General features: G+C 37.1%; 6 protein-coding genes, 1 long non-coding RNA gene, 1 other non-coding gene and 3 pseudogenes across 22 annotated transcripts; 8 read left to right on the top strand and 3 right to left on the bottom strand.

Annotated features, from left to right (window-relative positions):
* Positions 1-127,344: 127,344 nt before the first annotated feature.
* IMPG2 (interphotoreceptor matrix proteoglycan 2) lies at positions 127,345-233,168 on the bottom strand. Its single transcript, XM_077117577.1, has 19 exons — positions 233,087-233,168; positions 232,363-232,611; positions 213,996-214,162; positions 210,439-210,470; positions 188,877-188,929; positions 187,192-187,274; positions 184,095-184,256; positions 177,767-177,825; positions 174,495-174,515; positions 153,517-153,761; positions 149,203-149,288; positions 140,384-140,687; positions 137,135-138,426; positions 136,336-136,555; positions 132,727-132,937; positions 131,276-131,464; positions 129,691-129,901; positions 129,138-129,217; positions 127,345-128,165 (listed from the first exon to the last, which is right to left on the bottom strand). The coding sequence occupies exons 1-19, from the start codon at positions 233,166-233,168 to the stop codon at positions 128,144-128,146; spliced, it is 3,768 nt and encodes a 1,255-aa protein (XP_076973692.1). The 3' UTR covers positions 127,345-128,143.
* Positions 233,169-244,377: 11,209 nt separating this feature from the next.
* Positions 244,378-473,756, bottom strand: SENP7 (SUMO specific peptidase 7). Of its 11 annotated transcripts, XM_077118532.1 has the most exons (28): positions 473,075-473,756; positions 460,730-460,827; positions 442,089-442,141; positions 424,932-425,048; positions 406,413-406,517; positions 390,120-390,217; positions 310,706-310,903; positions 303,499-303,693; positions 289,994-290,017; positions 287,737-287,846; positions 284,991-285,175; positions 283,792-284,131; positions 283,482-283,639; positions 280,362-280,508; positions 276,553-276,586; positions 271,840-272,019; positions 269,915-270,180; positions 268,049-268,182; positions 266,590-266,706; positions 263,094-263,216; positions 262,867-262,947; positions 256,568-256,660; positions 255,781-255,905; positions 254,080-254,132; positions 251,352-251,389; positions 251,184-251,252; positions 250,359-250,509; positions 244,378-246,405 (listed from the first exon to the last, which is right to left on the bottom strand). In XM_077118532.1, the coding sequence occupies exons 2-28, from the start codon at positions 460,767-460,769 to the stop codon at positions 246,268-246,270; spliced, it is 3,372 nt and encodes a 1,123-aa protein (XP_076974647.1). In that variant the 5' UTR covers positions 460,770-460,827; positions 473,075-473,756; the 3' UTR covers positions 244,378-246,267. The 11 variants fall into 11 exon arrangements, with proteins under 11 accessions (XP_076974647.1, XP_076974646.1, XP_076974649.1 ...); XM_077118531.1 differs by lacking the exon at positions 473,075-473,756 and having other exon boundaries at positions 460,730-460,839; XM_077118534.1 differs by lacking the exons at positions 262,867-262,947; positions 473,075-473,756 and having other exon boundaries at positions 460,730-460,839.
* On the top strand, positions 334,674-359,114 carry LOC143648846 (FAS-associated death domain protein pseudogene; annotated as a pseudogene).
* LOC143648845 (histone-binding protein RBBP4 pseudogene) lies at positions 380,949-382,214 on the top strand (annotated as a pseudogene).
* On the top strand, positions 391,876-391,980 carry LOC143649042 (U6 spliceosomal RNA). The gene has a single exon (XR_013158920.1). It is a non-coding gene; the product is annotated as a U6 spliceosomal RNA (small nuclear RNA).
* On the top strand, positions 460,960-471,121 carry LOC143648461 (putative protein ARB2BP). The gene is made up of 2 exons (XM_077118543.1): positions 460,960-461,958; positions 469,771-471,121. Exons 1-2 carry the CDS (start codon positions 461,956-461,958, stop codon positions 470,863-470,865), a joined length of 1,098 nt encoding a protein of 365 aa, XP_076974658.1. The 5' UTR covers positions 460,960-461,955; the 3' UTR covers positions 470,866-471,121.
* LOC143648462 (uncharacterized) lies at positions 473,383-478,218 on the top strand. 2 transcript variants are annotated; one of them, XR_013158558.1, is made up of 3 exons: positions 473,383-473,710; positions 473,931-473,989; positions 478,035-478,218. It is a non-coding gene; the product is annotated as an uncharacterized LOC143648462 (long non-coding RNA). The 2 variants fall into 2 exon arrangements; XR_013158559.1 differs by lacking the exon at positions 473,931-473,989.
* A 1,073-nt stretch (positions 478,219-479,291) lies between these two features.
* On the top strand, positions 479,292-480,441 carry LOC143647891 (heterogeneous nuclear ribonucleoprotein D-like pseudogene; annotated as a pseudogene).
* A 9,071-nt stretch (positions 480,442-489,512) lies between these two features.
* On the top strand, positions 489,513-510,834 carry TRMT10C (tRNA methyltransferase 10C, mitochondrial RNase P subunit). 2 transcript variants are annotated; one of them, XM_077118530.1, is made up of 2 exons: positions 489,513-489,845; positions 507,876-510,834. In XM_077118530.1, the coding sequence occupies exon 2, from the start codon at positions 507,895-507,897 to the stop codon at positions 509,149-509,151; it is 1,257 nt and encodes a 418-aa protein (XP_076974645.1). In that variant the 5' UTR covers positions 489,513-489,845; positions 507,876-507,894; the 3' UTR covers positions 509,152-510,834. The 2 variants fall into 2 exon arrangements, with proteins under 2 accessions (XP_076974645.1, XP_076974644.1); XM_077118529.1 differs by having other exon boundaries at positions 489,514-489,712; positions 507,876-510,833.
* Positions 510,835-518,489: 7,655 nt separating this feature from the next.
* On the bottom strand, positions 518,490-519,678 carry LOC143648457 (L-lactate dehydrogenase B chain-like). The gene has a single exon (XM_077118528.1). The coding sequence runs from the start codon at positions 519,651-519,653 to the stop codon at positions 518,649-518,651; it is 1,005 nt and encodes a 334-aa protein (XP_076974643.1). The 5' UTR covers positions 519,654-519,678; the 3' UTR covers positions 518,490-518,648.
* Positions 519,679-547,046: 27,368 nt separating this feature from the next.
* On the top strand, positions 547,047-564,519 carry PCNP (PEST proteolytic signal containing nuclear protein). 3 transcript variants are annotated; one of them, XM_077118526.1, is made up of 5 exons: positions 547,047-547,216; positions 551,420-551,472; positions 554,479-554,553; positions 560,656-560,711; positions 563,783-564,519. In XM_077118526.1, the coding sequence occupies exons 1-5, from the start codon at positions 547,153-547,155 to the stop codon at positions 563,907-563,909; spliced, it is 375 nt and encodes a 124-aa protein (XP_076974641.1). In that variant the 5' UTR covers positions 547,047-547,152; the 3' UTR covers positions 563,910-564,519. The 3 variants fall into 3 exon arrangements, with proteins under 3 accessions (XP_076974641.1, XP_076974640.1, XP_076974642.1); XM_077118525.1 differs by having other exon boundaries at positions 547,057-547,216; positions 551,258-551,472; XM_077118527.1 differs by lacking the exon at positions 547,047-547,216 and adding an exon at positions 551,164-551,234 and having other exon boundaries at positions 551,310-551,472.
* The last annotated feature ends 12,197 nt before the right edge of the window (positions 564,520-576,716 follow it).

Genomic DNA, 576,716 nt, shown 5'->3' with positions numbered 1-576,716 from the left:
AATTTTCCCAATGCTTCGCTTGTACAAAGCCAGGCTCAGGGGAATAATGTTTACAAAATCTTTACAGAGTTTTGTGGAAATTAGAGGTATAGAGATGTTGGCTGGTTGTTGTTAGATACATTGGCTACATTAAGGAGTGAAAGAGATGGGCTTAAGGCTTCAAACAAGAAGCTTAAGTGCCGTCTGACAGATGTAGACGTTTCTATGAGTATCCTGAAGGAAAATCTTATTTCCTATAGCCATAGACTTGATACCTCTGAAAATCAGACTCAGAATCTTATTGTTAGAGTAGCAACTTTACAATGTAAACTGAAATCTCAATGTTGCATGGTGTCTGCTGTTAAAGTGAGGGCATTGATTGGAAAGGAGTAGGGCCCTGAGAAATGAGATGGTGACATATGGATTGATAATGATGTCGGGGATGAGGTTGAAACCCTAGGTCATGGTGAGTCTTCTTTAGGTAACCCTGTAATAGTCTGCCCTGAGAACATAGCCGTCCCACCTCCAGCCTGCCTTGAGGAGTTGGCTACCCAATCTCCTCACGAAGGGATTAGCCCTAGTGAGATTAATACTGTTTCACCAAATGAAACTGCAAATGAAGCAAATGACTTGGAAGAGACTTTTAATTCTTTTCATGACCCATCCCCACCACCCCTCATTTCTCCCAGACCTGTAACTAGACTAAAGTCCCAATAGGCCCCTAAAGGTGAGGTACAAAATATCACACGTGAGGAGGTACATTATACTCCAAAAGACTGTGTGAGTTTTCCAATTTATATAGACAGAAATCAGAGGAATATGTGTGGCAATGGATTTTAAGGGTCTGGCATAATGGTGAGAGGAATATCTAAGGCTGGTCCAGGCTGAATTTATTGATATGGGCCCACTAAGCAGAGATTCTCCATTTAATGTTATAGCTTGAGGAGTTAGAAAAGGTATTAACAGTTTGTTTGGATGATTGGTTGAAACATGGATCAAAAGGTGGCTGACATTCCCTGAGGTTGAAATGCCAGAATTGCCCTGGTATAATGTAGATGAGGGGATCCAGAGGCTTAGAGAGATTGGAATGTCAGATTTGATTTATCATGCAAAGCCTGCTCTTACACCCCAGGAATGTCCAGAGGATGCACCTTTTACCAGAACTGTGAGAAATGAATTTCTCCCAGCACCATCATCATTGAAGAGCTCTGTAGTCGCACTTCTCTGTAGGTCAGATATTACTGTAGGAACTGCTGTTACTGAGCTGGAATCCTTAAACACTATGGGGATGATGGGATCCCGAGTTGTGAGAAGCCAGGTGGCAGCACTTAATCGCCAAAGACAGGGTAGATGTGGCTATTATAATAGAAAGCAAATTCAAAACAGGAGTCAAAATTATGTGACTCGCAGACATTTGTGGCGTTGGCTATTAAATCATGGGGTACCTAGAAATACAATAGATGGGCAGTCTACTAAATTCTTGTTTGAGTTGTATAAACAAAAGAGTTCTAGGTCAAGTGAACAAAAGTCTAACCTGAATTACAAAAACACAGAGTCACGACCCTTAATCAATTTCCAGACTTGAGACAGTTTACAGACCCAAAGCCCCTTGAATGAAGGGGAGGCCAGGTACCTTTGGGGAGCACCCTGTTACACTGCCACAAATTTATACTGTTAATATTCCTCCAAGCTTCCCCAAGGAGACCGGCGGCCTTTTGCCAGGGTAACTGTGCATTGGGGAAAAGGAAATGATCAGATATTTGGGGGATTGTTAGACACTGGTTCAGAAGTGACCTTAATTCTAGGGGACCCAAAACACTACTCTGCTCCACCAGTCATTGTGGGGGCTTTTGGAGGTCAGGTGATTGATGGACTTTTAGCTCAGGTCCATCTCACAGTGGGTCCAGTGGGCCACTGGACCCATTCTGTAGTTATTTCTCCAGTTCCAGAATGTATTATTGAGATAGACATACACAGCAACTGGCAGAATCCCCACATTGGCTCTCTAACTCATGCAGTGAGGGCTATTATGGTGGGAAAGGCCAAAAATAAGCCACTAGAACTGCCCCTGCCTAGCAAAATAGTAAATCAGAAGCAATACTAGATTCCTGGAGGGATTGCAGAAATTACTGCCACTTTTAAAGACTTGAAGGATGCAGGGGTAGTGATTCCCACCACATCCCCATTCAACTCTCCTATCTGGCCTGTGAAGAAAGCAGATGGGTCTTGGAGGTTGACAGTGGATTATCGTAAGCTCAACCAGGTGGTAACTCCAATTACAGCTGCTGTTCCAGATGTGGTGTCATTGCTTGAGCAAATCAATACATCCCCTGGTACCTGGTATGCAGCTATTGATCTGGCAAATGCTTTCTACGCAATAGCTATTAGTAAGAACCACCAGAAACAGTTTGCTTTCAGCTGGCAAGGTCAGCAATATGCTTTCACTGTCCTACCTCAAGGGTATATCAACTCTCCAGCCCTATGTCATAATCTTGTCTGCAGGGACCTTGATCATTTCTCCCTCTCACAAGACATCACATTGGTCCATTATATTGATGATATCATGTTGATTGGACCTAGTGAGCAAGAAGTAACAACTACTCTAGATTTACTGGTAAGGCATTTGCATGTCAGAGGATGGGAGATAAATCCAACAAAAATACAGGGGCCTTCCACCTCAGTGAGATTTCTAGGTGTCCAGTGGTGTGGAGCATGTTAAGATATCCCTTCTAAGGTGAATGATAAGTTGTTGCATCTGGCCCCTCCTACGACCAAAAAAGAGGCACCACACCTAGTTGGTCTCTGGGTTTTGGTGACAACATATTCCTCTTTTGGGTTTGCTACTCTGACCCATTTACCAAGTGACCAGAAAAGCTGCTAATTTTGAGTGGGGACCTGAACAAGAGGAGGCTCTTAAACAGGTCCAGGCTGCTGTACAAGCTGCTCTGCCACTTGGGCCGTATGATCCAGCAGATCCAATGGTGCTGGAAGTGTCAGTGGCAAATAGAGATGCTGTCTGGAGCCTTTGGCAGGCCCCTATAGGAGAATCACAATGCAGACCCTTAGGATTTTGGAGCAAAGCCTTACCATCTGCTGCAGATAACTACTTCCCTTTTGAGAAACAGCTTTTGGCCTGCTACTGGCCCTTAGTAGATACTGAACTCTTAACCATGGGCCACCAAGTTACCATGAGACCTGAGTTGCCTATCATGAGCTGGGTGTTGTCTGACCCACCATGCCATAAAGTTGGGAGTGTGCAGCAGCATTCTATTGTAAAATGGAAATGGTATATACAAGACAGAGCCAGAGTAGGTCCTGAAGGCACAAGTAAGTTACATGAAGAAGTGGCCCAAATGCCCATGGTCTCCACTCCTGCCACATTACCTTCTCTTTCCCAGACCAGAGCTATGGCCTCTTGGGGAGTTCCTTACAGTGAATTGACTGAGGAAGAGAAAACTCGGGCCTGGTTTACAGATGGTTCAGCATGATATGGGGGTACCACCCAAAAGTGAACAGCTGCAGCATTACAACCCCTTCTGGGGTGGACTTGAAGGACAGTGGTGAGGGGAAATCCTCCTAGTGGGCAGAACTTCGAGCAGTGCACCTGGTTGTTCATTTTGCTTGGAAGGAAAACTAGCCAGAGATGTTTTCATATAATGACTCATGGGCTGTTGCTAATGGTTTGGCTGGATGGTCAGGGACTTGAAAAGACCATAATTGGAAAATTGGTGACAAAGAGGTCTGGGGAGGATGTATGTGGATAGACCTTCCTGAGTGGGCTAAAAACATGAACACTGCATCGCATGTCACTGCGCACCAGAGGGTGACTTCGCAGAGGAAGGTTTTAATAATCAAGTGGATAAGATGATCTGTTCTGTGGATACCAGTCAGCCTCTTTCTCCAGCAACTCCTGTCATTGCCCAATGGGCTCATGAACAAAGTGGTCATGGTGGTAGGGAGGGAGGTTATGCATGGGATCAGCAACATGAACTTCCACTCACCAAGGCTGACTTGGCTATAGCCACTGCTGAGTGCCCAATGCCAGCAGCAGAAATCCATACTCAGTTCCTCATATGGCACCTTTCGACCAGCCAGCTATATGGTGGCAGGTCGATTACATTGGACCACTCTCTTTGTGGAAGGGTCAGCAATTTGTTCTAATTGGAATAGACACATACTCTGGATATGGGTTTACTTTCCCTGCATGCAGTGCTTCTGCCAAAACGCACGCAGTGCTTCTGCCAAAACTACCATCCATGGGCTTACAGAATGCCTTACCCATCATCATGGTATTCCACATAGCATTGATCAAGGAACACACTTCACAGCAAATGAAGTGCAGGAATGGGCACGTGCTTATGGAACTCTCTGGTCTTACCATGTTCCCCATCATCCAGAAGCAGCTGGATTGATAGAATGGTGGAGTGGCCTTTTGAAATCTCAGTTACGGTGCCAACTAGATGGCAATACCTTGAAAGGCTGTGGTAATGTTCTCCAGGAAGCTGTATATGCTCTGAATCAGTATCCGCTGTTTGGTGCTTTTTCTCCCATAGCCAGGATCCATAGGTCCAGGAACCAAGGGGTGGAAATGGGAGTGGCACCACTCACTATTACCCCTAGTGATCCACTAGGAAAACTTTTGCTTCCTGTTCCTGTGACCCTGAGCTTGGCTGGTCTATGGGTTTTAGTTCCAAAAGGTGGAGTGCTTCCACCAGGAGAAACAACGATTCCATTGAACTGGAATCTAAGACTGCCACCTGGTCACTTTGGGCTACTCATGCCCTTGGATCAACAAACCAAGAAGGGGACTGAATTATTGTCTGGGTTGATTGACCCTGACTATCAGGGTGAAATAAGACTACAACTATACAATGGAGGTAAAGAAGAGTTTTTTTGGAATATAGGAGATCCCCTAGGGCGTCTTTTAGTACTACCATGCCCTATAATTAAAATCAATGGAAAATTGCGACAACCCAATCCAGGCAGGACTGCCAATGTGTCTGAAACTTCAGGAATGAAGGTTTGGGCCACCCCACCAGGCAAAGAACCATGGCCAGCTGAAGTGCTTGCTGAGGGTAAAGGGAACATGGAATGGGTAGTGGAAGAAGGTAGTGATAAATATGAACTATGACCACATGATCAGTTACAGAAACGAGGACTGCGATGCTGTTTTGTTCCTGTTATACTATTTAAGTTGTAAGATATCAAGTTTAAGAATGAATATTACCCAAGGATTTGCACCCTATTCTGGAGAGAGTTAATGTGTTTCCAGTTATACACAGGACAGTTGAGTATTGTTAGGTGCAAGAAAAAAATGTGCATTTTAATGCTTTTTATTTAGAAATTAGGTATGGTTTAAGGTGATATATATATAGCTGCCAAGTTGACAAGGGACGGACTGTCATGGTCAGGTTCATGTGTCAACTTGGCCAAGTGGTGGTTCCTATTTGTCTGGTTGGACAAATCCTGGCCTGTCTGTTGCAATGAGGGCATTTCATAGAATCAAATCATGATCACGTCAGCTGCATCCACAGCTGATTACATTTGTAATCAGCCAAGGGGAGTGTCTTCTGCAATGAGTGATGCTCAATCTAATCACTGGAAACCTTTTAAGGAGGATTCAGAAGAGACAGGTTCTCTTCCCGCTTTGACTGGTGAGCCTCTCCTGTGGAGTTCAACCAGACCCTCCATTAAAATCGTTGGCTTCACAGCCTGCCCTGGGGATTTTGGACTCTGCATTCCCAAGGTCACATGAGACACTTTTATAAATTTTATATTCGTGAGTGTTCCCTGTTTATTCTGCTTCTCTAGTGAACCCTAATTAATACAGGTAGTATCCCAAATATACAAAGAGTTCAACAAATTAATAAAAAGGCAATCACACTATAGAACAGATCAAAGATACAATAGGCAATTTATAGACAAGATTATACAAATGAGCAATAAGCATATCATAAGATTCTCATAACAGGGAATTGCAAATCAAAATCCACCAGTTTGACAAATGTTTAAAAGGTGGGTAATATCTAATGTTGATGAGACTATAAATTATTACAATGGTTTAGAAAAGGAATCTGGCAACTATCATTGATATTTGAAACACACATAACCTTGGGTGCCACTCCGGGGAAAGTCCATGGATCCTATTCAAAATATTTAATGTCAAAACATCATGGACATGTTCCAATCAGAATGGACACCAGCCACAACAACCAATAATCAATAAGGCTGTCTGACACTTAAAAGTAGATATGTCCACATGTGCTTCTAGCACAATCATTTATATTAGTCTCCATGAGACCATAAAACCTGATCAAATAATAATTTTTAAAAAATGAATTCTAGTACAACATAAACTATTTCAAAAAATTCAATTCCAACACCATGTGAAAAAAATGATACATGACAATATAGTTAGTTTTATCCCAAATATGCAAGAATAGTTTGGTACTAGGATACTAATATAACTCATCACATCAGTTGATCAAAAGATTAAAAAACAAATGAACATAATACAATTCAGATTTTGCTATTGATTTTAATATATCTTAGGAAATGAAGACAACTAATGACGTCTTATAATAAAGATCTTTTTTAGGCTTTTAACACCAAGATTGTATTTAATTGTTGAATAGCAAAGGCATTTTCCTCTAAGTTAAGAACAATCTATAGTTCAAAAATCAATAAAAGATCAAGAGTATAGACTAGACTCAAATATGAACAAAGAACTATGGCCAGTATCATTTCAAATCAATGGAAAATTGATAAAGAGGTCAGTAGTGGCACTGGAACAATTTGCCAATTTTTAAGGGAAGAACATAATTAGAAGACTATCTCAAATATTTTTCACATGGATTTAAAATAGAAATCAAAAAATATTATCAGAAGTCCCACCAGAAAATAGAGGTCAATATTATCTTCAGGCAGAGAAATTTCAATTATAATAAAAAGGTGAAATTCAAAAATATAAAAAAGACATATTTGGCTATAGAAATATTTCCACACAGCAGAAGTTACCATAAACAAAGTCCCATTTGGAAGGTGTAACTGTATTTCTTTGATAAGGCTCAGGGACAGTAGAGTTGACCTGGTAAATTACATGTTATCTCTATCACCAGCTAAAATTCAACCATTTCAGAGTCTATCACTTGAAGTAAAAAGCTGAACATTCATCATAGTTCTGCACGTGGACCTGGTCAGATGTTTTGTTACTTGACTATGTAACCCAGCTATAATATGACACAGGTATCTGGGTTATAGAACCATGAGATGCTGTGATAAAGATCTGGCAATACAACACCCTAATTACTTCAATAATTAAATAAATATAGTGTCATCTCATGGTGTCTTTGGGGGTAGGGCAGTGACTCTTAGCCTAACCTGCACATCAGAAGCATCTGGAAGGCTTTAAAACAAACTGATGTGAGAAGCCCAGGACTCAGCCCATGGAGGGCAGCCCAAGGCATTTTATTTATTTTCTTAGTTTCCCAGGTGATTCATATATGCATCCAGGGTTGAACTGTTTGTGTTCTAAGGACCAGTGTAATAGCACATCAAGATTTCTCCATTAAATAGTATTTCATCATAAAAGAATTTATTTCTTAGCAACAGCAAATCTGTGGCATATGAAGGATTTTTAAAAAGAATGGTGATTTAAATTTCTCAAAGATAGCCTCGAATCTGAACAGTGGTTGTTCAATAATTCTGAAAATAAACACTTTTCTCTAGGACAGATAAAATTTCTGCTTTTGTACTTACTTCAAAAGCTTTCATTTTTTTTTAGTTCCTTGTATCCTAAAAACTTCTTACACTTCAACATCATTACTCCATAACTTCATACTTAATCTTTATAATTTTAAAATTGCTGCTGTCTTTAATGACAGTGTAATGCAATGACATAGAGAAACTTCTATTTTCATTTTTGAAAACAGGAGTAAAGGACTTACAAGATCAGACAAGGCATATGGCACACATTCACGTTGGCACAAGGAAAGCTCTTGAATTGTTTTTCCAAGTCAATATTTTTGCCGGGCAAAAAAAACCTTCCAGAGAGGCAGGAATTTGCAGCACAAACTCCTAGACATTTTGTACATTAGCACCAAAACATCTTCACCCTGAGTACATAAGTCCCACTCCTGTTCTCTCCCTACAAAGAAAAATACCCTTCAGTTTTGGTGTTACTTCTCTAATCACTTAGGAATGTGATCTCTAATCACCACTGAAAGCCTCACATTTGCCTTGGGCAGAGTTCCCATCCTACAGCATTCTGTTCAATTTTTACAAAATTATTTGCTGTTTTACTATATATATATATATATCCTACCTGAACTAGGTAATTGCAACCAGGGCCAAGAATGTTCCTTTGTATCTTTATTCCATAGCAACTTGTATCAATTGCCACTGAAAATAACTAAATAACAGTTGCTTAACATCTCCTCCCCTTAAAACAAGAACTCACATGCATATGCACTTAACTACACAGTCCTTCGTTAAAGGAGGTCTCCTGAAACTCTTTATCAGGACATGTTCTGCTAAGAAACCCAGTGATAGCAGGAAAAGAGAGAGAGAGCGAGCGCATGTACACATTGGCAGACAAGTGGACAGGTGAAAGGAGTAGAAAACAGCAAGTTATTGGGTTTGGGAACATCAAGTGCCTTTAAAGGTGCACTCACTAACATTTCCCACTTATCAATGAGGGACTTCAAATGGCATCAGAAACAATAAACAGTGCCAGTGGAAAAAGACTAAGCAGCAGGGGGAGAATAGAACAAGTGACTTACTTTTTGTTGACTATAGTATATTCATGGTCGTTTAAGAAAAAAACAAAGACTATATACCATATCAAAATAATATCTCTATTGATGTAATGTTTATGTTGACCTTATCATCCTTGGTTGTCTTAAAAACAAGTCTTCTCACTTTAAAAAAAAAAACATAAAAACTGAGTCTTTTCTAAAGTTTAGTTGAAGAACCAAATATTGTTTCAGAGTAACCCATTTTCCTGTTCAACATACTGTTCAAACCTGACAACTTTTGACATTTTGTTTTCTCAAGGTCAAACCTTAAAGGATATCTTTTCATTTCATACTGTTGCAAAGGATTCGTTCTTTCACCTTATAAAAAATGGAGGGCTAAAAATAAAGTCCATTTGATGTGAAGTTTTTAAAAAGAGTTATAAAAAATTAAAAAGGATTTTCTAACCTTCTGTTAGTTAAATTTGTAAGGGAGAAATGTTCATATAAATATTTAAGGATTATATAAAATTCTTAGAGGCTTGGACAATGTACTCACTGCCATGTTATGTTTTGATACTGATCTGCATGTTATTAAACAGTAGTATAGTATTGTTAATCATGGTTTTAATTATTTTTAAAATGTTTTACGTCCCAGAAACATTCAAATTTCCTTGTTACATTGTTTTACTCTGATGCTTCTCTGAAAGTGCGTGTGGTCAGCTACAGGTCAGAGCTTCATCTTCAACAAAAAGGGACTGTAAAAAAGGAAGCAAGGGAAGTCTATAAATTATGTCCTCTCTATTAATTAACATAATCCTAGTAAAAATGTAAACAGGACAAACTTTCTGCTATGGTATATGGTTAATAACCTCAATAAGGGTTAATTGTCAAATATTTTCATTTCTGGAAATTGCTTCATTTAGAAAATACTCATAAAAGATTAGCGCCTAGATTGTAAGCTCTTGCAGTAGTCACATTTGTTTCTGGGCTTTAGCTGTTATCTCTAAATTCTGAGAAATAATTCTTTACTCTATCTTGATATGCTTTACACTTCATGTAATGTAGTAGCTCCCTAGAACTTTGGGTGTCTGCACGACACCTGAGACTCAGAGTTGGCATTCTCCAGCTTTAGAAGTGAAGAAGCAGCAATAATTAAGAGACAACTCTAAACAGCAACTGTTGAAGAAGCTTCAATTAGGAATATAAAAAAGAACTGATTTGATTAGAACTAAGGTGAATCAGAATGTAAGGTAAAGAGTAATATTATCTATATTTTGAGACCTTAATTTCTATGAGACCGAGGAGGAGAGATTTGTTTTATCCAAAATCTGAATTTTCTGTGAAGAACTATCTGATTTAACCCATCTAGTGATTTATTTGAACAACCTAACTTGGCTTTATTTAACATAAAATCTAAAATAAGAAATGAGATCTTGGTATTCTGTACAGGTTGATGCAATACCTTGATGCATTTCATGTTTTCAGCATAAAATGAAAAGATATTTTTAAGTCCCTTGACTGACTAGCGAAGAAAGCATAGAGTTGTAAACTTCCTTACCTGTGGAATTTCTACTATTATGTCTCATGCTTACTGAAACTTTAATTAAAAAAAAATTTTTTACAAGGTTTTTTCAAGTTAAATCTAAGATCCACTCCTGTTAGAAGGCAATTTATCTTTATTTAAATTTATAACAGGGAAGTCTATGAAAATAAACTCAAAAACATACGAATCTTGCCTCATAAAAGAAATATGCTAATGAACTGAGACTCATTCTTGAAGTTTGCACTTATAAACTTTATTTCTGTAATGGCAAAACTATGCCTAATTATAATTAATGCCTAAGGGTCAATCCCAAAAACCCTCCTTGTTACTCCATGTATCCTTCTCCAAGTCAAACTCCACAAATAAACTCACTCCTAAGTGGGGTATGACTCCAGGAATCAACTTCTCTGGTACAGTGTTTCTGATACCAAAAGTTGATCAGCAATGATTTCAGAAAGAGATCTTAATCAAAAGGAATGTTAAAAGAAATAAAATAGAGTTTCTAAGGCTAGGAGATTTCAAATAGAGACAGGAGGTCATTCTATAGGCTATTGTTATGCAATTCTCAACTGACTTCATAAACTGCCACAGTATGCAAAGCCCTCAAGCAAAAATTCTTGTAAGGGCACTGGGGACAGCTGGACCCATAAGCTGGCCTCATAGCTACATTGGAGCAACAACGCAAGTTCTATCTGGGAATCCATGAAAAGCTATTTCTTCAATACAGCATGGTTATATTTACTTGTAAATACCCTAATCATGATTCTACCTTTTCTTTTTTTGAATTTATCATTTTCAATTTGCTTATTTAGTTATTTTTCAGAAATTTACAGCCACTGGATTAAGCCCTAAAACCCAGGGATACCAGTCCCTCTAAGAACAACAATCTGAAATTCTAGTAAATATCCACCTACAAGCAAAACAACTCCATTTCTTTACCCCATAATGTCTATGTCCCAATTCAGCATGAAGAGATTAGTGTGCCATCACCCAAATATCCCTCAAGATTGAGGAATGGACAAGCAAAAGGGGGTATTGTAACCAAGAGCTAACAAATATATTCAAAGTTACAGAATCATTATCTAAATGCTCTCTAGCTTTCTGATTTATTGTGATGAGGTCAGAAGCAATTATCTGTTAACTGTTGTAATTCACTAAACGGTAATCCAGAATGCCTTGTTTCTTTGATGCCGATGCTACATTTTGTAACTGCATAATCTTTACCCTATAACCAGACAGTAACAAGACAACTCATAACTGGCTCCACTTGTATCCCCTTATCTTGTTTTGCAATCCTTAAATCAGATGTCCTTATATATAGCCTCTTTAATGATTCCATGATTCAGCCCAGAACTGACCATGGCAATTCCTAAAACCAAATATTCCCTCCCTATAATCTAATGATGATTATACTGATAAAACTCAACTTGCTAAACATGTCACATTTTAGTCATGCAACATGAGTCAATATGATGCATCTACCATGTTCCCTGCTATCACACCATAATCTTCTCAGAGAAGTCATGAAGAGCTAATTAAAATATGCTAATCCAAACTCCATCACAACCCCACTTCCCTTTCTGTTTAATTCCATAAAAACCCTAAGCATTTTCAACTCAGGGAAACGTATTTGAGGACTGCCCTTCTCCTATCTCCGCAAGGCTAACTTTTGCTGTATAAACTTTTCATCTTCTCAAAATTCTAGTGTAACTTAATTGACTCTAGTGCACATCACTCACTTTTGAACTACAACAAGAGCAGCAACAGTATAGGTTCTCCAAACAGGAGTTTATGGATGACATGACACAATTAATATACTATAATATTGTTTTTTGATTGATTAAGTATGCTGTATTTTGAAATGAGATCCCATTAGATTTTTTTCCAAGATAATTTACTTTTCATAAAAGTCTGGTATTGGTTCATGGCCCAGTGTCAGGTTTTAAAGATTTTTCCTTTAAATGCAAGTCCTCTTGGACAAATTAATTTCTTCATCAGTTTGGTACTAAGCACTTATAATTATTGGGTAATTATAAACAAAAATGCATACAGTTTTTAATATAATTACATAGGATAAAAGTTAAGGTTGTTCATTCTATGGTGGTAATGTAGAATTAAAACTATTATTAGGGCTGACACAGAAGACTGCTTTTATGTGATATGATAATTCTGAGGGTAAATACCTGGTTGCAGGGAATATTTTGTGCTAAAAAAAAAATGCTTACACACATATAGCTGTGTGTGTGTGGGTGGGACAGAGAGAGACAAACACACGCAACTTGAATTGCTTTAATTCATAAGTGCTTCAGCCTTCATTCTGGTAACCTTCCCATGTTGATTTCCTTGTTTTAAGGTGAACCATAGGCACAGTTTCTCTTCTGCCAAATGTCAAAATAGGTTCACATTTTTAAATTCAATGCTTTTTAAACAGTAAAATGTATTAAATTAGAAGTGCCCGTATATACAAATACTTGAGACCAAGATTACCTTAAGTGAATATCATCTGTATATTTCTGAAAGCTCAACTGTGTTTCTTTTAATCACTGTCAAATTACCAATAGAGGCAATAAAAACTTCAGTGAAATTGCCATTACTAAAACTTTTCACGTATTATTTTAGTGTATTCTTTTTTGGACACTAAAATAAACCTGAAAACTTTTCAAGGAAGAATAATTATTCATGGAAAAAGTATTGTAATGCAAGTTTGGGGGAGAAAAGACATGTCACATCTTGTTTACCACATTTAACATGTTTATAACGATACTGGGCTACTTTATTTAATGAACAACATGGAGTTGTACAAAATGGCATTGTATGTGCCCTTCATTAGAGTTTTTAAAAGTTTTCTATTCCCCTCCAGCTGACTCAACTCCCTTCAACTGTTCCAACCATAAACGGAAAAGGTCAGGTTTGCAGAGCCAAGATTAAAACCTTAGCTTGTGGTGTGTTCAAAATTCACGTGCTTTCCACCTCACCACAAGGGCATATATCAGACATGAAAATAATTGAGACACAAAGTAGATTTACATTTTGAGATATTTACCACTACTATTAAGAAAACAAATCTAAAACATGGAAATTTGGCCAAAGGAAAGCTGCGTATCTTTTCAATGTTTTACCAGAACAACAACTAACAGACCCACCCAATAATTAATTTAATTCTCTGGGAGAAGTTACCTTTGCTTGACTTGATTTTTAATATTTATTATAAAAGTGATGTAAAAACAGGTAGATTTTTGACCTGTAGACATGTTCAGTAGATAAAAATAACCCCAGATATTACAATGTTAATATGCCCTTTAGGACACTGACCAATTTTGTCTCTTAGCCAACTTATTTTAGTATATGCCATTCCCAACAAACTATAAAAATCTCTCATCGAAAGCATTGTAAATCAGTTTGTCATCCTGCTGTTTCCCTCATTAAAGAGTGAATAAGCACTTATTAAAGATTTGTTTATGTATTTATATGTCATGTTAACTTTTTGAAAATTATACTTTGACACTATAACATGGTGCAAAGATCTGAAATAAGTGATTTTATGCAGTAGGGGCTAAGGTAAAGGAGAGGTTTCACAGATAGAGTGACCCAGAGGTGAGCCTTGAGGAACGGCCAGGATTTCACCAGTTGGCTGGGGGAAGGAATGGCATTGCAGAACAAACTTCAAACATGTTCACATTTCTCAAACTGAGAAAGGTCTAACATGGATCATTTAAAAGTATTTCTTTTAGACCATTTTATGTAATCTTCTAAATTAAAATATTATCATAGGATCCAGTAATGCATCAAAATGACTACATATTAGGACCAACTAGGTCTTACTTCTAAAAGGCAAGGGATGTTCACTCTCAGAAAAATCTACCAACATAATAAAGTATGTCAAGAAATTTCAGGAAAAATACCATGTGATATCAATAAATGCAGGGAAATAAAACAAAATTAAACCATCTTTTCTTTAGAGACATTAAGTAAAATAGAACTTGCTTAGATATAAAGTTATATCTTAAAAATCAACAACAGATTAAAGATCATTAAAAATGAAACCATTTTAATTCACATCAAGAACTAGACAGAAATGATGGCTGCCACCATTATTCACTGTTTTGAAGCTACTAGAAAGGCAACTGAAGTTTTAGAAAAAAGATCTAGTAAAAACCATTGGATAATAAATCAGGTTAATCCCTTTGCTGACATGATTAAGTGAAAATTAAAGAGAATTAATATGAATGTGTTAAGTGGCTAGGTACAGGATAATTTTTTTAAATCAGTAAATCTTCCATGCTTAATAATAATCATTGAGAAATGAAATAGGAAAGCATTACTAATTTTAATGTTACTAATAACAAAGATTTAGAAGTCTGGGTACAGATTTAACAAAACTTCTACATGAAGAAAGATCTAAACAAAGAAAATTTTAAGTACAATTAAAGGACACAAAATTTAGTAGAAACGAGTAGAAAGATATATACTACATTTTTGGAAAGGAAAGAAATATAAATTCTTCCCAAATAGTATGTAAATATAATGAATTTCAATTAAAAACTTAAATATAATTTAACAATTTCTGTTAAGTTTTTATAGAATCTTAATTCCCCTGGACCCCGTCTTGTATTTTTAAATTTGCAGTCATAGAGGTATATAACCTTTCTCCGCTCCACCAAATTTCCACCAAGAGGAAAGGGGTCTCAAGTGTTCAGCAATTTTTCTACCTTTTCTGCCTGGCTGATGTCCAACAGAAAATTCTGTTGTACACTAAAAAAGGCTAAAGAGGGATTGTTTGTTCTGGTTTGATGGATGGAGGTAAGGGCAGGGGCAAAGAGGGAGGGATGATGTCACAGAAGAATGGTTTCTACTCCAAGCTAGAGTTTATTTTCTCTAGTGTCTGAAGTTAAGTGAGGCCCCCCTCTCATTTACCTGAGATAAATGTATATTCCTATTAACATAACATAGACTTCAGTTCTTGTGAAAAAATAACCTTAACCTAAAAAAGCACATGTCCCATTCCTGCCCTGGAATCTTCCTTACACTTTTCTTTCCCTGACTGAAATGAAGAACACTTTTCTCAAATGGCCTCTTTTCAATTTCTTACTATTCTCCCCTTGGTCCACAGCCAGTTTACAATGTGATAGTAGCACCTCAATTCATGTAGCCTCAATAACGTCAGCTAAGAATGGGAATGGACATTTGGAGGTCAAGTTACCCCTAGAAGTGCTGAAAAGAACTGAGGTACTTTGAAATCTGACCCATTTTACATTATTTTACCCATAATTCCTGGAGAATCCTTTTGCCTGTCAATGGGGACATGTGCTTTCCCTGCTAGCTAATATAATATGTTAAGCCCTGTTCTAGTTTGCTAGCTGCTGGAATGCAATATACCAGAAACGGAATGGCTTTTGAAAAAGGGGAATTGATTAAGTTGCAAGTTTACAGTTCTAAGGCCATGAAAACATCCCAATCAGAGCAAGTCTATAAAAATGTACAAATTAAGGCACCAACAAGAGGTTACCTTCATTGAAGAAAGGTTGATGAAGTTCAGAGTTTCTCTCTCAACTGGAAAGGCACATGATGAACATGGCGACATCTGCTAGCTTTCCCTCCAGGCTTGTTTCATGAAGCTCCCCCAGGGGCATTTTCCAAAGGTCTCTGGCTGTGTGGGCTCTAAAAAGGGACTCTCTCCAAAATGTTTCCTCTTTTAAAAGATTCCAGTAAACTAATAAAGACCCACCTGGAACGGGGGGAGTCACATCTCCCTCTAATGAAAGGTTAATACCCACAATTGGGTGAGTCACATCTCTGTGGAGATAACCTAATCAAGTTTCAAACCTATAGTACTGAGTAGGGATGAAAAGATCCACAAGATGGATCAGGTTTAAAACATGGCTTTTATAGGGTACATAATCCTTTCAAAACAGCACAAACCCTATTTCCTCTCCTGAGTACATGCACATACAAACAAAAAAAGCGGGAGTTGGGGGGTAGAAAATGTTAATGTCATTCAAAGACTTCACTGTAAACTGCAATTTAAAGTTTTGAAGACAGCTGCAATGAATTTATTACAACAGTCTGTTGTTTCAACTTCCTACAACTGCAAGTGTTATTCTCCCTTAGGCATCATTTTCTTTAAATTAAGTTTTTTAATTAAAGGAGTTTTAGCAGCTTCAAAGGTCTGTGCTGAAAATGAGCCTTTGGAAAAATCAGCCATCCACACAGAACAGTTAGAAAATTGGCAGACAGTTTAATTTGCCTAATCTACAAATGTAACCTTCATCCCCAAATCCATAATACTTTCCAATTCATTAAAAGAGATATTGTTTGTGTTCATTGTCTATAAAATAGCATCAGCTGATAGCTACAAAAGATAACCTGAGCAGATTGTCCTTCTTGGGGATAAAAATCATATCTGTCAGACAACAGCACTGTTTATTATATTCAATTACTAAAGCAAAACAAAATGCAAAGTGTTTAAAATGGCTCAGCTAATTAAAACCCGCTCCTTATTGCTTAAATCCTATCAGAAAACATTTAACAACATCAACACTAGCTGATAAAAAGAACATTTTATTGTCTTCACTAAACAAAAGCTATTTCTTAGTCAATAAATACACCATTCTTCCTTCAAATCCCACTACAACAACGATCACCTGCTGAGAACCTGCTTTTCGTCAGCCACTCATACCTTCCTGAGGGACCCATACGTGTAACATTTAGTGAGTTTTAGTTTTTCGTATTCCAAAGCTTACCTTTCATTTGATGTTTTTACATGAACTACAGCTTCTTGTGATATTAAGCAGTAGATATGCTCTTTAAATTAATGGTCATTTTAAATCTAATCCCATAGTGGGAATTCATTTTAAGCAAATATGAATTCATCTCTATATAGTATGGACAATACAGGTGTTCCTGGAATAGCTGTCTCCTGAAGTCTCTCATTAAAACCAATCACCCAAAACTCAAGGCAAGAAGCAATTCTAAAAGTCTTTTTTGCCATTCCAAAAGCAATTTTGAAATCCCAATGTGTGAAATGGAATTTGAATAGTTAACTACCTGCTATTAAACATGCCAAAGGTTTTGCCTAAATATATGTGTCCACCAGAACAGGAAAGCAGGTTGCTTACCTGTTTCCTGACTTTGGCCTTCCTCTACCACAGAGGTTATTGGAAAGGTCAGAACACTGAGCAATGACTCAGTGCTGGAAACCGGTGGGATCGGAATGGCTTCCTGCTTCTACATGCAAGATTCGCAGAAAGCCATTGAAAGTACTCAATTGCAGGAAATGACTGTGGTCAGATGGCCTGGCCGGCTTGCAAGCCAGTACCACTCACCACATCCCACGCAGCACAATCAAGCCAGACTCCACTTCCAAGCCACTTCGCCCATCTCCTCAAAAAAACATGTGAGATCTTAGTTCATCTGTTTGAAGATAAACCTGATCCAAGCAATGTTCTAAATTTCTTGCAGTCACAGGTTTTCAAATGGTGGTTTAATGAGAATTGCCTGGAGTTCCTCATCCTTGCTATTCTGAATCAGTATTTTGAGGAGGTCTGGGACTGGGAATGTTCATGCTTAATCCTCCCTGGGTATTTCTAGAAGAGTTGATGCTGCTTAAGAAACATCAGTCTATGGACCAAAAAATCCACTCCCTAATGGATAGATATAACAAATGACTGCATAAAATGACCGTTTAAAGCCTCCAGGAAGAAAAAAAAATGTTGAACTCTGGCTCTGGCCAAGAGCTGGATCATATCTCACTTAAAGCCCAACCAGGTTATCCAGTCTTTCTTCAAGAGGGATACTATTCATTCTACTCAGTTAAATCTAGAGAGATGAAAAGAAAGGAAAAGAGATTGCACCAGATTAAGATTGATTCTTACAACATTGAACTCTTGGTGCATAAAAAGCCTGGACTAAGAGCATGAGGATGAGAAGAGTAAAAGAACCTGTGCTCCTCGGAAGGGAATCAAAGTATTTAAAAGCAGAGACTCAGAGCTACAAAATGTGGTAAGGGGGCAGGGGATACGTACAGTGCCACCTGAGTCTCAGATATGAACTGGGTGTTCTCTTATTTGGAGAAAGTTATATATACCCAGAGGCTACAACATCACACCCCATTTGTAAATCAACGGGATAAGAGCTCACTTTATATCCCACTTCCACTTTTTCTAACCCTTCTTCCTCTTGATTAGCTTCTTGGAAAGTGTGGTGGAAGCTCATGTCATTTTGCTAGATGGAAGTATACTGAAGTAGAAAATAAGCATTGACTTCATTTTTGAGACTCTAATCTGAACACCAGACTGGCTTCCTGACAGGCATTGTAGGGATATAGGTAAGACCATCTGGTTCCTCTAATGGTTTGTTCAGGAAATCCCTTGGAGGTACACCAGTACTGAGCCTTTTATCCCTCTCAACATTGGTTAGAAGAGTTGGCATAAATCTCTGATCAGGTCTGAGGCCAAGCCTGTGCCAAGTAGCTAAAAATTAAATGAGAGGCCTCTAAGATCTGGCCATGATTTCCTATAAAAAGATTAATAACAAAAAGTACTGACCAAGGCTGTAACAAAGCCAAAGTGAAAATACCCAAGGAAAGGCTAAGCCTTGGCTTATGCCTGTGTGACTGCAAGCAAACAGTGACATCTGTCACCTCAACACTCAAGTCTTCTAGGTCCATGAGAGAAACAGACCATAAGGGTGGGAGACATTCAGGAGGGACAGATGGAAAACATGGTCAATGGGAAAGTAAAGCAACATTCTTGAATGCATGTGATCCACCGGAGTCATTGTAAGGAAGAAGGGCTTGGACAAAACTGAGTTTGCCAGAAATCACAGTGAAGCTTCTGGATCCTTGCCTTCAAAGAACAAAATAGCTCAAAGAGGGAGAATGAGAAATCATGCTTTAGTGTTAGAAACACCCAAGCTAGCTTACATATTAATATATCATAAACTAGATCCACACAAGATCAACAAATGAGTCTAAGGAAGTGAGGTGGCTTTGCTAGGTTCAGAGTTTAATTAGTTTAAATATTAATTAATTTGGTTTTATCATACTTAAAGTGATTAGTGTAAATCGATAATGAGTGCCTATCCCATGTTTGAGATTTTCCCAGGAATGCTGAAAAAGAAATAATGCCAGCTGTAAGCGGAATTATAAAATATCTAAACCTTACTGCAGCTCCCACTGTGTTCACACTGACTCTAAACTACTGTGCCTAACTACTCAGGCTCTTTATAACTTGACCCTACTTTAAATGTCCAAAGTTACTTCCTGACCCCAAGCCTCTGTCAAGCATGAAGTCCTCCCTTACCATCATTCAAAGATGTCATGGTGCCCTGATCCTCTTTACTTTTCTCATGCCATTCCTCTTATTAGATTGCCCTTGTCCCTCTTCTCTGCCTCTCCAGGTCCATCTGCATGAATTGAGCCTGTTTTGATTGCAAGTGACAGAAACCCAATCCATATGTCATAAGAAAAAAAAAATGGAATTGGCTTACTTCACTGGTTTCAGGCACAGCTGGACTCAGCAAAGTCACCAGATTCAGTTTCTCTCTCTCAGCTCTTCCCTACAAGAAATTGATTACATTTCCAGTCAAGCCTGCCCATCATGACGGCAGAATGGCTGCTCTTTAAGAGAGAGCCCTCATCCCTGCATTAAATCGTATTAGCTTTGATCGAACTGAATTCGGTCACGTGTTCATTCTTGAACTAACTAGGCCAAAGGAATGGAATTCACTAATAGCTTAGCCTTAGCCACATGATGCCCATAGACTCAAGAGTTGGCAAACCTGAAGCTGATGAGCTGAAAGTAGGAAAGTACAGTTAGCTTCCTCAGCGCAAAATCAGAGCATTGTTGTCGTAAGGGAGAGCGGATATTGGGGACAAAACAACTGTGATTCTCTCCACTACATATTTTTTAGAGACTCACCATGTTTGATTGGAGTTTCAATCCAAAAGGGTTTTCTTCCCTCTCCCACCCCAAACTCATCATTATTATTAGCTCCAGTTATAAGGCTTTATTCACTAACTGTCATATGTAGATCTGTTTTATTTTTCTAACTCCAGTGAAAGCCCCTTCTGGGCAAAGACCATGGCATTTCTCCCCTTGTATCTTCCTTTCATTGGCACTCAATAAATAATTAACTTTGTACTCTGCACTATATCTTAAGAAGTTCATAGGCATGGTTTGGTTTTGTTTGAGAAAACAAGTGATACACTTAGATCCACCAAAAATGGATATCTTAGTTAACTTAACCATAGGTTTTTTAAAATAAAATACCCATATAACCATTGTAAAGCCTGTGTTTGCACAGTAAGTTTTATAAACCACTTTAAAATTAAGGCAACAAGGAAAAAAATCCACAAAATCAAATAGCAAAGTTCTTCAATTCTAAGTATAGGCATGGTTTTAGTTTCTTAAAATCTCACAATCCCAAACCAGTTATAGTGGGGGAATATAGATATCAAATTCCAAAACAAGAAGAAATTGATTTTTCAAAAGATGCCATTACTTCATATAACCCACACCTACTTCCCCAAGAAAATTTTCCACTGATCTGTCTTAGAATAACATGATATAAAACTAACAAGATGAAGACTTACAATATGAAGGTAGAAAGTGGCCCCAAACACCCTTCAGGAAAGATCTGATTATGGATAAAAGTGAGTTGTAGTAAGCAGTGCTAGCCCAGCTGTCCAACCCTGAATATAGATTCTCCATTATTCAATGATTGGCTGGATATGTGGCAGTGCTATTTCTATCCAAGGTCACCATCAAAAACAAAAAACCCAGAAGATTCTCTTTCTTTCCCTGATTTCTGCTCCCATCCTTGAAAAGAAGCAGAGGATCTAGCTCCAGGCCAGTGATCCATGGAGCCAGCTAAAGAGGTTAATATATTCAAATTTCTCCCTCTTTCTTCAGAGTTTCCCACCTCATTCTGGGTCCTCCTTGGGAATTGCTTTGGCTCATAATTGGGGATTGGACTGTGTTGAGAATATCATAGTTGAAAGTGAAACTGGGCCTTGACTTCCTGCAAAGGCATTACTATCCATATAAGCCAATTCGTTGACTCCAATATGCATCAATTCCCAGTATATTTTCCAGTTCCTGGTATTTCCATTAAGTAGAAAAAAACAATCTTGAGCCCACGTTTCTGTTTTTCCTCTCCTGCCACTAAAGTTCTTTATCTGACTTTTATAATACTACATTTTATTAAGCAACAGGACAAACTCTTAAACTGGTAGAAGAACACAAGAAATACTAGGGATATAATAGCCCGAGTTACTCTAGTGGGGGATGTGGGTCCTAGATTCTATTACATCTGCTTAATCTCCTGAGATCTTGAAAATGCTATTCAGATGTACAAAGCTGCTTTCCTAAGAGTTAATGATGACAGCGATGAGCTTAACTTGTAGGTTGAGAAATGAGAGATTTGGAGATTTAAAAATAAAGAATGATCTCATCTTTTTTCTCATTCAGCAAGTATTTACCAAATTCCTTTTGTGTGTCAATGATGGGGACTGCAACAGAGTAACAGTCAAACATAATGACTTGTCCAGGTAGTAAATTTATGCAGAGAGCGCCAAAAGCAGGCTACATTTCACCGTGCCCACTACAGGCTTATGCTGGGTAAGCACAGGAATCCTTCAGATTTCTGTGCATGCTATGGTTCTGCAGTGCCCACTCACCCCCATACCCAGACCCACCATTGCACCTGGTTTAAAGGAATTCCTCTGAAACGGGAGAGTCTCACTCATCAAGGCCACTTTCCAAGTTTTCAAGAATGACATCTTCAAATCAAATCAAACATCATCCAGTGAGACATTTTTTAGGACAGTGTAATTTGTCAAATTGCAATTTTAAGAACTTGCCTCATAGTTAAGATAATATCTGGTAAGCATATTACCATTTTCAGAAGAAAGATGGTATATGAATGCCAAACTTCTGATGTGGTTGTTTTCTTATTTTCTATATTCTAAGTCTTGGGACTGTTGGTCTTAGTCTCTAGTGTAGTAATCTGCATTCTTGCCGTTGGTATTTAATCTGTCTGCAGAACTGAGGTGGCATTTTGCCATAAGGCAGGAGCCAAATGATCTGAGCTAGTATTCCTTCCAGTACCACGATTTCCTAAGGAGCAGACTAGGGAACCAAATCTAGCTAAAGTGTTCTCTCAATATATCTAATCTTCCCTCAGAGGGAATAGCACAGGCTCAGGACAAATGCCAGTGGGGTTCTGGGGTACAGGACTTTATTCTGTCTATGGGTATACAAAGTACCTAAGTCCAAGGTGGAATTCAAATCCCATCCAAGGAGATGGGTCAAACCTAGGAAAGCCAAGTATGCCAGTAGATCAAAAATGCTTTAGTGAGCAGTGAGACAGTGGCTCAATGGCAGAATTCTCACCTGCCATGCTGGAGACCCGGGTTCAATTCCTGGTGCCTGCCCATGCAAACAACAAAAAAAAGCTTTGGTGAGTAGATTGAAAGTAAGCCCCTAATGATCAGGAACAAAGCAAATAATGGAGAGAAACAGGGGCCAGAGAGAAGGGACAGTGCCTATGACTGTTTTCAAAATGAGGTTGTATGCTTAGAATTTGCTTTTATTGGGAACTGACTGTGATAGCATCTAGTTGTCCTGGTTTAGAGACACTGCTCACACTTTATATAATAGACAGTAGCAAAAGCCTCCCAGCCTGCACTAGAGAACAGGGGCATGTACCTCAGAGATACCACTAGAGAACAGGGGCATGTACCTCAGAGATACAAGCGCCTGACCTTTTGGGTCCAGCTTAAGAACAAAACAAAGACGTATAAATCGTACTTAAATTTTCCTTTGGACCTCATCAAACTGGGCAGGGGAAAGAAAGAAAAGCATTGCTTCCTTGGTTAATGGTCTTCAGGTAGCATAAAGATGAGAAAGAAAGTTTAAATATGTAATAGCAAAAAAAAAAAAAAAAAAAGAAGAAAATTGAGTGTTATGTCATACCATAAACATTTTACTACTTGCTTAGAAAGGACTTTGTAATTTTGTCACTCAAAAATAATTTCGTTGTTCTAAATTTAAACCAGTAAAGACTTTCAGGCTGCAATACAATACCACTGTCTTCTGAATGCCAGACTCCAATTTCCAACTGTCTGCTGGATATTGCCACACAGATATGCCATCTGGACTTCATGCTCAACATTTCCAAAACTGAAGCTAGACCAAGCGTGCTTTTCCTCCTGAGTTTACTTTCTCACTAATGGCACCAGCATCTTCACAGACACCTAGGCTTGAATTACTGGAGTTAAAGAAATTCTCAACTTACATCAACTTGGTCACCAAGGCCTCTCAACTGGCTTCAGAGATGTTTGACATACCTATCCACTCTCCCCCACTTTCTCTGACACTGCCCTATTTTAGTTCTATACATCAATCTTTTGGTTGGTATGTTGCTGGAGCTTCCTAACTGATCACAGCTTTCCCTCTCTTGGTTTTCCACTCCAAAGTTAAAGTAGTCATCTGGGTTACATACATATACTCTCTTCTTAAATGCCTTCAGTGGTACCCAATGTTCACAGAGCAAAGTCCAAATTCCTCAGCCTCAGATTGAAGTTTACACACAACCTTCCCAAAACTTCCCTTTCGCCACATCTTCTACTTGGGTACCTATGTGTGTTAATTTACAAGTCACTCAATGCAATACAGAAGAACTGCAATTTTAAAAGGGGATTTTAATAAGTTATAAGTTTACAGTTTTAAGGTCGTGAAAATGTCCACACTAAGGCATCCATGGAAAGATACCTTAATTCAAGAAAGATCAATGGGTCTGGTAAAGCTCTGTCAGCTGGGTAGTCCCTTGCTCCTGGGCACCATTGCTTTCAGCCTCTGTTCCTGTGGGGGTTCCTCACTTTGCTTCTCTGGGGCTGGCTTTCATCTCTTGGCTTCCCTTGGCTGTCTCCAGGTTCTGGCTTGCTTAACATCTCATAGGAAGACACACGGCAATATCTGCTGGGCTCCAAGGATCTCCAAACATCCGTGTCTTTACTCTTGCTGTCGGCTCCATCATTTCTGTGTTTCTGGCTCTCTCCAAAATGTTTCCTTTTAAAGGATTGCAATAATCCAATCAAGGCCCACCTGGGATGGGTGGAGTCACATCTCCCTCTAATCAAAAGATCACACCCACAATTGGGTGTATCACATCTCCGTGGAGATAATCTAATGTTTCCAATTTACAGTATTGAATCAGGATAAAAAGAAACGGCTGCTACCACAAGAGTGGATTAAATCATGGCTTTTCTGAGGTACATAATACCTTCAAACTAGCACACTATGCTTTGCCATAGCTAACTACTCATCATTCCCCAAACATGCCAGGAAATTTTGCATTTTGGAGACTTCTATTATGTTGTTCCCACAACCAGGATGTTATCATCATCTTCCCCATCTTTTTCACTTATGAAACCTTAACCATCTGGTACACTTTAGCCCAAATATCATCTCCTCCATGAAATTTACCATAATCTTTCCCAATAGAATTAACCATTTCTTATTCACACTAAACCATTATTAAATGTCTAATACTATGTATTGGGCACCAAGTCACAGGTCCTGTTCTCAGAGAACATACAGTGAACTACAAAGAAAATATACTTCAATCTTTGTATTATTCTTGCCTTTATTTGTTGTTTAAGTTTTCATCTCCCCAGCAAGATTATAAATATCTTGAGAGTAGAAAACCTCTCATTAATCTCTTTAACCACCGTTGACCTAGTATTGAGTAGTACATATAAAAGTCAATAAAAGTCAACTGATTGCTATTAATGAATGAATGAATGAATGGAATCAATCATCTTTATAAGTCAATTTACTATATTATTACATTCTAACCTTAAAAGCAACAAAGCTTCAAATTCATTCTCAACAACAAATTAAACATTACTCATTTTCACACTTTAAAAAATCAGTGGATTTGTCAGGATGCATTTGAAATCAAACCATATATATGTCTCAAAAATATCATGTACCATCCTAAAAGTTATACAAGATAAATTCCAAATTTCAATGCCAGGCTTATTTGACAGCTATAAAATATTATATGCAGCCACATGGTATGGATATTTCCAAAAATAATGCATAAAAATTTGCACTCCTTCTGTCTTATTTAGCTAGGGCTGCCATAATAAAGTATTGCAAACTGGATGGCTTCAAAAAAAAACAGAAATTTATTGTTCCACAATTTTGGACGCTAGAAGTCTGAAGGTGTCAGCAGGGCTGTGCTTCATCTGATGTCTTTAGGAATAAATCTGCTCCCTGCCTCTGTCCTGGCTCTTGAGATAGCTTGCCAGCAATCTATAGCATGCTCCCCTTTGTCTGTGTTCAAAATTCCTTGTCCTATAAGGATACCGGTCATACTGAATTATGGGCCAATCCTACCCCAATATAACTTCATTTTAATTTGCCTAATTCCATCCATAATGATTCTATTTCCAATAAGGTCAAATTTTGAGGAATTAGGGATTGGGATTTTAACATATCCGTTTGGGGTACACAGTTCAATCCATAACCCCTCCCTACTGTCAAATTATATTTTAACTTACATTCAACGGAAATGCTGAATTTCCATAAATTAGCAGTAGGAGCTACTTCCAGCTACTATGCTACAAATTATTTTTTATTTAGGTAGATGACTGCTTAGTTTTGAGGAGGGACAGTGCTAGAGAGAATTCCACAAGAGCCATCAGAGAATCCTCTGTCATATTGTCAAACTTCTCCTTAACACTAAAATTCAAAATATATCAGGAGCAAAGTTCCAGGAGTAACTTTAGTGGTGTTCTAGTTTGCTAGCTGCCGGAATGCAACACACCAGAGACAGATTGGCTTTTAATAAAAGGGGATTTATTTTGTTGGTTCTTCAGAGGAAAGGCAGCTAACCTTCCACTGAGGTTCCTTCCTACGTGGAAGGCACAGGATGGTCTCTGCTGGTCTTCTCTCCAGGCCCCTGGGTTCCAACAACTTTCCCCGGGGTGATTTCTTTCTCCATCTCCAAGGGCCCGGGCTGAGCTGCAAGTGCTGAGATGAGGAATGCCAAGCTGCTAGACTGTGCTACATTGCATTCTCTCATTTAAGCACAAGCCAATTAAGTTAAACGTCCCTCATTGCAGCAGACACGCCTCCTAGCCGACTGCGGATGTAATTAGCAACAGATGAGATTCACCTACCATTGGCTCATGTCCACAGCAACAGAACTAGGTGCTTTCACCTGGCCAAGTTGACAACTGAATCTAACTACCACAAGTGGTATGGTATATTCTTGTTTGGCAATATATGAATATTGCCAAATATTCTCTGTATGCTGGACTTGGCCATGAAATTTGTTTTGACAAATGGACTATTAGGATATATGACATGAGCAAAAGCTTGAAGAGCACTTTTACAATTGGCCTTGCTCATCCATGGGTGAGCTTGATGATCCCAGAAGAAAGGCAGAACATAGCTGTTACAGCTACAATGCCAAAACTAGACCCAGCCTATGTCTACCAACCTAGGAAACCCACAAACATATAAACTCAATAAATATTTACTATTGTATACCACTTCAATTTTGTGGTTGTTTGCTTTGCATCAATAACACAAGGAGCTACTCCCTTGTATCCCTCAAATCTGGCAAACAACCATCTTCATCCTCACTTTTACATTTAGCTCCACGCCTCATACCTGAAGCTGGACATCTTCTATCTGCTCCTCTAGAGCCACATTCCATCCTTCGCCATCCTGCTTCGTTCCTGGAACACTGATCTATCTAAACTAAACAGGCTCCCTTCTCTCAGTCTTCCAGCTGCACTTATTCAAGGTTAGCTGTGTTGCTGAACCAAAAGCCACGTCTTTCAGGGAGGCCTCCTCTACACGATGACTCTTTCCAGGTCTGGGAACAGTTCTCTCCCAAGTCTCTTTGGGCCTAGAGTGAAAACAGTTCTGTGACTACTCCTCCCTGGTTACTAGACCTAGACCACCCCTTGAGGTACTCTACACCCTAGCACATCACTTTGCAGATAGTGCTTTTGTAAATAAATCTTCCTAGAACCATCCTAATTTGAATGTGCCATCTCTTTCCTGTTTGGAACCTGACAGAGATATGCCCTCTCTTGGTCACTTATACCTTCTGCCAAGCATCACTGTTCTGGCAACGCCTTACCTTTTGGGTCCTTCACCAGCTATCCACTATTTAGGGCCCTGCATTTCTCTTTTTTTTATTCACTGTTCAAATCACTGTAGGATTTATCGGGGCATCACTCTGGACAAACCTACAAAATCTCATGCCCTACTCAAGGTTCCATGTACTTATGATGTTCAATTAAACTGTCCACATAAGTTATACTAGGAAATGTACTAGTCAGATTATAAATTTTGTACAAAATGAACATTTTTTGCTTTAGTCTTATGCATAAGTTTAAGTTTTAAAATATGAATTACCATCTATTTTCAACACCCTGCAACATTGACATTCCTTTGTTCTTCCTCATGCAAAAACATTTTTTAATTTGTACATTTAATCACTATCATTGTATAGTCTAGGCGTTCCTAGATGATACCATCTCAGTCTTTATCATCTATCTTTCCTTCTGATTTCATTTGTGCCCCCAGCCCTCCTCCCTCTATCATTCTCACATTCAGCTTCATTCAGTGCTTTAACATAATTGTATTATAGTTAGGTAGTATTGTGCTATCCATTTCTGAATTTTTACTATCAGTCTTGTTGCACAATCTGTATCCCTTCAGTTCCAATTACCCAATATCTACCCTAATTCTATCTCCTGATGGTCTCTGTTCTTAGCTGAAATTCTCTAAGTTTTTTCACTATTGTCAATTCATATCAGTGAGAGCATATAGTATTTGTCCTTTTGTTTCTGGCTAGTCTCACTCAACATAATGTCCTTAAGGTCCATCCATGTTGTTACATACTTCATGACTTGATTCTGTCTCACAGCTGCATTATTGAACCACCCATTCTGGATTTGACAGCTCTGATCTTGGACATGATCAGTCAGCCACTGAACCAGCTTTGATGTGTTTGAAGTGTTACACTAGACACAAGAAGCACAGAGGTCCCTGCCCTCCAAGGACTTCGCCATCTGGTGGCAAAGACAGATAGATCCAATTAAAATTCAGTGTGGCAATATGCTACATTAGCATATCATTATGTAGTAAGGGGAAATTTCATAAACTCTATTAAAATTAAGTGTGACTACTATTTGACGAACCAATAATACCAGTTCTAGCCAATGAAATAAAAGTGAAAATGGTATTTGTCACTTCCAAGCTGAGTAGTAAAAAGCCTATACACAGTAATAATAGGTATTACTAGCCTAATTTTATAGAGGGAGAAACTGATATTTAGAGATAATATCCTTTACCCAAAATCACACAGCTGGCAAATAGCAGAATAAGGATATAAACTTCTTACATTCACAGCTCATATCCTCCTTTCCTCCACACTGTAATGAATGCTCATAGTTATTAATAACCCACAACTTGATGTTGATATACTCATTTATTTTAGTGACAAATATAGTGAAGAATTATAAAACCTTTTTGATCACCTCCCCATTTACCTTCAGTATGGGAGTCTTACAAAAAGTCTTTGGGGAATATTACCAATATTACCAAGATCAATATTGACAGTACACCTGCACTCCAATTAATACATGATTAAGTTACATATTTTTCGAACAAAGTAGTGAAAACATTATCTTATTTAAAATAACCTACACAGCACTTTTAAATTTTAAGCCAACTGCATAAGCATTCCCAGTCTCCAACATCAGCATGGTTCAGGAGCCCTGTGAGATGGTCAAGGAACAACAAGTAACAAGACTCACAACAGGATACAAAACAGTTTTCCAGTCAGTATCCACCAATCCAAACTCCACCAGAGGTGGAAGCAGTAAAGGGTATTGGCAATGGATGCAAAATAAACTGATTAAGTTGCACAGAAAAAGGCGAGATGATCACTGGCATTTCTGTATGCATCCTCTTAGGAAAAGCACAGTCAGAGAAAGCATTTCATCAGGATAAAGAGAGCACCAAGCCTAGTGGCATCATGGAGTAGGACGAAAACATCCTCTGCAAGCACATCTAGACAGGAACAGATGGAGCTAACTGATGGAGGTTGCTTGCTAGCACCTAAATCTGACTGTTTTTTTCTCATAGCATAGTGGCTCTCAATGCATCCACGTCAACTGGAAAGCCTGTTAAAATACAGATTCCTGGGACCTATCCTCTGAGATCCTGAACAGTAGGTCTGGAGAGGGCTGAGAATTTGCAGTTCTAACAAGTTCCCAGGTGATGCTTGTTGGAGGAGGTGGGTTGCTTTGAGCACCATGTCATAGGGATTCTAGGGAGAACTGGGTGGATGGAGGAGAAACAATCATAAACAAAACTAAAGGAAAAAAAAAAGTTTTTCCTGAACCAAAGAAAAACTCCAGTGTTCAGAGTGAAAGAAGACCCTCATAGCCAGTGGAAATATTGAAAGAAAATATATCTAGAATATATTTTAGTGACATTTCTTAACTTGAAAAGTAAGAGATAAATCTAATAAAAAGACAAAAGAAATATATTATTAACAGGAAAAATAAACAAGCTGACAGCAGATTTTTTTTTAACCTAAAGCTAAATTCTAGGCAAAAAAAAAAAATGGTATAAACACTAAAAAATCCATTAAAAGAATATGACCTTAAAATTCTAAATAACATCAAATAATCACTCAAGTGTGAAGGCAAAATGGAAACATTTTTGTATATTCACTCTTAATGGAAAATATTGCTTAGGAAGTCTACTTGAAAAAAAAATGGTTTAAAGCAGCCAAAAAGTTTAAGCAAGAAAAGAAGTGTCAAGAAGCAATGAAATTAGTTAGAAAAAAATCTTGTCTAAATAATAGTTGATAATATGGTTATAATGTTTAATACAATTAAGAAAAGATTCCTCCAAAATTCAAGACACAACAATTTTTAAAAGCCAAAACTCCAATTCCAAATGATTTCAACAAAACCTTTATTGGAAGTGCTGACAACGGCGGACAGGCATCCTGCAGCTCCACCTGTCAGATGCACCCACCTTGGACCTTGATTCTAAAACTAGTGAACAAGAATTAGGGTCCATGTGGAACCCTCCCTGGAAGAGTGGCAGTTACAGAAACAGATTTTCAGAGGTATGAGAATTAGTAGTGCTGCTTTTAATATCCAGAATCAGTGCCTTGGATTTTACTCAGATTAGATATTCAATATTTAGAGCTTGGCCCTGGTGATGGTTGTTCCAGTTTGCTAGCTGCCGGAATGCAACATACCAGAAACAGAATGGCTTTTAAAAGGGGGAATTTAATGAGTTGCTAGTTTACATTTCTAAGGCCGAGAAAATGTCCTAATTAAAACAAGTATATAGAAATGTCCAGTCTAAGGCATCCATCCAGGGAAAGATACCTTGGTTCAAGAAGGCCACTGAAGTTCAGGGCTTCTCTCTCAAGTGAGAAGGCACATGGCCAACACAGTCAAGGCTTCTCTCTCAGCTGGAAGGGCACATAGCAAACATGGTGTCATCTGCTAGCTTTCTCTCCTGGCTTCTGGTTTCATGAAGCTGCCTGGGAGGCGTTTTCCTTTGTCATCTCAAAAGGTCTCTGGCTGGTGGGCTCTCTGCTTCGTGGTGCTGCAGCATTCTCTGCTCTCTGAATCTCCCATTCTCCAAAATGTTTCCTCTTTTATAGGATTCCAGTAAACCAATCAAGACCCACCTAAATGGGTGGAGATATGTCATCACCTAATCCAGTTTAACAACCACTCTTGACTAAATCACATCATCCAAGGAGATGATCTGATTACAGTTTCAAACATACAGTATTGAATAGGGATTATTCTACCTTTATGAAATGGGATTTTGATTAAAACATGGCTTTTCTAGGGGTCATACATCCTTTCCAACTAGCACAATGGTTAAGCAATAGTCTCTCTGGGCCTTTTCTAGGACATGATTTGGGGCATTGCCCTTGGCTGCTTAGCCTCCAATCCTGCTCATCTAATCCCCTTTATAATTATGGAAGATGCCAAATTTCATTTTTTAAACTGGAAGTGGTGACTGAAAAGCACCAGAATCAATTGTCATAGCATCCCTAAGTGAGGAACCAAGCCAAACTGCAGACATTTCCAAGTAGATGGGTGAGAATCAACATACTGGTTACACTTTTAAGAAAAGGTTTTTCTGTTTGAATCAACCAGAGTTAATGTCTACTCTTTGTAGCTAAGAACTGACAGATAAAATGACCTCAACCCATGACCAGAATTGATTAGTCAAAGAATCGAGACCTCGTCCCAGCTCGAGTATCTGGTTATTCAGTTCTGTGTAACAAAACTTAGTGACTTAAAATGATACCTTATTAATCTCTTTAAATGTTCACTGAGTTGCTGGACTCAAATGGGAATTGTCACAGCATTTCTTATGCAGTTACAATTAGATATCAGCTGGCCTAAAGTCATTTGAAGGTAGGCTCAACTGAGCTAGATGTCTAAGATGGCTCACTTCTATAGCTGCAGTTTGTTGGCTAGCAACTAGGAGCGCAACAGACTGTCAACCAGAGCACTTACGCATGACATCTCCATGTGGTGTGTACTCACAGCATGGAGGTAGGGTTCTAATAAGGAGCATCCAAGAACTAGAGCCACACAGTATCACTCTCTACTCAAGATAGTCACAGGGCCAGTCCAGATTCAAGACCTATATAAGGGTCTTAATCCACAGAACTTGAAAATATGCTTCATTACATGACAAAAGGGACTGCAAATATGATTAAGGTTAAGACACAGAGACACAGAGTTTCCTGGATTATCCAGGTAGGTTCAATTTAACCACATGAGTCCTTACAAGCAGAGAAACTTTCTCAGTTCCAGAGAACCAAAAAGATGACAGCATGAAAAGGACTTAGCCTGTCATTACTAGCCTGGTGATGGAGAAAGGGGGTTACAAGCCAAGGAATGCTGGTGGCCTCTAGAAGAGAGAAAAGGCAAGGAAATGGAATCTCCCCTAGAGCCTTGAAATTAAAACAACACTGCTGATATCTTGATTTTTAGCCCAGTGAGACTCATGTTGGTCTCAAGTTCCATAAACTGTAAGATAATACATTTATATTGTTTAAGCCATCAAGTTTGAGGCAATCTTTTACAGCAGCAATAAGAAACAAATACACGCATGAATACCTATATTAGTATGGCTCATTAGAGAATCATATTTAGATAGTACGTATCAAATCATACCAAATGAAATGATATTATAGTCATTTCTTAGGAATTTAGAATTAGAACTAAAGGATTCCAGCTCAGTCTTTCTCTTAAATGAAAGAAACCTACATCTAGTAATTCCTGGTGGCAGCATACATATACTCTCAAAAGAATACACCATTAATGAAGGAACTGGGACCAGCTTGACCAGTTTGATTTGCCCTTTTTTTTTTTTTTTGGCAGTGGTTGCTGGTAGGGAAGGGATCATTTCTTGAAATGATCCAATGATATTTATTCATCTCTATACTATTTTTTATGAGACTAAAGTAGAAAAGCAATCCATAAACATGCATTATTAGAATAATGCAACTACAAAGTATGAAATACATGAGAGGATTACAGAGTTGTGTTTACTTTTCTTCTGAAGGTGAAATACATCAACAAATTCAACTGTGTAATAGCTATAATAAATAGTACTGCTACCAAATCTACAAAGTTTGAAATCCTTTATCTGCTCATATCACAAAAGTGAAAAGTCTCAGACACTTAAATTGCTGTATTTCCTGAACTATGCAAAAGAGATTTTATTGATTTACTTAAACAGTCTGTTTCCTCCAATAATGCAGTCATTTAAACCTAGAGACAGTCATTTTGTTTTAAATAAATTCCTTGGTGCAAGAGAGAAATGTATATATATGACTTTGTAGATATAAAAACATATATTAAAATATAGCTAACAGTAAGGAGGAATGTGTGAAGCTGAATATCTCTATAAAGGAGTTAAGAAACTAAGAATTTAGGCATCTGAGTGATCCACCCAACTGGAAGGCAAACAGTCTGTTTCAAAAAACTGGAGAAACAAGTCTTGTTATAACATATTGAGGTGAAAATTAGTTTAACTCTCAGTATCATTCACTTGTTTTTCCTTCTTTAAAACTTTGGTTGTTCATATTAGTAAAAAATTGAAAGAAAGAGTACAAGATTTTCCTATCTTCAACTATTACTTTATTCTTCTCAGTAATATGCACTTCCCACAATATCCATAGTGGCTTCCCACGATATCCATAATTGGCAAACTGCATTGATGAATTTAACAAACAATAAATAAGGAGCAATAATAAAACAATTGTTTATTAATAATTAACAAAATAGTTAACTTATTTGGAATTAATATATTTAACACAAAGATAAAAATGGATTGAGGTCTCTTTGACATCTACCAAATTTTGATGAAAGAAAGTTCAGGTTTTTAAATGTGTATGTCTGTTCTCAGTTAGACAGGCTGATAGAAGTGCCAAGAAAAAGTCAGAAAGTTGCTTAGATAAAACAGCCCAAGCTATTTTTATAGGCAACATTAAATTTATGAAACTTCTGGGTGACATGAACAGATAAAGGAGTTCAAACTTCATAGTTTTGGTAGCAATACTATTTATTATAGCTATTACACAGTTGAATTTGTTGATTTATTTCACCTTCAGAAGAAAAGTAAATACAACTCCGTAATCCTCTCATGTATTTTATACCTTCTAGTTGTATTATTCTAATAGTGCATACTTATGGATTGCTTTTCTACTTTAGTCTCACAAAAAATAGTACAGAGATGAATAAATATCATCGGATTATTTCAAGAAATGATCCCTTCCCTACCACCAACAACTGCCAAAAGAAAAGGCAAATCACACTGGTCAAGCTGGTCCCTGTTCCTTCCTATTTTGCTTAATCACATCTAATATCTCATTCCTCATAACTGGAAACCTCAGATGCAAGAAATAACTGACCACTTTCCTTCCTGTACATCTGCCTGCCCAGAATAGCCAAATGGTCACATTCAGTCTACTTCTACCCATGCCTCCTTTTCCATTCCCACGGCAATTCAGATTTCAGGTCTTTATTACCTATTTCCTGGACTATCTTTACAAGCCTTATAACAGGTCTCTACCTCTTCTACAAATCATCCTTCATACTGCAGTCATAGTCAGGTTCCTAAAACCCGGTTTAGAGAGTAGCACTCCCTGCTCATCATGTGTGATAGCTTTCCATTCACAAAGACTAAAATCCAAACTCCATATGATAGTCAAATTCCTCCATAATTTAGACTCAGTGTCTCCTGTCTCATTTCCCCATGTCATTCTCCTGCTTCTCCTCCTTCTTCTTATCTTTAAGAAGATACCGCCTACCATTACCAAGACATACACTGAAATTTTCCACCCTTGGGTATACTTCCTCAGAGAAACCACCCATGAAACATTTGCAATGAACCACAGCCTGAATGGAGGAGGTGCCGAGGTCACCATGTGATGATATTGATGATTTCTTACTATCCTCATTCTAAGAACATCATGCAGGAATTTGGATGTATATTTATTAGCACCCCTCTACCAGCACTGTGAATCATCCTAGGATGCTAGCGGACATATCTACACCAGCTGGGTGTAACAGATATCACATGTTCCACCCATGAATGAATGGCTATGTAACATAATGGTAAAAAGAGCAAGTTTTGAATTTAGATCCTGACTTCATCTCTTATTAGCTGTGTAACTTTGGGGAAATTGCCTAACCTCTCTGTGCCTCTGTTTCCTCATCTCTTAAATGGGATAATAATCTCATCTAATTTTGTTTTTCCCATTGTTGTAAATATATTACATATATTACCTCATGAATACATGCAAAATATTTATAATAATTAGGGATAAGCACTCAATAAATACTAGTTTCAACATTATCATTGTTATTGTTTCAATTGCTGGAGGGACATATAAAAGAAAGCATAACTAAAATCAACAATACAATGAAGAATGCAGCATAATTCATATTTGCATTAGGAACATCCATACACATAATCATGAAGACCTGAACGAAACTAACATAATCCAGATCTTCACTCTTTGGATCCATCTGGCAGAAGTTCCAAATACCTTTATTCATAAAAGTTGACATATGTCCTTTCATCTCCACCCCCAAGGAGAGCTCTTAAAATTTAATTTATCTAGTATTTTCAAACTTTTTACCAACACATTATATATGGGCTAACTAGCGAGACACCAACTATTAGCCTGCCACGTTCTCCTCCTTCCACCAGAAGCCCTTTAGCCAAAAGTGAAAAGGTAAAAGGGAATGATAGGGGCTTACAAATAATAGATGGTAAATGCCCAAAGGATGAACTGCCAAAACCAGGCAAAAAACACCAAATAAACTCTCATCTTATCATCAATTTCTGAATAATTGTGCATAGATTTTGGTTAACACCAAAGTGTAGATGTATTTTAGATTATATATTTTCAATGGCACATCATAAGTAGTGATTCAAATTTGGTTTAGTTAAATTTCCACAACGCAAGATTTTATCTCTATCCCCAAATGGGAAAATAATCAGCGAATTCCATAAAATAACATTACAAGAAGTCATTTGATTTCTAGAAAAAAAAAATTCTTGGCTTTCACAGTGGTATTTGGAAGGCTGTTTTAGAGTAAATTTTATTAGCTTGAAAAAGGCAGTTGTAAATGATCATCCCAGCTGTTATTCCATGAAATAAAGCAATGTGATTGTCTTTTTTTGGGCTTTTTCCCCACTTCATTATATATATTTAACTATCAAATGCCAACTAACCTTCCCAAAAGTCAACTTTTAAAATACATGGAAGAGTTGAACTTGAGGGGAAGGTGGCAGTGTTCCTAAAAGGATAAGATAAGCTGATATATTTTACTAACTGTCTGCATGTTTGACTTCCAGAACTATTGTTTTTCCACTTCTGGAATTCATATCAGAAATGTGTGTCTCTTCTTAAGAAAACCATTTTTTAAAGTACAATCAAGAAAATGCCTATTGATTCTCTAGGTGTCTTGAGCTCCAGCTATGGCCTCTGCAGTGAAATGAATAATCACGCTAACCTGTTAGGAGCCCTACAAAATTAGTCATGCAGGGAACCCAGTGCACCGTTTGAGTCTCTGAGTGCTTGGCCTTCTCTCCCTTTTACAGCACAGACTCACTATGAAGGGCTTGCCCTTGGTTCCCCAAGCTTCCTGCTTGAAACCCTGCAGGGATGGGAGCAGGACATGAGGATTGTGGCCACTTTTTGTGGGCAAAAAGAAAACACTGAGAGCTGTGGGAAGCAAAGTATTTCCCCAAGGCCTCATCTGAGAAACATTCTGTGTGGAACATAAATCCTGACTCTAATCTATAGTTGAGCTTAATGACCATGGGAAATTAACTCTCTTAGCCTCTGTTCCCTCGTGTTTAAATGGGGACTATATGACTCACATAAGACTCCCAAAGAGGGGTTCTTGGGGAATCATATGAATCCAACTTGAAAGCAGTTAAGGCAAATGCTCCATAAATATTCATTCCCTTTCTGTGCCCCTTCTCACAGCATGCCTCAGATTTTACTATGCATGTAAATTATTGGAGGTTTTGGTAAATTGCAAGTTCTGATTCAATAAGTCTGGGACCTGATATTCTGCATTTCTTACAAGATGCCAGCAGATGTTGCGTGGAAATGCTCTAGAACTACACTGTTCAATACAGTAGCCACTAGCCACTTGTGGCTGCTGAGCCCTTGAAATGTGCCTAGTCAGAACTGAGATGTGCTGTAGATGTAAACTACACATTGGGTTTCAAAGATTTAGTACACTGGAAAAAATGCAAAATATCTCATGAAAAAAATATATGATGTATTGCATATTGAAATGATTATAGTTTGCATACATTGGGTTATATAAAATCTATTATTAAAATTTAAAATAATAATAATAATTAGATATAGGCATTTCCATGTCCCAAAAGGTTAGGAAAAGATAAGACATTTGAAATCTAATAGCCCCTATGTCTAATGCGTTGCCAGGCCTTCATGCCTTCCACCCCAGAAAACCATAAGAATATAAAAAGCCAAACATTTTGTGCTCAATATTTCATTATTACTCAAGAAGATATTAATTATACTTCATCCTTGTAAATAGAAGCAGGATGATAGAAGCATAGAGGTATATGCTGGGACATAGGTTTTCCCCATGTCACCTCATATTTGGAACTTCCTCATCCTCTCTACACAGAGCTCCACTGGGTAAGAAGATGGATTCAGGGGCTTCGAGCATAGTAAATGTCAAGTAGTTTAAAAATAATGAGAACTAAAAGCACTTGAAGTTGTTTTCTGACTTTGTGAAGTCTAACAGTATGAAATTGAGCAATTTTTTATTTATGCTTGCCTAAGTGCCTTAATGTTTCCAGGAGAGAAATATTAGGAAAGGTTGTGTGAGCTGGTGTAAGCATATTACTATATTCGGGAATTTTTATGAACCATCCCTCCTAGAAACATGAAATGATAGTCTCAGCAAACCCAACTTGTTATGTTGCACAACACAATGGAAATATCTTAAAATTAGTACCAATTAATATCTGTGACTATTTTCTTAAGAACAAGCAGTTCATACATCTGTGATAGTAGCCACATGATTTTGTTATGGTGATTTTTGTCAGCAAACTCTTCAAAACAATCCAGGATAAGAATGTTCATCATAACCTCATATCCTCTCTTTTTCTAGGAGCAAGTCATATGTGCGTGTACATCTTCAGGGTCAACACATGAAATCATCTCAGATTTCTTCATTTTTGCTAAAATATGATGCTAATTTAAAAAATAAAAAATATCAGGAACAGTCAGGACTTCTAACTGGAAAAAGAGAATACACTGTTCAGTTTTGCCATTGATCTTTTTGTTAAATAGCAAAGTCACATTCCGTCTTAGAACTTTATGTTCCCTCATAAGCTAATGAAAACACTTCCCAAAGTGAAGCAGTAGAGATATTTCAGAAATTCAGCATCATTAGACACTTTCAGTGGGGAAAATAACTGCAAAAGTTAAGCCCAGTGTTGCCAGACCTTACACATGGACTTGAACCTTTGTTCTAATGTCACAGCTATTTATTGAAGCTGTGGAATGAGAATGAAACATATTACATCTTAGAAATGCTAAGAATCTTATACACGCATCTAATAGTGAAAATTCTAAGTACTGTGAAATGCAAATTACAACTCAAAATTTTAAAAAGGAACTTTAGTAACTACCTTGTTTGATGTGTGTGTTTAATGTATGATCATTTAATATACAGCAATTCCCAATAAAGCACAGTACCGAGTACTAATAGAGAGTAAGACAAGAAACAAAATACATTTTTTTCAATCCTTAATGAATTTAAGTTTTTTTTTCACTCAAATTGAATTTCTATTCAATTCCAAAAGAATTCCAGAATAAGTACCATATTTCAGCAGGAAAAATATCTTCCAGGAAAAAAAATATTCTACCTCTTAATAAATAATGAATAAATGAATGAATAAAGCCAAAAACTAAAAAAAAGTATACACTATAAAAACCTAAAATAAAAACAGAAGCGTTCTTATATATGTTAGACTAAGAAAAAAGATGTTACAATAGCCTACTGTCTCATAAACTTATTCGGTTTCTCTCCAGAGGCTACAGAGGAGCTGAAATTAGAGAAGCATGGGCACATGCAGAGTTTAGAGGCAAAAGGCTTAAGTGTGGAGTCTGAGAAAGTCCTCCAAACCAAGGATCAGAAACAGATACTTTTTAAAAATCTAGATCAAGCAGCTAGAGATGTCTGTGATGAGCAGTCCTGACTGGTTGTGCCTGGAGAATTTTGGTCAGCAACCTGCTTCCTTTAAAGGGTCAAATATAAGCTAGAAATTTCTGCAGTTACTCATGATGCATCACTGCTTCCTATGCTCAAACAATCGTGCATCCTTCTGGAAGGGACCTTAGAGGTTTTCCAGTTCAAATGCTTAATTTAACATATAAATACATTGACAGAGATGCTGATTGGGAGCAGAGTTAAGATAAAGTCCTCTCTGGACTCTCTGGGCTCTTTCTATCACAGCGATTGTTGTTCTCGTCCATCTATACAGCAAAAAATGAAGAATGGCTCCCACAAACCAGCAGTTATATTTCAGGGTCCTTGTGTGTCCATACTTGTGTGCCCATACGTATAATGTGTAGTTAACATCTTCATGTGGCCAAAAGTATTGTCATTCTCATCGATCTTTGCCCCATAAAGGGAAGCCCAGCAGTGCCACAAGCCGATTGAGGAACTTTAAGAAGAGTATTAGAAACCACGGAGCACTGTTCAGAACACAGGCCACACATGATCCGTTCCGGGACTTCTGGTTTTCATCTGTCCTCTGATCACACACAGAGGTCCTTCATCACATACAGTCATGCTCCTATTGCAGAGACGATTAAAACTCCCCTAAAACAGGGAAGCCCCTGTGAGAACTCTGAGGTTGTGTTGATGTAACTTCTCAGTATTACGACCTCACGTAATTTAAGGCAAGTTCTGCCCTTAAAGTGTTTAATGTCCACAACATAATGCACACCTTAAAGGAAGAAATTTTTAAGAACAAATTCATTCTAGGCATATTTTAAAATCCTTATTTTAACATGCTAGCCATGTTGGGTGGGTGCTAGCCAACTTCAATATGATAATTCAACCTTTTGCCAGATTAATCCACAAGGTAATCACAGGCAGCTTTTTTATGAAGAACTTTGCCCTTGAGCAAGTGGCTACAGTTGGGTTTTAAGAAGCATTTTTATTACCTCTTACTATTTTGTTTAAATATTTTGTTGATCATAGACGTTTCTAAATAATAGGTTAAACAAGAAAAAATATTAAAACCACTCACAATCCCAAGGACTAAATATATGTCTCTTTATTCTAAAGATCTTCCCTCTATTGTTTTTTTGCATGTAGATGTCTTACACATTGTTGAGAAGTCTACTTATTAAAATTTCACACAGTATGCACATTTTCCTGTAATTAAATATCTTCCAGTCTTTTTTTAATACTTGTATGATCTCATTACAAAAAAACTGGAAGAAGAATGGCTGTGAATGTTTTTGATACATATTGTCAAATTACAATACAGAAAAGTACCAATTTATAATCCCATCCAACCTTTATGAAATGACCCATTTCCATGAAAACTCGCTCTAAGGTTATAACTGGTATAGGGTAAAGTAAATAATAGAAAATTTTAGAAGCTTCTTGGAAACAGTATTTCAATTTAAGATAGTGCCAAATGTTAATTAATAACCATTTAATGAAGACAAAGTGTTTAAAAATTCATCCTTAGGGTATAATTTTACTCAATTAGATGACAGAAAGATAAGAAGCACCTGGTGTTTATTAAACAGTCTGTGACTTGGTTTAAATGAAATCATCCTCTAAATTTAAAGAGCATTCTCTAGACAAGCACTTCTCAAATTGTAATGTGATTACAAATCACCTGAGGATCTTGTTAAACTGCAGATTCTTATTTCCAGGTCTGGGGAAGAGCCTGAGATTTTTATTTTCTAACAAGTCCCAGGTGATGTGGATGTTTCTGGTCCAAAGACCACACTTTGATTGGCAAGGTCTGAGATGACTTTCAATTGCTGACAAACCACTTTAGGGGCTCTTAAAATCATCAGTGTCTCTAGAAACTCTTACTTCAACTCAAGAAGCTGGTTTCTCAAATGGTGTTCTAGTTTGCTAGCTGCCAGAATGCAATATACCAGAAACAGAATGGCTTTTAAAATGGGGAATTTAATAAGTTGCTAGTTTACAGTTCTAAGGCTGAGAAAATGTCCCAATTCAAGCAAGTCTAAAGAAATGTCCAATCAAAGGCATCCAGGGAAAGATACCTTGGTTCAAGAAGGCCAATGAAGTTCAGGGTTTCTCTCTCAAATGAAAAGGCACATGGTGAATGCAGTCACGGTTTCTCTCTTGGCTGGAAGGGTATATGGCAAGCATGGCATCATCTGCTAGCTTTCTTTCTGGGCTTCCTATTTCATGAAGCTCGCTGAGAGGCATTTTCCTTCTTCATCTCCAAAGGTCGCTGGCTTGTGGACTCTCTGCTTCTCCAAAAATGTTTCCTCTTTTATAGGATTTCAGAAAACCAATCAAGACCCACCCAAATGGGTGGAGACACATCTCCCCTAATCCAGCTTAACAACGACTCTTGATTGGGTTACATCTAGGGGGATGATCTAATTATATATACAGTATTGAATAGGGATTATTCTGCCTTTATGAAATGGGGTTTAGATTGAAAGATGGCTTTTCTAGGGGACATACATCCTTTCAAACCAGCAAAATGGTAATTCTAAGTTTTTATTTCTAGTATCATCAACAGATTTATTTTGCAAATCCATTATGTAAAGTGCCCGGAAAACAAACCTAAGACCTTTGGTAACTTTTCTGTTAAAAAAAAATTAAGTTAAACAAAGGACATATTATATTCATCTTTTTTAACGAATCTTCTTTTAGAGACTTCCACAGTCCATGATACAACATAGAAAAAATAAAAATGAAGAAGTTAATTTCTAGTGTGTTTTTTATGGAGCAAGGAATCAGGGAAACCTATTCATCCCCTTGATGATATCCCTTGCCAACTGATAAAGCTTAGGAGATTCTGAACACAAGTTCTGCCAAATTCTGCCCCCACACCTGGCTGACAGTTTCATCAACAACCAGGAGAGAGAACAGGTCCCAACCTGGCCTTTCGTCTCTGTAATGCCAACTTCAGTGTGAATATTTGGGCTTTACCAATAACAGAAGGAAACAGCCTTAAAGACTTACAGTGAGCAGATGTTACTTTTAGTAACAACAGCAATGAAAAAAAACAAGTTATGACATGCAGAATGGTCATTCATTTTTAAGGCAATGATGCCTTAGACAATTGTAATTAAAATCCTCAGCAATGCTTATTGAATACTGAATCCAAATACCAGTAATCACATCAGCAAATAAAAATATCTTCCATGAACAAATATATATTTCAACAGTCTAGAAGACAAACCATGCCATACCCCTTCCTCCTTATCGACCATTTTAATTGCATAAGTGAATTAATAAGTATGCATTTGTGTATTTGTTTCCTAGAGCTGCAGTAACAAATTACCAAAAACAGGTGGCTTAGAACAACAAAACTTAATTCTCTCTTTGGACATATGGCCAAAAAAGAGTCTAAAAAGAATAAACCAATTAACAGAACAATGGAGAAAGAAAGCTGTGTCAAATTCCTCCTCACTTGCATAGATAGTTAAAGCTAGATAGGATTGGACACTAGAGAAAGGCCCCGTAAAAAGAGTTGATGTGAACTTATAATTGTTCCTTAACTGCTGTGGTTGAATGAAGTTATTTTGGTGGTTCAAAATTGTCAAACAAGTTTTTCCACTATTCACCCATCAGTTGCCCAAAGAGGTTAACTGGAGTCCACAAGAAGGGAATGACATTAGCAAAGACCTCCAATGAAGTAGCTAAGTAGCTCTGTCTTGGCAGATGTGTTTCAGAGGCAAGGCTGTTCCAGAGAAAAGGTGATCCAGGAAGTTACAATTAGCTGATCCAAGAGACAAGAAAGTCTAACAGTGTGACCTTAGTAGGCTAGTAAGTGGTTAAATATTATAAATCTTATTATTCTCTTATAATGAGGAGGCTTAAAAATAGCTGCAAATAGACCATGTATCTTAGGAAACAGCAAAAAATAAGATATAGCATACACATGTACTTAGAAACTTCTTGTTTGTTTTCTTTACTTCATTACTTGAGCTAACACAAGGGATTGGATTGTCAAATCAGACACACAAATCAAAGATCTTACTTACCCAGTGTCACATCTTTACTAATGATGAAAAAGAGTCAGGCTATCAAGAGGCTCAGACAAAGCAGAAAGAAGTCTAGGACATTGAAGGCGGTTCTTCAGGTCCCTTTTTCTCACCATGAACACATGCTCTCTGCCAGAGTGATAGATGAGGTCTTCAAGTGAGATTTTGTGGAGTTATCTCACACAGTAAAGGAATGTTTCCTTTAGGAAACATCTTTGTTTATACCCCAGCTTTTGGGTCATTTTTCAGGGACGTCCTACTCATGTCATATAAAAGACACTCCTGCTAGTCTATATCATTTTTCTCTTTACCTGGAGGACAATTATGCTGACAAGGAGAATAGATAAAGTCACCTTCCTTCTTCCCTCACCCCCAGTGGAGCACTGCCCCCCACCCTGCCCACCAGTAATCAGGGAGAAATGAGTAAAAGGGCAGCTTCCTTAACTAATTCCTTCTCAGTATTAATTATTTTGATTGCATAAGTGATTAATATGTATGTACTTCTCTTCAGAAATAAGCATTTAATGTAAAACCCTGGTGTCCTGGTTTGAAAGGATTATGCACCATAGAAAAGCCATGTTTTAATCCTGATCCAATCTTGTGGGAGCAACCATTTCTTTGAATCCCTATTCAGCACTTTAGGTTGGAGACTTGATTAGATTATCTCCATGGAGATGTGGCGCCACCCATTCCAGGTGGGTCTTGATTAGTTTACTGGAATCCTTTAAAAGCGGAAGCATTTTGGAGAAAGGTTCAGAACGATGAGAGCCAGAGCCCATGCAACCAGAGACCTTTGGAGATGATGAAGGAATATGTCCCTGGGAGAGCTACATGAAGCAAGAAGGCCTAGAGAGGAAGCTATCAGTTGACATCACCATCTTCACCATGTGCCTTTCCAGTTGAGAGAGAAACCCCTTCACTGGCCTTTCTTGAGTGAAGATAACCTCTTGGTGCATTTATTTGGATATTTTTATAGACTTGCTTTAATTGGGACATTTCATGGCCTTAGAACTGTAAACTTGCAAGCTGATAAATTCCCCTTTTCAAAAAGCTATTCTGTTCCTGGTATATTGCATTCCAGCAGGTAGAGAACTAGAAACACCTTGATTTCCATGGGATTTTTTTCTACCCCTAAACTTTAATGTCTAAATCTCTGCACCAGCAGCACTTGCCAAACAAGCGCATTAAGATCACCTGGTGACAATGAAAAGGAGAAGAAAAGCTCCCTTTGAGTGGGTCCTCAAGTCTTCATACAACTCAAAAAGATCTCAGATCCAATGATTCAGACATAAGGAGCTATAAGTAACAAAAACCAAAAGTAAAAGTAAAGTTTCTTTCATATCAGTCACATTAGCAGGCCAAAAGGAAAATGAAGGGAACAATCCATTTTCATTTCAGAAGGCCTCTCCAGGATCTGCCAACTTATGCCATATTTCCTATTCTCTTTTTTACATAGGAATTTTTTATCTTTACCTCCTACCATGGGCTCGGGATTCAGACATTTCTTTGCAACCCAAATATATTCTGGATATGAGATCCTTATCACATGTATGATTTACAAATATTTACTTCCATTCTGTAGGTGTCTTTTCAATTTCTTTATAATGTCCTTTAATGCAGAAAGGCATTTAAGTTTGATGAAGGCCAGTTTATTTTTTTCTTTTGTTGCCTATGCTTTGGTGCCATATCTAAGAATCCTTTGCCAAATCCAAGGACATGAAGAAGTATCCTCTTGTTTTCTTCTAAGAGTTTTATAGTATTAGTTCTTATATTTAGGTCATTGTATCCATTTTGAATTAACTTTTGTGTATGGTGTGAGGTAGTGGTCCAACTTCATTTCTTTACATGTGACTATCCAGTTAACTCAGCACCACTTATTGAAGAGCCAGGTCAACCCTGTCTTAGATAAGAACATAAATTGCTCTTTGCCTCAAATTCTCAACCATTCTCATCCAGGTTCCAGCTTTCAAGACTTGAGGCTAGGTCAGAGGTCCAGAACTCCCATTCATCCAGAAGGAAAAGATGGACACAAACTCCCAAAGCCAAGGACTTGTGCTGCCAGCAGAGTCCATGCCAACGTGACACCAAACAAAAGACTTGGCCCTTTCACTATCACTTATCCAAAGGACAGGTTTCCCACTGCCCTGTTCCTCTGAATTCAGTGGCACCTTCACCAACACGGTGAAAGAATGTATGCAGGAAGATGCATAGACCCTGGATCTTAAAATTTTCCTCAAAGTTCCTGATGGCATAGGGGTATCTGGACTCTACTGTCACTACCTAAAATTCTAAGATGAATAGTGGCACCAGGGAGTCATAGGAATCAAAACAAGGTGAAGCCTCCGTCTTGAGTATATAAAATTCCTCATTAATTCCACCTGGTTTCGACTGATTATCTAAGCAGAAATGCCTTTGGCATTATTTGAATCATGGAATTAGCTCTGGCTTCTGGAACGTACAGTCACTTTTCTTTAAAGTATGTGGCAATGTGAGCAGAAGGAATAATTTGCTTCTTACAGACATATGCTCTAGACAATAGACATCTGCTGGGTGAAATATAACCAGAAATGTGCTCAATAAACACTAAAAACAAACTCCTGGCTCTAAATAATGCCAATTCAATTTTTGAAACCTTGGAAATAAAATGAAAGTTTAAACATGACAGGCACTTCACAGCTTGAAAAGCATTTTCTCTGATTTTCTCACTCAAAAGGAAAATAAGGAAGTAAATGTCACAATAAAGTCAATCTAAAAACAACAGGAAGAAGACATAAGACTGGTGTTACAGGCTTTGCAGGAACTGAAAATGCTAGAGCCATTGATGGGAAGAAAATGATTTGTTTTAAGCTGCAGACTGCTTTCAAGAACTGATATTATGGTCATACTCATCCTTTATAATCTTTTTATTTCAGGCTCTGAAAAAAGCAAAATAGAATTAATTTATATGCAGCAGGGAAGTGCCATAAATATTTCCATGAAACTTACTGTGGCAGACAATCTGCTTAATTACAGCAATGTGTTTGATAGGGGCTTTAGACAAAAGGCAAACCCCCACAACTGAAAACCACCACCTGCCACTTTTGCCAAAGCCAAACGGACTTACCTAATCCTGAGTAATTGTGGTGAATTGAAGCTGTGTGTTCTCCAGAAAAACATGTTTTTAAATCTAAACCATTCCTGTGAATGTGAACCCATTGTAAGTGGGAGCTTTTGATGAGGTTACTTCAGTTAGGGTGTGTCCCAACTCTAAAAGGAAGGGTCTTAATTCTATTACTGGAGGCTTTATATGATAATGAAATTCAGACAGAAGGAGAGAAAGCCCAGGAAGGAAGACGCTACATCAATGGAACCTGGTAAAGAAGGGAGAAAACCGAAGATGCTGCCATGTGCCTTGCCATGTAATGAAAGAGTGAAGACAGCAGCCAGCCCTAGAACACTACAGTCTTTGGAGAAAAAAAACATCAACTTGATGATGCTTAATTTCAATTTTCACTGAATCTATAAATTGCTATAAATTGCTTTGGGTAGGATTGACATCTTAATGATATTTAATCTTCCAATCCATGAACATGGAATGTCCTTCCACTTATTTAGGTCTTTGATTTGTTTTGCAATGTTTTAAAGATTTCTGTGTCCTTTACATCCTTGGTTAAATTTATTCCTAGATATTTGAATTTTTAGCTGGAGTTTTAAAAATTAATACCCTATTCTCATTATTACAGTAGTATAGAAACACTACTGGTTTATGTGTTCATTTTGTACCCCACCACTTTCCTGAATTCATTTATTAACTCTAGAAGCTTTGTTGTGGATTTTTCAGGGTAGTCTATATATACAATCATGTTATCTGCAATAGGGAAAGGTTTATTTCTTCCTTTCCAGTTTGGATGCCTCTTATTTCTTTTCCTTGACCAGTTACTCTGGCCCAGACTTTCAGTACAATACTGAATAACAGTTATGACAGGGGGTACCTTTGTCTTATTCCTGCTCCTAGAGAACAAGGCTTAAGTCTTTCACCATTGAGTATATAGTTCGCTGTGGGTTGTTCCTATATGCCGTTTATCGTACTAAGGAAATTTCCTTCCATTCCTAATTTTCTGAGTGTTTTTGTCAATAAGGATTCTGCATTGTGTCAAATGCCTTTTTTATGTGTCTTGAGATGATCATGTGGTATTTATCCTTCATTCTAATAATGTGGTGCTTTACATTAATTGATTTTCTTAAGTTGAACCACCATTGAATTCCTGGCATTAATCCAACTTTTGATCATGGTGAATAATTATTTTAATGTGCTGTTAGATTTGATTTGCTAGTATTTGGTTGAGGGTTTTTACATCTATATGTGTATGGGATATTGATCTGTACTTTTCTTTTCTTGTGTATCTATATCTGGTTTTCGTATTTGGGTGATGCTGGCCTCATAAAATGAATTAGGAAGTGTTCCCTCCTCTTCAAGTTTTTGCCTGAGTTTGAACAAGATTGCTGTTCATTTGTCTTTGAATATTTGGTAAAGTTCACCAGTGAGCCATCTGGTCTTGGGCTTTTCTTTATTTGGAGGTTTTTGATTATTGAGTTAATATCTTTACTTATTACTGGTCTGTTGAGATAAATTTTCTTGAATCAGTTTAGGGCATTAGTATGTTTCTAGGAATTTGTGCATTTCATCTAGGTTATCTAATTTGTTAGCATACAGTTTTCCATAGTACTCCTTTTTATTACTGTGGGATTGGAAGAAATGTTACTCCTTTCATTTCTAATTTTAGCTATTTTCTTTGTCAGTCTAGCTAAAAGTTAGTTATTGATCTTTTCAAAGAACCAATTTTTGGTTTTGTTGATTCTCTTGTTTTTCTATTCTCTATTTATCTCTACTCTAATCTTTGTTATTTCCTTTCTTCTCCTCACTTTTGATTTAGTTTGTTCTTCTTTTTCTAATTCAGCCAATGTGTAAGTTTAGGTCTCTTGAGATCTTTCATCTTTTTTTTTTTTTTTTTGCATGGGCAGGCACGGGGAATCAAACCCAGGTCTCCAGCATGGCAGGCGAGATCTTTCTTCTTTTTTAATGTAAGCATTTAGAGCTAAACATTTCCCTCTCAGCAACACCTTTGCTACATCCTGGGACTTTTGATATGCTTGTCTTTCATTTTCATTTGCTTTGAGATATATCCTAATTTCCCTTGTGATTTCTTCTTTGACCCAAAGGTTGCTTAACAGTATATTGTTTAATTTCCACATATTTGTGCATTTTCCAGTTCTCTCACTGTTGCTGATTTCTGGCTTCATTCCATTGTGGTTGGAAAAGATACGTTGTATGATTCAATCTTTTTAAAGTTACTGAAACTTCCTTTGTGACCTAACATATGGCCTACACTAGAGTTTAACCTATGTGTACTAGAGAAGAATGTGTATTCTGTTGCTGTTGGGCAAAGTATGCTATGCATGTTTCTTAGGTCTTGTTGTTTAGAGTATCATTCAAATGTTCTATATCCTTATTGACCTTCTGTTTAGATGTCTTATCCATCATTGAATGTAGTGCATTGAAATCTTCTCCTATAAATGTAGAACCATCTATTTCTCCCTTAAAATCTATCAGTATTTGCTTCATATATTTTGGAGCTCTGCTGCCAGATACAAATATATTTATACTTCTTACATCTTCTTGTTTAATTGACCCCTTTTTTAAGTATATAGAGACCTTTATTGTCTCTCATTACAGTATTATATTTAAAGTCCATTTTGTCTGATATTAGTATAGTTACCACAGTACTGTTTTGGTTACTATTTGCATGGTATATTTTTCCTCTCTTTCACTTTCCATCTATTGTGTCTGTGAATTTAAGATGAGTCTCTTGTAAATAGCATAGTTGGATCTTGCCTTTTGAATGGAGTGTTTAATCCATTTACATTTAAACAACTTCAGATAATGCAAAACTTTCTTCTACCATTTTCTTATTGAGTCTTTGTAAGTCTTATGCATTTTTTTGTCCCTCAATTCTTCCATTAATACCTACTTTCACATGTATTTGATTTTTTGTATTGTGCCATTTTGAGTCCCTTATTGTTTCCTCCTGCATATATTTGCCATATGTTTTCTTTGTGGTTACCATGGGGCTTAAATTATCATCCTAAATCCATAGCATGTTTGATCTAATACCAACTTAACTTCAATAGCATAATCATACACTGCTCCTATACCCCTCTTTCTACTCTTTTTCTGTACTTGTTACAAATTATATTTATAAAATATATTTATATTTATATAATTTGTAGGTCCCAAGCCATACATTTATCATTACTTTTATGCTTTCTCATTTTAGAATCTATAAGAAGTAAAAAGTGGAATTACAAGCCCAAAAATACAGTGCAATAGCACTAGCATTTATAATTACCCATATGGCTACCTTTCTCAGAGGTCTTTATTTCTTTATGCCTCTTTGATGCACTGCCTGGTGTCCTTTGCTCTCAGTCTAAAGAACTCCATTTAGCACTGATTGTAGAGTAGGTCTAGTGGTGATGAACTTCCTCAGCTTTTGTTTATCTAGGAATATCTCACTCTATTCCTCAAATTTGAAAGACAGTCTCACAGGATTTAAAATTCTTATTTGTTAATTATTTTCATTCAACACTTTAAATATTTTGTCCCACTGCCACCTTGATTAATTTTATTGGGGCTCCCTTATGCATAACATGTTGTTTTCCTCTTGCAGTTTTCAGAACTATGTCCTTGTCCTTGAGATTAAATAGTTTGATTACTATTTATTCGGGCATGGTTCTCTTTTAATTTATTCCACATAATTTCTTGAATGTGTATAATCATGTCTTTCATTAAATTTGGGAAGTTTTATGCCATGCTTTCTTTTGAATATTCTCTCTGCCCCTTTTCCTTCTTCTGGGACCCCCATAATATGTATATTCATATGCTTTTTGGTATCCCGCAGGTCTCTTAGGCTCTGTTCATTGTTTTGTTCTGTTTTTTTTTTCATTTTTTTTCTTTATGCATTAATCATTTAAACTGTCTTGTCTATGAGTTCACTGATCTTTCCTCTGCCCGTTCCTATCTGTTGAAACCCTCTCAGGAATTTTTCATTTGTTTCATTCTTCAACTCCAGTATTTCCCTCTGGTTCCTTTTTAAATTTCTCTCTATTGAGATTCTCATGTCGTTCGTTCATTGTTTTCCTGATAATCTTTAGTTCTTTCTTCATATTTTCCTTTAAAATCTCCTTGAGCATGTTGAAGGTAATTTTTTAAATGTCTTCATCTGGTATGTATAAAGTCTAGTTTTCTTGGTTGATGGTTTGTTTTTATCTTCCCTCTTTGGATGGACAGTCATTTTCTGTTCCTTTGTTTGTCTTGGAATCTTTTGCTTAAAACTATACATTTTAATATTTTAATGTGTTAACTCTGTGATTTAGTCCCTGAGCTATTTCTTAGGTTTGTATCCAGCAAACGATGTGACATTTTCCCTTCAGTGGAAGCCACTATCAAAAATAAACAAGGGTTGCACGGGTGACTCAGTGGTAGAGTGCTCGCCTTCCATGCGGGAGACCCAGGTTCAATTCCCAGGCCATGCACCCAAAAAATAAAAAAAAATTTTTAAAAATGCAAAAACACTTCTCACAGTATTTTCAAATTGGCTCTTTTTGTGGCCAGGGCTCTTTTTCAGAGTTTAGACCTCCTAACAACAAGATCAGCCCAAGGTGAAAGCGATGTACAGGGTCCTCTCTGTTTTTCCTGATTCGGTTTCTTATCCTGGGCTTGTGCTCCCTCATGGCCTTAGAATTTTCTGTTTGCAGGAATCCAAATGTCCCCTCTATTCCCAGTGAAATAGACTTTCTCCCACTCCTTGTTGCTCTATTGTATGTATTAAAGCAGGAAATCCTTTGCCCAAGGCCACTTTACCTTAATTGTTTCTTATGCTACTTTAGCTGAGCAGGGAAAGTACTATGTAGGTGAGCCAGAGACAAGTTTTCCTAATTCAGTCTTTCCAGCTGCCACATGATGGACTGGCACAGATATCCAGGCAATACAGTTTGCACATCGGGGTTACTCTGCTCCCTCTGGAACAAACACAGGGACCATCAATGGGAGTACAGGCTGGCTCCATACCATGCCAGCGAGGGAGTGGGGTAAGGGCCAGCAAGGGTGCCAGGAACCTCTCCTACCATTAAAGCTGCACTTTCTTGATTCAGTACTCACCTATTCACTGCAACTCTTTAACTGCTTTCTGGAGTTTTGAGGAAGATGGATCTGCCACTTTTTTGCTATTTGTTCAAAGATTCCATGAGGTTACAGCACCCTAGAGCATCTTACATTACTATCTTGGTTGCCAAGAATTCCTGAGAACTGATTTTAATAAGGAAATAAAAAGAGAGAATTAAGACACTAATACTCACCAAGAAAGAACAGGAGAATAAATAGGTAGATAAACAATTAGCTTTCAATTACACTGATTGATATGAAGGACATCAATTTTCTATGGACCCTTGTTTAAAGGACAATATTGTGTTGTCCACAACCTGTTTGGTGGTAGCATTCACCTGGGTTCAAGTATACGTAGTGTTCTTGGTGCTTACATCTCATCCCTGCAACAGTAGATGCATTCATTCCTTCAGCATTTACTGAACATCTACCTATGAGCATCTATGCACCAGGCACTGTTCCAGATACTGGCGATACAGCCGTGAGCAAAGCAAAAGCCTGATTCATGCAGCTTGCATTCTAATGCACTGTAATTTTAATATAATCAAACAAAATTCTTTCACTACACTGATTTTCAGATTTACAAAGCAGTCACTTATATCCATGTACATCTCAATGCAAACATATGGTACAGTTATGATCCTCATTTTGTTTATCAACCTTCCTTTCCTAAGAATTGAGCCAAGATGACAAAGGCAAAGTCTTCAACCATAACATCAAAGAATTGAGCCCATTCTTATCCACTGCCCCTATAAGATTCCATTCAAAATAATTTTATCAAACACTCTGGATATGGCCTGGGCCTGGCCTGGATCTTTTTGGGGCATGGGCACTGATGGCTGCCTGTTCCTGAGAAAATGCCTGCGAGGAAGTGTGAGAAGAAGAAATAATAGGAGAGGGCAGCCCAGGTATGGGTGGTTAGATAGCACCCATCTCCTGCCATCAAGCTCTGCATCAAACCAACAGGCAGCAGCAGGAGCAGAAAGGACCAGGGAACATTTCCCAGCTTGTGTGGTGGATTGCGGTGCTCATTATACAAAACTGGAACATGCTGGAAATACAGAGCCACAGTTTATTATCCCTTTATGTATTACTTTCAAGAAGTCAGAAAACATGGACAATTAAGCTCAAAGGAGGATGATGTAAAGTACTGATGTCCCAAGCTTCTTTACAGGGAATAAAGCAATAGAAAGAGCTACGTGTGCCATAAAGTGCCCATTCCATAATGGTAATGTTGAAGATGGTGACATAATGAAAAGGTATATGAAGCAAATGATCACTAAATACTTAAAGCAGAACCTAAATATCATAATTTTATTTTAACCAAACCTATACTAAACATTCTAGAAACAGACTGTACTACTGAAATAATGTTTTGAATCCTTCAGTGTTCCAGGCTAGCACAGAGCTGTACATTAGCAACCCCCTAGACATCAAGACAAGAAGGAAAATAGACATTGACTTACCCCTGTCCCCCCTATGGCTGAGGGATATGTGATTGGCATACCCCAATCACAGGGCAAGCTATAACATACTTCATTCAACAACAGCTGAGAGATCAAAAAGTAGAAACTCTTCCAGAGAAATCCCTGGAAACAGCTATGGCAGTAAAAGAGCACTAGAATTATGTCTGCCCAGATTTAGTAAAAGAATTTAGCAAGTATGGCATAGACAGGCCAAGTAGATTAAACAGTATACTAGAATCAAGGCAATCTCAAAGAAAGAATTTTCCAGTGACGTTGATTATGAGAGATTCTGTGACCTGAAACCTTTCTTCATCCAGAATTTGCTAATCCACACTTCACACAGTCTACCTTAAAAGTAGCAGATGAAATAATTCAGAATTATCTTATCAGTGCCAGACATCTTGTCTACAAGAATATTACCCTCACTGAACTGGATGTGCAGGGATTTTGAGCACTGCTTTTATACTTCGAGGAAAAAAATGAACAAGTGAAAAATAAAATTTAAAAATAGTCTCATGACACTTGGTTTTACTCATTCATGGGACAAGGGATTCCAGTAATTATGAATTGCTACCATACCCACATACACACACACACACCAAAAAAAAATTTTAAAGGTTTAGTTTTTTGTTGCACTAAGAGGACAGTAATGTGGATTAAATTTAATGATGTGTATTCTGTGTTTTGCTAAAAAAAAAAAATAATAAAGACAAGACTGTTGGACAATTAAATTTAAAAAGCCATTTTACACAACATTCAGATATTACCACACCGGACTCAGCCTCTACTTACTGATATTTCTTCTTTGTCACATGTCAGAGCAGGAGTCATTGACTCAACATGTGAGGAGTAGACACAGAGGGTGGTGTCATGTGTGCAAAGAGTTGTGTGCTTCTAAAGAAGATGTGCTGACCTCTATCTCTCCTACGGGAGTAATGGCTGGCAGTGTCAAAGTGCAAGCAAGTCTCTGTTAGCTGATTTGGGGTGGTTTTAAAGGGCCTGCTCCCTCCCTGCTCTTTAATGGCAATGTTAAACACAACTGGGCACAATTTATGGGCAAATGTCATAATAATTCTAAGGGATTATTGCATTGTTCCATTGTTGCAATTAAATGAAATTCATCTTTTTTTGAGAAAGGTGTTGAAGCAGATTTTGGTAAGATATTCATAAAAACATTAGTTCTCAAAACAAATCTGAGGGTTTTTTTGTTTGTTTGTTTTTACAAAGAAAGAGGCAGTGATTGGGTCAGGATTAATTAAGGTAAATTCAGAATACAGGGGTAAGGAAGACAGTGTTTGTATTTTAGAACTTCACCTACTCTTTGAGACCAAAGGAAAAAGTTTTATTATATCCAGAACCTAGGTTTTTTGCAGCACAGAATCTAACTCAACCTGTCTGGACAGATCATTTAAACAATCCAAACACAGGGAGCCCAGAATGAGAATGAGAGCCTTTAATCCTGTACAGCTTAATATAATGCTTGGATACATCCCAGAGTATATTAAACAGGTAATCAAAAAGTATTGGCAAAGTTCCCTTGAGGGATGCAAGAAAAATTATGGAACTATTAAACTTTATCACTGGGGAAACCCCAGATACTGCTTCAAGCATTAGGGACACTCAAATCAATAGGCCAAGCCCTTGATCTTGAGGTTTGGTCTTGTGAAGCTTATGTAGGTAGCAGAAAAGATTAGCCTACCTATAAGTTTGCCTAGGGCCTCTTTTGTTGCTCAGATGTGGCCTTTCACTCTCTAAGCCCAACTCTGCAAGTGAAACCATAGCCCTCACCCCTATGTGGAACAGGGATGAAAGTCTCCCTGGCGGTGTGGGAGGTGACCCCTAGGGATGAGCCTGGCCCTGGCACCATGGGATCAACAATGCCATCCTGACAAAAAGGGGGAAAAGAAGTGCTGTAATTAAGGTATCAGTGGCCGAGAGAGTTCAAATAGAATCAAGAGGCTACACTGGAGGCCACACTTATGCAAGCTTCAGTTAGACATTGTTACTTCTCATAACTTGCCAAACCCCAGCCAAAGCCATTCCTGTCAATACTAAAGAATACCTAAGGTATTATATAAGATTCTACAAAGGTTCCATTCACTAGGGTAACTCTCCCAAGCCTATAACCTCCAGATGGGTCCCTGGACCAGATAAATTCTGAAATGCAGAGGGACCAGCCCTTCCAAAACATCAACTGGTTCCATTTCCCTATCCCATATTATCAACAGCCTCTTCCGACATGAAAAAGTTAGAATGGGCATAGCCCAAATACCCCTAAAGAGTAAGAGAAAACTCAAAGGTGATGGTGGAGTTATATAGAGAAGGTAAGGTTTAACAAATGAGTATGGGTGCTGAATCATTATACTGATATTTCTTTTAGCCTCCAGTACCTGAGAGCAGCTAGAAATAAACACCTGAAATTGTGGAATTGTAACCCGTACTGTTCTACAACTAATTGTTGCAAAGTATTTGAAATGTATTGCTCTTGTGTATGTATGTTATTTAAAGAGAAGGACAAGTATAACAAAGAAGAGAGAATTAGCAAGTGAATATCACTGCTGAATCATTATATTGATATTTCTGTTGGTCTTCTAGCTTGGAGTAGCTAGAAGAAAAAACAAAATAACTGTGGAACTATATAACCCATACCAAATTTTAAAATCTGTCCTATAACTACTTGTTAAAATGTACTTGGAAAATTATTGCTTTTTTTGTATATATGTTATATTTCACAATAACAAAATGTTAAAAAAGAAAAAGAAAGAGGCATAAATATCAAATTAATCTGAATGTGAGGGAGCCTCAGGTCTACAACCTCATATTAAGCCTCAGCTCTAATGAGCTACGGTCACATCTCATGTAATCCTTATACCCTCCTTTTATGGATTTGAGCGGACATATCTTTTGGGAGAACCACCTTTCAACTCACTACACTAGCTAATAGTCTCCTCGTTGTCCCCACAGTAGATCATCCTCTTTCTTACCTTACAAATTTTGCCTAACTCTTCCCAGAATGCCTTACCCTTACCCTTTCCACTTAGCATTTGGGACCACTCTCAAATCCTACTCATTCCAAGCGATTTTCTCCAACTACTCTTAATCACTTATGTTATTAACCATTCATCTTGATATCTATCAATACTACCTTCCCCTACTATTTAATTGCATCTTATTTAAAAGGTATTTAATTATAACATTGGATAATTTACAAGTATAAACTTCACAGGCTGGTAAATAGCAGCTGTTGTACCACTGATATTAATAACCAAATGTCAATTATCTTCCTGAATGTGCTGTAGCCCTAGGGCATTAACTAGACCCGAGGTCATTTCCCTGGGGTGCTGAAATTCAGGTCCAAAATCTGTTATTGTCACCTGTCATTGTTTTTTTCTTCTTTAATAAAAAGGGGACAGAAAGCATGCATATTCCCCCACAGTGCTTCATGATTACTGATATTAAAAACTGGCATATTTACATTGCAGAGATCTGATGCTGCTGAGGCCTAATTAATTAACAAAATGATTGATAGTAAAATATAGTGAATTCGATAAACCTCAACAAAAACCTTCAAATCTTTCTTTGTATCCCAAGCATGAATGAAACAGCTTCTCAGATTGTAACAGCCTTGAACGGATATTTGCAAATTATCTTTCCTTTTCTTCCTTCTTTCGTCCCAACCAAAGGCTTTTATTTCCATGCCCTCTTGCCTATCTATTTTTAGCACTCTCAGGTAGAACCCACCACCCAACTCCTTGAAAGTGTAGTTTCAAGTGCAAAGCTAACTTGCTGCGGGGAAAGATTTAGAGACCATGAGCTGTCAGATTACGTGAGGACAAAACCCACAGCAGAGCTTGTCTCTCTGACCTCTCTTGTAAACAGAATATGAGCTATTATGTGACTCAGTGTGTGGGATTGGGAGACACATTATCGGGACTTATAAAGTTCATGGAAGTTTTCCTCTCTGAATCAGCCTTGGATCAGGGCATTGCCAGGGTCCTGGGGTGTCATGGATCCATATGCTCAGGAGAATCTAAGATTCTCTGAGCCAACAAGTCACTGACTCCCCTAAATCATCCCAGGATGCAAAGTGGAAAGGCCACCGGGGGTTGAGGTTCGGTCCTGGTGAAGGTAACTAATGACCCAACTGTCTCTTATGAACCAGACAAACCTAGCAAAGACTTCACATCCAGGCTCCTCAAGTCCCACAGAGACCTCTACCATTAGCCCCTCCCAATGGCTCAATTACCTCAAGAGCTGCCCACCATCTGCCACAACTGGAGCTGGAGAACTGCCACAGTGATCTCAACTGATTTGTCTAGGCAGTGATGCCTTTGCAAATTGCACATTTTACCTTTTTTTTGCACTTGGTCAGGATGAGTCCCACAGAAAAATTGAGTCTCAAGAGACGGACGTTCTCTCTTTCTCTCTTACACACACACACACACACACACACACACCACACACACGCCCACCCCTAACATTTGCAGGGCCCGAGGCAGGAGTACAAATGAGACTCAAATAGCATAACTATAAATATTTGAAAGTTATGTATGAAGCTTCGCCCACAGTCCAGCTAGCATTCCTAACAAGGGCCATGCAGCCAGATTCCCAGGGATTGCTCCCGTGGGCCCTAAGGTAGAAGGCACCGCTTCTCCCTGAAGCCAGCCCTTCAGACTGTAATCCCTGGTGGTAACAAATCTCCTGGAGCAGGGCAGGGCAGAAGCTGGCCCCGGGCCCAGTTCTGCTGGGCAGCGACTGGATTGCCCAAACCCGAGATGAGGGCCAGCCTAGAGAAGCATCACGTAATCCATGCCTCACTTTTCCAATTCAAGATTGCTGTTTGTTCTAAGCATCTCATACCCTACCCAAAGTATGCCACCCGAGAGAGGGAAGGTATGGAGCAGTTGTCAGGAAAACACTCACTGGGTGATTTGAGGGGCTAACGTTAAGCCAAATCAGGTCTCTTTCTCTGGTTTTCCAGGACAGAGGCTGCAATTTTCTCTCCCACAATTCCACTATCAACCCCTCATACATGCTCTTGCCATTTGAACCTTACAACATCTGACCTGGGAGACCCAGTTTAGCTCCTTATTTCCTTTTCCATAACTCACATTCACTCGATAGCTTACCAAACATCAAAAGCCTTCCTAAAAATAGTGGGTGGGGGGAACAATCAGTGTCCCTTTTGTACATAGGTGTCTGCAATGTGCAGGGCCGTCTTGCTACAGTCTGACATCAGCACTGCGCACACATGTGCGGCTGCTAGGACAGCTGCACTTACGCGAGTGCCACCTGGCTGGGCCCCCACGCCTTGGTGGCGGGCCATCACTCAGAGGCTTACAGTCTGTTTCTGAAATCTGGTCTCTAGGTCAACACCCCAGGTCTGCAAAAAGTGTTTTTGTGCTTTTCTAGAACAGTGGTTGGTTCTCAACCTGGCCTGAACATTAGACTCTCCTGGGAAATTTTATAAAGGGGCTGATGCCTGGGTGCTCACCCTAAGATTCTGATTTAATTAACCTGGGATGATCCTCTGGGCTCAGTTTTGATTAAAACTACCCCAGGTGGTCATGACATATGACCGAGGTTAGGAGAACCTGGTGGGGGAGGGGTTGATGTCAAAGTTCTAGCCTCTTTTTCCAAATGGCACCACAGCTTCTATGTAAATTAATATTTGCAAATAGATATGGGAGGAAAGTGAAATGCTGATCACTTAATCTCATCATAAATATCTTAACTTCTGCCCACCTATTGCAGCTATTTCTAGTTCAATTATAGCCAAAACAAAATATAAAAATTTTTGTTGAAAATAAATTGCTTTCTTTTCCCTTTATTGTCTCAGTAAAAAAAAAAATGCAAATGTTGGCATTGCATTAAATACTAAGGAGAAAAACATATACTATCCTAACATTTCAGAAAGTGTTCATCACATTCTTTTTTTCTGGAGGGGAGGGTCTTATAACAACAGAAATTTATTTTCTCACAGATTTGGAAGCTACAAGTCCAAAATTAAGGTATTAGCAGGGGAATTCTCCTTCTTAAACCTGTAGAGGAGAACCCTAACTTGCCTTTCCCTAGCTTATGGAAGTTTGCTGGCAATCTTTGGCATTCCTTGGCTTGCAGCTACAGCATTTCACTTCTGTCTTCACATAGCTGTCTTCTCACTATGTTTATCTATCTATATGTCCAAATACCCTCCTCTTTGAAGGAAATTTATCATATTGGATTAGAGCTCACCACAGTCCAGTTGGATTCATAATTACTTATCATAACTTCAAATAAGGCCATATCATGGACCTGGGGGTTATGAGTTAAATGTGTCTTTGGAAGGACAAAATTCAATGCATGAGAGGATTGAACAGTCTACCCAACAAAACAGTGAGGTCACAAGTTTCCCCAATCCCAGTGACCCTTTGGACTGAGGACAGTGACGCAAACACAAGGCTGTGAAACAGGGCTATCTGTGGACAACTGCGAGCACAACAAAAAAGGTACTCTGGGTGTCCATGAATACTCAAAGAAAGGATGAATTATCCTGAGGGAGAATCGTCTGGTCAACTAATAAAATCAGAACCACCTATTTTTTAAGCAATTTTATTGACATATATTCAAAGACCATACAATCCATCCAAAGTGTACAATCAATGGCTTTTAGTATGTGCACAGAGTTGTATACAAATCACCACAGTCAATTTAGAACATTTTCATTACTCCAAAAAGAAAATCCCCAGACTCTTTAGCAGTCACCTCTCAATATCCCTATCCTTTCCTATCCCTGCAAAACCATTAATCTTTTGTCTCTATAAATTTATTTATATTTACATTTTATATAAATGGAATCACTCCGTATGTAGTATTTTGTGTTTGATTTCTTTCACTCAGTGTAATGTACATTTTTGAGTTTTTTAATTATTGTTTTTTTTTTAGAGAGGTTATAGGTTTACAGAAAAGTCATGTAAAAAATAGAATGTTCCCATATACCCCCCATTGTTGACACTTTGTATTAGTGTGATATCTTTGTTACAATTGATGAAAGAATATTAAAATATTACTAACTACATTCCACAGTTTACATTAGGTGTAGTCTTCCCATATACACCCTATTAGTAACACTTTGTAATAGTGCCACACATTTGTTATAATTCATGAAAGAGCATTCCTATATTTTCACTATTAACCACAGTCCAACATTCACAACAGGGTTCACTGCATTATACTACTCATGTTTTATCTTCTAACTTTCCTTCTAGTAACATACTTAACCTTAAATTTCCCTCTTCCACCACATTCAGAAACATAACTCAGCACTGTAAATTACATTCTCAATAATGTGCTACCATCACCACTACCCATTTCCAACCATTTACAATCAAACTAAATGGAAACTTCGCACGCGTTAAGCATAAGTTCCCCATTCTCTTTCCCATTCTATCCCCTGGTAACGTATATTCTAGACTCTAACTCTATGATATGGCTTATTATGATTACTTCATGTAGTGAGACCATACAATATTTGTCCTTTTGTGTCTGGCCGTTCCCACTCAATATAATGTCTTCAAGCTTCATCCATGTTGTCGCATGCATCAGGACTTCATTCCTTCTTACAGCTGAGCAATATTCCAGCATATGTATATACAATAGTTTGCTTATCCATTCATCAGTTGATGAACACTTGGGTTGCTTCCATCTTTTTGAAATTATGAATATCAGTTTGTGAAAATGTCTGAATCCTGCTTTCAGTTTTTCTGAGTATATACTTAGCAGTGGATTGCTAGATCATATGCTAATTCTATACTTAGCTTCCTGAGGAACTGCCAAACTGTCTTCCACAATAGCTATACCATTTTACACTCCCACCAGCCATGAATGAGGGTTCCTATTACTCTACATCCTCTCCAACACTTGTGCTTTTCTGATTTTTAATAGTGGCCATTCTAGGAGGTGTGAAATATTTCACCATGGTTTTGATTTGCATTTTGCTAATTGCTAATGATGTTGAAAATCTTTTCATGTGATTTTTAGCCATTTGTATGGGAAAATGTCTATTCAATTCTTTTGCCCATTTTTAATTGGTTGTTTATTGTTGGGTCACAGAATTTCTTTATATATTCTGGATGTTAAATGCTTATCATATATATGGTTTCCAAATATTTTCCACCATTGATTAGGCTGTCTTTTTGCTTTCTTGATAAAGTCTTTTGAAGTACAAAAGTTTTTAATTTTGAGGCAGTCCCATGTATATAAATAATTTATCATTATTTCTGCTTTGGGTGTAAAGCCTAAGAAATCATTACCTACCATGAGATCTTGAATCGCTTCCCTTCATTTTCTTCTAGGAGTTTTATGGTCTTGGTTCTTATATTTATGTCATTGATCCATTTTGAGTTAACTTTTGTATAAGGTGTGAGATAGAGATCCTCTTTCATTCTTTTGCCAATGGAGACCCAGTGCTTCCACCATATTTGTTGAAGAGACTATTCTTTCCCACCTGAGTGGACTTGGCACCCTTGTCAAATATAAATTGGCTATAGACATGAGGGTGTATTTCTAAACTCTCAATTTGATTCCATCAACCAACATATCTATCCTTGTGCCAATACCATGCTGTTTCAACCACTGTAGCTTTGTAATATGTTTTAAAATTAGGAAGTGTGAGTCCTCCAACTTCATTCTTCTTTTTCAATGGGTTTTTGACTATTTGGGGCCCCTTGTCCTTTGATAATTGATATATTTTTTTAATTTGATAATTGGTTCTTCCATTTCTGCAAAGTAAACTGTTGGAATTTTGATTGGGATTGTGTTAAATCTGTAAATCAATTTGGAAATAATTTAACTGACCAGATTTTTTCAGCTCTTCTTTATGTGATTTTTGTTGTGAGTATGCAATTTTTAAGATTGCACTACTTGTGCAGTTGTTCCCCCATTCCCCACCCCCACGGGGAAAGGCTTCCTTTCTTCTGTACTTCTCCAGGAATCTTGATCTATTTGTTTTTGTCTTGCTCTATGCTTCTTTTTTTTACTCTCCTCTCAGGGCTTCTAGCTGATCTTGCCTATAAGGAAAATTCTGGGAGGAAGACAACTTTCCCAAGTCAGTATTTCCCAGCTATAACAGAGCCAGAGACCCACAAAAGGGGTACAAACTAGTTCCAAAGAACCCAGAGGAGAGAGTCAGGAAAGATGCCAAAAAGCCTTCTTAATGTCTCCCCACAGCGGTGCTTTCCTGGCCTGCCCAGCAGTTGACATTCTTCAGCAGTTGGATGCTTCAGCAAGCTCTTCCCCACAGCCCTAAGTAGACCCTGCATCTTTGAACTTCCACTACCTTCACCCCTGTTGCACACTGGGTTGAAACAATGTGCAAGCAGTCCCTATCCATGGTGGGCTAAAACCGCAGCTCAGGGCCAGGACCCACCAATCACAATTTACCAATCAAAAGCCATATCAGTACTCAGCCATGTACCCACCCTCTGCACACATCCACCCCCATCCCCATTCTCGGGGAAGAGGGCTTCCATGCCTCTCTCTGTCTGCAGCAGCCAGCCAGGAATTGGATCTAGGCAGCCAGCCTCAAGAGTGGGGGGTAGGCACTTGCAGTCACAGCTGAGTGCTTTACTCAGTTCTTCAGCAGTCTCAGCGTGCTCACCCTGCTCTTCCCTGGATGCTGCCCAATGCTCCCCTGACCTCCAGAGTCCCAGAACAGTTGTTTCAAACAGTTTCTGCCTATCCTGTAGCTGTTTATGGAAGAGTGAGTCGTGGAGCTCCCTAATCTACCATCTTCACTCAACTTATATATCCCTACATTTTTATTCTAATTCATTAATTTTCTCCAAATCCAAAAGCAGAAAGAAGGGTCAGATTTTCCCTTTTTTTTTTTTTTTTTTTGCTACCACGGCCTATTTTGTTAGAAAACAGCATAATTAATTATCTGAAAAGTCTTTTCTATTACAAGGGGCAAGTAAGTTGTCCTAAAATAATAATAAATAACACCCTTATGTGGCATATTACCATAACCCCATCCCAACTAAGGATAAGGCCAGTTTATCAGATTTTCCTCTGTCTCATAAAATTCTCCACTCTTTAAGAGCCTCCACTGTAACTGCAGAGAGAGACTACAAACTGCCTTGTAGAATGCATGAGAAAGAATTAGCTGTCATCTTTATTTATGAGTGTTCTAAACAAAGAGGCTGGCAAATACGGATACAGTTGATTCTCCTATGCCACACCAGCCAGGGGTAGAAATAGGGTCACCATTTGTTATAAACAGGAATTTTTGGCTTTATGCTCCATACCCTCTGCCATAACTCAAGTCCCCTCTTAAATGCTCTCAAGTAATTCTGGAGTCTTAAGGTGATACAGGAATGAATGCTTGGATTTGCCATGGATATCTGCCTTTTCCTTCTGTCCTGCTCAGGCTCACTGGGGTAACAGGCCTGTCTCAGAAGACTCCAGAGCTGTGAGCTATGTTATATCATCTTCCAAAGATGACCATACGATGCCCCATGCTAAGGTTCTACCGCAAGGGGACCAGGGCAACACTCTTTACTCCTGGAGCAGCTGCTGATACCCAGCTGAGTGTTACTTACACAGTCAACATTCATGGAGGTTCTAGAAGAATGGCAAGTTTTCATTTGACTCTTCACTGGCATCCCCTTACCCTGGAACTTAAGCATAACTCCATGGAGTCTGGATCAGGAGACAATGACAATATGGTTAAAATGCATTTGCTCCGTTTAAAATCATTCCTCCTCTCTGGCTTTGCTCCATTCTTCCAGAATCCAGTATGGTTTTCTTCAATTTCTCTTATGAATTTTTTTACTGGAAACTCTTCAATTCACCTAGTTCACCCTATCCTTTCCCCCACCCCTCATCCTCATCCTCCATATATTTTCATTCATTCATTCAGGGACTATGCTAGGCACCAAGGTCACAAGAATGACATAGTCAGCTACAGCCTGTCCGCACACATGGTCCTATTTATTAGGGCCATGCACTAAGGCCACCAGGGCAACTTTGAGTCAATATTCATCCCAATGGACAATGCTCTGGTGGGGAAGTTCAGGATGCGGTGAGCACACATAGAACAGAAAGTGCCTCATATTTGCGGAGTCATGGAAAGTTTTCTTGGAAAATTTCTTTCAAGGAAAGAAATGGCCTTGAAACTGAAAGAGCAGAGGAGCTAGATAGGCCTGGCAGAATAAGAATCAGAGCACACAGGGGGCAGGGCATTTCCAGGCATAAAGAATATTATGTATAAAAAGTCCCAGAGGTTAGAAAGAGCATATAAAATTCCTCCAAATCTCATTTCATCAGGAGTTTTAATTTTCTACACCAACAACTTATAACCACCTGGAGGACAAAATAATTGGCTGGGTTTGACCTCCTGACTTTTCCCTTGCATAGGTGCTCACTAAGCTGGGAAAGGCCCTGAAGGCAGGAAATCAGATGAAAATAAAATTGCCAGATGAAATAGCTGACACTCAGTGACACCCAATGTACTATAAGAGACAGGCTTCTACTAAAACATTTTTGCTATTTATCTGGAATTCTAATTTAACTGAGTGTCCTGAATTTTTATTTGCTAAATCTGGCAACCCTAGATCATGAAAATGACCACAAACTTGGTTATTTTCACTGGAAACTCTGTTGGAAAAAGAAGAGATAAGATTATAAAAGCAGACATCAATGGTAAAAACATAAAAGTCCAACTCACAGGGTAAAAAAAGGACCACAAGGGACCAGGCATAGTTCCTTGTCTGAATTTTGATTAACTATAACCCATGGAGAAAGCTCTGCAATAGCACGTAAAAGATTCACTGCCAGGAGAACTACATAATAGCAGGATTGCAGAGCAAGAATCCTGAAGACTAAATCCCTGAGTAACCAATAACCATGAGATCAGGCAATGGACCTGATACTGACAGTTAAAAGATCTGTCAAAAGATCTGTCTGGATCTTTAAGCTCCCCACAGGGCTTGCTATAGGGGTGTGTGTGTGTGTGTGTATGTGTGTGTGTGTGTGTGTAAAAGAAAGAAAGAGAGAGAAAAAAGAGAAAAAGTTTGATAGACAAAAGACATGAGAGATAGACACGAGAGAAATATTGAGGAAAGAATATTTTTTATTCTGTTGTAACTTCCATAAATCTTCTGCCCTTAAATGCAAATCCACTAAATTTGAGGAAAGATGCAAACAAAACCAATAAATTTCACAGAACTGTAAGAATGCCAGATGTGAAAGAGTCTTACCAAACCAGACTTTGCTTTCATCTCTAAGAGACTAGAGAGATATACAAAAGGCAAAAAAGGGCACAAAAACAAGAAATCTTAGAGATGGCAAGGTACAAATAAATGCACAGGCCCCACATTTTAAACCAGGAGGCATCTCTGAGGCCACTGTTTATGTACTTTGCATACCCATGTTCTGACCCAAACCACTGAGCTTCCACAGAGACCTATTGCTTCATTCCTTCCCATTCAATCCTAATCTGAAATTATGATTTGGGGTCCAAATTTGGACCATTCAAAACTGAGATGCCTAGAAATCCCCCTTCTAACACCTTATCCCTTCAATCCACTTCCTTCTTCCAACCCCTCCCACCCCACCCTCACCCCCATAAACCTAAGTGCACTCATGCCTGGGTTCCCAGATGGGAAGTCATCCCTTCTTTCCAGAAAGAAGTGGATCAGTGGGGTGGACCATGAAGGCTGATCTTCCCACCCAGTTCATTATATTATGTAAAATAAAAATTGCATTTTGTTTATGAAGTTCACAGGGCATACTCAAATGTATATTTTTATAGACTTGAACCCACAGAGCAAATTTTTACAATTGAAAGGTAGGATTTTTCTGAACTCATTAAGAAAATGTAATAAAGAAACAGGAAAATTAAGCTTTGCTTATATAAAATAAGTGTACAATAGAGATGAGCTATTTTAAAAACCATCCCATGTGGAGCTACAACACAAATGACCATGATCTAAGTTGCTATGTTCTAAGATCAAATCATCCAGTACAAAATGAACACCTTAAAACAAGTGGTTATTTAATATCCTTTTTTTAATAAATAGTTTTCTTATTTAAAAATAAATAGAAAAATTTGAAAAACACAAGCTCAACAAAGAAAATTTAAACCACCTATAAGCCTACCACTTAGAAATAACCACTACTAAATAACCACTATTAAATAATTTAATAACCACTATTAAATATTTAATAACCACTATTAAATAACACTATTAAAGAACAAAGACACAGAACACAGTTTTTGTTCTGTGTTTGCATGTTACTGTAAAAATGAGATCATCCTGTGTTCACTTTTTAGTAACAACTTTACCAACAAAAAATAGATGGGCAACATTTTCACATCATTAAATATAACTCTAGAACACATAAACATCCCATCGTATGGATACGCCCTTTTTAACCAATCCTCCCTCAATTATTGAGAATTTGGTGTATTCCCTAACACCCTTTTTTCTATTCATTTTCATTCTTTCCTCTGTCTTCATTCCCTTTCAACCTCATAAGCAATTGTAAATGTAACATCCTTTTTCTAGTTAGATTTCTTGCATTTCTAGTTATTTTTCTAGTTATTTCCTTGAGATAAATTCCTAGACATATAATTGTTGGGTCAAAGAGAATTTGCTACACTTTCTAAGCCAAATATTTCTGTTTTTCTTCTAAAGTTTTCTAGAGTTAAGCAAAACTCCACCTTTGCCTTTTCACTGATGTATGCAATTTGCATGCATGTCTCTTTTTGCACAATCAATCTAGCATTCCTAATTTCATTCTACCAAGTAACAGATGTCAAGCACATGTATACTTATTTTTTTTGTTTCATAGTAATTGCAACTCTCTTATGCTGACAGCTCCAATCATTTCCAGTTCATAAAATTGTATCACAAAATTAAATCAGTTCTTGGAAGTAATTTTAAATAATAAACTTAAGAGGGAGCTAATTTCTGTCCAAAACAGTAGGAAGAACTATAGTATTCTTAAATCTAAAGTCTGCAAACAATAGGTACACACAACAACATGGATGAATCTTCTAGTTATTATGTTGAACAGAAGTCAAACAAAGTACAGATTTATAATTTCATTTATGTAAAGTTGAAGAATAATTGAAAATGAAAGAAGTCAAAATAGTGGTTACCTCCTGGGGTTGTTAGGAGATGGTTGGTATTGACTAGGAAGCAGTCCAAGAGAGACTTCTATCCTAGAAATATTCTATCTATTGATCTGGATGGCAGTTACACAGGTATATGTGAAAAATATTGAGCTATGCATATTTAAAAAGTGAACTATACACTGAAAATTTGTGCACTTTTACTGAATACTTTACTATATGTGAGTTATAACTCAATTTTTTTGAATCCTTCACATTCTAATTTCTACATCAATGATTTAAACTTTGTTATTAAATCTTCTTTACAAAAATTTAAATTATACAAAAGGAACCAAAACCAAGAAGTTTTTATCTAGTAGGGCTTATATCAGAATCTGTTATGAACAGACTCTATTTGCAAGGGAATTACTTGGGAAAACCTTGGCCAGGACAGCAGATTTATTGTTAGCTTTCAGGGGTCTATCAGGAAGAAGGAAAAACACTTGGAAAAAAATTACACAAAGGGACTTTTCAGATATAAAGAGATAACTCACTTAAGTAGCTAGGGAGTGCTTTTGAGCTATTAAGATATACTATAGTCATCATTCTCTCAATATCCAGTCTGTTGGATGCCTCCAGAGAAGCTTCTGGCAGGACAGAAAACAGAAATAGAGAGCAAACTTCTCTGGATTTTGTGATCTAGAGTAGGGACAAAATCAGGTGTCTAGACACAAACTCTTGGGCAAAATTTTGGAGGTTTGCTTTCATACTTTTATATTCTGGACAACATGCCGATTAATTTTTGTTTCTTCTTTAGAGCTGTACCAAGCAATTGAAAAAAAAAATCATGGGTTCCAGGTTTCAGCCCTAATCATGCTTTATTTCCTTTCCCTTCTTGGCACCATTAGAAAATCTGAATGTATTTGTCTTTTTCCAGATCTTTTTTTCAGATGACTACAACCAAATGTGAGAGGATTCTTTCAGCCTTGGGATGAAAGAACAGAGAGGCTGCTTTCTGATTTCCAACAGAGTCCTGGGGTGTTGGTGAGATCCCAGAGAGGGAATAACTGCAGCAGAAGTGATTATAGACAGCTTCACTGAAATCCCCATGCCCCAGGGTGACACGGTACCGCCAGAGAGATCTTCACGACCCAGAGGGTCATGTGAACAGCCAAAGTCACCTCCACAGAGACCTACAAAGGCTGCAGGCATATGCACCCCTTAGCCAACACATAGGAAAAAACAAAACATTTATTAAACCAATAACTAAATCTGACTTAATTTGTCCCCATTTATAAAATATTTCAAATAAATAAATTCCCAAACCAGAAAAACATATCCCTTGTCAAATCAGACATTCTTTTTTTTGTTTTTTTCACATGGGCAGGCACCAGGAATCGAACACAGGTCCTCGGGCATGGCAGGCAAGCACTCTTACCTGCTGAGCCACCGTGGCCCACCCCAAATCAGACATTTTGATTATGGGTCCGCAAACCATAGTCATCTGAAAAAAAAAGATCTGGAAAAAGATAAACACATTCAGATTTTCGAATGGTGCCAAAAGGGAAAGGAAACAAAGCATGATTAGGGCTGAAACCTGGAACCCATGCTTTGTTTTTTCAATTGCTTGGTACAGCTCTAAAGAAGAAACAAAAAGTAATTGGCATGTTGTCCAGAATATAAAAGTGTGAAAGCAAACCGGACCAACAGTGCTTGGTCAAATCTTAGCCATGAAAATGAATACTGAAGAAGAAAACAATGGGAGAGACATGAAGAAGAGGGAAACAGAGACCTTGTGAAAATAATTCCAGTGGGTACTAGAGCGTCTTAAAGCCTCTTTTGATCCATTCTACCAGTATCACCTTAACTATGAGTGGCTCCCCAGCTCTATAAAATGTATTCTGCTAACAAAACGACTCCTAGAAGAATTTCAGTTGAGGGCAGGCATATTTACACGTATTTATACAAATTTATGCTGATTTAGCAGACAAGGACTGGCCCATACTCCTTTGATTTGTTCATTATTAACTAGTTCTACCCATCCCTTTTAGAACCAACAAACACTTCTGCCTTTCACCTGAATTTTTGGATGACCATTATTTCTGAACCAAACTTCAAGTCTGATCTGACAAAAGGGGTCTTTTTTTTCTGATTTGTGAATTTATTTATACAGTAAGTCTTATAAATGAGGATCGATTATGTCAGATTTAGAAAGAGACTTAATTAAGCATTTAATGAAATTACATGAAATTGGGTCTCCACTGATGTTCCAGGACATGGTTACCATACAAGGAAAACTGGACTTTGTAGAGGAGGGAGCAGAGTTGTCTGGGAATGGCCCCTTGCTTCTGGCAGTGTAGGAATTTGCCTCAGAAAAACTGATCATCCCGTGAGCACAGGGTCCAGCCAGCATCATGTGCCAAAGAAGACATAACTATCATCTGGTGATGATAATGAGAAAAAAGAATAATTCCACAGGCCCAGTGAAGCATTAACTGGGATTCGATTTCCCTCCACCGCATTTTGTACAGTCTTGGTCTGCTGTCAGCAGTTCCCTACGTGCTTCTTTCCCTGCTTAGTACACTTGTGCTCTTCCATGGATGTCTGAGGTTTCTTTCCAATAGACATAACCACGAGACAATCTTTTCTGCATGTTTGCCAATTCTGTTAGTTACAGCTTATGCCTGTGTCTCAAATTAATTCATCAGCATTTAAATGCTTTGGCCAATGCAGGATAGTAAATATTTCCATTTCTACATAGCAGGAAATAATTACAGAAAATAAATGCTATTTCCCTTTCTTGATTACTCTCTATCATGTACATATGCATATAAGTTTAAAAATAAAAAATACGTGTAAGCTTATTTCTTGGTTAAGGTTGAACATAGGCACTTCTTGCATCATGGAAAATTAGTTGAAATTTATCCATTCAGTGCGACACAGGAGACCTGACAGCATGTAATAAAACAATCCCTTTCAGAGATGAGAAACTTAAGTCACAAAGAGCTTAAGTCAGTGGTTTTCACACTTGAACATACATCAGAACCACCTACGATGTAAATGAAATGCCTTGATTCCAGCATCAGAGATTCTGTTTTGGAAAGTCTGGAGTGAAAGACCAGGAATCTACATTCAGAAGGGTAAAATCTGCAAATTTAGCCATCACCCTGGGTGACACAGATGCAAGTAGTATCCGGAATATACTGTGTAAAATATAATGAAACCACCTTGGGGCTCACACTGACAGGAAATGGCACAGTCTCAGATCAATTTCCAGCACCGAAGGAGGTGCACAGAAGGCATGATCACTCTGTACCTGCCACCACCTCCCCTCTGCACTCCTCATTATCAGGCTGCCCTCCCACTTGCTCACAAAGTCATTTAAGTTAATGACTGCATAGGAATAAAAATTGAACAGCACATGTGAAATATACTTCAACATATACCAACTCATTAGATCCCTGCAATAACCATTAAGTATTTTTATTATCTTCATTTCACAAAAGACTAAAATGAGGCCCAGAACAGTTCTCTGAAATCACACAGCAAAAAAAAGGCCCCAAACCGGAGTAAAACCCACACTCTAGGTAAGCAATGCTACTGCCCTTCTGAGGCACCCAAGTATGATCTCTGACCTGAAACTTTCCCACCACCAAAAACATCCAAATCTCCTCTCATCTCTCCATTAGTTGCTAAGTGAAGTTTATTTGGCACTCACTGCACGCAGAAGTGCTGAAGGAACTAAAATGAAAGTCTCTTATAGGAGTGCTGGGTATTCTCTGGTCTCAGAGCAATTTTTGTGTGCGTCATTTTGCTTTTTCACTTCTTCAGGAGCACATCTGGCCTTCTGAATGGAGTTAGCAGTGGTTATAATGAGATATTTTCAAAATTGCATCCTGATTTATATTCAGTTCTTCCCAAAGCACGAAATGGTTTGGGTGGTATTTAACTCATGCTAAAAGCAGAACCAGGAATTCATTTTTAAAAACAGGATTCTCACTTGTGACTTGGACCCCATTGCAAAATTTAGAGCCTTCTGAACTGAATACTGAGTGGCCCCAAACTTGAGAAAAGAGACAGTAACCCTGAAGTACAAATACTCTCTCCAGGGCCACCCCTGATATTACCAGCCACCATCCCAGCACCGTGCATACCCTTCCTAGCTGGTATAAAAAGACGGTTGGGAGGAAGTATGAAATTTCCAGAAGTCTAAGTCCTCAGGCTGTAGAGATTGTTGTGGTTTTCCAAGCCCTCCGTGTGAGGAAAGAGCAATTTTACTAAAAGAGAAAGGCTTGTAGCAATTTAGAATGCTTCTAAGATAAGGCTCTACACTAGCTGTCTTCAAACAGTGGTCTGTGGGCTCCTGGGTGGCCCCAAAACATTTCAGGAATCCTAAGACATTATTTGTCTTTTGGTTGTATTGATCGTTGCACTCATGGTGCAAAAACTATAAGGCAAAACTGCTAGTGCTTCAGCATGAATCAAAGCAGCCAAACTGACGTGGCAGTCACCTTCTTCACCTCCTCACAGTTGCAACAGGGAAAAAAAAAATGTTGCATATAAGAATGCCTTCAACAGAGCAGTAAATATTATTAATTTTATTAAATCTATCACTTAGCTGCATGTTATTTTAATACTCTGCGTGACAAAATGGATGGGAAGAATGCATAAAACACTTCTGCTACATACCAAAGTACTGAGCTGTCTAGATACATTTGTGATTGACTGAGTTGTGGCCTGAACTAGCTGCTTATCAGACAACATTGTGTCAGTTACTAAATGTCTACCAACTTGGTGGCTTAAAACAGTGCAAATTTATTAACATATTTCTGGAGGTCAAAAGTCCAAAGTGGGTTTCACTGGGCTAAAATCAAGGCAACAGCAGGGTTACAATCTTCTAAAGACCTGTTTTCTTGTCTTTGTTTACTTCTAGAGGCTGCCTGCATTTCTTGGCTCACAGCTGATTCTTCTACCTACAAAGCCAGCAGCATAGCATTTTCAAATCTCACTCTGACTCTACCCCTCCTGCCACCCTCTTAAAATGACTCTTGTGATTACATCAGGCCCACCCATGTAATCAATGATAATCGCCCCATCTTCAGATCCTTAACTTAATCACATCTGAAAAGTCCCTTTTGCTATGAAAGATAACAGATTCACAGGTTCCTGAGATTTGGCTCTGACCATCTTTGGGGCACCATTATTCAGCCTACCACAGACATCATTTTTACTTGAAGGAATAACTAACAAACTATGGTTATTCAAACTTGAATAATGACAGTAGATCAGCTTCCAGTTGACCTGCACCCCCACAGAATCTTGGGACAACTAGCAAAAGCTGGCTGAGACATCTTACTTGGAGCTTCTGAAAATGGATAAATGATTGCAGTAACTGAATGAGGCTGAAATCAATAAAAAGATAACTTTAAAATGGTAGGAGAAGCTCATGGCACCCTTGCTGGTCCTCCTCCTCTCCACACTGGCAAATGTGGACCCGGCCTCTGCTCTTTTTGTGGGATGTGGCCTGTTCTGAAGGGAGCAGAGTAGCCCGATGTGCATACTGGGGTGCCTGTATGTCCATGCCAGTCTATCTGGTGACAGCCTGAATGACTGAATGAGGACATTGCTTTGCATGCACAGGCAGTTTGTAGACAACAAAAGAATTGTGAATAAACAATCAAATCAAAGTGGCCTGGGGCAAAGGATTACCATAAATCACCTGGAAAAGAGGAAAGTCTATTTCACAGGGAGAAGAGGAAGCATTCAGATCCCTGGATAATTCTCTTAGAGAGACCATATCTTAGGTCACAAAATAAGTCTCAATAAATTTTAAAAGATTGAAGTCATACAGGGCATCTTCTCCAACCACAACAGAATTAAGTTAGAAATAGTAACAGAGGGAGAACAGAAAATTAACAAATATATACAATTAAACATCTCACTCTTAAACAAATAACATGTCAAATAAATTACAAGGGAAATTAGGGAATACCTTGAGACATAGGAATATGAAAACATACATACCAAAATCTGGGATGCAGCTAAGGCAGTGCTGAAAGGGGTATTTATAGCTCCAAATGCTTTCATTAAAAAAAGATCTCAGAGACCTAAACTTACATATAGAGGAATTAGAAAAAGAAGAGTAAATTAAATGAAAAGTCAGCAGGTGGGAAGAAATAAAGATCAAAGCAGAGATAAATGAGAGAATAGAAAAACAATCAAGAGAAACAATAATGCCAAAAGTTGGTTCTCTGAAAAGATCAACAAAATCAATGAAACTAGCTAGACTGACAAAGAGAAAAAAGAGAGAGTACAAATAACTAAAATTGGAAATGAAAAGGGGGGACATTCCTGCCAACCCACAAACATAAAAAAGATTATAAGAGAATACTATGATCAACTCTACACCAACAAAGTAGATAACTTAGATGAGATGGACAAATTCCTAGAAATACACAAACTGTCTACACTAGCTCAAGAATTAATGGAAGGGGGAGTTCAGGGAACATGACAGAACAGGATGGGTCAAGTTCACCCCTGCTCCAAAGAACAGCTAGAGGAGTGACAGAAAAATGACCGGGTGAGTGATTCCTGGGTGTATGTGACCTGGAAGGGTTTTCTGTTCTACACAGGGAGGTCTGGTTGAAAAAGCAGTAGAATTGAGATGCAGAGAACCAGAGACTGTCCAGCTAGTGCAAATAGCCTAACGCGCCCCTTTCCAAACAGAGGCCTGGACCCCACGGGAGTGCACAGACAGGGAGACGGGGACAAGGAAGTAAACCAAGCCGTATTCCTTGAAAGAGCTACCCTCATGCACACTGCCACCTGGCCCCGCAACCCACAACTGCCCCCATACCTCCACTACACCTGAATCTTGTCACCTGAACCCCGCACTGTGCTCCAAGCACCCCTTCCCCGACACCCATCCCTGCATATCCCCATCCCACACCCCAGCACCACACATGCCCACCAGCATGTCCCATTCTGACCCATCTCTCCTACACAAGCATGCAGTCTCACCTTGCCCTTCCCCAGACTCACACATCCGCATCCAGCCCCTTGACCCCCACCTCTACCTCCTTACCCCCTTCAGACAGTCACCTACACATCTGGGCTGCAGACACTCACCTTCATACCTAGGCCACACCCGGACCCAGCCCATAGAGTCACACAACCCCGTCCTGCCCTCCCTTCACTCTGCACACATGCACATCAGCATCTGGCCTACCCAAACCTGGGCACACACATGCATCCACTCGCACCACGCCCCGTCAGCTCTGAGCAAGCACCGACCTGCACATCTGGGCCACACCTGCCCCCAGCCCACTCAGGCACAATCCCACCCTGCTGCCCCTGAGCGCTGCACATGTGCACACCAGGGCCCTGCCCCCCAGACCCTTGCACAAGTACAGCCACATCATCCCCCCGGGGCACCCACATATCTGTGCACTGACCTCTTGACCCCTGCACTCCATCCCCTCTGCCCCACACACATGCACACTCTTGCCCCACCCACCAGCACAAGTGCCCTTCTCCCACATCTGACAGAAGCTCTCATGTGTATCTGTGCCACATAGCCCCTGCGCTGCAAACATGTGCACCCCTACTCCACCCCTCTGCACCTGTACATGTGTGCCAGGGCCCTGCCCACCTGACATAACCCTCCTGTGACACTTGTCCCACAGCCCCCAAGACCTGTGTCTTGCCCCTCCACACTCACACATCTGCATCCCGGCCCCCTTGGAGCCCTTCCCCTGTGCAAGGATACACCATTACCCTGCCCTCCCTGTGCCTGGACTTCTGTGCCCTGTACCCCACACCCTGACACCCAGGACCCACATGCTGAATGTGTCCATCTGCATCCTGCCCGCATACTAGCCCCAGCACATCCACACAGCCCCACTATCTGCCTCTCACCACACTCTACCTCTGGGTCCCCCACACCAAACACTGTTCCTGTCCTCCAAGGCCTGTCTGAGCTGTACCTAACACCCACAGGCCATGAACCAAAACTTTACAACCCATGAACCACACCCCATGCTCACAGGCACCAGTATAGTGTCCCTAACCTATGCATATACCTGTGTGGCAACCCATCACCACACTGTTGTGCCCCCCGATGCCCCACATCCTACTCCACACCCATCCCACAAATACAAAGCTTTAGATTACTGAAGGAAATCAACTTCCAAAGTAACCCTATCAAGATATTTACATGCCATGAAGAAAATAGATCACTAAACATATCAAGATGCAGACAGATATAGCCCAGTTGAATGACCAAATTAAAACACTGGAATAGACACAGACTTTGGAACAACTAATCAAAGATGTTATATAATTCAACAAAAAAATCAGTGGGATGGCTAATGGCATAAAGGAGATCAAGGAAACACTAGAAGAGCATAAAGAGGAATTTGAAAGAATAAGTGAAAAAATAGCAAATATCACAGAGATTAAAGATGCTATAGAGTCAATCAAAAATATACTAGATTGATAAAAATATACTAGAGACACAAATTTGGAGAGGCTAAAGAAAGAATAAGTGATATAGAGGACAGGACAATACAAAAAAGCATATGACAAAAAAGATGGAAAAATTTGAATTGGATCTCAGGGAAATGATGGACAAAACAAAGCACACAAATATAAGAATCATCAGTGTCCCAGAAGGAGGAGATGAATAAAGGGCTAGGAAGATTAGTGGAGGATAAAACAGGGAAAATTACCCAACCCATTCAAAACTATATAAATATGCAAATTAAGGAAGCCAAAGAACACCAAATAGAACAAATCCAAACAAGTCTACCTCAAGACACATACTACACAGTCTGTCAAATGTTGAAGAGAGGCAGAAAATCCTGAAAACAGCAAGAAAAAACAATCAACTACATACAAGGGAAACCACATAAGACTGAGTTCAGACTACTCAGCTGGCACCATGGAGGTGAGAAGGCAATGGTACGATATGTTTAGGATCCTAAAAGAGAGATTTCCATCCAAGAATTCTGTACCCAGCCAAATTGTCCTTCAAAACTGATGGGAGAGATTAAAATTTTCATAGACAAACAAAGGCTGAGAGAATATATCAACAAGAGACTGGCCCTACAAGAAGTACTAAAGGGAGTTCTGCCAGCTGAACAAAAAAAAGCAGGATTGGGTGTCTGGAGGAGGGCACAGAATTGAAGAGTACCAGCAAGGGTAACTTAAAGGATGAAAAGAGAAAGAGGGAAAAGAATATATAGATCTGACAAATAAAACCCAAAAGATGAGGTGGTGGATTCAAGAAATGCCTTGACAGTAATAACTTTGAATGTTAATAGACTAAATTTACCAATTAAAAGATACAGATTGGCAGAATGGATTAAGAAATATAATCCAGATATACTGCTTATAAGAGATTCATCTTCAACACAAGCTAGCAAATAGAATGAAAGTAAAAGGATGGAAAAAGTTGTTCTACATAAGCTTACTATGTAAGAAAGCAGGGGTAGCTATACTAATATCAGACCAAAATAGACTTTAAAGGTAAATACATCCATAAGAGACAAAGAAAGATGCGATATATTACTAAAAGGGACAAGTAACCAAGTAGAAATAACAGTCATAAATGTCTATATTCCCAGTCAAGGCGCTCCAAAGTACGTGAGACAGACATTGGCAAAACTGAAGGAACAACAGAAATTTCAACAATAATAGTAGGAGACTTCAATACACCACTCTCCTCTCTAGATAGAACAACCAGACAAAGGATTGACAAAGAAACAGAGAACTTAATTTGATAAATGAATTAGACCTAAGAGGCATATATAGATTGTTATACCCCAAAACACCAGGATATACATACTTCTTGAGTGCTCATGGAACATTCTTCAGGATAGATCATATGCTGAGGCACAAAATAGGTCTTTATACATTTAAAAACAATGAAATTATTCAAAGCACTTTCTCTGAGCACAATGGAAAGAAGCTAGAAATCAATAACCACCAAAGAATGAGAACTTCACAAACATATGGAGACTAAATAACACACTCTTAAACAATGGGCCAAAGAAGAAATTGCTAGAGAAATCAGTAACTATCTAGAGACAAATGAAAATGAGAATATGACATATTAGAACTTATGGGATGCAGAAAAGGCTGTGCTGAGTGGGAAATTTATTGCTCTGAATGCCTATATTTAAAAACGAAGAAAGAGAAAAAATTGAGGACTTAATTATTCACATGGAGGAACTTGAGAAAGAACAGCAAACTAACCTCAAGCAAATAGAAAAGAGAAATAGCAAAGATTAAAGCTTTTAAATGAATGGGAGAACAAAAGAACAATAGAAAGAATCAATAAAACCAAAAGTTGGTTCTTTGAAAACATCAGTAAAACTGATGGGCCACTAGCAAGGCTGATAAAGAAAAAAGGGAAGATGTAGAGAAACAAAATCTGAAATGAGAATATGATCATTACCATAGACCCTGAAGAAACAAACAAAAGATCATAAGAGGATACAATGAGCAACTATATGCCAACAAACTAGACAACTCAGATGAAATGGGCAAATTCCTGGAAATATACAAACAAGCTACACTGACTCAGGAAGAAATAGAAGATCTCAACAAACCAATCACAAATGAAGGCATTCAAACAGTCATCAAAAATCTTCCTACAAAGAAAAGCCCAGGGCCAGATGGCTTCACAGGGAAATTTTATCAAACATTCCATAAAGAACTAGCACCAATCATGCTCAAACTTTGGCAAAAAAATTGAGGGAAAAGGAATACTACCTAACCCCTTTTATGAAGCTAGTGTCACTTTAACAGCAAAACTGGGTAAAGATGCTACAAGAAAGGAAAAGTACAGACCAATCTCCCTAATGAACATAGATGCAAAACTTATTAACGAAATATTAGTAAATCAAATCCAACAATACATCAATGTATTATAAACCATGACCAAGTGGGGTTTATACCAGGAATGCAAGGATGGTTCAACATAAGAAAATCAGTTAATGTAATACAGCACATTAATCAAAAGAGAAAAATCTTATGATTATCTCGATTGATGCTGAAAACATTTAACAAAATTCAACATTATTTACTGATAAAAACACTTCAAAGGGTAGGAATCAAAGGTAACTTCCTCAATATGATAAAGGCCATATATGAAAAACCCATAGCCACCATCAAACTTAATTGTGAGAGATTGAAAGCTTTCCGCCTAAGATCAGGAATGAGATAAGGATGCCCTCTATCACCACTATTATTCAAAATTGTACTAGAAGTTCTAGCTAGAGCAATCCAGACAGGAAAAAGAAATAAAAGACATCCAAGTTAGAAAGGAAAAAGTAAAACTTTCATTATTTGCAGATGACATGATTCTATACTTGGAAAATCCTGAGAAATATACCAAAAAGTTACTTGAGCTAATATAAAATTCAGCAAGGTGACGGGTTATAAAATTAATCAGTAGTGTTTCTAAACACAAGAAATGACCTAACCAAGGAGTCAATTAAGGAAAAAGCTGAAGGGATACAGACTGTGCAACAGGACCAGATACAAAAACTCAAAAATGGACAGCACAATAAGACCTAATTGTAAAGTAATCATGTTAAAACACTGAACGAAGCTGCATCTGAGCTATAGTTTTTTTTTTTTACTATTATTATTACTTTTATTTTTTTCTCTATATTAACATTCTATATCTTTTTCTGTTGTGTTGCTAGTTCTTCTAAACCGATGCAAATGTACTAAGAAACGATGATCATGCATCTATGTGATGATGTTAAGAATTACTGATTGCATATGTAGAATGGTATGATTTCTAGATGTTGGGTTAATTTCTTTTTTTCCGTTAATTAATAAAAAAAAAAAAAAAGGAACTAAAAGAACCAAGTATCTAGGAATGAACTTAACTAGAGATGTAAAGGACTTGTACACAGAGAACTACATAACATTGCTAAAATAAACCAAAGAAGATCTAAATAGGTGGAAAGACATTCCATGCTCATGTAGAGGAAGGTTAAAGGTAGATAAGATATCAATTCTACCCAAATTGATCTATAGATTCAATGCAGTACCAATCAAAATTCCCACAACATATTTTGAAGACTTGTAAAAGCTAGTGCCCAAATTCATCTGGAAGGGAAAGAGACCCCAAATAGCTAAAAGCATACTAAAAAGAAGAATGAAGTAGGAGGATTGACACTATCTGATTTTAAAACTTATTATAAAGCCACAGTGGTCAAAACAGCATGGTACAGGCACAAAGATAGAAGTATTGACCAATGGAATTGAAACAAGAGTGCAGAAATAGACCATCAAACTTATGGTAAACTGATCCTTGACAAGTCCCCCAAATCTACTGGTACTGGGACAAAAATAGTCTTTTCAAATAATGCATGGAAGAACCAGACATCAATAGCCAGAAGAATGAAAGAGGACCTTTCTTACCTTATACCCTAGAAAAAATTAACTCAAACTGAATCAAACACCTAAATATAAGAACCAGCACCATAAACCTCCTAAAATAAAGTGTAGGGAGACGTCTTCAAGACCTAATAATAAGAGGTAGCTTTCTAAAATTTACACCCAAAGCACAGCAACAAAAGAAAAGATAAATGAATAGGGACTCCTCAAAATCAAATGCTTAAGTGCCTCAAAACTCTTTGAGGCAAAGTCGAAAGGGTGAAGAGGCAGCTAACTCAATGGGAGAAAATACTTGGAAATCACACATTGAATAAAGGTTTGATATCCTGTGTACATAAAGAAACTATACAACTTAACAACAAAAGAACAAACAACCCAATTATAAAATGGGCTAAAAATAAGAATAGGCACTTTTCTGAAGAGCAAATACAGATGGCTCAAAAGCACATGAAGAGATGTTCATTCTCATTAGCTGTAATGGAAATGTAGATCAAGACTACAATGAGATAATTATAAACCTATAAGAACGGCTGCTTAAACAAAGAGGAAACTACAAATGTTGGAAAGGTTGTGGAGAAATTGGGACACTATTCACTCCTAGTGGGAATACATAATGGTACACCCTCTATGGAAGACAGTCTGGTCATTCCTCAGAAAATGAAATATCAAGTTACCCTATGGCCCAGCAATATAACTACTCGATATTTACCCAGAACAGCTGAAAGCAAAGCAATGACACAAACAGATATTTGCATACTGATGTTCATAGCAGCATTATTCATAATCGCCAAAAGATGATAACTATCCAAGGGCCCATCAACAGATGAGTGGATTAATAAAATGTAGTATCTACATATGATGGAATATTATGCAGCAGTAAGACAAAATGACATCCCGACCCACATGAAAAGATGGATGAGCCTTGAGGACATAATGCTGAGTGAAATAAGCCAGACACAAAAGGACAGATACTGTATAATTCCACTTTAATGAACATGATACAGGTAAAATCAGAGGCTTATAATACAGAATATAGGGGACCTAGAGATACACGGATGGGTGAACAGTTACTAATGAAGTTAAACTTAATTGTAAGGGAATAAATAGAAGTGAACACAGTTCACTAGTAGGTCTATGAGTAATATTACTATATTGAAGGTGAACATGATTGAATGGGGTTGTATATACCTATATGTCCCACTAATCAGCACTACAAATGTAAAAAAGTTCTTGCATGAACTACTGCAAAGGTATGAATCTTGTACATAGAGTGCATAATTTCAGGTTATGGGGGGGAAATTCTATTGCATGCTATGGGCTACGTTTAACAGGAAAATATCAATAGTACCATAGCAATACTATGGGTACATAATGGGGGGAGCAACAAGAGTTAGGGGGAGGTTTGGATTTTCTATTTGGTGAGGATATGTTTATTGGTTATCTTTCTTTTGGGAAAAATGAAATTATCTAAAATTGTGAGTGTTGATGGACTATTGACTTTGAACATTTGCTACATGAGGCCCAATAGAGGGAGGTAGTTGAAGATGCACTGACTGAGAAGTAGATTGGCAAATGATGGTGTATATATATGATCGAACATTGTGCTGCTACAAAAAGCAACGAAGTTGTGAGGCATGCAATGATGTGGGATATTTGGTGAGGCAAAATAAGCCAGAAACAAAAGAGCAAATATTGTATGGTCTCATTTGGAAAATACTTGTAAGAAAACTGGAGCCTAGATTGTAAGTTCTTATAGCAGTCATATTTACTCCAGAGTGGTAATTGTTATTTCTGTATTTTGAGAAGCTGTTTTACATATGTATAACCTGGTATTTGGAGGTAAGAACAAAGCTGATCAAGTTGGGATTAAGGTGATTCAGAATACAGGGGTAAGGAAGACATTGCCTGTATTTTAGAATTTCACCTAGTCTTTGAGACCAAAGGAAGAAAGCTTTATTTTTTTCAGGATCTAAATTTTCTGTAGTACATAATTTAACTCAACTGTCTAGATAGGTCATCTAAACAATCCAAACACAGGGAGCCCAGAATAAGAAAGAAAGCCTTTAATCCCGTATTGCTTAATGCAATGCCTGGATATATCCCAGGGTATATTAAGCAGATAATCAAAAAGTATTGGCAAAGTCCCTTGAGGGATGGGAGAAAAATTATGGAACTATTAAACTTTACCACCAGGGAAACCCCAGATACAGTGTCAAATATTAGGGACACACAAATCAATAGGCCAAGCCCTTGATCTTGAGGCTTGGTCTTGGGAAGCTTATGTTTGTAGCAGAGAAGCTTAGCCTACATATAGGTATGTCTAAGAGTTACCTCCAGAGGGCCTCTTTTGTTGCTTAGATGTTGCCCCTCTCTCTCTCTCTAAGCCCAACTCTACAAGTGAAACCATTGCCCTCCCCCTTGCATACAACATGACATCTAGGGGTAAAAGTCTCACTGGCAGCATGGGAGATGACTCCAAGGATGAGCCTGGCCCTGGCACCATGGGGTCAACAATGCCACCCTGACCAAAAGAGGGAAAAGAAGTATAACAAATAAGGTATCAGTGGCTGAGAGAGTTCAAATAGTTGAGTGGCTAATCTGGAAGTCACTCTTATGCAAGCTTCAGTTAGACATTACTATCTATCATAACTTGCCAAACCCCAACCAAAACCATTCCTACCAATCTAAAGAACACGTAGGGCATTATATAATATTCTACAAAGGTTTCATGCACTAGGGTAACTTTCCAGAAACCTACAACCTCCAGATGGGTTCCTGGACCAGATAACTCATGAAATGCAGAGGGGCCAGCCTCTCCAGAACATCAACTATTTCCATTCTCTTATCCCATATTATTGGGTTCCCCTTCCACCATGAAAACACAAGAATGGAAAAAGCCCAAATACCCCTACAGAACGGGAGAAAGATCAAAGTTTATGGTGGCATTATACAGAGAAGGTAGGGTTTAATAAATGAGTATGAATGCTGAATCATTACATAAATATTTCTTTCAGTCTCCACTACCTTAGAGCAGCTAGAAGTAAAAACTTAAGACTGTGGAACTATAACCCATACCAAACCCTGAAATCTGTCTACAACTTATCACTTCAATGTGCTTTGAAATTTATTGCTTTTTTGAGTATAGGTTATTTTTCAAAATATACAAAAAGAAAAAAAAAGAGAAGGATGAGTATAACAGAGAAGATAGGATTTAACAAATGAGTATGACTGCTAAATCATTATGCTGATATTTCTTTTGATCTGTAGTGTCTTGGAGCAGCTGGGAGAAAAAACAAAAAAATCATGGAAATGTAACCCATACCAAACTTTAAAACCTGTTCTATAATTACTTGTTAAAATGTACTTGGCAATTCGTTGCTTTTTTGCATATATGTTATATTTTACAATTAAAAAAAACATTTAAAAAAATAAATAAGTAAACAGAAGAAAAGAAATAATGGAAGATCACAAGAGAACAATAACAATATAGAGATTAAATCAGTAATCAAAAATCTCCCAACAAAGAAAAGTCCAGGAACAGATGACTTCACTGGTGAATTAAAAAAAAGTTTCCAGTAATTAATACCAATTCTTCTCAAACTCTACCAAAAATTGAAGAGGTACCACTTCCAAATTCATTCTGTGAGGTTAACATCACTTTCATACCAAAGCCAAATAAAGATATTTTGAGAAAATAAGATTACAGACCAATATCCCTTGTGAACACAAATGCAAAAATCCTCAACAAAATACTCACATACCAAATCCAACTGAAAACTGAAAGAATTATACACAAGGATTAAATGGGATTTATGCCAGGGATGCAAGGGTGGTTCAACATAAGAATATCAAATTATGTAATATATCACATTAATAGAATGAAGGGGAAAACTACATGATCATCTCAATTGATGCAGAAAAGGCCTTTGATAAAATCTATATCCCTTCTTATAAAAAGCACTCAGAAAACTAGGAACAGAAGGAAAGATCCTTAACCTGATAACGGGCGTATACAAAAAACCCACAGGTAACTTCCTGCTCAATTGTGAAAGACCAAAAACTTTCCCCAAGGATCAGGAATGAGACAAGGATGCCCACCATCATCATTGTTATTCAATATTGTATTAGAAGTTCTAGTCAAAGCAATTGTCAGGAAAAAGAAAGAAAAGTCATCTAAATTGGAAAGCAAGAAATGAAAATTCCCTATTTATAGGGACAAGATCTTATACATAGAAAATCCCCCCAAAATCCACAAAAATAGCTATTTGAGCTAATAAAAGAAGTTGGCAAAATGGTAGGGTACAAAATCAACATGCAAAACTCAATGGTATTTCTATACACTGCTAATGAACAATTTGAGGAGGAAATTAAGAAAAAAAATTCCACTTACAATAGCAATTAAAAGAATCAAATAGTGTTTCAGTTTGCTAAAGCTGTCAGAATGCAATAAATCAGGAATGGGATGTCTTTTACAGTGGAGATTTATTAGCTTGCAGATTTACATTTCTAAGGCCATGAAAATGTCCGAACTAAGGGAACAGTATAGATTTGAAAGTAAGAGTGCACTGGAAGCCCGGGTACTAAGTCCAATAAAAATACGGAGCAGTATTTGCCCAATGCAAAGATCAAAAACAATGAATGGAATCATTGAACCAAAAAAGCCTTCTCTGGTTATTGGAGAAAGACCTTGTGCAATTTAAGGTATTGTTGCCAACCTACAAGCTGTCAACTGCAGAGATATTAAAGCCTAAGCATGTAGAACAAGGTAAGTGCCACCATCATAAAATAATTTGGACTCTGTATACCATGTGTATGTCAGAAACAAAGCAACCACAGAGTCATAGAACTTTGGATCGGAAGGAATCTTAAATACTACCAAGTTCAACTCCCTTCCCCACTCCCAACCCCACTTACAAATGAGGCATCTAAAGCTAGAGATGCTGAGGACTTATTAGGCCACATAGCTAATGAGTAGCAGAACTAGGATTACAACACCAGTTTTTTGAAGTCTGAGGCCAGGACTCTTTCCGCTTCCCCATACTTTCCATAACTTAAATTTAAATGCAGATGTGTTAGAGTGGAGAAGTAAGCAAACTTTTTTTGGTAAAGGTTAAGAAAGTGAATAATTTAGACTTTTCCAGCCACACAGTCTCATACAGTCACAACTACTCAACTCTGCCTGGTGGTGTGAAAGCAGCCAAAGACAATAAACAAATGGATGTGTGTGCCAGTTTGAAACTATTATATACTCCCCAGAAAAGCCACGTTTTAATCCTGATCCAATCTTGTGGGGCCAGACCTATTGTTTAGGGTGGGATACTTTGACTGGATTGTTTCCATGGTGATGTGACAAACCCAATTGTGGATGCAGTCTTCTGATTAGCTAGAGATGTGCCTCCACCCATTCAGGGTAGATCTTGGTAGGTTTACTAGAGCCTGTTAAAAAGGGAAATATTTTGTAGAAACCGCAGATGCAGACACTTGGAGAACAGTTGCTTCAGAACTGACAGAGACACAGCAGTTCGGAGGTGTTTGGAGTGCCAACAGAGAGAGCAGATGCCCAGACGTGGGCCAAGCCCTGCAGACATTGCCATGTGCCTTCCCATGAGATGCTAAGCAACCCAGAGCCCAGAGTTGTGCCTTGGAGGAACTAAGTGAAAGCCCACAGACACTTAGATAGGAAACCACTGACTTCAGAAGTGGAAGCAACTAACTGGGAACAAGGACCAGCAGATGCCAGCCACATGCCTTCCAAGATCGCCTTTCTTAAGCCAAGATAGCTTTCTCTGGATGATTTATTTTGGATGTATTCTGGCTGCTTTAACAAACTAAAACAATGTGTTACAATAAGACTTTATTTACAAAACCAGACCCTGGGATATATTTGGTCTGTGGGCAGTAGTCTAATGGTGCCTGGTCTAGAAGGATAGGATTGCATTTCCCCAAACTTCTGCAGGTCTGTCATTCAAGCTATAGCATGGGTGAGTGTCAAAGAACAGAATTATGTTATGACCCATATCCCTAAGACTGTAAAAGTTAAAAAGATAAAAAAAAAAACCTTTCCCAACTGCCTTAGTTTGCCAGTGCTGTTGTAACAAAGTACCATAGACTGGCTGGCTTTTTTAAACAGCAAGTTTTAAAACTATCATAGTGTTAGAGGCTGGAAGTCCAGAATCGAGATATCAGTTGAATCATGTTTTCTCCAAAGGCTTTAGTGTTCTGGTGGTGGATTGCTGGCCATCCATAACTCAGTCTCTGCCTCCATCACATAGCCATCTGTCACTTGCTGACTCTGCATCCAAATCCAAACTTTTAAGGGCTTCAGTTAACATTGGATTAAGGCCCACCTGATTCAGTTTGGTCTTATCTTAATTAATTACATCTTCAAATATCCTTCAAAGTGAGATCACATCTGCAGGGACAGGGGTTCAGACTTAACATGTCCTGCAGGACCATAATTCAACCCATAAAAACAACTAATCAAGGATGTGATTTCAGTGACCAACCAATGTCATAACTTAGCAAAGTCATATCCTTACATACACACATCCCAGAGGGAGAAAGAATGACTAATGAGTGAAATTCCTGGTTATTTATCAGCTGCTTCCTTTTCCCCTTAGCCAATGAATTAATGAGATCAAGTGTCCAGCTTTTTTTGTTTACTGGTATTTAGGGTACTCATTAACTACCTGTAAATCTCTACTGCTCTCTGGTGGTAACATAAAGCTGTCAGAAGACACTCCAAAAAAAGGGAATAGAGCAGAATTTAAGAAATGAATTCACAAAATGCTTTCAGATGCTAAAGAACAAAATAAGAATGAGATGGAGTATTTTCAAACTTATTAGACAGAATCATGATCAAATCCCTGAAATACATTCCAGATACATTCCAGCTTGGTATAAAAATTAACACATAGTAAGGACTCAATATGCTTTTATTAGGTAGGTGAAGAAATACATGAATTAATCATTAGTGTTTATGAGAATGATTCATATACTACATATTAGTAGTGAAGAAGTTTATTACAAAATCAAGAGATAATGGCAGGAAATGGAATGGCTAAAATGGAAGGAATTTCCTTCTAAACCCATAATTCTGTCTCTCCTTCTTCCAGTATCATAGCATCACAAACTTTGGAGTGGAAAGTGCTCTTGAGGGATTTCTAGTCCAAACATCCATCAGATGATCTTTATTCAGAATTCCACAATATTCTCACGAAGTTGTGGTCACCCACTCTTAGCTCAAACATGTCCAGAAACAGGTACTGCAGAAACATTTTGCATTTTTAATGTGGATGCAGATTGGAACAGTCAAAAAGAAGATTCTATTGTTGTGCTGTTCAATGGGTAACTACATGCTGCTAGTCCAAATTGAGATGTGCTATGACTTTGAAGACATATTCCAAAAAGGATGTCAATATCACATTACTTTTTCATAATAATTATATAGTAAAATGATAATATTGCATGTGTGTGGATTTAACTAAAATATATCATTAAAATTAATTTCACTTGTTTCTCTTTGCCTTTTTAATGTGGGTATTACAACATTTTTTAATTACATATGTGTCTCATTATATTTCATTTCTACTGGTCAGCACTGATCTAGAGAACACATTTTGTCTTTCTCCCAATTTAGTAGAATAAATGTGAGGTCATTAGGAGATACTGAATTGGAAACCCTGATATACTTTTAGTAAGGAATTCAAAATATTTGTTTTATAATTTGGAGTCCACCTATTCTTTTGTGATTTTTTCTCTGTATCTGTTTCCTTGACTGTGAAGTGGAAATGGTATTTTTTATTTCTTTATTTATTATTTTAAAATTTTTAACAAATGTTTCTTTGTTTAAGAATACTCAATTGCTTTTCTCTCTGCTGCCACATTAAGTGGAAGACCTATGTGAGCCTCTCGTAGCAACAGACACCTGTTGTCCTTGAGGTAGTGTATAAGGACAGCGGCCCCAGCTTAGTGAAAGGACGAATTTTCTAACCGAAGTCTCCAGAGAGAGAATGGTCAGCTTGATTGGACACTACCCCAAACAGCAAGCAAATTCTACCTTTATCTGAAGCATCATTGCAGCTAAAAATAGGAAAGAAAAAAATACTCTCAGAAGCTCATTGATAGCAAAAACAATAAATCTTAACCAATAATTATGAAATATAGTGTTACTTGTTCAAACTATTATAGTTTAGATACATCAATTTCAGGTAATAATTCATAAGTTGAAAGGTCCTAAGATGTTTAAGACAAGGATAATCCTTAAGAAATACAGTAATTATTCTATTGTTAAAATTCCATCTGGCTATCATTTGACATTGTATTTCTACTTTAACAGTTTAAGCCTTTTTAATGGGCTTGTTGAACAGTCTTGAGACAGTGAGTAAAACATGAAGTAATCGCATTTTACTCCCTCTCAGTCACCTATCACAAACGCATGCAGGCCTTATGAGTGACTTCTACTAGCTATAGAGAGGAAGCATCACTATCCCCTACACACAAATACGGGCTAATGACCCAACTCCAAAGATTTCTCTTCCCCAGTATTCTGATTAAAGAGATTTGGTTTGGCATGAGGGAAGTTCGTATTGATTTGGGTAGTGTTCTAGTTTGCTAGCTGCTGGAATGCAATATACCAGAAACAGAATGGTTTTTAAAAAGGGAAATTTAGTAAGTTGCTAGTTTATAGTTCCAAGGCTGAGAAAATGTCCCAATTAAACAAGTCTATGGAAATGTCCAATGTAAGGCACCCAGGGAAAGATACCTTGATTCAAGAAGGCCGATGAAGTTCAGGGTTTCTCTCTCATCTGGAAGGGCACATGGCAAGCATGGAATCATCTGCTAGCTTCTTCTCCTGGCTTCCTGTTTCATGAAGCACCCCGGGGGCATTTTCTTTCTTCATCTCCAAAGGTCGCTGGCTGGTGGACTCTGCTTCTCATGGTTGTGTTGTTCTGCTCTGCTCTCTCTGAATCTCCTTTTTATTCTCCAAAATGTTTCCTCTTTTATAGGACTCCAGAAACTTATCAAGATCCACCTAAATGGGTGGAGACATGTTGTCACCTAATCCACTTTAACAACTACCTTGATTAAATCACATCTCCAGGGAGATCTGATTACAGTTTCAAACATACAGTATTGAATAGGGATTATTCTGCCTTTATGAAATGGGATTTAGGTTAAAACATGGCTTTTCTAGGGGACGTACATCATTTCAAACCAGCACAGTAACAAAGTAATTATAACTGATTATAGCTATGTCTGTCTTTGGAGGTTTATAAGACCAGAGAAAATTCTTATCTATTTGAGCTGAATATTCCTTTGAGGGGCAATGAAATAAAAGTTTAGCTCTTTAAGCTCCTTTCATCTCCACGGATTTAGGTCACTAAGCTATTTCATGCAGTCCTCCAAGAAGTAGAATTTTCTCATCTTTAGGAGTTTTTTCTTAAGGATATTTCTTTTGGTTTTAGGGCAGAAAGTTTGATTAAACTATTGAATTAATATTGCCCTATCAGTATAAGTTCTAGGTGTTCTAGGAGATCATTTGATTTTCTAAAGAAAGAAATAATAATTCATTATTTTATATGAGTGGAAAAAAATAGCAGTGAGGTTTCCCTTTGCCAGGCACTCATCTTTTTAATGGGCCAACTTCTCTATCCACTTATGATCACAGAAGTAGAGGCTTCTCATTGAATTACATCAGAATTTGCCCACGTGGTATTGAATAATTCCACAAAGTTCAGAATAATCTAGAGGTTCTCACATTTAGCAAGCATCAGAATTACCCGGAAGGCTTGTTGAAACACAGATTGCTTCTCCCCACTGCTCTAGTGTCCTATTTAGTTGGTCTGGGGTGAGATCTAGGCATGTGCATTTCTGGCATGTTCCTGGGCAATGTTGAGGCTGGGGATCTGGGAATCACTGATCTCAATACACAGGTTATTCCTACAAGGAAATGCAGATACAAACATGAGCAAACTCAGTTCTTTCAAAATTCAGATGGAGTTCTCCCCTCTGAAAACCTTCTTCACAGAGGTTGTTTTCATACTATCAAACCTAAGCACGAGCATATGATTCAGAAAGATGTTCTTTCCCATGCTTGGTTTAATGAATAACTTGTAACTATGGAGCATAACATTTTATTTGAAATATATCCATTGTCCATAATGATGATTTCTACCAGAGAAAGCCCTGGAAAAAATGAACTGTGTGCCTCACATTTTAATCCATGTGAAAAAATAATCCCTATTTCATCATTCAGTGATTCTTTTTCATTCTTATACCATATATCTCCACCCAACTTCAAGCAACTATTGAAATAATAGTTTTACAATAATATCAAATGTTCCTAATCCATATTTAAAACCTGGTTTGCCTTGAAAATAGGATAATAAAATTAACTAGATTTGTACAGGTATTGTAGGACTACTACAGGCCTTCTAACTTTTATGAGTAGATATCCAAGCTTTCAAATTTTAATTTCCACTAAAATATGTACACAGGTCACTAATGAATATTAAGATTACTGATGTCACCAAATAACCCCCCTTATTAAGGAATAAGCAATCTTTTTCAAATGGTATTTGGAACAAAATTTTCAAAATATTTGCCAAGTTCATCCTGTCAGAAAAACACACTCCCTTAGTCTACAGCTTCCCCAGTCTCACAGACTCCAAGAAGACTGCAATAAATGGAACGAAGTGATATGCTGAGCCACATATCTAGGGAGATCATCATATCCTGTTCTCCTTAAAGAGTTAGATGACCTAAGTTCTTATCAGGAGCTCAAGGGATGCCTCATGCGCTTGAGAGAAATTTAAGCAGGTCTACAGGGAGTAAGAACGTCCTTGGAAACTCTGCTAAGCCACCTGGCCTCTTGGAGTGCCGCTGCCCAGCTTCTAGAGAAGACAGTGCCTTGCTTCTAGCTATTAGAAGATGAAATATTTTCTTGAGCTGTGATATATTCTTAATACTTAAAAATATTTTAAAATTGTAATATTTTAAATATTTTCTGACCTAACAATATGAACTGAGCACATTCAAATAAGCTGCAAGGCAAGGTTATAATAGACTTAAGTGAAAACTCAGGGATAAAAGCTGATCTATGAGTTTTATTGACAACAAACTAAACCTGAATCAAGAATGTGATGTAGCAGTCACTAAAAATTAATGCTTTTCATATGAACATATGCAATGATGCCAAGGTACTCAACAATAGACGGACTGCTTCTGGAGTTAATTCTGCAGGGTTCAGCTTAGAAGGATCACAGGAGGAAAGTCTCCAGAAATAGCCAGGATGGAGAAGGGTCTGAAGATCAGTCTTGTTGAGAATCATTTGGAGGTACGCAGAGTGATTGACTAGAGAAGAGTTGGACGTAAGGAGATGGGAGGAGTATGTGGACAAATGATATTTGAAGAGCTGTTGTGAGGGAGAGAAATTAAATTTGTTCTTTTTCTCTGCAGATGGCCGAAAAGGAACAAATGAGTTTCAGAGAAGTTAAGAACACAGCTTTGAAGTCAGACTGTGGATTTAAACCTTGGTTCCAGCTGTTATTGGCTGTGTAATCTTGGGCAAGTTATTAAACATCTGTAAACTTCAGTTCATCTGAAAAGAGGAATAAGAGAACTATCTACCTTTAGGGCTTTTGTAAGAATTAAATGAGAAACTAATGTAACAGGCACCGCACAATGCCTGACAAGTGTTCAAATAATTACTTTTAATCACTTAATCAAGTACAGATGTCTTTAAATGCTATGTACTATCTCCAGAGGGGGAGTTTTATCATAGGTTAAAGGACCAAATGACCATCTGCAAGGATACTGCAGCAAGTATTCTGCATTGGTTAGAAGAACTGGATAATTCATAAGGACGCCTCCAAATCAAAAAGTCTGCTTCTTTTTAACTAGCACTTGCATCTCTCTCCTTTAGCACTTTTTTCATACCACTGTTGTAGAATTTATCATCTTTTCTCATTACTAGTTGCAAATATATCTATCGCCCCCCATTCTGTGAGCTCCTCAAGGTCAGAGTGTGCCTCATGTATCTTTGCTCCCTGTGCACACAGCCCAGCACCTGGCATGCAGTAGACACTCAGTAAACCCATGCTGAATGAAGGAAGATACTCATGGCCTGGTCTTTACCTGGACTCCTGGCTGAATGTTCCACCTGTGGGGCAATATCTCCAGGAAAGGTCCCAACTAACATTTAACCTAGGAAGTTTTAGAATTCCTACAATTATGCTGGAAATATCAATTGATGTGTATTAATTTTCTGAGGGAACAAGATATTCCATTTGCACAATGTCAAACACATTGTGAACTTTGAAGTTTGGCCAAGTTCCTGATTCCCAACATGTGAAGTCTCCTCCTAGACACAGGCTAGGAGTTTTTGTAAACATCTTTCACAGTCTCATTCTCCAGCCTATAAACTAGTTCAATTCACACAGATGAGAATTCTTATGCAGAGATCCTTTTTCTGTACCACAAATTTCACCCTAAACTCTAAAAGTAGCAAAAGCATAATATTGTGTCAATATAGTCTGTCAAAACAAACAAGATACCTGGTCATCTGCCAGAAAAACACATTTGGATAATTGCTAAGTCTGATTCTTCCAGTGCCTAAATTCTTCCCAGGATAAAACTGAGGCCTCTTTCAGATCCCTAGATTTATTAATCTTTAATATATTTTCCAAGTATTTACTGTATCTTAATATTCCTTTGGCCTCTCAATAAATACTTGCTGAATATATAAATAGGATCCTAATGGCATTACAGAAGTTTTAAGACAGCTTCCCAATTTGTTGAGACTATCCTTGGAGAAGCTTAGGCATTTAGAGAAAGTAGTTCATTTGATGTAGGAAAAAAGTTTTCATATTTTATGCTCTGAACAAAATCTGTTCTTAAAGAACTGAAACTCCCCAAAGCACCTGGAAACTCAGAATGTAATGTGAAAACCAGTAGTAAATGAATTGCCAGCCCTACTAACCCACGATGTATTGCCATGTGATCTTACACAGCCTGACAATGGATCTGTTTCAACACCACATACCCTCTCTGCTTTGGAATGTAGTAAAAGGAAGTCTGAAAGGAAAACCAATCTTGGCAAAACCGCTTTTGTCCCTTCACATATTCCAAAGATGTGAGGTTCATCCAAAGAAGACAGCACTCAACTCCCCAACCCTGGGCACGACTAAATCTGACTTTTACAAACATCAGAACAATTCCTCTCTAATTCAAATAGTACGTGCAACCCTGAAAACACAGAAACTCCCCAAACTGCAAAAACAAGAAAGCATATGTTTTCCACCAAGACTAATTTCCTTGGTAATAATCTGTTATTCCCATACGATATTCTTAAAGCCCATTCTCTTTCTATTAACTGTGTATGAGGTTTTTGATGGGAAGGATTTAAAAAAAAAAAAAAGCTTTTCATAAGGCAATGTTTATCTAGATCACATAATTTTCTAATTCCTTATAATTTATTCAAATTTAATTTTTATATCATTTATATCCTCACTGAGAAATTATCTAGTCCAAATAGGAGTTCAGATAGTTATATAGATACTATCCAAAGATGATCAAAGGACTTTTATATACTTTTCTGAAAGCTATCAAAAAAATGAGGCAGGAAATATAAGATATAATGGTAATCACTCTAGTACTATTGACTCATACTGATGTTTGTTACTTATCATTGCTTTAATGTACACAGTGAATCATTAATAGGTTTAATTGTTTTGATTCCTTTTCCTTGGTGCAGTGAATTCAGGGTGGGTTGGTTCAGAGTAAGTTTTGCAAAAGCTGAAGGATTTTTGTAGCATGCTAAGGGAATACCTCAGATATGGAACTCATCAGTCAGGAGCACAAGGCTAACACCATTTGACATTTGTAATGACTCAATAAAGGGCCTGCACAACCATTAACCTCATGGAAATTACAGGGGACAGAACTAACAAAAATATTGCCTATAAAAGTCAAGCAACATATGCTTCTTAGCAGGGTGAGCAGAACACAGGAATTGCAAACTAAGAGCCACTCCTTTGTTGGAAGTATTTATATAACAAAAACTAACCAATTTACCTCTTCAAGCTGATGACCTTATTGATGGATCATCTTATATCATAAGCCAGATATGGATGAAGATACGCAGATTTTCACAAATAGTCAAAATGAATTATCTCTTCATCAAGGAAAGAGAGAACTCTTGCCTCTTATGGGAAATCTCATTGCTATCCAAAAGCAGTTATTATTAGCACTGCTGTCCCAATCAAGTCAGTGAAGTGAAAAGCTTCAGGGCTGCATCATCCCACAGAAGCTCTGAGGAACCAGTAAGAATTGGCAGACACATCATTCACAAAGCTCCAGAAAAACAGTTAAATGCTTGCAGAAACAGGGTGACTACTGAATCAAAAAAAAAGGATACTAAAAAGCAGTAGGTTCTCATGTTGATCTGTCTGGCACCTCCTGTAACTCCTCACCAGCTTGGTGCAGAGCCAGTCTACACTTTCAGTATGGGTTGCTGGTTCTGGTACCAGACGGAAGAGAATAATCACTGTACATATGCTGGAAGTATGCATGTCTGACACAATCAGTGGCAGCCTGAGGGACTGACTCGGATACTCATCACAGACTCATTGTTTCAGATATTGCCCTGCTTATAGAAGGCAGCTTACAGAGTTATCCTGCAGAATCTGTGGGAGAGAAGTAGTGGCTGCCTAGAGCAAGGGATTGCTGGCTGTAGGATATGCACTGCAGTGACCATGAAAAAACTGCTTTCTAGGGAAGAGAGGTCATTTGTATCCATGTAATTGGGGAAATTCCTCGGGCCACACATTCATACCCAAGACAAGATGCTTGCATGCTTACACAGAAAGAAACAGCCCCTATGAATTGGTCTGGAGCTATTCTATCAACCCATTATATGGATAAGCCCAGAAGGAGAGAAATACAAAGCTCAATCTGCCAAGACTGGGAGAATCGTTTCTTTTTTCCTTCTTTTTCTCCTTTTCTCATTTTGTTAGCTCCCAGCACCCAAGGAAGGCCTGTCATAACACTAGTTAGATACAAGCTTAAGGAACAGATGTTCAGAGTCTAAATAACAGGAATAGCACCTTAAAATATTAAAACCCCCAGATTTGAACAAAAAAATTACAAAATATACAAAGCAACAGGCAGCAATGGCTCAGGTAAAGGAGAATGTTTAAACATCATTAGGAACCATCAGTGAGAAGAATCTGATCTGGAACATTCCAGATAAAAACATTTTTTTTAATGGCCCTAAATATGCCCACAGAGCTAAGGAAAACATGGACAAAGAACTAAAGGAAATCAGGAAAATGGTGGATGAATGCAAAAAAAAAAGAGAATTGGAAATTATAAAAAGGAGCCAAACAGAGCTGAAGCCCACAGTAACAGAAATTTAAAATACTGTTGAGGGGTATAATAGCAGATTCAAGCTCGCAGAAAAAATAATCAGTCATCTTAAAATGAAAGCATTGAAATCATCCAGTCTGAAGTACAGAAAGAAGAAAGAAAAACAGTGAACAAAGTCTGAGGAACCTGTGGGACAACATTGGCATACTAATACATATATTACAGGAGTCCCAAAAAGAGGAAAAAAGAAGTGGGGGGTGGGGGGGTGGAAATTATCCAATTAAATAATAGCTGGAAATTCCCAAATTTAACAAAAGACCTGAATACACAACCAAGATGCTCAATGAGCTCCAAATAGGATAAACTCAAATAGACCTACACTGTGGTATATATATATTGGGGGAAGGTGTGCATGGTCTGGGAATTGAACCCAAGTCTCCCACATGAAAGGTGGGCATTCTACCACTGAACTACACATGACCCCACGCTATGGAATATTAAAGTACTGAATACAAAAGAGAGAATTCTGAAATTTGGAAGAGAAGAATAACGATTCACATACAAAGGAGCCTCCACAAAACTAAGTGCCTATTTTTCATCAGAACCCATGGAGGCAAGAAGACAGGGGTAAGGCACAATTAGGTGCTGAAAACAACAACAAAAAAATGCCAACCAGAGATTTCTGGGGAAGATGGCAGAATAGGAAGCTCCAGAACACAGTCCTCCCTCCAAAACAGATGGTAAACAGACACAAACTGTCTGAAACAAATGTTATGACGTTCCAGAGGCAAGAAGAATACCACAGCCTCCAGGGAGGAGATGGAGGATGAGGCAAATAAGCTACTATAAAGAACGGTGAGTAGTTCTTTCCGCATGGGGGCTGCCAGCATCCATTCCCCCCTCTTATGGTGGACTGCCTTGGGATCCAGTCCTTTGCTAGCTGCTGCTGACAGTGAGAGACATAAAATTTTCTTCTCCAAGACTGGGGGGATGGGAAGGGAACACAGCCAAGAGCTGATCAAGGCTTTTGATTTGCAAGTTTGAATCACTGCATCCTGGCCCTGAGCTATTGTTTCAACTCACCCCAGACAAAGGTGGTGGTAGCCACTGTTCTGGCCCACCCCAGTCAGGGACAGAGGCAGTGAAGAGGTAGAAACGCAGGGCCTCCTCTGGGTTGTGGGAAAGAATTTCCTGAAGGTGCTGTGTGCTAGGTAGGCCAGGAAAGCGTAACTTCAAGGAGCCACTAAAGAGGCTTTGGGGACTTCCAGGGAAGACAGCAGAGTAGGGAGCTGTGGTCCCCAATCCTCCTCCAAAAAACAACTAAGGGACAAGCAGAAACTGTCTGAAACAACTGTTATTGGGCTATAGTGGCCAAGGGAGCGTGGTATAGCATCCAGGGAAGAACAGGACAAAAATACTGAGACACCATGGTAAAGAACTTTGAGTAAAGTACTGAGTGGTGACTGCCAGCACCCAACACCCCCTCTCGAAGCTTACTGTCTTGGTCCGATTGCTGGCTGGCTGCTGTGGACAGAGAAGGGCATGGAAGCTCTCTTCTCTAAGAACAGGGAGGAGCACAGCCAAGTACAGATCATGGCTTTTAATCAGCAAATTGCAAGCACTAGGTACCAGCTTTGAGCTATGATTTTAACCTGCCTGAGAGAGGGACTGACTGCATGCTGTTTACCCCAGCCCCTGATATGAGTGAAGGCAATAGAAGTTAGGACTGGGGGTAGAAATTTGTTGAAGGCTGCCATCTTCTGAGCAGGACAGGAAAGCATATCTTCAGAGAGCCATCAAAAAAGATTCTTTTGTGTCTTTCCTGACTCATTCCCCAGGGATCTTTGGAACTGGCCTGTGCCCCCTTCCTGGGTCCCTGGCCCTGTTACAGCTGGGAAATAGGTGAAAATGGGTTAAAAGAAAACCTTAGAATGTATATCTTACTAGAATAAAAGTTAAAAGATAAAAATAGGGGGTGGGCCACGGTGGATCAGCAGGCAAGAATGCTCGCCTGCCATGCCAGAGGACCCGGGTTCGATTCCTACCCATGTAAAAAAATAAAAATTAAAAAAAAATTTTTTTAAGATAAAAATAGGACTGTGCAACACTGTGAAAGGTATTGTAGATGCTGGACTATAGTTAATAGTACAAGTATAAGATATTCTCTTGTGAATTTAATAAATGTACGATACCAATACAAGCGGTAATAATAGGGTGGTATATGGGGGGAAAACATTTAATGTAAAATAATGGACTACAGAAATGCTGGTAATTGGTGAGGGGGAGGGGTGGGGGCATGGTATGTATGAATTTTTTTCTGTTTTCTTTTTATTTCTTTTTCTGAATAGATGCAAATGTTCCAAGAAATGATCATGATGATGAACATGCAACTATGTGATGATATTGTAAATTACTGATTATATATGTAGAACAGAGTGATCAAAAATTATGAATGTTTGTGTTTGGTGTGTTTTTGTATTTAAAAAAGTTTTTAAATTAATCAAAAAACTAATAATAATGGACTACAGCTAGAACTATTTTAATAATCTTTCATCAATTGTAACAAAGGTAACTACAGTTAAAAATATAATACAATTACTAAAAAGTCCTATCATCAATAGTAATAAATGTTCCACAAGAATGCAAGGTATTAGTGGTAGGATGGTGCATGGGAATCCTGTATTTCATGAATGATTGACTGGCAAACTCACAATCTCTTTAATTAAATAAACAAACAAATAAATATATGCCAACCAAGAATTCCATATCCAACAAAACCGGCATTCAAAATTTAATGCGAGGTTAAGACATTCCCAGATAAACAAAAGCTGAGGGTATTTGTCACCCCTATACTGGGCCTGCAAAAAATGCTAAAGAGAGTTCTGCAGATTGAAATGAAAGACAATAGATTGAAGCCACATGAGGAAATAAAATCTCCAGTAAGGGTAACAACATGGGTAAATATAATGCCAGTACTATCTTTTTTGTACCTCTACTTTTTTTTTGTACTTCCCATAGGATTTAAAAGGCAAATATATAAATAAAAGGTAAGGATATTCCCAGAGTAATCTGGGTAGAAGATAAGAAAAATACTTGCAAAGTCCCCTTGAGGGACTGGGGGAAATATGGAAATATTAAACTTCCCCACCTGATGAAGATCTTATAATCTCACAAGCATCGGGAACTACCAATTTCAAAGACCAAGCCCTCAATCTTGGGGCTTAACCTTATGAAACTTATTCCTGCAAAGAAGAAGCTAAACCTACTTATAATTATGCCTAAGAATAACCTCCAGAGAACCTCTTTTGTTGCTCAGATGTGGCGTCTCTCTCTAAGCCAACTTAGCAGTTGAACTCACCGCCCTCCCCCCTACAATGGGACATGACTCCCAGGTGTATAAATCTCCCTGGTAATGTGGGACCTCATCCCAGGGGATGAGCTGACCCTGGCATTATGAGATTAAGAAAGACTGTTGATCAAAAAGAGGAAGAGAAATAAAGCAAAATAAAGTTTCAGTGGCTGAGAGATTTCTCATAGAGTTGAGAGACCATTCCAGAGGCTATTCTTATACATTGTATAGATATCCTGTTTCAGTTTTTGGTGTATTGGAATAGCTACAGGGAAATGCCATTGAACTGTAACCCAATAGCCTTGATTCCTAAAGATGATTATGTAACTTTATAACTTTTATGATGTGGTGACCATGTGATTGTGAAAACCTTTATCCAGTGTATGGACAGATGAGTAAGAAAATAAGGACAAAAATAAATAAATAATAGGGGGATAAGTAGTGTGGGAAGTTTTGGATGTTCCTTTTTTAATTTTAATTTTAATTTTTATTGTTTTGGAATAATGAAAATATCCAAAAATCTATTGTGTTGGTGAATTTACAGTGATATGATGATCTATGAACCACTGATTGCAGACTTTGGATGATTATATGGTACGTGAATATATGTCATTAAAAATGCATTTAAGTGGAGATGGCCAAGATGGTGGCTTAGCCAGGTGTGGAATTTAGTTCGTTCTCCAGAGCAGTTACTAAATAACCAGAAACAGTACAGAACAACTCCTGGGGCCACGTCAGTGACACACAGCGTACCCCAGTCTGGACCAGCTGGACTGGCTGCGAGCTTCCCCAGAACCATGAGTTCCCCAAGCTGTGGTGGCTGGCACCCCTCCCCCACAGGCTGCTTCCCAGAGGGGAAAGGAAAGAGACTTATCCAGCAGCAGGGGCTGAGCGCAGCTAAGCTTCAAGTGTGGAATTAACTCACAAATTCTGACTACTAAAAATAGGCCCCCAGCACAGGTGAACCTAGTCAAAGTGGAGGTCACTGATTTTTCCCCAGTGCCAAGGGGGCAGAGCTGATGGAAAAAGAGAAAAAAAAAAAGAAACAGAGGATTGTGTGGCTGTGTTTCTACAAAGGCTTGACTGCCTTTGGATACAGTAGCAGAACGCCTCAGGCTGCAACTGCCTCAGGAATAGGCAGAAACAAGCTCATTTGCCCCAGGGGAGGGGTGAGGCCCAACTCAGGTGGAATCCCTCCCTCAAGGAAGTCAGACACCAGGACTTGGTAATTTGAAGCCATTAAAACCAGCCTACAACCTCTCCTCTGTCTCCACCATGCCCCCAGCAAGGATAGTCTGCCAAAGTTAAAGGTACTGCATCATCTTATGCTGGTGGGACCTGTAGGCAGACAAGAACCACATACTGGGCAGGATAAGAAAAACAGAGTCCAGAGAATTCACAGGAAAGTCTTTCAAGCTGGTGAGTCTCACCCTCAGGGAAAACTGACACAGGTGACTCTTTCCTCCTGACAGGAGGCCAGTTTGGTCTGGGAAAATCTGGCTGGGGTCTATAATACCTAAGTAGACCCTTCCAAGGGTGGAGGGAGAAAGGCAGCATACAGGCAGGGCAAGAAACAAGAAAACAAGAACTGAAAAATTCTCCTCTGTTAAACAAAACCTAAGCTAGTTGTCCAGTAAAAGCTGAACTGAATGTCAAAGATCAGACAGACAACAAATTCATCCGGCAAGAAAACCCTAGGTAAAAGAAGTGAAAACAATCTCCAGAATAAACTAATTAAGGTAATTAAATGCCTAGATGCCAGCAAAAAATAACAAATCAGACTAGGAAAATTGAAGCTATGGCCCAGTCAAAGGAACAAACAATTCAAATGGGGATACAGGAGTTGAAACAATTAATTCAGAATGTACACACAGACATGGAAAATCTCATCAAAAATCAAATCAACGAATTGAGGGAGGATATAAAGGCAAAAAATGAACAAAAAGAAGAAACTGAAAGTCTGAAAACACAAGTCAAAGAACTCATGGGAATGAAAGGCACATTAGAAGAGATGAGAAAAACAAGGGAAGCCTACAAAGTTAGATTTCAAGAGGCAGAAAATAGAATTAGTGAACTGGAGGATGGAACATCAGAAATCCAACAAGCAAAAGAAAATAAAGGGGGAAAAAATGGGAAAATATGAGCAGGGACTCAGGGAATTGAATGACAATATGAAGCGCACAAATATACATGTTGTGGGTGTCACAGAAGGAGAAGAGAAGGGAAAAGGAAGAGAAAAACTAATGGAGGAAATTATCACTGAAAATTTCCCAACTCTTATGAAACACTTAAAATTACAGATCCAAGAAGTGCAGCGTACCCCAAAGAGGACAGATCCAAATAGACGTACTCTAAGACATTTAATAATCAGAATGTCAGAGGTCAAAGAGAAAGAGAAAAAATTGAAAGCAGCTAGAGAAAAGCAATCCCTCACATACAAGGGAAGGCCAACAAGACTATGTGTAGATTTCTCAGCAGAAACCATCGAGGCAAGAAGATGGTGGGATGATATATTTAAATTACTAAAAGAGAAAAACTGCTAATCAAGAATTCTATATCCAGCAAAATTGTCCTCCAAAAGTGAGGGAGAAATTAAAGCATTTTCAGACAAAAAAATCACTGAGAGAATTTGTGACTAAAAGACCAGCTCCTCAAGAAATACTAAAGGGAGCACTAGAGGCAGATACAAAAAGACAGGAGAGAGAGGTGTGGAGAAGAGTGTAGAAAGGAAGACTATCAATAAAGGTAAAAAGAAGGAAAATTAGATATGTCATGTAAAATCCAAAAGGGAAAATGGTAGAAGAAAGTACTGTCCATACAGTAATAACACTAAATGTTAATGGATTAAACTCCCCAATCAAAAGACATAGACTGGCAAAATGGATTAAAAAAACAGGACCCATCTATATGCTGTCTACAGGAAACACATCTTAGATTCAAGGATAAACATAGGTTGAAAGTGAAAGGTTGGGAAAAGCTATTTCATGCAAATAACAATCAGAAAAGAGCAGAAGTATCTATACGAATATCCAACAAATTAGACTTCAAATGTAAAACAGTTAAAAGAGACAAAGAAGGACACTTTGTATTAATAAAAGAAGTCTTCAACAAGAAGACATAACAATCATAAATATTTACACACCAAAACAGAATGCTCCAAAATACATGAGGAAAACACTGAAAAGAGAAATAGATACATCTATCATAACAGTTGGAGACTTCAATTCACCACTCTCATCAATGGACAGAACATCTAGACAGAGAACTTGAATAATACAATAAATGAGCTAGACTTAATAGACATTTATAGAACATTACACCCCACAACAGCAGAATACACCTTTTTCTCAAGTGCTCATGGATCTTTCTCAAGGATAGAACATATGCTGGGTCACAAAGCAAATCTCAATAAATTTTAAAAGATTGAAATCATACAAAACACTTTCTCAAATCATAAAGGAATGAAGTTGGAAATCAATAATAGGCAGAGTACCAGAAAATTCACGAATATATGGAGGTTTAACAATACTCTTAAACAACCAGTGGGTCAAGGAAGAAATTATAAGAGAAATCGGTAAATATCTCGAGGCAAATGAAAATGAAAACACAACATATCAAAACTTATGGGACGCAGCAAAGGCAGTGCTAAGTGGGAAATTTATTGCCCTAAATGCCTATATCAAAAAAGAAGAAAGGGCAAAAATCGAGGAATTAACTGTCCACTTGGAAACAGTAGAGAAAGAACAGCAAACTAACCCCAAAGTAAGCAAAAGGAAAGAAATAATGAAGATTAGAGCAGAAATAAAATTGCATTTAAGCAGTTCAGTGGTAGAATGCTCTCTTTTTCATGTGGGAGACCTTGGTTTGATTTCTGGACCATGCACCTAAATTAAAAGTTTGCATTTAAAAAAGGTAATGATAAACCAGTGGTTTTGGACTCATAATGTGCAAACGTGTAATTTGTGACAACAACTACATAAGCATGGGGGAAAGAGGGAGAAAGGAACATCATGTGTATATACTATTGAAATTAATAGATTTAGGATGTTAAATGTAAGTCCCATATTAAGTACAAAGAAAATATAAGAGAATATGAAAGCTCTTAGAGACAGATATTAGAGTATTAGTTGCCAGAGATGGGGGAATGAGAGAATGAAGAGTTAATGAATAATGGGTGTAGGGTTTCTGTTTGGGGAGATGGGGAAGTTTTAGTTATCAAACTAAAACTTTGCAACATTGTGAATGTCATGAATTCCATTGAATAGTATGCTTGGGACAGTTGTAACTGTCCTTTCAGTTAGAAAGTATTTCAAAATAAAACACTAAAAAAAGAAAAAGATGTATAACATAAAAATAGTAGTCGTTTCCAGCCTATTCTGGAAATATTCACAAATATTTATTAGCTTTAAACTACATCTGGAGACTTGACATTGATTTTAATGCAAGAGGACTACAAATCTCTGTAAAACATGCCAGGCCATTAGTATAACCCATGAAATAAACATACATTTCTATGTAAGTTGACCAAGAAACCATGTTCAGGAATTAAATAGTAATTTGGTAAAATTATTCCAGGGAAGAACATTTTTAATTCAAAACACTTTGAAACAATCCTAGTTCCAGCTTGTCAAACCACAGAATGAATCATAAATCTTTAGAATAAAAGAGAGCTTGCGATCTCATTCAACCTCTTCACTTTAGATGGATGGAAGGGAGGCAGGATAACATTTTAATTTATTTTTTATGTGCATTCCTAATTTTTTAACTGTTCATTATGGATAGTTTTAAACATACTTAAAGGTTGGGAGACAAGTTAAGTAACCCCCCCTATATGAGTACCAGTCATACCAACTGAGTTGCCAATTTTTCAGGCTCCTTACTTTTTCACATAAGGAATTTAAAACCCAGAAAAGTAACTTGGCCGAAGTCACTAATTATTTTGTGACTGACCATGACTAGAGTTCCTAACCCCCAATATAGTGCTTTTTCCATTCTGCCTCACAGCTCTTACAACTCATAAAACACGGATTGGAAAGATACTGTCATTTCTAATAGGGGACCATATTTACCACAATGCCCCACACACAACATTTGAATTGAAGGGATTTGGGACCAGGATATTTATCACTGTACCTCTCCATCAGCAAGCAAAAATGTAGTGTGAATGACTGGTGCAGAAAACTAAGAACATATGGCCTGTATTACAATAACACCCTGGCCAACTTAGTTATTCAAAATGCTTCACCATGTTCAACAACAGGAGAGAATCCTGTTGACTTATTAATGGAGATTAGACTGAGAATGTTTAAGATGAGTAAAGACGCAATGTGCTGTTTTTTGCTACATCTACACTTTGCTTATTTTTAACAAGGAGACTAACAACTATGTAATCAAATCAAGGTAAAGTTATTTTCTTAGGACCCCCAACCACCAAAAGAGAGGGATTTAGGAATGTGCCATATGAGGTCAAGGCTACAGACAGCTGTCGTGGCAATGCCATGTTTATGGGACATGAAGTCATTATTTCCTCCCAGGGAAACTTGGCTACCATAGTCATTTGATAATGCTTTTTCATTTAAAACAACTAGGAGCTCATCCCAGTCACACCAAAAAAAAAAAATGTATAAAGAAATCATTTTCCACTTCTACAACTGTTGAAGATAATAGAGATACTTGATGCCTCTTTTGCAGTCACCTGATAATTTAGATCGATTCTAACTTGAAGATGGATTTCAGCATGCCTGTTAGAAGATGTCATCATGTTAACTAATTGCCTTGCTCTGGAGTTCAAAATCAGTAGTTCTCTTTATTTTAAGAGTATGCAATGATATGCTATTGTGATTTAAGATAAAATCACCCAAAGTTAAGTTTGCCACAAAAGGAAACCTGCTTATTCCTATCCATTGTTCTACCACCCTACTCAACCTTTTGAACATTACAATACATTGTTAATCATTTCTTATTCTTTCTATGACGTCTATTGTTAAAGAGTCAGTCAGTCATTAAAGAAACATGATCAAAGCTCTAAAAAACATACTAACTCACTATGGATAAGGCATGGATCTTGAGGTGTGTGTGTATGTATGTGTGCATCTGCATGTTTTGGAAGTAGAAATTGATTTGCATTGGTCCATTCTCATAGACTCTTAATCTCCCTGGAGGTCAACAACATGAGGCTACAATTGGTGAGATCAGAACTAGAAGTACAGTCTGCTTCCAAAGAACAGAGTAAAGCTAATACTCCATATGGAAACAAAAAGAAAAAAAACTTAAAGATCTTTGTTTGGTAGCACTATGCTAATTAGCTAATTAGGCTGGAACATAAATGGTTCATCAAGAGTAGAAGAAAATCTATATCCTTCTAGACTAAACTGTTAATCCACCATTCAACTCTCTTCCCATCCTCAAATTCACCATCTAGCAGTCTAATATAAACAAAACTAAACAAAAACTCAGAAGAGGTTGCTCAAAGAGAAGCAGAATCCATTCCTAAAGCTGTACATAATCCTTTCTACCATAAGGTAAAATCCATTTTAAGCTTCCCTGTTTCTATTGGAAGATTCCATAATGCTTCTGGTTCCCATATTTGAAATTTGGTTTTGTTTGATTTTTACTCTTTCCCCCTACTGGATATCCAGCCAGTTTTCAAGTATTGTTGACTTTTCCTTTATAAAATTTCTTGAATGCATTCATTTCCTCAAATTCCCCATTTCCCAACCCTCAACATATCATGCCTGGACTATGACTACATCCATTTAAATGTCCTCCTTATCTCCATTCCACTATTTTTCTAATATTATATACCATACTATATAAAAACACAAATGCTGCCATTAGCATGTTTCTTTCTTACCTCCAAAGTCTTTCCATTGTCTTTCACACCAAGTTTAAAATGTTCTGTCTGTTGTTCCACATCTTACAGCCATTTCCACTCCTATCCATCTGGACTTATCCCCCACTACTTTTGAACCCTATTCAGTTAGGCCAGTCCCCTTGCCTGTCCCCAACAACCACTCTCTGCACACTCACCTTGAATGTCTGCTAGAACCTAAATTCAATCCAGGACCATGTTCAGCACTAACTTTCCTGGTTCAGCCAATGTGGACTCCTAAGTAAGTACTACTTACTCTCTCCTCCTCTGAATCCCTCTTACCACTAGAAATAACCTGGCCCAACCATTCCAGTACTTGATTTTATTCTCTCCTGAATCATTTCGTGTATTTGTGTCCTGTCCTGCAAACTCTTCAAGAGCAAGGATTATGTTTCATACATCTTCAACATTCCCACAACAAGGTGCTCAGTGTGTAGCAGCTATTTAATAAAGAGTTCTTTTTAAAATTATCTGCTCAATGCCGGCACCTACCTTCTTAGAGAGAAGCTCAACCAATTAAAATGGGGTGGCCTGATGCAGCCCCATTAGGAAGAGGATCATATGCTGTTTTTCAAGAACAAAGGATGAAGAAAACATCAGAGTTCATCTTTTTTTTTTTTTCCTGGTTGGGGGAGGTGGTGGAGCAACATAGGAGGTTAGAAAGGAGAGGATGCTATTTAAGTTTAATAAGAGGTTTATAAGGGTAGCTGAATTTGAGAACTCTGGGGGTTTTGAAAGGTTTACAGGATACACAGAAAACAAATCCTGCTGTCTCAGAATTTGTTATCTTTGTCTGATAACTGTGGGGAATGGCCCGTGGTGAAAGTCTGATCAAAGGCCAAAAAACTCACATAAACTTGGTGTTAGAGAATGTGTAGAGAGAGAAAGGAATTTAGTATTATCCAAATTTTTCCCATTACAGAGGACACCTTACCAAAGACTCTAGATGAAGTTTCTTGCATGAAGCCAAAGAAGTTAATGCTAGAATGAAGATGACAGCTTCAGTCACCCAGATCCTCTAACTCCCAGTCCAGTGCCATTTTTCAATGTTTTCAACTTTTCTAAAAATCAAGGATTTTAGTTAACTAGTTATTTCAATGGATTGCTGATCTAGATACAAATAGGGAGAAGGCTGCTACTGAAGTCATCTGCCTGGTATGATAGTAAATTAAGTGAAGCTATGAGAAATTTTTTTTTTTTGGGAAAAAGTTCCTAAAGGAAGCTTGAGCTGTAACCTGAAAGGAAATAATGAAGATAAACTAAGGGTAAGAGAGAAACAGACAGTTTCTCCTTCAATAAAAGTTTCATGATCATGTGAAAGTTAGTCATCATTGTATATATAAATGTTGTTATACAAGTATTACTGATTTCTTATTGTGTGTGTTTCAAAACATAAGAGCTTTTATAAATCCTAGTTCACCAGGTATTTTTACTAAATAAAACAAATGTTTCTAAACATTAAAGTATAGTCATAGACTAAAAAATAACTTATCTCAAACATTTATAGCTCAGAATAAAAAATTAAGAGCATTTTTAAGTAGGGAAATAAAAATTCATTTTTAACAGTGAACTTATATTCAAACAAAGACTGAATAAATATGACAAAACTCCCTTGTACTAAGTCATCTTTGATTTAAAGAATAATAAATTAGAAGAGATCTAGGCCAAATTAACTTAAGCCAAGGTTCTAGCAAAGAGGTAAGTGGAAAGTCAGACCTGGAAATGTTCTTATGCTGGCCACAGAGAGCCCTTCCTGCCAGGCCAGAAGGAGGCTCCATCTGATTAATGCCCATACAGTCAGGCAGAAACCCTGCTTGGCTAGCACTGTGAGGAAAAAAAGCTGTGAGCAGAGGTCAAGAAAATAGTGATTAGAAAAACCTTGAAACCCCAATGGAAAAATGGTCAAAGTATCTGTACCAATAAATCAGAGAAAAAATAATGCAAGTGGTTAATACACATTTGAAAAAATGCTCAGTCTCCTGAGTAATATGTGGAATGAAAATTGGAACATAATTAAGAGACCACTTTTTTGCCTGTCAAAATTAGCAAATATTTGTTGAAGGTCAAACTAAATGTTGGTAAACATATAGCGAAATGGAGCTCTCACACACAGATGGTAGAAGTTTAAATTAGTAAGTTTTCTAGAAAGCTATCATTTGTCAAGATAAAACAAAAGGTCATTAAAAACTCATATCCTTTGACTAAATAAATCTACCTCTAGAATTCTCTGAGGAAATAATCAGAAATGCAGAGAATACAATCTTCCTTGCAGTATTCATTCTGAAAATTTTAAAAATTGGAAATAGGGCGGGCCACGGTGGCTCAGCAGGCAAGAATGCCTGCCTGCCATGCCCGAGGACCTGGGTTCGATTCCCAGTGCCTGACAATGTAAAAAATAATAATAATAATTAAAAATTGGAAATAATTTAAAATAAATTAAAAGACATAACTGACTAATGTAAGTTCTGGTAGTGCTATGCCAGACTCTCAAAGTGTGTGCTAACAGGGGCCACACAGAGCACACAGGGTACTGAAGTAGACTAAGTGGGCATATAGCAAATTCTGGGCGCTTGCCCTGTAAAAAGGGGAGGGGGAGCCTACTGTAACTCAGCCCAAGAAACTTATTGACATGAGGAAATGCAAGTTCACAAATCTCTTGATCTTTCAAAGGAAATCAGAAATATGGTGTCTTAGTTTGCCTGGCTGCCAAAGCAAATAGCATGTAATGGGTTGACTTAATCAATGAGAATTTATTGGCTCACAGTTTTGAGTTTAGGAGAGGTCCAAAATCAAAATGTCATCAAGGCCATGCTGTCTCCCAACTGTGGCATTCTGGAGTTGACCGCCGGCAATTCTTGGTCCTTGACTTTTCTGTCATACAGCAATGCACAGGCAGCCTGTGGTAGTTAGGTTCAGGCATCAGCTTGGCCAGGTGAAGGTGCCTAGTTCTATTGCTGTAGACATGAGCCAGTGGCATGTGAACCTCATCTGTTGCTGATTACATCTGCAGTCGGCTAGAAGGTGTGCCTGCTGCAATGAATGATGTTTGATTTAGTTGGCTGAATGCTTAAATGAAAGAGCTCAACATAGCACAGCCCAAGCAGCTCAGCATACCTCATCTCAGTACTTGCAGTTCAGCCTAGGCCTTTGGAGACACAGAAAGGAATCACCCCAGGTAAAGTTATTGGAACCTAGAGGCCCAGAGAGAAGATCAGCAGATTGCCCTGTGCCTTTCCGTGTAAGGAAGAACCTCAGTTGAAAGTTAGCTGCCTTTCCTCTGAAGAAGAACACATGTTTAACTAAATAAATCCCCTTTTATTAAAAGCCAATCCACCTCTGGTGTGTTGCATTCTGGCAGCTTTAACGGACTAAAACATAGCCTCTCCAGGCTTCGCTTTTCTCTTACGGGTTCTGTTGACTTCCATCTTCTGACTGTACTCTCGTTGTTTTTCTCTATGTATCTGAATTTTGTTCTGCTTATAAAGGACTCCAGTAATAGGGCTAAGACCCATCCTCATATAGTGAGGCCACATCTTAACTGAAGTAGTATCTTCAAAGGTCCTACATAGATGGCTTCACAGCCAGGGGAATGGCTTAAGAACATGTTTTTCTGTTCTTAATAGCACCAAGCCACCATATATAGATTTTGATGGGAACAATTCTGATTTTAAAATATTGGCAACCAATTAAAATGATTTGTAATATTGCAAAGACCAAACAAAACATGTCTATGGGCCAGACTTTACCCACACATCACCGGCTTGCTACTTCTGATCTATATGGTGGTATGTTTTTGAAAATTGATATTAAAGAATTGCTTGTGATAATGCTCTTTGTATAATATTAAGTTAAAAAGCAGTATAGTGCTCTTTTGTCCGCCGGCCCACCGCGTGGCGCCCACGCCCCACAGCAGCGGACCCGCCCGCCCTCCTCTCCCCTCTTTTGTCTGCCGGCCCGCCGCACGGCGCCCACGCCCCGCAGCAGTGGACCCACCCACCCTCCTCTCCCCTCTTCCGCCTTCACCAGCTCCTCCGCCACCAGCCTCGACAGCCTTGCCACCCTCACCTTTCCTCCTCCAGAACAGCTACTGGAGGAGTGGAGATAATACAGAGCAGCTCCCGGAGCCACGAGGGAGATCAAAGGGACGGTGTACCCCATCCTGGAACGGCTGACTATCTGGGAGAACCAGCTCCGGTGAGATCACCAAGGGGCACGGGCTTTCCTGGGTGGGACAGCGAGCGACCGGAGTCCCTCCCTTCCACCTTCCCAGGCCAGCTGGTAGAATTGGACAGGCAGTCCCCTTAGGCCGCGGCGGCTGGTGCCCCCACCACGCGAGGCCCCCCAGACCAACTGAGAGAGTTGGGTCGGAAATCCCCAGACTGCGGAGAACAGTGACCGGGGGATCGCTTCCAAACACGTGACTCCCCCGTCCAGCTGGGAACAGTGCACTCTCCCGGGCTGCGACAGCTGGCGCTCTCCCGCCACGCTTGGTGCCCCGGGCCGACTAGCTAATTCAGCCAGACGCTCTCCCGTGCTGTGGCAGCCAGCGACCCTCCCCGCATTCGGAACCCCAGGCCGGCTGGCACTCTTCCAAGACGCTTCGGCTGCCAAACCTCCCCTACGGCGAGAATTTTCCAGAGTTAAAGGACCCACAGCAACTTTCACTGGTGGAACCCGTAGACAAACGTGTGCCACGAGCACCACATACTGGGCAGGATAAGAAAAACAGAACCCAGAGATTGCACAGAAAAATCTTTCAACCTGTGGGGTCGAACACCCAGGGAAATCTGACTAAATGCCCAGACGCCAGCAGAAGATAACGGATCACGCTCAGAAAATTGAACATATGGCCCAGTCAAACGAAGAAACCAATAGTTCAAATGAGATACAGGAGCTGAAACAACTAATGCTGAATATACGAACAGAAATGGAAAACCTCTTCAAAAATGAAATCGATAAATTGAGGGAGGACATGAAGAAGACATGGGCTGAACATAAAGAAGAAATAGAAAAACTGAAAAAACAAATCACAGAACTTATGGAAGTGAAAGATAAAGTAGAAAAGATGGAAAAAACAATGGATACCTACAATGACAGATTTAAAGAGACAGAAGATAGAATTAGTGATTTGGAGGATGAAACATCTGAATTCCAAAAAGAAACAGAAACTATCCGGAAAAGAATGGAAAAATTTGAACAAGGTATCAGGGAACTCAAGGACAATGTGAACCGTACAAATATATGTGTAGTGGGTGTCCCAGAAGGAGAAGAGAAGGGAAAAGGAGGAGAAAAACTAATGGAAGAAATTATCACTGAAAATTTCCCAATTCTTATGAAAGACCTAAAATTACAGATCCAAGAAGTGCAGCGCACCCCAAAGAGATTAGACACAAATAGGCGGCTGAATTAGCTAGTCGGCCCGGGGCACCAAGCGTGGCGGGAGAGCGCCAGCTGTCGCAGCCCGGGAGAGTGCACTGTTCCCAGCTGGACGGGGGAGTCACGTGTTTGGAAGCGATCCCCCGGTCACTGTTCTCCGCAGTCTGGGGATTTCCGACCCAACTCTCTCAGTTGGTCTGGGGGGCCTCGCGTGGTGGGGGCACCAGCCGCCGCGGCCTAAGGGGACTGCCTGTCCAATTCTACCAAGACACTTACTAGTTAGAATGTCAGAGGTCAAAGAGAAAGAGAGGATCTTGAAAGCAGCGAGAGAGAAGCAATCCATCACATACAAGGGAAACCCAATAAGACTATGTGTAGATTTCTCAGCAGAAACCATGGAAGCTAGAAGACAGTGGGATGATATATTTAAGTTACTAAAAGAGAAAAACTGCCAGCCAAGACTCCTATATCCAGCAAAATTGTCCTTCAAAAATGAGGGAGAAATTAAAACATTCTCAGACAAAAAGTCACTGAGAGAATTTGTGACCAAGAGACCAGCTCTGCAAGAAATACTAAAGGAAGCACTAGAGTCAGATACAAAAAGACAGAAGAGAGAGGCATGGAGAAAAGTGTAGAAAGAAGGAAAGTCAGATATGATATATATAATACAAAAGGCAAAATGGTAGAGGAAAATATTATCCAAACAGTAATAACTCTAAATGTTAATGGACTGAATTCCCCAATCAAAAGACATAGACAGGCAGAATGGATTAAAAAACAGGATCCTTCTATATGCTGTCTACAGGAAACACATCTTAAACCCAAAGATAAATATAGGTTGAAAGTGAAAGGTTGGGAAAAGATATTTCATGCAAATGACAACCAGAAAAGAGCAGGAGTGGCTATACTAATATCCAACAAATTAGACTTCAAATGTAAAACAGTTAAAAGAGACAAAGAAGGACACTATATACTATTAAAAGGAACAATTAAGCAAGAAGACATAACAATCATAAATATTTACGCACCGAACCAGAATGCCCCAAAATACGTGAGGAATACACTGCAAACACTGAAAAGGGAAATAGACACATATACCATAATAGTTGGAGACTTCAATTCACCACTCTCATCAATGGACAGAACATCTAGACAGATGATCAATAAAGAAATAGAGAATCTGAATATTACTATAAATGAGCTTGACTTAACAGACATTTATAGGACATTACATCCCACAACAGCAGGATACACCTTTTTTTCAAGTGCTCATGGATCATTCTCAAAGATAGACCATATGCTGGGTCACAAAGCAAGTCTTAACAAATTTAAAAAGATTGAAATCATACACAACACTTTCTCGGATCATAAAGGAATGAAATTGGAAATCAATAATAGGCGGAGTGCCAGAAAATTCATAAATACATGGAGGCTCAACAACACACTCTTAAACAACAAGTGGGTCAAAGAAGAAATTGCAAGAGAAATTAGTAAATACCTAGAGGCAAATGAAAATGAAGACACAACATATCAAAACTTATGGGACGCAGCAAAGGCAGTGCTAAGAGGGAAATTTATTGCCCTAAATGCCTTTATCAGAAAAGAAGAAAAGGCAAAAATGCAGGAATTAACTGTTCAATTGGAAGAACTGGAGAAAGAACAGCAAACTAATCCCAAAGCAAGCAAAAGGAAAGAAATAACAAAGATTAGAGCAGAAATAAATGAAATTGAAAACAATAGAGAAAATCAATAAGACCAGAAGTTGGTTCTATGAGAAAATCAACAAGATTGATGGGCCCTTAGCAAGATTGACAAAAAGAAGAAGAGAGAGGATGCAAATAAATAAGATTAGAAATGGAAGAGGAGACATAACTACTGACCTCACAGAAATAAAGGAGGTAATAACAGATACTATGAACAACTTTACGCTAATAAATACAACAATTTAGATGAAATGGACAGGTTCCTGGAAAGACATGAACAACCAACTTTGACTCAAGAAGAAATAGACGACCTCAACAAACCAATCACAAGTAAAGAGATTGAATTAGTTATTCAAAAGCTCCCTAAAAAGAAAAGTCCAGGACCAGAAGGCTTCACATGTGAATTCTACCAAACATTCCAGAAAGAATTAGTACTAACTCTCCTAAAAAATAATCGAAGTGGAGGGAAAACTACCTAATTCATTCTATGAACCCAACATCACCCTCATACCAAAACCAGGCAAAGATATTACAAAAAAAGAAAACTACAGACCAATCTCTCTAATGAATATAGATGCAAAAATCCTCAATAAAATTCTAGCAAATCGTATCCAACAACACATTAAAAGAATTATACATCATGACCAAGTAGGATTCATCCCAGGTATGCAAGGATGGTTCAACATAAGAAAATCAATTAATGTAATACACCATATCAACAAATCAAAGCAGAAAAATCACATGATCATCTCAATTGATGCAGAGAAGGCATTGACAAGATTCAACATCCTTTCCTGCTGAAAACACTTCAAAAGATAGGAATACAAGGGAACTTCCTTAAAATGATAGAGGGAATATATGAAAAACCCACAGCTAATATCATCCTCAATGGGGAAAAATTGAAAACTTTCCCCCTAAGATCAGGAACAAGACAAGGATGTCCACTATCACCACTATTATTCAACATTGTGTTGGAAGTTCTAGCCAGAGCAATTAGGCAAGAAAAAGAAATACAAGGCATCAAAATTGGAAAGGAAGAAGTAAAACTATCACTGTTTGCAGACGATATGATACTATACGTAGAAAACCCAGAAAAATCCACAACAAAATTACTAGAGCTAATAAATGAGTACAGCAAAGTAGCAGGCTACAAGATCAACATTCAAAAATCTGTAGCTTTTCTATACACTAGTAATGAACAAGCTGAAGGGGAAATCAAGAAACGAATCCCATTTACCATCACAACTAAAAGAATAAAATACCTAGGAATAAATTTAACCAAAGAGACAAAAAACCTATATAAAGAAAACTACAAAAAACTGCTAAAAGAAATCACAGAAGACCTAAATAGATGGAAGGGCATACCGTGTTCATGGATTGGAAGACTAAATATAATTAAGATGTCAATCCTACCTAAACTCATCTACAGATTCAATGCAATACCAATCAAAATCCCAACAACTTATTTTTCAGAAATAGAAAAACCAATAAGCAAATTTATCTGGAAGGGCAGGGTGCCCCGAATTGCTAAAAACATCTTGAGGAAAAAAAACGAAGCTGGAGGTCTAGCGATGCCGGACTTTAAGGCATATTATGAAGCCACAGTGGTCAAAACAGCATGGTATTGGCATAAAGATAGATATATCGACCAATGGAATCGAATAGAGTGCTCAGATATAGACCCTCTCATCTATGGACATTTGATCTTTGATAAGGCAGTCAAGCCAACTCACCTGGGACAGAACAGTCTCTTCAATAAATGGTGCCTAGAGAACTGGATATCCATAAGTAAAAGAATGAAAGAAGACCCGTATCTCACACCTTATACAAAAATTAACTCAAAATGGATCAAAGATCTAAACATTAGGTCTAAGACCATAAAACAGTTAGAGGAAAATGTAGGGAGATATCTTATGAATCTTACAACTGGAGGCGGTTTTATGGACCTTAAACCTAAAGCAAGAGCACTGAAGAAAGAAATAAATAAATGGGAGCTCCTCAAAATTAAACACTTTTGTGCATCAAAGAACTTCATCAAGAAAGTAGAAAGACAGCTTACACAATGGGAGACAATATTTGGAAACGACATATCAGATAAAGGTCTAGTATCCAGAATTTATAAAGAGATTGTTCAACTCAACAACAAAAAGACAGCCAACCCAATTACAAAATGGGAAAAAGACTTGAACAGACACCTACCAGAAGAAGAAATATGGATGGCCAAGAGGCACATGAAGAGATGCTCAATGTCCCTGGCCATTAGAGAAATGCAAATCAAAACCACAATGAGATATCATCTCACACCCACCAGAATGGCCATTATCAACAAAACAGAAAATGACAAGTGCTGGAGAGGATGCGGTGAAAGAGGCACACTTATCCACTGTTGGTGGGAATGTCAAAGGGTGCAACCACTGTGGAAGGCAGTTTGGCGGTTCCTCAAAAAGCTGAATATAGAATTGCCATACGACCCAGCAATACCATTGCTAGTTATCTACTCAAAGGACTTAAGGGCAAAGACACAAACGGACATTTGCACACCAATGTTTATAGCAGCGTTATTTACAATTGCAAAGAGATGGAAACAGCCAAAATGTCCATCAACAGAAGAATGGCTAAACAAACTGTGGTATATACATACGATGGAATATTATGCAGCTTTAAGACAAGATAAACTTATGAACCATGTAATAACATGGATGGACCTAGAGAATATTATGCTGAGTGAATCCAGCCAAAAACTAAAAGACAAATACTGTATGGTCCCACTGATGTGAACGGACATTCGAGAATAAACTTGAAATATGTCATTGGTAACAGAGTTCAGCAGGAGTTAGAAACAGGGTAAGACAATGGGTAATTGAAGCTGAAGGGATACAGACTGTGCAACAGGACTAGATACAAAAACTCAAAAATGGACAGCACAATAATACCTAATTGTAAAGTAATCATGTTAAAACACTGAATGAAGCTGCATCTGAGCTATAGGGTTTTTTTTGTTTTTGTTTGCTTGTTTGTTTGTTTGTTGTTGTTGTTTTTTACTATTATTACTACTTTTATTTCTTTTCTTTATATTAACATTTTATATCTTTTTCTGTTGTGTTGCTAGTTCCTCTAAACCGATGCAAATGTACTAAGAAACGATGATCATGCATCTATGTGATGATGTTAAGAATTACTGAGTGCATATGTAGAACGGTATGATTTCTAAATGTTGTGTTAATTTCTTTTTTTTTCTTTCCGTTAATAAAAAAATAAAAAATAAAAAAAGTAAAAAAAAAAAAAGAAGAAGAGATAGCCTGTGTAAAGACCCTGAGGCTTGGTGCCCTCTAGGCCAAGAGGCTAGTGTGTCTGGGCTGAATAAGAGAAGAGTGGTGCAAGATACATACAGAGAAGTTAATGGAGGATGTGTAAGTCATATCAAGGACCTTGGCTTTTCCTCTGAGTGAAATGGGAAGCCTTTAGAGGGTTTTGAATGGACAATTGTTATGGTCCTGATTTTTATTATGCTCCTGCCAGTCACATACCTCCCTAGGAAACTGCCCACTATTGTCAATAAATAGAGAAGAATTTATTGGTTTCTCTTGCATTCTCTTGGTATTTCTTTTGGTTGGCTTACTGCCTTTCCTTGGTTTATGATAAAAAAGGTACAGTTTTTCTTCCCTTTTCTTTGAGTTACAGATGTCTAGAGGGTACCTTGTTCATGTTTATATGCCCAGTAGCATCTAATATAGTCTCTGTATGTGGTAAGTATTTACCAAATATTTGTTGTCTTTATGTAACTTTTCAACTTCATTTACGGTGAATCTGATTATGAAATGCCACACAAGGGCAGAACTAGTGATATTGATGACAAGGCTCTAAATATGACTAAATAAAACTGTAACTTGTTTCTTTGAAAAAAAAAAGCAGTATAGTACATTATGCTGAGTGAGTCTAGCCAAAAACTAAAGGACAAATACTGTATGGTCCCACTGATGTGAACCGACATTCGAGAATAAACTTGAAATATGTCATTGGTAACAGAGTCCAGCAGGAGTTAGAAACAGGGTAAGATAATCGGTAATTGGAGCTGAGGGATGCAGACTGTGCAACAGGACTAGATACAAAAACTCAAAAATGGACAGCACAATAATACCTAATTGTAAAGTAATCATGTTAAAACACTGAATGAAGCTGCATCTGAGCTATAGTTTTTTTTTTTGTCTGTCTGTTTGTTTGTTTGTCTTTTTTTTCTTTTTCCTTTTCTTTTTTTTACTATTATTTTTTTTCTCTATATTAACATTCTATATCTTTTTCTGTTGTTTTGCTAGTTCTTTTCCTAAATCGATGCAAATGTACTAAGAAATGATGATCATGCATCTATGTGATGATGTTAAGAATTACTGATTGCATATGTAGAATGGAATGATTTCTAAATGTTGTGTTAATTTCTTTTTTTCTTTAATTAATAATAAAAAAAAAGTAGTATAGTCCTAACCAACTTAAAATGTATATATGTGGGCGGGCCACAGTGGCTCAGCAGGAAAGAATGCTTGCCTGCCAAGCCCGAGGACCCGGGTTCGATTTCCGGTGCCTGCCCATGTAAAAAAAAATTAAAAATTAAAAAATGTATATATGTAAGGTAAAAGACTAATAGGAAAGACATCAAAATAATTACTGGTATCTAGAAGGAGATAATGGATCATTTGTTTCCTTTACACTTTTCTATGTTTTCAAAACTCTGACCAAATGAGGATTTATCACTTTATAATAATTTTAACTATATTAAGCAATATAGACACATTCAATAAATAGTAACTTAAAAATAAAATATTCAGGGGTGCAAGGGTAGTTCAGCAGTAGAATTCTCACCTCCCATGAGGGAGACCGAGCTTCAGTTCCCAGTCCATGCACTTCCCAAAAAACAAAGAAGCAAAAACAAAAATTCAAAGATGATGCTGCCATAACAGGATACTCACATGGAAAAATAATGAAATGTGACCCCCCCAATACAGCATACTAAATAAATAAATATTCAAAAATAATAGGGGATAGAGCTGCCTCATTCTCAAATGAGAACTAAAAATAAAGAAACACATTATTGTGTTGAGGCCAACAATAAGCATTCAAGAGTAAAGCCAGGAACATGTTTGAAAAATGAATAACATGTAGACTGGACCAACTTTTTAAGAAGAGAAGTGCAACAAGATGTAATGGCAGTTGGCTTTTTGTGCCATCAATTAGACATTGATTTATATTCACTTTTCAATACTATACCCAGAGGTTATTACAAGTCAGAATCAAGTGCATATATGAAGTGCTTTTCCACTGTATTCCAGAGGTTGCATTTGGTATGGTTTTATTTAGACTAATTTACAAAAACAGAACACTTAGACTAAATCTATGTGCACTAATATAAATTTCAGAATTGAGAAACTAGCTGAGCAACTCAGACCCTAGAACTGCAGGACCACCCCTGTGAAACCAGGCATCCGGGTCACTGACACTCTGTTGTCCCTTGCCCTCACCTCCTAGCCTCTGCTCACCTTCCTGATAGCCTGCTCTTGCGGCAGAAGCTAGGCAGTCATGGGTGGAGTGGTTCTTGCCTCTCAGGAGCTATTAAACCCTAGAAGCAGGGATGGGAAACTCCCTCTTGATGAAGCCACTTTTGAGAGAGTGTCCCTTTGTTCACTGATATCTTTTCCCATCACCTGCTATGGACTCCTCCTCCCTGACCTCTGACTTGGACTTCAGAACTCCTATGTTGGTTTTCTTTATTCAATTGCAGCTTCTGTCTCTCATCTAACCTGACTTCAGAAATACTTGATATTTGCTTCTGGCTTGCCTACCTTTATGCTGACCTCAGCCCACCCTGACTATTTTTTTTTCCTCATGGACAGGCACCGGGAATCAAACCCAGGTCTCAGGCATGGCAGGTGAGAACTCTGCCACTGAGCCATGGTGGCCCGCCCCTACCCTGACTTTTGAAAACAGAATCTATGGCTCAGTTATTGAACTCCAGAAAAGCCTGGCTTTTCTGAACGCTCTTAGCCCATCTACTCCCTCCACTTTGTGTCTCAGATTCTAACCAGCATGGTTGGCTGGAAACCATGTCTCTGATACCTTCCACATTCTCCTTGACAAAGCTCCCAGTACCTGGTTTCTCATACTCTAGAAATAAAATGTGATTCTAAACGCAACTCCTTTGGGGAATCTCAGTTCAAATATTGGCTGGAAATTTTCTCGAGTACACACTTACCATAGCCTGCTTTCTTCCCTTCTCTTTTTGCTCCCTATTTGGGAATGTCTATGAATTATTATAGCCTTTATTTTCCACTCTGTACTGTTCTGGAATTCTTTGGGGGAAAGGTATTTAGAGACTTAGAAGAATGTACTTATTCTTATGTAACCATCCACAAGAATGTAACTGTAAATTTGTAACCTAATAAATTCCTATTGTAGCAGGTTTAGAAACTGAAACAGTCATATTTCTCAATAATTCCAGAATTACATATGGCACCCTATGTAAAAAATATGAAAACATATAAAATATGAGAAAGAAGAAACAAATATCCTTAAAAAAAACTTATTCCTTTGGAAATATTCATTTGAGGGGTAATATTCGCATGTACATCAACTGATTTTATTTAGCCTTCGGCTTAACAAGCGTGTCTAACTTACGGACCAGGAGGAGAGAGGTAGTATCATTTATCTGCCACATCACTGGCCACTGTAACAACAAATTGTTCTTTCAGCCTCTATTTGCAGCCACTCAGCCTAACAGGTTGTCCCAGGCACTCAGTCTCTACTGTGTTGCACAGCCTCAGACACAAGACTCCTGTGGAGGTGGTAACTTTGAAGCCCAGACACTGAGCTCACACAGTAACCACAAGTATACACAGGTCACTGTGGCCAGGGCAGAAGAGGATGCCAGGGCTGGACACTATCAGCAACTCAAAACATTTATAGAACCAGGAAGTCACATTAAGTGGAAGGACTGGTAGATGTGTTACATTTAACCTTCGACACAAAAGCTCCTCCCTCCTCAGTGGTGGCCGAAACAGGAGTTATGTTTCCAGACCTGGGTGCGCTTGGGAGAGGTACTGTTCCATCGTGGTCTCCATTTTGGCAACTACATAAATACTAGAAAATCAAGTCTTAGGTGGCCACCTCTGTTGCCTAGAATTACTGTATTTTCCACTGTCCTAGACAATAAAAGGAAACTTGAAGTGAATTTCTTAAGCTATTTGACCTATTTCTGCTTCTTAGAACAGTTTTATAGCCCCTGGGAATGAGTAATATTACATCTTCCTTAAATCAATATAAAAGTTGAAAGGTTAAATCATTGTGTTCTGGTTCACATCATCTGGCAATAAGAGATGGACTCAACAGTGGACATTTTAGGTAATTTAACCCAACATTCTGTTCTAAATCTAACAGTATGAGAGACAAATTTTTCTAAGAAAATTAGATGGAACCCTGGAGCAAGTGACTTGCATGTTAACGTATTTCTCTCTGCAGATTGCTGCATCACCCCACTAAGTCCTTCACCACTGAGCTCTGAACAGATAGCAAGGGCCTGGCCGTACATGCCACACCCCTGAGACATCCCGCGTGGGCCTCACCATAAGGTCCCGAGGTAAACATGCACACGTGGAACAGCGTTTTGTGATCACAGATCAGGGACAAGAAGAAATTATTAGATGCCATCATTCGGTGTGGCTTTCTCCTAGGTACCTCAGAAATAGTGGCAAAGCCAGTGTTTTTATATGTTCATTAACCTTATCAGATCCCTACTCTCTTATGTTTGGCTTAATAAAACTGAAAAAAAAAATCACTGATTTTATAGATTTTTCCAAACTATCCTTTTCTATTTTAAGTCAAAATTAATTTGACTGGCCTCAAAGCAGATTAATATCTAAACCTGCTCATTAATGGAAAGTCCATTTAAGCTACAGCTTCACAATTCCAAGTTAAATTCTAACTTTGAAACATTACTGGCAAATATGAAAGTAGAATAAGAAAAAGTGAAGCAATGGAAAAATCTTTTCCGGCTCGTAATGTTGGACAGAAAGCATTTCCAACCCTCAACATGTGTTTTAGAGCTTTCTTTTATGAGGAAAAATAGACCATTCCCTCTGCTGGGTTAAGGAGAATGCTGTATAAGGAAAATTAATTTCTCCAGAAAATAAGTTATTTTTATATTTAAATTGTTTTAAAGAAACAGGAAACATTCAAAAGGGCAATTCCAACCTAATTCTGAAGAGTATCATCTGCCCTGGATATAGGCCTTGGATTAATTAATCTAATTTCCCAGTGGACACTGCAACACAGATTATTGGAGAAACCTAAAATGAAACTCACTAGATAGTAGAATGAAATATATCATTTTATTTGTGGCATCCCAAATTCTCATATTTAAAAATGAAAAGATAAAGTTTTCTTTTCCATTATCTGTAGTAAAAAAGCTAACAGATTCCAGAAAGCACAAATTCTTTGAAGAAAAAAAAAATTTCTCAACACGGTGGCTCAACAGGCAGAGTTGAGCCTGCCATGCCAGAGACCCGGGTTCGATTCCCAGTGCCTGCCCAGGCCAAAAAAAAGAGCTTGCTATATCATAACTGAAAGTGGAGAAGTGGTGTCCACGGCACAAGAAAAAGGCAATGGAAGGGACATCTTTATTAGTAGTACTAAAAAAATAGCTTTCAAATAATTGAGGACGTGCACCAGTTTGAAAATGTTTATGTACCCTAGAAAAACCGTTTTAATCCTAATCCCATTTTATAAAGCAGCCATTTCTTCTATTTCCTATTCAGTACTATATGTTCAAAACTTAAGTTAGATTATCTCCATGGAGATGTGATTCACTCAAGAGTGGGTGTTAAACTGGATTAGGTGGAGACGTGTCTCGATCCCCATTCTAGATGGGTCTTGATTACTTTACTGGAATCCTATAAAAGAGAACAAGAGAGAAAGCCAGGAGATTCAGGAGCAGCGAAAGACAATAGAATGCCACAGAACCATGAAGCAGAGAGTCCACCCGCCAGCGACTTTTGGAGATGAAGAAGGAAAATGCCTCCCAGGGAGCTGGAGAGGAAACTAGCAGATGGTGCCGTGTTCACCATGTGCCTTTCCAACTGAGAGAAGAACCCTGTGTTCACCATGTGCCTTTCCACTTGAGAGAGAAACCCTGAACTTCATCAGCCTTCTTGAATCAAGGTATCTTTCCATGGATGCCTTAGATTGGACATTTCAATAAACTTGCTTTAATTGGGACATTTCCAAGGCCTAAAAACTGTTTACTTGCAATTTATTAAATTTCCCTTTTTAAAAGCCGTTGAGTTTCTGGCATATTGCATTCTGGCAGCTAGCAAACTAGAACAGGAGGGAATTTAGCTTTTCCTCAAGCTTTTAACAACTTCTAATCTATGTTATTTTTGTATTTTTCAAGCAATAACAATTTAAATTTGAATCAAAAATAGTTTTTCCACCTTGCTTATAGGGAAGACATTAGTTAACATTTACTTTATCATACAAACCTTCGGTGGCTTTGCAGCAGCAACAGCAGTGGCACCTGCACTGAGAACTGCCAGTTATTTAACACTGAAAAAACAAATCTGTTCTCTAGAAGTGTGGGGTCAAATAGATGCCTCCACATAACCACATTGCAGGGGAAATATATCCCCGTGGAACCTGGCACTAAGCCTTCTCTCTCCAGGGTCTTTCCTTTGGAGCAGTCCCTCATCAAGGATTGAGTTACATAAATGGGGAGACAAGCAATTTTCCCCTCATAGTACAACTTGAGAAGCTAATAAGAATTACTGCAATCAGTTGCTACTATGTACAGGACAGATACAGTCAGTTTTAACAGCACTGATGTTAGCTGATTAGCTTTCAAAAAAAGACAATTATATGAACTTGAACAAAACTGACAGGTTTAACCCACTTTTTCTCCCTCTATTTGGTAGAGTTATTTTAAGAAAGGAAATATCTGAGCCTGCCTTCACCCCTGCTTTGCTCTCTGCTATCTTCAATCTATTTAGCCCTATACAATAAAGAAATAAACAAGGCATAGAAGTGTCAAAAAAGAAACAGTTTTGAGGATTAAATTCTTACTATGTTATACTTGATGTAGAGCAAATCCTCCCAACTCTATCCACAGAAAGGAAAGTCGAATTTATATATCATTTTATACTATTTATATAAAGTCGAATTTTGGATTAATTTGTCCTAAAGAAGAACCAGAAAAAAATGGGACAAGACGACATTTTTGTTTTGATCAGATAATTTAAAGGTTGGTTCATGGAGGGTAGCCCAGCAAAGCCCACTTAGCTGGGACATCTAGAAATGGACCAGCATTGCGAGGGCAGGAGCTAAGAGTAAGGGTTAGTGTTAGGGTTTGCCTCAACCAAACTTCTCAAAAACCAGGTTATTACTTGCTGTTTCTCCTAAAACCAAGTCACTAATTAATCAATCACAGGTATTTCTTAGACACATTCTCCACACTTTGTGGTTTTATATTATGGTCTTTAGAGTCAAATCAGGACCACTCTCCTGATTTATGGTTTCCTCATGTGCTATAGTTAGCAGGACATCATGAAAAAGTAAGAAGGAAAAAAACCGAAAATCTAGATTTCTGATGCCAAAGCAAGAGGAAATTCCTTAGGTAAAGTGGAAGCTGATTTTCCTCCTGCTCTCCCCATACGAGACTGCCTTAGATTGCTGTTACTATACTTATTTCTTCTCTCTCTCTTTAAACAGGTCACCAGTTCCTTCTTCCTTGTTACAGGACAGCTGGTGCTAGCTACTCCACCTAATTTTTCTTTAATCAACTCCATCAGTTTTCTTTCCATCCCTGGCTTGAGTGTTTAAGAGGAAAACTCAAAAGAGAGGCCAAATAATGACTCATCATCATTAACTAGCAACAAATTGCAAGTCAACAATTGAGTTCCAGATTAGTCAATAGCGCTCCCACATTTTCACCTAGCAAAGATAAACCAAAAGAGGATTTTCATTTTCTCACCATGCTTGCACAGGGTGTATCATTGAATGGTAATTACAATTCAACTATGGTTAAGATCTATAATGTTTCTTCTAATTGACAAAAAAAAAGTTGACAGGTTTTTGAGACATATTTATTAATGACAAAAATGACACCATTAAATACAAGCAAGAAGAAAGATCATTTTACATATATGTGAAAGACTTAAATTTCTATTTCTAATTAGGTAATTTTAAGACTAGAAAAAGTCAAGAAAATAAAATTAATTTATCGGATCCACACTTTGGGTAAAATATCATTCATTATATACAAAGGTGAAAAAGAAAAGTCCTTTCCTAAGCTACACTTCATATTGAGCATATAGCATGGTTTGTACACTATTGTTTAAGAATTATCACATAGTCCTGGTACATAAATAATTATACCTGTATTCTCGGGTACCATGTTACTTTTTTTTTTTCCTGTTTATGTCCTTAAACTCGAAAGAAGTAAGTAAATCTAAAGGAAACAAAAGGACAGGGACTCATTTAAGCTAGGTTATAGCTGTAACTGTGTGGCTGAGGGGAGTGCTTTAACCTGTGTCTTATTAACTCACAGGAGGAGTCTAAGGTTTCACAAAAGGCATGAGTCAAGGAAATTTCCAGGCAAATTCCTTTCATCATCAGTTACATTATAGAACCCACCCCCAACCTCCACTTTCCTCCCTCCATCCAGGTTCCTATGTTAAACATAACGCAATTGATTTGCAGACTTTGACCTGCACGCCATTTTTCTGCATCTATTACACACTTGGGAATAGAATGAACTAGGATCAATGACTCATAGCAGCTGGATTGTAAATGAGGAGGGCTGGCCCCATCCATTTCTCTTGGGAATTGTTAGAAAGATTTTAGAGAAGAAAACTTGACCCATTTTTTCTAGCTAAAATATCTCAATTTAATAAAAATAAGTTATTCTCCTAAATCAGCTATTTCCTTTGAAATAAATGTGTTGTCTTTTCTCCCTTTTGCAAAATGAAAATTCAGTTCAGAGGCTGGTAGATGCTGAAGTAGTCTTTGTTGAAAACATGAAAAAGACGAAGATACCAGCTACCTAAATTCTAAAATGGAAGGCAAGCTTGTAAAATAAGTATTCAAAAGAATAACTGGCTCGGGTATCATATTAAACCAAAATATTCTTGAAGCATACAAAGAATATTTGTGCAGTTTTCATCTTTTTGTCAGAGGTCATGATAAGTCAGAGTTGTTCAACCTAAATTTACTATGTGGCAAAAAGGAGTTGCAGGGGAGAATTCAATATGTAGGGTTAATACTTGTTTCTTTTTATGCTATTTTCAAATATGTATACTCAGATTTGGCATGTCTGTTTCAACATCTCCATAAAATTAAGCACCTCTTTTTGTAGGAAAAAAAAAACATTACTTTCTGCTTTAAGTTTTCACCTGGCTAAAGTGAGTGTGTTTAAGTTGTGTGTCCTTCATTGGACAGCTTTCTCAAGAAAAATTAAAGCCATAAATTAACACCAGTTTTAAGACTGTACACTCTGAAGGTACTTTTCTTCCCATAATCATTTGGTTACAACAAATGGATGGAAGAACTTAAAAAAAAAATCTCTTTATCCAGAAGACATGAAAATAATAAGAATCATGTATGTGTACTCAAATATAAAAGCTACATCTACTAGACTCCAAAGCACCTTTTCTATCCAAAAAACACATACAGTTTGAGTTATATACCATGCATGTTTAGTGCTAACTGCATTTTATTGTTTTCAAATAAAGTGATAGTATCATTGAATAATACATTGCTAGGTTAATAAAAATGGTCTGATAATCAGACTATTTCATTCTCCAATAGAGCAGCCTAAATGGGAGTTTATTGTAATACTTTTAAATGACTGCATACCATTAAATTACCTCTGAGAAAGCTCTTTTAAAAGGAAGATATCTCCTGCTCTTTAAGGATAACTTGACCTGCCAGACTGAAAGACCAGAATGATAGTTTGTCCTTTACGTTGTATATAGTGGATCTTCACTGTGGAAACAGCATTTTCTGATCTTTTCCACTGTGATTGAGCTATAGCAAATGTAGCACTAAAGTCTTTATTCCTGGACTGAGGCCTCCTGTTCTTTCTCTGGTGGATCTCAACACTTCCAGTTAATAAGTGAGAAGTAGGTGCAGTGGTGGCTTAGTGGCAGAGTTCTCACCTGCCACACCAGAGACCTGGGTTTGATTCCCAAAGCCTGCCCATGTAAAAAAAAAAAAAAGAAATGGTATAAGTGAGAAGTAGATATTAATGTAGAACTGAGTGATTTGCTCTTCCAAGAAGAGGTCAGGCTAAACGAAATCAGAGTCAGAGACCTGTGTCAGGATTCCCAAATTCCCACTTCACCGCTTGGCTTATGGAAAATTATTCTCCTATGGCTTAGTTTGTGCTACTCTTAAATTTTGCATGTGGTCATCGGCTCTAGACTCCTTTTATGTCCACCTAGAATTCTTCTAGGAGCAGGCATTCAAAGAGTTGCATTCTAGACTTAATTTGTGATTTAAAAAAAAAAAAACCTTTCTTTTTCATCCAATACAAGGAATTTTAGGAAAAAAAGTTTACAATCTTAAGTAAAAATCTACAGAAGTTTTACAAATAAATCAAACATTTAGCAGTAACAAATATTAGCGTTTATAATGCTTCAAAGATAATCACTTTTCAAATCGGCCCAGTAGAAAATATCCTGGCTGTGGTTTGTACCTGTGCTGAATTACAGAGAATCCATTACATGAGTGGGGAATGAGAGAGATTACTAAAATAACGGAAGCTATCTTGGCACACACATCACATACAAACACACACACACACACACATGCACACAACCTGTAATCCATATGTGCTTTGCAAAATCTGTTTATCATCAAGGTTTTTGATACTTTACTGTGGCATGTACCCAGACCACAGATTAGTTTCTAGTATCCTCATAAAAAGTAAAATTGATAGTCATCAGTTGAAAAAAGAAAAAGTGAACAAAGCATTTTATTTTATCCGGCCTATTATAACTAAGCAGGGTTAGTTATAATAGGCCGGAAGAAAGCAATGTCCAAGATTGTTTCTGGTAAATATGAAGACATCTTATATGAAACAGCTGTATCAATAACATATTGCACATGCAATTTAATATTAATAATTATTATTATTGTGCCCTCTTCTTGCCTCCCCCACAAACTACTCACTCAAAAAACCACTGTAAAGAAAGGAAAACTGCTTTCTAACAAAATTAATATAAGGAATTTTCCTACCCACATAATAAAAATTCAATAAATTTAAATTGCAATAAGAGTCGGGTCATGTTTTCATATAAACATGAATTAATTCAGACACAAGGTATTACACAAAGGAGAAGCAAAGCAAATGAGCTAATCTATGCTACATGAGGTAGATAAGTGTGGTTTCCAAATTAATTTACCAGGAAGTAGAGAAGATCCAGGATTTGCCCAGGACATCTTCAGATATCAGAAGCAGAGTCTGGGAATCCATTAGTACCGACTTAGTCTACCGATCAACCAGCAAAGTATATCACCAGAGCTGTGGCCTTGACCCACACCTAATTCATTCCTGTCCACATGATGAAATTCATCTCTCATCTAATGGGAACCCTCTAAACTTTATACATATATATTTTCTCTGACAGCTTTAAAAATAGAATATTGACCTGGTTATCATAACAATAATGTGATCTTGATTGATGTGTTCAGGAAATTTAAAACTCTGGTAGAACATAACGTGCAACCCTAAATATCTACTACAGCAAAAAGGTTGCATTTTCTAGAGCAGTTTGATCTAAAAATATACATATATTTTAGTTCAATGAATGCCTGACTATAAACTAAATTAAGACTTCCCACTACCCAAAAGTAACAAATATTTACAAAGTACACAGTTATTGAACCTGACTTCTCTTGTAAGAGTCTCACTTTACTTTCCAGCTGGGGAATATGAGGCACAGTGATTAAGAAACACACTCAAAGATTCAGAGGCAGATAGCAAGTGCAATCCTAACTCCCAGGTATGACTTGTTTCTTATAGAATACTTTTCAGAGCTCATGCAGTTTTGAATGTCTTTAAATACCTACAAATATAAAAACATAAAAATTATCACCTTTCATTACATTTTGAAAATTTAAGCTGGAAAAAATTTTGTGCCTCATTTTTTTTTAAGAAAATTCTTCATCTAACAGAGTTCAAAATCCATATTAATTATATAACATAGGTAACAAGTGATCTCTGTCTTCCCTTGACTTCTAATCTGTTTCAAATTAGGAGTTCTAGTTAAAGCCTTTTCCTGCCACGATAATAAAACAATTAATTGAAAGAAGCAAGGGAGTACTGAAATCCACTTTTGTTGTAACATATCAAGCTATGTTTCTAAACTCATCAATCCTTTCTATTTTCTTTCTAGTAGGAAAGTCCTCCTATACTATGTTGTTAAAAAAAAATCCATTCTGTAAAGACATAATGCTTTTACTGAATCCTATATCAAGTCCATTAACACTTTCTTGGGTTCCTCGTAGATGAAAATTCTGAAACTAAGTGAAAACTGAACACAAAGCATGGATTAGGTGCCTAATATTTTTTTATGCAGTCTTTATCCTATCAAAATCCATCCCCCTGAAGTTATAGTTAGTGTCCGTGTAACTTTCCTTTGTTTTGCAGGATCTTCTTGATTAACTCCCCCAGTACATGAATTGTTTTGTATATTTTAATGTCAGAAAATTGTCTAGAAGAAATTGAAGCATGTAGTCAATCTGTCTGTTCCTAGTTAGGCTCTCCTAAATCCTTTCTTCGGATGCTTTAGCCTAGATGAGATACAGTTTTAATCCAGGGAACCCATTCAGGCAGGTGTCTCTGAGGGGCCTATGAAATATCTTAGAGAAGATGAAAACGACAGTCCTGTTCCTTCTAACGGAGACAAATGAAGTGGAGTTGTGATGGAGACAAATGAAGTGGAGTTGTGTGAAATCTTCTGGGAGAAGATGCAGACAGGAGTAAATGTTCTGATTTCAAAAGCAGGCTCCTGGTGTTATTGCCTTTACAGCATTCAGCAAGTTTGGCAGCACCTTCCAGGGGCCAAGTAGATGTTCAGGGGTTTTTAGGAGTCTCCACACCATACACAGCATCCTCATCAATTTCCTTAGGTGTCAAATTGTTCCATCCTATCAGAAAGGGACCATGAATGAACAAGATGCCTATCAGGGAAAAAGGATTTGGAACAAAGGGGCAGAGGCTTCACTCAAGGCCATGGATGTTATGCTGTCTCTTGGTCAATTTCTTTTACAAACACTCATGAATTGCTCTGTTTTTTCTCTTCTAAAAGCCAGGTGAAGATACCTACTATGGGTGGGATCCATCTGTGAGGAAGTGTTTCTTTGCGATCTGCCCTCAAAGCAAATATCAAAGCAAAACTGTTTTTCCACCCATTACATTCAAGTAATGACCATGATGGTCTCTTTAAAGTTAGTTAATTTTTTGTGACCTAGACCTGGTTATGGATTCTGGGGAACAAAGGAAAAATTATAGGCACTTGCCAAAAAAACATGCTGAGAAAAGCAAATTAAAGAGATAGAATGATATGTAAGATGAAATTGATAGAAGAGAAAAAGACATTTTAATTATTCATGGGATTCCAAGGCATACTGAAAACTGTCTACAGAGATAAAAATGGAAGGTTGTAATGAAATATGTAAGGATTTATGGCTATTAAATGTTTTTATAGAAACTTTCTATGAAAAATATTCCATCGCATTGGATCACAGGTGATATCTACAGTGTTAAGAGAGAAAATATGACACAGCCCAGGGATCTCTAGGCCAGAACAGATAGCATCTTAGTTTTAAATCTTCTCTTCCACTTGCTAACACTGTGATCTTGATTAAGATCCTTCATCTCTTTGAGGCTTCCTTTCCTCATCTATAAGACTCAAATAAGAAACACCCAAATTATAAAGCCATTGTGAAGAGTAGATGAAGTACTGAGTAGAAGGTTATGATACTGTGATAGAGACCTCAACAAATATTGGTTGCTACAAGGACTCATGTTATATGGACAGGAATTACATGCTCACAGCAGTGGCACTCCTCTAAGGCAAACTATTAAGAGCCTGGGTTGGGAAGCTAGTCAAAACTTACATTTGATGCTCTTTCACAAAAGCTATAAACTCAGGATCATTGGCATAGAGTTCCAAAATTCTCATCCTTTCCTGAATTTCCTTTTAAAAAGAAAAAGACGACATAAATTACACTAGAAAATCCCTCACAGGCTTTAAAAATGTGTTCTAATTTTTATAAGGAATTGTGGCTTTCTGGACCACCCAGGGGAGATCTATAGGAAAGAATTTCCCTTGCAGAGAAATGGCAAGTTGGAATAGTACATGAATTGTTCTGAACAACTTAAACATATAATTTTAAGGAAGGGAGAGAGAGAGAAATGGGAAGAGGGAGAGAGGAGAAAAAAAAAGAGGAGAAATTATTTTTCTAATGATAATTGAAAAAGGACCACTGAATGGGATAATGTACCACTCTGAATCTTATACCCTCTGCATTCCACATCAACTGGGAGATATTATGCATTAAAAAATCACAAAATATTTTTTATCCTTTCTTGAAGCCCATGTATATGCAGATACACATACACACACACGCAGCAGCAGCAGCAGCAGCAGAGAAAAGTAAAGTTTCTTACCTCTCTGGAAAGCCCACTGCTCTCATACATTTGTCTGATCTCTTCTCTGCTCAAACCGCCAATCACCTCTCCACTAGCAGAGCTGTAGACGGAATGCTGAGGATAGGGTCCCTTGTACTGCTCACATCCAGCTGTGTAGCTTTTGTACACGGGGTTGTATTTCACAGCATTCTCAATGGATAAGAGGGTTTCAGGCTGACTGCTGGAGCCATAAAGAAAAACATCATTAGCTCAGGTCTTCTTCAGATACTCAACTATTTGGAAGATAATTTACCTGGGGCAATATTTCTGTAGGGGAAGAAAAAGAGATGGACTGGATACAAAAGAGGAGTGGGGACGGCTATGAAAAACATCTAGATCAATCTCAAATATTATTGATTAGGTGTCATTACCCTCTCCTCAACTAGATGGCAAGTGCCCTGTGGAAATGTCCTATGTCTCATTCATCTTTATTTGGTGGTCACTCAATGTTGATTTGGAAATATGTCTGCCAGCAGAAAGTATCTCATTAAATGAATGCAGATCTGGCACTCCCAGAACTAACAAATGGAAAATCAGTGTGTAGTCATACATAGTAACGGATAGAAATATAAATACAGTAAAGCCATGCCTCAATTAAATTCAATTCAGAGCTACAAATATATATTAAATATTATGTGCTTAGGACTGTTCTAGATGCTAATGACACAAAGACTTTGTTGAAACTGCCACCCTGAATGACATTACAATTTAATGCAAAGACTAGACGTCAAACTCAACAGAATGTATAAGACAATGACGGGTGCATGTCCTGGGTACTCTAGAAACCCAGAAGGCGTACCTCATTAGCTTTGCCTAAAGGTGAGAGGCAGGTAACCTAGAACCCTTGTAGGCTGTGGAAGCACAGAAGCAAAGTACAGGCAGAGATTGTGATCATAGGGTGTAGCCCAAAGAGTCCTTAGATCCCTATTCCTAGCAAATAGAACAGGTTTTATTTTCCCAACTAATGAAGCCACACAATTAACAAACAGTCAGCTTTCATTTCTTGTCAGATTCTTATTACGATTTAAAATCTGACTAATTACCAAAGAGGGAATAAACTGTAACAGGTCTGGTCCTCACACAGGAAAACTTACCTTTTCCATATCATCTCCATAAACTGCCCTGACCAAGAAAAGGGTATTTTAGCCACACTCATTGATGCCCTTCCTTCAAATGCTTTGAGGTTCATGTATGCCTCTCTGACTTTGCTCATGCTGATTCAAGGAGCTACAAAGCTTCCCGCCATACCCAGTAAATCTCCCTTCGTCTAGCTAAATATCACAATCATCATTAAAATTTGTAAGATCTCTCCCCTATGCAAAACTAATTCATCCTCATCTAGGCTCCTTAGCACCTTATTCATACAACTACTTATGTTATATAATGATTAGTTTCTTAACATTTTCCATTCCCTAAAAATGGGGCAGGAGCTATATTTTTAATCAATGTTATAGCTCTCTCCTCTCCACTTAGCTTCTGGTCCAATATTCGACACATAGAAAGTACTAAATGAATGAATGAAAGTCACGTGTTATTCTATCAGGGAGCTCTTTTCCTTATTTACCTGAAGGGCCTCTCTCTTTCTCTCCTGGTATACTGAGCTTGAAAAGTCCTGGTGAGGAAGAAGATGACAACAGAAGAAACCAGGAGAAGTCCGACCACGGAGGCAATGGTGATGCCTATTACCAAGGGCTCAGACACAAACTCCTCACAGTGTTCACCTCGATACCACCAGTTCTCACCTACCCGGCATCTGTAATGAGCAGTTATCAAGTTCAAACACTGAATCATGCTGCCCAAAGTAACAATTAACAGAAGACCCTTCCATAGGACTGAAGAAAGACAGAGAAATAAATGTAAAGAGTTGAATAAATCAGTAAAATGACCCTGCATGATGCCTGGCACAGACCAGTAGGTCCTGAATGGTGTCAAACGGCTGAATAAAAAAGATTGAATAGACTTACAAAATTAGTCTCTTCAACGTTCTTATTTACAGATAAGTAAAAAAAAAAAAAAGGACAATGGAAGGAAAGTGACTGTCCTGAGGCCACACAATTTTGGGTCTAGAACCCAGGTTGCCAGATCCCTAATGTCTTTTTGCCACACTGCAGAGCTCCTCCAAACCATAAAGCCATGGACTTGTGCAAAAGTGTCTTCAGTCCCTAGAGCACTAAGGAAATCTCTGCCTTTCAAAACAATATTAATAATTCTAAGAACCAAGAGACTATTTTTCCCTTTAGAAGAACTATTTGGATCATTTCCACCTATTTGACTGTTATTAGCCTCTCTGCCAACATTTACAAGTTGTCCTCTTGTTTATGTTTCCCTGCTGCATTTCAGCATTCTCTCCTCTTACACCCATGAGACTCTGGTCATCTGTGGTTGGGAGACTGTTTTGTTCTGTTCTGTTAAAAAGGAGTGGGCTGGGAAGGTTGGTCAGGCTACCCAGATCCACTCATGGGTCTGCTGTGTTTTCTTCAGTCCTACCTTAAAAAATGGCTCTCAGGTACTTAAAGGAAAATATATTTATTACCACTTAAAGCTTCAAAACCTACTTGTCTTATTTTTGAATACTCAGCAGGACCATGAACAGCCTAAAGTCATTAAGAATACAATCCACAAAGAACAATAACTCCTTTATTTTCACTTTCAGATACAGTATAAACTTTTGGTCTTATGCCTAAATCTAATTTGAGTACTGGCTGCCTTATCATTGTCACTAGATATTGTAACATAAAGATCTCCAACTACTCCAGGTACTCTTAGTAGGACATATTTAGATAATACGTTTTCTTACAGCTCTCTAAGGGTATAAAGTTACCACTAAAGTGGGTATAATACAGGGCTATTAATCGACCCAGTCTTCACATGAGAACTAGATAGCATGTCTATTGTCTAGATATAACTTCTGTAATAAATACTATTACATTATCCTAAAATCATAGGTTCATTCTCCTTTTCTTTAGAGGAAGTATTTGTAAGCTTATGAAGCCAAAATCCCTTACTATAACATACCTACAAATAGCACCATGACCAGGTATAATGTCACACTTTCCATCATTCAAGCAGAAGTCAGGATGTAGGTTGCAGAGACTCTGGCAGGGTAGTTCTTCCACACTCAGGTACCCAGGGTAGCATTTGCACTCTGCTTCTCCACTCCAGGGGTTGACCAGACACTCAGAAAATTCATTACAGGCCTGAAACTTGCAAGGGTTGGCCTGATCCCCTAAAACCTCAACAAATGGGACAAGGAAAGGCAAAGCATAAAAATTGGGATATGTGAAGTTTGCACTACATCCCATCCCACCCCCACCCCTCCCTGGCCAAAGTACTATCAGACAATTCCCTTACTGGGATTAAACTACACCATCACTACCAATACCATAAAATTATAGTCTGACTCAGACATGATCAAAAGGCTTTTTGCAAATTTCCCTGAAATCCAGATCCAAAATTATAAAACACTATGACTGGATAAAGCTTCTACATGCTTTACGTAGGGAATATGTGGAAGCTTTAAAATTCACATCATGCATTATAGATCTAAGCCCATTACTGATCTAAACCCCATTAATGTCTACCAAACCTATCCTGCTCTTGCCCACTCCACACTTGCTGCTATATGTCCCACCCCACACTGATAATACGGGATGGATGGGAAGAGAGAATCCAGAGAGGAACTAGTAGGGACCTTAGTGGAGAGCATATCCAATAAAGGCATCTAGGGAATAGGTGAGGTCTGTGAAAGCCAATGTTAGAAAAATAAATCAGCTCTGCACCTACTCAGGCCATCCTCAATAATATTTTGACTTCTGTAACTTCATTTTTGATTGATGGGATATGGGGAAATGGCATTTAAAAAATTATACTTAGGACAATAATCAGCTGAAGATTATTTAAGTCAGCGACCATGGACACTCCATCCTATCATGGTTCCTACCATGGTTCCTCACTGGTGAGTGGCGATCTGTGAGTGGTGAATGGGGGAACGTTTGGCTAGAATGTTAAGGAGGGAAAAAAGAACATAGTCTCAGTTTCCAGAGCAATTAATATTGTTTTGAAAAGCAGTGATTTCCTTGCTACCCTGGGGATTAAACACAATCTTGCACAAATATATGGCCTTGGGATTTGCCTCTCTAAAGCTGATCTCCCTTGGTCTTGCATGGGACAAGGAAGAGTACTGCCAAATTGTTATAGACAAGGAGAGGATATAGATGTACTGATAGGAAGTTTCTACAAGGGGAATACATATCAGGATTCCATCATGTGTTTCCAAAGTCTTAATATCGTTACTCTGATAGTCATGTGGTAACTGTGAAATTAGGAAGCAGTTTAACCTGGCCTAGCAGTGTGGGATAAGAGTATATGTATTGGGGGGCAATTTTGCAGTGGGGGGGATTGTGTGTGTGTGTATGTGTTGGGTTGGGTTGGAGATGAGTGAAGAATGGAATTATAAGGTCCCATTTATTGAAAAAGTTCAAGAGTTTCTAAGACACTTTATGTGAAAGCAAGTTAAACAAGAGGCAAATCAATCTTGTCTCTAGCCAATCTTGAGATACAACAATAATTTAATCTGAGAGCTTTTGATTAAAATATTCACATAGTAGGAAAATTCATTTTTAAACTTTGTGACCATACTATGGGTATAAGTGAGTGGTTGGCGAGAGAAGAAAATAAGATCTATAGGAAGAAAAATATAAATATTGCTCCCTTTTGCTTTTAGACCAAGGAAAGTGATTAAGCCTAATATTTTTACTATAATAATAAAAGGCTGGTTTCAAAGTCTCTTTCCAATGTTTTGTACTGGTAAAAGGGAATGCTCAGAATAGATGGAACTCTGTTTGGAAGAGCACCTTAATGACTTTATGGAAAAACAAAGGTTGACCTGGAGCTAAAGTTGGGATACGAGGCAGGGATCTAAATTTCAGAATCAATTACATTTTTGTTTCAGGGGCAGCCTAAGAGAAAGATTGATGGGTCTAGGAAAAGGAGAAGAGGGACTGGAAGGACAGCCCAAGTAGCAACATGGTAGCTGGTCTTGGGGAAAAAAAAATGGCTGATAAAAAATGCCTTTCAAAGAGTGGCTGAAGAATTTTATGGTGGTGATGGCTAACAGTAATATTTTTAAGGCATTTGCTGTGTTGTAAAAAAGGCTCCTGTTTTATTTTCAGAATCTCAGCAGATATCTGATGGAATCAACTGCCTTGTGTGAGATGTGCTTTGGGAAAATGTAAAACAGTGGGCTGTGTTCTCTGTTGACTTAACATAAAGAACAAGCATCAAGACATGTGAGATTAGAAATTCAGCAGAGGAAACTTGGAGCTGGAGGTGATTAAGAGATATGTATGTTCACTGAGAATCCCTAAAGATACAGATGGCGGAGAGTTGAGTTCAAGCTTTACACTGTACATGAGAGGGGCTCATGCCAGTTCATTTGAATATTAATGGAGAAGGTGACCCTATAAACCTTAGTGACTTGACATGCAAATGGCATGTGAGTTACAAACAAAAAGAAAGTAAATGCATTTATTTATTGCACATCTCTTTTAAAAGAAGTGGGTTGGCTTTCGCAAAAGTTTTATAAATCATACTGCTTGCATTTTTGTGTATAGTCAAATGCTTTCATATATGTTGTTTGCATAATCCTTAGAATAGTCATGTGAAATATACAGGGCAGGTAATATCCTTATTAATATATGAGAGACTGAGACTGAGACAAAAATAGTTCACCTAGAGTCAGACAAATGATAAGTGGCAGAATAGAAGCAAGAACCCAGGCCTTCCATATAATAATTAATTTCTTCTTCCACTACACCACATGGAAAAGAATGTGCAAAAAAAAAACAACCTTAGAGAACTCAAGCAGCAAGAGATTTGGGCATTGGGGGATTGGCTAAATAATTTCCCACACTTTCAATGAATAATTGTCTTACAAGGATTTCAAAGGAAAGAATGTTTCTTTCCCAGCTGGATAATAGGACTCAATTCCAAACCAGTTTGAGAGTTTGCACTCACTGAAATGTAAAAGCTGAAAGAAGGAGTGGATTTACATGGAGAGTGGGGAGAGATAGAAAATGAGAGCTCACTCTTTGACATCTTAAGTTTGATATACATAGAATACATCCACATGGAGACTCAAATAAATAGTTAGGCATTGATTGTGAAACTCAAAAAAGAAGTCTAATCTGGGTATAAAAATGCAAGGTGTTACTGACATTTATGTAGGACTTAGAACAATTAGATTGGATGCAATAACTTAGGGAACTAATGTGGAAGAAGAAGAGAGCCCAGGACCAAAACTATTGTGTTTGGCAACATTGAAGCTCAGCAAGAACAGATCCGGGGGATAAATAGAATAGAGAGACAGGTAGAGTGGTTGGAAAGAGAGTGGGAGATATCAAGTAAAGATAAGGTATATGGACAACCGTTTTGAAAAGAGAATACTGTTGATTTCCTTCTTAGGAAAAGATAGTTTACTAATAACCAAGATGTGAAAAATTTGCCCGACATAATTTTCTTTTCTCTACCAGTAAATGGATTCACCTTGGCTCAATCTAGAAGAAAACCCACAAGAAGAGGCACTGCATTCCACTAAGAAACCACCATGGTAGGCAATATCATTACCTGATTCCACATCGAGGGAGTATTTATCAATAGCCAAGTTCATGGTTTGGTAGGCAGTGATACAAAAGTCTTCCAGAATCATGTATACAGCACTGTTGATATTAGTAGGTACAGACTTGGCAAACTTCATTCTGCTATTCACTACAATACTGCCATTCCTGAAGTTAAGGATTTCCAAATTCTGGAATCCTGTGAGATTCGACTGGAGATAGGGAACCAGCTACAATATATGAAAAGTGGTGAATTTGACAGGAATTTGGATTTTCTTCATTACGTATGAAAAAGAAGGACACCCCCTCCCCAATTTTCCTAACTGCATTCCCTTTCTGTTATTTAAACTGTTAATGAACAAAAGTTCATTATTTGACAGTCATGAGATTTTCATAGTGGTATCCAGGTATCCCAAGGAACTCATAGAAGAATTTCAGACAACCAGAGAGTTTATTCTCCCTCTTTCACTAAAGGATCACAACAACGAGGACATTCTAGTTACCTGTAAAATACTAGTCTCACAGAAAAATGTGAAAAGGAATCTCAAACTTCTTTCAGCCCCAGAGTTCATGAAATACAAACTTCTGTCTCTAACTTGTCACATCACCCCATGCCACATTTATGCTTTCCATTTCTTGCCTCTACCTGTCTCACTGTTTTCTTACCAATCCTAGGCCATGACAGTATTTGTAGATGATAGGGAATGAGTTTCTGCAGCAGACCACATTCCTTGGCTCAGATATTATGTATTGGGGGATGGAGTTCATACATAATTATTTATTAGTACACTTTTTATTTTTGCACTTACCAATTCTAAGAATCTTTGCTCCAGGGCTTTATACTCCAATGAGTTTTTATTAAACAGATCTTCTGAAAACATCATGTTAGTCACTCGGAGGCTGAAGAAAACCACCAAAGCTCCTGCTGTCCGGGTAAAACTCAAGTCACCTCCTTCTGTGGGCCAAGCCACAATGGGCAACTCTGTGGCGTGAATATCTGTAGACATTTCCATGTAGCTATCAACCTTAACATTTTCCTCCTGGGTTAGCTCAGGCTGATAGTAATCTGTGCCTACCCGGTCCAATTCAAATGAAATGTCCTGTACACCCATAATGACTTCATCCTCCAGCCGGGTGGAGCTTGTGGTTGGAGGCAATTTGGTAGACTGCGTCATGGATGCTTTCAACCAGAGCTTGTCTGTACTCTGAATTGTACTTGCCAGTGTGCCTCTGGAGAATTTCCCTAGGGAAGAAGTTCTTGCCCAAACTACATCTGATTCTGGCAATTTGGTCCACAAAGATTGCATGTCTGGTTTCACTGTTGAAATCTTGCTATCAAACCTTTCATGATCAGATGATTCTATAGTTTGTTCCATATTCTCATTTAGAAATGAGTCTATCTGATCTGTTTTATCAGTAGAGGTCAAGGTTGCTGTAGAAGCCGAAAGAAGAGGTACTTTGGTAGCTGAGTAATAATCATTGTCAGAAACCTCTGATGTGTGTTTAGAGAGAATTAGAGGTACAGATCGAGTCTCTGCAAAGATGGGCACTGTAGGTCCACCAAGGGGCTCTTCCTCTACAAAGTCTATGGACCTATCGTCATGTCCAACTTTTGAAGAACGTTCAATAACTTCATCCTTGGGATCCATTTTGTAATCTGTAACAAGTTTCTCATCTATACTCTCATTTGGGAAAAGTGAATCCTCATCTTCAAGGCTTGACTTAGTCAGTGGTTCAGCTCCCTTCTCTAATGAAGTCTCACTCCATGGCCAAGTAATCAGATCTACACTTTTCCCAGAACCTGAACTTAAACCACCCTCAAATATGAACTCTTTTTCTATGTATGTGTCTGGAAGCAAAGTGCTCACTTCTAATTGGTCTTCAACTTTGAAGATCAAGGAGTCTAAGTCAAGAGGTGTAGTTATTTCTTTATCAAGAAGATCTACTGTGGCAGAGGAGATCAGATATGGTAAGGATGTCAAAGGCACCCCAGAGTCTTCCATGGATGGTATTGTTCCTTTTGGCACATAATGAATGATTGGACTTGAAGGAAATGACTCAAAAGAAAGGGAATCTTCTGACCCTTCAATATTGACTAATCCTAAAAATAAAGTTTTCCATTAATTAAGCTAAAGAGTTACCAAAATATATTGCTAGTTCTAATACAAGTAGCTATATACTTTCCCATTAAGTTAGCAGAGACAATTGCTGAGTTTTACTTTGCTACATCTAACAAACAATAAGCAGACCTAACAATGTTTTTGTGAATTTTTCAGCCATTGAAATAACTTGAATTACCATTTGGACACAAAGAAACTGAATCCAGGGAGAACTTGCGGAGAAAATTCCCCAGGAAATTCTGTCTTCAAATTTCCAATATCTCTATTATGTTTCCTGCCTAGCACCCTATGGCTTCACCAAACATGCAAAATCCTGGATTTATAAAATAACTAAAAATATAAAAATCATGATTTATAACTGTGTCTTCCTCTTTCACATATATATTCCATCCCTAAGTCAGAATGATTTTTTTCTTTCCTCCACAGTATCTAGAAGCTTCATTTTTGCTTCTTAATCTCTACCATGGCTGTCCTAGTTCAGGTTCACCCTTCTCTGGCCTACTGCAAGCTAAAATCCCTAGACTTGCTCCCACCCCCACCCTCAATGCATCCTATAAAAACTACTACAATAATCTTTTATGATGGTGTTTATGTTTACCACTTCAATGCTCAACTAAGTGAAAGTACAGTGGTTCAGTGATTTAATTAAGTTCTTTATCTTCAATATGATCTTCAAAATACCCATTAATTGATCCTGTCCCCAGTTCACCAAGTTCAATTCTTATTTTTTCACCTATTTGAACTCTCCATTCCAGCCAAGTAAATCTGACATTTCCTTCTCTCACACCACTTTCCCAAGACATTTCCCTCTAATGAATGTGACAGTGCTTTTCCTTTAACCTGATTCTCTTCTGCTCTTCAAAAATCTTTGTCATCTAAGTCCCCTTAGGGGAATGGTGAGAATGGGGGAAAACTCAATCTCCCCAAGTTAAATTCTTGATATTCTCACAAGCAGTGTGGACAACCAAAGCTATAGGCTGAGCCCCCAGTCTTGGGGTTTGTTCATATGAAACTGAACCCCACAAAGGATAGATAAAGCCTACTTATAATTAGGCCTAAGAGTCACCCCCAAGAGAACCTCTTTTGTTACTCAAATATGGCCTCTCTCTCCAGCCAATATAACAAGCAAACTCACCACCCTCCCCCTGTCTACATGGGACATGACTCCCAGGGATGTGGACCTTCCTGGCAACATGGGACAGAAATCCTAGAATGAGCTGAAACTCAGCATCAAGGGATTGAGAAAACCTTCTCCACCAAAAGGGGGAACAGTGAAATGAGATAAAGTCTCAGTGGCTGAGAGATTCCAAACAGAGTCCAGAGGTTATCCTGGAGGTTATTTTTACGCATTAAGTAGACAACACCTTGTTAGTCAGGATGTAATGGAGAGGCTGGAGGGAACTGCCTGAAAATGTAGAGCTGTGTTCCAGTAGCCATGTTTCTTGGTGATGATTGTATAATGATATAGCTTTCACAGTGTGACTGTGTGATTGTGAAAACCTTATGTCTGATGCTCCTTTTATCTACCTTGTCAAAAGATGAGTAGAACATATGGAATAAAAATAAATAATAGGGGGAACAAATGCTAAAATAAATTTAGTTTGAAATGCTAGTGATCAATGAAAGGGAGGGGTAAGGGGTATGGTACGCATAATTTTTTTTTTCTGTTTTCATTTTATTTCTTTTTCTGTGTCTTTTTATTTCTTTTTCTGAATTGATGCAAATGTTCTAAGAAAAGATCACAATGATGAATATGCAACTATGTGATGATATTGTGAATTATTGATTATATATGTAGAACGGAATGATCACATGTTAAGAATGTTTGTGTTTCTTTCTTGTCATATTTTTTTTAAAATTTAATAATTAATAAAAAAGTTTTTTAAAAAATTTTTGTCATCTGCTAAAAAAGTGTGAAAAGAGTTCAGAATTCCTTACCATCTTCTAATAACTGAGATCCAGAAGTCCTTTCATCAGAATCCACAGGGAAGCCAGTCTGAAGCACTGCTGGGGTGACAGGATGAAGAGTCAAGCTGCCAACCTCTAAAACCTCTGGTGAAGAACTGAGGCCCACCTTCAAGGGAAAGGCTAATTTGGGCGTTGACACTAAATCACCCAAAGGGCTTTCTGACCAAAGTTCCTGGCTAGTGGCTGAGGGAGGTTCAGAGCTGAAATCAAATGGTGAAATATTGCTGGTGGTAGATTCATCTGCTGAGAGCCATTCAGCTTGACGAGTATTATCCTGGGGAGGGGGAAAAAAAAAGCTAAATCATATCATAGATAAAAGAAACACATAAAAGTGATTTCAAGTACCTACATTTCCAAATGTAGGGAGGATGGGTAAGATACCTCTTGAGTTATGAAAACTTAAAAAGGAGAACAGAAAAGAGCAATCGTTCTCAATTATAATGTGCATTAGAATCATATGGAGACTCTCTAAAAAACACATCAGTGCTCAGGTCCATTACCCAAGAGATTCTGATTTAATTGGTCTGGAGGTGTGACCTAGGTTTGATATTTTTAAAGCTCTCCAATAGAGGATAAAGCCTGATCATATTCTGAGTATACTATTCTAACCTGGGTTTCTAATATATTTCTTTTTCTTTTCTTTATTAGAGAAAAAATTCTCACATACCTCCCCACCACCAATACCTGGCATTGGTATGGAACATTTGTTACAACTGATGATAATACATTTTTATAATTATACTATTAACTATAATCCTTAGGGTTCACTGTTTATTTAGTATGGTTTCATGGATTTTTTAATAATTTTTATTCTGTTACCATATATACAATCTAACATTTCCCCTTTTAATCTACATTCAGATATATATTTCAATGCTGTTAATTATGTTCACAATATAATTGAGATGGGAGGTCTGAGTCCTGGGAGGAGGGCGAGCAGTAGATACAAGGATACAAGGCTGTTCCTGTGTACTCAGAAGAAGTAGGCAGGGATCTCGGTGCTAGTGTCTAACAACTGAACTCTAAAGCATTCTAGAAAAGGTGGGGAAGCATGGAACTTCCTTCTCATTAGCCATTCTCCCCAGGAATAGATACATACAGGCCAGAAGTGGCCTTCCAGACTCCCCTGGCAGGTTGGCCAATCCTTCCCTTGGCACCCAGGAGTTCTGCCTGGTAGAGCCTGCCCCCAACATGAGGCAGCCAGTGAGGGTAGAATGTCCATTCACACACATATATCCATTCCTGGAGCATTTGCATCACTTCCCAGCATTCCCTGGGGACACGGTACTCCTGAGCACAGGTGTACCCTCCTTTCCCCACCCCATACCTCATACACACACTTAAATCCAACCTATGGAAATTGAGACTACTAAGCAGGGCAGGGGTAACTATTCAACTTCACTAAAAAATAATAGGTAAAGTGCCAGACTATAATCTGAAAATCTGGGCTCTAGTCTTACATTGGATAAAATCTTTTATGTTGTTGAATGATTATATTTCTCATGATGAAATTTCCCACATTTATAAACCTATCAGAAGACTAGAATTTATGGAATAGTTAGGAACAAAGTGAAGCCCATAAAAACTTAGAATAAGAGGGTGAGCAACGGTGGCTCAGTGGCAGAATTCTTGCCTGCTATGCCAGAGACCAGGTATAATTTCTGGAGACTGCCCATGCCAAAAAAAGAAAAAAAAGAAAAACTAAGAATAAGAAACAGTATAATTCTCTTTCCCCTCTTTGAGAAAATTCTTAACAGTAGTGACGAATTTTCACTAAACAAACTTTTTGAATAAAAGCTCACAATTTTAAGGTGGCTAACTAAAGTTCAGTCTATGGCCATAATATAAAACAGAACCTACTGGCCAGTGGAGGGGTACAACCCAACCCTGTGGCCTAATTAGTCTTTTATGTTTTGCCCCTACATCTCCCCTTGTCTTTCCATCAAGAGTCTGTATGAAGAAGCTTTGAACGATATACTCTTCCAAACACAGGAGACAGAACATGAGGCAAGAAATCACCAGGCATATCCTAATTTATCCCTTCTTCTAGTGGCAAAAGCACTGGCAAGATACTAAGAGAAGTCATTGGTTAAGTATACAGAGACCCTCAGTGAAGCCACAATTTTTAAACTAAAAGCACTCTGTCAAGGATACTTACTGTTCTTTGGGAACTTGGTTACACATTATTTCCTGCCTTGTCCCTACTGTTTTAACTAGGCCCTATTTTGAGGGGATCATCATTCAGGTTATTCTTTATTTGCCACCAACACTGCCAGATTCTTTTCTTCACTGCTCTTTTCCCTGGGAGACTGTCCCTTTGAACTGCATCATTCCTATTTCCTTGCAAACTGTCTTCTGTTTGAGTTTGGCCAATAGGAAGTATAAACAGATGATCAAAGAGCAAGAGGAGCTAGAGTTAAGGGTATTTCTTCCCTGCTCCCTCCCAAATTCAATATTATGTCTCCAGCAATAGCTGTGTTCCTCCACAAGTGTGGCTTCAGCTCACACTGGGCTCTGGTAACAGGATTTCCTCCCCTTGCTCCTGTAAACTAAAGGATGGTAAAGGCATCCCAAAATCCCCAAAAGGGATGGTATACCAAAAAAGGTATCCAGAGACTAGCATACCTCAAAATTCTTTTTTGTTCCCTCAACCTTGCCCACATTTCCTTTAGTAGACCCTTCTTCAAGAAATCTTCATTTGACTCACTTAGGGGATTCTGCTATTACTGAGACCCTGGCTGAGCTGTGCTACACAAATGTAGTGCAACGAATGCATTTTAGAATCCATAAAAGTTTGACTGATTTGTCAAAAGATGATTAGGCAGCAAAGAAAGACTAAGAATCAATAAAAAAAATTAGCTATTAACCAAAACTGATATAATTCTGGGTAAACTAGAAACGGTTAACCATTCTGATTAAACTAGAAATAATGAATATGGAAAGAAGTAGGAGAGGTGAAAAATGGACAATGCACTCATGATAAATATTTCTGGCACTAGCTTTGGTCAAAAAGAAACAGAGGCAAGACATACCTGGACAAGAGATTACAACCCAATAATCTGAGTCTTTTACAGGGAAATGTATGAGAGAAAAGCCAAGACATATATAAAAGAAAGAAGAAGTTAAAGACCATCCTCAGATGACTGAATGCAACTACAAATGTGCTAACAAGAAAAAGAAAGATTTCAGGATAAGAAATCTCCTCTCGGGGGAGTATCCATGGTCAAAAGTAAACCAGAGAAAATAAAGCCAAAAACCCAATCAGGGAGAAGATTTCTAGCATTTTTCTAGTAAATTTCAGTAGTGTGAGAGTATATAATCAACAGGAATAGATATAACCTTATCTAATTCTGCAGTGGGGTGGCTTGTGATATCTGACCTATGCAGAGTGCCCCCTATGTAACCTAGACCTTGTATTCCCACCTAGTGGGTCTAAATTATTCCGTGTTCTCAATAGCCTTGACTTAGATTGAGAGAGCAAGAGTTCACTCCAGATAAATGAGAAGACAACAAATTAAAGTCCAGAACATGAAAGAGAAAAAAAACTAAGTAAAACTATCAGTTTGTCTTGCCAAAGGCTCAAGTACTTTACAAGAACATCCTTTGGTTGATAAAAATCTTGTATTAGTGAAGGGCTTGTGCATTAATATGCAAGTGTAAGTATCTACATATAAAAGAAATATCAAATTTTAGAACTACAAGGATTTTTTAAGAATCAGGTAGTCCAACCTCTCCTATTAAAGGTAAGTAACAGAGGTTCATAGGAGTAAAATGCCTAGGGTCACCAAAAAAATAGAGAAAAAATTAGAACTGGAATCTGAGTCTCCAGATATCAAAATCCCAGTACTTTTACTATTATACCAGGCTATTCACTCAGAGAAATAGGCAAATATTCTTAGAACACATGAAAAAAGGATTCTCAGAGCGGGGTTTAGAGTCAACAGATTTAGCAATCCATGCTTATTCATGTTTGTGTATGTCCACAGATCTATAAAACCCAGGGGAACACATGGAGGGTGAGCATTTTCAAATATTTAAATGTCTGCTATGTGGAATATGGAGACTCTATGTTCCTTTCTTTTCCTTTTCCTTTTCTAGCATCTAAAACCATACATGCAATCAGAGAAAAGCCCAGTAAGGCCATTTATTCAATATCAAGTTCTGTTCCTTAAAAAAGTACTTACAATGATGATGATCATACCATATAAGGAACTCACTTTCGTTCCCTCTTAATTATCTAAAACCACTTCTAAAGATGCTTTAAAGCCACCTATGCACTTCTGGGAAGAGGGCCAACTAGAGTAGCTCAAAATTAGCCCTGCTCCATGGAAAAGTTAGAGAAGGGACAGGGGGGTGACTGAAGTGGCAATTTTGGAGTGTGGCTGACCTGGGAGAGCCTTCTGCACCATATGTGGCAGCCCTGGTTGCAAAGACCAAGGAACTGAGAGGCAGAAAGCAGAGGCGTGGAGCTGCAGAGCCTGTGGGAGTGCAAGGATGGGAACATGGGATTAGGAAGTAAGTCAGGCCGCATTCCTTGAGCACACTACCCTCACCAGCGCAGCCCCATGACTGGTGACTCACTCCGTACCCCACGTACCCGAACCCCGTCACCTGTTCCCATTACCCACACTCCAGGTGCCCCCACCCCACCAGCCCCTTGTGCTTGTACCTGCCCTACACCCCCATCCCAAGTGCAGCACAACCCACCTCTCCTGCATGCCTCCAGAGCACTATCTCCCCCTCCCTGTTCCCTGCAGGCTATTGCCAGCACATAAAGGTTACATGTACTAACCTCCATACCTAGGCTACCCCTACCCCCACAAACACACCTCGCACCCCACCGCCCACAGTGTGGCACAGCCTCACCCCCCCCCCGACCCCTGAGCTCAGCGCATTTGTTTATGGCACTCCCAGGCCTACGCATGCACATGGGCCCCCAATCACATCATTCAGCTCTGGGAACCACACTTTACAGCAGTTCTAGAACCACACATGCTCACAGCCCTCAGCCTCACTTCCCAACTCTCAGAAAATGCCAACCCACACAGCTGGATCACAGCTGCAACCAATCCACAAAGGCATAACACTGACCTGCTTCCACAGCTCTACATATGTACACAAAGGGCCCTGTGCCTTAGACCAGCGCACACCAGGATTACGTCCCACAGACATGGTGCACCTGCACAGCTACATCCTCCCTGGCTATTGGGCGCCCACGTTCACAAGCATCAGCATAACATCCCCAGCCTGTGCCCATACCTGCCCTGAAACAAATCACCACACTGAGTTCTCCACCCCATGCCCTACTCCCTGCCGTACAACCATCCTGCAAACACAAGGTCTTAGACTACTGAAAGAAATCAACTCCCAAAGTAAATCAACCAAGATATTTACATGCCACAAAAACAGCAGAAGATCACTAAGCATATCACAATGCAGACAGATATAGCCCTGCCTAATGATCAAATTAAAACACCAGAGGAGACACAGACATTGGAACAACCAAACAAAGACGGTCATACAACTCTACTTAAAAAAATAAGCAGGATAGTAAATGACACAAAGGAGATCAAGAAGACATTAGAAGAGCACAAATAGAAATTTGAAAGAATAAATAGAAAACTAGCAGATATCACAGAGATTAAAGACTCTGTAGACCAAATGAAAAATGTACCAGAGGCACACAACACCAGATTTGAAGAGACAGAAGAAAGAATAAGTGATATGGAGGACAGGATAACTGACTTCAAAGACTCAAAACAACAAATGAAAAAAATTGAATGGGAACTCAGGAAAATGATAGATAATACAAAATGCACAAATATAAGAATAATTGCTGTCCCAGAAAGAGAAGAGGAGAGTAAAGGACTAGGAAGAGTAGTTGAGGATATAATGGGGGAAAGCTTCCCAACCCTCAGAAAGTACATAAATATACAAGTCAAAGAAGACCAAAGAACTCCCAACAGAATAAATCCAAATAGGCCTTCCCCAAGGCACATACTAATCAGTCTGTCAAATGTTGAAGAGAAACAAAAAATCCTGAAACGGCAAAAGAAAAACAATCCACTCCATATAAGGAAAACCAAATAAGACTCTTCAGACTACTCAACTAGCACTCGGGAGGCAAGAAGGCAGTGGTATGATATATTCAAGATCCTGAAAGAGAAAGACTTCCAGCCAAGAATTCTCTACCAAGCCAAATTGTCCTTCAAAATTGAGGTAGAGATTAAAGTTTTCACAGACAAAGCCACCCATGCTTGCAATTAAATCAGGCATATCTTATTATAAATTCCAAATGCTTATTTTTTTTAATTCCAAAATGGCCTAAGTCTTTAATCCATGCTTGAGATATTGATAGGTCATGGACAGTGCCTATGACCTGACCTAGTATGTGACATGACACACACTAGGTAAGCAACTGAATCTTCAATGTAAAGAAACAGCATAAGAAATACATAATATTCTAATATATATGTATAAATGAAGTACCTTTCATTTCATAAAAATTTAAAGTGAACAATATATAATAATAAAACTCAAGTCACAAATAGACAACATGAAATGTTAAGCAACTTGACTTCTGAAATAAAGAAGATCATCCATTCCAAATAACTACCCCCTAAAAAAATGGCACCAAAATGAAGCTTTGTTTTACATTTTGAGAGATGAACAGAAACATGCCACAAATAGCACTCCATCATTTATTTTTATGTGAATAGATGTGTGTGAATAGAATAGTGACAAATTCAACTCATGAATTCTTCTTTTAGTTGAATATAATATATTAATAAGCTTAAAATTATATTGGCCGTTATTACTTCTGTTAATGCCAACTGAAAAGCTTGCTAGTAGTATAGAAAGCATACTGTTCAACAAGTGATTTTTTAACTCAGGATGCCAGAAAAATATCAATATTCCAGCAATCCTACTTCTGAAATAACTTTTAAAACTCAAATTTGGAAAACATCTCACTTCTTTAATAAAAAAATAAAATCCTGTTAGCAGTTTGCAAAAAGAAAGGAATAACTAGGCACTTCTAAAAAAATTAACACTCCGTTGTATCCTCAAATTATTAACTAATGCCCTACTGTTATCACTATTCAAAAAAGGAAGGAGTGAAACCATGTAGCAGGCAACATAAATCAGCAAATGAGCCCAGTTAGTCAGTGCTTGCTGATCATGAAAGGAGCAGTCATGATGGAATTCTAGCCCATTTCCCCTTAAAAAAAAATGTGAACCCAATAAGGACACACTTTCTAGTAAAATTTTCATTTTCACGCAAAAATTTTAGTTTTTTTAAATATTGACTTTTTTTTTAATTGGCACAAATGTACATGTCTATAGCTAGATCCAACCGACTTGCCTCCAGCTTGGAAACACTGGTCTGTAGAAATATTCCTATCTTTATACTGGACTCTGGAATGTAATCACAGATCCTCTCCTATGGATAGAGAAGCCCAAGATTGAATGTACTAAAAGGAACAGAGACTTGCATTTCCTGCGCTCACAGAATCACCACTCCCTGTCACTACCTCCTGGATGGACTTGTCTGGTAGTATTTGCATCACCTTATTTGTTTTAAGTCTGTCTACCACTGCCAGACTGGAAACTTCTTGTAGGCAGGACCACACCTTATTCATCTTAGTTTCCCCAGCACTTGACAAGCAAAAAACACAAAATAAACACAGTTGAACAAATGAATATAAATAAACACCAAAGAATGTGCTCTCTGATGACAGACCCCTTCTAACCTTTTTCCCTCCATGGAACTTAGTGAAAAGATAATTTCCAGTGATTCTACATTTCAAAACTGAGTTGCTCTATAACTGTGTAAGAAAAATCCATTAATGGTTAAGGAAACTGAGGACATGCTTTCTAAATTTTCATTTCTGGATTAAAGCCAAGAAACACGTTTTTCAAATACTTATATGAGATAGGAGAGAAGTCCCATGTGGGTAGAAGGAGTAGTGGATGTAAGAGAAGGAAATCCCCTACTGCATTTATGTGATAACAAAAGATTGATGAACTCATTGTAGATAAGGAAATCTCCAGAGTTGTGATAGTGGTGGTGGTTGTCTCTGTCGTTGTTGTTGTTTTAACTACATTTTATGAGGTTCACTTTCCTCTTAATGACTGCCTCCCTATAAGTGAAGTGGCAAGTGGAGGTGTGGAGGGGGTGGAGGAGGGTCCAGTGGGGCCAGGCGGTGAGGACAAAAAGGAAAGTTCATTCCATGTTTTTTCTGTGCAAATGGGAGTTTTCAGTAAGGTTAAACTAGGTCTAATTTTGAGGTCCTATCATTTGTTAGCTATATTATATTTTACCCTTCCTTCTCTCCTTTTCATACAACCTGTTCTATACACTTTGGAATCTAAACTTTTCTTCGATATAATCCATTAAACAAAAATCTATACTCTGTACTTATATACATCAATTTAAGATCTTGGCTATAAAAACTATTTCTGGGTAACCATTGAGGAATAACTTACTAGGCACTTATACCTTAATTATCACCAAACAAGTAGGAACTATAAATGAGTTGTTTACCATGTATGCAGTTTGGCAATGCAGACTTCATTCACTCACTGCAGAAGCCTTAAATTTTTGAGCCAACACTTGAGGTCAATGAGCTGACAACTATGAGTAATCATCCAAGGATGATGCAAGAGAATATTTGAAATGAAAACAGTTTGAAGAAATCCATGTTGCCAAGGTAAGCAGGTAAAAAGAGGGTAAAAGGAAAGAAGCTTGAGGGCCAGGTTCTAGGCATAAAACATAGAAACATACTTACCAGAACAGATGGTGGGATTGCCTGAAGACTTGAACTTTGGGTGTCCCAAATTAGGCCTTCAGTTTGGGGAAGCAAAATTCCTCTCACTATGGAAAGAATAATATTAAAGAACATTTCTATTAGTCCCACACAGAAGTTGAAGTTTTAAAACATGGATGATATCTAAAAGGAGATATGTTTATTTGGTGCAAAATTTATATTCTGGGTAGTGCATTTCCTAATTTAACTTGTATGGTCAGTTTAGTTAACACCATTAGTACATGGAATCTTGAATAGGGCATGAGATTTTATTGGTTTGTCCAGGTTAGTGTGTGCCCCAATAAATCCCAGAGAGATTTGGACAGTGAATAAAGAAGTATTTGCAAAGTCCCTTTGGGGGAATGGGAAGAAAGGGGATAATCTTCAACTTCCCCCGTTTGGAAAATTTTTTATATTCTAGCAAGCAGTGGGGACAACCAAATCAATGGACTCAGCCCTCAATCTTGAGGGTTGCCCCTGTGGAATTTATTCCTGCAAAAGACAGGCTACGCTTACTTATAATTAGGCCTAAGAGTCACCCCCAACATCTGTTGCTCAAATGCGGCCTCTCTCTCTCTAAGTGGACGCGGCAAGTAAACTCGCTGCCTTCCCCTCTACGTGGGACATGACTCCTAGAGGTGTAAACCGCTCTGGCAACGTGGGACAGAAATCTTGGGATGAGATGGGATCCAGCATCAAGGGACTTTGGTCCCTTTGGGTGTTCCAAATTAGGTCTTCAGTTTGGGGAAGCAAAATTCCTCTCACTATGGAAAGAATGATATTAAAGAACATTTCTATTAGTATCACACAGAAGTTGAAGCTTTAAAACCTTCTTGACCAAAAGGGGAAAGAGAGAAATGAGACAAAATAAAGTGTCAGTAGCTGAGAGATTTCAGAGTCGAGTGTTTATCCTGGAGGTTATTCTTACATATTATATAGATATCCCCTTCTCAGTTTATGGTGTATTGGAGTGGCTGGAGGGAAGTAACTGAACTGTAGAGCTGCGTTCCAATACCTATTTTTCTTGAAGATGATTGTATAATGATACAGCTTTTACAATGTGACTGAGTGATTGTGAAAACCTTGTGTCTGATGCTCGTTTAACTAGAGTATGGACAGATGATTTTAAAATATGGATATAAAATAAACAAATAATAGGGGGAACAAAGTTTAAAATAAAATGGGTAGATGGAAATGCTAGTGGTCAATGAGAGGGAGAGGTGAGGGGTATGGTATGTATGAGTTTTTCTTTTTTCTTTTTTACTTCTTCTTCTGGAATGATGCAAATGTTCAAAAAAAAAAAGATCATGTTCCTGAAAACACAACTATGTGATGATATTGTGAGCCATTGATTGTACACCATGTATGGAATGTTTGCATCTTAGGAATGTTTGTGTGTTTGTATGTTGTTTTATTAATAAAAAACACACTTTTAAAAAGAACATTTCTAGTTGTATTTGAGGTGCAGAGACAACTAAAGACCAAATTCTTTCCCTTCATAGTTAAGATTTTGACAAAACAAATGGGAAGACTTGCTGAGAAAATGCTTGCTACTTTATTCAGATATTTTGCTTATATTAATACAATCTTTCTAAATCATAAAATTCTAACATAACACAAAAAAAACAGGAGTGCTTTTACATTTATTTCTTTTCCATTCTCTTATCAGCTTTACTCTTCCCAAGATTCCTATTAAGCAGTTGTTTTAAACGAAGTTATTTTTCATGTCAAGTAAGAAAATTGACTGTAATTTTGACCCATTTGGTCAATGCTAAGAATGGTAGAAAATTATGCAAAACTATTTCCTTTTTGGCAGGAAATGCCTTTGAAAAATGGGTGAGGAGACCAAAACATTTCAGCACTATAGCAATTTAAAAAGCAATAAAGAAAAGAAATCAGATTATAAAATTTAATTTATTGAATCCTTACTAGTTATTAAAACTTAAAATCTTAATGGCTATACAGATTAATAAAGCCAAGTATCTCCTCTGTAATCATTCCCTGTATCAAAGAGATAAAAATTATTAAACCCTCTGCATATATACATTGTCATGGGAACACAGACAAAGAAGCAATTGCTTTTGCTTGAAGGGGAGAGGGAATCAAAGAAAGTTAAAAAGAAGGGACCCCCAGAGGGTGATCAGGTGTATGTAACAAAAAAAAATCTCTCTTTATGTACCTGTTTCCACTGGCCTAACAGATAGGGATCAACCAGAAAGACAAAAACCCTTTTTGGTTAAATATTTTCCAAAACTCCTTTTCAACTGGGTATAAAACTATCTTCTTTTGCATGGAAAATAAGCTCCACAAGATGAAGGATGGTCATATCATTTGAGATGCTGACCGTGTTACCTATAAGCTATAGCCCTTCAGAACCTGAGTTTGTATCACTATAGAAATGGATTTAAGGGACAAAATTTTGAGCAATGCAAATATACATCTGCTGAAAGGCCAAGACACCCAAAGTAATAGGTGCTGGATATCTTAAAAGTTTTATTTAACTTGCTTGAAAATTCTGAGAGAGTTGTTCACCTCTTTTTTAGGACACATTTTAGATGGTAGCTCCATCCCTGGGCTCCATGTAAAAGGCATACCTTGCTATGCTGTTTGCAGATTCAGTTTCCTAAACAGCTTCATTTAGCCTATTTATGCCTTAATCTTCATGCCATTCTCCCATCATCCTGGTTACGAACCTTGATGCTGACACCATCTGCTCAATTTAGATCCCCATCTTCCTAAAGTCATGACCTCTGAGCTACCTCTATTTGTTCCCAGTATCCAGATTTCTGGAAACTTCTGTAAAATACTGGCTCCAGAAAAAGCTCCCAGCTAGTCTATATTAGCATTGCCAAGAAGAATTCATCAATTTCAGATTATAGCAAGCCCCTTCTCTTTTCACTGTTTCAACTGGCCCAAGTATTTCAACAAGATTCAACAAAGAAAAAAAAGAGCATGTAAGAAAGTAAGCCCAGGGTACGTACACACTCACTCCAAAATGTAGGCTCCCTAGGGTTTTAGAACTGATAGCTTTATACTGCTACCATCCACTGAAGGGAGAGATTCATTTTAAAAGGTACTTTAAAGTTCTATTTAACCCATATAAAGTTCAGACCATTTTGTGGCCTGGTCTCAGAACAGTGTCACATTAAAGAAGCATTCAAAATAACTAAAAAGCAGTTTAAAGTTTTAGTCTACGTAGGCTCTCAAGTAAGCACCATATTTGGGAAGGAGAGGATTATATTACACACAGTAAAATTTTATTTAAAATTCTCTCTTTCTTTCTCACATTCACACACACACACACACACACACACAAAACTGCCCAGAAAGACCTTCTTTTCTCTCTATTTTACCTTCCAAAACTTTTCTACTATCTTCCTCTATTAATTTTATACCCTTTGCAAGTAAATACAGATAGTCCCTCTGGTTTCTCTAGGGTCTATCTTTGTTTGTATATTTATACACACATGCACACACACGCACAAGAGACCTCGGTGGCAGGTGCCTTAAAGATAAAGGCTCTTTCCTCTAAAGAATTTTTGGGAGGTGGAGAGGCTGTAAAAATGTATCATTGTTAGGACTGCCTCTCAAATGTGGCTTTCCCACTTTGAGAGATGGTACTTCTTCCATGCTCAGTAACTTCAATAAAATATACTACAAAAATGAATGAAAAAGTCGTGGAGAAGCAAACATGAACTCACAAGTATGTTAACAGAACAATATTTCCTGACGAGTTAAACTGCTGAGTACTAGTAATGAGATAATTAGCGTTAGTTCCAGGTTGACAGAGCCACTCTTTAACCTCTGAATCCAAAGTATTCACCCTCTCCTTCATGACCACAGATCCACCTGTTTATTTTGGATCATAACTGGATCTCACTAGCTATCTGAATTGAAACTTACTGGATTCCTTGCGATTCCGCCCAGCACCTATTATCAGTTCTTCTTTGATACTTCTCTCTGGCTTTACCAGAGATATCATGGTAAACATAATATCATGGTTCCTCATAAACCGCTTTCTTTTTTCTTATACTTTGCTCCCATTTCTCAATTTCTAAATGTCTTGCTATCTCTTTGCTTTCCCCACTCTTCATGGCCTTCTGTCTAAAGATATTCCAGAGAGCCCTTAATTAATCTATCCAAATCTTTGTATGGCTAAAGCACCTTCATATGAGGTCTCATGCACTCTAAAAAATGTTCAGAACCACAAATATTGTAAGGAAATTAGTTTTCATCGACTATATTGGAAAAGAAACTAAAATTATACCAGGACTTCATGATGAATATTAAACTCACCACTAATAAACTGAAGGGAATCAGGATCTGGATTCAAGGAGGAGTTCCCCAGCAAAAAATTCTGGTGTAGTGTCTCGGCAATATAATCTCTGAAGTTACTAATTGTATAAACAGCAGTGGGCTTATCATCTAATTCCACAAGGCCATGGTTTTCCACTTTGTTGGAGTGAAGGCTAATTAGGTCCCAGGTGGTGTTCCTGATGGCTTCACCATTGAAGGTAACTGCAAAGCGACCATCTACACCACTATGGATGAAAAGAGAGACCAGATTAGGTCATCCTTAAGTACTTCCAAAAAAGCAAAAGGAAAGGAGCATTGAGACTATGGAGAACAAACCTTAGACCAAGAGAGCAGTTTCAAAATATGGATCATATCACCATTTTCTGCAGAATCTGGGCAGTCTTTTGCCATCCCTTCATTCTTCTCAGAGAATGGATGAGAAGAATCTAAGAAGTAAGGAGTTCTAAAGAGGCCACAGAAATCATTCCTGTACAGTTATCTGAACGTTTTCTCCCACATTCTCATACCTTCCTTCCTCCCTTAAAGTCAACTCCATCTCTCCCTTTAATACCAGCCAGTTTCCTTCATTTCATATTAGCATTTCTCTTCCCTAATTAAAAAAAAAGGGTATGATTTACCTTCTAACTGGTCTTCTGAAAAAAATCAGTATCTAATATATAAGAATAATATCAGAAGATAAAATTTTAAAGCCAAAAGAAATACATATAGGCTAAAACTCAGATTTTCTATAATAACTGAAAGCTAATATTTTTGTGACTTTATCTAATTTAATTTTCATAATAACATTATAAGGAAGATTTCATTATCTTCAGATTATTTTTGAGGAAACTGAAATTTAAAGGAGTTAAAAAAAAACTGCCTAAAATTTCACAACACATTAAGTGGTAGAGTCAAGATTCAAACACAGATCTGTCTGACTCTAGCAGCTGCATTCCAAAATATCATGATTTACTCTCATAACTTTAATTAAGTTATTACCAGAAAAAGTTATTACAAGGTCAGATCTTCTTTAGTCATCATTCTGGTTCTCCAGCCAGTCTGTGACACAGCCATCACAGTCAGTACTCAGCAAGCCACACCAAAGTCCCTCCAGAGAAAAGGCAAATACTACCTTCCCAGAGATAAACCAATCAAGATGGGTGTTCAATGGAAGTAACTTGCCACCTTCAGTTGCTCATAGGGGCAAAATGTCTCCCAAATCAAAGCAGAAAAATTAACTAAGGTACTCCTTCTCTGAAACTTTATAGAGCCTGATATATTCCTTGATTATAGCTTCTTTGCATTGTGAAGATTTTAGTTACAATAACTGCCTCTCAGTTGCTCCTTGAGTTTCTATCCCCTACATTCAGCTTAGTACCTGGCACTGAGAGGTACTCAAGATGTACAGAAATCTATATGTGCATGAATATAAAAGAACACTGCAGCTTAATCGAGGTATTCACTAGAAAAAAAGTACCAACATAATGTATGACCTCATGGAGTCTAGAAAAATGACAATCAACTAACTTATGTTACTGTTTAGTGGAAAGACAACCTAAGCTTCCAACTAGAGTATTAGGGCTTTCTGATTGATCCCTAGATTAGAGATGGCTACATGCTAGCATGGCTTGATGGTATGGGCCATTAAGATCACCAGCTTCCTTTTTCTGACTTCAAGCTCACAAAGGGAAATCTACAATTGTAACTCCCTATGAATTTTCCTATGGGCAAGAGACTATATGAATCAGTATTGGGACAACTTATCAGCTGATAGATACATTTTTCATTTTAAGTTGATCACTTGACATCTTAGAATAGTCACTGTCTTTTGTGGTCTGGTAAGCATGAATCAGTCTTGAGAGTTCCCTCTTTTCTGAGAGCACTACAAGTCTGGATGGACCCGCATGTTCAGATCACCTGTGAACTACAGGAGCTGCCATGAAGTTCACCCCCCTCACCTGCCATGCACACGATTAGGCCTTTTCCATATCATTGTCTCTATCTGGATAATTTCTGCATTTTCCTCCCAGATCTGATAAGCTGCCCTTCCAAGGCAGTGATTTAGGCCTCTTAAAAGTGGTAAAAGTGTTTGACGTCTAGAACTTCCTGTAATCCCTCAATTTAAACCTTTTTAATTTGCATATCAGAACACATTGATTTATGTGTATTCTTGAACCTCTTCTGTAAAGAAACTAATTCAGTAAAATATGCTAATATAGCCACGTGATAGCCCCACAGTGAAATAAAACAGTAAGAGGAACACCTACTGGTCAGCACTACCACACACACATTCTCCCTTGCTCTTAGTGCGATTTTAGTCATTTTGATGCACTCACAGATCACAGGCATCTTATACCATCCAGGCTCCAGATCTTTGCATGTATATTTCCTTCTCTATGGAATGCTCATAATACTACACAAATAAACCTTCCCATCCATCTACTATTCCTTCCCCATGTTCTGTCTCTCCCACTGACTATAGGGGCAATTATTTATTCAGGAGAATATCCCAAGCAGTGCCTGGCTCATATTAGTTCAAGAAATAATTTGGAAAATAACAAAAAACTAAGTGGCCAATTTTAATCACTAACATAAGCAGATAGGACCATTGAATTTGTGCCACCTAAATGACAGTATGTGATACCCCTGGCTTAATCTGAAGCGTTTTTAGTCTCAATATGAAAAAGCAATTTTTCATCCTAAACGGCATACATATAATCTTCATCCATATACATCTTCTGCTTAATCATTTTAGGAACTATGCTTCATGGCCGGAGCCCAATCCTGTGAGGATGTGCATTCTCTCCCCAAGTTCAATGCAACCTTCACTCAGGAAGTATGATCACATCTCAGAAGCTCATAACCAGAAATGTGGTCTATCCTTGGGGCCTTTGCACAAGCTATTAAACTGCTAGTGCTAATGTGGCTTTAAAACAGGAAGCAGTGGTGAAAAGAAAGGAAAAGTAAATAAAGGAAAGGAAAGGAAAAGAAAAGATAGAGGTGTATCAGTTAGCACTCAAGCTGGATCCTGGGCTCTGCAGAAATCAGGCAAGGAGAGTCCAAAATTTACTAGGAGCCAACCATGTGCCTAGCGTGAATTTTAAATATTATAGGGAGGAGATCAAAAGAAATGGTCCTAGATCAAGGAATCTATGCATTTCAGGCATTCTGAATTAAATTATTGCCTTTACTCTTTACTAGCAAAATACTATTAATCTCTCAATGTTTTCCTTGGACATCTAAAAATAACACTTCAATTATAAGTTACCTTGTCTAGTGAGTATAAGTTTGTTAAGGAAAATAAAATTCCTCAGAGAGATGCTGTAATTTATTACCATGTTTTTGTCTTATGAAAGGATACTCAAATAAATCCTTGAGGTAGCAGAAACCATCTACTCTCACGGTCAGGAACTCCACTGTGACCATGAACAACCCGAGTTCGGCATGGTAAATGAAGTACAGAAAGTGGTATCGGTCTTAGACACCATTTATTGGGAGAAGGGAGGAGAATTAAAAAGGAATCCAAGCAATCAAGGAAGTGCATAAGCAGAATACACACCGGCAGACAACAACATCATCACCTGATTAAAGAAAGCTGTACTGGTTGCCTGCACACAGCACCTGCATGCTAATCAACCACCACTATGCTTTTCAGAGGAGAGTTTCTCTGCCCAACATCTCTTTTTGGAGACATCAGTCATGTGGAGGTAAAAGTTCACTCTTTCTTATTCTCTCACCTCAAATGTCCTAATTGGTTGTTTGGAATGTACAAATTTTTCAAAGAAAACAGAGTAGGTGTAACATCTCATCAAAATAAACCAAAATGAGGATATTTCAAAGAGACTCAGACATCCTTCTTTTATTGCATTTCCACTTTTATTTGGAAGGAGTCCACACATCCAAAGAGTGGTGATGTATTTTTGGTGTGTGAACCAAAGGGATATATTGATTTATTTCAAATGGGTCCTACTAACCATAATGTAATGTTGCATCTTGAAAGCGGTACAAAGTACATAAAAAATTCACTTGCATATATATGCTTATGGATACAAATATGTGTGTATATATATATATAAAAGGACATGGTATTATGTATTGTATAAATAGACTATTTCTATGCTGCATATAATTCATATGCAACTCAGAATATAAGTATACCAAAAAGTTAAGAATAAATTCCATCAACCAGTTAATACCTGACAATGCTGAACCAATACAGAAACTGTACCTGGACTAACACGTCTATTATAAAATCGAATGGCTGTTATGAAATCTAATTAATTGATATCTGTGTACCTTTGTAGTAGTCAGGTTCTCTAGGAAAACAGAATCAACAGAAGAAATCTATAAATAGTATGGGATTTTATAAAAGTGCTTCACGCCTGCAGGGATGTGCGAGTCCAAATTTCAGAGGGCAGGCCTCAAAGAGACAACTCTGATTAAAGTTTCAATGAATTCTTCAGGAGAATTCCTTCAGCTATCTGGCTGAGGTAGAGACAAAAGTTCTCTCTTCTGACCACTGAAGCAATCACCTCACCCTTACAAGCCTTCAACTGATTAGATTAACTGTCTCTCATTACAGGAGACACTCCCCTTAGCCAACTGCACATGTAATCAATGTGCTGATGATTTAAGTCCATGAATTGTCCTTGCAGCAACAGATAGGCCAGTGCTTGCTTGACCAGACAAATGGGTACCACCACCTGGCCAACTTGGCACATGAACCTATCCCAGTCCACTGCTTGTCAACTTGGCAGTTATACACATCACCTTAAGCCATGCTTAAATGCTCTAAATAAAAAACAGTAACAGACATATTATTTGCCTAACAATATTCAACTGTCCTGCATATAACCAGAAATGCACTAAATCTCTTCAGAACAAGGTCCGAGTTCTTGGGTAATGTCACTCTTAAATTTGATATCCTACAACTTAAATACTATGGCATGAATAATACAATTTAACTCATATAATAAGGGGATAAGATAGAGAAGAAAACAAAGATATTTGCTTTATGTTGTATTTGTATGTACAAATACAAACATACTCACAACAAAACAAGAAATATTCATACCATTATAGTCCTCATTTATGTAATTGGTCATGTGGTTGTTGATCATATTTCTCACTACCTTCTTCTACCACCCATTCCATGTTCCCTTTACTCTCAGCAAGCACCTCAGCAGGCTGTGGTTCTTTGCCTGATGGTGTGACCCAAACCTTTATTCCTGGAGTTTCTGGGTCATTGGTAGTCCTGCCTGGATTGGGTTGTTGAGTTTTCCATTGACTTTAATCATAGGACATGAGAGTACTAAGAGAGACCATAGGAGATCTCCTCAGGAAAACTCTTCTTTACCTCCATTGTGCAGCTGCAGTCCTATTTTTCCTTGATAGTCAGGATCAATCACCCCATCCAGCACAATAACCCTCCTTCTTTGCCTATTGATTCAGAGGCATAAGAAGCCCAAAGTGGCCAGGTGGTAGTCTTAACTTACAGTTTAATGGAATAGTTGTGTCTTCTGGTGGAAGCATTCATCCTTCTGGAACTAAGACTTATAGACCAGCAGAGCTCAAGTTTGCAGAGATAGTAAGCAAAAATCTTCCTAGTGGATCACTAGGGATGATAGTGAGTGGTGCCATTCCCATTTCCACCCATTGATTCCTGAACCTGTGAATCCTGGCTACGGGAGAAACAGCACCATAGAGTGGATGTTGATTCAGACTATACACAGCCTCCTGAAGAACACTGTCCCAGCCCTGTAAGGTAGTGTCATCTCTTGGTGCCATAATTGAGTCTTCATAAGGCCATTCCACTGTTCTATCAATCCAGCTGTTTCAGGATGACAGAAACATGGTAAGACCAGAGAATTCCATGAGCATGTGCCTATTACCATACTTCATATGCTATAAAGTGGTTCCCTTGATCAGAATCAATGCTTCATGGAACATATGTTGGTGGATAAAACATTCTAAAAGTCCACAGATGATAGTTTTGGCAGAAGCATTGCATGCAAGGAAGGCAAACCCATATCCAGAGTATGTGTCTGTTCCAGTTAGAAAAAAATGCTGCCCCTTCCATCATGGAAGTAGTCCAATTTAATCAACCTGCCACCATATAGCAAGCTGATCACCTCAGGGAATGGTGCCATAGAGGGGACTGAGTGTGGATCTCTCCTGCTGGCAGATTGGACACTCAGCAGTGGCTGTAGCCAGGTTGGCCTTGGTTGGACTCCTAATTGCTGAGTCCATGTATAACCTCCATCCCTACCACATGATCACTTTGTTCATTGGCAATGACAGGAATGCTGGGGATAGAGGCTGATTGGTATCCACAGAATGGGTCATCTTATCCACTTGATTATTAAAACCTTCCTTGGCTGAAGTCAACCTCTGGTGATCATTCACAAGAGACACAATTATTATCATGTTTTATTGCTCACTCAGAAATTTTGTGCTGGTTTGAAAGGATTATATGACCTAGAAAAGCCATGTTTTAATCCTAATCAATCTTGAGGAAGCAACCGTTTCTCCTAATCCCTATTCAATAATGCAGGTTGGAAACTTGATTAGGTTATCTCCACGGAGATTTGACTCATCCAATTGTGGGCATGAACTTTTGAATAGAGGGAGATGTGACTCCACCCATTCTAGTTGGGTCTTGATTAGTTTACTGGAATCCTTTAAAAGAGGAAGCATTTTGGAGAAAGCTTAAGAATGATGAGAGCAGCAGAGACATGAGAACTAGAGTCCACCAGCCAGCAACCATTGGACATGAAGGAGGATGCCCCTGGAGGAGCTTCATGAATCAAGAGGCCTGGAGAGGAAGCTAGAAGAAATCACCATGTTCACCTTGTGCCATTCCAGTTGAGAAAGAAATCCTGAATTTCATTGGCCTTTTGTGTGTTGTGGTAGTTAGATTCAGTTGTCAACTTGGCCAGGTGAATGTACCAAGTGTTGTTGCTGCGGACATAAGCCAATGGTACGTGAACCTCATCTGTTGCTAATTACATCTGCAGTCAGTTAGGAGGCGTGCCTGCTGCAGTGAATGACGTTTGACTTAATTGGCCGGTGTTTAAATGAGAAAGTGCAACATAGCACAGCCTAAGCAGCTCGGCATTCCTCATCTCAGCACTTGCAGCTCAGCCCAGGCCTTTGGAGATGCAGAAAGAAGTCACCCTGGGGAGCGTTGTTGGAACCCAGGGGCCTGGAGAGAAGGCCAGCAGAGACCATCCTGTGCCTTCCCACGTAAGAAAGAACCTCAGTGGAAAGTTAGCTGCCTTTCCTCTGAAGAACTAACAAAATAAATCCCTTTTTATTAAAAGCCAATCCATCTCTGGTGTGTTGCATTCCGGCAGCCAGTAGACTAGAACATGTGTGAAGGCAACCTCTTGTTGGTGCCTTAATTTGAACATTTTTATAGACTTGCTTTAATCGGAATATTTCCTAGGCCTTAGAACTGTAAACTAGAAACTTATTAAATTCCTCTTTTTAAAAGCCATTCTGTTTCTGGTATATCACATTCTGGCAGCTACCAAACTGGAACAAATGCCTAATCACATGACTTTTCCCCAGATCTCTTTGTCACAATCTTCCAATCATGGTTCTTCCAAGTCCCTGACCATCCAGCCAAACCATTAACAACAGCCTTGAATCAGTATATAAACACATCTCTGGCCGGTTCTCCTTCCAAGCAAAATGAACAACCAGGTGCTGTACTTGAAGTTCCACCCACTGGGAAGATTTCTCCTCACGATTGTCCTTCAGGGACAATCCAGAAAAGGGCTGCAGTGATGCAGCTGTCCACTTTTAGATGGTACCTGCATATCATGCAGACACATCTGTAAACCAGGCCTGAGTTTCCACTTTCTCAGTCAATTGACTATAAGGAACTCCCCAAAAGGCCATAACTCTGGGTTGGGAAAGAGAAGGCAATATGACAGGAGTGGGTGCCATGGGCATTTGTGCCACTTCTCCATGCAACTTACTTGTGCCTTCAGAACCTACTAGAGGCCTATCTTGTACATATCATTTCCATTTTATGAAATGTGTACACCCAAATTTATGGCTTGCTGGGTCAAACCTAGCTCATGATAGGTAACTCAGGTCTCATGGTAACTTGGTGGCCCATGGTTAAGTATTTGGTCTCTACTAAGGCCCAGAAGCAGGCCAAAAGCTGTTTCTCAAAAGTAGTTATCTACAGAGGATGGCAAGGCCTTACTCCAAAATTCTAAGGGCCTGCATTGTGATTCTCCTATTTGGGCCAGCCAAAGTCTCCAAACAGCATCTCTATCTGCCAATGATACTTCCAGCACCATTGGATCTGCTGGATCACATGACCCAAGTAGAATGGCAGCTTATACAGCAGCCTGGACCTGCATAAAGCCTCCACTTATTCCCACCCCCACTCGAAACTAGCAGCTTTCCTGGGCACTCCATAAAAGGGCTGCAGTAGCACATTCAAATGAGAAACATGTTGTCTCCAAAATCTGAAGAGGCCAACTAGATGTTGTGTCTCTTTTTCAGTAGTAGTAGGGGCCAGGTGCAACAGCTTATCCTTCACCTTAGAAGGGATAGCTCAACATGCTCCATACCACTGCACATCTAGAAATTTCACTGGTAGAAGGCCCCTGTATCTTTGTTGGATTTATCGCCCATCTCCTGACACACAAATGCCTTACAATTAAGTCTAGAGTAGTTGCTACTTCTTGCTCACCAGGTCCAATCAATATGATATCATCAATATAACGGAGCAGTATGATGTCTTATGGGAGGGAGAAATGATCAAGGTTCCTGAGACAAGATTATAACATCAGGCTGGAGAGGTAATATAGCCCTAAGGTAGGAAAGTGAAGGTATACTGCCTGCCTTGTCAGCCAAAAGAAAACTTTCTGGTGGTCCTTACTAAAAACTGTTGAGAAAAAAGCACTGGCCAGATACCAGGGGATGTGCTGACTTGCTAAAGCAATGATATCACATCTGGAATAGCAGCTGCAATTGGAGTCACCACCTGGTTAAGTTTATGATAATCCATTGTCAGCCTCCAAGACCTATCTGTTGTCTATACAGACCAAATAGGAGAGTTGAAAGGGAATGGAGTGGGAATCACCACCCCCGCATCCTTCAAGTTCTTGAGAGTGGCACTAATCTCTGCAATCCCTCCAAGAATCCAGTATTGCTTCTGATTTGCTATTTTGCTAGGTAGGAACAGTTTTAGTGGCTTCCATTTGGCCTTTCCTACTACCACAGCTCTCACTCCACAAGTCAGAGAATTACTGTGGGGATTCTGCCAGTTGCTGAGTGTTCTCATTTGCCAAAGTTGCCAGAATGCAATATATCAGAAACAGAACAACTTTTAAAAAGGGAATTTATTAAGTTGCAAGTTTACAGTTCTAAGGATATAAAAATATCCAAACTAAGGCACCCAAGGAAGATACTTTGACTCATGAAAGGGCCGATGTTGTTCAGGGTTTCTCTGTCAGCTGAAAGGGCACATGGCAACACTGGCTAGCTTTCTCTCCCAGCTTCTCCTTCAAGGAACTTCCCCAGGAGTGGTTTTCTGTCTGCATCTCCAAAGGTCTCTAGTTGTGTGGGCTCCGAAGCTTTTTTCAAAACTGGTTCTCTCTTAAAGGACTCCAGTAAGCAGCCCACCTTGAATGGGTGGAGACACATATCCATGGAAACCACCTAATCAAAAGGGCCCATCCACAATTGGGTGGGTCACATCTACATGGAAAAAACTTAATCAAAAAGATCCCAGCCAAAAATATTGAATGGGGATTAAAGAACATGGCTTTTCTGGGATATACAACAGTTGCAAACTGGCACACTGAGTTTGCTAATTCCAATTATGCATCCTGGAAACTGGGTAAATAACTATAGAGTAGGTCCAGGGACCACTGGACCCACTGTGAGATGGACCTGAGCTAACACCTGACCACCATAAGCCCTTACTCTGACTGGTGGGCCAGGGTGACATTTTGTGTCTCCTGAAATTAATGTCATTTCTGAGCCAATGTCTAATAATCCCCAAGATATCTGATCATTTCCTTTTCCCCATTGCACAGTTACCCTGCTAAAAGGCTCTAGGTCTGTTTGGGGAAGGCTGGGAGGAAGATTAATGATATAAATTCTTGGCACTGTAACATGGTCCTTTCCCAAGGGGACCAGGTCTTTCCCTCATTTGGGAGCTCCAGTTCTACAAACTGTCTCAAGTCTGGGAATTGATTAAGGAGCCATAACTCTGTTTTTTTAATTCAAGTTACTTTTATTCACTTGACCTAGGACTCTTCTTCTTATATAGATCAATTTAGTTAGCCCATCTATTTTTCTTCTAGGTACCCCATCATCTACTAGCCGATGCCATAGATCTCTGCAAGTCAGAGTATTCTGACTGCTGCTTTGAATCTTCTGTCCATTATGGCAGCCACACCCACTCTGTCTTTGGCAATTAAGTGCTGTCACGTGGCTTCTGCCAAGTCAGGATCTGCTCATCCCCATTGTTTCTAAGGATTCCCACCCAGTGACAGTAGTTCCCACTACAGTATCTGACCTACAGAGAAGGGCTACTACAGAGTTCTTCAGGGATGATGGAGCTAGTCTCACAAATTTGTTCCTCACATCTCATAAAAGGAGTGTCCTCTGGACATTCCTGGTGTGTCTGAGCAGGTCTTCCATGATAAATTCACTCTAACATTCCAATTTATCTAAGCCTTTGGATCCCCTCATCTATATACACCAGGGCAGCTCTGGCGTTTCAACCTCGGGTAATATCAGCTACCTTTTGATATACATATGTTTCAGTCAAACACTCAGAACTATTGACACCCTTTCTAACCCCTCAAGCTTCAACATTAAATCCAGAATCTCTGCCTAATGGGCCCATGTCAATAAATTTAGTCTGATGCAGTTTTATATTCCTTCCACCATTCACCCACACCCTTAATATCCATTCCCACACATATTCCCCTGATGTCTGTCAATATAAATTAGAAAACTCATGCCATTCTTATGAAGCATAGAATACCTCCTCATGGGTCAAACTTTGTATTTCACCTTTCAGGGCCTGTTGGGACTGGGTAGTGGGTGTGGGTCATGAAAACAACTAAAAGTGTCTTTTAAGCCAATTACCTCAGGTCTTCACCTGCGGTTTCATCTGGTAAAAGCAGATTAATCTCTCCAGACACAGAAGTGAGGGTTGTTTCCTCAGGGGACATATTTTAGTAGGCACTGAAGAGTTAATCTCTTTAACTGGAAGTCGGATGGCAGACTCCTCAGGGAAGACTGGAAGTTGAGAAGCTGTTTCCTCAAGGAGGGGTGTAAGTGAGGAAGCCATTTCCTCAGGGAAGACCATTACACGTTTATCTAGCAAAGACTTAGCAGAATCTAGGGTTTCAATATCCCCACTGCCATAATTATCAACCCATATGTCCCCATCCCAATTTTCAGGATCCCATTCATTTCCAATCAATGCCCTCAATTTAACAGCCCTACAAGATTGAGAATTTAGTTTAGGTTATAAATCTGCTACATGCACAATGAGACTCTTGGTCTGGTTTTCAGAGATCTCAAGTCTGCAACCACAGGTAATAAGATTTTCTTTCAGGGCACACATAGAAACTACATCTTTGCTGTGGTGCTTAAACTTCAAATGAAGCCTTCAGTTCATCCTTTTCTTTTATAACCATATCTAGCATATTTAGGAAAAACCAACCAACATCATTATACCTCTTAACTCCACAAAACTCTGTTAAGGTATCAAAAACACTGTCACCCAGAGCTTTACAAGCATACAAGTAGCAGAATCAGATGGTGATATTTTGCTAACCCATGCCATGGACTGTCAATACCATCTTGATTATTGGAACTAGAGTCATTAGTGCCTCTGAGTCTAATCAGAATAGAAAACCAATTGTAAAAACCCACTTTTAAGATTCTGTTTCTCAAGAATCTCTCCTGGTACCAAAGCTGTAGTAGTCAAAGTTCTCTAGGGAAACAGAACCAATAGGAGATATCTGTAAATAGCACATATGAGAAAAGTTACTGCGTGCAGCTGCCTACATGACAGAGACAGATGTTAAAGATAAACACATCCTCTCAGGGGCAAATGGATGTCATTAAAATGCCCCCCTCTAATCAAATCTCACAAGACCCTGCCAAAACTCCGTTGTCACACCCTGTGGACCTAAACCTTTATAAGCCACTTCCATGGCACTCTTCTTCTTTTGCTTAGAAGAACAACTTCCATCTCCCAAATGGTTGCCATTGGGAGAATCGTCTCCTGCTTGTAAGACCATAATTAAACTCATGGGTAATTCCATGCCAGGTGTGTTCTTTACATTTGGGTTGAAACATTTGGTGAGCCAGGCAGGAGACCAAAGAGCCAGTAGCCATAAAAGGCATGAATACAGGGAAGGGAGACTCCCTGGGGGGGGGGGGGGGATGCTGGGATGGCCTGCAACATCTATGTGGAGAAGGGTGGCTATTGTCCTAGACAAATGGAGACCACCAAGGGAGTATGGGGATGCCCAGGGCTCTCCAGTTAGACTGTTAGTACTCCTACAGCAGGCCACAAGACAGTTGGGATTTCATAAGAAAAAGGAGAGCCATCAGGCCACCATGGCCTCACATGGCCCGTTTGGAGCTGCGCATTCAGTCACGGAAGAGGTCTTGGCCACTAAAACTGCAGTTTGCCACCTCAAAGAAAAACTTAAGCTAGAAAGGGACTTGCATATAGTCCAAGTTGATTTGAAGGATGCATTGAATGAGAGGCTATGCTATGTAGATGAGAGTTTAGAAATATTGGCATGCCAGCACACTAGAGTAAGACAGCATAGACATATTCCCCTGATGTCTGTCTATATAAATTAGAAAACCCAAAGGGTAAGTGAGGCATATTCTGACTTCCCCTGACTGAGACCCTAAAATATGGGATCCTGGTGATTACTCTTTAAATGATGATGAGTTCTAGTCTGATTGGGATATTGAAAATGAGGAAAGGAAGCTTGCTATACTCTGGTCCAACAAAAAGTTAAGTCAAATCATATTTAGCACCTCACCTCCCAGTGAGGGAGGGTGACACTGAGGGTGCCACTGCCACTGCTGCTGCCCCAACACCACCTCCTAACCAAAAGACCTAAGTTACTATGCAGGGCTATACCACCACTGAATTACATGAAATTGGGAATTAACACAAGCAAAAGCCTAAAGAAGCCCTGCCAAATTGGCTATTACATCTTTGGGACACTGGTGCAGAGGGTGCGTTGCTTTTAGAAAAAGAAAAAAAGCAAATTAGCCTTAATTACTAAACAATCCTCTCTCCACCAATGTATATATACTCTGGCTGCCAGGCCAGATTGCTAAATTAACTTATAACTCAATGTGGCCCAATGTGGGAGATGTACCACATGCTGCTCTCCACTGGAATACATTAGATGAGTTGCAAGATAAAGTCAGGGGACTAGGAATGAAGCATGCCATTTATACTGATAATTTTGTTAAACCAGATAACAAAACCAACAGGCATAAAGAACACTATCCTGCATAGTACCCCCAATCAGTAGTATGAGACTCTTATACCCATTCTTAGCCCAAAAGTAGGGCAACCCATTTCAAAGGCCACATAAATTGTGGCTGATTTAGGAAAATCAGGATGCCTATGGCGCAAAGGGGCTGGAGTAAAGGATACAGGTTGTGTCTCAAGGGGGCATGACAGTCCAAGCCATGTATCATGCAGGCAGATGTGGGCCATGTAATAACCATCAGCACTAAAATTGAAGATATTGATGGGCAGTCAAATACAGTACTTGTCAGGCTATGGAGTAAATTACCCAAAGAACAAAGATACACTAAACTTGATACCAAAGCAGCAGATAGGGAGAGAAACTCAGGCTGAAAAATCCAGCCTTTACAGTCTACAGGGCCCTCTACAACTCCTGCTGATAAGGCCTGGCAAGCTCCCTTTCCCCTTACATAGGGGATTGGCCAAGATCCCCACATAAGAGGATATATGGGGACACTGGGGAAGCCACATATTGAGTTAACAATCTTCAGTCCCCTACTAATGAGCATAGGGTTTTGGCACCTGGATTGCATTTTAAAATATGGAAAATGGCTCTGACCCTATGGGCCTACATTAGCCATTGCTGAGTATGGGGACCAAAGTATTAAAGCAACACAACAACAACTACTAATGAAGAGTGGCTGGTTACCATCTCAATAGTATATTCTATTATATACTATATTTAGAATAGTATATAATATTAATATCCTAAATAAATTATTTAGAATAAATTAATAATATTAATATTCTAAATAAATTATATTTAGAATAGTACATTCTAAAATATCATTTTGCAAACTACCATAGATGAATTCCATTTCCAGTGCCAGGTGGTCAAAACGGTCCAAAAAGGACATGCTAGTGGTCACTGGTAAAGATACCCTTCCCCAGATGCAAGGTGGCAATGCATCAGTACAAGTTACCAAGGGGAAATCAATAAATTACTGCCACCATTAAGGAATTGGAAAAAGTGGACATTATAACCCCCACCCACAACCCATTTAATAGCCCAGGCTGGCCCCTGAAGAAGCCTAATTGTGCCTTGCAGATGACTACTGAGTATAGAAAACTTAACAAAGTAACTCCTCCTTTGTTTGTGCTGTACCAAACATAGCTACTTTGTTACAGGACATAAGTACTCAATTAGGCCAATTTCATTTTGTGTTGGATCTTGCTAATGGCTTTTTCAGTATTTCTTTATATCCCTCCAGCCAGCCTGTATTTGTCTTCATGTGAGAAGGACAACAGTGGACATTTACTGTATTACTGCAAGGATATCTTCATTGTCCCACTGCCATGGTTTGGTAGCCCAAGATTTTTAAACATGGAAACCTCCAGCAGACATCACTCTTATCCATTATATTGATTATGTTATGTTACCCAGTAACTCTCTTGCAGAATTGGAAACAGCCACTAAGACTGTTGCAACCCACCATGAAAGTCAAGGATGGGCAGTAAATTGGGACATATTACAAGGGCCTGGATGCTCTGTCAAATTCTTGGCTGTTGCTTTGTTGGGTAAGACTAGACTCTTCCCCTCTGCTGCTCATTACCCCTCACCACATACTCCTAAGCAGCTCATGGCATACCTTGGTTTGTTGGGTTACTGGAGACTGTTTATACCCTATTTAGCACAGATTCTGATACTATTGTATGCCCTAGTTAGAAAAGAAAAAATATGGGAATGGAATGTTCCACAGCTGGCTACTTTTGAAAAGTCCAAACAAGCTATTGCAGTCTCAGGCTTTACAGGGGGATGGACCCAGATATGCCTTGCAAATTAGACATGGTCAGTATGGATATTGGCTTTGGGTTGGGCCTGTGACAAAAGCAATAGGCAAAGGGAGTTCCCATCAGCTTTTGGTCTCAGCTCTGGAGAGGACCCAAAATATGATATAGTCCCTTAGAAAAACAACTATGTGCTGCCTGTAATGTCTTACTGCAAGCTGAAGGACTAACTCAGAAATGCCCTGTGAAGTTAAGAACAGCCATCCCCATACAGGGGTGGATACAGGATACTGCCACTAAGCCTTACTCTGGCAGTGCAAAATTGAGCACATTAACGAAGTGGAAAGCTTATCTTCTACAGCACAGCATTTTTACCATCAGCCCTTTAAGTGCAGAAATGCATGATACCTTAGGACCAATTTCCTACGTGGAAGAACAACACTTGCCCCTCCCTGCTGATTCTCCTAAGGTGGCTGTTTCTGTGCCCACCATTGACAGATGTGCCAGTGTACCTGGGCCTGCCTGGTATACTGATGGATCAGCACACGGGCAGCCTACCTGCATGGTAGTACCTGTGTGTAATGCTTAGGTTCTGGTGTCAACTTGGCCATGTGATAATGCCCAGTTGTCTGGTCAAGGAAGCACTGGCCTGACCGTTGCTGCCAGGATAGTTCATGGCTGGCTGATAAGCTGGAAGGCTGGTGTATTAAATCATCAGTCAGTTGATTTCATCTGTGGCTGATTACATCTGAGATCAACTAAGGCATGTCTCCCAGAATGAGATAATCCAATCAGTTGAAGACTTTTAAGGAAGAAGAGAGACTCTTTCATGGCTTCTTCAGCAAGCAGCCTCTCCTGTGAAGTTCAAGACCCTTCATAGGAACTGCCAGTTTTACAGCCTGCCCTACAGATTTTGAACTCTTCTATTCCCATGGTTGTGTGAGACGCCTTTATAAATCTCATATTTAAAGATATCTCCTGTTGGTTCTGCTTCTCTAGAGAACCTTGACTAATACAACTTGGTACCAGGAGAGGTTCTTGAGAAACAGAATCTTAAAAGTGGATTTTTGCAAATGGTTTTTTATTCTGATTAGACTCAGAGGCACTAATGACTCTGCTTCCAATAATTAAGAAGGCACTGACAGTCCATGGGGTAAGCTGGCAATAGTGATACACAAACTATCACTATTATATTCTGCTAATTGTACACTTATATTGACACCTTTATGGACTTTTGTGGAATTAAGAGATAAAAGGATGTTGGCTGGTTGTTGTTAGATATGCTGGATACAGTGATGAGGGAAAGATATGAGCTGAAGGCTTCAAATTTACAACTTAAGTGCCATGTGAATGATGTAAAAGTTTCCTTGTTTTCCCTGAAAGAAAATTTTATTTCCTGTGGCACAGACTTGAGATCTCTGAAATCAGGCATAGAGCCTCATTGTGCAATTAGCAGATTTACAACATAAACTAAAATCTCAGCCTTGCAGGGTGTCTGCTGTTAAAGTAAGGGCTTTGATTGGAAAGAATAGGATCATGAAACATGAAATGGGTAGTAGAAGAAGGTAGTGATAAATATGAACTATGACCAGTTACAGAAACAAGGACTGTGATTATACGAATATTTCCTCCCTATTTGGTTATGAGTATGTTTGCATTTGTACATAAGCACATATCTTGTTTTCCTCTAATATGGCATAAGTTGTATTGTTCATATTATAAGATTTAAGTCATAGGACGATGAAGTTTAAGAGTGAATGTTTCCTAAGGATTTGTACCCTATTCTGGAGAGATGTAGTGCATTTCCAGTTGTACACAGTTGAATATTGTTAGGCAAAACATGTCTGTTATTGTGTTCTATTTGGAAATTAAGTGTGTTTCAAAGTGATGTGTATAGCTGCCAAATTGACAAGGGATTGGTTAGGTTCTAGTGCTGACTTGGCCAAATGATGATGCTCAGTTGTGTGGTTAGACAGGAACTGGCCAAACTGTTGCTGCAAGGATATTTCATGGCTGGTTGATTAAATCATCAGTCAGTTGATTGCATATGGGCTGATCACATCTGAGATCAACTAAGGCATGTCTCCCAGAATGAGATAATCCAAACAGCTAAGGCTTTTAAGGAAGAAGAGAGACTCACTGTTTCTACAGTCAGGAGGCTCTCCTGTGGAGTTCAAGACCCTTCATAGGAACTGCCAGCTTCACAGCCTGACTGATGGATTTTGGACTCTTCCATTCCCATGGTCTCATTCCCATGAGACACCTTTGTAAATCTCATATTTACAGATATCTTTTGTTGGTTCTGTTTCTCTAGCGAACCCTGACTAATACACCATGCAACTTAGTACAGACATTATATGGTAGGGAACTGGGACCATGAATAGTAGCCATTGGTCTGAATTAAGGGCTGTGAGGATGGTCATTGTCCACAAACCAGAATATGCATCAACTATTTGTACTCACAACTGGACAGTGTACCGGGGCCTGAAAGTATAAATGGCCACATGGAAGCAAGAGCAATGGACTGCTGTCAGCCACCCCTTATGGGAAAAAGAAATGTGTAAAGATATCTGGATTGCCTGTCACAAGTGAAAGATAACCATGTTTCATGTCTCTGCCCATAATAGTAATTCTTTACCTCACAATATTGAAGTAGATATGTTAGCAAGAATTCATAGCCTAGAGCCAACAACACATGAGGCCACAGAATGGTTGCATAGGGAAATAGGAAGTCAAGGGTACCAAACTCTATAGAGACTGGCACAGCAATTTCAGTTACCCATCACCAGATAACAGCTAAAGGATGTTGTGGATGCCTGACCCTCCTGTTTGCTGTGATGCCCAAGGATGCTTCCTCATGAACTTCATCACAGTGGCCATGAGCATATTCCAGTCACCAGATAGAAGGTAGATTATATTAGGGCCCTTCACCTATCCAAAGGTACAAATATGCCTTTACAGCTGTAGATACAGTCACTGGACTGTTGTTGGCCTTCCCAGTAGGAAAAGCTAACCAAAGAGCTACAATACATAGCTTAGAAAAGTTAAGTGCATTCTTCAGGGTTCTCACACATGTAGACAATGATGGGTGAGTCTCTTTACTGGACAACTAACCCAAGCTTGTGCTACTGAACATGACATCTTATGGACATTTCATTTGCCTTTCAACCCCAAAGCAGCAAGGTTAACTGAAAGGATAAATGGGATTTCAAAAGAGCAGTAAAAAGATGGCATGCAATCTCTGCAGCAGTGCACGTGCCTGTTGTATCCAACCCTCACCAGCCTCGATGGACAAGCCCGAGCTGCTGCTCTCTCTCCTGGTGAACTGGTAACAGTGGGGCCCATGCAGGCACTGCAAATCCAAGTAAAAGGACCAGAAATGCTACAACCACAAGGAGGTAATGAAAAAGGGGGACTCTTGTTTTTCTATTAGTCTCTTATACTGTGTTGTGGAATATGGATACAATGTTTGTCCTGTGGTCAACATAGTCTCCTGTGTAGGGGTAGATTGTGGGGACCCAAGGACCAGAGACCAGACCCCACCCCCTCCACCAGTGAATAGGTCACTGCACACAGCCTCCTACATGATCAGGACAGATATTAAAAGTCCCCCTCAGGGGGAAAAGAATGTCCTTAAATCTCTCCCCTAATCAAATCTCTCAAGACCCTGCTAAACTCCAAAACTCCATTATCACACCCTGTGGACCTTTATAAGCTACTCCAGTGATATTCTTCTCTCTCTCTCTCTTCCTCTCTCTCTCTCCCTCTCTCTCTGTCTCTTTCTCTCTCTCTCTCGCTCTCTTTTGTATGCAACAATGACTTCCATTTCCTGACTGGCTGCCATCGAGAAGAATCTTTTTCCTCTTTATAAGTCCCTAATTAAACTCATAAGTAACTCTGTGCCAGGTGAGTTCTTTAGTCTTGGGGCTAAACTGAGTTGGAACAGTATGAGATTTTATAAAAGTGTATCATGCAACTACGGGAATGCATGAGTCTAAATTCCATATTGCAGACTGTAAACTGGCAAGTCTGATGAAGGTTTTTGATGAATTCTCCAGGAGAGGCTAGCTGGCTAAAACAGAGGTGAAATTTCTCTCTTCTGACTGCTGATGTGATCAATTCCCCCTTAAAAACCTTCAACTGATTAGACTGAATATCTCTCATTGCTGGAGGCACTCCCCTTAGCTGACTGCAGATGTAATCAGCCATAGAGGCAATCAGTGTGCCGATGATTTAAGTCCACAAAATGTCCTCACAGCAACAGATAGGTCAGTGCTTGCTTGACCAGACAACTGGGCACCATCACCTGAACAAGTTGACAAATGAACCTAATCATCAACTTATAGAGAGGGCTATTAGCACTCAGTCACAAGATATCATTCCTTTGATCATAAGGTTAACATTACAGTTTGGGCTGTTTTAACATTCTAAGCTCCCAAAGGAAGGCAACAATTAAACACTTAGGCCTTTCTGTTGCATATAGATCATCAGTACGTGTACCTATAATGCATGCACACAGAACAGTTTACATCCACTAAGAGTACCGAAACGCAAATTCTGATTACTTGGTCAAAATATCTGAAATCTAGTCATATAATTAATGATAAGTCAATTTACCTCTCTAAGCCACAAATTCATCACCTTTAAAAATGGAAAAGTGTATTAATTCTCATTTTCACCATCTCACAGAGATACCAAGAAAGGTATAATAAAAAAAAAGAAACACTTTGACATATCTCTAAAAGTAGTTTTCATTATACTGTGCTCTTAAGAGAGTGGAGACTAAGAGTTATTCTTTGTTAATGTATAGGGTCTGCCCAGTTAGTAAGCACTTAATAAATACTTTCTGAAATAATGTAAAGGAAAATAACGGAAAGCCATAAGCACTTTTCAAATATAATATGATAAAGGAATATTACTTTATCTATAGACATAAAACTTACAAATTCCATACCATACTTTACTAATTATCAAAAAAAGGAAGTGAACTCTAAATAAATTTGAAATCTAACGGCAAAAAATAACAAGCAAGATTCCCTAGGGGTATTGACGATGCTTTTTTATTACGCTTCTCCTAAGAAATTCCTGAGAGCAGCTGTTCTGACAAATGAACTATTAGAGGTCAACCCAGTTCTCCCTTTCATTTACCATTTTTATCATGTTTAATTATATTATTGAAAGACACAGAATGCTTTAAAATGTTTAAATTAATGCAGATTATTATTCTTATCCTAAATGAAGTGGAATTCAATGCTTAGAAGTATTTATCAAGCCAAATCTGGTTTGCGTCCCATGAGCTGAGAAAAATTCTTATATATCTAAATGGTTGAAAAATAAAAAGAATAACATTTTGTGACATTAAAATTATATGAAATTCAAATTTTAATATCCATAAATGAAGTTTTATTAGAACACAGCCGCTCATTTTTCTACAATATATTTTCTATGGCTACTTTCACCCTATAGCAGCAGACACGAATGGTTGCCACAGACACCATGTATCCTACAGAGCCTAAAATATTTACTATCTGACCCTTAGCAGAAATAGTTAACAACCTTTGATCCATAAGAAGAAGATGGTCTGTGATATTGGAAATGATAGAAGAATCGACTCATGCCTAGGGCTGCCATATGTTCTAAACTTCATCTTGAGTCAATGAATGATAATAAAAAGTGCCAAAAAGTACTCTACCTGCTGTTTTCCTTGGGGGATCTGAAAATAAAAATTGGAAATGTTAGAGCTGGAGACACAGTTATAATTGTCACATAATTAATCAAAGTGCAAGTTCTTAGTATATTTTTCCCCTGATTTTCTCTGAAATGTTTCCTTTAATGAAAATGCTTGCACAGCATCATATGCTGACATATTCCTGTACATCAAAGGAAGTGAACAAAGAGAGAGAAGGGATTCTGCTTTGAAACCAATGATCTTTAATGTTTTTAAAACTTTGTTTAGAAATACTTTTTAAACAATTCATATATGGCTATCCCTTTATTAACAAACATTTTCAAGAGATCAGCAAAGGATTTTATTTGTTGGCATAACAAAATTGGGAACTCTCTTTTGGGGGATTACAATGTAAATACTACAATGTGGTATTTAAACTAAAAGAAAAATAGGTTTAAAAAATAAGATGAGATACAGCAAGGTGCTTAAGGGTTGAGAAATGGCCAGGACTGACTAAGCTATAGGATATTGAATACCTTTAATATTTATTTTATGTAACTGAAATTTAAATAGAATTTCCTCTAGGCCAGGAACTGTGCTAAGCATTTTACAAAAATTAATTCATTTAACCTCATTTAGACTATATGAGATAAGTGCTACTAGTATCCCTATATTACAAATAAGAAAGTGAGGAAGAAAGGAGCTAAATACTTTTCCTTATGTATTTAAAAAATATGTCTTAATAAAACCAGATTAATCAGTAAATTGTTGTAGTCTTTATACAAATGAGAAGTTAAGACCTGGTACTTTACCCAAAACCACCCAGCCAGAAGTGGCACAGGCAGTATTTGAACCCAGGAAAGCTGGCTCCAGGGACCATGCAGACTTTCATGTGTTGCCAGATGACAGAGGTCTTCAAAGGTCTCAAATCCTCAGGTTTCTATCTGTACCTTAATCACAGATTATTCTCTGAAAACTGCTAAGGTTGAACTGGGGAGCCTGGTCATGGTGAGAATAGGTGGAGGGTTAGTTTACCTGGATTGCTCTTTCTTCAGTAAGCCTGTGCCACTGACTAGCCAAGTGCCCCTGGGCAAAATATTAAAATTCCCTGTGCTTTGGTTTCCTTATCAGAAAAAAATTAAGATATTAATAATTATCTCACAGGGGTACGTGGAGATTATAGTTTATACAGAGATATATAAAAGCCTGAAATGCAGTAAACACTATATAAGTGCTGGTTGCTATTTCTGATAAAACCAAAAGTTTTGGAAAGAAGATACCAAAGTTAAGATGTTGACACTGTTAAATCTACTGTCAAGTTGAGCACTGAGTGGGCCTCTGTGTGCAACTTGACAGCAGATTTAACAGTGTGAAATTGTTGAGTGCTCCAGAAAAGCCTTGTTCTTTTATTCCTGATTCAATATTGTAGGGTGGGACCCTTTGTTTAGGTTGTTTCCATGGAGATATAATCCACTCAATTATGGGTGTGGCCTTTTGATTAGACAGAGTTGTGACTCCACCCATTTAAGGCATGTCTTGATTAGTTTACTAGAGTCCTTTAATAAGGGAAACACTTTGAGAGAGTTCAGAGCTGACAGAGCCAACACAAGACCCAGATATTTGGAAATGGAGGGAAAAAATGCCTAGAGAAGGTATTTAATATCAGAAGGCAAAGGACCAGCAAATGCCAGTATGTACCTTCCCAGCTGTCAGAGGTGTTCTGGACCCATAGACCTTTCTTGACTCAAGGTATCTTTTCCCGGATGCCTTTAGTTTGGACTTTCTATAGCCTTAGAACTATAAACTTGTAACATACTAAATTCCCTTTTAAAAGCCATTCCATTTCTGGTATACTGCATTTCTGGCAGCTCTAACAAACTAAAACAGCCTCACTCACACTCCACTCAAAGCTATCACCCACTGCTCAAAGCATGCCCAATATTGAGTCTATCATGGGGTTAAAAACAAGAGCCATGAAGTCAATCACCTTGTTTCAAATCCCTCCTCCTTCCCCAGTTTACAAGTTCTTTGATTATGGGCTAATATTTAATAATTTGAGCATTTACTCCTCGATGAGTGTACTAAAACCTGTCCTCACATAATTGAAGATAAAATAAGTTAATGAATGTGAAGTGCCCAATACAAAATAAAGCCAAACAATAAATATTCACTAGTATTATGTTGTGAGTCTTAAGCAGGGAAGAAATGTAATTTAAAAGAGGTATATTTCATTTATTTACAACGGTTATATTTGAAATAAAGACTAATACATGCCCGAGAGTGCCCTTACAATGAGACATCAAACTTTAGGAGGATGATGAGGCTATATCTGGTCTGATTTCAGAAAGAAAGCTGGGAGTGTGAATTCTCAAGTTCTTATAAGAACTGGCCCAATCACAGAACTATTATATCTCATTGACGTATCAGTTACATTTTTCTAACTCAGTTTCCTCACCTAAAGAACTGGCATTAAGAACACTTTATATTCCAGAACTAACATTGAATTTCAGCATTCAGATTATTTGTTGTTTGAGTATATATTTGTTCTAGCTTGCTAGCTGCCGGAATGCAATATACCAGAAACAGAATGGCTTTTAAAAAGGGGAATTTAATAAGTTGCCAGTTTACAGTTCTAAGGCCGAGAAAGTGTCCCAATTAAAACAAGTCTATAGAAATGTCCAATCAAAGGCATCCATCCAGGGAAAGATACCTTGGTTCAAGAAGGCCGATGAAGTTCAGGGTTTCTCTCTTAAGTGAGAAGGCCCATGGCGAACACAGTCAAGGCCTCTCTCTCAGCTGGAAGGGCACATGGAGAGCACAGCATCATCTGCTAGCTTTCTTTCCTGGCTTCCAGTTTCATGAAGCTCCCCAGGAGGAGTTTTCCTTCTTCATCTCCAAAGGTTGCTGGCTTGTGGATTCTCTGCTTCATGATGCTGTACCATTCTCTGTTCTCTCTGAATCTCCTTCATTCTCCAAAATGTTTCCTCTTTTATAGGACTCCAGAAACTTATCAAGATCCACCCAAATGGGTGGAGATATGTCATCACCTAATCCAGTTTAACAACCACTCGATTAAATCACATCTCCAGGGAGATGATCTGATTACAGATTCAACCATATAGTATTGAATAGAGATTATTCTGCCTTGATGAAATGGGGTTTAGATTAAAATATGGCTTTTCTAGGGGACATACATCCTTTCAAATCAGCACAATATTGTAGACACAAAAAGGACATTCCATTTGAAATAAAGAGAACTACTCAACATGTGCATTTTTAAGAGTAAGTCTATTTACCTAAATTCAAGTACTTGAATATCCTTGTAGCCTGGTAACCCAGTAAATGTATTTTCAATCTGTTAAAAACAAAAATAGTAACTATGGAGAAATATAAAAAAGTTTACCTTTGTAAGAGACTATAAAATGCATTCTTTACAACTATAAGAAGTTTAGATATACAAGGATCAGAAGGTTATATAAGAAAATTACAATAGTTACAATATAAGAAAATAGTTTTTACATAAAACAATAACACACTTTTCTTTTCAATTTTGTCTTACTGGATTTTAATGTGCTTTAATGTCAATTTTTTCCAAATTATAAAAAAGCATATTTCTTAACCTTATTTGCAAAGCTCTGTTCTTTCTCCTTTATGTGATGAAATGTGAAAAAAGCATTAATTTCAAAAGCTGTAATAGCATTTTTTTAATTTTTAAATTAATTTTTTTTAAATATGACAAGAAAGAAACACAAACATTCTTAACATATGATCATTTTGTTCTACATATATAATCAGTAATTCAAAATATCATCACATAGTTGCATATTCATCATCATGATCATTTCTTAGAACATTTGCATCAATTCAGAAAAAGAAATAAAAAGACAACAGAAAAAAATTCACATATACCATACCCCTTACCCCTCCCTTTCATTGATCACTGGCATTTCAATCTAAGTTTATTTTAACATTTGTTCCCCCTATTATTTATTTTTATTCCATATGTTCTACTCATCTATTGACAAGGTAGATAAAAGGAGCATCATACACAAGGTTTTCACAATCACACAGTCACATTGTGAAAGCTATATCATTATACAATCATCTTCAAGAAACATGGCTACTGGAACACAGCTTTACATTTTCAGGCAGTTCCCTCCAGCTTCTCCACTACATCTTGACTAATAGTGATATCTATTTAACGCGTAAGAACAACCTCCAGTATAACATTTCGACTCTGTTTAGAATCTCTTAGTCATTGACACTTTATTTTGTCTCATTTCACTCTTCCCCCTTTTGGTCGAGAAGATTTTTTCAATCCCTTGATGCTGAGTCTCAGTTCATTCTACGGGTTGTAATAGCATTTTTAAATGTTATTGTTTGGATTCAAAATCTGGCTATAGCAAACACACTGCCAAACAGTTGAGTGTTTATTTTCTATAAGTGTGAAAATCTCTGGTGGCATCTCTTTTCTGTTCCTACAACAGAAAAGATCCATGGGAATACACAACATTAGAAAAAATTCTGCAAACCCTGGATTAGGCCTCGTGAAAGAAGATTTGTTGACTGATTGTCACAGAGGAGTTTAGGAAGCAGTCACGAGTTAACTTAAATGGTCAAAAGATCAGTTTATGAACTGCCCTTTAAAATCCAGCCATGTAAATTTATATGACTTTAGTGATTGGTAGGGGAAAAAATTCTAGACTGGATAATAATTCTAAAACTAATCAGATCAGATTATATATATAAAGATTTTCATAAAACTGAACATTTAATCCATAGCCTTTCAAAAGGTGCCACCGAACCAGATGGGGCACTATGGAGCCCACAGCAGATCAGTAGAAGTGAGTTAGTGGAGTTTGGGGCTATCTCTGTGTATTTGCTTTAAATCAAGCACTCAGATAGATAATTAGGATAGATTTTTTTTTAATCTGACTACACTGAAGATCTTCTTCATACCTTAAGAATAAAGAGTTCAAATCTATGAAGCTGTTTTACAATAGAAATTTCAACTTGTCTTATTCTAAACCTGAAAACACAGCATTAATCACAAAATGCTGTACAACTATACATATTTATGATCTCTAAGTTCATCTCTACCTTTCAGTCTCTTGAGTCGAAACTTGTACAGGTTTTCTAATTCATCACATCCAGTTAGTTGTTCTACATGTGTCTATTGTAAGAAGAGTAATTCTACTTTATTAACAACATCAACACTAATAATATCTACAATTAACTTAGTTCTTGTTATATGCCTGGTGCTTTGCAAATATTATTCCTAATCCTTGCAACAATTCCAAGTGATACATATTATCCAAATTTTGTAGATGAGAAAATTGAGACCCTGAGATGTCAACTAACTTCCCCAGGATCACATATTTCGTTAGGGAATGAATCAGAATAATGAATCAGAATGTATTCAACCCCAAATCTCTCAGTCCATATTCTTCCCACTGAATTACCTCTTCCTTTCCCCTTACTTGTGACAAATATGTTTCAGAATGGGAACCAGAACTTTGAAAGCTGTGAAGTTGACCATAACTGGTCACCAGAATTAAAATGAAGGCAATTCTACAGAGAATAAGGGAAAGAACACTTTGAATGAAAGGATGAAAGGAGACCTGACTTTCCCTCCTACAAAGACTAAAATAACCATGAAGTTACTTGACTTCTCTGAGTTTCAGCTTCCTCATCTGTAAAGTGGAAATGTTTCCCCACATGGCTGCTGAGGGCAAACAGATAGAAACCATAAAACCCCATGCAAGGACACTGGCCTGAAATTCTGACTATCCTTTAGGTACCAACACACTCCCAAGCATATCACACTGATTTTTCATGTTTCATATTGTCCCAAGTATATCATGCTCCCTTTTTCTCTTGCCTTCTTCTAATTAAAAAAAAAAAAAAGAAGCAGTCACAGCTTCCCACCTTCATCCCCTCCAAGCAGATTTTCTTTCTTGTTGGCTCTTCCAATATTACCTAGAGAGGCTGAGGGAGAATCTGTGTGACTATGCTCTGAAGGGAGAGACCTGGAAGGTCACCTTCAATTTGCAGTAAAATGACAACAGGGGCCTTCAGAGAAACCACCTTTACATCTCCAATTCCACACAAAGAAGTGATTATTGGTAGATATTTCATTCCAAGAAAGGGGACGGGGTTGTGGGGATAGGCAAGAGCAGAATGTTTTGTATGGAGGGCCTAGAGCCTTCATCACCCTTAAAACACCTCAAGCCAGCAGCTACTTACCTCGCGATGTTCCTACTACAAAGGCTGTTCAGAATGTTTATTTGGCTTTCTCTAAATCTGCAGTGATTCAGTATAATTGTTTACCCAAGCGCTAAGGCTTATTAAAGGTTCCTTAATCCAAGGGCAGAAAGAACCAGACAGCCAATCCAAGACACTATCTGATGCCAGGTGGCCACTGGCCTGGCTGACATTTCTTCCACTTACTATACAAGTTAAAATCTTGAAACTTGGCCACACAGCTAGGAAAATTAATCACCTGGCCTACACTCCCCATGTCTGATGGCTACAATGATGCTGTTTGGCTGAGAGATGTACATTTTTATTCCCCATCTGGACACAGTGTCTGGACTAAAGAAATTAGTCCAAGGTAATGGAATGAACAAGCTTGGCCAAGGAGAAACCCATCAAGAGGGAATGGAAAAGATATAAACAGGAAGGAATGATGTGCCATGTCATCAGACTGAGAAGAATAGGTGGGCATTCAATGTCTTACTACCCAAGAGGAAAGGCACACAAGTAACAAGGCAAGTATGGATAATTTTGACCAAAAGAATCTTGAGTTAAGTTTTATATACTTTCTAAAAGTGAAGTTGTGTCACTTGTTTAAAGGAATCCCTTTTCAAAAATCCCTCCAAACCGGGAACACAAATAGGAAGGAAATTTGCTTTTCATTGGATGCCCCTTGTGTTTTTTAACTTTGCACCATGTGAATGTATTATCTATGTGTCAACTACTCAAACTTTTCCAATCAAAAAAAGAATACTTAAAATGAAATTCAAAGAAATTAACATTCCCTCAAAGAAGAGAATATACTGTGTGTAATTTATCAAAGATGTTCATTTCTCCAAATATTGTCAAATTAAAACCACGTGATGGAACACATTTTTCCATGGCTGTACAGCAGAAATTGGAAACAGCACTTATTTGTCACCAGATGGCAAATGTGTGCAAGGTTTTAATATCAATGAAAGAACTCATTTGTCTTTCCTTGAACTTCTCACATAGCTTTCCAAAGCACTGGCTAAGTCACTAAGTCACCACTCCAGGAATCAACCAGATAGAGACTTTGAATCCTAACCCTAACTTTAACCAATATTGTATCTATGGGAAACTTACAGCCCAGCAAACTACCTTGTTTATAAAAAAAAAAAAGTCCTGCTGGGTCAAGATGGCAGCTTAAAAACGTGCGTGTTTTAGTTCATCCTCCAGAACAACTACTAAATAACCAGAAATAGTACAGAACAGCTCCTGGGGCCATGTCAGTGACGAGACACACAGTGTACCCCAGTCTGGACCAGCTGGACCAGCTGCGAGCACCCCCCAGAACTGAGAGTTCCCAAAGCTGTGGTGGCCAGTGCCTCTCCCCCACAGGCCGCTTCCCAGAGGGGAAAGGAAAGGACTTTACCAGCAGCAGGGACTGGGCACAATCAAACACCAATTGTGGAACTAATTAACAAATTTTGACTACTAAAAATAGGCCCCCGGTTTAGGCTAACCTGATCAAAGCGGAGGTTGCTCATTTTTGCCCCAGCGCCAAGGGAGCAGGACTGACAGAAAAAGGAGGGAAAAAAAAGAAGGTAACAGAGGTTTTTGTGGCCGTGTATCTACAAAGGCTTGACTGCCTCTGGATACAGCGGCAGGACTTTTCAGGCTGCAACTGCCCCAGGCATAGGCAGAAGTGAGCTCTTTTGGGGACTTGTCTGGAGCCTGTGCCTTCCCCAGGGGAGGGGTGAAGCCCCACCCAGGTGGAATCCCTCCATCAAGGAATTCAGACAGCAGGGCTTGGTAATTTGAAGCCATTAAAACCAGCCTACAACCTCTCCTCTGTCTCTACCATGCCCCCAGCAGGGAGAGTCTGCCAAAGTTAAAGGTACCGCATCATCTTATGCTGGTGGGACCTGCAGTCAGACAAGTGCCACACACAGGGCAGGATAAGAAAAACAGAGTCCAGAGACTTCACAGGAAAGTCTTTAAACCTGCTGGGTCTCACCCTCAGGGAAAACCGATGCAGGTGACTCTTTCCTCCTGATAGGAGGCCAGTTTGGTCTGGGAAAATCTGGCTGGGGTCTATAATATCTAAGTAGACCCTCCTAAGTGTGTGTGTGTGGGGGGGGAAGGCACCACACAAGCAGGGCAAGAAACAAGAAAACAAATACTGAAAAATTCTCCTCTGTTAAACAAAACTTCAGCTAAAGGTCCAGATAAAGCTGAACGTAATGTCAAAGAACAGATAGACAACAAATTCATCCAGCAAGAAAACCCTAGATAAAAGAAGTGAAAGCAATCTCCAGAATAAACTAATTAAGGTAATTAAATGCCTAGACGCCAGCAAAAAATAACAAATCACACTAGGAAAATTGAAGATATGGCCCAGCCAAAGGAACAAACCAACAATTCAAATGACATACAGGAGCTGAAACAACTAATCAGAATGTACGAACAGACATGGAAAACCTCATCAAAAACCAAATCAATGAATTGAGGGAGGATATAAAGAAGGCAAGGAAAGAACAAAAAGAAGAAACTGAAAGTCTGAAAAAAATCACAGAACTTATGGGAATGAAAGACACAGTAGAAGAGATGAAAAAAACAATGGAAATCTACAATGGTAGAGTTCAAGAGACAGAACATAGGATTTCTAAACTGGAGGATGGAACATCTGAAATCCAACAAGAAACAGAAACTATAGGAAAAAAAAGGAAAAATATGAGCAGGGACTCAGGGAATTGAAAGACAATATGAAGTGCACGAATATACGTGTTGTGGGCGTCCCAGAAGGAGAAGAGAAGGGAAAAGGAGGAGAAAAACTAATGGAGGAAATTATCACTGAAAATTTCCCAACTCTTATGAAAGGCTTACAATTACAGATCCAAGAAGTTTAGCATACCCCAAAGACAATAGATCCAAATAGACATACTCCAAGACATTTAATAATCAGAATGTCAGAGGTCAAAGAGAAAGAGAGGATCTTGAAAGCAGTGAGAGAAAAGCAATCCATCACATACAAGGGAAGCCCAATAAGACTATGCGCAGATCTCTCAGCAGAAACCATGGAGGCGAGAAGACAGTGGGAATGATATATTTAAATTATTAAAAGAGAAAAACTGCCAATCAAGAATTCTATATCCAGCAAAATTGTCCTTCAAAAATGAGGGAGAAATTAAAACATTTTCAGACAAAAAATCACTGAGAGAATTTGTGACCAAGAGACCAGCTCTGCAAGAAATACTAAAGGGAGCACTAGAGACAGATACGAAGACAGAAGAGAGAGGTGTGGAGAAGAGTATAGAAAGGAAGACCATGAGTAAAGGTAAAAAGAAGGAAAATTAGACATGACATATAAAAAAAAAGCAAAAACAAATTTAAAACATTACTTACCTCTGAAATAAACTCTTCTGCAAGATGCTGATAGTGGAAGCTGGAAGAATCCTGTAGTTCTTCCCTGTACTGCTTCCCCAAAAGGTGGATACTGAATTCTGCAATCTGCTCAGCTGCTGGTTTTGTCGGTTCTTCTATCACATTCTCAATTTCATTGCTAATCTAGATTTTTAGAGAAAGACAATGAAATGCCAATGTTTACTCATTCAATCAACACATATTTGTTGATTGCCTACTATGTGCTAAACCATGTGCCAAAGACAAGTTCTGATGATGACCTTTTACACAGCATTTGACTTTGAAACAAACTGGTTGGGTTTTATGGCACACGCTAATACTAAAATAATCGTGCATTTGCAAATTCCCTTGAACCCACATTGACTGTTCCAGGGAAAAGTGGAAAATTTTCTACAATAACCAATGTTATTGAACATTGCAATTAAAACAACATATTTTATCTGTTTGAATACAGAAGCAAATGTGAAAATCCAGCTGTTTTCTGTTAAGTTACAATGTTCAATGTTATTGAACATTGGTGATTCTGCAAGTGAGTAAATGAGAGTTGATCATGCTATAATTATCATCCGAAAATAGCATAGAATGATGGTTCTCAAACTTTTTGATCTCAGGATTCTTTTAACTCTTAAAAATCCTTGAGGAACCCAAAGAAATTTAGTTTGTGTGAGTTATATCTATCAGTATTTACCAAAAAATTAAAAGACAAATTTTTGAATTTTTAATTATCAGTTCTTTTAAAAATAATAATATTAAACCCATTACATGTAAAACTAACATATTTTGCAAAACAAAAATAGTAAGAATGTCACTGTTTATATTTTTTCAAATATTTTAATGTCTAACTTAACAGAAAACAGCTGGATTTTCACATTTGCTTCTGTATTCAAACAGATAAAATATGTTGTTTTAATTGCAGCATATGAAGAAAATCTGGCCACAGCGATATGTATTGGGGAAGGAAGAGTGTATTTAATAGCCTTTTTTGATCATTGTGGATATTCTTTTTTGATACTATACCAGACTTGGTATAGTAGTAGCTTCTTCAAGGTTAGTTGTTATGTGGAATCTGAAACCATATCAACAAACTTTCTGTTCTCTGAAACATTAAAATCCACATCTTCCATGGGTCAAAGCTGGGACAATTCGAACAACAAAATAAGTACTGGACTGTAACCCAAAGAATAAAATAAATATCCACAAATCCATATGGATATAAATAAGCTATTGAATAAGTAAATGAGGAAGAAGAGACAATAGTTCTTTACAGAAGAATTCCAATTAATAAATATAGAATAAAAGAAGGAAATAAAATATCACCACTAGAACACTACAGTAATAATCAGAGCAGGCAAGATCCACTTGAGTTTATCCAACACAAGTTCCACAATTTTTTTTTTCTTTTTAGCATGGGCAGGCTCTGAGAATTGAACCTGAGTCTCCAGCATGGCAAGCAAGAAATCTGCCACTGAGTCACCACTGCATCTCCCAATAAATTATAATCATTGGTTGAGCTGTTCTTGCAATTTACTCTTTTTTCTTGCATGGGCAGGCACTGGAATCAAACCAGGGTCTCTAGCATGGCAGTCAAGAATCCTGCCACTGAGCCACCATCGCACCACATCCCAAAATTTTAACATGTAAGAAAACAAGGGGGTGATAGGATGAATGACTAGTCTGTGGTCTCACACAAACTTATGGCAGACTCAGGAATGGAAGCCAGGGTTTTGTTTGTTTTTTATTTTTGTATTTACTATATCATTTTTCTTCCCTGATGGAGCATATAATCAGAGACTTTCACATATTCAGAATGGAAAAGGGCTTTAAATACATCACCACTCCTTCTGATAATTGAATTTTTTCTAGAACATCCCTGAAAAAATAGCTCTAATAAGAAAAAATACATTAAAGGGAGACTGTTATGTTTCCAAATAGCTCTTATGTTTGGAAAGTTTTTATTAAACCCAAATCTATCTCCTATAACTTCTACCATAGGCCCCAGTTCTGTAACCTGGGACACATAAAATATCTTTAATACCCAGAGAGTCCTTCTGACAAGTACAAATAGCTATTATATCTTCTCTGCCTTTTCAGCAGTTCTGCTCCTCCACACACCTCTCAAGTTCTTAATATCTTCCTTAGAGAGTGGCACTCACAGGTGAGGTCTGGTCAATTAATAAATGGTAAGACTACCATTTCCTTTATAGGGGATTCTATGTTTCTATTAATGTAACCTAAAATTATAGTAGCTTTTACTAGTTTTTTTTTTCCAGTAGCTGCATCATGCTGCTAATTCATACTGAAACTAACATCAAAAAAACTCTTAGTCTTAATGAATTTAGTACAAGATTTCATGTGTACCTATATTAAATTTCATCTTACTAAATTTGAAGAAACTTTCATTTCTAGCAATATTATAAAATAAATATTCCAAGAAACTCTACTGCTAAAAAATACCTAAATGCTTAAAGATATTTTTAATGTTTTTAATGCCCAGTTTAAAAGTGTTAAAAATGCAGAATTCAACAAACTTTCTAACAAATATCTCTACCTTCCTGGGGTGCATATATTTTTGTTAATCTGAATGTTACAGAGATAGCTATAGGATTTAATGTGTTGGTAGACAGAATCCTATTAATGATGCACTTAAAAATCATGGTACTTCTTGATTTTTAAACTACATAACATCTATATCTCTTCTCTCTGATGAAGAGAAGGCTAAGTCATGCTTTATTAAGGACAGAAGAACATGGGCAAAAAAGAAAAACATAGTAAAAATCTTACTCCAGAGTCCACAAAAGGTATGGGGGCTTACCATGGCAACAGCTGCACAGGCCCTTTGTCATTTCATTTACAATTTGAAGCCCTGCCTGAACAAGAACACACCCATAAGAGCAGATTTACTCAGCTCTCCAAGAAATCCCAGATTCTTTGATGAAAAAGAACATATACCTAACATTTCCATTATCAGGGCACCACATCAAGCCCTGTGTTATCCAGCAATGGATAAATAAACATAAATCTCTTTTAACCTCTCTTTTCCATGTTAGAAACTGAAATTGCAAAGCTGTGCATTACTCACAGTCACTTCAGGTCTCTCCACACTGCTTTCTGAGACTCCTTCATAGGAAACCACTCCTGGATATGGAACACTGAGAGAAGTACCTAAGTACAAAAACAAAACCATACGTATGATGTATCCCCAAGTCAGAATTCATTCAGGAAATAAGTGATGGACTTTTTCATCCTGGAATTTCTGGCATTCTAGCCTAAAGATACACTTGTGTTTTCCCTGAATAAATAATTATGAATCATTCATTCATTCAATAAACGTTTATTGAGCACTTACTATAAGCAAGCCTTTGTTCAAGGTACTAGGAATACAAAAACAATGTTCCTATTTTCAAGGATCTCACTATCTAGTTAAGGAGAAAGATATTGAAAAAAGTAATTCTACCAAAGAGTAGAAGTAGTTGGGGATATAGATTAACTAAATTGGCCATGAATAGTTGTTGAACCTGAGACGTCATTGTGCTATTCTGACTATTTCTGTATATGTCTGAAATTGAGTTAATTCTTAACTGGTACAGAGTTTCTGTTTGGGGTGATGGTAAACTTTTGGCAATGGATAGTGGCAATGGTAGCACAACATTGTGAATACATTTAACTCCACTGCATTGTGCGCCTGAAAGTGGTTGAAATGGGAAATTTTCGGTTGTATTATGTTACCTGAATACATTTTTTTAAACCATAGAACTGTACAACACAAAGAGTGGATGCTAATGTAAATTATGGGCTACATTAAAATATAATTATAATAATATAGTTTCATTCATTGTAACAAAGGTACCACACTAATGCAAAATGTTAATTATAGGGAAAATTTGCAGGGGGGCAGTTTATATGGAAACTCTGCATTTTCTGCATGATTTTTCTGTAAAACTACAACTTCTCTCATAAATTTTTTAAATTGGGAAACCAACTACCAATTTACAAGGAACACAGAAGCCAAAGAAAGATATTAAAAGACACCACGAGAGGTGGGCCACAGTGGCTCAGCAGGCAGAGTTCTCGCCTGCCATGCCAGAGACCTAGGGTTTGATTTCTGGTGCCTTCCCATGAAAAAAAATACCCCATGGGAATGCAGTCAGAAAAATCTTTACTTTGGACAACTCTACAGGACAAATGACATGGTTTCTTCAATAAATACATAGCAAGGGGAAAAACAAGAAATAGAGGAGGAACCTATAGATTAAAAAGAGAGGGAGAGACTTCAAAACATACAACACAAGCTATGATATACAGAAATGCACATGTGGTAGGTGATAACACTGTAGGAATAGTATAACTAGTATAAACATGGGGATAGCGGTATTCCATGGGACATGGGAGGGTGTTGGGTTTGAAGGGGCCATGTACAGAATGTCTGGTGAAGTAGAATATTTCTACTCTTTGATATGGACAGTAGTTACCAGGCATTTGTCTTAAAGTAATTCATTATGTTGTACATTTGTTTTAAACAGTTTTCTATATTTGTATTATATTTTTTAAAAAGTCTTTAAACATTTGCAACATGATGCTATAATACAAGTATTCTTAGAGAGTAAAAAGAGGAATTACTTTTTCTTGAGACACATGAACAACAGATAAGGAGAGATTAACCTGGTGTTTTTAAATGTGAGCTGAAAGCTCTGTCTGCTTGTTTGCAAGGTTGTCTTCAACCATAAACAATTGTAAGTAGAAGCGAGTAAAGGCATAAAAGCCTACCTCCTGTTGTTGCGGAATCTTCAATGGGAGCTGGCAAACCTGACGGTTCAGGGCTAGAAAAAAATTTTGGAGTTAATAAAATGGTAGAAATGTGAGGGTTTATTTGGGGGGTTGTTTTTCAAAAAGGAAATCACTACATCTCCAAACAAAGTTTCCCAAGCCGAAGTACCAGGTAGCAAAGTTTAAAAAGTAAATTAGTCTTCATCATTCATTTATTCTATATTTATTGATGCTTCCTCACCTAGTACCTACCTAAATACTACCCAGTTACTATTTCATAACCCCAGTTACTATTTCATAACCCTGTTTTATTCCTTCTCAGCTCTTATCTGAAATTATTTTGTTCATTTAGTTGCCTAATTGTTTACCATGTCTCCACCCTCTTAATTCTCCAGGAATGCACTGCTCAATAGAGTAGGCTCTAGACAAATGTGGTGATTTAAAATCATTAAAATTAAATAAATTTTAAATCTCAGTTCCTCAAACATACTAGGTACATTTCAAATGCTCAATAGCCATGTGTGGCTAATGGCTACCATATTGAAGAGCACAATAAAGAACATTTCTGTTATCACAGGAAGATCTACTGAACAAGATGCTTTAAAATCTAGACTCCATAGGAATAGGGACTTTGCCTATCATTTTCCTGCTGTAACTCCATTACTTAAGACAATATCTCTCATTTAGGAGGCACTAAGATATATACTTGTGGAATAAATGATTGAATTAATAAATACTATGTGCCATGCAGTTTATAAGACAGGTACATATAGTTGTGAGCAAAATACCCATTGTTTATGAAGGTTTTAGTTTCATAGAAAATATGGATTCCAAATAAATGATTACACATGTAACAAGTAGTACAGAAGGAAAGTACTAGGTACTAAGGGGGACGTATAACCACAAATCTCAACTCATTTGAGAGAGCACAGAAATCATAAAACTTTAAGTAATCTTAAAGATCACTTACTTCAATCTTTTTACATAAGGTAAAGTTTGAAGAAATGACTTGCAGTAGGCCAAATACTAACTGGTTTTTATCTCCTAGCTATCTTATTACCATGCTACCCTGCAACTGCAAGGAAAGATCAGAAGAGATCAGAATACAATCTGAGAAATCCCATCCTCTTAAAGGAAAAAGAGCGAATTTTTGCAAGTCCAAAGTTTGACAAATCCCCAAATGATAAAATTTTAATTCTCATAATTTGGGAAAGTTTAAGAACATTAAAATTTGTGTACACATTGGAAAGAAGGGGTTGTTCCACTAACCTTTTCCAAAGGTACTAGATCATTGGTGATTGTGCCAGTTTTCAACTCACAATAACTGAAAATTCTCTTCATCCTTATACAGTTAACTTCCTGAGGTAATTTGATCACAATAAAAATTGTCTCCCTCACAAACTTGCTAAAGTACAAGAAAGTCCTGTCTTCAGATTGCCTTGCTGCTCTAAATTAGGACTTTGGGGTACTCACAGTCACCAGACAAATACAACATACAACTTGAAGTATCAATTTTACTTGAAGTTTAAGCAAATGGGGATGTGTAATTTAGTAAATACTGATACGCAATTTAAAACATTTAAATATTAAAATAAACATGGCTACATTGTAAAAGAGAATGTAAAATGTAAATTAATTTAAAGATTAGATATAATAATTCAAAAGTATTTCATAACTGAAGCTGGAGTTTAGGAGTCAACTAGGGCCATGTTCCTCAAAACTCAGGCTTTGGCAGAAAATTTGAGAAACACAGGTTAAAAATATATCTCACCATAAAGATCCTTTGTCTTTTAAAATCACTATCCAGAAAAAGTAACATATTAAATCTTTACAGTAAACATATCATTATTGGTTATTTATGGCATGGATTTGCATGCTAAGTGAGCTGTCATCTTAAGGAACCTAAAAGAGTAAGACATCTTGGACAAGTTTACATGTTGAGTGGAGGAATACTTGGGTGATGAGAAAACATGGAGAGGTTTCTAAGTCTGACACTTGAATACTTAATCCTTCACCCTCCCACTTGCTTTCAAAAGACAGAAAAGATGCTTATGAAGAAGAATCCTTTCACATGTTCTCATTAGGTATGTCTGCCACAACAATCTCTTAAAATGTCACTCAGAAGTAGGACACAGTGTGGTACTGAGCTTAAACTCAAAAACTGCTACTTCATTTCTACATCAAAACTCAAATTTAAAGCAGTCTACCAAAGACCTTTAGCTGAACACCAGGCGCAAAAAAACATACTATATTGTTTCCTAAGCTGATCCAGCACGTTATTCAATCTTTGACATTCCTGCCTAATTATCTCAGTAGAATTCAATTGAGAATGTGTCAAAGATTATCATTGTTGGGCGGGCCACGGTGGCTCAGCAGGTAAGAGTGCTTGCCTGCCACGCCCGAGGACCCGGGTTTGATTCCCGGTGCCTGCCCATGTAAAAAAAATAAAATAAAAAAATAAAGATTATCATTGTCACATGAAACATAGGTTTAAAAGCATTGTGAAGCAAGCCAAGTAATCTATGCCTAATTAGATTACTAATCCTCTTGACAAGTTTCTATATTTTCTTTGCTCTTGAGTCTGTTACAGTAATCAGCGTGCGAAAGCAAAAGAACTAAAGGCAAGGAGGTGGGAATCCTGGGTGCTAGCTCCACACATGTTATTAATTTTGCATGTGACTTGGGAAAATATCTTATGATTCTGGGCCTCAGAAACCTAATCTTCAAAACAGAAAATACCTCCCTGCCTACCTATTTCACAGCGGTATTGATGAAAATTAAGACGCTATATACAAAGGCATATGAAAAGCATGAAATGCTAAACAAATGTAAGAGGAAACAGGGGTAAATGATGCAGTGTCACATTCCAAAACAGAATAAACATCTGCTGAAAAATGTTTATGTAGCTTTGTGATCCATGATAGGCACCCTCAATTATGAATGTAAGTCATTTGAGACACAAAAATAACAGAGCAGTTCTCACACAGTGAGAATATCACCAGAGACTTAATAGATATTGAGGTGGAAATTCAGTTACTCATTTACAAATATTTAGTAAGCACATAGACTAGGTGAAGCTTTCTGCTAACCATGGAGGATATGACAGTAAGACCAGATGGCAGCATGTTAAGCAGTGACTAGGTGCTAAGTGGATTTGCTGTGATGGAGAGAAATGCTGGAGAAGGGCCTTTTCAAAAATAGGTAAGATGGAAAAGACGAGCTTGTTTAAATACTGATGGGAATGAGCTAGTGGGAGAAGTTGAAGACTCAGGAGAAAGAAAGAAACAATGCAGGCAGAGATTTCTAAAAAATTAAGATTGGGTGTGAGGTCCTGATTATACAAATAGTGTGACTTGGCAAATGACAGGGGGAAGGAGCTTCAAAGGGAGCATAGCAGAGTGTCAAATTATATCTCAGCAAATAAAATGAGAGCTGTTATAGAGGACGCACTTTAAATTACAGAGTAGGACTGTGACAGACTGAATAATATTCCCCCAAATATGTCCATGTCCTAATCACTGGAAACTGTGAATATGTCAGGTTATATGGGGTGGTGGTTTGAAGTTGCATGTGCCCCAGAAAAATATGTTCTTAAATCTAATCCATTCCTGTGGATGTAAACCCACTGTAAGTAGGACCTTTTGATGAGGCACTTTAGTTAAGGGGTGACCAACCTCATTCAGGATGGGTTTTTAGCCTATTACTGGAGTCCTTTATACAAAGAATGAATACAGAGAGAGGAAAGAAAAAGGCACAAAATCAAGAAGCTGAAGTTAATGAATCCCAGAAGAGAAGGGAGAGACCAGTAGATGCTGCCACATGCCTTGCCATATAATAGAAGAGCCAAGAATCGCAGGCAGCAGGTCTCCCAGAAGAAAGCAGTGCCTTGATGATACTTTGATTTAGACATTTTCCCAGCTGCAAAACCATGAGTGAATAAATTCCCATTGCTTTACCTGACCCATTTCATGGTATTGCTAGGAAATTAAAACACATGGCAAAAAGGAATTAAAAAGGAATTAAGCTGACAGAATTAAGGTTGCTAATCATTTGACCTTAAAAAAACAGATTATCTTGTGTTATCCAGGTCAGTCCAATGTAATCACGAGGATCCTTAATTGTGGAAAGGGAGGCAGAAGAGTGTTGGTGTGATGTGTTGTAAGAAAGACTCCACCAGCCATTGCTAGATTTAAAGATGGAAGGGCAGCATGTGCCGAAGAATGTAGGAAGCCTATAGAATCTAGAAAAGGCAAGAAAACAGATTCTCCTCTAGAAACTCCAGAAAGAAATGCAAGAAACAGATTCTTCAGACACCTTGATTTTAGCCTGATAAGACTTGTGTCAGGCTTTTGAACTACAAAATGTAAGAAAATAAAATTATGCTGTATTAAGCTACTAAAATTGTGGTAATTTGTTACCTAGCAGGCTTAGAAAACTATTTCAAGTATCTCTCCAACATACAGAATACAAAAGTATCCTAAAAAATAAAAATAAATTTAAATATAGGAAAGTGATGGGCAAATTAAGGGTTTTAATGGATCACTATAGTACGTAAGAGAAAGAAGGGCTTAGTTAATTAATTCTAAAGCTATTCCTATGGTATCACTCTCCAGTGTGGTCCAATCCCTGGTCACCCCCTTTAGGCAACCACAACAACTGGCAGTTTGCACCCCACTACAATGTGGTCTGTTACAGTTTCATGGGAAGGATGCAAGCTTTTCCATTCTTGAAATTCATTGATATTTTACTTCATATGTATGGCTATTTTTATAGATGCCTTCCCTTTTAGGAACAGTACTATACCTAGTACACGAAATACCTTGTGTACACTGTCACTAGAAGTATATGATACAGTCAGTTCTACTACGATGCTTGGTTTGTTCCAATGTAATTACCATGTTAGGAAACAACTAAGCATAATGGGAAGTTTTCCTTTACTTATACATGATTTCATCGAAAGAAACACCAGATTAATGTAGCAAACTGCATCCACCTAAAGTGAGTTCTGTAGGAGTACACAAAACATACACGCACATCACCTCAAAAATCTAGTACCTCAGTTCACTGCCTGTGTTTCAAGCCACTCCCATCATCATATGGTCTTACAACTTTCTATCTTATTTTAAATAACCCTGCTTTTATCAGTTTACAATAACTCACCTTTCTGATGCTCCCTTGACAAGTAAAATCAGGGCTTCTTCAAGGTTAAGTCACACGTCTATTAAAGTATTTCTGTGTCACCACCATCCCTCTACTAATCTTTGTTTGCCCTAAAAGTATTGCCAGTTTATCCCCATGATCAGCTAGCACTAGCACATATTCACTGATGTAAGCAGAGCATGAGGAGCAGCACATTTTTCTCACTATTCTCACTGACTGTGCTACAGAGGGACACAGAAAGATGTAGAAGTCAGGCATGTATATAGTCAACTTCACCCAACAGCAGCAGAATACACATTTTTCTATAGCACACATGGATCATTTTCTAACATAGACCGTATGTTAGGTCATAAAATAATTCTCAATAAATTCAAAAATATTAAAAACATACAATGTATCTTCTCTGACCACAATGGAATAAAGCTAGAAATCAATAACAGAGGCAGAACTGGAGAATCCTAAAATACATAGAAATTATATAACACAATCTTAAGCAACAAATGGATCAAATAAGAAATAAAAAGGAAATTAAATATCTTGAAGCAAATGAAGATGAAAACACAACATACCCAAACTTATGAGATGCAGCAAAGGCAGTGCTGTAACAGAAATTTAGAGCTCTAAATCCTTACATTAAAAAGAGAAGAAAAATCTAAAATTAGAGACAACCTCACAAGTGGAGGATCTAGAAAAAGAAAACCAAACTAAACATAAAGTGGCAGAATGAAAGAAATAGCAAATATGAATGGAGATAAATGAAATAAGAATAAAAAAATAGAGAGAATTTTAAATATATATATAGATAGATAGATACTTTGATAAGATCAATGAAACTGACAACATTTAGCTAGACTGACAAAGAAAAAAAGAGAAAGGACACAGGTAATTAAAATAAAAAATGAAAGGAGGGAAGGATTGTGGGAAGATAGCATAGTAGGGAGCTCCAGGACTCAGTCCTTCTACCAGAATAAGTATTAAACAGGCAGGAACTGTCAGAAACAACTATTCTGAAATTGTAAAAGCCAGAAGAACACTGTACAGCATCCAGGGAAAATTAAGTGGAAGAGGCTGATAAATTATGGTAAAGAACGATAAATTGTTCTTTCTATACAGCAACTCTGGGCACCCATTCCAAACTCTTTTTTTTTTTTAACTTTTTTCATTGTATAGCATAACATATATACAAAGCAAAGAAATAAAAAAGCAACAGATTTCAAAGTACCCTTCAACAAGTAGTTACAGGACAGATCCCAGAGTCTGTCATGGGCTACCGTATGATCCTCTCACATTTTTCCTTCCAGCTGCTCCAGAATATAGGAAGCTAGAAGGCTTAAATATTTTCCTATTGTCATACGTGACTCTTTTTCCTTCTTTTTTTGTGAAAAATAACATATATTCAAAAAAGCTATAAATTTCAAAGCACAGCACCACAATTAGTTGTACAACATATTTCAGAGTTTGACGTGTTACAATTCTACAACTTTAGGTTTTTACTTCCAGCTGCTCTAAAATACTGGAGTCTAAAAGAGATATCAATTTAATGATTCAGCATTCATATTCATTTGTTAAATCCTATCTTCTCTGTATAACTCCACCATCACCTTTGATCTTTCTATCTCTCTCTTTAGGGGTGTTTGAGCTATGGCCATCCTAAATTTTTCATTTTGGAAGGGTCTGTCACTAACATGGGGTAGGGAAATGGAACTATCTGATGTTCTGGAGAGGCTATGGCCTCTAGGTTTCAGGACTTATCTGCACCAAGGACCCATCTGGAGGTTGTAGGTTTCTGGAAAGTTATTCTAGTGCACAGAACCCTTGTGGAATCTTATATACTGCCCTAGGTGTTCTTTAGGATTGGCTGGAATGCTCCTGGTTGAGGGTTGGCAGGTTATGATAGGTAGCAAGGTCTAACTGCAGCTTGCATAAGAGGGATCTCCAGAGTAGACTCTTGGACTTTATTTGAACTCTCTCTGCCACTGACACTGTATTAGTTACACTTCACTTCCCCCTTTTGGTCAGGACTGAATTGTTGATCCCATGGTGCCTGGTCTGGATTCATCCCTGGGAGTCATCTCCCACATTGGCAGGGCAACTTTCACTCCTGGATGTCCTGTCCCAGGTAGTGGGGAGGGCAATGATTTTGCTTGCAGAGTTGGGCTTAGAGAAACTGAGGCCACATCTGAGCAACTACAGAGGTCCTCCAGAAGTAACTCTTAGGTATGCCTATAGGTAGTCTAAGCTTCTCTGCTACCTACATTAGCTTCACAACAGTAAGCCTCATGATCGAGGGCATGGCCTATTGATTTGGACATCCCTAAAGTTTGACACAGTATCAGGGGATTCCCTGATGGTAAGATTTCATAGTTCCATATTCCTTCTCCCAACCCTCAGGGGATTTTGCCAATACTTTTTGATTACCTGCTTAATACACTTTACGATGTATCCAGGCATTACAATAACCTATATAGGATTAAAGGACCGCTTTCTTATTCTGGGGTCCCTGTGTTTCAATTGTTCAAATGAGCTACTTAGAGAGGTTGAGTAAGATAATACACTACAGAAAATTTCAGTTCCAGACCAAATAAACCTTTTTTCCATTGGTCTCAAAGAGTATGTGCAGTTCTAAAATATAGACACTGTCTTCCCTACCCTGATGTTCTGAATTACATTAACCCCAACCTGTTCAGCTTCGTTCTTATCTCTAAACATCAGGTTATATATATAAAACAGCCTCTCAAAATCCAGAAATAATAATCACCACTCCGGACTTAATGTGTTTGCTCTAAAAGCTTACAGTCTAGGCCCCTGTTTTCTTATAAGCATTTTCTAAAGGTACCATACTGTTCTTGTTCTTTTGTTTCTGGCTTATTTTGTCTCACCAAATGTCCCACATGTTCATTCCCATCATTATGCCTCACGGCTTTGTTCCTTTTGGTAGCAGCACAACCTTCATTCATAAGTGTACACCATCATTCGCCAATCTACTTCTCCATCAGTGCATCCTTCAGCCACCTGCATTCATCAGGCATCGTGCATAGGGCCGAAAATCCACAGTCAATCAACATTCTCAATTTTAGATAATTTCATCTTCCCAAGATGAAGAAAACCAATAAACACACCCTCGCCAAATAGGAAATCTAAACTTCCTCTTAACTCTTGTCCCTCCCCCTATTATTTACTTCCACTGTTGCTGTGGTAGTGCTAATGGTTTCCTTTTGAACATAGCTCATAGTATGCAATAGCAGTTTTCCCCCTGTACTCTGGGCTTAAACACTCTTTGTACAAGAATCATCTTTGAAGTAATTCTTGCAAGAACTAATTCACATTTCTAGTGTGAGTCAGTGGGACACATAGGTCTATACAACCTCTTTCGATCTTGTTCATTTTCAATATGGCAATATTACTTATAGACCTGCTAGAGAACCACCTTCACTCCTATATATTCCCTTACATTACAGTTCAACCTCATTAGCTAAGGGTTCACCATCTCTAGCTTCTACGTATCTCTAAGTTCCCTATATTCTGTACTATAAGCCTTTGATTATACCTTTATGCTGGTCATAAAAGTGGAATCATACAGTATCTATCCTTTTGCGCCTGGTTAATTTCACTCAGGCTTATGTCCTCAAGGCTCATCCATCTTGTCATGTGCTTCAAGATGTCATTTTATCTTACTGCTGCATAATATTCCATTGAATGTATATGCCACATTTTGTTGATTCACTCGTCTGTTGATGGACATTTGGTTTGTTTCCATCTTTTGGCGACTGTGAATAATGCTACTATGAACATTGGTGTGCAAATGTCTGTTTCTGTCATTGCTTCCAGCTCTTCTGGGTATATACCAAGTAGTGCTATTGCTGGGTCATAGGGCAACTTGATATTTAGTTTCCTAAGGAACTGCCAAACAGTCTTCCATAGTGACTTCACCATTATACACTCCCAACAGCAGTGCATAAGTGTCTCAGTTTCTCCACATCTTCTCCAACATTTATAGTTTCCTGTTCGTTTAATAGCAGCCATTCTCATAGGTGTCAGGTGGTATCTCATTGTAGTTTTGATCTGTATTTCCCATATAGCCAATGAAAAGGAGCATTTCTTCATGTGCTTTTGAGCCATCTACATTGGCTCTTCAGAAAAACACCTATTCATATCTTTAGCCCATTTATAATCGGGTTTTTTGTTCTTTTGTTGTTGAGTTGCATGATTTCTTTGTATATATGGGAAATCAAGCTTTGTCCGATATGTGATTTTCAAATAGTTTCTCCCATTGAGTTGGCTGCCTTGTCACCAATTTGACAAAGTCTTTTGAGGTGCAGAAGCGTTTGATTTTGACAAGTTCCCATTTATCTGTTTTTTCTTTTGTTGCTTGTGCTTTGGCTGTAAAGTTTACAAAGCTACCTCCTACTACTAGGTCTTGAAGATATTTCCCTACATTTCTTCTAGAAGCTTTATGGTGCTAGTTCTTATATTTAGGTGATGGATTCACCTTGAGTTAATTTTTGTGTAGGGTATAAGATAGGAGTCCTCTTTCATTCTCTTGCCTATTGATATCCAGTTTCTCCATTCCCAATTATTGAAAAGACTATTTTGTCCCAATCCAATCTGTATCTTTTAACTGGTAAATTTAATCCATTAACATTCACAGTTATTACTAAAAGGCGTTTCTTGAATCTACCATCCTATATTTTTAATTTTATTTGTCAGATCTATATATTTTTTCCTCTTTCTTTTTTTTATTCTTTAAATACCCTTAGTGATACTCTTCAATTCCAGACCTCCCTCCCCTGTCTTTTTTTCCAGCTGGCAGAACTCCTTTTAATCTTCTTGTAGGGCCGGTTTCTTGTTGACAAATTCTTTCAGGGCTCCTTTGTCTGTGAAAACTTCAATCTCTCCCTCAGTTTTAAAGGACAATTTGGCTGGGTACAGAATTCTTGGCTGAAAGTCTTTCTCTTTCAGGATCTTGAATATATCATACCACTGACTTCTCACTTCCAGGGTGCTAGTTGAGTAGGCTGAATTCAGTCTTATTTGGTTTCCCTTGTATGTAGTAGATTGTTTTTCTCTTATGACTTCCAGGATTTTTTACTTCTCTTCAACATTCGACAGACTGATTAGTATGTACCTTGAGGAAGGCCTATTTGGATTTATTCTGTTTGTAGTTCTTTGGGTTTCTTTGACTTATATATTTATATCCTTTATAAAAGTTGGGAAGTTTTCCCCCATTATATCCTCAACTACTCTTCCTAGCCCTTTAGTCCTCTCTTTTCCTTCTGGGACACCAGTGATTCTTATATTTGTGCACTTTATATTGCCTATCATTTCCCTGAGCTCCCATTGAATTTTTTCCATTTGTTGTTTTGAGTCTTTGAAGTCAGTTATCCTGTCCTCTATATCACTCATTCTTTCTTCTGTCTCTTCAAATCTGGTGTTGTGTGCCCCTAATATGTTTTTCATTTGGTCCACAGAGTCTTTAATCTTTGTGATATCTGCTAGTTTTCCATTTATTCTTCCACATTTCTCTTTACGCTCTTCTATTATCTTCTTGATCTCCTTTATGTCATTTGCCATCCTACTTGTTTTATTAAACAGAGTTGCATGGACATCTTTGATTAGTTGTTCCAACTCTGGTGTTTTAATTTGGCCATTTAGCAGGGTTATATCTGTCTGCATTGTGATATGCTTAATGATCTTCTGCTGTCTTCATGGCATGTAAAAATCTTGATTGATTTATTTTGGGAGTTAATTTCTTTCAGTAGTCTAAGGTCTTGTGTTTGTAGGATGGATGTACAGCAGGGAGGAGGGTACGAGGTATGGCACTTAATGTAGTGATTTGTTTCAGGGCAGGTAAAGGCACAGGTTGGGGATATTATGCCAATGCTTATGAATGCAGGCACCCAGTGGCCAGGAGGATGTAGCTGTAACACTGGTGTGAGCTGGTCTAAGGCACAGGACTCTTTGTGCATGTGCATAGAGTTGTGGCAGCAGGTCAGTGTTATGCCCTGATGAGCTGGGGGCAGATATGATTTGGCAGTGCAGGACAGCACTTTCTCAGAGCTAGGAAGTGTGGCTGAGAGTCACGTGCATGCGTGGTTCTAGGACTACTGTAAACTGAGGTTTCCAGAGCTGAATGATGTGATTGGGGGCCTGTGTGCATGCGTGGATTTAGGAGTGCCATAAACTGATGTACAGAGCACGGGTTTGGGGAAGGGGGCAGAAAGAGGCTGTGTGAAACTATGGGCAGTGGGCTGGGGGAGCCTAGGTATGGAGGTTAGTGCCCATGGCTTTTATGTGCTGGCAACAGCCTGCAGGGAACAGGGAGGGGGAGGCAGTATTTGGGAGGGGTTCAGGAGAGGTGGGTTGGGCTGCACTTGGGGTGGGGGTGGGGGGCAGGTATGTGAACAGGGGTTGTTGGGTGGGGGCACCTAGGGCAAGGGGAATGGGAGTAGGTGACAGGGTTCAGGTGCGTGGGATGTGGGGTGAGTCGCCAGTTATGGGGCTGTTCTAGTGGGGGTAGCACACCCAAGAAACATTGCCTAGCTTACTTCCTAGTCTCTAGCTCCTGTCCATGCACTCCCTTGGGCTCTGCGCCTCAGTGTCAGACTCCAGCTTTGTGCCTATCAGTTCCTCAGCCTCTGAACTAGGGCCACCCTATGTGGTTCAGAAGGCTCTCCCAGGTCAGTCACACTCCCGAATTGCCACCTCAGTTGCCCTCCTGTCCCTTCTCTAACTTTTCCACGGAGCAGGGCTGATCTTGAGCTACTCTATTCAGCCATCTTCCCCAGCATCCCCCATGCCTCACTCTTGCAGCAGGCCATCACGTGGTTTGGCCCCTGGCTAGCCTGCTCCTTCCCAACAACAGGGGTGAGTACAGACTTTGATTAGTGATTTCAGATTGTTGGGGCCCTGGCTCTGAGGGCAGCCATTGTTTCAACCCTCCCCTTTCAGGGACAGCAGCAGTGAAGAGCTGCACTTCCTTAGGGTTGCAGGGGGCAGTTAGTTGAAAGGATGCATTAGTGGGGCAGGCCAGGAAAGCTCAACTTTGGGGAGTCTTTGGAGAAGATCTTGGCACTCTTCTTGATCCTCTCACCAGGGCATGCTGGAATCAGCCTGCACCACCTTTGAGGGCCCCTGGTACTGTTTTGGATGGGAAAGACTGACTTGGGAAAGTTCTCTTCAGCATGCCCCTCCCCCCAGAATTTGTCTTCTAGGCAAAAGCAACTTGAGACAATGAAAGGAGCATAAGAAACTCTAGACGCAGAAAGTCTGAGGCAAAGTCTTGCTGGCTTCAAACATCAGGGAGAGGAAGGTGTTATTCCTGAAACAGAGAGGACAATCAAACTCCTGTAAACAGAGGAACTCCAAAACAACTAACAGGTAAAATCCAGGACAAAACAGAGGTGCAGAAAGACAAGGGAAACCCTGCACACTACATTCACCTTGGGCAGACATTCTTGATAGGAGGAATGAAGCTCAAGAACATGTCTATCTTATCACCAGCTGGTTACAAAACCAAGAAACAAACATCTCCAGGAATAAATCCCAGAATTAACACTTTTAAATATTAAAATGTACAGTGTGCGACAAAAGTATACAAGACAAAGAAACAGGAAATGATGACCCAACCATGTACAGAAATTAAAAATCCATAAAGCACCAACAAAGAAGATGAGAATGTAGACATACCAAAAAAGCTTTAAAAAAATGATGTTGAAAATATTTAAGGAGATGAAGGAAAATGTAGAGAAAGAACTAAAGGATATCAGGAAAACAATCAATGAGCAATATGAAAGTTTTAAAAGAGAATTTTTCAAAAGGAAACAAACAAAACTACTAGAATTGAAGTCCATAATAACTGAAATGAAAAATTCCTGGGGGGGGGGAGTTCCTGGGGGGGTTGCATGAACAGATTGGAGCTGACAGAAGAAAGAGTTAGTGAACTTGAAGACAACTCACTTGAAATGAGTTAGGCTGAGGAATAGAAAGAAAAAAGAATTATAAGAAATGAAAACAGCCTAAGACACCTCTGGGACATGATCAAGCACACCAGCGTACACATTATAAGAGTCCCAGAAGGAAAATAAAAAGAGAAGAAGGCAAAAGGAATATTCAAATAATTAATGACAGAGAACTTCCCTACCTAGCAAAAGATGTTAATATACATATCCAAGAAACCCAGAGAACACTGAACAGGATAAACATGAAGAAAAATACACCCCATCAAAAATTCATTACACTACCAAATGCAAAGGATGAGGAGAGAGTTCTGAACCATGCAAGAGAAAAGCAACATGTTACATATAAGAAAATTCCAATTAGATTGAGTGCTTATTTCTCATCAGAAATCAAGAAGGCAGTGGGTAGAAATAAACAGCTGAAAGAAAACAACTGCAAAGCAAGAATTTTATAGTCAGTGAGACTTTCTTTCAAAAAAGAAGGAGAGGGTGGAACACCGTGGCTTAGCAGGCAGAGTTCTCACCTGCCATGCCAAGACCCGGATTTGATTTCCAGTGCCTGCCCATGTGGAAAAAAAAAATGAAGGAGCGATTAAAACATTCGCAGATACACAAAAGCTGAAGGAGTTCACCACCACCACACCTGCCCTACAAGCAATGAATAAATGAACTCAATAAAGTTGAGTTCATCAGCCAAAAAGGAAAGGACACTAGACAGTGGTTCAAAGAAGCATAAAGAAATAAAAACCTGTGGTAAAGATAACAAGTTGGGTAATTATAATTGGCAGTACTATTCTACTGTATTGTTTGGTATGTAACTCCACTTCTTACCTCCTATAGGTGCCAAAATGCAAAAAAGGTAATGATATCTATGGTTTTGTATATACAAGATGTGAAGATGTAAGTGGTAACAAGTACAAATAAAAAAGGTTGGGGGACAGAAGGGTATAGAAAAAGTATAAGTGAATGCTACTGAAGTTAAGTTGTTATCAAACAAATATGATTGTTATATACTATGGTAAATTTTAACCCATAGTAACCACAAGGAAAATAGATGAAAAATATATCCAGATAGAAAAGAGAATGCACTGAATATGGTACAACACAAAAATATCAAATAAATATAAAAGTAGGCATTAACAGAAAAAAACTGAAGGACAGAAAGGTATAAAACATACATAGGCTAAGCCTCAAAATGGCAGAAGTGTGACTTTAAATGTAAAAGGAGTAAACTCTCCAGTCAAAAGGCAGAGATTGGCAGAATGGATAAAAAAGCATGACCCAACTGTATGCTGTCTGTGAGACTCACCTTAAATTCAAAAATACAAGTAGGTTAAGGGTGAAAGGATGGAAAAATATATACCATGCAAGTGGTAACCAAAAGAGAGCAATGTTACTTATATTAATATTAAATAAAATAGACATTAAGCAAAAAAAGTTATGAGGAACAAACCCTGTGGTTATATACTGATAAAGGGGACAATTCAACAAGAAGATGTACAAGTTTATATGTTCCTAACAACAAACCCCCAAAATATATGATGCAAATTTGGACAGATTTGAAGGATGAAATAGATGGTTCTATATTAAAAGTAGGAGACTTCAATACACCATTTTTAATAATGGATAAATCATCTAGTCAGAAGATCTATAAGGAAATATAACACTTGAACAATACTCTAAACCAACTAAAACTAAAAGACATATACAGAACACTTCATCCAACAAAAACAGAATAAAAATTATTCTCAGGTGCACATGGCTCATTCTCCAGGAAAAACCACATGTTAAGTCACAAAACAAGTTTCAATAATTCAAAAAATTGAAATCATACAAATGTATATTTTGTGACAATATCAGAATGAAGCTAGAAATCAATAACAGAGGGTGAAATGGAAAACTCACAAATATATGGAAACTAAAAATATACACTTAAACAACTAATGGATGAAAGAAGAAATCACAAGCGAAATTAGAAAAATCTTGAGGTGAAAGAAAAAGAAAATGCACCATACCAAAATGGGTATTTATGGGATGCAGCAAAGGCAATGCTGACAGAGAAATTTAGAGCCCTAAATGCTTACATTAAAAAAATTTCAAATCAGAGATTTAACCTCAAAAGTGGAAGAATTAGAAAAAGAAGAGCAAACTAAACCCGAAGCAAATAGAAGGAAGGAAATAAAGATTAAAGCAGAGGTAAAATGAAATTGAAAAGAAAAAAAAAACTGAATCAACAAAACCAAAAGCCAGTTTCTTAAAAAAATCAATAAAATTGACAAATCATTAGCTAGACTGAAAAACACAAAAATACAAAACAAAAATCAGAATGAAAGGGGACATTACTATTGACCACACTGAAATAAAAAGGACTATAAGAGGTATGCTGGTTTGAAAATATTATGTACCCCAAAACATGTTTTAGTCCTAATTCAATCTTGTGGTAGTGGTCATTTCTTTTAATCCTGATTCAATACCATAAATTGGAAATTTTTATTAGGTTATCTCCATGGAAATGTGACACACCCAATTGTGGGTATGATCTTTTGATTACATGGAGATGTGACTGCACCCATTTCAGGAGGATCTTGATTAGTTTACTGGACTCCTTTAAAAGAGGAATCATTTTGGAGAGAGTCAGAAATAACAGAGACAAGAGAAACTTCAGAGCAGAGCTGATATTTGCAGATACATGGAGAACAGAGATACAGATGTCTGGAGATGCTTGGAGCCCAGTAGACACTGCCATGAGATGTTAAGCAAACCAAAACCTGGGGATCCAAGGGAAGCCAAGAGATGAAAGCCAGCTCTGGAGAAGTAAAGTGAGGAACCAAAGAACCCCCACAGGAACAGAAGCTGAAAGCAAAGGAGGCCAGGAGCAAGGGACCAGCAGATTCCAGCCACACGACTACCCAGCTGACAGAGGTGTTCCTGATACATCAACCTTTCTTGAATTAAGATATCTTTCCCTGGCTGCCTTAGTTTGGGCATTTTATAGGATTAGAATTCTAAACTTGTAAATTATTAAATTCCCCTTTTAAAAAGCCATTTCAGTTCTGGTATATCATATTCTGCCATCTTGCAAACTAACCCAAGAAGATACTATGAGCAATTGTACACCAATAAATTAGATTATCTAGACAAAATGGACAAATTCTTAGAAACACAAACTAACCACATTGACTCAAGAAGAAATAGAAGCTCTCCACAAACCAATTGCTAGTAAAGAGATCAAAATGCCTTTGACAAAATCCAGTACCCCTTCTTGATAAAAACCTTTAGAACACTAGAAATAGCAGGAAACTTCCTCAACATGGTAAAGAACACATACAAAAAGCCCACAGCTAACATCCTATTTAATGGTGATAGACTGAAAGCTTTCCCTCTAAGATCAGGAACAAGACAAAGATGCTCACTATCAGCACTGTTATTCAACATTGTAGTGGAACTTCTTGCCAGAGCAATTAGGCAAGAAAAAGAAATAAAGGGCTGGAAAGGAAGAAAGAAAAGTTTTCCTATTTGCAAATGACATAATTCCATACACAGAAAATCCTAAAAATCCACAACAAAACTATTAGAGATAATTTAAAAAGTCAGTGGAGGGGTAAAAAAAATCGACACACAAAAATCAGTAGCTTTTCTGAATGAACGTCCTGAAGAACAAATCAATAAAGAAATTCTATTTACAATAGCAATTAAAAGAATCAAAGATATAGGAATAAATTTAACTAAGAATGAAAGGCCTTATATTCAGAAAAGTATAAAATATTGCTTACAAAAATCATAGAATACCTAAATAAATGGAAAATATTTAATACGACACGGTACTGGTACAAATGCAGACATATAGACAAATGGAATAGAATTGAGAGCTCAGAAATCATCCTTCACAAATACGGCCAATTTTGACAAGGGTGCCAAGTCCACTTGATGGGTAAAGAAAAGTCTCTTCAACAAATCATGTTGGAAAACTGCATATCCATGTGCAAGAGAATGACAGTACTTCAAAAAATAATGATACTACATTAAAAAAAAAAAACCGAAATTGGATCCAAGACCTAAATATAAGAACCAGAGCTATAAAACTCCTAGAAGAAAACAGAAGAATCTTCAGGACCCTGAGTTAGGCTATGATTTCTTAGACTTTAACCCAAAGCATGAGCAACAAAAGAAAAAATGGATAAACGGATTTCTTCAAAATCAAAACATTTGTGCATGAAAGAACGTCATCATGAAAATAAAAAGACATCCTACAGGATGGGAAAAAATATTTAGAAACCACATATCCAATAAAGGTTTAATATACAGAATATATAAAAGCATTCTACAAATCAACAACAGAAAGACAGACAACCCAGTTAAAAAATGGCAAAAGAACTGAATTGACATTTCTCCAAAGAAGATATACAATTAGCCAATAAGCATATGAAATAATGCCCAACATCATTAGCCATTAGGGAAATGCAAATCAAAACCACATAAAATCTCTTTTCACACCCACTAGAATTGTTACTATTAAAATACTGGAAAACAACAAGTGTTGGAGAGGATGTGGAGAAATAAGATCACTCTTATTTCATTGTTTCTTACTTCATTGTTTCTTAGTTCATTGTTTTGGGAATGTAAAATGGTATCGTCTCTGTGGAAAACAGTTTAGTAGTTTCTCAGAAAGGTAAGTGTAAGAATGACCTAGACCTGGTAATCCCCTTCTGAGTAATATATCAAAAGGAATTAAAAGGAAGTACTCAAACATTTATTTTCATACCAATTTTTTCAGTGGCATTATTCTCAACTGCCAAAACATGAAAACAACCCAAATGTCCATCAACAGATGAATGGGTAAATATTTTGTTTATCCTTACAATGGGACATTATTCAGCCGTTAAAAAAAAAAAGTTCTGATACCTGCAACATGAATGAACCTTAAACACATCATGTTGACTGGAATAAACCAGATACAAAAGGACAAATATTGTATGGTCTCAGTGATATGAAATAGAATTAGCAAATTCTTAGTGTCCGAATCTAGAATACATATTACCAGGGGCCAGACTGGGGTTAGGGAATGGGGAACCAATGCTTAATTATGCAGAGTTTCTGTTCGGGATGAAGGAAAAGTTTTGTTAATGGATGATGGTCATGGTAGCACAACAATATGAATATAAGTAATACTACTGATTTATATATGTGATTGTGGTTAAAAGAGGAAATTTAATGTCTATATATGTTAGTAAAATAAAAAATTTAAAAGACACAAGTCTGTACAACACAATCAGTGAACCCTAAAGTAAACTATAAACTATAGTAAATAGAATAATTATGATAATATTGTTTCATCAATTGTAACAGACATACCACATTAAGGCAAAGTATTAATATAGGAAGCCCGTGGGGCGGGGTGTGTGGTATATGTGAACTCTGTATTTTCTTCATGATTTTTCTAAAAACATGCACCTTCTCTGATTAAAAATAAAGAGCAATGGGGAGCCATTAAGTTGTTTTACAGAAAGGAGAGGCATGATGAGAATTAGTCTTTTGAAAGATTTCTGGACAGTGTGGCGAATAGTTTGGAAAAGAGTAGAAAGACCTATTGTAAAGCTTTTATACCAGGAAAGAGCTATTGTTCAAATAAATTAGGGTAAAGACAGTGGAAACAGAGAAATGGATGGATTCAAGAGCTAATCAGGAAATAGGAAAAGGGAAGGAAGAGAGAGAGTGCAAGAGAGGAATCTAGGCAACCAGATGGATGATGGTGCCATTCACAGATGAAGGGAACCCAAAAAGAAACAGATTTGCAAAGAAACAATGAGTTCCATTTTGGGCAGGTTGAGCTTAAGGAAACTTTGGACAAGTCACTCTTACCCAGTAGACTGTGAAATTTGCATGAGATGGTCTCTAAAATTTCTTTCAGTTGGACTCATAAATATACACTGTTAGAGAGTATTGCAAAGGAGCAATTGTCTTTAGAAAATAAAAAATCAACTAAAAGTAACAATGCATTCTATGACATAGTATTTATTGAAAAGATGTGCTTTCTGAGCAATTTGTTCTTCCACTAGGAATATTAGGAAATATTTCCTTAAAATAGTTTTTGTGTGGGCATAGAAAATATGAATATTTTACATCCTAAAAACACTACCTATTAAGAATATTGGCCAATGGAGGTACAACTTTCCATTCTAATATATATTAATTAATGACTTCTTCCTGTTCATAATTAACACGCTATTTGTGGTAGTTAGATTCAGTTGTCAACTTGGCCAGGTGAAGGCACCTAGTTCTGTTGCTGTGGACATGAGCCAACGGTACGTGAACCTCATCTGTTGCTGATTACATCTGCAGTCGGCTAGGAGGTGTGCCTGCTGCAATGAATGATGTGTGACTTAATTGGTTGGTGCCTAAATGAGAGAGTATAATGCAGCACACAGCCCAAGCAGCTCAGCATACCTCATCTCAGCATTCGCAGCTCAGCCCAGGCCTTTGGAGATACAGAAAAGAATCACCCCAGGGAAAGCTGTTGGAACCCAGAGGCCTGGAGAGAAGGCCAGGAGAAATTACCCTGAGCCTTCCCACGTAAAAAAGAACCTCAGATGAAAGTTAGCTGCCTTTCTTCCAAAGAACTAATGAAATAAATCCCCTTTTATTAAAAGCCAATCCATCTCTGGTGTGTTGCATTCCAGCAGCCAGCAAACTAGAACACTATTCTATGACAATTCTTTTGGTAGAATTTCTGGACTCATTCTAGAAACCTCAGTTGCATAAGATGAATGGTATTTTGTACTTGTGTTTACTTTGTTCTTGGAAGACTGACAGTGGTTCACATCAGCTGCATTTAGAATCACCTGATGACCTTTAAAAAATCCCCATGCCCAGGCTGCACTATAAAATAAATCAGTCTCTGGGGATGGGATGCAGTCTAGCCAAGGTTACAAATCACTAGCCTAAAACTTCCTAAATGAGCAAGGCCTTCTCTTTATGAACAAATAGGCTGAGAACAAGGGGTCAACACAATTCTAGCAAATTCACCAATAACAAACATCTTTCATCAATGGAGGTTTCTAAGTAGAACATCTACCCAGAATTCTCCATCATAGCACAATCTAAACACGTAGTACAATGGACTCTCTGATCTATCTGCCCTTTTATCCCTATCCTACAATGCTTGGAGAACCTTCCAAGCATACTAAAAGGGGGCAAGCATAACAGAGAACCCTGCAATAACTGGTATAGAAATCCCAGAAATAGCCAAGTTCCTTCAACTCATCCCCATTTCAAGCCCTTATTTGAATCTTGCTCCCGTCTCATGACCCACAGAGTTCTTTACCATACTGTTTAATATAACCGTTAGGATTATCGGGAGTTGTGGGACTCACCAGAGTATTTAGTCCACTGCTTGTGTTGGATGCTTCGAGCTCTTCTTCTCCATTGAAGAGCCCACACCCAACAGAAGACCACATGGCTCCATATCCAAGTAGGGTGCTCAACTCCAGGCAGTAGCATAGACTCAGTGATATTATCAGTGATTGAGGGAATGAGTGAGTGGGTGGTTGAACGAATGAGACCACATAGAATCCCAGTTCCCTCCTGTTTACTCACATTCGATTTGAAACCTACCCACACCCTCACCATCACACCTATATGTATAATCCAACTACTCTTGTGCCTGAGCTCTACTACCCAGAATGCATCTGTAGACATGAATTTGCTTTTGTTTTCAATATGTCCTTCCCTTCAATTTGAGGTAAAATTCTTGGCTCTGACCTAGATCACATAAGTTAGTGGTACTTTCGTATACAACACCTGCCTGCTATTATAGTCCTGATATTTTCATGATGGATAGAATTGGAAATCTTTAACTCCCATAGGCTCACAATCCCTCACCTTCTGTGATCTATTTTGTTCTGCTACTGCCAGAAACCAGAACTGCTCTTATTCCTAAGCCTAAAAGCCAAAAGAGGGAAGAATCATAGCACTGGCAAATTCTTCTAGGTTGTGCTATTCCTATGCTACAAGACCATAGTCATTAATACCAGAAAAAAGTGAATCTAAATCACTTCCCATTGTGTAATAACCTATCCTCCACTAAGGTTTACCATCTTTACAGAACAATTTACCATTAGCCCTTAGACCTAAAGAGCAGATCATTCCATATAAACCAGATATCTGCTTTCTTAGCCAAAAGAGAAAAAGAAGTCTGTCACCCAGTAAAGTGAGACAGTAAACAGGAATAGTGGCTTCAGTGGTGGTCTGGAAAGGGAGGTGACCTCAAGATGAGGAAAAGTATTTAGGACTTACCCACAAGTCTGGTCATTGCAGGAACTGGCACACACACACACACCAAAAAAAAAAAAAAAAATAGAAAGGGACCATTAAATTTGGAGTGAGTTTTAGAATAGGTGTGGCACATCTATGTTGCCAAACATGAACTCAGGGGAAAAAAAGATACTTACCTGGTTACAGTTTCCTTCTTGTAAATCAGTTTCTAAGGAAAGAAAACATGTAAAAATGACTGAGGGAGTATTAAACAGAAAATAAAACTTTTTCCATAGAGAACATTAGCCCTTAACATTGTAAAATCTGTGTTACTATTCTCTGTGCTTAGGACAAATGGTTAAAACAGGTACTAACGATGCCAAGTTTGTTTTGTGACTGTGGGAACATCCTGACGCTCATTCTCTGTTTATGGGCACTCTTAAATGGGCACAGATAACAGGCCTTACCTGCTAATCATTCCCCCCAAATCTACAAGTTGGAGATTTATAGAGTTTTACATAAACCTGCCATGGATTTAACATCAAATTATTTTGTGATCTAACATATTATAATAGCTCTCATCTTAGAACATAGACATGTCAATTAAATAACTGATAAACCGGTTTCTCCAGAATCCAGACAAATTGCATCAATAACTGGATTATTCCTCCAGGGCATTCCGAAGAAAATGATCCCCAAGTTTCCTCTAAATTTTAGTTTTATTTTGAGATGAAAAGACAACTAACTTGGAATCAGGAAACCTGGCTTCAAGTCCTGTTTTCCTCTCTTTAACTTATAGGCAAATCTCAAAACCTCACTGTTGCAGGGCTTCAGTGGGGCAGAATATTATCTAAATACTTCTCTCACAATATAGTTAAATAGCTCACTTCTCTTCTTATGCTACAGACTCTTCTTGAGTAATTTCAACTCATCTCATGGTTTCAATTCTACCTCAAGGATGATAAATCCTAAATAAAAGCTGTATTTACAACCCAAACCACTCTTGGCTTCATACCTAAATATCAATCTATTCAGACTTCACAAAGGCAGCTCAAATCAACACATTCAAAAGTGGGGGTGGGCAACAGTGACTCAGTGGCAGAATTCTTGCCTGCCATGCTGGAAACTGGGGTTCGATTCCCGGAGACTGTCCATGCAAAAAAGAAAAAAAAAAACGTAAACCAATTCTTTCTGCCACACCTACAGAGCTGCTTTTCTGCCTAACTTCTTGGTCCAGTTGCCCATGCAAAAAACAAACAAAAAAAAAACTAAACTAATTCTTTCTGCCACGTCTACAGAGCTGCTTTTCTGCCTAACTGCTTGGTCCAGTCACCAAGCTAGAAACTGAGAGACTTCCTAGGACACTCCCTTACCCTATTCCACTCACCCTCCATTGCAAAGTCCTACTAATCTTGTTTTCTTCTTAAGTTTCTCATGCTCCCCTTTTCTCTCTATGGTCTAGTTAGGACTGTCATCCCCTCTGGCCTGGAGCTTCACAGGATCTTCTTGGTCTCTGCTCCAGCCTTGTCTCCTATTATCCATCCCATGGTATAAAGAAACCATAATGACCTTTCTAAAATTTAAGCCTGTCAGACCAGCCCTGTGCCTCTCCTTCTTACAACCCTTCAATGGTTTTCCATCATCTACAGAGTCAACTCCAAACTTGTTCATCTATCCACTCTCCCAGTCTGATCTTCTGTCACTTCAGCCTACCCTTGTGGTATACTGACCCAAGTCAATCCTTATAAACGCTTGGCTCATGCTGTCCCCTCTGCCTGGAATGCCTATCCCCAACTCCTCCCCATTTAGCTAACTCATATTAATCATTTAAGGTTCAGTCAAGTTAATATCTCACCCCCTTTGTCTGCATATGCTACTTAATAATCACTGAAAGTATATCTCCTGTCTTCACATCCACCCTTACTAAAAGTTTCACTTGTAAGAAACAACTTCCAGTGTAATATCTCAGTACCCTATCGCTATGGTAATACTATCTCTGTATCATATGTATTTGCTGCTCTATCAGCCAATTCTGTATTCCAGACACAATTGAGATAGACACTTCTAATATAAATTAAACATACGTGTATATTTATATAAATGTGTCTATATATATATATGTATATATACTAATTTTTTCATCAAACAACTGTTCCATGTTAGGCACAATTTGTAAAAATGGTAATTACAGACCTTACCTCTTGGAAAAGAGACTTGGGTTTTGGATTTAACTCCAGCTCATCTAGTTTTATGATACAGGATAAGAAAATTAACTCTGATATTTAATGTCCTTATCTGAAAAAGGAGGCATTACTAACTCCTTATAGGGTTGCTGCTATTTGATATAATGTTTTTAATGGGCTTAAAACATGACTTGGTACCTAGGAGATACTGAATAGATAGTAACTACTCTCACAATTATTAATGCTGAGCAGTTAAAAATGTGACAAAAAATATGCAATATCTTGGCTTAAAATGTAAGCCACTATGATTAAAAGTTGAATTAATTTTAAAACATGCAAAAACCTACACACCTTCAAAATAGAAGCCTGCAAAATTTGTATTGAGTCCATGTTTATCAGCCCACCCTTCTCTCCCAAACTTGTTCCCACTTATTGAGCTCACTCCTCTGTAGGACCAACAGCTAAAATAAAATACTAGCATGCCCGTAGAAAAATAAAATTAAAATAGTAGAAAAATAGAATTTTTTATTACTTTAAGATGTACTAATCTGATTTAAGTAGATCCAAACAAAAAATATCTCAGAGTTACTCAGTCAATAGTTCTTTTCTCAGTCCTTCTAAGATATATAATACTTAGTATTTAAGATGCTATTTGCAAAGTTTATAAATTACAGCAAATAGGAAAAAGACATTGTGGCTATTGCATATGCACCTTGAATTTAATTAAACAAACTCCTATTCTATATCTACTATGTCATGGGAATGAAAAAATAAACAAATATGACATAATCCTTGCCCTTTGGCATGTAACCTAGTAGAGGAATTAATCACATACAAACTAATAATAACAAAATGCAAGAAGCTCAATATTAAAGAATGAATAAAGAATTATGGGAGGTAATTCCGCTGGGCTGGGGGTTGATTTCCCACAAGGGAAGTTACATATGAGGAAATGTAGGACTTAAACAGATGGACAGGGCAGGATACAGGGCATACCAGACAGCATAAAAAAGGTGTCACAGTGTCTTAAGTTTCATTTCCTGGTCACAGATATATGCATGTTACATGAAAGAGGACAGGTGACCACGTAATTTATCTGTAAGAATGCTTATTTATCCTTTGGTAAGAATAAACTAATAACCAAGACAAGAAAAATAATTAAGCAAATTGATCAATTAGAATCATAATTATATTTTAATAAACATTTATTCAATGAACTACATCCTCTGTATTTGAGTCACTGATACCTACTCTGGATTGATATGTATAACTTTGGCAAAAAATGTTTGACTGTCACAGATTTAAGTTCTTAACCTTAACCTTGGCTAAGTATTATTTCCAAATATTTATATTTATAAATTAAGGTTGAGGCTCTTATTGGGTTAAAAATATTTATTATCAAAGCCAGAGCTAGGGATACAAAGACGAGAGCATGACCTGGAGCAACTCACTGGGATAGCCTAATTCACTGAGAGAGTGATTGGGACTTACACTTAATCTTTCTTCCTTCAGGCCTTAGTTGTAGATACACATCCCTACAACATTCCAACAATTCCTGTGACTACACTTACCTTCATGATTAAGCTTCTATGTGCCACAGACTGACTAAAATTCATGCCCATTTCAAATATACTTGTGATTTCATTCTCACACAGATTCATCCAATGACGGTATTCTTCAACCCCAGGAAGTCGATCCCAAAAAGTCTTGAAAGCTTCCCACACGGCTTCCTGACACACTGAGAGATGGACAAAGAGATATTATTATGAAAAGCTAACACGTTTTGGGTTGTCACGATGATCATGGACTGATTCATTCAGTATCCCCTGAGGCATTCCTTCTCCCAGTGTCCTTTCTGAAGGGACATGGGAACGATTCTCAGAATGATTCTCAAAGCTCTCCTCTATGTCCATTTTAAACTTCAGATAGAAAGAGAATTGGTTCCCCTCACTCCTTTTCCTTAGAAAGGGGTTAATACATTCCAGAATATGCAGGAGTTTTTCCTATCTCTTTAAAAAAAAAATCCATGTTTATGCTTTGTAAAAGTGGAACTGATGTTGAATATACTGTATTTAATGCAGTGGTTGCTGTGATTTTGATATTACTTGATGTTTTCAAATGTTCTCCTGAAGTTACTTAGATACAATGTCACTTCTCTAAACACCAGCTTTTCAGCCTCTCAAGGTGGCTTACAAAGGGGACAATGTTACTTATAAATGGCCTGGAACATTTTTGGCAAAATACAGTGACATAACTCATTACATCCACTCCTTCAAAACTCTTTGTCACATATCTCTGATAAAAATAGGAGTATTAAACTTTTCCCCAGAGCTCATCGGAATCTGAAGCTACTGTTATAAAATCAGGAAGATAATACTCATCTGAAGTCAACACTCCTAAGTCACTATGCTTCACATCAGAAAACAGAAGATAATGATCAGTATTCCAAAGTATGAAATCTAAAAGAGTACTAAACAGGCTGTCTGTGCATTTTGGATAGCACTGAGGATGTCATTATTCTATAACCACTTCAGTGGCCAGATAGAGGACACTGTGATCAATAGATTGGGATGGGAGGGAGGAGGAGAGTGGTGAGAGAGAAAGATGGATATAAACGAAAAAAAGAGATCAAAGAAATTACTTCACATCTCAAGAAGACTGAATACTTATCAGACATTATGTTGAGGTAGAACCCCTAGACTCAGAGTCAGAGTCTAGCCCTACTTCACCACTTACTAGCTTGATAATTATGGGTAATTTATTTAGTTATCAAAAATTTCAAGGTACTCAACTTCCTTTTCTTAATGGGATGAATAATTGCTGCCTTACCTACCTTATCTGTGAAAATATTTTGTAAACTAAAAAGTGCTATATTAATATCAGATGTGATACTGCATTCTCTTTTACAGTTTAATAGAAGAAGATGGTCTAAGTCAGAAAACAGCTCTTAAGCTGTAACATGGTTTTAAATACATGAGTATTCTCAACTGACTTTTCAGGATTAAACTGAATCCTAGATTACAAACTTAACTTTCAGTGAACCAACTGCATTTTTATCATTGTTTTATAGAACTTTTGACCATAAAGTACCCAGTAAAGTCTGACTGGGACTGATTGAGGCAAAGCTGACTCACTTGTAGATTCATATTTCTTCTTTTCTTCTTTCTGAAACTTGAAAATGAAGGTTAACTAAAACTAGAATATGCAAAGGTGAAAGCCTGGTTTGGTGGAAACAAACAAAAAATGAATGTCTCTAGAGTCTGGTTATGAAATGAGGTGATTCCAAGAAAGTATAAAATATCTTATGGAGCCAAATAATTGTATATTCTTGAGGAAAGGAAAACAAATCTCAATCCCTTTTGCACACTGTGCACAAAAAAATAATTTGAAATGTAAAAGCTTAATACTGTGATGGTTATAATAGAAAACATGGAAAAATATCCACATGAGTTGAGAATAGGCAAAGCTTTCATAGACAGGACAAGTAACCAATGCTAAAAGAGAAAAGATCCGATAAATTAGACTTCATCAAAACTAAAACTTCTGTTCATCAAAAGACACCATTAATCAAAATGAATAGGAAAGCCATGTCCCTAGGAGAAAATATTAAATATATATATATAACAAATAACTGCTATTTAGAATATTTAAATAATTCCTAAATTCACTAATAGAAAAGCAATCACCCAGTTTTAAAAGTAGGTAAAAGATTTTATTTCACAATGGAAGAGATGCAAATGGCCAATGGGCACATGAAATAGTGCTCACCATTACTCATCTTCAGAGAAACGTAAATCAAAATATCTACATACTGAGCAATCAATTGTATAAAATGGTTGGACTGTACTGTGTGAATATTTCTCAATAAAAAATACTTTTTAAAAAAAAATGGGAAGCAGAGAAGGCAGTGTTGAAAGGGAACTTTATAGCCCTAAATACTTACATTAAAAAGGAAGAAAGAACTAAATCAAAAACTTAACTGCACACCTGAAGGAACTTGAAAAAGAAAAGCAAACTAATTCCAAAGCAAACAGAAAGAAGGAATAAAGATTTCTGCTTTAAAAATAAAGCAGGAATTAATTAAATTGAAAAAAAATAGGGAAAATCAACAAAACAAAAAGTTGGTCGAGAAGATCAATAAAATTGACAAACATTTAGCTAAAATGACAAAGAAAAAAGAGAGAAGATGCAAATAAATAAAATTAGAAGCAAGAGGGGGGACATTACTAGTTACCCCGTCAGAATAAAAAAGGTCATAAAAGGATACTATGAACATGTTTGCCAACAAATTAGACTACTTAGATGAAAAGGACAATTTTCTAGAAACACATGAAAAACCTACACTGTCTCTAGACAATTGTGAATAATGCCACTGTGAACATTGGTGTGCAGGTTTTTGTTCCCATCCCTGTTTTTCATCCCCCAAAGTTCTGTTTGGTTCCTTTCAAATTTTTCTAATTCCTCTTTTTGCTCATGCATCATCTTCTTGATTTCCTTTAGTCTATGTCCGTGTTTTCCTTTAGCTTACTGAACTTATTTAGACAGCTTTGGTCAGTTGTTCCAATGTCTGAGTTTCCTCTATTGTTTTAATTTATTCATTTGAATGGATCATCTCTTATCCTTCGTTTCCATTACTTGTAGTCTTTTGTTGATGTCTGGGCATTTGATTATATTGATATGTTAACTCTGGAAAGAAATTCCCCCATTTATCTAAGGTTTTATTTATGGGCTAATTATGATAAGCAAACTCATAATAAAATCTAGAATATAGGTTACCAAGGGATAGAATGAGGAGTAGGTGCTTAATTTTTGCAGAATTTTTAAGTAAGTTGAATACACATGTCTGGAAATGCATAGAGGTAATGGTAGCACATTGTGGTGGGTATAATTAAGCACTGAATTATTGAATTATGCATGTGATTGTGATTGAAAGGGAATGTTTAGAGTCGTGTAGGTCACTAGAAGGAAAGCAAGAGGATAAACATGGGACTGCATGACACAGTGAGCCCTGTTGTGAATGATGACTATGATTAATAGTACAAATACAAGAATGTTCTTTCATGAGCTAGAACAAATGTATGTCACTAATTCAAGGAGTTAATAATGGAGTGGTATATAGGAAAAATGTACCATAATGCGAACAATGGACTATAATATTAATATTATTTTAACACTGTAACAAATGTATCACACCAACATTAAGAGTCAGTAATGGAGGGAGTAAAGGATATGGGGTTTTGTTTTTTGAGAAATGAAATTGTTCTAAATTAATTGCAGTGATAAATGCAAAACTGTGATTATACTGTGAGCCACTGATTGTGTACTTTGGATGGATTGTATATGTGAATATATCTATAAAATTGCATTTTAAAAATAAAAATGAAATTGTAAAACATCTATACACAAATTAGAATGGCTGAATTTTTTTAATGGAAAATACCAAATTTTGGCATCGATCTGGAGCAACCAGAACTCAATTTTTGGTGGGAGTGCATAACAGAAAAAACCACTTTGGAAAAAGAATTCTACTAGTTTCTTATACAACTACAAACATAAAAACCTTTGACCCAACAATCCACTTCCTGCACATTCACTCAAGAAAAATATAAATAAATATTGACAGAAAGACTTATGTTCAATGCCAGAGTGGTTTCATGCATAATAACTAAGCAATGAAAATAACCCATCAATGGGAAAATGAATACACAAAAAGTAATACAGTCATATAAAGGAATAGAAAGGAACAAATTACTGATTCACACAACATGGATGAATCTCAAAACATTAGGTTGAGTGAAAGAAGCCTTACACAAAAGATGACACATTATTCTATTTATACACAATAATAGATAGATGAAACTAATCTATGGTTAAGAAAAAAAATAGAGAAGTGCTTGCCTATAGCAGGTAGGAGAGGATTGTCTAGGAAAAGACATGAGGGAACTTTCTGGAGTTATAATATTCTGAAATGTAATAGAGCTTTGGGTTATGGTAATGTGGACATTTGCTAAAACCCACCATGGTATGCTTAAAATTCATACATTTCACTCTATATACATTTCACCTTAAAAATATTAACTTGTAAACTCTAGGTGGTGGGAATATGGGTGTTCACTATAACATTCTTTCAACTTCTCTGTATGTTTAAAATTTTTCATAACAAGTCAGAAAAACATTATTGTGTGGTGAGGAAACACAGTTGGAATAATCTGGGGGAACATCCAGGTAGACCACTAAAATAATTAAACCATTCACTAAACAAGTAAACAAGCAAGCAACAATAACAACACCCAGAGGAGAAACTAGTACCAAGGATTGCTGCAATATTTAATCCACGACATCCAGCTTCTAAAAAAAAATATTATAAGGCATGCAAAGAAACAGGAAAATATGTACTATACACCAAGGAAAAAACAGGTAGCAAAGACTGCCTTTAACAAGGAACAGATTTTGGATTTAACAGGTAAAGACTTCAGCACATAAATATGTTCAAAGAACTAAAGGAAAATATAATTAAAATAGTAAAGAACAGTGTGACGATGATATTGCATCAAATAACAAATATGAATAAAAAGACATTATTTTAAAATTGAAATTCTGGAGTTTACAAGTACAATAACTGAAATTAAAAATTTACTTAAGTGGCTCACAATTATATTTGAACTGGCAGAAGAGTTAGCAAATTTGAAGACAGACCTAGACAGATAGTACTATCTGAAGAACAGAAAGAAAAGAGAATTAAGAAAATGAGCAAAGTCTCCAGAAGAATGTTGGGCACCACTAAGTGCACCAGTCCATGCCTAATGGAAGACCAGAAGGAGAGGAGAGAAAAAGGGAAGCAGAAAAAAACACATTCAAAAAAATAATGTCCAAAACTTCCAAAATTTATTGAAAAATATTAATCTATACATCCCCAAAGTTCAATGAACTCCAAGTAGGATAAACATAAAAGGATCCACAAAGGGACACATAGTAAAAATGCTGATAGTTAAAGACAAGGAGAAAATCTTGAAGTCAATAAGAGAAAAAATGATCTATCACCTGAAAGGACCCCAGTAAGATTAAGAGCTGACTTCTCAAGAAAAAAACAGAGACAAGAAGGCAGTAGGATAACATAATCAAAGAATCCCAAAGGGGAAAAAAAAAGGTTAGTCTAGAATACTACATCCACACAAATTATCTTTCAAAAATGAAGATGAAATAAAGACATTACCAGATGAATTTGTTGCTAGAATATTCATTTTATTAGAAATACTAAAGGAAGTTCTTCAGGCGGAAATTGCAGAAATAGTCATTCGAATCCACGTGAATAACAAAGAGCACTATTAAAAATAATTATGTAATTAGAAAACATGGTATAAATGCATTTTCTTCTCCTTTCTTGTCTTAACTGATTTAAAAAGCAATTGAATAAATCAATATGAATATAGTGTAATGTTGAACTAATAACATATAGAAAAGCAATAAATTTGTCAATAACAGCATAAACAAGATGGGTGGGAGCAAAGCTGTTTTGGACCAAGGAAAGAACTCTAAATGGTAACTCAAATCCACAGGAACAGGTGAAGGGAACCCAAAATGATAATAAAGGAGGTAGAGGTTTATTAAATTCTTGCTGTCCTTCTCTTCTCATCTTCTTTAAAAGAAAAAATTTTACAGAGTACTTATAACAATGTAATGTTGGGCTGTAATACTTATACATATAATATGTATAACAATAATATCACAAAAAGGCAAAAAAGGAATAGAGCTTTATAGGAATAACATTTCTATATCTCACTGGAATTAAGTTATTATAAACATGAAGCTGATTTTAATGTTAAGATGTATAGTAAAAACTAACATGGCAGGCATAAATTCAACTATATTGAGGATAACATTAAATGTGAATAGATTAACAATCTAATCAAAAGTTAAGGAAACAAATAGAATTAAAATAAAGGGTGGAAAAAGATATAGTATGCAAATGGTAATCACAAGAAAGCTGCAGTGACTATAATAATATAAAAAAAAAGACTTTCAAACAAAAAATGTTACTAGAGATAAAGAGGGACAGTTTAAAATGATGAGTGGGTCAATCTATTAAGAAGATATAATAATTATAAATATACAAGCACCTAATAACAAAGCAACAAAATACATGACACTAAAACTGATGGAAATGAAGGGAGAAATAGAAAACTCAACATTAAACTAGAGACTTCAATACCCTAACTTTCAATAATGTATATAACCAGAAAGAAGATCAACAAAGAACTGCAAGACTTAAACACAATAAAACAACTAGACCTAACAGCTATAGAATACTCCACCCAGCAGAGTAGAATATACATTCTTCTCAAGTGCACATGGACGCTCTCTAGGGTAGACCACACACTAGACCACAAAACAAATGTCAATAAATTTCAAGGAGATAAATAGTGCAAGGTATGTTCTCTGAAAACAATACAATGATAGTAGAAATCAATAACATAAATAAATTTGGAAAATTCAAGAATATGTGGAAACTAAACTACACAGTCTAAAATGCATGGGTCAAGGAAGAAATCAAATGGGAAATTAAAAAGTACTTTCTTATGGATGAAAACAAGTGCCAAAATTAAAGGATGCAGTTCAGTGGTAGAATGCACACCTTCCATGCCGGTAACCACACCTACCAGGTTTGATGCCCGGGCCATACACACACACCCCTCAAAAAAAACTTATGGGATGCAGTCAAGGCAGTTCTTGAAGGGAAATTCACATCTATTGAAAAAGAAGAAATATCTCAAATAACCTTACATTCTAATTTAAAACTGGAAAAAGAAAAGCAAATTAAATATAAAGCAAGCAGAAGAAAGGAGATAATAAGGATTAGAGCAGAAACTAGTGAAATAAAGAATAGAAAAACAATAGACAAAGTAAATAAAAACAAAAGTTGGTTCTTTGAAAAGATACATTAAATTAACAATTTTAGTTAGAATGACAAAAAAGAGAGAAATCTCAAAGTACTAAATTTAGGTGTGAGAGAGGAAACATTACTACTGACCTTACAGCAATAAAAACGATTGTAAATAATACCATGAACAAATGTAGTACAATAACTTAGATGAAATGGACTAATTACTAGAAATACACAAATTACTGAAACTGACTCAACAAGAAAAAGACAATCTAAATAGATACATATTCCTGCCAATCCTAAAGAATATCTAGGGCATTATATAAGATTCTACAAAGATTCCATGCACTATGAAACTCTTTAAAAAGATGTATAACAAATAAAGAGATCAAATTAGTCATTGAAAAACTACTCACAAAGAAATATTCAAACCAGATAGCATCACAAGTGAATTTTTACCAAACATTTAAAGATGGATTAACACTAATTATTCCCAAAAAAGCAGAAGAGGGCAGAATACCTCCCAACTCATTCCAATATTTCCATGAATGCAAGGTTGGTTTATCTCAAAAATCAATTAATATAATACACCATATCAGTAGAATAAAAAACAAAAGGACGTGATCATCTAAATCAATGCAGAAAAAGCATTTGATAAAATCCAACACCCTTTCATGATACAAACTGAACATACTAAGAATAACGAGAAATTTCCTCAACCATAAAAGTTGTTTACAATTATGAAGAGATGGAAACAGCCAAAATGTTCATCAACAGATTAGTAGCTATACAAACTGTAACATATACATACAATGGAATACCATGCAGCTGTAAGACAGAATAAAGTTATGAAGTATGTAACAACATGGATGGAACTTAAGGGCATTAAACGGAGTGAGATTAGCCAGAAACAAAAGGACAAATACTGTATGGTCTCACTGATATGAACTGACATTAGTGAATAAACTTGGAGAATTTCATTGGTAGCAGAGATCATCAGGAGATAGAAATAGGGTAAGATATTGGGTAATTGGAGCTGAAGGGATACAGATTGTGCAACAGGACTGAATGTAAAAACTCAGAAATGGACAGCACAATACTACCTAACTGTAATACAATTATGTTAAAACACTGAATGAAGCTGAATTTGAGAATGATAGAGGGAGGAGAGCTGGGGGGCACAAATGAAATCAGAAAGAAAGATAGATGATAAAGACTGAGATGGTATAATCTAGGAATGCCTAGAATGTATAATGATAGTGACTATATGTACAAATTTTAAAAATGTTTTTGCATGAGGAAGAACAAAGGAATGTCATTACTGCAGGGTGTTGAAAATAGATGGTAATCAGTATTTTAAAATTTTAACTTGTGTGAGACTAAAGCAAAAAAATGTTTATTTGGTACAAAATTTATATTTTGACTAGTGCATTTCCTAATATAACTTATGTAGACAGCTTAACTGAACACCATTAGTACTTGGATCCTTGGGTAGGACATGAGATTTTGTTGGTTTGTCCAGAATGTTGCCCTGATAAATCCTAGAGCAATTTGAACAGTGAATAAAAAAGTATTTGCAAAGTTCCCTTTGGGGAATGATGAGAAAGGGGGAAAATTCAACTTTCCCAAGTTGAATTCTTGATATTCTCACAAAAGTGCAGACAACCAAAGCCATAGGCTGAGCTTCCAATCTTGGGGTTTGTTCATATGAACCGTAACCCCACAAAGGATAGGTCGAGCCTACTTAAAATTAGACCTAAGAGTCACCCCCAAGAGAACCTCTTCGTTCTCAGATGTGGCCTCTCTCTCCAGCCAACACAACAAGCAAACTCACTGCCCTCTCCCTCTCTACATAAGACATGATTCTCAGGGGTGTGGACCTTCCTGGCAATATGGGACAGAAATCCTAGAATGAGCTGAGACTCGGCATCAAGGGATTGAGAAAACCTTCTCAACCAAAAGGGGGAAGAGCGAAATGAGACAAAATTAAGTGTCAATGACTGACAGATTCCAAACAGAATCAAGAGGTTTTCCTGGAGGTTATTCTTACGCATTAAACAGTTATCACCTTGTTAGTCAAGATGTAATGGAGAGGCTGGAGGGAACTGTCTGAAAATGTAGAGCTGTGTTCCAGTAGCCATGTTTCTTGAAGATGATTGTATAATGATATAGCTTTCACAGTGTGACTGTGTGATGGTGAAAACCTTGTGTCTGATGCTCCTTTTATCTACCTTAACAGATGAGTAAAGCATATGGAATAAAAATAAATAATAGGGGGAACAAATGTTAAAATAAATGTAGCTTGAAATGCTAGTGATCAATGAAAGAGAGGGGTAAGGGGATGGTATGTATGAATTTTTTTCTGTTTTCTCTTTATTCCTTTTTCTGAATAGAGGCAAATGTTCCAAGAAATGATTATGATGATGTATATGCAACTATGTGATGATATTGTGAATTACTGATTATATATGTAGAACGGAATGATCAAAAGTTAAGAATGTTCGCGTTTGTTTGGTGTTTTTTGGTATTTTTTAAAAAATTAAAAAATTAATTAAAAAAAAAAAAGGTGACCAAGGGCATTTACAAAAACCCTGCAGCTAACATCATACTTGATGATGAAAGATCATGTTGTCTTCGTTCCCCAGCTGCTATCACAAATGCCGCATAATAGGTTGTATTAGCAACAAACTTTTATTGGCTCATTATTTGAGAGGATAGAAGGCTGCTTCTTCCTGGGGTTGGTAGCATTCTGGCCAGCAGTACTTGGGTTCCTTAGCTTTCCCATCTCAATGGCAATGTCCTCTCCTTTCTCTTCCAGTTTCCAGTGACTTCCAGCTTCTCTTTAAGGCCTCCGGTGATAGGATTCAGACTCATCCCTGATTCAGTTGACCACACCTAATAAAAATAGCATCTTCAAAAGGTCCTACTTATAACAGGCTCACACTCACAGAAATGGATAAGAACGTGTTTTTACTGGCATGCGTAATTCAATCTATTATAGATACTTTACCCCTAAGTTCAGGAACAAGACAAGGATGTCTGCGCTCACCAATCTATTCAGCATTATACTAGAGTCTCTAGTCTGGGAAATCATGCAAGAAAAAGAAATGAAAGCCATCCAAATGGGAAAGGAAAAAGTAAAGGTATTTCTATTTGTGGATGACATGAACTCACATATAGAAGATCCTAAGAAATCCACTACAAAACGAATTGATAAACAAGGTTATCAAGGTTGCATAATACAAGATTGATAAACAAAAATCAATTGCATTTCTACAGACTTGCAACTAATGATCCAAAATTAAAATTAAGAAAAGGATTTCATTTACAATAGCATCAAAAATAATAAAATAGTTAGTAATAAATTTAACAAAACAACTGCAAAACTTATACTCAGAACACTACAGAACATTGCTGATAAAAAAGTTGGAATAGGCATAGCCCAAATACCCCTAAAGAGTGGGAGAAAGATCAAAGGTGATGGTAGAGTTATTCAGAGAAGGTAGGGTTTAACAAATGAGTATGGTTGCTGAATTATTATATTAATATTTCTTTTAGTTTCCAGTATTTTAGAGCATCTAGGAGTAAAAACCTAAAATTGTAGAATTGAAACCCATACAAAACTCTGAAATCTGCTCTTGTTGCGATGTGCTTTGAAATTTATTGCTTTTTTGTATATACATTATTTTTCTCAAAAAAGAGAAAAAACTTGATTGTGATGATAACAGCTATAAGATGATGTTGTGAACCATTGATTGTATTCTTTGGATAATTACATGGTATTTGAATATATAATATAAATCAATAAAAAATATTTTAAAATTAAAAAAAACATTTTGCTGTAAGAAACTGAACAAATTCTAGATAAATGGAAACCTTCTCACGTTCATAGATTAGAATACTTAATATTGCTAAGATGGTAATACTTCCCAAACTGATATACAGATTCAGCAAAATTCCTACCATAATTCCAGCTGGCTTCTTTATATAATTCATATGAAATTGCAATGGACCCATAATAGTCCAAACAAAATTGCAAATGCAAATGAAGAGCAAATAGGAGAATTCACTTAGGAGTCTGATTCCCGGCAAACACCATCACGATCTTTCAGACAAGCTTTTACTGACAGGCCTCAAGGAGGAAAGCTGCCTTTCCAACATTAGATTTGATGCACAGCTAGTGCATTGCAGTCTTTGAAGGGAATTGCATTCAAGGACTCAGGTTTCCCTGGCTGATCATGCTATTTCACATAATCTGAATTCCTAGCCAAGGCCCTCCTCTGATGCCTCTGCTGAGACCTCCTTTTCAGGGGAGGTGTGGGAGATTTTGAAGACAATTTTTTCCACCATGACTCAGTCCTCAGTACTTTTCCTCTTCCTCTCCCTTACTTCCAGGTCCATGAAATGGCAGCAGCTTTTCATTTGCTGCTCTCCTGCCAATGAGACATGTTCCATATCTGCACTAATCCATCTGACCCTCATCTTGTGGTCCTATTCCATACTAGAAAATGAAACCGAGTCGGGGCTGGCACCTTCTATGCTCTAACTTCTTGCTTATATTATCACTGTAAGTCATTAAATGCTTAACTGTTACTTTCATTTGGGCTTGTTGTCTTACCCACTTTTGATACACGGTAGCTTAGCTCAGCCCTCTCAGCTTGGCTCACTTCTTGACACTCATGTTTCCCAATTTCAAAACTTACTACAAAGCAATAGTAATCGAGATAGTGTGGTAATGTCAATGAAATGGAATACAGAGTACAGAAATAAACTCATGTATCTATGACAAAATGATTTTTGACAAGGATGACAAGATCATTCAAGAGGGAAAGAATAGTCTTTTAAATAAATGGTGCTGGGACAACTAGATAGCCACATGCAAATGAATGAAGTTGGATCCTTTCCTCACACCATATACAAAAATGAACTTAAAATGGATCAAAGACCTAAATGTAAGAGCTAAAACTATGGCACTCTCAGGAGAAAACACAGAGGTAAACATTCATGATCTTGTACTTGGCAATAGAGTCTTAAATATGACTCCAAAAGTATGAACCTCTATAACAAAAAATAGATAAACTGGTCTTCATCAAAATTAAAACTTTTGTGCTTTAAATAACACCAACAACAACCCACAAAACGGAAGAAAATATGCACATATCATATATCTGGTAGAGGTCCTGTATCCTGAATATATAAAGAACAACTACCACTCAATAATAAAAAGATAAACAACCTAATTTTTAAAACAGCCAAAGGACATGAATATATATTTACCCAAAGAAGATAAACAAATGGCCCCTTAAGGACATCAAAAGATGTTTACCATCATTAGTCACTAGGAAAATGCAAAACAAAAACCACAATGAGATACCATTTCATATCCACTAGGATGGCTAGAAACAAAAAGTCAGATAAGAATAAGTGTTAGTGAAGATGGGGAGAAATCAGAACCCTCAAGCATTATTTATGAAAATGTAAAATAATGTAGCTATTTGGAAAAGAGTATACCAGTTCCTCAAATAGTTAACATAAAGTCACAATATGACCCAACAATTTCACTTGAAGATTTACAGCCAAGAAAAATGAAAACATATGCCTCTGCAAAAATTTTTACAGGAATGTTCATTGCAGCATTATTACAATAGCCCCAAATGCAACTGACAAATAAAAAAATAGAATGAGGCATTCCATAAAATAGAATATTATTCAGTCATATAAAGGAATGAAGTACTAATACATACCACAACATGGATGAACTTTGAAAACATTATGCTAAGTGAGAGAAACCAGTCATAAAACAGTGCACAGAGACAAAAAGTAGATAGATTGTTGGTTAGGTTTAGGCCTGGGGGTTAAGGGGATGATAGCTAAAAGTAATTGGGTTTCTTTTTGGAGGGGATGAAAATGTTCTAAAATTAACTGTGGAGATTGGTTGTGCATAGCTATAAATATAGTAAACCCAATGAGTTGTTCACTAAATGGGTGCTTTATATGATATGAATTGGACCTCAATAAAGCCGTTTTTTAAAAAAGCAATTCCCTTTGGAAAGGTAAAGCAACCTTAATTTCATCTATTCAATGGCTTTCTATTGGGAGCTATGTGACAAGAAGGTCTGATTAATTAACTTGGAATAGAAATCAGAGAATTATATTTTGATAGAGAGTGGGGAGGGGGAGTCTGAAGCTCAGAAAGGGAAAACCTAGATAGGACACTGCAGGCAGTAGAGAGAATACGAAAATCAGCATTATTCTAAGGAAAGAGGTATCAAGAAGTGCAAGAATCCACCACAGACATATGCCACATATTTCACTATTTGGCCTATGTTTTAGTCTACCAAAGCTTCCAGAATGTAACACACCAGAGATGGATTGGGGATTTATCTAATTAAAAGGGATTTATTTAGTTAAAAACGTATGGTTCTTCAGAGGAAATACAGCTAACTTTCGTCTGAAGTTCTCTGTTACATGGGAAGGCACAGAGCGTCTGCTAGCTTTCTCTCTGGCTTCTAGGTTCCAACGGCTTTCCCTGGAGCAATTCCTTTCTGCATCTCCAAACGTCACGGCTGAGCTATGAGTGCTGAAAGGAGGTGTGCTGACCTGCTTGGGCTATGCTGCATTGAGCTTGCTTCTGACCTCTCTCTTTTAAGCCCCAGCAAATTAAATTAAACATCACTCATTGCAGAAGGTACTCTCCATAGCCCACTGCAGATGTAATCAACCAAAAGTGAATTTCACATGCTAATGATTCAAGCCCACAGCAACAGACCTAGGCACATCACCTGGCCAAGTTGACACCTAAATCTAATTACCACAGCCTATAACTAGAACTGTTCAAAATCCCATAAAACAAATTTAGAGTATAGCCTTCCCATCCTTGTCATGTAATTTCCATGTAGCCTTTAATTACTGCTAAAGAGGACTTTTATTTCCTAGAAGATAAGTAATCTACAAATGTCTCACTCCTGGCAGAAATAACCTAACCTGGAAACTGGTGAGGAAAGAAAAAATATTAAGACAACTTTCTGAAGAAGGAAATGCCAGTGTCCAATATGTCTTTAATCCTGTTAGTAGGGCCCCAGCTTTGCATCTTATTTATCCAGTATATAGAAATCCAGTATGGAGCAAAGAGTTTTTTAGGATAATATGTTTTCCTTTTAGAATTGTGGAATGCAAAGCATGTGGAGTGGTTAATTTGATACAATAAGGCCAGAAAAGAAATATAAGATATGCAAATTGGAAAACAAGAAGTAAAATAGCCTTTATTGGCAAATAGAATTTTGTTTATGTAAAAAATCCTAAGGAATCCGCAAAAAAAGCTACTAGAACTATGGAGTGAATTTAGCAAACTTTCAGAATAAAAGATCAATAAACAAAACTCAGCTGTATTTCTTATACTAGCAAGGGACGATCAGAAAATTTTAAAATACTATTACAAAAGCATGAAATCCTTACAGATATTCTGACAGAAGATATGATGCAAGACCTATACATTGAAAATTATAAAACATTATTGAGAAAAATTGAAGAAGACCTAAATAAATGGAGGGATAAATCATATTCATAGATCAGAACACTCAGTGTTATTAAGATAACAATTTTCTCCAAATTGATCTACAGACTCAATACAATCCCAATTAAAATAGAAGCAGCCTTTTTTGGGGGGGAGAAATTGGCAAGCTGATTTAAAAATTTATTTGGAATGCAAAGGATCTGGTACAGACAAAAAAAATTTGAAAAGAATAAAGTTGAAGAACTTATACTTTCTGACTCAAAAGACTTAAAAAGCTACAGTAATCATTCAGTATTACAATGGCATAAAAATAGACAAACATCAATGGAACAGAATGAAGCGTGCAGAAAGACCCACTATATAAGGAAGATTGATTTCCAACAATGGTGCAAAGGCAAGAAAGGATCATCTTTTTAAGAAATAGTCCTAGAACAATTAATTACAATAGTACTGGGTATCCATGTGCAAAAAAATTCAACTTTGACCCATACTTTGCATTTTATATAAAAATTAGCTCAAAATGACCCATGCTTTACACTGTATATAAAAATTAGCTCAAAATAAATCAAAGACCTAAATGTAAAACCTAAAACTATAAAACTTCTACAGGAAAAGGCAGGAGAAAAATTTTTGTGACCCTGGTTTAGGCAAACTTAGAAAACCAAAAACATGACATGGAAAAAGAAAATCTGTAAATTGGGCTTTATAAAAATCGAAAACTTCCCATCTTCAAAAGACATCGTTTAAAAAAAGAAAAGTCAAGTCAAGATTGGGAGAAAATATTTTCAAAGCATATCTGACAAACTGGTATCTAGAATACAAAAAGAACTGTTATAACTCAATAATGATACAAACAACCCACTTTTTTGATTAATGGGCAAAAGATTTGAACAGCCTCTTCATCAAAGAATTGTGAACAGAAAATAAGCACATGAAAAGATGATCAACCTGATTAGTTATTAAGGAAATGCAAATTAAAACTACAATGAGATCACTTCACACCTACAAATATAGCTAAGATTTAGAAGACTGACCATGTCACGTACTGCAAGGATGTGGAGAAACTGGAACCCTAATACATTGCTGGTAGGAATGTAAAATTGTACAACCACACTGGAAAATACTTTGACAATTTCTTATAAATTTAAACATACAACCTCCATGTGACCCAGTCATCCCTAAGTTTTTATTCAGTGGAAATAAAAACACATGTTCAAAGACTTGTACCCAAATGTTCATGACAGTTTTATTTGTAATCACCAATAATCTGAATGCAACCCAAAAATCCCAAATTGTGAAATATTCACAAATGGAATACTACCCAACAATAAAATGTAACAAAGTATTCAGACAGACAGACACACACACACACACACACACACAAACCACGGACTAATCTTAATATAATTACACTGAGTAAAAGAAGCCAGACGCCCCAAAATAAATATACTATTTTGATTCCATTTATATGTAAAACTTAGACAATGCAAAATACTATATAAAAGAAAGTAGGTCAGCAGTTAAGGGATGGAGGGAATACACGTGAGAAATTATGAGTGATAAATTCATGATCTTAACTGTAGTGATGGTTTCCAGGGTAAATACATTTGCCAAAACTAATCTAATTTATACTTCAAATATGTGCAGTTTATAAGCCATAAAATAAACCTCAAAGAAGCTGCATGTTGAAGGTCCAACCATAAATGCAATGTTTTTAAAAGAGAGGACAAGACAATTACATTCCACTCTAAGTACCCTAAATATCTGCTCAATTTTGCAAATTAAGTTAAAATACTGTTGGTTTCTTGGTTAAATAAAGATACTTTTCAAATTTTGTTCCAACAAATAGTAATCGATGCCAAAATTCTCTATGAAGGAAAAATTGGGCAAACAGATTGAATTACCTTAGTGAAAAGAAGTAAGATCCTTGGTAGACCACTGAATGAGTCCCTACCTCCAAATTTCAAACATCTGGTACTAAGGGCGTAATTACTTCAAATCTATCTTCTCAAAATCAAGACCTAAGTTGAAATATTCATTTTACCCAATTTTTTAAAGCATTACAAATGAAATATTGACTCTTTACCATGACAGTACCTGTTATATCAACATTGTTATAATCTTGATACTTGTGTGCCAACCATTTTAACTTTTGAGACCCTTTTTAGTGATCCCATTCATAGCATCTGTATTTTAAAATCCATTATTTCAGGAATGCTTTATTTTTCTTTCAGTTAGCTTCTTTTTAAATAATCTCTTTAATCTCTAAAAACTAGAGCAAATCAATTAAAGGACATAACCATATTTCTTAAATAATTTATTTACTCTTCATTATTTAAACAGAAGCTGAGGTATCTAGATACCCTAACAATATTATTTAAATATGTAAGTACTATAAAGTAAAAATGTAGGCAGCAGAAATCATATTTTAATAAATTATTAAATGTCATTCTCATCTTTCTTCAGTTTCTTTACTCTCTTCCCACTCTCTTCAGAATTTTCCATTTCTGGCATATGCCTCTACAGAAAATACCAGCTCAGTGGTTTTCAATAAAAAAAAGTAAAAGGAAAGTTTTTTACTTGGTAATGTTTGATAGCCCCAAAATACAATCAAGAAATAAAAATACACTCAGAAAAAAAAAGATGCTAATACATTGGACCACATAAACAAAAAAATACAATATATAAGTTTATTTAACACCTGATCATTAAATTTTTAATTTATTTTTAAAATTCTTGCTTTAGGGAGCAAGGAAAGGGGAAGAAGAAGGAGAATACAGAAGATAAAATAGCAGTTCAGACTAAAGTTTCCTATAGCCAAGTACCTGGAAAATGTAAGTACTCAATAGATATTTATTGAATAAATGCACGAACAAACAAAACTGAATTCACTATCATTTTGTCACCTATCTCCCCTTTAATTTACTCAGACTGCATTGACATTATAGCTTTTTATTGGTTCTAAAAGCAAAGTTTGGAAGTCTTCCAAATATCTAAAGGATATTGTCACACTTAATATCATGCCCAATTAACTCATTTTGTTTACTAACTATGAGAAACAGAGAATGAATTCACATAATAAAAATGTGTAAGATCAAGGCTAATACTGTTTAATTAAAAACAAACTAAAACGTGTCCCAACTAGAGAGCAATCAGCATCTACTGGTAAACTATAAAATATATAAATGGATTATATTTTCATGCATATAAAATAAATTAGGCAAACAGGTAAATATACCTTTGTAGGCAAATTGCTGTAAGGAAGAAGTAAAAATTATAACTGATTTATTCAGTAACATAAGCTGAACAGCTTGAAAAAGATTTAAAATAATTTCCCTCTTAAACTTTCCTCTGAAATTGTATTAATACTATGTTCTCAACAACTCCTTTGTCCATAGCTAGTAGAAAGTTAATGTTGGCCTCAGTTCCTGCCTGAATTATCACATATTATGAATTATGTGACAATAAATGTCACCGAACTACATTTGAATTTCATGTATAAAGCCCAAGGGTGTACAGCAGTGGGCTTTAGATATTTGCTTACCTCGGACTTTAAAATACTTCACATGGTTTGCCACAACTTCTGTAATACTTTCATCTGGGCAGATTTTTACTCCGTTGGGAAACAGAATGGATCGCCTTCTTCTGAGCAACCATTTTATCTCAGTTTCTCTGTGGTCCAGCTGTTTCTTTTCATTAGACTGAGGATGGTCTATGGATTCCAAGTTGTTCAGGATTAAAGAAACTGCACTCTCAGGTTCTTGGGTCCCCTCTAAAGATAAGTAAGTTTGGGCTACAGAGTGAAAACATAATCAAGACTACTGATAATGAGTAAAGGCATAGTATGAATGTTAGGAAAAAGGAAAACCGATACTTGTGTAACATTTGGGCTTTTAGATCAAAGCTCAAATTATAGACATGCATGCATATCTAAGCAGAAAAGGGGTGAAACATTCAATCTTTTCTCCATTTAATTTCCACTCCTTTATGTCAAGATTGTTAGTTACTGAAGTCAAGTACACATCTAATTTCAACATAAGCAATAAAGGAAAGAAAGGTTTTAGCCAGGAACTACTAACCCTAATAAGGAGGAAAACCCAAAATCAATGGAGAAATTTTAACACAATTTGAAGAAGCAATAACTAAGATTAATAAATTAGTAGTTGATACAATTTCTTGCTGCTAATCACATCAAAGAATTGCTATTTTTAGAAAGAATATACAACAGATAAATGGAAAGATAAAAACAAACATAGATTAAAAAATACCTGTCAATGGAAGGTTTCCTTCTATCAGGACAAATATAAAAATACTCAAAGAAGTCTTCCCAAAAAGAAGAAACATAATCATTTGGGCTAAAATCAAAGGAATGAGAAGGCAAAATTCTTAACTAAGCCCCCAAAGTCTTGTAACTCTCAATAACAAATTGTTAAAAGAAAAGTCTAAGATTTAAAAGTTAACGTTTGAGAATATACAACCATTCAAAAAAACATTATAAATTATCTTAAATAAAATGTTGTATTTTCAAAGGTACCTTTACTTCTTTTCTGAAGTAACCAGCATGCTATGAAAGCAGGAGAGATAAGCTAATTAGAACAGAGGCAAGAGAATTTTATTCTAATCTAGCTAGCTAAGCTCTTTATCACCACTCTCTTGTCTTTAACATAAGGGCCACTTCAGAATGTTTCATGTGTTAATTCACTGAGAATTACATTTTTTTGAATCTAATAGTCAAAACTGATAGATTCTTACGTGTTCTGAATTCTTCTAAATATTAAGCATAAAATGCCCACACTGACTACTTTAGTAATAGAAAGCTACATATAAACACAATTACTTTTCTTGGAGCTACATCTCTTTGTAATAAAGTCAATGTCATATAAATTTCCCTCCTTGAAAGTCAACTTGAAAATATTTCATTATAACCACTTACTGTGTCTCCTTCCTTATCTATGAAAATAGGATAGAAATTGTAAAGCTAACTCACAGTAGAGCTGCTATGAGGATTAAATTAGCTAATACATAGAAAATGCTTAGAATAGTGCCTGGCACATAGTAAGACTCAATATAAATGACAGCCACGTGATAGTAACTTAGTTGCTTAATTTACATGAAATGAGGTCCAGTGTATTTATCTCCATGTGAAACTTAACTAAAAGAGGAGTTCCTCTATCACAATGGATCAAATGCAATTCTCAGTTGTTGTTTTTTTATCAAATAAACTTAGTAGAAAGTAATTAAGTTAGTCAAAAATCACTGTGAAAGCTGAGATTTATTATCAAATAGCAATGAATTTAAATTTTATTTTGTGTACCTCTGGGGAAATTCCCTTTAAAAAAATATCTTGTAAAGGTCTAAAACATATTTCTCTTGAGAATACCAAACTAATTGTATTAGCTAAATTATCCTTCAGTTATGTTATGCTTTAGAAAAAGCTCAAGTATATTTTCAAGACAGCCTCAAACAAATTATATTTTCAGTCCTTATAAAAGCTAACAAATCTAAATGGCCATCAAATGCATGTGCACAATTGCATTTTCAAAATACTGGTAAGTTTGTAAGAAACTATTTGCCAAATTTTATTGCATGAATGGGAGAAAAAACTGAAAATTTCACTGAGGTGAATTTTAATTTTGCAAGAGAAGTTTCATGCTTATACTTCATAACAAAGGAGAGCTTTCAGGTAACAAATTATAAATTACTTTTTCTGAAGGCCTAGTCCGAAAAAAAAAAAAAAACAGAAAATCTAGCATCACAGTATTCTAGACATGTCTGTATTTAGATTCAGCAATCCTGGACTTGAATCTTGGTTTTTCCATTTGATCTTAGGTTAATAACCTAAGCTCTTTTATACTGGCTTACTCGACCAATGAAAAAGTTATGATAATCTCTGCCTTTATCACAGGTTTGCTGGTAAGAATCAGGAAATAGGAATATTCTTGTAAATAATGAATTATGTACTGTTTGACTTCTATTACAAATGTTCATGAAGTCTAAAGAGATTTCAAGCTTTGGAATTTTCTTTTGTTTAAGTTCCATGATGGAGTAAATTTTCACTAATAAATTATATTACAAGCAGAGAATTTACCCAAGAACTTTTAAAATGCTTTTAGAAGAAAATTACTGGTTATGATCAATGACAGTAGGGTAAAAATGTATACTGTTTATAGGTAATAAAAAGCAACTTTATGGAGAAGAAACAAGAGCATAGTGTCATAGGTTGGGAATGAATATTGAAAAGGTTAATTGAGGTAGATAATAGAATAACTTGAAAGTTATACCAAAACTCTGGATAATTACCTATAGATGAAAGAGAGTCTCTCTCTAGTATATGATTATTCAAAAAAAATTCCTTGGGTTTTTATTTAAGAAGATATTTTTTTTTAGGAAGTATTTCAAAATTTTTTATGATTGATCTTGAACTTTATGATGCTTTAAGAAATCACTCAATAGGAAACTAAATATAAAACTGTGCTTTATTGGGGATGATGAAAAAAATTTTGGTTATAGATGGTGGTGGTGGTAACACAACATTGCGAATGTAATTATCACCACTAAATTGTATATTTAAAAGTGGTTAAAATGGGAAATTTTAGTTTGTATATACATGCGAAACAAAACATACACACACACTAAAACCTCCATGCTTTCATAGAGATAACAAGTACCAGATTCTTTCATCCATAACTTATTCCAAATTAGTTCAAGATCATTTATTGACTCAACAAAATTTTCTGAGTGTTCACTATATGTCATAACATACTAAACGCAGGAAATGCAAAATGTTTCCAGTTTTTGTGGAGGATAAAATCTAAAGGGAAAATCATGAACACAAATAATGTAATAAAAATTATGAGCAGTATATACAAATTGTTATGGCAGAGAAGAGGAAAATGGGTGGTTATTCTGTTTGGGTAGGTGTAAGGAAGCTTCCCCAGAGATGGGGACCTTTGAATTAGATTTTGAAAAAATAGAGTTCACAAGAAATAGTGCAAGAATGTTCTAAGAAAAGGGAATAGCATATGTGGAGGTGTAATGCTGCAGTGCACACTCCACATAAACTTCTCTGGTCTTGGATTTTAAGTGATATTCACATTCATGGGACAAATGTCCATAAACTAGTCCAGGTTTACCTTGTAGAAAAATACAGGACAGTAAACAAAGACTAATACCATGAGTATCAAGCCAAGTACATCTCCATTTGTAGTCCCTATAGGGATGACGACACCAATTTCTTCAGCCCCACAAGGGTTGGACTCAGCTGAAAGAGAAGAGACCACCTGGGTGGGTGCAGGCCATACCAGCATAAGGAAGCTTCATATATTATGTCTTCCAACAGCCCATGAGCAGTTTCCAAGTTTCCATGAGAACAAGCTCAGTTATGTCCAGATACAATTCAACAGGAAAGTTTTCATAAATTATAAAAAAAAATTGAATATAGCTACATTCCATTTACCTTAGCCCAGTACATTTTCAAAGAAATCATACTGAAATAAAGAAAACCCAAGATCATTTTCCCAATAAGAAAGGATGTAACCTTGTTAATCCAAAAGTATTTACAATGTAATAAGTAACTTTATAAGATTAAAAAGCAGGAGACTGGAAAAAGGAGGAAAGAATATAAAGATTAGTAAGGGCTCTATATAACAAGAATAAACTACCTTTTCCTCCTAACATGAAGTTGATTTTAAGACGTAATAAATTTTATCTAAGTCCTACAAAGTTATTGGATAAAACTTTTAAAAAGAGTTTTTTTTTCTATCCCAAGAGTTCTATATTAAAAGGGCATTATCCTCTGTAGGACAGGTTTCCCTATCCACTGACCATTCTCACTACTCACCTGACACACACACACACACACACACACACACACAACCTCCAGTGCTCCCTCAGAAACTCTAGGATTGTTTTTACCAGAGAATATTAAACCTGTTGATTCATCCATGTCTCCCATTAGACTATAAATGCCTCAAGAATCAGAGCAGTCATTCATTTTTTTTGTACCTAGCAAGGTGCCTGCTAATAGTAGACAGATGCTCAAAAAATGTTCCCTAATCCAAAATGACATTCAAATGAACTGTTTATTAAAACACAAAGAGGAGGAAGGTGCCAAGTTTGCAGCTTAGCAAGGTGTGGGATTTAGTTTGTCCTCCAGAACAGCTACTAAATAACCAGGAACAGTACAAAACAGCTCCTGGGGCCTCGTCAGTGACCAGACACACAGCGTACCCCAGTCTGGACCAGCTGGACCGGCTGTGAGCCCACCCAGAACCATGAGTTCCCCAAGGCACGGCAGCCAGTGCCCCTCAACAGGCTGCTTCCTGGAGGGGAAAGGAAAGAGACTTTACCAGCAGCAGGGGCTAAGCGCAACTAAGCTGCAAGTGTGGAATTAATTCACAGACATTGACTATTAAAAATAGGCCCCCAGCTCAGGTGAACTGGGTCAAAGTGGAGGTCACTGATTTTTGCCCCTGTGCCAAGGGGGAAGGACCCATAGAAAAAGAAAAAAAAAAGAAACAGAGGTTTTAGTGGCTGTGTTTCTACAAAGGCTTGACTGTCTTTGGATACAGTGGCAGGGCTTCTCAGGCTGCAACTGCCCCAGGAATAGCGGAAACAAGCTTGAGAGCTTGTCTGGAGCCTGTGCCTTCCCCAGGGGAGGGGTGAGGCCCAACTCAGGTGGAATCCCTCCCTCAAGGAATTCAGACACCAGGTCTTGGTAATTTGAAGCCATTAAAACCAGCCTACAACCTCTCCTCTGTCTCCCCCATGTCCCCAGCAGGAAGAGTCTGCCAAAGTTAAAGGTACCACATCATCTTATGCTGGTGGGACCTGCAGGCAGATAAGCGCCACATACTGGGCAGGATAAGAAAACAGAGTCCAGAGACTTCACAGGAAAGTCTTTCAACATGCTGGGTCTCACCCTCAGGGAAACTGACGCAGGTGACTCTTTCCTCCTGACAGGAGGCCAGTTTGGTCTGGGAAAATCTGGCTGGGTGTATAATACCTAAGTAGACCCTCCTAAGGGTGGGGGGAAAAGGCACGTTATAGGCAGGGCAAGAAACAAGAAAACAAGAATTGAAAAATTCTCCTCTATTAAACAAAACCTAAGCCAGTGGTCCCAAAAAAGCTGAACTGAATGTCAAAGCACAGACAGACAATAAATTCATCCAGCAAGAAAACGCTAGATAAAAGAAGTGAAAGCAATCTCCAGAATAAACTAATTAAGGTAATTAAATGCCTAGACACCAGCAAAAAATAACAAATCACACTAGGAAAATTGAAGATATGACCCAGTCAAAGGAACAAACAAACAATACAAATGAGATACAGGAGTTGAAACAATTAATTAGGAATGTACGCACAGACATGGAAAACCTCATCAAAAACCAAATCAATGAGTTGAGGGAGGATATGAAGAAGGCAAGGAATGAACAAAAAGAAGAAATGGAAAGTCTGAAAAAACAAATCACAGAACTTATGGGAATGAAAGGCACAGTAGAAGAGATGAAAAAAACAATGGAAATCTACAATGGCAGATTTCGAGGCACAGAGGATAATATTAGTGAACTGGAGGAAGGAACATCTGAAATCTGACAAGAAACAGAAACTATAGGGAAAAAAATGGAAAAATATGAGCAGGGACTCAGGGAATTGAATGATAATATGAAGCGCACAAATATACATGTTGTGGGTATCCCAGAAGGAGAAGAGAAGGGAAAAGGAGGAGAAAAACTAATGGAGGCAATTATCACTGAAAATTTCCCAACTCTTACGAAAGATTTAAAATTACAGATCCAAGAAATGCAGCTTACCCCAAAGAGAATAGATCCAAATAGACGTACTCCAAGACACTTACTAATCAGAATGTCAGAGGTCAAAGAGAAAGAATCTTGAAAGCAGCAAGAGAAAAGCAATCCATCACATACAAGGGAAACCCAATAAAACTATGTGTAGATTTCTCAGCAGAAACCATGGAGGCAAGAAGACAGTGGAATGATATATTTAAATTACTAAAAAAGAAAAACTGCCAACCAAGAATTCTATATCCAGCAAAACTGTCCTTCAAAAAATGAGGGAGAAATTAAAACATTTTCAGACAAAATATCACTGAGAGAATTTGTGACCAAGACACTGGCTCCACAAGAAATACTAAAGGGAGCACTAGAGATAGATATGAAAAGACAGGAGAGAGAGGTGTGAAGAAGAGTGCAGACAGGAAGACTATCAATAAAGGTAAAAAGAAGGAAAATTAGATATGACATATAAAATCCAAAAGCCAAAATGGTAGAAGAAAGTACTACCCGTACAGTAATAACACTAAATGTTAATGGATTAAACTCCCCAATCAAAAGACATAGACTGGCAGAATGGATTAAAAAATAAGACCCATCTATATGCTGTGTATAGGAAACGCATCTTAGACCCAAGGATAAACATAGGTTGAAAGTGAAAGGTTGGGAAAAGATATTTCATGCAAATAACAACCAGAAAAGAGCAGAAGTAGCTATACTAATATCCAACAAATTAGACTTCAAATATAAAACAGTTAAAAGAGACAAAGAAGGACATTATGTATTAATAAAAGGAATAAGTCAAGAAGACATAACAATCATAAATATTTATGCACCGAGCCGGAATGCTCCAAAATGCCTGAGGCAAACACTGAAAAGAGAAAAAGACACATCTACCATAATAGTTGGAGACTTCAATTCCCCGCTTTCATCAATGCACAGAACATCTAGATGGAGGAGCAATAAAGAAACAGAATTTGAATAATACAATAAACAAACTAGACTTAACAGACATTTGTAGAACATTACACCCCACAACAGCAGGATACACCTTTTTCTCAAGTGCTCATGGATCATTCTCAAAGATAGACCATATGCTGGGTCACAAAGCAAGTCTCAATAAATTAAAAAAGATTGAAATCGTACAAAACATTTTCTCAGATCATAGAGGAATGAATTTGGAAATCAATAATTAGGCAGAGTGCCAGAAAATTCATAAATATGTGGAGGCTCAACAACACACTCTTAAACAACCAGTGGGTCAAGGAAGAAATTACAAGAGAAATCAGTAAATATCTTGAGGCAAATGAAAATGAAAACACAACATATCAAAACTTATGGGACGCAGCAAAGGCAGTGCTAAGCGGGAAATTTATTGTCCTAAATGCCTATATCAAAAAAGAAGAAAGGGCAAAAATTGAGGAATTAACTGTCCACTTGGAAGAAGTAGAGAAAGAACAGCAAACTAACCCCAAAGTAAGCAAAAGGAAAGAAATAATGAAGATTAGAGCAGAAGTAAATGAAATTGAGAAAATCAACAAAACCAGAAGCTGGTTTATGAGAAAATCAATAAGATTGATGGACCCTTAGTGAGACTGACAAAAAGAAAAAGAGAGGATGCAAATAAATAAGATCAGAAATGGAAGAGGAGACATAACCACTGATCCCACAGAAATAAAGGAAGTAATGACAGGATACTATGAACAAGTTTATGCTAATAAATACAACAATGTAGACAAAATGGACAACTTCCTAAAAAGGCATGAACAACCAACTTTGACTTGAGAAGAAACAGACAACCTCAACAAACCAATCACAACTAAAGAAATTAAATCAGTTATTAAGAAGCTCCCCAAAGAGAAAAGTCCAGGACCAGATGGCTTCACATGTGAATTCTACCAAACATTCCAGAAAGAATTAGTACCAACCCTGCTCAATCTCTTCAAAAAAATTGAAGAGAAGGGAAAGCTACCTAACTCATTCTACGAAGCCGACATCACCCTCATACCAAAGCCAAACAAAGATATTACAAAAAAAGAAAACTATAGACCAATATCTCTAATGAATATAGATGCAAAAATCCTCAACAAAATTCTAGCAAATCGAATCCAGCAACACATTAAAAGAATTATACATCATGACCAAGTAGGATTCACCCGGGTCTGCAAGGATGGTTCAACATAAGAAAATCAATTAATGTAATATACCATATCAACAAATCAAAGCAGAAAAACCACATGATCATCTCGATTGATGAAGAAAAGGTATTTGACAAAATTCAACATCCTTTCCTATTGAAAACACTTCAAAGGATAGGAATAGAAGGGAACTTCCTCAACATGATAAAGGGAATATATGAAAAACCCATAACATCATCCTCAACAGGGAAAAACTGAAAACTTTCCCCCTAAGATCAGGAACAAGACAAGGGTGTCCACTATCACCACTGTTATTCAACATTGTGTTGGAAGTTCTAGCCAGAGCAATTAGACAAGAAAAAGACATAGAAGGCATCAAAATTGGAAAGGAAAAGTATAAGTCTTTTAGCAGATGATATGATACTATATGTCGAAAACCCCGAAAAATCCACAGCAAAACTACTAGCGCTAATAAATGAGTACAGCAAAATGGCAGGTTAAAAGATCAACATTCAAAAATCTGAAGTGTTTCTGTACACTAGTAATGAACAATCTGGGGGGGGGGGAATCAAGAAATGAATTCCATTTACAATTGCAACCAAAAGAATAAAATATTTAGGAAGAAATTTAACTAAAGAGACAAAAGACCTATACAAAGAAAACTACAAGAAATTGTTAAAAGAAATCACAGAAGATCTAAATAAATGGAAGGGAATACCATGTTCATGGATTGGAAGACTAAATATAGTTAAAATGTCAATTCTACCTAAACTGATTGACAGATTCAATGAAATCCCAATTAAAATCCCAAAAACTTACTTTTCAGAAATGGAAAAATCAATAACCAAATTTATCTGGAAGGGTAGGGTGCCCCGAATAGCTAAAAGTATCCTGAGGAAAAAATAAATGAAGTTGGAGGTCTCACGCTACCTGACCTTATGGCATATTATGAAGCTACAGTGGTCAAAACAGCATGGTACTGGCATAAAGATATACTGACCAATGGAATAGAATAGAGTGTTCAGATATAGACCCTCTCATCTATGGACAATTGATCTTTGATAAGGCAGTCAAGCCAACTCACCTGGGACAGAACAGTCTCTTCAATAAATGGTGCCTAGAGACCTGGATAGCCATATGCAAAAGAATGAAAGAGGACCCATATCTCACACCCTATACAAAAGTTAACTCAAAATGGATTAAAAACCTAAACATTAGATCTAAGACCATAAAACTGTTAGAAGAAAATGTAGGGAAATAGCTTATAAATCTTATACTTGGAGGCAGTTTCATAGACCTTACACCCAAAGCAAGAGCACTGAAGAAAGAGAGAAAGGAATGGGAACTCCTCAAAATTAAACACTTTTGTGCATCAAAGAACTTCGTGAAGAAAGTAAAAAGACAGCCTACACAATGGGAGACAATATTTAGAAATGATGTATCAGATAAAGGTCTAGTATCCAGAATTTATAAAGAGATTGTTCAACTCAATAACAAAAAGACAGCCAACCCAATTACAAAATGGGCAAAAGACTTAGACACTTCTCAGAAGAGGAAATTCAAATGGCCAAAAGGAACATGAAGAGATGCTCAACTTCCCTGGCTATTAGAGAAATGTAAATCAAAACCACAATGAGATATCATCTCACACCCACCAGAATGCTATTATCAATAAAACAGAAAATGACAAGTGCTGGAGAGGATGTGGAGAAAGAGACACACTTATTCACTGTTGGTGGGAATGTCAAATGGTACAACCACTGTGGAAGGCAGTTTGGCAGTTCCTCAGAAAGCTAAATATAGAATTGCCATATGACCCGGCAATACCATTGCTAGGTATCTACTCAGAGGACATGAGGGCAAGGACACAAATGGACATTTGCACACTAAAGTTTATAGCAGCATTATTTACAATTGCAAAGAGATGGAAACAGCCAAGATGTCCACCAACAGATGAATGGCTAAACAAACTGTGGTATATACACACAATGGAATATTATGTAGCTGTAAGACAGAATAAAGTTATGAAGTATGTAACAACATGGATGGAACTTAAGGGCATTATACGGAGTGAGATTAGCCAGAAATTAAAGGACAAATACTGGATGATCTCACTGATATGAACTGACATTAGTGAATAAACTTGAAGAATTTCATTGGTAACAGAGACCATCAGGAGATAGAAATAGGGTAGATATTGGGTAATTGGAGCTGAAGGGATACAGATTGTGCAACAGGACTGAATGTAAAAACTCAGAAATGGACAGCACAATACTACCTAACTGTAATACAATTATGTTAAAACACTGAATGAAGCTGAATGTGAGAATGATAGAGAGAGGTGGGCTGGGGGACACAAATGAAATCAGAAAGAAAGACAGATAATAAAGACAGATGGTATAATCTAGGAATGCCTAGAGTGTATAATGATAGTGACTACATGTACAAATTTTAAAAATGTTTTTGCATGAGGAAGAACAAAGGAATGTCATCACTGCAGTGTGTTGAAAATAGATGGTAATTAATATTTTAAAATTTTAACTTATGTGTGAGACTAAAGCAAAAAATGTTTATTTGGTACAAAACTTATATTTTGACTAGTGCATTTCCTAATATAACTTATGTAGACAGCTTAATTGAACACCATTAGTACATGGAACCTTGGGTAGGATATGAGATTTTGTTGGTTTGTCCAGAGTGATGCCCCGATAAATCCCAGAGTGATCTGAACAGTGAATTAAAAAAGTATTTGCAAAGTCCCCTTCGGGGAATGGTGAGAAAGGGGGAAAATTCAACTTTCCCAAGTTGAATTCTTGATATTCTCACAAGCAGTGTGGACAACCAAAGCTATAGGCTGAGCTCCCAATCGTGGGATTTGTTCATATGAAACGTAACCCCACAAAGGATAGGTCAAGCCTACTTAAAATTAGACCTAAGAGTCACCCCCAACAGAACTTCTTTTGTTGCTCAGATGTCGCCTCTCTCTCCAGCCTACACAATAAGCAAACTCACTACCCTCCCCGTCTATGTGGGACACGACTCCCAGGGGTGTGGACCTTCCTGGCAACATGGGACAGAAACCCTAGAATGAGCTGAGACTCAGCATCAAGGGATTGAGAAAACCCCTAGAATGAGCTGAGACTCAGCATCAAGGAATTGAGAAAACCTTCTCGACCAATAGGGGGAAGAGTGAAATGAGACAAAATTAAGTGTCAATGGCTGAGAGATTCCAAACAGAGTTGACAGGTTATCCTGGAGGTTATTCTTATGCATTAAACAGATATCACCTTGTTAGTCAAGATGTAATGGAGAGGGTGAAGGGAACTGCCTGAAAATGTAAAGCTGCGTTCCAGTAGCCATGTTTTTTGAAGATGATTGTATGATATAGCTTTCACAATTGTGACTGTGTGATCGTGAAAACCTTGTGTATGATGCTTTTTATATCTACCTTATCAAGAGACGAGTAAAACATATGGAATAAAAATAAATAATAGGGGGGGAAAACAGAAAGAAACTTTAAGCATTAATTATATAATCTCACTACAATTTGAAATGTATTACTAACAACGGCTCATGTTTCTCAAGAAAAAATTACACTTCAATTTAATGAATTGGAAACATGTTTAATATAAAATGTTGATATTCCCAAAACATTATTTCCACATGAATTTAGGAAAATGAATTTTAAACAATCTCCAAAACATGATAAAGGACAGTGGTATCTTTGAAAAACATACAAATGAAAAAGTTAAGAAATCACAAGAAGATGTCTTATATACTTGCCGTACCCAAAATTAGATGTACAAAATAATTAACAGTCACCTAAAAAAGCTCCCCCTCACACGCAGACACAAACTGGGAATGAATTATGTAATTACAACCATCCTCATACGAAATCTCAAAAAAACACATCCTGAACAGTATAAAGATGGTGACAAGATTAATAAAAGCTTAATGACGAGGCTTAATTAACAACCTCAATTCACATGATTTTGAAATAAAATGTGCAGTCGTATAGCCCTACTTAAACTGCCTTTGTTTCATTGTTTTACACACTGTTACAATGTAAATTCAAAGAAATGCATATAATAGATTAAAATCATATTATTTTAAAACATTATCTTATTTGAGAAAATACAATATGATCATGTCTCCCCCCCAACTATTCCTGAAAACATCAGAGTAAATCAGAAAGTTCTGAAGGTTTTAATCAGCTATAATATTACCATCATTACATGAAGTCAGTAGAATTTTTACCAGAACATTTAATAAAAAAATTAAGTGCCATGGGGATTATAGCTCTCTGAAAACTATAATTTAAAAATATAAAAGCAGTGACAGAAATCTGAATCTGCAGATGAGTACAGGACAAAAAGAGCTATAAAATTATATATTTAGATCTAATAATTATTAAATAGGACTTGGGGAAATTTCAGGGCAAGTTATTAATACACCAATTTTAACTTTTATATCTACAGAAACTGTGTACATATTCTGGGATAATTTAAGAGTCAATATTTATATAAATTTACCTCAAATAAGCTAAGTTGAGCTATGCATGTTTTTTGTTTGTTTGTTTGTTTTGTTTTTTTGACACGGGCAGGGTCTAGGAAAGGAGCCCGAGTCTCTGGCATGGCAGGTTAGAATTCTGCCACTGAGCCAATGTTGCCTGCCCTATGCATGTAATTTTAAAAACCTATTTGTATAGGTAAACAATTTTTTTGTATTTCTTTTACTTTATTTCTCTAATTTCAGAAAGGAAACTGTAAATAAAAAAAGAAAAAGATGAAGAACTCCAGTTTTTAAGTTTATTCCAAATTTCATTCTGAATGAATGAACTCTCAAATCCCTATAATAAGATGTCAAAAGAAGTAGAAAAAGATCATTACAATGAGAGCAGGTTCCATTTAGCAATTGAGAAAAATAAGCTGCACTTTGAAAGAGTGAATTTTTATCATCTTCCTAACATTATGAATGTTTTCTTTACACTATACAGAAGGGATGCCGTAAATGGCATTTTCTGAAGTCTTGATACTAAATTCTTTAAAAAAAAAAAATACACAGTATTCATACTGTATGCTTGAGCTGCAAAGAATAGAATTACAATATGATGTGACTTGCCAACAAATTTGACAAGCACTGGGGCTGGCACCAGGGAGCTCCAAACTTCCCTCAACTCCCAGTCATGTGGAAGTACAGATCACATAGTTTATTATCTACAAAAACATTCCCACATTACATAAACTATTGCATAATCCAAGCATATTCACTCAGAAAAATATCAAATATTTATGAAATTTTCATTTCTATCTAATAAGTTTATCTACATTTCTCCATTCTCATTCCATCTATGAGATCCCAACATTTCTAATAATATACCTTATATATTTTAAATAATGTTCACTGATTTATAAAACTACTGCAAGTTATTTTCTTCTCATTGAGCTGGCTAACACAAATGCTGGTAAGCGGCTTTCCAGTAATCTTATAGAATATCTGTGTCATGTTTGTACAGATTAACTAGCTACTGCTGCCCTTCTGTTGCTGTAAATGAAGTTTTAAAATGAGCTCTCGAATATCTTCTCGTTTGGTCTTTATCACATGACGAGGAAACCATTTCTCCAAATGAATTGGGAGTTCAAAGTTAACAATAGGATCCTAATGAGAGAAAAGAAAGAACGATGACTTTAGCAGCATAAAAAAGTTGTTTTAATTTCATTTCTTACAAGAAATGAGGTATTGATAAACTTTCAAAAATAACACTTTATTGAAATGTAATTCAAATGCCATTAATTCACCTATTTTAGTGAGCAATTCAGAGTTTTATGGTTTAGTCACAGACTTGTGCAACTAGCACCACAATCAATTTTATAACATTGCCATTCAATTGTTAACTTTCAAACCTTAAAAGTAAATACTGATATGGATGTCCCTTTTTGGTTTATGGTGTATTGGTGTGGGTGGAGGAAGTACCTGAAGCTATTGGGTTGTGTTCCAGTGGCCTGGATTCTTCAAGAAAACTGTATAAAGAGATAATATTTGTAATGTGACTGTGTGATTGTGAAAACCCTGTGTCTGATGCTCCTTTTTTCCAAGGAATGGACAGATGAGTAAAAAAAAAAAAGATAAAAAATAATGGATAATAGGTGGGATGAGGGTGTGACGTGAACTGGGTAGATGAAAGTGCTGGTGGTAAATAAGAAGGAGGGTAATGTGTATGGTATATGTGAGTTTTTTCTTTTTTTTCTTTTTGTTTCTTTTTCTGAAGTGATGCAAATGTTCTTGAGGGTGGTCGGGGTAATGAATGCACAGCTGTGTGATGATGTCGTGAGCCTCTGATTGTACACCATTTATGGAGTGTGTATGTGTGAAGATTTCTGAATAAAAATTTTTTTTTTAAAGTAAACACTGTCTGTACTGCTATAATGCATGCTAAGTGAATTAGCTCAAACACAATTGGCATATAAAGAAATGATTCAGCATAATGCAGAAATCAGTATAGTTCGAACACAATTTTTCCCAGCATGTTAATATTTTGAAACTATTAAAATGGTTAAAAAGAAAGCCTTTGCAGTATATGAAGAAACTTCAGACAAAAACAGAAAATCCTGCAGAAATGCCTTCTTTTGATGCTGGTTTGGGGGTTTAAGAACTGTTTTATTTTCCACTATTCTAAGGTAACTGAGGAAACTGCAAGTCCAGATGAAGGACCTGCAAAGACATTTAAAGGAAACAATAATTATTGAAAAACACTGCCTCTAGGTCATGTTTATAATTTCAATGAAGTTGACTGTTTAGAAACCACATATAGGAAGGACTCACGTCTTAAAGAAGGAAGTAAGAGCCTCAGGATATAAAGTTGAATGAGTAGACTGATTATGTTTCCAGGATCAAATACCAGTAGAAATTTAACCGTGCTAGCATTTTTATTAGTTATTACTGTTTTGTTAGGGATTAGTTCCAAAATTCCATAGTTTTCAGTGGTCTGCTCCAAGCCTAATTTTTCAACCTAAGCTCTGTTATATAATGCAGAAATTTGCAAAACATAAGATTTAGTTTTTGGGTTTTTTTTTCCTAGGAATCTTACATAGGACTATAACTTAGAATTATGTCCTACTGACTGAGACTACATAAAGCAGAAGCATGTTAACATAGTCAGAATAGGCTATGTAATAAGACATGTCAGATCTTCTAGGGATAAAATCAATTCTCTTTGGAAATATTATTAGAGGACCATAATCATCACCCTACAATGAAATTCAAATGTTAAATAAAGAGAGAAAAGATTATAATTATAAAAAAGATGAGAAGGGAGATAAACAAAATAGAGAACAGAAAAACAATAAAGAGAATCAGCAAAACCAAAAGTTGGTTCTTGGAAAAAATTAATAAAATCGGCAGACCATTATTTAAACCAACGAAAAAGAGAAAAGCAAAGATACAACTAATGAAAATCATAAATGAAAAAGGGGATATTACTATTGACCTCACTGAAATAAAAAGAACTATAAGAAAATACTATGAACAACTGTACACTAATAAATTAGATAACCCAGATGAAGGACAAATTCTTAGAAACACACAATTAACTACACTGACTCAAGAAGAAATAGAAGATCTCAACAAACCAATTACTAGTAAAGAGATTGAATCAGTAATCAAAAAGTTCTCAACAAAGAAAAACTCAAGACCATACAGTTTCACAGAGGAATTCTAAAAAATATTCTAAGACTTAATTCCAATTCTGTTCAAAGTCCTTCAAATAAATTAGGAGGGAACACTCCTTAATTAATTTTATGAGGCTACATCAGCCTCATACTAATGACACATAAAGGCATCACAAGAAAAGAAAATTACAGAATATGCCTTATGAATATAAATGCAAAAATCTTCAACAAAATACTAGCAAACTGAATCCAACAGAAAGAATTATATGCCCTGGCATGTAAGGTTGATTCAACATAAAAAAATCAATTAATGTAATATACCAAACATTAACACAATGAAGGAAAAATAAACACATGATCATCTCAATTCATGCAGAAAAGGCCTCTGACAAAATCCAGCAGTGCTTCTTCATAAAAACACTTAGAATCGATGAATACAAGGAAACTTCCTTAACATTATAAAAGGCAAACATGAAAAGCCCAACAGCTAATATCCTATTGCTAGTGAAACACTGAAAGCTTTCCCTCTAAAATCAGGAACAAAACAAGAATGCCTACTGTCACCATGGCAATTCAACACTGTAAAGGAAGTTCTTGCCAGAGCAATTACACAAGAAAAAGAAATAAAGGGCATATAAATTGCAAAGGAAGAAGTAAAACCTTCCCTATTTGCAGATGACATGATCCCAAATACAGAAAATCCAAAAAAATCCACAGCAAAACTCCTAGAGCTTATAAATGAATTCAGTCAAGTGGAAGGTACAAAATTAACACTCAAAAATCAGTAGTGTTCCTGAAGCCTACCCATGACAAAAAAAAATAAAGTAGCGCTTACATATATAAGCAATGAACAATCAGAAAAAAATCAAGAAAAAAATTCTATTCTTAATAGGAAGTAAAAGAATCAACTATCTAGGAATATAAAGAACTTGTACACAGAAAATTACAAAACATTTCTAAAAGAAATCAAAGAGGACATAAATTAATGGAAGGATATTTCATGCTCATGGATTAGAAGACTAAATATCATTAAAACATTAATACCACTAAAGCAATTTACAGATTCAACACAATCTCAATCAAACTCTAACAATCTTCATTGCTGAAATGGAAAAGCCAATTATCAAATTTATATGGAATGGTAAGGATCCTTGAATAGCTAAAGCCATCTTTAAAAAGAGAAATGAAGTTGGAGACTCACACTTTCTGATCTTAAAACTCATTACAAAGCCACAGTAATCAAAACAGCATGATACTGGCACAGTGACAGCCATACAAACCAACGGAATAGAATTGAAATCAACCCTCATATTATAGCTAACTGATTTTTGATAACAGGACAAAGACCATTCAATTAGGAAAAAACAGTCTCCTCAACAAATGGTCTGCTGAGTTTCCTGAATATGTGGGGTTGATGTTTCAGAAAATTCTCTTCAAATATTGTATATGCCATATTCTCTCTCCTTCTGGGACTCTAATTGCATGTATTAAACCTTTTCACTGTATCACAATTGTCTCTTATGCTCTATTCTTTTCTTTCCATTTTTTTTTCCTCTCTGAGCGAAAATTTGGGCATTTTCTACCATCTTTTCTTCAAGTTCCCTAATCCTGTCTTCCGCTGTATCCAATCTACTATTAAACCTGTTGAATAAATTCCTAATTTCAAATGTACCAATATACATATTCAGCTCCAGAATGCCCATTTGATTTTTAAATAAATTCCATCTCTTCATCCATTCTGTTACTCTTTAGCTTCATTTTAAAATTCTTATCTGCTAACTCCAAAATCTAGATCATATGTGGATCTATTTCCACTGTTTTTCTCTTTTTTAAAAAAAGACTACCCTTGATTACCAGTAACTTTTTCCTGCCTCTTTGCTTGCCTGGTAATTTGTGAATATATGCTGGTTACTGTGCATTTAAAAAAAATGCATCTTCACCTACCTTGAGGAAGCTTTCCACATATTGCAATAAATAAACTCCACAATCGCTGCTATTATCTTGTTTAGGAACTTTAGGGCAAAGGTCCACCATGTTTGTTTTGCTGAATTCACGATGGGTTTTTCGCTTAACTTCCCACTCTACCTCTAAATACCTGAAATCATCAATAAGTAGAATGACTCAAGTAGAAATCTTTTTACTATTGTGCACACTTTCATAAAGATGGAAAAACATTTACTGCCAGATGCATTATCTCAAGCCAAATATCCAAAGACTGAACTTTATCAGTGTAAATTAAATTGTGGACTTTTACAAGTACAACTTCAAAGAAACACATCTAATTTTCAACCTAAAAGCTACACTTTTCTTCAACAACTCAACTTTTACAACTCAAATATATAAAGTCATTTATATTACAAAGTAAACTAACAAATGATTTTAAAACTTTCAACGCAAGTTTATTCCAGGTCATATAGTAAAGTATAAAATCCCCTATCACATAATCATAAACATTTATAAAGAGTTCTAATTTTTTTCTAAACTGGTTCTTCTGATAACCACTATTATTTCTAATACTTCTTAATAAAATTGTTTTTGTCCAATTATGAATATAAATTCTGAATTTACTTTTTATACAAACCCTGATAAATATTAATACTTGAATACTAATAAGCTAAGAAAATTTATTATTGATGACATTTGCAGGCCTCATCTAAAGACATAATAAAATGTAATTCCTAATATAGTCTTTCTAGTAATTCATTAGGTAGCTATCAAATTATTGAGATTTTAAGTAACACAATGATGGGTAAAATTATCATTACTTACTCTCGTAAATTCTGAACAGTGTTTTGTACAGAAGCAGCTTTTAAGGAGTCTAATATGAGAATACATGGCCTATAAAAAGCAAAAGGAAGAAATCAAGAGTACATACTTTTATATGAAGTATACCAAATTATCTGGAAAAAAATCTATTATTTTATAGCATGTACCTACCTTTTACACATTTTCTTTGGTACTGACATCTTGGTACTCTGAAACAATAAATTTTTATGACTTTGCAATTAAAGCTAGTTTGAATAAATTGATATTCAGCTACTTCCTGAAATGTTTCAAAAATCTATGAAATTAAAAGTTTAAATAAGTTATCATCTGAAGTGAGCTAGCTTTATTTTTTTTAAAAATTGATTTATTCTTTTTTTCTGTTAACGAAGTAGTTTACATATTTTACAAGTGGCTTCACGTAATTATAGAGCTTCAATATGGCCTAAAAATAATCTGGAACTTTATTTCTATTCAGAGGTACCATCTAAGGCAAAAATAAACAAGCTAATTTGACAACCTTTCTTTACCTATATTCTCTAACTGTTCATGATATCAGCAGATACACAATTTCTTCCCTTTAATATATTAGAAGCAGAGTAGTAATCTATATTAAGGGAAAAGGGGTCATTATTTTTTGTTATTATTGTTGATGTTTATTTTTGTTGAAGTAAATTTGTACAACAAATCAAACTTAACAGGTTTCTTTAATGCAGAACTTCTCAGTACCTTTATTATTCTAATATCTACAGTAACTTTTTAAGAGAAGGTTTACCCAACTTAACTGACCTAACAATCCTTACATCATAACCTGTATCCAAGGAACCCAATTTTGGAAAACCTGGCCCTGAAAGCAAGAAAGAACTGTCCTAACCTATCACTGTGACAGCAGAAAAGGAACTCCCTTTCTTCTGACCACTCGATATAATAAATACACAAGCCTATGTCAAGGAGGCTACTGCCATCTGTACAAATAAAAAATTCTTTAGGTGGCTACCTTCATTAATTAGGACACTGAATCTAGACCATGTATAGGCCCATATAAAAAGAAAAGTTAACAGCATCTCTATTTTAGTCTCAGAAGTCATATAGATTGGCCTTAAGTCTACTCTGAATGATTTTTAACTACAACTTATTATAACAGAAAGTAGACTATAACCTATGCTTGCTAATGTTATTAATCACACTGAGTATGAAAAGACTTGTTGACATAATTGAAGAATAAAAGTAAATCTGGGTGACAGAGGCTATGGGTCCAGGCCAGGGAATCCCCAATGCAGAGTCCAGCCCATGCATCAGCTTCCCACCTAGGCGGAATATCTCTGCCTTCCCCACGCATTGTGTCAATGCCCCAGAACCTTCATACCCATAAGTCTGCTGTATCCCACATAGCCAGAAGTCTCTGGTGGGTGGGTGGAGGGGAACGCCAAGCTGCTCACAATGGGCAGGAGAGTGGGCTTGGACAGAGCAGCCTTACCCCTCAGGGCCTGAGACCCCATTCACCACTGGGACTTCCCCAACTTGATGTGCATAAATGCTCAGTAAATAGCAGGGGTTAGGAGTTGTGGGCTGGATACTACAGAAGGTAATGCTAGCTGGGTTTTGACTGGCTTAGGCAGAATAAAGAAACCCAAAATGGAGGAAGTTTCTCCAGGACTTATGGCACCAGTGGCCTGGACAACAGACCCTCTGTTGGTAGAAATGGTAGCCAAAGAGCGAATCATCAGTTTAGTTATTAGAAGCTTACCTTTATTGATTCTAGAAACATTGATCAGTGCTTTTGTTTTCCCTCAACTACCTCTAAAACCACGCTGTCTGCATCTCTTTCAGTAGTATTACTGAATGCATACTTACCTACCAGTATCAATGAGAAGATAAAGAACCAAAATTTAGAAATCTAATTTACTATATTTTCTATCATCATGTTAGGTATGTACTTCCATGATGTTGGTGAGGCTGCCAAGGAGAAAAACTTACCAAGACCCTTAAAAGTTATATACCAGTACTGTGAAGAAGAGCTGGATAACGTACGTTGAAGAATCTCCTTCAGGAGTCTGATACATGATTTTCATGTTAACTGTAATTCTAAATTCCCTCTTGCAAGATATACATAGTACAGATCACTTTGCTTTTTCTTTAAGAAGCTGATGTTTATGTTGCACTTAAACATCCCAACTCTTAAAGCTCAAACACAAGCAATGTTCACTTTTGAAAATGAAAAATTTTTATAATGGAACTGCATGACAAAGAAGCTATGCAACAAAATCTTGCTTCCCCCCTCCCCCCTGCATGGGCAGGCACCGGGAATCAAATCTGGGTCTCTGGCATGGCAGGCGAGAATTCTGCCACTGAGCCACCGTAGTACTGCCCACAAAATCTTGCATTTTAAGACAAATATTCTTTTATTTCTGTTTAGTCAGATATGTAACTACTGTTCTCTATGCAACCAACTTTTGCGTATAGCTACAACTTAATTTCAAATTAGCAAACACACAGTGAAAAGGCAATTTTGATTGTGAATGTCTAATTACAAGAACAAATAAAAAATTTAAATAAGGAAAAAATAAAACTGATCCTTTGTATGTTAGTCTGGGTTAAAAAAAAGAAAAGTAAATCTGCTCCTTAGAAATTAGAAAAGTAGTCAACCAAGATGAACATCAGATAAGCTACTAAATAAACCCGACCTAGGAAGTTAAAGCCAGTTAAACAGATATAAGAAGAATGACAAGTTCTCTTATTCACTTTCCCACCCCACAAAAATCATCGAAGAACCACGAAAGAGCATGCCTTGATTATAGGCCACCAATATCCATCACAGCCCACCTAACTATGCCATATTTTATAGTTAACCTTATATATTCATAAATTTTCCTTTCTTCACATTTGTAGGGAACACACTTACTTGGGAATCTTCTGCACTCAAAGATAGTGTTGAAATGGTATGCAGATCATTAACTAGTTAGAAACAGCAAAGCAATAATGAGCTTTTATCGTATGTTTAATACAGATAATTTTAATAAGCTTCATTAAACTGTAATTTGAATGCATAGGAGTAATTAAAGGAAAAAATATCTGAGATATATGATAAATACTATAAATAAAATCCATTCAACATTAACAGATTGAACTGTACAACACAAAGAGTGAACCCTAATGTAAACTATGGACTACAGTTAATAAGATAATTAATTATAATAATAATGTTTCATAAGTTGTAAGAAAGGTAACACACAAATACAAAATATTCATAGGGAAAACTGTCTGGGGCAGGGGGAGGTATATGGGAACTCCATACTTTCTGGATGATTTCTCTGCAAACCTATAACTGCTCTAATAAAAATGTGTGCAATAATAACTATACATTTTCCAAAACTTGCACTATTGCAATATCCCAATAATGCAATATCCAGTGTTTAAAAAAAATGTCAAGAGAAAACTGTGGATCAGGAAGAAAAATGATTCATACGTTTCTGATGTTTTTCAGAATCCAGATCATAATAATCAAAAAGAAACAAACCTAGGCAAAAATGCTACTCCAACATACATATATGTATATATAGAAGCAAACGATTAGGGTTCCATTTTGTCAATTTTATTTAACCAATAAAATTCTTGCTGATAACAATGAAATAAATTTCTGCAAGTTTACTTGTGATACTGTTTAACAAAATCCATTGTTCTGTACCTAAAAATAGATTTTCAAAATGTCATAAAAATGCAGTTATGAATTGTTGTTACCATGTTAATACACAGTTCCTTTATTTCAAAAAAAATCTGATCAGATAAAAATTTAGTCATCAGATTAATGGCTGGCTGTTAACAGATAAAACAAATCCCAGAGCCAAATCCTGAAGTACCAGTTAGCTGGGCCAGTTTCCTCTTAAAAAGATAATCTTTAAAAATAGCTCACTGATAAAAGAGCTGTTTTAATGTGAAGGATAGTTAATTTGCCTAATAATGGTTCTTCCAAGCTATGATCATACAGTTTTTAATATAAGCACATTTTTGAAGCTCAGAAGGATTAGAAAATCTGAAAATAATCAATTGCTTTAGTAGTTGTTCTTTTTTCTTTTCCCTCTACAATCTAGCCAGTATTAACAGTAATGAATATTATAAATCTTTCTTGCAACTATAAATTGCATACATAATTACAATAATTTTTCTCAAAGAAGGTAGGCTTATTTGTTTGTTTCTAATTAAGATTTGGGGTTTTAACATAAAAAAAATTATTAAAGAATTATGAGACCCAATTCCACCTGGCAGAATTACTACTGCTGTAAGAAATGTGTTATTTTATTTATATAAAGAAAAAAGGGGGGGTTTCAAGCTGGGCCTGAAGAACTATAGCATAAAATTTTAGTTACGTTAGCAAGGCTATTCTATAAAAAGTACTAAGATAAAACTTGCTATTATCGTATAACTTAAGAATTAAGTTATACACATGAAGCTAGGCATCTATCATGAAATTTTCAAACTTCTCCCTCTTCTTTCTAATAAGTGCAATGATAATATATAACTATATTGCCTTTTAACGTAATACAGCTCCTGCTAGTCATGCTGTCATAATTAAAAGCATAATTATTAAAAACATTAAGCATGTCACCTATTGCTTTGTTGTCATATTGGGATTGCTGAGCCTGAGATTGCCTGGATACAGTTTGTGGAAAATCTTCATACACAGCGTCTTCTAACCATGGGAAACAAATGACTGCAAGATACCAGTGAGATCTGTTAGAAAAGAAATACAATCTTAACATACGAAACTAAAAAATGAACAAGAATATGTTCTAGAGCTACATCTGAGAAAATGAGTCTGAAAAACTTCACATCAATTTTAAAAAGCAAACTATTGTAATATCTGATGCAATATAGAACAGGCATGCTAAAACTGATTAATTACCCAATGTAACCAAGATATAAGTGAGAATACTTAGTTTAAAACCACGTTTTTTAACTTTTATATAATCAGTGTTTCCTACTGAGGATCTGCTTTAATAAAGAGACCAAACAGACTCTTCCACATCACCTTTATTTATGTAGGTGCTTAAAGAATTTGTTTTCAAACATTTGGGGATTCGCCTTAATATCTTTTCATTTTTTATTTAGAAAATCTTTTCTTGACTCAAAAAAAATTTCAAGGTCTCAGTCACTACAGTCTTGTGATCATCTGTCATTTCCTTTTTTTCCCACTACATTTACAACATAATCACTACCCAGTCAAAATCCAAGATATATAACTTATAGTTTTAGCTAATTTTTATTGAAAAAAATGAAAATATACCTGGAATTTATAGGCCCATACCTTTTTACTGGTTATTAATCTAAAAGCACAACAAACTTTTTTTCTGCACTAACTCCAATTTTATTTTTAAATAATCTGGAATACTCACGACTCATTTACAGGCACAAAAATATAATCTTTATTAAAAATGTTTATGTGACGAGTCCATGTTCTTACTCTTTTATGTCTTCGCTGTGCCATTCTGTAAATATACAAGATAGAGATATTTGAAATATAAAGAATTTAAAATTTGAGGGAAGGACCTCAAGAGACCTTTTCATATATTGTAAATCCTAGGTTCGGTTTAACCATCCTCTTTAAGATATATCATATTTTATCAACTATGATATTCCATTTTACCAACTCAATATTCTTAAATCTGATCATTATTTATAAATAATAATGTAATGGACAGAAGAAAGTCAGTAATTTATAAAATACTTTGTGGATTCCAAAAGCAGCTCAACAACTGAGAGTATAAACAGCTATACCTATCTATTCTGCTTTGTTCTATTAAGGCATGACATAAAATATTGTCAGTCAACCTTAAAAGAACTGTCCAAATGTTGTATCTGTAATGAGGGGAATGATGCATATATTCTTAGATTTTTAGAGGTGAAATTCATCTCCCTTCACCTAGCATTCAAGGAAACTACAAGAAAATGAGGTTAACTATACCCACCATCCATTCATCCATCCTTCCTTTTATTCCTCCAACAAATATTAAGTCCCTAATAATCAATAATAAAAATTAATAACAGGGTGCATGGGTAGTTCAGTAGTTAGAATGCTTGCCTTTCATGCGGGAGACCCAGGTTTGATTCCCGGACCATGCACTCAAAAAAAAAAAAATCAATCACACTGCTCTAAAGAAATTTATCAACTAATGAATGAGGGTAAAAAAAAAACTACAACAAATAACTAAAATATAAGTGCCATAAAGGGTTCAAAGGAATTATGTGAAAGTATCTGAGAAAGCCACCTAGAAAAGTTGTAAATATAAATCATACAATAAAAAAAAAAACTAGTTTCTTTTCATCTCATCAGGGATATTAAAGAAGGAAAACATCAAACAAAGTTTTGGTGTAAAAAAAGATGTTAGGAAGGAGATAGCATTTAACAGTGGCATAAAGTAAGTAATATGTGATTTCTGGCTCAGTTCCTTACAAAGAGCTCACTTTAACCAGGGAAATAAGCCAAATCATTACATTTTTAATATATTTTTGTACCAACTAATATAGGAATTTGACATGTTTGCCTACGCCTGTTCACCTGAATAACAGCTAAACAAACTCACACTGGGTAGTTCAGTTGTAAAACAGGATTCAGAATAGGTAAAAGATAGGTGGGGATTAGGCACTATGGAAGACAAACTACATAAAATAATCAGAAGTCATATGTTTACTGAATTTGTTCACTTCAGAATAACCCAACCATTACTATGATTATATACAATTACTGTCATGTATACAGTCTGTTACTTTGTTTTCTCTTTGAAAATCTACTGGTGCTTGGAAGACTTCCTGATTATGCTAACCTTACTTAACTGGGAATACATTAAGCACAGTGGAGTAGGGAGGGCAGAAAGAATATGATAGCCACAATGTGATCTTTAATTCTCAGTTCCAAACTGTATAGAAAATTCTCAACTAAACGTCTTGGCAGTTCTCTCAGTATTCAATAATATGTATTATTACTATCTTTTGTTTAGGGGTTCCTAGTATTTTCCAAACACTAAGACAGATGAAGTCTCTGACCGCACGGGGCTTACATTCGGTATAAGACAGAGAAAATAGACAAGCAAATAAATAAAATTATTAGAGATCATGTTGTGAAGCAAATACTTAAAAGTATCTGTAGAAGAATATTTCAGTCAGAAAACAGGAGTTTAGCATATTGAAAAACTAAAAGGAATATTCTCATCTACCATGCCAGCCTGCCCATGCCAAAAAAAAAAAAAAAAAACCAAAAGGAGATAGGTTGAACTGATGCATGGTAACTGAAAGGGGAGAGAGCTGTGAGATGAGTTTGAGGAAATGGGAGAGAAGCCAGATTTTGTAGGGTCTATTAAACCAATAGTAATGAGCTTATGTATCTTTACTCTGCAATTCCTTAACATGAGTAGTTTCAGCCTTCTGTCTTGATTTATTCCTCATTGAAACTTGTATCCCTCTCTGCTTTGCTTTGTTATTTTTTTCTTACTGATTTATAGGACTCTTTGTGTGAATATTAATGCTTGCTCGAATTGCATATGGAGACATAGAGACAGATGTAGCTAGGGATAGAGATGGAGTTACTATCCATATATAGATATAAATATAGAGAGAGAAATGGAAATAGAGATATAGATAGAGACAAATACAGGGATGCAGAGATAGAGATAAAGCTACTATCTGATCCGAGGGTATGTCATTCATGTAATTTTGTTTCTTATGACTTTTATGTAGGATCAGGAATATAATATCTAATTTTTAAAAAGCTTCACATAGCAGAATCTACTTTCACTTCCCTAATTTCTAGGAACCAAATTGATAATCTCTACAAATTCATAATCCAAAACTGATAATCTCTACATCGAATAATCATAAAACAAAATGTAGGATTAAATGCATAGAATCAACTAACAATTTCTACATGCATAAAACACAAGAGAAAGCATTAGAAATATGAGATATCAAATTTACTTAATAAATCTTTCCATATTTCCCTATCCATTAACCCCGACTTTCAGGAATATTTTCAAAATGCGATTTTATCAATTGATCCAGGCAGGCACTATCCATCACCACAAGTTCCAAACCTATAAAGACATCCAAAATATAGGTGACTATACAACCCACTTTGTCTAGGACAGCCCCACTATACACTAGTTGCCATTGTAACTATTATTTTATTCTCATGTGTCCCCATGTAGACCATAAGTTATATAGTCGCAACAATACAAACAATAGAAAAGAACATGAATTAGAAAGTTATATACAACCTAGAATAATTTATATAACTTTTTTAGATTTCAATTAATAAAGGCAGTGGCACTTATAAGATTATTGTAGGGTCAAATAATATATCTACATGTTCACTGTCTTGGCTCCACGCAGCACTCAATAAGTATTAACACCTTTCCTATTCTCACTCCCTTTCCCCCACAATACAACAAATCCAGGCAGTTTATCCACTCAATCAACTTCAAGCTTGTTTACTACTCTTATTGTTTTTAAAAGAATACAACATATTCTCACAACCACTTTTAAGGCAGTCTAGTATAATGAAAACATCCCAGAACTAGAGGTTAAAAAATACGGATTTAAGAACCAAACAGTTTTGCCATTCCCTAGCTGTTTATCCTTATATTACAATCTTTATTTCTCTGCTTCTTCCTCTAAAAAATTAAAATGTTATATATATATATATTATGTAATGTAATATATATATATTTATATATATGTCCTACATATCTAACAGCACTGTTATGAGGGGGGAAATTGAGATAATGTAGGTAAATGTATCTTTTTCCCTAATTTTTAAATTTTTATTGATAAATATTATATACTCATATACCATGTAATCAACCAAAGTGTACAATCAATGGTACACAATATCTTCACATAGCTGCGCATTTATCATCACAATCGAGTTTCCTTTTCTTGTTTTTTGTGAAAAATAACATATATACAAAAAAGCAATAAACTTCAAAGCACATCGCAACAATCAGTTGTAGAACAGATTTCAGAGTTTGGTGTGGGTTACAATTCCACAATTTTAGCTTTTTATTTCTAGATGCTCTGAGATATTGGAGACTAAAAGAAATATCAATATAACATTTGTGAAGCCTACCTTCTCTATATACCTCCACTATCACCCTTGATCTTTATATCCCACTCTTTAGGAGTATTTGGGCTATGCGTGTTCTTACTTTTTCATATTGGAAGGGGCTGTGGATAATATGGGATAGGGGGATGGAATCGGTTGAAGTTCCAGAGAGGCTGGCCCCTCTGCATTTCAGGACTTTCTGGTCCAGGGACACACATGGAGGTTGTAGGTTTTTGAAAAGTTACCCTAGTACATGGAACCTTTGTAGAATCTTACATAATGCCCTAGGTGTTCTTTAGGATTGGCAGGAATGGTTTTGATTGGGGGTTGGCAAGTATGATAGGTAGTAAGGACTAACTGAAGCTTGCATAAGCATGACCTCCAGAGTAACCTTTTGACTCTATTTAAACTCTCTCAACCACAGATACCTTATTTGTTACACTTCTTTTCCCCATTTTGGTCAGGATGGCATTGTTAATCCCACAATGCCAGGGGTAAGCTCATCCCTGCAAGCCATCTCCCACGCCCGTCAGGGAGACTTTCACCCCCAGATGTCACATCTCACATAGAAGGGAGGGCAATGACTTCACTTGCAGAGGTGGACTTAGAGAGAGAGAGGCCACATCTGAGCAAAAAAAAGAGGTCCTCCAGAAGTAACTCTTAGGCACACCTATAAGTAAGTTCAGCTTCTCCACTACAAACATAAGCATCACAAGAACAAGCCTCAAGATCAAGGACTGACCTGCTGATTTGGGTGTTACTAATATTAGACACAGTGTTCTAGTTAGCTAGCTGCCAGAATGTAATATACCAGAATCGGAATGGCTTTTAAAGGGGGGAATTTAATGAGTTGCTAGTTTATAGTTCTAAGGCCGAGAAAATGACCCAATTACAACAAGTCTATAGAATTGTCCAATCTAAGGCATCCAAGGAGCGATACCTTGGTTCAAGAAGGCCAATGATGCTCAGGGTTTCTATCTTATCTGGAAAGGCACATGGCGAACACAGTCAGGGCTTCTCACTCGGCTGGAAGGGCACATGGTGAATACGGCATCATCTGCTAGCTTCCTCTCCTGGCTTCCAGTTTCATGAAGCTCCCCGGGAGGCGTTTCTCTTCTTCATCTTTAAAGGTCGCTGGCTGGTGGACTCACTGCTTCGTGGTGCTGCAGCATTCTCTGCTCTCTCCGAATCTTTTTCTCCAAAATGTTTCTTCTTTTATAGGACTCCAGTAAACCAATCAAGACCCACTCAAATGGGTGGAGACATGTCATCCCCTAATCCAGTTTAACAACCATTCTTGACTAAATCACATCAACAAGGGAGATGATCTCATTACAGTTTCAAATACATAGTATTGAATAAGGATTATTCTACCTTTTAGAAATGGGATTTATATCAAAACATGGCTTTCCTTAGGGGGCATACTTCCTTTCAAACCAGCACACACAGTATCAGGAGTTTCCTTGGTGATAAAGTATAGAGTACCATATTTTTTTCCTCCCACCCCTCATGGGACTTTGCCAATACTTTCTGATTACCTGCTTAAAATACTCTGGGATTTATTCAGGTATTACGTTAAGTGATAAAGGATTAAAGGCCTTCATTCTTATTCTGGGCTCCCCCCGTTTGGACTGTTTAAATGATCTATACAAACAGATTGAGTTATATTATATGCTACAGAAAATTTAGGTTCTGGACAAAATAAACCTTTCGTCGGTAAATGTATTTTGTAAATTGTAAAGTGGTAGACAAATGTTTACATTAACCTTTTGCTTAAAAACCCTTAGACTATCATATGTCTAAGAAATAATGGTAACTCCTTAATCTCTCCCCTTTTTTGCCTATACTTATCCACTTTTCTATAGCATTAATACAAAAATTATTGGGCAGAAACTCAGATAAAATGTGCAAAATACAGTATTTTATAAAATGTTACATCAGTTTTATTAAATAGTAAGGATCCTAATGAATGGTGGTGATGGTAGTACAACATTGTAAAAGTAATTAACAGGACTGAATTATATATGTGAATGTGGTTAAAAGGAAACTTTGAGGTTGTATATATGCTACTATAACAAAAATTTAAGAAAAAGCATAGGAGTATACAACATAGTGAACCCTATTGTAAACGATGGGCTATAGTTAACAGTACAATTATAAAAATGTTCTTTCATGAATTATAATAAATGTACCACACTAATGCAAGGTATTAATAATAGGGTGGTATATGGGAACTCTGTATCTCATGCATGATTTTTCTGTAAACCTATAACTTCTCTAACAAAAAACAAACAAAAAACAAGAAAACATAAAAACAACCCTGTATATTTACAACAGTTAGAGTGTAATGCAGGGAACTGTCTACAGAAGCGACAGAAAAACTACAAAGCCAAAAAAGAGGACATTGTGGCAATTAGAGATTAGAAATAGAAGAAAACCTCTAGCTTCCTATGTTGGAGGGTTAAAGAAAAGAAGCGGTATCTCCAGATGGAAGTCAGGAGTCCTAGGAGGTCTGTCCAGTGAGAGAAGAACCCACAGAGATGCAGCCACTACCAGATTACTGCCCAAGGCAAAAAAAAAAGATAAAGAAAAAATAACCTAGCTTCTTCCTTCTCTGCCATCCAATCTCCACGTGTCCCCCATAAAACTTGGAAATGCAGCCCACAAGAATCAGCCTTCCTGTGACAAGGAGCAGAAGAGTTGAGATTGATAATGCCTATGAGAGCAAACAGACCTAAGACCTGCACAAGTGATAACACTGCTCAAGAACATAAAAATAGTAGATTTTCCTCTTAAAATTTAAGAACATTAATAGATTGACTTACGAAAGATTTGAATTATCTTCTGTTAAATTATTTTCCTTTCTTGTCAAGCATTTATAGAAAAAACTACTAAAAATGTGACTTCGTTCAACAAGATCATCTGATGCCTTCTCCAGTAAGAGATACCTGTAAAGTAGCAACCCCAGAAAAGTCAATTAACTTTTAGAAGATTTCACCTGGTCTCACCCCAATTATTTTATGTATACTGGAAATTTTAATTTTTACATCATCCATCCAAAGTAATTTTGAAGTTTTCTTTGATTTCAGCGAACAGTTTGTTCTTTAGTTATCTAGCCTTCTATCAAGATCATTTAAAGCAACAATTGCCGGCTTATTCGTTCATTTACAATATATTTGTTAAATTCCTAACACTGCCAAGCACTATGTTCACACTACAGACATTAAATGAGAGCAGAAAAAAGCAAACAAACTAGTACCTGAAACCACAAAGCTTACAATCCATAGGGATGAAGGTAGAAAGAAATATTAATCAAATAATCACAGAATGAAGTATAAAATACAATCATGGCACTGCCAAATATATCTACAAAAATGTTAACTCTGAGACATGACTAAACTCTAAATCCCTAGTATATTTCTATACTAAAACAATATGTCAACATAAATTTGTAATTTAATCATTTCGTGATTGAATACTTCATAATTAGAGAACTTAGCTACTTTTAATGCTTTGTGCTGGTTTGAAAATGACTTTGTAATTGCTAAAAAAAATGCACTAAAAACAAATACAACGTGAAATATTTTAAATATTGTCATGCAGAGGATGTTGTATCTGGAAGGGGACAAAGGAAGCCTGCTAAAGTGCTGGAAATGTGCCCTATCTTGATCTGAATGGTGCTTACATGGCAGTATAAATGTACACATTCATTAGCTATATGCTTAATATTTATGCACTTTACTAATTGAAAGTTATGCATCATTTTAAAACACAGAGAACAATTGTGAAATGAAGTTACAATGCTCTCTAAAAAGAAGTTAATAAAACAAATGTACAAGCAATTTAGTAAAAATCAAGTATAGAAAAATACTACCAGAACTGAATTAGAAATAAAATTGTATTAGTTAATTCCAACAAAAGATACCAAAATTAACACCTAAGATGATTCAATTTCTCTCACAAAATTTAAATTTGGCATTTTGATAGGGATACAAAAATAAGTAACACATAAGATGCCTAATGTTTAGAAGGAGAATGATCCTAAAATCACCAAATAACTTTAAAATAAGGCAGAATACTATAACTACCATAAAAGAGATGCATATAAAGTATTATAGAAGTTAATATCTGTTTAGAAGATCAGGAAAAGTTTCTTGAAGTTATCATTGAGAGGAATTTGAGAGAGGAATAAAATTTAACAGGTTGAGATAAGAAGGAATGTATTCCAGGAAATAAGAAAAACTGGACATTAAGGTAGAAGAGTCCTTATTTGGATGGAATTTGTTTAATAAACTTTTATAACTCAGTTTTGCCAGACTATGTGATATGTACAGGGTTATTAGAAGCTGGCCAAAAGACAGATCAGCATCTATTATCAAATCCTCAAATGAGAGACTGTGTTTTAATTCATTCTGATAGATAATAAGAAATTACTAGAAGTTTCTATTGGGAATTGCAGTTATCAAGCAGTTTAAATAGAATTATGGTGGTAATAATGGACAGAAAAAGACAGGATAAAATGAGAATGGTTAAAAAAATAGAACAATTCAGGTGAGATGAAGAAAATTAAAAAGATCATGGTGGCAGTAGAATGATTAGGTAGTAGAATGATTCAGTAGATTCCCAGAGAATCATGGAAGGAAGTGTAAAGAGTTGATAACTGGGAGACTTCCATTTCTGACCAAGTTGGAATAGCAGGGATTGGATTTACCCTCCCAGTTTTTTTACACTCCCAAGCAAAATAACTGGGCAGAATATAGGAAATAGTGCTTCTTAACACAGTGGACACAGGCAGCAAAGAATAGTGATACCTGAGAGACAGGAAACAAACTGAATCCTATTATTGCCCCAGTTTATTGCCTTGAAAGTTTCCAGGCTGCAGCACAGGGAAAGGTAATCCAGCAGACTCCCTGAGTAGAGGCAATGGAGCTGAAAGTCTGGGGAGACCAAGACAGCTAGAGTTTGTAGATCAGAATTCTGGAGAGAAAAGGGCTATATACAGAGAGGATTCAGGGCATTTGCAGAGAATCCCTCTTAAGTATTTAGCAAAGTATTAATCACTGTGTAAGTGTGAGGAGAGTACCTGAGACTGGGAAAAAGAACCAATTGCAGATATTAGAGAAAATGGTACCCAGCACTCATGCAGGCCAGGTGCCCATTCCTATAAGCCAGACGGGAAACCTCATAATTCATGAGGCACTGAATAGAGCACTCAGACAGGTCTTTTCACAGTACTGGGGATTAATTTGTTGGTCTTGCCTAATAAATCTTAGAAGACCCCAAAGCAACAAACTGTTACCAAATAAATTAACTGTATTCCAGAACAACAGTTAAGAATATTTATAGGAAAGCAAAAATATCCAGCACCCAATAGGGTAAAATTCATAATGTCTGACATCCAATTAAAAAAAAAAAAAAAACACTAGACATAAAAAGAAGCAAGAAAGTACAATTCATAGTGAAGAGAAAAAGCAGTCAATTGAACTAAGCCAGAATTGACACAGATGTTAGAATAAGGAGAAAAAAAATTTAAAGAAACTATAACTGTATTCCATATGTTCAAAGGTTAAAGACATTTAAAAAAAGACTCAAATTGAACTTTCAGATTCTGAAAGTTTACAATGTCTGAATAAATGATAAAGTAAGATTTTGAGCCTGAGTGATTGAAATAAATACGTATTATTAGTAAAACAATAGGACTTAAATAAAATGGTACTTCAGTTTGGAAGGAGTCCATAAAATAATTAGGAGACATTTCCAGCAAGTACTGAAGATGTAGAGATACAGTAAAAGATGAGGACTAGAAATAAGTTTCCTTTGCATTAAAGTTCTAAATTCCTTCATAATTACTTCTTCAATTTTAAAATATTTTTTAATGGAATGGGTTGACAGTTGACTCTTATAGGGATTCAAAATTCAATAGACAACTAACTGAATAGAGTTGCTTCTTTTCAGTTCCCAAAGTGGCTTATAATTATGAAATACTTCTTTCACCACAATAATACAGTAATCAAAGAAGTTAAAAATAAATATCTAACAGATTGAGTTCCAATAATCAGAAAAAACATGAAAAAATAAACAAAAATGAAGAGTAAAAAAAAAACACAGCTCTTCTGAGTATACAGTATTTTTAAGAAGTAAAAGAATGAAACCAAATCAGTCAACCACTGTAAAATTTTGCTAAGCAAAAATTTTCCAAATCTAAAAACATGGCAGCTTATTTTTGGTTAGAGTTGAATATCTCAGTAAAAGAGACAATTATTTCCAGTTTCACAGCAAAACCTATAAAAAAAAAATCAGATCATTTATCATTATACGTACTTAAGATAGAAATCAATGATTACATCATTAAGAAACTCTCCTTCTTCTAAGCACTCCAGATCTTCATTAGTTACTCCTAATCCCCCCTTAGTAGGTGGTGGAGGATATACAATCAACCTTAAAAAGTGAAAATAAAGTTAAAATAGATTGGCATTGTTGGAGGGAACAATAATAAGGCAGTAGTTTGTATAACTACAATCTGTAGGGTAGAAAAATATTTCTAGGATAAAGCATTACATTTTCCTTTCTTTATTTTAATAAGAAACTAATAGTATTCTCATTGCATATCATCTTTTCCTTTTCAATCCTACTCATGTGGATTATTCTCAAAATTTGTCTAATCAGTAGGTTCTATCTCACAATCAGTTACAATATTATTAAGAATGTTTCTCTTTTACATAATTTTTAAACTTTTAACAAGCTGATGTAATAAAATATAGAAAATTCTCCTATGCTTTACTTTCCAATTCTAAATTTGAATCCTGGAGACAAGTTTCTTTCTATTCAGAAGAGCCTGTAATAAAAAACAATGCTCTTCTCCTGGCAGTTAGTCTATACCAGCAGCTGGGCTATAAAAAAATAACATGGGAGCACAGGAGGCATGTTTCCTGTAGGAAAGTGCTTACAAAACTTAAGAGAACATAAAGGAAACAAGTAGATCACAACCAGAAAATAGCAGAGAAAAGCTGATAATGAAATAGGTACCTTTCTTTTAGCACCCTCCCTTAAAGCTTAAAAATAAGATCAGTTGTGAATTCCTAACGATAATTTTGAAATAGACAGGATAGTACTTGAACAGATGTAGAAAGATCAAAGCAGCAAGATTTAAGAAAATACGAGTCATCACAACTGATATGATCTTGGTATCATGGCACTTAAATCAAACAAAAAAACTACTGGAATTTCCAAATACTAATATGACATTTCTATTTTATTGGCTATTTTCATTTTCTATGCTATTATTTGCATATTTATAAAAATTACAGGGAAAAAGAATGAAGGACTAGAAATTGCCCTCGAATGCATAACTTCCCAATATGACTTATCAGCATGAGACTCACCATGAAAAGATAACATGAACAAAGAAGGAACTTCTAAAAGGAAACTTTCAATAAACTCCAAAGTACCTTAAATTAAGGTACACTTTAGTAAGCAATTTTATTTTCATACATATATATATGAAATTCAGAAACAGAATATATAATCTTCAAACCATACCTTTCAAGTATTTTCAATAGTCTACCAAATATGACATTTTTGTCTTAATTACATAAAAATGCACCTACTGTTTTCTTAAATTTCATCATAAAACAATACCACCAATTTCCAGAAATTATGTCTGTTATTAACTGGGAGCAAACCCAAAACATTTCAGAAGTGACCTACTAAAAAGCAGCAACATGAATGAAAACTACTAACATGCCTACCAATTACAAGTGGGTTATGACACAGTACATACTTCTGAACAGGTCCAGTGTGCCTGACTTCTCGCCATTCTTCATCTGGATTAGATGTAATAGAAAGTGAGTAGCAACCACTACTTTGCTTCTGCAGGAAGGTATAAGTAGGCTTGGCAGCATCTGTATTTGATAACTGACAGAAAATGGTAAGGGAAAAGGGCTCCTTAGACACATAAATACAAATATATCAACACTCAAAAACACAGTCAAAACTTAGATTTGTGAGAAAATGGAGTGATTAAAAGAAATCCACATTAACTATTATATTAATACTTTTAGAATTTCTATAAATATATAACCAATCTATTATTTATAGAACATTTGTATTCAGGAGATATTGCACATATAATGGTCAAAGATTAACTTGAAGTATTAAATTCAAATTTATACTGTATAATTAAAGAAGAATTTGAAAAACTTTGTAGTCCAAAATGAACAGAAGAGGTGATAAACAACAGGAAAACAATAAAACTGAAATGAAATGAAAAGATACTGAAATAGCGTATAACACAAATTTATATTCTATTATTAAATGGAAAAGCAAGAGATGGATTTGTACTCACAATATAATAACTATGTAAGGTTTTAACAACATTATGAATAAAGTAAGATGGCAACAAAGCCTTATATCTCATCCTCCACTAAAGTGTCATTCTGTAAACCCTTTGAATAGAAGATTAGCTCCAGATCAAACCCATAAATATAAATATATATATACATGTATATACACACATGTATACATGTATATCTATATATGTGTGTATGCGCATGTATGTATGTGTATGTGTGTACACATATGCCATAGCAAGCTTAACACTTTGCTTTCTGAAGGTACCTGGCACATATAAGCTACACGTATATTGCCAACCTTCCATAAAAATAAACAGCAATTTTTAACTTTCTATTAATTGTTTCAATATAATCTTAGATTTATAGAAGAGTATGGAAAATAAAACTTTACCCAGATTTCCCTAACATTAATCCCATATGTAATGGCAGAACAATTATCAAGACTAAGAAACTAACATTGTTATAATACTATTAACTAAACTACAGACTTCATTCTGGTATCCCTAGTTTTTCCACTAATATCTTTTCTCCTGTTCCAAGAGCCTACAATTCCTCAGTCTTTCCTTGTCTTTTAAGACATTGACACATTTGAAGAGTACTGGTCATTTATTCTGTAACTGAATTTGTCTGACTTTTCCCAAAATTAGACTTAGGTTATACATTATTAGGAAGAACACCAGAGAAGTGATGTATCCTTCTCGGCACATGATACTATTATGTCAATATGCCCTACTACTGATGATATTAATTTAGATCATTTGATTAGGGTCCTATCTGCCAGTATAAAACTTTACTTTTAAAAATCTACTGTAAAATTAATACTTTTCTTTTTGTAATTAATAAATATTTTGAACAAGATAGTTTGAAATTATGCAAATATCCTGTTTTTCCTTATATTTTTACCCATTAAATTTAGTATCCATCAACTGTATCTTACCTGCAACAATTATTACTGGTATTCAAATGGTGACTTTATATTTCCCATGCTCCTTTTATATTTATTAACTATAATTCTCCTCTAAGGAAAAACTTCCTCATCCCCCATTTATCATTCATTCATTCATTTTTAGTTATCTATTTACATATAGAGTCATGGCTATTTATTTTACTTCTGGGTTCTAATTTCATACTATCATTACTGATTCGCCGATCAGACTGTTCCAGCTTTGGCACTGGAAGCTCTTTCAGGGTGATTTTTGTGCCTTTTGACAAAACATAGCATTCTGAAATCAGCTAAATTTCAATGAAAAAAATTTAACCCAATCCCCTCCAAATTATAATAACCATATGCTAACCTGAGATATTGATTTCACCTTTATTTCTTCTTCAGCAGCAACAGCAGGGAAAGAACAAGTTGAAGCACAGTAATAATGAATAAAAGAACTTTCTTTTGAAGAAAGATTCTGAAACAAAGGAAGTGCCTGAACCCAAGACAATGGATAAGAAAGCTCTAATTCTCCACTGGTGGTACTTATTTCTGTCATAATATCTTTCAATTTTAATTCTTCTCTTTGTGAAATAGAATCGGGTAGTTCAAGGAAAATGAATTCACTGCATTTTGCTATAAAAGAAAAAATGAACAATTTTTATTAATTGTACTATTTTTCAAGGAGATCACACTTAAAACAATTTAACTATTTACTAACATTCTGCATGTTAGGAAATAACCCAGGCAAATTGAAACCCCAAAATAAGCCATTGGTAACCGTCAACCAAAACTCACAATTTTTAGATTTGTGTTCTAAATCTAAAATATTAGAATGAAAACTCCACAATGGTATTAACTGCTGTATCTCTAGTGTCTGGCACTTACTAGGTACTCAGTTAATGTGTTAATGAATTTATGGTTGGATGAATGCATACCAGACTGATGATAACCAATTAATTATTTTTCTCTAGCTTCTTCTAGGGAGAGATAATGTGTAAGGGGTGTTTGGGGTTTTCTTTTTGGGTTTCTATCTGTAAGTTTCTTTTTGGAGCAATGAGAATGGTCTAAAATTTAGTGTGATGATTGCACAGCTAATGATGATACTGTGAAATACTGACTGTATATTTGGATGGAATATATGATGTGAATACATCTCAATGAAATCTGCAAAAAAAAACAGAGTGCATAGAAACTTATTCAACCCCATCTTAAAGAAAAACACATAAACAAACTGAGTTTTCTTTTTTACAAACTATAGAAAATGCTGAGACTTCTATATTTTATGTAACTTTATCACTGATTACCTCTGTCACAGCTCATTATGAAACAAGGGCAAGGAACTCATGATAAAGGTAGCCAGGTATGCTGGTTTGAAAGGATGAATGCCCCCTAGAAAAGCCATGTTTTAATCAAAATCCCATTTCCTAAAGGCAGAGTAATCCCTTTTCAATACTGTATGTTTGAAACTGTAATCAGATCATCTCCCTGGAGATGTGATTTAATCAAGAGTGGTTGTTAAACTGGATTAGGTGACAAAATGTCCCACCCATATGGGTGGGTCTTGATTAGTTTCTGAAGTCCTATAAAAGAGGAAACATTTTGGAGAATGAGAGATTCAGAGAGAGTAGAGCAGAATGGCATAGCTACGAGAAGCAGAGTTCATCAGCCAGCGACCTTTGGAGATGAAGAAGGAAAATGCCTCCTGGGGAGCTTCATGAAACAGGAAGCCAGGAGAAGAAGCTAGCAGATGACACCGTGTTCACCATGTGCCCTTCTGGATGAGAGAGGAACCCTGACTATGTTCTCCATGTGTCTTCTCACTTGAGAGAGAAACCCTGAACTTCATAGGCCTTCTTGAACCAGGTATCTTTCCCTGGATGCCTTTGATTGGACATTTCTATAGACTTGTTTTAATTGGGACATTTTCTCGGCCTTAGAACTGTAAACTAGAACTGTAAACTCATTAAATTCCCCTTTTAAAAGCCATTCTGTTTCTGGTATATTGCATTCAAGCAGCTAGCAAACTAGAACACCAGGGATGGCAACTGACTAAAAGATAAGTTACTTATTTTATTCCATAAAATAATTTCACTTGGGTGAATAAAATTATCAAGAGAAATTATGTGAATAAATAAAATTTATCTTACATAATATTAAAGGATAAAATTATTTTTAATTCAACAAATTAATTTTAATTCAATGAATAATTATATTCTATTAAATTATTTTTTTAAAACTAGTTTACAAGATTTCTCAGGTTATGCTGAAACTTAGAAATCATTTTATACTCACATTGCTGGCTTAATAGAGAGTCTTCTAATTGGGTCTGAATCTCTTGAAGATAGTTTGAAGAGACCCAGAGGAAAAGGATAGCATGACTCCTTTTACTGTGGTCATCATCCTCACTCTTCCATAATCCAAACCTCTTTAAATGTTTGGTATCCACTAGTAATGAAATCTCATTCAGGGACACTTAAATAAATAAAAGATAATTTAATAATACAGCACTTAGGTACTATATGACAATTCATTAATATATTTTTCAAAAATATTATACGCAAAGTGTTTTGGAAATTATTTATAGTCCACTTCACTAAACTTAGCTGAGGTGCCCCAAGAAGTATTATCAGAAGGGGAAAGATCACACTATGATTAGGAATGACTAAATAATTATTAAATAAAACTTAAACTAAACAATTATTAAATAAAATTTTAAAAACTTAAAGAAAAGAAAAGACTATCTTTTCAATGCAGAAAGTTAAGCATGTAACTTAGAAAATAATACTTTTCTATCCTGGTCAATACTATAAATCAAGATTCCAAAGGCATACACACATCAATTTCTGCCCATTTTTCTAATGAATACTTCCCTTCTCCCAAAACATCTGCATGTTGTGAATAGCCATTGTCCAAACATACTCACAAATAGATAATATGAGGTTGTGAATGATCTAAGACATTTTTCCTAAAATTCTTCCAGGTATTACGTCTCAAAACATCTAGAAAATCACTCTGAATTATGAGTCCTTCTCCCTCTTAAGGAGCTAAAGGAATCTCCTGTGAGGACTTTCTGTGGTTTTTTTTTGTTTTTTAACTCAAAGAAACACAGAAAACTTGTTTAAAGAACACCGTCTGGCCCAACTTTAAGAAAGCAGCTGAACCAGCAATATAAACCCAAGATGGATACCTATTTGAAATAAAACTCTCCTGACACCTTGTTATTCACAGGTCCTTAAAGACCCAGACATTGGCATTACCTAGGAGCTGGTTAGAAATGCAGAATCTCAGACACCACCCTAATCTACTGGATCCGAATATTTAATTTAAAAAGATTCCCAGTGATTCAAATAAACACTAAAGCTTGAAAATCAGTTTTAAATGGGCATTCGTAATACTTGATTAATCAGCAATCTTTAATGTTCCCAAGCCACCATTCTATTCTTCACACTGTAATTGCCCCATCTTGAAAACTATCGGTGAAACCGTTAAGACAAACTAAAAGAAAAGATGGTTAAGAACTATCAGAAAGATGATGGTATGGTAGCCCATGAAGCCCATGACAAATTCTGGGATCTGTCCTGTAACTACTTGTTGAAGAGTTCTTTGAAAACTATTGCTTTTTTCTTTCTTTGCTTTGTATGTATGTTATATTATACAATTGTAAAAAGTTAAAAAAAAAGAACTCTCAGAAAAACCTCTCACTATAGTGGTAGAGTATGAGATCAATACACAAAAATCAGCACTGTTTCTATTCAATAGTAATGAAGAATATGAAGAAGAAATCAAGAAAAAAATCCATTTACAATAGCAATTAAAAGAAGCAAACATCTAGGAATAAATTTAACCAAGGATGTAAAGGACTTATATGCAGAAAACTACAAAACATTGCTGAAAGAAATAACAGAACACCTAAAAAATGAAAGAATATTCTATGTTCATGGATTAGAAGACTAAATCTTGTTAAGATGTCAATCCACCCAAAGCAATTTATAGATTATTAAATGCAATCCCAATTAAAATTTCAACATCTTTCTTTGCAGAAATGGAAAAGTCAATCATCAAAATTACATGGAAGGGTAAGGAGCCCCAAACAGACAAAACTATCTTGAAAAAGAACAAAGCTGGAGGACTCTCACTTCTGATTTTAAAAGTTGTTACAAAGCTACAGTAATCAAACTGCATGGTACTGACACAAGGACAGACATACAGACTAAGGAAACAGAACTGAGAGTTCAGAAATAAACCTTCAAATCTATAGCAAATTTATTTTTTTGATAAGGGTGCCAAGTTCACTCTGTGGGGAAAGAATAGTGTCTTCAACAAATGTTGCCAGAAAACTGGATATACAAATGCAAAAGAATGAAGGTGGACCCCTACCTCACACCATAAACAAAACTCAATTCAGAATAGATCAAGTACCTAAATATAAGAACCCAAACTATAAAACTCCTAGAAGAAAATACAGGAAAGTATCTTCAAGATCATGTTACATAATGGTTTTAGACTTTATATCCAAAGCACAAGGAACACAAAAAAAACAGATAATCCAAATTCATCAAAAATACTAACTTTTGTACATCAAAATAATTAATCATGAAAGTAAAATTACAACCTACATAATGGGAGAAAATATTTGGAAACCACATATCCAATAAGGGTTTAATATCTAGAATTCATACAGAAATCCTACAACAAAAAAAGACAGACAAAAACCCAATAAGGGTTTAATATCTAGAATTCACACAGAAATCCTACAACAACAAAAAAAGACAGACAAAAAAACTTAAATAGACATTATGCCTATAAGCACATGAAACAATGATCACATCATTAGCCATGAGGGAAACACAAATCAAAACCACAATGAGATATTATTTCACACTCACTAGAATTGCTACTATTGAAATAACAGAAAATAAATGTTGGAGCAGATGAGGAAATAGAAACACTCATTCATTGTCTTAGGGGTGTAAAATGGTACAGCTGCTGTGGAAAACGGTTTGGTAGTTCCTCAGAAAATTCAGTATAATATCATCACGTGACCCAACAATCCCACTTCTAGGTATATACCAAAAAGAACTGAAGGCAGAGATTTAAATAGATATTTGCACACCCAATATATATATATAATATATATAGTGGCATTATTCACAATTGCCAAAAGATGGAAGCAACCCAAATGAGCAGAGTGAGTAAACAAAACATGATTTATGCAGACAATGGAACATTATTCAATCATAAAAAAGGAATGCAGACCTGAAACATGTGATGCATGAAACAATATGGATGAACCTTGAAGACATTATGTTGAGTGAAATAAGCCAGACACAAAAGAATGAATATAATTAGAATAAGAAGATTCATACAGTCAGAAAGTACAATATAGGTCACCAGGGGCTGGGGTAGGGTAGGGAATGGAGAGTCAATGCTTAATTAACTCCAAAATTTCTGTTTGGAGTGATAAAAAAGTTTTGATAATGGATGGTGGTGATTGCAATACAACATTGTGAATGTAATGAACACCACTGAATTATAAATTTGAATACTGTTAAAAAGGGGACATTTTATATTGTGTATATGTTACTAGAATCAAATTTAAAAAAACCAAACATAGGACTATACAACACAAGGAGTGAACCCTAATGTAAACTATGAACTAAAGTTAATTATATTAATATTGTATAATATTTACAATATTATAATAATTACAGTATAATTATATTACTATTGCTTCTTCAATTGTAACATGCTAATGTAAAGTGTTAATAATAGGGAAAACTGTGTATGAGGAGGGTGATATATGGGAACTTTGATTTTCTGCGTGATTTTTCATAAACCTACTTCTCTAATAAAAAATAAATGGTTAAAATGAGAAATTTTGTGTTATATTTATGTTACCACAATAAAAAAAAATCACAGGACTTTATCTGGTTCTTTTAAATAGCTAATGTTGTATTATTCTTTAAAAAGCTACTAAAATTTCCAACTAGGACTATCAATACATTTTATTCTGTACCTCATATTCTTACTATTTATGGTGACTTCCTAATTATTAGATTCATTAACATAATGCATAGTTTTGGATTTCTGTACATGGGATATCTGTTAGAGTCCAATTAAATTTATTTTGAGAACATCTTCAGTCTTAGAAGCTTCCTCCTACCTAGTTCTTTTCTGATATATTGCTTATGTATATATTTTTTCCTCATTCTTTTCATAATTTATTCTTTTGAGACTAATCTCCATAGCTTATTACTTGTCTTCTTAATATCATTATTTATTCTGAAAGGATTCTGAGTGGGGCGAAAAAGAATGAGAAAATAGTCTGAGTCTCTACAATCCACAGGTATATTTTCCAATTTACTTTGCTTTACCCAGATTAAAACACAGCATAAAAACCTCTATTTAAAAATCTTTTACAAATTTATGTGCGTCATAGAAATGCTTCTTTTTTTATAGTTCCTATTTTCATCCATTTTTATATACCAAAAATATTCTTGCTTCCTACCAAAACTTGGGATTTCTGTTAATCCCAAGATAATATTTCAGTTGAAGTCATTAAAATATGAGTATACTGTATTTTCAGTATTTTAAAACATTTTAACTCTGTTGAAGCTGCTAATTAAATGTTAACAAAGAACTCCTTACTAAAACTCTTGGTTTTAAATTCCATATTTAACAAAATTAAGGAAAAATCAGTTGCAAAAGATTTCAGAAATTTTGCTAACCATTTTTATTTTACACTCAAAAATACTGTGAGGGTGGGTCACAGTGGCTCAGCAGGCAAGAATGCTCGCCTGCCATGCCAGAGGACCCAGGTTTGATTCCCGGCGCCTGCCCATTAAAAAAAAAAAAAAATACAGCAAGATGGGCTAAAAACAAGGTATTAAAGGTGTTTATAATATTTTATCTTTATTTTGTAGATGTTAGAAATAAAATAAATGGCTCAGTGAAGACATGAAAAAAAATACAGTGAAAAGAGGTCTTAAGACAATGACAACTTACCTTGAAATGGGATCTTAACATACTTTGTCGTGAACTTAGAGGAAAAATTTAAAAAACAAAAAATTAGTTACTACTAAAAACATGTTATTATTCAAAATGTTTTTAATTTTTGTCTTTTTCAAACTGCAAGTACATATTCAAAGTCTAGATTAAAAGTACTCAAAAGCCCTCTCATCGATAAACCAAGACAATGCTTCACCGTAAATTGTTTTATAGAAGTTAAAGAGCTCTGAACAAATTCATAATATGCTTATTTATAAAACCAGTGTTATATTATCAAATATAACCAATAATATATTATTTAATATATATATTTTAAATGTTTCCTAAAGATTTAAATTAGAAATAAGGCAAAGTCAGATTATATCCAGAAGAAACTGCCAACTGATCTTATGAGACACTGACTTTGGCAAAGACACCACAGAGCAGGGTTTGACTTTTGGCTTTGCAGGTTCAGAAGCTGGTATCTCAGCAAAAGTTATCATCCTCTAGGGATGTACTCACACTAACCAAGCTCATGAGAGACTGCTGAACTAAGCAAAATGCCAATGCATTATATTATTTATAATATATAAATATATTTTATTATATTTTAATATATTATATTATTACAATATATAAATAAATGCAAAATTAGAACTGTTAAAAAGACTCAACTTGTGTTTCTACTGCCATGAACATTCTGTTCCTATAGAAAGCCTGTCAAGTCCAACTATAACTGAAATGCTGCTTTTACAACATGAAACCACAACTAAATGAATCAGTTAATTTTTTAATGCCAAATGACTACAAAAGTCTAATACCTCTAACTCCACAACAGTGATGCACTTGTCAAAAGAATAACATAAATTAAGTACCAATGCCATACACATTCTTCACTGTATGAATTTTAGTTGAAGGCTGACAGGTATTTCATTCCCAGCACTGATCTTTCTTTGTTTTAAGTTACAAACTCCCTTACGACTAAGGACAAAGTAAGATTCTGAACTAAGCCTGGCACGTGGTAAGACTTAATCAAAGGGGGCTATTATCATTAGACATTAGCATCTGATTAAGAATATTTAGTTATCTAATTTAATTTAGTCAAATTCACCTTCATATTCTGTCACTTTCAATTAACTGTCATATATACTTAGTGCATATTTATTCTTGCCAAAACCTTTTTTGACATTTCACTGCGTCTTTAATCTCATAAAAATACATCTTTGCAAATGTAAATAACTAGTTCTAAAAAATTTACATAAAGAGTGTTTGCTTTTGAGATTTATTCAGTCTTTGCTAGAACATGTAATTATAGCACCAATCCAAGGCAAAATTAGAAGTAATAGTACATTTATATGTCCCTAATTTATATTACCAACACTCTTCTCTCACTCTCTCACACACAAATGCCCTTGTCCTTTTAAACCTTTCTGCTTGGTAAGAATAAGACATTTATTTACACCTGTGTATAATGACAAAGCCTTTCTCAGAGGTAAAATTCTATTCCCACTAAAAATTTAACTTCTATTTAAGAAAGGGTGAAAAAAATGTTTTTGTGGCAGTAAGGTAGACCCAGTCCTCTGAACTACCACAGCTATTTAATTTAAGATTAAAGGTGATCATAGGATATTTTGTACCTTCTTACAGTAGGCTGGGCAGTTCTCTGAGCATAGCATGTACTTTAAAAAAAATGTCCTGCTATCAACAAAACCAAGATTTAAAAAAAGAAATGTTCACATCCACTGTAGTATTCTCTACACCAAAAAAGGGTTTTAAACCTTATTGGTTTCCAAACACAGATGTTTCTAGTTTAAATTGTATCGTGAAAGTGAGAACAATAGCTCCAGTGTCTATTGCAACATCTAATAGAGTAGGCACTCATTAAATATCTGGAGACTGATTGAGTTTTATTCTCTATTTATCTACCAAATAAGAAGTTCTTTCATTTCTAAGTTACCAAGCTTCATAAACTCTGCTTCAAAAATATATATGTATAAAAAGTCTGCGGAAAATCTGAAATCAATTTTTGAAAACTTTCCTTTTCTTTATTCATCCTAAATTTTTAATTTTTGAAATTGCTTATGCTCTCACTATCCTATTTAATTTTTCCAGAATTCATCTCAACATTTGTTTACATGCATATATTTACTTTGATTTACTAAACCATTTTACTAATATTAGATATTTAAGTTTTTATTGTAAAAAAACAAACAAGACAAGGGTAGGCCATGGTGGCTCAGCAGGCAGAGTTCTCACCTGCCATGCCAGAGACCTGGGTCCCGGTGCCTACCCATGCAAAAAAAAAAAAAAAAATCTCACTGTTGAATAATTTATGTTGGATCCTCCCATGCATACACTTTGGCTAATCACCTACTGTCATATATCTAAGTAATATAACTTTGTGCCATTATAAGAACTCAAGAGAAACAGCTGACTAAAGCTGAATTTAAAATAAAAAAGCAAAACAGAGTAAAAATTCTGAATAGTGAACAAAATTCCTTTAAATAGAAAAAATTATAAAAGTATCCAAAGCTTGCCCAAATCACTAATATTTGAAATCCAGTGGTCAAGGAATATTAATTTTAAATTTATATTAATATTTTATATTAATATAAATTGTCCTTATGCTTCCCAATAAAACCAATTTTAACTATATCACAAGCCAACATTACTCATCTGAATTTGTAGATGGTATTTATTCTATTGGGACATCTCCCAGCAAGGTCATCAAGTCAACTTATACTTCATGTCTTAAATCACGTGTATCTTCCTTATGAAGCTGTCTCTGATTCATCTGGACAGATATAAGAACCCATCTCCATATGTACGATACTTGTATATAATTCCATTGTACATTTACCATAATGCCAAGTAAATGTCTATTGATGTGTCCATTAGATCAAAAGTTCACTGAAAGCAGAGACCACATCTTTCCTTTTTTATATTGCCTGCTCCATCTCTAACACAGTTGAAATATTAATAAAACTTCTAGGAAATAACCTGGGTATAAATAGGAGATTATTTCAATGTTTTTGCCATAATCTGACATATTCAATACAATTCAACAAACATTTATAATAGCCTACTTAGGTGTGAGTCATTTATGGAAGCTGCAAAAGTGAGTAAGCATGCTTCTTCACAAAAAGCTTCAAGTCTAATGGAAAAATTTAGCCAAGAACAGAATTAATGAAAAAATACATAGAACAGAATGAATTTTATAACAGATGTTCCAAGTGAAATAAGTACATGGTAAAAGCAGAAGTTAATTCTGGTGAAATGGTGGGATCAGGCAAGATTTCCTGGCAGAGGTAGTATTTCAGATAAAAATGATAAGGATTTAACAGGCAGAAATGGTGAAAAATATAGAACAGTAAATAAAATCTGCCCTGGCTTCCATATAGGTATGAGGGAGAATACTGAATAAAAGCGGAAAATAGATTAGGTTCAGTTGCTGAAGGTCTTTAAATGACAAGTTTAGAAATTTGGTTGTCAGTTTACAATAATTTAAACCAAGAAAATCAGATTTTCTTCACCTCCACTGTACCCTAAATAAAAATTTACTTTAGCACCAACTAATTTTTAGAGCTCCCAAAATATCACTACCACCTGTGATTTTTTTTCACACATGGCCTCCATTAGAAATTAAATACATAATTTCAGAAAGGGGAAGACGTTTCAAAATAGATATAATGACTTCGAAAATACCCAATGTCCCATATGAAATTAATCTCAATTCTTTCTGCATTTTCACTAGAGAGAAAAATTCTGAAAATGCCTTGTCCATGATCCAAGATGGAAAAAAAAACCAACAAGGAGAAAATACTTACCGTGACAAAACCTTTAGAAGCTCCCTTTACTTTACCAATATAAACAGATGTAAATATAAAATCCAGTTGTAGATCCATGTCATTAATAGACATAATACAGGAAATATTTTCCATAACAGGATTATATGGGCATAATTCAGATGAAACCTAGCAAGGAATAAATTATCAAATGCACATAACTCTAAGTATTACATAAATGTTGAAAACGATTTCAAGGTCAAATTCTTCTTTGAACACTATTAATTGAAAGTGTAAAGGATTATACACAGTTTTCACTGTAAAGAAATAGTTACCTAGATTTTATTTTCTTAAGAAAATAAACATTTTGAGAAAATTGCTGTAAATAATCAAATCTAAAATTAATTTCATAAGCCTAAATATATTCTCTTCTGCAAAGCCATGATTTCAAATTCAAAATTCCCTAATATGCTCTATTCATTTTTTAAATCAATAGCAGTAAATTTAGATTTATGTAGTGGTTTAGATTAAAATGCTTTTTAAAATATACTATCTCTTTTAATCTCCACAACCATCCTTATGATAGCAGATTTTTTTTTTCATTTTAAAAAGTTAATAGATGCTTGGATTGGTTAAATGACTTGCCCAAGGTTATGCAATTAGTAATAAGTAAAACTAACACAAACCCAGGTTTTCTGTCTTCTTGTCAAGTGTTATTACAACCACATAAAATTGCTTCCATAAACAAAGATGATGCTCTTGCTATAGCTCTTACAAAATTTTATGTCTGAAGAGAGAAAACTAGAAGTGGTTCATGGTTGCCTTAAACCTCAAACACCATACCGCATTAACTCAACCCTCTAACTCTGCTTTTAAGTTATAATAGACTACCAGCAATACTAGCAGCAGCTGTTTCCCACAATCTCTTCTGCATGTGACACTACTTTTAGGCTATTTTTTTCAACTCTCCATTTACCTCGTTTTTGCACATTATTCTTCTTTAACCCTAACATCACAAATAATGAAATAAATTACCACTATAGAAACTTTTTAGTATTTTGCATGTGTACTCACCTATCTCTAGCAAATATGATTAATTCTCATTTGAAACATATACAGTACTCATTATTTTCAACCCAGCTAACAATGCTACTTACATGATTAACAGAATTTTTTATCGTTATAATTTTTTATTTGTTATACTTCTTATCCTTTAAGTTAAAAAGGCAATCTAACTAATACAGGTATTTCCAATCAGTTAGACAAATAACTATGATTGTTTTAGTGATGAGATGAGAGGTTGGGATAGAAAGATTTTTTTATTGGGCTTTACATTTTGTAGAGAGTTCATACTTCGTAAAAATGACCAATTTATGTTTCCCATAGCATCATTTGAAACTGGAAACAGGGAAGGCATGGAAATGTTGCAGAATTCTGCCTTATAGATCCTGGTAGATCTCCAAAGTATTTACTGCTTGGTTGTAATCACATTCTGTCAATTCTATATGAGATGTTATTTTCTAATAATTTCATCATTTCATACTGCATAATCAATTTACCATCAAGGTGACTACAGAAATTTGAACTCATTATTAACATGAAAGTTTCACTTATGCAACCTAAACCATCAAGTAGACTATTGGCCTGATCTGGCAAGAATGGTTACATCTTAGCTAAATCAGAACACTGCTGAGGTGATCTCTGTGTAGATTACCAGTGATGTAACGATAATCAAACCGTCAAACTGTCTTCATAGATCCACCAAATTCTTCATCATACTCTATAGGATAAAAGTCTGAGATGATTTACAAACTGTGCTGGTTTGAAATGATGTATGTCCCCTAGAAAAGCCATTTTTTAATCTAAATCCCATTTCATAAAGGCAGAATAATCCCTATTTAATACTGTATGCTTGAAGCTGTAAACAGATCATCTTCCTGGATATGTGATTTAATCAACAGTGGTTATTAAACTGGATTAGGTGACGACATGTTTCCACCCATTTGGGTGGGTCTTGATAAGTTTCTGGAGTCCTATAAAAGAGGAAACATTTTGGAGAATGAAAGAGATTTAGAGAGAGCAGAGTACAACGACATAGCCATGAGAAGCAGAGTCTACCAGCCAGTGACCTTTGGAGGTGAAGAAGGAAAATGCCTCCCAGCGAGCTTCATGAAACAGGAAGCCAGGAGAGAAAGCTAGCAGATGATGCCCTGCTCGCCATATGCCCTTCAAGCCAAGAAGAAACTGTGACTGCATTTGCCATGTGCCTTCCACTTCAGAGAGAAACTCTGACTGTGCTCGCCAGATGCCGTTCCACTTAAGAGAGAAACCCTGAACTTCATTGGCCTTCTTGAACCAAGGTATGGTTCCAGGAACCCTGGATGCCTTAGATTAGACATTTCTATAGACTTGTTTTAACTGGGACATTTTCTCGGCCTTAGAACTATAAATTAGCAACTTATTAAATTCCCCTTTTTAAAAGCCATTCTGTTTCTGGTATATTGCATTCCAGCAGCTGGCAAACTAGAACACAAACCAACAAGTTTACCATAATTACGTACTTTTGGTCACTGAAAAACATTTCTTAAAAATAAGATAATCAGAGGTTGATAAAATGAAAAAAAAAATTGACAATAAATAATTTGAACCTTTCGTCAGAGCTATATTCTTCAAAGAACTATGTCAAAAACACAATTGGCTGACATTATACCAATAGATACATCCATTTGTTATTTCTGTAAGAAGGAAGAACAAAGGATTTACCAAACTTGAGGGGTTTCTGAAAATAATTTTGAGAGGCAGCTGTTATTATTCCCATTTAACACATGAGGAAATTCAAAGAAGTTAAGTGATTTGCCCAAATGGCAAGAAAGTGTTTTGATAAAATATTTAAATTTTCAGTGAGAACCATAAAAAAGAAAAAATATTCAAATAATACAATATTTAGATTGAAACCATATAAATAAGCAGAAAAAGAATATAATTTTCACTTAAAATAAAGATAATTAATATATCTCTCAAGCTAATATGAAACATCTCTAAATCTAAAATAAGAATGTTTCTAATTTTTATTACAATATTCTACTTGATAAAATAAATAATAGTCATTAGTCAATGGTGTATATTTTACTGTTAAACTGTGAGAAGGCAGAAACAAATTACCTTTTCAGATTCACAGGTAATCAATGGTAATTGTGACAATGCTGATTCAGAAGTACTCTCATCTGCATTAGTGATCTCATGGTCTTGCTTAGGTTGTAATTTAAGAATTTTTGGACTTTTATATTCAATGGGCCCTTCTTCATCACTGGAAACTACAACTAAAAAGGGGAAATGTATTTTTTTTATGTTTCAAGATAAATAATGCCATAAATACATTACTGGCTTAGCAAATTTGTTCACAAGGAGGGGGAAAAAACAACTAAGTAAAGCAGAGAGAATTAAGTACCTTTATAATCCTCCTATTACTTACTTGGTTCAGCTGAGATCAATGACTGGTTCCCTTTAATGTGTCCACTTAGAACAGACTTTTCTATCGTATGCAACTCATTCTCATTTTTTTTAAACTGGGAAGAATTCCCCACAGAATTATTGAAAACCAAGTTCTCAAATGTTTCAGTGGTTGAATAGTCGGAAGTACTTTTGGAATCAGCTCTCAAAGTCAACTCCTGACTATTAAGTGAGGATGGCGTAATAAAATCGCTTTCTATAGGTTTGGGTGTAATTTCTTCAAGCAGTTTTTGGTCCTGATGACAGGTTTTACTTGATTTTTCAAACTCAGTGGCTACTACTGACTCATTTTCTTGTTTTTTCTGAAAATTAATAAGTAAATAGAAAAAATTAGCATTTTTCAAACTTGGCTTCCTTAAAACATTTTTAAGGCTTAAACTCCCAATGAATAATATAGAAGTAAGAATGTTATGTCATTTATACAACCATATGGACAGAACACTATACAATTTTACTACATTACGCTTACCAGCTTCTCCCAAATAAAAGATGTAGGGTTTGGTCTGATCAATCTGATGTCTAAACTTTTTTTATACCTCACTCCCATACAGTTTTCCCTATTATTAACATTTTGTCTTGATGTAGTACCTTTGTAAACATATCTTTAAAGAATGGAGTGAGGCAGCTGCCATATTTAGAAAGTGGGTCAGGGAGAAACTACTAAGATCTACGTCAACTCTAGAATGAAAGGATTTTTTTTCACATTTTCATTTTTAAAAAATAATGAGGCCTTGTGACAAACTTACAAAAGCAAGATATTAAAAACTTACGAAGATGACAATATTAAAAGTTGTAAAAACCAACCACTGCCTTCAATAACCGCATTACTCTATTAATATAAATCAGGTTTATAATCATGACTCAAAGGCACTATGAGGTCCTCAAAGGCATTCTGAATCAAAGGATTAAAGCTGTCTGTCTTCTTACAGTCTTACCAGTACTTGAAAATAGGTAATGGACATATTAAGTATGGTAATTTAATTATAATAAATCTCATAAACTTCAGATTGAAACACAGACAAAGAATCTTGCAAGTAAATTGCTATTGTTAAAAAAAGATCATATAATAAAAGCAAAATCTAGAACCCTGTCTGGCCACAGTCAACTCATTTTTATCATAACATAAATAATTTCATATGACATCTAAATACCTCTACTTACTATCTGTTCTGTTGACTTAGCCAGAGAAGAAGTCGAATTATGAGACTCAGAAAAATTACTTCTAAGTCTTTTCTTTGTCTTCCTGGATATTAGAGTGGGTTCCACTTTCGAATCATAGCATGTATCATCCTTGTTTCTGCTCCCCTCTTCAAGATGATCACAACCTCTAATTGCACTCTTAAGAACTTAAAGAACAAGAGAGGCATAAATATGACCAAAAAGTTCAGAAAGAATCCTTTTAGAGATGTTGAAAGAAATATCATCAAACTGCTATACTACTTCCAAAGCTCATTAAAACAGAAGTCTACCATTAAATTCTCACACTGAAACTGGATGAATATAAAAGCATATCCTATTTTAATCTGTATGCGCAAAGTAAACGCTCATTGTACCACAAAACTGAGGTGAGAGAAATATATTAAAAGGGAGTAATCTTTGCTAACCAAAACAATGTAAATATTTATTCCTTTTGCTATAACTGCATTTGCCTGCAACACAAAAACAGATCTTAATAAAATTTGGAAAATTCATACCTAAAAAAAACGCTTTCATAATTACTTTGGATTTTATTAGTTCTTTTTAAAAAATGTAAATTTCTATATATGTATTTATTTACTTATTTATTTTAGTGGAAAGGGACTATAATTTGAAAGAGTAGAGTACTGATCACTGTTCTTTACAAAGGAGCCAAAATACCTTTTTCCTCTGCAATTGACTGAGATATACGATAATGCAAAAGGCTATAAATTTACTTCACAGTTTGTTTTTTTCTTTTTAATAATCAAGGCCCTATCATATAAGCCTCCATGAATACACTACCCTAAGAAAAAGAAAAGACTTCCTTTTTTAAGACAACAAAGATTCATTCTGAATACCCTGTCAATTATTACTAAGAATGCTTAGCACTTCAATTATCAAATATTACACTAGACAAAATTATTGTCTAGGTTCTACCTAGATAACTGAAGGTTATTCACAATTATTTTGCTTTCTGAATCTTCACAGATAAATACCAGCTTAAAGTTTATATAGCAAGTGACAAAGCAGCTTCCTTGGATTCAAAAACTATAATTCATCTAACACTGACTAGCCTGATTTCTCCATTCACTGAAAGTTCTTTGACCTCACACAAATTTTCAAACTATTCTTGCTCTTAATGTAGTTTCAGAGACTCCTAATAACTGACATTTATGATACTATGGCTTTGTCATTGCTCCAAAAGTCAGGGGATGGAACAGGATTGAGGGCAAGAACTCCAAGACACTTCTAATTTCCAAAGAAAACCCTCTTTATTCCATCCCACAAGACAATAAGCTACTTAAAATTCAGTAACACAATATTTTGAAAAGCATATTACATTCTATTTGTAATATTGTAAACTGTAAATGTAGTCATATATAATTTCTAAACATAAATTCTGTTATCAAATTTTAATTTCTAAGCATAAATACTATAGCAAAAAGACTGATGAATATCAAGGAGACTGAGAAAAAACTCTATTATACAGGAGTCTTCCCTAAAATAATGTACTATTTTACATATTAGCAAAAGCCGGTCTCATGAGAAACAGGAATAACTTTATTATATATAGTCAGACAATGTAAAAACAGGATTCTACCTGTACAATATATAAAATTAAACTTGCAAATTAAAACTAAAGAGGTGTCAAAATCCTGTAAACAAAAGAATATTATATATTTCCAATGTATTACCTTAGTAAAAGCAAATTTCACAAGACAAATTTAATGTACTAATTTCATAATTAAAGATAATTATTTCTGGGAAAAGTACAATTCATAAGAAAATAAATGTTTTTTGTTATATGCAGAGAACACTTAATGACTAATTGAAAGTTTGTCTCTACAGAATCATAATGCTTTCTCTAAAGATTGTGCTCATAATAGTTTTAGCTGGTTTCTTGTATACATCAGTTTAGTCTAGTTTCCTTTTACCTTTTTCTCTTCTATGAAAAGGCTACTAAAAAATCGGTAAATAGTTGTGTCTCAAATGAAGTACAAATAACTTTAGCACAGTATCATAAAGCACCTTCTTTTCTTGTGAGTAATTATAAAATCATTCAAAAAAACAAGGTATTTGAACTTGTTTAAAGCTCCCAATAACCTAAAAGATCCTTAATGACGTTAGCTTCACAACTGACTAGTATAGTAAATAGTTTTGGTATAAATTTTGGTAAAATATTTCACTGAAGATCTTGGAAGACAGACAAAAAGAAGGAAAGTCAGGTCAATAGCCCTACATGCAAGGACACCTACCAAGAATTTTCGCAAGTCTAAAATTTTCTAATAGCAGCTTGTTTGGGCATCCTCCTAGAGTTGAGAGAAATTTTAATGAAGAAAAGAATGTATTTCTTGCTAGGGGAATAGATACTGGGAAGCTATTAGTAATAATTCTTTTAGCAGTAATATTAATTACTGGAAATAACCATGAGAACAAAACTCAAAATAGCTAAACTAACATTATTATCTTAGGGCTATATTCACCAAATCCCAAACAACAACAAAAAAAGAGAGCGAGAGAGAAGGAAATAATATTCTAATTTAATTTTTAGAATTAGTAAATAAAACAAGAAATGTATACAATAGTATCCAAATAATAAATTTAGCAACTTTCTTGTGTTGCTAAATAATCTCCCTTTATATGTAAGGTAAAATAATTTAACCTAAAAATTATTGGAAATACAATAAGCAAAAACTCAAATTCAAACAGATTTATAAGGTTCACAAACCTTTAGGCTGAGTATCAAACATTACAAGAGATATGCCATCATCATCTCTTCGCTTTTCTTTTACAGTCTTCTTTGCAGATTTATCTACTCTCATATCAGGATGTGAACACCTGTAAAAAAGAATTATACTCAATTCTTCTAAAGCCTAAATTAATATAAAAGCTAAATGGCGTATTCAACAACAAAACGATAAAAATGCAACAAGATACATTCCCCAGTGGCAGGGAATATGATCTGGGCAGTGGGGAGAATTCTGAACTGAAATTTGAGAAATAAGTCCTCATCTCTGTTCTATACCTTTAAGTTCCCCAAGTATTTTTGGGGGGGAAACTTAGGATACCTACACCACAAAGTTATGCATTTGCTAAAGGAGAAAAAGAGTTAAATTACAGAAATAATGAATAATTCCAAGAGGTTAAAAAGGCTAAATTCTATGGAAAAAAGTACCATGGTAATCAGATCTATGTGTAATCAAACAATTATAAGACAAAGCTAATTGTTAAACATATTTCAAGCATGGTTCATATATCAAGTTAGATACAAAATAAGGTTTGGAGTGTGGTAATTGATTTTACCTATAGAAAAAAACATATTTTAGAAGTCTTATTCTACCACAGAACCCATTTGTTTAATTTACAGTATAACTACATGAAAAGGTGAGAGGTACCTCAAGAGTAAATGAGATTCTGTAATTCAGACTGATAACACTGACATAAAGAAAAGAAATGCAATGATCAAGTTCATTTTGGAAAGTAAAGTCTTTTTAAAAATGTAGATTAAACAGTAAAAATGTTTAAAAATAGATTCATGTTCAATTACAAGCTTTTTCAAACAAAATTATTTAACCAACTAGTGACTGATATTCTCACTGGAGTTTAGTTGTAGTATACCAAAACTTGTATGCAAGGTCCTTCCTTCGAGAACTACTACTTACGATCACTTAATAATTAATTCAATACGTATTTGGAATCTTTTGTGTACCATGGACAATATTTGCTATGAAGACAAAGGTTAATAATTCATGGTCAATTCAAGAAGTTCCCCTCTTATCATAGCAGATAAAAACAAATACTACTTATTTATAATATTATATGATAAGTATTGTAATACAGGAGTAAATTTATAGAACTTGTAAAGAGAACAATTAATCTCACAGAGTGGAAGGCATGGCTGAGAAAGACTTTAGAGAAGAGGCTAACATCAGAGGTGCTTTTAGAGAGTAAGTAGGATTAAACAAGGCAGAGAATGGGGGAATGACTATTCCAACCAGATGCAATGGTTTAAGCATGAGTATGAGAAAGCACAGAATATCTGAGAAAGCTATTAGACAAGCATCGATGTTCAAGAATTTTCTTAATTTATAGAAAACAAAAAAGCTAAACTCTTCAAAAACCTTTTACTATGTTCTAAACTATAAAAGTCTAGCATGCTGAAAATAATAGCATAATTTTGTTTGGTAAAGTATATTAAATTGTTTTTTCAGAAGCCATGAGCTATCCTACAGACCAAATGATGACTTTTTAAAATTAGAATTTCTGTGGCCTTTGCAGATCCAGCTTGTAATGTAAGTGTTAGGAAATCTTTTTATTCTTTTTTAACAAAACTAAAAATTGGATACAGGAGACCATGGCTTGAAAATCAAAGAAAGAACATTTTTTTAACTTTTTTATTGTAGAAACCTACTTCTGTTCTTGAATGCAAAAAGTATAATGAATGGGTAAATATATCATCATTCCTCAGCCTCAGGAAAACATATTTTAATATATGTCATCTTTGGGTTATCCTTTAATGCTTCCATTCTACATTATTAAATGTTTCTGACCTATTCCAAAAAAGAAAGATACTTCTAAAAAAGAAACCAGATGAATTTTATTTCACAACTATAATTTACATTTTTAATATTGAAATATTTTTCACAATGTTTTCTATAACCCTGAATATAAAACTTAAAAACCAAAAGTTATGACGTAAGCAGAGGTCTTCTAGGATCACACAATTTAGGAACTCTCAGTTTCCAGATACAGATGGAAATCATTCTAAATAACTAAGGACTACACAAAACATTTCTTTAACGACCTGGGGATTATTTTCAATTCAAATCGACACAAATTTATTGAGCACCTAACATGTACCAGGTGCCATTCTAGACCCTAGAGGTAAAATAATGAGCAACACAGGAGCCCTGCTCTTAGGGGATTAAAGTCAATAAATAAATCTAAAGAAAAAAAATACATTGTTCCACTCTTGCTATACATACCTTTTCTCATCTTTATAGAAATACCTAGAAATGAAAAGAATAAATTCTGTCTCAAAAGAACATTCAATAAGAGAAATTTACAAAAGTGATGTCTAAATGCTAATGAAAACATTAAATATAAAGATCATAATAGGAAAGAGAAAGCTGGTAGCATAAAATTAACTATAGGTGGAAATAAGATAATATCAGAAATAAAAATATATGCAATTAAATCAATATGAACAGGATGACAAAATGCTCTAAAATAAAGCCAAAATGCAAATCTATAATAGTTCAAAATGGTAAAATATATCCTTGATAAAAATAACTTTTTTCTTCACTGCACACACATTCACACAACATAAACCCATTCGGAAGCAGATACGGAAGATTCCACTGAAACAGAACCAGTTTCCCACAATATGAAGATCCTTCCTGCAGATTCTCCAATTCTAGGCACCTTCTGTCAGATGATGGGAGTAGCTGCCCATCAACAAGTGAAAGAGCAACAATTTTTATCTAACAAATCTAGATATATTTAGAACTTGATAATGTTTAGCTTTATTATTTCAATTTAATTACCTATTCTATGCCCAAATTTTGTCATATATAAAATGGGATGATTCTAAGTACCTCACAGAACTATTAAGATGAAATGATATAATATCTATGAAATGCTTAGCACAGAACCTATAATATGGTACCACAATTATGCTGAATACATACTTCCATTATCAGGGAAAATTTAGGAGTTTGACTTAGGTAGCTCTGTGAACAGTATCTAGATGTTCTCTCCAAGGAGAAGGTAAATAGGGAAGTGAGTGGGAAAGATGATGATTAATGATTATTTCAAGTAAAATTATATCATTCTTAAAAACTGTTTTCATATTTCTGTCATTGAATAGTTTGCTCATTTCTCTCCTGTTGTTAGCAACAATACAATTCTTAAGTAAAACCATTCTCAGTAATGAAGATTAAAGATTTCCAAATATATATAAAAGGTAATAATTTAAAATACAGGTACTGATTAAATACAGAAAATAAAAGGTTGCGTGAAAAAAATCAGGCTTTGGAATGATAAGCTCAATGTTACCATTTTAAAGCACAAAAAATATAAATATGAAATAAAACATAAAAACCTGGACTGAAATAAACTTTTCTTGGATAGTGGATAACTCTGAAGAAGGATAACTGAATCAGAGAGTGCAGTATAAATGGAGTCTCAACTATGTCTATAATATTTTCCTAAAAAAATAAATATAGGAAAATAGTTAAATTTGAGTGGTACATATTGACATAATATTCTCTGTTCTTCTGTACATATTTAAGATATTTTATTATTTAAGAAATTAAGTTCTTCAAAATTTAAGGTAACTAGTACAAGTGAAAAATACATCCTATAAGGATGACTAGCATATGCATTGTTTTGAGAGTAATGATAGAGCATACTAAAAATTAGTTATATAATAAAATTTAAAACTACAATATATAAACGTTAAAAATGTAGCATCATATTTAAAAGAATAGTTTTTGTTATTAGACTGTTCACCATTTTCTTATTTGCATTGGTACAATGTTTTTTACTTTCAGATTGGAAATTAAAAGACCAAATATTCAAGGTCACAAGGCTCAGCCAGTTTCATTTGCAATGGATTTTTATGTGAGTCAAATCATTACATTCCTCAATCCTCAAGAATAGTCCCCAAAGGATAAGGGCATATATAACACTATATCATTGAAGACAGAAGCCTAAAAAGAAGTTAGAATTATTTTTTCATCCCTGGCAACTATCTCTACAGGCACAATGAGCCAAGATGGAAAATGATCTAAATGATTAAAAAATGGAATTCTCAGGTTCTTAAGTTTCACCTGAGACAAGAATAATAGTTCTTGTTTTTTAGTAATGATTCACATTGAAAAATAATAAATTTTTACTTGGAAATTACATTGTGAAATGCATGATTGCAGAAGAAAAATGTTACAATGGACTATTTTCTTGACCAATCATTCAGTATTAAGTGGTTACATGTACCCAACAATAAATATCAGTAATCAATTATTTTCAAGGGGTAATGTCATATAATTCAAAGTACCTGGGCAGTGGAGCCAGAGATCATAAAATTGCAATCAAAACTTCAGCAAGTGTTTTGCAGAATCTAATATAGCTTATGCTAAAATATATATGATGTAAATGATATATTTAAAGATAGTAGCTGTGTTCAAATATTACTAGTTTTCAACCTCTTATTTTAACATGATGATGAACGTACTAGGGAACATACAAAGTTCCTGAACAAGAAATTTGCCAACTCCTCCAGTTAACAAATAAATGTAATAAACCTCAAAACAAATTTCTCAGTGCAACAACATTTTAAGAATTGTTTTTAAAAAAGAGAAAATATATTTTTAAATTATTAAAATGTACACTAAATGAAAGGATTGGAAAGCTCCTAATAGTTTTATAACATACCATAACACCTTACAGAGTAATATTAAAAACTTAAGTGTACACAACTATATGATGGTACTCTGAGCCACTGATTGTATACTCAAGATGGACTGTATGGTGTGTGAGGATAACGCAATAAAAACATGAATAAATAAAAATAATAATAAAAAACCTTAACTATTTTAAAAAGCTAAGTGTAATAGTGGCACAAAATAGAAATACGAATTAGTAGATGAGAAAAGACTAACCATTAATATATAAAAATTTTTCAAATGATAAAGGAATCATCTTAAAACACTAGGAAATTAAAGACTTTTAAATTAAGTTGTGGGATAACTGAGTGATAATTTAGGGAAAACTGAATTTAGAAAAACACCCAATACCATAAGGCAAATAAATTGCTAATGTATTAAAGTTAAGCTATAAGAATGTTCTTTAAACAACTAAAAGCAGAACATAATTATTAGCTTGGTGAAAGAATAAGTTTCTGAAAATTAAAACAAAGAAATTATGGGGAAAAATATCATTAGATTCAACCACTTATGTGCCAAATTTTTATACATGAAAAACTAACAACATTGACATTTAAAAGAGGATTTTAAAAATTCTCTGCATAAAATACAGTAAAAACAAACAGATAAGCAAAGACTGGCTAGAAACTAACCTAATATGTATAAGAAGTTAGAAGACTAACTTATTAAGACTATTGGGATTCATACGGTTCATAAGACTATTGGGACTCATAAGGTTAATAGGAAAAGGATAGAAATGGCAAATTCACGCAAGAGAAAAGGCAAGCATGAAACTACAAGATTCAGCCTTTTTAGTATTCAAAGAAATGGTATTAAAAGAAAAGTTGGTGGCAGAATTCTTGCCTACCATGCCAGAGACATGGGTTTGATTCCCAGAGCCAGCCCAGGCCAAAAAATAAAAAAGAAAAGGTAGTATGATTTTTACATTCATAAAAATAAAAGCCATGATAATATCAAATGCTGATAAGGCTACCATTCAAGTTGACACAAACCATGAGAAAAACACCTTGGTACTGATGAGAAGAGACTTAGAATAATTTAAGTCCTTACATTCAATAATCTGACCCATTGTGGTAGTTAGTGGAAATTTTGAAATAAAAAATTATATGAAATTATTAAATCACATTTCATTATAATAGAATATTGCAATTATTACATTTTCAAAATCATTTAATAACACGAAAACTTTAGAATACCGTTTACATAACCATAAAAAATTAAATAACTAGGAATAAATTAAGAACCCTGTACAGTATACTATAGAATATTATATTATGCTTGTGCACTGGAAGGCTCAATATTGTAAAGATGTACATTCTCCAAGTTAATCAAAACCTCAAAATGTTTTTTGCAATATGTGATAAATATTCTAAAATAAGCATGGAATTGCAGCAGGCCAAGATAAATAAAAATTAAAATTATACCTGGTACCCCACAGCGAAATATGCAGAACAAAAAGAAAACAAAATACAATCTTTCAAATATTCAGAAAAAAGATTACTTAACAAGGAAATGACAAACTAGCTCACTTCTCAAGCTCAAGAATATGTAACCAAGAAGTGAGGACTTAGGGGACAAGTAGGATTACTGAATCATCACATACATATTTCTTTTTACTTTCTGGTATGTTAGAATAAACAGAAAGACCTGAAGTTTCTGAACTGTAGTCCAGCTGCCTTGATCACTGATAATGACTGTTTAACTATACAGTCTTTCTCTTGTGATTGTAAAACCCTTGTGACTGATCCTCACTTATACACTTTTATTCTATTTTTCAACTTTAGAGCCTGATAATTACTAAGATAGCCTCTAATGTTTATTAATGAACAGCCTTAAGTGAGCCCAGAACTAACCCACCCAAATTGCGAATCATCTCTAGCCACATCTTCTTGAGCCACTATCCTCATTATCTTAGGACCTGCCCATCTTTTGGTACTATGGGACCATCACAGTCACTGTAGTTCAGGCAGACTGATTTTTAGGAATTGGTGATTTGAGACAGAAAACCTACCACTTTTGATCAGTATCAAGTAGAAGAAAGAAGAGGGCAAGAATATTTTTAAAGTTCTGAGAAAAAATATCTGTGACTAGAATTCTATATCCAGCAAAACTATTTTTCAAAAACAAAAGTGAAATAAAGATATTCTCAGAAAAACAAAATTTGAGTACATGCTACCACAGGTCTTCATTAAGGAATTTCTAAAAACACAGTTTAAGAAGTACTCCAAAAGGAGGATGTAAAAAGAATTCTAATTTTTTTAAATAATTAAGGCCATGTATATAAAAAAATAATAATATGTCTACTATGTAAAGGTTAAGAGAAAAAGAATTAAAATACTGATAGGAATGAAAAAAGTTAGGAATTGAAAGCAAATTAAGGGCAGGCAACAGTGGCTCAGTGACAGAGTTCTCACCTGCCATGCCAGAGACCTGGGTTCGGTTTCTGGTGTCTATCCATGTAAAAATTAATTAATTAATTAATTAATTAAAAGCAAATTAAGGGCAGTGGACCAGTGGCTCAGTGGCAGAATTCTCGCCTGCTTTGCTGGAGACCTGGGTTTGATTCCCAGAGTCTGCTCATGTGAAAAATAATAGCAAATTAAGATCCCTATATTGTTCGAAATGAAAGACACTAATTAACCTTTGACCTTTTAGGTTAATCAAATATAATTTCTAGAGAGCTAAATAAGAATTTAAATGGAGTATAAATCTTCTAAAACAGCAGTGCTAAAACAAAATATAAAACATGATTAATTTTTAAAATGCAAGAAAGGAGAAAAGTGAACTAGAGCAAACAGAAAGCATAAAATAAGGTGACAATACAAAATCACAAAATATGACTTCATTATACTTTATAGTTAAAAAGTAAATGTAGACTGGACTTTTTTTAAAAAGATCCAGATATTTACTTATTTAAGCACATCAAAATGTTCATAGCAACATTATTTGTAAGAGGGAAAAAAGGTAGATATAACCCAAAGCAATCAACAAAAAGAAGATCAATACATTTTTGATATATTCATACAATGAACACTCTATAGAAGTAAAACTCCTGAATGATCAGTAGTTTCATGCACCAAATTGGATGAACCTCCTAAAAATAAATGTTGGGCAAAAATGCAAGTTATGCTAAAGTATATACTGTAAGATTTTATGTAAATTCAAATCATAACGAACTTAAATTCAGTAAAGTGGCTATTTCTGATGAGAAAGCATGAGAGTAGGGGAGAATGGGATAGAGTAGGGAACAAAGGGGACTTCAATGATACTGGTAACAGTCTTTTTTTCAGAGAGTTGGATGTTTATTTTAACATTAGGCTTGTTAACTTACATGCATTCAATATATTTTTAATACAGTAATAAACTAAATATTTCATTATTTTTAAAAGAAGGAGAAATAAGCTATAAAAAAGTACATGAAACTGGGCAGGCCATGGTGGCTCAGCAGGCAGTGTTCTCACCTGCCATGCAGGAGACCCGGGTTCATTTCCCAGTGTCCGCCCATGTAAAAAAAAAAGTACCTGAAACTTATCAGAAGATCTGGATTATAGTTCTACCTCTGCCACTTAACCTCTTTGAACTTCAGTTTCCACATGTATACAAAAGAAATATTAAATACTGCCCTATCACATAGGGCTATATTAAGGATTAATATCAAAATGGATAGCATTAAAAGAAAAAGGACACTGCTTTTAAATGCATATAATTATTCAATCCAGAAAAGGATTTAAAAGAAAATATGTCAGAATGTCATCAGTAGTTATCATGGAGTGGTAGCTTTAGATTTCAGGTAATATTTGACTTTTAAATTTTTCTCTATATATTTTTATATAAACACGCACTAACATTTATATCAGAATGTTAAATGTTACACAAAATATGCCTAAAAGAATAAAGAAATATTCTTTTGGGACAAGAGATTTTAAACTATATAATGCAAATGCTCAAGAGTTCACCTTAAAAACTGACAACATTATTAGGGTTTTATTTAAAAATAATGTTTCCCTCCTGGTTCTTGTACCTTCCAGGAAAAAAAAAAAAGAAAACTAATGTTCTCAGCATAAAGGACTTGGACTTAGGGTATTTGTACTAACTGCATCTATATTTTCAAATAACATACTGTAATTATCAACAGATTTTGAAGCAATCTACTTCAAAATCAACATTTATTTTTTAAATGAAAGATTACAATAGAAAAAGAAATTATCAGAGTGAACTGAATGTAGCAAGGGTAATTATTCTTTTATCAAACTTTTATTTCAGTTATATGCATATGCATGCATGTGTCTTAGGGTCCGGGTCACCACATAAAATGTATTTTCTCCCTGTGGGGTATGGTCAAAATAATTTAGAAACAATCGATAGATATCTTATTTACATTCTATGTCGCTAAGATAATATACAGGAATTAATGTTATATGAAAAACAAAACTGTCCAGGAAGTATATCTCTCAACAAAATGGAAGCATGCATAACTCAAATCCTTCATTGATTAGTCTCTTCAAAAAAGTCCAAAGTGGCAACTAAATACTTAAGGGCAACACTAAAGCATTTTAGTTTTGAAGATTGAAGAGCAGAAATTTCTTAAATCTGGCTCTTGGTCTTCTGCTTATTGATTTTTTCTGAGGCCACTCTTGAAACAATCTGAATCAAAGAACAATCTCACGGATAAGAGTTTAATTAGATAAAGGGAGCCTAAGTGACATTGTAAACCTCTAGACAGACTTCAAAGGCTCTACAACCCATCTCCTACACTCATCTCTCACTTTACCCCTAAAGAAAAGAGGTCCAATTGGTTAAAGATCAAATGAAAGGGACAAAATTTGGGCTGGAAGGAGCAAAAGGGATTAAAAGCGCTCGTCTTCCGTGTGAGTTCATTCATTTAAATTATTTTCCTGTCCATGCAGGGATTCAGTAAGACAGGTCCCCGGGATACCTCCTTCTGAAGAGAAGCCTTCCACCTTAGAAGATCAAGTACAAGTAAGATAAGATTCAGCAGAAAGCAAGTATGAAATAATGGATGATTCTGCAGATTAAACTCTAAACTCTGAGATAAGGAGGTGAAGTTGTGCCAGAAAGGAGCTCTGAAGAAAACGGCCTCTGAAGGTTGTTACAGTCTGTTTCTAGCTTTAACCTGTATTAAGAGGCCAAAAGAGCACAGAGTTTCCAGTCAACTTTCCTATAATCAAAGAGCTAAAAATCAGGCTTAAACGTTCTTAATTTGGAATAAATATTAGGATTACCCTGGGAAGATTTACCAAAAAAATATATTGCATTGGTTAGCAATTTTTACTTTATCTATAAACTTGCATTAAGCAAATAAATAAATATATTATAATGAAAGCTAGACTCCTTACTGTCAGAAAAAGAAGCTACAAATAAGGAAAGGGGAAAACCTCGACTGAACCCTGCGGTGTTAGATTGGAATCCTTTGTATCATTATGAGTCATGCTTTTTTTTCATATACAGAAAATAGATACAGAAATAAATTTAAGATTGTGTATATGCATGGGTTAGTATACATATGTATATTTCTTAGCTCTGAGAGAGCCTAGAAGTAATAATATTCCAGAGGCAAATAGAAAATTCACCACTAGAACACCTCACTAAGAACTGTCACAGGTAAGATCTACCAATGGTTGCTAAAATTAGTGGGAAAAAGTCTGAAGTGAAATAGGATAGTTGCATACTCATAAAGTATCTCCCCCAAAAATTATTAGTTTCAAAAAGAAAAACAGTAAATTTACAAAGGAGGAAACTAGCAGATAACCACCTTATCAGAAGATCTGGATTATAGTTTTACCTCTACCAGAGGTAGATCAAGATTAACATACCCACTAGTAAGGCATAGTGATATAATGTAGTTCTTGATATCATGCGCTAAGAAGATACATCACTTCTGTGGTATTCTTCCCAAAACTCTGTAATTTCAATATAATCATAAGAGCAGATAAACTCAAATTGATGGACATTCTACAAAATTACTAACACATATTCTTGAAAAGTGTTAAGGCCATGAAAGACAAGGAAAGATGAGTAACTGTTAACAGAATAGAGGAGACTAAGGAGGCATGACAACTAAATGCAATGTGGGATACTGGATTGGATCCTAAAAAAAGGACATCAATGAAAAAAACCGGTGAAATTCAAATGAAGTCTGAGGTTTAGTTATTATTATTGTATTAATTTTAATTTCTTGGTTTTTATAGTTATACTTTTGTTAAATAAGGCGTTAAAATTAGGGTAGGTTGGGAGAAGGATAAACAAGATTCTTCTGTGTATTTCTGAAACTTTTCTTAAGCCTAAAATTATTTCAAAATTAAAAACTCCCCAATACAAGGACCTTCCCCCAAGGAATAGGAACTGAGCCTATGTATTCTAAAAAGGCTATCCAAGTGCCTCTGATACACCACCCTGGATAAGAACCATTGCCACTACTGGCAATAGAGGGACCATTTCCCTTTACACAGACACTCCTTAGGAACTAAGCAGTCACAGGGATCATCACTTTCAATAAAGAAATTTTGGAATAGCAATTTCTTATTTATTTGGCACAGCATTCAAATATGAAGCCCTGAAAAATAGAGCTTTTGCTAGTTTTTCTTCTGAGGTACTTTCAGCTAAACATATTTTTTTCACTCTACAAAGTAATACCAAAAAAAAAAAAAAAAGAGTTATACTTAATGCAAAATTCCCCCACCACATTTCTAAACTAAAAGTAAATTTACAGAATTCCAGATTGGCAAAGGGGTTAGAACAAAAGCTTAGCAGTCTAAAATTTTTTATAACACTATTTAATATTTAAATAAGATCTATAATCTCAAATAATATTTAAATAATTTTAACCAAATATAAATTGTGATTTCTAAAAATGTAATAGTATGGCCTCCCAGTCAGATGAAAATTTATGACTGAAAACACATAGGTCAGAAATTTTAAATAAAAGGAAAAAAAAGATGTTCTCAAAATAGCAGAGTATTTTCTTTAGTAAGTGGCTGTTTTACAAAAAAGCATAAAAAGTATGCTGATATGAATATAAGAAATTATGACAGCTGGAATGAATGAATCAAATATGAAACTTTCCCACTTCTATTTGAAAGCCTTGAGCTCCCTCTGTTGAAAACCTGCATTAAATTTTTGCAATTTAAGATGGCAATTTGATGCCTTTACTAAAGACTAACAACAACTTAATGTCTGTGTGTGTGTGATAAAATCCTTATTGTTTTTGTAAAATGCACATATTTTTAAGAAATATTTTTCTCATACAAATCTGTGTAGCTTGCTTTAAAGCTGAATTATACTTGTTTAGAAGAGTCTTAAAAAATATTTTAAAAGAAATCTCATGGGAAGTAAAACTGAAAAATATTAAAAAGTTCTGATCAGTCTGACCTACAAGGCAGTTACCAATAAGCATTTATACCAGATTAAAGAAAGGTAAAAAAAGGAATTAGAACTTCAATTAGAAAACTAATCTCCAACCTGTTGCTCTGTGCTGATATGTCACATAAAACAACACAAATTAAAATGGTAGTTAACCAACCAATTTATACTTGGGGCTGAGGAGGTTCTTCTAAGGATAACACCAAAGCATAGCAGTCAAACACTGGCAGATGTCACAAAAGAAAAATGAAAACTTTCTTACTACTAGAAGATATTATAAACAACATGAAATGACAAATAACAAACTTGAAAAAGTTTTTACAACAATATAAAAGAATTCTTACAAATATGAAACAAATGAACACCCCATATAGGTAAAGACTAAAAAGAGAACTAATAAAGAAAGGCAAAAACCATCTTCACTAAAACTTTTTTTAATGAAAACAATTATATTAATATAATTTTGAATTTTCTAGTCTCGCATGGTATTTTCTATCATTTCCTGATTTTTAATATAAAACACAAGTTTTTTTCCCTACATAATTCAATCAGGTTGTTATTGTCAGTAATAACAATTTTGAACACTGAAGAGAATTTAAGGATAGAGTAACACTGTCAGTCTTCTGTACATTTTTCCATATGCATCCAAAAGAGTGCAATTACTAGGGTTTCAGAGTAATCTTTCTCCATTTCCATATTACATCCCTTTTCCTTCACCTCACCCATTTTACCAGGTGCTACTTGACATTATATCCTCCAAACAAGAGTTGACATGTTTACCACCTTCTCTATAATTACAAAGCAAGAGCGTCAAAGTATTATGTCCCATCTCAGAACATCTAAATAATTTGCATTTACTCTTCCTAATTTTAAGAAGGTTAGACTCGGAGAAGGTTGGTTACAGGAGTCATCTCATCTTAGGCCTATCCTGCATTCATTCTGCATTTCAGTTCTACTGGAGTACATCCACTAAAGAGACAGTATGAATATTCTTGGAGTCTATTTCTATGGCACACACTGGATTCTCTTCAGAATACTCATTTTAAAAGAAGAGCGAACTAAAGCTTGGTTTAAGGATAGCTGTATTCCTCCTTAAACCAAATGGTGATGACACTGATATGGCTGTAGCAATTGCCTTGGCAACACTGGTAATGGCAATAGTGGAAATAGCTGTTTCATTATGAGACACTGGCAGCCTCAGTGAAGAACACTTCAGTAACAACAACTACAGCAACAGTCTTTTGATGTTGGCAGAGACATTATTCTAAAAATAATGATCACTATTAGTCATTAATCACTTATCATGTTGCAGACACTAAGTTAGGGACTTTTTACAATGGATAGCTCCTTAAATCTGCACAATTATCCTATAGGATACGTATTATTTACCTTGTTTTGAAGATAAGAATAAAAAAATTGCCCGAAGTAAGTCAGCATGTAACCACTTTAGCTAAGATCAGAACCCAGGCACCTGGCTGTTGGAGAAGCCATAAAATATCGCTATTGTTGGAGAAGCCATAAAACATCGCTGACATGGCTGCCGTGGCTGATGCAAGGCAACACAAAATGGCTAACCTGAAATCTGCCCTCCACCCTAGCAACAACGGTGACCAATCCTGGTAATCTGCCCTCCAGCCTAGCAACAACGTCCACCAATCCCAACCCAACACGTATCCCTGCATGCTTCCCAGCCTATATAAGCCTGTGCACTTCCTGAATAAAGCAGACACCTTCCATTTTCCCCTGAGGGTTGTCTCCTGAGTTGTGTGCTGTGTGCTTTGTGTCTGTGTGACTGACTCAGTACAGCCACTTACCCCCAGCCATCAGCTAACCAGACATCAGCTACCCCACACCTGGCTTCAATGTTTATACTTCTCCAGAATTCTTTTTTTCCTTAATTGTCACCAAGAGAATTTATTTTCAGGACCTACGTCAAATATCAGCTGAAAATTTCCGCAACTATTCAGAAAGGACTTAAGGAGAACTAGAGTTCCCACAGTACAGAACAGCCAGAAATTTTATACCAATTGTTAATGAATCTTAGATTCAATAACCACAGATTGCTAACAGGATGAAAAGTACAGATTACCTATTTTTATAGAATCATTAGACTCAATAGTACTATTTTTCATAGGAGCATGAAGATGCACTGATGGCCCTTGAGTTCCATGGCAACCACATATAATAAGTGACTTTTACTACATTAAATATCTTCAATAATGGAATTTTCATTTCCATAATATTTTATGTGTACAAAGAATATTTACATGTAAGATTTAAAAGGGATAGATAACTGAATTATCTTGTGAGGTAGAAAAGGCATTCAAAATTATTTCTCTTTTTTACAACTTTGAAAATTGTAGTTTAAGATTAAATGACATGAATATTAACCCAAGTGCACAAAATTCAACATGTATTGAGGAAAGTTCTAGGTATAAAGCAAAGAAGACATATCTTTCCTTAGGCACTCATGGTGTAGAATAAGAGGCAGAAACAAACACCTATAGTACAAAATGATTAAAACATTTCTAATACCTCCAATTACACATTAAACTTAGTAACTGTTTAATGCCAGTAAAACTCTCATTTTCCTAGGCAAATTAAGAAAGACTAAGTATAAAATTGTCACTGATAATTCCCTATGTAGAACAAACCAAAGTAAAAACAAAAAATATATATTTTCCGAAAGGAGAAAAATTAACTCATAAGAAATAGAGAATTTACAAAAATAAATATGTTAGAAATGTAAGAAATTACTAGTCAATCTTTAAAGAAGGCAACTATTGAAACTCTTTAAAGTAACTAGGCTTATAAGAGAAATACAAATACAAACCAGAGTTACCTTTGGATGGTTCAAGGGGGAAAAAAAAATTTACACTGGATCAATTTTTCACTCAGATCAAAAGTCTTTATTCTACAGGCTGAAAGCAGAAAAATGAAAGAGAAACTTCAGGAGTTCATGAGGAAATAAAGTTGAATGGGTTTACAAGATCCAGTACTAAGTAACCATCCCCTCAATTTTTTCCCACAGATTCTCACTTGCTTACTTCCATTTCCCACTTGGGCTTCTCAGAATTTCAATTAAAGGCAACTACAGATTTGCATTTCTCTTATGGAGACAGTAAGCCACATTTGTTAATGGAATTCAGATCTCTCAAACCATTTTTGTAGGGAGTGCATTCTGCCATTCATTCAACAAGTATTTACTGGTACAAAGTGCCAGGTACAATTTTAGAATCTGGAGGAACAGTAAATCAGGCAAAATGGACGGATGATGGATGGACAGACAAGTAGATGGATGAATGGATAGGACAGAGGAGAGAGGAATAGACATGTTAGAAGTATGAATTTCAGTTACATCAGATTAAGAACTGGAATACTGAAATAGGTAACTAAATTTTCATTTAGAAAAATTCCATTTTTCTCAAAAATTCCATCCATTTTCTCAATCATAAGTAGGGTGGTAAATACTTTCTAAAACTGATATTGGCTATGGACTGTTGGTTCTGCCAATCATACCAGCCACAAAAGAAGAAAAGCCATACCAGCTATGAAAGCACATTTACCTTACATTTAGCAACCACATATCTGGAAGAGAGGAGATACAGGGGACGACTCATGAGAGTAAGTATATTTATCCTGAGTAACGTTATCACTAAACATACCTTTTAGATAAAAAACAGCTCTTGTGAGGATTTAGATTTTGACAAGATTCTAGGCTGTCATCAGATGATGAAGAAAGTTGCTCTGATTGCAAGTTGTCTGTATCACCCAAACTGGCCTCAGTTACAGGAGAGGTCTTTATGTATTTTCTTCCTACCTCCGTTCCCAGGACATTCATCAATATAACTCTGGGTATCCTGTCACACAGAATAACAAACACCATACTGTATTGAAGTTTTCAGTGAAAATATGCATTCTAGGAAACTGAATTTTCAAGCATTTTAATCTTAGCACAAGTGATCTATTCAAATTGGATCACCCTAGAAATCAACCTGTGGTTTCTCAAAGTTTAGATGAACACTTTTTTTTTTGGTTCCTAGACGTATGTGTTAAATTGGCATACATTCTCCTGCTACCACAAATAGTCTTTAATAACAAGTAGCCAATTATAAAAATGTCCTAATGGATGCTACTGGAATGCTTAAAATTTTAATCAATTTTCCTTACCAAAAAAAAAAAAAAAAAGTTCCTTTTCTTTTCTAGTTGTTGTTCAAAGCAGAGATCTCTCCAAAATTAAACTAATTCAAGAAATCTTTACTATTCTCATTTAATAAAAAGGTCTTCAATAAGTAATTACATCCTTATTCCTGGCCAATAACAAATGCTAAATCTAACAAGAAAGCCATCATTCAGACTGCATCTATGGTAATAACAGATTCCATAAGTAAAACAGCATATAAACTGATGCTAGTGATTATATTTTTCATAATAATATCAGGGAAAGAGTCTATAAATTAAATGTTTAGAAAATTGAAGTGCACGTTTAAAGCTCCGAACCTTTTAAATTGGTGGGATTCATATCAAATTACTATTCATTTCTGATGTTCCCTTAAACAAAAGAGGACAGTGTAATTTTTCTTGGTTAGCCAGTTGTATTATGAACTCATATAATTTGTCTCACTACAATTATGGCAATTATGCCCAAGTTTATTATTTGGGCCTGAATTGAAAGGTTCAAGCCAATTTGCTGTGATTTTATGTTTAGCTTTTATTTTTGTATTTTTGAAGTTTTCCTACATCCTCTTTATTAAATACCCCCTCAACTGTTACTAGGACATTTTACTGCCTCTTTCTGAGAGACAATACATAGTCAAAAAGAGTCTGAGTACTTTTGTTTAAGTGAAAAATGTGAACTTGTCTATTTGTACTTTGTTACATTTATTATAGTACTTAGAGGTACTCCTTGTTAATTTTCACTATATAAAGGAACTATTTTCTTTTCACAATGTTCCAGACAGTTTTGAATCACAGAATTTCAGATCTTAAGAAGTTTTGAAATTACCTATTCCTCTTTATTATAAACATGAAGAACCAAGGCTCAAAAAGTTAAATGACTTGGGCAATTATAAATAGCTCCTTCTAGTAGAAAAACCTGGACTTTTTATCTGTTTCCTTTTATTTTATTACACTGTGACCTCAAAACTAACTTGTCAGACAAAGGATTCCAGATAACTAAGCTTTTATAAATACACACACACACACACACACACACACACACACACTTCAGGAAACCCTTGAAAATACCCACTTCTAGCATAACCACCATAAAAATGTATTACAATGATTAAGCAGTATATTTGATCTAAAAAGGGGGGCTAATAGTAAATACAACTTGCTGAGCTTAAGAGTTCATGAGGGAAAAAAGAAGGGATAAGAAGTGGACCATCTACTACACCCTGTAATTGTGAGGAGGGCAGGGCAGATATATATTTTTTACCTCCTCAAAATATTCAAATCTCTCTAAGGATTGTTATTATTGTCTGATTTTATACTGGATGCCACAAACACTCCTTGAAAATGGTGAGTTTAAAGTGGGAATGGGGACAATGTAGAATCAATAAGAAGTCTCAAGCTTTATCTTACCTCATAACAGGTATTGCTATGAAATGAGCTATTAAAGAAAACTCAACTATGGTTTTCAATATGTTATGAAAAATACAGCAATATGAGCAGATAGAATTTCTTCAGATTAGAACCATTTTTCCCCAAAGTAAATATTTTAGAATCAATATAATCTTACTTATTTTTAAGAGCTGAAGAATCTGACACACAGAGTTGGTAACTTTCTAAGAATAGACAATATATATTTCTTTTATGGTCCGCTATTACTACTGAATTCTAAAATGTCCCTCATAATAAAAAATATTATAAAGGCTTTAGTATTTCAGTAAGAGAAAAGTTGTGGCATAAAATGAAATACATAAAACTACATCAACTATAATTTAATATCTCTGTTCAAATGTCTGATTATAACATATTTACCTATATTTTTAAATGTTCAGTCCCTAAAAAAAGCTCTCTCTCCTAAATAGAGGAAGTGACGTTCACAGACAGTTAGTCCTGTACAAGTGTTGAAGAGAATAATTCAACAAAAAGGCAACAGAAACAGCCACATGGGAAGGGAAAATCTAAGTTTTAGAATTCTCTTTTGAATAATAAATGATTATCCTATTCCTAAATGGTTTGTTTTCTGCTGGATTTTGAAGAAAGAAAAGCAGAAAAGAAAATGAAAAAAGAAACTTGGAGGATGAATAAAGTCATTTAAGTTGACTGAATAGCTAAAAGATTTTCCTGAAAGAGAATAAATTCAAAATTCAAAGGAGATAACGTACCAAGCTGCACAGGAACTTCATCCCTGAATCACCAGAACCCTAGTGCCATCAGAAGCATCTCAACCTGCTATTCAGCATGTCTACTATAGTACGTTTCCATTGGAAAGACTCTATTATCATGTAAATGAATGACACAGGGAAAAATTAAAGAATAATTAGAAATTTAAAGATTAATGAATAAGGTACCATACATAAATAGATCATAGGGTATCACAAAATTTTAGAGATAAAGGATTCAAAAATAAAGTCTAATCTCTACTTTACTAATGAGAAAAATGAAAGTTCAGAAGGTAAAAATGTAAAGACAAGCAGTATAGTAAAGGGATTAAGAGCAAGGACTTTGGAGTGAGAAAAAGGTAGATTCAGATTCTGAGTGTACCCCCTAATATAGTTACATAACCTTGAGCAAGTTACTTAATATAATTTCTGCCTTTCAGCCTTGATCTCCTCAACTCTAAAATGGGGACAATAATACCTACCTTACAGAACTACAGGGATTAAATGGGATAATAGATGAACAGCAGGTAACACAATTACTGGCATATAGTAAGTACACAATAAAAGGAAATCCACTTTAATTTTTACATTACTTAAGTCTTGCTCAAAGTTATGAACTATCCTTTAAAATACATTATTATATGCTCTGCAATCTTGATGAAAAAAATATTTTATTAAAAAAGGGTATAGAATAGTTAGCAATAGCTATAGTATAACCATCTTTACCTAACAGAAAGCCAAAATAACTTTCACTGGCAACTTATCCAATTTGGGTATTTTGAGAAAGCAAAGAGCTTTGTGTAACTATTGATGACTTATCCAATTTGAGTATTCTGAGAAACAGAGTTTTGTGTCATCCTCTTACAGAATTCAAATCTATAGAGTGATGACTAATTTCATAATACCTAAGCCACCTTTCAGAATACAAATAAATAAATTAACAGTGCCATAGAAATTCCTGGGTTAGCCAGTATTTTTAAAAAATTCTAAATTTTCACAAGGAACAAAGAAAGGTATATATTTCAGCTCTCATGCTATCTCAATCTGGAAGGATTTCACACAGCCTATTTAATTTATTTTGCCAAAGTATGTGAACAATATCAGTAGGTAAAATAAAATATAATTTGTTTAACTTTATTTAATAATATGAAACCATACTTCATCATATCATAAACATGCTAAACCAAAGCAGAAAATGACAGTAAAAACTATGACAACTCAATACAAGGACAATTTTTGAAATGCAGTGTGAGATGTAGCAGAAAATACACTGGCCTGAGATATGGTATCGTTATCTGCATGATTATTCTCTCTGACCTCTCACTTTTCAATTACAAATTAAGGAGTTCCTTCTCTGCTTAAGCAAGATTACCATGATATGATGTTCAAATAATTTCATAAGTGGGGGCAAGAACTGAGAAAACCTGCTAAGAGCTATTACTATAACCTCATGTCAAGAACAAATATTTTAAGAAATGACCTAATCAAAAGATAACAATCATATCTATTAAAAAAACTATAATGTAATAAGCAAACAAATTATAATACCAATTTAGTTTTCTTTTGCTGTAATTTTAGACTAATATCTTTCTAAAACTGTGCTATATAACATTTTCAAAGCATTCTTATATTCTTATGCCAGAAGATGATTCGAAGCACATACCTTCTAAATCAGTGTCTTAAGCTCTATAGAAAAAAAGAAAGTTTAATTTTTAACAACTTTCTTAAAAAGAGCCACAAATTTTCTGTATTTATTCTTTTCTTTCACTAAGATAAATTTTAAATGAATAAATTATCACAACTAGACTATTATTAGCTTAAAGAGATTTTAAACTGATGGGAATATTGTAGTATCCAGAAAGTTTTATCACTATAAAATGTGGAATACATAATTTTTTGAAACTTTAAACATGTAAATTTAAGAAAAAAAAGAATAAATAGAGCTACACCATTTAGGAGAATTCCAATAACTAGGAGCTAAGGATACACTATCCTTCTTCTATATTTCTTCATTAACTTCTATTAAAGTTAAAGATCAAAGAAAACAAAGACTCCCATTCTAAATAGCAAGTCTCAGATAGAAGATATCTATCCAAAGCCATACCCCAAGAGTTCTCCAATTTCCTTATTTCCTCTTTTCCTGTTTGTCACCAAAATTACAGAGCAAATAAATTGGTTCTGACGGAGTAAAATATATTTCTGTCAAAGAATCTGAAGATGTAACTCTGGTTAGAAGCAGCCTCTTTCTTTTATCCAGCAAACACTTATTGAGCACTTAGTATATGCCCAGAACTGTGCTAGATATTCGGAATAAAAGAAAAATAAGAAATAAGATGTAGTTCCTGCCCTCATAAAGCTTATGTCAAAGTAGTAGAGAAACTAAATATAGATAATACTGTAACTTGGGTGCTATATGAACAGGCTGCTTAGGAAGACAAAGAAAGGGATCAAATGCAGATCTAGGGAGTAGAAACAAGGATGGCTGCCCAAAGAGGTGACATCTGAGCTCAATGTTAACAATCAATTAAAGTCAGTAAAAGACAAAAGGAGGATACTTTTCAGGATACAGGAACCAAGAGCATGAGCTAAGAGACATAAAGCAGTACTATACATTCAGTGAGCTACCAATAGTTCCCTAAATCTGAAGCATACTACTGGAGGAGTGGATGGACAGGAAGCTAGAAACAGGCAAAGATTCGTGTACCAAGCTATGGAGTTTGAGTTTCATCCTGAAGGCTATGTACAACAACAGAAAAATGTTAAACTAGTCAGTATTTAGTAAAATATGTCTTTTACAATGAATACTTTGGCAACAATAGAAGGAAAATAAGAAAGAAACTTCATAGGAAGTCCAATTAAGTTTCTATTTAGTAACAAAGGCACACAGTTACGGGGGCTTGAACTAAGCCAGTAGCAATAAGGATGGAGTGGAGATCATTTCAAGACAGATTTAGGGAATAAAAATACCTAGACATGGTAAAGGACTGCACATGAAGTTCAAAAAGAAAGAATGATAAAGGATAATTTCCATGTTTCTAATTTGAATAACTGGGTGTATGGCGGAGTCATTCACTCCAATAGAGGATACAGACATAGAAATAAGTTTAAAAACCAAGATGATGTATTCACTTTGGAACTGGATGAGTTTAGGACACTTGGAGCTTGGGAAAGGGTTCTGGACTAGCTGGTAGTTCACCCCAGGAAGTGAACAGAGAAAAAAACATGTAGAATCTTATTGGGACTCTTCATATTACATTAAATTTCAAGTAACACAGAATCTAGCTATTAGCAATTACTGGTGGGAAAAACCATTCTTCTGAAAGAATGGAATTCCACACTGTTCTAACTGAAAAAGTACAGTTATAGAGTGATGGGACTGGTATGCTTGTCATTTGGATAATGCATTTTCTTTCTACCATTTCCAGAAAAGAGAATTAAGGCTTCCTTTCAAAAGAGTCAATGGATTTGGAAGGATCATTCCTTTCTGTCAGCATAGCAAGGGAATAGTTTACCTGTGCTAAGTAGTAAAACTGCTGGACACCAGTAGAATAAAAGCAAACCGCTTCATAAATTACCGATGCTAAATTGTCTGGCTCCAAGATTCATAAAGAGTTAAATTTACATCAAGTATGATGTAGTAAGGAAGGTCTCATTAAACTTTAGACTTCAAGATTTTTACCCTTTTTTAAAGAAGCATCCTTTATAAAAATTAATGCATATTATGTTCAGATGTTTGAATTCTACTTTTATATTTAAAATAATGTGGTGAAAGCAGTTTTTATGTGGGAGTTAGCTTAAAGCACTTATATATTTCATTCAGATTACAGACCATATAGTCAAAGTACTGTCTACTGAATAGCAGGTTATTCTGATTGAAAGCAAAATACCTCTCCACAAAAATATACACTTAAGAGCTAAAACTATATATATATAAATATATGCTGTGAAAATTTTTTTGTTACAGATCACAAATTACCAAAGCTAAATCCTAGTATTCAGCCCCAAGTCCAGATATTATTCTTTTAAAAAATAAAAGCTGAATTGGTCTTGTTCATAAAATTAAACTAAATACTTAAAATTAAAAACCTGGGGGACATATTTCAGTATCATCTGCTTTTTAAAAATGCATGTAAAATAAAATAAATCTCATAGTGTTAAAGATGGCAAGGACCTAGATTACATAATATTTAAATGGCAAGGTAAAGATGCATAAAATAAGAAATAGCTATACATATACCTTCATTTTATATCATAAATTAATTTCTAAAAAATTTATACATGGATCAAAATATTATAAATTAAATAGATAAATGTACTAGGGATATTTGTTTTCTTAAAAAAATTTCATATCAATCTGTTTACTAAAGCACAGAACCGTCCTCTAACTGTAACATGAGACTGTCAGATCTAAGGTTTTCTTAGGTGGGAGGCACCTGTATATGCAGATCTTCTAAGGACAATTCCAACAATTTTATTTTTAAGCAATTTGGACTTATTTCAAATGTGGTAAGTTGAACAAAATCAATACTGAACAACATACCTTTCAGATAAATTAAGGCTTTGATGAAGAGATTCTAAATTTTGACATGTCTCTAGGCTGTCAACAGATGTCGAAGGCAATGAGTCTGATTGCACCTTGCTGGCGTCACATAAATTAGCATCGTTTCTAGGTAGAATCTTTCTGAATTTTCGTCCTAAATCCGTCCATAGGACATTCGTCAACATAACTTTGAGTTGCCTGTTATATACATAAATAATTAATACATACAGCACTAAACAAAGTATAATACATTAATTCATTGCAAACTGTAAGACATGAAAACCTCCAGGAATTCCAAATTTTAGCTTTTCAAACAATTATGGTAGTAAATCTCATAAGTTAAAAAAAAATTGCGTAATCATTTTCAAATATATGTTAGAAAGTAAAGCCTGTTTTTACTTAAACTGGGATTTTCTTCAGAATTCTGTCTGGTATGCCTCACTTGTAGTCACATTCAAGTACAGTTGTTAGATTCCTCATAACCCATCTGTGCTGTATAATATGCATCCGCACATCTCATTAAAAGACAATTTCTCTATTGAAATTGTGATTTGCTTTAACATTTAATGATTCAAAAAAACATTATTAAAACTAACAGTGCAATAGTACATCATCTACTGTTTTAAGCCTAAATAGGCAATGACAGCAATTTTATTTTACCTTATTTCTTAAAAATAGATCAATTTAAAATATTTATTTTCACTACACCTATATCAATTTCAAAAGGAAGACTCTAATAAATTCAAGCAACTCCAGCTTTTTGCCTCATCATACCTTGCCCATCTAATCATTTAATATGTCTTTGTACTGACAATTCTTGAAGAACTTTGTTCAATTCTCGAACCATGTAATATAGATAATACGAAGCTGTAGCAGTGATGTGAACAGGCTACCAAGTGGACTTGAAACAATGTTAAATAATGAATGGTTGAAATAATTTGAAATGTTTAATCAGAAGAGTGGCTATTTTATATTTTACTCCCTGGTAAGCAATTCTAATAGATAGCAAAATGCTCATTTATTTTTAAGATAAGCAAGAGTTATCAAAGAAATGACTGGTTTAAAGCAGCCATGTGAGGCTATAACCCCAGACCACCTAGAACAAGGAGATTATAAATCCTTAAGGGACCTTCCATAGAATGCAATACACTAAACCTCTTGAATCAAAAAGTTTAACCTATTCATTTTAGAATTATCACTAAAGAAAAAAGAGGTAAGTGACATCTCTGTGAATCAACAGGAATAATTCATTCTTCACTCAATACTTATTGAACACCTTTCAACAAAACAACTGTCCAAGGATCTGGAATTTCAGGAATGACCAAGATAAAGTTCTTGTCTTCATGGAGCATATATTCCATAGAAGAATTACTCAATTAATTATTTAGTTACCATTGTGATAAATTATAATTGCAAAAAATGATACACTTGTGGTAGTTCTTCTGAATCAGGGAAGGTCTCACTGAGAATATGACTTTTAAGCCGAAGTCTCAAAAAAGAACAGGTACTATCCAGGAGAAAGTAGAGGGAAATGGAGAAAGAGTTAAACTAGAGGGACAAAATGCAAATGTTCTAATGTGAGTACAGCTTGTTCAAGGAAATTGAAGAACATAGGTGGCTCAAGTGCTAAGAATAAAGAAGAAAATTGTACAAGATAAGAACTTAAGCTGCAGGATGATCTTCTGGGCAGGACAACTAAGATCTAAAGGAGAGTATCAGCCAACACAGATCCAATTTGCAGACTATGAAAGCTGTTTTTTGTGAGAGGTTTGTTTTTGTTAGATCTTGACTCTCAAAACTCTGTCACATCACTAGCTGGATACAAACTTAAGGAACAAATAGCTCAGGAACTAAATTCCAGAGTTAACAGAAAAATATTAAAGATATAAAATGTGAAACAGATCATAAGACAAATACAAAAAGAGGAAATGAAATGATGGACCACCAAAAAGAAGATAAAACAAAAGACGTAGTCAATGAATAAGTCCAGACTCTGGACATGATAGACAAAGATCTTAAAAACATGATCTTTAATATGCTCAAAGACCTTTAAAAAGAAAGCAGGGATAAAGAACAAAAGGACATTAAGAAAATAAAACATGGACAAAAAAAGAATTTCAATAAATAGAAATTATAAAAAAGAAACTAACAAAGCTGAAGACCACATCTGAAACTTTACAGTTCCACAGAGGGAGGTGAGCCATGATGGAGGCACAAGAGTTTACAGGACTCAGATCGTATAGAATCTCTGATCAATGAGCAAAAACTGACAGAGCCTTGTTCCACAGAGCTCTGAAAAAAACAGGTAATAGGCTGCAATGAATGGGTGAATGTCGAACAAGGAAAAGACAGTTTAGAACGAATAGGAAACGTTCATAACATCATGACAAACCCTTCACTCACCACTACACATTGGCAACTGTGCCGTCAGCCTACACTTTAATTGTGGGACACTGGCACTGTTCCAGAGGAAGAAGGGTTACCACTATGCCTATACTGGGAGGTCTGCATGTTGATGCCTATCTATCAGGTGGAACCCTGAAAAACTGAATTCAGACACACCTTATAAGCTTGCCCTCAGAGAACCTACCAGGCAGAAGGAACATGCAGATAGCTAATGCAGTGTAAGAAACAATCAAATTGAAGCAGCCTGGGCAAAAGGACTGCGAACCTCAGGACATAAAAATAGAGTACCCCAGGGGGCAGGGGTGGGGGGAGGAGGAGTCTATTTCATAAAGAGTAGAAGGGTCACTGGGACTCCTGTAAATGGGGGACGTTCTAAGGTCATGAGTAAATACAAGGTCAAAACAAGACACAGGCTAAGAAAAGACAGGACACTAGATGTCGCATTCACCTCTGGATAACAGGGTTAAACTCTAAAAGAGCACCAGCCAACAAAGAGCCAATTTATAAAATCTGTTAAAGGTGTGTCTGGGTTTTTTTGTTTGTTTTTTTTTTTACATTGATTTGCTTGTTTCTGTTAGCACTCAAGGAAATCTCTGTTCTATCACTAACTGGATATGAACTTAAGAAACAGATAGCTCAGAGAATAAATCAAATAGCTAACACTTTAAAATGCTAAAATGGACAGTGAGCCACAAATGATTGTAAGACAAAGAAGCAGAAAATGACAGCCAACCCAAGGAACAACCTAAAAGTTCAGAAACCATCAATGAAAAAGACCAGCCACTGAACATACCTGAGAAAGACCTTTAAAAAATGACTCCCAATATGATAAAAGAGATATAAGAAAACACAGGGAAAAAATTAAAGGATATAAAGAAAATGATGAATGAACAATATGAGAATTTCAACAAATTTAATAAACAGAAAGAAATTTTTTAAAGGAACCAAACAAGGAATATAGGGGTTAAAGACCACAATAACTGAAATAATAACTTCCCCAGAGAGTTTCAACAGTATTGCAGCAGGCAGAAAGAAGAAAGAATCAATGAAACTTAAGAAAATTGAGACATTCAAGTGAAGAAGAAAGAAAAAAGAATAAAAAAGAACACAGACTAAAAGACCTGCAGGACACCTGCAGGACACCATCAAGCATACATACATACATACATATTGCGGGCATCCCAAAAAGAGAAGAAAGAGAGAAGGGGGCAAAAAGAACATTCAAAGAAATAATGACACAAAAATTCCCCAATTTAATGAAAGACACGAATATACGTGTTCAAGAATCCCAACAAACCCAAAATAGAATGAACTCAAATTGAAACAAAATATGTAATAGTCAAACTCTTGAACACCAAGGGAGAGAGTTCTGAGGGTTATAAGAGGAAAGTGGCAATAAGATAAAGTTACAAGAAAGTCCCAACAAGATAAAATGCCAATTTCTGATCAAAAACCATGGAAGTAAGAAGACAGTGAGACAAATACTGAAAGTGCTAAAAGAAACAATTGTATGCCAATAATTTTATATTTAGCCAGTTTGTCTTTCAATATGAGGTAGAGATTAAGACATTTCCAGACACAAATGCTGAGTGTGTTTGGTCAACACTAGCCCTGCCCTCTAAGCAATGCTAAAGATATCACATCAGATTGTGGCAGAAAGAAATAAAAATATTAGGTAAACAATATAGGTAATTATAAACATTAGAGATATTGATTTATATCTTTGGTATGTAACCCCACAAACTTTTTACAGGTTAAAAAATGCAGATACATAAAAATTAATATTAAGTATATGCCTTTGGACATATAATGTATAAAGATATAATTTGCTATGAGTACAACAAAAATGTATAGGGACAGAGGGATATATAGGAACAGTGATTGAGTATGCTAGTGAGGTTAAGTTGGTATCAAATCATAAGTGATTGTTATAGATTTTGGATGTTAAACTTAAGGCCCATAGTAGTCACAAAGAAATATCTGAAAAAAATGCATACAGAAAGAAATTACAAAGGACATAAAAGAAATCAATAGGAACAAAACACACTGACAAATAATTAAGGGACCAAAAAAGGTGCAACAGGTGTGCCAGTTTGAATTTATTATACACCCCAGAAAAGCCATGCCCTTTAATCCTCATTCAGTACTGCTGTGTGGGATCTTTATGATTGTTTCCATGGAGATATGGCCCACCCAGTTGTGGGTGGTAACTTTTGATTACATGGCTTCCATGGAGATGTGTCTCCACCCATTCAAGGTGGGTTTGCTTACTGGAGTTCTTTAAGAGGGAACCACTTTGGAAAAAGCTTTAGAGTCACCAAATGCAACAGAGCCCACATAGCCAGACACTGCTGGATATGAAGGAAAAAAATACCCAGGAAGCCACTGAAGAAGCCCAGAAAGAAAGCTAGTAGACATCTCCCTGTGCCTTTCCAGCTGAGAGAGAAACCCTAAACATTGGCCTTCCTGAACTAGGGTATTGTGTTAGTTAGATTCAGTTGTCAACTTGGCCAAGTGAGCATACCTAGTCTTGTTGCTGCGGACATAAGCCAATGGTACATGAACCTCATCTGTTGCTAATTACATCTGCAGTCAGCTAGGAGGCGTGTCTGCTGCAATGAGTGACGTTTGACTTAATTGGCTGGTGCTTAAATGAGAGAACGCAATGTAGCACAGCCTAAGCAGCTGGGCATTCCTCATCTCAGCACTTGCAGCTCAGCCCAGGCCTTTGGAGATGCAGAAAGAAGTCACCCCGTGGAAAGTTGCTGGAACCCAGGGGCCTGGAGAGAAGACCAGCAGAGACCATCCTGTGCCTTCCACGTAAGAAAGAACCTCAGTAGAAAGTTAGCTGCCTTTCCTCTGAAGAACCAACAAAATAAATCCCCTTTTATTAAAAGCCAATCCATCTCTGGTGTGTTGCATTCTGGCAGCTAGCAAACTAGAACAGGTATCTTTCCCTAGATGCCTTAATTTGGACATTTTTATAGCCCTGACTTAATCTGGACATTTTCACAGCCTTAGAACTTTAAACTTGCAACTTAATAAATTTCCCTTTTTTAAAAGCTGTCCCATTTCTGGTATATCACATTCTAGCAGCTTACAAACTAGAACAACAGGTACAAAGAACAAAGTAAAACTGCAGAAGATCTGTATTATCAATAGTTACTTTAAATGTAAAAAGAAGATGAAAATGGTGAGCTGAGTAGCTTCAGAACTCCATCATTCCACAGAAGCTATTAAAAAAAAGAGTAAGAACTGGCAGAAACATCTTTCTCAAACATTCAGAAAACACTTAAAAGGCCTGAGTGAAAGAGGGAGTACTGAATCAAGAAAAGACTACTTAAAAGTGGTAAGATCTCAGCCTACACTGACTGACCCTTCCCCACTCCTTACCTGCATGGCCTGTGCTCCCAGGATGGATCACTTGTTCTGGTTTCGGAGGGAGCAGAGTAATCCTTGTGCACACACTGGGAGAGTATATGGATGGCAGTCTGTCTGGTGATGGCAGGAGGAACTCATGTCCCAGAACTTGTTCTGCTTGTAGAAAAAGGCACACAGAGCTCTCCTACAGCATGCTGTGTGAGAGCAGTCAGGTTGTTCTGCCTGGGACAAGGGATTGCTGGCAACAGGATCCGATGCAGTACCAGGGACTGTTTTGGTTTGCTAAATCCACTGGATTGCAACATACCAGAAATGGGTTGGCTTTTACAATGGGAATTTATTAGTTTACAAATTTACAGTTCTAAGGCCATAAAAATGTCCAAATTTAGGCATCAAGATGAAGATACCTTCTCTGAAGAAAGGCTGCTGGCTTCTGAGGCTCATCTGTCAGATGAGAAGGCATATGGCCAGCCTCTGCTGGTCTTTTGCTCTCAGGTTCCATTGCTTTCAGCTTCTGATTCCAGTGGCTCTCTCTCAACTCTTATGGGTCCTTGCTTGCTTCTCCAGGGTTATTTCTGTCTAAAATGTCTCTCTTTGTATTTTTGCCTCTTATTCTCTAATAAAGGACTCCAGTAAGAGATTAAGAACCAAGGTAAGTTGGGTTGGTCACACTCCAACTGAACCAAAAGGTCCAACCCACAATAAGTCTGCACCCACACAAATGGATTAAAAGAACATTGCCTTTTCTGGGGTACACAACAGCTCCAAACAGTTAATGGACTATGAGGGAATTGTTTCCTATGGATGAGGGGATATTCTTATCTATACGAATAGGGGAATTCTGGGGCCAAATACACATGCCGAAAGCAAAATGCATGCACAAAAAGACCAGGAAAGTTCAACATGTTGGCTAGAGTTAATTTTTTATATAGGTTGGATCAGAAAGAGAGCACCCACACAGGTCAATCTGCACAGTTCAGAAAAGGAGTGGTTTGTTTTTTCCTTCCATTTTTTTGTGGTTAGGTCCTGAAATTCAAGGAAAGCTCTTCATAACTCTAGCAGGATACAAACTTAAGGAACCACCTCAGAGACTAAATTTTAGTGAGACACATTAAAATATCAAAATGCCCAGGTATCAACAAAAGATACAAAGAATCAGGAAGGGAATGGACCAAGAAAAAAAGATTAAAGCATTAGAAGTTATCAGTAAGGCAGACCAGACCCTGGACATTTCAAACAAAGGCATTTAAAAAATTGTCCTAAATATGCTAAAAAGCCAAACAAAAATACAGACAAAGAACCAAAGGAAATAAGGAAAACAACAGGTGAACAAAAGCCAATACAGATATGGAAATTATTAAAAGGCAGCAAACAGAGCTGAAGATCACAGTAAAAGAAATTTAAAACTATCTAGAAGGTTGCCTTTCATGTGGGAGACCTGGGTTCAATTCCTGGACCATGCACACTCCCCCCCCCCCCAAAAAAAAACTATCTAGAAAGGTTCAACAGCAGAATAAAGCTGGCAGAAGAAAGAATAAATGAACATGAAGATATGACAACTGAAATCAGCATAAGGAGCAGAAAGAAGAAAAATATACAAATACTGAGGAAACTATGGGACACCATGCACATTGGTGGGAATCCCAGAAAGAGAAGATAGGAAAAAGAAGAGAGAATATTCAAAGAAGTAAAGGCTGAAACTTCCCAGATTTAATGAGACGAATACATACATTAAAGATATTCCATAAACCTCAAACAGGTAAAATAAATGGACAGACACACACAGCACTATGTTATAATCAAATTTTTGAATGGCAAAAATAGAGAATTCAGAGAGTCACAAGAGAGAAGCAATGTAAAAGATACAAGGGAGCCCAAATAAGATTAAGTGCCGATTTCTCACCGAAAACCATGGAGGCAAGAAGGAAGAGGGAATGAGATTTCTCTATTTGAAAAAAAAAAAAAAAAGTCTTTCAAAAATGAGGGAGGAGACACAGCAAGCAAACTCACTGCCCTCTCTACATGGGACATGACTTCCATGGTTTAAACCTCCCTGGCAATGTGGGACAGAAATCCTAGAATGAGCTGGGACTCAGCATCAAGGGACTGAGAAACCCTTCTCAACTGAAAGTGGGAAGAGAGAAATGAGACAAAATAAAGTGTGAGTGGCTGAGAGATTCCAAACAGTCAAGAGCTTATACTGGAGGTTATTCTTAACGCATTATACAGATATCCTCTTTTTAGTTTATGGTGTAATTAGAGTGGCTAGAGGTAAGTGCCTGAACCTCTAGAGCTGTGTTCCAGTAGACATGTTTCTTAAAGATGATTATATAATGATATAGTTTTTGCAATGTGACTGTGATTGTGAACACCTTGTGTCTGATGCTCCTTTTATCTACAGTATGGACAGATGAGTAGAAAATATGGATAAAAATAAATAATAATGGGAATAAAGGTCAAAATTAACTGAGTAGATTAAGATACTAGTGGTCAAAGAAAGGGAGTGGTGAGGGGTATGAACATATGAGTTTTTTCTTTTTTCTTTTTCTGGAGAGATGCAAATGTAAAAAAAAAATGATTATGGTGATGAATACACAACTATGTGATGATATTGTGAGCCACTGATTGTAACCAGTTCAAGAATATTTGTATATCAAGAATGACTGTATGTCAAGAATGCTGGTATGTCAGTGCATTGTTTATAATAAAAATACTTTTTTAAAAAATGAGGGAGGAGGAAATTGTAAGAAGATAATGAAGTAGGAAGTTCAGTCCCTCTACCAGAAAAGTACTAAACAGACAGGAACTGTCTGAAATCAATTATTTTGAAATTCCTGAGCCCAGCAGAACACTGTGCAGCATCCAAGGGAAATGAACTGTAAACTGTTCTCTTCACACAGTGGTTACCATCCCTCATCACCACTTGGAGAGGATGGTATGAGAAAAAATTATGTTGTACATACATTTCCACATTAAAAAAACAACAACAAACAAGAAATTATAAAGAGAAAATGATACTTAAATGCCACACATGGTACTATATGGGATAAAGAATAAAGGAGAAAAGGCTTAATAGGACATCACTGGGATGAAAGAAAAACTTAGAATATAGAGTGTAAGATTTATAACAATGTTACAGTTCTTGAAGATAGTCACTGCACCAGAGTTGACTGTACAAGTGAATATCATAATTTATATGAAATATACATGAAAGTATTATGTGTTCAAGGAATAGGATGTGCGCAACCTGCTGTCAAATATTAAAACAGACAGACATATAGAAGACAAAGGAGTAGATACAGTGATATGACAAAGGTGGGAAAATGTTAGAATTGGTGGATTTGGGTATCCAGGGTAATGTGGGATATGCTGGAGATCTCTGTTTGGGTTTGTATTATTTTTTCAACTTTCCTCTATGTTTGAAATTACTTCAAAATTTTTTTAAAAAATTTTTTTAAATGTTAATGTAAATGAAAAACTAAACTCTCCAATAAAAAGGTAAAGAGGTAAAAGAGATATAAAAGCATGACCTCACTATATGCTCTTTACCAGATATTCAAATTAAACTCAAAGACACAAGAAGGTTGGAAGTAAAAGGATTAAAATATGCATTCCAGGTAATTACTAACCCAAAAAGAGCTGGAGTGACTATACTAGTATCAGATAAAAAAACACTTAAAAGTAGAAATCCGTTACAAGGCATGATAAAGAACAATATACAAAAGGGGTCAATTCAACAAGTAGATATTACAAATATAAATACACATGCACTGCGTTGGTTAAGTTCATGTGTCAACTTGGTTGAGTTATGGTGTCTAGTTGCATGGTGAAGCAATTGATATTGGTACTGTGATGGCATTTCATAGAATTATATCATTAGCCAAGAGATTGCGCCTATGGCTGATCACATCTGCAATTAACAAAGTAGTCAGATAGCCTTCATTAATGAGAAATGTCTAATCCAATCAGTAAAAGCCCTAAAGGGAGAAGTGATGATTTTGGCTTTCACAAAGAAGAATGTCTATCTCTACCTCAGCCAGAGAGTTTCTCTTGGGACATTCATCAAATCCTTCATCAGAGTTAACCTGCATCCTGCTCAACAGAATCTGGACTTCCCAATCCCCATGGTTACATGAGCCACTTGTAGTACTAAATCTCTTAATATTTAAATATGTACACATACACACACACACACATACACTTCCTGTCAGTTCTGTTTGTCTAGAGATCCCTGACTAAAACATGCACTTAACAGCAGAGCCCCAAAATATATGAAGCAAGTATGGACAAATTTGAAGACAGACTTAATTTTACATTAATACTGGGAGACTTCAATAGCAACATTCAAAAAATGATAGAACATTCTCACAAGCAGTGAGGACAATCAAATCAATAGGCCGAGCCCCCTCAACTGTGGGGTTTGCTCCTATGAAACTTATTCCCACAAAGGACAGGATAAGCCTACTTAAAATTAGCCCTAAGAGTCACCCCCAGAGAACCTCTTTTGTTGCTCAGATGTGGTCTCTCGGTCTCTCTCTCTCTCTCTCGGTCTCTCTCTCTCTCTCTCTCTCTCTCTCTCTCTCTCTCTCTCTCTCTCTCTCTCTCTCTCAGCCAACATGGCAAGCAAAACACTGCCCTCCCCCTCTCTACATGAGATATGACTCCCAGGGGTGTAAACCTCCCTGGCAACATGGGACAGAAATCCTACAATGAGCTGGGACTCAGCAACAAGTGACTGAGAAAGCCTTCTCGACCGAAAGGGGGAAGAGAGAAATGAGACAAAATAAAGTGTCAGTGGCTGAGATTTCAAACAGAGTTGAGAGGTTATCCTGGAGGTTATTCTTATGCATTATATAGATATCCCCTTTTTAGTTTATGATGTATTAGAGTGGCTAGAGGGAAGTGCCTTAAACTGTAGAGCTGTGTTCCAGTAGCCATGTTTCTTGCAGATGACTGTATAATATAATTTTTGCAATGTGACTATGATTGTGAAAACCTTGTGTCTGATGTTCCTTTTATCTACAGTATGGACAGATGAGTAAAAAATACATATGGAAAAAAAAATAAATAATAGTGGGAACAAAGGTTAAAATAATTGAGGAGACTGAAATACTAGTGATCAATGAACGGGAGTGGTAAGAGGTATGGCATGTATGAGTCTTTTCTATTCTCTTTCGTTTTCTGGAGAGATGCAAATGTTAAAAACATTGATCATGGTGATGAATACACAACTGTGTGATGATATCATGAACCACTGATTGTAACCATGTCAAGAATGTTTGTATTACTGTTCGTTTATAACAAGTTTTTTTTTAATGACAGAATATCTACAGAAAACAACAAAGATGAAACAAAGGACTTGAACCATAATATAAACCAAACATACCTAACAGACATATATAGAGTTTCATCCAACAACAGCAAAATACATATTCTTCTCTAGTACACATGGGTCACTCACTAGGATTGACCACATGTTAGGTCAAAACCAAATTTAAATAAATATATAATAAAAAATACTGAAATCATACAATGCGTCTTCTCTAACCACAATGGAATGAAATTAGAAATCAATAAAAGACGGAGACCTGGAAAGCTCAGAAATATGTGGAAATTAAGCAAAACACTCAAATAACCAATGAGCCAAAGAATAAATCACAAAGGAGAGTAGGGTATATCTTAAAGTGAATGAAAATGAAAACATATCAAACTATATTGGATACATCAAAGGAAATGCTAAGAGAGAAATTTATTGCTCTAAATGCTTACCCAAAAAAGGTCTCAAATCAGAAATCAAACCGCACAGCTGGATGAACTAGTAAAAGAATGACAAAACAAACCAAAAGTGATATGAATGAAGGAAATAACAAAAATTAGAGTGGATACATAGAGAGTAGAGAATTAAAAAAATTTAAAAAAACTATAGAGAATCAAGAAAACCAAAACTTGGTTCTTGAAAAGATCAATAAAATCAAGAAAGCTTTAACTAGACTGAAATACAAAGAGAAAGGACAATAATACCAGAACTCAGAAACAAGAGTGGGGACATTAATACTGATGCAAACGAAATAAAAAGGATTACAAGAAGATACTATGAACAATGGTATGCAAACAAATTTGATAACCGAGACAAAACTGACAAATTCCTAGAAACATACAAATTACCCAAACTGACTCAAGAAGAAATAGGAGACTTCAACAGATCAAAAACAGGAAGAGATTTCACCAGTAACAAGAATCTCCCAAAAAAAACAAGATTAGGGGGGCCAAGATGGCGGCTTAGTAAGGTGCGCCCGTCTTAGTTCCTCCTCCAGGGCAACTACTAGGTGAACAGAAACAGTGCATAACAGCTCCAGGGGCCATGGCAGGGAATGGACACACAGCGTACCCCACTCTGTACTACCTAGACTGACTGAGAGACTCTGCTGCGGTGAGATCCCCGAGCGGTGCGCAATTCCCCGAGCCGCGGCAGCTGTGGCGGCCAGAGAACCTCCCTCCCTCCTTCCCGGGCCGGCTGAGAGTCTCGGAGAGGCAAATTTCCCAAGCCGCAGTGGCCGGTGCCCCTCTTTTGTGGGCGGCTTCCTGGACCGGCGGCAAATTCCCCGGGCCGCTGAGGCTGGCAACCGACGCCCCTCCCCCGCGGGCGGCTTTCTGGTCCAGTGGCGAATTTCCTGGGCCGCTACGGCCAGCGACCAACGCCCCTCCCCTGCGAGTGGCTTCCTGGACCGGCGGCGAATTCCCCAGGCCGCTGCGGCCAGCGACCGATGCCCCTCCCCCACGGGCAGCTCCCTGGTCCGGTGGCGAATTCCCGGGCCGCGGCGGCCAGTGACCGACACCCCTCCAGGGAGAGGAGGGATTTTCCAAAAGTGGCAGGGACAGGGTCCAACCAAACACCAATAGGGGAATTAATAAAGGAGCCACAGGGTCCCCTCAAGCCGCAGCGGCTGACGCCCCCACCACGCGCGGCCCCCCGGACCAGCTGGGAGAATTGGATCGGAGATTCCCAGGCCGCAGAGAACGGTGACCAGGGTCCCTTCCAAACACGTGGCTTCCCGGTCCGGCTGGGAAGGGTGAACTCCCCCGGGACGCGGCGGCTGGCGCCCTCCCGCCACGCTTGGCACCCGGGGCCAGCTAGAAGATTCGGAAGGGTGCTCTCCCACGCTGCAATGGCCGGCGACCCTCCCAGCATTCAGATCCCTGGGCCAGCTGGGAGATTCGGATTGGCACTCCTCTAAGACGCTTCGGCTGGCGAACCTCCCCCATGGCGAGAGTTTTCCAAAGTTAAAGGACCCACAGCACCTTTTACTGGTGGGACCCGCAGACAAATGAGTGCCACGAGTGCCACCTACTGGGCAGGATAAGAAAAACAGAACCCAGAGATTTCACAGAAAAATCTTTCAACCTGTTGGGTCCAACACCCAGGGAAATCTGACTAAATGCCCAGACACCAGCAGAAGATAACGGATCATGCTCAGAAGATTGAAAATATGGCCCAGTCAAAGAAACAAACCAATAGTTCAAATGAGATACAGGAGCTGAGACAACTAATGCTGAATATACGAACAGAACTGGAAAACCTCTTCAAAAACGAAATTGATAAATTGAGGGAGGACATGAAGAAGACATGGGCTGAACAAAAAGAAGAAATAGAAAAACTGAAAAAACAATTCGCAGAACTTATGGAAGTGAAGGAAAAAGTAGAAAAGATGGAAAAAACAATGCATACCTACAATGATAGATTTAAAGAGACAGAAGATAGAATTAGTGATTTGGAGGATGGAACATCTGAATTCCAAAAAGAAACAGAAACTATCGGGAGAAGAATGGAAAAATTAGAACACGGGATCAGGGAACTGAAGGACAATATGAAGCGCACAAATATACGTGTTGTGGATGTCCCAGAAGGAGAAGAGAAGGGAAACGGAGGAGAAAAAATAATGGAAGAAATTATCACTGAAAATTTCCCAACTCTTATGAAAGACCTAAAATTACAGATCCAAGTAGTGCAGCACACCCGAAAGAGAATAGACCCAAATAGGCGTTCTCCAAGACACTTACTAGTTAGAATGTCAGAGGTCAAAGAGAAAGAGAGGATTTTGAAAGCAGCAAGAGAAAAACAATCCATCACATACAAGGGAAACCCAATAAGACTGTGTGTAGATTTCTCAGCAGAAACCATGGAAGCTAGAAGACAGTGGGATGATATATTTAAATTACTAAAAGAGAAAAACTGCCAACCAAGACTCCTATATCCAGCAAAATTGTCCTTCAAAAATGAGGGAGAAATTAAAACATTCTCAGACAAAAAGTCACTGAGAGAATTTGTGACCAAGAGACCAGCTCTGCAAGAAATACTAAAGGGAGCACTAGAGTCAGATACGAAGGACAGAAGAGAGAGGTATGGATAAGAGTGTAGAAAGAAGGAAAATCAGATATGATGTACATAATACAAAAGGCAAAATGGTAGAGGAAAATATTATCCAAACAGTAATAACACTAAATGTTAATGGACTGAATTCCCCAATCAAAAGACATAGACTGGCAGAATAGATTAAAAAACAGGATCCTTCTATATGCTGTCTACAGGAAACACATCTTAGACCCAAAGATAAACATAGGTTGAAAGTGAAAGGTTGAGAAAAGATATTTCATGCAAATAACAACCAGAAAAGAGCAGGAGTGGCTATACTAATATCCAACAAATTAGACTTCACATGTAAAACAGTTAAAAGAGACAAAGAAGGACACTATCTACTAATAAAAGGAACAATTCAACAAGAAGACATAACAATCATAAATATTTATGCACCGAACTGGAATGCCCCTAAATACGTGAGGAATACACTGCAAACACTGAAAAGGGAAATAGACACATATACCATAATAGTTGGAGACTTCAATTCACCACTCTCATCAATGGACAGAACATCTAGACAGAGGATCAATAAAGAAATAGAGAATCTGAATATTACTATAAATGAGCTAGACTTAACAGACATTTATAGGGCATTACATCCCACAACAGCAGGATACACCTTTTTCTCAAGTGCTCATGGATCATTCTCAAAGATAGACCATATGCTGGGTCACAAAGCAAGTCTTAACAAATTTAAAAAGATTGAAATCATACACAACACTTTCTCGGATCATAAAGGAATGAAGTTGGAAATCAATAATAGGCGGAGTGCCAGAAAATTCACAAATACGTGGAGGCTCAACAACACACTCTTAAACAACGAGTGGGTCAAAGAAGAAATTGCAAGAGAAATTAGTAAATACCTCGAGGCGAATGAAAACGAAAACACAACATATCAAAACTTATGGGATGCAGCAAAGGCAGTGCTAAGAGGGAAATTTATTGCCCTAAATGCCTATATCAGAAAAGAAGAAAAGGCAAAAATGCAGGAATTAACTATCCACTTGGAGGAACTGGAGAAAGAACAGCAAACTAATCCCAAAGCAAGCAAAAGGAAAGAAATAACAAAGATCAGAGCAGAAATAAATGAAATTGAAAACATGAAAACAACAGAGAAAATCAATAAGACCGGAAGTTGGTTCTATGAGAAAATCAATAAGATTGATGGGCCCTTAGCAAGATTGACAAAAAGAAGAAGAGAGAGGATGCAAATAAATAAGATCAGAAATGGAAGAGAAGACATAACTACTGACCTCACAGAAATAAAGGAGGTAATAACAGGATACTATGAACAACTTTACGCTAATAAATACAACAATTTAGATGAAATGGACGGGTTCCTGGAAAGACATGAACAACCAACTTTGACTCAAGAAGAAATAGATGACCTCAACAAACCAATCAAAGTAAAAAAGTTGAATCAGTCATTCAAAAGCTTCCTAAAAAGAAAAGTCCAGGACCAGACGGCTTCACATGTGAATTCTATCAAACATTCCAGAAAGAATTAGTACCAACTCTCCTCAAACTCTTCAAAAAAATCGAAGTGAAGGGAAAACTACCTAATTCATTCTATGAACCCAACATCATCCTCATACCAAAACCAGGCAAAGATATTACAAAAAAAGAAAACTACAGACCAATCTCTCTCATGAATACAGATGCAAAAATCCTCAATAAAATTCTAGCAAATCGTATCCAACAACACATTAAAAGAATTATACATCATGACCAAGTAGGATTAATTCCAGGTATGCAAGGATGGTTCAACATAAGAAAATCAATTAATGTAATACACCATATCAACAAATCAAAGCAGAAAAATCACATGATCATCTCAATTGATGCAGAGAAGGCATTTGACAAGATTCAACATCCTTTCCTGTTGAAAACACTTCAAAAGATAGGAATACAAGGGAACTTCCTTAAAATGATAGAGGGAATATATGAAAAACCCACAGCTAATATCATCCTCAATGGGGAAAAATTGAAAACTTTCCCCCTAAGATCAGGAACAAGACAAGGATGTCCACTATCACCACTATTATTCAACATTGTGTTGGAGGTTCTAGCCAGAGCAATTAGACAAGAAAAAGAAATACAAGCCATCAAAATTGGAAAGGAAGAAGTAAACCTATCACTGTTTGCAGACGATATGATACTATACGTCGAAAACCCGGAAAAATCCACAACAATACTACTAGAGCTAATAAATGAGTACAGCAAAGTAGCAGGTTACAAGATCAACATTCAAAAATCTGTAGCATTTCTATACACTAGCAATGAACAAGCTAAGGGGGAAATCAAGAAACGAATCCCATTTACAATTGCAACTAAAAGAATAAAATACCTAGGAATAAATTTAACTAAAGAGACAAAAAACCTATATAAAGAAAACTACAAAAAACTGTTAAAAGAAATCACAGAAGACCTAAATAGATGGAAGGGCATACCGTGTTCATGGATTGGAAGACTAAATATAGTTAAGATGTCAATCCTACCTAAATTGATTTACAGATTCAATGCAATACCAATCAAAATCCCAACAACTTATTTTTCAGAAATAGAAAAACCAATAAGCAAATTTATCTGGAAGGGCAGGGTGCCCCGAATTGCTAAAAACATCTTGAGGAAAAAAAACGAAGCTGGAGGTCTTGCACTGCCTGACTTTAAGGCATATTATGAAGCCACAGTGGTCAAAACAGCATGGTATTGGCATAAAGATAGATATATCGACCAATGGAATCGAATAGAGTGCTCAGATATAGACCCTCTCATCTATGGACATTTGATCTTTGATAAGGCAGTCAAGCCAACTCACCTGGGACAGAACAGTCTCTTCAATAAATGGTGCCTAGAGAACTGGATATCCATATGCAAAAGAATGAAAGACGACCCATATCTCACACCCTACACAAAAGTTAACTCAAAATGGATCAAAGATCTAAACATTAGGTCTAAGACCATAGAACAGTTAGAGGAAAATGTAGGGAGATATCTTATGAATCTTACAATTGGAGGCGGTTTTATGGACCTTACACCTAAAGCAAGAGCACTGAAGAAGGAAATAAATAAATGGGAACTCCTCAAAATTAAACACTTTTGTGCATCAAAGAACTTCATCAAGAAAGTAGAAAGACAGCCTACACAATGGGAATCAATATTTGGAAACGACATATCAGATAAAGGTCTAGTATCCAGAATTTATAAAGAGATTGTTCAACTTAACAACAAAAAGACAGCCAACCCAATTACAAAATGGGAAAAAGACTTGAACAGACACCTCTCAGAGGAGGAAATACAAATGGCCAAAAGGCACTTGAAGAGATGCTCAATGTCCCTGGCCATTAGAGGAATGCAAATCAAAACCACAATGAGATATCATCTCACACCCACCAGAATGGCCATTATCAACAAAACAGAAAATGACAAGTGCTGGAGAGGATGCGGTGAAAGAGGCACACTTATCCAATGTTGGTGGGAATGTCAAATGGTGCAACCACTGTGGAAGGCAGTTTGGCGGTTCCTCAAAAAGCTGAATATAGAATTGCCATACGACCCACCAATACCATTGCTGGGAATCTACTCAAAGGAATTAAGGGCAAAAACTCAAACGGACATTTGCACACCAATGTTTATAGCAGCGTCATTTACAATTGCAAAGAGATGGAAACAGCCAAAATGTCCATCAACAGACGAGTGGCTAAACAAACTGTGGTATATACATACGATGGAATATTATGCAGCTTTAAGACAGGATAAAATTATGAAGCATGTAATAACATGGATGGACCTAGAGAACATTATGCTGAGTGAGTCTAGACAAAAACTAAAAGACAAATACTGTATGGTCCCAATGATGTGAATCGACATTCGAGAATAAACTTGGAATATGTCATTGGTAACAGAGTCCAGCAGGATTTATAAACAGGGTAAGATAATGGGTAATTGGAGCTGAAGGGATACAGACTGTGCAACAGGACTAGATACAAAAACTCAAAAATGGACAGCACAATAATACCTAATTGTAAAGTAATCATGTTAAAACACTGAATGAAGCTGCATCTGAGCTATAGGGTTTTTTTCTCTGTCTGTTTGTTTGTTTGTGTTTCTTTTCTGTTTCCTTTTCTTTTTTTTTTTACTATTATTATTATTATTTTTATTTTTTTCTCTATATTAACATTCTATATCGTTTTCTGTTGTTTTGCTAGTTCTTTTCCTAAATCGATGCAAATGTACTAAGAAATGATGATCATGCATCTATGTGATGATGTTTAGAATTACTGATTGCATATGTAGAATGGAATGATTTCTAAATGTTGTGTTAATTTCTTTTTTCTTTAATTAATAATTTAAAAAAAAGACAAACAACCAGTTACAAAATGGGCAAAAGACATAAAGAGACATTTTTCCAAAGAGGAACTATAGATGGCAAAAAAGCACATGAAAAGATGCTCAGCTTCAATAATTACTAGGGAAATGCAAATCAAAGCTACAATGAGATGTCATTTCACACCTACTAGAATGGCCGCTATTAAACAAACAGGAAACTACAGGTATTGGAAAGGATGTGGAAAAATAAGAACGTTCACTCGTTGATGGCAATATAAAATGTCACAGACACTGTGGAATTCAGTTTTGTGGTTCCTCAGAAAGGTAAGTATAAAATTACCATATGACACAGCAATCCCATGTCAAAGCGTATACCCAAAATATTTAAAAGCAGGGACTCTGATATTTGTACACTGATGTTCATAGCATCATAATTATTCACAACACCAAAAGATGGAAACAACCCAGGTGTCCATCAACTAGTAACTGGATAAATAAAATGTGGTCTATACATACAATGGAATAATATTCAGCTGAAAAAAGGAATGACGTTCTCACACATGGAAAAACATGAACAAATATTGAAAATCATGTTGAGTGAAATAAGCCAGACAGAGAGAAGAAATATTTTATAACCTCACTGATAAGAAATAATTAGAATAAGCAAACTAATAAAGTCAGAGTTTAGAAGACAGGTTACCAGGGAATGGTGTGGGAGTAGGGGATGAGAAATTAATGACTACACTGCACCTAGTTTTTAATTTGGCTGCTTATAAAGTTTTGGTACTGGATGGTGGTGATGACAGCACAATGTAAATATAATTATAGCACAGGATTGTATATTTGAGTTGGTTAAAGGAAAATTTTAGGTTATATATGTATCACTATGATAAAAATTTCAAAATAAAACAGGATTATACAACACAAACAGCATCTCTCCTGTAAATGACAGACTACAGTCTATCATTAATAGTTATAGTACATTACAGTATAATTATAAAAAGTTTTTTTATGAACTGCAACAAATGTACCATGCTAATGAAAGGTGTTAACAATAGGGTAGCATATAGGAACTTTGTATTTTATGCATGATTTTTCTGTAACTTACAACTCTTTTAATAAAAATTTAAAAAAAGAATAAGGTATTTTACTAACTTGCAAAGATGCACATACTTACCTGGACACATTTGTTTCCAGAATGGGAGATGGCTTTGATGGACCCATAAACGTTTTAAGAATTATATTGGGGGAACTTGTTTTACTAACTTTGTGGTTTACTTGTTGTGATCATTTGAAGCTGTATGTAGCCCAGAAAAACATGTTCTTATATTTAAATCGTTCCTGTGGTAAGTAATACCTTTTGATGAGGCTATTTCAGTTAAGGTGTTATCAAACTCAACCAAGATGTGTCTTAATCCTATTACTAGAGTCCTATATAAGAGAATAAAATTCAGACAGAAAGAAAAAGCCATGGAAGAAAAAAGCTGAAATCAACAAACCCCACAAGAGAAGGGAGAAACCAGCAGATAGCACCACATGCCTTGTTATATGACAAAGAAGCCAAGGATTGCCAGCAGCTAGTTTTCAGGAAAAAAAAACATTACCAGGATGATGTCTTGATGTGGACATTTTCCAGGCCAGATATAAAGACAATACAGTATTAATTTTGTGCTTTTACTTACGCTTATCAAAATATAATTGAGATAAGATAAAGTTTGCCTCTAGTGGACTGAGACTAAAAATAAAAAATGATATTAATAATAAACACCCTGTGTTCTAGTTTGCTAGCTGCTGTAATGCAATATACTAGAAACACAGTGGCTTTGAAAAAAGGGGAATTTAATAAGTTGGTAGTTTACAGTTCTAAGGCCGAGAAAATGTCCCAATTAAAACAAGTCCAATCAAAGGTATACAGGGAAAGATACCTTGGTTCAAGAAGGCCATATTACTTCCCTGTATTAGCCAACTACTTACACTGAAAATGATAACAGAGGGAAAGATAGGGCACAGTTTAGCTCTTTTCCTTCTGTTCCTTCCTTACACATGAAGGAACAGGAAGAGAGTATCAGTTATGTAGTCATCCCTACTAGCACAGCAGTGTTGAAAGAATAAAAGAATGCAGACCCCACATCTTCGACAAATGATGCACAAATTAAGGTACCCTTAGAGATATCCCTAAAATAATACATGAGCAATTTTAATGTAAATAACGTCTGTTTCATTTGAAAATACCACAGACCTGAAAGTTTATACTAATTTAATCTATTTTGCTGCTAGATTAACTATAATATTGTTTTAAAATTCATAAAGTATTCCAAATTAAGCCACACATTCAAATCAAGAAGAATTAAATTTCATTTAAAGACAAATAACTGACACAATTGAAAATAATTTTAGACAGGATACAGCCCCTCTTTAATGGCTCCACCAGGCCAATCTCAAGCTAAAACATTCTCTGATGTATTGTCCTAACACGCTATACTCATCCTACTTTCTTAAACCCAGCTCCTCCTAAGTTTGTTTACTCCTCACTATAAGAGAAAAGCCCTTTTCTGCCTGACGTTTGAGACACTTGCAGATTGTTCTAGTTTGCAAGCTGCTAGAATGCAGTACACCTGAAATGGAACAGCTTTTAAACGGGGAACTTAATAAGTTACAAGTTTACAGTTCTAAGGCTGTGAAAATGTCCAAATTAATGCAAGGTCATAGAAATGTCCAATCAAAGACATCCAGGGAAAGATACCTTGGTTCAAGAAGGCCAATGATATTCGGGGTTTCTCTTTCAACTGGAGAGGCACATGGCAAACATGGCGACATCTGCTAGCTTTCTCTCCAGGCTTCTTGTTTCATAAAGCTCCCCTGGGGCGTTTTCCTGCTTCATCTCCAAAGGTCTCTGGCTGCCTGAGCCCTCCTGGCTCTAAGGTTTTTTCTAAAATGTTTCTTCTTTTAAAGGACTCTAGTAAACTAACCAAGATCCACCTGGAATGAGTGGAGTCACAGCTCCCTCTAATCAAACGTTAATACCCACAATTGGGTGTGTCACATCTCCATGGAGATGATCTAATCAAATTTCCAACCTACAGTACTGAATAGGGATTAAAAGAAACAGCTGCCTCCACAAGATGGATCAGGATTAAAACATGGCTTTTCTAGGGTACATAATCCTTTCAAACTGGCACACAGGTCTTATAGTCAAAGCATTCCCTCTATTGCAATAGTCCTTTTCTCCTCTTGCAAAAATCCCCTCCCACAAACTACTTATCAAAGTCCAGACTTATTTTGGAGTATTAACAATTGCCAAATAAAAAATAACAATAAAAATCACTGCTAGGTCTGGGGAATAAGGGAGTGCTCTATGGCTGGAATCATGAAGTCACTCCAGAACTGGAGGTGAACGGTTACAATCAAGGTCTTTGCACAGCAAACATCTATTCACAGACATCTAACCACCCGCTGCTCAACCCGCTAGCATAATAATCCTTTGTTTAATGTGCCACTCCTTTCATGTCATCACCTAACCCCTGCCCTTAAAAACTGCACTCTCCAAAGCCCATGTGCACACTCAATTCACTCCACCTTGGGTTCAGTGAGCTCTTCCCTGGAGCACAGCCAATAAAGCATGCTCATTTACAATCATTTTGTCTACTTTCCTTTCTCTCAAATACCTCATTACCTTAAAACCTTTCATCTTGGTGCCGGAAACCCGGGAGAGGAGCGTGGGTGCTGCCCGCCCAGCCAGGGGCACCCCGGCTTCCTCTAGCTCTTCCTCCGCATAGCCAGAGACCAAGGATCCTTTGGCCTGCCACTACATCCATCACTGATTGGGTAAGTCCCTCCCCTCGTAGCTCAGCTGCCGGGTCTCGCAGTTCCGAGAAGGAGAGAGCCTGTCCATAACTTACTCTCCGAAAATCGCGAATTCACGTCAGGTTCTCTCCAGAGGGCTGAGGTGAACAGGGACACCTGCAAGCCTCATACCCTTTTTCTGGGACTCGATAAGTCGTGGGGATGCCCCGCTTCTCGTTTCCCTCCCAAACTCGGGTCCAAGATCAGAAGGGGACTATAAACCCACTCATAAGAGCTTTAAGGACTCTCTCAGAGTGTTCGGATGCTGAGAGAGTCCTTAAAGAGTCCCCTGGGCCAGTCCTTTGTTCTTAGAGTCATTCCTTTGTTCTGTGAGACCTTTCAGCATGGGCAATAAATTTTCTAAAATCCAACCCCTTACGCCTCTAAGTTGCCTACTGGCAAACTTATCCACACTAAATTTACTTCCAGACATCCGGCCGAACTGCCTCTCTCACTTTTGTAAAAAGGCTTGGCCACAATACCAATCGGATAACGGTTCTCATTGGCCTGAGGGGGGGACTTTCAATTTTAAGTTCTTTAACGATCTCCGTAATTTCTGCCAAAAGAATGACAAATGGGCTGAAATTCCTTATGTCCAGGCTTTTTTTCTCCTACACTCCCGTCCCTCTTTTTGTACTCTTTGCTCCACGGCTCAGGTTCTCCTAGCCAAGGAAACTCCCAAACCCTCCCTCTCCTCTGATGAGACTTTCTCCTTTTCTGAACCCTGACTCATCCTTTTTCAAGTGACCACTGTCTCCGTGAGATCCTTCCACACAATCCCCTCCTCCCTCACTCGATCCCTCTCTCTCTCCGGAGTCTCAGACGCCACCTTGCCCCTTATCTTCTTCTCCTCCTCTGGCGGCGCCTCAGACGCCACCTTGCCCCTTATCTTCTTCTCCTCCTCTGGCCGTGCCTCAGATGCCATCTTGCCCCTTATCTTCTTCTTCTCCTCCAGCAGCACCTCAGATGCCATCTTGTCCCTTACCCTCTTCTTCTCCTCCCGTGGCGCCTCAGATGCCATCTTGCCCCTTGTCTTCTTCTTCTAGTCTGGCGGAGCCTCAGCCACCATTTTGTCCCTTACTTCCTCCTTCTGCTCCAGCCACACTTCACCCACCATCTTATCCCTCACTTTCCCTGCCTATCTCAGCGGCACTCCAGCCACCATCTTATCTGTCCCCTCCTCTCTTCCCACTGCCCAGCAGCACTCCTGCCGCCATCTTATCCTCCCCTTCCATCTCCATTCAGTCCCCCACTGTCCGCAACAGCCTTGCCCTACTCACCTATAAGCTTTCATATCCACTCAAAGGACTCTTTACTCTGTCCGCTACGGAGAGTTGCGGGACCTGAGGGGTTAGTTCGAGTACACACCCCTTTCTTCCTAGCTGACCTCTCTAATATTGAGAAAGGGCTAAGTTCATTCTGCAGCGACCCAACTTTCTATACTAAGGAATTTCAATATCTAGCTAATGCCTACGATCTAACCTGACATAACATTCATATAATCTGTTCTTCTTCCCTACCCCAGATGAAAGAGACCATATTTTCAGTGCAGCCAGGGCCCATGCCAACCAGGTCCATATAACTGACCACACCATGCCAGTAGGAGCCGAGGCCGTGCCAGACCAAGAGCCAGGGTGGGAATATCAGGTTAACACTCCAGCACGGAGAAACGGGCGAACTAGGCAGGATAAAATGTTTACATGTCTCACAGCAGGTATGCAGAAAGCTTCACATAAAATGGTAAACTTCCATTAACTAAGGGAAATCACCCAAGGTCATGAAGAAAACCTTGCAGCATTTCTACACCGACTCACAGAAGCCCTCTCTCAACACACCTGCTTAGACCCTGACTCAGAGGCTTGTAAAACTGTGTTAGCCACACATTTTATATCCCAGTCAGGCCCAGACATAAGGTGCAAACTTAGAAAAATTGAGGATGGTCCTCAGGCCCCTATTCGCGACCTGGTAAACCTGGCCTTTAAAATTTTCAATACACGTGATGAGTTGGAAAGGGTGGAAAAGGAGTCCCGAGACCGCCGAAAGGCAAATTTACAAACCCAATCCCTGATTGCGGCCCTGCGGTCTACTGCAATGGAGAAGAAGCCGGCAATGACTAATCCACCACCAGGGAAGTGCTTCAAATGTGGCCTCGACGGACAATGGTCCCACCAGTGCCCCAATCCTCAACCGCCCAAGGGACCATGCCCTCTCTCTGTGGAAAAAAGGGACACTGGAAAAGTGACTGCCCTTTGGCGCCTGGCCGTGGGGGAGCCGTACTTCCAACCCCTAGTCTACCACTGGCAGTCCTGGGTTTGGCCACTGACCACTGACAATGCCTGGCCTCAGCGACCCTGATCATCCTCGCGGAGCCCAGGGTAACAATCAAGGTAGTGGGTAAGTCTACATCATTTTTAGTGAACATGGGGGCTATCGTTTCCGTCCTCCCCTCCTATTCAGGTCGACTCTGTCCTTCCCGGGTCATGGTTACAGGCATAGATGGCCGTCCTTCACGCCCCTTAACCACTAAGCCACTGACGTGTTTAATAGAGGGACATCCTATTACACATTCCTTCTTAGTAATGTCTTCTTCCCATAGCCCGCTACTGGGGCAGGATATCCTCACCAAGTTAGGGGTATCACAACACTGGACAAAAACTCCTCCCGCAAATCTACTACAGCCTCTACATATAGCCTCCACCTCCGCCCAGGACCCTATCCTTCCCACCTCTTACCACCCCACCTAATCAACCCAAAAGTGCAGGATACCTCCACCCCTACAATAACTTCCCATCATGAACTTGCCCTCATCCAACTAAAAAAAATCCGTTCTCATTCCCCTCCTGGCCACAATTCCCCATTTCCATAACCCATCGAAGGGAACTTCAACCCATCATCAACCGGCTCAAAGGGAAAAAACTCCTTATACCTACTAATTCACCATATAATACTCCTATTTTACCTGTTAAAAAACCTAATGATTCTTACCATTTAGTCCAGGACCTCAAACTAATTAATAAAGCTGTTATTCCTATCCACCCGGTGGTCCCCAACCCATATACTCTTCTCTCGCACATACCTCCTCACACTACTCACTACATGGTCCTGAACCTCAAAAATGCCTTTTTTACTATACTTCTGGACCCTGCCTGTTACAATCTATTCACTTTTACCTGGGAAAACCTGGACTCTTTAGCTGCCCATCAACTTATGTGAACAATATTACTTCAGCGGTTTCGCAATAGCCCCCACATCTTTAACCAAGCTTTAGCCAATATTTGCACACAATGCAATCTAACTCCCAATATTATTCTCCAATATATAAATAAATAATTAATTTGCAGCCCTTCTGAAGACACCTCCACAGAAGCCACGGCCACCCTATTAAATTTCTTGGCGGAAAAAGATACCGCCACACTTGACAGGCAGCAAGCACTCCGCGAACTCCAGCCTCCGAAAAATGCTGAACAAATTTTATCCTTTCTAGGTTTTGTGGAATTTTTCCGGCACTGGGTCCCTAATTTTCTGTTCTAGCAAAGCCCCTCTACCATGCAGCCAAAGCAACACCTGCAGGTCCGCTTGATGACCCCTCCACCATATCCAAAACCTTCTCGGTCCTCCGCAGTGCCTTTCTTTAGTCACCTCCTCTTGCCCTCCCAAATTCTGACAAACCGTTTATTCTATTTACTGATGAAAAGCAGGGAATGGCGGTGGGCGTTCTAACCCAACCTCTGGGGCCCACTCGGGTCTGTATCACTCGTGCTGCTCACCCTCCTAACCCCACTGAAAACAAATCCTATATCTGGGAATTCCAAATCAGGGAAACCTTTACCCAAAATGGAAAAGCAACCACTCACATAATTGGCACAGCAAACTGCCCATTAACAGGTTGTAGCCAACCTATAACCATTCCCATTACTCCAAAATCAGTTAAAAAGGGCCCAAGGCCATATGCCTGCTTTCCATACACCCAAACCAAAAGCTATTATAACCAAAACAACTATAACATCATATACGGGGGATGCCCCATTAGTCATGCAGGATACACGATGCTTACAATAAAGCACCTCATAAGGGTACCTTTTACATCAGTTTCCAGCAATTTTACATAAATATTGCAGACCCCTGGGACATGAAATGGGTAGCAGGAGTCCAAGGCAAACTATACTACAGTGGCTGGTCCCGATACCCTATAGGCGCCATTGAAATACAAATAATGTCCTCGTTAACACTACCTTTACCCAGGTGTCTATTAACATTTCACACGCTGAGCAAAGCCTCTCCAATCACCTTGCCCAAACCTCCGCCACAACAACCTCACATACATGGCTTCAAATCCTCCAACAAACCTTACAATTCCTCAACCAAATGCAAATGCTTCCTGAAATATCCAGCTGTTTCCTGTGTGCATCATTAAATGGGCCACTCTTGGCAGCCATCCCTATAAACCTCACCCAAATACACCAATACAGCCCTAATTCCTGCCACACCACCCTAAAAAATGTCCCCCTATGGAAACCTAAGTCTAAAAACCTTCCCTATCTCCTAAAAACCTTCTACACCTCACACACATAACCATAAAACAAGCCAACTTCAAAACCGATGCCAAACCAATGTTACTATCCACAACACCACCCATGCCACTGAAGGGCAATATTTCTGGTATAATAAAACTCTCATCAAGTGCCTTAACCCCACTACCCCAGGACCGTGCTTCCTGGTAACTACTGTTCCTCAACTAACCCTCTGTAGGGAGTCTGAGCCAGCTTGGTTATTACCCCCCTTGCACTCAAAAAGAGCTGCCTTTCTTCCTATCCTAGTAGGCATCAGCCTAACTGCCGCAGTCACAGCCTCAGCCACAGCGGGAGGGGCACTAGGACTCAATATTCTAACCTCTCAAAACTTTAAAACTTGATTAAAGTAGCTCTAGAATCAACAGCTGAATCTCTCTCATCTCTACAATGCCAACTCACTTCACTAGCTCAGGTAACTTTAAAATCGACGGGCCTTAGACCTGCTGACAGCCAAAAAAGGAGGACTGTGTATATTCCTCCAAAAAGAATGTTGCTATTACATCAATAAATCGGGCCTGGTAGAGTAAAACATTCAAATCCTAAACAAGCTAAAGGAAGATTTCTACTGCAGGAAACAAGAAACCTCTTCTGCCCTAAACTGGTTCTCCTCTCCACTAGCAGTATGACTTCTCCCACTGCTAGGTCCAGTTATCTTAATTTGTCTCTTTTTTCTCCTAGCTCCTTACCTTCTTAACTTCCTCCAGGGTCGTATAAAAGAACTATCCCAAGTAGTGGTCAACCAAATGCTTCTGCATCAACATCACCACCTGCCAACCTCACCAAACTCCTGCAATCAGCCTCTCCTCTCTCCCGACCCTAACAATTTCAGCCTATAGCCCCACGCCGTCCACTACAGCAGGAAGTAGCTAGAAAGATCTCAGTGCCCTACTATTACAAAAAGGCTGGAATGTTAGGTCGGGGGAATAAGGGAGGGCTCTACGGCTGGAATCATGAAGTCACTCCGGAACGGGAGGTGAACAGTTACAATCAAGGTCTTTGCGCAGCATCTATTCACAGACATCTAACCACCCGCTGTTCAACCCGCTAGCATAATAATCCTTTGCTTAATGTGCTGCCCCTTTCATGTCATCACCTAACCCCTGCCCTTAAAAACTGCACTCGAACCCACCTTGGGTTCGGTGAGCTCTGCCCGGGAGCGCAGCCAATAAAGCATGCTCATTTACAATCATTTCATCTACTTTCCTTTCTCTCAAATACCTCATATCTTAAAACCTTTCAATCACCTTGGCTTCTTACATACTTTCTAGGCACAGGGTATTCTGAAGGTCTAAATCACAGATTCCTGAAATTGTTCCTTTATTTTTTCAATTGTACGTCACTTTACTTTTGTGAGAAAATTCTCTTATCTTTCACACGGCACCTCAGCAACATATGTGTAAGAAAAGGTGGTATTTACTGTTTTATTACAAAACTGCATGCTTCCTCTTACTATCACCAGGAAAAATAATCATTTGAGTTTAGCCTATACCCTTATCAGGTGGCACTGCTTTAAGTATATCTATAGATATTATTTTCTAATTGTCCCCCAAAATGTGCTATATATATAAAACAGGTTACATAGTTTAAATAGATGAAGTAGTGAGTAATCCAGATATATTCCTGAAGTAAAAAATACTCACTGTGTTAGCACAAAACACCTTCATAAGACCCCTAAACAGTTTTCTGACAAGACTGTTTCTGTGATTTCACTCATATGCACAAAAAGCTCTTATTAGAGGATTTCTGTCTAAACAACAGGTTCTTAAGTAAATCATAAGATAATGCTTGTACTTAATCTGCTCATCAGAATTTCCTAAATTCCTCTTTTGCCGTCATTGTCACTCTTTTCTCCCTGTCCCATCTCCTCCCCTTCCCATACTCTTCCACTCTTTTAAATTTGTAAATTCTGTTAAATGGTCCAAAATATAATTTCTTTGAGCAGCAACAACTAACTTTCAGTGCTAGAAATGTAAATCTAATAAATGACGAATAACTACAGAATGGTTAAGTAAGATGGAACACTATTTTAGTGCAGTGATATGAGACAAAAAAAATTATTTGTAAAACTATGGGAGAAAAGTAGATCAGAATTCCACATGAATGACATCAAAGGAAGAGATGTTTATTTGGTGCAAATTTATATTTTTGGTAGCATGCTATCTAATTTAACTTGTATGGTCAGCTTATTCGAACACCATAAAATTTCATGGAACCTTGAATAGGGAGTGAGATTGTGTTGGTTTGTATAGCAGGTTGGTGTGATGCCTGCCCAGATACATCCCAGAGTGATCTGCGCAGAAGATTAAAAAGTATTTGCAAAGTTCCCTTGAGGAACTGGGGAAACATGTAGAAATAGTCAACTTTTCCACCTGGGGAAGATCTGATATTCTCCCAAGCACTGGGGACTGCCAATTTGATGACACAGGCCCTTGATTTTGAGATTTGCCCTTACGAATCTTATTCCTGCAAAGGAGAAGCTAAGCCTACTTATGATTATGCCTAAAAGTTAACTCTCAGAGGACCTGTTTTTGTTGCCCAGATACGGTCTTTCTCTCTAAGCCAACTCCACAGGTGAACTCACTGCTCTCCCCACTATGTAGGACATGACTCTCAGGGATGTAAATCTTCTTGGCAATGTGATACATGACTCCTGAGGATGAGCCAGGCCCTGGCATTGCGGGAGTGAGAAAGCCTTCTTGACCAAAAGGGAGAAAAGAAATTAAACAAAATAAAGTTTCAGTGGCTGAGATATTTCACACAGAGTTAAGAAGTCATTGTGGAGTTTCTTCTTGTGCAGTATATAGATAGCCCTTTTCAGTTTTGGTGTAGCTAGAGGGAAATACCTGAAACTATTGAGCTATTATTAATTGAGCTACTATTAATCCAGTACCCTTAATTCTTGAAGATGACTGAATAACTATAGCACTTTTAAGATGTGACTTGTCACTGTAAAAACGTTATGACTGACCTTCCCTCTATCCAGTGTATGACAAAGGAGTAAGAAAGAAAAAGAAACAAATAATAGAGGGGAAGGGGGTATGAGATGTTTTGGGTGTGTTGTTTTGTTTTGTTTACTTTTATTTTTATTCTTATTTTTATTTTTTTGGAGCAATGAAAATTTTCAAAAATCATATAACTCAATAAAACTGCATTAAGAAAAAAGAATTCCACACGAGAAAAGCACTACACAGAATGACTTAGGCTATTAAAAAATTGCATAGAAAAATATTGGAAGGACTGTTAAATGATTGTGTTTGATAAACAGAATTGTAAAGGACGTCTTCTAGTTTCATTATTTTTATTTTTATTAAAGTAGTGCATGTACATAGTTTAAAAGGCCTAGGAGTATTATAAAATGTTATTTCAAAACAGAAATCTACTGCCTCAAACTTTCCCACCACCCAACATATCCATTTCTAAAATTTTCAGCTATTTTTTCCTAGTAAAAACTGTACAGATTTTTTTAAAAACAGTTTCATTCCCATGCTAAACAATCCATCCTAAGTATAAAATCAAAGGCTCTTAATATAATCATACAGTTATGAATTCACCACCACATCAACATGAGAACATTCCAATTTCTTCTGGAACCAAAAAATTCCATATCCTTTATATTCCCTATTATTGACATTTAGCTTTGGCATAGTGCATTTGTTACAAGTGATGAAAGAATATTACAATCTTATTGTTAACTATAGATCTTAGTTTGCATTAACTGTATTTCTCCCATATGCCACACTGTTGTTACCACCTTGAAATAATGACATACTTTTGTTATAGTTCATGTAAGAACTTTCTAATAATTGTACAATTAACTACCATCATAGTCCACTCTAGGTTTCACTAAGTTAGGCAGACCAGTTTTTATCCTCTAGCTTTCCTTCTGGTGATATACACAACCCTAGCTTGCCCTTTTCAACCATAATCACACTCCACTTTGTTAATTACATTCATTTTTTTGTGCAACCTCACACAGAATTCTGCTATCCATTTCCGAAACTTTATAATCAACCTTATTAAACATTCTGTACTCCTTAAGCATCGATTATTCAATCTATACCCTCTTTCTATCTCCAGATAACCTAGGCTCTCAAATTTAACATCTAAAGTTTGCTCATTATAGTTAGTTCATATTAGGCAGACCATACAATATTTGTCCTTTTGTTTCTGGCTTATTTCACTTCACATAATGTTCTTAAGTTTCATTCATGCCGTTGCATGCATTATGACTTCCTTCTTTACAAAAGCTGCAAAATATTCCATCATATGTATACACCACAGATAGCCCATCAGTCGATGGACACATGGGCCACCTCCATCCTTTAACAACCGTGAATAATGCCACCACAAACATTGGTGTGCAAATGTCTATTCATGACTTTCAGTTTTTCTGAGTATATTCCTGTATATATAATACAGGATTGCCATATTATATGGTTCCTGAGAAACCATCAAACTGTCTTCCAGAGAGGCTGCACCGTTCCACATTTCCACCAACAGTGAAAAGTGTATTTTCTCCACATCCTCTCCAGCATTTGTAGTGTTGTTATTTTGATAATGGCCATTCAAGCAGATGTGAAATGGTATCACTTCCCTAACAGCTGGTGAAGTTGGGCATCTTTTCATATGCTTTTTAGCCATTTGTATTTCTTCATTGGAAAAGTGTCTATCCATGTCTTTTGCTCATTTTTTATTGTTTTCTATTGTTGTTGAGTTGTAGAAATTCTGTATATATTCTAGATATTAAACTCTTATCAGATATGTGAATTCCAAATATTTTCTCCCATAGAAGAGGCTACCCTTTTTAACATTCTTGACAAAGTTCTTTGATGTACGAAAATATTCAATTTTGACGAGATCCCATTTAACTATGTCTTCTTTCATTGCTTCTGCTTTGGGTGTAAGGTCTAGGAAATCACCACCTATCACAAGATCTTTGAGATATTTCCCTACATTTTCTTCTAAGAGCCTTACTGTCTTAGGTCTAAAGTTTAGGTCTTTCATCCATTCTGAGTTAATTTTTGGATAAGATGTGAGAAAGGGATTCTCTTTCATTCTTTTGGATATAGATAATCATTTGTCTTCGCACACTGAAGAAGCCAAGTAGAATAGACTTGGCTACCTCGCCAAAACTCAACTGGCTATAGATAGAGTCTATTTCTGAACTCTAATTCTATTCCATCAGTTGATATATCTATCATTATGCTAGTACCATGCTGTTTTGATGACTGTAGCTTTATAACATGCTTTAAAGACAGGAATGGTGAGACCACCAACTTCATTTTTCTTTCTCAAGATGTTTTTAGCTATTTGAGGATACCTTGTCTTTCCAAATTTGGTTTTTCTGTTTCTGCAAAGTAAGTGGTTGGGATTTTCATTGGCATTACATTGAATCTGTAAATCATTTTGGATAGAATTGACCTGTTAAATATATTTAGCCTTCCCATTCATGAACACAGTATGTCCTTTCATTTATTTAGATCATCCTTGATTTCTTTTAGAAATGTTTTATAGTTTTCTCTGTATAGGTCCTTTACATTCTCAGTTAAATTTATCCTTAGATATTTTATTTTTTAGGTTACTACTGTCAATGGAATCTTTACCTTGATTTCCTCCTAGATTGCCCCTAACTAGTGTATAGAAACCCTACCGACTTTTTCATGTGGATCCTGTATCCTGCTACTTTACTGAACTCATTTATTAGCTCTATTAGCCCTTTCATAGATCTTTCAAAACTTTCTACACAAACAATTACGTCATCTTCAAACAGAGAAAGTTTTCCTTCCTTTCCAGCTGTGATGCCTTTTATTTCTTTTTCTTGCCTAACTGCTCTAGCTAGAAATTTCTCAATTATTTCCTCATTATTCTTTCTTCCTTATCTTCCTTCTCTTCTCCTGTTGGGATACCCAAGACACAAATATTCATGCATTTTGTGCTGTCATTCCCAGAGACCCTGCTCAAGTTTTCCCATTCTTTTCCCTATCTGTTCTTTTCTGTGTAAGATTTCAGATGTCTTATCCTATACTTTACTGATCCTTTCTTCTGCCTCTTCAAATCTGTTGTTGTATGTCTCCATTGCACTCTTTTTTCACTTTTATTCTCTTTCATACCCATAAGCTTGAAGCGTGTTATTTTATTTGCATGCTTCCAAGTTCTTCTTTATGCTCACCCAGTGTCTTCTTTATATCCTTCATCTCTCTTGCCATATTTTCCTTCGTCTCACTGAATTGATTCAGAAGATTTGTTTGAACATCTTTGATTAGTTGTTTTAACTCCTGTATCTTGTTTGAAGTTTTTAGTTTTTACCTATGACTGGGCTTCATCTTCATGCTTCCTAATCTGACTGATGATTTCTTGCTGGGTGTCTAGGCATCTGCTTTTCTTGATTAATTTATTCTAGATGTCATTTTCTCTTGCCTAGGGTGTTCCTGTAGATTGACTTTGTACTACAACTCATCTTTTTTTTTTATTAATTAACGGGAAAAAAGAAATTAACCCAACATTTAAAAATCATACCATTCGACATATGCAATCAGTAATTCTTAACATCATCACATAGATGTATAATCATCGTTTCTTAGTACATTTGCATCGGTTTAGAAGAACTAGAAACACAACAGAAAAAGATATAGAATGTTAATATAGAGAAAAAAATAAAAGTAATAATAATAGTAAAAAAAAAACAACCTATAGCTCAGATACAGCTTTATTCAGTGTTTTAACATAATTACTTTACAATTAGGTATTATTGTGCTGTCCATTTTTGACTTTTTGTATCTAGTCCTGTTGCACAGTCTGTATCCCTTCAGCTCCAATTACCCATTATCTTACCCTGTTTCTAACTCCTGCTGGACTCTGTTACCAATGACATATTCCAAGTTTATTCTCGAATGTCCGTTCACATCAGTGGGACCATACAGTATTTGTCCTTTAGTTTTTGGCTAGACTCACTCAGCATAATGTTCTCTAGGTCCATCCATGTTATTACATGCTTCATAAGTTTATTCTGTCTTAAAGCTACATAATATTCCATCCTATGTATATACCACAGTTTGTTTAGCCACTCGTCTGTTGATGGACATTTTGGCTGTTTCCATCTCTTTGCAATTGTAAATAACGCTGCTATAAACATTGGTGTGCAAATGTCCGTTTGTGTCTTTGCCCTTAAGTCCTTTGAGTAGATACCTAGCAATGGTATTGCTGGGTCGTATGGCAATTCTATATTCAGCTTTTTGAGGAACCGCCAAACTGCCTTCCACAGTGGTTGCACCCTTTGACATTCCCACCAACAGTGGATAAGTGTGCCTCTTTCTCCGCATCCTCTCCAGCACTTGTCATTTTCTGTTTTGTTGATAATGGCCATTCTGGTGGGTGTGAGATGATATCTCATTGTGGTTTTGATTTGCATTTCTCTAATGGCCAGGGACATTGAGCATCTCTTCATGTGCCTTTTGGCCATTTGTATTTCCTCTTCTGAGAGGTGTCTGTTCAAGTCTTTTTCCCATTTTGTAATTGGGTTGGCTGTCTTTTTGTTGTTGAGTTGAACAATCTCTTTATAAATTCTGGATACTAGACCTTTATCTGATATGTCATTTCCAAACATTGTCTCCCATTGCGTAGGCTGTCTTTCTACTTTCTTGATGAAGTTCTTTGATGCACAAAAGTGTTTAATTTTGAGGAGTTCCCATTTATTTATTTCCTTCTTCAGTGCTCTTGCTTTAGGTTTAAGGCCCATAAAACCGCCTTCAATTGTAAGTTTCATAAGATATCTCCCTACATTTTCCTCTAACTGTTTTATGGTCTTAGACCTAATGTTTAGATCTTTGATCCATTTTGAGTTAACTTTTGTATAGGATGTGAGATATAGGTCTTCTTTCCTTCTTTTGCATATGGACATCCAGTTCTCTAGGCACCATTTATTGAAGAGACTGTTCTGTCCCAGGTGAGTTGGCTTGACTGGCTTATCAAAGGTCAAATGTCCATAAATGAAAGGGTCTATATCTGAGCACTCTATTCAATTCCATTGGTCGATATATCTATCTTTATGCCAATACCATGCTGTTTTGACCACTGTGGCTTCATAATATGCCTTAAAGTCAGGCAGCGTGAGACCTCCAGCTTCATTTTTTTTCCTCAAGATGTTTTTAGCAATTCGGGGCACCCTGCCCTTCCAGATAAATTTGCTTATTGGTTTTTCTATTTCTGAAAAATAAGTTGTTGGGATTTTGATTGGTATTGCATTGAATCTGTAAATCAATTTAGGTAGGATTGACATCTTAACTATATTTAGTCTTCCAATCCATGAACACGGTATGCCCTTCCATCTATTTAGGTCTTCTGTGATTTCTTTTAACAGTTTTTTGTAGTTTTCTTTATATAGGTTTTTTGTCTCTTTAGTTAAATTTATTCCTAGGTATTTTATTCTTTTAGTTGCAATTGTAAATGGGATTCGTTTCTTGATTTCCCCCTTAGCTTGTTCATTGCTAAGGTGTATAGAAATGCTACAGATTTTTGAATGTTGATCTTGTAACCTGCTACATTGCTGTACTCATTTATTAGCTCTAGTAGTTTTGTTGTGGATTTTTCCGGGTTTTCGACGTATAGTATCATATCGTCTGCAAACAGTGATAGTTTTACTTCTTCCTTTCCAATTTGATGCCTTGTATTTCTTTTTCGTGCCTAACTGCTCTGGCTAGAACCTCCAACACAATGTTGAATAATAGTGGTGATAATGGACATCCTTGTCTTGTTCCGGATCTTAGGGGGAAAGTTTTCAATTTTTCCCCATTGAGGATGATATTAGCTGTGGGTTTTTCATATATTCCCTCTATCATTTTAAGGAAGTTCCCTTGTATTCCTATCTTTTGAAGTGTTTTCAACAGGAAAGGATGTTGAATCTTGTCAAATGCCTTCTCTGCATCAATTGAGATGATCATGTGATTTTTCTTCTTTGATTTGTTGATATGGTGTATTACATTAATTGATTTTCTTATGTTGAACCATCCTTGCATCCCTGGGATGAATCCTACTTGGTCATGATGTATAATTCTTTTAATGTGTTGTTGGATACGATTTGCTAGAATTTTATTGAGGATTTTTGCATCTATATTCATTAGAGAGATCGGTCTGTAGTTTTCTTTTTTTGTAATATCTTTGCCTGGTTTTGGTATGAGGGTGATGTTGGGTTCATAGAATGAATTAGGTAGTTTTCCCTTCACTTCGATTTTTTTGAAGAGTTTGAGGAGAGTTGGTACTAATTCTTTCTGGAATGTTTGATAGAATTCACATGTGAAGCCGTCTGGTCCTGGACTTTTCTTTTTGGGAAGCTTTTGAATGACTGATGCAATTTCTTCACTTGTGATTGGTTTGTTGAGGTCATCTATTTCTTCTTGAGTCAAAGTTGGTTGTTCATGTCTTTCCAGGAACCCGTCCATTTCATCTAAATTGTTGTATTTATTAGCGTAAAGTTGTTCATAGTATCCTGTTATTACCTCCTTTATTTCTGTGAGGTCAGTAGTTATGTCTTCTCTTCCATTTCTGATCTTATTTATTTGCATCCTCTCTCTTCTTCTTTTTGTCAATCTTGCTAAGGGCCCATCAATCTTATTGATTTTCTCATAGAACCAACTTCCGGTCTTATTGATTTTCTCTGTTGTTTTCATGTTTTCAATTTCATTTATTTCTGCTCTGATCTTTGTTATTTCTTTCCTTTTGCTTGCTTTGGGATTAGTTTGCTGTTCTTTCTCCAGTTCCTCCAAGTGGACAGTTAATTCCTAAATTTTTGCCTTTTCTTCTTTTCTGATATAGGCATTTAGGGCAATAAATTTCCCTCTTAGCACTGCCTTTGCTGTGTCCCATAAGTTTTGATATGTTGTGTTTTCGTTTTCATTCGCCTCGAGGTATTTACTAATTTCTCTTGCAATTTCTTCTTTGACCCACTCGTTGTTTAAGAGTGTGTTGTTGAGCCTCCACGTATTTGTGAATTTTCTGGCACTCCGCCTATTATTGATTTCCAGCTTCATTCCTTTATGATCCGAGAAAGTGTTGTGTATGATTTCAATCTTTTTAAATTTGTTAAGACTTGCTTTGTGACCCAGCATATGATCTATCTTTGAGAATGATCCATGAGCACTTGAGAAAAAGGTGTATCCTGCTGTTGTGGGATGTAATGCCCTATAAATGTCTGTTAAGTCTAGCTCATTTATAGTAATATTCAGATTCTCTATTTCTTTATTGATCCTCTGTCTAGATGTTCTGTCCATTGATGAGAGGGGAATTGAAGTCTCCAACTATTATGGTATATGTGTCTATTTCCCTTTTCAGTGTTTGCAGTGTATTCCTCACTATTTTGGGGCATTCTGGTTCGGTGCGTAAATATTTATGATTGTTATGTCTTCTTGTTTAATTGTTCCTTTTATTAGTATATAGAGTCCTTCTTTGTCTCTTTTAACTGTTTTACATGTGAAGTCTAATTTGTTGGATATTAGTATAGCCACTCCTGCTCTTTTCTGGTTGTTATTTGCATGAAATATCTTTTCCCAACCTTTCACTTTCAACCTATGTTTATCTTTGGGTCTAAGATGTGTTTCCTGTAGACAGCATATAGAAGGATCCTGTTTTTTAATCCATTCTGCCAATCTATGTCTTTTGATTGGGGAATTCAGTCCATTAACATTTAGTGTTATTACTGTTTGGATAATATTTTCCTCTAACATTTTGCCTTTTGTATTATATATATCATATCTGACTTTCCTTCTTTCTACACTCTTCTCCATACCTCTCTCTTCTGTCTTTTCATATCTGACTCTAGTGCTCCCTTTAGTATTTCTTGCAGAGCTGGTCTCTTGGTCACAAATTTTCTGATTGACTTTTTGTCTGAGAATGTTTTAATTTCTCCCTCATTTTTGAAGGACAATTTTGCTGGATATAGGAGTCTTGATTGGCAGTTTTTCTCTTTTAGTAATTTAAATATATCATCCCACTGTCTTCTAGCTTCCACGGTTTCTGCTGAGAAATCTACACATAGTCTTATTGGGTTTCCTTTGTATGTGACAGATTGTTTTTCTCTTGCTGCTTTCAAGATCCTCTCTTTCTCTTAGACCTCTGACATTCTAACTAGTAAGTGTCTTGGAGAACACCTATTTGGGTCTATTCTCTTTGGGGTGCACTGCACTTCTTGGATCTGTAATTTTAGGTCTTTCATAAGAGATGGGAAATTTTCAGTGATAATTTCTTCCATTAGTTTTTCTCCTCCTTTTCCCTTCTCTTCTCCTTCTGGGACACCCACAACACGTATATTTGTGCGCTTCATATTGTTCTTCAGTTCCCTGATCCCCTGTTCAAATTTTTCTATTCTTTTCCCTATAGTTTCTGTTTCTTTTTGGAATTTAGATGTTCCATCCTCCAAATCACTAATTCTATCTTCTGTCTCTTTAAATCTATCATTGTAGGTATCCATTGTTTTTTCCATCTTTTCTACTTTATCCTTCACTTCCATAAGCTCTGTGATTTGTTTTTTCAGTTTTTCTATTTCTTCTTTTTGTTCAGCCCATGTCTTCATGTCCTCCCTCAATTTATTGATTTGGTTTTTGAAGAGGTTTTCCATTTCTGTTCGTATATTCAGCATTAGTTGTCTCAGCTCCTGTATCTCATTTGAACTATTGGTTTGTTCCTTTGACTGGGCCATATTCTCAATCTTCTGAGCGTGATCCGTTATCTTCTGCTGGCATCTGGGCATTTAGTCAGATTTCCCTGGGTGTTGGACCCAACAGGTTGAAAGGTTTTTCTGTGAAATCTCTAGGTTCTGTTTTTCTTATCCTGCCCAGTAGGTGGCACTCATGGCACACATTTGTCTGCGGGTCCCACCAGTAAAAGGTGCTGTGGGTCCTTTAACTTTGGAAAACTCTCGCCGTAGGGCAGGTTCGCCAGCCGAAGCAGTTTGGAAGAGTGCCAGCCGCCCCAGGGGTCCGAACGCGGGGAGTGTCGCCGGTCTCTGCAGCCCTGGAGAGCACCCGTCCAAATTTCCTAGTCGGCCCGGGGCGCCAAGCGTGGCAGGAGGGCGCCAGCCACCGCAGCCCGGGAGAGTGCACCGTTCCCAGCCGGACCAGGGAGTCACGTGTTTGGAAGGGACCCCCCCGGTCACCGTTCTCCGCAGTCTGGGGATTTCCGATCCAATTCTCTCAGTTGGTCTGGGGGGCCTCGCGTGGTGGAGGCGCCAGCCACCATGGCTTGAGGGGACCACCTGCCCAATTCTGCCAGCTGGCCCGGGAAGGTGGAAGGGAGGGACTCCGGCCGCTTGCCGCCCCACCCGGGAAATCCTGCGCCCCTCAGCGATCTCACCAGAGCTGGTTCTCCCAGACAGTCAGCCGTTCCAGGATGGGGTACGCTGTCTTTTTTATCTCTGTCGTGGCTCTGGGAGCTGTTCTGTATCATTTCTACTCCCCTAGTAGCTGTTCTGGAGGAGGAAAGGTGAGGGTAGCAAGGCTGTCAAGGATGGTGGCGGAGGAGCTGGTGAAGGCGGAAGAGGGCACGGTGGTGGTTGGAGTACCGTTGGAGTAGGAGGAGAAAGGGAAGGATAAGATGGCGGATGGAGCACCGCCGGAGCAGAAGGGGAAAGAGAAGGGCAAGATGGCGGCGGTAGCGCCGCCGGCGGAGAAAGAGGAAGAGGAGGGCTGGTTGGCGGCAGGAGCGCCGTCGGCGGAGAAAGGGGAAGAGGAGGGCTGGATGGTGGCGGGAGCACCAGCGGAGAAAGGGGAAGAGGAGGGCTGGATGGCGGCAGGTGCGCCGGCGGAGAAAGGGGAAGAGGAGGGCTAGATGGCGGCGGGAGCGCCGGCAGAGAAAGAGGAAGAGGAGGGCTGGATGGCAGCGGGAGCACCGGCAGAGAAGGCTACAACTCATCTTTGACACTTGTTTTAACTTACTCTAGACCTCTAGCGCACCTTGTGTTAATTGATCAGAATTTTTTTTCAGCTCTTATTTAGCTGATTTTCGTTCTGCATATATGGAATGATTTTTGAAATTGCCTGCTTTGTGCAATTGTTTCACTCCCAGGAAAAAGCTTTCTCTTTCCTCTTCCTCTTCAGGGAATGTTGATCTGTTGTGTCTGTTTTTTTTTTTTTTAATTTGCCTCTACATGTTTTTAGCACTCCTTCCATTGTCTCTAGCTACTTTTACCTCAAGGGCTTGCTCTGTGAGGAAGGATCCCCCCAGAGAGGATCTACCCTAGTTAGTTTTTCCAAGACAGGAGGACTTGTAGATCAGTACAAGATTTCTGGGGGAGGAGACCCAACACAATGTCAATCTCTTCTATGAAATCTTCTGCCTCTGTGCTTTTCCTGTCCTGTCCAGCAGATGGCACTCTTTGGCCCCCTGCTCTGCCCAGACCTAAAGTGGTACTATGCCTTTAATTTGCAGCTATACCACTCCAGTAAGGGAAAGCTCTTTAAAACTGTTGCTATTTTCCCATCCCCTGGGGTCTGGATTCTCTAAGCAACAGCTACTGCCTAAGTGTAAACTTGACCCTGCACTCCCCCCTTATTGGGGAAGAGCCTCCCTTCAGTAAAATGTTACTGTGCTTCTCCAGCAAGCCTGCTTCCACTCCAGCCTAGGGCAGAACTGAAAAGGAGACTACCAGCTGCTTTTTTTAATGGGCTGCTTAAAAAAAAAAAGTAGGCATTCTCAGAGCTGGAGTCCAGCAGCCTGGGCTCACTGATCAAGAGCTAGAGTCAGTGCCTGGCCCTGTCTCCCCCTTTTCTTGGAGAAGAGCCATGCTTCAGCAAACTGAGCTCAGCCATCCTCAGAAGCCACTGTAACTTTCCATCTTCCCTGCTTTCTCCTCTGCTGGGGGCAGGGCTAAAACAGAACCCACCTGATTCTTTCTTTTTTGGGTGCACTGCAAATTTACTTGTGCTCAGAGCTGATTTACAAATTTTTCCAAATTCATTAATCAAAAGCTATAATTTGTCTGTGGTCCAGTCCCCCTCTTTCTGATCCTAGAAGAGAGGGCTTCTGTTTCCTACCAGGAAGTGACTCCTAGTCGGCCTGCTGTGCCTGTGGGGGATGAGCTCCAACCTCCAAAGCTGTAAAGATTTACTTACAGCTTGTCACCACAACTTATCAGTCTCGTTCTTCCACTCATTCGTGGTTGATATATGATATGTGTCTAGTCTCTGGAGTCCCCCAAACAGTTGTTTCAGTTCCTGGTTCTTTACTAGCTGCCCTGGAAGATGAACAAAAATCCTACAATTCCCTACACCACCATCTACTCCAGCTGATTTATTTTATTTTAGACAACATCCACTGATAAAATGTATCTTGTACTCTTATTTTGCTCCAATGTGTACTTTCTAGCCATTGATCTCCCAGTATATCACAACTCGTGTTTATATCTGTACATAGTATTAATTCCTACATGAATATTCTTCACAGAGAAGCCCACATCTTCCTTTTTCTTGGTTTATAGCAGTAAACTTATGGTAAAGTACAGGTCTACAAACTGTTATGATAAGTCCTGTGAGCTAACAATGGCTTTTACATTTTTTAATGCAACAGTGGTTATATATGGCCCACAAAGCCTGAACTATTTACTACCTGGCACTCTACAGAAGAAGTCTGACCTCTTATGCTCTAAGTTTAGTAATGCATAGCCTAGAGTAGCTTCTGAAGAAAGGGTAACGTGGCAAGTGATTTTGGAGAATTTGTATGTCTAAAAAGGTCTTTATTCTACTTGCGCACTTGATAGCTTGGGCACAGAATGCTAGGCTACAAATCATTTTCTCTCTGAATTTTTAGGATAGCGCTTCATAATCTTCTAGCTTTCAGTGTTGCTCCTAAGAATGCCATGTGACTCCTTTCTAAGTGAACTATTTTTCTTTTCCTCTTTGGAGGCTGTTAGAGTCATTTCTTTATCTTTGATCTTATGAACTCTCATAATGATTTGCCTTGCTGGGGTGTGATGGATTTAATTTTGTCCTCCAAAAAGACATGTTCAAGTCCTAATCCCCAGTCTTCTGAATATAAACCTATATATATATAAATTGGATCTTTGAAGACGTTATACTTCAAATAAACCCAAACTGGATTTGGATGGGCCCTTAAACCAATAAAACTGGTGTACTTATAAGCAGGGGATATTTGGACACAATTGGTAACAGAGAGAGAAAGGTGGCAGAGATTGAGTCACATCATGAACATCTATGCCAAGGAACATCATGGATTGCTGGCCACTACCAGAATCCTAAAGACTTCAGAGGAAAAATGACACTGCTGACACCTGGATTTGGCCTTCTAAACTCCAGAACTGTGAGACAATAAACTGCTGAAGTGTAAGCCAACTAATATATAATAATTTGTTATAGTAGTACTGGCAAACTAAGACAAAAGGGTTTTCTTTTCTCCTTTTTTTCACCAGCATTCAGTGCTAGCATTAAGCTTTTTCAAAATACAAACCTACAATCTTCAGACTTTGGAAATGACTTGTAGTATTACTTTGATAAAGGTTTTCCTTCCATTTTCTGTTCAATTTGGTATTCTTATTATTTAGATGTTGTACTACCTAGTCTGATATTCTAATTTCTTTATATTTTCTTTCCTATTATCCATTCTACTTGGGGGGAGAAAATTTTAAGTTTACCTTCTATTTGGATTTTTTTTAACTTCTATTATATTTTTAATTTCCAAGAACTCTTAGTCTCTAAATATCATTTTTTATAGTTTCCCATCTATTCTTAGTGGATATAATATCATTCTGTAAAAGAACAAAACAAACATGGTATAAGGTCTCCATTTTCCTCCTTTGTCCCCTTTCTTTCTGCTTTTCTCTCTTCTTACCCAACTCTATGAACTCTGAATAGCTGGTAAACCACAGGCTTGCAAAAATAATACTTGAAAAATAGTGTACTGCTGGTTATCAGGACACTGAGCAATAGGCACAAAAATAGGAATTATTCCCAATTGTGAATTACAATTAAAAATATCAAAGATTGCTGCCTGAAGAGAAAGAGATGTACTTATTGACTGTGGGTAGGGAAATTGAGAGCTGTAGCCTTTTGGAGGGCAGTGTGGTTGTTCCTCAGGAGGCTAGGGATAGGGTTGCCATATGATCCTGAAACCTGTTACTCCGTATATACCTGGAGAAACTAAGTGTGGGGACTCGAATGGACATTTGCACACTGGTGTTTCTGTCAGCAGGAGACTCAAACAGACATTTGCACACTGGTGTTTCTATTGGCAGTGTTCAGAGATCACAATGGATGGTGTATTCGTTAGGATTCTCTAGATAAACAAAATCAACAGGGAACACTTGCAAATATAAAATTTATAAAAGTGTCTCACGTGACCACAGGAACGCAGAGTCCAAATCCACAGGGCAGGCTGTGAAGCTGACGACTCCGATGGAGGGTCGGGATGAACTCCGCAGGAGAGGCTCATCAGCTGAAGCAGGAATGGGTCCTGTCTCCTCTGAGTCCTCCTTAAAAGGCTTCCGGTGATTAGATTTAGCATCACTAATTGTAGAAGACACTCCCCTTTGGCTGATTACAAATGGAATCAGCTGTAGATGCAGTTGAAGCGCTCATGACCTAATCCTATGAAATGTCCTCATTGCAACAGACAGGCCAGTACTTGCCCAATCAGATAAACAGCTACCACAACTTGGCTGAGTTGACACATGTACCTAACCATGACAGATGGAGATGGCCTAAGAGTACAATAACTGAGGAAGGAGGGGGCAACCATGGTGTAAACATACAATGGAGTACTGAGTGGCCACAGAAAGCAATGAAGTTGTGAGGCATGCAACTAGGTGTATGAAACTTAAGGACTGTATGTTGAATGAAATGTCAAGAAAAAAAGACAAATATTAGCATGCCTCAATCTTATGGACTAAATATAATATAAAAACTAGGTGAACTGAAGCCGAGAATGTGGGTTATCAGGTTGGGGACTATTGTAAAGGGTCCTAGATTGCAAGCTCTTATAGCAGTCACATATTCAGGAGTTATAACTGTTACTTCTTAATTCTGAGATATTGAGCTGTTTGTTTTTAACCTGGTCATTCCCAGAAAATTTGGGTATTTATCTGAGACTCAGAGTTAGAGCTCTGAAGCTACAAAAGTCAGTAGTATCCCATCCAGGAATTGTTTAAAAAGTTGAAAAAGGGATCAGAATTTGAGTACAGATATAAATGAAGCTAATCTGGATAGGACCGGATTAAATCAAAATATGAGGTAAAGGATGAAATGATCCATATTTTAAAGCTTCAACATCTGTATGAAATCAAGGGAGAGAGATTTACTTGGTACAAAATTTATATTTTGTGTAGTGCATTTTCTAATTTAACATGTATGGTCAGTTTAGTTGAACACCAGAAGTACGTGGAATCTTGAATAGGTTATGAGATTTTGGTTTGTCCAGGTTAGTGTGATGCCCCGAAATATCCCAGAGTAATTTGGGCAATGAATAAAGAAGTATTTGCAAAGTCCTCTTGGTGGACTGGGGAGAAAGGAGGAAATACTCAACTTCCCCATTTGGAGAATGTCTGATATTCTAGAGGCAGTGGGGACAACAAAATCAATAGGCTGATCCCTCAATCTTGGGGTTCACTCCTATGAAACTCATTCCTACAAAAGATAGGCTAAACCTACTTAAAATTAGATCTAAGAGTTACCCCCAGATAATCTCTTTTGTTGCTCAGATCTAAGAGTTAGCCCCAGATAATCTCTTTTGTTGCTCAGATGTGTCCTCTCTCTCTAAGCTAAATCAGCAAGCGTACTCACTGTCCTACCCCCTATGTGGGACATAACTCTCAAGGGTGTAAATCTCCCTGGCAATGTGGGACAAAAATCCTGGGACAAGCTAGGACCCAACATCAAGGGTCTGAGAAAGCTTCCTTGACCAAAAGGGGAGAGAGAGTAATGAGACAAACTTTCAGTGGCTGAGAGATTTCAGAGTCAAAAGGTTATCCTGGAGGTTATTTTTATGCATTATATGGATATCCTTTTATAATTTATGGTGTAGCTGTGTGGCTGGAGGGAAGTACCTGAAACTGTTAAGCTGTGTTCCAGTAGCTTTGATTCTTGAAGATGATTGTATAAAGATATACCTTCTACAATGTGACTGTGGGATTGTGAAAAACTTGTGTGTTGCTCTTTTTATCCAGGGTTAAGAGCAAATAAATAAAAAAATATATGGATAAAGAAAAACAGTGTGGGCCACAGTGGCTCAGCAGGCAGAGTTCTTGCCTGTCATGCCAGAGACTCAGGTTCGCTTCCCAGTGCCTGCCCAAGTTGAATAAATAAATAAATAAATAATAGGGGGGACAAAAGGTAAAATAAATTGAGTAGATGGAAATACTAATGGTCAATGAGAGGGAGGGGTAAGGGGTATGGGATGTATAAACTTTTTTTTTCCTTTTTATTTCTTTTTCTGGAATGATGCAAATGTTCTAAAAAATGATCATGGTGATGAATGCACAACTATGTGATGATACTGTGAGACACTGATTGTACACCATCTATGGAATGTAGGTGTGTGAAGATTTATCAATAAAAATATTTTAAAAACAAAAATAGATTGCTGCCTGAGCCAAAACCATAAGGACACATATCCAGCTTTCTCTCCTAACCTATAAAAACCCTGACCCTGCTTCAATCAGGGAACTACCTGGTCTTCAGGTGCTCCCACATGCACATCAGCTGAATAAAGTTTTTCATTTCTATTTAGTCACTCTTACCATTTCCTTTTGACAACTCTAAAGATATCATCTCTTTACTTCTGAAGTTTTATTTTGTTCACTCTATTGTCCCTTTCCTTCAAATTCTGTTTGTTTATTTTGTCTTTTATGTTTGAAGCTTTTTCCACCTATCTGGATATCTGTGATTATTCATTTTAAGGAATGATTGTTTTTAAAACCTGACTGGAAATTCTGTGTATGTGGGTGGACACTCTACTAAAAGTCTTTGCTATAAGGTTATAGGGCAAGTTTCCTGCCAAATGCCATTATTTACATTTCTTTAGTTAGACAACTTTTCTTCCAGAAAAGAATCCTCAACTGGAAAAAAGGACTGGAAATCAGTGTGCAGTTTTTCACATTATCCTTTTTCTTTATCCTTGCTCTCTGCTATACAAATGTCACAAGACTGGAACCTCTGCAGTTCAATTTTTCCACATAACTAATTTCCTGCTTGCTGCTTGGATAGAGAAAAAGGTAGCCATCTAATGTTAAAGAATGAGGGAGTGGATCCAAAATTCTTACTACTCCAAATAAAGGCAATCAACCTATCCTCACATGTTCAGCCCCACTCCTCTAGTACCCCTAACTCTAGGTACCCCTAAATCCTAAGATTTTCCTGAGTTCTTCAGGAAAAACAAACTTATTTCTTATAGCTTTTCCTTCTGTAGGCAGTTAGACTTCCACTTTCTCTGCTCTTTCCAATCATTTTTCAAATATCTATCTGCTTTCTGTGTTCCCAAATTTTGTAGGTATTCCTCACCTGGTATCATCTATCCAATTCACTTTGCTTTTATGGGCTCATACCTTTGTTTCTCCTCCTTTACTATTGTTTTAGTGGGGTTTAGAGAGGAAATGAAGATAAAAATACATATATAATCATTGTTTTAACCAGAGGTGATATAATTCCTTCAATATTTTATCTGTGTTTCCCAAATTTCCTATTCCATTTTCCATTCATGACAGGGAAAAGAAAACAGTAAAAATCTTTTAAAGAACTATCAATATTAATAAGGAAGAAAATAAAATGCAACCTTTCTCTTCTCCTCCATCTCTTTACTTCTTCAGTCATTGCCTTTCTTATATTTGCTTCTAAATTGCATTGAGTCTTGACTGTCTTTCTGATTCCCTCTTTTAACAAAGCTAGTTTTTTCCTCACTGGCTAATTTTCTTTCTAACTTTTTATTGATGGTAGATAAAAATAATGGAGTTTGGGCGGGCCGCGGTGGCTCAGCGGGCAAAGTGCTTGCCTGCTATGCCGGAGGACCTCGGTTCGATTCCCGGCCCCAGCCCATGTAACAAAAACGGAGAAACAGAATACAATAAAACAAGAAAATGTTTAAAAATGTTTCCCTTTCTTCCTTCCTTCCTTCTATCCTTCCTTCCTTCTCTCTGTCTTTCCTTTAAAAAAAAAAAAAAAAAAAAAAAAAATAATGGAGTTTGAGGAAAAGGACAAAGAAATAAACACAATTATTCAAATTTAACATAAACACATCATCTCTTCCAACAGAGTAAATACATTAATGATTATTAAAAACAATGGGAATTTCTCCCATTTTCAAACGTGCATTACATTTGTCAAAACTCATAAAATTTACACTTAAAATTGATGCATCTTATTGTATGTAAAAATAAATAAAGTCAATTTTTTTAAAAGAATGACTAGAAAACTTGGAGTCCTATAACCAAAACAAAAAATTTTTTTTAAATGTAATATAGAACAACAAATATTTGTTCATTTTGCTTATATGTCACTGAGGAAGGAATGAATTATTAAGAAGCAACAAAGAATGAGAGAAAGGAAATTGGGAAAAGGAAATTCACATCAACATCAGTCTTTCTGAATAAAAATAAATAAATAAATAAAATAATTTAATTATTATTAAAAATAATTAACAGGTCCCAAAAGATCTAAATTTGACTCCCCCATCAATGTGTTCAATTATATAATTGAATTATTGAATCTATTTAAATTACCTCTGATTAACCTATACTTTTCTTTTAAAGGGTCTAGAAAATGTGTGTAAACAGAATGGAGAGGAGTTTACCATTCTCTAAAAAAGGCTACAAAGGACTAACTTTAAACACTTTAGCCAGGTGAGGGCGGAGCCCCAGGCTGGGTGAGGACGCGGATGGATGAGGGGTGCAGACCCGTGGAGCCCGGGAGGTGCCCACCCGCAAGCCCCTGCCGTCATGGACTGGTTGGTTAGTGGTGCCGCTGCCCTCCATGTCAGTGGGTCTGGCAAGCAACGAGCTACCAAGGCCAAGTTTCCACATCACGGATTCCTGAGCAAGAGGAAGCTAGAGTGCGAGCAAAACAGCTTGGTGCTGCTCAGGCAGAAGGAGCTGGATCCCGAGCACATCCGGCTGCTACAGGAGCTGCTTGCCTCCCTGCACCACCACAACCTGCGGCAGGACCTTGATGACTTCCAGGGAGATCAGTGTGCACCATTTGACATCATATGCAATAAGGCAGGGTAAGAATGGAGAAGACTGGCTTGTCAGCTTAAAGTTTCTGACACCAAGATCGATGTTATGGATGAGAAATATCCCTGGAACCTGACAGAGTAGGTAAGGGAGTCGCCGAGAATCTGGAAGAACATGCACAGAGAGGACACAACGGTAGCCCACCTGGTGGGAGCTCTCAGGGCCTTCAAGCTGAACTTAGTAGCAGACCTGATCATGGAGATGTAGGAGGTCCAAAGTCTCCAGAACAAGTCTGGAGCAGTAGCCTAGGTGGGGGATAATCCAAGTGATTCCACCTTGGTGCACCTTGACAAGTCTAGTTCCTCTTCCTGCGGGAGTCCAGGACATCTGTACTATCTACACTTAAATTCTCTCCACCGATTTAGCCTAGTACCTTCTGTGTGCCCACCACTGTCAGGCTCAGCAGTGGCCAGGCAAGTGGACAAATAAACACTGGTGTTTACTGAGCGCTTCCTCTGTACCAGTTGGCGTTTTAAGCACTATCCATATATTTTCATTACTCCTCACAATCATCCTTTTAAGAGAGATTCTGTGGTCCCATTAAATGAGTTTATAAAAAGAAAGTTTGGGAACAGTGTCTGGTATCAAAGGGCTCTGTAAAGTTAGCACTAGCTACCATTAGTATTCCACAGACAAGGAAATAAGCTCACAAAAATTCAGGAACTGGAGGGAAGTCATAGAAGAGCAATCGGAGAGCTGGGATTTGAACTCCAGAGCCCACACTTCCACAAAAACTCTGTTATTCTGCCACCCCCACAGGGGGCAGAGGGGATGGTTTCTCAGTGTTCCTTATAATGCCTCAGTCTAGACTTGACTACAAGAGCCAGACTGGGCAAAGAAGGGGGACACATCCTGACCTTGGAGTCGGGACACCTGGTCTGCCATCATCTAGGTCCATCCATGGCCCTTAACTCAGCTCAGTCTGAGTGTGCAGAAGGGGCAGTGTTGGGAGGTTACTGGGATCACTGTTCATTGTAATCCAGTAGTGACTGGCACTGGATCAGCCCCCTACAAATGGTGGCTTCTCTAAGGGTTGACATTCCTACTACCGTACAGTTTGCTATTGTTTTGCATCAACATCAGTCTGACAAGAAAGTTGGCAAGGGAGCTGCATCCCATAATTTACAAACAAGCATTCTTTCTGCTCCCAAGGTATATCCTATTGAAGCAAATGCCTTTACAATGGAAACCTCCATATTTCAAAGAATTCTCCAATCCTATTGACGAATCCTTCATTTCAAATAATATTCTCAAAAGTCCCACTACAGCCCATTTCAGTTATCCCTTGCAGCTTATATTGTGAGAAGCATGGATAGATTAAATAACAGTTCCACTCATGATACTATGGCAGCTTGCACTGGCTTTGGGATCTGCCTGCAGCTATTCCTAGTCCAGCCTCTTCAGCCATGACTTTGAGTAAAGCTGCCAGGAGATGCCATCCTGTATGGCTGTGACCTTGGGTTGCTGAGATCCTAGCCAAGGTTGTAGGGAGCTCTGTCCCTGGTAGGCTGCAGGCCCTCACCTCTCATCCCTTCTGCAGATGTGTACTGATGCAGGAGGCTGGGGCCAGAACAGGATGAAAACACAGCCCTAAAGACTGGCGGGGAACACCAGTGACGTGAGCGAGTACTGTTTCAGGGTGTGGCCAAAGAGTAGAGCTTGTCACTCTGCAGTCCCGTGGCAGGGTGCAGCCTGACCTTCTGATGGGCACAGTGTACTCCCCACCCCACAGCAGCACCCACCTTTTCAAGCCTCAGCTCAATTCTGTATTTAACAGGTATATCTTGACTATAAACAGGAGCAGCTCGAGAATCTGTGTTCTCTGAACCAAAGCAGATCTCAGGTTCCTCTATCCCCATAGTTTCCACAACATGAACTATGGAAATGTGGAAATGCTGGGCATCCTGTCATCCTCCTTACCTCTCCCTGCATGCATCTCACACCTGAAAGGAAGCTCAAACTTTCCATTAAACCAAGTGTTCCGATTCAGGTTTTGACAATGTGCAATTACTGCAACTGAACCCTTTCCGAACCCAGGAGCAAACACTAGATGGGACTTGGGAGAACTAGCTCCTTCAACTCTGCAGCTGGCCCACATGATTCTGTGTCTGCTTCTCCCTGCATCCAGTACTAACCTTCAAGCACTTCTCTGGGAGAGCATCTTCCATTAGCAGGATGAAGGGCTCAGAGTCACACCTGACCCCTCCCCGCCTCCCTCATCATGTTCCTTATGTCTGGCTGTTACCTCCAGTGATGCATAGAGGTAAGACCCAATTCAAAACAGGCAGAGGGGTGGGGGTGAGAGGCCCCCTGTAGCCACCTCAATGTGCTGCCCCTGTATCAGTGCCTGAAGGGGCCAGCCCCCCAGGGAGGGTTCCCAAGGAATCCCCACCCTGGGCAGTGCACTGGGCATGGGGTTACAGCTGCACAAAGGGCAAACAGCTGCCCTTGGGGAGCACAAAATGTCCCCAGACATTTCTTTCAAGCAGAAAGAAAAAGTAAATAGTATATACACAAACATATGGAAAGCACAAACGGTAACAGAGGCACTAAAAGTGAAAAATAGCAAATGTTCAATAATGGTTTAAAAAAAAATTCAGCCTTTATCTGAAAACTATTTTAATAAAAGTTACTTTCATAAAAAAGTTAAACTCTTCTAAAAATACTAGGGTGTCACAATTCTCTTCTGAGCCTGTTTGCTCCAAAAAGGTTAAACTCTTGTGAACCATAGCCAAACTGATAGCTATGGTATTGAGTAATCAGCATTTGGAAAAAAATAATAAAATTTGCTACTTCTTTCTAAATAATACCTTTGATCTCTCAAAATTCTGAGGGCTTCTGCACCTAAGATAATGCCTAACATGTACATAGGCAAGTTCTCAAAAAAAAAAAAAAAAAACAGACCTGTGAAGCAAAGTATGAGGTGAGAAAAGAAGAAGGTCCCAGGGCTCTCCAGACTACCACCTGCATTAAAATGAAAAGAAGTAGAAGCCAATGGAAAAACTAGCTCCCTTGCTCTACCTAGTATCACCACTTTGATCTTGGTATAATAAAAGAACAAAACTAATAAGAGGATACCAAATGCACTCAAAAAGATACGGAACCCAGAAGAGGCAAAACAATCTTGAAAAAAACAACTAAATTGGAAGACTCATACTTCCAAATTTCAAAATTTACTACAAAGCAACAATAATCAAAACTGCATGGTGCTGATATAAAGACAGGTATACACATCAAAGGAATAGAATTCAGAGTCCAGAAATAAACCCATACATCTATAGTCAACTGATTTTCAAGAAGAGTATCAAGCAATTAAAAGGGGAAAGAATGGTCTTTTCACAATAAATGGTACTAAAACATGCAAAGAAATGAATTGGACCATTATCTCATGTCATGAACAAAAAGGTAAAACAAAATGGATTAAATTTAAGAACTAAAATTATAAAACTCTTATTAAAAAGTATAGAGATGTATCTTCATAATCCTGGATTTGGCAATGGATTCTTAGATATGACACAAAAAGAAGCCATAAAAAAAAAATAAACTGAACATCATGAAAACTGCCCATGAACAGTTTCATCATGAACATCATGATTGTGATCAAACATGAACATGATCATAACTATCATGAAGTGCAAAGAAAACCCAAAGAATCAGAGAAAAAGTCAAGCCTCATAATATATGGACTGAATATTTGCAAATTCACTTAATTGTCCTTTTGTTTCTGTCTAATCTCACTCAGCATAATGTCCTTAAGTTCCATCCACATTGTTACATACTTCATGACTTTATTCTGTCTTACAGCTGTGTAACATTCCATTGTATATATATACCACAGTTTGTTTAGCCACTCATCTGTTGATGGACATTTGGGCTGTTTCCATCTTTGGCAACTGTAAATAATGCTGCTATAAACACTGGTATGCAAATGTTCATTTGTGTCCTTGCCCTCATGTCCTCTGAGTAGATACCTAGCAATGATATTGCCAGATCATACGGCAATTTTACACTTAGCTTCCTGAGGAGCCACCAAATTGCCTTCCACAGCAGTTGTACCATTTGACATTCCCACCAACAGTGGGTAAATATGCCTCTTTCTCCACATCCTCTCCAGCACCTGTCATTTTCTGTTTTATTGCTAATGGCCGTTCTGGTGGGTATAAGATGATATCTCATTGTGGTTTTGATATGCATTTCCCTAAGATATAGGGAAGTGAGCATCTTTTCATGTGCCTTTTGGCCATTTGTATTTCCTCTTCCGAGACGTGTCTGTTCATGTCTTTTGCCCATTTTGTAATTGGGTTGTTTGTCTTTTTGTTGTTGAGTTGCACAATCTCTTTATATATTCTGGGTACTAGACCTTTATCTGATATACTGTTTCCAAATACCGACTCCCATTGTGTAGGCTGTCATTTTACTTTCTTGACAAAGTTCTTTGATGCACAAAAGTGTTTAATTTTGAGGAGTTCCCATTTATCTATTTCTTTCTTCAATGCTTGTGCTTTGGGTGTAAGATCTAGGAAACTGCCTCCTAGGCCTTATCATTTTAAGACATTAAAAATGATCTAGGGAGGGCCACGGTGGCTCAGCAGGCAGAGTTCTCACCCACCATGCCGGAGACCCGGGTTTGATTCCCAGACCCTGCCCATGCAAAAGAAAAAAAAAGATCTAAATTTGGGGCAGTGCAATGGTGGCTAAGTGGCAGAATTCATGCCTGCCATGCTGGAGGCCTGGGTTCGATTCCCAGTGCCTGTCCATGCAAAAAAAAAAAAAAGATCTAAATTTGCATTTTATTAAAAATACAGTATGAGATACTCTTTGCTCTTCCCTGATAAACCCTACTAGATTTCTTTATAGTTATACTGCTGCTAAATCTTATTCAGTAAAGGGAAAGACCATAAATTGTATGAGAGTCTGTGTAACAGCTCTGTAAGATTTTTGTCAGTGTTAACCATTGGATGATCCCTTATTCCTTTTAAAGTTGGTTTGTTTAAGCTGAAACCTCAATGAAAAAGAATATCCTGTAGAACATTAAAACTTTTTGTCATTAGTGATCATCTATAAATATAAACTTGAAAAGGAACTCAGGGTAAATTTTTCTTCAAATCATCTAAGACAGCTGATACTGAAGAACAATGAGAATTTATAACAGATAAATCATTTGTGCATGGTGAGGGCTTAAATTAGTTCATTTACTAACACCTATGCAAGTTGTTAGTGTAACTGTCACATAATTATACCTCATTAAAGATTTATGTTTATTTTTATTAAAAAATAAAATTAAAAAACAAGCATTACAAAGATGTGGAGAAATCAGAACACTCCCACACTGCTGGTGGCAATGTAAAATGGTGCAGCCATTTTGGAAAATAGTCTGGTAGGTAGTTCCTCAAATAGTTAAACATTAGAGTTATCATATGACCCAGCAATTATACTCCCAAGTATCCACCCAAGAAAAATTAAAACATATATCCACCCAAAAACTTGTAAAGAAATATTTATGGTAGCATAATTCATTATAACCAAGAGATGAAAACAGCCTAAATATCCATCAACTGGTGAACAGGAAAAACACAATGTTATGTCCATATGAAGGAATATTATTTAGCTAATAAAAATGAAGTACCGATACATACCATATCATGGATGAACTTTGAAACATTATGTTAAAGTCAGGCACAAAAGACTATTAATTGTCTGACTCCATTTGTATCAACTGTACAGAACAGAAAACTCTATTAACACAAAAAGTATATTTGTGGAACAGGGTCCAGATGTTGGCTTAGTGAGGTGTGGAATTTAGTTTGTCCTCCTGAGCAGCTAGTAAATAGCCAGGAACAGTACAGAACAACTGCTGGGGTTATATCAGCAACCAGACACACAGTGTACACCAGTATGAACAAGCTGGACTGGCTGAGACCACACACAGAACTCAAAGTCACCCAAACTGCCGAGGCCCACACCCCTCCCCCACAGGCACGGGAGCCTGGTTTCCCCAGGGGAAAGGAAACAAGACTTGACTACTAGCAAGAGCTTAGCTCAACCAAGAGCTACTTGAATTAATTAACAAATTCTGACCAGTGAAAATTGGCCCCCAGCACAAAGAAACCTGGAAAAAGCATTAAACTTACTAGGAGTTTTTGCCATGACAGAGAGGGGGTGGGGCTGACTGAAGGAAAAAAAAGAACCTGAGGCTTTTTGAGTTGGACAGCACAAAATACTGCAAAAAGGCTGAACCCAGGGTTTCAGGAAGATGGTGGAATAAGATAGGTCGAGTTCACCCTCCTCCAAGGAACAGCTAGAAAAGGGACAGAAAAGCGATTGAGATGGTGATTCCAGGGTTAAGTGACCTGGGAGGGTCTTCTACACCAAGTAGGGAGGCCCTGGTTAGAAAAGCTGAAGAACTGAGACACAGAGAACCAGAGACTGTTCATCTGGGGCAAACAGCCTGTTCTAGTTTGCTGGCTGCCGGAATGCAACACACCAGAGACGGATTGGCTTTTAATAAAAGGGGATTTATTTTGTTGGTTCTTCAGAGGAAAAGCAGCTAACTTTCCACTGAGGTTCTTTCTTACGTGGAAGGCACAAGATGGTCTCTGCTGGTCTTCTCTCCAGGCCCCTGGGTTCCAACAACTTTCCCCGGGGTGACTTCTTTCTGTATCTCCAAAGGCCTAGGCTGAGCTGCAAGCGCTGAGATGAGGAATGCCCAGCTGCTTAGGCTGTGCTACATTGCGTTCTCTCATTTAAGCACCAGCCAATTAAGTCAAACGTCACTCATTGCAGCAGACACGCCTCCAAGCTGACGGCCGATGTAATTAGCAACAGATGAGGTTCACGTACCATTGGCTTATGTCCGCAGCAACAAAACTAGGTATGCTCACTTGGCCAAGTTGACAACTGAATCTAACTAACACACAGCCTAATGAAAGCCTTTCCACACAGAAGCCCTGCACCGTCAGAATTGCACGGATGGGGAGAGAAGGACTAGGAACACTCTACCTCTGTGTCCCCCATGCCACACCCTGCTCCTATACTCCAAGGTCCGCCTGAGCTGGCAGCACATACCCACAGCCCCTACCCTACACCACATCACACTCTACAACCCCACAACCCACGCTCAAAGGCCCCATTTTAACGCCTCCAACCTGTGCCTTTAATTCACTGCAACACATCGCTGCACTGTTGCACCCTGCTCCACACCCCGCATCTTACTCCACATCCATCCCACAAATACAAAGCTTTACACTACTGAAGAAATAAACTTACAAAGTAAACCAATCAAGATATTTACATCCCATAAAGACAACAGATCACTAAGCATATCAAGATGCAGACAGATACAGCCCAGCCTAATGACCAAATTAAAACACTGGAGGAGACACAGACTTTAGAACAACTAATCAAAGATGTTCACGTAACTCTTTTAAATAAACTCAGTGGGATGGCGAATGGCATAAAGGAGGTCAAGAAGACACTAAAAAAGCGTAAAGAGGGATTTGAAATAATAGAAAAATAACAGATATCACAGCAATTAAAGATGTTGTAGGCCAAATAAAAAATATGCTAGAAATACACAACAGCAGATTTGAAGAGGTATAGGAAAGAATAAGTAAACTAGAGTGCAAGACAACTGATTTCGAACACTCAAAACAGCAAATGGCAAAAAAGGTAGAAAATTTGAATTGGCTCTTAGGGAAATGATGGAAAAAACAAAGAGCACAAATATAAGAATCACTGGTGTCCCAGAAGGAGAAAAGAAGAGTAAGGGGCTAGGAAGAGTAGTTGAAGATATAATGGGGGGAAACTTCCCAACCCTTATAAAGGACATAAATACATAGACCAAAGAAGCCCAAGAAACTACAAATAGAATAAATCCAAATAGGACTTCCCTAAGACACATACTAATCAGTCTTTAAAATGTTGAAGAGAATTAGAAAATCCTGAAAACAGCAAGAGAAAAACAACCTACTACATACAAGGGAAACCACACAAGACTGAGTTCAGACTACTCCACTGGCACCATGGAGGTGAGAAGGCAGTGGTAAGATACATTTTAGATCCTAAAAGAGTAGACTTTGTATCCATCCAAATTGTTCTTCAAAACTGAGGGAGAGATTAATTTTCACAGACAAACAAATCCTGAAAGAATCTGTCAACAAAAGACCAGACCTACAAGAAATACTAAAGAGAGTTCTGTCAGTTGAAAAAAAAAAAGACAGGAGTGGGAGGTCTGTAGGAGGGCACAGAATTGAAGAGCACCAGTAAGGGTAACTTAAAGGGTAAAAAGAGAAAGAGGGAAAAGGATAGAAAGAGGGAAAGACGGATAAAATGCAAAAGATAAGATGGTGGATTCAAGAAATGCCTTTTCAGTAATAACTTTGAATGTTAACAGACTAAATTTACCAATTAAAAGAACCAGGTTGGTAGAATGGATTAAGAAATATAATCCAGCTGTATGCTGATTACAAAGGACTCATTTTAGACACAAGGAGACAAATAGACTGAAAGTGAAAGGATGGGAAAAAATTTTCCACGCAAGTTGTAACCAAAGGAAAGCAGAAGGAGCTAATGTCATTGAGCATCTTTTCTTGTGTTTACTGGTTATTGATATACTGTATAACTTAAATCTTTTGTGTGTGTATGTGTGTGTGTGTGCATGGTCCAGGAATCCAACCTGGGTCTCCCACATGAAATGCAAGCATTCTACCCTGAACCACCAGTCCATCAACTTAAATCTCAAAGGGCAATTTTATTTCAGCTTTTTCTGAGTTTTATGGAGGAGGAGAATGCTCATTGTTGTCTCTGGATATAGCCTAGACATGTAACTATAATTTTTGAAGTTGAAATAAATACTGAGCTGCCCTCAAAAAAAAAAAGATTTGTGGTTCCTTAGGAGATGAAGGGATAAAGGCGATAGGTACAGCACATGAGAGTTTCTTTTTGAAGTGATAAAAATCTTATAAAACTGACCATAATAATGGCTGCACATATCTGTAAATATACTATAAACCATTAAATGTACAATTTAAATGGATTAATTATATGGGATGAGAATTGTACCTTATTAAAGCTCTCAATTTTTAAAAAATGAAAGGTTTCAGCAGAGACAGTACTGGAGAATGACTGCATGAGAAGCTTGGTGGATGCTAATCCCATGAAAAAACACTAACCTGGTGAAAATTATCAAATAACCACCTAAAATCTATAGAAATTGACCTAAGGATATGCAACAAATTAAGAAACATTTATTCAGGAAAACCTACTGAACCTCGGTTTAGAACAGCAGAATCTCTGGCACTTGAGGCAGAAACTGCTTCTTCTGCCTCCAATAGATGAATGTTGAGGAAAATCCATTTTGAGTAGGCATGTCCAAGAAGATGGGAGCACCCTTCCCTTGAGATCTAAGTCATACAGATAGATCTTACTACCACATCACCAGATCCATATTGTAGAATATCTATTCCAGGAAGGTGCATTTTAGAAGATACAACCCACCAACCTCTACCCAGCCCCCACTCATATAGCAGAGGGTCTATCCTGGGCAAAAGCAGTAGGCCACGAACAGAAAGCCAAGATCAGAGGCTCCTCAACACCACCTTCCAATCAAAGTCTCACTTATGGGGAGGCAATTCCACAATGGGAGAAGTAAATTAGGAAGACTAAGGGTTATCATAACCTCTAGCAACCACTGACATAGGGAGAACATGTCATTCCAGGAGAAGAAGCTCAGATAAAATAGTGCTCAGTGGGAGATATAAGCCCTGAGAACTGCCAGATTCAGAGAGATACCTAAGGAGAGAGAACACATTTAGAATGGAACATGGAGAAACTCATGTCAAAAGGAATCAAAATCAATAGAGATGAAGAAAATGATGAATACAATTTAAAAAATAAAATAAAATAACTTAAAACTAAGAATAAAAAAATCAAGAGATGATACTGACAATCAGAAAATCAAATATCAAATGCAAAAAGAAAACACAAAGAAAAAAACTGAGCACTTACATGAAAGTAGAAGAGACAGACTTCATAGAATTAATCAGGCAAACCACTAAAAAAATAAACAAATAAACCAACAACAAAATGCCCAGGATTAGGGGTAGAGAGAATATGAGGGTAGGGATCAGAATACAGAATTATTATAATATATTATTTGAAATGCCCAATTTTCAACTAAAAAATCATAAAACAAAAACACTAGGAAAGAGGGTACAACTGGACAAAAATAATCATCAAGGGTATAGAAGGAAAGATTAACATTATTGCCAATATAGAACACTCCACCAAATAGCAACAAAATGGACTTCATTTCTAAAATACTTATTTTATTTATATTTATTATTTAAAGTAGTTGAAGGTTTAAAAAAAAATCATGCAGACAGTACAGTTCCCATATATACTCCAACCCAACAGTTTTCAATATTACTGATATTTTACATTAGTAGTGTACACTTGTTTTAACATATTACCATTATTATTATAATTACAGTATTAACTAAATTCCATAGTTTACTTAGGGTTAACACTTTGTATTACATAATTCAAAGGATTTTTAAAATATATATATACACAACTAAAATTTTCCCACTCCCACTTTCAAATAACAATTCAGTGATGTTAATGAGATTCATAATGTTGTGTTATCAACAATGTCCATTACCAAACCTTTTCCATCACCCCAAAAAGAACCTCCATACCAATTAACCATTAATTTCCCATTCCCAATTCCCAGTGCCCTGAGAAACTGCATTCTAATTTCTAACTCTATATATTTGCATCTCTAATTAACCCATATACATGAAAACATACAATATTTGTTCTTTTATGCTGCCTTATTTCACTCAACATCATGACAGTAGCATATATCAGAACTTCATTCCCTATTCGAGCTGAAAAATATTCCATTATATCTGTACATCACATTTGTTTATCCATCCATCAAAGGTAGCTCTCATCCTTAAGCAATTGTGAATCATTTGTTAAGAACATTGGTGTACATGAATCAAGCTGAGTTCTAACTTTCAATTCTTTGAGGTATCTACCTAGAAATACGATTGCCAGGTCATATGGTAATTCCATACTTAACTTGCTAAGGAACCAATAAACTGTTTTCCAGAGGGACTACACAGTTCTACATTTCCACCAAAAAGCACAAGAAGTTCTTATTTTTCTGTATCCTCACTAACTGTTTTCCATATTTTAATAATAGCCATTTTGGTAGGTATGAAACGGTTGGTACCTCATTATAGTTTTTTTCTTTTTATTAGACGTTGTAGGTTTACAGAAAAATTATGCATTCTATTCATGTCCTTATTGCATATCTGTATGACTGCTTATGAAAAATGTCTGTTCAAGTCCTCAGACCACTCTTTTTTTATTTATTTTTTATTGTATAGTATAATATATATACAAAGCAAAGAAAGAAAAAAGCAATAGTTTTCAAAGCACTCTTCAACAAGTAGCTAGTTACAGGACAGATCCCAGAGTTTGTCATGGGCTACCATATCATTCTTTCAGATTTTTCCTTCTAGCTACTTCAGAAGATAGGAGGCTAGAAAGAATAAATATTTTTTTATCATCACAATCGACTTTTTTTCTCTTTTTTGTGAAAAATAACATATATACAAAACAGTAATAAATTTCAAAGCACTTCACAACAGTTAGTTGAGGAATAGAGTTCAGAGTTTGGTATGGTTTACAATTCTACAATTTTAGGTTTTTACTTCTAGCTGCTCTAAAATATTGGAGACTAAAAGAAATATCAATATAATGATTCAGCAATCATACTTGCTTGTTAAACCCTACCTTGTCTGTATAACTCTGTCATCACTTTTGATCGTTCTCCCACTCTTTAGGAGTATCTGGGCTATACCCATTCTATTTTTTTCATGTTGGAAAGGGCTTTCAATAATATGGGGTAGGGAGATGGAACTAGCTAATGTTTTGGAGAGACTGGCCCTTCTGCATTTCAGGACTCATCTGGTCCAGGGACCCATTTGGATGTTGTAGGTTTTAGAAAGTTACACTAGTACATGGAATTTTTGCAGAATCTTAAACAATGCCCTAAGTATTCTTTAGGATTGTCAGGAATGGTATTGGTTGGGGGTTGGCAAGTTATGATAGGTAGCAATGTCTAACTGATGCTTGCATAAGAGTGACCTCCAGAGTAGCCTCTCAACTCTATTCGAACTTTTCAGCCACTGATACTTTATTTGTTACACTTCTTTTCCCCCTTTTTGTCAGGATGGCATCCTCAGACCATTCTTTAATTAGATTGTGTGCTGGTTTGAAACTGTTTTGTACCCCAGAAAAGCCGTTGTGCTGGTTTGAAAGTAGTATGTACCCCAGAAAAGTCATGTTTTAATCCTGATTCAATCTTGTGAAGGCAGCTATTTCTTTTAATCCTAATTCAATGCTGTAGGTTGGAAAGCTTTTATTAGATTATCACCACAGAGATGTGACAAATCAATTGTGGGTGTGACCTTTTGATTATTATATGGAGATGTGACTCTACCCATTCTAGGCAGGTCTTCCTTAGTTTACTGGAATCCTTTAAAAGAGAAAACATTTTGAAGAGAGTCTGATACGACAGAAGTTTCAGAGCCAACAAAACTTCACAGCAGAGGTGACAGATGCCACATGGAGAACAGACACAGATGTTTGGAGATGTTTGGAGCCCAGCAGATACTGCCATGAGATGTTAGCAAGCCAGAACCTGGGGAGAACTAAGGGAAGCCAAGACATGAAAGCCAGTTCTAGAGAAGTAAAGTGAGGAAGACTTACAGAAACAGAGATTGAAAGCAATGGAACCCAGGAGCAAGGGACCAGCAGATGCCAGCCACATGACTATCCAGCTGACAGAGGTGTTCCTGGCTCTTTGGCCTTTCTCGGGTAAAGGTAAACTCTTTCTGGTGCCTTAATTTGGACACTTTCACTTCCTTATAACAGTAAACTTGTAACTTACTAAATTCCCCTTTATAAAAGCCATTCCAGTTCTGGTATATCGCATTCCGCCAGCTTGCAAACTAAGTTGTTTCCATGGAGATGTGACCCACCCAATTGTGGGTGGTACCTTTTGATTAGATAGTTTCCACGGAGTTGTGTTTTCACCCATTCAAGCTCAGGTTGCTTACTGGGGCCTTTTAAGAGGGACCCATTTTAGAAAAAGCTTGAGAACCCACACAGCCAGAGACCTTTGGAGATGCAGAAAGAAAACATCCCCGGGAATCCTAATGAAATGAGAGTGAAGCTGGGAGAGAAAGCCAGCTGACATCACCATGTGCCCTCTCAGCTGACAGAACTTCCCATAAGCTAAAGACCCCAACTGACAGAGGTACTCTAAATGGCTTCAGCCTTTCTTGAGTGAAGGTAACCTCTTGTTGATGCCCTGATTTGGACATTTTCATGGCCTTGAACTATAAACTTGCAACTTAGTAAATTCCCCTTTTAAAAGCCATTCCATTTCTAGTATCTTGCATCTGGCAGCTTTAGCAAACTAAAACAGGTTGTTTCTAGTTCTGTTCTTGAGTTTAGCATTTCTTTATATATTCTGGATATTAAACCTTTATCAGGTATATGGCTTCCAAATATTTTCTTCCATTCTGCTGGCTGTCTTTTCACTGTCTTGATTTTGTTCTTTGATGCACTTAAGTTTCAATTTTGATAAAGCCAAATTAATCTATTTTTTGTTACAGATGCTCATTCTTTTGGTGTTATATCTAAGAAACTATGGCTTAATACAGGGCACTAAAGATGATCTCCCATGTTTTCTTCAAGAAGTTTTTATAGTATTAGTTCTCATAAGCAATACTATTTATGTATTGTATCCATTTTGAGTGAATTTTTATATTTGGTGTGAGGCAGTGATCCACATTCATTCTTATGCATGTGTGTAAGGAAAAGATAAATTTGTAGATCTGTTCTGTTCAACTGATGTTGCTATTGCATGCAACTGATGCTGCTATTACATGGCATTGGTAAGAAACAACTGAAATGTGCACTCTAGCTGGAATGGCTGGCTATCCTCCCAGAAGGAGGTATACTTTGATAAAGATATCTAGGTCCCAGGAAGCTCCTTTTGGTACCTAGCCAGTTTCCAAAGGACCCAACTGGGCCCAGTCACATAAACTAATTGGAATTTAGCCACTATTGTGTGACGATATCATTAAAACTGCATACAAGCAGCTAGAGTAGTAGAAGAAGAAAGAGAGGAGAAATAATAAAGAGAGAGGAGAATCTTATGAGAAAGAGAGAACATCTCATCAGAATCTCATCCAGGAAAAGAATGCTTTGCTACAGAATTTTACTAATCAGACTCTGAATACTGTCTCCAAGATTGCTGTGGATTTTCACTAATGAGACTTTGAATGCTGCTTCCAAGACTTCCCAGCACGTCTCTTCAGGGGTTGGTGCCATATTATCTGGTGACGTAACTATGACTTATTTTTGAAAGCTCTTTTAATTACTTTCTTTTAATTACTTTCCTAATAAAATGTCTTTAAATCACTGAAGTCTGTGTTGTCCACAAATCCCAAACTATAAATTAAGTGGCCACAAATATCATGTTGCCTTTCATGCAACAATGTGGATATCCAATTTTCCTGGCACATTTTACTGAAAAGACTATTTTTCCCCCATTGAGTGGACTTGGCACCCATGTCAAAACTATCTGATCATAGATTGAAGGCTTGTTTCTGAACTCTCAATTTAAATCCACTGGTCTATATATTTGTCCTTATTCCATTACAACATTTTCATTGTCGTAGCATTGTAATAAGTTTTAAAATTGGGAAGTGTAAGTCCTCCGACTTTGTTCTTTTTCAAGGCAGTTTTGGCTATTCAAGAGACATACTTTCATCTGAATTTGCTGAGTGGCTTTTCCATTTCTATAAAGAAGACTGTTGGTATTTTGATTGCAATTGTGTTGAATCTGTAAATCACTTCGGGTAGAATTATCATCTAAACAATACCGGTTTTGCAATCTATGAACATGGAATGTCCTTCAATTTTTTTAAGGTTGTCTTTAACATCCTCCAGCATTGCTTTGTAGTTTTACATGTACATGTCTTTTTCATCCTTTATTAAATTTATTATTCCTAGGTATATCATACTTTTAGTCACTATTGTAAATGGAATACTTTTATTAATTTCATTTTCAGATTTTCATTAATGGCTTACAGAAACACCACTGAATTTTGCAAGTTGATCTTGTATCCCACTACTTTGCTGAACTATTAGACCTAATAAATTTCTTGTGAATTCTTGAGGTAAACAATACACTCTTAAACAATCAATGGGGAAAAGAAGTAAATTAGGAAGCATCAAAAAGGAAATTAGGAAATATCTTAAGATGACTGAAAATAAAACACAACATACCAAAATTTATGGGATACAGCAAAGACAGTACTTAGAGGGAAATTTATAGCTCTCAATGCTTACATTTAAAAAAAGATCTAAAATCCATAGCTAAACTCAATCCAGAGGAAATTTGTTTTAAAAAGAGCAAACTTAATCAAAAATGAGTAGAAGGAAGGAAATAAAGAAGAGTGGAGATAAATGAAATAGATAATAATAAATGATTTCCAATGGAGGAAATCAATGGAAGCAAAATTTGATCCTCTGAAAAGTTAATTAAATTGATTAACCTTTGCTAGATTGACAAAGAAAAGAGAGAAGAAACAAAATCAGAAATGAAAGGGGTGACATTACTACTGACCTATACAAATAAAAAGGGTTGTAAGAGGATACTATGAACAATTCTAAGACAACAAGTTAGATAATCTAGGTGAAATGGACAAATTCCTAAATACATACAGATTACTTATACTGACTCTAGAAGAAATAGAAGACTTCAATGGCTAAAAATCCTGAAAGACACTGAATCAGTAATCAAACACCTCCCAACAAAAATAAGACAAAATGGCTTTACTGTTGAATTTTCCCAAACATTAAAGAATTAACACCAATTCTGCTTAAATGCTTCCAAAAAACGGAAGAGGGAACACTTTCTTATTCATTCTAGGAAGCAAGCATCATCCTACTGCCAAAGACAAAGATATCATAAGAAGAAATGCCAGACCAATATCCCTTATAAATACAAATTCAAAATCCTCAACAAAAGACTAGCAAACCAAATCCAATAGTATTTCAAAAGAATTATACCCGATGACCAAGTGGGATTTATCCTAGAAATGCAAGGGTGGTTCAGCATAAGAAAAATCAATCAATGTAATATATCACATTAACAAAATAAAAGGAAAAATGATCATTATAAAAGGTCATGATCACCTCAATGATGCAGCAAAGGCATCTGAAAAAATACTGCTCTCCTTTTTGAGAAAAATACTCAGAAAACTAGGAATAGAAGGAAACTTCCTCACATGACAAAGGGCATATATGAAAAATCCAATGCTAACATCATACACAATGGTCAAAGATTGAAAGCTTTCCCCCTAAAATCAAGAACAAGATAAGGACGCCCACTGCCACCACAGTTATATAACATAATCAAAATCCTATCCAGAGCAACTAGACAAGAAAAAGAAATAAAAGGCACCCAAACTGTAAAGAAAGAAATAATATTTTCCTATTTGCTGATGAGATATATATGAAATCTAGAAAATCCCAAGAAATCTACCAGAAACTATTAATGAATTCAGTTAAATAGTGGTGGAATTCAAGATTAACATAAACCTTTCTTCATTATTTGTTTTTTCTGTTCCTGAGCCTAAATCATTTCAAATGTGTTATCTTTGAGTTCACTGATTCTTTCTGCTGTCACCTCTAATCTGCTTTTTTTTTTTTGCATGGGCAGGCACTGGCAATCAAACCCAGGTCTCCAGCATGGCAGGTGAGAATTCTACCAGTGAGCCACCATTGCACTACCCTCCAATCTGCTTTTGAAAGTCTATTAATTTTGTATTTTAGTTACTGTTGTCTTCAATCTCAGTATTTCCACTTGGTTCTTATTTATAAATTCTATCTCTTTACTGAAACTCTCATTTTGTTTATAATTTTCCTGATAACCTTTAGTTTTTGTCTGCATCACTCTTTAGTCCTTTGAACATATTTAAGACAATTTTTTAAAAGACACCATCCAGTATCTCTACAGTTTAGTGTTCTTTCTTGAAGGTTTCTGATGTTTAATCGTGTTCCTTTGGATGGGCCATCATTTCCTCTTTCATTGTGTGTCTTGCAATCTGTTGTTGTACACTATATACTTTAATATTTTAATGTATTAATTCTGGAATTTAATCTCTAGCTGTCAATTAGTTACATTTGTATCAAATTAGTAATTAGACAGAGATTTGCTTGACTGCTGGGAGCTCCTTGACTACTAGGAGACAATGAACACAAAGACATGCAAAAAATAACCTTTCACATTCTTTGCAGATTAGCTACGTTTTGGTTGGTGCTCTATTTCAGAGTTTAGTCCTCCTACCAAACAGCCTGAAACAAAAGCACAGCATCCTATCCTATTTTTTCTAAGTATGTGTCTTTTATTGGATATGTGCTTATGGCCTTAGGAATTCCCTGGCTGACAGGGATCCCAATGCCTCCTCTTATTCCTATGAAATAGTCTTTCCTCCCAGTTCAGAATAAAGTTAATAATCCTTTACTCTGGCCTTTGCAATTTGATAGTCTTCTTACACTGATTTAGTTGTGTGCCAGCTGCTTCTGTATGCAGGACAAGTTCTGGGACAGGTCAGTCCTCCAGGCTTCTATCAAATATACACATACCCAGCTACAGAGGAGTTATTCTGCTGCCTCTGGAACTGGGCCCAGGGACCCTCACTAAAAATGTACCAACTTCAAGGGCACCATGAACTTTTCCTACCATTTTTAAGCTGTCTTTTTCTTGATTTGATACTCACCTAGTTATTGCAACCCTTTAACTGTTTTCAGGAGCCTAAGAGCAACAACTCTGCAGTTTTTGCTATTTGTTCCAAGATTCTGTGGTGCAAAAAACCTGAAGTATCTCACTTCATCATCTTGGTTGAGCAGAAGTCAGAATACACATTCGTTTCAAATGCACATGGTCTATTCTCCAAGACAGAGTATATGCTAAACCATAAAACAATCTCAATAAATTTATAGAAAGTAAAATCATACAAAATATGTTCTCAGAGGACAATGGAATTCAATTAAAAATTGTCAATGGAAAGAAATTTTGGAAATTCACATATATTTCATAACGTCTTAAAGATTCTTAAATTACAAATGAGTTAAATAATAAATCATAAGAGAAATTAGAAAATAGTTTTGAAATTAATGAAAATGAAAACATAACATACCAAACTTTATGAGATGCAGCTAAAACTAAGTACTAAGAAGTTTTAGTTTAGTACTAAGAAGAAAATTTACAACTGATTTGCCCATTTGAAAAGAAGAAAGATCTTAAATCAATAACCTAAACATCCACCTTATGAAACATGGAAAAGAAGAGCAAACTAAATCCAAAAGAGCAGAACAAAGGAAATAATACATATTATAGCAGAAATAAATGAAATAGAATATAGACAAAAAATAAAGAAATTTATTTAAATAAAAAGTAGGTACTTTGAAAAAAATCAAAAGTGACAAACCTTCATTTAGCTAGACTGAATAAGAAAAAAAAAGAACAAATACTGTATGGTCCCACTGATGTGAACGGACATTCGAGAATAAACTTGGAATATGTCATTGGTAACAGAGTCCAGCAGGAGTTAGAAACAGGGTAAGATAATGGGTAATTGGAGCTAAAGGGATACAGACTGTGCAATAGGACTAGATACAAAAACTCAAAAATGGACAGCACAATAATACCTAATTGTAAAGTAATCATGTTAAAACACTGAATGAAGCTGCATCTGAGCTATAGGTTTTTTTGTTTGTTTGTTTGTTTGTTTTTTTACTATTATTATTACTTTTATTTCTTTTCTCTATATTAACATTCTATATCTTTTTCTGTTGTGTTGCTAGTTCTTCTAAACCGATGCAAATGTACTAAGAAACGATGATCATGCATCTATGTGATGATGTTAAGAATTACTGATTGCATATGTAGAATGGTATGATTTCTAAATGTTGGGTTAATTTCTTTTTTTCCGTTAATTAATAAAAAAAGAAAAAAAGAGAAGTCCCAAATTACTAAAATTAGGAATAAAAGAAGGGCATTATAACTGATGGCACAGAAATTTAAAATAATATAATAGAATACTAAGAACAACTTTTCAACAAAATAGATTACTTACATGAAATGAGTATATTCCTAGAAGATACAAACTATGAAACTGACTCACACAAAAAAAATCTGAATAAAACTTTTAGTAGGCTGAATTACATACTCTAACAAACATTTTCTTGATCCTAATTCACTTCCCTCTGAGTATGAACCCATAAAAAATAGGACATCTTGACGATGTTATTTTTAGTTAAAATGTGGCCAATTAAAGCAGAATGGGCCTTAATCCAGATTATGGGAACCCTTGTGAAGAGTACCTGAAAGTCACTGAGAGAGAATGGAGGACATTGCTATGCAATGTGAGGTAGAAATGCAAGTCAAGGAACTCCAAGCCAACACCAGAATGCTAACAAAGCCAGGAGGAATCAAGATTTATAACCTCTGAAACAGTAAAAAATACATTTCCATTAACTCAGCCCAGTCTATGATATTTGTGATAACAGCTCAGACAAACTAAGATAGACCAATAACAAGTAAAAAAAAATAAAATTCGGTTTTTTTAAAAACTTCCCATAAAGAAAAGCCCAGAACCAGATAGCTTCACTGGTGAATTCTACTAAATGTTTAAACAGTTAATGCCAATCCTTCACAAACTTTACCAGAAAATAGAAGAGAAGGGAACACATCTCAACTCATTATAGGACCATTGTTATCCTAATACCAAAGTGAGACAAACAAACCCCAAGAAACAAAGCCACAGACCAATATCCCGAAGAAATACAGGTGCAAAAACCCTCAACAAAATAATAACAAACAATTTGCAGCATATGAAAAGGATTAAACATTATAACCAAGTAGGATTTTTCTCAGGAATGGAAGGTTAATATACAAATTTAATTTATTAAATACTTTATATTAATAGAATAAAAAATTAAAATTACAAGTGGATGGGTATACTTAATTTAGCATTACTGAAGCGAATTTAGGATACTTTTAAGCATTTATTATTACTAAAACTGTGCAGTGACAAGCTTTGTGTCTGTTATTTTTTTTAGCATATTTGTTGCATCAATTTCTGGAAATGAAAATTTCTGTGTCAGAATATATACAGTTGTTTTAACATGAAATCATTCATAACCACAAAAGAAGATTTATAACTTGTATGTAAGGAATGAAGGATTAAAACAAAAAAATTTAAATTACAGTATAGAAGAAGAAAAGGCATTTGAAAAAATCCAGCACACACTCATGATAAAAATCTTCAACAAATTAAGAATAAAGTGGAACTTCTTCAAACATCAAAAAAGCAACTATGAAAAACCTATATCTAAATTCATACTCAATGATGAAAGACTGAATGCTTTCCCTATAAAGTTGGAACAAAACAAAAATGTCCACTTTCACAACTTCTATTTCACATTGAACCGGAGATTCTAGTCTAGAATATTAGGCCCGAAGACAAAAAAGGCATCCAGATTGAAAAGTAAGTACTCTGCAAATGAAACCACTGTATCCCCGCTATATGGGACATAACATCCAGGGAGACTTTCACCCTGGCAGTGTGGGAGATGACTCCCAGGAAGAGCCTAGACCTGACAATATGGGATCAACAATGTCATCCTGACAAAATGGGGGAAAAGCAGCATAACAAATAAGGTATCAGTGGCTGAGAGAATTCAAATAGATTCGAGAGGCTACACTGGAGGTCACTCTTATGCATGCTTCGGTTAGACATTGCTACCTTTCATAACTTGCCAAACTTCAGCCAAAGCCATTCCTGCTAGTCCTAAAGATTACCTACGGCATTATATAAGATTCTACAAAGGTTCCATGCACTAGGGTAACTTTCCAAAACATACAACCTCCAAATGGGACCCTAGACCAGAAAAGTCCTGAAATGCAGAGGGACCAGCCTTTCCACAACACTGACTACTTCCATCCCCAATCCCATATTATCAACAGCCCCTTCCGATATGAAAAAGTAAGAATGGGCATAGCCCAAACACCCCTGAAGATTGGGAGGAAGATCAAAGGTGATGGTGGAGTATACAGAGAAGTTCAGGTTTAAAAAATGAGTATGAGTACTGAATCATTATGCTGATATTTCTTTTAGCCTCCAGTACCTTAGAGCAGCTAGAAATAAAAACCTAAAACTGTGGAATGTAACCCATACCAAACTCTGAAATCTGTTCTACAACTAATTGTTGCAATGCACTTTGAAATTTATTGCTTTTATGTATATATGTTATTTAAAGAGAAGGAGGAATATAACAGAGAAGATAGGATTTAACAAATGATTAGGAGTGCTGAATCATTATATTGATATTTTGGTTGGTCTCCAGTGTCTTGGTGCAGCTAGAAGAAAAACAAAAAATCGTGGAAACATAACCCATACCAAACTTTAAAATCTGTTCTACAATTACTTGTAAAAATGTACTTGGAAATTTGTTGCTTTTTTGTATGCATACTTCACAATTAAAAAAAAAACTTTTAAAAATAGCATCAAAAAGAATAAAATCCTTAAGAACAAATTCAACAAAATAACCCATGCCACAGTGAAAACTATAAAACACTGCTGAAAAAAATTAAAGAAGTAGTAAATAAATGGAAAGGCATCCAATGTTTCTGGATCTGAAGATTTAGTATCATTAAGATGGCACTATTCCCCAAATTGGTCTACAGATTCAAAACAATCCCTAATAAAATCTTTGCTGGATTATCATGCAAAAATTGACAAACTGATACTAAATTCATATGAAATTGTAGAGAACCCAGAATGATAAACACACTCTTGACAAAAAGAACAAAGTTGGAAGACTCACATTTCTTGATTTCAAAACTTACTACAGTCCAGCCTCCCCGCCCCTCCAGCAACACTCAACTCCATGACCCCCCACCCCCACCCCACTGGTCTGTCTGCCATGGCCAATAAGGAAGCTGTCTTTGATGATGCAGTGAAAGAACATGTGATCAACGAGGAGTACAAAGTATGGAAAAAGAACACTCCTTTTCTTTATGATCATGACACATGCTCTGGAGTGGCCCAGCCTCACCGCACAGTGGTTTCCAGATGTAACCAGACAAGAAAGAAAAGATTTCAGCATAAATCGACTTAGTCTGGGGACATACACACTGGATGAACAGAACCATCTTGTAATAGTCAGTGTGCAGCTCCCTAATGATGATACTCAGTTTGATGCATCACACAACAGTGAGAAAGGAAAATTTAGAGGTTCTGGCTCAGTTAGAGGAAAAATGGAAATAGAAATCAAGATCAACCATAAAGGAGAAGTGACCAGGGCCCATTATATGCCCCAGAGCATCACTGCAACAAAGACTCCATCCAGTGATGTTCTTGTTTTTGACTACATGAAACACTGTTCTAAACCAGACCCTTCTGGAAAGTGCAACCCAGACTTGCATCTTCATGGACATCAAAAGGAAGGCTATGGACTTTCTTGGAACCCAAATTTCAGTGGGCATGTACTCAGTGCTTCAGATGATGATGTCATCTGCTTATGGGACATCAGTGCCATTCCAAAGGAAGGAAAAGTAGTGGATACGAAGACCATCTTTACTAGGCACACAGCTGTAGTAGATGTTTCCTAGCATCTGCTTCATGAGTCTCTGTTTGGGTCAGCTGCCAATGATCAGAAACTTATGACCTGAGATATTTGTTTAAACAGTACTTCTAAACCAAGCCAATCAGTTGATGCTCACACTGCTGAAGTGAACTGACTCTCTTCTATCTTTCTAATGAGTTCATTCTTGCCACAGGATCAGCTGACAACACTGCTGCCTTGTGGGATCTGAGAAATCTGAAACTCAAGTTACATTCCTTTGAATCATATAAGGATGAGATATTCTAGGTGCAGTGGTCATCTCACAATGAAACTATTTTTGGCTTCCAGTGTTACCGATTGTCGACTGAATGTCTGAGATTAAAGTAAACTTGGAGAAGATGCAGAAGATGGGTCCCCAGAGTTGTTTATTCATGGTAGTCAGGCTGCCAAGATATCTGATTTCTCCTGAAGTATAATGAGCCTTGGGTGATTTGTACTGTATCAGAAGACAATATCATGCAAGAGTAATAGAAGGCAGAGAACATTTACAATGATGAAGACCCTGAAGGAAGTGTGGGTCCAGAAGGACAAGAATCCTACATATGTCTCCACCTGTGGTTTTAAACTCCCCCTTTTTCCTCTCAACCCTGAGATTAATTTAACACTGGTTTTCAGACACAGACTTTGTTCAGCTATGTGGCTATTATTTACCATCAACAATGCTATTTGCCTAGACATTGAGTGTTTTCTAAATATTAACTGAGAAACTTGATTCAACAAACCCACAAACTTATATTTTAATTTTCTTCAGGAATTTCTAGAATCAAGCCCAGGTCTGAAGTAGGCACAGAAAGGGGAATATATGTGTGTGGTCATATTTCTTCTTATGCTACATTCCCAAGATTTTCAGACTTACTTAATTTGGATGGGTGTTTGGGCCATGAAGTATAATATTGCAGGATGATCTATTCAGGAAATAGGGGAGAGATTCAAGTCATACAGAGTCCTACGCTAAAGTGCTCACACCTGACTTCCCAGGACATACATTTTCCTATGTAGACCAGTCTTCTCTCAGTTTCTTCAGTTAAGTCAAAATTTTAATTTACATGCTCCTTTTTCCCCATATATGTTTGCTTGTTAGTATAGTTCTTGAACTGTTTCATATTATTTTTTTCCTTTCTGTGAAATGGCTATTTTAATCGTGGGTCCACCAATTTGTAAAGATGTATGTTTTTATCTGACAGTTATACCACACATAGATTGTTCAGTTAAGTTGAAAAGAACAACTCAATAGCTTTTTTTTTTTTGCATGGGCAGGCACTGGGAATTGAACCCGGGTCTCCAGCATGGCAGGCAAGAACTCTACCTGCTGAGCCACTGTAGCCCCACTATTTGTTTTTAAAATTACTTAAAATTAATCCTGGATAAGAATTTGCACTGTTGTTTTTTTTTTTAAGAGTTAGTCCTTGATATCCTCTCCCTTTTGGGTGACCTGTTTCAACAGCAGGCCTGTTACTCTCCATAACTAACCACGAAAGTGCATAAAATGGAATAAATTGCTTTTCTACATAAAAAAAAAAAAACTTACTATAAACCTACAGTAAACAAGACAGGGTGGTACTGGAATAAAGATAGACATACAGATCAACGGAAACAACAGAAAGTCATTATATTAACAGTCAATTGACTCTAACTTTTTTATTATATAGTAAATGAAGTAAAGAAATAAAAAAGCAATAGCTTTCAAAGCACTCTTCAAAAAGTAGTACAGGATAGATCCCAGAGTTTGTCATGGGCTACCATACATTCCTCTCATATTTTTCCTTCTAGATGATTCAGAATACAGGAGGCTAACGGGTTTAAATACATTTTTATCATCACAATTGACTTTTTTTTCCTTCTTTTTTTCTGAACGATAGCATATATACAAAAAAGCTATAAATTTCAAACACAGCAGCATAATTAGTTGCAGAACATATTTCAGAGTTTGACATGGGTTACAATTTCACAATTGTAGGTATTTACTTCTAGCTGCCCTATAACACTGGAGACTAAAAAATATATCAATTTATTGATTCAGCATTCATATTCATTTGTTAAGTCCCATCTTCTATGTATAGTTCCACCATCACACTTGATCTTGCCAAACCTCTCCTTGGGGTTGTTTGGGCTACAGTAATTCTGAATTTTTTCTTTTGGAAGGGTCTGTCACTAATATGGGGTAGGGAGATGGAACTATCTGATGTTCTGGAGAGGTTGGGCTAGGTTTCAGGACTTATCTGGACCAGGGACCCATCTGGAGGTTGTACGTTTCTGGAAAGTTACTCTAATGCATAGAACCCTTGTGAAATCAAATATATTGGAATGGCTGGAATGGTCCTGGTTGGGGGTTGGCAAGTTATGACAGGTAGCAAGGTCTACCTGAAGCTTGTGTAAGAGTAACCTCCAAAGTAGACTCTCAACTCTATTTGAACTCTCTCTGCCACTGATATTTTCATTAATTACACTTGTTTTCCTCCTTTTCGTCAGGATGGAATTATTGATTTCATGGTGCCAGGTCTGAATTCATCCCTGGGAGTCCTCTTTCCAGGAAAACTTTCACTCCTGGATGTTATGTCCCACATAAGAGGGGAAGGCAATGATTTCATTTGCAGAGTTGGGTTTAGAGAGAGTAAGGCCACATCTGAGCAACAACAGAGGTCCTCCAGAAATAACTCTTAGGCATGCCTATAGGTAATCTAAGCTTCTCTACTACCTATACAAGCTTCACAAGAGTAAGCCTCATGATCGAAGGCATGGCCTATTGATTCGGATATCTGTAAGGTTTGACACAACATCAGAGGATTCCCTGATGGTAAAGTTTAAAAGTTCCATAGTCTTTCTCCCCTCCTTCAGGGACTTTGCCAATACTTTTTGACTATCTGCTTAATATACTCTAGGATATTTCCAGGCATTACAATAATCTACACAGGATTAAAGGACCTCTTTCCTATTCTGTGCTTCCTGTGTTTCAGTTGTTCAAATGAGTTATACACATAGGTTGAATCAGATGATGCACTACAGAAAATTTCAGTTCCAGATCAAATAAACCTTTCTTCCATTGATCACAAAGAATATGTGTGGTTCTGAAATATAAACACTGTCTTCCTATCCCTATGTTCTGAATTACTTTAATCCCAACCTGTTTAGCTTCATTCTTATCTCTAAATATCAGGTTACATATATATATAACAACCTCTCAAAATCCAGAAATAATAATCACCACTCCAGACTTAATATGTCTGTTCTAAAAGCTTACAATCTAGGCCCGTTTCCTTATAAGCATTTTCTAAAGGCGACTATACCATTGTTGTTTTTTTGTTCCTGCCTTATTTTGTCTCACCAAATGTCCTATATGCTCATTCGCACTGTTGCATGCCTCACAACATTGTTCCTTTTTGTAACAGCACAACCTTCATTCATAAGTATACACCATCATTCACCATTCTACTTTTCCATCAGTGCATCCTTCAACCACCTGCATTCATCAGGTATCATGTAGAGGGCCCAAAGTCCACAGTCCATCAACATTCTCAATTTTAGATAATTTCATTGTTTTCAAGAGACAGAAAACCAATAAATACACCCTCACCAAATAGGAAATCTAAACCTCCTCTTAACTCTTGTTCCTCACCGCATTCTTTACCTCTGCTGTTGCTGTGGTGGTGCTGATAGTTTCCTTTTGAACATAGCAGTTATCCCCCCGCACCCTGGACTTAAACACTCTTTATACAAGAATCATATTTTTGAAATAATTCTTACAAGAACTCATTCATATTTCTACTGTGAGTCAGTGGGATGCGTAGGTCTATACAGCCCCTTTCAATCTTGTTTATCTTCAATATGCTAATATTACTTCTAGAATACTAAAGAATCATCTTCGCTCCTATCTATTCCCTTACATTGGAATTCAACCTCATTAGCTAACAGTTCACCCATCTCTAGCTTCAATGTATCTATAAGTCCCCTATATTCTGTATTATAAACCTCTGATTATGCCTTTATGCTGGTCATAAAAGTGGAATCATACAGTATCTGCCCTTTGTGTCCGGCTAATTTCGCTCAGCATTATATTTAATTGATAAATTTGGTATGTTAACATTCAAAGTTATTACTGAAAAGGCATTTCTTGATTCCACCATCTCATCTTTTTAATGTTATTTGTCAGATCTATATATTCTTTTCCCTCTTTCTCTTAGTATTCTTTAAATTACCCTTAGTGGTACTCATCAATTCTGTGCCCTCCTCCAGAACTCCCTCTGCTGTCTTTTTTTTTCAGCTGGCAGAACTTCATTTAGTATTTCTTATAGGGCCAGTCTCTTGTTGACAAATTCTTTCAGGTCTTCTTTGTCTGTGAAACCTTTAATCTCTCCCTCAGTTTTGAAGTACAACTTGGCTGGGTACAGAATTCTTGGCTGGAAGTCTTTCTCTTTCAAGATCTTGAATATATCATACGACTGTCTTCTCAACTCCAAGGTGCTAGTTGAGTAGTCTGAAGTCAGTCATTTCATTTCCCTTGTATATAGTAGATTGTTTTTCTCTTTTTGCTTTAGAATTTTCTGCTTCTCTCCAATACTTGACAGACTGATTAGTATGTGCCTTGGGAAGGCCTATTTGGATTTATTCCGTTTGGAGTTCATAGGGCTTCTTTGACTTGTATGTCCTTTATGAGGGTTGGGCAGCTTTCCCCCATCATATCCTCAACTACTCTTCCTAGCCCTTTACTCCTCTTTTCCCCTTCTGGGACACTAATGATTCTTATTTTTGCATGATTTTTTTGTCTATCATTTCCCTGAGATCCCATTCAATTTTTTCCATCTTTTTTGCCATTTGCTGTTTTGAGTCTTTGAAGTCAATTATCCTCTCCTCTATATCACTTCTTTCTTCTTTCTTTTCAAATCTGGTGTTGTGTGCCTCTAGTATGTTTTTCATTTGGCCAAGAGAGTCTTTAATCTCTGAGATATTTCAATTTTTTTTTTTATTCTTTCAAATTCCCCTTTGGGCTCTTCTACTGTCTTCTTGATCTCCCTTATGTCATTTCTTTGTTCCAACATCTGTGTTCTTATGTCCTAACATTTGTGTCTCCTCTGGTGTTTTAATTTGGTCATTAGGCAGGGCTTATCAGTCTGCATTGTGATATGCTTAGTGATCTGCTATCTTCATGGCAAGTAAATATCTTTATTGATTTACTTTGGGAGTTGATTTCTTTCAGTAGTCTAAGGCCTTGTGTTTATGGGATGGTTGTACAGCAGAGAGGAGGACACGGGGTGGAGCACTCAGTACAGTGATTTGTTTCAGGGCAGGTATGAGTGCAGGCTGGGGATGTTATGCTGATGCTTGTGAATATGGGTGCCCAGCAGCCAGGGAAGATGTAGCTGTGCAGGTGCACTGGCTTCCTAGTCATGCATTCCCATACATGCACCCCTGCAGGCTCCGCAGCTCCATGCCTCTGCAGCAGGCTCCAGCTTTCTGCCTCTCAGTTCCTCAGCCTCTGAAATCAGGGCTGCCACATGTGGGGCAGAAGGCTCTCCAAGGTCAGCCGCATTCCCGAATTGCTGCCTCAGTCACCCTCCTGTCCCTTCTCTAAATTTTCCGTGGAGCAGGGCTAGTTTCAAGCTACTCTAGTCGGCCATCTTCCTGGAAGTCAAACTCGACAGTCAATTGACTTTTGACTAAGGTACCAAGAAAATTCAATGGGAAAGTAAACATCTTTTCAACAAGTGGTGCTGGAACAAATGAGTCTCCTCAGGCAAAAATATAAATTTGGATTCCTATCTCATGCCATACACAAAAGTTAACTCAAAATGGATCAAAGATCTAAACCTAAGAGCTAAAACTTGGATTAGGCAATGATTTTTACATATGACACACAAAGCAGAGCAAGAAAAAAAAAATTAGATAAATGGGATTCTGTTAAAATTTAAAATGCCGTGCATCAAAGGATGCCATAAATAAAGGGAAAATCAAACAACAGAATGGGAAAAAAATATTTGCCAATCATACAGCTGACGGGGAATTCTATTTACATTATATAAAGAACTCTTACAACTCCATACAGGCATACTTTGTTTTACTGTGTTTTTTATTTTTTGGTGTTTTTTTTTTTTTGGTTGTGTTGTTTTTATATTGTTTTCTGTGCTTCTTTTTATTGTACGTCAAAGACACTGCATTTTTTACAAACTGAAGGTTTGTTGCAATCCTACATTGAGCAAGAATATTGGCACCATTTTTCCACCACTTTGTGCTCATTCTGTGTTTCTGTGTCACATTTTAATTAAGGTTTGTACATTTTTTAAAGATATAATACTATTGCACACTTAATAGACTATAGTAGTGTATAAACATAACTTTTATATGCACTGAGAAATGAAAAAGTTCACGTGATTAGCTTTATGGCAGTATCTGCTTTCTGCTATGGTCTTGAACAGAACCCTCAATATCTTCAAGGTATGCCTCTAGTAAAAACATACATAACCCAATTAAAAAATAAGTAAAGAATCTGAACAGATATTTCTCCAAAGAAGAACAGACAGCCAATAAATACCTGTAAGGATGTTCAACACCATTAGATGACAGGGAAATGCAAATTAAAACCACAATGAGATAACACTTTTCACCCAGTAGGATTGCTAAACTCAAAAGTCAGGTAAGAATAAGTGTTGGCAAAGATGTGAAGAAACCAGAACCTTTATACATTGCTGGTAGGAATGTAGAATGGTGCAGCTATTTTGGAAAACAGTTTTTCAAAAAGCCAAACATAAAGCTGCCATATGAGAAAGCAATTACATTCTTAGGTATCTACCTAAAAGAAATGAAGTCATATGTCCAAACAGTCTTGTTCAGTAATGTTTACAGAAGCATAATTCACAACAGCAAAAACATAAAAACAACCCAAATGCCCATCAACTGGTGAATGGATAAACACAGGGTAGTATATCCATACAAAGGAATACTATTTGGCAATAAAAAGAAACGAATTTCTGATGCATGCTATAATACAGATAAACCTCAAAAACAGTATATTCAGTGAGAGAAGCCAGACACAAAAGAACACATATTGTATGATTGAATATAATCATACATGAAATGTATATGAAATGTCCAAAAAAGACAAATCTATAGAGACAGAAATTAGACTAGTAGTTGCCCAAGACTGCAGGTAAGAATGGAGAATGGCTGTAAAAGGACATATTATTGAACTGTAGACTTAAAATAGATGGATTTCGTAGAATGTAAATTATATCTCAATAAAACAGTTATTTTTTAATGACACAAAGTATCATATTCTTTAAATGTAGAGAGTCTTAGATATTAGAAAGTAATACAAATGAAAGGAGATTTTTTTCCTTTCCTTTCCATGCATGTTTTTCTTGATTTTATCTTCCTGTACATAGCAGCAACTTAGAGACGTTTCAGATAATCCAGCAAAACTCAATAATATACAGGACTAAAACAAATAATTTAAGGCTACTAATTCTAAACTATTTTTTCCAGATCTATATTAGCAATATTTCTTCCCATTCTATTAATAAATTAGAGGACCTAAATTTCTTCATGTGTGAAATAAGGCCAATAACACATATCTCACAGATTTGTGAAAATTACATGGGACAGTTTGGGCTTAGCCCAATGCACATTATATAATAAGTACTCGATAGATAGTAGGTAATATAATTATACTTAGAAGGTATTCAGGTCCAGTCTGGTGAAGTTTTTCAAGTGCTGTATTATTGATATGCCAAAAGCTCCAAAGTACTGACTAATGGGGCAGGATGAACAGTAAAATGAACAGAGAGAACTAGGCGCATAGGTACAATTTCTGTAAGCTCGTTGATGATGAAAATAAGATCAACAGAGTAAATGAAAAGTCCTGGAGAACAGGCAAGCTAAACTGATTCTCTTCTAAAAAATTCAATCCATGCAAAGATACTTACACATGCCAATTTCTGAGTAAAGCAAATATCTGACAATATCCATCCCTATTTACTGTTTTGAACCAAGTAAACTTCCTAATTCTGCCTACTGATTTAACTCTCATAATTCAGTGACATCTAAACAATTCACCATGTTCTACCCCACCTCAGTTTCCAGACATTCTAACCAGCTCCAAACATTTTACCTACCTGAATATAGAAAGTAGATTTAGAAGAAAAGTTAAGAATCAAAAACTCTAGAACCTTCAGTAAAGATAGAAAAACACTAGGAGTCTAAAGTACAAAGAAGATGCCCCTCAAAGCTTAAGCCACTATGACTGGTTTCAGGTCTTCCCAACCATACATCACACATTTTTCTATAATATTTCCTCCTTTAAATATACAAACACATGCCCCCAGAAATACTGTGCAGAGACATTTAATGAACATTTTATGTTTGTGACTAACAAATACAATATTAATATGTAATAAAGTCTTACTTAAGGTACAAATGAGTTGCCCACAGACATACTATTTATATATAGGGTATACCCATTCTCTGTGACACAAATCTTACCTTTCTGGGGATGCCTTAGAAGTGAAAGGACGCCCACGGACACCTTTTCTACTCTGGTGGTCTACAGAGATGACCTTATTTCTTAGGCTTCTTTTCCACTAGGAAAAAAGAATATGGAATTTCAATAATAAACATAGTAATATGACAATTAAAAGGCACCAAAAATGTTCTTTTACTTTAGAAATTCAACATAAACAACGAAATTCATAGTAGTTCACAGAAGATAAAAGTACAATCTAAACGATCAAAGGTGATGGTGGAGTTATATAGAGAAGACAGGATTTAACAAATGAATATGATTGCTGAATCATTAAAGTGATATTTCTTTTAGTCTCCAGTATCTTAGAGCAGCCAGAAGGAAAAACCAAAAATTGTGGAATTGTAATCCTTGTCAAACTCTGAAATATGTTCTACAACTAATTGTGGGTCTGTGAAATTTGAAATTTATTGCTTTTTTATATATATGTAATTTTTCACAAAAAAAGAAAGAAAAAAGTTGATTGTGGTGATAAAAAAGTATTTATTCCTTCTAGCCTCCTATATTCTTGAGCAGCTAAAGGAAAAATCTAAGAGGATCATATGGTAGCCTATGACAAACTCTGGGATCTGTCCTGTAAGCACTTGTTGAAGAGTGCTGTGAAAACTGTTGGTTTTTTATTTCTTTGCTTTGTATATATGTTATACTATACAATAAAAGTTTAAAAAAACAAAAAGTAAAAGTACAATGGAACCTTGAATAGGGTACAAGATTTTGTAGGTTTGCCCAGAGAGATGCCCCAATAAATTCCAGAGTGGTTAGAATAGTGAATAAAAAAGTATTTGCAAAGTCCCCTTGGGGGAATGGCAAGAAAGGGGGAAAATTCAACTTCCCCATTTGGAGAACTCCTGGTATTCTTGCAAGCAGTGGGGACAACCAAATGAATAGGCCAAGCCCTCAATCTTGGAGTTTGCTCCTATGAACCTTATCCCTGCAAGGGACAGACTAAGCCTACTGAAAATTAGGCCTCAGAGTCACCCCCAAGAGAACCTCTTTTGTTGCTCAGATGTAGCCTCTCTCTCTCTCAGCCAACACAGCAAGCAAACTCACCACCTTCCCCCTCTCCATGTGGGACATGACTTCCAGGGGTATAAACCTCCCTGGCAACATGGGACAGAAATCCTGGGATAAGCTGGGACTCAGCACCAAAAGACTGAGAAAATCTTCTCAACCAAAAAGGGGAAGAGAGAAATGAGACAAAATAAAGTATCGGTGGCTGAGAGATTTCAGAGTCAAGAGATTATCCTGGAGGTTGCTCTTACGCATTATATACATATACCCTTTTTAGATTAAAGTGTATTAGGCGAGGGAAGTGCCTGAAATGGTAGAGCTGTGTTCCAGTAGCCATGTTTCTTGAAGATGACTGTATAATGATATAGCTTCTGCAATGTGACTGCGTGATTGTGAAAACCTTGTGTCTGATGCTCCTTTTAACTATGGTATGGACAGATGAGTAAAATATACAGATTAAAAATAAATAAATAATAGGGGGAACAAATGTTAAAATTAAAAAATATATATATTGGATAGATGGAAATACTAGTGATCAATGAGAGGGAGGGGTAAGCGGTATGGTATGTATGAGTTTTTTTCTTTTTTCTTTTTATTTCCTTTTCTAGAGTGATGCAAATGTTCTAGAAATCATCATGCTGATGAATATACAACTATGTGATGATGTTGTGAGCCATTTATTGTATACCATGTATGGAATATTTGTATGTTAAGAATATATTAACATATACTAAAATAGGAACGATACAGAGAAGATTAGCATGGCCCCTGCGCAAGGATGACACGCAAATTCGTGAAGCGTTCCATATTTAAAAAAAAAAAAAAAAGAATATATGCATAGGGCAGGCCACGGTGGTTTAGCAGGCAGAGTTCTGGCCTGCCATGTCGGAGACCCGGGTTCGATTCCCAGTGCCTGCCCATGGAAAAAAAAATAAAAAGAATGTATGTGCTAGTATGTTACTGTATCAATAAAATTTTTTTTTAAAGTACAATCTACAGAATATTTGGCTCTGTTGTCACCACATGAATGTAGGCTCAATGTAGGCTCAACAAAAAAGAGGGAGTTAATTATAAATTATAATTAATATAATATAATTAATTATAATAAATACCCTGATAACTTTAGTCAGGAAACCAACGTTTCAGCTTTTTGCTTCTGTGGCTTTCTCTCTCTGTATGAATTTCATTCACTTATAAAGGATTCCAGTAATAGAATTAAAACCTATCCTGATTGAGTTGGGGCATTCCTTAACTGAAGTAACCTCATCAAAAGACTCAACTTACAATGGGTTAAAACCTACAAGAATGGATTAGATTTAAGAACATGTTTTTCTTGGTTATGTACAGCTTCAAACCACCACAGACATGAATATACACACAGACATTCAAGAAGTCCAATGAACACAAAACAGGATAAACATGAAGAAAACCGTGCCTAGACACATAGTAGTCAATGTATCAAATGCCAAGGAAGAGAAGAGAGTTCTAACAGCTGCAAGAAAACACACCATGACACATATGAAGGAGTCCCAATAAAATTAAGTGCCAATGTCTCATCAGAAACCATGAAGACAAGAAGTCAGTGGGATGAAATATTTAAAGAATTGAATGAAAGTAACTGCCACCAAGAATTTATATCCAGCAAAATTCTTTTTCAAAATTGAGGGACACATTAAGACAATCCTAAATTTAAAAAATCTGAGGGATTTTGTTACCACTAGACATACTATACACACAATGGTAAAGAGAATACTTGAGATTGAAAAGGAGGGACACTGTACAGTGGATTGAAGTGGCAAACAGAAATAAAGATATCCAGTAAAAGAAACAATATGAGTTGCTTAGGTTTACCAAAGTGGCCAGAATGCAATATACCAGAAATGGACTAGCTTTTACAAAGGGGCTTCATTGGGTTACAACGTTACAGTTCTAAGGCCATGAAAATGTCTGAACTAAGGCATCAATGATATGATATCTGGACTCAAGAAAGGCCACTGCCATTTGGAACATCTCTGTCAGCTGGAAAAGCAGTAGCTAGCATCTGCTGGTCCTTCCATCTACTTCATGATTCTCAGCTTCCAATTTCTGTGGCTTTCTCCCTGTGTCCTTCTCTTAGCATCTCTGGGGCGTTTCTGTCTCTAAACTTCTAGATGTCCTCTCTCTTAGCTTCTCTGCGGCAAACTGTGGATTTCATCTCTTAGCTTAGCAACTCCCAGGGTGTTTTCTTTTTCAAAATCTGTTCTTTCTCCAAAATGTCTCCCTCTTCCAGTAAGCAAATTAAGACCCACCTTGAATGGACAGATTCATATCTCCATGGAAATAACCTAATCAAAAGGTCCCACCAAACAACAAGTCTACCCTACAAGACTAGCTTTTAATCCAGTACATGAGTAATTACAAATGCCATAAATATTATATTGTATTTCAGGTAGGGAACTCCACTTTTTACCTCTTGCAAGTTATAAAATGAAGATACATAAAAAGTAATGATAAATGTATCGTTTACAACAAACAGTATAGGTAGATACAACATACAACAGCTACAACAAAAAGGGATAAGGATAGACTAGTACAACAAGTGCTTGTCTATGTTATTGAAGTTGATATTCAAATCAAATGAGATTGTTATAGATTAAGGATGTTAAATTTTAATTCAAATTGAAGCCCATGCTACCCACAAAGAAAATATGAAAAAGATATTCAGAAGGAAATGATAAGGATCACAAAACGGTTACACGACAAAAAAAAAAGCCCACTAACAGAAGAATTTACGAACAAAAAAGATGTAAGACATAAAAGTAAAAAAACATAATGAAAGATGAAAATCCTACATTATTAACAGTAGTTACTTTAAAAGTAAATGGTTGCAAGGGAGTGCAGTGGTAGAATTCTCACCCACCCTGTGGAGACTCAGGTTCTATTCCTGGCCATGCACTCTGCCCCCCACAAAAATACTCAATAAATGGTGTTGCAATAATGTGATACTTACACGGAGAAAGAATGATATGCAATGGCCACCACAAAGCAATTTTTAAAATGGCTGCAAAATTTGTATTTTTAGTAGCTCACTGACTATTTTAACTTGTATGGTCAGCTGTTCAAACACCATAATTACATGGAATCATGAATAGGGCATGAGATCTTGTTGGTTTATACAGGTTGGTATGATGTATATCCCAAATTACACTGGGCAGAAGATTAAAAAGTATTTGCAAAGTCCCCTTGAGGGACTGGAGAAAAAAGGTGGAAATGATAAACTTCCCACCTGGGGAAGATCTGATTGTCTCACAAGAATTGAGGACTGCCAATCTGATGGGCCAAGCCCTCAATCTTGGAGTTTGCCATATGAAATTTATTCCAGCAAAGGAAAACCTACTTATGATTATGTCTAAGAGTAACCCCCAGAGAACCTCTTTTGTTGCTTAGATGTGGCCTCTCTCTCTCTGAGCCAATTTCATAGGTGAATTCACTGCTCTGCCCCCTATGCGGGACATGACTCCCAGGGGTATAAATCTCCCTGGCAACGAGGGACATGACTCTCAGTGATAAGCCTGCCCCTGGCATTATGAGAATGAGTAAATCTTCCTGACCAAAATGGGAAAGAGAAATGAAACAATATAGTTTTACTGGATGAGAGATTTCAAATCGAGTTGAGAGGTCTTTCTGGAAGTTATTTTTATGTAGTAAATAGCTATTTTAGTTTTTTGGTGTACTGGAGTAGCTAGAGGAAATGCCTGAAACTTGAACTATAATCAGTAGCCTTGATTCTTAAAGATGATTGAATAACAATACAGCTTTTAAGTTATAAACATGTGCATGTGAGGACCTTATGATTGCATTCCTTTTTCCAGTGTATGAACAGATGAGTTAGAAAAAAAAAAAATGTGTGTGTGGGGGGGGGGGGGGGGGGGGGTATTTTAGTTTGTTATGACTGCCAGAATGCAATATACCAGTAACACAGCTTTTAAAAAGGGAATTTATTAAGATGCAAGTTTACAGTTCTAAGGCCGTGAATATGTCTGTGAACATGTCCAAATAAAGGTACCAACGAGAGGTTACCTTTACTCAAGAAAAGCTGACACATCCAGAACACCAGTCAGGAGGGAAGGCATGCGGCTGGTGTCTGCAGGGGTCCCTGGCTTCTGGACACCTCTCTCAGCCAGGAAGGCACATACGACATCTGCTAGCTCTCTCCTCATTTCTCAAGGCTTCCCTGGGAGCATTTTCCTTCTGTATCCCCAAAGATCTATGGCCATGTGTGAACCTATCTGCACTGAAGCTGTTTCCAAAACGGTTCCCTCTTAAAGGACTCCAGTAAACAACCCCATCTTGAACGCTGGAAATGACCTAATCAAAAGTCACCACCAACTCCATGGTAATGACCTAATCAAAAGTTACCACCAACAACTGGGTGGGTCATATATCCATGGAAACAATCAAAAAGATCACACCCAGCAATAATGAATGAGGATTAAAGAACATGGCTTATCTGGGGTACACAACAGTTTCAAACCAGCACAGACAGGCATGGGATGTTTGGGGTGGGTTTTTTTACCTTTATTTTTATTGTTTTTAGAGTAATGAAAATGTTCAAAATGTATTGTAATTATGACTATACAGCTTCATGATGATACGGTGAACCACTGATTGTACACTTTGAATTATTATATCTCAATCAAAAAATCATTTAAGAAAAAAAGTAAATGGTGACCTTACACTCTTTCACCACTGAGTAACGATGTTAGCTGTGGGTTTTCATATATGCCTCTTATAATACTAAGAAAGTTTCCTTCTATTCCTATCTTCTGAAATGTTTTTATCAAGAAAGGAAGATAGACTTTGTCAAAGACCTTTTCCAAGACAATAGAGATGATCATGTGGTTTTTCTCCTTCAACTTATTAACGTGCTGCATTACGTTAATTAATTTGCTTGTGCTAAGCCACTCTTGCAAACCAGGGAAAAACTCACTTGAGGGCGGGCCACGGTGGCTCAGCAGGTAAGAGTGCTTGCCTGCCATGCCCGAGGACCCGGGTTCGATTCCTGGTGCCTGCTCATGTTAAAAAAAAAAAAACTCACTTGATCATGTTGTATGAATAATTCTTTAATGTGCTACTGGATTCAATTTGCAAGACTCTGTTGAGGAGTTTTACATATATATTCATAGGGGTGATTGGTCTTTAAATTTTTTTTTTAATAACACAATTTTATTGAGCTATATTCACTCACCATATAATCTACCCAAAGTGTAGAATCACTGGCTCACAATAACGTCCTACAGTTTTGTATTCCTCACAATCAATTTTACATTAATTTCATTACTCTAAAAATAAAAATTATAAAAAACAGAAAACCCAAAACATTCCATGCCCCTTATTGCCAATATTTTATTTTTTTGCTTTTATTACTCATCTACCCACACACTGAATAAAGAGAGTGTAAGTCACAAGGTTTTTACAATCACACAGTCACACAATAAAAGCTAAATACTTATACAATCATTATCAAAGATCAAGGCTACTGGACTACACTTCAACTTCAGGTACTTCCTTCTAGATATTCTAACACATTAACACTAAATAATGAGACAGTAGTCATATAATTTGCCAAATTCTAGTTTCTCAGTTATATCTCCTCCCTCTTATTTGATCATTCTCTCAATTTTCAGGGATATCTGAGCAATGACCATTTCAACTTCTTTATGCTGGAAAGGGGTACTAACTTTTTGGGTAGAGGACTGGAACTGGTTGATGTTCTTAGAGAGACTAGCACCTGTGGGTTTCAGGGCTTATATAACATAGGAACAATCTGGAAGCCTTAAGTTTTAATAAAATAAACTTACTAAGACTAAATGTACAAATTTAAAAAATGTTTTTACATGAGAAAGAACAAAGGGATGTCATTACTGCAGGGTGTTGAAAATAGACGGTAATTAATATTTAAAAATTTTAACTTATATGTGAGACTAAAGCAAAAAATGTTTATTTGGTACAAACTTTATATTTTGACTAGTGCAGTTCCTAATATAACTTATGTGGACAGCTTAATTGAACACCATAAGTACAAGGACCCTTGAGTAGGGCATGAGATTTTGTTGGTTTGTCCAGAGTGATACCCCAACAAATCCCAGTGATTTGAACAGTAAATAAAAAAGTGAATTTGAACAGTGAATAAAAAAGTATTTGCAAAGTCCCCTTGGGGGAATGGTGAGAAAGGGGGAAAATTCAACTTCTCCAAGTTGAATTCTTGATATTCACAAGCAAACAGTGGACACAACCAAAGCAATAGGCTGAGTCCCCAGTCTGGGAGTTTATTCAAATGAAACTTAACCCGACAAAGGATAGGTCAAGCCTACTTAAAATTAGGCCTAAGAGTCACCTCTTTTGTTACTCAGATGTGACCTCTCTCTCCAGCCAACACAACAAGCAAACTCACTGCCCAGCCCCTGTTTACGTGGGACAGGACTCCCAGGGGTGTGGACCTTCCTGGCAACGTGGGACAGAAATCCTAGAATGAGCTGAGACACAGCATCAAGAGATTGAGAAAAACTTCTCGACCAAAAGGGGGAAGAGTGAAATGAGACAAAATAAAATGTCAATGGCTAAGAGTTTCCAAACAGAGTCGAGAGGTTATCCTGGAGATTATTCTTATGCATTAAACAGATATCACCTTGTTAGTCAAAATGTAATGGAGAGGCTGGAGGGAACTGCCTGAAAATGCAGAGCTGTGTTCCAGTAGCCAAGTTTCTTGAAGATGATTATATAATGATATAGCTTTCACAATGTGACTGTGTGATTGTGAAAACCTTTGTCTGATGCTCCTTTTATCTATCTTATCAACAGATGAGTAAAACATATGGAATAAGAATAAATAGTTAAGGGGAACAAATGTTGAAATATATTTAGATTGAAATGCTAGTAATCAATGAAAGGGAGGGGTAAGGGGTACGGTATGTATGAATTTTTTTCTGTTGTCTTTTTATTTCTTTTTCCAAATTGATGCAAATGTTCTAAGAAATGATCATGATGATGAATATGCGACTATGATGATATTGTGAATTACTGATTATATATGTAGAACGGAATGAACATAAGTTAACAATGTTTGTGTTAGTTTGTTGTTATATTTTTTAATTAAAAAATTAATTTAAAAAATAATGAACTTAATAAGGAAAATGTTTATAGAGCCTTAGATAGATAGAGCCCAGGGTATTCTTTATGGTTTTCAGGACTGTTGGTTGGGGCTTGGCACAGTGTAGCAATTTGCAGTATCTGGGTGAAGTTTGCATCATAAGGGCAAAATATCAAAGCCAAATGTCAATTATGGGAGGCTATAAGGGAGGAGCATGGGATTCTTCTTGTTGTTGTTTCTCCTTATTTTCCCATTTTTCTTTCTTTGCAGAAGAAACGGAAATATTCTCATATAGATTGTTGTGATGAAAGCATAACTGTGTGACTATACTTGGAGTGACTGATAGTATACTTAGGATGGATTGTGTGGTGTGTGAATAAAACCACTTAAATAATAAATAGAAAGATAGAAGTGCTGGAGAAGATGTGGAAAAGAGATATACCTATTCCCTGTTTGTAGGGAAGCAGAATGGTGCAGTTTCTCCAGAGATCAGTGGTGTGGTTCCGCAGGACGCAGCATATAGGGTTGTCATGTGATACTGCAATCCTGTTATTAGGTATATATTTGGAAGAACTGAAAGCAGCGACATGAACAGATATTTGCACACTGGTCAATATGACAACATTATTCACAATTTGCAATGGATGGAGGTAGCCTAAAGGTACATCAACTGATGAATGGAAAAGCAAACTGTAATTATGTATGCAACTAGGTGAATGAAACCTGAGGGCATTATGTTGAATGAAATAAGCCAGAAATGACAAGACGAATACTATCATTTCCTTTTTCCATAGTATCATTATCAGGTTTTGATATTAGGATGGTGCTGGCTTCATAGAATGTGTGAGGTAGTCTTCCGTTCTCTCAAATTTTTTGGTAGGGTTTGAGCAGGATAGGTACTAACTCTTTCTGAAATTATTATAGAATTCACCCATGAAAACATTTGTGGACTTTTCTTTGGTGGGAGGTTTATAATAACTGATTAATCTCTTTACTTGTGATTAGTTTGTTGAGGTCTTCTGTTTCTTCTGGAATCAGCATAGGTTGGTTCATATTTCTAGAAAATTGTCCATTTCATCGAAGTTCTTTAGTTTGTTGGTTTACAGTTGTTCATAGAATCATCATATGATCTTTTTTATTTCTGTGGGGTCAGTAGAAATGTCCCCACTCTCATTTCTAATTTTGTTTATTTGCATCTTTTTGTTGGTCAGCTTAGATGTGGGTTTGTCAATTTTATTGATCCATTCAAAGAACCAACTTTTTTTTTTTAATAGGAATTTATTTATTTATTTATTCATTTTTTATACATGGGCAGGCACTGGGAATCGAACCCGGGTCCTCTGGCATGACAGGCAAGTGTTCTTGCCTGCTGAGCCACCGTGGCCCCAAAGAACCAACTTTTGATTTTATTGATTCTATTGGCTTTTTTGTTCTCGATTTATTTCTGCTCTCGTAATTATTATTTCTTTCCTACTGCTTACTGTGAGATTACTTTGCTGTTCATTTCTAGGTCCTCCAGATGTACACGTAGGTCTTTGATTTTAGCTCTTTCTTATTTATTAATGTGGCTATATATTTTCGTCTCCACACTGCCTTTGCTGCATCCCTCAAATTTTTGACATTTTAATGTTTCCATTTTCATTCATCTCGAGATAAGTTACTGATTTCTCTTACAATTTCTTCTTTGACCCACTGTTTAAGAGTGTGTTGTTTAACCTCCATAAATATGTGAATTTTTTAGTTCTCCACCTATTACTGATTCCCAGGTTAATTCCATTACGATTAGAGAAAGTAATTTGTATGCTTTCAATCTTTTTAAATTTATTGAAACCTATCTTCTGACCCAGTATGTCATCTTTCCTGGAGAATGATCCATGACCACTTGAGAAGAATGTATATCCTGCTGTTTTTGGGGTACAATGTTCTGTAAATGTCTGTTAGGTCTAGTTCATTTATCAAATTATCCAAGTTCTCTGTTTCCTTATTGATCCTCTGTCTATATGTTTTACCTATTAATGAGAGTGGTGTATAAAAATCTCCAAATATTGGGCAGGCCATGGTGGCTCAGCAGGCAGAGTTCTTTCTCGCCTGCCATGCCAGAGACCCAGGTTCAATTCCCAGTGCCTGCCAATGCAAAAGAAATAATAATAATAATCTCCAAATATCATAGTAGATATGTCTATTTCTCCCTTCAGTGTTGCCAGTGTTTGCATCATGTATTTGAGGCACCCTGGATACATGCATAAACATTTATGATTGTTATTTCTTCTTGGTAGATTTCTCCCCTTATTAATACATAATGTCCTTCTTTGTCTATTATAACAACTTCGCTTTTAAATTCTATTTTGTCTGATATTAATATAGCTACACCAGCTTTTATTTCTTAGTTGGTATTTGCATGGAATACATTTTTCCAGCCTATCTCTATCAACCTATTTCTATCTGTGGATCTATGATGAGTCTCTCACTGAGATCAGAAACAAGACAAGGATGTCCACTGCCATAATGTTATTCAAAATTGTGCTAGAAGTTCTAGCTATAGCAACTACACAAGAAAAAAAAATAAAAGGCATCCAAACAGAAAGGGAGAAGTAAAACTTTCACTATTTGCAGATGACATGACTGTATCTACAGCACCCCAAAAAATCTACAACAAAGCTACCAGAGCTAATGAACAAGTTCAGCAAAATAGCAAGATACAAGATTAACTTGCAAAAATCAGTAGTGGTCTTATAATTACGCCTAACAGTCACTCCCAGGGAATCTCTTGTTGCTCAGATGTGACCTTTTTCTCTAAAAAAACTCACCGCCCTCCCCCCCTAAATGGGACCTCCTCAAAATCAAATACTTCAGTGCTTCAAAGGACTTTGTTAAAAGGGTAAAAAAGCAATCAACCCAGTGGGAGAAAATAATTGGAAACCATATATCTGATAAGAGTTTGATATTCAGAATATATAAAGAAATCCTACAACTCAACAATGAAATGACAAACAACCCAATTAAAAAATGGGGAAAAGACATAAACAGACATTTTTCCAAAGAGGAAATACAGATGGCTAAAAAGCACATGAAAAGATGCTCAGCTTCACTAGCTATCAAGGAAGTACAAATCAAAACCACAATGAGATATCTCACACCTACTACAACGGCTGCTATTAAACAAATAGGAAATTCTAAGTGTTAGAGAGAAATGGGGAAATTGAAACACTTATTCACTGCTGGTGGAAATATAAAATGGTGCATCCACTGTGGAGGATAGTTGGAACGTTCCTCAGGAAACTAAATATAGAGTTGCCTTATGACCCAGCAATTCTGCCACTCAGGATGTACCCAGAAGATCTGAAAGCAGGGACAGGAACAGACATTTGCACACTGATGTTTACAGTGGCATTATTCACAACTGCCAAAAAATGGAAACAACTCAAGGAGCCATCAACATATGAATGGATAAACAAATGTGGTATATTCATACAACGGAATATCATTCAGCAGTAAGAAGGAATGAAGTCCTGAAGCAAGGGACAACACAGATGAGCCTTGAGGACATTATGCTTAGTGAGATAAGATAGACACAAAATGACAAATATTGTATGATCTCACTGATATGAGCTAATTATAACATATAAACCCATAAACATATACTATAGAATATAAGTTACCAAGATACAGAATTTGGCTAACAAATGTGGAGTGGCTGCTTAATATGTACAGAATGTTTAAACAGATTGAACTTAAAGTACTGGAAATGGACAGAGGTGACAGTAGTATATTATTGTGAGAATAACCAACAATGCTGAATGTGTGAGTATGGTAGAAAGGGGAAATTTAGAGTTACATATGTCACAAGAAGGAAAGGTGGAGGTTAAAACATGGAAATTATAACACAGTGAATCTTGTGGTAGGCAAAGCCCATAATTAACCGTACAAATATAAAAAAAAAGTTCTTTCATGAACTAGAACAAATGTATAACACTATTACAAGGAGTTATTAATAGATAGGTATATAGGGAAAATGTGCCTATTGCAAACTAAAGACTATAGTTAACAGTAATATTTTAATACTTTTTCATCAACAGTAACAAATGTACCACACCAATACTATGGGTCAATAATAGCAGGGGATAAGGAGTATTGGAGGATTTGAGTCTTCATTTTTATTTTTCTTTGTTTTCTGGAGTAATAAAATGTTCTAAATTTGATCATGGTGATGTAAACACAACTATGTGATCCTATTGTGAGCCAGTGATTATATACTTTGGGTGTTTTCTATGGCATGTGCATATATCTCAATAAAATTGCATTTTTACAAAATGGTCAAAAATCTTGAATAGACATTTTTCCAAAGAGAATATACAAATGGCTAAAAACACACGAAAAACTTTGCTTAACCCTACTATTACAAGGTAAATGCAAATCAAAACCACAATGAAATCTCACATCTACTAGAATGGCCACTATTAAACAATCAGAAACTACAAGTGTTGGAGAAGATGTGGAGAAACTGAAACACTTATTCACTGCAGGTGGGAACGATTTGGCCGTTCCAAAGGAAGCTAAACACAGAATTGCCATATGATCAGACAATTCTGCTAGTAGGTATATACTCAGAAGAACTGAAAGCAGGAATGTGAACAGTTATTTGAACACTGATGTTCACAGTGGCATTGTTCCAATTGCCAAAAGAGGGAAACAACTCAAGTGTCCATCAACTGATGAATGGATAAACAAAATGTGGTATAGATAGATAGATGATGGAATAGTTATTCAGCTGTAAGAAGAAATGAAGTCCTGTTATCATGGGACAACATTGATGAACCCTGAGGACATTATCTTGAGTGAAATAAGCTAGACACAGAAAAGGACAAATGTTGTATGGTCTCACTAACATGAACTAATTATAATGGGCAATCTATTGGAGCCAAAATCTAGAGTATAGGTTACCAGGAGATAGAAAGAGGATAGAGAATGGGGAGCTGATGCTTAGTTTGCACAGAATTTTTAATGAGGTTGATTGTAAATGTTTGCAAATGGATAGAAATGATGGTATCACATTACTTTAAGGATAACAGTGGGGAACTATAGGCATGATTATGGTTGAAAGGAGAAGTTTAGGGTTGTGTATTTTACTAGAAGGAAAGCTAGAGGATAAAACATGAGACTACATAACATATTGAATCCTGTTGTGGATGACAACTGTGCTTAACTGTACAAATAAAAGAATTTTCCTACATGAATGGGAACAAATGTAACTGACTTTTACAAGGTGTTAGTAATAGGGTGACATACAGGGGGAAGAAAATACAACTAATACAAACTATAGACTACAATTAACAATAACACTGTAATATTCTTGCACCAATTATAACAAAGGTACTATACCAACACTAAGTCTCAATAAGGAGTATGGAATTTTTTTTTTTGGAGCAATGAGAATCTTCTCAAATTGAGTGTGGTGATGATTGCACAATTCAGATTATACTGAAAACCTTGGACTGTACACTTTAAATGAATATATGGTTTGTGAATAAAACTATTTTTTTAATTAGCGTCTCTTACAAAGATACCTCTTGTCAGTCACATATCTTTACCTAATAGACATTTCTTCTGTTTATTTGTCAACTCAAATCCAAAGTCATAATCTTCCCAAACCCCAAAACCCCCCAGGAGAAAACAAGTAAACAAAACAAAGATCTCATTTTTGCCAACAAATTAATTTTCTAAAAAATAAAATAAAAAATATGAATGCGGGACAGTACGACAATGGCTCAGTGGTAGAATTCTCTCCTGCCATGCCAGAAACCCAGGTTTGATTTCAGGTGACTGCCCATACATAAAAATATATTCATATATATATATGAATGCAAAGAGATAACAAAATTCTCGTAAAATAAAGGGGTTTTTTCCCTATTGAATTGGCAACAATTTTACTGTATGATAATACCCAGTGCTGGTAAGTGAGTAGATAAATGGGCACTCCCATTGGTGTCAAAGTAAACTGGTGGTAATATAAAGTATGGCAACACAAATATATATAAATTCTGACAATTTTGTAATATTTATTAAAATGTAATGCAAATTGTTTTAAGCCTCAGTAATGTCAATCAAAAATGATCCCCTAGTTTGAGAAAACCTTCTTGACCAAAAGGGGGAAGAAAGAAATGGGACAAAATAAAGTGTCAATGGCTGAGAGATTTCAAACAGAATTGAGAAGTTATCCTAGAGGTTATTCTTACACATTATATAGTTATCATCTTTTTTTAAGGTATATTGGAGAGGCTGGAGGGAAGTGCCTGAAGATGTAGAGCTGTGTTCCAGTAGCCATGTTTCTTGAAGATGATTGTATAATGATATAGCTTTTGCAATGTGACTATATAATTGTGAAAACCTTGTGTCTGATGCGCCTTTTATCTACAGTATGGAAAGATGAATAAAACATATGGATTAAATATAAATAAATAATGGGGGAACAAATGTTAATATAAATTTAGTAGATTGAAATGTCAGTGATCAATGAAAGGAAGTGGTAAGGGGTATAAAAAAATAGGGAAAACAAAGGCTAAAAATATTGGGTGGATAGAAATATTAATACTCAATGAGAGGAAGGGGTAAGGGGTATGGTATGTATGAGTTTTTTTCTTTTTTCTTTTTCTGAATTGATGTAAATGTTCTAAGACATGGTCATGGTGATGAATATACAACTATGTGATGATACTGTGAGTTATTGATTATATACCAAGAATGGAATGATTATATGGTAAGAATGTTTGTGTTTGTATGTTGTTATGTTTTAAAAAAATTTTTTTAAATGGTCCCCTATACAAATCATGTTCACTTCAGAACTATTTACATCAGTAAAACCCTGGAAATAACTAACTGTATGTTTGTGGACTAAGCTAGTCAATTATAGTATAATCACATCATGGATTACTATACAGCCATCAGAAAATGCACACCAGGATGCATTAAAATGTTAAAATATTTTAATATATATTATTAAATGAAAATAGCAAAGCACAGAACAGTATGCATTTCATGATACCAAAGGTCAAAAAATAATATGTATGTATATACGTTTCTTTTCTTCTTGAAAAGAATTTTTAAAAAACTTAATAGTGTTGACCTATTGAGAAAAGGGACAAAAGGAAAGATTCTTTATTCACTTCACCTTGTCTACAGCCTAAATTCTCTAACCTTACGCAAATAGTTTTTCTTAAGTAATCTGGTCCCATGTATTTCCCTTTTGTGTACTTCTCTGTATAAAAACAAACAATTAATGTATTATTAAAAAATAAGAATGCTGGGTGGCCACGGTGGCTCAGCAGGCAGAGTTCTCGCTTGCCATACTGGAGACCCAGGTTTGATTTCCGGTGCCTGCCCATGCAAAAAAATAAAAATTAAAAATAAGAATGTTTTAAATGTCCTCTTACATCCTATTACTAATTTTAAAGGAACAAATATTGATGACAACTCTTTCTTCTCAGAAAAAGCTATAATAAATGGTTAATTTCTCATGTCTGTAACATAAAGACAAATATTCAAGGTGATTTAAAGTTTGATGCTCTAAGATGCTACAAATGGATAAACCAGAAAACCTGAAAATATTCTAGTTTTAAAGAACTGATCTTGAGTTGTGCCACAGGAAGAGAAAAAAATTTAATACTTAAAGTGCTATCTTAAACCTTACTCTTTAGAGTCCTACAATATTTCTTTACAGTGACAAAATCAAAGTCTAGATTTATAAGCAGAATACCTTATGAAATACAGTTGTATGACTCTTTAAGAGAAATTCTCTCCAACTTACAAAGCAAGCAAAGAAAAATGGAGAGAAGGATTCTAATAAATTTAAAATCCTAGTACACAAAATATTTATTTTAAAATAGTGAAATTCATGTTTCATTAAGAAATCAACAAAGTATAATATGGTATACTTATATTTAAACTGAAGAAGAACCCAAACTTCAAATCATCATTTCAATATACACCAGAAAAAACTCATTTAAAACCTGCAATTAAGTAATACAAGACCAAAAAAAGGACATATAAGAAAGAAGTTCAGTATTACTAAAATATTTTAAGCACACCAAATAAAACTTAAAAGGCATTAGCTTTTATTTACCCCCTGCAAAGGGAGCTCCCAGTGTTCTGAGCTTCTGAGTTTACACAGTGGTGACTGAACATGAATATCTTCTGGTTTTGCATTTAGCCTCCTTGTTATCCGAAACTAGAATGAGAAAATTATCAAGTTAATGGAAATAAAAACATGTAAGAGCTGAATCAGATAACAGAACCTGCATTAATATTTTGCTATTTGTTTTAAAGAGTTCTAAATTCAGTGCTTAATTTATAGGCAGTCAAACAAAATGTAATTTTACAACAGAAAACACAATAAAACTCTTTCATTGAATATAAAAGTAGATACATAAAGTACCACAACAGCTTCTTAAGTATTCTCTTGTCTGAAGTTTCTTCTTTCAGTCTAATCTTTCAAATGCTATCCTCAGAGTTCTCAAGTAAACAAACCTAATTATGGCTATAATACTTAACATACAACAACAGCATACCATCACTTATAGATAAAACTCTTTATAATCTGTGCTCCTTCACATCACTCACAGTGAAAAATCTATACATCAACCACACTGAGTTACTCAAACTTCCCCTTACATGTCATCACTTTCTTTCATACCTTTGAATATACTGCTCCCTCAGCCTAGAATGTCCTTCCTTCTATTTTCCCCTCATGAAATATTCTGCTCAAAAGTATTTCCTTATCCACACAACCACCACCCCCATACCAAGGCATTCCTTTCGCTGGGTATTAGTACTTGGTATGTTTGTATTACCTTATTTATATTATACAAATCATACTATATTACAATTATTGGTCTGCATGTCTGTCTTCTCTAGACTGTGGAGCTGCTTAAAGAGAGAACCCTATCTTATTCACCTTTTTGTCTCCAATAGACTGAATAAACAAATGAATGAATGTTTGGGTTGCAGAGACAAGTTTGAAATCATTTGTTTGAATTTACATATCTTAACTTTAATAATGAAAGAAAGTTTTAAAGGATGGTAACCCTTCAAGTTCAGCCTACAAGCATTAATATATAATAAGCATTATATCAACTACAACCAATAACAATCCATAAAATCATTTCTATAAGGGGAAAGCACACATCAGGAAGATAAAATGAATTTAAAGAATGTATATCTCAATTCTTCTATTCCTCTAGCATCCCTGAGGGATGATAATTCTCCTGAGCACCAGTAATTTGTCAATTATTTAAACCTATTTTGTATAAAAAGCCACCTCTTTTTAATTCTTTATCTGCAAAAGAAAATGTTACCTCTAAATCAATCACTCCCTTCATATTCTTAATTAGGGAACAACAGTTGCTTTCAAGAAACTAAGGAAAAGGCTTCAGTCTATTCACACACCTGGATCCTTTCTAAATAGATTATATAGTTTACATTACACAGAGAGACTAAACAGAGACAGATGCCTAAGAAGCTTCCAGATATTTGAGTCTTCCCAGTACAGGTACCAGGTAAGCCTTATGACGATTACAGACCTCAACCTCCAAACCAACTGAAATGACTCCAAGTGGAACAGAGAAAAGGTATCTCCAACTGAGCCCTGCCCACACTGTAGATCTTGAACAAAATAAGTTTGAACCACTAAAATTTGGGGTAATTTATTAAGGAATCGTAGCAATAAACTAATGAGATACTAGGTTCAAAACGGTAGGAGAAAAAAAATGGAAGGAGAGCAACTGAGATTTTCCAAGAGTTAGAGCTAAGTATAGATATCAAGTATTTCAACTTTATAAGACTGGAGATGTCATCTGTGGGAGATTTTATATTTTTTCACAGATTTTTTTTTCATTTTACCTATGAGTGCCTTAGAACTAATGTCAATTAATTATTTACCCTAATAAATATTTATGTATCACATACTTCCATTAGGGTGGACACAAAATATAATCTACCTCACTTTGAAAAGGGCAGTTTTCTACACAAAGTATAAACATATATGTAGTCTGGATATTTATAAAAACTCTAAACCAGTATCAAAAGCCTTAAAAATGTTCATATATTCTTATTCAGTAATTCTACTTCTAAGAATTTATCCCAAAAAAAAAAAATCAAATTATATACAAATATTTATGAACAGGGATATAGACTAAGTCATTATCTTTAACATAGAAAACCCAGAAACAATTGCAATTGAACAAAATTATAGTAAAGCCAAACAATGAGATAATATACATTGTTACTATTAAATAACATATTCCAGAAGAATATTTAATGACATAAGAAATTGCTTCCAACATAAAAAGTGGAAAATAAAAGCATGTATACAGAATGAGCCCTCTTTTATAAGGCAAAAAATATTTACATATAGAAAAAAATACATAGAAGGTGTGGTAGTTAGGTTCAGGTGACAACTTGGCTAGGTGAAGGTGCCTAGTTCTATTGCTGGGGGACATGAGCCAATGGCACGTGAACCTTATCTGTTGCTGATTACATCTGCAGTTGGCTAGGAGGCCAGCCTGTTGTAATGAATAATGTTTGATTTAATTGGCTGGTACTTAAATGAGAGCTCGATGTAGCACAGCCAAGCAGCTCAGCATGCCTCATCTCGGTACTTGCAGTTCAGCCCAGGCCTTTGGAGATGCAGAAGGGAATCACCCCAGGGAAAGTTGTTGGAACCCAGAGGCCTGGAGAGAAGGCCAGCAGAAATTACCCTGTGCCTTCCCACATAAGAAAGAACCTCAGTTGAAAGTTAGCTGCCTTTCCTCTTAAGAACTATATGTTAACTAAATAAATCCCCTTTTATCGAAAGCCAATCTATCTCTGGTGTGTTGCATTCCAGCAGCTAGCAAACTAGAACAGGATACACATCAAAATGTTTAATAGTGATTGTGCCAGTTTGAAAGGATGTTTGTACCCTAGAAAAGTCATGTTTTAATCCTAATTCCATTTTGTAAAGGCAGCTGTTTCTTCTAATCCCTATTCAGTACTGTATGTTTGAAACTGTAATTAGATCATCTCCCTGGAGATGAGACTCAATCAAGAGTGGTTGTTAAACTGGATTAGGTAGAGATGTATCTCCATTCATTTGGGTGGGTCTTGATTAGCTTACTGGAATCCTATAAAAGGGGAAACATTTTGGAGAATGTGAGGGATTCTGAGAGAGCAGAACGACATAACGCCAGAAGTAGAGAGTCCACAAGCTGGTGATCTTCGGAGATGAAGAAGGAAAATGCCTTCCAGGGAGCTTCATGAAACAAGAAGTCAGGAGAAAAACAGCTAGCAGATGACACGGTGTTTACCACATGCCTTTCCACTTGAGAGAGAAACCCTGAACTACATCAGCCTTCTTGAATTAAGGTATCTTTCCCTGGATGCCTTACATTGGACATTTCTATAACTTGGCTTTAATTGGGACATTTCCATGGCCTAGAAACTGTTAAATTGCAACTTCTTAAATTCCCCTCTTTAGAAGCCATTGAATTTCCTGTATATTGCATTCCAGCAGCTAGCAAACTAGAACAGTGATTATCTTTGAGTTGCAGGATGACAGGTGATTTTTATGGTCATTTTTGTGTTTTCCTATAGTTTCCAAATGTCTTATTTTCTTAATAGGACCATCATGCAATTATTAAAGGAAGGAGACAACTAAACACAAAGTTCCAGAAAAATATCTGCTGCAGCTTCCTTTTCAATAAATTCTAGGTCTCAATATCCCTACTACTGTATATGAAGGGCCAGCAGATTTCAACTCTGTCAACTGTTTCTATACTCATTTTCTTTCTAACAATAAATACATCAAAAATAATGTAAACTTTTTTACAACATTTTGATCTAAGACAAATCTTAATCATTGTGTCAACTGTGTTTAACAAAGACTCTAAGTTTTTACTGGATCTGCAAAGCCTGTACTATAATTCTACTATAAGAATCAGAACAACAGGCATAATTTCCTAATACTTTCAAGATTTAAATTTAAGCTTTTAATACAAAAATAAGTTCTAAAACCCCTTCCCTTCAACTTATACTTAAATCCAACAATAACTTCTGAAAAAAAGAGAGCTTAATAACAAAACCAAAAATATTTTATCACACATTTACTAAAATTCACTTGGGTATTTTTAAATAAATTCTTCAGATTAATTCACTCTGTTACTTCAAGGTTCATTTTATACCTAATTCATCTATTTAAAATACCCTGTATCTGAAATATTGCCTTTTAATTAATAAAAGGCATTCTGATATTGAACATTTCTCAAATTTTATAGATATCTGTAAGGTTGGATGTTTCTGAAAGTCAATGTGACAAGATAAAGTAGCAGGTTAAATTCTGCTTTTAAATTCTTTATTATCTGAGTCAGATTAAGTTGTAATTGAGGGTTGTCTTTAAACTACTATTCAAAACCACATAAAATTGTAGAGCCGTTTTATATGTGAGATCGATAATGGTACTTTTGTCAATTTATTACAAAGATTAGGAGTAGCAGAGACAGACCATTAGCACTAGTTTGTATATTATGTGATCATAAAGTTAAGATGATACAAAAAAAAAAAAGACACAGACCATGAGTTTTTTGAATGTGCTTGATATAATGAGTAATGCCAAAATTGTAACAGTTAAAAAGTTAAGTAATCCTAAATATCAGACACACAGCAACAGTATTATTTATGGTGTTAGACTGTGTTTACTTGGTCTTCTACAACCATTTGAACTAGGATATAAAAATCAATAAATCTCTTCGCATGTCCTTGACCAAAATGAGAACTGCAGCTTTTATGCCAAAAGTGGGTAAAAAAGTGTGTTCTGGTCAGTTTTGTGGTACATAGCTGTACAATTAAGTACTAAATTATGTCATACACATTCCATACACATTTAGAACAGCCTTGGAAATTTTATAGATAGTGAACTTGAACTAAGCAATAAAGAATGGTTGAGAGAAATTCTCAGGGAAATAAATCTACATCGGTCAAGTGTATAAATAAATCTATACTGGTCAACCCAAAGATGGGTCAAGAGTACCATCTTTGTGGTGCGGTGAAGAAGGGCTGGTTTCAAAAGTGATGTGAATGATTAGATTGTCCTTCAAGTCTTGGCAAAATAATTCGTAATGTGGGTCTTACTTTCAATCATAGGAAAAATGAGAGAAAGCAAGAAAATCAGTGTAGAGATACAAGCAGAAACAATTTGGGCAGGTAAAGGAAGGCCTGGTTATAATTCAGATTTTAAGTCCTGGTCTAATGTTAAGGATGGGAAATTCTATCAGAAATAGTGCCTTTGTAACAGAGGACTTACACAAATTAATGGTATTCAGAGGCAGTATAGCAATGAATATATAAGGCATAAATCTGGACCAATGTAGAAAGACTTGAAGGTTAGGGAGTTAATTCTTGTTTTTATGTATTCTAGAAATGATACAGAAAAAGATGGATACAAAAACTTGGCTTGATCTTTAGAGTTAATGGGTCTTTCATCTTGATTTGCAAATTCAAAAATCTGATTTTATCTCTTTCTTAACCAAGAACTAATCAAGCTCTGGTGATTTAGCCATTACAAAAGAGCACTGTTTAATTATTTTTACAAATTGGAAATATTTTTCTCATACTACTATGCCTCCCACATCAATTAAGGCCAATGGTGGCACAGATAATTTCTGTATACCTGCTGTATTCTAGGCCAGTGTTACGCAAATAAGTACCTTTAGTGATTTATGACAGATATAGTCCTGTAGGTAATTCAAGAGATACTATTGAAGGTACCATAGGAAATGAGAAAAGGGGGCATTTCTAGCTGTAAGTGGTAAAATGCCCTCCTAGAAATAAGGAAATAGGGTCAAAATTTTGTACTGTATACCCCTGTACCTTGATTCTTAGGGCTCTATGCTAGGTGGCTTGATGAATAGTATCAAAAGTGAGAAATCGATGTATTCAAGAGGTGTTTCTTCTAAGTGCTACCTAACATCAATTTTGTCAAGAAAACAGCACTGTCCAACAGAACTTTCTGTGATGATGGATATCTTCTAGGCCTACAACATCCAATAACATAGCCCATAAGCACATATGGTTAGCAAGCCTCTGAAATGTGGCTACATGACTGAGGAACTGAATTTTAATTTTATTCTAATTTAAATGTACATAGCCACATGTGGCTTGTGGCTACTATGTTGACATCACAGGTCTAAAACTAAAGTCAGGGGATCTGAAACAAAAGTGCCCTCCCCTGGACTCTTACTTTATCTACATTATCTAGGGCTCTTGCAAGTATACTATAAAGCCTTTCAGAATACCACTTCAATTTCCTATCTCTAAACATGATGTGCTCACCTCTATAAGTTTACCATATTTTTTTAAGATTACAGTTTATTTTAGGTAGACGACATTCTGCTGGCAGTTAGGGATACAACTTTTTGTCATCCTTTTTCTGTACTTTTCTCCAATTTCTTTTTTGACATTATATTTTACATTTTAGCTTTGACCTCTGAAGTGTTGTAAATTGAAAAGGATGTGACCAAATTCACATGGCTTTCTAGGAAGATGCTTGAGCGGCATGCTCTTAGTGAAATTACTAAATGATGGTCTGGCCCGCCACGGTTGACTATACCCAGGTGATTTTATATTGGTCAAACTCTCAAGAGAAAACCAAAACTGACTTTACTTAAAATGTGGAATATTCAATTTCAGTGATGGGCTCTTTTGGCTCCCCTGCCTTGTAAAAGGATATCTTGAAAGTCAAGTAAGTAGGATGTTGCTGATTAGAGCTATAAATCATACAGGCAGAAGTGATGTCTGACAGCAAACAAATACACCTTTACAGTGACCAGAAAATTTGTCTCCCAGATGATTCTTCTCTAAGCAGTGTGGGTACACCCTGAGCCTGCTTTTTTTGTATCCCCTAAATGAACATTGTCCTGGTGTTTAGATACTTAAGAATATAATACAAAGTATTAGGTTTCTGTTTGCTTAATAATAACTGATTTTCAGGCTGCCTTAGTTGAACTGTGGGGTATTTGAAAACTCCCATTATGCCCTCAGGCTATCTCTTATTTCACTCAACCAAACAGATTTGCCGTGTTTATGATTAGTTTATTTCTCAAAGAGCAAATCTCCTTAGCAAATCTCCTTTGTTTCTCGCCAAGAAACAAAATTATACTTTTCCATACACAGAAGAACACAATGATAGACAGCCAATGTGTGAAGACTGAAATATTGTTGACAGTTTTCAGAACTGGCCTAGCAAAAATGACAAGACATGGACTGACCAACTTTGGAGAAGTCAGAATGCCGGAACTGAGAGAGGATCTAAAAATTTTGTACAATCCAATTATGCCATTATACAGATGAGAGGTGAAATAAATTTGAACTAGGATCATATAGCTGATGAGCAACGTATATTAAACCAGAACCAAGATATCTAACTCCAACTGTATCTTGGTCTAAATCCCCTTTTTTTCTCACACATTATAATGGGCATCTTTCTTTTTGCATTTTCTTGTATTTATTAGAAGTGTGGCTATTTCCAAACTAGAGCCATTAAATATGTGCCTACAGCTTGAACAGCATACTTTGAAAATGGATGATTGCCTAGTTTATTGTATTTTCTGTGGTAAATGGAGAGAATACTGGGATTGTTGATTCCAAAACTGGAGCAGGAAAAAAATAAAATGAGCCTAGAATATTGTGTGGTATCAGAAAATGAAGAAGTGCTCGAGAAAAGGAAAGGGCATGAGAAAAGGGTACAGGACCAAATCTGATGATTTAGAATATGTCAAGCCACTAAAATTCTTGTCTTATCAAATGAGATTTTATTAAACCATAATAAAATAATAGTTGGATTTTTAAACTTAAGGGCAGGCCTTGGCATTTATTCCATTTTAGTTCTATTCTCTTAGATTTGATCAACATTTCCAGCCAGTCAAGACATTTTTTAGTTCCTCATTTTATCTTCCAAAGAATTAGGTACCTTTTCCACCTTCACATTACTTGAAAATTTGACAAAATGGCATTTTTCCCCCTATGCAAGTCATAGGTCAACATGTTTTTGAAACAGGACCAAGGACAGAGTCCTTCAGCATACTACAAAAGACCTCCCTTCTTGGTCAACAGCATCAGAATCTGATTATTTCTAACAATTACAAATCCACCTAACTATCTTTGCATCCAATCCATTTGTGAAGATATGATGCAAGACTTCCCTCCCCATGGTGAGATCACTTCTTTCCTTTTTGTCTTCTTTCTAAAAAGCAGTTTTACTGAGATATATTCACCTATCATACAATCCATCCGAAGTGTACAATCAATGGCTTTGTGTATATTCACAGAGTTCTGGACTCATCACCACAATCAATTTTAGAACATTTCCATTACTCCAAAAAGAAAAAGCCTTTAACAATATACCCTTTAACAATCACCTCTCAATCTCTCTATCCTTCCCCAGCCCTACACAACCACTAATCTATTTCTATCTCTATACATTCATTTATATTTATATTTTATATAAATGAAATCCTACATATGTAATGCATTCTTTCTTGTTTCTTTCACTTAGCATAATGTGTTTTTTTAAATTAGATAAGCTGTAGATTTACATAAAATTCCTGTAAAAAACACAACATTCCCATATATACCCCTGTTGTTGACACTTTGCATTAGCATGGTATCTTTGTAATAACTGATGAAAGAATATTAAAATATCACCCTTAACTATAATCCATAGTTATAATAGGCATCTTTTCCATATATTACCCTATTAATAGCACCTTGTATTAGTGCCATACCTTTGTTATAATTCATGAAAGAACATTCTTGTATTTGTACTATTAACCCCAGTCGATCATCCGCAACAGGGTTCACTGTGGTATACAGACCCATATTCTATCTTCTAATCTTTATTCTAGCAACATACATGAGCCAAAACTTCCCCTTTCAACCACATTCACATGTATAATTCAGTGCTGTTAATTACACTCACAATAATGTGCTACCATCACCACCATTTATTTCCAAACCTTTCCTGGTCAGATCACAACTGATTTGTGTTGTTGAATTCAGTATTGAGTAATTTAAGAATACACTGATAAATACAGGACATCTAGAGAAATACAACCAGGAGGTGAAAAAGACTTGAAAAAACAATCCATCATATGTGAGTAAAGAAATGCTGAATTATTGATTTGCTGGAGAAGATTTGGGGGTGGGGGAGTAGAAGAATGTTAGTTGAAAGAAGATTCTTCAAAGATCCAAACTAGGACCAAAGAATGCAATTTACACAAAGACAAATTTCAGGTTAATATAAGGAAGAACTTAAGCCTGTCTAACAATGAAAGGGATTGTTTTGTGAAGTTATTTACTCTGGATTGACGGGGATATTCAAGCAGAGACCATGATATTTCTTGCTTGATAAAATAGAAGAGCCTAAGATAAATGATCTTCGCAGCCAATTCTGGGTTTCTAAAAATGTATGTTTTTTTAATAAAATGAATGCATAACTTACTTGTGATTTATAATGTTTAAAAACAAGATGTGTGTGTCTTTTTATTTCTTTGCTTTGTATATATGTTATATTATACAATAAAAAAAATTTTTAAAAAATACATTGGAATTCTTTCAATACAGAATACATCCTAGCATTCTAGGAAGCTGGGATTGAGCTGGTGGAGGAGTCCAGCAGAGTGCTTATCCGAGATGGAACACCTGAGCCCTTGAAGCTGCCCCACCCCCACCCCACCCCACCCCACTTCACTGTCACAACCACCAGCAGCTGCTGCCTTCCATGCTGCAGCGAAAAGAGCATCTCAGGAAGCACTGGCCAAAATGATTCTGCGGAGCCCAAACTTCTGCAACAAGTGTGGCTGATTGTTTGGAGTGAACTCCTGGCACCTGTTTTGGATTGCTTGTGAATTTTTATTTCTTGAATTAAAACCTCCAACTACTTTTTACAAAATAAAAAAAAGAATACACCACTACGCAAGGACCTACGGTTAAGGGAATTTATTATAGTGGTAAACATTGTAAACAACCTGTATGCCTATCAATAGGGGAAAGACTGAATTAAATTATGGCATATGCACACCAGGGGATACTATGCAAGTATTCATAGAATCAATTAAATCTATAAGTGTTAAGTGTTTTGGAGGGCTATCCAAGATGAATTGTTAAGTGAAAAAAAATAGGTCATTTACTTAACACTTATAACATGCCTATATTACTAAAAAAAAAAAAAAGATGTGATAGAAATCTTAACCAAATAATTTTATTCAATTGGTTAATCTACCAGGAATGATAGACTCATATAATAGGCATAAGCAGTATAACAGGTGTTCCACAGTTTTATGCCTTACTGAAGACAGTTCATATATCAAAAACATTTGTACACTTCTTTATTAACACTTTATAAACACTTCTTTATTAAACCTCTTCAGAACAACTACTAAGTGAACAGAAACAGTTCAGAACAGCTCCCAGAGTCATGGCAGAGACCGGACATACAGCGTACCCCAGTCTGGACCAGCTGGACCAGCTGCGAGTCTCCACAGCGGTGAGTTTCCCGAGCAGCATGCACTTCCCCAAGCCGCGGCAGCCGGTGCCCCTCCCCAACGGGAGGCTTCATGGACCGGCTGATGGTCTCTGGACCGGCTGCAAGTCTCGGAGCAGCGAGTTCCCCAAGCCGCGGCGGCTGGCGACCGGCGCCCTTCTCCCACAGGCGGCTTCCCGGAGGGAAAGGAAAGAGTCTCCAAGAGTAGCAAGGACTGAGTCCAACCAAACACCGGTGGTGGCATTCATGGACAAATTCTGACTACTAGGGGTGGGCCCCCAGCTCAGGCAAAACTGATCGGGGTGGAGGTCGCCTGTTGGGCTGACTGAAAGAGAGGAAAGGGGACGAAACGGAGCCTTCTGCGGCTGTTTCTGCGGAGGCTTGGTTGCCTCTGGACTCAGCGCCAGGATTGCACAGGCTGCAACTGCCCCAAACGTAGAAGCAGGCTGCTTTCGGGGCTCTCTGCCACCTGGGCCTTCCCCACAGGAGGGGTGAGGCACACCTCAGGTGAACTCCTTCTCTAAAGGAATTCAGATCCCAGGGTTTCACAATTTGAAGCCATTAAAACCAGCCTACAACCTTTCCTCTGTCTCCACCACGCCCCCAGCAGGGAGAGCCTTCCAAAGTTAAAGGAGCCACAACACATTTTGCTGGTGTGACCTGCAGACAGACAAGCGCCACATACTGGGCAGGATAAAAAAAACACAGCCCAGAAACTTCACAGGAAAGTCTTTCAACCTGCTGGGTCTCACACTCAGGGAAAACTAACGCAGGTGATTCCTTCCCCCCGAAACGAGGCCAGCTTAGTCCAGGAAAACCTGCTGGAGTCTGTAATATCTATGTAGACCCTCATAAGAGTAGGGAGGGAAAAGGAACCTTACAAGCAGGACAATAAACAAGAAAATAAGAACTGAAAATTTACCCTCTGTTAAACAAAACTTAAGCTAGAGGCCCAGAAAAAGCTGAACTGAAGGTCAATGAACAGATAGACAACAAACTCATCTAGCAAGAAAATCCTAGGTAAGATAAGTGAAAACAATCTCCACAATAAACTAATTAAGGTAATTAAATGTCCAGACACCAGCAAAAAATAACAAATCACACCAGGAAAATTGAAGATATGGCCCAATCAAAGGAACAAACCAATAGTTCAAATGAGATACAGGAGCTGAAACAACTAATTCTGAATATACGAACAGAAATGGAAAACCTCTTCAAAAACCAAATCAATAAATTGAGGGAGGACATGAAGAAGGCAAGGAATGAACAAAAAGAAGAACTGGAAAGTCTGAAAAAACAAATCACAGAACTTAGGGGAATGAAAGATACAGTAGAAGAGATGAAAAAAACAAGGGAAACCTACAATGGTAGATTTCAAGAGACAGAGGTAAGAATTAGTGAACTGGAGGATGGAACATCTGAAATCCAAAAAGAAACAGAAACTATAGGGAAAAGAATGGAAACATTTGAACAAGGTATCAGGGAACTCAAGGACAATGTGAACCGTACAAATATATGTGTAGTGGGTGTCCCAGAAGGAGAAGAGAAGGGAAAAGGAGGAGAAAAACTAATGGAAGAAATTATCACTGAAAATTTCACAACTCTTATGAAAGACCTAAAATTACAGATCCAAGAAGGGCAGCGCACCCCAAAGAGATTAGACCCAAATAGGCGTTCTCCAAGACACTTACTAGTTAGAATGTCAGAGGTCAAAGAGAAAGAGAGGATCTTGAAAGCAGCAAGAGAAAAACAATCCATCACATACAAGGGAAACCCAATAAGACTATGTGTAGATTTCTCAGCAGAAACCATGGAGGCGAGAAGACAGTGGGATGATATATTTAAATTACTAAAAGAGAAAAACTGCCAACCAAGACTTCTATATCCAGCAAAATTGTCTTTCAAAAATGAGGGAGAAATTAAAACATTTTCTGACAAAAAGTCACTAAGAAAATTTGTGACCAAGAGACCAGCTCTGGAAGAAATACTAAAGGGAGCACTAGAGACAGATAGGAAAAGACAGAAGAGAGAGGTGTGGAGAAGAGTGTAGAAAGAAGGAAAATTACATATGATATATATAATACAAAAGGTAAAATGGTAGAGGAAAGTATTATCCAAACAGTAATAACACTAAATGTTAATGGACTGAATTCCCCAATCAAAAGACATACATTGGCAGAATGGATTAAAAAACAGGATCCTTCTATATGCTGTCTACAGAAAACACATCTTAGACCCAAAGATAAACATAGGTTGAAAGTGAAAGGTTGGGGAAAGATATTTCATGCAAATAACAACCAGAAAAGAGCAGGAATAGCTATACTAATATCCAACAAATTAGACTTCAAATGTAAAACAGTTAAAAGAGACAAAAAAGGATACTATCTACTAATAAAAGGGACAATTCAACATGAAAGAAGACATAACAATCATAAATATTTATGCACCGAACCAGAATGCCCCAAAATACATGAGGAATATACTGCAAATACTGAAAAGGGAAATAGACACATCTACCATAATAGTTGGAGACTTCAATTCCCCACTCTCATCAATGGACAGAACATCTAGACAGAGGATCAATAAAGAAACAGAGAATTTGAATGTTACAATAAATGAGCTAGACTTAACAGACATTTATAGGACATTACACCCCACAACAGCAGGATACACCTTTTTCTCAACTGCTCATGGATCATTCTCAAAGATAGACCATATGCTGGGTCACAAAGCAAATCTCAACAAATTTAAAAAGATTGAAATCATACACAACACTTTCTCAGATCATAAAGGAATGAAGTTGGAAATCAATAGTAGGCAGAGTGCCAGACAATTCACAAATACGTGGAGGCTCAACAACATACTCTTAAACAACGAGTGGGTCAAGGAAGAAATTACAAGAGAAATTAGTAAATATCTCGAGGCGAATGAAAATGAAAACACAACATATCAAAACCTATGGGACGCAGCAAAGGCAGTGCTAAGAGGGAAATTTATTGCCCTAAATGCCTTTATCAGAAAAGAAGAAAAGGCAAAAATGCAGGAATTAACTGTCCACTTGGAAGAACTGGAGAAAGAACAGCAAACTAATCCCAAAGCAAGCAAAAGGAAAGAAATAACAAAGATTAGAGCAGAAATAAATGAAATTGAAAACATGAAAACAACAGAGAAAATCAATAAGACCAGAAGTTGGTTCTTTGAGAAAATCAATAAATTTGGTGGGCCCTTAGCAAGATTGACAAAAAGAAGAAGAGAGAAGATGCAAATAAATAAGATCAGAAATGGAAGCGGAGACATAACTACTGACCTCACAGAAATAAAGGAGGTAATAACAGGATGCTATGAACAACTTAACGCTAATAAATACAACAATTTAGATGAAATGGACGGGTTCCTGGAAAGACATGAACAACCAACTTTGACTCAAGAAGACATAGATGACCTCAACAAACCAATCACAAGTGAAGAAATTGAATCAGTCATTCAAAAGCTTCCTAAAAAGAAATGTCCAGGACCAGACGGCTTCACATGTGAATTCTATCAAACATTCCAGAAAGAATTAGTACCAACTCTCCTCAAACTCTTCAAAAAAATTGAAGCGGAGGGAAAACTACCTAATTCATTCTATGAAGCCAACATCACCCTCATACCAAAACCAGGCAAAGATATTACAAAAAAAGAAAACTACAGACCAATCTCTCTAATGAATATAGATGCAAAAATCCTCAATAAAATTCTAGCAAATTGTATCCAACAACACATTAAAAGAATTATACATCATGACCAAGTAGGATTCATCCCAGGTATGCAAGGATGGTTCAACATAAGAAAATCAATTAATGTAATACACCATATGAACAAATCAAAGCAGAAAAATCACATGATCATCTCAATTGATGCAGAGAAGGCATTTGACAAGATTCAACATCCTTTCCTGTTGAAAACACTTCAAAGGATAGGAATACAAGGGAACTTCCTTAAAATGATAGAGGGAATATATGAAAAACCCACAGTAATATCATCCTCAATGGGGAAAAATTGAAAACTTTCCCCCTAAGATCAGGAACAAGACAAGGATGTCCACTATCACCACTATTATTCAACATTGTGTTGGAGGTTCTAGCCAGAGCAATTAGAAAAGAAAAAGAAATGCAAGCCATCAAAATTGGAAAGGAAGAAGTAAAACTATCACTGTTTGCAGACGATATGATACTATACGTCGAAAACCCGGAAAAATCCACAACAAAACTACTAGAGCTAATAAATGAGTACAGCAATGTAGCAGGTTACAAGATCAACATTCAAAAATCTGTAGCATTTCTATACACTAGTAATGAACAAGCTGAGGGGGAAATCAAGAAACGAATCCCATTTACAACTGCAACTAAAAGAATGAAATACCTAGGAATAAATTTAACTAAAGAGACAAAACACATATATAAAGAAAACTACAAAAAACTGTTAAAAGAAATCACAGAAGACCTAAATAGATGGAAGGGCATACCATGTTCATGGATTGGAAGACTAAATATAGTTAAGATGTCAACCCTCTCATCTATGGATATTTGATCTTTGATAAGGCAGTCAAGCCAACTCACCAGGGACAGAACAGTCTCTTCAATAAATGGTGCCTAGAGAACTGGATATCCATATGCAAAAGAATGAAAGAAGACCCATATCTCACACCCTATACAAAAGTTAACTCAAAATGGATCAAAGATCTAAACATTAGGTCTAAGACCATAAAACAGTTAGAGGAAAATGTAGGGAGATATCTTATGAATATTATAATTGGAGGTGGTTTTATGGACCTTAAACCTAAAGCAAGAGCACTGAAGAAGGAAATAAATAAATGGGAACTCCTCAAAATTAAACACTTTTGTGCATCAAAGAACTTCATCAAGAAAGTAAGAAAGACAGCCTACACAATGGGAGACAATATTTGGAAATGACATATCAGATAAAGGTCTAGTATCCAGAATTTATAAAGAGATTGTTCAACTCAACAACAAAAAGACAGCCAATCCAATTACAAAATGGGAAAAAGACTTGAATAGACACCTCTCAGAAGAGGAAATACAAATGGCCAAAAGGCACATGAAGAGATGCTCAATGTCCCTGGCCATTAGAGAAATGCAAATCAAAACCACAATGAGATATCATCTCACACCCACCAGAATGGCCATTATCAACAAAACAGAAAATGACAAGTGCTGGAGAGGATGCGGTGAAAGGGGCATACTTATCCACTGTTGGTGGGAATGTCAAATGGTGCAACCACTGTGGAAGGCAGTTTGGCGGTTCCTCAAAAAGTTGAATATAGAATTGCCATACGACCCACCAATACCATTGCTGGGAATCTACTCAAAGGAATTAAGGGCAAAAACTCAAACGGACATTTGCACACCAATGTTTACAGCAGCGTTATTTACAATTGCAAAGAGATGGAAACAGCCAAAATGTCCATCAACAGACGAGTGGCTAAACAAACTGTGGTATATACATACGATGGAATATTATGCAGCTTTAACACAGAATAAACTTATGAAGCATGTAATAACATGGATGGACCTAGAGAACATTATGCTGAGTGAGTGTAGCCAAAAACTAAAAGACAAATACTGTATGGTCCCAATGATGTGAATCGACATTCGAGAATAAACTTGGAATATGTCATTGGTAACAGAGTCCAGCAGGAGTTAGAAACAGGGTAAGATAATGGGTAATTGGAGCTGATGGGATACAGACTGTGCAACAGGACTAGATACAAAAACTCAAAAATGGACAGCACAATAATACCTAATTGTAAAGTAATCATGTTAAAACACTGAATGAAGCTGCATCCGAGCTTTTTGTTTTGTTTTGTTTTGTTTTGTTTTTACTATTATTACTTTTATTTTTTTCTCTATATTAACATTCTATATCTTTTTTGGTTGTGTTGCTAGTTCTTCTAAACCAATGCAAATGTACTAAGAAACGATGATCATGCATCTATCTGATGATGTTAAGAATTACTGATTGCATATGTAGAATGGTATGATTTCTAAATGTTGGGTTAATTTCTTTTTTCCGTTAATTAATAAAAAAAAATGTAAAAAAAAAAAAAGAAGGCACTAAAAAATATGGATAAAAAAGTAAATAGTGGGGGGACAAAGGGTAAAATAAACTGGGTAGATGGAAATACTAGTGGTCAAATAGAGTGAGGGGTAAGGAGCATGGTATGTATGAGTTTTTTCTTTTTTCTTTTCATTTCTTTTTCTGGAGTGATGCAAATGTTCTAAAAAATAATCTTAGTAATGAATACACAACAATGTGATGATATTATGAGCCACTAATTGTACACCACGTAGGCAATGTATGTGTGAAGATTTATGAATAAAAATATTTTAAAAAAGAAGACACTACAAGAGCATAAAGAAGAATGTAAACGAACAAACAGAAAAACAGCAGATATTTAAAGAAGCTGCAGACAAAATGAAAAATATAGTAGACACACACAACAGCAGATATGAAGAAGTAGAAGAAAGAATAAGCAAACTAGAGAACAAGATAATTGATTTTTTTTTTTCAACATGGGCAGGCACCAGGAATCGAACCTGGGTCTCCGGCATGGCAGGCGAGAACTATGCCTGCTGAGCCACCATGGCCCAGGACAATTGACTTTGAACACACAAAAGAGCAAATGGGGGGAAAAAAGATGATAAAATTGCACTGGATCTCAGGGAAATGATGGACAAAACGAAGTATGCAATTATAAGAATCATCAGTGTACCAGAAGAAGAAGAGAAGAGTAAAGTTCTAGGAAGATTCGTTGAGGATATAACAGGGGAAAACTTCCCAACCCTCATACAAGGCATAAATATGCAAATCAAAGAAGCCCAATGAACCCCGAATGGAATAAATCCAAATAGGCCTATTACAAGACACTTACTAAACAGTCTGTCAAATGTTGAAGAAAAGCAGAAAATCTTGAAAGTAGCAAGAAAAACACGATCTATTACATTCAAGGGAAACTACCTAAAACTGAGATCAGACTGCTCAACAAGCACTATGGATGTGAGGAAGCAGTGATATGAGATCCTGAAAGAGAGACTTCCAAGCAAGAATTCTGTACCCAGCCAAACTGTCCTACAAATCTGAGGGAGAGCTTAAAATGTTCACACACAAATGCTGAGAACAAGAAACCAGCCCTATAGGAAATACTAAAGGAAGTTCTGTTGGTTGAAAAAAAAAAAGACAGGAAAGGAAGGTCTGGAGGAGGGTACAGAATTAAGAGTACCACTGAGGGTAACATAAAGGATAAAAAGAGAAAGAGGGAAAAGGATACAGAGATCTAACAAATAAAATTCAAAGGATATTTGGCTAGTGCATATTCTAATTTAACTTGCATAATCACTTTAGTTGAGCACCATAAGGACATGGCATCTTGAATAGGGTGTGAGATTTTGTCGGTGTGTTCAGTTTAGTGTGATACCCAGACATATTCCAGAGTGACAGGCACTGAATAAAGTAATATTTGCAGAGTCCCTTTGGGGAACTGAGGAAAAAGGAGAAAATATTCAATTTCCCCATTTGGAGAATTTCTGATACTCTTGCAAGCAATAGGGAAAACCAAATCTATGGGCCTAGCCCTCAATCTTGGGGTTCGTCCCTATGAAGCTTATTCCTGCAAGGGACAGGCTAAGTCTACTTAAAATTGTTCCTGGAAGTACCACAACATGAGAGTCTCTTTTGCTGCTCAAATATGGCCTTTCCCTCTGGGCCAACAGGGCAAGCAAACTCACTGCCCTTCCTCTTAAATGGGACATGACTCCCAGGGGCATAAATCTTCCTTGTAATGTGGGACAGAAATCCCAGAATGAGCCAGGAACCAGAATCAAGGGATTGAGAAGGCCTTCTTGACAAAAGGAAGAAGAGAGAAATGAGACACAATAAACTCAGTGGCTAAGAGATTTCAAAGTCAAGAGGCTATCCTGTAGTTTGTCCTCATGCATCATATATATATAATATTCTATTTTAACTTATATATCCCATTTTAATTTATGGTATATTGGAGTAGCTGGCAGGAAGTACCTGAAACTGTTGAACTGTGTTCCAGTAGCCTTGATTCTTGAAGACGAATGTATAAAAATATAACTTCAACAATAACTGTGGGATTGTGAAAACCTTGTGTCTGTTGCTCCTTTTATCCTGGGGTATGAACAGATGAGTACAAAAATACGGGTTAAAAGAATAGATAAATAATAGGGGGAACAAAGGGTAAAATAAAGTGGTCAGTGAGAGAGAGGAGTAAGGGGTATGGTATTTACAAGTTTTTTCTTTTTTCTTTCTTCTTTGTATATCTTTTTCTGGAGTGATGCACATGTTCTAAATAATTATCATGGTGATGAATGCACAACTATATGATGATACTGTAAGCCACTGATTATATGGCATGTATGGAATGTATGTGTGTGAAGATTTCTCAACAAAATATTAAAATTAAAATAAGAAAACTGAACACCAAGATGGCAGCTTAGCAAGGTGTGGAATTTAGTTCGTCTTCCAGAACAGCTACTAAACACTCAGGAACAGTACAGAACAATTGCTGTGGCCACAACAGTGACAAGACACACAGTATACCCCAGTCTGGATGACCTGGACTGGTTGTGAGCCTCCCCCAGAACCATGAGTGCCCCAAGCCACAGCAGCTGGCATCCCTCCCCCACAGGCTGCTTCCCAGAGGGGAAAGGAAAAGGACTTTACTAGCAGCAGGGGCTGAGCACAACTAAGCTCCAATTGTGGAATTAATTCACAAATTCTAACTACTAAAAATAGGCCCCCAGCTCAGCTAAACCTCCTCAAAGCGGAGGTTGCTGATTTTTGCCCCAGCACCAAGGGGGCAGGGCTGACAGAAAAAGAAAAATGAAAAAGAGAAACAGAGATTTTTTGGATTGGATGGCACACAACATTTGAAAGGGTCTGGGCCCTGAAGGAAAGGAGGGGCACATAGGATCTGAAGATACACAAAGCAACATACCAATTTACGCTCTTGATTGGCAAACCCGAGCAACAGAGGTCCTGCTCTCAGAAGGATTTTTCTCTTTCTCTTTTTGTGGCTGTATTTATACAAAGGCTTGAGTGCCTTTGGATACAGCAGCAGGGCTTCTCAGGCTGCAACTGCCCCAGGCATAGGTAGAAACAAATTTGTTTGAGAGCTAGTCTGGAGCATTTGCCTTCCCCAGGAGAGGGGTGGGGCCCAGCTCAGGTGGATTTCCCCCCTCAAGGAATTCCAACCCCAGGGTATGGAAAACTGAAGCAATTAAAGCCAGCCTACAACCTCTCCTCTGTCTCCACCACGCCCCCAGCAGGGAGAGTCTGCTGTTAAAGGTACCGCATCACCCTATGCTGGTGGGACCCGCAGGCAGAAAAGCACCACATAGTGGGCAGGATAGGAAAAACACACAGACCAGAGATTTCATAGTAAAGAATTTCAACCTGCTGGGTCTCACCCTCAGGGAAAACTGATGCAGGTGACTCTTTCCTCCTGACAAGAGGCCAGTTTGGTCTGGGAAAATCTGGCTGGGGTCTATTATACCTAAGTAGACCCTCCTAAGGGTGAGGGGGAAAGGCACCATACAGGCAGGGCAAGAAACAAGATGAATTACCACCAATTGCACACAACAAGCAAACTCACTGCCCTCCCCCTGTCTACGTGGGACTCCCAGGGGTGTGGACCTTCCTGGAAACCTGGGACAGAAATCCTGGAATGAGCTGGAACTCAACATCAAGGGATTGAAAAAACCTTCTTGATCAAAAGGGGGAAGAGTAAAATAAGACAAAATAAAGTGTCAATGGCTGAGAGATTCCAAACAGAGTCGAGAGGTTATCCTGGAGGTTATTCTTATGCATTAAATAGATATCACCTTGTTAGTCAAGATGTAATGGAGAGGCTGGAGGGAAATGCCTGAAAATATAGAGCCGTATTCCAGTAGCCATGTTTCTTGAAGATGATTTTAAAATGATATAGCTTTCACAATGTGACTGTGATTGTGAAAACCTTGTGTCTGATGCTCCTTTTATCTACCTTATCAACAGATGAGTAAAACATATGGAATAAAAATAAATAATAGGGGGAACAAATATTAAAATAAATTTAGTAGATTGAAATGCTAGTGGTCAATGAAAGGGAAGGATAAGAGGTATGGTATGTATGAATTTCTTTCTGTTGTCTTTTTCTGAATTGATGCAAATGTTCTAAGAAATGACCATGATGATGAATATGCAACTATGTGATGATGTGAATTACTGATTATATATGTAGAATGGAATGATCATATGTTAAGAATGTTTATGTATGTTTATTGTTATATTATTTTTTTAATTTAAAATAAAATAAAAAAGATAACTTCCATCTTCACAATCAAGAACTTCAAAAACAAAAAATCCAAAAGATAAAATGGTAGATTCAAGAAATGCCTTTTCAGTAATAACTTTGAATGTTAATAGACTTACCAATTAAAAGCTACAGAATAGGAGAACAGATTAAGAAATATGATCCAGCTGTATGTTGCTTACAAGAGACTCATCTTAAACACAAGGATACAAAAAGACTCAAAGTGAAAGGATGGAAAAAGATGTTCCACCTAAACTGTACCCAAAAGAAAGCAGGAGTAACTATATTAATATCAGAAAAAAATAGATTTTAAATGTAAAGACATCATAAGAGACAAAGAAGGACACTACACATTAATAAAAGGGGCAACTCACCAAGAAGAAATAAGAATCATAAATGTTTATGCTCCCAATCAAGGGGCACCAAAGTACCTGAGGCAAACATTGGCAAAACTGAAAGGAGGGATAGACGTTTCAGCAATTATCGTAGTAGACTTTTTATACACCACTCTCCTCTATACATACATAGAACAATCAGACAGAGGATCAACAAGGAAATAGAGAACTTAAACAATTTGATATATACATTAGATCTAACAGACATATATAGGTTGTTATACCCCCAAACACCAGGATATATATTCTTCTCTACGCTCAGGGAATGTCTCTAGGATAGATCATATGCTGGGGCACAACACAGGTCTTTATAAATTTTAAAAGACTGAAATTAATCAAAGCACTTTCTCTGATCACAATGGAATGAAGCTGGAAATCAATAACAACTAAATAACCAGAACTGTCACAATTATATGAATATTATATATTGCACTCTTAAGCAACCAGTGGGTCAAAGAAGAACACTTCTCAATTTCAAAGTTTATTATACAGCCACAGTGGTCAAAACAGCATGGTACTGACTTCCGGAGAAGATGGCGGCTTAGTAAGACGCGCGGGTCTTAGTTTCTCCTCCAGAAAAGCAACTAAAGAAACAGAAACAATACGAAACAGCTCCCGGAGTCACGACAGAGACCAAAAAGACAGCGTACCCCACTCTGGAACAGCTGAACAGGCAGGGAGAATCCGCTGTGGTGAGATACTCGAGGGGCGCGCGTTTTCCCAGCCGGGGCGGCTGGCGACAGGGGTCCCCTCCACGCACGTGGCTCCCCGGTCTGACTGGGAACGTTGGATAGCGGGGCCCTCCCGTCACGCTTGGCGTTTCGGGCCAGCTGGGCAATTAGGACCGGCACTCTCCCAAGCCGCTGCGGCCAGCGACCCCCGCCTTCACGCGCGGTTTCCCGGGCCGACTGCCGTGCAGACAGACGAGCGCCACGAGCGCCACCTACTGGGCAGGAAAAGAAAAACAGAGCCCAGAGATTTCACAGAAAAACCTTTCAACCAGCTGGGTCCCACACCCAGGGAAATCTGATCAAATGCCCAGACACCAGCAGAAAATAATGGATGACGCTCGGAAAATTGAAGATATGGCCCAGTCAAAGGAACAAACCAATAGTTCAAATGAGATACAGGAGCTGAGACAACTAATGCTGAATATACGAACAGAAATGGAAGAAGTCTTCAAAAACCAAATCAATAAATTGAGGGAGGACATGAAGAAGACATGGGCTGAACAAAAAGAAGGAATAGAAAATCTGAAAAAACAAATCACAGAACTTATGGGAGTGAAGGACAAAGAAGAAAAAATGGAAAAAACAATGGATACCTACAATGGTAGATCTAAAGAGACAGAAGCTACAATTAGTGAACTGGAGGATGGAACATCTGAATTTCAAAAAGAAACAGAAACTATAGGGAAAAGAATGGAAAAACTTGAGCAGGGGATCAGGGAACTGAATGACAATATGAAGCGCACAAATATACGTGTTGTGGGCGTCCCAGAAGGAGAAGAGAAGGGAAAAGGAGGAGAAAAACTAATGGAAGAAATTATCACTGAAAATTTCCCAACTCTTATGAAAGACCTAAATTTGCAGATCCAAGAAGTGCAGCGCACCCCAAAGAGAATAGACCCAAATAGGCGTTCTCCAAGACACTTACTAGTTAGAATGTCAGAGGTCAGAGAGAAAGAGAGGATCTTGAAAGCAGCAAGAGAAAAACAATCTGTCACATACAAGGGAAACCCAATAAGACTATGTGTAGATTTCTCAGCAGAAACCATGGAAGCTAGAAGACAGTGGGATGATATATTTAAATTACTAAAAGAGAAAAACTGCCAACCAAGACTCCTATATCCAGCAAAATTGTCCTTCAAAAGTGAAGGAGAAATTAAAACATTTATAGACAAAAAGTCACTGAGAGAATTTGTGACCAAGAGACCAGCTCTGCAAGAAATACTAAAGGGAGCACTAAAGTCAGATACGAAAAGACAGAAAAGAGAGGTGTGGAGTAAAGTGTAGAAAGAAGGAAAATCAGATATGATATATATAATACAAAAGCCAAAATGGTAGAGGAAAATATTATCCAAACAGTAATAATACTAAAAGTTAATGGACTGAATTTCCCAATCAAAAGACGTAGAATGGCAGAATGGATTACGACCCAGCAATACCACTGCTAGGTATCTACTCAAAGGACTTAAGGGCAAAGACACAGACGGACATTTGCACACCAGTGTTTATAGCAGCATTATCTACAATTGCAAAGAGATGGAAACAGCCAAAATGTTCATCAACAGACGAGTGGCTAAACAAACTGTGGCGTATACCTACGATGGAATATTATGCAGCTTTAAGACAGACTAAACTTATGAAGCATGTAGTAACATGGATGGACCTAGAGAACATTATGCTGAGTGAGTCTAGCCCAAAACTAAAGGACAAATACTGTAAGGTCCCACTGATGTGAACCGACATTCGAGAATCAGCTTGGAATATATCATTGGTAACAGAGACCAGCAGGAGTTAGAAACAGGGTAAGATAATGGGTAATTGGAGCTGAAGGGATACAGACTGTGCAACAGGACTAGATACAAAAACTCAAAAATGGACAGCACAATAATACCTAGGTGTAATGTAACTAGGTTGGAACACTGAATGAAGCTGCACCTGAAATATGGTTTTTTGTTTGTTTGTGTGTTGGTATCTTTTGTTTTTGTTTTTTTCTTTTTCCTTTATATATATATATATGTATTTTATTAGTATTATTATTTTAATTCTCTTCTCTATATTAACATTCTATATCTTTTTCTGCTGTTTTGCTAGTTCTTTTCCTAAAGCGATGCAAATGTACTAAGAAATGATGATCATACATCTATGTGATGATACTAAGAATTACTGAGTGCATTTGTAGAATGGAATGATTTCTAAATGTTGCGTTAATTTCTTTTCTTTTTTTGATTAATAAAAAAATTAAAAAAAAAAAAACAGCATGGTACTGGCACAAAGATAGAAGTATTAAGCTATGGAATCTAATCGAGAGCGCAGAAATAGACCAACAAATCTATGGTCAAATGATCTTTAACAAGACCCGAAAATGCACTGAACTGGGATGAACTATTCTTTTAATAAATGGACATGGGAGAACTGGATATCAATAGCCAAAAGAATGAAAGAGGACCCTTACCTTACATCCTATACAAAAATTAACTCAAAGTGGACAAACGCTTAAATATAAGAACCAGTACCATAAAACTCCTAGAAGAAAATGTAAGGAAACATCTTCAAGACCTGGTAACAGAAGGGAGCTTCCTAAATTTGACACCCAAAGCACAAGCAACAAAATTAAAAATAGGTACATGGGAACTCCTCAAAATCAAATGCTTTTGTGCCTCAAAAGCATTGTCAAAAAGGTGAAGAAGCAGCCAACTGGAAGAGAAAATATTTAGAGATTACATATCAGATAAAGTTTGATATCCTACATACATTAAGAACTCATACAACTCAACAACAAAAGAGCAATCCAATTTTAAACTGGGCTAAAGATATGAATAGGCATCTTTTCTGAAGAGCAAATACAAATAGTTACAAAGCACATGAAGAGCACTCATTTTCATTAGCTATAAGGATAATGCAGCTCAAGACTACATTGAGATATGACCTCACACCTATAAGAAAGGCTGATATTAAACAAATGGGAAAGTATAAAAGATTTGGAGAGGATGTCAAGAAATTGGGACACTTATGCACTGCTGGTGGGAATGTATAATGGTACAGCCACTATGGAAGACAGTCTGGCAATTCCTTATGAAACTAAGTATTGAGTTGCCTAATATCACAGCAATAACACTACTCCGTATATACCCAGAAGTGTTGAAAGCAGTAACACACACAGATGTTTGCACACTGATGTTCACAGCAGCATTAGTCACAATCACCAAAAAATGGAAACATTCCAAGTGCCCATCAACAGACAAGTGGATTCACAAAATATGGTTTATACATATGATGGAATATTATGCAGAAATAAAGACGAAATGACATGCTGAAGCACGTGACAAGATGGATGAACCCTGAGGACATAATACTAGTGAAATAAGCCAGACACAAAAGGATAGATAATGTATGATTTTGCCTCATAAGCATGGTAAAAGTAAAGTCAGAGGCTTGTAACACCGAATATAGGGGACCTAGAGATACATAGAAGCTAGAAATGGGTGAACAGTTAGCTAATGAGGTTTAAATTAAACATAAAGGAAGAGATAGAATTGAAGGCAGTTTCATTAGTGGGTCTATAAGTAATATTGCCGTATTGAAGGTAAACATGATTGAAAGAGGTTGTATAGGATATGTATCACATCAATATTTGTAACACTACAAATATACATAAGTTCTTGCATGAATTACTTCAAAGGTATGAATTTTGTACAAATAATGTTTAATATTGGGGTATAGGGGAAAACTGCTACTGCATGCTATTGTATATGTTTAACAGGAAAACATCAACAGTACCACAGAAACAACAGGGGTAAATAATAGCGGAAGGGACAGGAGTTAAGGGGAGGTTTGGATTTTCTATTTGGTTAGGGTATGCTTATTGGTTATTTCTCTCTTGGGAACAATGAAACTGTCTAAAATTGTGAATGTAAATGGACCATTGACTTTGGACATTATACATCATCCCCAATGTATGGAAGTGACTGAAGAATGCACTGACTGAGAAGTAAAACAGGGAACGATGATATGTACATATGATCAAACATTGTGCTGCTACAGAAAGGAACAAAGTTGTGAGACATGCAATGCTGCAAGTGAACCTGTGGAACATTTTGGGAGACAAAGTAAGCCAAAAACAAAACAGCAAATATTGTTATGGTCTCATTTACAAAATATTTATCAGAAAATTGGGGCCTACACTGTAAACTCTTATAGCAGTTACATTTAATTTGGAATGGTAACTTATTTCTAGATTTTGAGAGGCTGTGCTATATATGTATGAGCTTGTATTAGAGATAAGAATGAAGCTGATCAGGTTGGAATTAAAATAATTCAGAATACTGGGTAATGAAGACATTGTCTGTGTGCAGGTTTAAAAATATTATGAGCCATAGAAAAGCCATGTTTTAATCCTAATTCAATCTTGTGGAACAGCCTTTTCTTTTAATCCTAATTCAATACTGTAGGGCAGACATATTGATTAAATTATATCCACAGGACTTCCAGGAAATGGCCAACTAGACCAGCTCGAGCTTAGCCCTGCTCCATGGAAAAGTTAGAGACGGGACAGGAGGGACACTGAGGTGGCAATTCCAGAGTGCAGCTAACCTGGGAGAGCCTTCTGCACCACATGTGGCAGCCCTGGTTGCAGAGGCCGAGGAACTGAGAGGCAGAAAGATGGAGCCTGGCACGGAGGCACAGAGCTGCATAGCTCGTGGGAGTGCACGATGGGAACACACGGGACTAAGAAGTAAGCCAGGCCGCGTTCCTTGGGCACGCTACCTCACCAACACAGTCCTGTGACCAGCGACTCACCCCACATCCCACCTGAACCCATCACCCACCCCCATTTCCTGTGCTCAAGGCACCCCCACCCCACCAGTCCCCCTGTGCATGCACCTGTACCACACCCCCACACCCCAAGTGCAACCCAACCTACCTCTCCTGCACACCTCCCAAGCACTACCTCCCTCTCCCTGTTCCTTGCAGGATACTGCTAGTGCATAAAGGTTGTGGGCACTAACCTCTATACCTAGGCTACTTGGCCCCCTGCAGTACATAGGGGTAAGGAAGACAGTGTCAATATTTTAGAACCACACATACTCTTTGAGACTAATGGAAGAAAAATTTATTTGATCTGGAACTGAAATTTTCTGCAGCGCATAATCTAATTCATCCTAACTGTACAGCTCATTTGAACAACTGAAAAACAGGAAGCACAGAATACGAAAGAATTCCTTTAATCCTGTATAGATTATTGTAATGCCTGGAAACATCCTAGAGTATATTAAGCAGATAATCAAAAAGTACTGGCAAAATGCCCTGAGGGAGAGGAGAAAGAATATGGAACTGTTAAACCCTGCATTCAGAGAATCCCCTGATACTGTGTCAAACTTCAGGGATATCAACTCAATAGGCCATGCCTGAAGCTTACTCTTGTGAAGCTTATGTAGGTAGCAGAGAAGCTTAAACTTCCTATAGGCATGCCTAAGGGTTACCTCTGGAGGACCTCTTTTGTTGCTAAAATGTGGCTTGTCTCTCTAAGCCCAACTCTGCAAGTGAAATCATTGTCCTCCCGGCTACGTGGGACATAACATCCAGGGGTGAAAGTCTCCCTGGCGACGTGGGAGATGACTCCCAGGGATGAATCCAGACCTGGCACCATGGGATCAATTCCATCCTGACTAAAAGGGGGAAAAAAGTGTAACAAAGTATCACTGGCAGGGAGAGTTCAAATAGAGTTGAGAAGCTACTTTGGAGGTTGCGCATATACAAGCTACAATTAGATCTTGCTACCTTTCATAACCATTCCAGTCAATCCTAAAGAACACCTACGGCAATATGTAAGATTCCACAAGGGTTCCATGCACTAGAGTAACTTTTCAGAAACCTACAACCTCCAGATGGGTCCCTGGTTCAGATAAATCCTGAAACCCAGCCCAGCCTCTCCAAAACATCAGATAGTTCCATTTCCCTACCCCATATTAGTGACAGACCCTTCCAGTATGAAAATTTAGAATTGTCATAGCCCTAAAGAGAGGTATGGAAAGATCAAAGGTGATGGTGGGATTATAGATAGCATTTAACAAATGAATATGAATGCTGAATCATTAAATTGATATCTCTTGATTCCAGAATCAAGATGGCGGCTTAGCAATGTGTACATTTTAGTTTGTCCTCCAGAACAACTACTAAATAATCAGAATAGTACAGAACGGCTCCTGGGGCCACATCAGTAACCGGACACACAGCATACCCCAGGCTGGACCAGCTGGACTGGCTGCGAGCCTCCCCACAACCATGAGTTCCCCAAGGCGCGGTGGCCAGCGCCCCTCCCTCACAGGCTGCTTCCCAGAGTGAAAGGAAAGAGACTTTACCAGCAGCAGGGGCTGAGCCCAACCAAATGTCAATCATGGAATTAATTAACAAATTCTGACTACTAAAAATAGGACCCCAGCTGAGGTGAACCTGGTCAAAGCAGAGGCTGCTCATTTTTGCTATGGCGCCAAGGGGGCAGGGCTGACAGAAAAAGAAAAAAAAAAGGAAACAGAGGTTTTTGTGGCTGTGTTTCTACAAAGGCTTGACTGCCTTTGGATTCAACAGCAGGGCTTCTCAGGCTGCAACTGCCCCAGGCATAGGCAGAAACAAGCTCATTTGAGGGCTTGTCTGGAGCCTGTGCCTTCCCCAGGGGAGGGGTAAAACTCAACACAGGTGGAATCCCTCCCTCAAAGTCATTAAAACCAGCCTACAACCTCTCCTCTGTCTCCATGTCCCCAGCAGGGAGAGTCTGCTAAAGTTAAAGGTGCCACATCATGTTATGCTGTTGGGACCTGCAGGCAGACAAGCACAACATACTGGACAGGATAAGAAAAACAGAGCCCAGAGAATTCACAGGAAAGTCTTTAAAGCTGCTGGGTCTCACCCTCAGGGTAAACCAAGGCAGGTGACTCTTTCCTCCTGATAGCAGGCCAGTGTGGTCTGGAAAAATCTGGCTGGGGTCTACGATACCTAAGCAGACCCTCTTAAGTGTGGGGGGGGAAAGGCACCATACAAGCAGGGCAAGAAACAAGAAAACAAGAACTGAAAAATTATCCTCTGTTAAAAACAAAAGCAAAGCTAGGGGTCCAGAAAAAGCTGAACTGAATGTCAAAAACAGATAGACAACAAATTCATCCAGCAAGAAAACCCAAGGTAAAAGAAGTGAAAGCAATCTCGAGAATAAACTAATTAAGGTAATTAAATGTCTAGAAACCAGCAAAAAATAAATCACACTAAGAAAATTGAAGATATGGCTCAAAGGAACAAACCAACAATTCAAATGAGATACAGGAGCTGAAACAATTAATTCAGAATATATGAACAGACATGAAAACCACATCAAAAATCAAATCAATGAATTCAGGGAGGATATAAAGAAGGCAAGGAATGAACAAAGAGAAGAAATCGAAAGTCTGAAAAAACAAATCACAGAACTTATGGGAATGAAAGGCACAGGAGAAGAGATGAAAGAAACAATGGGAACCTACAATGGTAGATTTCAAGAGGCAGAAGGTAGGATTACTGAACAGGAGGACAGAACATCTGAAATCTGACAGGAAAAAGAAAATATAGGGGAAAAATGGAAAAATATGAGCAGGGATTCAGGGAATTGAAAGAAAATATGAAGCACATGAATATACGTGTTCTGGGTGTCCCAGAAGGAGAAGAGAAGGGAAAAGGAGGAGAAAAACTAATGGAGGAAATTATCACTGAAAATTTCTCAACTCTTATGACAGACTTAAAATTACAGATCCAAGAAGTGCAGCATACCCCAAAGAGAACAGATCCAAACAGACGTACTCCAAGACATTTACTAATCAGAATGTCAGAGGTCAAAGAGAGAGAATCTTGAAAGTAGCAAGAGAAAAGCAATCCATCACATACAAGGGAAGCCCAATAAGACTATGCATAGATTTCTCAGCAGAAACCATGGAGGCAAGAAGACAGTGGATGATATATTTAAATCATTAAAAGAGAAAAACTGCCAACCAAGAATTCTATATCCAGCAAAATTGTCCTTCAAAAACGAGGGAGAAATTAAAACATTTTCAGACAAAAAATCACTGAGAGAATTTGTGACCAAGAGACCAGCTCTGCAAGAAATACTAAACGGAACACTAGAGACAGACACGAAAAGACAGAAGAGAGAGGTGTGGAGAAGAGTGTAGAAAGGAAGACTATGAGTAAAGGTAAAAAGAAGGAAAACAAGATATGACATATAAAATCCAAAAGGCAAAATGGTAGAAGAAAGTACTATCCATGCAGTAATAACACTAAATGTCAATGGGTTAAACTCCCCAATCAAAAGATATAGACTGGCAGAATGGATTAAAAAACAGGACCCATCTACATACTGTCTCTACTCAAAGGACATGAGGGCAAGGACACAAACAGACATTTGCACACCAATGTTTACAGCAGCATTATTTACAATTACCAAGAGATAAAACAGCCAAAATGTCCATCAACAGACGGGTGGCTAAACAAACTGTGGTATATACATACAATGGAATATTATGCAGCTGTAAGACAGAATAAAGTTATGAAGTATGTAACAACATGGATGGACCTTAAGGACATTATGCAGAGCAAGATTAGCCAAAAACAAAAGGACAAATACTGCATGGTCTCACTGTTATGAACTGAAATTAGTGAATAAACTTGGAATATTTCATTGGTAACAGAGACCATCAGGAGATAGAAATAGGGTAAGATATTGGGTAATTGAAGCTGAAGGGATACAGATTGTACAACAGGACTGAATATAACAACTCAGAAATGGACAGCACAACACTATCTAACTGTAATACAATTATGTTAAAACGCTGAATGAAGCTGAATGTGAGAATGATAGAGGGAGGAGGGCTCGGGGCACAAATGAAATCACAAAGAAAGACAGACAATAAAGACTGAGATAGTATAATCTAGGAATGCCTAGAGTGTATAATGATAATGACTAAATGTACGAATTTAAAAATGTTTTTGCATGAGGAAGAACAAAGGAATGTCATTACTGCAGGGTGCTGAAAATAGATGGTAATTAGTATTTTAAAATGTCACCTTATGTTTGAGACTAAAGCACAAATGTTTATTTGTACAACATTTATATTTTGACTAGTGCATTTCCTAATATAACTTATGTACACAGCTTAATTGAACACCATAAGTACATGGAACCTTGGGTAGGACATGAGAGTTTGTTGGTTTGTCCAGAGTGATGCCCCGATGAATCACAGAGTGATTTGATCAGCGAGTGGAAAAGTGTTTGCGGGGTCCCCTTTGGGGAGTGGTGAGAACAGGGGAAAGTTCGGATTCCCCAAGTTGAATTCTTGATATTCTCACAAGCAGTGTGGTCAACCAAAGCTATAGGCTGAGCCCCCAGTCTTGGGGTTTGTTCATATAAAACTTAATCCCACAAAGGATTAAGTCAAGCCTGCTTAAAATTAGGCCTGGGGGTCACCCCCAGGAGGACCTCTTTTGTTGGTCAGATGTGGCCTCTCTCTCCAGGCAACACAACAAGCAAACTCACCACCCTCCCCCTGTCTACATGGGACATGGCTCCCAGGGATGTGGGCCTTCCTGGCGGCATGGGACAGAAATCCTAGAATAAACTGGGACTCAGCATCAAGGGATTGAGAAAAACCCTAGAATGAGCTGAGACCCAGCATCAAGGGATTGAGAAAACCTTCTTGACCAAAAGGGGGAAGAGTGAAACAAGACAAAGTATCAATGGCTGAGAGATTCTAGGCAGAGTTGAGAGGTTGTCCTGGAGGTTATTCTTAGGCATTAAGCAGATATCACCTTGTTATTCAAGGTGTAATGGAGAGGCTGGAGGGAACTGCCTGAAAATGTAGAGCTGTGTTCCAGTAGCCATGTTTCTTGATGATGACTGTATAATGATATAGCCTTCACAATGTGACTGTGTGATTGTGAAAACCTTGTGTCTGACACTCCTTTTATCTACCTTGTCAACAGACGAGTAGAACATATGGAATAAAAATAAATAAAAAATAAATAAATATTTAACAAATGTTAAAATAAATTTAGTTTGAAATGCTAGTGATCAATGAAAGGCAGCAGTAAGGGGTATGGTATGTATAATTTTTTCTTTCTGTTTTTGTTTTATTTTTCTGTTGTCTTTTTATTTTTCTGAATTCATGCAAATGTTTTAAGAAATGATCATGATGGTCAATATGCAACTATGTGATGATATTGTGAATTACTGATTATATATGTAAGAACGGAATGATCATATATTAAGAATGTTTGTGTTTCTTCTAATTTTTTTAATTAATAAAAAATGTTTTTTTAAAACTGATATCTCTTTTAGTCTCTAGTATTTTAGAGCAGCTAAAAATAAAAACTTACATTGTGAAATTATAACCCATGTCAAACTCTGAAATATGTTCTACAACTAATTTTGCTGCTGTGCTTTAAAATTTATACCTTTTATGTATAATTTATTTTTTCACCAAAAAAAAGAAGAAAAAAAGTAGATTGTGATGATAAAAAGTATTTAAGCCCTCTAGCCTCCTATATTCTGGAGCAGCTAGAAGGAAAAACATGAGAGGATCATATGGTAGCCCATGACAAACTCTGGGATCTGTACTGTAACCACTTTTTGAAGAGTGCTTTGAAAACTATTGCTTTTTTTATTTCTTTGCTTTGTATATATGTTATACCATACAAGAAAAAAGTTAAAAAAGAATGTGTCAAATTAATTAGTGGCTGAAGAAGTTCAAATACACTTAAGAGGTTACTCTGTAGGCTATTCTTGTGCCACTTCAAATCATAGTTTGCCATATCATACTTTGCCAAACCCCAATGAAAACTATTCCTGCCAACCCTAAAGAACACCTAGGGCCTTATATGAGATTCTACAAAAGTTCCATGCACTAGGATTACTTTCTACAAACCTATAACCTCCAGATGGGTTCCAATGCTAGAAAAGTCCTGAAAGCCAGAGGTGACACCTCTCCAGAACATCAACTAGTTCCATCCCCTGTATTCCATATTATTGACAGTCCTTTCCAACATGAAAAGTTAGAATGGACATAGCCCAAATACCCCTAAAGATTGGTAGAAAGATCAAAGGAGAAGGTAGAGTATAACAGAGAAGATAGGATTTAACAAATGAGTGTGACTGCTCAATCATTACACTGATATTTCTTTTAGTCTCCAGCGTCTTTGAGAAGCTAGAAGGGAAAACCTAAAATTGTGGAATTATAACCCATACCAAACTCTGAAATCTGTTCTACAACAAATTGTTGCAATATGCCTTGAAATTTATTGCTTTTTTTAATATAGTTTATTTTTCACAATAAAAGTGTGTACCAAATCCAAGTTCTCTGTGTATAACTTGGAACGTTAAAAGAACTTTCAGAGAAAATATCTAATACTATTATTACATTAATCACTGTACTACTGCATTTAACACAAAATTCTAGATGACAGGGAAACCCCAGATACAGTGCCAAACATTAGGGACACCCAAATCAATAGGCCAAGCACTTGATCTTGAGGCTTACTCATGTGAAGCTTATATAGGTAGTGGAGAAGCTTAGCCTACCTATAGATGTGCCTAAAAGTCACCTCCAAAGGACCTCTTTTGTCACTCAAATGTGGACTTTCTCTCTCTAAGTCCAACTCTGAAAGAGAAACCATTGCCCTCCGCTGAGACATGATATCCAGAGATGAAAGTCTCCCTGGAGGCATGGGAAGTGACCCCTAACAAAGCCATCCTGACAAAACGGGGGGAAGAAGTGTGACAAATAAGATATCGGTGGCTGAGAGACTTCAAATAGAGTCAAGAGGCTAAACTAGAGGTAATTCTTACACATGCTTCAATTAGATATTGCTATCGATCATAACTTGCCAAACTTCAACCAAAACCATTTCTGCAAATTCTAAAGAATACCTAGGGTATTATATAAGATTCTACAGAGGTTCAATGCACTAGGATTACTTTCCAGAAGCCTACAACTCCACATGGGTCCCTGGACCAGAAAAGCCTTGAAATGCAGAGGGACCAGCCTTTCCAAAACATCAACTAGTTTCATCCCCTTATCCCATATTATCGACAGCCCCTTCCAACATGAAAAAGTTAGAACGGGCATAATAACCCCATTATATAACCCCAAATAGCCCCCAAAAAGTGAGAGAAAGATCAAACGTGATGGTGGAGTTATACAGAGAAAGTCAGATTTATCAAATAAGTATGAGTGCTGAGTCATTATACTGATGTTTCTTTTAGCCTCTAGTACCTTAGAGCAGATAGACATAAAAACCTAAAATTAGGGAATTGTAACTCATACCAAACTCTGAACTCTGTTCTACAACTAACTGTTGCAATGTACTTTGAAATTTATTGCTTTTATGTATATACATTATTTAAAGAGAAAGAGGAGTATAACAGAAAAGATAGGATTTAACAAATTAAGTATGACTGCTGAATCAATATATTGGTATTTCTGTTGGTCTCCAGTGATTTGGAGTAGCTAGAAGAAAAAATAAAAAATCGTGGAACCATAACCCATACCAAATTTTAAAATCTGTTCTATAATTACTTGCTGTTCTAGTCTACCAAAGCTTCCAGAATGCAACACACCAGAGATGGACTGGCTTTTAATAAAAGGGGATTTATTTAGTTAAAAACCTATAGTTCTGGGGCAGTGCACTAGTAGCTCAGTGGCAGAATTCTCTCCTGACATGCCAGAGATCCCGGTTCGATTCCCAGTGCCTGCCCATGCAAAAAAAAAGACCAACATGTAGCACTTCAGAGGAATGGCAGCTAATTTTCATCTTAGGGTCTCTCTTACATGGGAAGGCATAGGACAATCTCTGTTGGCCTTCCTTTACAGCTTGTGGGTTCCCACAGCTTTCTCTGGGGTTATTCCTTTCTGCATCTTCAAAGGCCTGGGCTGAGTGCTGAAATGATGTGTGCTGAGCTGCTTGGCTGTGCTCTTGAACTCTCATTTGCACCAACCAATTAAATCAAACATCATTCATTGCAGCAGGCACTGCCCCTCGCCAACTGCAGACGTAATCAGCTACAGATGAGGTTCACATGGCAATGGCTCATGTCCTTCACCTGGCCAAGCTGACACATGAACCTAACTACCACACTTGTTAAAATGTACTTTGAAATTTATTGCTTTTTTTGTATATATATTTTGCAATAAAAAAAAGTAACACAAAGAAAAAAAATTCTAGAGGAAAAAATGATTATCTTTCTTAACAAGGATGATTTTTTAAAAACATTTACGTACAAAAGTAAAAACATTATTTTACTTATTTTGCCACTCTTGGCTTATATAAAAGAAGTGAATGGGGAAAAAAAAAGGCTTAAAAGGGTGTATTCCAAGTCATAATTTACCTTGCATACAACTCTCCTACATCTATAGTATTACTAATTAGTGAACATGAGGCACTCTAATATACTGTCATTAAGGAAACACAGATTTATATTTCATATAAAATATGTAATGAAGCCTGGAAAGTATACTGGAACATTTTACAATGCTTAAGCAAGGCTGTTCGCAGAAAGTGTCTCGTTGTTAACCCGCAGTTAATTAGGACACATCAAAGTCCAAAACACTGATTAGTTAAGATTTTACAGTATTTTCTTTAAAATTTATTAAAAAGACAAATACCAAAATAATTCCAATATCAGTAACAATAAAAATTATTTTAAAACAAAACTAATGCATACCTCATGTAAGTCAGAAGATGAAGATCTTTTCCTTTTCCCTTCTGTGACAATTTCTACAAAAAAATATAAAAAGACATAGCAAAATTATCATGTAACATTTAAATGAAGTATGAGGCAGGACAAGAAGGTGGCTTATTGAGATGTGGAATTTAGTTCATCCTCCAGAGCAGCAAGTAAATAGCCAGGAACAGTACAAGTAAATAGCCAGGAAAGTACAGAACAACTACTGGGTGAACAACAGTGACTGGACACACAGCGTACACAAGTCTGGAACAGGTGGAAGCTGAAACCCCACAAAGAACTGTAAGTGCCCCAACACATAGGGGGCTGGCGCCCTTCCCCCACAAGCACAGCATGCTGGTTCCCCCAGGGGAAAGGAAACAGACTTTATTAGCAGCAAAGGCTTAGCTCAACCAAGCTCCAATTCAGGAATTAATTATCAAATTCTGATTATTGAAAATACGCCCCCAGCACAGACAAACCTGGAATAAGCACTGAAGATACTGTAAGTTTTTACCCCAGCAGAGAGGGGTCAGGGCTGACAGGAAAAAAACAGAGGCTTTTTGAGTCAGACAGCACAAAACACAAAAAAAGGGGTACACAGAGCCTGGAGATACACAGAGCCACGAACCAACTTAAGCTCATGATTGACAAAACCAAGGTGCTGGATTCTGGCTCTGAAAAGGCTTTTATTGTTGTTTTTTTCCCTTCCCTTAACAGCTCATTAGATAGAAATGGAAGCGCTCTCAGGTTCTAGCACTGCCCCAGGCAAAGGTCTTTACAGTAATAACATGAAATGCTAATGAATTAAACTCCCTAATCAAAAGATATAGACTGGCGGACCTAGAATGGATTAAAAAACAGGGTCCATCTATATGCTGTCTACAGAAAACTCATTTTAGACCCTAGGACAAAATAGGTTGAAAGTGAAAGTTTGCATGAAAAGACATTTCATGCAAACCACACTCAGAAAAGAGAAGGAGTAGCTATACTAATTGTTCTAGTTTGCTAGCTGCCAGAATGCAACACACCAGAGACAGATTGGCTTTTAATAAAAGAGGATTTATTTTGTTGGTTCTTCAGAGGAAAGGCAGCTCACTTTCCACTGAGGTTCTTTCTTACGTGGAAGGTACAAGATGGTCTCTGCTGGTCTCTCTCCAGGCCCCCGGGTTCCAACAACTTTCCCCGGGGTGATTTCTTTCTCCATCTCCAAAGGCCTGGGCTGAGCTGCAAGTGCTGAGATGAGGAATGCCGAGCTGCTTAGCTGTGTTACGTTGCGATCACTCATTTAAGCACCAGCCAATTAAGACAAACATCACTCATCGCAGCAGACATGCCTCCTAGCCAACTGCAGATGTAACTGGCAACAGATGAGGTTCACATACCGTTGGCTTATGTCCGCAGCAACAAGATTAGGTATGCTCACCTGGCCAAGTTGACAACTGAATCTAACTAACACATGTCCACCCCTTGTCAACTTGGCAACTTCAAGCATCACCTTAAACAGGTGCAAAAACTTCTCTTCTTGCTGTGGGCCTGTGAATCTCAAAACCAGTTATCTGATGCCAATAAAAGGATAAACACCGGATCAATAGAGAAAAACTGGAAGGAAAACCTGCAGGCAAACACCATTGGATTTCAAAGTCTGAAAGTCATTCATCCTTCGGCTGCAGAAAGTGGCAATCCCACCCTTTCCGAGGGCCTATGCAGTGGCCCGCCTCTTTCCAAATCAACCTCGGGGAACATCAAGCAGACCACCTCTGGGCTCCACTCTCTCCAGGCATCAGGGCCACCCCTGGGCTCTCTGCCAATTCTGGGGCACACGCTCAACCCCTCCACATGGTGGCAGCCAGGCTCTCCCAGTCCCCCAAGGAGCGTGCTCTACCTTCTTCAAGGCCTGAGGCTACACAACTCTTCCACTGCAACACATGAGAGACTCATCCTCACCCTTCAGGGTAAACTAACCCTCTCCTGTATACAGGTGGGTTCACTCTCCTGGCCGAGGTTTCTTGGCTTCAGACCCTAGCATCCATGGTTCTCACTCTGCAAACCCCAGTCTCTCCCTTTTGTGTCCTCCTTTGTCAAGATTGGCAGTGGTTCCATTTACACCAACAGTCCCTTCATGCACTCCAGGTCTTCTCCATCATTCTCTTCACAATTCCTCCAAAATCTTCCCCTTAGCCATCCAAAACACGATTCAAACATATCTGGTTTTTGCAAACCGCAGCAGCACCCCACTCCTGGTACCAAATCTGTTCTAGTTTGCTAGCTGCCAGAATGCAACACACCAGACATGGATTGGCTTTTAATAAAAGAGGATTTATTTTGTTGGTTCTTCAGAGGAAAGGCAGCTCACTTTCCACTGAGGTTCTTTCTTACGTGGAAGGTACAAGATGGTCTCTGCTGGTCTCTCTCCAGGCGCCTGGGTTCCAACAACTTTCCCCAGTGTGATATTTAAGTTGTAAGATATCAAGTTTAAGAATGAATGTTGCCCAAGGATTTGCACCCTATTCTGGAGAGATTTAATGTGTTTCCAGTCATATGCAGGACAGTTGAGTATTGTCAGGTAAAAGAAAAAATGTGTGCTTCTTTGTTTTCATTTGGAAATTAAGTATGGTCTAAGGTGATATATATATATCACCTTATATATATATATATATAGGTGCCAAGTTGACAAGGGGTGGACTGTCATGGTTAGGGACAGGTGTCAACTTGGCCAAGCTGTGGTACCTGTTCATCTGATTGGGCAAGCGCTGGCCCGTCTGTTGCAATGAGGACATTTCATAGGATTAGGTCATGATCACGTCAGCTACATCCACAGCTGATTCCATTTGTAATCAGCCAAAGGGGAGTGTCTTCTGCAATTAGTGATGCTAAATGCAATCATGGGAAGCCTTTTAAGGAGGACTCAGAGGAGACAGGTTCGAGTCCTGCTTTGGCTGGTGAGCCTCTCCTGTGGAGTTCATCTAGGCCATTCATTGGAGTCATCGGCTTCGCAGCCTGCCCTGTGGATTTTGGACTCTGCGTTCCTACGGTCACGTGAGACACTTTCATAAATTTTATATTTGCAAGTGTTCCCTGTTGATTCTGTTTCTCTAGAGAACCCTAACTAATACACTAATATTTGACAAGTTAGATTTCAAATGTAAAACAATTAAAAGAGACAAAGAAGGCACTATGTATTAATAAAAGGAAAAATTCAACAACAAGACATAACAATCATAAATATTTATGCACCAAGCCAGAGTGATCCAAAGTGTGTGAGGTAAACACTGATGACACTGAAGGGAGAAACAGACACCTCCACCAAAATAGTTGTAGACTTCAATTCCTCGCTCTCATCAATGGACAGAAAATCCAGACAGAAGATCAATAAAGTAACACAGAATCTGAATAATATGATAAATGATCTAGATTTAACAGACATTTACAGAACATTACACCCCACAACAGGAGGATACACATCTTTCTCAAGTGCTCATGGATCATTCTCAAGGATTGACCATACACTGGATCACAAAGCAAGTCTCAATACACTTAAAAAAACTGAAATCATACAAAACTCTTAAACAATCAGTGGGTCAAGGAATAAATTACAAGAGAAATCAGTAAATATCTCAAGGCTAATGAGAATGAAAACAAAACCTATCAAAATTTATAGGCTGTGGGGTACACAGGTGGTTCAGTGGTAGACTGCTCACCTTCCATGTGGGAGACCTAGGTTCAATTCCCAGACCATGCACCCAAAAGAAAAAAAAATGTACAGGATGCAGCAAAGGCAGGGTTAAGAGGGAAATTTATTGCCCTAAATGACTATATCAAAAAAGAAGAAAGGGCAAAAATTCGAGAATTAACTAACCACTTGGAAGAACTGGAGAAAGAACAGCAAACTAACCCCAAAGCAAGCAAAAGGAAAGAAATAACAAAGATTAGAGCAGAAATAAATGAAATTGAGAACATGAAAACAATAGAGAAAATCAATAAGACTAGAAGTTGGTTCTATGAGAAAATCAACAAGATTGATGGGCCCTTAGCAAGATTGACAAAAAGAATAAGAGAGAGGATGCAAATAAATAAGATCAGAAATGGAAGAGGAGACATAAACACTGACCTCACAGAAATAAAGGAGGTAATAACAGGATACTATGAACAACTTTATGATAACAAATACAACAATAAGGCATGAACAACCAACTTCAACTCAAGAAGAAACAGATGACCTCAACAAACCAATTACAAGTAAAGAAATTGAATCAGTCATTCAAAAGCTTCCCAAAAAGAAAAGTCCAGGACCAGACGGCTTCACATGTGAATTCTACCAAACATTTCAGAAAGAATTAGTACCAACCCTGCTCAAACTCTTCAAAAAAAATGAAGTGGAGGGAAAGCTACGTAATTCATTCTATGAAGCCAACATCACCCTCATACCAAAACCAGGCAATGATATTACAAAAAAAGAAAACTACAGACCAATTTCTCTAATGAATATAGATGCAAAAATCCTCAATAAAATTCTAGCAAACTGAATCCAGCACCACATTAAAAGAATTATACATCATGACCAAGTAGGATTCATCCCAGGTATGCAAGGATGGTTCAACATAAGAAAATCAATTAATGTAATACACCACATCAACAAATCAAAGCAGAAAAATCACATGATCATCTCAATTGATGCGGAGAAGGCATTTGACAAGATTCAACATCCTTTCCTATTGAAAACACTTCAAAGGATAGGAATACAAGGGAACTTCCTTAAAATAATAGAGGGAATGTATGAAAAACACACAGCTAATATCATTCTCAATGGGGAAAAATTGAAAACTTTCCCCCTAAGATCAGGAACAAGACAAGGATGTCCACTATCACCACTGTTATTCAACATCATGTTGGAAGTTCTAGCCAGAGCAATTAGGCAAGAAAAAGAAATACAAGGCATCAAATTGGAAAGGAAGAAGTAAAACTATCACTGTTTGCAGACGATATGATACTATATGTCAAAAACCCTGAAAAATCCACAGCAAAACTACTAGAGCTAATAGACGAGTACAGCAAAGTGGCAGGTTACAAGATCAACATTCAAAAATCTGTAGTGTTTCTATACACTAGAATGGGGAAACAAGCTGAGGGGGAAATCAAGAAACGAATTCCATTTTGCAACTAAAAGAGTAAAATACTTAAGAATAAATTTAACTCAAGAGACAAAAGACCTATACAAAGAAAACTACAAAAAACTGTTAAAAGAAATCACAGAAGACCTAAATAGATGGAAGGGTATACCATGTGTTCTAGTTTGCTAGCTGCCAGAATGCAATATACCAGAAACGGAATGGCTTTTAAAAGGGGTGATTTAATGAGTTGCTAGTTTACAGTTCTAAGGCCGAGAAAATGTCCCCATTACAACAAGTCTATAGTAATGTCCAATCAAAGGCATCCAGGGAAAGATACCTTGGTTCAAGAAGGCCGATGAAGTTCAGGGTTTCTCTCTCATCTGGAAAGGCACATGGTGAACACGGTCAGGGCTCCTCTCTCAGCTGGAAGGGCACATGGCAAATACAGCATCATCTGCTAGCTTTCTCTCCTGGCTTCCTATTTCATGAAGCTCCCCGGGAGGCACTTTCCTTCTTCAACTCCAAAGGTTGCTGGCTCGTGGACTCTGCATCGTGGTGCTGCAGCATTCTCTGCTCTCTCTGAGTCTCTCATTCTCCAAAATATTTCCTCTTTTATAGGACTCCAGTAAACCAATAAAGACCCACTCAAATGGGTGGAGACATGTCATCCCCTAATCCAGTTTAACAACTGTTCTTAACTAAATCTCATCAACCAGGGAGATGATCTCATTACAGTTTCAAACATACAGTATTGAATAGAGATTATTCTACCTTTAAGAAACGGGATTTATATTAAAACATGGCTTTTCTTAGGGGGCATAGTTCCTTTCAAACCAGCACACCATGTTCATGGATTGGAAGACTAAATATAGTAAAGATGTCAATTCTACCTAAATTGATTTACAGATTCAACGCAATACCAATCAAAATCCCAACTTACTTTTCAGAAACAGAAAAACCAATAAGCAAATTTATCTAGAAGGGCAGGGTGCCCCGAATTCCTAAAAGTATCTTGAGGAAAAAAAACGAAGCTAGAGGTCTCACGCTGCCTGACTTTAAGGCATATTATGAAGCCACAGTGGTCAAAACAGCATGGTACTGCCATAAAGATAGATATATTGACCAATGGAATCGAACAGAGTGCTCAGATATAGACCCTCTCATCTATGGACATTTGATCTTTGATAAGGCAGTCAAGCCAACTCATTTGGGACAGAACAGTCTCTTCAATAAATGGTGCCTAGAGAACTGGATATCCATATGCAAAAGAATGAAAGAGGACCCGTATCTTACACCCTATACAAAAGTTAACTCAAAATGGATCAAAGATCTAAACATTAGGTCTAAGACCATAAAACAGTTAGAGGAAAATGTAGGGAGATATCTTATGAATATTATAATTGGAGGCAGTTTTATGGACCTTACACCTAAAGCAAGAGCACTGAACAAAGAAAGAAAGAAAGAAATGGGAGCTCCTCAAAATTAAACACTTTTGTGCATCAAAGAACTTCATCAAGAAAGTAAGAAAGACAGCCTACACAATGGGAGACAATATTTGGAAATGACATATCAGATAAAGGTCTAGTATCCAGAATTTATAAAGAGATTGTTCAACTCAACAACAAAAAGACAGCCAATCCAATTACAAAATGGGAAAAAGACTTGAACAGACACCTCTCAGAAGAGGAAATACAAATGGCCAAAAGGCACATGAAGAGATGCTCAATGTCCCTGGCCATTAGAGAAATGCAAATCAAAACCACAATGAGATATCACCTCACACCCACAAGAATGGCCATTATCAACAAAACAGAAAATGACAGGTGCTGGAGAGGATGTGGAGAAAGAGGCACACTTATTCACTGTTGGTGGGAATGTCAAATGGTGCAACCACTGTGGAAGGCAGTTTGGCGGTTCCTCAAAAAGCTGAATATAGAATTGCCATATGACCCAGCAATACCATTGCTAGGTATCTATTCAGAGGACTTAAGGACAAAGACACAAACGGACATTTGCACACCAATGTTTATAGCAGCATTATTTACAATTGCAAGGAGATGGAAACAGCCAAAATGTCCATCAACAGACGAGTGGCTAAACAAACTGTGGTATATACATACAATGGAATATGATGCAGCTCTAAGACAGAATAAACTTATGAAGTATGTAACAACATGGATGGACCTAGAGAACATTATGCTGAGTGAGACTAGCCAAAAACTAAAGGATAGATACTGTATGGTCTCACTGATAGGAACCGACATTAGTGAATAAACTTGGAATATGTCGTTGGTAACAGAGACCATCAGGAGATAGAAATAGGGTAAGATAGTGGGTAATTGGAGCTGAAGGGATACAGACTGTGCAATAGGACTGGATACAAAAACTCAGAAACGGACAGCACAATACTACCTAACTGTAATGTAATAATGTTAAAACACTGAATGAAGCTGCATGTGAGAGTGATAGAGTGAGGAGGGCTGGGGACATAAATGAAATCAGAAAGAAAGATAGATGTTAAAGATCGAGATGGTATAATCTAGGAATGCCTAGAGTGTATAATAATAGTGAAATGTACAATGTACAAATTTAAAAGTGTTTTGGCATGAGGAAGAACAAAGGAATGTCATTATTGCAGGGTGCTGAAAATAGATAATTAATACTTTAACATGTCACCTTATGTGTGAGACTAAAGCAAAAAATGTTTGTTACAAACTTAGATTTTGACTACAGCATTTCCTAATATAACTCATGTAGATAGTTTGATTGAATGTCATAAGTACTTGGAATCTCAGGTAGCACATGAGATTTTGTTGGTTTGTCCAGAGTGATCCCCCAATGAATCCCAGAATGATTTGATCAGTGACTGGAAAAGTATTTGCAAGCCCCCTTCGGGGAATGGTGAGAGTGGGGAGAAATTCAACTTCCCCAAGTTGAATTCTTGATATTCTCACAAGCAGTGTGGACAACCAAAGCTATCGGCTGAGCCCCCAGTCTTGGGGTTTGTTCACATGAAACTTAACCACACAAAGGATAGGTCAAGTCTACTTAAAATTTAGGCCCAGGAGTCACCCCCAAGAGAGCCTCTTTGGTTGCTCAGATGTGGCCCCTCTCTCCAGCCAACAGAACGAGCAGTCTCACCACCCTCCCCCTCTCTGCGTGGGACATGACTCCCAGGGGTGTGGACCTTCCTGGCAACGTGGGACAGAGATCCTGGAATGAGCTGAGACTCAGCATCAAGGGACTGAGAAAAACCCTAGAATGAGCTGAGAATTAACATCAAGGGATTGAGAGAAACTTCTCGACCAAAAGCAGGAAGAGTGAAATGAGACAAACTGTCAATGGCTGAGAGATTCCAAACAGAGTCGAGAGGTTATCCTGGAGATTATTCTTACACATTAAGTAGATATCACCTTGTTGTTCAAGATGTAGTGGAGAGGCTGGAGGGAATTGCCTGAAAATGTAGTGCTGTGTTCCAGTAGCCATGTTTCTTGATGATGATTGAACAATGATATAGCTTTCACAATGAGACTCTGTGAATATGAAAACCTTATGTCTGATGCTCCTCTTAGCTACTATATCAACAGAAGAGTAGAACATATGGAATAAAAATAAATAATAGGGGGAACAAATGTTAAAATAAATTCAGTTTGAAACATTGGTAAATGAAAGCGAGGGGTAAGGGGTATGGTATGTATAGTCTTTTTTTTCTCTATTATCATTTTATTTCTTTTTCTGTTGCCTTTTTATTTCTTTTTCTAAATCGATGCAAATGTACTAAGAAATGATGAATGTGCAACTATGTGATGATATTAAGAATTACTGATTGCATATGTAGAATGGAATGATATCTAAATGTTTTGTTTGTTAATTTTTTTTTAATTAATAAAAAAAAGTTTAAAAAAAAAAAAGGAAAACATTAAAGGTACTGCAGCAATACCAGGGGAACATAATGGGGAGAGGGACAAGAGTTAGGGGGAGGTTTGGATCTTCTGTTTGGTGAGGGAGTGTTTATTGGCTATCTTTCTCTTGGGAACAATGAAACTATCTAAAATTGAGAGTGTTGATGCACTGTTGACTTTGGCCATTATACTTGAGGCCTAGTAGACGGAGGTGGTTGAAAGATGCGCTCACTGAGAAGAAGATTGGTGAACAATGGTGTAAACATATGATAGGAGATGGTGCTGCTACAAAAAGGAACAAAGTTGTGAGGCATGCTACCATCTGCATGAACCTGTGGGACATTTGGTGAGGTAAAATCGGCAAAAACAAAAGAGCAAATATCATATTATCCCATTTAGAAAATACTTGTAAGAAAACTGTGTCGAGATTATAAGTTCTTATAGCAGTCACATTTAGTCCTGAGTTGTAATTGTTATTTCTGGATTTTGAGGGGCTGTTTTATATATGTTTAACCTGGTATGCTGGTTTGAAATGATGTATGTACCCTAGAAAAACCATGTTTTAATCCTAATCCCATTTTGTAAAGGCAATTGTTTCTTCTAATCCCTATTCAGTATTGTAAATTTGGAACTGTAATTAGCTCTCCCTGGAGGTGTTATTTAATCAAGAATGGTTGTTAAACTGGATTAGGTTGAGGCATGTCTCTACCCATTTCGGTGGGTCTTGGTTAGTTTCTGAAGTCCTATAAAAGAGGAAACATTTTGGAGAATGGAAGAGATTCAGAGAGAGCAGAGCAGAACGACACAGCCACAAGAAGCAGAGTATACCAGCCAGTGACCTTTGGAGATAAAGAAGGAAAATGCCTCCCGGGGAGCTTCATGAAGCAGGAAGCCAGGAGAAGCTAGCAGATGATGCCATGTTCGCCATGTGCCCTTCCAGATGAGAGAGGAACCCTGACTGTGTTTGCCATGTGCCTTTCCAGATGAGAGAGAAAACTGTGAACTTCATCGGCCTTCTTGAACCAAGGTATTTTTTACTGGATGCCTTAGGTTGGACATTCCTATACACCTGTTTTAATAGGGACATTTTCTTAGTCTTAGAATGGTAAACTAGCAAGTTATTAAATTTCCCTTTTAAAAAGCCATTCCATTCCTGATATATTGCATTCCAGCAGCTAGCAAACTAGAACACCTGGTATTTAGAGATAAGGATGAAGCCAATCAGGTCGGGAGTAAGGTAATTCAAGATACAGGCATAAGGAAGACGGTGCATGTATTTTAGAACTTCACCTACTCTTTGAGACCAAAGGAAGAAAGCTGTATTATGTCCTGAACTTAAGTTTTCTGTAGCACATAATCTAACTTAACCTGTCTGTGTAGATTATTTAAACAATCCAAACACAGTGAACCCAGAATAAGAATGAGAGCCTTTAATCCTGTGCATCTTAATGTAATGCCTATATACATCCCTGTGTATATTAAGCAGATAATCAAAAAGTGTTGGCCAAGTTTCTTGAGAGAAGGGAGAAACATTATGGAACTACTGAACTTTACCACTAGGGAAAACACAGATAGTGTGCCACACATTAGGGACACCCAAATCAACAGGCCAAGCCCTTGAATTTGAGGCTTTCTCTTGTGAAGCTTATACAAATAGCAGAGAAGCTTAACCTCCTATAGTTTGCCTAAGGATTACTTCCAAAGGATCTTTTTTGTTGCTCAGATGTGGCCTCTCTCTAAGCCCAATTTTGCAAGCTAAACCATTGCGCTACCTTCTATGTGGAACATGACACCCAGGGATGAAAGTCTCCCTGGCAACGTGGGAGATGACTCCCAGGGATGAGCCTAGCTCTGGAACCATGGGATCAACAACACCATCCTGACAAAAAGGGAGAAATAAAGTATCAATGGCTGAGAGAGTTCAAATAAAGCCAAGAGGCAACACTGGAGGTCACTCTTTCTTACACATGCTTCAGTTAGACACTGCTACCTATCATAACCTGCCAAACCCCAACCAAGACCATTCTTGTCAATCCTAATGAACTCCTAGGGCATTACATAAGATTCTAAAAAGGTTTCATGGACTAGGGTAACTTTCCAAAATCTACAACCTCCAGATGAGTTCCTGGACCAGATAAGTTCTGAAATGCAGAGGGGCCAGTCCTTCTAGGACATCAGTTAGTTTCATTCCCCATCCCATGTTATTGACAGCCCCTTCCAACATGAAAAACTTAGAATGGGAATAGCCCAAATAGCATTAAAGAGTAGGAGAAAAATCAAAGGTGTTGGTGGAATTATACAGAGAAGGTCAGGTTTAACAAATGAGTATGAGTGCTGAATAATTATGCTGATATTTCTTTCAGCCTCCAGTACCTTAGAGCAGCTAGAAATAAAAACCTAAAATTATGGAATTGTAACCCATACCAAACTTTAAAATCTGTTCTACAATTAATTGTTATGATGTACTTCGATATTTATTGCTTTTATGTAGGTATGCTATTTAAAGAAAAGAAGTATAATAGAGAAGATAGGATTTAGTAAATGAGTAAGACTGCTGAATCATTATATTGATAATTATTTTGGTTTCCAGTGTCTTGGAGCAGCTAGAAGGAAAAACTAAAAATAGTGGAACTGTAACCCATACCAAACTTTAAAATCTGTTCTATAACTACTTGTTAAAATGTACTTGGAGGGGAAGCAAGGGTAGTTCAGTGGTAGAATTCTCACCTGCCATGCAGGAGACCTGGGTTCAATTCCCAGACCATGCACTTCCCAAACAAACAAGCAAACAAACCAACAAAAACAAACAAACAAAAAGTTCAACAAACGGTGTTGCAATAACAGAATACTGATATGGAAAAAGAATGAAATGTGACCTCACCATACAGCACACACACAAAAAAAAAGTTCTTGGAAATATATTGCATTTTTGTATATGTTATATTTCACAATTAAAAAAAAGTTAAAAAAAAAAAAAAAGAAGTATGATATATGCAACCTGCTTTCAAATGGTCAGAGGATCAATACACAGACTGATAAACAGAAACAAAGAATGATATGACAAGGGTGGCAAAATGTCCTAGTATCCCAGGGGTATGTTCTCTGTGTTGGGTTTTTATTATTTTTGCAACTGTCCCATGGTTATAAAATTATCTCAGTTGAACAGGGCATGAGATTTTGTAGGTTTGTCCAGGTTAGTGTGATGCCCCAATAAATCCTAGATGATTTAACAGTGAATAAAGAAGTATTTGTAAAGTCCCCTCACAGGAATGGCGAGAAAGGAGGAAATTCAACTTCCCCATTTGGAAAATTCCTGAAATTCTCACAAGCAGTAGAGATAACAAAATCAATAGGTCAGGCCCTCAATCTTGGGATTTGTTCGTATGAAACTTATCCCCACAAAGGATAGGCTAAGTCTACTTATAATTAGGCCTAAAAGTGGTTCAGTGGGTAGAATGCTTGCCTTTCATGTGGGAAACCCGGGTTCAATTACCGGACCATGCACCCAAAAAAAAAATTAGGCCTAAAAGTCACCCCGCAGAGAACCTCTTTTGTTGCTCAGATGTGGCCTCTCTCTCTTAGCCAACACAGCAAGCAAACTTACTGCCCTCCCCATCTCTATGTGGGACATGACTCCCAAGGGTGTAAATCTCCTTGCCAACGTGGGACAGAAATCCTGAGATGAGCTGGGACTCAGCACCAAGAGACTGAGAAAACCTTCTAGGCTAAAAGGGGGAAGAGAGAAATGAGACAAAATAAAGTGTCAGTGGCTGAGAGATTTCAAAGAGATTTGAGAGGTTATCCTGGATGTTATTCTTATGCATCATACAGATATCCCCTTTTTAGTTTATGGTGTATTAGAGTGGCTAGAGGGAAGTGCCTGAAACTGCAGAGCTGTATTCCAGTAGGCACGCCTCTTGAAAATGATTGTATAATGATACAGCTTTCACAATGTTACTGTGTGACTGTAAAAACCTTGAGTCTGATGCTCCTTTCATCTACGGTATGGACAGATGAGTGAAAAATATGGATAAAAAATAAACAAATAATAAGGGGAACAAAGGTTAAAATTAATTAAGTAGATTGAAATACTAGCAATCAATGAAAAGGAGTGATAAGGGGTATGGCACGTATGAGTTTTTTCTTTTTTCTTTTTCTGGAGAGATTCAAATGTTAAAAAAAAAATGCTCATGGTGATGAATTCACAACTATGTGATGATATTGTGAGCCATTGATTGTAACCACGTCAAGGATGTTCATATGTCAAGAATGTTGGTATATCGGTACATTATTTATAATAAAAAAATTTTTTAATTATATCAAAATTAAAAGTTAAAGAAAAAACAGGAATAAGGATTAACAACCTCCTCCCCCAATAAAACTACTTCCAATTATTATTCTATATTATTGTAATAAGTCCTTCTTTCAAATTCCCATAATTCGGACATACTCCCTCACCCATATTTGTAACTGACCTCTCTTGACCCAAGACTCTTCCCTACATTCCTAAAATACCATAATATTTGTTCTAATATTTTTCTTCTCTAACATCAAAGCATCTATAATTCTGAAGCACTAAAACTTCAACTCATTCACTAATTTATTACCTCTAACAATCTTCCTCTACACTTCCCATTTCAACAATACACAATCATGAATGGACTTAAGGTAAACTATTCCATTTCCAAAGTTCTCAAACGTGAACTTGCCATCTCATTCTACAACAAAGTTTTTATAGTCCTTCATTTCCTTGCTCCCACTGAACCCATTCTCTACTGTATCTTGCCACATCCTTTAACCCTAAGTAAAACTAAACTCATTTTTTCCCAAGTTTTTGCTCTTCAATTGCTTAGTCCTACTAAAGAAATTCACATATTTGTAGCAACTGAAACTATTACCAATTTATGCTTGGTTTAACTAAGATCTCAAAATTACTTAAATCTTTTTATTCATCCCTAATTGACCTAGTCTAACAGCTACTTCATTATTTAATCTTCCAATACCACTTAAAAGTCCCTCTTTTCCAAAAGATTATCTTCCCTTCTGTTTCACTAAGGTAGAAGTCATGATTGTAATATCCTTAACTTTTCAAAACTTCTCTGTATCTTTATCCATTTTTCTCCCATTCTGCATGTCTTACAGAATGACCTTTGGTTCCATTCTCCCCATTTCTTCTGGAACCTTTCCATCAATTATCTTCTACTTCAGGTTTTCAATCTTTCCCTCTCTACTGACTCCTTTCCCACTTCCTACCAACTCAATTGGATATCTCTTGATATCCTTTTAAAAACTTTTGTCAATCTAATTTCCTACTCAAGCATGTTCCATAGATCTCCCTTCTGTCATATCTCATTTTCTCAGCTTTCTTTTGCTGCCCTAACTACTGTTTGTTTCCTTACTACCCACTCATTCTTTTCATTTCTTGAAATTTGGTTTTCTGCTCTACTAAAATCACCTTCTAAGTGACTTCCTAATTGCTAAATCCAGCACCCTCATACTTTTCTCTGTTACAATGTTTTTCACAGGCTTTCAACACAGTTTTCCCTTGTTTCCTAAACCTATCTCATTCCTGTTCTGCCTATGTGCTTCTCCTCCATCTCCTTACCTGTGTCTCTTCCTACCTGTTTTGAAATTTAATGTATGTTTAATTTCTAGACTTTCTCACTCTAATCTTTCAACAAGTCCATTCATTCCAACAGCTTTTCTCACTCTATAATGTGAGCAAGTCCATTTATTCCAACAGCATCAGCTAATATCTCCAAAAATAATGTAGCTATATAATTACTATTATAGACACTGAGCTTGAAACTTAATTATGTTATACAAAATACACAGGCACCTCCTAAGCCTATTGAAAAATGTAAGAAAGGTATATCATCATGGGACACTAGTCCCTTAAGATGATATGGGGAGAACAGTCCGTCAAGATAATATAGGGAGAAGAGGGAAGAGCTGCAAAATCAAGTTAAGTTTGAGAAACACTGCTCAGTCACTCTCTTGAAAAGGCACAATGTACAGGAACATAGCAAAGGCTCTGAAAATTCCTGCAAAGAAGAAAATTTCCTTAAAACTAATTCTCACACTTTTTTGTCCATGGAGTCTTTCCTTTTTTTTTTTTTTCAAATAAGGCTCATTAACATCCTGTGACCATAATGAGGTTAAAATTACAGAATTTTGTAATCAGACCAGATTTTGAATCCTGGCTGTAACAACAGACCCATTGCATGTTAACATAATTAACACATTTTACAAAAATAACTATTTTAAAAAAATAGTAATTACTGAGAAGAGTGCCACTGTTTTACACATTTGCAAATCTCTTTAATGTCTGACTTAACAGAGTACAGCTGGATTCTCCTCCCTGCTTCTGCACTCAATCTGCTGCAAAATATACATGCTATTGTAACAGCTACTCTCTAGGATCCCAGTTTCCAAATCTGTAAATCACAAAATAACCCCTCATGGGACTTTTGAACTGATTAAGGTTTGTAAAATTCATAGCATAGTACTTAGTACCTAAGTACTCAAAAAATAAGTGTTTCTTTAACTACAAATGAGAATGAGCATAATTCTTCAAGGATGTTACCTGAAGCAGTCAATTGAATGAAAATGAAATTCATTTGAATATTGTTTTTACTTCAAAAGCTCACTTGAAAATTGTGATTTATGACTTGTATAAATCCATGCTATAATTTGTCTGTTAATATTTTAACAGCTAATATTGCCTGTTCATATGCACTTTATTATTATATTTTACTGTTAGTGAACCTGTCTCTGGTAGCCAATACTTTTTACATCTGTATCCCCACCTAATTTGCCATTTTTGAAATGCTGTGAGGTTGAAAGCAAGATAACCATGCTTACTGGTGTTATAAATAGTTCAAAAATATAGATTCAATATATTCTGAAGAAAAATCTAAGAAGCTTCTCATGAGCAAATTAAGTGAACTTTAATATACAGACTTTGGAATTTCTCTTTGCTCAGGAATCTTTTGTGCTTAACTCCTGATTCATGGCCACATTCCAGAAAAGTATGATAATCAGAGTTTTTGTAGTTCTTCCACTTAACAGAATTTTTTTAATTTTAAAATATGTATTAATTTAAAGTAACAATAGACCCTTTGCATGTTAACATAAACTAACACATTTTTATAAAAATAACTTTTAAAAAATAATTACTCAGAAGGGTGCCACTGTTTTACATACATGCAAATCTCTTTAATGTCTAATAGAGTACAGCTGGATTCTATCTGCTTCTGCCCTAAATCTGTTGCAAAAGATATCATGTAGTCTCTAGAAAATGTTACTGTACACTTTTACTGTAGAGATAAAAGGCAAACAATGTCTTAGAATTATGAAAATAGTTCTGATCTCACCCATGCGACAGTATCTCAAGGAATCAAGACATCACGCTTAGAGAACTGCTGCCGTAAGCAGGTGTAGCCATACTATTACACTCCGACATTATCAGTTATATGAGACCATAAATTTGTTTTATATTTTGCTTAAATCAACTAGAATTGGGCTTCTACTCTTTCCTACTGGAAGGGTTCTGACCAATACACTATGTAGTTCTTCCTCGTTGAGGAGAAAGTTTAGGGAAACTCAAAGCAGTCTCAGAAAAAGCCTACAGACTTGTTTGCTCTCTTTCTACTGCTTCCTGCTTTCTTCCTCTAGTTGAGAATTATCCTAGTTTAATTAATCAAATTCTTCTTTTCACATACTTATGGGATTTTGATGTCTATAAATGTCACTTTCAACCATCTGAGTTCCAGCTAGCAAATATTCCCAATGAAATGGGAACTGCATGCATATAAATGTTACACTGAATCTACAGAATCCCTTTTCAACTAGCCATGTTTTATTTCTGAGTATATAGGAAAATTAAAGATACATTATTAAGAAAAGGAGAAATATTCTTAAAAGTTAATGTTCATCTCTTAAAATCAGAGCTAGATCAATACCGAATTTGGGAATGGTTTTTATGATATATCAACAGCAGTTAATTTTCAGAAGGTACATCTCCAAAAGAGAAGTTATCAGGAAGGAAAAAAAATCCACTCCAGAGGCATAATCAACATAAATATCAATGCCTTTTAAGAATAATTAATAGTACCACTATAAAAAAAAAAGGTACTATCACCAATCTTAACAAATTTTCACACCAATGCAAGGTGTTAATAACATGTTGGTATATGGTAATACTGTATTTTATGCATAATTGTTCCTTAAATCCACAACTTCTTTAATCACAAAAATAGCTTTATTCTCCAAATTCACTTCCCACAACTACTTGCAGCAAATTAGGTTAAATAAATAAATAAATAAGCGTATTCAGGTAAAGGGATATACTGATATCTATTTGCAAAACAAAATGTGATTTGCTAAGAACAAGGTTAATATTCTATCCCCAGCCCAACCCCAAAATTTGCTAGGCCAAGTGAAGTGCATTTATTGAAAAAAGACACCATAAGGCTGTGCAACTCAAACTGAAATATGATTACTCCTAAATCACTGTGTTAGGAAGCATACAAATGACAAGAGATAAACATTACTCATTTTCCTTAATATCAGCTTACAGTTTTAGGAGGAAAAGATTCAGGTAATGTCCCCAAATATCCATGGTCACTCTACCTGCAGTTAAGGCTGATCAAGTTTGAAATGCACTGCCATAGGGCACTCCTAATAAATTTGTAATCGTTAAGACTGTCTCTACAAAAATAACGGTACCATAGGATATGGGAAAATAAAACGAAATAACTGATTCAGCGGATATTAGTTTATGTACCAGACTGTAAGCTTATTAAAGTCCTCGAGGACTTGGAGTGGGCTTAAAGAATAAGATGTCTGACAAAAACTTGTTGATTGGAAAGAGCTCTACCTTACTTGTAACTCCACCTATGTGTTTCCAAGACGTAGTACACAAAACTGAAGATGGTCATTTAAACCTTAAAGCAATTCCAAAAACAAAAATATGCTGAGAATAAAGACACAACGGAAGCACAGCTTCAAATCCTTTGTTCGGCTTTTTAATCACTTTTAGAAGAAGCTGGAGGAGGCTGGAAGCGAAAGGGGTACTGAGCCGACCAGTTCAGAAGAGACACATTTGAGTCTTTATCTTAGGAATGAAGTGTCAATTAGCAAGCCCCGCCTTTCTTCCTATGTAACCGCTACTATCTGCCCCGGGAAGCAGGGAAGGGGAAAGATGTTGGGAGAAAAGCAAAAGCAAAGTCGAGAATCAAAGGAATAGGGGAAAGTGAGGTCAGGCGCTGAGAAGGTGGAAACGAGACTGGAACATTGGAGGAATTACGAGGAAGGCGTGGCAGAAGGGAGGCAGGCCAACAAGAAGGTCCGTGGGCCGAGGAGACTCAAGGAGGGTGTTCGCGGGGGAAGAGAAAAAAATGAACAAGGTGGTGGGGTAAAGAGCCACCGAGGCTTCGATGACAGCTGAGACAGGGTCTGTGACTCGCAGGGGCGGGAGCAATCCGGGGAGTCTTCCATTGTGCGCGTCCCCTCCTCTCCCTCTCCGCCCCCGCGGCTCGGGGCCGTAGCACTGTCGCCGCCTGCACCTCCCGTTTACCCAGAGAGAGGGTCAATAATGCTTAGCCCTCCTCCGACCCTTTCTCACCGGGTAAGGATCGCCGTCGCCCGGCCTTCCTCTGGTCCATCTTCTCCTACTCCTATTAGAGTCGAAGTTGCAGCGCTGTCACCTCAAGACCCCTCAGGCTAGGGGTGGGGGGAGGGGAGAGAAAAAAAAAAAAAAAAGCCAGGATAGTGCGAATCGCGCTTGCGCAAGAGCAGCTGCCAGCCCTCCGACCGGAAATCAGGCGCCCCTCCCACCTCCACCCGGAAATTACTTCCTGGAACTTGTTTTCTCTGCGGGCTGTTGCCACAAGTGCTTATCTGGTGATGTTTTTAAGTTTTATTTCTACTCCTCTGAGAAATTGAGGCTCGGTACCAGATATTTTAGCCCCAGATTTTCAAATGCTTTAGATCAAGTGGACAAAAAGATTAAAGGATATAGATTTTAGAAAGTCTTCCTTGTCACTGGGTCTTTCTTGGTGGCCCCAGAAATATGAGGGTTATTTCTGCTTCCCTCATGACATGTTCTATGTGTTTGTTCTCAAATGCTTCCTCAAACTCAGAAACAAAAAAATGTTAAGATGGCAAAATCACGTGATAACAGCCTTGCTAATGTTACAGCTGAGTGGAAATAAAGTAGGTCAGCTGATGAAGGAAAAAATGTCAGGGTCATAGAGATCTAAGTTTAAATCCCTCAGTAAAGATCAGCAAGACCTCAGTGTTTTGTTTTTTGCTTAGGGAGGCACCGGAACCGAACCCTGGTCTCCGACCTGACGGGAGAACTCTGCCACTGTGCCACCGTTGCCTGCCTTAGACCTCAGTCTTTTAAAGCATGAGGTGCTAAGGTGATATCAAGTGGGTGGCTGTAAGCTAGAATTCGTTCAGCTAACATCTTTTGAAACTTAAAGAGGCTAGCACTGTCCTCAAAAAGAAAAAAAAGTACTGTCTGGTACTTCTAGCATTATTATTTTTGAAGTTCTTCCAAAGGGCAAATCGATTTAGAAAAAAAATTGCTATTAATTTTATCGGACATATTGTACATATTTGAATAACTTAAATGAAGGTTCACGCTTTGGTCACAATAAGTATAACAAAATTCAGCAGAGGCAAAACGATAATGGGATGTTCCAAGCTAGAATGGGCCTTTATAGATCATTGAGTTTCACAAACACCCACCTTTCCAAGGCCATAGTGGGAAAGGAATTTTTGCAGCGTTGTGGAAAGACTATAGCTGAGTCACCGTCATCATGAGTCCTGCACCTTAATTACAAAATGGTAAGTGCTGAGGTAGAAATGAACCCCAGGTGCTTTCAGGTATTGAGCTGGGGGGAGTGTCTTACAGGGCAGAAAAAGCTGAAGGGCATGAATACACCGGGCTTACTGAGATTTGCGTTTCACTGTGGATTTCATTTAGGGCACTAGTTTATTTCTGTTTAACAAATAGAAACACATTGCTTACTGAAAAATATCCGAATTTTAAGCTTTCTCATAAATCACTTTTGAATTTAACTGACTCAAGAATCAAACTGACAATTCATGAGCCAATATCACAGGAAATAAATTAACTGCAAAGGATGGAAATAGACCTGAGAGATGGAAACATAAAAAAGGAAAGCGTAAGTAGGAGTAATCCACTTCCCCCAATACTAACAGCTTCTAAAAAAGAATGTTTTTTTAATATTTTTAGTATAAACAACGAACAAACATACAAATACTCTTGATATACCAACACTCTTGACATGCAAACAATGTGGTTTTAAAGTATAGCAGTAATAAGTTAATTATATAGGAAATGAAATTAAAAAGTTAAATTATTTGCATGGCAAATATTCCATTTAAACATTGCACCAAATTTGGCATTTCTGCTATATTAAAACTGAGTGAGTCAGTTCATCTTGGAATAGGGGCTTGTTTTGAATAATGTATTTGAAGATAAATGACCTTTAAGCGCAAGAAGGTTTTTTTTCTGTGTAAAGCTTTATTATTTTTTTTTCCACCTACGTTGACGTTTTTTAGAAGTGAAAGAAGAGAAAAATCTCTTACAAAAGATAATGTTTAGTGTTAAGAGCAAGGACTTCTCTGGCCGCGGAGCCAGCTGGGCACTGGGATTCCTGTGCTACGCCAGCACGAACAAGCTGTTTTAGCTGTCTTTCGGGGTGACGGCCCTTCCCTCCCCCCAGTTGCTCTAAGGGCCCCGGGCACAACCGTCCCTTTGCTTTGTGACAACCTGAGGTGTCACCCTATGGCCTCCTAGGCTTGACATCCTGGCGAAGGTGGCCAGAGCCTGAAGCAGCCCCGGGCTGGCGGGTCACGCATAAGCGCAAGAATCTTAAATTTAGTTCTAAAAATGGTCATGGTGATGAATACACAACTGTGTGATGATATTTTGAGCCACTGTATGTACACTATGTTTGGACTGTATGTGTGTGAAGATTTCTCAATAAAAATATTTTTTTAAAAAAGGATTTTAGATTTAGTTTTTTTAAAAAACAGTATTGTTTATTGTTTTAACCTTAATAGCCTCTACTGAATAGTTGTAAACAACTCAAGGACTGTAAAGTTGGTGATTTAATTCAGTTTCTACTGAGATAGTCTAACCTCAATTCCCTTTTATGAAAGACAAATGATTTTCTTTTTATTTTATGCTGTTTTTATGATATTCAGGCAAATGCTTCCTTATTTAAAAAAGCAAGAAACACAAAAAACAGTGAAGATTTTCTTATCATATTTGGAAATAATGTCATTTTTTTATGTACATTTCCCTCATGCTGCATAGAGATTTTTATACTACAGTCACTTGAGATTAGAAATTCATTAGCCCAGTAGTTTGTAGGAAGGGGCGAGAATGGACTAGTTTGATCTTAATTGGTACTGCTATTTATTGTGTGCTAAACATTTTATAATTAGGTTTTCTGTGTATTTTTACTTTAAACAGTGAGTATGCTTTTAACTGTTTCAAGTCATATTTGCAGTGTGAAACTGATAAACCTTTTACTTATCCTTTGATTACTAGTTTCTGTGAAAAGAACTAAATAAGTACATAAGGCCCTTTCTTATCACAAGTGAATTAACTTTGAGTACAATATGAATGTAAATAGTTATGGACAGGCACATCTTGGCTTCCTAAATTGTTTTTTAAATTAATCTACAATTCCTTGCCATAGGCTCCACAAAAGCCTAGATTTGCAGTATTTGGAATACTGTGCCAGGTTGCTATTCACTTTATTTTCCTTAGTATTTGATTCTTTAAAATGCAAAGAAAAGTAAATTCCACCACCTGATGTATTCTTATGGTCAGGAAATTTTTCTTCCATGTATAAATGAAATAAATATGTCACTGACACGTGATTCATGAAAAGATACATATAAGTTATTGGGTTTCAAAGATACCCTCCTTTCTAACACTATCAGCAATTAGAACTGTCCTGCAGTGGAACAGCCTATTTCCAGAAGTTATAAAAACCTGTGGTAGCTCCAAGTATTTGAACAGCAGATGGGTAATTACTTGTCCAGGAGGCTACAGGAGGAATCTATTCCCAATGCTTCTGGCAGCTCCTTCTGTGACGTTCTCTGTTTGAATTTCATTCCGCTTATAAAGGATTCCAGTAATAGGATTAAGACACATCCTGAGTGAGGTGAACCACACCTTCATAATTGAAATAATTTCATCAAAGATCCTACTTACAAAGGTCCACACCCCCAGGAATGGATTAAATTTAAGAACAGGTTTTTCTGGAGGGTACATCCGCCTTCAAACCACCACAACCACATTCTATTTATTCATTCATCTGTTGATGGACACTTGGGTTGCTTCCATCTTGTGGCAATTGAATAATACCACTGTAAACATCATTATGCAAGTATCTGCTTGAGTCCCTGCTTTCAGTTATTTTGGGAATAATCAAGAAGTAGAGTTGGCATATCATACAGTAATTCCATACTTAACTTACCCAGAAGCACCCAACTGTTTTTCACAACAACTCCACCTGTTACATTACCACCAACAATGGACAAGGGTTCCTATTTTCCACATCCTCACCAACCCTTGTATTTTACATTTTTTAAAGAATAACTATTCTAGTGGACTTAAAATTGTATCTCATTGTGGTTTTGATTTCCATTTCCTTAATGAATAATGACGTTGAGCACCTTTTCATGTGCTTTTTGGCCATCTGTATATCTTCTTTAGAGAAATGCCTATTTAAGTTCTTTGCCCATTTTTTAATTGGGTTTTTTTGTCTTTTTGTTAAATATTATTTATATATTCTGATTCTAAACACTAATCAGGAACATAATTTCCACATATTTTCTCCCATTCCCATTTTCACTTTCTTGATAATGTCCTTGGTGCACAAAAACATTTAATTCTGATGAGCTCCAGTTTGTTTTTGGTTTTTGTCTTGTTTTTTTTAATTCCTCATGCTTTTGGTACCAAGTATAAAAATCCGTTGCCTAATACAGGGTCATGAAGATGCTCCCCTATATTTTCTTCTAGGAGTTTTATCATTTTAGTTCTTGTATTTAGCTCTTTGTCCCATGTTAGTTTAATTTTCCTATATGTTGTTAGGTATGAGGTCAACTTCCATTCGTTTGCAGGTGTATAACCAGTTTTATAACACCATTTGTTGAAGAGACTATTCTTTCCCCATTAAGTGTGCTTTACATCCTTGCCAAAAGCTAATTGGCCATAGATGTGAGAGTTTATTTCTGAACCTTAAGTTCTATTCCATTGTACTATTCGTCCATACTTGTGCCAGTGCCACACTGTTTTTGAGTACTGAAACTTGGTAATACATTTTAAACTGTAAAGTGTTAGTCCTTGTGTTACTTTGAAAGCTGCCGGAATGTGATATACCAAAACTGGAACACTTTTAAAAAGGGGAATTTAATAAATGACAAGTTTAAAATTCTGAGGAAGTAAAGGTGTCCAAATTAAGGCATCCAGGGGAAATACCTTAAGTCAAGGAAGGCCGATGGGTCAGAAACACCTCTGTCAGCTGGGTAGCCACGTGGCTAGCATTTGCTGATCCCTTGCTCCTGGGCTCCATTGCTTTCAAAGTGGGCGTTCCTCATTTTGCTTCTCTGGGGCTGGCTTTCATCTCTTGGCTTTCCTTGGCTCTCTCCATGTTCTGCTTGCTTAACATCTCATGGTGTTGTCTTCTGGGCTTCAAGTATCTCCAAGCATCCATGTCTCTGTTCTTTGAAGCAAATATTCTCCAAGCGTCTATTTCTGTGCTCTCTGTTGGCTCTGAGGTTTCTGTCATTTCTGTAGGCTCTGTCGTTTCTCCAAAATGTTTCCCTTTTAAAGTCTCTAGTAATCTAATCAAGACCCATCTAGAATGGGTGAAGTCACATCTCCATCTAATCCAAAGATTACACCCCCATTGGGTGAGTCACATTTCTGTGGAGAAAATCTAATCAAAAGCTTCTACATACACTATTGAATCAGGATTAAAAGAAAGGGTTGCTCCCACAAGATTGGATTAGGATTAAAACATGGCTTTTCTAGGGTACATAAGACTTTCAAACTGGCACAGTCCTCCAAGCTGTATAATTTTTTCAAGATGTATAATCTATTCAGAGCCTCTTACCTTTCCTTATTAATTTGTTGGCTGACATTTCCATTTCTGCAAAGGAGGCTGTTGGAATTTTGAATGGAACTGAGTTGAATCTGCAAGTCACTTTGGGTAGAGCCATCATCTTAACAATATTTAACACTCCAATCTAGGAACTCAGAATGACCTTCATTTATCTAGGTCTTCTTTAAGTTCCTTCAGTAATGTATTTTAGTTTCCCATGTACAAGTCTGCAACATCCTTGTTTGAATTTATTCCCATTGCTTATATTTTTATTCTTATTGTATGTGAAATTCTTTTTCTTGATTTCCTTTTCAGATTGTTCACCACTGATCTTGTTCCCCACCACTTTGCTGAATTTCTTTATTAGCTCTAGTAATTTCATCGTAGATTTTTTCAGGATTTTCCATAAGTGGGATTATGTAATCAGCAAATAGAGTTTTACTTCCTCCTTTCCAATTTGGATGCCTTTTACTTCCTTTTCTTGCCTAAAAGCTCTGGCCGTAACTTTCAGTACAATATTGAAGAGCAGTGGTAACAGTGGACATCCTTGTCTTATTCATTACCTTAGGAAGAAAGTGCTCAGTATTTCACCATCGATTATGATGTTAGCTGCAGGTTTTTCTTATATGTCCTTTATCATGTTGAGGAAGACTTCTATTACTAGTTTTATGAGTATTTTTATCAAGAAAGAAAGGATTTTGTCAAAGGCCTTTTCTGCATCAATCCAGATGATATGGGATTTTTTCCTCCTTCATTCTATTAATGTGTATTTTATTAATTGATTTCTTATTTTGAACTATCCTTGCATTCCTGGGATAAATCCCACTTGATCAGTGTGTTTAATTCTTTCGGTGTGTTTTGGTTTGGGTTTTCTACTATTTTGTTTAGGATTTTTGCATCTATATTTCTAAAGGGATATTGGTCTGTGATTTTCTTTTCTTGTAATATTTTTCTGTTTTCTTTTTTTTAATTTTTTTGTTTGTTTTTTTCTTGTGATATTTTTATAAAGTTTTTGTATAAGGATGATGCTGGCCCCTCATAGAATGAGTTAGGGGTTCTTCACTTTTTAATTTTTTGGAAAAGTTTGACCAGGGTTAATGTTAATTCTTTAAATGCTTGGTAGATTTCAGCAGTGAAGCCATCTTTTCTTAGATATCTTTGATGAGAGGTTTTTGATTACTGATTCAATGTAGTTACTTATTATTGGTTTGTTGGTATCTCCTCTTTCTTCTTGATTGAATTTAGGTAATTTGTGTGTTTTTAGGAATTTGCCCATTCTATCTAGGTTATCTAATTTGTTGGCATATAATTATTTATAGTATTATCTCTTTATTTCAATGAGGTCAGTTATAATGTCCCCGCTTTCATTTCTGATGTTAGTTATTTGCATCTACATTCTTTTTTACTCTGTCCATCCAGCTGAAGGTTCATTGATTTTCTTGCTCTTTTGAAAGAACCAACTTTTGGTTTCATTAATTTTTCTCAATTGTTTTTCTGTTCCCTATTTCATTCATTTCAGCTCCAGTCTTTGTTATTTCCTTCCTTGAGTTCATTTGGGTTAGTTTTTTCTTCTTTTTCTACTTCCTCCAAATATGAGGTTAGGCCACTGGTTGGTGTCTTTCTTCTTTTTTGATATAAGCTTTTAGAGCTGTATATTTCTCTCTCAGCACTGCCTTTGCTGCAATCTGTAAATTTTGTTTTCATTCACCTCAAGATATTTCCTAATTTCTCTTGTGGCTTTTTCTTCTTCTTTTTTTAAATTTTCTAATAAGACTAATTTATTCAATACCCTAGTAAAAGTTTTTATTTTAAGTATCCAACAATATAAAAATTAAAAACCAGATTTGTACATTTCTATTAATAAAAAGTGCATGAGAATCATTATATTGATACTTCTTTTAGTCTCCAGTACCTTAGAGCAGCTAGAAGTAAAAACCTGAAATGGTGGAATTGTAACCCATACCAAACTCTGAAATCTGTTCTACAACTAATTGTTGCAATGTGCTTTGAAATTTATTACTTTCTAGTATATATGTAATTTTTCACACACAAAAATATATATATTTCTTCTAGTCTCCAGTGTTATGGAACAGCTAGAAGGAAAAATCTGAAATAGAGGAATGGTAACTCATAACAACTCCAAATTCTGTTCTGTATCTACATATTGTAGTGTATTTTGAAAATCATTGCTTTTTTCCTTTTCTTTGTATATGTATTTAGCAATAAAAAAGTTTTTAAAAAGTGCATGAATACACGCAGTACATCCTACAGGCAAAGAAAGGTGGAAGGGGAAAGAAGACTGTGGTTGAGGTCTAGTAATAAATAAATAGGTAGAGAGATATAGAGATGGTCCCTACCAACAATACTTCAGTCAAAATGTCCAAAAAGAAAAATTCAAATATAACTCAGGAGAAAGATGATAATGGCTGGGGCTTCGTGTAATACACCTCAAAGGCTGTAGGAGAGCTGACCCAATTTACTGTGCGGTCTGTGCATTTGATGGCATGTAGCATGTAGACTTTTCCAAAAGGAAGAAATATAGAATATTAGATTAAGAACTATAAAACTAGAGAGTGCCTGTAAAAAGTGACTCACTCCTTACTGTTATTTATACTATCCAATTTTTATAATCTAGTTTTTAAAATACGCACTGAGAAAAGAAAAAAATAATAATAAAAGAAAAATAAGAACAACAAAAAGTGAAAAAAAGAAGAAAGAGGAGATACCAACAAACCAATAATAAGTAACTACATTGAATCAGTAATCAAAAACCTCTCATCTACAAGAAGAAAAGAGGTGTGTGTAATGTTGAGTGGGTTGGTTTTGGGTTTGGCTTCTTTTAATCAGGCTTTCTGGATGTTGATGTGTTAGGTGGGAAATAAATCCTGAATACAGAGCCATCTTTTCTTAGCACTAAGTAGGCAAAAATGCTCATAGGAAGTCTGAACTGGTGTTATATTTTTCCTAAATTTTTAGAAGTGAGGCAACAAGAGTACTTTGGGTTGGATTAAAGTGAGTGTTACTTATTGGGAGTGGGTTGTGGGTTGCCAGTTGTCCTCTGAATAGTTGTTTGGCTTTAGACAAGCAACTTAACCTCCTAAAGCCCTTTCCTTTAACCTCTAGCCACAGAAACTGTCTAAATTCATTTCTTCTTAGACTATTTTTTTTTCCTCTCAGACATCAAAAAAAACGTACCTTCTGGTATTAGACAAACTGGTGTTTACCTATCCTGCCTGGTTCACATTTCACCTCTTTCATTCCTGCCTGCCATTAATTTAATGACAAAATTTATTAAATGCCTACTTTGCATCATTCTTCCTAATTATTTTAACATTAACAAATCATCATATTTTGAGGAAAAATATTTAATAGATTAAAAAGTTAAGGTGTTCATGAAATATTTGACGTAGCATGAATTCCCACAGCAGGAATTTCAAAAGCTGAAACAATTTTTTTCTAGCATTGGTATATACATATATATATATATAATTTCTCTTTTTATTTTCAGTGGTTACCAATGGCTGAGGAGCTGAGTTTCCATAAATTTATCGAACAGTCTGACTTACTAGAAGAACTTAAATATGACTTCAATGAGAAAGCTGAACTGAGACATACTGAGACACAAAAGCCTTTTGTCTTTAACTATTATAAGAATGTCCTTGAAAGGAATAGCAAGCGCTACCAGGCTCTTGGCCATTTACTTGAACAATACATTTATGAGCTTATGGAGAAAGTGTGCAAATTACAAAAAGTATATATCCCACTTGAGGCTGATGAAGAACCAAGAAGCTTCTTTTTCATGAATGAAAGAGCCTTAACAAGTCATCATTCTGTTCTTCTTGTCCTTCTTCAAGACCATGGGGTCTTTCGAGCTGGACAATGGAGTCAGCAGGCAATAATACATCATGGGCTCCAACACGGAAGTCAGATTCCATGTATTCAAATGGCATTGCAGGCACATTATGATATAATTGTGCCAAACCCCAATGACAATTTTGTGGACCTAAAGATGGAGAAAGAGTGGGAAAGCCTTTTAACACAAAACATTGAATCTTCTCCCTTAAAAATAGTTGAAGCTGAGAGATTTTTATCTCTCCAGCAGCCTGCCCTTTGCATTCCAAAAAGATGCAGCAACACCCCTGAAGAACACATGGCTTACATTTGGGATTGCTTCATTTCAAAGACTGAAGGCAAGGATGTTGCCTTCATTGTACATGGTTATGGAGGCTTGGTTTTTATGGACCTGCTTGTTCATAGAAAATGGGAAGTGATGAGCAAAGTATATGCTGTTGCACTTATTGACTCTGAACATCATATAGGACACCAACTGGGAAGTGACGTACAGTTACTAGCATGGATTAGGCACCATTGCCGTGAATGGGTGACAAACCCTAAGCCTTTAGATAAGCCTGCAGCTACTGTTTTGAAAAAGGAGTTCCCTGTGGTCTCTGCTGGTACAGAAAAACACAGCTTAGCCCCTTCCTCTAGCCTTCAGTCAATTTTTAAATACTTTAAAAAAGCTTTGAAAGCTAAAACAACCATGAAATTCTCTCGAATGCCAGTAGTAACTAGAAGCTCCACAAAAAGAAAACAAAGCGCTTAAGCTACATTTTTTTGTCACCTAAGATTCTTCTCTATAATTTTTCTCTGGTAGTTACTAGGAGGAAAAGAATGTTCACCCACAGTATTATATTCTGATTTGAGGTTTAATTTGTTACTTTTAAAAAAGTGAATATGTTCTCTTTTGTTGCCTATTGATGAACCAGGTCAGTGCCATCATTAAGATTTTACAGAATTAGTCAAGTTTGAAGATCTTTTTTCTGAGAAGCTACTTTCATATAGTATACTAGAATGACATCAAAGTGTAGTTGATAGGAATTAAATATCAAGTCAATGTTTGATTTCTGTAATGTTAATGCCATATTAAAAATAAAAACAAACATAAGGAAAAATTGAATATCATAAGTAAACTCCATTCTTTGTATGTTTATGTTCGTTTGTTTAAACTTGTTGGTCTTGTATGTTTCTGTTTAGTCATGCTTTCCACTAATATTTGCATGCCTACCACATAGCAGTCAATGCTAAGTGTTAAGGAATGTTTTTGTTTCCTAGTTTGCTCAAGCAAATGTGATTGGCTTAAATGGTGGGAATTTATTGGCTCACAGTTTTGAGGCCAAAAGAAAGACCAAATCAAGGAGTCATCAAGGTTCGTCCCCAAAACAGGAGTTCTGGGGCTAGCAGCCTGCAATTCTTTGCTCCTCTGCTGCATAGCAAGGCACTTGGTAGTCTCTTCTGGCCACTCCCTTCTCTCCTGGGTTCTGTTGATTTCAGCTTCTGGTTGCTTCCTCTGTTGCTTTCTCTCTCTCTCTGAGCTTCATTCTCTTTATAAGAAACTCCAGTATTTGGATTAACAGCCATCCTGATTGGGCTGGGCCACACCTTAAGTGAAGTAACCTTTTCAAGAGGTCCAACTTACGATGGGTTCACACTGACAGGATTGGATTTGATTTAAGAACATGTTTTTCTGGGGTACATACAGCTCCAAACCACCACTGGGACGTAGTGGCACAGAAGGCCAATATTGCCTTTAACCTTAGGGAGTTCACAATGGTCAAGAAATTACAAGTGTAAAGAGAGTTAAGAGGTAAAGTGTACCATGAGACTTCTAACATGCAAGCTAAAGAGACTTGGGGATCAGGGAATACCTCCCTCAGAAAATGATGCTTAGTTGGAAAAACAATAGTAGTTAGCTAGGAGAATGAAGTCATCATCAAAGGAATATCATATGCAAAGGCTGTGATTAAGGAGAAAAATCCAGTTTCAGTTGAGCTGAAAAATTGGCGAGTAGCTGAAAAGTGAAGGTAGAGAGAGAAGCAGCTTGCATGGTTAAGATTTTGGACTTTAATGACAATGGAAGTTATTGTGGGGTTTTAGACGAAAGAATATCATCATATTTACATTTTAGAAATAATATCCTTGTTGCTGTTTGGAGAATGGCTTAGAAGGAGGACATAATTGGAAACAGTGAGACCAATTTAGAAACCCTGGGTAGTATTGTGAAAAAAAATATTTAATCTTCTAATGAAAGAATGTTCATGATTATTTAGATGTCAGGAATGAGGAGAAGAAAATGGTAATGACAACTCACTAATTTCTGGCTTGAACAACTAGATGGATTAAAATACAATTTTCTGAAATAGGGGCCAATGGTAAAGTGGTACATAAATATATATTGACTCTTCCAGGAAAGCTTAAACATAGAGAAATGGTGCTACAAATTATTTCTTAGTTCTGCCCATGGATGAATAAAAGAAGAACCCATACTAGACTTTCCATTTGAGAAATTGCCTGCCATATTTAATAAGACATGCAGATTTTTCTGTACATAGCTATCCCTGATGTTTACTTTTTAAATCTAATAGATACGATAATTCTAAAAGCATAGTTCAAAATCCTCCTTCTGCACCATTTCTTGAGTGCCATGATGAAAATCAAAGCACTGAACTTAAAATTAGGATATATAAAATTTAAATAAATCTCGGCCTTGGGTCAATCAATCATTTCCCATTTTCTGAATGAGAGAGGTGGGTCTTTGAAGTTCCTTCCAACACAGATATTCTATCCAGAATGTATTTAATCCACTTAATTTGGAGAATTTTTACAAAAAAGTGTCACTACAAAAGCTGTGTTATCAGGCATTTACTTAACTGAAGGGTGTTTCTCATAACACTCAATTTACTATTTAATTTGCTAGTCAGATGTATTATCCATTGCTGCATAGCCAATTATCCCCAAAGTACAAACATTTCTACCTTACAGTTTCTATTAGTCAGAAATTCAAGAACAACTTCGGCGATTCTGGCTCAGGATCTTTCAAGTGTGCAGTCAAGACTGCCTGGAGCTGGAGATCTGAAGCCTTTTTTTTTTTAATCTGAAGTTTTGATTTTTTATCTGAAGTCTAGCTGTTGGCAGAGGGGCTCATTTTTTTGCTGGCTGTTGGCAGGAAGTCTTAGTTTCACACCACATGGACCGCTTCCCTAGGCTGCTTTAGTGTCCAAGCTAGCTTCATCCGAGGAGAGTCATCCAAAACAAGGAGCAGGCAGGAAACTGTGATGCCTTTTATGACCTATCTCCAAAGTTGCACACTGCACCACTTTGGTTTTATTGGTTCAAAGCGAGTCGCTAAATCCAAGAGAAGGGAATTTAGGCTCCACCTCTTGAAGAAAGTATCAAATCATTGGGGGACGTTTTTAAACCACCATATGAGAAACGATGCCAGGCTGGCCCGGGTCGGCTTCGGACCGCGGCCACCGGGCAGTGCACGTGCCGCAACAACTTGTCAGCCCCGCTGCCCGCGGTAGTGCCCGCCCCTCGCAAGACCACAATGGCGGTTATTTTTCTTCACGGATTGGGAGACACAGGGCATGGATGAGCAGAAGCCTTTGCAGGTATCAGAAGTTCACATATCTGCCCGCACGCGCCGGTTATGACTGTTACATTAAATATGAATACGGGGCGGTGCGACGGTGGCTCAGTGGCAGAATTCTCGCCTGCCATGCCGGAGACCCGGTTCGATTCCCGGAGCCTGCCCACGCCAAAATATATATATATATGTATATGGGTATGCCTTCTTGATTTCATGTTATTGCTCTTCCGCACAATTCACAGGTGGATGAACCTGAATCAAGCAAGCAACAGAAAACGTCAAAACTTTGATAGACCAAGAGGTGAAGAATGGAATTCCTACTAACAGAATTATTTGGGAGAATTTTCCCAGGGAGGAGCTTTATATACTGTTCTTACTACACAGCAGAAACTGGCAGGTGTTGTTACACCTAGTTTCCGCAGGGTCCTATCAGTGGTGCACGTAACGATCTGGGTATCTTCCGGTGCTATGGAGATTGAGACCCTTTAGTTCCCCTAATGTTTGGATCTCTTACTGCTGAAAGGCTAAAAACATTGGTAAATCCAGTCGATGTAACCTTCAGAACCTATGAGGGCTCAATGCACAGTTTATGTCACCAGGAAATGATGGATATCAGGCAATTCATTGATAAAGTCCCACCATCAGCTGATTGGCATCACTAACCGGTCTTGGGTAGAAGGGCACCAGCATCCTTGTAGTAGAGTAGAAACTTTTCAATGTTCCCAATCCTGAAATTTCTTGTTTGCACTATTAGAATGTTTTGTAAATACATACCAATGACATAGACTAAATAATGTCTCCTCATGAGAAATGTATGTTCTTTTAAGTTTCTGTATATGTATTTGTATAATGTGATCCCAGAGTAATACTTATATTAAAATAGGTAAGTAGCTGGCTTTTTCCCAATTATAATTCAGAAAAATAATAAAATACTGCAACCAGAATATTTATTACATCATATGGAAATTATTAGTATGCTTAATGAAAATTTGTTCAGGTTTAAATGAGTATTAAGATAAAAATGATTTAAGTGCATTATGACTTAGACTATGGATTTATTCCAAAATTGTCTAGTCACCATACAGTGGCAATATTTTTATATATGTGTTCATATATACATAATAAATGTGATGCAAAATAACGAGATAGTAATATATTATTCCTAATAATATAGATAATTAGGAATAATATATTAATTATTAATACCTTTAAGTATCAATGAAAGTAATATTGCTCTCCTACACTAATGGTCCTTTCATTTGGGGGACCAGATGTTTTTTCCTATCATTTCTATTTAACATTCTTTTCTCTTCTCTAGGAAAGACATGTATTCTTCTTTTATTACCCTTCAGAGGTGACCAAATATTGCTTCCTCACCAAAGGCATCTGGTTTTAATAAATGCTGTAATTTGACATTCGAATCACAGACATGTGGTATTTATGATGTATTGATACTTAATGAAACTAGGCATCACTTAAAACTTCTGCACTAATTTCTTTAACTGTATCTTGATCCAAATTTAGACTTATTTTATTAGAAACTTTATATAACAGAACAGAAATAATTCTGTGATTTTAACTTTCTGTAATCAACTGGAAGAATAATCAGATCATACTTTAATATGCTCTGAAATATTTAAGGTGATCTTAAAAATTGTAATTCCCAAGATGATTTAGTCGAAGATGATTCTTCATGTAGTGTAGAGTTTAAGTGTACTCATTTTGTATATGTTTGCAACCAACTACTGTGGAAAATTAGAATCTATCAGAAAATTTTAATTTCTTTTTATCTGCCAATGAACTTTGAAATTTTGACTTTAGTCAAATGAGTATTTTAATTAGTTTTTGGGCAATTTTTTAATTATATATATAGTCAATATTTTAGGATTACTGGTAAAAATTATTTGACAACAAATTTCAGGGTAATAAAAGTTACTCAGGGGCAGGCCACGGTGGCTCAGCGGCAAGAACGCTTGCCTGCCATGCCAGAGGACCCGGGTTCATTTCCCGGTGCCTGCCCATGTAAAAAAATAAATAAATAAAGTTACTCAGTTACTTCCAGAGGACCTGTTTTGTTGCCGAGGTATGGCCCCTCTCTCTCTAAGCCGAACTCTGCAAGTGAAACTACTCCCTCCTCCCTATGTGGGACATGATACACCAGGATGAAAGTCTCTCTGGCAGCGTGGGAGATGATTTCCAGGAATGATGTTGGGCCTGGCACCATGGGATCAACAATACCATCCGAACCAAAAGGGGAATAAGAAATGTAACTAAGAAAGTATCAGTGGCTGAGAGATATTCAAATAGAGTTGAGAGGCTACTCTGGAGGTTACTCTTATGCACGCTTCAGTTAGACATTGCCACCTATCATAACTTGCCAATCCCCAACCAAAACCATTCCTGCCAATCCTAAAGAATACCTAGGGAATGATACAAGATTCTACAAAGGTTCAATGCACTAGGATTACTTTCCAGAAATCTACAACCTACAGATGGGTCCCTGGACCGGATAAGTCCTGAAATGCAGAGGGGTCAGACTTTCCAGAACATCAGCTGGTTCCATCCCACTATACCATATTATTGACAGCTCCTTCCTACATGAGAAAGTTAGAATGGGCAGAGCCCAAATACCCTTGAAGATTGGGAGAAAGATCAAAGGTGATGGTAGAGTTATACAGAGAAGGTCGGGTTTAACAAAGAGTATGACTGCTGAATCATTATATTGGTATTTCCTTTGGTCTCCAATGTTTTGGAGCATCTAGAAGAACAGACAAAAAATTGTGGAACTGTAATCCATACCAAACTTTAAAGTCTGTTCTACAACTACTTGTCAAAATGTACTTGGAGACTTATTGCTTTTTTGTATATATGTTATATTTCATAATTTTAAAAAGTTACTCAAGACTCAATACACAAGGTATTGAGTATTAAAAACCAGATGGTTTTTAATATTTAATTGAACTGTTTGCTTGGTATTTTTGAATTGTTAATCTTTGGGCTGTATTCCAACTAATGAAAACAATGATGGGGTTGCATTTATATAAATGGGTGCTAATTGATAACGGAAATAATTTGGCAGTGTACATTATAGAATGTTAATAATTAGGCCATATGTTTATATTTGGATTTAAAATTTTTCAACAATCATTTATAAATGCAGTATCTTCTATTTTGAGGAATATAAACAGTTATATTCAGTCATAGAAATCAATACTTATGGTAAAATATCTTATTACATTGAAAAGTTTTGCTATGGTATGGAAAAATGTAATTCTTTTTCACGGTTTTTATCAATGTGAAATAAAATTTAATTCTGACATTCAAAAAAAAGAAGAAATTATGCCAACTGAAAACAATAACTAAGTAGCTCAACTTAGTTGTTGGTTATAAAATTAACTTTATTCTGGGAGCATATCTACTTTCTCACTTAAAAATTTTTCTTGGTATGATAAATAGCTGTATGTTTGGAAACTTTTTTTCTTTCTCTGAAAACCATCAGCCTTTTTTTCCACAGACAATAATTGGTTAAAAACTAAGCTATGAACTGAGACTCTATAAAAGTTTCATGCACTAAGTTTGCTTTTCTGGAACCTATAATTCCCAGAGGGTTCCTAGGTCAGATAAATCCTGAAACCCAGAGAGACCAGTCTCTCCAAGATTATCAAATGATTACATCTCCCTGTCCTTTAGTGTCTATACGCCTCTCAAAATGAAAAAGTCAGAAAGGGCATTGTTCAAAGACCCCTACAGACTGGGTCATGGGACCATAAAATGGGATCAAACAACAAACCCTTTGTTGCTTTCCTCAGGGGAGGAACTTTGGGCTGGATGATAATCATCATAACTCTCACATGAGGTAGATTCAACTTTATTACATCTCTGGACACTCCTATTCTTTTTTTTTTTTCCTTTTGATATGCTGTGTGGCGGGGACACATTTCATTCAAAGAGAAGGAGGAGGTATAACAGAGAAAATAGAATTTAACAAACAAGTATGACTGCTGAATCACTCTATTAATATTTCTTCTAGCCTCCAATGTTTTTGAGCAGCAGGAAGGAAAAATCTGAGACGGTAGAATGACAAACTTTGGGTTCTGTTCTGTAACTACTTGTTGAAGTTTGTTTTGAAAATTATTGCCTTTTTCTTTCTTTGCTGTGTATACATTATGCACTTTACAATAAAAAACATTTTTTAAAAAGCTAATTTTAAGCTTTCTTTCCCCAGGGGCACGTAATCTATTCTCTTATTAAATCATGTAGCATAGAGTTTAATCTACTTATTTTGTACATGTTTGTACAAAATACTCTACCTTACTCTACCTTCTGATATAACTTGACCTTTACAGCTTGAAGACAAAAAAGGACATCTCCAGATTTGGGCTATCAACTGTGGACCAGTAGTGTGTGTAAACAGAGAAGACTGATATGGAACACCTTCAGAAAAGTCCTAAGACCTCTGACATCACCAGATAATGTGTTCCTTTCTTGTGGAAAATTGTTGGAATTAATAAACTGTGAACATTGTCGTTAAGGTACATCAAGATTTGTGTGTCATTTTCCAATGCTAGACTATACATATTTCAATAAGAACAGGGAACGTTACTTTTGCAAATTTGCCATCGGCATTATCTCTCCAATTGAAAATTATGTATACTTGTCTTCAATTAATGTGGTTTATTTTAACTTTACCATGCATCAGGATATTGTGGAAGCTGGAGGTCTTAAGACAGAGTGCTGGGCTCCACACTCAGAATTTCTGATTTCAGCAGTGAGATTTAAAAATTTGCCCTTCTAACAAGTTCTCAGGTGATGATACTGGTCTTGGGACCACACTTTGTGAACCACTGTGTAAAAGAATAGGGTTGTCAGAATTCTCACCTGCCATGCGGGAGACCCGGGTTTGATTCCCAGTCCATGTACTTCCCAAAACACAAACAAACAAGCAAAACAAACAACAAACAAAAATTCATCAAATGATGCTGCAATAACGGGATACTCACATGGAAAAATAATGAAATGTGACCCCGCCACATAGCATACAAAAAAAAAAAAAAAGTGTCCAGAGATGTAATAAAGTTGAATTCTGCCTCATGTGAGAGTTATGATGGTTGTCATCGAGCCCAAAGCTCCCTCTGAGGAAAGCAACAAAGAGTTTGTTGTTTGATCCCATTTTATGGTTCCAAGACCCAAGTGAAGTAACACATTTATTTTACCCACCCTATTACAAAGGAAGTGGTGTGTCTCACATCCTTTCAAGACAAATCCTTTCAGCTGTCTTCCATATAACACCCCAGTTCCTAAGTCCTGGAACAGTCAGACAATAGAAGAGCACATCTTCTGGCAGAGAGCACAAGCAGCCCAAGTATTGTATAGCAATGAATTTTGGAAGGAATTACATGACAGGAATTTTTGTTGTTGTTTGGCCTCTGACTTGTAACCAAGAAGTTAGGATTTAAGGGATGATTATGATTACTGAATCATTATAGAGATAGTCCTTGTTTGCTTTCTAGTATATTAGATTAGACAGAACTAACCCACTCCAATTCCAAAGTTGTCTTCATAAACAAAACTAGATCTAGATACAACGTTCCGCTGCCGCTGCTACCGGGACTCGGTCTGCGCGCCAGCACCCCCTGCCGACAGCTCTGCCACCACGGAGGACATGAACGAGTACAGCAACATAGAGGAATTCGCAGAGGGATCCAAGATTAACGCGAGCAAGAATCAGCAGGATGACGGTAAAATGTTTATTGGAGGCTTGAGGTGGGATACAAGCAAGAAAGATCTGACTATTTGTCTCAATTTGGAGAGGTTGTAGACTGCACAATTAAAACAGATCCAGTCACTGGAAGATCAAGAGGATTTGGATTTGTGCTTTTCAAGGATGCTGCTAGTGTTGATAAGGTTTTGGAACTGAAAGAACACAAACTGGATGGCAAATTGATAGACCCAAAAGGGCGAAGGCTTTAAAAGGGAAAGAACCCCCCCCAAAAAGTTTTTGTGGGTGGATTGAGTCCAAATACTTCTGAAGAGCAAATAAAAGAATATTTTGGAGCATTTGGAGAGATTGAAAATATTGAACTTCCCATGGATACAAAAACAAATGAAAGAAGAGGATTTTGTTTTATCACGTATACAGATGAAGAGCCAGTAAAAAAATTACTAGAAAGCAGATATCATCAAATCGGTTCTGGGAAGTGTGAAATCAAAGTTGCACAACCCAAAGAGGTATATAGGCAGCAACAGCAACAACAGAAAGAAGGAAGAGGAGCTGCAGCTACTGGACGAGGTGGTACTAGGGGTCGTGGACGAGGTCAGGGCCAAAACTGGAACCAAGGATTTAATAACTATTATGATCAAAGATATGGAAATTACAGTAGTGCCTATGGTGGTGATCAGAACTATAGTGGCTATGGCGGATATGATTATACTGGGTATAACTATGGAAACTATGGATATGGACAGGGATATACAGACTACAGTGGCCAACAGAGCACATATGGCAAGGCATCGCGTGGGGGTGGCAATCACCAAAACAATTACCAGCCATACTAAAGGAGGACCTTGGAGAAAAGAGGAGGAAATGCTAAAGTAACCCATCTTGCAGGACGGTGTTGAAGATTGGTCTTCTGTTGATCTAAGATGATTATTTTGTAAAAGACTTTCTAGTGTACAAGACACAACTGTCCAACTGTATATAGCTGCCATTTAGTTTTCTTTGTTTTTACTTTGTCCGTTGCTATCTGTGTTATGCCTCAGTGTGGATTTGTTTATACAAATTTTATTTTTATGATTTCACGTTAAACCTCAAATAAATGCTTCCTTATGTGATTGTTAAAAAAAAAAAACTAGATCTAGTAGGAGTTCTGGATTGGCTTTTATAAAGGGGATTTATTACATTACAAATGTAAAGTTCTAAGGCCTTAAAAACATCCAAACTAAGGCATCCAGAGAAAGACATCTTGACTCCAAAGAAAGGCCAAATGGCAGCCAGGATTTCTCTGTCATCTGGGAAGGCACATGACTGGCATCTGAGGTCCTTGGTTCCTGGTTCATAGCTTTGTGCTTCTGATTCCAGTGGCTTCCTCTCGAAGTGTCTTTGGACCCTCACCTACCTTCTCTGTATTGACTCTCTCCAAGTTCTGGCTTGCTTAGCATCTCATGGGAAGGCATATAGCAATGTCTTCTGGGCTCTGGTTTCTAATGGTTCTCCAAGCATCTGTGTTAGCACTTGAAGTATCTCTAAATAAATATCTGTGTCTGTGTCAGCTCTCCAAGCATCTCCAACATCTTCATTTGAGCTTTCTCCAAAATGTTACCCTCTTAAAGGACTACAATAAGCTAATTAAAACCCACCTGGAGTGGGTGAGGTCACATATCCACAGAAATAATCTAACCAAAAGGCCACACCAACAATTCAGGTGAGTCACATCTCCATGGAAACAACCTAATCAAAAGACCCACCCTACAATAGATCTGTCCCCAAAACATTGGATTAGGATTAAAATAACATGGCTTTTCTGGGGAACGTAACAGTTTCAAACCAGCACAGGCTGTATTGGAAAATTGGAAAGATTTTAGTTATGAGTCTATGAGGAAGAGTTTTACTTCTGTAACATAATCTGGCCTCAATATGATTTAGAATCAGAAGAGAAATGACCGGAGAATGGCTCTATGGAAATATATACCATTACAGTTAAAGATATTACAGTTAAAGTCATTCTGCAAAAGACCGCAGAAATGAGATGAAATGATGTAAATTCAATCTTTTATTTGTCCTTCTCAAACGTATGTCTGTGTTTCTGCTTCTTGTGTGACTAGCTTTTTATTTGTGTCTGTCTACTGTTCAATGTATATTCTCATACCCATGGATGGTAATAGCAAATTAATTTAAAAAAAAGTTTAAAGATGCTTAAAAATAAATAAGCATTTTTATTTAAAAAATAGTACCCCTGGAGTCCCTCTGGGTGGCAGACTCAAAGCCTTAGTTTTTGTTTTTGTTTTTGTTTTTATTGTGAAAAAATAACATATCTTCAAAAAGGCAAAAAAATTCAAAGCACACCACAACATTTAGTTGTAGAACAAATTTCAGAGTTTGAAGTTTGTTACAATTCCACAATTTTAAGTTTTTACTTCTAGCTGCTCCAAGACACCGTAGACTAAAGAAATATCAATATAATTATTCAGCAGTCATACTCATTTGTTAAACCCTACCTTCTCTGTTATAATTCTACATTTTCCTTTGATCTTTCTACCAAACTTTAGGGATATTTAAGCTATGCCCATTTTGATTTTTTAATATTGAAAGGGTGATCAATAAAATGGGATAGTGGGATGGCCCCTCTGTGTTTCAGGACTTACCTGGTCCTCATTCAGTATTGCTGGGTGGGGTCATTTTCATTGTTTCCATGGAGAAGTGACACACCCAATTGTGGGTAGTAACTTTTGATTAGATGGTTTCTATGGAGATGTGTCTCCACCCATTCAAGGTTGGGTCTCTTACCAGACCCCTTTAAGAGGGAAAACATTTTGGAAAAAGCTTTAGAACCAACAGAGCCCACACAGCCAGAGACTATCGGAGATACATAAAGAAAATACCCCCAGGGAAGCCATTGAAGAAGCCTGGAAAGAAAGCTAGAAGATGTCACTATGTGCATTTCCAGCTGAGAGAGAAACCGCAATGGGCCTTCTTGAATTAAGGTATCTTTCCCTGGATACGTTAGTTTGTATATTTTTTATTGCCTTGCCTTAAGTTGGACATTTTCACAACCTTAGAACTGTGAACTTGTAACTTAATAAATTCTCCTTTTAAAAGCCATTCCATTTCTGTTATATTGCATTCTGGCAGCTTTCACAAACTAAAACAGTCTGTTTATAAAACTAAAGTTTAATTTTCTCTCTGTTAAAATAATGTAAATGTAGTCTGCTCTGAAAATTATAGAAAGTTTTTCCTAATTTCCCATCTGAGTACTCTGTCTAGAAGACAAATATTTTATATCAGAATAATATCCTGGTTAATAATGTTTACGCTGACATCAGACTTTATTTCAGAAGACAAGTCTCACTTTTAAAGGAAAACTGTTACAAGGGATTTATTCTTTAACCTTGTAAAAGCAAGGTGCAAAAATAGATTAACAAATTTCCTAGGAGGTGTTTTGGAAGTATTACAATGGTAAAATGGAATTTTCTGTCCTATTGTTACCTAATCTGTATGGGTGAAATGTTATTTATATACAATTAGAGATCGTATAAAATTCCTAAAAACTTGACAGTGTTCTCACTGTCTATGTTATATCCTGACACTGATCTGTATGATGTTAGACAATAGTATGATGTTGTTAGTCATGGTTTATTTATTTTCAGAAAAAAGCTACAGGTCATGGAAACATCCAAATTTACTTGTCAGTCACATTAATTTGCTCTACTGCCTCTATAAAAGTATATGATCAGCTGTAAATCGGATTTTATCTGCGATAAAAAGGGACTTTAAAAGAGAAGCAAGACGAATATAAAAATTATGTTTTACCTGTTAATTAACAGAACCCTGGTAAATGCATAAAGGTGAAACAGGACAAAACCTCTGATATGGCTTGTCATTGACCCCAATATGAAGCAACTATCAAATGTTTCTATTTCTGAAATAACTTCATTTAAAAAATGCTCCCAGGAAAATTAGGGCTTAAATTGTAAGCTCTTACAGAAGTCATATTTACTCTTGAGCTCTGTTATTTCTAAATTCTGAGATGCTTTGCTTTTTGTATAACCTGATAGTTCCCTGGCACTGTAGGTAACTGTGTGACACCTGAGACTCAGAGAGTTCTCCCACTTTGAAAGTCAGTATTACTCCATACAGCAACCCTTAAGAAGCTGAAGAAGAAATTAAACTTCAATTAAAGTATGAATGAAGTTGAAATGGGTAAGACTTAAGGTCACTCAGAATATAGGGTAAAAGATGATAGTTTGTATTTTAGAATTTTAACTTCTGTGTGAGACCAAAAGAAGAGAGGTTTAGTTTGTCCAAAATTTGAATTTTCTGTTGCACACTATACCAGTTTCAAGCTATTGTGTAACCCAAAAAGCCATGTTCTTTAATCCCCATTCAATATTGCTGGATGCAGAGTAATGTGAACAGTGAATAAAGAAATATTTGCAAAGTCTCTTTGGGGGAATGGTGAGAAAGAACAATCACCCTTCCCCATTTGGAGAAGGCCTGATATTCTCACAAGCAGTGAGGACAACAAAATCAATAGGCCAAACCCTCAATCTTGGGGTTTGTTCATATGAAACTTATCCCTGCAAAGGATAGACTAAGCCTACTTAAAATTAAGCCTAAGAGTCACCCCCAGAGAACCTCTTTTGTTGCTCAGATGTGGCCTCTCAGCCAATATGGCAAGCAACCTCACTGCCCTCCCCCTCTCTATGTTGGACATGACTCCCAGGGGTGTAAACCTCCCTGGCAACATGAAATCCTAGAATGAGTTGGGACTCAGCATCAACGGATTGAGAATATCTTCTCAACTGAAAGGGGGAAGAGAGAAATGAGACAAAATAAAGTGTCAGTGACTGAGAGATTTCAAACAGAGATGAGAGGTTATCCTGGAGGTTATCCTTACACATTATATAGATAACTCCTTTTCAGTTTAAGGTGTATTAGAGAGGCTACAGGGAAATGCCTGAAACTGTAAAGCTGTATTCCAGTAGCCATATTGTATGATGTATTGTATAATGATATAGCTTTCGCAAAGTGACTGTGTGATTGTGAAAACCTTGTTCTGATGCTCCTTTCATCTATGGTATGGATGTATGAGTAAAAAATAGGGATTAAAAATAAATAAATAATAGAGGGAACAAATGCTAAAATAAATTGGGTAGAGGGAAATACTAGTGGTAAATGAGAGGGAGGGGTAAGGAGTATGGTACGTATGAGTTTTTTATTTTTATTTCTTTTTCTGGAGTGTTGTAAATGTTCTGAGAAATTATCATAGTGATGAATATATAACTATGTGATGATATTGTGAGCCATTGCTTGCACACCAAGTATGGAATGTTCATACATTAAGAATGTTCATGTTGTATGTTATGCTGGTTTGAAAGGATGTATGCCCCCTAGAAAAGCCATGTTTTAATCAAAATCCCATTTCATAAAGGTAGAATAATCCTTATTCAATACTGTAAATTTGAAACTATAATCAGATCATCTCCCTGGATGATGTGATTTAGTCAAGAGTGGTTGTTAAACGACATGTCTCCACCCATTTGGGTGGGTCTTCATTCGTTTACCGGAGTCCTATAAAAGAGGAAACATTTTGGAGAATGAGAGATTCAGAGAGAGCAGAGAATGCTGCAGCACCATGAAGCAAAGAGTCCATGAGCAAGTGACTTTTAGAGATGAGGAAGGAAAACACCTCCCAGGGAGCTTCATGAAACTGGAAGCCAGGAGAGAAAGCTAGCAGATGATGCTATATTCACCATGTGCCCTTCCAGCTGAGAGAGAAGCCCTGACTGTGTTCGCCATGTGCCTTCTCACTTGAGAGAGAAGCCCTGAACTTCATCGGCCTTCTTGAACCAAGGTGTCTTTCCCTGGATGGATGCCTTAGATTGGACATTTCTATAGACTTGTTTTAATTGGGACACTTTCTCAGCCTTAGAACTGTAAAGTAGCAACTCATTAAATTCCCCCTTTTAAAAGTCATTCTGTTTCTGGTATATTGCATTCTGGCAACTAGCAAGCTAGAACATACGTTGATTTGTTTTATTAATAAAATAATTTTTTTTAACTATTGATGGGCGGGATTTTTTTTGCATTTAGAAATTCTATATTCTTTTCATTGTAAAGAATAACATATATACAAAAGAAGCCATAAATTTCAAAGCACACCACGACAAATAGTTATGGAACAGATATCAGAGCTTAGTATGGATTACAGTTCCACAATTTTAGGCTTTCCCTTCACAATCAGGAAATTGACATTATAAAATCCACTAACCTTACTCAGTTGTCACCAGTTTTACACACAGTCATTTTTGTATGTGTGCTTATTCAGTTCTGTGGATTTTTATCACGTGTGAATTCGCGTGATCAAGGTAAAAGTCAAGATACTGCATAGATCCATCATAAAGATTTCTGGTGACTCTTATAGATACAGCCAGTCCCCTCCCTCCTTCCTTCCCTGATGCATGGTGACCACTAATCTCTTCTCCATTGTTATAATTTTTTCTTTTAAAAAATATTATATAAATGGAATCATAAAGTATGTAACTTTTTGAGATTGGCTTTTTTCACTTAACCAAAGTCCCTTGAGGATCAATCCAAGCTGTTACATATATCAATAATTCATTCCATTTTAATGCTAAGTAGTATTCCATAGAATGTATGCACCACAGTTTATTTAACCATTCACCTACTGAAAGAATCTGGGTTGTTTCCAGTTCAGGGCTATTATGAATAAAGCTGATGTGATCATTGGTAGATAGGTTTTTGCACGAATATAAGTTATCATTTCTTTGTGGAGTAAATGCCCAAAAGTGTAGTTGCTGGGTCATATGATCAATGCATGTTTTGTGCGAAACCGTCATACTCTTTTTCAGAATGGCTGTATCATTTTACACTCTGGGTGGGATCTTTTTTATTGTTTCCATGGAGATGTGACCCACCCAATTGTCCATGGTAATGTTTGCTTAAGTGGTTTCCAAGGAAATGTGTCCTTACCCATTCAAGGTGGGGTTGCTTACTGGAGCCCTTTGAGAGGAAACCATTTTGGAAAAAGCTTTAATGCTGACAGAGCCCACATAGACAGAGATTTGTAGATATGCAAAAGGAAAATGCCCCAGGGGAAGCCTTATGAAATGAGGACAGAAAGCTAACAGATGTTTCCCTATGACTTCCCAGCTGACAGAGATGTCCAGAAGCCAAAGGCCCCAGTAGAACACCCACCAGATGCCTTCCCAGCTAACATAGGTGTTCCGGATGGTATCAACCTTTCTTGAGGGAATGTAACCTCTTGTTGGTGCCTTAATTTGAACGTTTTCACAGTCTTAGAACTGTAAACTTGCAACTTATTAAATCCTCTTTTCAAAAGCCATTCCATTTCTGGTATATTACATTGTGGCAGCTTAAGAAACTAAAACACACACTATCTGATTTAACCTGTCTAGTAAGTTAATTTAAACAACCTAATTCAGTTTTATTTGACATGGGACCTAGAATAAGGAATAAAATCTTGATACTCTGTACAAATTAATATTATAGCCTGATGCGTTTCAAAGTATTTGAAGCAAAAAATGAAAAAGTATTGGCAAAGTCCCTTGAGGAACTAGAAAAAAATGGAATATTAAACTTCCCCACCAGGGGAATCCCTGCTATTCCCTTAAGCAATAGGGGCTCCCAATTTAATAACCAAGCTCACGATCTTAAGATGTGCCCTTATGAAACTTGTTTCTGTAATGACAAAGCTAAGCCTACTTATAACTAATTTTTAAGGGTCACCCTCAGAGAACCTCTTCAGTTGCTTAGATGTGGTCTCTCTCTCTCTAAGCCAAACTCTGCAAATAAACTAACTACTTTCCACTGTTACATGGGACACCACTTGTAGGGATGTAAATCTCCCTGGTAATGTGGGACATGACTCAGTGATGAACCTGGCCATGGCATCATGGGATTGGCTAACAAAAAGGGAGAAAAGAAAAGAAATTCAGTGCCTAAGAGATTTCAGATCAACTCAAGAGTTCATTCTAGAGGTTACACTAATGCAAGTTTCAGCCAGATATTGGAAACTACCACAGAATGGCAAGCTCCAGACAACAGTGTTCCTGGAAAACCTAAAGTATGCACTGGGCTTTATCAAAGTTTTATTTATTAAGTTTGTTTTTCAGAAGCTTAAATCTTCCAGATTGTTCCTGTGCCAGCTAAACCCTGAAATCCAGAAATACCGGTCTCTCCAAGAACAACAACCAGTTTCATTCCTCTGCCTCATGATGTCAGTGCCCCTTTCTTGGCTTAAAGAAATTAAAGAGTCATCATTCAGCCCTCAAGATTGAAAGAATTATCAAATAAGAGGGATAATTTATAACCAAGAAGTTAGGATGATTACCATTACTTAATCACTACATAGATATTCCTTTTTTGTTTCCTGGTATATTAGACAGAGGGAAATGCCTGAAATCTCTGAACTATAATCCAGCTGCCTTGATCTCAGGTAATGTTTATATACCCTTTATCTTGTGCCTTTGTGATTTAAAAACCTTGTGACTGACCCTCACTTGTACCCATTTTATCCAGTTTTTTGACTTTGGAGTCTTGTGATCACTACAGGCAGCCACTATTATTAAAGAATCTTGGGTCTGCCCAGAAATAACCCACTCCAATTCCAAAGTTATCTTGATAACCAAAACTGAATCTAACCAAAATGGGCCCTGCCTGACATGCACAGCAGTTTGCCTTTAAATTATAACTGACCTATACCTCATTATAATACAGTAATTCACACCCATCATCACATTAAGGCTGCCATTTTCGTATGTACATTCTGTGACTAAGCATGGAATCAATCTGCGCATACTGGATCACATCTAATTGCATCATCTTGAGCCATTGTGCTCATTATCCTAAAACCTGCCCATCTTTTGATATTATAAAAGTATCAGAATAACTGCAGTTCAGGAAAACAGATTCTGGGGCTGACAGGCCATATGATTTTCTGTTTCGCACCTAGCAATAAACTCTTTCTCTCTTTGAAACCCCGGTGTCTCAGGAAGTGTTTACTGAGCACATTGGGCAGAGAACTCACTCCCTTTGTCTGATTATCCCACCTCTGCTTCACCTCTTCTGTCCCCATCCTGACCCAATCACTATCAAATATTACCTGATCTACTACAGTACTAATTACCAACAAATAACTACGATAGTCTCTCTACATGTCAGGAACTATTGTAGGTACTGAAGGTGCAGCTGAGAATTAGACAGGACAACACTCTACTTTCTCTCCTACAGAAATTCTACAACAGAAGTACCCAGACCTTTGGATCCGTGCTTTTTCTTCCAACTTTCGACAGAGACATTGGACCAAACAAATAGTTCTCTTCTGTATGGAAAACAGTGGAGACAACTCATGTGGTAATTGACACTTTACCCAATGTAACAAGAATATCTAGTGGAATGAGTGCTGGAGAACTGCAGAGTTGGGGCCTTGTGTACCAAACAGACTCTTACTCAGAGTTACCAGTTGTTTCTAAACAGAAATATGGGCCAACAGCACAGAGACCTTCTGCTTTTCCAAACGAGTTTTTATGTGAATTCCCAGTATGCTTTAATCACAACCAAATCAAAATATTTGAAAACACTGTGCTGACTGAAAAAAACACCTGAAAACTGGATCTGGCTCAAAGATTACCAATTCACAGTAGGTGCTTCAATTTTATTTTCACATTACATTTTTCAAATGAACTAGGAGAAATAAATATTTAGCTTTGCCTACCACATTCCAAGCATAATGCTAGGCAGTAGCGATAAACTGGTCAAAAGGTTGAACAAATTAAAAGTCCAGCACCAGAATTTTAAGTTGAGAGCGCAGACTAGTGAAGAGAATTTTATTTTAATACTGTAGTAAATGCTTTAGGGGCCCAAGTAGAGAGTCGATAAAAGGGAGAGGCTAAGGGATAACTGTTTTTAAGTAAGTGGAAGGAAAATACTGTTTAATCGAGGGAAAAGCCCATGCCCACGAACCGTGTCTAGGCTCGGGGCCTCAAGCCTTCCCTCGGTCGGATGAGGGCCCCTGCCCACCGAAACGCCCTTCCCGCGAGACTACACGAAAGGCCGCAGGCTGCAGTGTCTGACGTCACACAGCGGCGCCGGAAGGGAAAGGACAGGGCTTCAGCGCGCAGGCGGTGGGAGACCAGCCTGAGTCTTTGACCGGTGTGGCGTGGGCTGAGAGACAAGCTCCTTCTGCGGCGCGTATCACGGCGTGGTACTGCGACCTCAGGGATCCCTACGCTTTGCGACGACTGGAGCCGGTATCTGAACACCCAGGTATGGGAGGGTTTCTTCTGATCTCCTAGGGTGCGTGGAGGCCGCGGGCGGAAGACAGGAGGTGTTCCAAGATCCATTTCCTTGGACACGCGCAGGAGGCCCACGTATGAGAACGCCGATGATTTAATAAACCGTAAGTAGTATAATACTGAAACAAGAGCAGTGATTCCCTAAGCGATGTACTTGAATTTTTTTTTAATTGTGGGTTTTCATTACTATGATATTCTGATTTTTTTTCTTTTTTTTTTTACCGGTTTTAAAGACACCTTAATTAAAGGACTTTTGTTCTTGAAATCAGTGCTTCTGAAATTCGGGCCTCAGGACCCCCGGTTAAATATTTTTTGAATCTGAAGTAGTTTTTCCCCTTTGAGGGGTCTGGACATTTTTCACATGTGAGAAGCACTGACGCAGGATATTTACTTGAATAATATTGGGTGATCACGGTGAACCAAATACTGCCAAGCATCGAGTATTAAGTGCAAATGTAGACATAGCCCTTATCCTGATGGAGTTTGTTATCGTGTGGGGCAAATAAGCCAGGCGATTACAACGCAGTGTTATAAGTACTATGCTAGGAGATGCTGTGGCACCTAGAGGAAATGAATGTGGTGAAGAAAAGCTAGAGATGCAGCTGAAGAAGTAAACGAAAAATGGTAGCATGAAAAATTCTGTAAGCCACGTTAATTTTACATGGCAGCAGTAAGCTTAGAAACACATTAAGGGTAATATGTGTGCCATTAATCAGATTTACTCTGGTTACTGTGGCTTAAAGATGAGGAAGAGCAACATGGATGCTAGCAGATGTAGTTAGAACATGGGGCTAAAGAGAAGTAATGGCTTCAAAAAGTATTTAGAGGGTAAAATGAATATAACTCAAAGGATTGGGTATGGTGAATGTAGGAGAGGATGGACATGAAATGATTTCCAGTTTCTGGCTCCAGTATAACACTTGAATGAATAACAGCACCCCTCCCTGAAACAGAGTATATAGAAGGAGAAGTAAATTGAGAAAGGAGGAGGAGGAGATTGTTTCTATTAGTTGCATTTGAGGTGTCTGTTTGATGCATGGTGACTGAAGCTGTGGATGAAGAACAGATCTCACAGAGAAAATTTGTAGATTTGGTTAAGATTTAAATTCTTAAGACAGAGCTTGGGCACATCTGCTTCTAAAGGATAGGCATCTGGGTGTCAGTGAAGGTGCATTCAGAAGATTGAGTGGTCATAGAAATGGGACACCTGGGAGCATGTAGGGTCATTAAATGAAGTCAGGGGAAGAAGGGATTTTTTTTCAAGTGTCTATATTATGTTTTTTTTTCTTTTTAATTTTTATTAATCAAAAAAAATTACAAGAAACACAAACATTCCCAACACATACACTCAGCAATTCACAATATCATCACATAGTTGCATATTCATCATCATGATCATTTCCCAGAGCATTAGCATCAATTCAGAAAAAGAAATAAAAAGACAAGAGAAAAATATAAAAAACAGAAAAAAAAATTTTACAGGCCATACCCCTTACTGATCCCTTTCATTGATCACTAGCATTTCAAACCAAATCTGTTTTAATATTTGTTCTCCCTATTATTTATTTTTATTCCATATGTTCCTCTCATCTGTTGACAAGGGAGATAAAAGGAGCATCAGACACAAGGTTTTCACAATCACGCAGTCACATTGTGAAAGCTGTATCATTATACAATCATCATCAAGAAACATGACTACTGGAACACAGCTCTACATTTTCAGGCAGTTCCCTCCAGCCTCTCCATTACATCTTGACTAACAAGGTGATATCTATTTAATGCATAAGAATAACCTCCAGGATAATTCTCTACTCTGTTTGGAATCTCTCAGCCATTGACACTTTGTCTCATTTCACTCTTCCCTCTTTTGTTCTAGAAGGTTTTCTCAATCCCTTGATGCTGGGTCTCAGCTCATTCTAGAGTTCTTCTCAATCCCTTGATGCTGAATCTCGGCTCATTCTGGGATTTCTGTCTCACGCTGCCAGGAAGATCCACACCCCTGGTAGTCATGTCCCACGTAGACAGGGGGAGGGTGGTGAGTCTGCTTGCTGTGTTGGCTGGAGAGAGAGGCCACATCTGAGCAACAAAAGAGGTTCTCTTGGAGGTGACGCTTAGGCTTAATTTTAAGTAAGCCTGACCTATCCCCTGTGGGGTTAAGTTTCATATGAACAACCCCCAAGACTGGGGGCTTAGCCTATAACTTTGGTTGTCCACACTGCTTGTGAGAATATCAAGAATTCAACTTGGGGAAGTTGAGTTTTCCCCCGTTCTCACCATTCCCCGAAGGGGACTTTGCAAATACTTTTCCGCTCACTGATCAAATCACTCTGGGATTCATCAGGGCATCACCTGGACAAACCAACAAAATCTCATGTCCTGTACAAAGTTCCATGTACTTAAGGTGTTCAATCAACTATCTACATAAGTTATATTAGGAGATGCACTAGTCAAAGTATAGATTTGTACCAAATAAACATTTTTTGCTTTAGTCTCACACATTAGTTGAAATTTTAAACTACTAAGTACCATCTATTTTCAGCACACTACAGTAATGACATTCTTTTGTTCTTCCTCATGCAAAAACATTTTTTAAATTTGTACATTTAGTCACTATCATTATACACTCTAGGCATTCCTAGATTACACCATCTCAATCTTTATCGTCTCTCTTTCTTTGTGATTTCATTTATGCCCCAGCCCTCCTCCCTCTATCATTCTCATATGCAGTTTCATTCAGTGTTTTAACATAATTGTATTACAGTTAGGTAATATTGTGCTGTCCATTTCTGAGTTTTTATATTCAGTCCTGTTGCACAATCTGTATCCCTTCAGCTTCAATTACCCAATATCTTACCCTATTTCTGTCTCCTGATGGTCTCTGTTACCAAGGAAATATTCCAAGTTTATTCACTAATGTCAGTTCGGATCAGTGAGACTATACAGTATTTGTCCTTTTGTTTCTGGCTAATCACCCTCAGCATAATGTCCTTAAGGTCCATTCATGTTGTTACATACTTCATAATTTTATTCTGCCTTACAGCTGCATAATATTCCATCTTATGTAAATGTCACAGTTTGTTTGGTTACCTGTCTGTTGATGGACATTTTGGCTGTTTCCATCTCTTGGTAATTGTTAATAATGCTGCTATAAACATTGGTGTAAATGTCCATTTGTGTCCTTGGCCTCGTGTCCTTTGAGTAGAGACAGCATATAGATGGGTCCTGTTTTTTAATCCATTCTGCCAGACTATGTCTTTTGATTGGAGAGTTTAATCCATTAACATTCAGTGTTATTACTGCATGGGTAGTACTTTCTTCTAGTATTTTGCCTTCTGGATTTTATATGTCATATCTAATTTTCCTTCTTTTTACCTTTACTCATAGTCTTCCTTTCTCCACTCTTCTCCACACCTCTCTCTTCTGTCTTCGTATCTGTCTCTAGTGTTCCCTTTAGTATTTCTTGCAGAGCTGGTCTCTTGGTCACAAATTCTCTCAGTGATTTTTTTGTCTGAAAATGTTTTAATTTCTCCCTCATTTTTGAAGGACAATTTTGCTAGATATAGAATTCTTGGTTGGCAGTTTTTCTCTTTTAATAATTTAAATATATTATCCCACTGTCTTCTCACCTCCATGGTTTCTGCAGAGAGATCTGCGCATAGTCTGACTGGGCTTCCCTTGATGTGATGGATTGCTTTTCTCTTGCTGCTTTCAAGATCCTCTCTTTCTCTTTGACCTCTGACATTCTGATTAGTAAATGTCTTGGAGTATGTCTGTTTGGATCTATTCTCTTTGGGGTACACTGCACTTCTTGGATCTGTAATTTTAAGTCTTTCATAAGAGTTGGGAAATTTTCAGTGATAATTTCCTCCATTAGTTTTTCTCCTCCTTTTCCCTTCTCTTCTCCTTCTGGGACACCCACAACATGTATGTTCGTGCACTTCATATTGTCTTTCAATTCCCTGAGTCCCTGCTCATATTTTTCCATTTTTTTTCCTATAGTTTCTGTTTCTTGTCGGATTTCAGATGTTCCATCCTCCAGATTAGAAATCCTATGTTCTGTCTCTCGAAATCTACCATTGTAGGTTTCCATTGTTTTTTCCATCTCTTCTACTATGTCTTTCATTCCCATAAGTTCTGTGATTTGTTTTTTCAGGCTTTCAGTTTCTTCTTTTGTTCTTTCCTTGCCTTCTTTATATCCTCCCTCAATTCATTGATTTGGTTTTTTTTTGTTGTTTTTTTTTTCCTATATTTTTACTGATAGCTGCAAACACCATAAAGGTCATTCAAAGTATAAAATAGATGGTTCACAGTATCAGCATACAGATGTGTATAAACAGGATCATATTTAATACATTTGCATTACTCCAGAAAATGAAATTTAAAGGTAAAAGAAAACCCCAAACATCTCATACATATTATCCCTCCCTCTTAGTGACCACTAGTATTGCAATCTATACAATTTTAAGACTTACAATTGAGGTAGATTAAGACAGTGTAGTATTGACAGATTATAATAAGAGAGTCAGTGGAACAAAATAAAACATTCTGAAGTTGATCCATGCAAACACAGACAACCATTTCTTTGCAATATACTTATCAATCATTTTCAGAGATCAGAGCTACTGGATTTCAGTTCCAAAGCTTCAGGTACTTCCTTCTGGTTATTCTAAAACATCATAATCCATGCCAAAGATCTGATTCTTGGCGTGATTTGGTTTTTGATGAGGTTTTCCATGTTTGTTTGTACATTCTGAATTAATTGTTTCAGCTCCTGTATCTCATTTGAATTGTTGGTTTATTCCTTTGACTGGGCCATATCTTCAGTTTTCCTAGTGTGATTTGTTATTTTTTGCTGGAGTCTAGGCATTTAATTACCTTAATTAGTTTATTCTGGAGATTGCTTTCACTTCTTTTATCTAGGGTTTTCTTGCTGGATGAATTTGTTGTCTATCTGTTCTTTGACATTCAGTTCAGCTTTTTCTGGACCTCTAGCTTAGCTTTTGTTTAACAGAGGAGAATTTTTCAGTTCTTGTTTTCTTGTTTCTTGCCCTGCTTGTGTGGTGCCTTCCCCCCCTCCCCACACTTAGAAGGGTCTACTTAGATATTATAGACCACAGCCAGATTTTCCCAGACCAAACTGGCCTCCTATCAGGAGGAAAGAGTCGCCTGCTTCGGTTTTCCCTGGGGGTGAGACCCAGCAGGTTGAAAGACTTACCTGTGAAGTGTCTGGACTCTGTTTTTCTTATCCTGCCCTGTGTGTGGTGCTTGTCTGACTGCAGGTCCCACCAGCATAAGATGATGCGGTACCTTTAACTTTGGCAGACTCTCCCTGCTGGGGGCATGGTAGAGACAGAGGAGAGGTTGTAGGCTGGTTTTAATGGCTTCAAATTACCAAGCCCTGGGGTCTGAATTCCTTGAGGGAGGGATTCCACCTGAGTTGGGCTTCACCCTTCCCCTGGGGAAGGCACAGGCTCCAGACAAGCCCCCAAAAGAGCTCACTTCTGCCTATGCCTGGGGCAGTTGCAGCCTGAAAAGTCCTACCACTGTATCCAGAGGCAGTCAAGCCTTTGTAGATACACAGCCACAAAAACCTCTGTTTCCTTCTTTTTTTTTTCCCCCTTTTTCTGTCAGTCCTGCCCCCTTGGCGCCGGGGCAAAAATGAGCAACCTCTGCTTTGATCAGGTTCCCCTAAGCTGGGGGCCTATTTTTAGTAGTCAGAATTTGTTAATTAGTTCCACAATTGGCATTTGATTGTGCCCAGTCCCTGCTGCTGGTAAAGTCCTTTCCTTTCCCCTCTGGGAAGCGGCCTGTGGGGGAGGGGCACTGGCCACCACAGCTTTGGGAACTCACGGTTCTGGGCGGTGCTCGCAGCCGGTCCAGCTGGTCCAGACCTGGGTACGCTGTGTGTCTGGTCACTGACATGGCCCCAGGAGCTGTTTTGTACTGTTCCTGATTATTTAGTAGTTGTTCTGGAGGACGAACTAAAATGCGCATGTTGTTAAGCTGCCTATATTACGTTTTATAAAAATATGAATTCCATTATACTTCAAGTATGACATTGGTTTCACATCTTTATCTTCATCTTCTGGACATACAGACCTTTAGGATAAAATTTTGGAACTTTACATTGATATGTGCCAATTTTTGGTATTTTATTTGGCAGTTACATTTACTATAAAGTCTGAACTGTAGAAGAGTTTGATTTTATATTAATCAGATCTCTGTATATTTCCCTTATTTATTTTTAATTGGAGAAGTTGTACATATACAGAAAAATAAAATAAACAAAAATAAAATAAAAGGCATCCAAATTGGAAAGAAAGAAGTATTCCCTTATACTTCCCCCACTCCATTATTAACAATTTGCATTTGTATGGCACTTTTGTTACAATTGATGAAAGAAAAGTATAGTTTTACTATTATCTGTAGTCCATAGTTTACATTAAGGTGTATTCCCCCCCATATACCACCCTACAATTAACACCTTGCGTAAGTGTAGTACATTTGTAATAATTCATAACAGAACATTTTTACAATTGTCCTATTAACTGTAGTCCATTGTTTACAATAGGATTCACTGTGTTGTACAGTCTTATGGCTTATCTTCTAATTTTTATTCTGGTAACCTATATACGACTTAAAATTTCCCCTTTTACCACATTCACGTATATATAATTCAGTCCTATTAATTACTCAACAATGTTGTACTTAAATCAATACCATCTGTTTCCAAAACTTTATAGTCAACCCAAATAGAAATTCTGTACAAGTTAAGCATTAACTCCCCATTCCTTACCCCCAATCCAGCTCTTGATAACCCTTATTCTAGATTCCGAGTCTGTGAGTTTACTTATAATAATCAGTCCTTATCACTGAACTCATATAATTTTGTCGTTTTGTGTCTGGTTCATTTCAGTCAATAGAATGTCTTCAAGATTCATCTAGGTTGTAGCATGAATCAGAACTTCATTCCCTTTTAATGCTGAATAATATTTCATCATATGTATATATCACATTTTCTTTGTCCATTCATCCATTGATGTCCCCTTGGGTTGCTTCTATCTTTTGGCAGTTTTGAGTGTGCCAGTTTGAAACTGCCATGTACCCCAGAAAAGCCATGTTCTTTAATCCTCTTTCAATATTTCTAGGTGCGATCTTTTTTGATTATTTCCATGGAGATGTGACCCACCCAATTGTGGATGGTAACTTTTGATTAGATGGTTTCCATGGGAATGTGTCTCCACTCATTCAAGGTGGGAGAGACATTTTTGGAAAAAGCTTTAATGCCGATAGAGCCCACACAGAGACCTTTGGAGATACAGAAGGAAAATTCCCCCAGGTAAGCCTTAAGAAATGAGAAGAGAAAGCTTACAGATGTTGCCACGCGCCTTTCCAAATGATGGAGGTGTTCTGGACCCACCTTTCTTGAATCAAGGTATCTCTCTGGATGCCTTAGTTTTTACCTTTTCATGGCCTTAGGACTGTAAACTTGCAACTTAGTAAATTCCCCTTTTTAAAAGCCATTCTGTTTCTGGTGTATTGCATTCCAGCAGCTTTTACAAACTAAAACAGTGAGTAATGCTGTTATGAACATTGGTGTACAAATATTTGTTCGAGTCCCTACTTTCAATTCTTTGGGGTATATACCTAGTAGAGATCTGTTGCTGAGTCATATGGGAATCCTTAATTAGCTTTCTGAGGAACTGCCAAACTGTTTTCCGTAGTAGCTGCCCCATTCTATATTCCCATCAGCAGTGAATAAGTGTTCCTATTTTTCTACATCCTCTCCAGCATTTGTAGTTTTCTTTTTGATAATGGGTGTGAAATGATATCTCATTGTGGTTTTGACTTGCGTTTCCCTGATAGCTAGTGATGTTGAAGATCTTTTTGTGTTCATTTTAGGTATTTATATTTCCTCTTTGGAAAAGTGTCATACAGGTTTTTGGCCCCTTTTTTTTGTTTGTTTTTTTTTTTGTTAGGTTGTTTGTCTTTTTATTGTTGAGTTGTAGGATTTCTTTATATATTCTGGATATTAAATACTTCCTGGATATGTGGTTTCGAAATATTTTCTCCCATTCATTGGGCTACATTTTCACCTTTTTGCAACAGCCCGTTCATGCAAAGAGGTCTTCAGTTTTGAGGTACCATTATCTGTTTTTTTCTTTTGTTGCTTATGCTTTTGGTTGCAAGTCTATGAAACCTCCCTATACCACAAGATCTTGAAGATGCTGGAGTTTTATGGTCCTGTCCCTTATAGTTAGGTCTTTTCCACTTTGAGTTTATTTTTCTATAAAGTGTAAAAGTAAGAGACCTATTTGATCCATTTAGGTAAGGATATGCAATTCTCCCAGCACTATTGTTTTTCCCAGTTGGGTGGACTTGTCTACCGACCAGAAATACACAGGTCTATTTCTGATCTCTGAATTGAGTTCCATTGATCAATATGTCTGTCTGTATTCTAGTGTATATATGCTGCTTTTGACTACAGTAGCTTTGTAATATGCTTTAAAGTCAGGACGTGTAAATCCTCCAGTTTTGTTCTTCAAGATGTTTTTGGCTATTTGGGTCCCCTTACCCTTCAGTTTGATAATCGGCTTTTCCATTTCTGCAACAAGTAGGCTGTTAGAATTTTGATTGGGATCGCACTGAATCGGTAAATCAATTTTATTTTTTTATATTTAGTTTTTAGTATTTCTCAGTTACTGTGTTAGTGTGGTAAGGTGTTATAAGTGACAGCAGGCATGTAGGGCTGCCCCTGTGTGCATCATCGAATTCAGTCACAGGGCAGATAGGGCCAGCCCTGTTGCCCACAGGTTCAGTGCTATCCTTTGGGGGAGGGGTAAGTTCCACTTTTAATATTTATATTTCTCAATTGAAAGTGTTTACCATTCTGCAAACAAATATAACTCTGTTATAGTACAGCTGTAAATTATTTGGAGTAGAATTGACATCTTAACTATATTTAGTCTTCCAATCCGTGAATACTGAATGTCATTCATTTATTTAGGTCTTTGATTTCTTTCCCAATGTTTTGTAGTTTTCTGTGTATAAATCTTTTACATCCTAGAGTAAATTTATTCCTAGATATTTGATTCTTTTAGTTGCTATTATAAACGGGATTTTTTTTCTTTACTTCCTCCTCAGACTGTTAATTACTATTGTACAGAAACACTACAGATTTTTTGCATGCTAATCTTATGTCATACTACTTTGCTAAACTCGTTTATTAGCCCTAGTAACTTTGTTGTAGATTTTTCAGGACTTTCTAAAGATAGTATCATGTCATCTGCAGACAGGGAAAGTTTTACTTCTTTCTTTCCAATTTGGATGAATTTTATTTTATTTTATTTTTTTATTGCTTAACTGCTCTGGTTAGAACTTTTTGCATTTGACATCCTTATCCTTTTTCCATATCTTAAGGGAAAACTTTCAGTCTTTTGCCATTGAATACAGTGTTAACTGTGGATTTTCATATATGACCTTTATCATATTGAGGAAGTTTTTTTTTATTCTTGTATTTCAATGTGCTTTTTATCAATAAAGGATGCTGGATTTTGTCACATGTCTTTTCTGCATCAGTTGAGATGATCATGTAGTTTTTCCCCCTTCATTTTGTTATCATTATGTTATTAACAAAATTACATATTTTTGTATTAATTGATGGTTCTATGTTGAATCACCCTTGCGTACCTGGAATAAAACCCACTTGATTTTTGTATATAATTCCTTTCTTCTTTTTCTTTTTGGATTAATGAAACTGCATATAATTCTTTTAATGGGCTGGTGGATTCGCTTTTGCAAGAATTTTTTTAGAGGACTTTTGTTTCTATATCCATAAGAGAAATTGGTCTCTTATTTTCTTTTCCTGTGGTATCTTTACCTGGCATTGGTATTGTAGGATAATGTTTTTGTTGTTGTTGTTTGTTTTTTATTTTTTGCATGGGCAGGCACTGTAAATTGAACCCGGGACTCCGAGATGGCAGGTGAGAATTCTGCCTGCTGTGCCACTGTGGCCCACCCTAGGATAATGTTTACTTCAGAGATTGTTCCTTCTTGTTCAGTTTTTTGTAAGATTTTGAACAGGATTGGTACTGATCTTGCGATGTTTGGTAGAATTCGCCTGTGAAACCATTTGGTCCTGGGCTTTTCTTTGTTGAGAGTGTTTTGATAACCAGTTCACTCTCTTTACTTGTAATTGACCATTTGTGATCTGCTCTTTTAGAAACAGTGTAGGTTGTTTATTCATTTCATCTGTGTTATATATTTGGCATATAGCTGTGAATAGTGTCCATTTATGATACTTTTTATTTCTGTGGAGTCAATTGTAATGTTCCACCTCTCATTTCTGATTTTATTTCTTTGCATTTTCTCTTTTTAATCAGTATAGCTAAGGATTTGTCAATTTTATTGATCTTTTCAAAGAAGCAACTTGTAGTCTTTTTAATGCTCTATTGTTTTTTGTTGTTGTTGTTGCTATTATCAATTTCATTTATATCTGCTCTAATCTTTGTATTTTTTTTCTTCTCCCTGCTTTTGGTTTAGTTTGCTGTTCTTTTTCTAGTCCCTCCAGGTGTGTCTTTGATTTGAGCTTTTTCTTTCTTTTTTTTTTTTTTGGATTTTTAACTTTTTTATTGTATAGTATAACATATATACAAAGCAAAGAAATAAAAAAGCAATACTTTCCAAAGCACTCTTCAACAAGTAGTTACAGGACAGATCGCCGAGTTTGTCATGGGCTACCATACTGTTCCTCTTGTATTTTTCCTTTTGCTGCTCCAGAATATAGGAGACTAAAGAATAAAGGGCTTAAATATTTTTTTATCATCACAATTGACTTTTTTTCCTTTTTTTTTTTTTTTTGTGAAATAACATATATACAAAAAAGCTATAAATTTCAAAGCATAGCACCACAGTTAGTTGTAGAACGTATTTCAGAGTTTGACATGGGTTACAATTCCACAATTTTAGATTTTTACTTCTAGCTGCTCTAAAATACTGGATACTAAAAGAGATATCAATTTAGTGATTCAGCATTCATATTCATTTTGTTAAGTCCAATCTTTTCTGTATAAATCCACCATCACAGTCGATCTTTCCACCCCTTTCTTTAGGGGTCTTTGGGTTATGGTAATTCTAAATTTTCATACTGGAAGGGTCTGTCACTAATATGAAGTAGGGAGATGAAACTATCTGCTGTTCTGGAGAGGCTGGGCTAAGTTTCAGGACTTATCCTATTGATTTGGACACAGTATCAGGGGATTCCCTTATGGTCAGGTTTGATAGTTCCAGTACTTGATTTTTTCAGTTGCTATTTTGAATGAAATTTTTTCCTTAACTGACTCCTCAGCTAGGTCATTGCTTGTGTATAGAAATGTTACTAATTTTTGCACATTAATTTTGTATCCCACTACCTTGCCGAATTTGTTTATTTGCTTAAGTAACTTTGCTGTAGATTTCTCAGGATCTTCCAAGTATAGTATCATCTCATCTGCAAATAGTGAGAGTTTTACTTCTTCCTTTCCAATGTGGATGCCTTTGGATTTCTTTGTCCGTCCTGATTGCTCTAGCTAGAACTTCTAGCATAATGTTGAATAGTAGTCATGACAGTGGGCATCCTTGTCTTGTACCTGATCTTAGCAGGGGAAGCTTTCAGTCTCTCTCCACTGAGTATAATGCTGGCTATCGGTTCTTCATATATTCCCTTTATCATATTGAGGTAGTTACCTTTGATTCTTTTGGAGTGCTTTTATCAGAAAAGGAAGCTGAATTTTGTCTAATGCATTTTCAGCATCAGTCAAGATGATCATGTGATTTTTCCTTTTAGATTTGTTATTGTGCTGTATTACATAAATTGATTTTCTTGTGTTGAACTATCCTTGCATTCTGTTATAAACCCCACTTGGTCATGGTGTATAATTGATTTACTGTGTTGTTGGATTCTATTTGCTAATATTTTATTGAGAATTTTTGCATCTATATTCATTAGGGATGTTGGCCTGTAGTTTTCCTTTCTTACAGCATCTTTGCTCCGTTTTGGTATTAAAATGATATTAGCTTCATGAAATGAGTTACGTAGTGTTCCTTTTTCCTCAATATTTTGGAAAAGTTTGAGCAGGATTGGTATTAGTTCTTTTTGAAATGTTTTGATAAAATTCTCCTGTGATGCCATCTGGCCCTGGGCTTTTGTTTGTAGAAAGATTTTTGATGACTGAATATCTTTACTTGTGATTGGTTTGTTGAGATCTTCTATTTCTTCCTGAGTCATTGTGGCTTGTTTGTGTGTCTTCAGGAATTTGTCCATTTCATCTAAGTTGTCTAGTTTGTTGGTGTATAGTTGTTCATAGTATCCTCTTACGATTTCTTTTATTTCAGGGTCTGTGGTAATGCACCCCTTCTCATTTCTGATTTTGTTTATTTGCATCCTCTTTCTTTTTTTCATTTCTGATTTTATTTGCATCCCCTTTCTTTTTTTCTTTGTCAGTCATGCTAGTAGCCCATCAATTTTATTGATTTTCTCAAAGAACCAACGTTTGGTTTTATTGATTCTTTCTGTTGTTCTTTTATTCTCCCATTCATGTAACTCTGATTTAATCTTTGTTATTTCTCTCCTTGTATTTGCTTTGGGGTTAGTTTGCTGTTTTTATTCAAGTTCCTCTGGATGTGCTATTAAGTCCTCAATTTTTACTATTTCTTGCTTTTTAATATAGGCATTTAGGGCATAAATTTCCCTCTCAGCACAACCTTTGCCTCATCCCATAAGTTCTGATAAGTTGCATTCTCATTTTCATTCATCTGCAGATAGTTACTGATTTCTCTAGTGAATTCTTCTTTGACTGACTGGTTGTTTAAGAGTGTGTTATTTAAGTTCCACATATTTGTGAATGTTCTTGTTCTTTGGTGGTTTTTGAGATCCAGCTTCATTCCATTCTGATCAGAGAAAGTGCTTTGAATAATTTAAGTTGTCTTAAATTTATAAAGATCTGTTTTGTGCCCCAGCATATGATCTATCCTGGAGAATGTTCCATGAACACTTGATAAGAATGTATATCCTTCTTTTGGAGGGGTGCAATGACCTATATATGTCTGTTAGGTTTAATTCATATGTCAAGTTATTTAATTTCTATATCCTTGTTGATCTTCTGTCTGGTTGTTGTATTTATAGAGGAGAGTGGTGTATGAAGTCTCTTCCTATTACTGGTGAAACATCTATCACTCCCTTCAGTTTTCCTAATGTCTTTCTCATTTATTTTGGAGCTCCTTGATTGGGAGCATAAACATTTATCATTGTTACAACTTCTTGGTGAATTGACCCTTTAATTAGTATATAGTGTCTTTGTCTCTTATGATATTGTGCTGGTCTGAAACTGTGGTGGACCCCAGAAAAGCCATGCCCTTTAATCCTTATTCATTATTGCTGGGTGGGAGCATTTTGATTGTTTCCATGAAGATGTAACCCACCCAGTTGTGGGTGGTAACTTTTGATTAGATGATTTCCGTGGAGGTATGTCTCCACCCACTGAAGGTGGAGTTGCTTACTGGAATCCTTTAAAAGAGGAAACATTTTGGAGAGAGTCCCTATTTGTAGAGCCATGAGAAAGCCAGCAGATGCCACCATGTTTGCCATGTGCCATTGCAACTGAGAGAGAAACGTTGAACTTCATTGGTCTTCTTGAGCCAAGGTATCTTTCCCCAGATACCTTAAACTGGACATTTCTATAGACTTGTTTTAATTGGGACATTTTCTTGGCCTTAGAACTATAAACTAGCAACTTATTTAATTCCCCTTTTTGAAAACCATTCTGTTTCTGGTATATTGCATTCTGGCAGCCAGCAAACTAGAACAGATTTTAGTACCTGAGGAGTGGGGTGCTCCTATGGTTTGCAAATACCAAACATGTTAGAACAGCTTTTTAAATGGATAAGGGGAAGAATCTGGAGGAATTGTGAGAAGCTTGATAGAGAAGGCCTAGAATGCTTTGAAGAGACTGGTAGTAGAAATGTGGACTCTAATGACACTTCTGATAAAGTCTTAGACAGAAATGAGACATGTGTCATTAGAGACTGAAAGGAAGGCAATCCTTATTTTAAAATGGCAGATAATCTGGCAAAGTTAACTAATGGCTTTAGCTGGAAGGCAGATTTTAAAAGCCATGAACTTGGATATTTAGCAGCAGAGATCTCCAAATTAAACGTCAAAAGGGCAGCCTGGTTTCTCCTCACAGCTTATAGTGAAATATGACAGGAGAGAGATAAGCTGAAAACTGAACTCTCGAGTAAAAAAGAAACCAGAAATTGAGGTCCTGGAAAATTCTGGGCCTCCAGAAAGGGAGACCCCAGAGAATAGCACGCTGTGTGAGGATTTAACCAAATGTAGAACCAGTCAGCCATTTCAGAGAAAGTCAGGATTGGACATGGAGTTATCCAGGAAGGATTTGTGGAAACTCCTTATGTCTGAAGGGCATGATCCAAGGCTACTGCATAGAAAGCCAACGAGAGTGATGTGGAACCTGTATAAACAGAGCTGCTGCCAGTCTGGACTGGGGGTTTCAGAGAACAGACACAATGGAGGAAAAACAACTTTAGAGGCAATGCCATGGAGGCTGAGGTCTGAAGTCAAGAAGCCTCAGGCCAGGAGAGTGGACCCACCCATATATGTGGAGAGGGTGAGTTTACCCTGAAGGGTGAAGATGAGTCTCCCACCTCATTGCAGTGGAAGAGTCCAAGGCCTTGGAAAAGGTACAGCACACTTCTTGGTGGACTGAGGAGAGCCTTGCTGCCACCACATGAAGAGGTTAAGCATGTGCCCCAGAAATGGCAAAGAGCCTAGGTATGGCCCTGATGCTTGGAGAGGGTGGAGCCGAGAAAAAAGTGGTCTTCTCCATGTCCCCGAGGTTGATTTGGAAAGAGGCGGGCCACTGCATAGGCCCTTGGAAAGAATGGGACTGCCACTTTCTAAAGCCGAAGGATGAATGACTTTCAGACTTTGAAATCCAATGGTGTTTGCCTTGCAGGTTTTACATCTGTGTTCCTCCCAATTTCTCCCTATGGAAATGAAAACCTGTATCCTGTGAATATCCTCCTTTGCATATTGTCATCAGACAGCTTCTTTTGAGAGTCACAGGTCCACAGCCAGAAGAGAATTTGTTGCACCTTAATATTGTTTAAGGTGATGTGTGTAGTTGCCAAGTTGGCAAGGAGGTGGACATGTGGTATTTAGATTCATTTGTCAACTTGGCCAGGTGAAGGCACCTAGTTCTGTTGCTGTGAACATGAGCCAATGGTACGTGAACCTCATCTGTTGCTGATTACACCTGCAGTCAGCTAAGAGGCGTGCCTGCTGTAATGAATGATGTTTGATTTAATTGGCTGGTACTTAAATGAGAGAATTCAATGTAGCACGGTCCAGGCAACTCAGCATACCTCATCTCAGCACTTGCAGCTCAGCCCATGCCTTTGGAGATGCAGAAAGGAATCACCCTGGGGAAAGTTGTTGGAACCCAGAGGCCTGGAGAGAAGGCCAGCAGAGACCATTCTGAGCCTTCCCACGTAAGAAAGAACCTCAGATGAAAGTTAGCTGCCTTTCCTCTGAGTAACTAATGAAATAAACCCCCTTTTATTAAAAGCCAATCCGTCTCTTGTGTGTTGCATTCCGGCAGCTAGCAAACTAGAACAGATGTCTTACATTTAAAGTCTGTTTTGTCTGTACAGCTACTCCTGCTTTCTTTTGGTTACAACTTGCATGGAAAATCTTTTTCCATCCTTTCACTTCCAATCTATCTGTATCATCTTGTCTAAGATGAGTCTCTTGTAAGCAGCTTGTAACTGGATTATGTTTCTTAATCCATTCTGCCAATCTGTATCTTTTAATTGATAAGTTTAGCCTGTTAGCATTCAGCATTCAGAGTCTCCCTCAATTTTGAAGGACAGTTTGGCTGGGTAAAGAATCCTTGGCTGGAAATCTTTCTCTTTCAAGATTTTGAATATATCACAACATTGTCTTTTCACCTTTAGGGTTCTAGTTGATTAGTCTGAACTCAGTATTATTTGGTTTCCTTTATATGTAGTAGATTGTTTTTCTCTTGCCACTTTCAGGATTTTCTGCTTCCCTTTATCATTTGGCAAACTGATTAGTATGTATGAAAACTCTGCCTGCTGAGCCATCGTGGCCCACCTGTGGTACAGTTGTTGAGACTGAACTTTTTGTGCAGTTTTTTTCACCTCCAGGAGAAAACTTCTTTTCCTCTGTTCCTTTTTCCAGGAATCTTGATCTTGTTTTTGCACAGAATTTCAGCTCCAGTGATTTTTTGAAATACTCTCCCTCATTCAGAGTCCCCTTTTCCTTTCAGTTTTCATTTCTGGTACCCATCCAGTATTACAGCAGTTCAGTCTTCTCCCCCACCCTCTTTTTTTAATGTCTCCTGTTTCTTCCTCATTAGGGTATCTTGCCCCTGGGACCCAGACAGGATCAATCCAGTAAGGCACATTTTACATTTAGGTGATCCACCAAACAGAGACTGGATTGAGTGTGTGCACCTCTTGCCAGCACTTCTGCCACGATGCCTCTTTTTTGTTCCTCCTAGGGGCACTTTTGTATGTGATACTCCTCATCTGTTTGTATTTTGCCCTGGGTCACTGCAGACTTAGGTGCCTGTGCCCAGATATGCATGGGATTGTAACAGGGACCCAGGACCTGCTGCCTCTGAGCAACTCCTGCGTTGTATGTGACGGAGTGATGGGGAGGGGTCTGGACTGGCCGGTCTGGAATGAAATCTCAAACCTAATCTAGGTGATACTTTTTCTTTTTCTTCTATTCAGCATTTGTGGAGTCCTCCAATCTCTGTAGATCTCCAGAGATCCACACAAGTGGGATTTGTCCTTTTGTTAGTCAATTCTGAGGGAAGACTTTTCCAGAGGATGTCTTTCATCTGCCTTGTTGGAAACATCACCTGTATGTTTCCCTTTTGAACTTGAAACCATAGGTACTGCAACCCTTAAAGGCTTTTTACCAGTTACCATTTCTATTGTATATCTGTTCTTTATCTTCATGTGTTACATTTATGAAGGGTTTTGTGTTCGAGTTTGTATGTGGGCTTAATTAGAATAGAGGAGAATTTAGCATCATGAGCTCAGTCATATCAGTTAACATAATTTTGTTTCTGGCAATATTGATTCTCTTGGCCCCTAGATACAGATTTAATAAGGACATTCAACACACTGTTTTTTGCCTAAGACTATCGTGAACTTCATGTCTGTTCTAGTTTGCTAGCTGCCAGAATGCAATATACCAGAAGTGGAATGGCTTTTAAAAGGGGGGAATTTAATGAGTTGCTAGTTTACAGTTCTAAGGTCGAGAAAATGTCCCAATTACAACAAATTTATAGAAATGTCCAATCTAAGGCATCCAGGGAAAGATACCCTGGTTCAAGAAGGCCGATGAAGTTCAGGGTCTCTCTCAAATGAGAAGACACATGGCAAACACAGTCAGGGCTTCTCTCATCTGGAAGGGCACATGGTGAACGAACACGGTGTCATCCACTAGCTTTCTCTCCTGGCTTCCTGTTTCATGAAGCTCCCCGGGAGGCATTTTCCTTCTTCATCTCCAAAGGTCACTGGCTGCTAGACTCTGCTTCATGGTGCTGCTCTCTCTGAATCTCTCATTCTCCAAAATATTTCCTCTTTTATAGGACTCCAATAAACCAGTCAAGATCCACCAAATGGGTGGAGACATGTCGTCCCCTACTCCAGTTTAACAACCACTCTTGACTAAATCCCATCATCCAGGAAGATGATCTGATTATAGTTTCAAACATACAGTATTGGACAGGAATTATTCTACCTTTATGAAATGGGATTTTGATTAAAACATGGCTTTTCTAGGGGACATACTTCCTTTCAAACCAGCACAGTGTCTAAAATAAAAACCCAAATAAGTTTATAAACTTTTGTCCAGTGAGTGATCACAGGCTTCAGGCCATGGGATCTAGGAAAACTAATGGGCAGCCAATAAAGTCATATCAAGGTCCCACTTTGCATTTCAGAAATTGGCTGCATTTTATTGTCTCAAATTCATACTTGCACAGTTAATTGGGAGGTTTAAAAATCTTTTTTTCATTCCATCTTTTTTTCTTTTACAGGAATTCTGTTTTCTTCAAAATGAGTATTAGTATCACCTTTTTAAGTCCTTTCGCAAGGCATTTGGTGCCATTTACCCTTCACAGGAAGAGAAGGGATATATATTCAACAGTTTTGCGGAGATACATGTCTTCCAAAATACCAGCTGAATTCTGTCCTAATAAGGAGAGTACGTCACCTCCTGAACAGCTAGAATTGGATGGATGGAAAACTACAATGAAATCTAGTGTGGAAGAAGTTGTTTCAACATTTTCAAGCAGCAAGGATGAAGATCCTCTAACTGCCACCAGAGAGTTAATTGAGATGTGGAGATTGCTTGGCAGAGAAGTACCAGAACATATCAGTGAAGAAGAGCTCAAAACCATCATGGAACATGCTTCTAAATCATCAAAAACTAAATATTTAAGATATTTATACGTAAAGGAAAAACTGAAAAAAGCCAAGCAAATAAGAAAAGAAAGAAAAGCAGCAGCAAAAGAAGAAGTGAAAAAGAGCAAACTATCAGAAACCACTGAGGAGGAAGAGAAACAGCACAACTTTTTATTTCTGCGACTTTGGAATAGGCATATAAACTTTGCAATGGACTGGATTGGTGCCCAGGCCATGCAGTTCGGACAACCATTAGTTTTTGATATGGATTATGATCATTTTATGAAACAGAAGGAACTAACGAATACTATTTCACAAATTGCAGAAAGTGAAGGATGGAACAGAAGAAATGTTGATCCTTTCCATATTCATTTCTGTAATCTTAAAATAGATGGAGGTTACTATAGAGAATTAGTTAAACGTTATGGAGAGAAATGGGGCAAGTTGCTTTTAACAGCAACAGAAAAGTCTTATGTGGATTTATTTCCAAAAGACAGTCTGATCTATTTAACTGCAGACTCTCCCAATGTTATGACTACTTTTAAACATGACAAAATTTATATAATTGGGTCTTTTGTTGATCGGAACATGCAGCGAGGCACAACTCTAGCTAATGCGAAACGCCTGAAACTTGCAACAGAATGCCTCCCATTAGATAAATATTTACAATGGGAATCTGGTAACAAAAACCTCACCTTAGACCAAGTGATGCGTATTTTGTTGTGTCTGAAAAACAATGGGAGTTGGGAAGAGGCTCTTAAGTTTGTTCCTAGGAGAAAACATTCTGGTTATATGGAGATTCCTCAGAATTCTCAACAGTTTACTAAGACACTGAAGAAGTCAAAAGCTTTTCATTCATTTCCAGAAGGCTCTCTGAATTCACACATAAAGAAAAGGTGGCTTGAATGAGAATGTTTGTAGCTTTAAAGTGTAAATGAATTGGAAATACAGTTCTATTAATGTATTTTCTGAGTGGAATGCACTTGCTCTACTTTATGGGTAGTATTTCCAAACTATCTGTGATGTTGTGTTTTTTCCCAATTCATTTAATATCTGCAGAGCTTTTGAAAAATATTTTATTTACTGTAAAAAGACACTTAATAATCTAAGAAAGTAAAAAGAGTTGTCCAGGTTTGTTAAGCAGAATAATCTTTAAATGATTACGTAAGACAAACTGTTGGTGTGACTTATTTTTTTCAACAAGTGCTTTGTCGTAGACTGTGTTTTCCTTCTTAAATGTTTTAGCCATGTTAACAACTACCTTTTGATCAAAAATTACTATAGTAAAAATTTCTGAACTTCAGGTGGTGTTTCTCTTATGAAAGTAGCTTGTGTTATAATACTGAGCATTTCAAAGTCATTAAGGTATATCATTTAATTGAATCACAATTGAAAGGGTTAAGGCATCCTTTGGTATGTTATGGGATTTGGCTCTATCATGAAAACTGGATTGTGGGGTGGGGACAGGAAATATTTACTCCTTATCTTCTTAGCAAAAAGGGGTTTATTTGGTTAGTGTTGGTTATGACATTTTCCCTGTTGTGTTGGTAACTTTCCTTTTCTAGGAAATGCTCCTTCCTTTATTCCAGCCATATTACTTAAATGAAAGCTGACATGTTTTTGCAGACCTTGCTCCTCTGGCCACATCTGATTAGCCCAAAGGAGAAATCTCACTCTAGCCTGGTCAGAGTCCCTACCTCACTTGGCCAATTAGTCAGTCTAGGGATGGATACCTAACCTAAAATGGGTCAGCCAGAACTGTTTTCTAGAAATTTTGGTATTGTGAACTCAGAATGTGTAGATCAGTTCCTTTCTAGTGGTAGATTCAAAAAGATAGAAAGGTCTGTATTTATTGAAGCCCAAGTTGTCTTGTATGGAGAAAGCCAGACTATAGATGGTGAGGGTGAAGCTTACGTACAAAAATAAGAGCAATTTGTGGAGTTGTCCAAATCCCTGCTTCCATTTGTAGCTGATGTCCAGCTGTAGATGTGCCTTTTGCATTTATTGGTTTCTCAAACCATTTGAGATAACCCCAGTATCCCTTTAGTAAATCTCTTTTAGTGCCTCAGCCAGTCTGAGTTGGATTTTTGTCATTTAAAGCCAAATAACTCTTAATATGCTTCGGAAATGCATGCTACCTTCCTAAAAGATGAACTTTGGAAACCATCTTCATTGTAGACTACCTGCAACTTTAAAATTTTTGAAAACATGGGAAATATCCTACTTTCTTAAAACAGGACCTGATCTTTACCGAGTGCTACTTGGTACCTACTGTGTGCCAAGCAGTACAGTATGCACATTATGTGAATTATTTAAACAGCTCTAGATTTTGGATACTACCATTTCCTCCCTTTTACAGGTGAAGAAACGAGCCATTTTTACAAACAAGGAAAATTTACTGAAACAATCCAAACTTCAAGTGTCTGTCTGCTCATAGAGTCTAAGCTTTTAACCTATAAACTAGGCTCTTCGTGATAAGGGAAATATGGAGTACAATGAGAAAATAAGGAATGTCTAAACCCATTTGGAGGATCAGGAAAGGCCTTGAGAAGGTGGTGTATAAACATAGACCTCGCTTTTTCTCCGCCGGCCCGCCGCGCGGCGCCCACGCCCCGCAGCAGCCGAGCCGCCCGACCTCCTTCCCCCCTCTCTTTCTCCGCCGGCCCGCCGCGCGGCGCCCACGCCCCGCAGCAGCCAAGCCGCCCGACCTCCTTCCCCCCTCTCTTTCTCCGCCGGCCCGCCGCGCGGCGCCCACGCCCCGCAGCAGCCGAGCCGCCCAACCTCCTTCCCCCCCCTCCTCCCCCTCCTGCTCCGGCTGCTCTCCAACCACCACGGTGCCCTCTTCCCCCGCCTTCACCGTGCTCCTCCGCCACCAGCCTCGACAGCCTTGCCGCCCTCACCTTTCCTCCTCCAGAACAGCTACTGGGGGAGTGGAGATAATACAGAGCAGCTCCCGGAGCCACGAGGGAGATCAAAGGGACAGCGTACCCCATCCTGGAACGGCTGACTATCTGGGAGAACCAGCTCCGGTGAGATCACCAAGGGGCACGGACTTTCCTGGGTGGGACGGCAAGCGACCGGAGTCCCTCCCTTCCACCTTCCCGGGCCAGCTGGTAGAATTGGACAGGCGGTCCCCTTACGCCGCGGCGGCTGGTGCCCCCACCACACGAGGCCCCCCGGAACAACTGAGATAGTTGGGTCGGAAATCCCCAGACTGCGGAGAACAGTGACGGGGGGATCCCTTCCAAACACGTGACTCCCCCGTCGGCTGGGAACAGTGCACTCTCCCGGGCTGCGACAGCTGGCGCCTTCCCGCCACGCTTGGTGCCCCGGGCTGACTAGCTAATTTGGCCGGACGCTCTCCTGTGCTGCGACGGCCGGCGACCCTCCCCGCATTCGGAACCCCAGGCCGGCTGGCATTCTTCCAAGACGCTTCGGCTGCCGAACCTCCCCTACGGCGAGAATTTTCCAGAGTTAAAGGACCTACAGCAACTTTCACTGGTGGAACCCACAGACAAACGTGTGCCACGAGCGCCACCTACTGGGCAGGATAAGAAAAACAGAACCAAGAGATTGCAGAGAAAAATCTTTCAACCTGTGGGGTCGAACACCCGGGGAAATCTGACTAAATGCCCAGACGCCAGCAGAAGATAACGGATCACGCTCAGAAAATTGAACATATGGCCCAGTCAAACGAAGAAACCAATAGCTCAAATGAGATACAGGAGCTGAAACAACTAATGCTGAATATACGAACAGAAATGGAAAACCTCTTCAAAAACGAAATCGATAAATTGAGGGAGGACATGAAGAAGACATGGGCTGAACATAAAGAAGAAATAGAAAAACTGAAAAAACAAATCACAGAACTTATGGAAGTGAAAGATAAAGTAGAAAAGATGGAAAAAACAATGGATACCTACAATGACAGATTTAAAGAAACAGAAGATAGAATTAGTGATTTGGAGGATGAAACATCTGAATTCCAAAAAGAAACAGAAACTATCCGGAAAAGAATGGAAAAATTTGAACAAGGTATCAGGGAACTCAAGGACAATGTGAACCGTACAAATATACGTGTAGTGGGTATCCCAGAAGGAGAAGAGAAGGGAAAAGGAGGAGAAAAACTAATGGAAGAAATTATCACTGAAAATTTCCCAACTCTTATGAAAGACCTAAAATTACAGATCCAAGAAGTGCAGCGCACCCGAAAGAGATTAGACCCAAATAGGCGTTCTCCAAGACACTTACTAGTTAGAATGTCAGAGGTCAAAGAGAAAGAGAGGATCTTGAAGGCAGCGAGAGAAAAACAATCCGTCACATACAAGGGAAACCCAATAAGACTATGTGTAGATTTCTCAGCAGAAACCATGGAAGCTAGAAGACAGTGGGATGATATATTTAAGTTACTAAAAGAGAAAAACTGCCAGCCAAGACTCCTATATCCAGCAAAATTGTCCTTCAAAAATGAGGGAGAAATTAAAACATTCTCAGACAAAAAGTCACTAAGAGAATTTGTGACCAAGAGACCAGCTCTGCAAGAAATACTAAAGGAAGCACTAGAGTCAGATACAAAAAGACAGAAGAGAGAGACATGGAGAAAAGTGTAGAAAGAAGGAAAGTCAGATATGATATATATAATACAAAAGGCAAAATGGTAGAGGAAAATATTATCCAAACAGTAATAACTCTAAATGTCAATGGACTGAATTCCCCAATTAAAAGACATAGACTGGCAGAATGGATTAAAAAACAGGATCCTTCTATATGCTGTCTACAGGAAACACATCTTAGACCCAAAGATAAATATATGTTGAAAGTGAAAGGTTGGGAAAAGATATTTCATGCAAACAACAACCAGAAAAGAGCAGGAGTGGCTATACTAATATCCAACAAATTAGACTTCAAATGTAAAACAGTTAAAAGAGACAAAGAAGGACACTATATACTAATAAAAGGAACAATTAAACAAGAAGACATAACAATCATAAATATTTACGCACCGAACCAGAATGCCCCAAAATACGTGAGGAATACACTGCAAACACTGAAAAGGGAAATAGACACATATACCATAATAGTTGGAGACTTCAATTCACCACTCTCATCAATGGACAGAACATCTACACAGAGGATCAATAAAGAAATAGAGAACCTGAATATTACTATAAATGAACTTGACTTAACAGATATTTATAGGACATTACATCCCACAACAGCAGGATACACCTTTTTTCAAGTGCTCATGGATCATTCTCAAAGATAGACCATATGCTGGGTCACAAAGCAAGTCTTAACAAATTTAAAAATGTTGAAATCATACACAACACTTTCTCGGATCATAAAGGAATGAAGTTGGAAATCAATAATAGGCGGAGTGCCAGAAAATTCATAAATACATGGAGGCCCAACAACACACTCTTAAACAACAAGTGGGTCAAAGAAGAAATTGCAAGAGAAATTAGTAAATACCTAGAGGCAAATGAAAATGAAGAAACAACATATCAAAACTTGTGGGACGCAGCAAAGGCAGTGCTAAGAGGGAAATTTATTGCCCTAAATCCCTTTATCAGAAAAGAAGAAAAGGCAAAAATGCAGGAATTAACTGTCCACTTGGAAGAACTGGGGAAAGAACAGCAAACTAATCCCAAAGCAAGCAAAAGGAAAGAAATAACAAAGATTAGAGCAGAAATAAATGAAATTGAAAACATGAAAACAATAGAGAAAATCAATAAGACCAGAAGTTGGTTCTATGAGAAAATCAACAAGATTGATGGGCCCTTAGCAAGATTGACAAAAAGAAGAAGAGAGAGGATGCAAATAAATAAGATCAGAAATGGAAGAGGTGACATAACTACTGACCTCACAGAAATAAAGGAGGTAATAACAGGATACTATGAACAACTTTACGCTAATAAATACAACAATTTAGATGAAATGGATGGGTTCCTGGAAAGACATGAACAACCAACTTTGACTCAAGAAGAAATAGACGACCTCAACAAACCAATCACAAGTAAAGAGATTGAATTAGTTATTCAAAAGCTCCCTAAAAAGAAAAGTCCAGGACCAGACGGCTTCACATGTGAATTCTATCAAACATTCCAGAAAGAATTAGTACCTACTCTCCTCAAACTCTTCAACATAATCGAAGTGGAGGGAAAACTACCTAATTCATTCTATGAAGCCAACATCACCCTCATACCAAAACCAGGCAAAGATATTACAAAAAAAGAAAACTACAGACCAATCTCTCTAATGAATACAGATGCAAAAATCCTCAATAAAATTCTAGCAAATCGTATCCAACAACACATTAAAAGAATTATACATCATGACCAAGTAGGATTCATCCCAGGTATGCAAGGATGGTTCAACATAAGAAAATCAATTAATGTAATACACCATATCAACAAATCAAAGCAGAAAAATCACATGATCATCTCAATTGATGCAGAGAAGGCATTTGACAAGATTCAACATCCTTTCCTGCTGAAAACACTTCAAAAGATAGGAATACAAGGGAACTTCCTTAAAATGATAGAGGGAATATATGAAAAACCCACAGCTAATATCATCCTCAATGGGGAAAAATTGAAAACTTTCCCCCTAAGATCAGGAACAAGACAAGGATGTCCACTATCACCACTATTATTCAACATTGTGTTGGAAGTTCTAGCCAGAGCAATTAGGCAAGAAAAAGAAATACAAGGCATCAAAATTGGAAAGGAAGAAGTAAAACTATCACTGTTTGCAGACGATATGATACTATATGTAGAAAACCCAGAAAAATCCACAACAAAATTACTAGAGCTAGTAAATGAGTACAGCAAAGTAGCAGGCTACAAGATCAACATTCAAAAATCTGTAGCTTTTCTATACACTAGTAATGAACAAGCTGAGGGGGAAATCAAGAAACGAATCCCATTTACCATCGCAACTAAAAGAATAAAATACCTAGGAATAAATTTAACCAAAGAGACAAAAAACCTATATAAAGAAAACTACAAAAAACTGTTAAAAGAAATCACAGAAGACCTAAATAGATGGAAGGGCATACCGTGTTCATGGATTGGAAGACTAAATATAGTTAAGATGTCAATCCTACCTAAATTGATTTACAGATTCAATGCAATACCAATCAAAATCCCAACAACTTATTTTTCAGAAATAGAAAAACCAATAAGCAAATTTATCTGGAAGGGCAGGGTACCCCGAATTGCTAAAAACATCTTGAGGAAAAAAAACGAAGCTGGAGGTCTCGCGCTGCCTGACTTTAAGGCATATTATGAAGCCACAGTGGTCAAAACAGCATGGTATTGGCATAAAGATAGATATATCGACCAATGGAATCGAATAGAGTGCTCAGATATAGACCCTCTCATCTATGGACATTTGATCTTTGATAAGGCAGTCAAGCCAACTCACCTGGGACAGAACAGTCTCTTCAATAAATGGTGCCTAGAGAACTGGATATCCATATGCAAAAGAATGAAAGAAGACCCATCTCTCACACCCTATACAAAAGTTAACTCAAAATGGATCAAAGATCTAAACATTAGGTCTAAGACCATAAAACAGTTAGAGGAAAATGTTGGGAGATATCTTATGGATCTTACAACTGGAGGCGGTTTTATGGACCTTAAACCTAAAGCAAGAACACTGAAGAAGGAAATAAATAAATGGGAGCTCCTCAAAATTAAACACTTTTGTGCATCAGAGAACTTCATCAAGAAAGTAGAAAGACAGCCTACACAATGGGAGACAATATTTGGAAACGACATATCAGATAAAGGTCTAGTATCCAGAATTTATAAAGAGATTATTCAACTCAACAACAAAAAGACAGCCAACCCAATTACAAAATGGGAAAAAGACTTAAACAGACACCTACCAGAAGAAGAAATACGGATGGCCAAGAGGCACATGAAGAGATGCCAATGTCCCTGCCCATTAGAGAAATGCAAATCAAAACCACAATGAGATATCATCTCACACCCACCAGAATGGCCATTATCAACAAAACAGAAAATGACAAGTGCTGGAGAGGATGCGGAGAAAGAGGCACACTTATTCACTGTTGGTGGGAATGTCAAAGGGTGCAACCACTGTGGAAGGCAGTTTGGCGGTTCCTCAAAAAGCTGAATATAGAATTGCCATACGACCCAGCAATACCATTGCTAGGTATCTACTCAAAGGACTTAAGGGCAAAGACACAAATGGACATTTGCACACCAATGTTTATAGCAGCGTTATTTACAATTGCAAAGAGATGGAAACAGCCAAAATCTCCATCAACAGAAGAGTGGCTAAACAAACTGTGGTATGTACATACGATGGAATATTATGCAGCTTTAAGACAAGATAAACTTATGAACCATGTAATAACATGGATGGACCTAGAGAATATTATGCTGAGTGAATCCAGCCAAAAACTAAAGGACAAATACTGTATGGTCCCACTGATGTGAACGGACATTTGAGAATAAACTTGAAATATGTCATTGGTAACAGTTCAGCAGGAGTTAGAAACAGGGTAAGATAATGGGTAATTGAAGCTGAAGGGATACAGACTGTGCAACAGGACTAGATACAAAAACTCAAAAATGGACAGCACAATAATACCTAATTGTAAAGTAATCATGTTAAAATACTGAATGAAGCTGCATCTGAGCTATAGGGTTTTTTTTGTTTTTGTTTGCTTGTTGGTTTGTTTGTTGTTGTTTTTTACTATTACTACTACTTTTATTTCTTTTCTTTATATTAACATTTTATATCTTTTTTTGTTGTGTTGCTAGTTCCTCTAAACCGATGCAAATGTACTAAGAAACAATGATCATGCATCTATGTGATGATGTTAAGAATTACTGAGTCCATATGTAGAATGGTATGATTTCTAAATGTTGTGTTAATTTCTTTTTTTTTTCTTTCCGTTAATAAAAAAATAAAAAAAAATAAAAAAATAAAATAAAAACATAGACCTCAAGGAGAGGAGTATGGATTTCAACTGTTAGACCCTATTAAATGGCAAAGTGCTAATACTTGAGCCACTTGAGATACACTGAAGAAAAAATATCATAGTGAAGTCGGGAAAACTCTGATTCACATCCAAGAAATCACCTGAACTCTGAGAAGTGGACAAAACTTTTATTGCTGGCAGGCCCTGAGGACTTCTGTACAAAGTCTGAGCCCCAAATATTCTTTGTTTCTAGATTATACAGGCTAATGAGTAAGGCAGGAGTTACTAAGGGAACGGGTGGTAAACACTGGAAAAGTACAGAGACAGAACTTGCAGGGTGGGAGTTACTGTTGTCTGAGATAAGGACAGCTCTGGACATGACAGGAAAACAGGCCTGGCAACCCCCTGTTTGCACACCGATATCTTCAGACATGCTTAAGTAAGCCTGAACATGATTTATAGCACTGCAGACATTCTGCTTTTCTTCCTTCAAGAAAGCTTGCAATTATATACCTTTATGAATGCATAAATTTATAGAGTGATGCACACAAATACACAGTAATGCACATAAATGCATAAAGTGATACACATAAATCCATAAAGTTATACAGCAGTAATAGTGAGGTGATACATATAAATTCATAGTTATACAATAATACTGAGGTTAAACTTGTAAACTACTTCAATAATAATTGATTAATTATTCCCCAAGTTGAATTCTTGATATTCTCACAAGCAGTGTGGACAACCAAAGCTATAGGCTGAGCCCCCAGTCTTGGGGTTTGTTCATTTGAAACTTAACCCCACAAAGGATAGGTCAAGTCTACTTAAAATTTAGGCCTAAGAGTCACCCACAAGAGAGCCTTTTTTGTTGCTCACATGTGGCCTCTCTCTCCAGCCAACAACGAGCAGTCTCACCACCCTACCCCTCTCTCTGTGGGGCATGACTCCCAGGGATGTGGACCTTCCTGGCAATGTGGGACAGAGATCTTGGAATGAGCTGAGACTTAGCATCAAGGGATTGAGAAAAACCCTAGAATGAGCTGAGACTTAGCATCAAGGGATTGAGAAAACTTTCTCCACCAAAAGGGGGAAGAGGGAGATTCCAAACAGAGTCGAGAGGTTATCCTGGAGGTTATTCTTACGCATTAAGTAGATATCACCTTGTTAGTCAAGATGTAATGGAGAGGCTGGAGGGAACTGCCTCAAAATGTAGAGCTGTGTTCCAGTAGCCATGTTTCTTTTTTTTTTTTTTTTTTCACACTATGATAGTTAATTTTATTTGTTCAAGCATTATATACCAAACATTTGCTTTGATTCCGGGGGCCCAGATTCACATATTTAGGAAGATAAAAGCAAACTGTGATTCATGTACATGAATGATAACTAATGGCTCAAGGTTAATCACATTGCAGTTTTTAAATTTCTACAGCATAGAACTCAAACGTCACAGATCCTTCAGGTTCTTCTGGATGTCCCAGAGGGTATCTGCACTCTTCTTGAGTTGAGCAACTTCATCATCCTTCAGCTTCTGGTTGATAACACTGGTTAATCCCCGAGCATTCAGGATACAGGGAAGGCTTAAGAAGACTTCGTTCTCAATGCCATACATCCCCTTCACCATTGTTGACACTGGATGAATCCTGAATAGATTTTTGAATATGGATTCAATCAGATCAGCCACACTTAATCCAATAGCCCAGTTGGTATATCCTTTTAGCTTGATGACTTCATAGGCACTTTCAACAACCATCTTATGCACTTCCTTCCAATTTTCACTGTCATTGTCTGTTCCCATTTCTGGATTCAGCTCCTGGAGAGAAACTCCTACCACATTCACTCCACTCCATACAGCCACGCTTGAGTCTCCATGTTCTCCCAAAATCCATCCATGGCAACTGCTGGGATGAATGCCAAGTTTTTCAGCCATAAGATAACGAAATCTAGCAGAATCCAGATTGCACCCACTTCCAATCACACGGTGCTTGGGTAATCCACTTAGTTTCCAGGTAACATATATTAGAATATCCAGTGGGTTGGAAACCACAATTATAATGCAATCGGGACTGTACTTGACGATCTGAGGAATAATGAATTTGAAGACATTTACATTTCTCTGAACCAAGTTGAGGCGACTCACCCCCTCCTGCTGACGGACTCCTGCAGTTACCACCACAATCTTTGAATTAGCTGTCACAGAGTAATCTTTATCTGCCACAATTTTAGGTGTCTGAAGAAACAAGCTTCCATGCTGCAGATCCATCATTTCTCCTTTGAGTTTATCTTCCAAAACATCCACAAGGGCAAGTTCATCAGCCAGAGACTTTCCAAGAATGCTGATGGCACATGCCATTCCAACTTGTCCAATACCCGCTACAGTGATCTTATTGTTTGGGATTGTTCCCTCTTGTTCTGCAACTGGTGCAATCAGTTTTTCCTTAAGAGTGGCCATTGTGCACGGGAGGTGGAGAGGGCTCGCAGGACAGCTACACAAGCCGGGTGGCGAAGACAGTAGCCATGTTTCTTGATGATGATTGTATAATGATATAGCTTTCACAGTGTGACTGTGATTGTGAAAACCTTGTGTCTGATGCTCCTTTTATCTACCTTGTCAACAAAGGAGTAGAACATATGGAATAAAAATAAATAATAGGGGGAAAAAATGCTAAAATAAATTTAGTTTGAAATGCTAGTGATCAATGAAAGCGAGGGGTAAGGGGTAAGGTAGGTATAATCTTTTTTTTTCTTTCTTTCCTGTGTTCGTTTTATTTCTTTTTCTATTGTCTTTTTATTTCTTTTTCTGAATTAATGCAAATGTTCTAAGAAATGATGAATATGCAACTAAGTGATATTGTGAATTACTGATTATGTATGTTGATGTTTTATTTTGTTTCTTAATTTTTTAATGAATAAATTTTAAAAGAATAACTCAGACAGGAATTTAAAAGTGTATGGAATTTGTAATATTAGTATGCATGTCATTGTGTCCCCCTGAATAGTACACTCCTCGTTCTTTCTGTGTAACAGTAAGCTAAGGTAGCTCAATGATGCAAACCCTAGAATTAAAAAAGACCATTTTTCTTCCAAATAGCCAGGTAGTAACTGTTTTCTAAGATTCCTTCACTCCTATGTAGACAAATCATGGTGGCAAGCTTATTTACAGTTTGAACTCATTCTTAATATAACTTTCCATATTCTTGGAATTTGAAATTCGGTAGAACCCTCAATGCTGCTTCAATTCCTGCAAGTCATATGGTCTAATTTCTCAGGCACCAGAAGAGAAAGCAATATATGTTTCTCTATCTCAAGCAACCAGTAGTTAACTTCTAGAAGTCTTCCTCTTTAAGGTAACTTCCATTGCCTATGTTTTGTCATGTTTTCATGTAATACCATTTCTAGTTTAAACATGCTGACAACCTCCTGGCTTTTAATTTAAAAAACAAAAGAAAGAAAATATGCCTTTACTTCCCCTACTACTATGACCCAATTTAACTTAAAAACTGTATCAGTGTTCTGGCTGCTGAAATATACAACAGATTGACTTAACAACAGGCATTTACTGGCTCACAGCTTCAGAGGCTAGATGGCTTACTTCCTTCCAGATCAGTAAATTCTAGCTGGTTAGCAATATTTGGGATTCCTTGTACTGGGGAAGATGTGGATACTCTTAAATGGTCATCTCCCAGACCTTCCCATATCCCTTCGTTTTCCCTTCTTGCTTGCATACAAATGTTTCGATGTTTCCATTTCATAGCAGGGAAAGACATCGGGTTTCATAGAACAGCCTGACTTTACTTTGAACCCCCAAACCAGGAACAAGCAGAAATCAGCTTATCAGGGCAGGAGCTATACAAAGGTTGCTTAATACATGCTTTTTGCTCAGTGACCAGTCCCCCTCCACTAGAAGTGTATAAATACCCATCATGTCCAATGCAAAGTGGAACTTACGGAGCTGACATCCACTGATACAGGTTCAAGCAGCTAGCCTCCCTGGGGGATCAGTAACAGTGGGACCTCTTCCTTTGCTCTTTTTGAAAGAAATTTTTTTTGTTGAGGAATCTTCACACACATACAGTCCATCCAGAGTTGTGCAGGTTTGAAACTGTTGTGTACCCTAGAAAAGCCATGTTTTTTAATCCTCATTCATTACTGCTGTGTGGGATCTTTTTATTGTTTCCATGGAGATGTGACCCACCCAGTTGTGGGTGGTAACTTTTGATTGGTTGGTTTCTATGGAGATGGGTCTCTACCCATTCAAGGTGGGGTTGCTTACCTTCAAGAGGGAACTGTTTTTGAAAAAGCTTTAGTGCTGACAGAGCCCACACAGCCAGAGATCTTTGGAAGTGCAGAAGGAAAATATCCCTGGGGAAGACTTATGAATGAGAGAATTCTAGAAAATGTCGCCATGTGCCTTCCCAGCTGAGAGAGGTGTCCAGAAGCCAGAGACCCTGGCATACGCCAGCCACATGCTTTCCCAGCTGACGAAGATGTGCCAGATAGCATCAGCCATTCTTGAGTGAAGGTAACTTCCTGTTGATGTCTTTATTTGGACATTTTCACAGCCTTAGAACTATAAACTTGGAACTTAATAAATTCCCTTTTTAAAAGCCATTCTGCTTCTGGTATATTGCATTCTGCAGCTTTAGCAAATCAAAACAATACTAGATGATCAGTGGCTCATAATATCATCACATAGTTATTTATTCATCACCATGATGATTTCTAAAATATTTGCATCACTCCAAAAGAAAAAAAAATCATACACCCCGTACCCCTTACTCCTTCTCATCGACAACTAATATGTCAATCGACCCAAATATTTTTACCCCTTCCCCCTATTATTTATTTGTTTCCTTATTTTTTTACTCATCCATCCATACTCTGGATAAAAGTACCACCAGACACAAGGTTTTCACAATCACACAGTCACATTGTAAGTGCTATATATAGATTCTATATATATATATATAGTTCAAAACTACTGTAACACAGTTCAACAGATCCAGGTACTTCCCCCTGGCCACTACAATGTGCTGTAAACTGAAGTGGTATCTATGTAATGCATAAGAATAACTTCCAGGGTAAATTCTTGTCTCTGAAAGCCCCTGAAACTATTTTTCTCTTACCCCTTTTGGTTAAGAGGGCTTTCTCAATCCCATGATGCCAGGTCCCTAGTTAATCCCCTGGAGTCTTGTCCCAAGTTGCCAAGGAGATTTATACCCCTGGGAGTCATGTCCCACATAATGGGGAGAGCAGTAACTTCACCTGCCAAGTTGGCTTAGAGAGGCCACACTTGAGCAACAAAAGAGGTTCTCTGGGGATGACTCTAAGGCATAATTATAAGTAGGATTAGCTTCTCCTTTGAAGGAATAAGTTTCATAGGTCCTGTGCAAATCTGAAAATATTACACACCCCAGAAAAGCCTTTTTTTAATCCTGATCTAATCTTGTGGGAGTAGCCATCACTTTTAATCCTATATTATGTGGACGCTTTTGATTAGGTTATCTCCACAGAGATGTGGCGTGCCTCATTGTGGGTGTGGCCTTTTGATTAGATGGAGATGTAACTGTCCATTCAAGGTGGGTGTTGATTATTTTACTGGAGTCCTTTAAAAGAGGAAACATGTTGGAGAAAGAAACAACAGAGCCGAAAGAAACTTCAGAGCAGAGCTAACAGAGATGTGGACACTTGGAGAACAGACACAGATGTTTGGAGATGCTTGGGGCCCAGCAACGTTGCCATGAGATGTAAAGCAAGCCAGAATCTGGAGAGTGCCAAGGGAAGCCAAGAGATGAAAGCCAGGCCACAGAAGCAAAGTAAAGAACTCCCACAGGAACTGAAAATACTGGAGCCCAGGAGCAAGGGATCAGCACCTGCCAGCCAAATGACTACCCAGCTGACAGAGGTGTTCCTGACCCATCGGCCTTCCTTGAATTAAGGTATTTTCCCTGAATGTCTTAGTTTGGACACTTTCACTTCCTTAGAACTGCAAACTTGTATCTTATTAAATTCCCTTTTTCAAAGCCATTCCATTTCTGTATATTGCATTCTGGCAGCTTCCTAACTAAAACAATTGGGCCCCAAGATCAAGGGCTCAGCCTATGAATTGGTTTCCCTTACTGCTTGTGAGCATAACAGGAATTCCCCAGATAGGGAAATTGAATATTCCCTCTGTTCTCCTCAGTCCCCCAAGGGGGTGTTGCAAATACTTTTTTAGTTTATGCTCAAATTACCCTAGGATATATCAGGGCATCACACTAACCTGTACAAACCAACTCAAGCCCTATTCAAGATTCCATGTAATTACGGTATTCAAATAAACAGACTGTACAAATTAAATAAGATAATGTGCTACCCAAAATCTTCCTCTGCTCTTTTGGATCCTTTCCTTTTGTATTGTGCAAGTAATAAAGTGGTCATTGGTTAAGGATCTCTTGTGCCTGAGTCTGCGTTCCCACAACACACTATATAGCAACTCACTCTACCCCTTGGCTTTTTAATCACGGCAGTGCTCACGGTAGCATCTTCTTTCTCTTCCAAGTTCTGTTGACTTCCAGCTTCTGGCTACTCCCTGTCGCTTCTTTTTCTGGGTCTAATTTCCTTTGTTTATGAGGACCTCATCCATTTTGGATTAAGGTTCACCCTCATTCAGTTTGGGCACCCTTAATTACATCCTCAAAGGTCCTAGTTACAAATGGGTTCACATCCACAAGACCAGGGGTTATACTGTCAGCATGCATGTAGTGGGATGTGATACAATCCCTAGCAATATCTAAGCCAGATTCCTCAAGTAAGTATTCAGAACACGGCTTCCATTCCCACTACATCAATAGGTCCTCCAATAGAAATATAATGCAAGCCACATGTGTACTTTTTAAATTTCTAGTAGCCACATTTTAAAACGGAAAGAGGTGAAGTTAATTTTAATAATATATTTTATCTAACCCAATATACCCAAAATATCCATTTCAATACATAATCAGTATAAAAATTATGAGATTTTATATTCATTTTTTTCATAGCCTTCAAAATCTGGTATGTAACTGTTAAAATTGTGATTTTATATGTATTTATAAACATAAAATATAACAAAGTTTATATAACAAAAATTTCCCATTTTAACTATCTGTACATACACAATTTAAAGTATGCAATTCAGTGTTATTGTATATAACAATAAAATTTCCTATTTTAACTATTGGTACACAAATGTAAAATTTTATGTATGACAAATTATACATATAACAAAACTATATTTAAATAAAATTTCCCATTATAACTTTTTAAAGTATATAATTTGTGTTTTTATTTTATTTATTTTTAGGGGATTCATGGTCCAGGAAATAATTTATTTTTAAGTGTGCAATTCAGTGGCATTACTTTCACAATTTTGTGCTACCATTGTCACCATACATTACCAAACATATTCATCACTCCAAGCAGATACTGTAACTATTAAACAAGAACTCCCCATTTCCCTTCCCCCTTAGTCCCTGGTAATCTTTAGTATACATTCTGTGTTTGTTTCTCTTATTCCAGATACCTCATATAATTAGAATCATAAAAATATTTATCCTTCAGTATCTGGTTTATTTCACTTTTAATGTTTTCATTAAACTTTTAATGTTTTCAAGGTTCATCCATGTTCTAACATATATCAGAACTTCATTTTTTTTTATAGCTGAATAGTCCGTTTTTTTGGTATATAACACATTTTGCTTATCCATTCAGTTGTTGATGGACACTTGGGTTGCTTCCATGTTTTGGCAATTGCAAATAAGGCTGCTATGTACATTGATGTGCATATATCATTTCTTTGGGTTAAATACCTAGAAGTTAAATTGTCAGGCCTTATGGTGTTCTAGTTGCTAGCTGCCAGAATGCAATATACCAGAAAAAGAATGGCTTTTAAAAAGGGGAATTTAATAAGTTGCTAGTTTACAGTTCTAAGGCCGAGAATATGTCCCAGTTAAAACAAGTCTATAGAAATGTCCAATCTAAGGCATCCAGGTAAAGATACCTTGATTCAAGAAGGCCTATGAAATTCAGAGTTTCTCTCTCATCTGGAAGGGCACATGGTGAACACAGAGTTTCTCTGTCATCTGGAAAGGCACATGATGAACACAGTGTCATCTGCTAGTTTCTTCTCCCAATTTCCTGTTTCATGAAGTTCCCCAGGAGGCATTTTCCTTCTTTTTTTTTTTTTGGACATTTTTTTTTTATTAATTAAAGAAAAACAAAGAAATTAACCCAACATTTAGAAATCATTCCATTCTACATATGCAATCAGTAATTCTTAACATCATCACATAGATGCATGATCATCATTTCTTAGTACATTTGCATCGATTTAGGAAAAGAACTAGCAAAACAACAGAAAAAGATATAGAATGTTAATATAGAGAAAAAAATAAAAATAATAATAATAGTAAACAAAAAAAGAAAAAGAAAAAGAAAAAAAAGACAAACAAGCAGACGGATAAAAAAAAACCTATAGCTCAGATGCAGCTTCATTCAGTGTTTTAACATGATTACTTTACAATTAGGTATTATTGTGCTGTCCATTTTTGAGTTTTTGTATCTAGTCCTGTTGCACAGTCTGTAACCCTTCAGCTCCAATTACCCATTATCTTACCCTGTTTCTAACTCCTGCTGGACTCTGTTACCAATGACATATTCCCAGTTTATTCTTTTTTTTTTTTTTTTTTTTTTTTTTTTTAAAGGAAAGACAGATAGAAGGAAGGAAGGATAGAAGGAAGGAAGGAAGGAAGAAAGGGAAACATCTTTAAACATTTTCTTGTTTTATTGTATTTTGTTTTTCCGTTTTTTGTTACATGGGCTGGGGCCGGGAATCGAACCGAGGTCCTCCGGCATAGCAGGCAAGCACTTTGCCCGCTGAGCCACCGCGGCCCGCCCCCCAGTTTATTCTTGAATGTCCGTTCACATCACTGGGACCATACAGTATTTGTCCTTTAGTTTTTGGCTAGACTCACTCAGCATAATGTTCTCTAGGTCCATCCATGTTATTACATGCTTCATAAGTTTATTCTGTCTTAAAGCTGCATAATATTCCATCGTATGTATATACCACAGTTTGTTTAGCCACTCGTCTGTTGATGGACATTTTGGCTGTTTCCATCTCTTTGCAATTGTAAATAACGCTGCTATAAACATTGGTGTGCAAATGTCCGTTTGTGTCTTTGCCCTTAAGTCCTTTGAGTAGATACCCAACAATGGTATTGCTGGGTCGTATGGCAATTCTATATTCAGCTTTTTGAGGAACCGCCAAACTGCCTTCCACAGTGGTTGCACCCTTTGACATTCCCACCAACAGTGGATAAGTGTGCCTCTTTCTCCGCATCCTCTCCAGCACTTGTCATTTTCTGTTTTGTTGATAATGGCCATTCTGGTGGGTGTGAGATGGTATCTCATTGTGGTTTTGATTTGCATTTCTCTAATGGCCAGGGACATTGAGCATCTCTTCATGTGCCTCTTGGCCATCCGTATTTCCTCTTCTGGTAGGTGTCTGTTCAAGTCTTTTTCCCATTTTGTAATTGGGTTGGCTTTCTTTTTGTTGTTGAGTTGAACAATCTCTTTATAAATTCTGGATACTAGACCTTTATCTGATATGTCATTTCCAAATATTATCTCCCATTGTGTAGGCTGTCTTTCTACTTTCTTGATGAAGTTCTCTGATGCACAAAAGTGTTTAATTTTGAGGAGCTCCCATTTATTTATTTCTGTCTTCAGTGCTCTTGCTTTAGGTTTAAGGTCCATAAAACCGCCTCCAGTTGTAAGATTCATAAGATACCTCCCTACATTTTCCTCTAACTGTTTTATGGTCTTAGACCTAATGTTTAGATCTTTGATCCATTTTGAGTTAACTTTTGTATAAGGTGTGAGATACGGGTCTTCTTTCATTCTTTTACATATGGATATCCAGATCTCTAGGCACCATTTATTGAAGAGACTGTTCTGTCCCAAGTGAGTTGGCTTGACTGCCTTATCAAAGATCAAATGTCCATAGATGAGAGGGTCTATATCTGAGCACTCTATTCGATTCCATTGGTCGATATATCTATCTTTATGCCAATACCATGCTGTTTTGACCACTGTGGCTTCATAATATGCCTTAAAGTCCGGCATCGCGAGACCTCCAGCTTCGTTTTTTTTTCCTCAAAATGTTTTTAGCAATTCGGGGCAACCTGCCCTTCCAGATAAATTTGCTTATTGGTTTTTCTATTTCTGAAAAATAAGTTGTTGGGATTTTGATTGGCATTGCATTGAATCTGTAAATCAATTTAGGTAGGATTGACATCTTAATTATATTTAGTCTTCTAATCCATGAACATGATATGCCCTTCCATCTATTTAGGTCTTCTGTGATTTCTTTTAGCAGTTTTTTGTAGTTATCTTTATATAGGTTTTTTGTCTCTTTAGTTAAATTTATTCCTAGGTATTTTATTCTTTTAGTTGCGATGGTAAATGGGATTCGTTTCTTGATTTCCCCCTCAGCTTGTTCATTACTAGTGTATAGAAATGCTACAGATTTTTGAATGTTGATCTTGTAGCCTGCTACTTTGCTGTACTCATTTATTAGCTCTAGTAATTTTGTTGTGGATTTTTCTGGGCTTTCTACATATAGTATCATATCGTCTGCAAACAGTGATAGTTTTACTTCTTCCTTTCCAATTTTGATGCCTTGTATTTCTTTTTCTTCTCTAATTGCTGCGGCTAGAACTTCCAACATGGTGTTGAATAACAGTGGTGATAGTGGACATCCTTGTCTTGTTCCTGATCTTACGGGAAAGTTTTCAATTTTTCCCCATTGAGGATGATATTAGCTGTGGGTTTTTCATATATTCCCTCTATCATTTTAAGGAAGTTCCCTTGTATTCCTATCTTTTGAAGTGTTTTCAACAGGAAAGGATGTTGAATCTTGTCAAATGCCTTCTCTGCATCAATTGAGATGATCATGTGATTTTTCTGCTTTGATTTGTTGATGTGGTATATTACATTAATTGATTTTCTTATGTTGAACTATCCTTGCATACCTGGGATGAATCCTACTTGGTCATGATGTATAATTCTTTTAATGTGTTGTTGGATACGATTTGCTAGAATTTTATTGAGGATTTTTGCATCTATATTCATTAGAGAGATTGGTCTGTAGTTTTCTTTTTTTGTAATATCTCTGCCTGGTTTTGGTATGAGGGTGATGTTGGCTTCATAGAATGAATTAGGTAGTTTTCCCTCCACTTCGATTGTTTTGAACAGTTTGAGGAGAGTTGGTATTAATTCTTTCTGGAATGTTTGATAGAATTCACATGTGAAGCCGTCTGGTCCTGGACTTTTCTTTTTAGGAAGCTTTTGAATGACTAATTCAATCTCTTTACTTGTGATTGGTTTGTTGAGGTCATCTATTTCTTCTTGAGTCAAAGTTGGTTGTTCATGTCTTTCCAGGAACCCGTCCATTTCATCTAAATTGTTGTATTTATTAGCGTAAAGTTGTTCATAGTATCCTGTTATTACCTCCTTTATTTCTGTGAGGTCAGTAGTTATGTCACCTCTTCCATTTCTGATCTTATTTATTTGCATCCTCTCTCTTCTTCTTTTTGTCAATCTTGCTAAGGGCCCATCAATCTTATTGATTTTCTCATAGAACCAACTTCTGGTCTTACTGATTTTCTCTATTGTTTTCATGTTTTCAATTTCATTTATTTCTGCTCTAATCTTTGTTATTTCTTTCCTTTTGCTTGCTTTGGGATTAGTTTGCTGTTCTTTCCCCAGTTCTTCCAAGTGGACAGTTAATTCCTGCATTTATGCCTTTTCTTCTTTTCTGATAAAGGCATTTAGGGCAATAAATTTCCCTCTTAGCACTGCCATTGCTGCGTCCCATAAGTTTTGATATGTTGTGTTTTCATTTTCATTCGCCTCTAGGTATTTAGTAATTTCTCTTGCAATTTCTTCTTTGACCCACTTGTTGTTTAAGAGTGTGTTGTTGAGCCTCCATTTATTTGTGAATTTTCTGGCACTCCACCTATTATTGATTTCCAACTTCATTCCTTTATGATCTGAGAAAGTGTTGTGTATGATTTCAATCTTTTTAAATTTGTTGAAACTTGCTTTGTGACCCAGCATATGGTCTATCTTTGAGAATGATCCATGAGCACTTGAAAAAAAGGTGTATCCTGCTGTTGTGGGATGTAATGTCCTATAAATGTCTGTTAAGTCTAGCTCATTTATAGTAATATTCAGGTTCTCTATTTCTTTATTGATCCTCTGTCTAGATGTTCTGTCCATTGATGAGAGTGGTGAATTGAAGTCTCCAACTATTATGGTATATGTGTCTATTTCCCTTTTCAGTGTTTGCAGTGTATTCCTCACGTATTTAGGGGCATTCTGTTTCGGTGTGTAAATATTTATGATTGTTATGTCTTCTTGTTTAATTTTTCCTTTTATTAGTAGATAGTGTCCTTCTTTGTCTCTTTTAACTGTTTTACATTTGAAGTCTAATTTGTTGGATATTAGTATAGCCACTCCTGCTCTTTTCTGGTTGTTATTTGCATGAAATATCTTTTCCCAACCTTTCACTTTCAACCTATATTTATCTGTGGGTCTAAGATGTGTTTCCTGTAGACAGCATATAGAAGGATCCTGTTTTTTAATCCATTCTGCCAGTCTATGTCTTTTGATTGGCAAATTCAGTCCATTAACATTTAGTGTTATTACTGTTTGGATAATATTTTCCTCTACCATTTTGCCTTTTGTATTATATGTATCATATCTGACTTTCCTTCTTTCTACACTCTTCTCCATGCCTCTCTCTTCTGTCTTTTTGTATCTGACTCTAGTGCTCCCTTTAGTATTTCTTGCAGAGCTGGTCTCTTGGTCACAAATTCTCTCAGTGACTTTTTGTCTGAGAATGTTTTAATTTCTCCCTCATTTTTGAAGGACAATTTTGCTGGATATAGGAGTCTTGGTTGGCAGTTTTTCTCTTTTAATAATTTAAATATATCATCCCACTGTCTTCTAGCTTCCATGGTTTCTGCTGAGAAATCTACATATAGTCTTATTGGGTTTCCCTTGTATGTGATGGATTGCTTCTCTCTCGCTGCTTTCAAGATCCTCTCTTTCTCTTTGACCTCTGACATTCTAACTAGTAAGTGTCTTGGGGAACGCCTATTTGGGTCTATTCTCTTTGGGGTGCGCTGCACCTCTTGGATCTGTAATTTTAGGTCTTTCATAAGAGTTGGGAAATTTTCAGTGATAATTTCTTCCATTAGTTTTTCTCCTCCTTTTCCCTTCTCTTCTCCTTCTGGGACACCCACAACACGTGTATTTGTGCAGTTCACATTGTCCTTGACTTCCGTGATCCCCTGTTCAAATTTTTCCATTCTTTTCCCTATAGTTTCTGTTTCTTTTTGGGATTCAGATGTTCCATCCTCCAAATCATTAATTCTATCTTCTGTCTCTTTAAATCTATCATTGTAGGTATCCATTGTTTTTTCCATCTTTTCTACTTTATCCTTCACTTCCATAAGTTCTGTGATTTGTTTTTTCAGTTTTTCTATTCTTTTTATTCAGCCCATGTCTTCTTCATGTCCTCCCTCAATTTATCGATTTCGTTTTTGAAGAGGTTTTCCATTTCTGTTCGTATATTCAGCATTAGTTGTCTCAGCTCCTGTATCTCATTTGAACTATTGTTTTGTTCCTTTGACTGGGCCATATTTTCAAGTTTCTGAGCGTGATCCGTTATCTTCTGCTGGCGTCTGGGCATTTAGTCAGATTTCCCTGGGTGTTGGACCCAACAGGTTGAAAGATTTTTCTGTGAAATCTCTGGGTTCTGTTTTTCTTATCCTGCCCAGTAGGTGGCACTCATGGCACTCGTTTGTCTGCGGCTCCCACCAGTAAAAGGTGCTGTGGCTCCTTTAACTTTGGAAAACTCTCGCTGTGGGGGAGGTTCGCCAGCCGAAGCGTCTTGGAAGAGTGCCAGCCAGCCCGGGGATCTGAACGCAGGGAGGGTCGCCAGCCGCCACAGCCCAGGAGAGCACCCTTCCGCATCTCCTCACCAGCCCAGGGCACCAAGTGTGGCAGGAGGGCGCCAGCCGCCGTGGCCCGGGAGAGTGCACCAATCCCAGCCGGACCGGGAAGCCACGTGTTTGGAAGGGACCCGGGTCACCGTTCTCCGCGGCCTGGGGTTCTCCGTTCCAATTCTCCCAGTTGGTCCGGAGGGCTGCGTGTGGAGCCGGCGCCAGCCGCCGCGGCTTGAGGGGACCGCCTGTCCAATTCTCCCAGCTGGCCCGGGAAGGAGGAAGGGAGGGACTCCGGCCGCTTGCCGCCCCGGCCCGGGGAAGCCCGCGCCCCTCGGCGATCTCACCGGAGCGGGTTCTCCCAGCCAGTCAGCCGTTCCAGAATGGGGTACGCTGTCTTCTTGATCTCTATCATGGCTCCGGGAGCTGTTTTGTGTTGTTTCTACTCCCCTAGTAGCTGTTCTGGAGGAGGAACTAAGACCCGCCCGTCTTACTATGCCGCCATCTTCCTGGGACCAAAAACGGCATTTTCCTTCTTCATCTCCAAAGGTCACTGGCTGCTGAACTCTGCTTCACGTGGCTATGTCATTCTGCTCTGCTCTCTCTCAGATCTCTCATTCTCCAAAATGTTTCTTTTATAGGACTTCAGAAACTAACCAAGACCCACCCAAATTAGTGGAGACACGCCTCTACCTCATCCAGTTTAACAATCACTCTTGATTAAATCACATCTCCAGGGAGATTATCTCATTACAGTTTCAAACATACAATACTGAATAGGTATTAGAAGAAATGGCTGCCTTTGTAAAATGGGATTAGGATTAAAACATGGCTTTTCTAGGGTACATACATCATTTCAAACCAGCACATATGGTAATTCTATATTTAACTTTCTGAGGAACAAGCCAAACAGTTTTCCACAGCAGCTGTACCATTTACATTCCCACCAAGAATGTATGATGGTTCCAATTTCTCTGCATCCTTATCAACACTTGATATTTTTCTGGTGTATATTTGAATGGTTACAAAGCATCTTAATATGAATTCCATATGTTCAGTGGTTAAGGTGAAATGCAGTCTTAGCAAAACAATAGTATTGTGTTTAATTAAAAAAAATTTTATACTGCTTCACTCATTAAATTTAAAATAAACAAAATAAAAAATTCAATTCCTCAGTCATAATAACCACATTTCAAATGTTCAGTAGCCACTTGTAGCCAGTGCTGCCATGTTGAACAGTGCAACTCTAGAGTACTGCTTGCTTGATATCCCCATAATCTGTTTTGTGACTACATCACTTCTCTAATTTCCAGTCACAGTCAGTGGCCATTTCTTCCTAATTATTAAACCATGGCTTAACTTACTGGACTCTTACCTCCTTGCAATACTCCTTTCTTGATTTCTATAAAAAGCCAGCTATCTTAATTTTCCTAATCTAGCTGCTTAATTGGTTCACTCACTCATAAATATTTATTGAGCACCCATTATGTACCACAAGTGTTTTAGGTGCAGTGAACAAAATGTGGATATTAAGTTCTGGGTGGTGGAAAAGGGAGACAGGCATAAGTATGTAAAATGTCAGATGGTGATAAGTGATATGAAGGGCAGTGGAGATGTTACTATTTTATAGAAGACGGTTGGGGAGCACTTTCGAAGCAGGTTGTACAAGAACACCCATACTACACTCTCCAAGCCAAGCACCCTGGTGTAGTCCTGTGTTTGCTGGAAGGAAGAGGCAACATTCTCTTCATTCACAGGCAAATGTTCTTCACTGAAAGATGCTACCTGCCTTTAACCATGTGCTTCATTGATTGCATCCACTAAGAAGGTATCCCTTTTCTAATTTACACAAAGACTGATAAGATGATATTTGAACAGAGCTGAAGGAACTGAAAAGGATGAAGACAAAGGGGAAGGGATATTTGGGTGTTCTGCTTTTTTAATTTTATTCTTTTTGAGTAATGATAATATTCAAAACTTGATTGTGATGAATGCACAGCTATATGATTATACTGTAAACCACTGACTGTACACTTTGGATGATTATAATGTGTATTAGTTAGAGTTCTCTAGAGAAACAGAATCAATAGGAAATATCCGTAAATATAAAATTTATAAAAGTGTCTTATGTAACCATGGGAATGCAGAGTCCAAAATCCACAGGGTAAGCTGTGAAGCTGACAATTCCGACGCAGGGTCTGGACAAACTCCACAGGAGAGGCTCACTGGTGGAAGCAGGAAGAGAACCATCTCCTCTGAAGCCTCCTTAAAAGGCATCCAGTGATTAGATTAAGCATCACTCATTAAAGAAGACAGTCCCCTTGGCTGATTACAAATGGAATCAGCTGTGGATGTACCCGACGTGATCATGATTTAAGTCTATGAAATACCCTCATAGCAAAAGACAGGCCAGCACTTGCCCAACCAGACAAACAGGTACCGCCACCTGGCCAAGTTGACACATGAACCTGACCATAACATAAGGTATGTGACTATCAATAAATTGCATTTTTAAAAAGTGAGAGGTAATAGTGGGTTGAACCAGAATGGTAGCAAAGTAGTTAGATCAGAATATATTAATTATTTTAAAGATAGCACTGGTAGTAGATGAATTGGATGGGGAGAGGGAAGTGGTGGCTTGTACCCCAGAAAAACATGTCCTTAAACGTGATCCATTTCTATGGGTGTGAACCCTTATAAATAGGACCTATTGATGAAGTTACTTCAGTTAAGGTGTGGCCCAAATGAATCAGTATGGGACTTAATTCTATTAAGACTTTTAGAGAAGGCATCAGAGGTGAAAGACACACAGAGGAGCCAGAAGCTTTTTTTTTTTTTAATTTTTTATTTTATTTTATTTTTTAAAATACCAAACAAACATGTAACAAATGCAAACATTCCTCTTTTGATCATTCCATTCTACATATATAATCAGTAATTCACAATATCATCACATAGTTGCATATTCGTCATCATGATCATTTCTTGAAACATTTGCCTCTATTCAGAAAAAGAAATAAAACGAAAACAGAAAAAAAAAAATTTATACATACCATACTCCTTACACCTCCCTTTCATTGATCACTAGCATTTCAAACTAAATTTATTTTAACATTTGTTCCCCCTATTATTTATTTTTATTCCATATGTTCTACTCATCTGTTGACAAGGTAGATAAAAGGAGCATCAGACACAAGGTTTTCACAATCACACAGTCACATTGTGAAAGCTATATCATTATACAATCATCATCAAGAAACATGGCTACTGGAACACAGCTCTACATTTTCAGGCAGTTCCCTCCAGCCTCTCCATTACATCTTGACTAACAAGGTGATATCTATTTAATGCATAAAAATAACCTCTAGGATAACCTCTCGACTCTGTTAGGAATCTCTCAGCCATTGACACTTTGTCTCATTTCACTCTTCTCCCTTTTGTTCTAGAAGGTTTTCTCAATCCCTTGATGCTGGGTCTCAGCTCATTCTAGAGTTTTTCTCAATCCCTTGATGCTGAATCTCAGCTCATTCTGGGATTTCTGTCCCACATTGCCAGGAAGGTCCACACCCCTGGTAGTCATGTCCCACGTAGACAGGGGGAAGGTGGTGAGTTTGCTTATTGTGTTGATTGGAGAGAGAGGCCACATCTGAGCAACAAAAGAGGTTCTTTGGGGGGTAACTCTTAGGCCTAACGTTAAGTAGGCTTGACCATTCCTTTGTGGGGTTAAATTTTATATGAACAAACCCCAAGACTGGGGGCTCAACCTATAGCTTTGGTTGTCCACACTGCTTGTGAGAATATTAGTAGTTCAACTTGGGGAAGTTGAATTTTCCCCCGCTGTCACCATTCCCCGAAGGGGACTTTGCAAATACTTTTCCACTCACTGATCAAATCACTCTGGGATTCATCAGGGCCTCACCTGGACAAACCAACAAAATCTCATGTCCTATACAAAGTTCCATGTACTTAAGGTGTTCAATCAACTATCTACATAAGTTATATTAGGAAATGCACTAGTCGAAATATAAATTTTGTACCAAATAAACATTTTTAGGAGCTTTTAATCTAGGAAGTGCAGATAAAACATATCTAAGGCCTGAGCCCTGAGACATTCCAACTTTTAGAGCACTGGAAGATGAGGAGAAGCCAACCTATGTGGCTGAAATAGAGCAACCAGTGGGGAAGAAAAATGAGAAAATGTCATGGAAGCAAAATAAAAATTGTTTCTTGCTGCAAATCAAGTAAGATGAAGATCACTCACGATCTTGACAACAGCAATTTCAAAGGAGGTTTAGAAAGAAAGCCAGATTAGAATAGATTCAAAAGAGAATGGGAGAGGAGAAGTTTAAAAATGCAAAGGCTGATCAGTAGCAAGAAGACAGAAGTGAGCCGTCCTAGGAGAGGTATTTGTCAACCAATGGAAAAGAAGTTTGTCTGAGTTTCAGGAGTAACAACTCTTGGGCATATAGAAAAGTTCCTCTGACAAAAAATGGGTCTTGATCCAGCTTGTCAGGTAGATGTTATCTGTGGTGATGATCACTTGTTGGAGCAGTATCAAACTCCAAGGGAAATGTGGCATGCAATAGGTGATAACAGCCATACAGGATGGTCTGCTTGTCTTTCATTATGGTCTTGTAGTTCCTCTCCTGAAAAAACTTGAATATTCTAGAAGTATTATTAGGAGAGAAACAAAGTGAGAAAGCTTCTACAAGATTGCACCTCACCAAAGATTTCCATGAAACATGTCCTTGCTACTACTTTGTGCTGTTTGAGTTGTAACCAATCTATTTTCAGTACCAAGAACCATAACAATTATAAGTATCACTTGGAATGATGGAATGCACCTATTTTATTATAGACTGTAAATTAAAAACATCCATAACTCAGGGAAGAAATTCCAAAACTTTGAATTTTTAAATTCCTTGTAAGTTAAGTAATTTGACATTGACTTTGCCTCTGTATCTTTGAGGCAAATCACTTCACTGAGTTATTCCTTTTAAACTGGTGGTCGGGATTCTGCTCTCAGGGATGTCATCAGTTGGTTAGTCATCCTTTTGGAAAACAAGCATGCTTTTGAAATAAAGATATAAAGCCAGTCTTTATTAAACTACAGGTGTGCTCTCAAAGACTGAAACTCTCAGACACTTTGCACTCACTCATCTGCATGCAAACACTTCAATTTTAAACATTATTTTGCCTAAAGTTAACACTGTGATGCTTTCTAAAACAAGTATTTTGTAGAAGTCATTTCACAGCAAAATTTCTAAGTCTGTACAGAAATCATTACAAAATTGGCGCAAGAATGAGGAAGAACAAAGGAATGTCAATAATGCCGGGTGTTGAAAATGGATGGTAATTAATATTTTAAAACTTTAACAGATGTGTGAGACAAGCAAAAAATGTTTATTTGGTACAAAGTTTATATTTTGACTAGTGCATTTCCTAATATAACGTATGTGGACAGCTTAATTGAACACCATAGTACTTGGAACCTTGCATAGGGCATGCAATTTTGTAGGTTTGTCCAGAGTGATGCCCAGATAAATCCCAGAGTGATTTGAACAGTAAATAGGGAAGTATTTGCAGAGTCACCTAGGGGAAATGGTGAGAAAGGGGGAAAATTCAACTTCCCCAAGTGGAGAATTCTTGATATTCTCACAGGCAGTGAGGACAGCCAAGGCAATAGGCCAAGCCTCCAATCTTGGGGTTTGTTCATATGAAACTTAATCCTGCAAAGGATAGGCTAAGCCTACTTAAAATTAGGCCTAAGAGTCACCCTCAAGAGAACTTCTTCTGTTACTCAGATGTGGCCTCTCTCTCTCTCGGCCGACACAGCGAGCAAACTCACTACCCTCCCTCTGTCAGTGTGGGACATGACTCCCAGGGGTGTGGACCTTCCTGGCTACGTGGGACAGAAATCCTAGAATGAACTGGAACCCAGCATCAAGGGATTGAGAAAATCTTCTCAACCAAAAGGGGGAAGAGGGAAATGAGACAAAATAAAGTGTCAATGGCTGAGAAATTCCAGAGTCAAGAGGTTATCCTGGAGGTTATTCTCATACCTTAAATAGATATCACCTGTTTAGTTAAGGTGTAATGGAGAGGCTGGAGGGAACTGCCTGAAAATGTGGAGCTGTGCTCCAGTGGCCATGTTTCTTGAAGAAAATAGTATGATGGTATGGCTGTCGCAGGTTGACTGTGTGGTTGTAAGAGCCTTGTGTCTGATGCTCCTTTTGTCTACCTTATCGATGGGCAAGAAAGTCATATGAATTAAAAATAAATAAATAATAGGGGGAACAAATGTTAAGATAAATTTAGTAGATGGAAATGCTGGTGATCAGTGAAGCGGAGGGGTATGGGTATGGTATGTATGACTTTTTTTTGTTTTCTTTTTATTGTTTTTTCTGAATTGATGCAGATGTTCTAAGCAATGATCATGATTATGAATATACAACCATGCGATAATAGTGTGAGTTATTGCTTATATAACAAGAACGGAATGATCATATGATAAGAATTTGTGTTTGTATGTGGTTATGTATCATAAATAAAAAATACATTAATTTTTTTAAATTGGCACAAGATTGGCAGTTGTTTTATAGAGAATTTGTGAATTGTATATACGCTTTCTAACATTTAAATAAAATTTACTTTAACCTAAAAAAAAAAAAGATAATGGGACATAATGATGAATGAAATAAGCCTGACACAAAAGGATAGAAACTGTATGATTCTACTTTTATGACCATGGTAAGGGTAAAATCAGAGGCTTATAATACAGAATATAGGGCACCTAGAGATACACGGATGCTAGAGATGGGTGAACCATTAGCTATGAATCAAATGTAAGGGAAGAGATAGAAGTGAAGACAGTTCACTAGTGGGTCTATAAGTAATATTACCATATTGAGGGTGAACATAATTGAAAGGGGGTTGTTCTAGTTTGCTAGCTGCTGGAATGCAATATACCAGAAACAGAATGGCTTTTAAAAAGGGGAATTTAATGAGTTGCTAGTTTACAGTTCTAAGGCCAAGAAAATGCCCCAATTAAAACAAGTCTATAGAAATGACCAATCAAAGGCATCCAGGGAAAGATACCTTGGTTCAAGAAGGCCGATGAAGTTCAGGATTTCTCTCTCAAGTGAGAAGGCACATGGCGAACACAGTCAGGGCTTCTCTCTCAGCTGGAAGGGCACATGGCAAACACAGCATCATCTGCTAGCTTTTTCTCCTGGCTTCCTATTTCATGAAGCTCCCCAGGAGGTGTCTTCCTTCTTCATCTCCAAAGGTCGCTGGTTGGTGGACTCTGCTTTGTAGTGTTGCTCTCTCTGAATCTCTCATTCTCCAAAATGTTTCCTCTTTTATAGGACTTCAGAAACTAATCAAGACCCACTCAAATGGGTGGAGACACGTCATCCCCTAATCCAGTTTAACAACCATTCTTAACTAAATCACATCAACCAGGGAGATGATCTCATTACAGTTTCAAACATACAGTATTGAATAGAGATTATTCTACCTTTATGAAATGGGATTTATATTAAAACATGGCTTTTCTTAGGGGGCAGGCTTCCTTTCAAACAAGCACAGGGGTGTATAGACCCATGTGTCCCAACAACTAACACCACAAATATAAATAAGTTCTTGCATGAACTACTGCAATGATATGAATCTTATACAAAGAGTGTCTAGGTTCAGGATATAGGAGGAAAACTACTATTGCATGCTATGGGCTATGTTTAACAGGAAAACATCAACAGAACCACAGCAACACCAGGGGTAAATAATGGGGATAGGGACAAGAGTTAAGGGGAAGTTTAGATTTTCTATTTGGTGAGGGTGTGTTTATTGGTTATATTTCTCTTGGGAAGAATGAAATTATCTAAAATTGAGTGTTGATGTACTGTTGACTTTGGACATTATACATGATGCCCAAGGAACGGAGGTGGCTGAAGGATACACTGACTGAGTAGATTGGTGAACAATGGTGTATACATACGATGGAATATTGTGCTGCTACAAAAATGAACAAAGTTTAAGGCATGTAACATTGTGAATGAACCTATTCATTTGGTGAGGCAAAATAAACCAGAAATAAAAGAGAAATTATTTTATGGTCTCATTTAGGAAATAATTATAACGGGGCCTAGATTGCAAGTTCTTGTAGCAGTCATATTTAGTCCAGAGTGGTAATTGTTATATTTGGATTTTGAGAGACTGTTTTATATATGAATTACCTGGTATTTAGAGATAAGAATTAAACTGATCATGTCAGCATTATGGTAATTCAGAATGCAGGGGTAAGGAAGACATTGTCTATATTGTAGAACCTCATCTATTCTTTGAGACCAAAGGAAGAAAGATTTATTTTGTCCAGAACTTAATTTTTCTAATTCAGCCTGTCTGGATAGATCATTTAAATAATCAAAACACAGGGAGCCCAGAATAAGAATGAAGGCCTTTAATCCTGTATAACTTAATGTAATGCCTGGATACATTCCATAGTCTATTAAGCAGGTAATCAAAAAGTATTGGCCATGTCCCTTGAGGGATGTGAAAAAATATGAAAGTTTTAAACTTTACCACTGGAGAAACATCTGAGACTGTGTCAAACATTAGGGACACCCAAATCAATAGGCTAAGTCCTTGATCTTGAGGCCTGCTCTTATGAAGCTTATGTATATAGTGGAGAAGCTTAGCTTACCTATAAGTATGCCTAAGAGTTACTTCTGGAGGACCTCTTTTGTTGCTCAGATGTGGACTCTCTCTAAGCCCAACTCTGCAAGTGAAATTATTGCCCTCCCTTCTATGCAGGACATGACATCCAGGGGTGAAATTCTCCCTGGTGGCATGGGAGATGACTCCTAAGGATGATTCTGGACCTGGCACTGTGGGATCAACAATACCATCCTGACCAAAAGGGGGAAAGAACAGTAACAAATAAGGTTATCAGTAGCTGAGAGAGTTCAAATAGGTTTGCGAGGCTACTCTGGAGTCACTCTTATGCAAGCTTCAGTTCATTGCTACCTACAACTTGCCAAACCCCAACCAAAACCATTCCTGCCAATGCTAAAGAACACCTAGAAATTATATAAGATTCTACAAAGGTTCCATGCACTAGGGTAACTTTCCAGAAACCTACAACCTCCAGATAGGTCCCTGGACCAGAAAAGTTTTGAAATGCAGAAGGGCTGGCCTCTCCAGAACATCAACTAGTTCCATCCCTCTATCCCATATTATCGACAGCCCCTGCCAACATGAAAAAATTAGAATGGGCATAGCCCAAATATCCCTAAAAAGTGGGCAAAAGATCAAAGGTGATGGTGGAGTTATACAGAGAAGGTAGGGCTTAAAAAACAAGTGTGATTGCTGAATCATTATATTGATATTTCTTTTAGTCTCTAGTATCTTAGAGCAGCTGGAAGTAAAAACCTAAATGGTGGTATTGTAACCCATCCCAAACCCTGAATCTTTTACAATGAATTGTTGCAATGTGCTTTGGAATTTCTTGTTTTGTATATATGTTATTTTTCATAAAAAATAAAAATCAAATCTGAAAAAAAAAGAGAGAGAGAGAGAGAATGGGCACCCAGGAAGGGAATGAGGATTTGTAATTCCATATAGCTTAAAGCAATGACTGAATATGTCCCAGAGTATATTGAGGAGATCATCAAAAAGTATTGGCAACGCCCCTTGAGGAATGGGAGAAAATATATGGATCATTAAACTTTACCTCTGGGGAAGTCCCTGGTACTGTCTCAAACTTTAGGAATTCCCAAGTCAATAGGCCAAGACTTTGATCTTTTTTTTCTTTAATATTTTTTATTGATAAATCTTCACATACATACATTCCATACATAGAATAAAATCAGTGGCTCACAATATCATCACATAGTTGTGTATTCATCACCTTGATCATTTTTTAGAACATTTTGCATCACTCCAGAAAAAGAAATAAAAAGAAAAAAGAAAAAAAACATACATACCCTACCCTTTACCCCTCCCACTCATTAACCACTAGTATTTCCATCTACCCAGCTTATTTTACCCTTTGTCCCCCCTATTATTTATTAATTTTTTATCCATAACTTTTTACTCATCTGTCTATACCCTGGATAAAAGGAGCATCAGACATAAGGTTTTCACAATCCCACAGTCAAACTGTAAAAGTTATATCTTTATACAATCATCTTCAAGTATCAAGACTACTGGAACACAGTTCAACAGTTTCAGGTACTTCCTTCCAGCCACTCCAATACACCATAGACTAAAAAGGGATATCTATATAATGCATAAGAATTACTTCCAGGATAACCTCTTGATTCTGTTTGAAATCTCTCAGCCACTGAAACTTTTTTTTTTTCTCACTTCTCTCTTCCCCCTTTTGGCCAAGAAGGCTTTCTCAATCTCTTGATACCGGGTCCTCGCTCTTCCCAGGATTTCTGTCCCACATTGCCAGGGAGATTTACATCCCTGGGAGTCATGTCCCATGTAGGGGGAGGGCAATGAGTTCACCTGCCGAGTTTGCTTAAAGAGACAAGTCCTTGATCTTGAGGCTTGCTCTTGTATATCTTATTTATGTAGCAGAGAAGCTAAGCCTATCTATAGTTATGCCTATGAGTTACTTCTAGAGGACCCCATTTGTTGTTCAGATGTGGCTTCTCTCTCTCTCTCTAAGCCCAATTCTGCAAGCAAAATCATTACCTTCTCCCTTATGTGAGATATGACATCAAGGGACAAAAGTCTCCCTGGTGATGTGCGATATGATTCCCAGGGATGAGTCTGTCCCTGGACCATGGGATCAACAATACCATACTGACCAAAGGGGAAAACAATTGTAACAAAATAAGTTATCAGTGGCTGAGAAAGCTCAAATAGGGTCGAGAGGTTTTTCTGGAGGCTACTCTTATGCAAGCTTCAGTTAGACATTGTTATTTACCATGATTTGCCAAACCTAACCAAAACCATTCCTGCCAACTCTAAAGAACACCTAGGACTCCATCTGAGATTCTACGAAGGTTCCAAGTACTATGATAACTCTCCAGAAGCCTACAACCTCCAGATGGGTTCCTAGACCAGATAAGTCCTAAAAGCCAGAGGGACCAGCCTCTCCAAAATATCGACTACTTCTATCCCCCTATCCCGTATTATTATTGACAGCCCTTTCCAACTTGAAAAAGTGAGAATGGGCATAACCTGAATACCCCTAAAGGTTGGGAGAAAGACCAAAGGAGAAGGTGGAATTATAACAGAGAAGATAGGATTTAACAAATGAGCATGACTGCTGAATCATTGTATTGATATTTCTTTTAGTCTTCAGTGTCTTGGAGCAGCTAGAGGGAAAAAACTAAAATTATGGAACTGTAACCTATACCAAACTGAAATCTGTTCTATAGCTAATTCTTTCGCTATGCTTTGAAATTTACTGTTTTTTATGTATTATTTTTTCACAGTAAAAAACAAAGAGAATGGGCAGGCAAGACTTTGGTCCCTGCTCAATCTGTAAAGGGCTATGGGATCTTAGGGCAGTGTTTTTGTCTCTCTATCTTCACTTCCCCATCTGTAAAATTGTGTATGTCAAACTAGCTATTGCTACAGTTCTTTTAGATCATCATTCCATGATTCTTTCAGTCTCAAAGGTGTTGGCTCTGAGTCCGATTAGGATAAACTAATTTCAAAAATGCTCATTCTTCTCGACCTCTTCTCCCCAAACTGAATCCCATTTTTCTATCATCATCTGAAGTAACTACTTACTGAATTACCAAGGACATGAAAAGATGAGGGCGTGGCAAAAGTCAATCTTAACAAAATGTATTTGAGTTCCAAATAAAATTTCATCCTCTTCCCCACCCCACCCCTCTCCCCTACCCCCCAAAAAACAGAAAGAGATTGGGTAGAGATACTGGATACAATGACTACAAACAACACTTCTGAAGCATTTTGATATGAGGGAAATGGTAATGAGGAGCTAAAGAGAGACCAAGCATCTAGTTTTTGTGGGTTTTTTATTAAGATGGGAGGTTAACAGTATGTATGCTGCTTGACCCACAGTAGAGAGAGAAATCTAATAAAACAGTACAATAAGAGGGGTGATGACCTTTTAGAAGCAAGAGTGAAGAGATCTATGCTTGATTAACAGAAGAAAATGTATAGGTAAAGATGCGAGTACCACACCACAGATATGTAGAAGTTCTCTTCATTGCTATTATTTTCTCAGTGAAAATAGGAAGAAAGTCATCAGCTGACTGCGAGAAGGTATTGGGCATTTCAGAGAGCAGAGAAGGTGTGAAATAGTTTAGAGGAGTGAATGAATTAGGGCAAAGTTTCTCAAAGTGTGGTCCCCAGATCAGCAGCAACAGCATCACCTTGGAACTAGATAGAAAAGTAAATTTTCAGGCACCACCATTGAACTAAGTACATCAGAAACTCTGGCAGTGGGGTCCAACAATGTGTTTTAACAAAAACTGCAGATGTTTCTGATATATGCTAAAATTTGAGAACCACTGCTCTAGGGAAATGCGACTGAGTTAGAAGACTGCATTTGGAACCCACTCAAGATCAGTGAGACCATGTTTAAGTGTTTTTCCTCTCCACTGATTTTGTTTTATCTCTTCATCTCAAATCCCAGTTTAGCGCCACCTGTTACTAAACTGTTGTTGCCCAGTTCCCTCTTCCATAAAAATGGGGGTAATAGTAGTACTTATTTGGTTGTTGTGATGATTAGATATATTTAATTTCATGTTAAATACTTGCAGTATGCTTGCCATAAACATAAATAAATGTTAGATATTATAACTATCACCCCCACAAATTACACATCTGAACTAAAATCATACCTATTTCCAGTTTTTTAATAACCATCATATAAATAGCTCTTTAGAGGTTACAAACCATAATAGCTACCATTAAGCAAGCCCCACTTGAACCAGGCACTGTATTACATATATGGTCTCTTGTATCTTCTCAGTAATCCTACAAGTATTATTCTATTTTATAGTTAAAACAGAATCAAAGAGGCGCATGCACCAATTGCCAAAACTCCTCCACCCGCAGTCACCTGTCGCGACTGGGTGACATTGAGGATTCCCTGGCCCTGGGCTTGCTGGCAGAGACCACTGAAGATTTGTTTCTTTTCTTTTAAGATTAGTTTTTCAGGTAAGATTTTTGCTTGCCTGCTTTTCTCCTGAAATTTTTCAAGAAAAGAGGCAGGTAACTTACATATTTTAAGGAACAGGAATCATTTTGCCCTGCTACCTTTATTTGAAGATTCTAAAACCCCCATGATTGGGCGGGCCATGGTGGCTCAGCAGGTAGAGTTCTCACCTGCCATGCCAGAGACCTGGGTTCATATTCCCGGTGCATGCCCATGCAAAAAAAACAAAAAACAAAAAACAAAAAACCCCCCACGATTCTGTTAAAACTACTAAGAGTTGAGAAGAGTGTTAGATTACGGATTCGTTTAATTTTTTAAGTCCTTGCATTTAGTAGAATGTATCAGTGCCATGAATTATCTTTACCAGGTTTCAGAGTTTGTTGTGGGATTTTGTCTTTGTTTCTTAAAACACCACTAGGCGTTTCATGCAAGAGAACTGTGAAGTTATTCTTTACTAAGACCTTGTAGAAATTCCAAAAGTCTTGGCTGGAAATTAGATTATTCAGGCTTTGAGGATTGCAGCGTCCGGCAGTACACCTTTAAAAAATCAAGTTTACAGCCTCCTGCAGTACACCTTTAAAATATTAGTCAACAACTAATTATTTGTCTGTTTAAAACAATTTAGGCAAGGAGGAAACAAAGACAAATTTGCAAAATATAGTAAAACCCTTTGCTGCTTTTAAATATTTGTGTTTCACATGTTGTAACTATTCCATTATGTAGGTAAATTTGTATTAATTGGACACTAAAATGTCAAGGGGTGATCGAATATAAATTTGCATTGCAGAATAATTAAAACTCAAGAATACAGATTCTGAAAATGTCTTATAGTATAATCTAACAAAACTCTTGTAAGAAAATCACAGGCAATGCCAAGAAAGTTTAACTTAATCAAGTAGCAATGACTTCATTTATGTTTTCACCTGCCAAAATATCAGCCAAGGAGAAAGTGGGTTTTATGCTCAAACCAAATATTTCAAATTAGAGACAATTAAGAAGAGGATCCAAATGAAGGAAAGTCTCTTGACTTTTCTGACTTAAAGAGACAATGGCTCAGTTTTCTTTTGAATTAAGACATTGCACATCACCACCACCTTTAGTAAATCATCACCATGTGAAATTCATCTATGGCTGATACCATCTGTGGTTGGCTCAGGGGACTGTGTTCCACGATGAGTGATATTTAATCTAATTAGCTGGAGGTTTAGGGGAGAGAGGTCAGAAGAGAACTCAAGCAGCTCAGACCTAGACATTCAGAGATGCAGAAAGGCATCAACCCAGGGAAAGCCACTTAAATCCAGAAGCTGGAACAGAAGACCAGCAGATGTTGCCTTGTGCTTTCCCACTTGACGAGGAAAGCCAGCTGCCTTTCCTCCAAAAAACTGTAAATTTGTAACTAAAAAAATCATCTTTATAAAAACCCAAACAAAACAAAACAGAATCAGAAAAGTTATGTTTTCAGTCCAGATGTAGAACCAAATGGCAAAGTCAGAATTTGTCTGATGCAAAGCTGCTGCTCTCTGCCCCGCTACACTACCTTTATATTCCCTAACCTATTTGTAGGTTACTAATGCCTGCACTCATTTCTTGAATGAATATTTATTGATTGGCGCAATCTAGGTTTTGAGGAAACAGCTGTGAGCAAGAAAGAATCTGACATTTCTACAGAGGCAAGTCTCCGTATCAAAGAAATTTTAAGATACTTAGGGAGACACCTTTTTTGTTTTTAACACACTGAGTATAACGTGCCCAAAAAATGGCATATAAAAATGATCTCATTAGCTCTCCACGACCACCCTTTGAGAAGATATTATTATTCCTATTCAGAGAATTAATTCAGCCAGTAAAAGACGGATCAAACCCAAGTACTGACTCCTAAAACTATGCTCTGTAATACTCACTGAACATTGTAAGACAAACACAGAAATCCAGTTGCCTCAGCAAGAAGACCCAGTCTATCTAGAGGACAGAATAAATAGACAAAAAGTGGAAGATGAAGCTGAAAAGGTAAAACAAGAGCGCATGGACATCATTCTTCATACCTGGGGAATCCACTAAAGGTTTCTACTTGTATAGCAGAAATTAGTGGTTTCAATTGCTTAACTCGATAAAATTGCGGGATGGAAATAAAAGTGGTACTACCATTGCCTACTTGACCTTGGACAAATTACCAACCCTCTCTGTCCACAATTCTCACAGCCAATTAAGGGAAGAGTCTACATTCCGCATTGGACTACTGTGGGGATTAAACAAGGTAGTGTATGAAAAGTGTCCGACACTAGAAGGCGCTCGGTAAACATTCGTTCCCCTTTAAATAAGGAAAGAAAGAGCAGGGCCGTTAATTTTTCCTCTCTCTCCTTACGTAGAGTAAGCCGCACACGATTCACTGAGAACGGAAGACCCTGCCAGCTACAGCTGTAACTACACACAGGTCCCCAGAAGCCTTCCCCAAATCCCCCACGTTTCCAAGACGATGTTTCCATCCCCTCTCACTTCTGAGGATCTGTCACTGGGCCATGAAAACCTAACAGTCACACAATTATTTAAGGCCTCTAAGTACTTTCACAAGCACGAACCAACCTTCCGCGCCCTTCCTTAAAAAGGGTTGTGACGTCACACCCGCTTCCGTTTCCGAAAGGCTCTCTTTACAAACTCTTTAGGGCCGCTCTAGGGTGCTCCCTCGTCCGGCTAGCTCAAACCTCGATGATTGCTGGGCGGGGCCGTGACGTCCTTGGCGTAGCAGCCGGGGTGGCCGCGCAGGGAAAATGGCGGACGGGAAGGCGGGAGACGAGAAGTCGGAGAAACCGCAGCGAACTGGAACCGTCGGAGGTGAACACAACCCCAGCGTCGCGGGCTGCAGGGATGCTCCGGGCCGTTTTTTGAGCTCCCCAGGGTGGGGGAGGCGGGGTGGGGTGAGAATAGGCGAGTTTGGCCCTCATCTGTTGCGGTGCTGGGCCCAGACAAGCCCTGGGCACGCCCGGTGCGGCCTGCTGGGACCCAGGCCTACATCGCCCCCTTGCCGGGGCAAAGCCGGCCACTGTACGTCACCTTATGGCCACAACGGAGGCCTCGCTTCCGAGGAGAGGGGAGGTGGGCCCCAGAAAGGGAGCCCGACTTCTGGGTAGGAGGCCGTAGCGGCGGAGCAGGAGCCGCTACCGCCACACCGGAGACGCTTATCACACAAAACACACACAGCCAGCACAAATCACCGAGCACTGGCCGAGTTTCCAAAGGTGCCGGTCTCTCAGTTACAACTAGGAGTTAATTACTCTCTTTGCTCACTGTTCGCTGAGGAGATGTACGATCGCGGCCTGTTCTGTCCTTTATTTTCAAGCTGAATGCTGACCCTTTAATGGGATGGGCCTAGGTGGTGCAGAGAAAGAGGAATTCCTCTGCCTGCCCATTGGGTTAAACTGCGGAGTCTAGGGTTAGGGTTTGATTGCCTTTCTTTGAAATATCTGGCTTCCTTTTCTTAAGCTGTTTCTAGCTAACACGTCAGATATTTAGGTGCCTAAATAGGCTAGTGTGACTCTTCTTGTATCTTGTACCATATGGAGTAAATTCAGGTTACAGCTGTCTTTATTCTGTCGCCCACCACCCCATAAATTTGGTCTTGTGCATTACGGGAAAGAAATACCGTGTAATCTCTCCAGTTTACCTTCCCGCATTGTAGTAACGAGGCAAGTAATTTGACACGTGTGAAGTGATCATAATGTCTTGTTTACAATTACATTTTGAGTATTATTAGTTATGCTGAGTTCCCCAAATCTTGTCCTTGAAAGCATTTAATATGAGAAAATACAGAAAGTTACTAGCACATCGAACCATTAGGACATACCAGTATAATCGTTAAAGGGAGCTGCTTTGGGAATAAAATTCTATTGCAGGACGTAAGTGAAGTATTCAGTTACTTTGGACCCAGATTTCCTGTTAAAATACATGGGCAGTTCGATTCCCGGTGCCTACCCATGCAAAAAAAAAAGAATACATGGGCAGTGCTATTATTAGTCGAGCCAAAACTGCACGTTTTTTCCCATAATAGAATAGCTTATAAACTAGCAGTTTAAACTCCCAAAACGATCTTATTAGGCATTTTTCCCCAATAAATTATCTTGAAAATTTTCAAGTAAAACTACATAGACAATTAGGAGTATTTTGAGGAAACACATCTGCAATTCAAAAAATCTTCTATGGCTTTGACTTTTAGGCCTTCTTTTTCACTGTTTTGACCGACAGCAGCAACTATGTGTTTAATATGCTGCCAAAATGTACCTTAAGTGTCAGCGTAATTCCACTGTATAATTTATCCACCACTCTTTCAGTCAAGAGCTCTGTAGTGAGAGTCTTTAATTTGTATATTGATGGTTCCATTTTAGCATTTCGGGGAGGAGGAGGATAAAATTATCTTTGCTAACCTGTATCAGAAAAATTATTATCTCGTTGGTAATTTAGAATAAGTAATATCCCTCAACCGCTACATAATTTGCCTTGGGTGTGCTTTCCTTCATGAGAATTTCATGCTCTTGCATGTAATCTGTTTTTGTTATATTTTTAATGAAATTGTACAGAGGAATCATGACTGAAAACTTCACAACATGAATGTTGCTGAATTGTTAATTTTTGGCAATTAGTCACTTTTGAAAACCATAGAATTTGTTTCAAGGGCTTACTTTAAAAATATTCTGAATTTTTAATTCCTATTGAATGGTCCAGTAAATTGGCAGCATAAATGTTGTTTTATAAGTGCTAGATTACTTCCATAGTTGTATGAATTTATGTTGATGAGAAAAGTTACTTACTTGAACTTGCTTAAAGAGGAGAAATAATGCAAAGGGGTAGGCTTGGGACAAATTTTTTTTCTGTTTTCCTTTAGTTAGATTTTTTTATAGCTCTTTGAAATAAGTAGAAGATCTGTTTTTATCTTAAGCTTTTTTAGGTTATGCTAGGAATTACTTTAATGAAATTAACATTGATTGTGCCAGACTATAGTAGGATCTTAAATAGTTCTCATTTACACCTCACTTTATTAGAGTCTTGTTAGAGAGGTGGCTCTGTTCCCTTTTTTATGAATTAAACTTCCTTATTGGGTAATTATTTCAAAGTAAAATACCTTTGTGCTCCAAGTCTCATTCCTCTTCCCCAACTATTCAATGAAAATGAAAAAAAATACTACTACTATGTATAATTTTATTTCACATCAATTAAAATCTGCACATTTTGTGTGTTCATGAGTTGAAGCTAGTTAAAAATATTCCCTGATAAATAATCTAGTAATTTTATATAATTTATCTGCTCTATGTTTTTTATTTTGTTCTTATTTTTTTTAGCTGATCATATATCTATTCATTCTTTAAAATACAAATTACATTGCTAAAATCATCACAGTACTAATCTGTGGTCATCTAAAATTTTGTTTCACAGTCCCAAAATACAAAACATGTCATTATATAAACTGAAAATAGCTGTCCTTGATTAAAACTTCCAGCATTAAGATAGTGCATGTGTTGTTTAAAGGAAAATACATGATGTACTTAGGAAATAATGTTAATATTTATTGGTATATCTCAAAGCTCACATTAGGTTGAAATAATATTCTCTCCTAATTATTTATAGAATTGTAGAAATTGTATTGTCATGTTGATAATAACAAATAGATTTATTTTCTCACCTTCACTGCTTACTCCGCTTGCTTTATTTCTTAAATGCTTTGTGTATTTTGCTGCATAATTGTTAGTTGAGGGTTACATAAAGAGAAAATAACAGGTTAATCCAGGTGACACATTCAGCCTTTCAAGACTAAATAGTGAGGACTAATAATGCATCTTTCTTCATCCTTTCTACCCCACCCTGCAACACCTCCTCACTGAAAAGTAGATCTGATCTAAAAATGTTGATGTATGTAGAAATGACCTAATAGAGTTTAATCTTCAGTATGGGCCTGTGAAATGGATGGTCTTACTAGTTTGCCTCGTCAGAGGGCAGTAACTCAGGTGTAAATAAAGTTGAGTTGCTGACAGTTGATTCTTTAACTAGTGAGAGTAATTTTCTCAACTCCCTTTTATATCCTGCCTTTTTCTGCAGCAGTCTCCTTGGAAATCTTTCCTATTGTATATTGGGATGGGCCATATATATGGTAGTCCACTATTTAAAATTATAATTAGATTTCTTTTCATGAAAAAGAATAACGTATAAATAAAAGTATGATTGTTATACTCTTACAGCATTACAGAGGTATTTAACTAAGCTTCCGAGTTAAATTCTTCAGGAGAGAATGTCCTAAAAGTCCTTTAAAGTTCCTTTTCAATTTTTTTTTAAGATTCTGTGGGACAACGGTGAGGAACACATCACTCAAGAAAATTACTCCAGGCTGTATTTACACTGTAGTTCAGATAAAAATGGGCTTGTTCCTAACTAGATACTTTGTATAATTAGTGGTACATTATTGAAGAATATTATCATACAGTAGCCAAATGTATTTTTTTATTATGTGACTAGCTGCTCACAAACTAGTTTGTATACAAGAATTTATAGACCTTAATTTCCAAAACAGCAAAATTTCATAAATAACCAATTTGTTGTACATCGTATATGTGATAGTGTTTAGTTGAAGGGTCGTTATTTTTTGTGAACTCTGTTTATAATTTTAAATTGCTCTGTATTTTATGCTAGTTAATTCATGGGAGCCTCTTCTACTACCACACAATCTCAGTTCCTGCTGTATACTCTAACAAACAGTGGAAGAGACTGTTGGGTCAGTAGGTGACAACTACAGAGGTATCTTCCTTATAACGATGCTTTTTGAGGTTGCTGCTCCCATCAATCTGCTCAGTAAAAATAGCTCATCTTGGTAAGTTGTTTCGACTTCACCAGGACCTGAAGAAGAAGCAGAAAAACCTGTGAAAACTAAGACTGTTTCTTCCAGTAATGGAGGGGAAAGTTCCAGTCGCAGCGCTGAGAAACGATCAGCTGAAGAAGAAGCTGGAGACCTCTCAACAAAGCCTACAAAGATCTCCAAATTTGGATTTGCCATAGGTAGTCAGACGACAAAGAAAGCGTCAGCTATATCCATCAAACTTGGATCAAGTGTGAGTTATTATTTTAAATATAATGTTTGCAGTGTGTCTTAAGAGTTTGCATTGGAAACCTGCTTACCAGGTCATGTTAATTAAGTATAAACAGCTGAATTGCTTGAGAAGTAATTGTTGATAAATGAATTTACATGCAGCTTTTTAAAAAGTAATTAGCATCATGTTCAAGAAAGGTTTGGAATATTAGAAGGAATGTTAGGGAATATATGATTTATAAAGTGACAACTAACTTAGAATTTTACTGTTTAGCAAAAACCTCTGAAAAAATATTTTCAAAGAATTTCAGTTTATCTTTAATTCTCAATGCCAGTAGTAATAAAAATAGTATCTCTGAAACTCAGTTACTGTTTTTTAAAGTAGTATTAGTATTGTTTGATAAGAAGAGCTTCCTGATTACCTTTCTTGGGATCTACAAATGAACATTGGGGGCTGTATAGTCTATGACAGTAGTCTTTTAATAATCATCTTTTGCAAACTTAGAATTAATATTTAAAATATTAACTGTGGAACTTCTAAAAGTATTTGAAATATTAGGTTGAACCATTTGAAGTTGTAGAGATTTGACTAATTCTGACCTACAAAAATGTTAGTTTTAGATGTTTCAGCCCAATATCTCTTTAAGAAGAAAAAAGTTACGTAGAGTTAATTGCTATTGACTTTAGAAGTGGTTACATTCTTGTGTAAAGAGAAGAATCATAAAATTTCCTATGAGTTTTTTATTCGTGCCTTGCTGTGAAAATTAATGCTTGGTTGCCAAATGCATATGCTTTAGATCTGCATTCGAGGTTCATTCAGATAACTTAATATATGGTCTGAATCAGTTTCTTACTAAAGTCATTGTATTTAAGCTATGCTTCCAGTTTTAAAAGAAATACCATTCCTTAGAATCACCTTTTGTTGTCTTTTCCTTTTTTAAAAAATTTATTAAGTACAGTAGACATTCAGTTTATAGCTTCATTACTAATTCTCCCTATTTGAACTATTTAATCTTTTTTTTAGAGATACATGTACTTAATGGCATGAATATTTACTTTTTTTGATAGATGGTATATTGAGCATTTGTTCTTATGTGCGCTTCTAATACAGGTGGTTCCCTTAATAATAGATATTATTGAAATCAAGCATAATTAGATATCTGAATCCCTGGTTCTAAATCATTGACACATTTTAGTAATTGTTGATCATTCTGGAAAGGGAGGGTTATGTTTGAAAAGGTGTGTTTATTAAAACTTTTTAATCTTCAGGGTGATAAAACCTGTTTTCAGAAAATAAATTATAGCCTAAACACAGTCTTCTTGAAGTGAGGTATAAGATATAAAAAATATTTGAAACTGGTACTTTTGATAATATGATATGAAAAGATAGTTGATCAACAACCAAGTACTTGTCTGTGTATTATGTTGTATATACTTCAAATACCTGACATTGTCTTGAAAAGAGTAATCTACTTCAAATACATGACATCATCTTGGAAAGAGTAAAGGTGGTGACTTTCTAAAGTCACCACAAATAATCTCTAAGTTAACATTTTTTTTTCTTCAATAGCAAACATGGTTTACATTAAAAATGTTTGAGAGAGAAGGGATGATTAATTTTGTCTCACTAGGTCAGAGTAGATTGCACTGATAAGGTGGTATTTGAATTGTCCTTAAATGCAGCCAAGAGGCAAAGGGCATTTCAAATAGAAGGAATTTCATGCAAAGGTAGTATTTGAAGCCATATGTTACATTCAGAATATTGATAATAATGGAAAGTGTTTGGTGGGTAAATGTAGGAATGGAAAGCCTCCAAAATAAGGCTGTAGGAACAAATCATAAAGGGCATGTATGCCAAAATATAGTTTAGGTTTTATTCTTTAGGTCCTTGTAGAGCCTTGGAAGTATTTTAAGGGGTCTTCAGACTTAAATAGGTTTGCATTTTAGAAACACACTTTGCTAATGCCAGTATATAAGGAGGAAAAACACATAGAAGGAGGGAAGATTATCCACCTGTAGTCTAGACAAGTAATTCTAATTGCCTTAGGCTGACTGTTAATATGATAGTGATTAGGGGGAATGGGGCCTTTTAATAGAACATGCAAATTGAGAAAAAGGTTTTCTGGCTTGGATACTTAATGAAGACTAAGAAGCTAAAGCACTCGTGGGAGCTGTGTATAGAGCTATCTGGTAGAGAGAGATAGCCTTTTTTGGGCTGGACATAAGGATTTGGTAGTTAAAACTATGGGAATGAAAGGAATTGACCAGGGGAAGTACAAAGAAGGAAAGGTCACTAAAGACAAAATCTTAGGTATGAGTATGCTTTAAATGGGGAGAATGGAGGAGAAGAAGACAGCAAGGGACCAGAGAATTAACTAGAATAGCCATGTAAAAAGCAGTGTCACAGAAGTGAAGGGATTAAGTGTTTTTTAAAAGGAGCCAGTGATAGAATCAAATGCAGCAGACTAGTCTTTGGTGACCCTATAGTGTGTAATTTTAGGGAGCAGTCAGGGAGGAAGCCAGATAGAAATGGGTTGACACTGAATGGGTGGTGAGAGGGTGGAGCTAGTGAGGACACTTTCCCTTTTTAGAAACTTAGAGAAGTGAAGAGGTAGATGAAGCATGATTACAGGCTAAAGGACAGAAAGCTTGCTAGAAGAAAGATTTGGTGCCTTTTCTGTTCTCAGAATACGTTGTACTTGATGTTAATATGGAAAAATATTGCTTATCATTTTCTCTTGCCTATACCAAGTATGTCTTAGTTAGCTGATGGTAAATTATAGATCCAAACTATAAAATCATTTACAGGAGGAAGTAAAATGGACATATAATCAGTATATTTAAGCTACCCACAGATAGCCCGCATTTTCAAAGAAAGAATAGATTTGTCCAAAGTACTGAGAGATCTGTACTGTATGTGTTGCTATGAAAACGTGAAGTAGAATCTTCCAAGATAAATTATTTATATTGTTAAACAAGTCTGTTCAAATTTACTTATGTGATATTCTTTTTAATGTTTCTTCTTCAGAAGCCTAAAGAAACTGTTCCAACTCTTGCTCCAAAAACCCTTTCTGTAGCAGCAGCTTTTAATGAAGATGAAGATGTAAGTTATACCTAGCTTTGTTTATTTTACTTTAACTTTTTAAAGGTGTTTGGTGTATTTTAGGTGGTATTAATGGTATTAGTGAATTTCTTTGCAACTTTGAAACAGTTTTTTTTTGTAACACCTACAAAGAGTGTATATTTCTGTGTTTTTTTTGTGTATTTTTTAAAATTTTATTTTGTTGTAAGATTATTTTAAAATATCTTTGATGTTTGTGGCAAGAAGCTTGAAGACCAAATCAATGAATACTTATTATGAATAATAATATGCTATGCCAGGAAATTTGGAGGATTTGAAAAGAAAAATTCTAAACTGCTGCCTTTAGTTACTTTTTTAGTTGGAGTCTTCAGTGGGTGATACATTATACATGCATTCAATTTAGGGAAGTCAACTTAAGTGCTTGCTTCCCACATTCCCTAGAAGAGTAATAATTTGAATAGTGCAGTTGATTCTGCCAGAGATTTTATTCAGTCAGTCCCAGTTCCCTCCTGTCCCTCACAGGGTCCTTATTTTACCATGGTTATTAATGATTTATACAATATTGAAGGATACTTTTGATTATCAGTTTTGCCTTAGACTTTGACATTAGAACCTGCCCCCAACTTAAGATATGACTCCACTATATTAACAATTAAATGTTACAGGATACATTGTGAAGCAGTATGGATAACAATTATTCTTTCAGAGGAATGTAAACACTGAGGCTGGAATGATTTGGGAAGAATATATGTGAAGTAATATGAGTTGGGTATTAAAACATAGGCAGTTTTTGGTGAACCAGGGAAAGCTTTGTAAGCCAAGACATCAGTTTTCTTGTCATGGGTGGTAAAATAGTTGCATTTGATTGGACTAGAGATTGTTGTAGAGCACTATTGGACAAGGATAAATAAGGAATGTTTGGAGCCCAGATCAATAAGTGAAGAATTACTGTGGTTATAACTGTATTCTCCTTTGGGCTTTTACTCATTCTACACATTGGAGTACTTTCTATATACTAAGCATTGTGAAGTGGCAGAGGTAAATTAGATGTGTTCCTCTAGGAACTCAGCCTATTAGGGCAGAGGCACATATAAAGTAGTACAAAATATGAAGGCAGAAGTACCTGAAGAGATGAAGTGATGTGGGAAATTCAGAGGAATGAGAGAGGACAGGTAACTAGATGCAGCAGCATGGAAAGACCACTGGATTGTTAATCAAAGACCTGGATTCTTGTCCTGCTTTGGCTAATTAGAACTGGCAGAAAGCCTTTAAATAAATCATTTTACCCCTTGGGTGCCTTAGTTTCTCAAGTGGAAAATGAAGGCTCAATTTAAATGAAAACATTTTAAACTATTTCTCAGAGTTTTACGTTCTGTGGAAGTATTTCAGGAGCTGCTGTGTGGAGAGTGATGCCTTCCAGAACTCTGGTTCCTGCTTCTATTTCACTTATATCTACACCTTTGTCTGTTTGATATTTGGGGATCTAGTTAAGATTTTGCTGAGTGAAGATACTTGTTGCCAAAAAATGTTTGAAAAGCACCAATTTAAATAATATTTAAAGTTTTCTAGCATCTCTGACATTCTTAAGAGAGAAAGTGCTAAGCTATTTGGATATATACAGATTAAGGGAAGGACAATATAAAAAGAAGAGCAGCATGTACAAAAATGCAGAGGCTGAAAATTGTAAGCACCTATATAATAATAATAGCTTACTTTGTCTAACAATTTGAAGGTCTTTTCACATAACTTTATTTAACCCTACTATATCCATGTAAGTTGTGACATATTTATTCCTATTTTGCAAATGAAGAAATGAAGTAAAGTGTTCATGAGTGTGTGCTAATATACATTGATGCTGAACTAGAATTTAGGTCTTCTGTTTTTAATCCAGTCTTCTTTGTTTTATTCCTTACTGTCTTCCTAACTTTTTTTCATTTTTTTGTTTTAAAGAAATTTTAGATAGGTTCAGACAACACTCTGCAATAATATGGTAATGGGAGTAAAAGGTAAACTCTTTTAAATAAAAGAACATATCCGTATTTATCTGATTCTTCTTTGTTATGTAGTGCATAGTTATATAACCCTAAATATGTCTCTGAACCTGAACTGTATTGCACAAAGAGGGTACCCTTTGATTAGCAATTCAAAATATTATAATGTTTTTTGTTAGGTGTTTGTGGTTTCCTTTAATCTGGAAAAATTCCTCAGTCTTTCTGCGTATTTCATGGCATTGATACATTTGAAGAGTGCAGGCCAATTATTTTATAGAATGTACCTCAGTTTGAATTTGTCTAATGTTGCCTCATGATTAGATTGGCATTACTTACTCTTGGCAGGAGTACCACAGAACGGGTGCCAAGTTCTCAGTGCATTGCATTAGGAAGCACATGCCACAAGTTTTCCTATTGCTGGCAGTGTTAATTTTGATCATTTGGTTAAGGTGGTGTTTCAGTTTGCTAAAGTTGCTGATATGCAATATACCAGAAATGAATTTTATTAGGGGGGTTATTAAAGTTACAAATTTACAGTTCTAAGACCATAAGAAGTCCAAACTGAGACATGCAGAGAAAAGATTCCTTGATTCTGAATAAGAGGCCAATGTTGTCTGGGGTTTCTCTGCCACATGGGAAAGCACATGGAGATATCTGCTGTCCTTCTCTCCCGACTTCTGGGTTCAAACAACTCTCAGCTCCTGTGGGTCCTTCTGGTTTACCCTGGGGCATTTTCTTTCTGCATCTCCAAATGTCTGTGTCTATTAGATTCTGAGCCCTCTTTCTGTGGGCTCTGTTAAGGATTCCAGTAACTAATTAATACCCGTCTTGAATGAGCAGGGTCCCATCTCCATGGAAATAATCTAAGGATCCCACCCACATTAAGTCTGTACCCACAAGATTGGATTAGAAGAGCATGGCTTTTCTGGGGAGCGTAATGGTTTCAAACCAGCAGAGGCAATATCTGCCTTGTTTTGCTAGTATCAAGTTGCTATTTTGACTTTTGTAATTAAATGTATCTTGGAGGGATATACTTTGAGAATATGTAAAATATCCCATTATTCCTTGTTCACTCATTAGTGTTAGCATCCATTTGTGATTCTTACCTGAATCAGTTAATGATGATTGCAAATGATGGTTTTCTAATTCCTTCATCCCCTGTATATTTATTAATTGGCTTTTACTGAAGGAAATGCTTCCCCCTGTCCTTTCTTAAATTTATTTAAAATAAATTTATTTTTTATTTAATAAATTTAAAATAAAATTTCTTTATTAAATAGGTTATAATAGTCTATTGCCTGTAATGCTTAAAGTGTTGCAAATTTGACCAGTGGAAGTCATTTAAGCTGTATTTTGAGAATTTTTCTTTAAACAACTTCTTTAAAAAATATTTTTATTGTAAACAGCAAACAAACATTCTTAACATACAAACATTCTTGACATGGTTACAATCAGTGGCTCACAATATCATCACATAGTTGTGTATTTATTACCATGATCATTTTTTTCAACATTTGTATCTCTCCAGCAAAAGAAGTAAAAAAGAAAATACTCATACATGGCATACCCCTTACCCCTCCCTCTCGTTGACCACTAGTATTTCAGTCTACTCAATTTATCATAACCTTTGTTCCCCCTATTATTTATTTTTTATCCATATTTTTACTCATCTGTCCATACTGTAGATAAAAGGAGCATCAGATACAAGGTTGTCACAATCACACAGTCATATTGCAAAAGCTATATCATTATGCAATCATCTTCAAGACACATGGCTACTGGAATACGGTGCTACAGTTTCAGGTACTTCCCCTCTAGCCACTCTAATACACCATAAACTAAAGAGGGGTTATCTATATAATGCCTAAGAATAACCTCCAGGATAACCTTTCTACTCTGAAATCTCTCAGCCACTGATACTTTATTTTGTCTCATTTCTCTCTTCCCCCTTTTAGTTGAGAAGTTTTCTCAATCCCTTGATGCCGAGTCCCCAGCTCATCCCAAGATTTCTGTCCAACATTGCCAGGGAGGTTTACACCCCTGGGGTGATGTCCCATTTAGAGGGCAGAGGGCAATGCGTTTACTTGCCATGTCAGCTGAGAGAGAGAGAGAGAGAGAGGCCCCATCTGAGCAACAAAAGAGGTTCTCTGGGGGTGACTCTTGGCCTAATTTTAAGTAGGCTTAGCCTGTCCTTTACAGGGATAAGGTTCATAGGGGGCAAACACCAAGATCGAGGACTTAGCCTATTGATTTGGTTGGAGGACATGTTTTTTTATGTTTACACTGCAGTAGCATTTATGTATAACATATATTGAAAGGAAATTGACTTCTTACATATATTTTCAGCAACTTTATAAGCATGGAAAAATAGTTAAAGAATCAGTCTTTAAGATGTCTTTATAGTAAAGGAGATATTTTGAGAATGAGCAATACTGTAAAATGGTTAAGGGCCTTTTCTTTGTCATTACCGTTTTCCACTTGTTACCTTTATGACCTTGGGGAAGTTAACCTTATCACCTCATCTGCAAAGTGGGGGTGATGATGATAATCATATGCGCCTCATGATTATTGTCAGGATTTTAAAAGATTGTTTATATTAAAGCATTTTATACAATGTATAGCACTTTCTAAACAAATAAATGGTTTTAGTTTGAGAATGTTAGTATTTTACTAAATTTTTACTCAAAATTTTTAGATGGATTCCTAGGCCAGATAGGTCCTGAAGCCCAGAGGTGTCAGCCTCTCCCAAACATCAACTAGTTCCATTCCTCTATTCCATGTTGTCGACAGCCCTTTCCAACGTGAAAAAGTCAGGATGGGATAGCCCAAATACCTGTAAAGATTGGGAGAAGGATCACAGGAGAAGGTGGGATTAAAACAGAGTAGATAGGATTTAACGAATGAGTATAACTGCTGAATTGTTATATTGATATTTCTTTTAGTCTCCAGTGTCTTGGAGCAGCCAGAAGGAAAAACCTAAAATTGTGGAATTATAACCCATACCTAACTCTGAGATCTGTTCTATAACTAGTTGTTGTGGTATGCTTTGAAATTTATTGCTTTTTTTTGCATGTGTTATTTTTCACAATAAAACAATTTAAAAAAATTTTTAATCTAGCCATAAAGGAGTAGAGACTGGGAAATTGTGTTTCACTATTGCTTTCCCCATCCTTCTATATTGAGCTCCTTATTTACATTCATACTAAATGTTAGGGTCTTCCATCATGTTAATGGCAGGCATGCTTCCAGAACACTAGGCAATAATGTAGTGAGTGCAGTTAGATCTTTTGCGTGTCAAATGATCCTCAGTTGAAACATCTCTTATCCTCTTGCTGTATATATATTTTGAAATGTTTACATAACAAAGCTGTTATTATATCCAGGGTTAGAAAATCACTGCTGTATAATACCTTCATTGATCTTTCTACTCTGCTTAGAAGTTTTTATAAGTAACCTTGCCCCGAAATGCATAGGTCCTGGGCCAGGGAACACAGTGATTCTAACACAGACATTCCCTCTACAGAATAATAAAAATTTTCTCTCTTCTTTCCCAAATTGCAGCAAGGGTGTAAGGAAAACCTATTCTATCTGTGCCTGGGAGAATTGTGCCTGATTTGGGTCTTGTAGAGCATGTTTCAACTCATAATTTACAAGTGTGAAAGATTTTCTGATGTCAGTTAAACATCAGCAGCAAAGAACATGGAGTTTTAACAGAGGAGATAGGATTTAAAGAATAAGTGACTGTTGAATCATTACATTGATATTTCTTTTAGTCTCAAGTGTTTTGGAGCAGCCAGAAAGAAAAACCTAAAATTGTGGAATTGTAACCCATACCAAACTCTGAATGTGTTCTATAACTAATTGTTGCATTGTGCTTTGAAATATGTTGCTTTTTTGTATATATTTTTCACAATATATATAAGTGAAAATGAAAAATCAGCATACTAGAAAATAGGTATTTTTAAGCATGTAGTTAAGATAAATAATTCACTGATTTTGTCTTTTTACCGAAGTTTACAGTATTGAAAATGCTAAAAGATTTAAATATTAAAATTTAACATTACTAGTAATCAGACCAATATAATAAACCTGTTTGCATTCATCTCAGTTTAACTTTTATTTTTTTCTCCAGAGTGAGCCAGAAGAAATGCCTCCAGAAGCAAAGATGAGAATGAAGAATATTGGAAGGTATAATTTTTCATAAATAGCATTGTAGAAAATGATAGGGGTGAATTAAGAGTAAGAATGAAATGTACATAATTTTTTAGTATTCAGCCTTTTCTCAAGTATTTGGACAAAACAGTTTTCAGTACTTTCTATGTACTAAATGGTTAGCTAAAATTTCACAGATAAGTGTAAGGCACAGACCAAATCTTTATGAAGAAAAATAATGTTTTGCGAGCTGTGGTCTTATTTTCTCTCCTAAAAAGAGAAAATAAGTTTCTAAGAAAAAAATAACAAATTAAAGCTATTTTCAGATACATGTAAGCTGGTTTTTTCAAATAAAAAATAACTTTCAGAAATGCTTTTGATTTAAAATTTAAATTAAAAATTTTTTCAGGTTTAAAAGAGAATGCCTTTTAGTCACTTCACTTGTGATACTATTCCCACCACTTAATCTTGATCCTATGTATTCTTTTTTCCTTGGTAACTTAGATGCCAATACCAAAATAAAACAAGTGTTTATTTTCTATTTTCTTCCATTGTTTCTGTTGTCATGGAAATAACATTAATTTCAAATTAACATGATGTTCAGTTTTCTGTCTTTTTATATAAATGTGTAATTTAGAGGCTAAAAAGAAAGTTAATTTCAGATCAACCTATACTGTATTCCCATTTCTTCAAATTTATGAACCTCCCCCAGAAAACTACTAAGTCCATAAATAAACGTTAGTCTTTAGAGATTTAGATCTATGATTCAAGTAAGAACACAGTCACAGTGGCTGCCTGCCTGCCTGCCTTGCCTGCCTGCCTGCCTTGCCTGCCTGCCTGCCTGCCTTTCATACTGGGACCTAAAATATCAGATACATCTCCAATTGTAACCTAATTCAGACACCCAGTATGTGTATTTCTAACCATATAACATTAAAAAAGAAAAGTTCAGCAAGCAACTCTGACCCATATATGTAATACATCTTCATGTTTTTATTTTTGTTTTTCTATTTCATTTTATTTTGTATTTTCAGATGCTAGTGACAAGCTATCAGACTGATGTCATGACCTGTTAATGGGTTGCAACTCATAATTTTTTCGTTTGTTTTAATATTTGTTTATATAACAATGTACGAGCACATACATTCTTAACCTACAAGCATTCCGTACGTGATGTACAATCAGTGGCTCACAGTATCATCACATAGGAGTATAGTCATCACCACGATCATTTTTTTGAACATTTGCATCACTCCAGAAAAAGAAATAAAAAGAAGAAACTCACACATGCCATACCCCTTATCCCTCCCTCTCATTGACCACTAGTAATAAGGGGAACCTTTGTTCCCCCTTTTTTTTTTTATCTCTACCCCTTACTACTCCCTTTCATTGTTCACTAGTATTTTAATCTACTCAAGTTATTTTAACATTTTTCCCCCATTATTTATTTATTTATTCATTCATTCATTCATGCATGCATGGGCAGGCACCGGGAATCGAACCCGGCAGGCGAGAACTCTACCTGCTGAGCCACCATCGCCCGCCGTATTTATTTTTAATCCATATTTTTTACTCATCTGTCAGTATCATAGATAAAAGGAGGAGCATCAAACACAAGGTTTTCACAATCATGGTCACACTGTGAAAGCTCTATCATTATACATTCATCTTCAAGAAGCATGGCTACTGGAACACAGCTCTACAATTTCAGGCTCTTCCCTCTAGCCTCTCCAATACACCTTAACCTAAAAATGTGATATCTGTAAAATGCGTAAGAATAACTTCCAGGATAACCTCTCAACTCTGTTTGAAATCTCTCAGCCACTGACACTTTGTCTCATTTTTCTCTTCCCCCTTTTGGTCGAGAAGCTCTTCTCAGTCCCTGAGTCGCAGCTCATTCTAGGATTTCTGTCCCATGTTGCCAGGGAGGTTTCCACTCCTGGGAGTCATGTCCCTTGTAGAGAGGGGGAGGGCAGTGAGTTTGCTTGCTGTGTTGGCTGAAAGATAGGCCAATTTGAGCAACAAAAGGTTCTCTGGGGGTGACTCTTAGGCCGAATTTTAAGTAGGTTTAGCCTGTCCTTTGTGGGGATAAGTTTCATATGAACAAACCCCAAGATTGAGGGCTTGGCCTATTGATTTGGTTGTTGCCACTGCTTGTGAGAATATCAGGCCTTCTCCAAATGGGGAAGTTGAATTTTCCCCTTTTCTTGTCATTCCCCCAAGGGGACTTTGCAAATGTTTTTTTATTCACTGTTCAAATCACTCGGGTTTGTCCAGCATCCCTCTGGACAAACCTACAGAATCTCATGCCTTATTCAAGATTCCATGTACTTAAGATATTCAGTTAAACTATCCATATAAGTTATATTAGGAAATGCACTAGTCAAAATATAAATTTTGTACCAAATGAACATTTTTTGCTTTGGTCTCACACGAGTTAAGTTTTTTTCCTGTTTTTTTTTCCCACAATCTCACAGTCACATTGTGAAAGCTATATCATTATACAATCATCTTCAAGAAACATGGCTACTGGAGGTTATTCTTACACATTAAGTAGATATCACCTTTTTAGTTAAGGCATAACAGAGAGGCTGGAGGGAACTGCCTGAAAATATAGAGTTAAAGTTTTAAAATACAAATCACCATCTATTTTCACCACCCTGCAATATTGACATTCCTTTGTTCTTCCTCATGCAAACACATTTTTTAATTTGTACATTTAGTCACTATCATTGTACACTCTAGGCATTCCTAGATTATACCATCTCAGTCTTTACCGTCTATCTTTTGTTCTGTTTTCATTTGTGCCCCCAAGCCCTCCTCCCTCTTTATCATTCTACAACTCATAGTTTTAAAAGCTGTAGTGGTTTCCAATTTTAGCTGTGTTTAAGATTAACTTTAAATGTTTATTAAAACTACAGATTTATTTACTCAGGTCTTCTGAATCTGAAATTCTAGGATTGGGTCCTGGAAAGGGTGTACAGGATCTGACATTCAGCCTGTGTTCAAAATAGGCATCAAATAAATGTGCATTGAATGCGTTAAAAACATAGCCCCCAAAAAGGCCTTTTATGAAATTTTAAATTATTTTCTTTCTTTTTACACAGGGATACACCAACATCAGCAGGACCAAACTCTTTCAACAAAGGAAAGCATGGGTTTTCTGATAACCAGAAGTTATGGGAGCGAAATATAAAATCTCACCTTGGAAATGTCCATGACCAAGACAATTAAATGATGTGTTTTGAGATTGGGGTGTGGGGGTGGGTGTAAAGTTAAAAGGAACAGTTTCCTTTTTTAAAGAATGGTATAAGACTATCTTTGGAGCCGCTTTTTTTTTTTTTTTTTTAAGATTGAGTGGTACACTAATAAATGAGAGTTTGAAATTAGAGGTAATTTATGTTTTATATACAGATTTCAAAACATTTGCTAATTTTGTAGTTTCATGTGATTAGTTTCCAAAGGTTACAGTAATAAAGAAATCAGAAATGGTACCTTTTTAAGAATTGCATATTTTTTTAGACACAATTATTAGCACATTAAGAGGGAAGCAAAAAGTTATTGTCTATTTAACCTGGTTCAAAATACAAGCATTTTCTCTCTTAACTCCCTCGTTACCTAAACTGTTTGGCTCCCAGGAACAGCCTTATAGAAAGGGAGTATTGTATTGGAAGGAGAATGTAACTGGGCTATTGACTGAAAGTGAATTTAGATAAATTAAAAAAAAAAAACAGCTTTTTTCTCCTATGGGCATTTGTTTTGTTTCATGTCATCATAGTATTGCATTGCTATCAGTGGATACAGATGCTTAGCTCTTTAAAAATAAACGTTTTTTGAAATTTTATGTAAGCTGTTGAGTATTTGAAATAGCTCTCACTTACCATAATGGGTCTTGTCTACCTTCATTAGTCTTCAAAGAATTACCATTTGCTACCAAAGTAAATCAGTATTTTGAATGTGCTTCTGTTGGTTTTTGTTATTAGCTAGTTCCTGTGATCATTTCCACCAGAACTTGAAGTAAATTGTAAGGAAGCTGTTTCTTTTAAAATACAAACCACCACCAAAAAAATATAAATGTACATATTGCTTAGATATTTGGCTATTATTATTTTTTAAAAGGGAAGAACACCAAAAAAAAAAAATCAACACTGTATGAAGATGGGAAATGAGAAGATGCAGTTTCTGTACTTTGTCAAAGCATTTAGGTTACTAACTTGTGAAACCCAATTTGAATTGAACTTTCTTAGTAGATTAATGTGGCTTATTTGAAGTGTATATATATTGACCAGTAGCCTCTCAAAAGCACATTTTAGTGAACTAGAAGGAAAGAAAATGCATCTTCAAATATATATCATGAATGTTCTGACCACATATACTTTGTTAGTTTTCTATGTTGTAGGATTTGGTTTTGTTTTGGGTATTTTTGTATAGTATATGAACTTTTTTTTAATGTGACCGTTAAGTGCATCTTTAAAAGCATAAGTCACAAATAGAAGGAGCATTCATTATAATGGTTTCCTTAAAAATTCTTGCAATGCAAATTTGGAGGCAACTTCAGACTATTTTATTGGTGGTAACTGCTCACTGATATCTTTTAATAAGTAATTAATTCCGGAGAAGCAGCCTGACTGTTGTATATTTCTAACAGTTTGTTCACTTGCATTTAAGTTCAGAATAGGCCCCATATAAAACAATGGAAATGTAGATAGAACTATTAGTTCTTACATGATTTAAATTTATCAAGATATGTGGATTTAACTTACATTAATATAGACAGACTTTCCATTTCATCCATTTTATTGTTTATGTTAAAATAACAACTGTCCCTCTCTTATATATTCTTTTCTTGACCCAAATGAAATATTTACATAAGGTCAAGATGGGAGAGAGAAACGACTGAGATGAATGTCTTTACTAAAAATACCAATAAATTTGTCAAAGTCAATAGTGTTCTTATTTTCTATTCCACTTAATTGTTGCTTGTTTTTATTTTTTTTTGTTTGTTTTTTTAGAAAGAAGTTAGACAAATATGATGGTCGTTTTTACTCAGATTGTTGACCAAGGTAAATGTGAAATTTGAAATTCTTAAGTAGAGTCTACCTAACTTATCACAAAGTTCTATAGCATTGCAGTATCCAAGGTTGAAGAAGATTTAAAAGGGTTAAACCAGTCCAAATCCTCTGCTACCAAAGGGTTCTCTGTCCTATGCTATAGAAAATCCTGCCAGTGCATATGTTTGAAGATCCTTGAGTTTCAGAAGGTATTCTCTTACATTAATGTTTACTGTCCATTAGCCCTATACATAGATTTAAAACCATTCAAAAACAAACTAATCTCTCCTCTGTTTAATGGCTTTCTTCAAATATTTGAAGGGTTCTTTCTGCCTGCCCTTCACAAGTTAAATTTCCCCAATTTCTCTAGTCATTTTTTAATATTGATTCTTCTAGAACCACAGAGTTCATTCTAATCTTCCTCCTTTCTGCATTTTTGACTCCTTTTTCCAAAAGAGAAACTTAATTTGGCTTTACCTATCCTTGACAGGTTTACTTATTTGCACCATTCTAGAATACACATAAAATAGTTTCAGAATTACCCATTCCCCTCTGGTAAATAAACTATTAACCAAAGTGCAGTATTTGTGTATGATTCTTGTTTTTAAACTTAGACCATATAGTCAAAATACTGTTCTACAAAGTTGCTTAGGTTCTTTTCTCTCCCCTCCCCTTTTCAGTACGGTTTGTATTATTTCATTTGTTTATGTTTGTATTTCATAATGGATGCTTGCCCTTGTTGTTTTTTGTTGTTGTTTCTTTGTTTTACTTTTTGGACTGTGAAACATTAACGTAGTTCTAAAAGTCAGAACTATACAGAAGTGTTACTCCTCCCTATCATTTCTCTTCTGTTCCCACCTAACCCCCATGGGGGTTTCTAGTTTCTGGTTAACATTTCCTGATTACTTTTTGCATAAATGAGCAGATAAATACTCCATTGAGAATGTAGCATAGTTTATTCACTTACTCTTCTGTGTGGGCATTTAGGTTGCTTTCAGTACCTTGCCAGTACAGTGCCACAGTTGAATAACCTTGTAAATGTGTACTTTTATATTGTTGGGGTTTGTCTTCAAGTAAATTCCCAGAATTAGGATTTTCAGGTCAAATGTAAATAAATACATATGCAGTTTTGTCAGATATTGTCATATTCCTCTCCAGAAGGGACCAGTTCACTTTCCCACTAGAAACATATGAGAGAGCCTGTTTCTCCACAGCTTTGTCAAGAGAATATGTTGTGCTTATAAAATTTTTGACAATTTGGTATGTGAAAGCTGGCATTTCAGTGTAGATTTCATTTGCATCTATACCTGTAAGTTGAGGTTCAGCATCTTCTCATGTTGAAGGGCCATTTTAATACCTTTTCTTTATGAATTGTCTATTAATGTCATTCCCATTTTACTGTTGGGTTTTTTTCTCTTTTCTTTCTATCTGTGACATATGTTAAATATTTTCTCCTAATTTGTTAGTTGTTGTTTACTTTAATTATATTGATATTTTCCCATACAAAAAGTTTCTATTTTTATGCAGTAAAATCTGTCAGTCTTTTCTTTTATTGCCTCTTGATATTTAAAAAAAAAATTTTCTTTATTCGAGAAATTGTGGCTTTGCAGAACAATCATGCATAAAATACAGGTTCCCACATAATACCCCACCACCGCCACCACCTCACATTGTTGTGGAACAGTTGTTATATATGATAATAGTACTTTTTTTATTATACAATATAGCATATATACAAACCAAAGGGAAAAGCAATAGTTTTCAAAGCACTCTTCAACAAGTAGTTACAGGACAGATCCCAGAGGGGGTTTGCAAGTTATAGGTAGCAAGGTCTACCTGAAGCTTGCATAAGAACAACCTCCAGAGTAGCCTTTTGACTGAATTCTTTCTGCTACTAAAACTTTCTTAATTACACATCTTTTCCCCCTTTTGGTCAGGATGAAATAGTTGCTCCCACAGTGCCAGGTCTGGACTCATCCCTGGGTGTCATTTCCCACGTCACCAAGGAGACTTTTTACCCCAGGATATCATGTCCCACGTAGGGAGGAAGGCAGTGATTTCACTTGTAAGAGTTGGGCTTAGAGAGACTAAGGCCACATCTGAGCAACAGATAGGTCCTTCAGAAGTAGTTTAGGCATGCCTATAGGTAGTCTGAGCTTCTCCGCTACCTACATAAGCTTCACAATGATGATAGTACATTTTATAATTATGCTATTAACTATAGTCCATGGATTAACCCAGTCATTGTTTGGGTAGTGTAGTTGCATGAATTTTTTTTTTTTTAATTTTTATTCTGTTACCATACATAAAATTTAACATTTCCTCCTTTAATCATATTTCAGTGCTGTTAATTATGTTCACAATGTTGTGCTACCATCACCTGCATCCCAAAGGCAGATAAAGATACTTAGGAATATAGATGCAAAAATCCTCAACAAAGTACTAGCAAACTGAATCTAACAGCATCTTTTTTTTTTAAACCAGCATCTTAGAAGAATTACACACCATGATCAAGTGGGATTTATTCCTAGTATGCAAGGTTGGTTCAACATAAGCAAATCACTGTAATATACCATATGAACACAAGAAAAAAAAATCACATGATCATCTCAATTGATGGAGAAAAGGCATTTGACAAAATTCAACACCCCTTATTGATAAAAACAACATTAGGAATAGAAGGCAACTTCCTCAACATGATGTATAAGACGTACGAAAAGCCCACAGCTAACATCTTACCTAATGGTGAAAGACAAAGTTTTCCTGTAAGATCAGGAACAAGACAATGATGCCCACTGTAACCACTGTTATTCAACGTTGTGGAAATTCTTGCCAGAGCAGTTAGACAAGAAAAAGAAAAAGCACTCACATTGGAAAGGAAAAAGAAAACCGGTTTGCAGACTACATGATTTCCAGGAAATCCACGATAAAGCTGCTAGAGCTAATAAATGAATTCTGCCAATGTTTTAAGACCTGTATCTAGAATCCTTAACCTAGTTCTAAAGAGTGAGTTAATCTGAGGCCAGGTTATATTTCCATTCTAATTTCCCAATCCTGTGTGTGAATATGCATTTGTTTTGATCAGTTTTGAGCCCTTTAGTTAATCATAACTCAGCTTAACTTCAAACTCTTCCACTAAATGGTGATTGAAAACTACGAATTCAAAGGCTCTTGGGGTATTGAACTGGGTTCCAACTTGTTTGCTAAAGCTGCCAAAATGCAATATATCAGAAATGGTCTGGCTTGTAACAATGGGGAATTTGTTGGTTTACAAGTTTACAGTTCTGAGGCTGTGAAAATGTCCAAATCAAGGCATCAACGGGTGATCCAGCAATCCTGTATTCTGTCACATGGTAAGGCAGTGTGGTGTCTTCTGGTCTTTCTCTTCCAGGTTTCGTTGCTCTCTTCCTCTGGCTTCTCAGTCTGTGGCTTTCTTTCTGAGCTCCTGTGTCCTTTAGGAGTTTCCGTGTCTTTCTGTATTTCATCCTCTTACAAAGAACTCCAGTAAGAGGATTAAGACTCACTGAATGAAGTGGGTCACATCTTAAGATCTTATACACTAAAATATCCTACTTACAATGGGTCCACACTCAAAGGAGTGAATTAAATTTAAGAACATGATTTTCTGGGGTACATACAGCTTCAAACTATCACACAACTAATGTGTAAAAAGTCTTATATAAATGCCTTCACAAAGTCACAATTTTCTGGCTTCTCTTGGCTTTGTATTTCACACCAAGGGAGACTGAAGATTAACATCACAAGGAGCATGAGGGGTAGAGATGGTGAGGCAGTCTGAAATGCTTTCATTTGGGATACAAAGAAAATACAGGCCTGAGAGCTTTTGGAAGGTAGAATAAGATAAATTGTAAATGAGAGATCTCTTGTCAATTGTAGAATGATAATTGCCCATAGTCATTGTCTAAGAAAACTACAATTTTGTTCATTTGCTTTCTCAGGGAGACACTTTTTAAAATAGAAAAGACCCAGAAGGTAAAATCGGTCCTCATAATGATCCTGTAAGAATTTATCTCCGTAAGCATTGGGCCTGTAACCCTTTCATCACAAAGAGTCCTTTTATATGTCCAACTGCCAGTTGGTAGCGTTTTCTACATCCACCTGGAAAGGACTTTGCAGATGTTTGGGTCCTTGCCCAAGCGCAGCAGAAATGACTCATCACACCAGTTTTGTTGCAAAGGAAAGTGATCTAATAGCTGGCGTTGACAGGACCTCACAGTCTCAAACCTGCCTTCCCAAATTAGAGAAACAGGTTGTTATGAAAATAAAAAAAGGAAAACCGGGTAGATTGAAATATTGGTGGTCAATGAGAGGGAGGGGTAAGGCATATGGGATGTATGAGTTTTTCTCTTTATTTTTCTGGAATAATGCATATGTTCTGAAAATGGTCATGGTGATGAATACACAACTATGTGGTGATATTGTGAGCCATTGATTGTATAATATGGTTGGACTGTATGTGTGTGATTTCTCAATACAATTTTTTTTTTCAAAAAGGGAGGTATAAATATACAATATTTGGGATATTGGCATATGGTGACTGGTTGGTTAGTAAATATCTAAATTAGCAACTGCAGGTTAAATTAACTATTGCCATTGGCTGTTTAAGATACTCAAATTAGGGACTGCAAACTAGCCATTTCTGCTAATTGATCTTTTATTTTGATTTTGGGGTGGCGGGGTGGAACCTCTGACATTGCCAGAATTGGTAAGGGTGGACCTCTTGCTTTCTTTATTCCATTCACAGGGTATTTCATGTTCTGGAATCATTTTAAATTCAGGATCCCTCTTTCAGCACATACACACCAAACTGGTTTGGACTGCTTTTTAGATAAGGTGGGCTCCATGGTCTTATCTGGACATCTTGGGAACAGGAAGGGGCTCTTGACTCAGTTTTTATTTGGGCATCCCAAGAACGGGAGGGAGCAAGGGGCTCTTGTCTGGGTTAAGCCTGGGGTCTTTTATCTGGAGTCTATCACTCCTCCCAGTAATACCTCCCTGAAGTGAAGCGCTCCACATGGAACACGGTAAATCTCTGGGTTTTCTGGTACATCCTGGAGGGCATTCCCAAATCTCACAATTCTCAGATCAGATTAGACAGGGATGAACTCTTTCAGGATCCAAATTATATGTCTTTGGAATGCTGTTAGCATTGTGGTAATTTCTGTTAATTCTCAAAAGCTTAGGTTTGTATACTTTGGATGGATTGTATGGTGTGTGAAACTATCGCAATAAAATTGCATTTAAAAAAAGCAGAAACTTAGGTTTGTGATATAGGCAGCCTCCAGATGCTGAGTGACTCACTCCTTTCCAAAAAGTATATTGCATTCTGGAGCAGTGCTAAGGCAAATTCCACATACTTCTCTAGCTCTGTGATCATATGTTGGAGGTTGCTAATCTGTTCAAAGACCCTGACTTCACTCTTCTTCAGTTTATTCATGCTCTCTCTCCCCAGTTGTTTAGTTTCTCCGGTGTTTCCTAGGACTTCTCCACTAGCTCTCTGGCAAACCTGATCAGGTGATTCAGACTGGCTTTTCTCATATTCAGGTTGAAAAGGCATACTTGCAGTCGCAAGAAGTTCATCTCATTCAACAACTGGAATCTTATCCTATATTCAGACCCACTCATTCCTTTTAAAATTCTGCTCCTGTCCCTGAATCATCACCATTCTTTTCTAGCTCATTAGCCAATACCCATTTAGCTACTTAAGTTTCTCCTTCATTGTGTTCAGTGTCTCCTTAAATAACTTCTAATTAACAGTAGTCCCTTCTACTCCACACACCATATGATTCTTGTGTTCTTGGGACAACAAATACTTAACATAAAATGTTTTATTGTATTGTGTTGTATTGTAATGCCAATCATTATAAAATAGCTGTGGTGTAGTTCCAGGTGTTTCAAACAATGTAATCTGGAATTTTTAGCTGTAAATAGGGGCTGAGCCTTTTGGACATCCTGGCATGTGTTGCTGGTTGAAGATAGGACTGTATGTTTCTGATGTGGACAGGAAAAAGATTGGCAGGTTTTTTCCATGTTCTGAAAGCAGACTACTCGCAACTGCTATGCCCACAGCAAGCATCAGTGGTCCAAGGAAACAGGCACAGCAGTTTCACTCATTCTAGATGCCTCAAATCAAACAAAACTTTGGGATCCCGGTGCTTCTTTCTTTGTAATCCTGAGTATTTCCTTTATGGAAAAGAGCTGGAACAATGGAGATTGTTATTATTTTATCTGTTCAGTTGTTTCCTCAGTCTCTCTCTTTCCATCAGAACAAGGTTTCTTATAGGAACCTGCAGGCTGAAATTCAGATCATGGAGGAGAAGGTATGATTGTTGCAGGGAGATCAGCACAAGCTGCCAGTCATGATTATGAAGACAAAATTTGGAAATCCCTGATGCAAACACTATTTGAAAAATCTCTGGTGATACATAGCTCTCTACCTTCTTGGGAATTTGTTGTTGATTAGCAATAATTGCCAATGCTTATTTTTAAATTTTAAACTTTTTTTTTTTTTTTCATTTTCCTGTACTTCCCATCTTTCTTTCCTTGGTGCTACATTACTTTGATACTTGGAGGACTGGGTGGAAAGTAAAGGTGTCTCTAAATAGGGAAAATAGGTTAGTTGTTATGCTAAGGCTTTGGATATATGGAACTTCTCAGACCAAAGTCCTTGAGTCAGACCACAATAGACATCCACTTAATTATTGCACATGGATGTAGAATTCTTTTACTCATACCTGAAAGGAAAAGAAAGGAGTGTAGAGGAGGGGAATGCTCAAAAAGAAGGAATGGATAGACCTCAATGGATCAAGACAAGCTTTATTAGAGAGCTTGAAAGGGACGACCCCAGGAGCAGTCAAGCCTGGAGGACTGACTAAACCAAAAGTCATGCTAAGGGGAGAGAGAATGGCATATTTAGAACCGGGCTTGCTGAAATTGACAAAAGAACAATGTCCTTGTGGTTAAGCATCTGTGGTTAAACGTTTGGTATGTTTCGGAAATTGTTTGGAATTGGCAGGTGTGGCTCTCTAGTTCACCAGGGTGGGTGAAGTTCAATCAGCCGTGAAAGGTTAGGTCAGTTTTGACAGGTCAGGTCAGTTTCCTGTTTTCTGTTAGTTCCATCGTTCCAGACTCTGGAGGAGTATAAGAAGGGAACGGTGCAATATCGTATCTGGCTGCTTCCTGCTGATCGAGGGGCATCGTGGAGAGAGGTTCTTGGTGAGCCTGGAGATGGAGTATGGCTTTCACATGATCTTGAGTTGTGGCTCGGGAAATGGCGGTGATTCATCTGGCAAAAATTTTTTGCAGGAGATTAATAAAACAGGGAAGGAAAGAAAAAATTAATATGACATATGAGGGGAGTAACAAGGTGTATCAGCCAAGAGGGGAGATTACCTGGGGCCCATAAGGTGTTGGCAAGACCTGATCCCTGATTCTAGTAGCTAGGTCTCTAAGGCATTGGGCTCCATTTCAGACTAAGTAAGATTGGTTAGCATAAAAACAGCACTGTCCTTGGAGTAATGCACTGATGCCTCCGTGTGCAGCTGTTAAGAGGTCAAGCCCATGCCTGTTTTGCAAGACTACTGCAGCTAAGGAGTCTGCTTGGTCCTGTAGAGCTATAAGCTGTTTTGAGATTTCCTGGAGGCTTGAAGCAAGTTGTGACAGGATGGTAAAGCTGTGTAACGACACACCTAGTCCTGCTGTTTACATATTTACCCCAGAGAGGACCCCAAGTGTGGCTAGTAGGGGAATTAACTGGATGGCTCTTTTGATTTTTTGGGGGGTGTTTGGACCAGGTTTGTGGGAATAGGGGTGTCAGGGGGAAATCAGTTTATTTGGGGTGATCGAAAGGTGTGCATGTTCCCATCCAGTTGGTGGGACACATAGGAAGGCATTTGAACCATACACCCAGAAGAGTCCAGACATGTAGGCTAGTCAGGGGAAAAAAGTAATGCTGGAAACTGGGAAGAATTTACCTGCTCTGGCATTTTGTGTTTTCCCTGGTGTGCCAGAAGGAGATAGAGTGTCCAAGGGCTGAAACTTTGTTAGGGCCTTAACATTTGGGGGGTGGGGGGCGGTTCTTGTTGCAACATTGAAGTGTTAAGGTCAACAAAGTACCAAGAGTCAGGAGTCTCCAACAAGCCTGGGGGGAATCTGGTGGGCATATGGGGATTTGAGTTTGGCCAAGGGTGGTTTTTAAGCCTGCTATATGGGGTGATGTCCCCTGCCCTGACAGTAATAGCTTCAAGGTTTGGTAGTTTCATTGAGTATGGTGGGGGTGGGGGGTGGGCTGTGATTGGAAGATATGGGTTTCCATGAATTCCTTTGATCTGTAATGGGAGTTGGATGTGGGATGTAGGGGCGGAAAAGTATAGGATAATATTACACTTGGAGGAAGCTAAATTTCCTGCTGGGGTTGATTCCAGGAAAAAGGGACAGGACACACCCACAGTGGAGACTTATAGGTGAGAAATACATGGGTTTGGACAGGGCCTCGGACAGGGCATTGTAGAGGTTCCGGTTCAACGAGGTTCTCTAGGAACTTGATCATGGCTCATTTGCTCCAATCCTCACCATCGCTCTACCAGTCTTCTTGCATGAGATTGTATTCAGGTTAATGGGTGACTGACTGAAAAGTGAAAATCCTGCCTGTGTTGAGAGCCAGGCAGGTAGAGGGGAAGGGAAGGCTTGGTTTGCAGTTTGGGCAAGGAGTAGACAGATCCAGCATACTGAGGCTAAAGAGGGGTTTGATTCTTTGAGGAGGGTCTTAGCAATGTTAATGGTTTTTTGCAAGTACTCAGGCAGGATTGGGGGAAGGAGAGGGGTATTAGCTGAGGCTGGGGTTAAAGAATGTGGAAAGGTTTGCCATACGACCCAGCAATACCATTGCTGGGAATCTACTCAAAGGAATTAAAGGCAAAAACTCAAACGGACATTTGCACACCAATGTTTATAGCAGCGTTATTTACAATTGCAAAGAGATGGAAACAGCCAAAATGTCCATCAAAAGATGAGTGGCTAAACAAACTGTGGTATATACATATGATGGAATATTATGCAGCATTAAGACAGGATAAACTTATGAAGCATGTAATAACATGGATGGACCTAGAGAACATTATGCTGAGTGAGTCTAGCCAAAAACTTAAAGACAAATACTGTATGGTCCCAATGATGTGAATCGACATTCGAGAATAAACTTGGAATATGTCATTGGTAACAGAGTCCAGCAGGAGTTAGAAACAGGGTAAGATAATGGGTAATTGGAGCTGAAGGGATACAGACTGTGCAACAGGACTAGATACAAAAACTCAAAAATGGACAGCACAATAATACCTAATTGTAAAGTAATCATGTTAAAACACTGAATGAAGCTGCATCTGAGCTATAGGTTTTTTTTTTTTACTATTATTACTTTTATTTTTTTCTCTATATTAACATTCTATATCTTTTTTGGTTGTGTTGCTAGTTCTTCTAAACTGATGCAAATGTACTACGAAACGATGATCATGCATCTATGTGATGATGTTAAGAATTACTGATTGCATATCTAGAATGGTATGATTTCTAAATGTTGGGTTAATTTCTTTTTTTCTGTTAATTAATAAAAAAAATTAAAAATAAAAAAAAAGAATGTGGAAAGGTAAAAAGTATCAGGGAGAGGAGGAGAAGCTGGCCTTTCATGTGTAAGATTGAGAAGAAGGATGAGTGAAAAGAAAGATCTGGGTTGGGGTAAACTCCAGAAAGGTGCCTTGGAGCCACAATTCTTCAATAAGGTTTAAAAGATGCGAAGAAGTGCTGATGGAATGTGGATACCAGTTTAGGTCACTTTTGAGGGTGGAAAGGAAATAGTTAAAGGTGGGGGGGGTTAGGGACATGGGGTGACAGTGAGTGTTTCTTGTTCTTTGGTGATTGTAGGCAGCTGGGTAGTCCTACATCCTGTGGGTGTAGAGTGGTAGGGAGGTTTTAAACCTTTTTTCAGATTGAAGATATGGCTCCAAAGAGGGCTTTAGCCTTCCAGTTTTGCAGCTGTAGGAGTGGTCGGGATTACTTTGTATGGACCAGTCCATTTTGGGGTTAAAGAGGAGGAAGAGTTTGGCTGGGCTAGATATACAGGATCCCCCAGTGTTGGCAGACAGGGTGTATTTGTGCTGAGTTGTGGGCTATGTGCATCATTATATTTCCAAAGAGCTGTCCTGAGGTGGGAGTGGGGGAATAAAGTAGTGGGGAGGGAAGGTGGAGGCATGGGGGTTCCAGGAAGTGATAGTGGCCTTCTGAACAGAAGTTCGAATGAAGATAGGAGTAGGGGGGTTTTGGTGAGAGAGCAATTTTTTAAGAGCGCAATGGGGAGTAGGTTAACCCAAGTTTCCTGGGTTTGGAAACTAGTTTGGTGAGGGTGATTTTTAAGGTGCGGTTCATTCTTTCTACCTTCCTGGAGGATTGGAGATGATACGAGATATGTAACTTCCAAGGGATGTTAAGATAGGGGGCCAGACTTTGAGTGACTGCGGAGATGAATTCAGGAGAGTTGTCAGATTGGAAGGGTGTAGGGAAACCAAATCGCGGGATTATTTTTCAGTTTATAATGGAAGATACAGTGGAGGCCTTTTTGTTAGCTGTTGGGAAGGCTTCAACCCATCCTGTGAAGGTGTCTACTAGAACTAAGAGTTATTTGAGCCACCAAATAGGGGGCATTTGAGTGAAGTCAAGTTGCCAATCAGACGCAGGAAGGAATCCTCTAGCTTGGTGGGTGAGGAAGGGTGGTGGTTGGAGGTTGGAATTCAGGTTAGCCTGTAAGCAGGTGAAGCACATGGCAGATAGATTACAGAGGAGGAAATAGTCAGCCAGGCTTAGGTTAAGTAAGGTAAGTTTGGAGAAAGGTTTGGAGAGGTCTTTCATCTGGGTGGAAGAGGGTGTGCAGGTATTGGAGAATAGAGGCATGTTGTTGGCATCTGATGTGTATGTTGTATTT

Source organism: Tamandua tetradactyla, chromosome 10 (assembly GCF_023851605.1).
Source record: "Tamandua tetradactyla isolate mTamTet1 chromosome 10, mTamTet1.pri, whole genome shotgun sequence".
In the NCBI taxonomy this organism is placed as follows: Eukaryota; Metazoa; Chordata; class Mammalia; order Pilosa; family Myrmecophagidae; genus Tamandua; species Tamandua tetradactyla.
Note: the sequence above shows the minus strand (reverse complement) of the source record. Positions and strands in the feature narration are given on the sequence as shown.

Coding starts and splice junctions, on each gene's coding strand:
- TRMT10C (XM_077118530.1), top strand. CDS start 507,895: ATGAGTATTAGTATCACCTTTTTAAGTCCTTTCGCAAGGCATTTGGTG.
- LOC143648457 (XM_077118528.1), bottom strand. CDS start 519,653: ATGGCCACTCTTAAGGAAAAACTGATTGCACCAGTTGCAGAACAAGAG.
- PCNP (XM_077118525.1), top strand. CDS start 547,153: ATGGCGGACGGGAAGGCGGGAGACGAGAAGTCGGAGAAACCGCAGCGA. Junction 547,217..551,257: donor GCGAACTGGAACCGTCGGAG/GTGAACACAACC, acceptor CGACTTCACCAG/GACCTGAAGAAGAAGCAGAA. Junction 560,712..563,782: donor AGAATGAAGAATATTGGAAG/GTATAATTTTTC, acceptor CTTTTTACACAG/GGATACACCAACATCAGCAG.
- IMPG2 (XM_077117577.1), bottom strand. CDS start 233,168: ATGATTATGTTTCTTCTTTTTGGGAAGACTTCTTTGAGTATTTTTATA. Junction 188,930..210,438: donor AAGAAGGAAACTGTAACCAG/GTAAGTATCTTT, acceptor ATTTTTTTCTAG/CCCTGAACCGTCAGGTTTGC. Junction 140,688..149,202: donor CAATCCCACCATCTGTTCTG/GTAAGTATGTTT, acceptor CCCCCTCCCCAG/GATAATACTCGTCAAGCTGA.
- SENP7 (XM_077118532.1), bottom strand. CDS start 460,769: ATGGACCAGAGGAAGGCCGGGCGACGGCGATCCTTACCCG. Junction 390,218..406,412: donor GGGAGCTCCCTTTGCAGGGG/GTAAATAAAAGC, acceptor CTTTTTTCCTAG/TGGAAAAGAAGCCTAAGAAA. Junction 283,640..283,791: donor ATTGATCTCAGCTGAACCAA/GTAAGTAATAGG, acceptor TCCCCTTTTTAG/TTGTAGTTTCCAGTGATGAA.